The 487587-nt window shown below is 40.9% G+C and overlaps 2 protein-coding genes across 5 annotated transcripts; one reads left to right on the top strand and one right to left on the bottom strand.

Moving 5' to 3' along the window:
• Positions 1-714: 714 nt before the first annotated feature.
• On the top strand, positions 715-104358 carry LOC140737279 (olfactomedin-like protein 2B). Of its 2 annotated transcripts, none has more exons than XM_073063647.1 (8): positions 715-1188; positions 1718-1981; positions 16195-16302; positions 29653-29835; positions 40997-41222; positions 47002-48606; positions 54006-54182; positions 72135-73519. In XM_073063647.1, the coding sequence occupies exons 1-8, from the start codon at positions 1018-1020 to the stop codon at positions 72734-72736; spliced, it is 3336 nt and encodes a 1111-aa protein (XP_072919748.1). In that variant the 5' UTR covers positions 715-1017; the 3' UTR covers positions 72737-73519. The 2 variants fall into 2 exon arrangements, with proteins under 2 accessions (XP_072919748.1, XP_072919749.1); XM_073063648.1 differs by lacking the exon at positions 72135-73519 and adding an exon at positions 104294-104358 and having other exon boundaries at positions 719-1188.
• Positions 85318-462414, bottom strand: atf6 (activating transcription factor 6). Of its 3 annotated transcripts, none has more exons than XM_073063649.1 (16): positions 462079-462402; positions 432423-432490; positions 415224-415335; positions 409594-409673; positions 407165-407285; positions 396067-396249; positions 362494-362711; positions 345263-345448; positions 342881-342972; positions 333443-333577; positions 326025-326135; positions 321913-322012; positions 284020-284087; positions 269870-269981; positions 175633-175717; positions 85318-87269 (listed from the first exon to the last, which is right to left on the bottom strand). In XM_073063649.1, the coding sequence occupies exons 1-16, from the start codon at positions 462152-462154 to the stop codon at positions 87034-87036; spliced, it is 1983 nt and encodes a 660-aa protein (XP_072919750.1). In that variant the 5' UTR covers positions 462155-462402; the 3' UTR covers positions 85318-87033. The 3 variants fall into 3 exon arrangements, with proteins under 3 accessions (XP_072919750.1, XP_072919751.1, XP_072919752.1); XM_073063650.1 differs by having other exon boundaries at positions 415251-415335; positions 462079-462401; XM_073063651.1 differs by lacking the exon at positions 269870-269981 and having other exon boundaries at positions 87134-87269; positions 462079-462414.
• Between the last annotated feature and the right edge of the window lie 25173 nt (positions 462415-487587).

Genomic DNA, 487587 nt, shown 5'->3' with positions numbered 1-487587 from the left:
GCCTCTGTTCTAAAAGGTCACCCCTCAATTTGGAGTAAATGCCCTTTAGTTCTGGATGTCCCCACCATTGGAAACATCCCCTCCACATCCACTCTATCTAGTCCTTTCAACATTCGGTAGGTTTCAATGAGATCCCCACGCATTCTTCTAAATTCTAGTGAGTACGGGCCCAAAGCTGCCAAACAGTTCCCATGCGTTAACCTCTTCATTCCCAGAATCATCCTTGTGAACCTTTCTCCACTTTATGGGCCAAATGGCTTAATTCTGCTCCTATATCTTGTGGTCTTCCTTTGCGCTAAAACCTAAGATATTCTCATCGCTTCTGGGAGAAAATGTCAAGTCTGCTTTCAGACTTGAGCCCACCTATCTTGTCTGGGTACTGAAACTACCCTCTTGAAACCTTTTTAACACTTCAGCCACACATTGAGCAAGATAATTAAAAGCCACGGCACGATGTTGCACAGTATGCCCTTCCATCTAAGGAAAAGCTAAAATACAGTACAGCAGAGGTGGAGTTCCTGCCGGTGCGAGAGTTCTGAATGTTGCCAAATAGTAAGTGAGGTAATATCATTGGTTTTTTGAACCCCTCTTCGCTGCTTCTATGTTTTATTCAGAAAGACGTAAAATCTAGCCGATCCCGCCTTCCCCATCCCACGCACCCTCCTTCCAGCAGAATGCTGACTCCACCTAGATTCTCTCGCTCCATTCAGCCACTTGGCTGCAAACAACGAGATACCCAAATCAGTCGCAAACGAAAAGTGAGCGCTCCCTCTCTCTTACTGTGAGGGGCAGCCCAATATTATACACAACTAGCTTCCCGCCCCCATTAGCTCATTGAAAAAACAGACAAGCCTCTCAGTTTTGCGCGATAGCCTTGATCTTGCCGGTTTGGGGGGAAAATCCGCACCCGTTTCCTGCAATTGCTGGCAACTGACAGCTGGATCTGACAAATCCTGCCAACGCCTCGAGCAGGCGGATATCTCTTCGGCGAGGGCGAGGTGCAAGGAGCCGGCGAAGATGCTGTTGGGAGCAATCTTCGCCTTGGGCTTCGTTCTGTGCAGCGGACTCAGCAACCCCACCAGGAAATCTCCCAAACCGACACCAGATGTTTGGGATGAATCGAAGGATGAGACTCAAACTAGGACAACAGCTACTCAACCTGAGAAGCAGGACAACACCCTGTCGGAGGTAAGATCAAAACTCTATTAATAAATTAGCTGAAGGTAAAGGTGGGGGGGGGGGGAACGACTTCAGTTTTGGTTTGTTGCAAGGAGATAATGATGTATGCGGGTCAGATATTTGTAAGCAAACCTGCTATGTTGGAGGGTTGCAACGCTGAGTTTTCATGCAGCACTACTATGCCGTTTGCATTTTAAGTATAAAGCCATTCAGTATATTTATTACCGAGTTCGTATTGTCGAGAGAGGGAGAGTTGGGTACCTCTCGTCTCTGAGAGCCCTGACACTGTTCTCCTGGGTTGCATCTTTATTCAAAGAGACCGATCCACGTTATTCAATCGTTTAACCAAGTACGCTGAGGAAAGCTGCTAATAAACTTCCATCCAAAAGCAAACAAAAAAAACCACTTATTGCGTCAATTAACTGCGTAGAGCTGACTATATGGCTATTTATTACAGCCAATCATTAGTGCGGCGTTTTACTGTATAATATTTCTACGTGTCCCTTAACTCACGAACTTGCTGTTCGCTTGCCTCTAGTTGCTATGGGACTATGACAAACTGAAAGCCGTGTCTGAGGGTTCGAGTTGCCGCTGCCAGTGTGTGTTTAGACCCCTGGGCCGGGACGCCTGCCGCCGGATCGAGGAAGGAAATGCCAGCCCGGAGGACTCGTACACGATAGAAACCATCAGTTCGGGGCCGCACTGTAAATGTACCTGCCTCGCCCCGCCCTCGGCGCTCGGCCCCTGCCACCAGCCAATCAGGTTGCAGAAGCCCCGGGAGGCGGAAGGCGGCGGATTCAAGGTTGGTTGTGAGGTTGGCTGTGTTGGCAAGCAAGTGTCAGGGTCGTGAGGAGAGGGCGTCTGCTTGGGACGGTATTTGGGCAAAGTGGGTACTGGAAGGCAGGGAGAAAGGGACACACATTCATCACGGAGGCACCAGTCTTTGGAAGTGATCCACGACATCGATTGAACACATCTCTCACCAGCTCACTGTAAACAGGATTGGCGTGGCATCACCTAAGAAATCCCCCCCCCCCCCCTTCCAGCTGTTAGCCGGGTGCAACACCATTCATGGTCGCCACCTCACATCATATGAAAAGTAAGTCGATTTCCTTTGGCTCATGGTCCTCTCCCCACAGCGTGCATTTGTTTAGATAGATAGATAGATACTTTATTCATCCCCATGGGGAAATTCAACTTTTTTTCCAATGTCCCATACACTTGTTGTAGCAAAACTAATTACATACAATACTTAACTCAGTAAAAAATATGATATGCATCTAAATCACTATCTCAAAAAGCATTAATAATAGCTTTTAAAGAGTTCTTAAGTCCTGGCGGTAGAATTGTAAAGCCTAATGGCATTGGGGAGTATTGACCTCTTCATCCTGTCTGAGGAGCATTGCATCGATAGTAACCTGTCGCTGAAACTGCTTCTCTGTCTCTGGATGGTTCTATGTAGAGGATGTTCAGATTTATCCATAATTGACCGTAGCCTACTCAGCGCCCTTCGCTCAGCTACCGATGTTAAACTCTCCAGTACTTTGCCCACGACAGAGCCCGCCTTCCTTACCAGCTTATTAAGACGTGAGGCGTCCCTCTTCTTAATGCTTCCTCCCCAACACGCCACCACAAAGAAGAGGGCGCTCTCCACAACTGACCTATAGAACATCTTCAGCATCTCACTACAGACATTGAATGACGCCAACCTTCTAAGGAAGTACAGTCGACTCTGTGCCTTCCTGCACAAGGCATCTGTGTTGGCAGTCCAGTCTAGCTTCTCGTCTAACTGTACTCCCAGATACTTGTAGGTCTTAACCTGCTCCACACATTCTCCATTAATGATCACTGGCTCCATATGAGGCCTAGATCTCCTAAAGTCCACCACCATCTCCTTGGTCTTTAACTGGGCAGATTAATAGTTTGGTACAGACTAGATGGGCCAAAGGGCTTGTTTCTATGCTGTAGTGTTCTACTAGCTGAACTAAAGTGTTTGGATATGAGGAACCTACAGCTTACAACCACTTCCACATCTCTTCTTCTCCCCAGTTATTAATTTCTGCTCTTTGAGAACAAACTTTGGAGGCTAGACTTGTAAGTTTGCAATCTAATTCCACAAACATGTTTTTAAAGGCTCCAGCAGGTTACATAAAATGGTTACCAGTGCAATGGGGCTCAGTGCTAAGGATTAGAAAGTTACAAACAGGTAGGGCAAGGTTCCATTCCTGAGAACTGTCTGTAACTAGGAGTTAAATTGGAAATGAATAATAAGTGTGTGGGGGATGATCACAGAAACAACTGTGATAGGAGAGCAAACAGGTGCAGGAAGAACAGCCACCATCTGGCCTTACTGACTCAGTGAGTGGGTCTGTGTCACAAAGGGAAGGAGGAGTACAGAGGCTTGCATGCTTTCAAGTGGAAGGCGAGATGAAGGGATAATTCATAGAGAGATAAACCCAACAACAGTTATATAGATGGGAAGTTATGCATAATGAAAAATTTTTAGTGTGAGAGTAAACATTATTTCATACAAAAACAAACTCATCTGTCAACATTGAGCTCCATTTCAGTCTAATGGGTAAGTGTTCTAAATCACAGAAAATTATGGAAATATACTTTATGTTATAAATTTAACCTCAATTAGAGTTTTGCTACAATTGAAGAATGAGTTTACTTTTCTCTCATTTCCCTTCGGGAATGTGGCCAGACAGGAAGTAGTATCCAGTAGAACTGTTTGAACGGAAATCCTTTGTACCTTCTAAAGAATCTTTCCAAAGCTCCCTTGAATACCGGTATGTCCTTTTCACATTGGGAAGTTACACCTCAGCTGATGGTTAAGGATAAGCTGTAGAGAACATTCAGGAATTCTTGGAATAATCAACTTGATGCATTCCAATGATGCTAAAACTGACTGAGGAATTGATCAGGATGGATAACCTTGTTTCTGACCTATTTTGCAAAAGATTATTGAGTATCTCTTAAGGTGGGAATGGGAACAATAGAAGCAATTGTTTCTTTTTAGGTTCAAGACCCAATGCAGGTTCAACAATTTCTAATTCTCAGCAGTTACTGCTCAACCCAGTGAATTACTCCAGCAGTTTGTTTTTTTTCATGCACATTTCTGTTTATAGATGGTACAGGTTCAACATGTCTGTTCTGGGTCTATTGCCTTTGGTGTAAAAGGTCGTCTTTGAAAACTTGATCTTAATAAACCATAACAAAGACCTAACTTGATAGTACCACAACAGGCAAAGCACTAACCAAAACTTAAAATTGTCTTTAAGCTCTTAATGTCTAAGTTTGCAAGTTGAGCATTCCAGAAACGAAAGTCTGCGCGGACATGTGAAACAAAAATAGCTCTGCAGACATTTTATGAAAAGATTTCTAGTCAATCTCTCAGCAGAAGAAAAAATCAGGTGAATAAACAAAATCCATTTATTCCTGGTGTTTGTATATTGTATGTGAGATGCATTTCCACAACCGGTAGCTTGGACTGATCTGACTGCCAATTATTTTTGATAAGTATTCACTGTAACACTTTGCCTGTAAATCAAATCAGTGGCTTCAGTTTGTCACTGTGTTGTTCAGGGTTAAACTGAATTGGAATGTCCTAGACTAAGTGTAGGGATTGTCACTATAATGACCACAGTTGACAAAGCACCCCTGAAATGGGATAGAAAACAAACACAGCTGGAACACCTACTCAGACAGACTGCTTTGGAAGTATAGTATGATGCTCCAGTAGTCAAGAAGTGCAACATACACAATCATTTAACAAACCAGGGCAATGTTGTGTTGGGTTGCTTGCGGGCATTAACTCAATGGTTATTTCTTCAGAAGAGAGAAACACAGAAAGGAAAGGCATAGTAAATGCAGTACACTAAAGGAACCCAGGAGCAGCTAGCTAGTTTAGCTGGCATAGCCGCAAGGTATACTTATTACTCAGGAATCACTGAGAAAGGCCTCCATAAATCCAACCACAATCCTTTTGTCAGTTCCAATTATGTACTTGGAGTCTGGAAACATGAACGAAGTCCAACTAGACACACTCTGGAACTATGCATAAGGGTGTTTCATTCTCTGGCATCCTCGTGTTCCACTTTCACTCTGACAGCTGCGAAAGCCTTTTGTTGTTGGAAGCCATTCAACTGGAGTTCTTTTTCTTCCTTTATTGATTTGTCTTTGTGTTTTGTGTTACCAATTGAAGGATGCTCAACATACCTTCTTTTTGTAAGATGTGCCTCGGGAAGGCTACGGATTGTTCCAAGAATATGGGGTATCATCAGGCTCGAAACCAATCCCCCCCACCCACTGCCACCGGCTTTCAGCCAAGTTATCTGAAACAAGGCCAGATAGTGCACTGCAATCAAGATGATATCCTGACTCCAAGATAGTTGAGAGGTTCACAGAAAGCAACTCACAAGAGAGAAGCTATTGAATCTGAAAGATCAGTTGCTGTTTAGTCAGTATATAATTGCACAATATTAATGTTTTGGCCAGGGCTGGACTTTGAAACTGGATGATGGAGTGGTGTAGTCCAATACTCTTTCACTTCTGACCTAACCTTGGGGAAGATCAACCAAACACCATACTCATACTCATAAATAGTGCTTATTTAGGCATCTGTTAGGAAACCACAGACATGGTGAATGCAATAAGATGATGATCTTCAAAAATTAGGGCCAGAGCATTTGTTGTGTTTGATAAACTCTGCACCAACATATTACCAAATCCACAGGTGGATGTTAATTTACTAATTCAAAATGTGAAACAATTCATTGAATAAGTTATTGATATATAGCTCCAAATTTTTCTCCAGACTCCCTGTTCCTGACTACCACATGGGAAAAGCTTGTGTCATTGAGACTAGATATATATACAGATTAAGAGCAGGATTATGCATTCGGGGTTGTATGGTGATTATTCCTCACAGTTCCAATTACCCCGAGTCTGATGCTGTCCTGGTGGTGTTGGCAGTGTGGAACTTTTGTGTTCTCCCTATGACTGTGTGGGTTTCCCTGATACTCTAGTTTCTTCACAAACTGGTCGCTATAAATTTTCCCCAATATTTCAGTGGGTGGTAGGAAATTCAAGGTGGCGATGATGGACATTTAGGTGAAAATAAGCTACTGGGAAATAAGAGGATGAATTGGATTGAAGGAGTTGTTCTGAGAGTTGGCATAGAGAGACCACTGAGCCCCTTTGTAAGTCATGAGACACGTGGCCTATTATAGACAACTCTGGCATTTAAAGTAAGATGACAGGTGATCAGATTGTAATCACATTCCTTTCTACTTGTGATAACCTTTCACCACCTTGGTGATCATTTGTCTATCCATCTCTTCCTTAAAATATTCAGTCAATGGGTGTCAGTAAGTCACTTAAGAACCTTATGGACACGTATTAAGATGCCTGTAAGGAGTCCTTATTTTTAAAGTCACCTATCAATATTCATTTCCCCATGAGAACAAACATCCCCTCTATATCCATTTTGACAAAACCCCTCAGGATTTTGTACATCTTAATTAAGTTGCTTCTAAACTCCAACAAATGCAAACTGAGTCCATCCATCTTCTCTGAACTGCATACAATGCACTAATGTCCTTCCTTAAAAAAAGGGACCAATATTGTACATTGTATTTCAATGTCCTATAACATCAAGATGGCGGTGAGTTGCCGTCTCTGTTGGGATCATGTCTCAGACTTAGCTGCTTTTTAATTTCATGACGAATGTTCTGGTGACAGAGAGGGGATTTGGGGATCAGGATAGGGTTTAGGGACAATGATGTAGGGAGTTAATGGTCATATGAGGGTTTAGGGACAGGGATGTGGAGGAGTTAGAGTTCAGGCCTCCATTCTGCTCTCTGCGTTTGTAGGCCAGTAATGTGGATGGGTGACAAAGGACACCTGGAATCCAGGCCTGTGCTTGAAAGATCAGCAATGTGAATATGGGACAAAACATATTCAGAGTTCAGACCTCTGCTCTGCACTAAAAAGGTCATCAATGTGGGTGTAGGATGAAGGACATCCATGGTATTTGGGATGTCCCACGCTGGCGCATTTCCATGTGAGCAGGAGCATCAGGGCCGGTCAGTTGACGCGCTTAGAATTTGAGCCCCATGGTTTGAGTCCAGGGATTGATACTGAAGATTGAAGTCCAAAGATCGATCAGAAGCTTGAAAGTCGTAAACCAATGGTTGAAGCCTGGAGTCTTGCAGGCTTGTCCTGGAGTTTCAGGGCTGTCTGTGTGTGGGTGTGAGGGAGGTTGGGAGAGCGGAAAGGGGCCTTTTTGTTGTTATTGTTTTGTTGCCTGTTCCGTTCTGTGTTGTTTGACCAGCATTGTGGGCCCGCTATATTGGCGACACTTGTGAGCTGCCCCAGCACATCCTGAGTTATGTTGGTGGTTAATTCAGATGACACATTTCACTGTATGTTTTCATGTACATGTGATAAAATAGGTCCGAATCTGAACAAAAGTATAACTTTCCTACATTTGAATTCAGTTTCCCTTTGCAATAAACAATTATGCTGTTAGCTAATTACTTGCCTTTGGCAAATCATGCACGAGAACGCCCTAGCCCCTTGCATCTCAGAGTCTGGCAATTTTTCATCATTTTGACAATATGCTGTTTAATTCTTCCTTACAAAATGTTTAATTTCACATTTTTCCATATTGCACCAATGTCCCATGACTTTGCCTACTCACTTAGCCTGTTGACATCTCTTTGTAGTCTCTTTCATGTCCACTTTGCAATTCACTTTCCTGTCTATCATCCCACCAGCTTGTGCAAGGTATGTCTGTTCTTCAGAGATAATGAAGTCTGCCTATGTTCTGAGAGTGTGCTTTTGTTTCATAATGAAGAAATTAATTTTTCTGAATTCAAGAACAGATAGACTGAACAGGTTTGAATGAACAGGTCTTGGGTTAGTATTGTTTCGGCAACCACAAATGAGATGGTCATTAACACCAATAAAAACCAATAACATTTTTAATGTCATTTAAAAGGAGAACAAAACGAAGGAATTGTTGCTATCATTTACTCACTCTCAAGACCTGGGAACACAGAAAAGAGAAAAGAAAGATGCTGAATTAATGAAACACTATTTCAGAAGTATCCCACTGCTTTTCTTGTGCAGTAAATTACATTGGACATTTATTGTTACTTTGGGGAAGTTGGTTGCCATTTAATGCACAGCAAGTCACAGAAAGTGACAGGATTAATGATCAATAGTTATCCTCAGTAGGTAACTGGTTTGTTGACACTGGCTATTGTGAAGGCAATCAATGCTGCCAGAGTATCATTCCCATGAAAAAGGTACTGGGGAATTACTGTTTTCGAGGCAGATTGAATATGATACCAACAATAAAAATATCAGTAAGAAATAATACAGCATGTTGGTGTGTTGATTACTTTTGATGTCAGGAGGAGGTGAATTAGCTGAAACTGAAATTCTGTAATGAAGATAGTGGGGATAATTCAAGTCAAGTCAAGTCAAGTCACTTTTATTGTCATTTCGACCATAACTGCTGGTACAGTACATAGTAAAAATGAGACAACGTTTTTCAGGACCATGGTGTTACATGACACCGTACAAAAACTAGACTGAACTACGTAAAAAAACAACACAGAGAAAGCTACACTAGACTACAGACCTACACAGGACTACATAAAGTGCACAAAAACAGTGCAGGCATTACAATAAATAATAAACAGGACAATAGGGCAAGGTGTCAGTCCAGGCTTCAGGTATTGAGGAGTCTGATAGCTTGGGGGAAGAAGCTGTTACATAGTCTGGTCGTGAGAGCCCGAATGCTTCGGAGCCTTTTCCCAGACGGCAGGAGGGAGAAGAGATTGTATGAGGGGTGCATGGGGTCCTTCATAATGCTGTTTCACAATTCTTGTAATTCTTTTTGACAATGGAAATACAGTTTAAAGAAAACATTTGCATTGGTGAAATTTAATTCCTAATTCATTCTGAAGCATTATATATTAGGTCTAAAGTAACATCTTGCTTGCTACTTGATGACTAGAACTGTCAACACAGGGAACTGTGACCTCTCACTTTTCTTCTGCATAGCAAAAGTTTATTGGCAATTGGCGATTCCAGCCTTTGAATCATTTGTTATTTTCTAACATTTGTTCCATTTTAATTACATCTGTCAAATTAAGCCAAATCTCATGTGCTTCCTTGGCTGTTAGTGAAGATTTCAGTTCACTTTTTGATGAAGAGCAAGTCAGTTCTTCAGCTTCTATCCCACTTCAATATCACCAAACGTTTAATGGTCATTCATCTTGTAGGCACCCCTTAATTATAAATTAATTGATCTCCAATATTCCATGCCCACTTTGCAAGAGAGTAATTCCTTCATGGGTTTTACAAGATTCCACCAAACACAAAAGATGCTGTAATTTGGAGCAAGAAAAAACAGACCCCTGGAGCAAGTGTTTGTTTTTATGCTCCAGATTAATTGACTTCACTTAAAGCAAACATTAAATATGGGACATTAAGCAAATATTGCTAGTAATATTCAGTAGGTCGGGCAGCATCTGTGTTAATGTTTCAGGATGATGACCTTTCATCAAACTGCAGTTGTGCCATCCTTCACTGTCAGTGAATCATAATCCTGGAAACTTCCTAAATGACAGCATTGTTGAAGTACTTTCACCATAAGAGTTCATTCAGCAGGTAGCAGTAATTCACCATGATCTCTGAGTGAAAGTAAGGACTGGCCTTGCTAAAAACACCATAATCTTAAGTACAACAAACGTGCCACCAGACTAGGGGCAACCGCCAGATGGAGCCCAAATCCATCCATTGCCAATAGAGGTCAGCAATTAATCACTTCATTTACTGACTTGTGTGGACCTCTCAAATCATCAGGAATGTTTAGCAACCAGAAAATAATGTTCTAATTCACAACTGTATGTGAGCAAAACTGAGCTGAGCTCACACAGATAATTTGCTGATGATGTGAAATTTAGTTCACATTATAAACTGGGGTTGGGGTGTCTATAATGTCGATGCCAAAGAAAATAAACAAAGGAAAAGGGAAAAAAGGGCCAAGAACAGGAACAAAACAAGGAGAAATAAAGAAGGAAAAAGATACACAGTAAGAAGGCCATTTGGCCCATTGTGTCTGTGTTGACTGAAGAAGCCATCCAGTTTGATCCCACTTCCAGGACTAATTCTGTGTCTCTTTAGTTTACATTTCTTTGATTATACATCCAACTACTTTTTAATGAGATGATGGTTGTTGCCTCTGTCACCCTATTGGATAGTCAGTTCCAGATCCCTTCTAGCTTCCAGATGAAAAACATTCCTTCACCTTCCTTCTAACATTTATGGTTTTTTTTTTTACAATTTTGCTAAAGCAAATAGATCCTTCTCATTTAACTAGTCTTGGGCCTTCATTATTTTATTCACTTTAATTATGGTGCCAATAAAAAGTATTCACTCCCTTGGAAGTTCTGATGTTTTATTGTTTTACAATATTGAATCACAGTGGATTTAATTTGGCCTTTTTCACACTGATCTAAATTAATTACGAATCTCAAGCACAAAATAATTAATTGCATAAGTATTCACCCCCTTCAAGTCAGTATTTAGTTTATGCACCTTTGGCAGCAATTAACAGTCTTGAGTCTGTGTGGATAGGTCTCTAACAGCTTTGCAAATCTGGACACTGCAATTTTTCCCCATTCTTCTTTACAAAGCTGCTCAAGCTCTGTCAGATTGCATGGGGATTGTGAGTGAACAACCCTTTTCAAGTCCAGCCACAGATTCTCAATTGGATTGAGGTCTGGACTCTGACTTGGCCACTCCAGGACATTAACTTTGTTCTGAGTTGGTGAGGAAGGAGAGGCAGGGGACAAAACATAAATGTAGCCAGTTAGAGGGGTTCAAATATGTCTATTTCAATGCTAGGAGTATTAGGAATAAAGGGGATGAACTTAGATCAATACATAGAACTATGATGTTGTGGCCGTTACTGAAACTTGGCTGGAGGAAGGGCAGGGTTGGCTGATGCAGGTACCAGGGTTTAGGTGTTTTAAAAGGAATAGGATGGGAGGTAGAAAAGGTGGGGAAGTAGCATTACTGGTCAGGGATAGTATCACGGCTATAGAAAGGGAGGACGCTGCAGAGGGAGTGTCCACTGAGTCGGTGTGGGTGTAAGTCAGAAATAGGAAGGGGATCAATCACTGTGCTGGGAGTAGTCTATAGGCCTCCAAATAGCCCTCGAGATACCAAAGAGCAGATAAGCAGGCAGATTTTAGAATGGTGCAGGAAATACAGGGTTGTAGTTATGGGTGATTTCAACTTCCCTCATATTGACTGGCACCTCCTGACTGCAAGGGGGATAGAGTGAATTTGTCAGGTGTGTCACCTTTCTAGCTCTTAGCTTCATCCCACCCCTCCGGTCTTCTACTATCATTTCTCATTTCCCCCTTACCCCCACTACTTTCAAATCTCTTAGTATCTTTCCCTTCAGTTAGTCCTGACGAAGGGTCTCAGCCCGAAACGTCAACAGTGCTTCTCCTTATAGATGCTGCCTGGCCTGCTGTGTTCCACCAGCATTTTGTGTGTGTTGTTTGAAGTAATGTGGAGGAAGTTTAGGGACCACTTGAGCTGGGTTTAGGATAGGTTTGTCCCACTGAGACAAGGCAAAAATGATAGGAAAAGGGAACCGTGGCTGACGAAACACGTGAGGCAAGTCATCAAGAGGAAGAAGGAAGCATATGTTAGATATAAGAAGCAGGAAGCAGGAGGGGCTCATGAGAAATATAAGGTAGCCAGGAAGGAGCTTAAGAAAGGATTTAGGAGAGCTCAAAGGGGGCATGAGAAGGCCTTGGCAAGTAGGATTAAGAAGAACCCCGGGGCGTTCTGTGCGTATGTGAAGAACAAGAATGAAGGTGGGGTTGCTAAAGGATAAAGAAGGCAACATGTGCCTGGAGGCAGAGGAGGTTGGGGAGGTCCTAAATGAATACCATAGAACCATAGAACACTACAGCACAGTATAGACCCTTCAGCGCTCCATGTTGTGCTGAGCCATATATTCCTTAAAAAAAAGTACTAAACCCACACTACCCCATAACCCTCCATTTTTCTTTCATCCATGTGCCTGTCCAAGAGGTTCTTAAATACCCCTAATATTTTAGCCTCCACCACCATCCCTGGCAAGTCATTCCAGGCACTCACAACTCTTTGTGTAAAAAAACTTACCCCTGATGTCTCCCCTAAACTTCCCTCCCTTAATTTTATACATATGCCCTCTTGTGTTTGCTATTGGTGCCCTGGGAAACAGGTACTGACTATCCACCCTATCTATGCCTCTTATAATCTTGTAGACCTCTATCAAGTCCCCTCTCATTCTTCTACGCTCCAAAGAGAAAAGTCCCAGCTCTGCTAACCTTGCTTCATATGACTTGTTCTCCAAACCAGGCAACATCCTGGTAAATCTCCTCTGCACCCTCTCCATAGCTTCCACATCCTTCCTATAATGAGGTGACCAGAATTGAACACAATAACACTTTGTATTCACAAGTGAAATGGACCTTGATCGGGGTGAGGTTGAAATAGAACAGGACTATGTGCTGGACAATGTGGAGATTAAGGAAGAAGTAGTGTTGGTTCTTCTTAAAAACATCAAGATTGATAAGTCCCCAGGGCTGGATGTGATATACCCCAGGTTGCTGTGGGAAGTGAGAGAAGAGATCACTGGAGCAGTAGCTATGATCTTTGAATCCTCTTTGGCTGCAGTGGAGGTGCCGGAGGATTGAAGAATGGCAAATGTAGTTCCCTTGTTTAAGAAAGGTAATAGGGAGATCCTGAGAACTATAGACCGGTGAGTCTTACGTCAGTGGTCTGCAAACTATTGGAAAGGATTCTTAAGGATAAGGTCTATGAGCATTTGGAGAAGTACAGTCTACTCAAGGATAGTCAACATGGCTTTGTGAAGGGAGGGTCATGCCTCACAAGCCTAATTGAGATTTTTAAAGAGGTAACAAAAGAAATTGATGAGGGTAGGGCGGTAGATGTGGTCTACATGGATTTTAGCAAGGCATTTGACAAGGTCCCCCATGAAAGACTGATCCAGAAAATCATGAGGCATGGGATCAGTGGAACCTTGGCTGTTTGGATAAAAAAAATTGGCTTACAGGAAGAAAGCAGGGGGTAGTAGTGGAAGGAAAGTATTCTGCTTGGAGGTCGGCAACTAGTGGAGTGCCGCAAGGATATGTCCTGGGACACCTACTCTTTATGATTTTTGTAAATGACCTGGATGAAAAGGTGGAAGGATGGGTGAATAAGTTTGCGGATGACATGAAGATTGAAGGAGTTATGGATGGAGCTGTAGGTTGTTGAAGGTTACAAGAGAATATAGACAGGATGCAGAGTTGGGCAGAAAAGTGGCAGATGGAGTTCAACCTGGATAAGTGTGAGGTGATGCATTTTGGAAAGACAAACCAGAAGGCTGAGTACAGGGTTAATGGTTACTTAAAAGTGTGGATGAACAGTGGCACCTTGGGTTTCAAATCCATACATCCCTCAAGGTCGCTGCACAGGCTGATAGGATAGTTAAGAAGGCCTATGGGGTGCTAGGCTTCATTAATAGGGGGATTGAGTTCAAGAGTAGAGAGGTCATATTGCAACTCTACAAATCTCTGGTGAGACCACACTTAGAGTATTGTGTTCAGTTCTGCTCACCTCATTATAGGAAGGATATGGAAGCTACGGAGAGCGTGCAGAGGTGATTTACCAGGATGTTGCCTAAATTGGCAAACAAGTCTTATGAGGCAAGGTTAGTAGAGCTGGAACTTTCCGCTTTAGAGCATAGAAGGATGAGAGGGGACTTGATAGAGGTCTACAAGATTATGAGAGGCATAGATAGGGTGGATAATCAGTACCTGTTTCCCAGGGCACCAGTAGCAAACACAAGAGGGCATATGTACAAAATTAAGGGAGGGAAGTTTAGGGGAGACATCGGGGTAAGTTTTTTACACAAAGAGTTGTGAGTGCCTGGAATGACTTGCCAGGGATGGTGATGGAGGCTAAAATATTAGGGATATTTAAGAACCTCTTGGACAGACACATGGATAAAAGAAAAATGGAGGGTTATGGGGTAGTGTGGGTTTAGTACTTTTTTAAAAAGAATATATGGGTCGGCACAACATTGAGGGCTAAAGGGCCTGTACTGTGCTGTAGTATTCTAGTGTCTAGTTTTTTTAAGCCACTCCTGTGTAGCTTTGGCTTTATGCTTGGGGTCATTGTTTTGCTGGAAAACAAATCTTCTCCCAAGTTGTAGTTCTCTTGCAGACTGCATCAGGTTTTCCTCCAGGATTTCCCTGTATTTTGCTGTATTTATTTTACCCTCTACCTTCACAAGCCTTCCAGGGCCTGCTGCAGTGAAGCATCCCCACAGCATGATGCAGCCACCACCATGCTTCATGGTAGGGATGGTGTGTTTTTGATGATGTATGGTGTTCGGTTTACAACAAACATAGCGTTTAATCTGATGGCCAAAAAGCTCAATTGTGGTTTCATCAGACCATATCACTTTCTGCCAGCTGACTTCAGAGTCTCCCACATGCCTTCTGGCAAACTCTAGCCAAAATTTAATGTGAGCTTTTTTCAACAGTGGCTTTCCACTCTTTGCCCCTTTTCCATAAAGTTCCAACAGGTGAAGCACCTGGACAACAGTTGTTGTATGTGCAGTCTCTCTCATCTCAGCCACTGAAGCTTGTAACTCCTCCAAAGTTGTCATAGCTCTCTCACTAGTCCTCTTCTTGTACAGTCACTCAGTTTTTGTGGACGGCCTGTTCTAGGCAGATTTACAGCTATGCCATATTCTTTCGATGAATGACTTAACTGTACTCCAAGGGATATTCAGTGACTTGGAAATTTTCTTGTATCCACCTCCTACTTGTGCTTTTTGATAACCTTTTCTCAGAGTTGTTTCAAATATTCTTTTTTCTTCATGGTGTATTTTTGTAGTTCAGGATACTGACTCACCAGCAGTTGGACCTTCCAGATGCAGATATATTTTTACTACAATCAATTGAAACACCTTGATTGCAAACAGGTCTCCAAAAACAGATTTCCAAAATCAGATTTCCATTTAACTAATTATGTGACTTTTAAAACCAATTGGCTGCACCAGTGATGATTTGGTGTGTCATATTAAAGAGGGTGAATAGTTATGCAATCAATTATTTTGTGTTTTATATTTGCAATTAATTTAGGTCACTTTGTAGAGATTTGTTTTAACTTTGACACAAAACAGATTTGCTGTCAAAAAAATCCAAATTAAATCCACTGTGATTCAATGTTGTAAAACAATGAAACATGAAAACTTTCCAAGGGCTGAATACCTCTTATAAGTACTGTAAATCTTCCATTAGCTTCTTCTGGTCCATTGAAATCAATATAAACCTTTCCAAACTTCATTTATTGCTAATTTTTTTCAATCCTGGCAACATTCTTGTAAATCAGAAAGGGCTCAAATCTCTAACAAAGTCACTTGGCAGGGAAGAAATAAAGTAAGTTAATACCAATGTGAGTCTTCTTGATGCAATGTTTGGAACATGGTCTAGCCATGACCAACATGCTATTTTGTAGAAGAACGTGACAAGGCAACAGTTTTAATTTGGGTATTAGCATGGAGTACATCTTCCATGCAGCTACATGAGGGTCAAACATTACTCCCTTCAACACAGCCATTAAATCTGACTGCCACCCTGATTTTAACTATTTCAGTATCCACAAAACTCTTACAACCACTTTATAATGATTATTGAAGGAGGTCAGTATTAATATTTCTTAATCTTTACCATTAGATAAATACTATTACCTTATTGTCTTTTAATACATGTTAGCAATACCAAAGAAGAATGGCCATTTTCACTTTAGTCTTGTTTGTCTCCAGGCTAGTGTTTGATTGTGTAACTTTGTGATGGTGACCTGTGATTTATATTTTCAATTAAGTATAGATTCAACATGTTTCCATTTTGTCTGCAGCTCTCCTTGATGATGCAACTTTTAGAAAGCACTGTCTTTGGATTGGATCTCTTAAAGTTGCACTCTGTAACAATGAAACTCGTGAAACATATTGAAAAACTGGAAGAGGTAAGACACTTGTTTATTTCTCAACTCAAATATTTTCCAACCCTCCCTCTTAAAGGGTCAAGATTTAAAAACTTTAAACAGGACTTTGAGCAGGTCCATAGTTCCATGGGACCTGGCCTATTCTCTTGCAACTTGTTTTCGTAAGTGCAGTGCATACAGGAGCATAACAGCTGGCCCACACTAAGCCATAAAAGTCAGTGCAGGTATGTTTTCCACAACGGAGGGAAATCAGAGTGAGAGTCACTGAGTCTCAACTTTCAGCCTTTGTCGTGGTTTGATTTAGAACTACATAGAAAGACCAAATCTAAATATGTTCTGCTGCTCTCAATGCTCCAAATGAACCCCCTCCAACCTAAATTCATTTTACCCAACTACATTGTCTTCCTATACTTTTGTTTCTATGCCTGCCACACCCGCAACCCTCCCCCCCCTCCAGTTACCTGTAACCCTGCTTCCAATTTTAATTCTCTGACTTTCCCTAATGCATCTCTACTAGTCCACTGACCCTTTCCATGTGGTAGGAGGAGCAACAATCTCACTCCATTGGAGAGTGATATGGAGATAACCTGAAGAAGGGCATTTGGCTGAACAGGAAGAAATTTTAAGATCCCAGTGACCAAAGAAGGCTGAAAGAACTGCTGAGAAAGTTGTGCTGTCCTTTTATTGGATTCAAGGAAGATCAATCATCTGAACCTTCAACCCATCAAATACGCGCCATTTCACTAGCAGAATAGAATTGTCCAATTGTCACCCATTACTTCATCTTTACAAAAAAAATGTTTTTTCTGTTGATGGATACACAGGTGTCGAAAGACTGCTTGATATTTTGTCAGGTAATGTCATGCCTTGTCATTTCCTGCCTTGTGTTAAGTGACTGTAGTTTGGTAGGACATAATTACTGTAAAAACATCAGCAACTCCCTCATCCCATTCGGGATGAGAAAGTTGCTGATGTTTGGTATTGAGTGACTTATGAATCGATTCAGAAACAGCCTGGAAGAAGTAATTTGCAGTTAAGACTGCAATTGCAGGTTTCCGGTGATGTCATCATCGAGAATGGCAGCTTAAGTCACTGGCTCCTCCTGAAAAACGCGTATTAAGCCCCATTAACCCGTCAAATATAATATTTTTCGAAAAATATTTGAACTGAAAAGAGGGGCGAGAATGGGGAGAAGAAATGGAAATAAAAAAAGCAACACTGCGGAGCCTGCGTCCGAGAGGAGTGCAGTGAGCGGCTCTCCGACCCGACCGCGTGCTAGCGAGGTGGCTGCTGGGCCTCGTTCAGTCAAAGCGGCGAATGTCTTTGAAATCCTGAAAGAAATAATGGAGGTCCAGAAAGATATAAAGCAGCAGCTCCGTGATATTAAGGCAGAGCTCACCAGCGTTAATCAAAAAATAGTGGTGGCAGAGACTCGCATTGAGAAGGTGGAAGATCGCATTCAAAACGTGGAACGGATACTGAGCAAGACAATAAAAATAATACATCACCAAGAAGGTAAACTGCTTGACCTGGAGGGAAGATCATGGCGGAAAAATATCAGAACCTACAACGTTCCCGAAGGAGCGGAGGGCCTGTCTATGACGGAGTTTGTCGGAAAGTTACTGTGGGACGCGCTGGATCTTCCCCCCGGCTATGGAGCTGGAAGTTGAAAGAGCACTCCACGCGTTAGTCCCAAAACCTACCCAGGATAGAAAGCCACGCTCTATTATAATTAAATTCCTTCGGTACAGCACCAAGGCGGAGATTCTACGAAGGGCCTGGGGTAAGAAGAGAGTGTTTTTAGAGGATAAATTAATATATTTCGACCAAGATTACCCCCCCGCGGTCCTCCAGAAACGCAAAGAATACTCCGAAGTAAAGCGAGTATTAAAGCAAAATAAGAGTAGATTTCAAACTCCGTACCCTGCTAAACTTCGAGTGTTTTATGACAAAAGGACGCAGTTGTACCAGACAGTGGAAGAGGCAACTACAGACATGAAGGCCAGAGGGTTGCCCGTTAGCGTGACCAAAACGAAAGAAAGCCTGGCTGAGGAATTGTCCCGCTCGGCTTGAGAAATAGTGTGAGAAACGAGAAGGCAGGAGACGGGAGGAGGCCGAGAGAAACATATCAGGAAGAGACCGGGAGTTCCCAAAGACAGTCCTCACCCCCTTCAGAAGAGCCATAAGGTTTGGCTAACTTTAAAAATGTTGAGAAGCTAAACAGAAGCAAAAGTACACGGTGATATACCTATCTCGAGAAATACTTATTATAATGTGGATTTTATATTACTTAGTTGTTATTCTTTATTCGCTCACTTACTCCTTTTTCCCTGTGTACTCCTATATATGCATGTGTATATGTGTATATATATATATATATATATATATATATATATGTATATATAGGAGGAGTACACAGGGAAATCTTTTCTGTGTAATGGATTTGTTCACTGACTTTTATGAATACTGCAATGGGGGCCCTCAACTCACAAATAGGAGGGGTTATCCCCCACAGCTAGACATTTCCTCTAGCTCAACGCAGGGTCATTTACTAGAGACTTCAGCCTTGGAATCACACATTCGTTGCCATTTTTGTTATTATTTGTGTTTCTTGGTTCTTGTTTGTTCAGGGAGTAGATCGATTAAGTTTTATTCTAATTTCAATGATACATTGACAGATAAATACAGATGGCTAAGGATAAGGTAAAATTCATTTCTTTTAATGTCAATGGGCTATTAAATCCAACCAAGCGTAAGAGAATTTTATCCAAAATGAAAAAAGAACAAGCCCATGTAGTATATTTACAGGAAACTCATTTAAGTGATAATGAGCATAAAAAACTGAAGAAAATGGGCTTCACTAATCTGTTTTTCTCCTCATATAAATCAGGACATAGGAGAGGAGTTGCTATTCTTATCTCAAGTAAGCTAAATTTTGAAAAAATATTCAAAATGGGAGATAAAGAAGGCAGATATATTCTGGTAAGGGGGAATATAGACGGCAATTCAGTTACCCTGAATTGAGTTCCTCTGGGAAGTGATACTGGTTTCTTTCAGAAAATTACTGATATTATGGTAACAGAAACAGAAGGTCTCCTGATATGTGGGGGAGACTTAAAATTACAATTACAACCAAACTTAGACTCTTCCAATAGAAAAACCTATGAAACAAAATCCTTACATAAGAAAGTTAATACACTGTTTGAGGGTGTTGGTTTAATAGATATATGGAGGGACCTTTTCCCTGACAGAAGGGATTACACTCATTATTCTGCTCCACATTCTGTATATACAAGAATAGACTATTTCATAACATTTGGAAAAGACAAAGACAAAATAAACACCTGTGGAATTGGGACAATAGATGTAAGTGACCATGCACCTATATATTTATCTGTTGATTTTGACCTACAACCAAAGAATACTACTTGGAAACTAAATTCAAATCTACTCAATGATCCGTACTTTAAGGAACAAATTAAAAAATAAATTGGTCTCTACTTAGAGTTTAATGATAATGGAGGGGTTTCACCTCCCATTTTATGGGATACTCTGAAGGCGGTCTTAAGAGGGAAAATTATAGCGATATCTTCATATAAGAAAAAAATAAGGAATAAAACATTAGAGGAATTACAAAATAGGCTAAAGGAACTAGAGAAAAAACACAAATTGAATTTGACACAGGATACATTAGGGGAAATTAAAAGAATTAGGAATGAAATAAATAATTTGGCTACGCAAGAAATCAGGAAAAACTTAATGTTTCTGAAACAGAGAAATTATGAAAGTGGATCGAAATCTATGAAAATACTGGCGTGGAAACTGAAAAAAAAGATAGCAGAAAATACAATTCATAGAATTAGGGACCCAAGAATGAAAATGATAAAAAATAAGCTAAGTGAAATTCAAGAAGCTTTTGAAGTGTTTTACAAAACACTATATTCCAAAGTTCCAGGGGGAAGCATAACCAAAATCGACACCTTCTTGAATTCTCTAGAGTTACTCACTTTAAGCGAAGAACAAAATAGAAGGATGACTGCTGACATAACTGAAGTTGAATAAAAAGCTGCAATTAGTAGGCTTAAATTAAGCAAGTTGCCAGGATCAGATGGGTATATGGCAGAGTGGTACAAATAATTTAAAAATGAGTTAATTCCTGTTTTACTCCCCACACTGACCTGGGCTGTAAAAATGGCACAAATGCCACCCAGTTGGAAGGAAGCGATAATCTCAGCTATACCGAAAGAAGGCAAGGATAAAATGGAATGCGGGTCATTTAGACCAATATCCATTCTTAATGTAGATTATAGGTTATTTACCTCCATCGTGGCCAAACGATTAGAGGAGTTTCTACCCATACTGATATGTAATGATCAGACAGGTTTTATACGACAACGCCAGACTCAAGACAATATATGAAGGACACTTCACATTATGGATCATATACAAAAAATAAAATCAAAGCATTAGTGATAAGCGTGGATGTTGAAAAAGCATTTGATTCGGTTAATTGGAATTTTCTTTACAGAGTTTTACATAGATTTGGTTTCCAAGACACAATTATTAAAACTATACAGACACTATATGACAATCCTACTGCTAGGATTAAAATCAATGGATATTTATCAAATAGTCTTACCCTAGAAAGGGGCACAAGGCAGGGTTGTGCATGGTCACCGCTACTCTTCACATTATATCAGGAACCATTAGCTCAATACATCAGACAAAATGAAGATATCAGGGGAATTACTATTAAAGGGACAGAGCATAAATTGGCCTGTTATGTGGATGACATTTTGATCTATCTAGGGCAACCAACATACTCTTTACCTAAATTGATGCAATCCTTTGAACAATATGGTCAATTATCAAGATACAAGATCAACATAGATAAAACCCAATTACTTTCATATAGCCCACCAAGAGAAATTGAAAGTCGATACCCCTGGGCATGGCACACAGAGTCTTTCAAGTATTTGGGCATCATTATGCCAAAAGATTTGGCAAAATTATCAGAATGTAATTATCAGCCTTTTATATAAAAAAATTAAGGAAGATGTGGCAAGATGGAGCCTGATTCCTTTTTTCAGTCTCAGTTCAAGGATTGAGTCTATTAAAATGAATATACTGCCCAGACTGTTATATCTCTTTCAGACCCTACCAATAGAAATTAATCAAAATCAATTCAATGAATGGAACAAGGTGCTATCAAGGTGTATTTGGCAGGGTAAAAGGCCTAGAGTTCATCTCAAAACTTTGCAATTAGCAAAGGAAAAGGGGGGATAGGGCTTGCCTTCTCTTAGAGATTATTATTTTGCAGCAGTTGAGAGCTGTGCAACCCATCATATGGCACTCAATGGAAAAACATTGAGGAGTGGGTACTTCCCATCCCCATACAAGCAATTTTGTCTGATAACAACCTGCAAAGGTACATAAATACTATTGATAACCCATGGGTGAAATTGACTCTTAAAATATGGAAAACTACTATAAAAGAATATAATCTAGATAAAAGAATATAATCTAGAGGGAGTTATTGCAATTCTTAAATGGTGTGCTCTGATTTTACACCAAATAAATTAGATGCTAGATTTAAGGACTGGACAGCTAAAGGAATAACAGTTCTTTGCAACATAATGAAAGAAGGAACACTGTTCAGTTTTGAAATGCTTAAAGAGAAACACTTATTAGAAAAACAAGATTTTTATCGGTATTTACAGATGTGACAATATGTTAATAAGATGCTTTAAAAGGTAATCAAGGCAAATACATGCTTGATAGAGCTCTTTAGAAAAGCATATAATTCAGATAATGGTAGTAGAATAATTTCAAGCATATATAAGGGGTTGTCAAATCTTAAAACACATTCGACTTCATACATTAAAACAAAATGGGAGAAGGAAGGAGGGATAATTGTATCTGAGGAAGAATGGACAACAATATGGAGATATCAATGGAAGTTTACCAATTCACAGAAATGGAGGGAGTTTGGATGGAAAAACTTGATAAGATATTTTATTACACCCTCTCAGAAATCCCATTATGATGGTAACCTCCCTGTTTGTTGGAGGAATTGTGGAAATCAAAATGCAAATCATTATCATATTTTTTGGGACTGCCCTGTTATCAAAGACTATTGGAGGGGGATACACAATGCCCTACAAGACATCTTTAAATGTGAAATACCCTTGGAGAGTAAGACCATATATTTTGGATATATACCTCAAGAATGGTTGAAAAGAGATAAACATTTAATGAATATACTGTTGGTGGCTGGTAAAAAGACTCTTACTAGGAAATGGTTATCACAGGAGAGCCCAACTTTAAATACATGGATGGAAATTACAATGGACATTTACAAAATGGAGAAGATAACAGCAGCTGTTAATCATAAGCTGGAACAATTTGATTCATACTGGGAAAAATGGTTTAACTACATAATACCTCATAGGCCTGATTTTATTCTCACAAATCAATGAATCTGTTGTAAAAAAAAATCACTCCCTACTTGTACATAGTTCTTTTCTTTTGCTTGATTTTTCTTTCCACTCTTTTCTATAAGTGTATACCCCAGATAAATACTTTGTGGAGATTTTGTGATATATATGATTATATGATATATATGTACAATGTCTGAAATACATCTTATGGAAATGTTTGTTTGATAAACTTCAATAAAAAAATAAATTACAAAAAAAAGACTGCAATTGCAAATTACATTCCAGAATGACAATTTGAATCACTACAGCACATTTACCCTGCTTTTTTGTACAAAACTTTTGCAGAGGGATATTTCAGATTGTAGTTAATAATTGTACTTGACAGTGCTGGAAACATTAATTGTTCTAAGCTGAAATAAACAGAATAATTTTTTTCGTGAAATATTTGCATGCTTCAGAGTTCTACCTGTATTATGATCTCATTATACCCAATTTCACATATTGATAGGATTGTATGATTGTTATTTATAGGCAAATCTGTTAATTAGGAAGCCATTCTTTGGATTGAACACAGCAAGTTTTTGTACTATTTTGTGTTGTTTGTCCAGGGAAGGTATATTACTCATTTTCAACAGTAGGGGCATATCAGATTCCTAACTATCTTCCTGAACCACTAGAACAGGTCATCTGGTTCCAAAATTCTCAGAAATGTTATTGTTTAATTGCAATGAAAATTAATGTAAATTGCAATATAATTCTTCATAATTTCCATTTTGGCTATACACCTTGAATTCCCAAGGTGAACTACCATAAAGGTCTGACTCATTTCAGCATATATATCTTAAACATTATAAATGGCAACATAGTAGAATCTTTATTAAAATTCCCATAAATCAAAACCTGACCATGGGAGGTAGTATGCAGGGTGTACAATAAATCTGTAATAGCAACTTCACACCTCCCCGACTGTGATTGACCATCTGTCTTAGGCTAAAACTTTCCAATTGTAGTTATAAAAAAATGTGAAAATAGACAACACATTTATTGACTCACTGTAAAAAGGGCAAGCAATAATGGTTAGTGAGTGGACAGTAAAATCTGTTTTAGATTAAATGAGTCTATATTTCTCCTGGCTGGGAATACAGTATAAGTTTAAAAAAAAGCTTATCTGTGAACTTGTTTATTCTCGGTGTCCATCACCTGCATCACTGCAACAACTGAATCAAGTCAGTCAACAAGGGGAAATCTTGAATCTTTCAGTCTTTGTCAGAGTCTGTGAATGGAATTATCAATCTACACTTTCCTGTTAAGTTCTAACTGAGCCACTGGATGCATTAGGCTTGTTGCACACAGATCCTAAAGGAAGACAGGATGAACAGAGAGGAATGGTAGCTTAGTTCAAAGCAAAATAGAGGAACTGACCATATGGGAGAACAGGTGCTATATCCATGTCCAGGTTTTAAGTTAGGTGGGAATATTAAAACCATTTCCCTTGATAGAAAGAAGAGGTAGGTTTAGGTAGGCTTTTCTGAACATATTTCTTATTCTAACACCACCTGCATCTGCAAGAGAGGGCTCAGAATGATGGATGATATCACAAGTAGTTCCTCGCATGCCGACTTTACTTTTGGCTGGTAACATCCTTGCTTTTAAATTAAAAGGTTGTGAGTTTAAACCCCACTGCAGAGAACTGTAGGCAAAAAAGTTAACATATTCGAGTACAGCACTAGGGTGTAATGTGCTGTCAGAGGTACTGATTAAATGAGATCCCAAAGCAAGGTACTGGCTGCTTCAAAAACGGATTCTGAAGATCTCATGACACTACTCTGAAGGATAGCAGGGGAGTATCACACAAAAAAAAAGTGTTTTAATCACCAGCCGGTCTGTTTAAGGCAGCATTAGGCAGGATGTTGGGATTGTAACATTCAAATTACATGCATATGATCAAACTCAGTTATTCACTTCAATGCACTTCTGGGCTTGGTTGATGGTAGAGTTATCCAATCAGTTCTACTCTCTATAAAAATAGTATCATCACTTAATATGGATAAACAGACTATCTAATCCTTATCACGTTGCTGTTTAGCAAGCATGGTGAGTGTATGATTATCTGTTCTGTTATATCCCATTGTTCAGAAAATGCTAATATGGCCATAAAACACTTTGAAATATCCAAGCGGTTAGACAAAAGGCTTTTTTTTAAACAGTGGGACAATAAATAGCTTCTTTGTATCAGACAAAGGAAATCATGAACAGTAATGGGTAGCAGGCAGCAGAGTAAAGCTAAGAGCAATGCTAAGTCATTTGAAAGGTTAAAGTATTTTCAGTGATGATCACATGCAATATGAGAATCAGAAGCATCACTGTAAAATCTGATTAAGTGTTTTCTCAGAACAACAACTTCAATTTGTATTGCAGCTGTAACAAGGCAAAAATGTCCCAGGGCACTTCAAATGTATGTTTTCAAACAAACATTAATGCCAAGCCATATAAAGTCATAGCCAAATCAAAAAGAGAGCTTATAAGGATGATAGAGTGATAAGAGAGTTCAGGGTGGAGAGGATTGGGGACTTTCTGAGCTTAGCACTTCAGCAGTGTATGGCATAGCCATTAACAATGGAGCAATTATATCTGATGATGCTCAGGTGACCCGAGGAGGAGGGCATCAAGATACCATGGAAAGTTAGATGGTTGGAGGAGAATATAGAAATAAGGATTAATGGGCCTGTGTAAGGAGCTTAAAACAAGGATTTTTTAAAAAGTTATAATCAGGTATAATGGGTGAAGAGGGCCTGGAAGAAATAAGGGCACTTGATGTCCTCGAATTCATGGGCAACAGAATAAGGAGGTCAGCCTTGTGTGTTGAAAGGTCAAGTCTTGAGGCAACAAAGGTTGAGAAAAGAATTTCAGCAGCTGATGTTAAGGTAGTAGCAGAGTTAAATAATTTATAGAGGTCCAAATAGATATTCTCAAAGATGCCCTGAACACAACATCCAAAATTCAACACTATGGCCAGTTGGAACACCAAGGTTGTGAACAGTCGAATGGTGTTACCAGTAAGATTGGTGGAGTAGGTAGCAATGGACAGAGTTAGTAATGGACTCAAATGTTTGCTTTGGTCATCCCAATATTGTATTGATACGGTTGTATTGGGTTAGCGACAGTAGAGGAGTCAACAGTGATGATAAAGCTGAGGTGAAGCTAGGTAATATCATCACGTGTAGGAAATACAATGTGTGTGGTAGATTTTGGTGAAGGGTAGGATGAAAGGGGTCTGGGATAAATTGCTAGGGGTCACCAAAATGACAGTGTGTGGATTAGACTGGAGCTTGCCAGGAGTGACTTGGTCACCTCGATTGTGAAGAGGCAATGGAAGAGGATGATGTGATCAAATTATCAAATTTTTGCGGTATATCATAAAATCTGAATGACAACCTTTGGTTTTGTAGCCTTTATGATACTCTGAGGTCATTATAGTTGAAGACCTCCAGTCACACGACCTTGAGCGTTGATCACCTGGGCTTTTAGGTGAGCAGGGTGCAGAGAAGCCACCTTGAGCATCGTCTCTGTGGCTTAAAATGAAACCAAATAAAACTCAAATTAACCTATTTGGTCTCACCTTATCCAAAATACTCTCTTCGTTTCATCTGTCCTTCCTGCGCTTTATCTGCAACTTAAAACTCCTTTTCTAGTTCTGGATATAAAACATTAACTCTGTTTCTCCTTCCCACAGACACTGCTTATAGTATTTCTCTGTTCTTATTTCAGATTTCCCAGCATCTATAGTTTTTTATATTTTCAAAACTCTCCCTTCCTCATGTCCATTTCCCACAATAGGTCATCTATTTTTCTCATTCAAATGCGATAGGCAATTTGAAGTGAAATAGTGCCTGTTATCAGTCTCTTACCCTTTTTGTTCTCTGCATCTATGCTTCCAGGAATCTGACCATCCTTACTAGTAAGAACCTTTCAGTGAGCGTAGTGTTCATCAGCCTTGAATATTCAGTCTGTCATTTTATCCATTTATAATAATCCAGCAAACAGACCCTCACTCCTTATTTTCACTCCTTCCTTTAAAGACAAGCCCCTTTAGACATAAGCAACCATATGATCTGTTACAAATCAAATTAAATCAAGTTTAATTATCATTCAAACCATACATAGATACAGCCGAACAAGACAGTGTTCCTCTGGGGCCAAGGAGTGAAACATTCAAAATAGCAAGTGGCATAATTCAAAAGAGCGAGCAAAGAAGCGTATTCACTTGAAATAAAACATATAATGTCTGGCAATCAATGGTACAGTCTCCCAGCAGTGTATGAATGCACACAATCCATCCAAGCACCAACCGAGATCAGACGCCATGCTGTAAATGCTTCAGTGTCTCTCACCTGGTCTGCAGGAGCAAATAAGCCTGTTCGAGGCCTAGTTCTCACAACAACCAAGGCTACACAGCTCCCATTTTGCCAGACAAGGGTAACAAGCCTGCAGCAGTTCACATTATCACTGTCCAACAGAGTCTTGCGATCACAAGAGAAATGTATGAGACAAACTCCCACAGTTATATGGCACCAATTTTGATCCCTCCAAGTAGCAGCAGCAAAACAGTCTGCAGCCAGGTCAGCTCCTCTGTACCCAGACCAGTTCCTCTGACACACGGCAGGCTCCACTGATATCCTGACTGGCTCCTTCTCCACCATCTTGATCCCTTCAACAGCTCAGCCGACTTTCTCTCCAAAATCATGGCTGGCTCCTTCGGCACCTCGGCTGGCTCTACCGCTGACACCAGTCCAGCTACTCCAATCAACAAGCAGCTCATTGATGGAGTAACCCTGCAGTACCCAATGTTCTTAGAGTAGAATTCCCTGCTGCTGTTTGAGATAATATAGTTAAGAATATTGAGAAAACTTTCCTTCTTGTTAAATATTACCTGGAAATTAAATACCACATTTGAACCAAAGGGGATAACTTCACTCAACTTGCCCAGTCACTGTTCCCACAACCTATGGACTCACTTTCAAGGACTCTTCATCTCATTTTCTTGATATTTATTGCTTATTTATTTATTTATTATTTATTCTTTCTTTGTGTTTGCACAGTTTGTTGTCCTTTGAACACTGGTTGAACACCCAGTTGGTGTGGTCTTTTATTGATTCTATTATAGATTTATTGTGTATTCCCACAAGAAAATGAATCTGGATTGTATATGGTGACATATATGTACTTTGATAATAAACTTACTGTGAATTTTGAAGTTTGTTAATCTATAATTTACTTCTCTACCCTCAGATGTATATTGGTTCCAAAAAAGCAGACAGAATTATTAGGCCATATCTGAAAATGTCGACTATAAATGGAGAAATGAACAGATGTAGAATAGAGGGGGTGAAGAGGTAATGCTGGTTGTGTATAGGTGTTGACATAGATTGAATGTTAATCTATTCAGCAGGATCCAGTGATCAGACCTCCTGATAATTTATTGACCCTGTTACACTGCAAAAAGCAGTGCATTTTGTGGACATCCCTGGCATTGAAAAAGTGGCCAAGTTCAGAGCACTGTTTGTACCCAAACAGGGAAAAATTCTATGCTTGCTTATGCTCTGGGGCAAGTTCCATGCACTAGATTTCAATCATTTATAGTGTTACAATCCAGCAACAATGAAAATAGAATTGAGACAGGTTTTTATAAACAAATAAAACATTTATTAAACACTGCTCAAAAAAAACCCAAAAGTAAACAAACGACTAACTTAACCGGAAGTCGGCTGCTATATGGCAGCTCGAACAGTTCCTAAAACGAGAAATGCAAGAACAGTTCATAAAAGTAGTAAATGCAAAAGTCCAAATGATTTACACAGTCACTTAGGAGAGATTTTCCTAGAAATAGCAAATTCCTCATCGTCATGACGTTACTGCTGATCCCAGCTGAAATATGCCTTGCCCAAAGGATTTAAGATGAAGGAAATAAAACGGCTTAAAGGCACTGACCTTTCCTTGGCGAAACCCTGCTCCAGTCCTTTCTGCTCTTTAGCAGGGACTATCTCGGATTGCAGGTTACTAATTCCTTCCGAATGAGGATCAAATAAGGTCGAACCTGTTTCACCGCTGACAACACCAACTTTTCTCGATTCTTTGGGTTTTCTGTACTTCAATAAATTCTTCACTCTCTGACTGGACTTTAACTGGCAGTGATTTTCAGAACTGCCGGCACAACGATTTTTACAGTAGAAATTAAAACTCCACTTTTAAAACGAAACTGCGTCATAAAATCAAATACGCAGCAAAACGGAGTCACTGATGACTTAAGCCATGAACTGACCTACGTCACAGCGATGCGTTCTCCTTTTATACCCTGTTGAAAGAGGCTATCACATGACCTCTCACTGGTGGGAAAATTACATCACTCCACCATCGCAAGACCATTACATCATGCCCAGCAGAGACTCAATTACATCGTGGTCATGTGACAGTCACAAGATACCCACGGGTATGTAACGGTAGTCAATTGTAAATAAGGAGATATGCTGAATTTATGATTTAGATTTAGCAGCTCATCTTTCTTGTACAACAGCTGACAATAGTATATGTGAAGGAGCCAACAGGCAGTGTTTAGGGTTGTTGATTAAATATGAAGACTGCATTACATAATGGAGTTGTAAGATAAAAACCCAGGGATTAAGAGTTCAAATACCAACCTGGCTGGTGATCTCCATTAAGTAATATCTACTCAGTGCTTAGGTAAGGAGTAATATAGGAAATGATCAAAGCTGCTTGAAGAATTTGTGTAATATCAGAGGACTAATGTGATTTTGAAATTCCAGAAATAATCTCAGTGAAAGCTAACAAAGGACCAATCAAAGGACAGCATGGGGAAATAAGAGGAGGCAGAGTGTGTTTGTATACTGGATTACCGATCTCCCTTTCTCTCCAGAAGCTGACTGCAGACACTTTGGGAGGAGACAGGCCCAGTACAGACAGTGTCAACAAGGTTCAGAGTAAGATGGAGAAGAAGGAAAACCACACAACCACTTACAGCAGCCTGAAGAAAGAGATGACCAACATTGGCACAAACCTACTGCAGAGAGATGCGGCTAACACCTACACCCAACCAGAGGTAAGCAGGCAAATAACTGCATCCAAACATCTGACTCCCATTTTGATCAGTAAAGGTTCTGAGACAATTAAGCAGAAAAGTAGCTATGACTAAATTGAACTTCTTCAATGTTTGAAATAGACTTTGTCTACTAATGTTCCCTCTCCCTGGCCATCAAGATACAAATGTGTGGATGGAAGTCTGAAGCATTTTACTAGAAGTGTCAGTTGTTACTGCCAGGTTTTGTGTTCCTCGGGATGAGGGTTGGTTAATATTGGGGAATGTATCCAGTGCCGTCATCAAACATTTCCAACATGCTGGTTACTGAGCTTAAATGGTGGTGCTGCTTTTCTATGTAATTGCAGCTTAATCTAGTTTGCCAATCCCAGCCGAAGAATTTCTCTGTTTGTGATTCCTCTGCCAGGACAGAAGAGCTGGGTTCAGTTGTCCAATACACAAAGTTGATGAAAATGCAACCAAGCGCTTTCAGTGACTTTTAGCCCACAAAAGATTAAGTTTTGTCAACACTGCTCCAACAATGAGCCAGACACTCTGGGGAAAAAAACCCAAATCCCACTATTTCAGCAAGTGCCAGTTTTCCATTTCCTAATTTACCCTGAGCATATTCACTCAACTAGTGCCAAGTTAAGCACTTTGTGTTGCATGCTCAATGCCCAATCCAAACAAAGCTGAAACTGCCCAAGTTCATTTCGGCTTAGGATTCTGAAGAATAGGCCAACAGATCTAATCAGCCCAAGCTGTTTTCAGCCTGATCCTTGAAGACAAAGTGTCAAGGCTATGCTTCTTAATGTGACAGGACAAATAATCAACCACTGTTTTAGAACATAGAACAGTATAGAGCAGTGCAGGCCCTTTGGCCCACAATGTTGTGTCAACCCTTTAACCTATACCAAGATCAATCTAACCCTTCCCTCCTACATAGCTCTTCACTTTTCTGTCATCCATATGCCTACCTAAGAATATCTTAAACATCCTTAATGAATCTTGCACTGACACCACTCCTGGCAGTGCATTCTACATACATACCACTCTCTGTGTAAAACACCTACCTCTGAAATCCCCCCATACTTTCTTCCAAACACCATAAAGTTATGCCTCCTTGTATTATCCATTTCCATCTGGGAAAAGGCCTCTGGATGTCCACTCTATCTATGCCGCCTCTTATCATCTTATCATCTAGTCACCTCTCATCCTCCTTTGGTGAAAAAGAAAAGCTCTAGCTTACTCAATCTATCCTCTTAAGATATCCTCTCTAATCCAGGTAGCATCCTGGTAAGTCTCCTCTACACCCTCTCTAAAGTTTCCACATCTTTTCTATAATGAGGTGACCAGAAATGATCACAGTACTCCAAGTATAGTTTAACCAGAGGTTAACAGAGCCTCAACATGACCTTGAGGCTCTGGAACTCAATCCCTTGATTAATGAAGCCCAACATACCATACACCTTCTTAACCATCCTATCAATATGCATAGCAATATTGAGGGATATATGGATGTGAACCCCAAAGTCCCTCCATTCCTCCACAATGTTAATCCTGCCATTAACCTTGCATTTTGCCTTCATGTTTGACCTAGCAAAGTGAATCACTTCACACTTTAATGGATTGAAACTCCATCTGCAACTTCTCAGCCCATCTTTGGATCCTATCAATGTCTCTTTGTCGCCTACAACAATCTTCTATCCTATCCACATTACCACCAACCTTAGTTTCATCTACAAATTTACTAACACATTCCACTTCCACATTCAAGACACTTATAAAAATCATTAAGAGGAGGAGTCCTAGAACAGAACCTTGCGGAATATCACTGGTCACTGACCTCCCGGGAGAATGCATTCCATCTACTAACACCCTCTGCCTTCTTTGGGTAAGCCAATTCTCAATCCATGCAGCTGAGTTTCCTTGGATCATATGCCTCATAACTTTCTGAATGAGCCTACCACGGGGAACCTTGTCAAGTGCCTTCTTAAAGTCCATGTACACTGCATCCACTGCTCTCCCTTCATTATTTGATTCATCACTTCCTCAAATAATTAAATTGGGCTTGTGAGGCATGACCTGCCACTCATAAAGCCAAGTTGATTATCCTTAATCTGACTTTGCTTCTCCATATGTTCATAAATCTTGTCTCTAAGAATCCGCTCTAATAGTTTGCCCACCACTGATATATTCTAATTCCCAGGGTTATCGTTATTACCTTTCTTGAACAAAGGAATAATATTTGCCACCCTCCAATCTTCTGGCAGTACTCCTGTGGTGAGTGAGGACACAAAGAACATTGCCAAAGGTGCTGCTCTTCCCCCACATCCTGTAGTAACCTGGGGAATATCTCATCTAGGCTGGGAGACTTATCTATTCTCAGTTTTTTCAAAAGTTCCAGCACACCTTTATCTTAACATCGACATGTTCCAGCATATCAGTCTGTTATAGGAATTATAGGAAGGATGTCAACAAAATAGAGAGTACAGAGAAGATTTACTAGAATGTTACCTGGGTTTCAGCACTTAAGTTACAGAGAAAGGTTGTACAAGTTAGGTCTTTATTTTTTGGAGCATAGGAGGTTGAGGGGGGACTTGATAGAGGTATTTAAAATTATGAGGGGGATAGATAGAGTTGACGTTGATAGGCTTTTTCCATTGAGAGTAGGGGAAATTCAAACAAGAGGACATGAGTTGAGAGTTAGGGGGCAAAAGTTCAGGGGTAACACGAGGGGGAATTTCTTTACTTAGAGAGTGGTAGCTGTGTGGGACCAGCTTCCAGTAGAAGTGGTAGAGGCAGGTTCGTATTGTCATTTAAAGTAAAATTGGATAGGTATGTGGACAGGAAAGGAATGGAGGGTTATGGGTTGAGTGCAAGTCAGTGGGACTAGGAGAGAGTAAGCGTTTGGCACGGACTAGAAGGGCCGAGATAGCCTGTTTCTGTGCTGTAATTGTTATATGGTTATATTCTATGCTGACCCTACATTTGTCAAGGTTCCTTTCACTGGTGAATACTGAAGGAAAATAGTCATTAAGGACCTCCCTTACGTCCTCAGACTCCAGGCTCGTTTCTTCTTTTGTTCCTGATCAGTCCGACCCTCACTATAATCATCATCTTGTTCTTCACATACACGTAGAATGCCTTGGGGTTTTCCTTAATCCTGCTTACTAAGACCCTTTTTACATCTTGTAATGGTTGGCCTGGAGATTTTTTTTCCGTGGGAGGGTGGGGAGCTTACTAACTTTATATGATTTTATTCTAGGTGCTTTTTCCTTACTGTTTTGAACTATATAATTGATATGTTTATTTTGCACTGTATTAATCTTCATTTTGCTGTTGGGTTTTTGCTTGTAGTGGTTGTAGAAATGCATAAAAAATCAATTAAAAAAAGACCTTCTCATGTCCCCTTCTAGCTCTTCTAGCTCTGTTAAGTTCCTTCCTAGCTACCTTATATCCAGAGCCCTGTCTAATCCTTTCTACCTAACCCTTAAGGTATGCTTCTTTCTCACTCCTGACTAGATGTCTTGACTTCTCTTGTCAAATCATGGTTCCTTCATCCTACCATCCTTTCCCTGCCTAAATAGGACAAACCTATCCAGAGCCATATCCAAGTTCTCTCTAAGCATCCTCCACATTTTGGAAACAAGAGAAAATCTGCAAATGCTGGATATCCGAACAACACACACAAAATATCTTGCTGAAGGGTTCTGGTCTGAAAGGTCGACTGTACTCTTTTCCTAGATGCTGCCTGGCTTGCTGAGTTCCTCCAGCATTTTGTGTGTGTTGCTCCACATTTTGGAAGTGCATTTCCCCGAGTACATCCATTCCCAATTTACACTCCCAAGTTCTTTGCCTAATAGCATCAGAGTTCGTACTCCCTGATGCACCATCAATAACTCTCGGAGACGTGAGGCGAGATAGGCTTTTATTAGCTGGAAGAAAGCACTGTCAGCAGCAAGAGACCATCACACAACATCCTGGAGACTGAGGGAGGAGCAGTGCCTCCAATCGCCTTTATACAGGGGTCTGTGGGAGGAGCCACAGGAGCAGTCAGCGGGGGGGGGGGGGGGGGTGTCCAGACAGGTATATGTAGTTCACCACACTCCCCCAACTAAATACTTTCCCAGACCATCTGCTCCTGTCCAAGGGTATGGTAAAGGTCAGGTTGTGGTGGTCACTGACTCCAAAATGCTCACCCACCAAGATATTTGTCACCTGACCAGGATCATTGCCTAGTATCATATCCAGTATGATCTATCTACATACTGTGTCAGGAATACTTCCTGGGCACAACTAACAAATTCTAGCCCACCTAAACCTTTTGCACTGAAGAGGGGCAAATCAATATTAGTGAAGTTGAAGTCCTCCATGACAACAACCCTTTATTGAAGTATCAATGGTTGTAAGAATTTGGAGGTACATGGGATAAGAAAGGATCATTTGAAAATTTCAAGGGCTATCAATAGGAATGGTTGGAGATTGCTGTGAGATTTTGAAAGGGCGAAGGAATGTTACAGTTTGAAACTCACTAATGAAATTCTGAAACACTCCCTGGCATTTTCCCAACTACTAGCCTTTTATAAGTGTGAACAGGGCTGTGTGGAGCATGCACAGAATGCCTTTCTTAACTTCAGACCATTCTAAAACATCTTACAGCTTTGAAAGTACTCTTGAAGTATATTCAGTATTACAAGAAATAATACACAGTATCAAAACTAGGCACAAGCTCCCATAAGCAGCAGGCAGTGTTGGCTTAATCTGTTTGAGAGAAGTCAATGAAGGGATAAATATTGGTCAGGGTATGAATATTCTTTTTTGAAAAAAAATGCCATTGTTGAGAGTTGAGAGGTCTCAGTGAGGTTTTGGTGTCTGCACTGTGTCAGGGACATATTCCATAGAAGGCCAGACATTTTATTGTAGCACTGAACAATGATGCTGGGTTTCAACTCAAAACATTGACAAATCCTTTCCTCACACGCATGCTGCTCAACTCGCTAAGTTCCTCCAATAGATTTTTTATTGCTCTTGATTCCAACATCTGCAGTCTCTTGTGTCTCCAGACACTCTGATAGAAGGTCCACAACCTCAGCACAAAAGAGAGAGGTTAGCCTTTGTCTGATATTCAGGATGAGAAAGAGGTGGTTGAGGAGGTAGAGGTAGAAGAGATTGGTGAGGAAGAGCAGAATGTCAGACAGAGTCTTCAGGTACTATTCTATATCCTCCACAGGATATAGAACCAGCTTGCACCAGGCTGGTCAACATAGATATTCATGCCCCATTAAAGCCCTAACCATTTCTCAGGTGAATATTCTGGCCTTGAGAAAAGGCAGACCCCTTCTGATGATTAAAAGAAAATTCAAAGTATCCTTCCTTTACTTAATTCTCTGACTTAATCAACTAAATAATACCAAAGGTTCCAACTTTATGAAAGGCAAAAATCAGCTAGCTTTATCATCAGCAGCCGCATTCATGAAGATTACTCAGCTCGTCATAGGAATAGTTTCAGTAGGAAAGCTTAAAGAGGCATGATTAAAGTTTCTACACTTGTGATTGGAATATCATTGACATAGTTGGCTTGCTTAGCATTAGCCAGAACAGAAAGACTTTTAAAATCTCTAACTCCTTCAGCTCAACTTGGAGATTCAGCAACAATATTGTGATGTTAGGCACCAAGTTATGAGAGTGCAGCTTTGAGTCCTGAGGAGATTCTTGGCAGATGGGTCTGTAAACTATGGATTGTGCCAATTTTGAACTTGTGCTTTAACACCACCATCTCAGTCAAACACCAAAGAAGACAGCACAAATCATGTCAGATATGCGATACATTAACCGTCACCAGTGCAAGGGATGGGAATCTGTAAGATGAAGTTCACTGGACTCCCTCGGGAATTTTTGCTATCAAGAAGGCTACTCATTTGAATTAAATCACTACATTGTCAGTACAATATTCTTTACACTCATCACACATACCTGAAATAATGTAGAATTTAAGTTTTATGTTTAATCCCTGATAGATTACTCACTATGGTGTAGGTTCTAGGAAGGCTTTGCAACATAAAGCTTCCCCGGAAGGGAACTGAAGTGTCCAGGATAATAAAACACTGGAAAGAATGTCCATTTACCCTACCAGTGGTAAATGCGGATTGCAGCCATTAAAATCTTTGTCCCTGACTACTTTAAACATAATTGCAAACTAGCTTTCTTTCTCTTGTACCAGTTCCATCTGGTATTGCAGATATTAAACAGAACAGTCACCTCTTCGAAGTACATGTAAAGATTTCGTACAGAAAGTGCATTGCAATATGCAGTGTTCTTAGTTTCTAAAGCCTCCCTTGTCATCCCAACTGTACATTTCATTCAAGCTATTGTACTGGATGAATTTTTGAGAAATTTTCAATTGATAAATCTTTGAAAGAAAAGTCAAATGGAATTTACCAGATGGATAATAATGATGGCAATTCACCCATGTGCTGCTCCTTAGTGGTAATCTGACAATGGACTCACAAGTATTTTAGTTGCTGCCAGTGGTGGAAAGCTGCTACCTTTCAGTGTGTTGCCAACTAACTTAGGTTAGGTAAATGCCCATGTAAATCATTATTAATTCAGAACTCATACTTTATTGTATCAACCTAAGTATCCACATTATGTTGACCTCAGGCCAATGATTCCTAAATGCTGTTTTTCCATCTATACCAGTGCTTACCTAGACTATCACTCTGGCATGTAACATGGAAACAGGGGATTTCCTGTTAGCCAAATAATTGATCCTTCTTCACCTTGCCCCTGGTGTGAGTGTCTTCCCTTGCAATAGTCAGTCTCCAGAGTTCCATTGCTCTGCATCTGAAATCCTTCATTATTATTCTCTTTTAAGTTCTGTACCATAATGCTTTGTTTCTATTGGTTCTGATGAGCCTATGTCCACTCCTGATTGGCTCTTCTCCCAAGTAAGAATTTGCCTCTGATGCCATTCCCTTGTTTTTCCCTAAGTCAGGATATTTGAGACCAGTTCCAGCCAATTGAAGTCACACACTTCTGTTCACAGATACAGATAACTCTTCCATAAGTCTGCAGCAGTCAGTAGGGGCTTCTTTAAGCCCACTTTCCATTGCTTCAATCATCCATCTCTGAGCAAGAACCAGTTCAGATAACAGTTCACAGAATGCTAGTTGCTAGAACAGTTTCACAAAATAGTGGCTGTTACGTTCCCCAGTAACCGGGTGACTGACCAGCAAAGATAGAGAGGTCCGCCAAAGCTTGGTGCTACTATTTTCAAACGTTTTATTTATAAAGGGGCACAAACGTATGGTTAATACAAAACATTCAGATCATATACATCGTCAAAACTCAATCTAAAGCACAGGTGTAGTAATAATCAATCAAAAATGAGCTCTATCGTTGTCTAGGGGATACTGAGTCCAATGGAATATGAGTCACTCAAAGTCTGCAGGCTTCCCCGTTTCGGGAACCGCTGGCATTTCACGTGTTGGAGAGAGAGAAAAGGAACACTTGCCCGTCGTCCTTGCGAAGCAAATCCCTGCTGTTAGTTAAAGCGGTTTTTCCTTTTGGGTCCAGCCACAGACTCCCGGTCCGGAATCTAACTCACGTGGCTTCCTTCAGAATGGCTTCCCACTCCGACGGGAAGCACTATCGTGTCTTCTTTGTGTGTCTCCTTGGTGCGTCTGGCGCCCCACCTCGGCAGCCCACCTTTTATCTGGACTGGCAGGGTTGTAGATGTCAATCAGGGTGGGGGCGAGGCAATCTTTCCCCCATCACCCATCTCACATTGCCCTGAGGGTTTGCACGTAGGCCAGTCCCTTATTCCACAAAGGTGTCTCCCAAGACAATGGCTATGTCCAAGGCTTTTGTCTGGCTGAGCGGCCAGCCCACATTCCAAACCGTAAGGCTCTCTCTCTCTTGCGATTCTCACAAAGGAGGGGGCTGAGGTCATGACAGTGGCCTTCATTCCTTCCATCATAATGCAACAACAAAGATATGTTTTTTTAACTTACAATGCCCCTGACTCACTCCACTTAGTTGTTTTGTAGAGTTTTAATTCCTTTATAGCCAATAATTACCTGTAGTAGCAATGCAGCTAAATGACTATAGCCAGCGCTAAATATCAGAGTCATTTTGAGATTAAGTTGCCTTGATCTCAGTGACTGCAGTGTTGGTTTAGCGAGCTGTGTTGGCATTGTATGAAGGGATGATGCTCCCTAGCTCCACAATGCCAGTGACACACCTCAGAGATCAGGTGTCCAATAGATTATCTGTAGTTTGGCCACGAACGCACCACTGTAATCGTAGTTGTCTGCACCAAAGCATACATTCATCTTCCCGAAGGTGCTGCTAAGAACAACTTGGTGGTAGCTAGCATCTCACTGCTTCTGAAGAACAGCAGTTTACTATAGCTTTGCAGTGAGTAGATCTGTGGTAGGAATTGCCACGAGAGTTGATTGAGGCACAAAGACTTGATGACTGTTGACAGACAACTTGGTAGCTGAAAGTTGCTTCATTGAATTGAATTGAATTGAAATGACTTTATTACTTACATCCTTCATATAGATGAGTAAAAATCTTTATGTTACGTCTCTGTCTAAATGTGCAATGTGCAATTTATAATAAATAGTATATACAACAGGACAGTCAATATAACACAGAACTACAATTGTATCAGCATGAATTAAGCAAGCTGAAGGCCTGGTGGAAGAAGCTGTCCTGGAGCCTGTTGGTCCTGGTTTTTATGTTGCGGTACTGCTTCCCGGATGGTAGCAGCTGGAACAGTTTGTGGTTGAGGTGACTCGGGTCCCCAGTGATCCTTCGGGCCTTTTATATACACCTGTCTTTGTAGTGGGAAGTTCACATCTACAGATGTGTTGGGTTGTCCACACCACTCACTACAGAGTCCTACAATTGAAGCAATTACATTTCCCATATCAGGCAGTGATGCAACCAGTCAGGATGCTCTCAATTGTGCCTACGTAGAAAGTTCTTAGGATTTGGAGGCCCATACCAAACTTATTCGACCGTCTGAGGTGTAAGCGGCACTGTTGTGCCTTTTATACCGCACAGCCGATACTTACAGACTACGTGAGATCCTCAGTGATGTGTATGCCGAAGAAATTAAAGCTGTTCACCCTTTCAACCCCAGATCCATTGATGTCAATAGGGGTGAGCCTGTCTCCATTTCTCCTGTAGTCCAAAACCAGCTCCTTTGTTTTTGCGACATTGGCTGCTGTGTCAGGGAACTGTCAATGTTGGCTGGCTGACTGACACTGGCTCTGCTGAAATCTTGTGAATGGCTATAAATGAACTTCTCCATGCTCCTTGGCATCTCTCACTTGATGGCAGGCAGGCTGGACAAGCACCATGTATTTCCAGATGGATCTGCAACAGCCTTCTGTATATGTTTCCTTGCAAAGTCCCTATCCAAGTCTTCCAGGATAGAAAGGATATGTAACTTCTTTCTCCAAGGAACTAAAACTAGTGATTAACTGTAGCCTGGTGCCTCTCCATAAGAAATTATGAAAAAAGTTCAAAGTAAACTTTATTATCAAAATGCATGTATGTCACCATATACAATCCTGAGATTCATTTTCTTGTGGGCCTACTCAACAAATCTATAAAATAGTAACTATAACTGGATCAGTGAAAGATCAACCAGAGTGAAGAAGACAACAAACTGTGCAAATACAAATATAAATAAATAGCAATAAATAATGAGAGCATGAGATGAGATAACGAGTCCTTAAAAGTGAGATTGTTGGTTGTAGGAGTATTTCAATGATGGGGTAATTGAATGTAATTATCCCCTTTTATTCAAGAGCCTGATGGTTGAGAGGTAGTAACTGATGGTGCAAGTCCTGAGGCTCTTGTATCTTCTACCTGATGGGTAGAATGTGTGTCTGTAATGCAGTCTGCTTAACCCTTGTGGTGTAAATATCTGAGCAGGTCTTGCTGGTGCCAGAAGTGATATGTTGTCCTCTTTCTCATCGTCTGCACTGTGCTCAGAATGTGTAAATAGGTGCTGGGTATTTGGTGTCATCTGCATCTCTATAGTGATAGAAATAAAAACCTAGACAAGTTTGGATAAGAGTTTTGTAGATATCAAATATACATAGTCATCTCACTCATTATTAAGAGCGGTAAAGGTACCTGAAAGAGATGTTTAGAAATGGGCGTAACTGCCTCAGCTCCAGTTGGGTGCCAGTTGGGAAACACAAACTTACGTTACCTCCAGGTCAGCTTTGGAACTGGAAAGTCCTAGTGTGTTTTGACAGGACCTGTTCAAATGGCTTGATTCTGCAAGGCTCAGGAAATTCTCCTGAAATTACTTGATTGTGTGTAATATTTGTTGTGAGCTCTGTTTGAGTTAAGAACTGTTGAGTCAGTGAGAAGCAAGTGTGTGTTTGAGAGAAAGAGAGATGGAGAAGAACGTGACACCAAGTCTTACAGCATGAATTAATTTATGGAATTTTTAAAATATGCTTCTCCTTGCTGAAGGGAGACTCACTTCTAGATTTTCAATCCCTTTCCCTTTTCATGATATATACACAGCACAAATCCTCCGCAACCTTATGCATAAAATATGATGATCTGTGGCAATGACGCAGGGGTACATTCCCTCTCTGCATTATGTCTATTGTAGCTACTCGAGCTGTTTGTCCCACAGACATTTCTATCAATGGACAGAAGCTCTCCAAGAGCCTGAAATCTGACACCAATTAACTCATGAATGGGTCTACATGTAGCACAAGACTTGAGTACTAATGATCACTAACCTGGGAGTTAGCAAGGAAGCAAAGTGCTGTGAGTTCAATACATGCAAAGGTACTACATAAACATGAGAAAGTCTGCAAATGCTGGAAATCCAAAGTATCACAAAATCCCAGAGGAACTCAGCAGGTTAGGCAGCATCTATGAAAATAGATAGCTGACATTTTGGGCTGATACCCTTCTTCAAGATTGAGAAGGAAGAGGGAATATGCTGATTAAAAAGGTGGGAAGAGGGGGTAAGGGGACTAGCTGGAAGGTCCATATCCCAGCATCTCAGTGTTACCACATTCCAGCATTATTGATTTCTGTAAGGTGAGATAGAATTTCTAGGCACCAGTATTTTACTTGGCAAAGCTGCAATGTGATTTACTAACCTGGGAGTTGTCTGATTCTGATTTCTTTGAAGGAAAGGCATATCCACATAGCTGAAAAGTTTGACAAAGAGCTCCTTTGGAAGAGGGGTGAAAACGAAGACACCAAACCACTCACTGTGTTGCACACAGAGCAGAAGCAGTTTGAGAGACATCACAAACATAGGCATTCCCAAAGACCAACCATTATACGAGCCACGTACTACAAGGCCAAAGCTTCAGAAGCAGTGGGAGATGAAGAAGCAGTGGCAGAGGATGAGCGTAAGTGCACCAAAATATTTTCTGTCATTGTGTAGATATATTTTAAAGAAGAACAACAGGTTATGAGTGAATTCAGATGTCCTGGTACTGTTAAGGTGTGAAAAATGAATCCAAGGTTTGTTCTTTCTTGCTTGATAGAGATGGGGTAAAATTTTGTAAGTTCTTTCCCCTTCATCATGGACATTTTCTGCATTACTGATTCCTTTCACACATCCTCCTTACAATGCAACCAGTTACACATCTGGCTTTCATTAGTACATTCTCGCCTCCATCTTCCTTCTTTCAATGTATTTAGTCCGTTCTCACAAACTTTCTGGATTTTTTGTCATAGCATGGAGTGATTTATCTTGGCACAACGAGATCTTTGGTGATCCAGCAGTCTGAAAACAGCATTCGGGTTTGTCAAGGAAAATATTTGTCTGGGACCCTCTGAAGATGATGGCATCTGCAGAATCACATGTTTGGCTTCAGACCAGCACTTTACAAAACAGCCACTATTACCCTTGGTTAAGGAAAATCTCAAGCAACACACACAAAATGCTGGTGGATCACAGCAGGTCAGGCAGCATCTATAGGGAGAAGCACTGTCGACGTTTCGGGCCGAGACCCTTCGTCAGGACTAACTGAAAGGAAAGATAGTAAGAGATTTGAAAGTAGGAGGGGGAGGGGAAAATGCGAAATGATAGGAGAAGACAGGAGGGGGCGGGGTGAAACTAGAGCTGGAAAGGTGATTGGCAAAAGGGGTACTGAGCTAGAGAAGGGGAAAAATCATGGGAGGCCTAGGGAGAAAGCAAAGGGGAGGGGAGCACCAGAGGGAGATGGAAAACAGGCAGAGTGATGGACAGAGAAGAGAGAGAGAAAAAGGGGGGGAAAAACTAAATATGTCAGGGATTGGGTAAGAAGGGTAAGGAATACCCGATCCACAAACCTGCCTGTCCAGGTAGACCCATTGTCTCAGCTTGCTCCTGCCCAACGAACTCATTTCTGCATATCTTGACACTGTTTTACCCCCTTGTTCAATCCCTTCCCACCTATGTTCATGTCATTTCTCATGCTTTGAATTTTTTCAATGATTTTAAGTTCCCTGGCCCCCACCGCCTTATTTTCACCATGGACGTCCAGTTCCTATATACCTCCATCCCCCACCAGGAAGGTCTCAAAGCTCTTCACTTCTTTTTGGATTCCAGACCTAACCAATTCCCCTCTACCACCACTCTCCTCCGTCTAGCCGAATTAGTTCTTACTCTCAATAATTTCTCCTTTGGCTCCTCCCACTTCCTCCAAACCAAAGGTGTAGCCATGGGCACCCGTATGGGTCCCAGCTATGCCTGCCTTTTTGTTGACTTTGTGGAACAGTCCATGTTCCAAGCCTATACGGGTATCTGTCCCCCTCTTTTCCTTTGCTACATCGATAACTGCATTGGCGCTGCCTCCTGCACGCATGCTGAGCTCATTGACTTCATTAACTTTGCCTCCAACTTTCACCCTGCCCTCAAATTTACCTCGTCCATTTCCGACACCTCCCTCCCCTTTCTTGATCTTTCTGTCTCCATCTCTGGAGACGGCTTATCTACTGATATCTACTATAAGCCCACTGACTCTCACAGCTACCTGGACTATTCCTCTTCCCACCCTGTCTCTTGCAAAAATACTATCCCCTTCTTGCAATTCCTCCGTCTCCGCCGCATCTGCTCTCAGGATGAGGCTTTTCATTCCAGGACGAAAGAGATGTCTTCCTTTTTTAAACAAAGCGGCTTCCCTTCTTCCACCATCAACTCTGTTCTCAAACGCATCTTTCCCATTTCCCGCACATCTGCCCTCACCCCATCCGCCTGCCACCCCACTCGGGATAGGGTTTTCCTTGTCCTCACCTACCACTCCACCAGCCTCCGGGTCCAATGTATAATTCTCTATCACTTCCGTCACTTCCAAGGAGATCCCACTACCAACTACCCACTACCAAGCACATCTTTCCCTCCCCCCCTTCTGCTTTCTACGCGACTCCCTTGTCCATTCGTACCCCCCCATCCCTTCCCCCCCACCGATCTCCCTCCTGGCACTTATCCTTGGAAGCGGAACAAGTGCTACACCTGCCCTTACACTTCCTCGCTCACCACCATTCAGTGCCCCAGACAGTTCTTCCAGGTGAGGCGACACTTTACCTGTGAGTCGGCTGTTGTGGTATACTGCTCCCGGTGCTCCCGGTGTGGCCTTTTATATATTGGTGAGGCCCGACGCAGACTGGGAGACTGTTTCGCTGAACACCTACACTCTGTCCACCAGAGAAAGCAGGATCTCCCAGTGGCCGCCCATTTTAATTCCACGTCCCATTCCCATTCTGATATGTCTATCCATGGCCTCCTCTACTGTCAAGATGAAGCCACACTCAGGTTGAAGGAACAACACCTTATATACCGGCTGAGTAGCCTCCAACCTGATGGCATGAACATTGACTTCTTTAACTTACGTTAATGCCCCTCCTCCCCTTCTTACCCCATCCCTGACATATTTAGTTTTTTCCCCCCACCCCCTTTTTTTTCTTTCTCTGCCCATCACTGTGTCTGTTCTCCATCTCCCTCTGGTGCTCCCCTCCCCCTTTCTTTCTCCCTAGGCCTCCTGTCCCATGATCCTTTCCCTTCTCCAGCTCTGTATCCCTTTTCCCAATCACCTTTCCAGCTCTTAGCTTCATCCCACCCCCTCCAGTCTTCTCCTATCATTTTTCATTTCCCCCCCCCCCTCGAAGGGTCTCGGCCCAAAGCGTTGACAGCGCTTCTCCCTGTCGATGCTGCCTGGCCTTCTGTGTTCCACCAGCATTTTGTGTTTGTTGCTTGAATTTCCAGCATCTGCAGATTTCCTTGTGTTTGCTTAAGGAAAATCTAATCAGTTTCAATTTCTGTGCTGATCAAAATGCTGAACATACAGTTTCTTTCATGCTTTATCCAGCTGCAGATAACAATTAAGGCAATGCAGAGCTTCTTGTACTTTGCTGCTATGCACAAGCCTTAACAGCAAGCTTAGAATACCACTCCCAGTAGAGTGTAACACTATCTCTTCCAGTTCCAGTCACATTGCCAGATGTGGCCAGACCTATCCTTGGAGGAGGTCATAATTTTCAACCTCCAACCATCCCATTGCTTCACTGCTTTATCCACACTGCTTCTTGCCATTAGTTGAGATACATTCATTCCCGAAGCAGACTGCCTTCTCCAGGCTGCCAATCAGAATGCAGACAAATTGTTACCAGATTGGATGATTTCAGTCTGTCAGTTAACCAGCTCTTTCTCCATTGCAATTATTTTTATTAGCAACAACCAAAATGCTCAAAGGACTTTTTCTGCCTCTCACAGTTGTCTAATGCCTCTACTGTATTATTGCCATATTGCTATAGGAAACATGATTTAAGATCCTGGGAATTCTGGAAGGCAAGCCATCATAAACTGCATAATTCTTTTAACAAGGATGATCCAATATTACATATGGGAAAACGATGAGTTTTATAAGCTTTCTAATCAAATACCTTTGATATTGGCCCCCCTTTACAGACCCATCAATTTGATTACAAGAAGTGCCATGCTGAAACGCCTTTCACTTTGTGTTGACTGGGAGAAAAGAGCAAGTGACTCCACGTTGTGAATGGATAGGCTCCCAGTTGGTCATTAATTGGATGGGTGGTCATTGACATATAAAAGAGGATCAATTATTTATTCTTAAACAACAGGATTTATGTAAAAAGTGTCACCTGCAGCATTTTCTTAACTTGCAAGCTTTAGGGTAATTACAGATCTCATTAGCAGTGGCTAGCTTAAATCAAAAGGGCTGTAGGTCACATAAACTCAATTGGTATTCATTGCCTCAAGGGATCATATGATGACATTTCTAAAGTTGCCTCCCAACTTGTTCTTTGGAGTAGCTGTATATCTCAATAACCATCCAGCAGGGCAGAAAGTGACTAGCAATTCTGTAAATATGGATGTTCTTCAATTGGGCTGTACCCCTCTGCCCTGAGTGACTCCTGTGATGACCTAGGGCAATGAATTCTGAGCTGAAGTGAACCCTGGCTGTTAGCAATCTCACTGGTCAAGGATATTTGCTTTACAGTGGTTAGGTGTTTTACATGTAATTGCTGACACAAAAGTATAAAGCAACATACACAAAATGCTGGAGGAACTTAGCAGGTCAGGTAGCACCTATGGAAAAGATAAACAGTTGACGTTTTGGGCCGAGTATTTTTCAAGATTGAGAAGGAAGGGGAAAGAAGCCAGAGTAATAAGATTGGGGAAAGGGGGTTGTAGGAGGATAACTGAAAGACAATAAGTGAAGCCAGGTGGGTGGGAAAGGTCAAGGGTTGGAGAAGAAGGAATCTGATAGGAGACGAGAATGGACCATAGGAGAAAGGAAAGGAGACCCAGAGGGAAATGATAGAGAGTTGAGAAGAGGTAAAAGGTCAGAGTAGGAATAGAGGCAGAAGGGAGGGGAGGGGAGGGGAGGGGAGGGAAATTTAATGCTGGTTCCCATTCCCATTCCCATTCAGGGTGGAGGAACACCACTTCTATTCCACCTGGGTAGCCTCTAACCTGATGGCATGAACATCGACTTCTCTGTCCATTAAAAAAACCCTCCCCTTCCTCTCTTCCTCGATTTCCCATTCTGGCCTCTCACCTCTTCTCACATGCCTATCACCTCCCACTGGTGCTTCTCCTCCTTCCTTTTCTTCTACGGTCCACTCTCCTCTCTTATCCGCTATGGCAAAGCAGTCCATCATCATATCTGAAGGCATTTTTAGATGGAACATCCGTGAGGATAGAGTGTGCAATTTCAGACTTGACCCTATAAGTATCATGGTTTCAGAGGAAACATGATTAGTAAAACCTGGGTAAATAAGAACTATTACTTTTCAGACCAGTACAGTTGAATATGAGTGTGGCACTATTGCTAGCATGTTGAGTGAGTTTTACGCTGAAATGAAAGCAGTGCTAGGTAAAATGAAGTCCTGCTGGGAAGTCAGCAGTTTAATCATTTGCCAGATGGAAAGACACCCAAAATTATGTATAAAATTGCTATTGTCCAGTCTTCCATTGAACAGTGTATTGCTGGAGACGTGAGAAGGAATTCTTGGACTGATCTATAAAATCAAGCTGCGTAACTGGAGACATCTGTGGCTTTCCATACTTGTTGCCCAAGTTAACAATTACTCCAGTAGAAAGGATGGGCATTTTTCTGTCTAATAGGTGATTAATCACAAATAGGCATTTTGACTTAAGAGATAGTTTTCGAGCAGGATTTACACTGCTGATGTGTTTAGAAATGCACAATGTGACTTACTTATAATGAAGAGCATTGCAAACTTTTGGATGTAGACCTGCACCAAGATTTAGTTTGTGCTAATTCATGTTTCCAGAAAGTAACACTGGAGAATCTTATAAGGACTCAGGCTCTGAGAATTCTTACTAGAGATCTATTTTTCACCCTTACTGACTCAAGCGTTAAGAACAGCCTGGTGGGAAATGTCGATAACTGGAACAAGTTTCATTTCCAATAGTGATGTTACCACTTAAATACCTTTGAACTGAAGCCAGCTAAAGCCAATAAAATATCCACTGCTACAATCATCTTTATTCTGGAAATAATGTAAAAATAAACAAAGTTTTATTGGATACTGAGTTTCATTTAAAAACAGGAAGTATACAGCAAGAGGTTAACATAAGTAAGGTATTAAAGACTTAGGTTACAGATGGGGCCTTTCAGCAGAATTTAACTCACTGTTTCTTACTCTGAACAGAAGCCAGCTCTGCCAGTGGCGAGGATGGAACTCTCCTCTTTTTGGATGATCAGCTTATTAAACAGATGGATCCTGTAGTTAATACTTCTCAGGCACCAATTCCTGCCCTCACAACCATCACTTCAGAGACAGCAACAAAATCCACTGGTCAGCTGAATATCACAGATGAGACAAAGGCTTTGACTGGTGTTAGTCCAGTACTTGTCATAGGTTCAACAATTCCCAATATGAATGTCACCTCCAGTGGTACCAATATAACTAACTTTACTATGACCACTCCAGAACAGCATCTTGCTCAGGCCAGCCAAACCAATGCCTCAGAGTCTGCCACAGCTATCAACACCACTGCTTCCGTCCCACCTCCTACCCACACTCTCTCCACAGCAAACACAACTTTCACCACAGTCCCAATTCCCATCCCTGCAATGACTCATGCAACTGACATCACATCCTCACCAATTTCTGCTTCCCTTCCACCATCCAAAGTTTCTCTCACATCCCCTGCAGTCACCACCACAGCAATTCCCACCAGTGAAGTTCCCATCATCATCCCCAATGACAATGCAGCAACTGTTTCAAATGTCCCACCTCACTTGGACACAACTGCTGTCCCTTCCACCACAGCCCACACAACTAATACCAAACACCTGACCACAACTAGGCTGAGCACTGCGGTCCCCACAACCACTAGAACAGCAGCAACCACTGAGCTTCCCACCACTGTCCCTGTGGAGACCACAACAAGCACCGCAGCCACCACCACGACCACTGTAACCATTACCTCACCCACCACCATGACCACTGTAACCACCGCCTCACCCACAACTGTAACCACCGCCGCACCCACCACTGTAACCACTGCCTCACCCACAACTGTAACCACCGCCTCACCCACAACTGTAACCACCGCCGCACCCACCACTGTAACCACCGCCGCACCCACCACTGTAACCACTGCCTCACCCACAACTGTAACCACCGCCGCACCCACCACTGTAACCACTGCCTCACCCACAACTGTAACCACCGCCGCACCCACAACTGTAACCACCGCCTCACCCACAACTGTAACCACCGCCGCACCCACCACTGTAACCACCGCCGCACCCACAACTGTAACTACTGCCTCACCCACCACCATGACAAGTGTACCCATCACAACACAGAATACAACCACAATGCCAACCATCAGGAGGATGACACCTACCACAGCCGCCACTTCTGCAACCACCAAACCCAGCACAACACTCACCACAATGACTATCATACCTACCACCACCACAACAGCTGCCTCCACCACAACTATACCAACCACAGCACCCACCACCACATTTGCTATAACCACAGCACCTACTGTCACCAACATCACCACAGTGCCCACAACACCCACCACTATAACCACTACAACCACACCAACCACCACCACACCCACCATCACCTCAACTATCGCAGGCACCGTCACCACCCCCAAGCAAAGAACTAAAACCCGTTCTCCAAATGCCAGGACAACCTTACTTCCTCCTGCTGCCAGACGGAAACACCACATGGAGGGCATACGGAGACAACGTGTAAACTACAATTCGTATGATGGTTACCGAAGTTTTGGTACGTGAGATTCCATCAAAACAAACTTGCTTTTTATAATTGCAGAATACATTGATAAATTGTGCTGAATTTATTCATTTATTGGGAAAGGTTATAATTTGATAACTGCATGCTTTGAATTCGCTAGTGGTCTATAATCACACTTTGATAAGCTTCCACACAAACAGGTGGCAAACAGGTAGGTTGGAGCACCTGAAATGCTAGAAGCACCTGTGGAAAGAGAAACGGCCAACATCTTTCAAGTCAACGATCCCTCATTAGAAACAGAAAAGTAAGAAAACAAGTTTGTTATCCCATTGTTTTCTCATTTTCCAGTGTTGTACAGGGATCTTCAGTTTGAAATGTTGAAACTGTTTCACCTTCCACTGATATTGCCTGACCTGCCTTGTGTTTCTCGCATTTTCTGGTTTTATTTCTGATTTCCTTTTGCGGTTTAAAACATTTTCAGATGTTGGACCTTTGGATACGGAGTCAAATGCTGGTAAATACCAATGGGCCAAGGGAAACATCTCCTCCACCATCTCCATCAGCACAGATGCACCACAAGGCTGTGTAATTAGCTATACTTGCTGTACACTTATGATTGTGTGGCTAAGCACGGATTCTATGCCATATTCAAGTTTACTGATGACACCACTGTTGGCTGAATCAAAGGTGATGATGAATCAGTATATAGGAAGGAGACTGAAAATCTAACTGAGAGGTGCCATAACAATAATCTCTTACTCAATGTCAGCAAGATCAAGGAGCTGACTATTGAGTTGAGGTGAAGGAAACCACAGGTCCACGAGCCAGTCCTTATCGAAGGATCAGAGATGCAGAGGGTCAGCAACTTGAAATTCCTCGGTGTGATTATTTCAGAGGACCTTTCCTGGACCCAGCACTTAAGTGGAATTTTGAAGAAAGCACGGCAGCGCCTCTACTTCCTTAGGAGTTTACAAAGATTCAGCATGACATCTAAAACTTTGACAAACTTTTAAAGATGCGTAGAGGAGAGTATATTGACTGGCTGCATCACAGCCTGGTATGGAAACACCGAAGTCCTTGAACAGAAAATTGTACAAAAAGTGGTGGATACAGCCCAGTCCATCTCAGGTAAAGCCCTCCCCACCATTAAGCATATTTGCATAAAATGCTGTCACAGGAAAGCAGCATCCATCGTAAGGGATCCCCACACCCCCACCTCCGATCCAGTTCATGCTCTCTTCTTGCAGCTGCTATGAGGAAGAATGTACAGGAGCCTCAGGTCTCACACCACCAGGTTCAGGAAGAGTTATTACTGTTATTAATCATCAGGCTCTTGAACCCAAGGGGATAACTTCACTCAACTTCAGTTGCCTCATCATTGAAATATACCCACAACCTATGGGCTCACTTTCAAGGACATGTCATCTCATGTTTTCAACATTTATTGCTTATGTATTTGCACAGTTTGTTGACTTTTACAGACTGGTTGAATACCCAAGTTGATGTGTTCTTTCATTGATTCTGTTATGGTTATTCTATTATGGATTTATTGAGTATGCCCACAAGAAAATGAATCTTAGAGTTGTATATGGTAACATACATATATTTTGATAATAAATTTACTTTGAACTTCTGGAAATCTTTAGCCTCTAACCACTAAAAGTGGTGAAGAAGCATTTGGGGTTGGTACAGAGAACACTGGATCCATGCATCAGGAGCACCATCAGACCCTTTCTGTAGAAGAGTCTGGGTTCCCACATTGTCCACTGTGGCATTTCAGGACTCACAAAACTGGAATGCAAGCATCATCCTTGATCCAAGGGGTCTATTTAAGAAGAAGATATCATAAAACATAAAAAGATATCATAAAACATAAAAAGTGATGTTTTCTTTGTGCTTTGGTACAGTTAGTACTAGATGTTATTCCAGCCTTGATCCAAATGGACAAAGAGGTCAAGCCCACAATAAGGGTGAGAAAGACTGCTTTCAAATTGCAACTTTCTAAAAATAGTTCATTCTCTTTATTTGGAGGCTAGGACTTAGCGTTAGGTTCTACTGTATCAAGATGGTTCCCTTTTTTTTCCCCTTAAGCGGTTCCCAGGGATAATGATGGATCAATCAGAAATATTACCAAGTAGCTCAATGTGATGAAGTATGCTGTTAGGACCTTTACAATGCAATGAGGAATGTTTTACTGTATGACTAAAGTAGGTGTGTGATTTTAGTAACCCTGTGCTGATTATTGTTACCCTAGATTTCTATTTTCTGGTCATTCCATCTCCCAAATATTTCAGGGTCTCCTCCTTCCTCATTTTATGAAACACCTTGGATTAAAGGTGACATTAAAGGTCCTGAGAGTGAGTTGCTCAGTCATCATTTAAGAAACAACAGACAGCCATGGTACCTTGAGGTATTGATGGGATTGTGAAACAGGAGTGATACTGTCTGACTAACTTGTACATGCACTAATATACTGTACACACATTCCAATAAAGAATAACAGTTAAACATGAAACCCTGACTAGAAAGAGAATAACCTAGAAACTGAACCTAGCTTGTAATGCATGGTAAACCAAGCTGGATCAATTTTTGGCCCCTATTGGCATGCCAATCTCAGCATCATACATGTATCCTGTAACAATTTAACCGATCTTTGATAATCTATATTTAGCATTGAAGCTTGCTAATTACAGAGCTGCTCAATGCTCCATTTATTCCATCAGCATCAGCATCTGCAATTCCAGCTGTTCCAGGATCATACAAGATTCTGAAGCAAAATACAGTCTGAATGCCAGTTTCTGTTTTGTCCTTGGGTCAGACGAAAATCCTTGCTACCATTATAGTACTTAATGTCAAACCTTTCCATTGTCAACGCCCAATCAAAACTCACAAGGCTCTGTCATTTATCTTAAGTACAAGCCCACTAATGCTTTAAATCACTTATTTTTGCATCAAACTTTCTTATGTACAGGCAATTTCCAAAACAACATTTGTACTGTAGCACAAAGTGTCTGACCAGCTGGGAATGGTTGCCAAAAATACCGGCCGAAGTGTCTGTCATCAGAATGTCCTAAATTATAAATTGCATTTTATTTAATCTGACTCATCCACTGGGAAGCCATTCTAATTCTAGATTAAGCATTATAATTGAGGACCCACTTTTTTTCTCACAAGTGCTTTTTTAAAAACATGGTTCTATTTTGAAAAATAAGAATTTTCCAAGGTGTACTAGCCACTTCTATTCCTGAAAAAGCATACGAAGATCTGGTCATTGTCATATCACACTTGCTGTGTAGAAATAGGCTGTTAAGTTTACAAAGATGACTAAAATAGTTAATTGGCAGTGAAACACTTGAGGATACTCCAGTGATGTGAAAGGTTCTATATAAATGCTAATACCTCTGTTACGGTACATATTTGGAATTGTTTCTTAGCTGGAATGGTAGAGTTATCTTCCAATCACAAACAAGAAAAAATCTGCAGATGCTGGAAATCCAAGCAACACATACAAAATGCTGGAGGAACTTAGCAGGTCAAGCAGCATCCAGAAAAAGAGAACAGCCAATGTTTCAGGCCAGAACCACCTTTTAGCAGGACTGAGAAAAAAGCTGAGGAATAGATTTAAAAGGTGGGGGAGGGAGAGAGAAACACAAGTTGATAAGTGAAATCTGGAGGGGAAAGGATGAAGTAAAGAGCTGGGAAGTTGATTGGTTAAAGAGATACAGGGCCAGAGAAGGGGGGAGTCTGATAGCAGAGGACTGAAGGCCATGGAAGAAAGAAAAGGAGGTAGGAGCATCAGAGGGAGGTAATGGGCAGGCAAGGAGATAAGTTGAGAAAGGGAAAAGGGGGTGGGAAATGGTGAAGGAGGGGAGATGGGGGGGGGGGGTGTGACATATCCATTCCGATATATCCATCTTTGGCCTCCTCCATTATTGTGATGAGGCCACACTTAGGTTGGAGGAACAACACCTTATATTCCATTTGCAAACATGGGGAAATCTGCAGATGTTGGAAATTCAAACAACACACACAAAGTGCTGGTGGAACACAGCAGGCCAGGCAGCATCTATAGGGAGAAGCGCTGTCAACATTTCGGACCGAGACCCTTCGTTAGTCCTGATGAAGGGTCTCGGCCCGAAACGTCGACAGCGCTTCTCCCTATAGATGCTGCCTGGCCTGCTGTGTTCCACCAGCATTTTGTGTGTGTTGTTATATTCCGTTTGGGGAGCCTCCAACCAGATGGCATAAACATCAATTTCTCAAACTTTCAGTAATGCCATCCGCCCCCCCTTCACCATTTCCCATCCCCTTTTCCCTCTCTTACCATATCTTCTTGCCCACCCATCAACTCCCTCTGGTGCTCCTCCCCCCTTTTTCTTTCTTCCATGGCCTTCTGTCTCTTTCACCAATCATCGGCCCAGCTCTTTACTTCATCCTTCCCTCTCCAGGTTTCACCTATCACCTTGTGTTTCCCTCTCCCCTCCCCCCACATTTTAAATCTACTCCTCAAATTTTTTTCTCCAGTCCTGCCAAAGGGTTTCGGTCCAAAACATGGACTGTACTCTTTTCCTAGATACTGCCTGGCCTGCTGAGTTCCTCCAGCATTTTGTGTGTGTTGGTAGATTTATCTTACTGCTTTCAGAGGTGAGGATTTTCTGCAGCTATAGAGTCATAGAGCACAGAAACAGACCCTTCAGCCCATCATAGGCATGCCCACCTTTTTGCCCATCTACACGAATCCTCCCCTTCTCTCTATTGTTTCTCTTAGTTACCACCTCAAAAAATTTGTAAGACAGGAGTTTCCCCCTCATAAAGCCTTGGTGGTTATCCTGATGAGTCCCCATCTTTTCAAATATACATAAATCCTACCCCTTGGATATTTCTCCAGGAAACTCCCTACCACTTTTGCAAGGCTCAGCTGCCTGCCATTAACTGGCTTGATTCTATTCACTTACTGCACATTTGTTTTCTTAAATAAAAGTGAACAGCAGTGATAGTTTTGATTTAAACTATATTCATGTTTCATGCAGAGAAGCCAACAGATTATAAACGGTGAGTATTTATTAATGTACTATGGCATAACATTAGATTGTTTTAACCATTTTCAGTTCAAGGAGGTAGGTTGTGAGCTTGATGGTTGGCAGTTTCACCACACTTGTAGCTGGCTTTCTGTACCAAAGGTAGTGAGAGTTCTCATCTTGACAAGAACAGACTGCTTCTCTTCTGTGTTCTTGTCTTGTTGAAGTTCTCAACTTAGCAGGGCAGTATGAGCATTGGTTCTTTGAATGATCTGCAATACCTACATGATAATTGAGTGTCTGACTGTGGGCTTTTTGATCATTGTGCCTGCAAGGATATTTGATATTATTGTGCAGAGGGTTATTATTGTGTGACATACAGTAAAGCTAACATGCCAATATTCTTATTTGCAGGTGAATGCAAAGAGACTTTGTCTACCATCTCTAAACCCAAGACCAAACACAGTTATGGGAGAAATGAAGGGGCCTGGATGAAGGATCCATTAGCACGAAGTGATAAAATTTACGTCACCAATTACTATTATGGTAACACATTGGTAGAGTTTCGCAACTTGGAAAACTTCAAGCAAGGTGAGAGTGATCTATCTAAAATAACAAGCAAGTTTCATGTTGTTCCACAGAATACACACCTATACCTTTCTCACTTCTGAAAGGCTATTAAGCTGAACCAGTAACACTGAAATATTTTGCTTCACAGATGCTGCCTGACCTTCTGAGTATTTCCAACATTTTCTGTTTATATTCCTTCCTTTTCTTGTGAACAATTTTAAGGACAAGTTGTGCTGCACTCCTTCCTCACTTAGCAAGCAAACCTAGAGAACATTTTCTTATTTTTACATCCTACATTCCACAAAGGAATGGTTCAAAGATGGAAATTGGTCTTTGTTGCATTGATAGACTCTTATTAATGAGATACCAGAGTGATTATCCTGGGACTTGAGGTTTTATAATTTACATCAGTGACTTAGTTGAAAAGGCAGTATAACATGTTCATATTTGTGTTGATCGTAGAAAGGTTGGTGGTGAGTGAGTTTGAGATGATGCATGAGCCAATATGAGTCCATGGCATGACCAGTTGAGGCATACCAAATTGTGGAGGGCACAGTCAGGGCAGATAGTAAGAAACATTTTTCTTTTGCAGAGTCGTCTAAAACCAGAGGGCCAAGGTCTATGTTAAGATACAGTACTGTGCAAAAATCATAGACTAATATATATAGCTAAGGTGCTTAAGACTTTTGCACTATACTGTATTTGTTAACATGGAGCGGAGAGCGAATTTGTAAATCTGGCAGGAGCAAAGGATATTGCGAATGGCAAGGGTGGAGCGCCGCGCGAGTGGTATGGGACAGGTGGCAGAGAAGGAGTGCCAGGGCGATGCCCAGCCCTGAGACAGCAGGCAAGGTGATTTGATTCCAAACAATTAGTTTATTGATCATTACAGAATGTCTCTCTAGTTCTTCCTCCTCCCTCTCCCCTCCCTGCCTCCTTCCTACTCTCAGTCCACAATAAAGACCCATATCAGAATCAGGTTTATCATCACTCACATATATTATGAAATTTTTTTTTCAGCAGTGCAGTGCAATACATAAAATTACTACAGTGCTGTGCAAAGGTTTTTGGCACCCTAACTACATATATGTGCATAAGACTTTTGCACAGTACCGTACAGGTGGTTTAGATGGGATCTTAGGAAGAATGTTTCCACCTAGGATTGGAATCTGGAATATAATACCCCTGGGGGTAGTGGATACAAAAATTCTCACAACATTTAAGAAGTATCTAGATGCATTCAACTAGATGAAGGATATAAAAATCAGGGACAAAGTCTTACGACATGGTTGTTTTTTTGGAACACAGCTCAGCATTCAATACTATTGCCCCTTCAAAACTAAGCAATAAGCTTTAAGACCTTGGCCTCAATACCTCCTTGTACAACTAGATCCTTGACTTCTTGACTTGCAGACCCCAGTCAGGCCAGATTGGCATCAACATCAGCATTGGTGCACTGCAAAGGTGTGTACTTAGACCCTGCTCTACTCACTGTTGTGTGAATGAAGTCACCAGAGAAAAGACTGGTAGTTATGAAGCAGCCTCTTTATTCGACAAAACAAGATACAGTAGGCATCATATTGAGGTCCTTTTGGTGGAAAGGTCTGCCTGCCCAGCTCTACACACATTTTATATGCTAAAGATGAAAGAAAATGCAGGACAATTCAAACAAATCCATATTTACAATGCCTTCGTTGAGCTATACATGTGACATTTTCAAATGCCTGGGTCTTCCCGCCATCACACCATTCAGGGTGGGGGTGACTGCCTTCAGATGCCATGTGCAATCTTTCTCAGACTGCTATGCCGTCAAAGTTGTAGAACCTGCTATTTCTGTCTCTGTTTTAACTTAAATCCCCCTCCATCTATTTTCCCCAATATCTTTTCTGTTCTCTGCTATTCAACTAATAATCTACTTTCAGCAACCAGCCTTCATTACAGAGTACTGTTACCATTACAGAGTACACTTTTGACTTCTGTCACTTCTTCTACTCACAGACTTCTGTCACGCTCTTGCTGTCTTCTGCCTTCGCTGTGACTTTCACCTGTTTTTCTTTCCTTTTTTTGGTCACTGCTTCCAACCATGCTCTGATAGGCCACAGCTGTATAATATCAACTCCTTTACTGTTTTATGCTTGGTCTGCCAGTCCTTTGCTAGGTGCCTACGTTGCTAGCACATAAGCAAACCCTCTATGACATCACAGCAGCTACATCCACTATAGACACTTCACAATTTTTCTTGCATTTTCTTTGGTCTATCTCATTGGCCTATGAAACTAGGTCAATCCCACTGCTATCTCTAAATCTAATACTTGCTGGTGGCCTGAGTTCAGCCTTCCTTCATCATTTTCAGGACTGGGTCATCCCTCCCCGGATCATCCAACCCAGAATACTCCTCATACGCTCAGTAATTACGTTCTGTCTAGTTAGCTGTTTGAATCACTGCCATTATTGTTTACCAGTTACTCTCATCTCCCGCTAGTCGCTGCCTCACTTCCCTTTTAAAAGAGCGGTATCTTTCTTCACTGCTGGTGTTCCTGGAAGTTGACCATGTACCATCTCACACCCCCTGGGCCATACTGTCCCATATAGTCCTCAGGCACTTTGCTTTTACCAACATGTATATCTTTAGGATGCATCTGATGAAATTTAACCACTTCCTCAAGCTTGCACCAGAATTCCAAATTCCCACATGCAACTTTAAGTGAGGACAACTCTGACAAAATGCACTGTTTCTCCCCTGGGGGTGAAGGGCTTATGAATAGTCATAATCAGAGTCAAGGGCTGGCTCAGATCATCAGGGTTCTCGACCTGACTTTGCCTGACCTCATTAGGTGCTATCCTGACAGATACATCGGGATACATTGGGGTGAAATATCTCCACAACAATTCCCACGCAATGCAAAACATAAATGACGGATACAAATTAAACAGTACACACTTAAACCACAGCAAACTCAGCAATCTGCCACGTATGTGCGTCTAAGCTCGGATGATCCCCGCTGTATTCCTTTGCATTAAACTTACAAAATGTGTATACTAAAATGCAGCTCCTGGAATGAGTATATATATGCCCCCACTGGCCTTCAATAACCTCCCTTCGCAGCTGGTGGCCCCATCTCCCCAAATTAACACACAAAGTTTTGCTCTTACATAAGCGCTCATGCAGAATGCACACACCACTTTTATATCTACTGGTTCAGCTCTCTGTGTTCATGATACCTCACATTACCATGTACCACTGACCTGAGCAGATTGAACTATGAGTGCTAATTTTAAAAATCCTCGTCTACTTAGACTGCTAAGATCACTAGCCACATGATGGGTTGCAGAAGGTATCCCACATCTGACACCAAATGTTGTGTGAATGAAGTACTGATAGTTATTAACAGCCTGTTTATTTGTCAAATCAAGATTCATTAGGCATCATACTGAGGCTACGTCCACACTAGACCGGATAATTTTGAAAATGCCGGTTTCATGTAAAAACAATAGATGTTCACACTAAGCGTTTTTGAAAATACTTCAGTCCACATTAAAATGGATATTTCGGCGAATCTCCTCCTACTGCGCATGCACAGGACACATCTACCGAAAACAAGCGACATGTTTGGTGTCGAATCTCGCCGTGAAAGACTTGGTGTGCATTTGTTCAGTTACAGACTAGAAAAACTTAAATGACGGATAGCTGTTGGCTCTCACGCAGGAGGACTTAAACTAAAAAAAACAAATACTGGAGCATATGGAGGCAACCAACAGGGAGTTCATGGACAGTATGACCTGGCTGTCAACGAATATTGAAAAACTGACTAACTCTGTTGCATTAATAAAGCCCCTTGTTAAATGTATAAAACATGTCTGCATCAGTATTATCTTGTATTTTCATACAATGTTACATTAGGCTGTTACACATCTATTGTCAGAAAAGTACTTGCATAAATAGGTAAACCACCTTCATACAAGCAAGGACAGAAAACAGGGCAAAGTGAATATACTTATTTATTCAGTAAGTTATGGATCAAAGTATTTGGTGAGTGCATTTCTAACTTCTGGCTTCAGTCTCATTGCCGTCTGTTCTGAAATTGTTAGATTGCATTCAAGAAAACAATGAAATGGTGCACTGCAGTCACCATTTGTTCCGGCACGTCATGACAGTATTTTTAGATTTCTCCGGTAACCCCATCCGCACTGCTCTGGCCAATCTGGCGTTTTCAAAATTACACACTCTGGAGGGCGTTTTAGAAAAGCTCCGTTTTCAGGGGAGGAAAACGTCGTTTTATTGTGGACAGAGGGTCAGAACAAAGAGAAAAAGCTTTGGTTATGGATTTATCTGGTCTAGTGTGGATGTAGCCTAAGGCCCTTTCAATCGAAATATCTACACTCATTTTATATGCTAAAGATCAAAGAAAATGCAGGACAATTCAAACAAATCCATACTTACAATGCTGTTTTTGAGCTTCATATGTGACAATTTCAAATGCTTGGATCTTTCCAATATCACACCCACAATGTGTTAATTACTATCGTATCCATGCAATGGGATGTTGATTGGATTCTGCATATGCAGACAATCTGTTAAATGCTTGTTTCCTGATCTGTCTGGCCTACATTTTAAATTTACTCTTAAATTCATATTTGAATCTGAAGGCTAGTGGCTGAAGTTGGTTAAATTAAATGCTACCTGTGCTAACCCCAAAAATTGCTATGACACTCACTTTATGCTTATGGTTGTGAGGCTATGCACAGCTCCAGTGCCATAGTTAAGATTGCTGATAACACCACTGTTGGCCAAATCAAAGGTGCTGACAAATCAGTATGTAGGAGGGAAATTGGAAATCTGACTGAGTGGTGCCACAACAAATGTATGGCATCCATTAGTCTCGCGAGACCATGCATCTGTGCCTGGAAAGTCTTCTGCAGGGTGCAGGCCTGGGCAAGGTTGTATGGAAGACCGGCTGCTGCCCCTGCAGCAAGTCTTCCCTCTCCACACCACCGATGTTGTCCAAGGGCTGATACAGCTTGGCACCAGTGTCGTTGCAGGAGTTGCTAGAACGAGGTTGAAGACAACTTCGGACTGCCTTAGGGACTCCAGCTCCGGATTTGTCCTCAGGGTTCACTCCCAAAGCCTTTCCCATGAGTGGGTATGGCCACAAGACAGATTTTTCCCTCCCTTAGATGGACTGCCTTCCCAGGCTGACAAGTTCCATTACCCGAAACAAATACCCACAACAAATACCTCTCACTTAATGTCAGCAAGACTGAGAAGCTGATTATTGACTTCAGGATTAGGACACTGGAGGTCCACAAGCCAGTCAGGGGATCAGAGTTGAAGAGGGTTAGCAACTTTAAATTCCTCGGTGTTATCATTTTGGAGTATCTGTCCTGAGTCCAGAATGTAAGTGCCATTACAAAGAAAGAATGGCAATGCCTCTATTTTTATTAGAAGTTTGTAAAGATTTGGCACATCATCTCAAACTTCAAAGATGATTACTGTAGTCACCTTTTGCTGCTTAAAAGCAACGGCGAGGAATGGCAACACAGATTCTGTCCTAGGCAGTAACTTCAAACAATCATGATGTATTCCCTTCAGGAGAAGAAACTGCAGTCTAAGAAAATACTGATACACTCAAAATGTTGGAGGAACTCAGCATCTACGGAAAAAAAGTACAGTTGATGTTTTGGGCTGAGTCCTTTAGCAGGTCTGGAGATAAACATATGGGGCATTTTGTGTGTGTTGCTTGGATTTCCTGCATTTCCTGGATTTTCTCTTTTTTCTTCAAAGAAAGGGGCTTCCCTTCCTCCACCGTTAACGCTACCCTCAACCACATCTCTTCCATTTCACGCAAGTCTCCTATTACCCCATCCTCCACCATCCCACCAGCCTCTACGTCCAGTACATGATTCTTTGGAACGTCCGCTATCTCCTATGGGACACCACCACCAAGCACATTTTTCATCCTCCCCTCACTTCCTGCTTTCTGCAAGGATCGCTCCCTACACAACTCCCTTGTCCATTCGTCCCTCCCCACTGATCTCCCTCCTGGCGCTTGCAAGTAGAACAAGTGCTACACCTGCCCTTACACCTCCTCCCTCTCTACCATTCAGGGCCCTAAACAGTCCTTCCAGGTGAGGTGACACTTCACCTGAGAGTCTGTTGGGGTCATTTACTGTGTCTGGTGCTCCCGGTGTGGCCTCCTGTACATCGGTGAGACCTAACATAGATTGGGAGACTGGTTCACCGAGTACCTATGCTTCGTCCACCAGAAGAAGCTGGATCTCCCAGTGGCTGCCCATTTTAATTCCACTTCCCATTCTGATATGTCAATCCATGACCTTCTCTACTGTTGCAATGAGGCCACACTCAGGTTGGAGGATCAACACTTCACATTCTATCTGGTAGCCTCCAACCTGATGGCATGAACATCGATTTCTCAAATTTCTGGTAATGCTACTCCCCACCTTCAACATTCCCCATCCCCTTTTCCTTCTCTCACTGTATCTCCTTGCCTGCCCATCTCCTCCTTCTGGTGCTCCTCCCTGTTTTTCTTTCTTCCATGGCTTTCTATCCTCTCCTAACAGACTCTCCCTTTTCCAGCCCTGTATCTTCCAACCAAACAACTATCCAGCTCTTTACTTCAACCACCCCTCTCCGGTTTGCACTCATCACCTCGTGTTTCTCTCTTCCCTCCCCTACCTTTTAAATCTACTCCTCAGCTTTTTTTTTCCATTCCTTCAAAGTCCAGCCTGAAACGTCAGCTGTACTCTTCTATAGATGCTGTCTGTCCTGCTGAGTTCCTCCAGCATTTTGTGTGTGTTGATCTGGATTTCCAGCATCTGCAGATTTTCTCTTGTTTGAAAAATACTGATACATCTGTTTTCGATGGATTTCTAAAGTGTGCCTGCACTAAATCTTCTGTAATGTATAATCCAAACCTACAGTAATTTTCCACAACCTCAAAAACGTAATCCACTAAAGAGGTCTAGGAGCATAGTGTGCCATTTCCTGAATTTTATGCCCACAATTGCTTTCTTGGAAATGGTGAGCAGGAAGGAAGAGGATCAAGTATGCAGAAAGTGAACTACTTCCTGGAGATTGCTTTCATTTCTTATGAGCATGTTTTGAAGAGAGTCACTGGGAGTGGATGGCAACCTGTGAGTTGGTGGGAATTCAGTGAAGAAGGTTAAAAAGAGTTTCAAAGAAAAACTAAACACCCCGAGAAACTAGTCGTCATTTTATCCATTTCTGTTTTACTCATGTTAAAACAGTGGTCCCCAACCACTGGGGCATGGATCGGTACCGAGCCACAAAGCATGTGCTACCGGGCCACGAGGAAACAATATGATTTGGTGATATGAAATGAGTCAGCTGCACCTTTCCTCAGTCCCTGTCACACCCACTGTTGAACTTGAACGCACACGAGGTCATTACCCACGCGAGGTCATCAGTCGCCTAAACGCAGTGATACCCTCGCGCCAGGGATCACTGGTTGGCCTCAGGTAACCAGCCACCTCGTGCGGCCAGTGAGAAGTGCCGTTGCTACTGGCCTGGAGTGTGGAGAGATGGGCGCCACATCTAAACCTGTTTAGCACACTGAATGTTCGTGGGGAACCCGGTGCTAAAATATTCACAGACAACCTAATTTGGGCTCAGGGTTTCATAAGTAGCAGAGCAGCTACCTCGCTGTGATCTACTGAAAGTCATCCCTCGAGCCAAACTTTTGTCGGCCGATAGATCCTACCTACCTACAAGGGGGGAGGGGGCAGGCGCACTCCTCCTCCTCGCTCTCTGGACTGCGACCACTGCAGCCCTGGCACGGGGACCTCCGGCCCTGACCTTGTCCTCTCACTCCACCCACGACCACCCGCACCTGGCCAAGGCATCTGGCGGTGGGTGGGCAGGAGGCTGGAGTTCGGGCCTGGAGGCTGTCTAATGAGGCAATGAAGCCCTCAAAACTGCTTCGGTACCCTGAGTCCAAGCACCCTGCACTCAAAGACAAACCCACTGAGTTTTTTGAGCAGAAAAATCGTGAGCAAGCGGGACAGAAGCAAGTGCTGAGAGCCACGAAAACTAAATTGCGGAATAGACTGGACATAAGGAACCCCCTTTGAGTATCGCTGTCTCCCATCACCCCTCGATGGGACCGTCTTGTTGCAGGGAAACAAGCCCAGGGCTCCCACTGATTCAGTGATATTGGTGTGTTGCAATGATTTTATATGTTCATACAAGGAAAATATATGCTGTGTGTTTAATATCCAAACGTTACTTAAAATGTTATGATGCTATTGACTTAAAAGTGACTTATAATTGACTTATCACTATATTCATGCGAGGTAAATATGCGCTGTGTGTTCAATATTAAATTTGTTAGATAAACCCTTTTAGAAACTAAATTGAGCGTATTAGCCACTTATAAGTGACTTATAGTTGACTTATCACCTATATTCCAGTCGTGATTAACACACCCCACCCCCCGTCAGCCGATCTGCAAGAATATTGTCAATATTAAACCGGTCCGCAGTGCAAAAGAGGTTGGTGACCCCTGTGTTAAAAGTTGTTTATTGATTACAGCTCTGCCTTCTATATTATAATTCCAAGCAAGATCATTATCAGACTCTTGAGACCTCACTCTGTAACTGCACCCTCGATTTCCTGACCAACAGAACACAATCAGTGATAGGCAGCAACACCTCCACCATGATTATTCTCAACACTGGTGCTTCACAGGACTGCATCCTCAGTCCCCTGCTCTACCCACTGTATACTCATGAATGCATGGCCAAATTTTGCTCTATATTAAGTTTACTGTAACTCAAATAATTATGAGCCTGAAAACAGGGAGATTGAGAGCTTAATAACATGATGTCAAGACAATAACCTTTCCCTCAATGTCAACAAAACAAAAGAGCTAGTCATTGACCTCAGGAAGAGGGTGGTGTACATGTTGCATCAAAGGTGCTGAGGTTCAGAAGGTAAACACGAGGAAATCTGCAGATGCTAGAAGTTCAAGCAACACACACAAAATGCTGGTGGAACGCAACAGGCCAAGCAGCATCTATAGGAAGAAGCAATGCCGATGTTTCGGGCCGTGACCCTTTGTCAGGACCCATGACCACCCACACCCTTCGTCCTGACGAAGGGTCTCAGCCCAAAACGTCAACATTGCTTCTTCCTATAGATGCTGCCTGGCCTGCTGCGTTCCACCAGCATTTTGTGTGTGTTGCTTGAGGTTCAGAAGGTTAAGAGCTGCAAATTCCTGGGAGTGAACATCACCAGTAGCTTGTCCTTGTCCAAGAAAACTTACCAACACCTTTACTTCCTCAGGAAGCTAAAGGCATTTGACATGTCCCTGTCGACACTTAGCAAGTTGTATTAATGTACCACAGAAAGCATCCTATCTGCATGCATCATGGCTTGGTATGATAGCTATTCTGCCTGCGAGAGTTGTGGACACAGCTCATCATGGAAACCAGCTTCCCTTCTATGGAAGAAGAAGAAGAAGAAATTGCCTTTCAACTCACGAGAGAGCATAGCAATTTTTTTGCTGTTGATATTTCCGTAGCAAGGAATTTCTTTTTTACAAGGTCGAGTTGCTAGCTCGACACTCAATCCAGCACGGATAGAAAGTGTTCACAGGAGCCGGCTGGATTTGAACTTGGAACCTTCCGCCCCAAAGTCCAGCGCTGATGCCACTACAGCACCAGCCAGCTCCCTTCTATGGACTCTGTCTATATTTCTTGCTGCCTCAGTTAAGCAGCCAGAATAATCAAATACCTCATCCACTCCGAACATTTTTAATTCTCCCCTCTCCCACTGGGCAGAAAATACAAAAGCAAATACCACCAGGCTCGAGGACAGCTTCTACACTGCTTCTATAAGACTATTGAATGGACCCCTAGCACAATTAGATGGATTGTTGACCTCACAATCTACCTTGTTATGATCTTGTCGACCTGAACTGCTCTTTCTCTGTAGGTTACTCTTTATTTCTGTTGTTATTTTACCTTGTACTACTCCTGTGCCCTGTACAATGAATAGATCTGTATGCACAGTATGCAAGACAGGCTTTTCATTCTACCTTGGTACATGTGACAATAATACACCAATTCCAATTAAAATTTATAGATTGAAATTTTCCAAAGATGACTTATATGAGGTAAAGAGTAATTCAACTTCAGTCACCTCTTTGTAAAGAAAGCAGTGACAATTTGACTTATTTGGTTTGATGACCATGAATAATGGCTTAATCAAATGCTATATAAATTGCTGGCCAGGTAAAAAGGGCCATGGTGGGCTAAAGAATGACATTTTAGCAGTTAGCCATCAATACCAGCATCAGCATGTTACAGTAGTTGCTAACTCAAGAGTATCAGAACAACCTTCAAGATGTTTGCCCTGACCCAACAGCCTCATTTTGGATTATGCATCTGAAAACTGACATATCTGGAACAAACACACCATTGAAGACTGCAGTGTGATTTAAGAACCCTTACTTGATGAGTATTTCAGGCTGCCTCCGGAGTTCAAGATTGCTATTTAACCTTGAAATGATAGCCACCTATCATTGTGCAAGGTTGTTCTTAGGATCCTTTGTCTCTGTAACTCTGAAACAATGGAAATGATTGTTTGTTAAACTCAATGTTATGAGTTCTCTTCCTTTCAAAGTGTTCATGGAACCATCTGAAGGCCCATTAGCCTATGCATTTGGGTGGATATCAGGATAATTCACTTTAGTTCAGAGATCCTTTCAGTAGAAAATGTACACATTAAAAAGGTGACACTCTCCCAGCTTCTGTAGTGTAAATGAAAATTAATCGATTAGAAATAAGTATCGACCACTTTATGGACCAAAACTGATAAAGGTGATATAAGTGCTATTTTCTGATCATAGAAATGACAATTATCTTTGTGCAAGGTTTTAAATGATTAAGGATTGTGTAAACTTGCATTAGTTAATGTATGTCCCAATAAGAAATAGTACTATCTCAGGGATAATCACTTTTGAACAAGCATTTTTTTCCAACCAGAAAAAGGTGGTAACTCATTAAGATGGCTATCAATCTTAAAACCTTTATCCTTAATGTCATTAGTCCAATGAAAAATCTTTTTTTTTGCTATTTGTTAATTTTTTAGCATCTGGATTTTGCCCACATCCCTGATTGTCCTGGAATTTGCAAGACCATTTCAAAGGAGACCAGAGTGAGATATACCCTGGTGCTAGGAAGTTTCTATTTCTGCATAAATATGACATAAAATGTGATCAGATGTTCATGCAAAGATAAACAGCATCCAATTAAATACAGTGCCTATAAAAAGTACTTGTAGAAACATAGAAGACCGACAGCACAATACAGGCCATTTGGCCCACAAAGTTGTGCCGAACATGTAGGCTTACCCATAGCCCTCTATTTTTCCATGTACCTATCCAAAAGTCTCTTAAAAGACCCTGTTATATCTGCCTCCACCACCGTTGCCAGCAGCCCATTTCATGCACTCACCACTCTCTGAGTAAAAAACTTATCCCTGACATCTCCTCTGTACCTACTCCCCAGCACCTTAAACCTGTGTCCTCTTGTGGCAACCATTTCAGCCCTGGGAAAAAGCTTCTGATTATCCACATGATCAGTGCCTCTCATCATCTTATACACCTCTATCAGGTCACCCCTCATCCTCCGTCACTCCAAGGAGAAAAGGCTGAGTTCACTCAACCTATTCTCATAAGGCATGTTCCCCAATTCACGCAACATCCTTGTAAATCTCCTCTGCCCCCTTTCTATGGCTTCCACATCCTTCCTGTAGTGAGGTGACCAGAACTGAGCACAGTACTCTAAGTGGGATCTGACCAGGGTCCTATGTAGCTGCAACATTACCTCTCGGCTCCTAAATTCAATTCCACGATTGATGAAGGCCAATACACCATACGCCTTCTTAAACACAGAGTCAACCTGCACAGCTGCTTTGACAATAGACAATAGGTGCAGAAGTAGAACATTCGGCCCTTCGAGCCTGCACTGCCATTCTGAGATCATGGCTGATCATCTACTATCAATACCCGGTTCCTGCCTTGTCCCCATATCCCTTGATTCCCTTATCCATAAGATACCTATCTAGCTCCTTCTTGAAAGCATCCAGAGAATTGGCCTCCACTGCCTTCCGAGGCAGTGCATTCCAGACCCCCACAACTCTCTGGGAGAAGAAGTTTTTCCTTAACTCTGTCCTAAATGACCTACCCCTTATTCTCAAACCATGCCCTCTGGTACTGGACTCTCCCAGCATCTGGAACATATTTCCTGCCTCTATCTTGTCCAATCCCTTAATAATCTTGTATGTTGCAAGCAGACCCCCTCTCAATCTCCTTAATTCCAGCATGTACAAGCCCAGTCTCTCTAACCTCTCTGCGTAAAACAGTCCGGACATCCCAGGAATTAACCTCGTGAATCTACGCTGCACTTCCTCTATAGCCAGGATGTCCTTCCTTAACCCTGGAGACCAAAACTGTACACAATACTCCAGGTTTGGTCTCACCAGGGCCCTGTACAAATGCAAGAGGATTTCCTTGCTCTTGTACTCAATTCCCTTTGTAATAAAGGCCAACATTCCATTAGCCTTCTTCACTGCCTGCTGCACTTGATCATTCACCTTCAGTGACTGATGAACAAGTACTCCTAGATCTCTTTGTATTTCTCCCTTACCTAACTCTACACCGCTCAGATAATAATCTGCCTTCCTGTTCTTACTCCCAAAGTGGATAACCTCACACTTATTCACATTAAAAGTCATCTGCCAAGTATCTGCCCACTCACTCAGCCTATCCAAGTCACCCTGAATTCTTCTAACATCCTCATCACATGTCACACTGCCACCTAGCTTAGTATCATCAGCAAACTTGCTGATGTTATTCTCAATGCCTTCATCTAAATCGTTGACGTAAATAGTATACAGCTGTGGTCCTAATACCGAGCCCTGTGGCACCCCACTAGTCACCACCTGCCATGCCGAGAAACACCCATTCACCATTACCCTTTGCTTTCTATCTGCCAACCAGTTTTCTATCCATGTCAATATCTTCCCCCCAATGCCATGAGCTCTGATTTTACTCACCAATCTCCTATGTGGGACCTTATCAAATGCCTTCTGAAAATTGAGGTACACTACATCCACTGGATCTCCCTTGTCTAACTTCCTGGTTACATCCTTGAAAAACTCCAATAGATTAGTCAAGCATGATTTGCCCTTGGTAAATCCATGCTGGCTCGGCCCAATCCTATCACTGCTATCTAGATATGCCACTATTTCATCTTTAATAATGGACTCTAGCATCTTCCCCACTACTAATGTTAGGCTGACAGGACAATAGTTCTCTGTTTTCTCCCTCCCTCCTTTCTTAAAAAGTGGGATAACATTAGCCATTCTCCAATCCTCAGGAACTGATCCTGAATCTAAGGAACATTGGAAAATGATTACCAATGCATCCGCAATTTCCGGGGCCACCTCCTCTAGTACCCTAGGATGCAGACCATCTGGACCTGGGGATTTGTCAGCCTTCAGTCCCATCAGTCTACTCATCACCGTTTCCTTCCTAATGTCAATCTGTTTCATTTCCTCTGTTACCCTATGTCCTTGGCCCATCCATACATCTGGGAGATTGCTTGTGTCTTCCCTAGTGAAGACAGATCTAAAGTACTTATTAAATTCTTCTGCCATTTCTGTTTCCCATAACAATTTCACCCAATTCATTCTTCAAGGACCCAACAGTGTTCTTAACTATCTTCTTTCTCTTCACATACCTAAAAAAGCTTTTGCTATCCTCCTTTATATTCCTGGCTAGCTTGCGTTCGTACCTCATCTTTTCTCCCCGTATTGCCTTTTTAGTTAAGTTCTGTTGTTCCTTAAAAATTTCCCAATCATCTGTCCTCCCACTCACCTTAGCTCTGTCATATTTCCTTTTTTTTAATGCTATGCCATCTCTGACTTCCTTTGTCAACCACTGTGGCCCCTTTCCCCCCTTTGAATCCTTCCTTCTCCGGGGGATGAACTGATTTTGCACCTTGTGCATTATTCCCAAGAATACCTGCCATTGCTGTTCCACTGTCTTTTCTGCTAGGATATCCGTCCAGTCAACTTTGGCCAGCTCCTCCCTCATGGCTCCATAGTTTCCCCTATTCAACTGCAACACTGACACCTCCGATTTGCCCTTATCCTTCTCAAATTGCAGATAAAAACTTATTATGGTCACTACCTCCTAATGGCTCCTTTACTTCAAGATCGCTTATCAAATCCTGTTCATTACACAAGACTAAATCCAGAATAGCCTTGTCCCTGGTCGGCTCTCGTACAAGCTGTTCCAAGAATGCATCCCGTAGGCACTCTACAAACTCCCTATCCTGGGATCCAGCACCAACCTGATTCTCCCAGTTCACCTACATGTTGAAATCCCCCATAACTACTGCAACATTACCTTTGCCACATGCCAATGTTAACTCCCTGTTCAACTTGCACCCAATATCCATGCTACTGTTTGGTGGCCTGTAGACAACACCCATTAGGGTCTTTTTGCCCTTACTGTTCCTCAGTTCTATCCACACAGACTCTACTTCTCCTGATCCTATGTCCCCCCTTGCAAAGGACTGAATCTCATTCCTCACCAACAGGGCCACCCCACCCCCTCTGCCCACATTTCTGTCCCTACGATAGCAGGTATATCCTTGTACATTCATTTCCCAGGTCTGATCTCCCTGCAGCCATGTCTCCGTTATCCCAACAACATCATAGTTACCCATTCGCACCTGAGCTTCAAGCTCATCCGCCTTATTTCTGACACTTCGTGCATTCAGATATAGAATTTTTAGCCCATTTCTCCTCTCTCTGTTTAAATCGCTGCCTATCGTGCTTAACCCAGCTCCCCGAACTCCCTTTGGGCTATACGCCCCTTGAATTTTGTTGTCCTTTCTAAATTTACTTATTCTTTCAGCTCATTTAACTCCCTGTTCCGTCAGACCATCCCTCTGTACATGTGTCCTCCTTATCACTTGTTCCGCCTCACCTTTCTCTACTACACACTTAATATTCCGGAACCGTGTAGTCCCCACCTGTCATTTATTCTTCATCTCGCTATCCTCTCTCGCATTCTGGATCCCTGCCCCCTGCAAATTTAGTTTAATCCCCCCTGAGAAGCACTAGCAAACTTTCCTGCAAGAATGTTAGTACCGCTCCAGTTCAGGTGTAAACCGTCCCGTCAGAACAGATCCCACCTTCCCTGGAACAAAGCCCAATTATCTAAAAACCTGAAGCCCTCCCTCCTGCACCATCCTCACCATCCTTGAGCGTCCTATGGACTCAGACCCCAAGATCCCTCTGATCCTCTACACTGCCAAGAGTCTTACCATTAATACTATATTCTGCCATCATATTTGACCTACCAAAATGAACAACCTCACACTTATCTGTGTTGAACTCCATCTGCCACTTCTCAGCCCAGTTTTGTCCCACTGTAACCTCTGACAGCCCTCCACACTATCCACAACACCTCCAAACTTTGTGTCATCAGAAAACTTGCTAACCCATCCCTCCACTTCCTCATCCAGGTCATTTATAAAAGTCACAAAGAGTAAGGATCCCAAAACAGATTCCTGAGGCACACCACTGGTCACTGACCTCCATGCAGAATATGACCCATCTACAACCACTCTTTGCCTTTTGTGGGCAAGCCAGTTCTGGATCCACAAAGCAATGTCCCCTTGGATCCCATGCCTCCTTACTTTCTCAATAAGCCTTGTATGGGGTACCTTATCAAATGGCTTGCTGAAATCCATATACACTACATTTACTGCTCTTCCCCCTTGGAAGTTTTCATGTTTTATTGGCTTACAACAATGAATCACAGTGGATTTAATTTGGCTTTTTTGACACTGATAAACAGAAAAATAGCTGTTGTGTCAAAATGAAAACAAATCTCTATAAAGTGATCTAAATTAATTACAAATATACAATGCAAAATAATTGATTACGTAAGTATTTACCCCCTTCAAGTTAGTATTTAGTAGATGCACCTTTGGCAGCAAATATAGTCTTTAGTCTGTGTGGATTGATCTCTATCAACTTTGCACATCTGAACACTACAGATTGCATATGAATCATGAGTCCAGTCACAAATTCTCAATTGGATTGAGGTCTGGACTCTGACTTGGCCATTCCTGGACATTAACTTTGTAGTTTTTAAACTACAGTATTCCTGTATAGTTTTGGCTTTATGCTTGGGGTCATTAACTTGCTTGAAAACATCTTCTCCCAAATTTCAGTTCTCTTGCAGACTGCATCAGGTTTTCCTCCAGGATTTCCCTATATTTTGCTGCATTCATTTTATCCTCTACCTTCACAAGCCTTCCTGGGCCTACTGCAGTGAAGCATCCCCACAGCATGATGCAGCTACCACCATGCTTCACGGTAGGGATGGTGTGTTTTTGACGATGTGCGATCTTTGATTTACGCCAAACATAGCGTTTAGTCTGATGGCCAAAAAACTCAATTTTTGTTTAATCAGATCATAGAATCTTCCAGCTGACTTCAGAGTCTCCCACATGTCATCTGGCAAACTCTAGCTGAGATTTCATGTGAGTTTTTTTCAACAGTGGCTTTCTCTTTGCCACTCTCCCATAAAGTTGTGACTGGTGAGGCACCCGGGCAACAGCTGTCTGCATAGTTTCTCCTATCTCAGTCAGTGAAGCTTTCAACTCCTCCAGAGTTGTCATAAGTCTCTTGATGGCCTTCCTCACTAGTCCCCTTCTTACACGGTCACTCAGTTTTTGAGGACGGCCTGCTCTAGGCAGATTTACAGCTGTACCATATTCTTCTCATTTCTTGATGATTGACTTAACTGTACATAAAGGGATATTCAGTGAGTTGGAAATTTTCATGTATCCATCTCCTGAGTTGTGCTTTTCAATAACCTTATCACAGCGTTGTTTTGAGTGTTCTTTTGTCTTCATGGTGTAGTTTTTGCCAGGATACTGACTCACCAGCAGTTGGACCTTCCAGATACAGGTGTATTTTTACTACAATCAATTGAAACACCTTGACTACACACAAGTCTCCAAAAACAGATATTCATTTAACTAATTATGTGACTTCTAAAAGCAACTGGCTGCAGCGATGATGATCTGGTGTGTCATATTAAAGGTGGGCGGGGGGGGGGGAATACTCATACAATCAACTATTTTGTGTTTTATATTTGTAGTTAATTTAGATCACTCTGTAGAGACCTGCTTCTGCTTTGACACAAAAGAGTCTTTTTCTGTTGATAAGTATCAAGAAAGCCAAATTAAATTCACTGTGATTCAATGTTGTAAAACAATAAAACATGAAAACTTCTGGGGGGTGGGGAGGTGAATACTTTTTATAGGCATTATAAATAACCAAAAAAATGATACTTGTTCATTTATTTTTTGAGTAAAATGATAAAAGATAGTGCAAATTTTAGACCTTCCAAAATCAGATTAGAATAAACTATTATTTGTTGTGATAAGTTTTCTTTTGCCAGATACATTGCTCGGTGTAGAATTCATCTGTCCAAGTGGGCCTAATAGATGTAAGATGGGAGTGCTATGATTAATTTCAAAATTGGGAGGTGGTATTTCCATTATTCTGTGGTTTCCACTGCTCTCACATCAGACAAAGGAACCAGGCTCTGTTGCTGCAGAACCAAGGTGGGAAGATGGAGCTAAACTTCAAATCAGCCATGTTAAGTTTGAAAGGCTGAATAAAAGACTTACCATCCTTCCAATTCAGCTCCCACCCCATCTTCTGACAGCCACCACTATCTTCCGCTAACCAACCATATGGAAGTGCTAACTGTTGCCTGGATTAAGCTAGTTGGACAGGTGCCGGTTAACAGGTGGTGCTGATGGAAGCTGAATAGGAATCAAGAGGCCAGGAAGTAGATGAAAAACTTACTTTAGTTCTCCTGTATTTCTTTCTAGGTCGCTGGAGTAACTCCTACAAACTACCTTACAACTGGATTGGGACGGGCCATGTGGTGTATCATGGGGCTTTCTACTATAACAGAGCCTTCACACGTAACATCATCAAATATGACCTGAGGCAAAGGTACGTGGCAGCTTGGAGCCTGGTGCATGACGTGGTGTATGACGAGGCCACTCCCTGGAGGTGGAAGGGCCACTCTAATATAGACTTTGCCATTGATGAAAATGGTCTTTGGATTATCTACCCAGCCATCGATGATGTGGGCTCCTTGCAAGAAGTCATCATCATCAGCAGGCTCAACACTGTTGACTTGTCCATCCAGAAGGAGACCACCTGGAGGACTGGCCTGAGGAAGAACTTTTATGGAAACTGCTTTATAGTTTGCGGGGTGCTGTATGCAGTGGACAGCTACAACAAGAAGCATGCTAACATTTCATATGCCTTTGACACTCACACAAACACCCAGATCAATCCAAGGCTGCCATTTATCAACGAGTATTCATACACCACTCAAATTGACTATAACCCCAAAGAGCGCATCCTGTATGCATGGGACAAAGGCCATCAGGTCACGTATGGTATCACATTCGCTTATTAGAATGAAAAACCCATAGACACTTGATGAGCTTCCAGCACTTGGCTTTATAAAAGAAATATAAGGGGATTGATGTTCTTATATTAATTAACAGGTTGTAGATCAATCTGTTTTGTGATAATGTAATCAAAGTAACCTGCTTTAAGAGAGACAGAAATACAGACACACAAATGGCCTTCCTTTATCCTGTGCTTTATACAATAATTGCACACCTTGCATGTCATGACTGAGAGAACCAAGATGCCTACCAGTCTTTCTTGCTGAGTTTCAAATGGATCATTCCTCCTGCTCAAATTTGCCATACATCTGACTGACAAACTTGCATGTTCCTCTGGCACCGGTAACTTTGCCGTGAAGAAACCAGCCTCTCTGCCCATATCTCTGCACTTTGAACAGATCTTCATGCTACCTTTGGGAATAATCACAGGGATGATTCAGTTCCACAGGTCCAATTATGTTTTATAATTTCTAAATTGTGAAACAGCTGCTTTAAGCATCTTAATCTCATGCCTTGATAGATGGCATAACAACAAATAGTATAATGTTTCACTATCTTCTCAAGGACAAATAGCTGATCTCTATATCCAAGCATTCTGTATTGTAGATTATCTCCTCCATGACTGAAAGGTATGAATTATTGAAATATGTGTTGCACCTTACATTCACCAATTAGAAATGACTGCTTCCTGTGGTGTTTAATATTAGTGATCATGTGTTTTATAATTCACAAGTAATTTTCCATCATTTAGGTTTTGCAAATAAATTGGATAACAAGCTTATCTTACACTTTCTCGGTGGGAATATTTAGTTATTTAGTGTAGACCAGTAAAAATAAAAACTGTAGATCGCTAGTGTCTGAAACTGTCAGCAATACAATGTAATACGTGCAGTTAATGATTCTGATATTAATCATCTTGGAGATATGGAATCTTAAACCACTTTGGAAAGAAAATAATGACATGTTGTGCAGGTGCTTCTTTACAAAATGCCCTGCAGGTTATGACATGAATGACTGATTCAGAGCAGACTGTTTGGTTTGCTGGGACCATCAGCAACCTGGAGCAATTAGAATATGATATAATTAATGCTGCTGACATCCATTAGACTTCCCATTTATGGCTAAATTTCCGTGTTCGCCAAGGTGATGGACCACAGCGTCTTTCTACTTTATATCCTGAGGGTGAGGACAGGACTTTCCAAAGCCAAACATAAAATAAATACAGTAGAAATTTGCACTCTAATTCCCTCTTGGTTATCAATCATAAAAGGAAAAAAAATCCCTTGAGGCATTCTTACTGAGTTTCAAAATGTTTATTCCTTCTTAAAGTTGGTGTGTCTTTGCCAACAAAACCCACATGCTTCTTTTACATCAGTTGCCTTGCAGAGATGAATCCAACCTCAGTAAAAGACCTCCCCTTGTCACAGTGCCATAACGGTAAACTTGTGGGCTCCCACAGTAAAAATCCAATTCAGGATTAAATTAAATTAATAATTAAAACTTGTTCTGTGGTTCTACTCGGAAATTGGTTGACATTTTCCTGAAATTATGTAGGAAACTTAGTCACAGCAGAAGTTCCCAAGCCTTTTACTGAAGACTTCGTGGGGGTGGAGAGGCAGGAACTGGACTGAACTCAGGTCCTGGAACCATGAGAACAAGCCAGCAGCCAATTTCCCACCCCTGCCTCCATTCTGCACTGGTGGCACATTTCTCAGCAACACACAGACACAGGCAAGGCACATCATAGCTTCCTGTAAATATTGGTTATTCTATTTGCTTTTGGAAAGAGGTTATTGTCAATATAACCACTAAATACCTCTAAAAGGGACTGCACTGGCACGTGGAACTTGTGGCACTGTTAAACTCCAAAATCTTCAACAACCGATAAGACCTATCTTGCTCTATAAGATCAGGATGAATTGGACATACAGACTTATGAAGAGATTTTGTGGGAGAAGTGGGGAAGGGGTGTAGTAACTTTTTACTCTTCTCACCTTTTTACAGAGGTACATAATGTCATAAGGAACATATTTTTGGGAGTATATAATATCTTGGTAAAAATAAACGAATACTGTCTTTGTTAGCAGTATGCATCACGATGTAACTACAGATAAATAGAAGTGTTTTATTGGTTATTGAGTATTGAAATTCTATGACTCTTTAACGTAATAGTTGTGAGCTAATTAGAATGTTCTATGGGAATAAAATAAATTGACAAAATGTTAATGAAATTTTAAATAATCTTATCCATTATGATTAAATCAGGTTTCTGCTTGATACATGAAATGAATCAGTGATTGCTTTAAGATATAAATTGAACAAAATATTTCACTCAGATAAAATGAACTCATCATAACAATAGATTGTTAAATCATTATTAGTGACAGGTCAGGTACCACAGGATTGGAGATTGCTTATGTTTTGCTGTTTAAGAAAGGCTCTAAAAATAAACCAGGAAATTATAGGCCGGTGAGCCTGACATCAGTAGTAGGAAAGTCATTGGAAGGTATTCTAAGGGACAGGATGTATGAGTATTTGGATAGACGTGGACTGGTTAAGGATAGTCAGCGTGGTATTATGCATGGTAGGTCATGATGGGTAGGTCATATGGTGGGTAAATTAATGGAAAGTATTCTTAGAGATAGTATTTATAATTATCTGGATAGACAGGATCTGATTAGGAGTAGCCAGCATGGATTTATGCGTGGAAGGTCATGTTTGACAAACCTTATTGAATTTTTTGAAGTAGTTACGAGGAATGTTGATGAGGGTAAGGCAGTGGATGTAGTCTATATGGACTTCAGCAAGGCCTTTGACAAAGTTCCACATGGAAGGTTAGTTAAGAAGGTTCAGTCGTTAGGTATTAATGCTGGAGTAATAAAATGGATTCAACAGTGGCTAGATGGGAGATGCCAGAGAGTAGTGGTGGATAATTGTTTATCGGGATGGAGGCCGGTGACTAGCGGGGTGCCTCAGGGATCTGTTTTGAGCCCAATGTTGTTTGTAATATACATAAATGATCTGGATGATGGGGTGGTAAATTGGATTAGTAAGTATGCTGATGATATTAAGGTAGGAGGTATTGTGGATAATGAGGTGGGTTTTCAAAGCTTGCAGGGAGATTTATGCCAGTTAGAAGAATGGGCTGAATGCTGGCAGATGGAGTTTAATGCTGAGAAGTGTGAGGTTCTACATTTTGGCAGGAATAATCCAAATAGAACATACAGGGTAAATGGTAGGGCATTGAGGAATGCAGTGGAACAGAGAGATCTAGGAATAACAGTGCATAGTTCCCTGAAGGTGGAGTCTCATGTAGATAGGGTGGTGAAGAAGGCTTTTGGAACGCTGGCCTTTATAAATCAGAGCATTGAGTACAGAAGTTGGGATGTAATGTTAAAATTGTACAAGGCATTGGTAAGGCCAAATTTGGAATATTGTGTACAGTTCTGGTCACCGAATTATAGGAAAGATATCAATAAATTAGAGAGAGTGCAGAGATGATTTACTAGGATGTTACCTGGGTTTCAGCACTTAAGTTACAGAGAAAGGTTGAACAAGTTAGGTCTCTATTCATTGGAGCGTAGAAGGTTGAGGGGGGATTTGATCGAGGTATTTAAAATGTTGAGAGGGATAGATAGAGTTGACGTGAATAGGCTGTTTCCATTGAGAGTAGGGGAGATTCAAACGAGAGGACATGATTTGAGAGTTAGGGGGCAAAAGTTTAAGGGAAACACGAGGGGGTATTTCTTTACTCAGAGAGTGATAGCTGTGTGGAATGAGCTTCCTGTAGAAGTAGTAGAGGCCAGTTCAGTTGTGTCATTTAAGGTAAAATTGGATAGGTATATGGACAGGAAAGGAGTGGAGGGTTATGGGCTGAGTGCGGGTAGGTGGGACTAGGTGAGATTAAGAGTTCGGCATGGACTAGGAGGGCCGGAATGGCCTATTTCCGAGCTGTGATTGTTACATGGTTATATGTCTAACCAATCTTATAGAGTATTTTGAGGAAGTTACCAGGAAATTTGTTGATGGCAAGGCAAGTGGATGTTGTCTGCATGGACTTCAGCAAGACATTTGACAAGGTCCCATATAGGGGGTTGGTCAAAAAGGTTCAGTTGCTCGGCATTCAAGATGAGGTAGTACATTGGATTAGACATTGGCTTTATGGGAGAAGCAAGAGAGTGGTAGTAGATGGTTGGCTGTCTGACTGGAAGCCTGCAACTAATGGAGTGTTGCAGGGATCGGTACTGGGCCCATTGTTGTTTGTCGTCTACATGTGGTCAACTGGGTTAGCAAATTTGCAAATGACACCAAAATTGGGGGTGTAGTGGACAGCAAGGGAGACTATCAGGGCTTGCAGCAGAATCTGGACCAGCTGGACAAATGGGCTAAAAAATAGCAGATGCAAGTTATGACATAGTGAAAGGTAGGACAAAGGGATCTGAGAATACAGGTCCATAATTCATTGAAAGTGGCAGCACAGGTAGATAGGATTGCAAAGAAAGCTTTTGGCACATTGGCCTTCCTAAATCAAAGTATTGAGTACAGGAGATGGGGTGTTACATTGAAGTTGTATAAGACATCGGTGAGACCTAATGTAGAGTATTGTAAACACGAGGAAATCTGCAGATGCTGGAAATTCAAACAACACACACAAAATGCTGGTGGAACACAGCAGGCCAGGCAGCATCTATAGGAAGAAGAACTGTCGACACTTCGGGCCGGGTCCTGACGAAGGGTCTCGGCCCGAAATGTCGACAGTGCTTCTTCCTATAAATGCTGCCTGGCCTGCTGTGTTCCACCAGCATTTTGTGTGTGTGGAGTATTGTATGCAGTTTTGGTCTTCTACCTATAGGAAAGATGTAAATAAGGTTGAAAGAGTACAGAGAAAATTTGTAAGGATGTTGCTGGGACTGGAGGATCTGAGTGAAGGATAGACTGAATAGGACTATATTCCTTGGAACATAGAAGATTGAGGGGAGATTTGATAGAGGTGTTCAAAATCGTGAGGGGTATAGATAGGGTAGATGCAAACAGGCTTTTTCCACTGAGGTTGGGTGGGAATATAACCAGAGGTCATTGGTTAAGGGCGAAAGGAGAAAAGTTTAAGGAGAACATGAGGGGAAACTTCTTCACTCAGAGGGTTGTGTGAGTGTAGAATGAGCTGCCAGTGCAAGTGGTGCATGCTAGCTCCATTTCAACATTTATGAGGTTTGGATAGGTATATGGATGGTAGGGGTATGGAGGGCTCTGGTCCTGGTGCATGGGAGTAGGCAGTTTAAATGGTTCAGCATGGACTAGCCCTGTATCTGTGCTGTACATCTCTATGATGCTAAGGGTTCAGCTTACCATCACCTTCTCAAGAGCAAGGGTTAGGTACTGAACACTAGAAATGACAATTTTGTCCACATTCTGTAAACAAATAAAACAGGAAAACAGGAAAAGATGAATGTAAATATTTGTTCATGAAATTCCAAAGAGAGTGGTATAGGGAACATTAATTTTCTTTTCAGAATCCAGACCTCATCATTGTTTCATAGTCAGTAGAATTTTGCTGCTGACTTTGTTAAAAGTGTGGCCAACGTAGTGGTTGTCAGCAGGTAGGTGTGAGAAGAAGGAGCTAATCCACTCAATTCAAATAAAAAAATATAACTTTTTATCAGTATTTTCTTGATCAAGAGCTCCTTTTAATTTTGTTAGTTACCTGAATTATCTGGGTTCCAATCACCTTGATATTTGTCAGTGCTGCAGTTTCAGCTCATTGGTCATCTACTTCCTTCAAAGAGATGGTCAATCAAATTGCCCCTGCATGCAATGAGGAGAGGACATGAACTATTTGGAAGAATATTACCGATACCATAGTTAGCAATAGCAGTTGCAAATGTCTTACTGCATTCTATCCCTTAAGGATCTTATTAAGTGTGATAAAAATTATGAACACATATGATGTTGGGCCTATTAGCCTTTTCTATTACTGTATAATAAATCTGACAATTGAAATGTGAGTCTAATTCTAGTGTAGTATTATTCTCCAGACATTTGTAAGAAGTACAGTGCTGTGCAAAAGTCTTAGGCGGATATATATAGTTAGGGTATCTGAGACTTTTGCATAGTTCTGTAGTAATTTTATGTATTGCACTAAACTGCTGCTGCAAAAGAAAAGCAAATTTCATGACATATGAATGATGATAAACATGATTCTGATATGGGTCTCTATTGTGGACTGAGAGTGGGAAGGAGGCAGGGAGAGGAGAATCATGGTTGCAAAAAGGGGATGGGAAAGGGAAGCATCAGAAAGGCATTCTGTAATGATCAATAAATGAATTGCTTGGAATCAAATGACCTTGCCTAGTGTCTCAGGGCTGGGTGTGTCTGCATTCGCACCATCCCCCACCCCAGCAATTCTTCTCTGCCATCTGTCCCACACCCCTCCATGGCACTCTGGCCATTCCCAACATCTTTCACTCTCACCTGATTTACAAACTTGCTCCCCACTCCATGTTGACAGGTACTGTACTGTGCAAAAGTCTTAGGCACCCTAGGTATATAAATGTGCTTCGCACTTTTGCACACTGTACTTGTAATTATTTAATGTTTTTAATGCCCTGAAAAAAAAGTTTTATTGCCTGTTCCAAGAAATGAGAACCGAAATCTCTGTTATGTTCCTGCATGATGACTGCATCCAATTAATTCTTCCTTCAGCTCTAGCCTTTTACCCACCTGCTATTTTTGCCTTTAAAGTAGGTTAACAATCCTACCGTGTTAAAATTTTTAAGTCCTTTTATTAAAAGTAGGCTATTAAACTTGAAGGTAGGGCTATTGTCTCTTCAAATTTAGCCAGGATGATACAGCTATATTTATATTGATGTAAACAACAATATTGAAGACAATGAAGATGAGGCAGGATACTACAATGCAGAAGCTGAGATAACAGATAAATATAATTTTGATATTTTTTAAACTGTTACACTTTATCTGAGCAGTTTACTGTTGTAATCACCATTTGAAGGCATCAAATTACTGGGACAAAATTCCTGGTACAATAACTAAAATCACAATCACAAGAAAATCTGCAGATGCCAGAAATCCCAAGCAACACACACAAAATATTGGAAGTCAATATTTTGTGCAAGTTGCAATAAATGATATGCTTTCTTACCTAGGTCACTAGTTATACTGAATTTTCATAAGCTGGGAATAAGTTAAAATAGTTTAGTTAAGAGGCAAGCTCTAATCTTAAGAAACACCAGCTGAATCCCAATAACTGAATACAGCGGGCAAAATTCCTTCTTAAAATTCAGTACCGGTAATAATTAAGAGAAAGGGTGGTGGGAATCATTTAAAAAATGTATTGTTTGTTTTTATAGAAATTTAAAATACATACTATTTTTCTAAATTTTGTTGTTTACATTTCTGGTAAATTTCAATTAGTTTGGATGACAATTTTAATGATATCCTCAATGCAATTTCAAAGTCAAAGTAAATTTATGATCGAAATATCTATGTCACCGTAGACTACCTTGAGATTTATTTTCTTGCAAGCATTTATATGAAAATAAAGAAATACAATCTAGTTTATGAAAAACTATACATAAGCAAAGACTAACAAACAATGTGAAGAAAACAAGTAATTTTGAGAACATATATTGCAGAGTCCTTGAAATGAGTCCATTGGTGGTGGAATCAGTTCAGTATTGGGGTGAGTGAAGTTATCCACTCAGGTTCAGGTGCCTGATGGTTGAAGGGTAACAACTGTTCCTGAATCTGGTACTGTGGGACCTAAGGCTGCTGTAGCTTCTTCCTGATGGCAGCAGTGAGAAGAGAGCATTGCCCGGATGGGTGGGGGTTATTGATGATAGATGCCACTTCCTTGTGGCAGCACTCTTTGTAAATGCGCTCATTAGTAGAGAGGACTCTATGGGGCTGTATCAACCATTTTCTGTAGACATTTCTGTTCCGGGGCACTAGTGTTTCCATACCAGGCTGTGATACAACTGGTTAAGATGCTCTTCACTGTCCATCCACAGAAGTTTGTCGAAGTTTTAGAGGACATGCTGAAATTCACAGAAATATAATCTGTAATTGATTCTCTCAGCACAAAGTGAATAAGCTGTACTTCTGAACAAAGTATAAAATTATAAACATACTTTAGTCACAGCTGAAACCATTTAATGGAAGTTGTACGTTTAGAAAGTTTCATATAAAATATCCTGCAGCAATACATTACACTAACTGCACAAACATCTTTCTTTGAAATGTAAAAAATATCAACCTATTTTGATCTTAATAATTGGGCTTTCTAATTAAAAGTCACATATTGAGTTGTAGTAATGGGTAACTGGGTTCATTACCTATTTTGTATCATTGTTTCATAATATGTTTCACTGTGATACAACACATGTATTTTTGAGAGATTGCTAGAGGCACTTCATTGCAAATAAGTTCATATGTAGACTGAGTTGGACAGAATCTAATGTTAGTCTATTTATAAATTTGTGAAGTGTCAAGGAACAGGTCCTTCAGCCCATGGAATCCATACCAACTTTCAACCAACAATTTACTCTAATCCCACACAAATCTCATGTTTTTCTCTCCACATCTGTGATATACAGAGGCAAGTATATGAGTAACTGGGGATCCCCTTGCACACCAACCATTCCAGTAATTTTGTGGCATGCTGCTCTTTTGCACCAAATACTTGTCATGTTTGGTTGAATGAAAATCTTATACATCTTGATGTTGCAAGGCCAAACGTATAGGATCACATTGGGCCTGGCAGCTGTCTTTGGCATTGGTGGCAGCCAAAAGGCAGAGTGACAGGCAAGTTGATCTCCCACACCCTAAAAGTGGAGTGGGTCACAACTGGTGAGTCGGCCTGGTGCATTATCCACAAGCTTCTGTTGAACCATTCATGTCTCCAACAGAGACATAAAAACAATTCACATAGTATAACTACTTTTAAACATTAAATTAAAAATAATGAACTATTAATTACCAGACATAAACTAAAATTAAGTGAAATAATTCTAAATTTGCCTGTTTCTATAGTGGCAACATTTCCCATGAAATGAATGTGGTTGTTCGGTCCATAAGCAAGTACTACCTGATGTAAACCCAGGGGCCAGATGTGAAGTGATCATTTCATCAGTGCATTAGTGCTCTTTTGTTGGGATGAACAGCAGTCCAACAGCAATGTAGAAATTTCAGTGTCCCCACACCTGATTTCCAGCACAGTGTGTACTTGTGTGTTAGACCAAGCATGCTGGCAAGTCCAAGACACCCTGAGCAGTAACTGGTTGTTAGACTGTGGCTTTGCAGTGAACTAGTGTTTAATATTCAACTCAATTCCACTGCTCTTTTGTGTAATATAATTATACAGATCAGTGTTGGGCCCCCAGCTATAATGACTGAGATAATGAGACAAGCTTGCTGAGAATTTAAAGGTAGGAGGATGATAAGCAATGGATAAAAATGTGCCTGATAATATGAGAATGTGAGGCTGTGCACCTTGGCAAGACAACTAGATATACAATGCTGCTTTTTAAAAAAAAAAACAGGTAATTTTGTACCACACGAACAAGATGCTAGAGAATTCAGGTCTGGCAGCATGGATGAAGGGAAATAATCAGTCAATATTTTGGGCTGAGACCCTTCATCAGGACTGGGGTGGGGGTGGGGAGGAAACCAAAATAAGAACAGGGAAGGAGATGGAGTACAAGCTTGAAGGTGATAGGTGATGGGGTTGAAGTGAGAAGCTGGACGATGATAGGTAGAACATGTAAAGGACTGAAGGAGGAGGGATCTGAAAGGAGAGGACAGTGAACCATGGGAGAAAGGAGAGGAGAGATACCAGAGGGAGGTGATGGGTGGGTAAGAAGAGAAGTGCTAAGAGGGGAGCCAAAATTAGGAATGGAAAAAGAGAAGGGAAGGGGGAGAAATTAGTCGAAGTTAGAGAAATACTCATGCCATCAGATTGGAGGCTACCTAGACAGAATATGAGGCATTACTCCTCCAATCTGAGAGTGCCCAAGGTATTAGGAAAGCAAGGGGAGGCTGGGGTAGAAAGGGAAGGAAGAAACTCCTAACTTCATGCATGGTTTTGATGAGACCTCAATCGCAGTAGTGTGTGCAGTTTGGTTCTCCAGTACAAATGAACTACTTGCTAGAAGTTTGCACATTAAAACTTCACCAAAATGATTTCAAGATGAGGGAGTTGTCCAATGAGATATTTGATCTTCATCCACTGGAGTTTTGAAAATGAGAGGTGACACTTTATGGGACTATTTAGATACCAAGAATTGTTTCATCCAACCAGATGATCCAGCACTTTTGTGGTTAGGGTAAGGTTTCAGGAAAAGTCAATAGACATTTAGGACTGAGATAAGGAGAAATATCCCTGTGCAGAGGGTATTATGTATATTGTAAATGGAGATTTACAGAATTTGGTTCCCCTGAGTCCACTCTGGGCTCAATAATCTAATCAGGGCCAATAATTACCCAACATATTTACAGTCCTTCATTTATGGAGTCTTGGCCATCCCATATTTTAATTATTGCATTGCTGGTTCCAGGCTCAGGGGTTAAATCTTTCTTCCATAATTGCTTTGAGAGGTTGGTTATGACTAGACTGAACTCCTGCCTCAGCAAGGACCTGGACCCATTGCAATTTGCCTATCGTCACAATAGGTCAATGGCAGACTCAATCTCCATGGCTCTTCACACGGCTTTAGACCAGCTCGGCAACACAAACACCTACGTCAGGATTCTGTTCATCGACTATAGCTCAGCATTTAATACCATCATTCCCACAATACTGATTGAAAAGTTGCAAAACCTGGGCCTCTGTATCTCCCTCTGCAATTGGATCCTCGACTTCCTAACCAGAAGACCACAGTCTGTATGGATTGGTGATAATATCTTCTCCTTGCTGATCATCAACACTCGTGCACCTTGGGTGTGTGCTTAGCCAACTGCTCTACTCTCTGTATACACATGACTGTGTGGCTAGGCATAGCTCAAATACCATCTATAAATTTGCTGACAATACAACCAATGCTGGTAGAATCTCAGGTGGTGACGAGAGGGCGTACAGGAATGAGATATGCCAACTAATGGAATGGTGCCGCAGCAACAACCTGGCACTCAACGTCTGTAAGATGAAAGAGCTGATTGTGGACTTCAGGAAGGGTAAGACGAAGGAACACATACCAATCCTCATAGAGGGATCAGAAATGGAAAGAGTGAGCAGCTTCAAATTCCTGGGTGTCAAGATCTCTGAGGACCTAACCTTGGTTCCAACATATTGATGTAGTCATAATGAAGGCAAGACAGCAGTAACCTTATTAGGAGTTTGAAATGATTTGGCATGTCAACAAATACACTCAAAAACTTTTATAGTTGTATCGTGGAGAACATACACTGTTCTGCAACACTGTCTGGTATGGCTGCAACACTGTCTGGTATGGAGGGGCTACTGCACAGGACCGAAAGCAGCTGCAGAAGGTCGTAAATCTAGTCAGCTCCATCTTGGGCACTAGCCTACAAAGTACACAGGATATCTTTAGGAAGTGGTGTCTCAGAAAGGCAGCGTCCATTATTAAAGACCTCCAGCACCCAGGGCATGCCTTTTTCTCACTGATACCATCATTACATTTTTTTAAATATATAGTATTTCTTTTTTTTGCACAGTTTTTAATAATCTATTCAATATACATTGATTTAGTTGTTTATTATGTTTTATTTTATTATATTTATTATTATTATTATTTTTCTCTCGCTGCCTGATTATGTATTGCATTGAACTGCTGCTGCTAAATTAACAAATTTCACGTGACATGCTGGTGATAATAAACCTGATTCTAATTCTTGGCACCTGAAGAAACTTCACCCGAACCCAAGTTTTTGACGAAGCTTTGATCAATTGCAGCACGCCTGTGTCAAATTTTGTTTGAAAGTACTGTGAAATATTCCAAAGCCTATGTTAAAGTTTATTTTAGAATGTGGGCATCGCTGGCAATTTTGTCCATTCCAAGTTACTTCTGAAGGCTGTTAGTAAGGTATTACAGCAATGCTGCTGGGGAGGGAATTGAAGAGTTTACATCTAATGACATTGAAGGAGTGAGGATATATTCCTAAGGTACCATAGTGGATGACTGGAAGGAACCCTGCTGGCCATAGTATTCCCATGAACCTGTGGTGCTAGTGCCTCTTGATAGCCATGGAACATTTTTTCTTTGAGTGTGAAAGGGGTATTAGTGGCTCAGATTAGAAAGTATATGGAATATTCATAACTAACTTCTTAAATCATATAATTATTCATTGTTTAAAATCATTTACTCAAAGCTGAAGCTATGATCAGTAAAATCAGGAGAAATTCACTTCTTTCCCCCACTCTAGTACAACTGAGTTTGTTCTATGGACTACATACAATTAATCAGAGTGGGAAACTGCAATACACTGAGTGAGAGTCTACTCATATTACATCTGCCAAAACTAAAAGAGATCCTGAAAGAGTCATAAACAGGGTTATAACAGATGCATTATTTTGTACGTGTCCAAAGAATTACCATAGAACTGCAAGGCAGATAAATATTGAGAAGATAAATAACAAATTTATTGGCGTACAGAAATGTTTGCAATTTCACAATTCTCCAGAAGTAACAAAAAATAACTAATATCACAAAATAAATTATATAAATGATGAGAGTAGGAACATTGAAAACAGAAGTGCATTCTTTAAAATGACTTACAGTCACGAACTGTAAGGAACAAAGAACAAATCCTTAATGTAGGACAGGCTACTATTTTAACAAGCCTGGAGACATTTGCAAATTATGTGGCCTTCACCTCTAAAATAAACTGAGAGTTCCTATGGCTTCAGTAGTAGCACGTTATCCTTACTGGTGTTCCCTCACACCGAAATGAGACCAGTCGAATTTGATTACTGGAGGTTTTGGCCACTGTTCAGGCCATGGTCATTTTCAACTACTCACAAACAGTGATTCTCTTTCAAACATCCCTGGTGCCTGATCACTATGTGGCTGAATTCCAGTGAACTGGAATAATTCACAAATAATTGCAGTCTCAGTTATTGATTGCAGAAGGAACACTGAAGTGAAACGGCATGTAAATGGTTGATCTGGATCCACAATGCAATGACCAAGAATGCACTAAAATATTCACTGTGCAGAGCCATAAAGGCCTAGATTTGATTTCTGGTCAGTGATGAGCCAAATAGAGATGAATAGTGACTACATTGTTTCATAACTGCCAGGATCCAGAGGTCAGAAATTAGCTAGTATGATCTATGCCCACGATCACAAATTCAATAAAATATCTGGTAATGAAACGTTACATTATGCAGAAAGGAGCTTGTCTATGATAGACGACAACTGCCAAACAGCTTGTACTTTGTGTACAGACTTGAGCGTGAACAACAAGCTCAAGTACATCAGACAAGGTAACAAGGCCTGCAGAGACTAAGCTCATGGTAATGGTCATTGATGAGATTAAGGAGAAGTAATATATTTATATATGAATACATTTTCCAGAAGTTTGTTTCACCCTCACAGCTGTGAAGTGAGTTGTTATTTAATCAATGAGTTTATGCAGATTATTAAGCAAAATTCTTGAATGATCCACAGTTCTGGTATGCAGAAAAAAATGTCAGCCCAAGAGTGTCAGTGAGTAACATCTTCAGGAGAACACTCACCCAGCAAAAATTAACGAGACACCTGCAACAAATCGAAACTGTACAACCACCAAGTTTCCCATCAGTAAAAGCAATAGGTTTTATAGCTCAAAGAGAAAAAGGCTCTTGTGACTTGAATTTTTGGCTCAGTGAGAGGTAGGTCTACCCAAAAATAATTATAAGTTTATTTCAATTGAATTATTTTTGAGCACTTATATGAACATCCATTTTAAGGAAGTTTTGATTATAAAGCACATTTCAAAACCAAAATTTCAATGAACATGTGCTTACTGTGGTAACGTTATTTTGTAAAGATTGAGGATGCTACAGCCTATTGCTTTTACCTTTTTTGATTCCCTCACAGCATTTCACCTTTCAAAGCCCATGGCTGCAACAATTCACAAGTAAAATCTATTCTAAACAAGGTTTTAAACAGGCCAGAATCACGCAGTTAGTTTCAAATTAGCTTGATCTGAATTTACATTAAATTAAGTTGAAAAAATTCTATCCAATCATATTATTTTCAAGTGCATTGAACGAGTCCTTGGAAACAGTGACCTGCAGTGGTTTACAGTGCAGTAGTTTACAGTACAATGTTCTCAGGTGAATACCACACTATTGGTAAATTTTAAACTCAGTCCCTTGGGCAGACTCTGTGATGATAGGTGGTGCAGTGTGAGGTGGTGCTGGTGCTGGTGCTGGCTGTTGGTATGCTGCTGTGCGGTTTTCCTGGTGTTCTCGTAGAAAGGCAGGTATCAATGATGTCTTGATGTGAATGATTCTGGTGGCCATTACTTCACAATCAATCTGCATCATTACCTCATGATCCTTGGGTTCGTTGATAAACTGATCTGAAACACATAAAACCAGTGGCAAAAATTAGCAAATTTAGAAAGCGGAATATGCTGCACACTTACAAATGAAAGTATTTATGTTGCCAATGTGAGTTCAATCACTGCTAAGTAACTTCAATTTTCATACTGAACACATGGAACATCCTTTCATGTACCAACCAGTAGAGCTAGTTTAAACAAATGCTGCCAAATTCCAGATGATTTTCTAAAGTCCTTTTCAATCTCACTTAGCTGCTTGCTGAAATGATTGCCAGATCTAATATTGAGCAAACCACCTGATAACAAGAAAGATGAGTGGTACAAATAAAAAGGAAACCTAATCCAAAAAATGGAAAAATGAAAATTATAATAGAATCAGAAGTCATTTATATTGAGAAAAGGTCATGACTAGTTAACCACACGATAACCTTGTGGTTAGCACAACGCTTTACAGCATAGATGATCTGGACTCAATTTCCGTTGCTGCTTGTAAGGAGTTTGTACGTTCTCCCTGTGACCATGTTGGTTTCCTCCAGATGCTCTGGTTTTCTCCCATAGTCTAAAGGTGAATTGGTCATTATAAATTGTCCCTAGAATTAAATTAGGGGATTGCTGGGCGGCCTGGCTTGAAGGGTCAGAAGGGCCTATTCTGCACTGTATGTTAATAAATAAATAAATGATTAAATTCTTGTTTTTCTTACTTTTCCACAGTATTATTAAGAAGCTCTCTTATATTCTAGTTTATAGCTCTAATGAAGGGCTCTCACCTGAAACATAAACATCTTAAACCTTGACAAGGCTTGATGTGTATTTACAGAATATTCTGTGTTTGTTCAGGCATCTAAATTTAATGTCAAAGCAATCACGGAAAAAATAATCGATATATAATTTTGATGCAAGCTGTTGCTGTGACTTGGTCCACTTTAAAATGTGTTCTTGGGATACAGGGGACATTTTTAATCACCATTCTTACCTTCCATAGTAAAGTGTTCTGAACTCTCTCCCTTTGTGGGGATTGATTTTACAGCTGAGCAGCTTGTGAGGCCGTTCCGATTCAAACATTTATTTGGGATTTGCTTTATACCCACCAGATGATTAGAAAGGCAGGTTCTCTTCCTTAAAGTGTGTGAGTGAATCAGTTGAATTATTTGGCAAATGAGTCATCTGTCATTCTTGAATGACAGCCCATTAATTATGAAGTGTTGTAAGGCATTAAAATGTGCCAGAAGGGCCGACAAATAACTCACTCCTAGAGCTAAATGACTTGTTTCAGTGATGTTGGTTGACCATTGCACACAGTTCATTGCTCTTACATTGTGAGTGACTAACTTCATCTCAGATTTCTTCAGTTATTTGGTTTGGCTACCGATGAAAAGGATAATCTATTACCCAGACACGTCATGTTCATTTTATTTTGCCTCCCACTGAAGGGAAATAAAATACCCTCTGCTTAGCACAGAGAACAAAAAAGGAGTGAAGGGACTAATGGTATCACCTTACAGCACAGAAACACTCTCTCCTGCCCTCCATCTCCATGCTAACCTTTCTGCCCATCGACACTATTACCATTTACCTGCATCATGCCTGCATCCTTTAATGCCTTGATTATTTAAGTGTTTATCTAAATGACTTAAACACAGAAATTATTTCTGATTCCAGCATTTACTCTGGCAGTACATCACATCAATGCGTGGCACTGATTCAGTACCAGCACTGACACCCATCTGTTCATTCTGATGCACTTCCTGCTTTGTGGATGATTTAATTTGCAGCTCACGATAAACTGAGAAGTTAAATCTCAGAATTGTGCACCAACTGGACCTGTATGAGATCATCAAATTTTGCAGCTGAAAAAAACTATGATTTTTATTTAAAAAAACATCTTTTCTGCCAAAGTGAGTAATTAATTTGGACTATACGCTCCAATGACAGAAGTTGAAACCAATGAACATATGAAGGCAGTGAATAAACAACAAATTTCAACTTATATTCTTCCCCTCTGCCATTCGATTTCTACCAGGGTGATTGATAAGTTCATGGCCTAAAGTAGAAGCAGTTAATTTTAGAAAACCTAGCACTTTTATTTTTCAACATACTCCCCTCCTACATGTACACACTTAATCCAGCGGTTGTGGAGCATACGGATTCCTTCTTTGTAGAAGTGGTCCACAGCAGGGGTGATTGATAAGTTCGTGGTCTAAGGTAGAAGGAGATGAGTTATTAACTTCAAACTTTCTGCATTATCACTCAAAGAGTTGAACTGCATGTGCATGTAACGAGAGCGTCTTGGACGTCCAGGTGGTCCACAGCAAGGGTGACTGATAAGTTCGTGGCCTAAGGTAGAAGGAGATGAGTTATACAGCTCTCATTACATGCACGTGCAGTTCAACTCTTTGAGTGAAAATGCAGAAAGTTTGACGTTTCTCCTCATCTCCTTCTACCCTAGGCCACGAACTTGTCAATTACCCCTGCTGTAGACCACCTCTGGAGGTCCAAGACGCTGACTTCTACAAGAAGGGATCTGTATACTCCACGACTGCTGGACTAAGTGTGTTAATGTAAGAAAAATAAATGTGCCAGGTTTTCTAAAATGGACTCCTTCTACCTTAGGCCATGAACTTATCAATCACCTCTCGTAAATGGACATTGAACCCATGAACACTATTTCATTACTTTTTAAAATTTGTTTTTGCACTACTTATTTTAACTTAACTATTTAATATAAATATATATAAAATTACTGTATTTCAAGTTTGTTTCTACAGTATATTTATCATGTACTGCATTGTACTGCTGCTGCGAAGTAACAAGTTTCATGACATATGTTGGCGATATTAAACTTGATTCTGATTCTGATTAAGGAAACCACATTTGATATTTTCACTGTTTTCAGATTTAAGCCACAAAATGCCTAATCTTCCAAAATAAATATATGACACAATCTAGCCACTTATCCTTGTCAGTAAGCAGTGTGATCTTCTCAACTATCAACATCCTAGTCATTGACGGAAATTCAGTTGGACCTACTGTATACATGCTGTGGCTGTTCAGAGTCTTGGTACACTGTAGGGGGATACTCACCTCCTGTCACCATGAAGTCTTTCCACCGATTACTAGCAGAATTAAACACTCCTTTCTTGCCTAGATGGGGTTGCAACTCCATCCAAGAATCTCAAACTAGTTCAATTGATTGGTCTCTATAGCACACAGTGACTTGACCAGACAATGTCTGTGGTCTCAGACATATATCTTTTACCACCAAAAAGGCATAGAGAAGCACCATTACCTGAAAGTTTCACATGAAATTAAACATCACCTGAATTGAAATACATTGCTATTCTTTCACCATCACTGTCTAAATCCTGGAGCTCCCAGCTCAACAGCATCATGGGGGCTCCTTAGCCACAGTAGCCCCAGAGGGTGTCTCACTATAGCCTTGGCAAAGACAATAAATGAAGCAATAAATGCAATCTGAAAAATGAATAAATAAAAATAAACAATGCCTCAATAACCACTGAGATCAGATGGTGTTAATGTGGTACTCAGGAGAAGGTAGCAGATAAAGGACAGATTGAGAGGAAACTGAAAGGTGGTTGGAAAAGAAGAGAGCAAAAATATTAGTATAAAACACAGAACAGTTTAGCAGAGGAAAAGGCCCTTTGATCCACAATGTTATACCAAACTAATTAAATCAGTAAACATTCTGAAATAATCTCTGCTGCCTACACAATGTCTATGTTTTCTATTTCCTGTGCATTCTTGTTCAGTGCCTTGAAAAGGGTATTTGGCTTCAACAACTATTTTCACATTTTACTGCCTCATTTTCTAAATTTAAAATATATTGAAGTAGGACTTTTTTGAGCTAATCTATAAAACATTGTGAATCATATCAAATCAAAAAAAATCCAAAAGCTTTCAACAATTTACAAAAAATTAAAAACCAAAATTGTGAAGTGATTGTGAGCACCAGAGACGAATGGCGCTTGTAAGAGAGACTACTGTGACACTAACAGTCACTCAGAGTGAACTGCAGAAGTCAGTGGCTGCAACTGGAGATGAAGTTCATGACTCCACAATCTCTAAGGCCTTGCACAAAAAGGGTAATTCTGGAAGAGTGGCAATGTTTCTATCCCCCAATGTCAGCAAAATGAAAGAGCTGGTCATTGACTTCAGGGAGGAATGTGTTGCACATGGTCCTATATACATGAATGGTGCTGAGCTCGAGAGAGGGGATTGAGAGCTTCAAGTTTCTTGGAGTGAACATAACCAATAGTCTGCCCTGGTCCAACTACACAGAAAGCACAGCCAAGAAAGCTCACCAGCACCTCTACTTCCTCAGGAGGCTAAAGAAATTTGGCTTGAACCTGTTGAGCCTTACTAATTTTTATCAATGCATAACAGAAAACATCCTATCTCATAAATCACAGCTTGGTATAACACCTGCTCAACCATGACACAAGGAATTGTAGAGAGTTGTGGACACAGCTCAGCACATCACAAGAACCATGGATCATGTCTCTACTTCTTGCTGCCTCAGTAAAGCAGCCAGCATAATCAAAAACCCACCCACCCTAGACATTCTTTCTCCTTTTGTCACCCAATGGGCAGAAGATACAAAAGCCTAACAGCACGTACTGCCAGGCTCAAGGACAGCTTCTACCCTGATGCTATAAGACTACTGAATGTTTCTCTAGTATGATAATAGCACATGCACTCGAATCCAGGCAGCATCCTGGAAAACCTCTTCTGCCCCCTCTCCAAAGCCTCAACATCCTTCTACAGTGGGGTGACAGAATTGAATGCAATAGTCCAGATGCCGTCTAACTAAAGTTTTATAAAGCTGCAACATAACTGCAGACTAGTAAAGGCAAGCGTGCCATATGCATTTACCATGTGATCAACCTGTGCAGCCACTTTCACAAGGTTTTGAACTTGCACCCCAAGATTCAAAGTTCAAAGTAAATTTGTCATCAAAGCACATATATCACTGGTTCTATCACATCTGAAATCCTGTCTGCCCCACTACCCTGGACCCCCATCAATTTGCCTATTGCACCAACAAGTCAACAGAGGATGCCATCTCCACTGCACTTCACTCTGCCCTGACCCACCTGGACAGCCCCAACTCTTACATCAGAGTGCTGTTCATTGACTTTAGTTCGGCATTCAATACTGTGATCCCCTCCAAGCTGATCGCCAAACTTCGCTACCTTCCGGTTGGTATGAACATCGAATTTTCCAACTTCCAGTAATTCCCTCCCTCTCCCTTCCCCCATCCCACTTTCACTCTGCCTCCTCTTCCAGCTGCCTATCACCTCTCTCATGATTCTGCCTTCTTCGACTACACAGTGCTTTCCCTTTATATTCCTTCTTCACCTTTCCTGCCTATCCCCTCCCTGCTTCCCCTCCCCCACCCCTTGATCTTTCCTCTGATTGGTTTTTCACCTGGCACCTTCCACTCTCCCCCCACCTTCTTTATAGGGTCCCTGCCCCCTCCTTCTTCAGTCCTGATGAAGGGTCTAGGCCCGAAATGTTGACTGCTCGTTTCAACGGATGCTGCTTGACCTGCTGAGTTCCTCCAGCTTGTTTGTACATGTTGATTCGCCAGCCTGGTATCAGCTCATCCCTCTACGATTGGACCTTGGACTTTCTGACTAACAGACCCCAATCTATTAAGCTAGACAACCTCTCCTCCTCCACTCTCACCCTGAACACCGGCGTGCCTCAAGGCTGTGTGCTAAGCCCTCTTCTGTACTCCCTTTTCACTTATGACTGCGTTCCTGAACATGCTTCTAACTCCATAAACAAGTTCACAGACAACACCACGGTGGTTAGCCTGATGAGAGGGGATGACGAGATAGCATACAGGGACGAGGTCCAGTACCTGGCTGTGTGGTGTGCTGACAACAACCTGGCCCTTAACACCCAGAAGACCAAGGAGATCATTATAGACTTCAGGCATGCTAGGAGCCACACTCACGTCCCATCTACATCAATGGAGCTACAGTGGAGCGTGTATCAAGCTTCAAATTCCTTGGTGTCCACATTTCCGAGGATCTCACCTGGTCCCTGAACTCCTCCATCCTGATCAAAAAGGTGCAACAGCACCTTTATTTCCTGCAGAGCATCAAGGAAGCTCACCTCTGTCCCAGGATACTGACGGACTTTTACCGTTGTACCATTGAGAGCATACTCACCAACTGCATCTCAGTGTAGTATGGCAATTGTCCCGTATCAGACCGCAAAGCACTCCAGTGTGTGGTGAAAACTGCCCAGCGGGTTATTGCTACCCAATTGCCCACCATTGAGAACATCTACCATAAACGCTGCCTGGGCAGGGCGAAAAACATTATCAAGGATGCATCTCACCCTAACCATGGACTTTTTACTCTCCTCCCATCCGGTACATGCTACAGGAGCCTCCACTCCTGCACCAGCAGGCACAGGAAGAGCTTCTTCCTTGAGGCTGTGACCCTGCTGAACCTCACATCACAGCGCTAAACAGTATTGCACCCATATTGTACAGTCTCAGTACTTTTATATTTGTGTGCTGTAGCACTTACTTTTTATTCACAGTTATTTTGTAAATAACACTATTTTTTGCATTTCTGGTTAGATGCTAATTGCATTTCATTTGGCTTTGTATCTGTACTAGGCACAATGACAATAAAGTTGAAACTAATCTAATCTATGTTACCATTTAGATTACCATAAGATACATTTTCTTGCAGACATTTACAGGGAACAGTTGAAATACAGTACAACAGAATTTTAAGGAAAACTATAGATAAACAGACTGACAAACATCCAATGTGCAAAAAAAGGCAAACTGTGCAAATAAGAAAAAATAATACCAAGAATACAAGTTGTAGAATCCTTGCAATCAGCTTAGAGTGGTGATCATTGAAATTACCCATGCTGGTTCAGGAGCCTGATGGTTGAGGGGAATTAACTGCTCCTGAACCTGGTGGTGTGGGACCTAGGGATTCTGTACTTCCTGCCCAATGCTTCTGCCTGCACTCCTCTGTAAAGTGTGTGGCAGAACTTTAAGCTCACTGAAACTCTTGGTATCGGCTCCTCCTCTATACAGAGGGATGTTGTGAAGATTAAAAATCCAGCTGTGTCTATATAGGATTTTCTTCTAGCATATCAACAAAATAAAAGGCAATTGAACAGAATCAAATTCCTTCCCAAGTATAGAAACAAAAGGTCTGCATTATTTCAACTAATAAATTTTTTTATTGCCTGGAATTGGCAAGGGTTGTCATGTAATAACAAGGTTGAAAACTAGCATGGAATAACTTCTCTGTGTGACCAGTGCCAAGTGTAAATATTAACAACTGAGGGATAGAATAAGTAGAGCCAAAGTGAATCAGTGCCCACCCTGCAACCTAGCAGTTACAAAAATCCTTGACTCTTCTCCACAACTTTTTTAATGTGGCTGAACCAGTTCCTGAGTCAAAAGCTGCTGATGAACATTTCATGTGATTCAATTTAAGGCATTCCTGACACTGAAGATGATTCAACTTTTAGTACCAGTACACTCTATAATTCGCAGCAAGTGGGCTACCTTCCAGATCAATTCCTAGTGGACTGGCTAGAAGAGATGGCTGATATTATGTGGCAGTCCACATCTGCAAGTAAGCAAATGCCAAATATGAATGCAAAATGCAATAATGTGGACTGAGTTGCTTAATTACAATGATCAGAAACATTACCTCTTAATAACACACCTGAGATCAATACAAATTGAAAGAGGCAGCAGTATTAGAACAGACTACAATGACAGATGTCTACGAATTTAACATTAACTGGTACATATTTTAAGTTGGAAGCCAATGTTTCCTAACATTTTGTGCACATGAAATGAATTAGCATGAGATATGTGGCAATGAATTTTACACGTCCCTCACAGCCTGCCAACAGACAAGAGGCAGTTGAGGCAATGATCAAAACTTGTTTGTCATTCTTTTTCTATATACAAATGATCTTCAGAAAATATTTTAAAGTGATGCATTATTTGTCTGGTGGATCACTGGTTTATGAAAAGTAAAGTTGAAAGAAATTATATCAACCAATTCTCCTGGATAAAAAGGGTTATTAAAAATTGATATCAGAAGACAGAGACAGAGCAATGGTCTCTTTGTGCATAAATGTGCATGATACTGAGTCTTGGAGCTTGCATAAAATTAAATACTGTCAGGAGGGGTGATGGTGGTTGAAGTGGTTGGCCTCACGTTCAAAGAACAGACATTGCACAACAGCAGTTTAGGAAGAGGAAAAATGCTCAAACCACATGCTTGACCAGCCACAATGTGTTATTCTAAGCCAATGAAAATACATCTCATCTGAGAGCAATCCATTATCTCTCAATCACATTTTCAATCATCTCTTCTGCTTCGTATCTATTGCCAAAATATCCTACCTGTACTGCACTGAGTAGAACCACACCAGTACTGATTTATAAAGTGACAGGATTTCACTGTTACATCAACACCATGTAGACATTTTACAACATCCTGTCCTCTAATTTTCCTTATCACACACTGTTACAACAGCTTCCACTTATTATTGTTTGATTTCATTTTACACTTACTTCATAACTGCCTTCAAATGCTTTGCATCAAATGGAAATTTAGCCACTAAATAGTTGGTATTCTAGTTTACTTCCAGATAAAATAATTAATTCTGTCCTTCTCTTGGTCAAAACTTAATTAACATTTATTTCTGAGTCAGTCAACTAGCTTGGTGACACAATGTTTGAGCTGGGTCTATATCCTAACAGGTGCAGGGTAAACGTGATATTAACTGAGAGGCAGAAGTTCCAACAAGTCACTTCCTTTTCCACATTACAGAACTGATTCAAGTGTAATGAAATCAGATCAATAGAATTTGATGTACCATCTGCATCTCCATCTGGTGGATTCACTTCCTACAATATTGCAAATAACACTTTCTGTACAGTATTTAGAATATTACATTGTAACAGGAGGATCATGTCATGGTGATTCACAGGAAGACCTGTTTGATCAGCTCCATGACATAGCTCTTGCTCCACATGCCTGCAATTCTTCCCACCCCCCAGTGTACAACTACTTATCTAAGTATCTTTGTAAAGATTTTTTTTGAGTCTGCATGCTCAACTTTTGCAGGAAATGCATTCCACTATGTCTCCCAAACACATCACTTCGACTATCTAGGACAGCTGGCACACGGGCATCACCACATACAAGTGTCCATCCAAATCAAATACCTATTCCAGTTTGGAAATATGACCGTGTCTTTTATGCTACTGGATTCAGTTTTATCAAGCAACCCTTTGGGGATTTTTCAACCAGAATGATTGTGGTGATTGAAGAAGGTGCCTCATAACAGCCGTGAAAGATGAGCAATAAATGTTGGCATGGCAACACAAATTTTATTAATGAATAAAAAGGCTAATAATTTTGAGAAATTTGGTATCAGATTTATAATCACTGTCCTATATGATATGAAATTTTATGTGTTGTGGCAGCAGTGCAGGGCAAAGATGTAAAATTACTGTAAGTTCCGAAATAAACAAATAGTGCAGAAAGTGAAATAATGAAGTAGAGGTCACGGTCCATTCAGAAACCCGATGGCAGAGGAAAAAAACTGTTCCTGAATCATTGAATGTGGATCTTCAGCCTCCTGTCCCATCCTCCCTGATGGTAGTAAGGAGAGTGCATGACCTCAGTGGTGAAGGATGCATATTTCCTCGAACTTTTCTGCAAATTATTTTAGCTGTTTCTTCTAGTTACTGATCTTTTATCAAAATCCAAAACAATTTTGAACACCTCTCTTAAATACCCTCATACTTAAGTCACTAAGGAGACAACCCCAACTTTTCAAGTTTCTGCAATACTTACTGAAAAACTGTATCCCCACAGTTCCCATGATGCAATTTACATTGCAAACCCTCACTGAAAATCCATGTGTGACAGAGAGCATTTGGTAAACACACTCCTTACACATGTGCATGTACACACACATGTGTGTGCCTTCTCAGCCTAATTTTGTTGCGCTGTGTATGCTCTTCAATGTCTTCCTTGGTATATTCTCATATTGGGTCCTAAGTCAAAATGATGCACTTGGCTCTATGGTGCCTTTCCTGCTATACACAGCAGAATATTCTATTTCTTTATTAATGGGGATGTTTATATGCTGCTTATATACTGTATTTAAGGTAGATCAGAACTAGAATCTGAATCAGGTTTAATATCACTGGCATATGTCATGAAATTCGTTAGCTTTGCAGCAACAGCACAGTGCAATGCATGATAAATATAGGAAAAAACTGAATTATTACATAAGGTCTAACATGGGTAAAATTATCCTTAAATTGTTGCAGGTAAATTATTAAATGGAGGAGGTGGAATATGAAAGACTGACATCCTTTTGAGATCTGGATGACTACATAATTAATTGAAATACATGTGGTTAATTTTCAATCAATGCCCGAGTGTTTGGGAAATATTAACTATCAGGATTATTTTCTGACTTGATTGCAAAATGAGAATAATAATAGATAACTTCCAATGAATAAGGTGTCTGAATATAAACTGAGTTGTTAATTGTGAAGGTTAACTGTTAAATCTGAGACCAGCTACAAGGAACAAAGGCAACTCCAACTGAAGCTAGAGGCACAATAAGATGCATGCCAGCTGTCCTGGCATTATTTCATACAAGGCAAAACCTAACAGTATAAATGGTTGTAATGCTTCTCTCCCCAATAAGCTCAGCGCCTTTTATGCACACTTTGAAAGGGAGAAGAACACTACACCTGTGCAAATCCCTACAGCACATGGCTATCCTGTGATCTCTGTCTCAGACGCCAATGTCTGGATATCTTTCAAATTACAGCAGGAGCTAGAAAAGACATGTAAAAAGGGGAGTAGTCATAGGGGATTTCAATATGCAGGTATACTGAGAAAATCAGGTTGGTGCTGGATCCCAAAAGAGGGAATTTGTGGAATGCTTTTTAGAGCAGCTTGAGGTTCAGCCCACTAAGGGAAAGGCAATTCTGAATTTGACATTGTGTAAATTGATCAAATTTGATTAGGTAACTTAAGGTAAAGGAACCTTTAGGAGATTATAATATGATAGAATTCACCCCGGAGTTTGAAAGGAGAAGATAAAGTCAGATGTAACAGTATTACAGTGGAGTAAAGGGAATTACAGGGGCATGACAGAGGAACTGGCCAAAGTTGATTGGAAGGGGGCACTAGCAGGAATGATGGTAGAACAGCAATGGCTAAGGTGCAGGATAGATTCACCCCAGAGATGAAGAAATATTATAAAGGGGGAATGAGACAACTGTGGCTGACAAGTAAAGTCAAAGGCAGCATAAAAGAAAAAGAGAGGGCATATAATATAGTAAAATTAGTGGGCACTTAGAGGATTGGGAAGCTTTTAAAAACCAACAGAAGACAATTAAAAAGCCATATGGAATGAAAACATGAAATGTGAAGGAAAGCTAGCCAATAAAATAATACCAAAAGATTTTTCAGATATATAAAGTGCAAAAAAGAGAAGTGAGAGTAAATTTTGGACTACTGGAAAATGATGCTGGTGAGGTAGTAATAAGAGAGAAAGAAAATAGTGGACGAGTGTAGTAAGTATTTTGCATCAGTATTCACAAACAGCAAGCCAGAAATTCAAGAGTGACAGGGCGCAAAATTGAGTGTAGTTGCTATTATCAAGGAGAAAGTGCTTGGAAAGCTGAAAGGATAAAGGTAGATAAATCAGGGTTCTGAAGGAGGTAGATGAAGAGAATGCAGAAGCATTAGTAGTGATCTTTCAAGAATTACTAGATTCTGGAAAGATTCAGAAGGACAGGAAAATTGCAAATGTCACTCCAATCTTTAAACAGGGAAGGTGCAGAAGAAAGGAAATTCACTTGGGAGTTTTTGAAGTCTTTTTCCACACATAGGCTGCTTATCAAGATGAGAGCCCACAATAGTACAGAAAAGTTACTTGCATAGATAGAAGGCTGGCTGACTGGTAGAAGGAATAAGGGCATAGACTACTTTCTAAATGGGGAGAAAATTCAAAATTCTCTGGTGCAAAGGGACTTGGGAGTCCTTGTGCAGAATTCCCTAAAGGTTAGCTTGTAAGCTGAGTCAATGGTAAGGAAGGTAAATGCAATGTTAGCATTCATTTCAAGAGGACTAGAATAAGAGCAAGAATGTAATCAAATCAAATAACATCAAGTTTAATTGTCATTCAAACCATACATGAATACAGCCAAATGAGACAGCGTTCCTCAGGGACCAAGTTGCAAAAACGTACTCACGCATTCAAAATAATGAGAAAGGAAAAAAGAAACATAGTTACTTAGAACAACAAATTTTAGACCAAGATCCTGAGTTCCAAGTTCCAAGTCCTGCTAATTAATGGTTCCCGGCAGTCCAACTTATAATTCCACTGATCTGCCACTGGGGGTCAGTATCAACAGGAGTGGCCAACCTCCTGCCCCCTCCCAAACCGAGCCCAGATGCCACTCTGCAATGCAAGCCCGAAAACTGAGGCCTCATTCTAGTACAACTGCAGTGGCACTGCCTCCACACCACATGCCACATGACCCCCACCAAACAAGGGTAGTAGGCTTGCAGCAATCAAAGTCTAACAGGTTTCTGTGATCGCAAAACAAACATCCAAGACAGTCACTTATGATTTTACTGTACTCCACCTTCATGACAACTCGAAGGCACCAACTCCAGTGCCTCCAAGTAGCATGCAGCAGCATGGTCTCCATGCTGAGGCTTTATAAGCTTTGGTCAGACATCACTTGGAGTATTGTGAGCAGCTTTGGGCCCCGTATCTAAGAAAAGATGTGCAGACATTGGAGAGGGTCCAGAAGAGGTTTATGACAATGATCCTGAGAACAAATGAGTTAACATATGAGGAGCATCTGAAGGCTTTGGAGTTTAGAAGAATAAGAGAGGATTTCATTGAAACCTATTAAATATTGAAAGGCCTAGTTAGAGTGTCTTACTCCATTGATGGGACTCATAACTGAGCCGGGGGCTGGTTCCAGATTGGCCTAAGTTGAAGAGCCAGACACACTCCAAATGTGGTTTTCAGTTCAACGCCAACTACTTGCACTACCGCAGAATATTTATATACAACAGTAAGTACGGTCATGACTTGCACAGCAAAGTGAACTAAAGCTGTATTGTCATATTGGTATACTTTATTTTACTTATTTCTATTTTTAATACTGTGTGGAATAGGTCCTTCCAGTCCTTTGATTCATGCTGCCCAACAATCCCCGGCAACGTTAATTTAACCCTAACCTAAACACAGGACAATTTACAATGCTTAATTCACCTACCCGGAGCATCTTTGGAATGCAGTAAGAAACTAGATCCTCAGAGAAAACCCATGCATTCCACAGGGAGGACACACAGAGACTCTTTACAGAGAACACCGGTTTGACCTCCGACATCTTCTCAAAAATGTTGCTGTGGATTCAGACTTGGGGCTTCTCAGCCAAACAAAAAGGAACATCAAGATCAGACATGAGTCACAGGTTCTAAAGTTGACAAGACCCTGTTGGACATTGGTAATGTAAAATACTGCAAGCTCGTTTTCTTTTTACTGGGGAGACAGATGGCAGGCAACTGCGCATAACTGACAGTCCTGAGAAATTACCTCATATAGGCAATGAACAAAAGTTAATAAAAAATAGGAAAAAAGCATAAGAACAAAATTAAAGATTTTGATTGTGTATTGAAAGAATGTATTCATCAGCATCTGAGTGGACATATGCCACCTAACAGTATGCTGATCATGAAACAAAGAAAGATCTATCACAAAGAACTGAAAATTGAAGGTAATTGTGGATATTCAGCAGACTGGCTGCAGAAATTTAAGAAAAGGCATGACATTAAATTTTTAAAGATTTAAAGAAAGTTAGAGATAATGCGCCTGCTGATCAAGAAGCAGCAGAGAAATTCATTGATGGGTTTGCGAGGATTGTTGCTGATGAAAATCTAACAGCAGAACAAATCTGCAATGCTGATTGTTTTTATACCTTCCATAAAACCTAGAAAAACAGTAAAATACAAATACAGTACACTGTAACCTTTCAATCAAAACACAGCATCGTAGTTGGAGACTGAAAGCCTGCTGTTGTTATTGTTCAACAGCTGATTCAGGTACTCTCCTGATGCTGCTGAACTGCTTTTGTTACACATTATATTTTCATTATATTAATGGGAACATTAAATTTACGTACATACAGTATGAACAAGTGTAAGGCCTTAGGGTTTTGATAAAACCACTTCCAAAAAAAATGAGGGCTTAGGTATCTATTGAAGGTCATTACCATCATGTGTACTAGTGAACTGGAACACCAGCACAGGAAAGCAAAGATCAGCATAAAAGGAGTCTTTTTTTTTAAAATTTTCATTAAGTTTCACAAAGAAATGACTCTATGCTTAACTTAATTAGTATTTATCATAAATTAATGACAGATTTGGTAAACAAAACTAAGAAATAGTGTCAGTGTTTATGTTTTCCATAATTTCATTTTGAAATGTGTTCAAACCATTAGTGAATAACAGAACATAGGCAAAATCCTGCATACATCTGAAAGCATTAACTGTAAAAACAACAAAAACAATTTGTTTGTATTATTATGACACATATAGATCTAACTGGACTCTGGCGTGATGTGGGAAATTGAGCAGATTAGATAGTTTAAATTTCCAACATCATATATATATATATGTTTAGCCAAAAGGATCAGTGTGCCAAGAAAAGCAAGGGTAGTGTTTTTCTTTGGTCTTACATCTCTTTTGATGTGCCTTCTTTGGTGAGTGTATGGGAAAAGCATCTGGTAAATCCAGCATTACATCTGGAAAAATAGAGGGAAAACATGGATCTATCTGATAACATCTACCTGTTAGATGGCGCTGGAAAGTGATGAATCTTTGTGTTATTTGACCCACAATAAGGGAATCATCAAATACAGTGGATTCCAGATAAATGGCACACATTGGGACCAGTATATTTTGGATCGATTAAGTGGCTGTCCCAATTACCCAAAATTTCATGGAAATAGTTAAAAGGCATAATAAAGACAAACTACCATTCAATACAGTAACAAATTATGCATTTAAATGAAATACAGAATAAATTAGAACACTACCACAATATTATAAAACTATGTATTAGTTCCTAATGGTTATTGACAGGGGAATTCATTGCTATTTCTTTTCGATTGATTATAAATGAACAAATTCTATGCAGACACCTTATGCAGATAATGGATTAACTTCCTGCATAAAGTTAAAATAAACAAAATTATCAAAAAGTTACTGCTTTTTGAATCAGCGTCCTTTGGCCCAATGGATAACATAACTGATGCTTTTTCAAAATGGTTTGCTCTGTAATGTCTAACAACCATTTCTGGCATCTCCAAGCTTGAATGCTTGAAACCACAGTAACAGTCCTGAATTTATGCACACTTTGAAAGGGAGAATAAACCTACATCTATGTGAACCCCTGCAGCATCCAGTGACCCTGTGATCTTTGTCTCAGAGTCTGATGCCAGAACATCTTTTAAGAAGGTGAATTCTCGCAAGGCATCAGGCCCTGAAGACGTACCTGGTGGGGCTCTGAAAACTTGTGCCAATCAACTGGCGGCAGTGCAAGGGCAACTTCAATCTCTCACTGCTGCAGTAGGTGGTTCCCACCTGCTTTAAAAGGGCGAAAATCATTCAGTGCTCCAGTCATTCCATGGTGAGCTGCCTCAACAATGATTGCCCAGTATCAATCACGGCTATTGTGATGAAGTACTTTGAGAGGTTGATCACAGCCAGAATTAACTCCTGTCTAAGCAAGGACCTGGACCTGCTACAATACCACCACAATAGTTCCACATTAGATAAAACCTCAATCACTCTTCACTCAGCCTTAGACCACCTGGAGAACAGCAATGCTACATCAGGCTGTTCAACACCATCAATCCCTCAGAACTAATCAACAAACTTCTCCTTCTCACTGAAAATCAAAACATGCACACATCATGGATCCGTGCTTAGCCTGCTTCTCTATTCTCTCTACACTCATGACTGCGGGGCTAGGCACAGCTCAAACGCCTCCTATAAATTTGCTGATGACATAACTGTGGTTGGCAGAATCTCTAACAACATACAGGAGTGAAATAGAATGGCTGGTTGAGTAGTGTCACAACAATCTTGTCCTCAACATCACTTAAATCAAAGAACTGATTGTGGACTTCAGGAAGGGGAAGTTGGGAATGCACACAATGGTCCTCATTGAGGGGTCAGTAGTGGAAGCAACATGTTCCTGAGTGTCAGGATCTCTGAAGATCTATCCTGGGCTCAATGCATTGATGCAATAATGAAGAAAGCACACCAACAATAATATTTCATTAGGAGTTTGAGATCTGAATGTTGCAGATTGGCACCTCCCAAGGTATAAGGAGTACATGCTGAAAGACTTGCTGAAGCTTCATAGTAAATGCTGTGTGAGTAAAGGGTTCATATGTAGGGACTCCTATCACTAGACAGTGAAGAGCTAGGCTCTGTGTAATTAAAAAAAACCTTCCAACTTTATGACTGATGAAAAAATGTCATAATGTAAATACTGTGAACATCCGTAGCTAGATGCTAGGGGGAGCGAATATCATGTATTGTGAAACTAAATTTTATGAATGAATTGAATTTTTGGAAATAACGCAGAATAGAAAGTAATTTACACAAGATGCTCAAGGGCAAAGAGCATTCTATTTATTTAAAAAGTGAAATAGCACTGTAAAACAACTTTTTATAATGTTGTTTACATTGTTAATACATACTGGTATTTATGCACATTTATTCCAAATCTGTACTTTAAACTCTAACTTTATTTTTTAAATCTTTATTCTTTAGAATTGTTGAATGTTGTTTTTGTTGAACGTTGTACCATCACACTACAGTAAATTTCTAATACATGTTAATGTATGTACAGTATATAAAATTGATCCTTTTGTTTCTTGTTCCTTCTGGTAGAGATTGCTTCATGCTGCAGTGAGCAAACCATATCAACAGAGGATCCATAATCTCACCCATCTACCTCTACCTTGAGTACACAGAGGGAGTCAAAATGCAAGAGGATGGGATAAGCATTGATCCTCTTAGTAAAAAGGGTCATTGGAAAAACTCTTTTGAGTTATAGGAAAGGGTCTCTAACCCCATCTGACTTTCGTAGATGCCGAAAATCTTAAGACCAGGGATCAGATTGACACTAGAGAATATATCAACATACTTGCTCTTAAATTTCCAGCAGTTACTGGTACTGTAACTATTTATTAGAATATTCATTGATTTCATTTCCACATCCTTGGATTAATTACAACACCTTTATCACTGGAATTTTATCATTATATGGAATTGTTGTCATTATATTCAAGGAAATATCAGCCCAAATTATAGTTTCCAATTGGGTAACAATTGTGAAACAAAGTTAATTTTTTCCAGAAATATTGTTTTGTAATTGAAATACATTAACAAAAATTAAATTCAGCAATTACTATTAAAAATGAAAGTCAATCAATCTTGCTATAAGTTTTCTAAGGGATGGAATAACTTAGTTGCCATCTTGGAAAACAAAACTACATCAGTATAAGTTGGAGTTGATTGATCAGAGTTAACAGTGATAAATGAATACATACGGAACAATTTTTAAAGCTACAAAATCATTGGCATGTACAGTATGATACACAAACAGCTGTCGTTCAATCTGGATAAAAGAATGAAATTTGAAAAGTTCAGCAATCTCACAAATGTATTTTTGAACTCCAAGTATTTTTCTCATATTCATGGCCACAAGCTTAACAGGATCCATATGAGGTTGCCTTTGATGACAAATATAACACAGCCTCCAAGAGTTGTACTGTTAACATTAATAAAGTGTGTTATGAGTACCCTTTTACCATAAGAAGTGGTTAACTGCTTCGAGAAGGAAGCTTGAAAACTGCCATGCAGTATTTTGCAGAAATAATAAAGATTTAAAAAAAACCTTTTCTAATATTTGTTGAATTAATCACACTTCAACCACTTTCAGTATGCTAAGGTAACAATGGAAAAAGACTCACTCAAAGTGAAGAGAAAAACAGGCAAGGAAATGGAGATGAATTTAGACACAGGATGGGAAAGGGAGATTCCAGGGGCAGCAAGAAAGAGAAATTATCGGGAAGCATCTTGGAAGGGAAAAAGTGGGAGGACAAAGAGAAAATGAAGCAGAAGAAGAACTGAAAGTAAAAAGCAATGAAGAGAGAAGAATCGACGGTAAAAGGAGAAGGACAGAGGCAAAATAAGCATTACGATTAAAATTTTGCAACAGAATTTACCAAGAAGCAGAATGTGAAAGGAAATAAATAAAGAGACAAAAATGAAGACAAGAGCAGAGCTCTCAGCTGCTCCTCTTCTATTCTGGCTTCTTATCCCTATCTTTAAGGTCCTGTTGAATGATCTCAGCATGAAACATCGACTGTTTATTCCTCTCCATGGATGCTGCCTAACCTGCTGAGTTCTTACATCATTCTGTATGCAGCTACACCTTTCTGTTCCAAAGTATTTTTTTTTTCTTTTCTGCTTCTAACTGCTGGTTTTTAAAGCAATTGTTTTCATTTCAACTTTGGTCCACACCCTACTGCAGATATTCCTTCTGGTCACTCTATTCCCTGCCATTTTTGGAACTTAAAACTGAAATTTTTTCTTACTTTTCCAGTTTCGATGAAGGGTCTTTGACTGTAACTTTGGCTTTTACTTTCCTCACTGATGCTGGCCGACCCACTGAATGCTTCTGCCATTTTTTGTTTTGTTTCAGATCTCCATAATTTGCAATTTTTTGCTCCATGTTAAACTGTACCTTTTGATGTTCAAACAGAGCGACCAATTTGGAATCAAAGAAAAGCTATTCAACTGAACTCCAGCTTATTTGCTCAAATACATTCTTAGCCATGACTTATTCATATGCAGACAGTTCAGTTTGGCATGCCGATACACATACACTAATCTTATTGCTTTACTGAGATAAAGTATCTTGGGAGATTTTGGGCATCTTGTCAATCAACAGCATGGCCAAAAGCAAATTACAACAATATGACTTATTTTTCCAATACACAACCTTTGCACTCTTCCATCAAGTTCTGAATTGTATTTTTAGGGTTACCAGTCAGAATCTTCTGACAGTAAACTCAACTTTGACTTTGAATTTATTTTTAAAATGAGGAAGCAAAGTGCTGTGATTTACTTTTCAATCCAATCTATTAAAATATGGCCAAAGATAGACTGAAGCTTCATCATTACAATATCACATTCAATAGTATTACCTCAATAGAGATCCTAACTTTATACTGGGAGCTTCCCAGATTCTCGAGCCACATGCTATTACAGTTGTACTGTGAAAACAATTTGTATCCACTAGCCTCTGGGCATAAATTAACCTAAAATTCTTCCTTACAGGCACAATGAAATCAAACCCAAAATGCAATCCAATGCTCTGAAGATAAAGAGGACAAGCATCTCTCTAAAGAATACTGAAGGTACTTTTCAAATGCAAGTTGTTTTATCTCAAACATATCTCCTTCTCATGTACACAACTATGGTAAAGCCAGCAACGTTTATAAAGTCAAACATTTCCAAGATCTTGATTCTTGTTGAGTAAACTGAATCCAGTCTCAACATTATATAACTAAAAGACAATCTATGTTTTAATCACAGAAAATCTAACCTAATTCAAATCTAGTACTGATTTGTTGTAAGTGTGCTGACAATCCACCTACATTGGATGTGTATAGTATTTAATTACGTTTTGTGAATAAACTCATTTACAATAGGGAAATTCTATACCGATAGCCTGGCATGCATGCACATCTACAGATGCAAATAAATAGCTTCTCCCTAATAAGGGCAGAGATGATATATCGATTGGTTAATCCATACAACCATGGAACATTACAGCACAGAAACAGGCCTTTGGGCCCTTCTTGGCTGTGCCAAACCATTTTCTGCCTAGTCCCAATGACCTGCACCCGGGCCATATCCCTCCAAACCCCTCTCATCCATATACCTGTCCAAGTTTTTCTTAAATGTCAAAAGTGAGCCCGCATTCGCCACTTCATCTGGCAGCTCATTCCACATTCCTACCACTCTCTGCATGAAGAAGCCCCCCAATGTTCCCTTTAAACTTTTCCCCCTTCACCTATGACCTCTGGTTTTTTTCTCCCCTAGCCTCAGTGGAAAAAGCCTGCTTGCATTCACTCTTATACCCATCATAATTTTATACACCTCTGTCAAATCACCCCTCATTCTCCTACGCTCCAGGGAATAAAGTCCTAACCTATTCAACCTTTCTCTGTAACCCAGTTTCTCAAGTCCCGGTAACATCCTTGTAAACCTTCTCTGTACTCTTTCAACCTTATTAATATCCTTCCTGTAATTAGGTGACCAAAACTGCACACAATACTCCAAATTCGGTCTCACCAATGTCTTATACAACCTCACCATAACATTCTAACTCTTATACTCAATACTTTGATTTATAAAGGCCAATGTACCAAAAGCTCTCTTTAGACCCTATCCTCCTGTGACGCCACTTTCAGGGAATTATGTATCTGTACTCCCAGATCCTTCTGTTCTACCGCACTCCTCAGTGCCCCACTATTTACCTTGTAGGTTCTACCTTGGTTTGACCTTCCGAAGTGCAATACCTCACACTTGTCTGCATTAAACTCCATCTGCCATTTTTCAGCCCATTCCTCCAACTGGTCCAAATCCCTCTGCAAGCTTTGAAAACCTTCCTCACTGTCCACTACACCTCCAATCTTTGCATCATCAGCAAATTTGCTGATCCAATTTGCCACATTATCATCCAGATCATTGATATAGATGACAAATAACAATGGACCCAGCACTGATCCCTGTAGCACACCACTAGTCACAGGCCTCCACTCAGAGTAGCAATCCTCCACTACCACTCTCTGACTTCTCCCATTGAGCCAATGTCTTATCCAATTTACTACCTCTCCATGTATACCTAGCGACTGAATCTTCCTAACAAACCTCCCATGCGGGACCTTGTCAAAGGCCTTACTAAAGTCCATGTATACAACATCCACTGCCTTCCCTTCATCCACTTTCCTGGTAACTTCCTCAAAAAACTCTAATAGATTGGTTAAACATGACCTACCACGCACAAACCATGCTGACTTTTTTTAATAAGTCCCTGTCTATCCAAATACTTGTAGATCCTATCTCTTAGTATCCCTTCCAATAATTTACCTGCTACCAATGTCAAACTTACCAGCCTATAATTTCCCGGCTTACTTTTTGAGCCTTTTTTAAACAACAGAACTACATGAGCTATCCTCCAATCCTCTGGCACCTGACCCGTGGATATCAACATTTTAAATATTTCTGCCAGGGCCCCTGCAATTTCAACACTAATCTCCTTCACGGTCCAAGGGAATACCCTGTCTGGTCCTGGGAATTTATCTACTCTGATTTGCCTCAAGACAGCAAGCACCTCCTCCTCTTTAATTTGTATAAGTTCCATGACCTCCCTACTTGTTTGCCTTGTTTCCACAGACTCCATTCCAGTTTCCTTAGTAAATACAGATGCAAAAAACCCATTTAATATCTCTCCCATTTCTTTTGGTTCTATACATAGCCGACCACTCTGATCTTCAAGAGGACCAATTTTATCCCTTACTATCCTTTTGCTCTTAACATACCTGTAGAAGCTCTTAGGATTATGCTTCACCCTGACTGCCAAAGCAACCTCATGTTTTCTTTTAGCTTTCCTGATTTCTTTCTTAAGTATTTTCTTACTCTTTTTATACTCCTCAAGCATCTTATTTCCTCCCTGTTCCCTATACATGTTATACATCTCTCTCTTCTTCTTTATCAGAGTTCCAATATCCCTCGAGAACCAAGGTTCCTTATTCTTATTCATTTTGCCTTTAACCCTGACAGGAACATACAAACTCTGCACTCTCAAAATTTCTCCTTTGAAGGCCTCCTACTTACCAATCACATCCTTGCCAGAGAACAACCTGTCCCAATCTACATTTTTTAGATCCTTTCTCATTTCTTCAAATTTGGCCTTTTTCCAGTTTAGTACTTCAACCCGAAGACCAGATCTATCTTTATCCATGATCAAGTTGAAACTAATGACATTATGATCACTGGAACCAAAGTGTTCCCCTACACACACTTCCGTTACCTGCCCTAACTCAATTCCTAATAGGAGATCTAATATTGCATCCTCCCTAGTTGGTACATCTATATATTGATTTAGAAAACTTTCCTGAACACATTTTACAAACTCTAACCCATCTAGACCTTTAACAGTATGGAAGTCCCAATCAATGTGTGGAAAATTAAAATCCCCTACAATCACAACTTTCTGTCTCCAGCAGTTGTCTGTTAGCTCTCTGCAGATTTGCTCCTCCAATTCTTGCTGACTATTGGGTGGTCTATAATACAACCCTATTAATGTGGTCATACCTTTCCTGTTTCTTAGCTCCACCCATATGGCCTCAGTAGACAAGTCCTCTAATCTGTCCTGCTGAAGCACTGCTGTAATATTTTCCCTGACTAGCAAAGCCACCCCCTACCCTTCATCCCTCTGCCTCTATCACGTCTGAAACATCGGAACCCTGGAACACTGAGCTGCCAGTCCTGCCCCTCCTGTAGCCAAGTTTCAGTAATGGCTATGATGTCATAATTCCATGTGTCAATCCAGACCCTCAGCTCGTCTGCCTTTCCCACAATGCTCTTCGCATTGAAATATACACACCTCCGAAGATTATTACCACCACACACAACCTTACTATTTGAGACTTAGCATGAACTACTAACATCATTTATTTTTATCCCTGTTCCACTATCTATTCTGGCACTCTGGTTCCCCTCCCCCTGCATATCTAGTTTAAACCCTCCCCAATAACACTAGCAAACCTCCCTGCAAGTATATTGGTTCCCCTGTAGTTCAGGTGCAACCCATCTCTCTTGTACAGGTCCCACCTGCCCCAGAAGAGGTCCCAATGATCTAGAAATCTGAAATCCTGCCCCCTACACCAGTTTCTCAGCCATGTGTTCATCTGCCAGAGCATCCTACTCTTACCCTCACTGGCACTTGGCACAGGCAGCAATCCATAGATTACTACCCTCGAGGTCCTGTTTTTCAACTTCCTACCAAGTTCTCTGTACTCACTCTTCAGGACCTCCTGACTCTTTCTACCTATGTCATTGGTACCGATGTGTACCACGACATCCGGCTGATCTCCCTCCCACTTCAGAATGCTGTGCATGTGATCAGAAACATCCCTGACCCTATAGTAATAATATAATAATCACATCATTCAAGAGAGTTTAGTCTGGTTCAGCTGGCAGGTGTAAGCTGGCAAAGATAAAATCACCCAAAATTTCATGTCCTGGTTGGAACTGTGTGATAGGTTTTGCCTTCCGTCACATCACCTCCAATAAATTAACTCCTCTACTCATGACCACACTATTAACACTTAGCCACTCTGCTTTTCAGTATTGTACTTTCAACATCCAATAATCCTGTTCAAAGTTCAAAGTAAATTTATTATCAAGGTACCATATATAACCCTGAGATGCAGTTTCTTATGGGCATACTCAATAAATCCAAAATAGAATAATAATAATAGAATCAATTAAAGACTGCACCAAATAGGCTTTCAACCAGTATGCAAAAGATAACAAACTGTACAAATACAACACCCTCTCACTTTTGCTATCTAAAACAAGGACCTGTTAATTCCAAGAATTGTTGCATATTTACAGAACCTTCACCTGCATGGCCAACCAGTGTGCTACTACTGAGAACACTTGTTAATAAATGTCAACTTTTCAATCAGGCCATGTCGCTTCCTAATATCTGCAGATTTTATGTCATCAGGAGAATTAATCCTCTGGAAATGACCAGGCATGATTTGATGACTCTTTCTGGTAAACAATGGGAAGCAAAGATGTCCAACACAGTTTCCATTGCCAGTCTATTTTAATATTTCTCATTTCTTCCCCCTCTGCGAAGCCTCTTGCTGCTGTTCCCCCAGTTGGCAGATAAGAGAAACAATTCTTGGCCTCACTGCAGGTGGTGTTTGCCCAGAAGATATCCCTTTCAAAGATTTAGTTTGGGACACCTGCAATAGATATTGATGCTAACTGACCTAAATATTCTCATTCAAATCCACAATGGGCCATGTTACACTGATTCTTACCCACAACTCATCTCCTGGATGAGTTCCAACCAGTACTGCTACCTTGCTCATTCCATGGGGCGCAACAACCCAAAAGCAGCCAAAGGCCAAAGCTGGAAGAAACAATGGCCTCTTCCCTGGAGCCACGATGCTCTTCTGACAGAGATATTTGCAAACTGTTTAAATATAAACACCTAGAAGCAATCGATTTATTTATAATCTGCTGTTTATAAATATAAATATACAATGAAATGAAAATGAATTAAGAAAATTGCTAAACCTAGTATTTAAGTAAAAGTCAAGCACCTCTTTCATATGCTGGCTAATAAGAAGTCAGTGCAAGTGTTTACAATCCCTCATCTTAGCAACTGATGGAACACCCACGCACAGAGTGAGAAATCTGATGCACAAGCAACTAACCTTCAGCACATTTGTAAATCCTGCACTTTAGTGCACAGGTGTAAAGTCAGCAACATTTAGCTACCCACTTTGCAGCTAGCTACTGATTCCCTGTAGATCTGCTGGCTAGCCAAAAGTGTGTACTGTCTCCTCAACGTGGAAATGCATGCCTGCAATAGGAATTAACAAAATAACTGACATGTATATCAAGGTTAGCCATTACGCTCAGACAGTGTTCTTCAACAGATGTGTTTGGAGTTCATACTTGCTATACAATTGCAAGTTTAAAGAAAGACCTAGTACATCAAGTACATCTCAAATCTGCTGTGAATTATGAGGTGTGATGACATTGTGGGAGCACTGGGAATCATGGACGCTGATTATCAAATGACAAGCACACAATAAGTGACCAGATAATCTGTAGGGCACCTGGGAGAAAGGGAGCGTCATTTGGGAAAGCTAATACATTGATAGGGCATCACTTCCTTGTTATATTGAATATAATAGATATCTCTGTTTAGATTATGTTCTCAGGTCTCTGGTGTGGAGTTTGAAGCATGTAACACAGAACTACAATTGACATCAATTTTACATGGTGTTGAAACCCACAGATTAATTACATTAATTTACATTTATTTTGTGCAAGTCACAAAACTGTGTGTGAAAACTGCCGATGTAAATAATTCATCAGTTTCTCCATCTTTCCCATAATCTTAACCCTTCACAGTGTTTTACTTCAAACCCTATAGAACATGAGGGGCATCACTGTATGCGACAGCATTCAAATCACAAGTAGTCCTCTCTCAGTGTGGGGGAGGTTGGGTAACTTCAGATCTACAACTGTAGCCTTCAATCTTTGCAATTTGCTCTGCTTTATTCTTTATAACATTCTATAGCTAACTGCTTTGGATTTAGAATTGCTAGCTGAGGTGAAAAACTAGGACATTTTCCCCCTTGGCCTTCAGTTGGGCAGCCCACTACTTGTCAAAGATCACAGAGTCACGCAGCACGTAGTCACGTAGCTTGGGCTCACCAAGTCCATACCAACCATCAGGCACCCACTCCATTAGGCTTACACTAATAACAATTTTTAACGTTCTTTCCACAAGCCCCTCAAATATCTTCATATTCTACCACTCACTGATACACCTGAAGCAATTTACAGTTTAAAATCTACCATTTTTGGGTTGCAGCAAAGGGGAAATTTTTTGTGGTCACAGGGAGTACATGCAAATTTCACATAGATAGCACTCAAGGTCAGGTTTGAACCCAGGTTATTGGAGCCCTGAGGCAGTAGTCGTGCTCACTGTGCCATGCCAATGTATCATACAATGATACAACTGAAATTTAAAAAAAACATTCATCGCTGCTTATATAAGTAACTGCAATTTCTAAATTTTCAACAACTTTTCCATTCCATTTTTACACATGCTGGTTTTGTATTGCAAAAAAAAATTGAAGCAATCTCTTGGGATGAAATGGGGAAAAATTTGAGATCTCTTCCCACAACTGCAGGCTTAAGTGAATGACTACACAACAAGTAATGGAGCAAAATAAAAATGAATTAAGACAACAGATGCACTCAGCATGTCAGGAAGCATTTGTAGAAAGAGAAATAAGAGTTTAATTTCAGATCCAAGATCTTTCAACAGCCTCTCATTTGAAATACTGATGAAGTGTTTCTCCCTCCACAAATGCTGTCTGACATGCTGAGTGTTTCTAGAATTCTAATTATTAAATAGTACAGCTTTAATCCTGCTTTGGTACCTCAGGGATGGAACCTTTATTTACTATGAAAACCTTTATGGAGTTGATATCAGCCAAATCTGCTCAGTGCAACCTATGCTACAAATATTTTGGTGCTGCAAAGATATGCTTTTCAGTGAATAATTTTCATAAATGTACCATTGCTATACTCTACACTCTGACTGTGAGCTAGGTAAAGCTCAAATGCCATCGACAGATTTGCTGATGACACCATCATTGTTGGCATGACATCTGATAGCGAAAAGGAGAAGTACAGGAGTGAGATAGGTTGGCTGGTTCAGTGGTGTTACAACAGCAAGGTTGCATTCAAAATCAACAAGACCATGGAACTGATTGTGGACTTCAGGAAGAGGAAGTTGAGAGAATACACACCAGTCCTCATTGAGGGGGTCAGTAGTGGAAAGCAGTTTCAAGTTCCTGGAGATCAACATCTCAGAGGATCTCTCCTGGGCCTAACACATTGATGGAATCACAAAGCTTGCACACCAGTGACTTTATTTCATTAGGAGTTTGAGGAGATTTGGTAAGTTACCAATGACTCTTGCAAGTTTCTATAGATGTACTGGAGAGAGCATTCTGACTGGTTGCATCCAACCAATATGAAGCCTCCAATGTACAGGAATGCCAGAGGCTGCAGAGAGTTGTAGACTCAGCCAGTTCCATTACAAGCACAACACTCCTCACCATCAAGGACATTTTCCAGAGGTGTTGCCTCAAGAAGGCATCATCCATCATTAAAGATCTTCACTACCCAGGATATGCCCTCATGACATTACTACCATTAGAGAAAAACAAGAGCTTGAAGACCACACTCAGTTTTAGTAACAGCTTCATGCCCTCTGCCATCAGATTTCTGAATAATCTATGAACCCATAAACACTACTTCATAATTAGTCTTTAGCTTTTATTTATTTTTGTAACTTAAATTCTTTTTATGTCTTGTAATGTTGTTGCAAATCACACATTTCATGACGTAGGTGATATTAAACCAGATTCTGGGTCTGTTTTCACTGAACTTCAAAGGTTTTGGGTATTAGTACTCATTAGTATCTTCGCAGTACTATTGGGGTTTACTCAATATCCTTGCAGAAATCCCAGATGAGACTAGAAACTCACTGGGTGGGGAATGTCACGAACTGGACTAATGGACTTGACTAGGCTTCTCTGTAGTGCATCAATATTCTGCTCCAAAAGCATGTGTACAACTGTTCACATTTCATCAGACTGGCCAGTTTTGATGCAATCCAGAAAAGTTGCTGATCTGAAATAGGTGAAATCAATAATAAATCATGAGGATTGTAAGTACTATGTCAGAAGATCAAGTACTGCTCCTTGACCTTAACATGGGCTATAATAATACAAGTGCACAGAGGAGTTGGAGTGGAGAGAAATGAGAAATTAAACTGACAGTCAACTGGAAATTCCAACATACTGGTGCCATATATTGCATCCGGTGCTCCTGGTGTGGCCTCCGCTATGTTGGTGAGATTCAATGAAGATTAGGGGAATCACCTCCTTCATTATGTCCACCTTAACAACCAGGATCTTCAGTGGTCACCTATTCTAAGTCCACTTCCCATTCCCATACTGACATGTCTGTCCATTGCCTTCTCTACTGCTAAATTGAAGCTAGACATAGATTTGAGGGATAACACCTCAAATTCTCTCACAGTAGTCTCCAACCTGACTACACCAACATTGATTTCTCAAAATGCTAGTAAGTGATTTCCCCTGTTCCACCCCCACCCCCACATCCATGTCTCTTTCCCTTATCCTTTTGGCCTTGTTTCCCTCCCCCACCCTCATGACCTGCCATCACTTTTACCTTTCTTCCTCTGGTTCCTAACCTCCTCTTTTCATGGCTTTCTGTCCTCTCCTGTCAGATTCCTTCTTCTTCTTCTTCTTCTTCTTCTTCTTCAGGTCTTTGCCTTCCCTACCTAACACCTCTCAGCTTCTCACATAATTCCCCTTTTTTATTCCCCCTCCCAATTTATTATCTGCTTGCTCCTGCTCCTCCCCCTACTCTTTTATTCTGGATTCTGCCCCTGCCTTTTCAATCCTGAAGGGTTTCAGCCTAAAACACTGATTGTTCATTTCCCTCCTGACATGCTGACTTACCTCAGATTTTGCGTGTGTTGATCCAGATTTCCTGCATCTGCAGTCTCTTGTGTCTAAATATATTTTTAAGATATCTTTCAATGGCACAGAATGCAACATATCACTGGAGTTGTGTACCAAGCAGATAAGGCAAGAAATTGTGGTTAATGATACCAAAATGCTTGATAAATTAGCACATTGTTTCCATGGTTATTATTTCAAAAGAGGCACTAGATCTAGAAAACCGTGTAAGCTACAGGATCATAATGGACAGAGTAATCTCACATCAACCTGGATAAGGATACCATTGAATGAAATTTCTAGCCCCAATTATTAAACAGTGTATTTCAACCAAGCTAAGTCCTCTTAAATTAACAACAGAAAAGCAAGCACATATATTAGGTTAAAGTATGACTGATGAAAATCACCAAATATTTGAGATGTCTAGCAGATATGGGGAAATATGTTAAAAAAAATCAGTTTATCAATTCTGAGTTCTGTACTATGACAATTGCAAAACAGCCAGGATGGAATAGTTTTAAAAGAACCAACATCAGTAATAAATAAAGCCAAATTTCCCAACTTGACATGGGATTAACAACTGCACAGAGCTTTCCTCCAAATTTTGAAGGCCACAGAGTCTCTGAAATCATCTCTAAACTAAACTGCTCCACCTAAAGAGCATTTGTTACTCCAGGTCCATTGCTAAGTGGGTGTTCATGCATTCAAATATTTTCTCAAACTTCATAATTCATATAATCAAAGGAATATCCCAAGAAATCTGAACATTCAGCCATATTCATTATGAACCAGGTGCAGCAATTAAAAAGTAAAAAAGACAGTCATTAGAAGCAAAGGCAAAGCCAATTAAATGAAAATCTTAATGCAAAAGTTTAAAATTCATCCACCAGTCATCCAGATGACAATTACAATGCTGATGTCTTTATAACAGGGGAGTACCTTAGATTATCCATTTAAAAAGTGGATTGTAACAATAGCATTGCTTATGTATTCTTCAACACAAGTACAACAGTTGATGTCGAACCAGACAAACCCTCATGTTTTCAATAAATGTGTTTTTGTTTTCTACTTTACACTCAAAGTTGAAAATGTCATAACATTTCTCTTAAGAGATGTTGATTTCCTCTTCCAGAAATATTTTATACAGCCGTGACTGCAGCTTTTTAAATAGATAATTAATTCATCAGTTTCACAAGAATAATATTAGCGGTCTTTGGGAGCGAGTAACACTGTGCAACGCACCGTGGTTCATAGAAAAATGCACAAAAAATTGATGACTGAATCTGGAATGATTATCTGTTAACAGCTATAGGCAATGAATTAAATGCAGTAGGGTTAAAGAGCTTTGCCACTTGCAACAGATGTAACTATACTTTAATCCAGCTGTAGGGTTCATAAAAAGTACATCATCATCTTGGTGGTCTGTAGAACGAAATGGTTGAAATTGGTCATTCAATAATGTAAAGACCATATAAATGATAAGGTAGTAGTTATACCACAAAATGCAGTTCCAAGACACCAAATAGACATATTTTGCAGTCACATAGTTTGGCAAACAGAAATGTTTTGCAAAACAGGACCATTGCATGCCCTGAATACATTATTGGTGTGCTTCTGCTTTTACAATATTTTCCAAATAGTTTTTCAGTAATGTGTGGATTTGTCTGCACTCCCTTCAATTAGTATAAGAGAAAACTTGATGATAATGTATATCTGGACATCTACTTCCAAACAAATGATATCTGTAAGAAAAGGGAGCTTGAGACTAATAAGACTGAAAAAAAAAGTTTGAAGTGGAAAGAAAACATGTATCCGAAGAGGAATGATGCTTATCTGATCCTTATGAAGCCCAGTGACACAAACCATTTGCTGACAAACTTTGTTACATGGATAACTATTAGTTATGCTCAATTCTATGGAGAAAATTGTTACTATATGGGTACAATATTGCTGTACATTATGACCTGATTTTTAATTGAAATGAAAATTATAAAATTGAATCATAGCTTGACCAACAATTTTAGTTTAAGATACACAAAGTAATCAAATGAAAGATAATCAGGAAGATTTAAACCATGTTCTTGGGAACAGCGTATACTAGTAAATATTCTTATCTGATTTGTCTTTTCATTGTAATTACATTACTTCTTTTTTACTCTGTTCAGACAACACTAAAAGTTTCAAGTCCTTGGTATGACCTATACCAATGGAATTCCTTGGAGAGAGTCAGATGTTTTAACAAAGTTACAGTTTCTCCTTGTGGAGAGACATAAAATTATTTGTCCATGTAACAGTCAAAATTGAAAGGCAGTTTCATGTGCAAACTACTTTGAATTGCTATAGGATACCGCATAAATCCAAATAGTACTACTTCAGCTTCACTTCACAATTTTACCTCAAATGGGTAAGTTAGTCTAATCAGTAACTCTTGTAATTCACTAACTCCTGAATTGTATTTACATTTACAGGTCTATTTTGCATAAAATCACATTAGATGCATATTTTTTTTAAGACATGAAACATCTCCACTTGATTTTCCAAAAAAGTGAAGGATTTTGATTCAATATATTTGTTCCTTCTGTATTCAGTCTTTTAATTTCAGTTCAATGGGATCTGTAAAGATGTATTGTCAGTAGGTTATCTTCTTTGATACTGAGTGTGGTCTTCAAGCTCTTGTTTTTCTCTGATGGTAGTAATGTCATGAGGGCATATCCTGGGTAGTGCCTAAAGAACTAACCTACAAACTACAGCGAACAAAGATCTAGATTTTTGTCATTAGAAAGTAATTTCCCAATTTCCTCAAGTACAATCATCACAACATTATGATAAATGCTCTAAGAAGTTGTTTTATTTACTCAGAAGAATGGTTTGAACACTTGTAGACTTTAGATTATCTATTCCTTCCTTATGTTTGTTACCAAGATGCTGAGATACATCCTAGGATGCACTGGGACACGTCATCAGTGATATAACCTGCGGTCATTGGGTGTTTCGAGTCTTTCAACACCAGACACTCTCCCCCATGTGACCCATTTAGACTTTGCAACAATTCAAAAAGAATGTAATTTACATTTTGAAACATGGAGTATCATCCACTTCAACTTCCACAGTAAAGGATGCGAACTTTAGAAAATACTATTGATACAGGTCTCTGCAACTGACAACATTCCATCATAACTTGCTGCACCCTCAGCCAAGCTGTTCCAGGACAGCTACAACAATGGCATCTACACAGCAGTGTGGAAAATTGTCCATATACAGTACTACGCAAAAGCCAGAGGGCAACTACGGTGGCAAAAGTGTTATGGGAGAAGTATTTTGCTTAATATGGCCTTCCCAGGCAGATACATAGTGACCAGGGACGGGACTTTGAGAGCAGACTCATCTATGAGTTAATGGGCATGCATGGAGTTGAGAAGTCGAGGACCATGCCCTACCACCCACAGGGTGATCCCCAGCCTGAAAAGTTTAATCGGACCTTGCTAGACATGCTCGGGACCCTGGAGATTAGCAAGAAGAGCAGGTGGAGTTACAACTGAAGAGCAAGAAGAGCAGGTGTTACAACTGTACATGAAATGAAGCTACTGGATACTCACCATATTATCTGATGTTTGGGCACAAGACGAGGTTGCCCATTGACCTTTGTTTTGGTACTGATGAGGGTGACTTACCACCAAAGCTTTATCAGAAGTATGTGTCTGATATGAGGAGAGAGCTGAAAAGGGCTTATGAATTGGCTGGGGTCGCTGCTGCCAAGCAGAATCGAGGAAATAAGAGGAGGTATGATCAAAAATTGAGGTTCTCCCAACTCCTGCTGGGAGTCCGAGTCCTCGTAAGGAATTTGGGGCTACTACCTGGAAAGCACAAGTTGGCTGACTGCTGGGTGGCCACACCCTATGTGGTGGAGAGTCAGGTGCCAAACCTACCAGTTTTCTGGGTGAAACCAGAGGAGGGGAATGTAGACCCAGAGCCTGACTTGGAGCCTACACCTAGTAAGAGGGCTCGGCGAAAACGCGGGGCGACTGCAGGGCCCACAGCAGGAGAGGCTGGGCTGGGCCTCGCCCATGAGAGGGATACTGATTCGGAGGATGACGATCTGGATGTGTGGAACATGAGCTATCTGTGGGCAGCTTGGGTTATAGTAGGACCCTGAAGGAGAGGAAGCAGAGCCTGGATACGGGACAGAGGGCTCCGAGTTGCAGAGCAGCATTAGTGATAGATCGAGGGAGGATTCGCCAAGTAGGCCCGAAGTATCCCCAGTAGCATCTGAGCCTGAAGAGTTAGGTGAGGAGGTACAGAAGTCTCAGAGAATTAGGCTGGAGTATGAACATTGAATTCTCCAATTTCCGGTAATTCCCTCCCCTCCCCCTTCCCCTATCCCAGGTCCCTCTCTGCCTCGCTCCCCTTTCAACTTTCTGCTTCTTTATCTCTACAGTTCTTTCATGCTTATCCCCTCCCCTCCCCCCTTTATCTTTTCTCTGATTGGTTTTCCACCTGGCGCCTCTAGGCCCTACCCCCTCCCCTATCCCTATTACTGGGCTTCGGCCCTCTCTTCCCCCCCCCCCCCCCCCCCATTCCTGATAAAGGGTCTCGGCCCGAAACGTTGGCTACTCTTTGACCACAGACACAGCCTGATTATTAATTTCCAAGGCAGGTTGTGGTGGCAGGTAGGGGGGCTGTCGACAGAAGTTAATCCTCATTTCCACTGTCTGGATAGCACTTAGCTCCAAGCTGTTACAAGTGCACCATGCTGCAAGACCGTCTACTTCTCTTTGATAGCTTGTCATATTAGAGACGAGACCAACTACTATTGTGTCATCTGCGAACTTTAGGATTTTAATTTACTTGTCTGTGGAGGTAGTCAAGAAAGAACAGGAGGGGTGAAAGAACATAGACCTGGGGACAGCTTATGCTTATAGCTGTTGGATCAGACAAGCAGGAACCCAGCCTTACATGCTACTTCCTTCCTGTCAGGAAATTCATAATCCACTGGCAGATACTGTAGGCTACAGCTAACTGGGTTAAATTTGCTGTGGAGCAACTCCTCCATAACAATAGTATTGAAGGCGGAGCTAAAATCCATAGGTGCTGGGGGGGGGGGGGGGGGGGGGGTGGAGTCCAAATGTTGAAGAATGTGATGAAGGCACATTTTAACTGCATTCTTAACTGAGCAACTTGCTCTATAAGCAAACTGTAGCAGGTCAAGAAGAGATCGGTAATGGACTTAAGATAGGCTAACATCAGACATTCAAAGGTTTTCATAACTACTGAAGTCAGAACGACTGGCCCCTAGCCCTACCTTCTACCCCCTTCCCCGAAATTAATAATCAGCCTGTGTCTGTGGTCGAGTCATTCAGTTTCTTGGGGACTACAATTACTAGTACATTGAAGTGGGACAATCACATTACGCTCATCACCGGAAAGCCCAGCAGAGATTGTTTTACCTATGCCAGCTCAGGAAACTTAACATCTTGGGTCGTAACCTGATAAATTTTTACTCAGCAATCATTGAGAGTGTTGTGTCCACCTCTATCACTATAATCCAGTAATTTTTTTCCTTCTTGGGAACTTGTAAAGCAGTCTGGAACCCTACATAATTGCAGGGAGGTGTTAAACAGTTCAGTGGCAATAAAACTAATTGAACTAATTAGCCTAGGTAAGGGAGGGGAAGACTTGGGAGCACTTCTGTTTGAAATTGGTGAGACTTTGCAAGGAACTCTAGACTCCCCAGCTGTTGTTGTTGAAGTCTCTCTCTAGTCGATCCTTGTAAGTGGCTTTTGGCATTTTCAGAGCTTTATTAAACTGCTATTTTACAGAATTATATTCCTCGCTGTTTTCACATCTGTAGGCATGATCCTTTGCAAATCCTAGAGTCCTCAACTCATTGATGAACCACAACTTGTCACTGTTAAACCTCACAATGATCTTTTTAGGAAGACACACATCTTCACAGAAGGACATTTCAGTGTCAGTATATTCATCTATACTGTGACATCAGCCTTCCATGGTCTTCCAATTCGTAGGGCCTAAGCTGTCTCTTAGCCTTCCAAAAGCCTCAGGATCCATCATCCTCTGACAGTCCCAGTTAGTTTAGACTGTTCTAGTTTTTGTTTACAGATGGGAACAAGCATGATCATGTTACAGTCAGAGTTGCCAAGGGGTGCCCGGGGAAAAAAGCAGAATGCCCCTTTAATGTTGGTAGAGAAGTGGTCTAAAGTTTTGTATTCACATATGGGGCAGCTAATCATCTGGTGGTATTTGGCCAGATCATATTTCACTTACAATGGTTAAAATGTGTAGTAGGCTTCCATTAGTCTTGATAAACCATGGATTTGTGCCTCGTAAAGTTTCCAGGGCGCAAGCCTGGGCAAGGTTGTATGGAAGACCGCCAGTTGCCCAAGCTGCAAGTCTCCCCTCTCCACGCTACTGATGTTGTCCAAGGGAAGGGCATTAGGACCCATACAGTTTGGCACCGGTGTCGTCGCAGAGCAATGTGTGGTTAAGTGCCTTGCTCAAGGACAAACACGCAGCCTCAGCCAAGGCTCGAACTAGCGACCTTCAGATCACTAAACGAATGCCTTAGCCTCTTGGCCACGCACCAACACAATAGTTAAAATAATAAAAATGACAGTAACAAATTTTCTAAATCATCGATGTTATCAGCCAACAGCTATTTGGTAGACTGAGTGTTCACGTGAGAGAGGGATATAAATTGGATCCAGTCAGGATAACAGAGTGAAAATCTCTGGGTAGGTAGAACAGTTTACAATGAATGAAAAGAGCTTCTAAGACAGCAGAGGAAAAAAGAATGGCGGACACGTCCCTGCACCATCTGTTATTTATAATCATGCACAAGCCACCACCACATGACTTGCCGTGTAATGCGCTATTACGATTTGCTCAAATTAGTTGATATCCTGGCATCTGAACAAATCTGTCTGTTTTGTCCGAGTTAACCATGCTTTAACAAAAGGCAGAAATACAGGCATAAAGTAGAAAGCTCTTTAAAATCTCCCGCATGTCTGTCTGAAATGTTGTTCAAATAACATCTATGTGTGAGTGGCCATCATCCTACTGTACTTGCTGAGGCCTTCTGCTGTTTACGCAACATTTTACAATGGAAAGTCTAAGGGCGGACTGGAGCCATGCTGTGGAGCCAAAGCAGCTGCTTCCTTCAAAACTGGGTATTTGGCATCAGTCTCACTACCTACCATTAAGACATTTAATAGACACTTTTGCAATACATAATCAAATATAATAGCAAAATGAAAGAGTAAGCCTCTCATAGCAGGCCTTTCAACATCCCTCCACTGGCCACAAATTTCCGTTACCTCTATTTCAATTGAAGCACTTTGGCTTTCAAGTAGTTTGAGTTGCAATTCAATCCAACTGTTAATCACTGACCTGAGACCAGCTGGCCTCAGTGAGTACAATGATGGAATGTTACAAGATTCCCTCCCCAACACCAGATGTAATTCCAGCAAGCCAACAACAGAGTTGACTAACGAGAGAAACCCACTAAAGTGAAAGAAATTCAATTTGTTCTCCTGGGTAAAGCAATATTTGAAACTGCCAAATAAGAAACAACACAAAATATTATCACTGGATATTAAAATTGGGATTCACAAGGTATCTTTTAAAAAAGAGGGCAGCATATCAGAGTAACTTAAGTAAGTGCCATCCCATTATTGGCATGTTACCTCACTGGCAAGTTTCTGGAAAATTTGTGACCAAAGGGACCATTAACATTTTAATTTTCAGAATGAGCAATTGTAATAATTTAACTAAGAAAAATAAAAACATTTTTTTAAAAATCCAGTGTTACATCATCATGATTTGCACCCCTCCACTGGAAGTTTTATAAGCAAACAAACATTGGTAGTTTGACTGCACTTTGAATCCGAAAATTAACACAACTTGGAATTTCGGTTTAGAGGAGATTTGGATGATATCAACTTTTTTTAGATTACTTTTGAGGATCAAAATTTTTGGAATAACAAAGGCAATTTTAAAGAAGGTAAAGAAATTGCATTTATACTTTCACAACCTCAAGATGCCCCAATTATGTTTCCTAATATATATGGTTTTGCTTTATGCCAAAGAGACTGTGAGAATGTCAGAGGTCTTCGTGGTGGTCATGCCGTCAATTAGACCTTTCTGCACAGCAGCAATTAAACAGTATACATCTCTCCCCATACTCCATGTTTATCTTCATTTTCCATTTGCCCATATCCGTTGAACTACTTTGTTTCAGTTCTTGCAGGAATTGCAGTTTGCTTACTTTGGCTTACCAAATGATGAACTATCGTTGTGAAAACATTGCTGTAGTTCATTGTTCAAAGTAGTCTGTTATATATTGAAGACACATGAGAGGCTGCAGACGTTGGAAGTCAGGATCAACACACACAAGATGCTGGAAGAACTCAGCAGGTCAGATGGCATCAATGGAGGAAAATGAATAGTTGGCATTTCAGGAACCTTCATCAGGAGACCTCCTGTTCTTTTTGTGCATTGGTCTTACATATTCAAAGTTAATTCTTGACTACACAGAATAACAATGACATAGTTCTAGATTCCCTGAGGTGTTAGAAAGAAAGACTTGTGCTTATCACTGCTTTGGGACTCTGCAGAACTACTTTAGAGTCAATGTGTAACTTTTGAAGTTGTTGCTTTCTTTCTTTCTTTTTTTCTTTATCAATCTTTTTATTAATTAAAAATACATATACATATATATAAACAAGAGGAGAATTATCTCAAATATTCTATATTGATGACAATTCATATAAAAGGTAAAATAAACATTATCAAGATCATACATAGTATTAATCTAATAGTATATAATAAAAAATAAGATACCTTTTTTATGCCATGGACCCCTACCATTAATTGTTGGGAACCCCTGACTAACAGAAAGTTCTTCTGAGCAATACTTGATACTGCATAGAAGTGCCATCCCTGATAATGCGTAAAAGATTGAAAGAACAAAATATTGATAAATTGAGAGTAACTTTTAGAACCAAACACTAAACTCACTCTATAATCAGGTAATTCTGAGCTAAACTGTAGCCTCAAGCCATCCTGTAAAAGTCAATTTCTGGTTATTTTCTTTCCTGATTCATGTTCCTTATAATTAAGTCTGTAAGTACATCACGTTTCCTCTCACAGTCCAAAGAAGTACTGGTTGGTAGGTTAATTGGTCATTGTAAATTGTCTTTCCAATATTTTTATTAGTTTCTACATAGAGGAATACAGAGTACAAGAAAGTGTACATAAGAGGTCAGAAAAGATTAAAACAAACCACCAGTTACAGTATATCTGTTCATAACAACAATTACCGTAGATTTCGCACTACAGAGTGCACCTGATTAAAAGCCGCTGGCTCTAATTTTAGAAAGAAAATCAATTTTGTACTTGTACAGGCCGCACCGGATTTTAGGCCGCAGGTGTCCCACGTTGTAATATGAGATATTTACACAGAAAGATATTACACGTGAGGATTTTTTAACTTTTAATTAAATCCATATGGTAACAAACAAATACATATTGCAAATGCTTTTTTTCGAACCGTGCCTGTAATACGGCTACTTTTAAATATACATACGTATCGGTAACACACAAATTACGTTGCATATACATTCCAATATCTCCTAGCGACTGGTAAAAATATATATACTGCAGCCTACCAGGAAAAGTTATTGATCGCCTTTAACTTAAAAGCAGCGTTTTGGCTCCGCCGCTCCCCCCCACCTTCCCGTTTATCGCAAACCGGTATTTCCCACAAGACGCGGCGAAACCGGATGTGACGTCTAGCATTCCGGGCTGTAGTACAGAAAACATACTAACAAATGAATTACTAAGCGAAAATATTATAAACTAAGTAACTGCCATAAAGGCAGCACAATGCTTTTCTTCGAGTGTTTTCCATGTTGATGAGGGTGAGTACAAATGACTGATTTACAATAATTTAATTGTGAAAGTGCGCTTGATTTATCGTACAATTTCATTGGACCTCTGTGAACTACTCATCAATTTTATTGGTCTACTGTTACGAGGCAAAATGTTTTTGGCGGCATGAAAAAAAATCATGCATTAGCCGCACCGTAGTAAAGGCCGCAGTGTTCAAAGCTGATCAAAATGTGGGAAAAAAGTAGCTGCTTAAAATCCGGAATCTACGGTACATTACCCCGTATTCATATATGTTAATCAATAGTAATATTAACTATACTAATTACAAAAGAAAAAAAAATCTAACCCCCTACCAAGACCGAAGCTGCTCATTAAGGAGCAAAAAAGGTAAATACCTTCTTATATAATAAAAATTAATAATTGCCAACATCTGAGTTTAAATAACAAATTGAAAGTTTTGAAAATAATTCAGAAAAGGTCCCCACAATGTTTGAAAGTCTTGATTAGATTCAGAAATTGAGCAACAAATTTTCTCTAAATCTAAACATGACATAACGTCACATAACCATTGAGCATGAGAAGGAGGAAGAACATCTCTCCATTTAAACAAAAGCATCTTCCTAGCTGTAAGAGAGCTAAAGGTCAAAATATGTAGATCAGATGCCTTCAACTTAACATCTTGTCCTGCAACAATATCAAAAAGGGCCGTCAGAGGGTTAGGCTTAAATTTGACTTTAAAAAGTAAGGAAAAAGTTTGCAGATTCGGGCAGGACCAAAACATATGAATTAATGGCGTTTCTCCATTATTACTTCTGTCACAGTAGGGAGATATATCTGAGTAAAAACGTGATTATCCTTAGTTATATGAGCTCTATGTACCACCTTAAATAGTATGAAGGAACGACGAGCACATAGCGATGAATTATTAACCAGTTTAAAAAGTTCATTCCAAGTTTCCTCAGATATCGATGTCTGTAAATTGTGTTCCCAAAGATTCTTAATTTTGTCTAAAGGAACATTCCTCGTCTCCAGTAACATACCATAAATCTTAGATACTCAACCATTATGAAAAGGTGTCAGACTAAAAATTACATCTAGTAAGTTCTTATCTGAGCTTAAGGGGAATGTACATAATTGAGATCTTAAAAAGTCTCTAATTTGTAAATATCTAAAAAACTGTGTTTTGGGTAAACTGTATTTAGCCGACAATTGGTCAAATGAACAAAGGTTTCCTCCAACAAACAGATCCCAAAAACATTTAATACCCTATCAGTCCCATTCCTTAAAAACTAAATCAATCACAGTGGATTTAAAAAAATTAGAATAAATGGGGCTTGAAAGGAAGAACCACAATAAACCAAAGTGTTAACTACCGTAGATTCCGGATTTTAAGCCGCTACTTTTTTCCCACATTTTGAACAGCTTTGAACTTTGCGGCCTTTAAAACGGAGCGGCTAATACATGATTTTTTTTCATGCCGCCTCGTAAACATTTTGCCTTGTAACAGTAGACCAATAAAATTGATGAGTAGTTCACAGAGGTCCAATGAAATTGTACGATAAATCAAGCGCACTTTCACAATTAAATTATTGTAAATCAGTCATTTGTACTCACCCTCATCAACATGGAAAACACTCGAAGAAAAGCATTGTGCTGCCTTTATGGCAGTTATTTAGTTTATAATATTTTCGCTTAGTAATTCATTTTCTAGTTAAAGTTAGAAGAGTTTTAACTATATTTGTTTTCTGTACTACATCGCGGGATGCTATGACGTCACACCCGGTTTCGCCACGTCTTGTGGGAAATATACCAGTTTGCGATAAACGGAAAGGAGGGGGTCGAGCGGCGGAGCGGCTTTGGATCTGAGCGAACGCTGCTTTTAAATGCCGTTTGCGATAAAACGGGACGGTGGGGGCGAGCGGCGTTAGATCTGAGCGAAACGCTGCTTTTAAGTTAAAGGCGATCAATAACTTTTCCTGGTAGGCTGCAGTATATATATTTTTTACCAGTCGTTAGGAGATATTGGAATGTTGTTCAGTAAAGAAGTATACGCAACGTATATTTAAAAGTAGCCGCGTTACGGGCACGGTTCGAAAAAAAGCATTTGCAATATGTATTTGTTTTTGTTACCATATGGATTTAATTAAAAGTTTAAAAATCCTCACGTGTAATATCTTTCTGTGTAAATATCTCATATTACAACGTGGGACACCTGCGGCCGAAAATCCGGTGCGGCCTTTACAAGTAAAAAATTGATTTTATTTCTAAAATTAGAGCCAGCGGCTTTTAATCAGGTGCGCTCTGTAGTCCGGAATCTATGGTAAATTGCATTCAGATCCTCAGAGTATGTTTAACTATTAAAATATCAGTTAGTTTACTTACAGATAAGGTAAGTGAGGATCCAAGAAGAGAAATAATAGAAAATTTATTAACAGAGTTAACTTCTAAAGAAACCCATACTGGACAATCTACATGATTAATATAGTATAGTCAAAACGTAAGGTATATCTTTGAAAATTGTCCCCTAATTAGGCTAGGGTTAAATCAGGGGGTTGCTGGGCGGCATGGCTTGAAGGGCCAGGCGGGCCTATTCTCCACTGTATCGCAATAAAAAATAAATAAATACTTGAAATCATTTCAATCGTTTCAGGGCTCTCAAACATTACTGGTTTAAATGTAACGTTTTATCACTGCTTCATTACAGATGAGTCTTATGTTGCCAACTCAAATCATGACAAATAATCCTAACGTTAATGAAAATGTTTGCCAACTCAATCAAATCAGCAGGTAGCTTTTTACTCCCTCTTCTCAAGTACATTTCAACCCAACATTTGGACTGCCTGATATAATTTGATTTTTTTTCAATGGTACTCAATAATAGAAGCCAACTGGCTGAGATAATAACACTGAAGAATCCTGTTGGCTTTAACAAGTACAACTAATCAGAGCCATCAAAAAAACAGGCAAGTGCATATGCATGTGTCAAGAGACAAGAGGATGAAACTTCCTAGCAGTGTCTAGCCATGCCAAGGGAAGTGACTGAGTAACAGATGGTACATTATTTATCATTCGCTTTACGCTTACGACTGTGTGACTAAGCTCAAATCCAATTCCACATCTAAGTTTGCTGATGACACCACTATTGTTGGCTGAATCAAAGGTGGTGATGAATCAACAGATAGGAGGGAGACTGAATATCTGGCTGGGTGATGCCATGGCAACAACCTTTCACCTCAGTGTGAGCAAGACCAAGGAGATGATTATTGACTTCAGGAGTAGGAAACCAGAGGTCAATTAGCCAGTCCTCACTGGGGGATCAGAAAAGGTGGAGAAGGTCAGCAACTTTAAATTCCTCAGTGTTTTTATTTCAGAGTATCTGGACCTAGCACACAAGTGCAATTATGAAGAAAGCATTATACACCAATACCCTTGCACAGAAAATCCTCCAAAATGTAGTGGAAAGGGCTCAGTCCATCACAGCTAAAGCCTTCCCAACCATCGAGCACATCTACATAGAACATTGCCGCAAGAAAGCAGCATCCATAGTCAGGGACCCCCACCATCCAGTCAAGATTCCTTCTCGCTGCTGCAATCAGAAAGAAGGTACAGGAGCCTCAGAACTCAGACTACCAAGTTCAGGCAGTTACTACCCCTCATCCATCAGGCTCTTGAACCAAAGGGGATAACTTCACCCAGCTTCACTTGCCCTATCATTGAAATATTCCCACAACCTACAGACTCACTTTCAAGGACTCTTCATCTCATGTTCTTTATATTTATTCCTTATTCAATATTGTTTCTTTCTTTTTTGTATTTGCAGTTTATTGTCTTTTGCACACTTCTTGAACGCCCAAGTTGGTGAGGTCTTTCAATGATTCTATTACACATTTATTGAGTATGCCTGCAAGAAAACAAATCTCAGGATTGTATATGGTGATATATATGTAATTTGATAATAAATTTACTTTGAGTCTTTGAACCACTGCTCCTTATTGTCAGATTTCACATGGAAATTCAAACCCTCAAACTCAATTCAGAGTGCCTTTCGGGGCAATTTGAAAGAAAGGAAACAGCATGCTGTCACTGAGTTGTCACCAAGAATGCAGACAACCAACAAGGTGGTGTCAGCATCAGGCCCAGATGAATGCAGGTTGTAAGCTTGGTTCAGGATGTATGCTGTGATTGAAAAAGTTAAAAACTATAACACCATTGAAGGTGAATTCATCCTAAATCTATTTTTTTAAACTTGTGCTTAATTTCATTTGTGCAGAATGGCTTAATTCAGTCAGTATTGCAAAATTTCTAAATGGATTTGAAAATTTATCCTGGCTTCTACAGGTATCAACAGATTTATAATCAGGTGATTCTGAGCCAACCTGATCATATGTAATCACACGCATCCTGATATCATCACTGCAGCACAGTGGCAATCCAAATACAAACCCCATTCCCAGAAAAGTTGGGATATTTTCCAAAATACAATAAAAGCAAAAATCTGTGATATGTTAATTCACGCGAACCTTTATTTAACTGACAAAAGTACAAAGAAAAGATTTTCAATAGTTTTACTTACCAACTTAATTGTATTTTGTAAATATACACAAATTTAGAATTTGATGGCTACAACACACTCAACAAAAGTTGGGACAGAGGCATGTTTACCATTGTGTTACATCACCTTTCCTTTTAATAACACTTTTTAATTGTTTTGGAACTGAGGATACTAATTGTAGATTTGCAATTGGTAGTTTTGTCCATTCTTGCTTGATATAAGACTTCAGCTGCTCAACAGTCTGTGGTCTCCGTTGTAGATCTGGACTGGCAGCAGGCCAGTCAAACACACGCACTCTGTGTCTACAAAGCCATGCTGTTGTAGCCCGTGCAGAATGTGGTCTGGCATTGTCCTGCTGAAATAAGCATGGACGTCCCAGGAAGAGACGTTGCCTTGATGGCAACATATGTCTCTCTAAAATCCTAATATACGCCTCAGAGTCAATGGTACCTTCACATACATGCAACTCACCCATGCCGTGGGCACTGATGCACCCCCATACCGTCACAGATGCTGCCTTTTGCACCTTTCGCTGATAACAATCAGGATGGTCGTTTTCATCTTTGGCACGGAGAACTTGACGCCCGTTTTTTCCGAAAACTAGCTGAAATGTGGACTCATCTGCCCACAGCACACGGTTCCACAGTCTTTCGGTCCATCTGAGATGAGCTCGGGCCCAGAGAACTCGCCGGCGTTTCTGCATAGAGTTGATATATGGCTTTCTCCTTGCGTAATACAGTTTCAAGTTGCATTTCTGGATGCAGCGATGGACTGTGTTAAGTGACAATGGTTTTCCGAAGTACTCCCGAGCCCAAGTGGCTATAATTGTCATAGTAGCATGACGGTTTCTCAGGCAGTGCCGCCTGAGGGCTCGAAGATCACGCGCATTCAACAGTGGTTTCCGACCTTGCCCTTTACGCACTGAGATGTCTCTAAATTCTCTGAATCTTTTCACAATATTATGTACTGTAGATGTTGAAAGACCTCTGCAATCTTGCGTTGGGAAATGTTCCTTTTGAACTGACTAACAATTCTCTCACAAATTTTGGCACAAAGGGGTGAGCCACGACCCAGTCTTGCTTGCAAAGACTGAGCCTTTGATGGACGCTACTTTTATACCCAGTCATGATACCTCACCTGCTACCAATTAGCCTGCTTAATGTGGAGTCTTCCAAACCGGTGTTACTTGAATATTCTGTGCACTTTTCAATCTTATTTTAACTCGGTCCCAACTTTTGTTGAGTGTGTTGCAGCCATTAAATTCTAAATTTGTGTATATTTACAAAATACAATTAAGTTGGTCAGTAAAACTATTGAAAATCTTTTCTTTGTACTTTTGTCAGTTAAATAAGGGCTCATGTGAATTAACATATCACAGATTTTTGTTTTTATTGCATTTTGGAAAATATCCCAACTTTTCTGGAAATGGGGTTTGTATTTCAGGAGCTCCATTCCTGAACAATATTTAACATCCCGAATGTTTTGTCCTTTATTTTGGCTTTCCCTCTAACATAGTATCTTTCCTCATTTCCAATCTGTCTGGTTTTAAGATCAGGTTTGAAGATGACTGAAGATCAGGGCGAGGATGGTGATTTGGACGGCAGGTATATATTAATGACCTCTCATCATTCCTGACAGAATGCAAGCCAGACCAATAGAACTTTACAAGAAAACATCAATGATTAATTTCTTAGAAAACACTTAAAGAATGCAATTACATTCACCCTTTTCTTTAAAATAGAGGGTGACCAGACCAAAAAATTCTTAAAATTCAATTTTTAAAAACATGACTGGAGCACTCAGTTACACAGGCTTCCTGACTGGCTGCTCTGCTGACGTCAGTTATTAGACAGACACATGTTGGAGTAGGTCCACTCCAGGCAGAACCCTGTGCAGATTTAAATTGGCCACAACCATCTGAGTCAGGAAATGCTATGATTGGCTGAAGAGTATTCTTTCTTAGATTGCATTTTGTGGCAGTCCAGAATTGCTGATGCCCCACCAGGCTCCAAAGGAGCTGCTTTGGAACTTTCCCTGTAAACAATGCCATGGCAGTGACTCAACACTTGAGTGAGTTTCAGAAAACATAAAAGGCTCTTCTTTAGTGATAAAGCTTGGGTATTTTAAAAGTATAGACTACTCAGGCTTTAAAGGGACTACGGTAAATTAAATAATACTCATTGATAGACCAGGAAGCTTGCTAGTTTCTTGTGTTACGTACCCCGTAACTGGGTCACTTACCAGCAAAGATAGAGAGGTCCGTTGAAGTCTGATAGTACTATTTTTAACAGTATTTATTGATAAAAATACACAAAATAATATCAAGGCAAACTTACAGATAATATACGTCGTCAATACTAAATCTAAAAATGCGGGTCTAATAGTAATCAATAAGAAATAGTTCTATCATTGTCTAGGGGATAATGTATTGTCCGATGGAAATATAAAAGTCACTCAGTTCATTCAAGCTGCAGCTTTTGGGTTGGAGAGAAAGACGGGTTAAAACTTGCCCATTCCTTTTATGATGTCAATCCTTCGAGAGTCGTTGGGAGTTGATTTCCCCGTTGTTAGCTAAAAACCGTTCTGCCGTGGTACAGGGCCCCCCGATTCCGGGGCAAATGGAAAAGGACGCACGTGGCCTTCCACTGGTTTTTGCTATTACGGGATCGTTAGCGTTTCTTCTGGTGCGTCTGAGGGGCTGTTCCCACAGACCCTCTTTTTATCCTGACTACCAGGGCCTCAGGTGTCAATCAGGTTGGGATGATGCAATCCCTCCACCAACCTCCCCCTCGGTTCATTGCCTGGGGCTTCGATGCATAGTACAGGATGCAATACACAAGTCCGTCTCCAAGAGACAATAGCCGGTATCAATGGGTCCGCCTTTCGGAGGCCAGGACATATTCCAACTCCTTGTGGATTCTGCATGTCTTTCTCTCATTTCCTGGGTCTCCTGAATGGACTCAATAGTGATCTTGCGATTCTCACAAAGGAGGGGGCTACCCCGCACCCTTCGGCCCCTCAGAGCTGTGGCACATTCGTAACACCCCCTTTCTTCAAAGCGTTTTCACCAGCGGTGAAAACGAAGTAGTACAGAGTCTTACAGGATTTTAGAATCTAACACAATATAAAAGCTTTTCCTTTTCACTACAGAGTAATACAGTTATACATTCAACTCAGCATCTAGATGGTTACTGATTACAATTGTCACTTCCTTTAATATCTTAACATCTTGTACCCTACTAAAGTCTTGTAGCATCAGACTCCAATTTAGTAACCACCTATTTTTTTTCTTCAGCAAACAAAACTAAAGAGTTGTGATCTTAAGCTTACGTGTATACTACAAAAGTTCATGCAAATACTAATTGTTACGTTGCTTTCAAACTTAACAGGCAGGCTTCCATGGGGGTTGTCTTTTATTATTCACAGACTTTGTCGAAATCCCTTAAAACCGGTTTCTGCTATTTAAAAATGGCATCCCCATTAACCCTCGTCTCTTTTCCGGTTAGTTCCCACGTGGGGAACTTGGGTACCCTGGCGAAATAGGCTTTTGCCCGCTTCTTTCATAGGAGTTATTTTATCAACACTGTGTCCCAAACTTAGACCATCTTCTGAATTTCCACCCAATTCTTTAATTTTACGCAAGTTGCTAGCTTTCTCTTCAGGACCCTTCAGGCTATTAGTTTTCAATTCGAACTCTTTGTTCAAGCAGCATTTCAAATTCTGCCTTTTCACACCACACTCTGGAATAACAATAGCACGGGGGGCCCCGTCATCTTCCAACTCAACCTGTAAGTGATCCGCAGGTTTTTAATTTTCTTCATTCGATTTGGGAACTACATATTTCCCGTTTCCTTCAATGATAATACTCATCTCCCCACTTTTGATCTCCGCATTAACTTTTAACACACCTTCGAGCACAAACACCTGGGAACTCTCACTTCCGACTAGTACCAAGGTTAACCCTTTCTTCGCTGAACCAAGTCTATCTGACCCACAAGGACTGCCTTCCTTGTCAACTGAATCAAATACCTCAGACTTTTTCTGAGCTTCATTACTAGGTTCAGTACCACGTGCATCCACATCTTGGACACATTCCAACGGGACATTTGCCTCTTCCAAGTTTTCAATACCCGTACCCGGTCCAAACTCTAAATTCCCGATTTTCCCAGCTACTCTCTGGGCAACTCCCTTCCGGAGTAAACTCAATCCCGCGGGCTGAAACAACCTCATCTGCCAACCCAGCAGACTTCTTCAATGTAAGGGCACCCTTTTCATCTAGGACTGCCCTCAGTTCATTATCGGGAACACCTTTAGAATTTTCAACTTCTTCAAACAGTTCTGCCAAACCAGACAGATCATCCATGTCCAACTCTGGACCTTTTAACAGTTCTACCTGTTTCTCATCTTTATCTCCTGCCTCTATAACTTTTCTCCTCGCTAAGAAAAGGTCTACCTCCTCTCCCTTACTCTCTTTCACTTTACTACTCTTCGTTTTACCACCCTCTAAACCCTCGTGGTACAGGGTTGGTAAAAACGTCTCGGCCAAATCGATACTGGCCAGATTTAAACTGCTCTCGTTCTCAGCTGCCTTTCTCGACATGCTGCGAGTAACCGCGCATGCGGGATAGATCTTGGACGCTAGGGGCAGGGCTGCAACGCTCACCGGCCGGCTCGTCAGCGTCATTGCTGACCAAACCTTACCACCGGCTAAATCGTTACCCAGAAGGACGTCCGCGTCAGTTCTCGGGAATTCTGATCGCACCCCCATTTCAACTGGTCCAGAGACTAGCTCACAATTCATAATGACCCTATGCAAGGGCACCATTTCCGTCCCTTGGCCTATTCCTTTCACCGCTACCATTCCCGTCTTGCGACCAAAATCTAGTACCTTACTGCTGATCAATGATAGTTCAGCCACGGTGTCTCTCCAGATCCGTACTGGAACTGGGGTGCCTCCCTCCCTCACAGACACGGTTCCGTTTGACATACAAGTCTCAGACCCTTCTCGTACTCTGTCTACCCGGGGCTCTCTTGTCGATTTACTGATTACCACGGCACATCCGATAGGGACTGCTGCTTTCCCTTTTCCTGTCTCTTTCTTCGGAGCAAAGCACCTAGATGCAATATGCCCCCCCCCCCCCCTTCCACAATTAAAACAGGTCAAGCCCGGAAATCTCTGGCCGTCTTGCCTTTCCCCCTCAATCTTACCCTGGCGGGACCTCTGCCTCAGCCGGCGGGCTTTCTCAATCGTTCCCACGGTCTCTCTGGGAACTTTTATTCGAGGAAAACTTTGTCTTGTGGGTTAGGGCATATTCATCTGCGAACCTAGCAAATTCTGAGATGGACTTATTCGGCTTCTCATTCAAATACATCCGGATGTCCTCCGAAACACAACCTTTAAATTCCTCAATCAGAATTAACTCCCTGAGATGCCAATAATCCTCTTCCACTATCTCTGCTGTGCACCAACGGTCCAAGAGCACACCCTTCTCATAGGCAAACTCGGTATACGTCTGATTCCACCCTTTCTTTAGATTTCTGAACTTTTGTCTATACGCTTCAGGTACTAACTCATAACTCCAGAGAATGGCCGCCTTTACTTTGTCATAACTCTCCTCCTCTTCCTCCTCCATGGACAACGCCGTATATGCCCGCTGTGCCTTCCCTTTTATCACACTTTGTAACAACGCCACCCACTGATCTCTGGGCCACTTCTGATTCACTGCCACCTTTTCAAAAAGCATGAAATAACTATCAACATCCATCTCCTCGAACGGAGGTACTAACCTCAACTCCCGACTAACATTAAACTGCTCCTCTCGGTCTGACCCCTGAACTCATTGCTCTTGCCTTAACTTCTCCATCTCCAAGTCATGTTTCCTCTGTTTCTCTGCCTCCCTCTCCTTCTCGGCCCTTTCCTTCTCTTTCTTAGCTGCTTCCAGCTGTTTCAACTGAATTTCGTGCTCTCTTTGTTTCTCAGCTCTTTCCTGCTCCCGGTTCACCTCTAACTCCTTTAGCTGGAGCACATGCTCCCTTTCTCTCTCGGCCCTTTCATTCTCCCGTTTCACCTCTAACTCCTTTAGCTGGAGCGCATGCTCCCTTTCTCTCTCGGCCCTTTCATTCTCCCGTTTCACCTCTAACTCCTTTAGCTGGAGCGCATGCTCCCTTTCTCTCTCGGCCCTTTCTTTCTCCATCTCAGCTCTTTCCCTCTCTTTCTCTCTCTCTCTCTCTCTCTCTCTCTCTCGGCTCTTTCATTCTCCTTCTCAGCTGCTTCCAGCTGCTTTAACTTAATTGCATGTTCCAACCTTAATTTCTCCAACTCTAACTGAGCCGTCCCACTAGCTGGTACCTTTTCAGGGATATTTTCCAATACCTCAATTGCAAACACATTCTTCCCAATATAATACTGAGTTATTGCCCTTCGCACCTCCCGCTTTTTCATTGACAACCTCACCTCTGCGAGGTTTAACCCCTTCGCCAAATTTATCAAGTCTGATTTGGTGGCCGCCTCTAGTGCCTCCAGAGTCGGTTTTCTATAAATTCACCCACGTCCATCTTTGCTGGTTTCCCGTCTGGCACCCGCGTAACCAGATCCAAGTTTGGACTTACAAGCCCGATTCACTGGCCTCCCAATTTGGTGTCAAATCCTGAGACGAGAACCCCAATTATTACGTACCCCGTAACTGGGTCACTTACCAGCAAAGATAGAGAGGTCCGTTGAAGTCTGATGGTACTATTTTTAACAGTATTTATTGATAAAAATACACAAAATAATATCAAGGCAAACTTACAGATAATATACGTCGTCAATACTAAATCTAAAAGCGCGGGTCTAATAGTAATCAATAAGAAATAGCTCTATCATTGTCTAGGGGATAATGTATTGTCCGATGGAAATATAAAAGTCACTCTGTTCATTCAAGCTGCAGCTTTTGGGTTGGAGAGAAAGACGGGTTAAAACTTGCCCATTCCTTTTATGATGTCAATCCTTCGAGAGTCGTTGGGAGTTGATTTCCCCGTTGTTAGCTAAAAACCGTTCTGCCGTGGTACAGGGCCCACCGATTCCGGGGCAAACGGAAAAGGACGCACGTGGCCTTCCACTGGTTTTTGCTATTACGGGATCGTTAGCGTTTCTTCTGGTGCATCTGAGGGGCTGTTCCCACAGACCCTCTTTTTATCCTGACTCACAGGGCCTCAGGTGTCAATCAGGTTGGGATGACGCAATCCTTCCACCAACCTCCCCCTCGGTTCATTGCCTGGGGCTTCGATGCATAGTACAGGATGCAATACACAAGTCCGTCTCCAAGAGACAATAGCCGGTATCAATGGGTCTGCCTTTCGGAGGCCAGGACATATTCCAACTCTTTGTGGATTCTGCATGTCTTTCTCTCATTTCCTGGGTCTTCTGAACTGACTTAATAGTGATCTTGCGATTCTCACAAAGGAGGGGGCTACCCCGCTCAGAGCTGTGGCACATTCGTAACACTTGAAGCACGTTAAACAGAGACCTTGTCTCCATAGATCCATTTTTGGAGAAATGGGTAGGAGAAAATAGTAGAGAGATATATCTAAGAAATAAACTAAAAATTAGGGAAAAGAAATTGTAGTGTTCCTTGTAAGGACTATAATTTATTGGTACAAACTTCTGAAAAGCATTTTCTCATTAAGTGATATCACCCAGAACATATTGTGCAAATCAGAGATAGTAGTTAGCAAGTAGGTAAACTTAACTGATGATCAGAAAATTCCATTATACTAACAATCTGAAAATAAATTCTTAGCCAGGGCAATGCAAGCAACTTACTCTTTGAAAAAACAAGGAATTCGATAAGTTTAAAGCTCAAGAACCAACATCCACAGTTACTCAAGGTCAAAGACCATGGGTTTTTCAGATTCCATCCTGACTCCATGAATACCATGACTCCTGCCACTGGTTCAGTGACTGGAATTTAGAGAGACCTATTTGACAACATATCAACTATCAATGCCATCAAGTCTCTTTTATGTCCCAGTAAAGGAAGATGTAGGGACTCTAAAATGGATTTGTTATCTTAAATCCCATTGAGAACTAAGTGCAATTACTTAAGCAGCATGCTCACAGATAATATCACAGATGGCCTCTTGTTGGAAGGTGACGATCAAGCTCACTGATACAAGGTCAATGAATATACAAGCCTCCACCCACACGGACTACCATTGGGGAATTTTAAATTAATCTTTTTATCCCCCTTGTGATCTGCAATTAATCCAGGATTTCCAGAGATAAGTGGACTGAAGGTGGTTAGCAAACAGCAATGGCATCACGGCAGTTATGCTAATGGTCAAATAATCTTGGAGTTTAGATCTGGAGATGCAGTTTCTTAAACACACCCTGTGGTAACAGCCTCTGCAAAGTACTCAACCAATAATTACTGTATTCTTACACAGCAATCTAATAATTTTCCAAAACTGATCAAACAAAACTGATTATGTGGGCCTACTAATTATTTTTATTTTATTTAAAATCAGGTTAAATCATAAAAGATTCACAGCAATAAATGGAAAGCAGGCTATAAACCAAACTTTCAGCATGGATTGAAATCATACAATAAAAATATTGTGAAACATAATAATAATATTAGGCTTCCCAGCTGTTCTCAAGTGACTCATGCCACCTGCAACTAAGAGATTGGCTTTTAGGTTATTCAGATTTGTTTTCCTTGGCAAACAAGCTCTTATACACAGAAAGCAACTCCATCATGTCCAAGTGTGACAATTCTCTGAAATGCCACTTCAGCCTTGCATCTCACATTTTCAACAAGCAGTTTTATTGCTAATTCCAGATCTCTTTCATCTTCTTCTACATAGTCTTCCTTTTAGTTGGTCACCAGTCTTTACCACCCACTTTTTGGAGGCTCGACACTGTTTGGATCATTTGGTTTCCACTAGTTTTCACTCTGTCCCTGACCTTCCTTTTGTTCTTCCTGATACTTCCTCTTCCTCTGTAAGTTAAGACTTTGCTATCTCAAACTTTACCCTGTTCTAATGAAAGGTTAGCAACCTAAAATAAGAACTTGGGTTCATTCTCTCCTCCGATGCTGGTTAACCTGTTGAATATTTCAAGCAGTCATTATTTCTAAACTTTTGAATAATAAGCAACACACACAAAACGCTGGAGGAACTCAGCAAGTCAGGCAACATCTATGGAGATGAGTAAACAGTCTATGTTTTTGGCCAAGATATTTCTTCAAAAATAATAATTTTTGATGAAAGATAAATAAGTGTGTTCACTTAACATTTGTGTTCTTCTGGATGGATAAGTTGAATTATTCTGCAACTATGTTTAGATTTTGATAGTGCGATTCTCCTTTCACTTGTTCATAAAAGCACACAGTAAGCTTCTATCTGATGGACAATTCCCTCAGCTCCGACAATCACATCACCCACTTCTGAAGTCTACCACTCTCTTCTATACATTGGCTTCCCAGTTCTCTGTTCCTTTGAAACTACCCTTTGAATGCCCTCTTGCTCCAAATATATCATCTTGCATATTTTTCCTTCTTTCTACAAAAGTTGAGAAGCTCCAGAATGGGAATTAAATTCCAAAAATTGTTGAGAAGTATTGCATGTAAATATGACACTGGTTAAGTGGGCACAAAAGGTCCCATTCCACGAACCTGAGGAGCAGCTGATATCCTTCCTTTATTAGCCAATATTCACCCCCTCCCATTTCTCACTCCCCACTCTACCAATGGCACACAGTCTTTGCTGATTTCTGATTTTGCTGTGCACAAACTGGGTATTATTTTGACCTGTCATACTGTACTTCACTGCCTGCAAAATGCTCTTTGACAACCAGAGATGGTAAAAGGAATTGGGTAAATGCAAACCCATACTTGGCATTATGTAATCATTGTTCTTGTTATGTTTTTCATTCTTTCTAATCTTGGTGGTGTTCAATATGAGGGACCAAAGCCATTGACCTAGGCTTTACATGCTCAAAAGAAAGATGTTACTTTGGGGAAGGAAAATGGGGAGCAAGAAAATTGTGTTGCAGTACTTTTATATGGAATCAGCCACATGCTTCAGGAACTCGCACACAATTTACTCTAGGTTGACACAAAATTTAATATTGTCAACTTACTGTGTTAAGAGTTAAAAGGAGTATGCGTGTAATGCCCCACAGATTTGGGAAAAAAAAGGAAATGATAAATAGCTTGACTCAACATTCTTTGAGAAAGCAGCTGCCCAAATCCAACCAGAGGGAATATTTGCCACAGTGTATAGCTTAGAATCAGATTATCATGGATCACCTCAAATAGCCAAAGGAGGTTTCTATCCCAGAGCTTTTCAATGTGACAGGAAAAGAAACTGTTGAATTAACCATCTCTCCCACATCTTTTCAATGGTACATGAGAAATGTCACTGTGTAAACATGGGTAAATGTCAGTATTTTCCTTGCACAAAGCTGGATTCCGGAATTACTTTATTATCGTCAATATGCAGCATGCAGTCAGTAACAATCTTAAAACTCTCTGCTTTCCTTCCCACCATTCCTTTGACTTGCTGGGATATTTTGTGTTTTTCATCAGCCCCGAACTTACATTGTGGCATAGCTTCCATCTAAAATTAATAAATATTTCTAACTCAAGCAAGTATCTGTGAAATAAATGTGTAATTAGACATCTAACAAATCCATAAACCATTATTTAAGAGGCATTTTAGATGGTTTAATTCAGTATTTTTCTTTCAACATAATTGCAATTTATTTTAAAAGATATGAACACTAACATGCCCATGTGCATTAGCACGTTGTTGGCAGATGTTGTTGCAAAACTTTCACTAAGTACTAATTAAAAGAGAAAATAAAAGTGCTAATTGCTTCATATACTGATTTAAGAATTTGAAGTCCATCTATTTATAATTCTATTGCTCCCACTTGGTTCCTGCACTTACAGAAACACGGAAAATGAATGTTGATTCATGATTTCTCCCAAATGCAATCTCAGATTCTCAAAATTCGACATTGTTTCAATCTTAGCTTCTTTGTAAATATTTGCAGGCAACTGGATAACACTTGCTTAAATTGTGGTTATTGCAATGAGTGAGTTGTAATAGCAAAATCAACACAATGAAACCGCCCACTTTCACTGGGAGAGGTTAGCATGGCATCATGTGAAAGGTTGAGAGAGGGATAGGGCAGTGAAATAAATGCTTTCTGGGAGTTAGTGCTACAGTAGTGAGATGCACACTTGCCTGGAATTTACTATGGTAAATGGAATGAAGAACTTGTGTGTGCCTCTGTGCATCTGCGGTGATTGGAAGGTGTCAGAATAGCAGTTCCTGCCAAAGGAAGCATAGCAGTTGCTCGAATTTTAAATTATCTGAATCTTAATTTACTTTTACTTTGTTAATTTAGCAGGATAAAGTAGTCAAATGTTAACTTGCACCATATTCACTTGAGTTCTCCATTAAAGGAAGACAGGAAGCTATTAAAATCCATTTGAGTGATCACTTTGAAATCATTTTCTTCAAAAATTTCCACCAATCTGATTCCCAATTTGTCACTAGTCTGAAGCAAATTGTAATCCCAATCATTCCAGTTCACAAGACCTGGGAAAATGAAGAGCTAACTGCAGGATTTTCAAACTTTTTATCCGGTAGATCATAGCATTCAGACACTTGATCCAAAAATCACATATTTACAGAAGAACTGTATTTCCTGTGCTAACTCCACCTGCAAGTTTGCAGATATACCACTGTTGGGCACTACAGCTCAAATAATGAGTCAGACTATAGGAAGGAGATAACAGAGTTTAGCAACCTGGCATCATGACAACAACTATTCCCTCAATGACAACAAAACAAAGGGGCTGATCAGTGACATTAGAAAGGAGGGTGGTAAACATGCTCCTATCTACATTAATGGCTTTGAGGTTGAAAGGGTTGAGAGCTTCAAGCCCTATATGTGAACATGATCAATAGTCTGTATGGTCCAAATAACTGGACACCATGGCGAAGAAAGCTCACCAACACCTCTACTTCATCAGGAGCCATTCCTCATTGACCCTTAACAATTTTTATCACCCTTAACAAGTATCACAGGCACATTCTGTCTGGATGTATAATGACTTAGTAACTGTTCTACATGCCGCACAGCAAGAAACTGTAGAGTTGTGGACACAACTCAGCACATCACTGATATCAGCCTCCCCTCTATGAATTCTGTCTACTCTTCTCGCACCCTCAGTAAAGAAGCCAGCATAATCAAAGATCTCACCTTCTCTATTCTCCCCTTTCCCATCGGGCAGAAGATACAAAAGCCTGAAAAGCCTATACCACCAGGCTCAAGGACAGCTTCTATCCCACTGAGCTCAGTTTTATTGCTTAGATGTAGTGTACATTTTTGGTAGCTTATATACTTCATTCTGCACTGCTACTTTCTTTACATTGTACTACCTCAAAGCACGGTGTAATGATTTGATTTGGATGAACTGTATGCAAGACAAGCTTTTTCACTGTAGTCTTGGTACATGTGACAATAAACCAAAACCAACACTAAAGCAAATTGAAGTTTGCTGATGACACCACTATTGTAGGCCAAATCAAATGTATTGATGAATGAGAATCTAGGAGGAAGACTGAAAACCTGGCTGACTGGTGCCATAGCAATAACCTCTTTCTCAATATCAGCAAGATCAAGGAGCTGATTATTGACTTCAGAAGGAGGAAACCGGAGGTCCATGAGCCAGTCCTCATCGGGGGATCAGACGTGGAGAGGTTTAGCAACTTCAAATTCCTCTGTGTTATCATTTCGGAGGATCTGTCCTGGGCCCAGTATCTAAGTGCAATTATGAAAACAGCACAGCAGTGCCTCTACTTCCTTAGGTGTTTGCGAATATTTGGCATGACATCTAAAACTTTGTCAAATTTCTATAGGTGTGTAGTGGAGAGTATATTAACTGGTTGCATCACAGCCTGGTATGGAAACACGAATGCCCTCAAATAGAAAATCCTACAAAAAGTAGTGGATATGGCCTAGTTCATCACGGGTAAAGCTCCCCTCACCATTGAGCACATGTACATGAAGGGTCGTCGCAGGAAAGCAGCATCTATCATCAGGGACCACATCACCAAGGATGTGCTATCAGGAAGAAGGTACAGGAACTACAGGAACTTCAAGACAACACCAGGTTCAGGAACAGTTACTACCCCTCAATCACCAGGTTCTTAAGGAGGTAACTTCACTCAACTTCTTGGCCCCTCATTGAAATGTTCCCACACCTTCAAGAACTCTTCATCTTAAGTTTTTGATATTCATTGCTGATTTAGTTATGATTATTATTTATTTTTTCTTTTGTATTTGCACAGTCTGTTGTTTTTTGCACTTTGGTCGTCTGTCTGCCCTATTTGGTGTGGTCTTTCATTGCTTCTAGTATGGTCCTTAGATTTACTGAGTATGCCCGCAAGAAAACAAATCTCAGGGTTGTATATCATGACACATCTGTACTTTGACAATTAATTTACTTGAATTTTGTTTGAGAGTATTTGAAATTGAAGCAGAGCAGAGCTACTTGGAATATGAAAGACAAATATATAAAAGCTTTGAATTGTAAACATATTTCTTTATTCCTTTTCTTTTTTTTGGTGCAATAAAAATACGGTAAGTAACAAGATCAGTGAATTTTCAAAGACATCATTAGTGAATACAATAGATGACCTCTCAATAAGAATTGGAGAATCATTTTGGCTCAGTAACTACAGATTTATCTGTAAGTTAAATTTCACAGCTCTAGTCTCATCCAGGACTGCCTACAAATTTGCCTGGCACTTCAAAGCAGCTCTGCACCATCAGAGATGGTAATATTCAGCATACCCATTGAAAAAGATTTTTAAAAATACTCTTATACCATCTGAGAGAAAAAAAATTCTCACTGTATCCTGCTTGTTAATTATTTTTGCATTGATGCCAGTCAAACTAACTAGGAGGACATTCAATGTTCTTGGTCGTTGCAAGGTCTTCCTGTCCACTATTAGTCTTGTGTTCATCTAACAGTAGGACCGCTAATTAGCTTAAGAAAGAATGGCAGGCTAAAAGTGCAGCCAAATTATTTATGAAGCTAAAAATAAAATTCAACAGAAGTTAGATTTTGCAAAAGACAAGTGTTTTGGGTGGATTTCCTTCATTAGGCATGAATAAGTTTCTTAGGAAAAGGGGAGGTATGGGATAGATTGAGAAACAAAATATGCCATCACAGAGTTGACCAATTTAAATTTGCAAACCCATTCAAGACCTCCCAACATTTTCTTTTCAAGTACAAGGCAACAGAAGGGATGAACACAAACTGTGAGAGAGGTCCTTGGAGATAAACAAAGTAAATCCTCAGATGGGAAGTAAAATAACTTGCCTAATAGGAGAGCAATATTGTCAAATTTTATGCTCCTTTTATTAGAGAAGGATGGTATGTCTGTTTGATTTAATGCACCATTCTGGTTATAGATAAATACTATACTTCACAAACAGGTTCACTGCTTCAAGCTAATTTATTCTTTGACACATAATCATAACCACAAAAAATCTTGAAACCAGATGTAAAACCTTCAGATTTCACTTTCCCCTTCCTCAATAGCAGCAACCCGCATCACCATCAAGCAAGTTACTTCATTTCATCCAAAAACATAGTAAGTCCTACTTCTTATAGCCCATCTTGATGAATTCATATCACCAATAATCGTAACACTTGGCCATTTCAGGCACCAACATACAGTTTAACTTTATAAACTTCCACTTCAGATTCTTTCTTTAGATCCTAAGCCACTTCTCATGTCCAAATCACTCTGATTTGATCTCACTGAGGCTTGAATCTGTCAGCTGATTTCGTCTGACTGAGGTTTGAATCTGGCCTGTAACAACAGCAGTAATAGCAATAGCAGTTCCTGGAGATCTGCATTCAGTGTCTTCTTCTTCTCACTGTCAAAGCACTCCAACAAAACCTAATTTTTAGGCAATATTAAAGCCTTAACTGGAACACTTGCAAAGAGATGCTCTACGCAGAGCCCTCTAAACATAATTTTGTCAATTATTTTTCATACATCCAGATATAATCACTGTTGAGTTTCCCATGTCCACTTTTGATATCATTTCTTGAAAAGCAAAATAAAGCAGATTTCTTTTCCGACAGTATAGATTCTTGTTATCCCTTTTGTTGAAAGCTGTCATTCACCTGCAACTAAGCCATCTTTCAATGACTCCATCCTGTTATTAATTTCATCATACAAGTATTCTGAATCAATATTCCTTGCTACAGATATTTTGCAATATTTTTGCTTGCAAGTAGTTCATACACCTGGAATTACCACTGTTCAGGTAACAAATAATACTTGTCTTAAGCAAATGGAAACTAATACCCCAAAGCATTGTTGTAGATAGGGTGAGTTTCTCTGCCAATCCACTCTCATTTGAAACTGTTAGCTGCTTATGCTGTTCCTGCAGCTGAAGGACACTATCCCTCAGCACAATTTAATCAGAATAGTCACCAGACAGCCTACAATGCTAAATATAAATTGCATAAAGGTACTGACTTGATGCAGTAAAGAACAGGGCACACAGCAAAACAGTTGGTACATCGCAGAGGGAAAGAGAATAAACCTTGCAGATTAATAATCATCCATCAAAATGAAAGTTATTAATCTGTAACATTAAAATTCTCTCTCTCTTCCCATCTGCTCAGTGTTTAAGTTTTTTGTTTTCATTTTATATTTATAGTCTCCACAGCATTGTTTATCAATCAGAATGGTTAATCCTTCAAATATAGTTACATCTGGCCACTGTATGGCACAAGAAAATAGGAGCAGAAATAGACTACCTTGGCACCTCAAGACTGTCCTGCCATTCAATATGATCATGGGTGATCTGCCCCAGGCAACAACTACTCTTCTATGACAGATCCCCATATTCCATAATGCCTAGTCTTTCAAACATTCATCTACTTTCACTTTAAATGAACAAGCCTTGACAAGTGTCTCGGGTAGAGATTCATCACCCACTGTCAGAAGAAATTTCTACATGCCTCAGTTTTAAATGATTGGCCACTTATCTTGAAACTATGACTCTTTGTTTTAGAAACTCCCACAAGTACCAATATTTCAACATTCACCCTGTCACAGTTCCTTACGATTTTATAGTTTAGTATGATTATCATCATTTGCCTCCAATAAACATTGACCAAAGCTGTTTAGCCTCTCTTGATAGTACAATCCTTTTATCCCAGGAATTAACCTGCTGAATTTCCTTTGGACTGCCTCCGATTCTACTATATTGTTTCTGAGGCGGGACTGAGACAAGTTACCAAACAGAGCAGAGCACATACTCCACATTTAATAGCACAGAAGGAATGCATTACCAGCATACTAAACTGCTTCACACGCACTTCCCCCAATAGCTTATTAATGAGAAAGTTTCAGAATTCAAAGCAGAAGCAACGCATTTATAAGGAAACAGAAAGTAGAATATAAATTTGGGCTAGTGATAAACACAAAAACAGATACATGCAGGTTCCTTATAGGTCAGGGGTTCCAAACCTGGGGTCCACAGACCCTTTGCTTAAAGCCATTGGTCCATGGTGTAAAAACACAAAATGCTGGCAGAACTCAGCAGGCCAGACAGCATCTATGGGAGGAGGTAGTGACGATGTTTCGGGCCGAAACCCTTCATCAGGAGTGAAGTAACATGGGATGGTCGAGGGGGGACAAGAAATGGGGGGGGGGGGATGAAGTAGAGAGCTGGGAAGTGATAGGCTGAAGGGAAATGGGCTGGGGGAAGGTGGAGAATTATGGGAAATAAAAGAGAAAGAAAGGTAGGGCTGGGGGGAGATTATAGTGAGGGGGGAAAAGAGAGAGAAAGAGAACCAGACTAAAATAATAGATAGGGATGGGGTAAGGGGGGGGGGGGGGCAGGGGTATCAACGGAGGTCTGTGAGTTGAATGTTCATGCCGGCAGGTAGGAGGCTACCTAGGCGGGAGATAAGGTATTGCTCCATCAACCTGCGTGTGGCCTCATCTTGATGGTAGAGGAGGCCATGGACAGACATATTGGAGTGAGAGTGGTCTGTGGAACTGAAGTGTGTGGCCACAGGGAGACACCTCCCTCCCCTTTCTAGATCTTTCTGTTTCTATCTCTGGAGACAGCTTATCCACCGATGTCTACTACAAACCTACAGACTCCCACAGCTACCTAGACTATTCCTCCTCCCACCCTGTCTCCTGCAAAAATGCTATCCCTTTCTCTCAATTCCTCTGCCTCCACCGCATCTGCTCTCAGGATGAGGCCTTTCATTCTAGGACAAAGGAGATATCTTCCTTTTTTAAAGAAAGGGGTTTCCCTTCGTCCACTATCAACTCTGACCTCCATCGCGTCTCCTGTATTTCATGCACCTCTGCCCTCACCCCATCCCCCCGCCAGCCCACCAGGGATAGAGTCCCCCTGGTCCCCACCTATCACCCTACCAGCCTACAGATCCAATGTATAATCCTCCGTAACTTCCGCCACCTCCTACGGGATCCCACCACCAGATACATCTTCCCCTCCCCCCCACCACTCTCGGCTTTCCGCAGGGATCGCTCCCTATGCGACTCCCTTGTCCATTCATCCCCCCCCCCCCCATCCCTTCCCACCGACCTCCCTCCAGGCACATCCCTGCAAACGGAAGAAGTGCTACACCTGCCCCCACACCTCTTACCTCACCACCATCCTAGACCCCAGACAGTCCTTTCAGGTGAGGCACCACTTCACCTGAGAGTCAACTGGGGTGATATACTGTATCCGGTGCTCCCGATGTGGCCATTTATACATTGGGGAGACCCGTCGCAGACTAGGAGACCGTTTCGCCGAACACCGGCGCTCAGTCCTCCAGCAGTGGTGGGATCTCCCTCTCCCTGCCACACACTTCAATTCCACAGACCACTCCCACTCCGATATGTCTGTCCATGGCCTCCTCTACTGTCAAGATGAGGCCACACGCAGGTCGATGGAGCAATACCTTATCTCCCGCCTAGGTAGCCTCCTACCTGCCGGCATGAACATTCAACTCACAGACCTCCGTTGATACCCCTGCACCTGCCCTTACCCCATCCCTATCTATAATTTTATCTTTTTCTCTCTCTTTCCCCCCCTCACTATAATCTCCCCCAAGCCCTAGCTTTCTTTCTCTTTTATTTCCCATAATTCTCCACCTTCCCCTAGCCCATTTCCCTTCAGCCTTTCACTTCCCAGCTCTCTACTTCATCCCTCCCCCCATTTCTTATCCCTCCTCGACCATTCCATGTTACTTCACTCCTGATGAAGGGTTTCGGCCCAAAACGTCGTCACTACCTCCTCCCATAGATGCTGTCTGGCCTGCTGAGTTCTGCCAGTATTTTGTGTTTTTATTTATTTTCAGCATCTGCAGATTCACTCGTGGTCCATGCTATAAAAAAAGGTTGGGAACCCCTGATATAGGCCGACAGAGAAGAAATTATATTGATGTGTAACTCTCAGTTCGGCTAGCGGCTTAATTTAGGGGATGATAGCCCCCTGCCCAATGTGTCCCTTGTTACAAATCAGTACCATGAAATAACGAACAGTACATAATATGCGATTAAACGATTGAGCTTTATAATTCTCAATTTGACTATATGGTTAGTAAAGAAACAAAAAAATGCCCATTCTTATGAAACAGTCTAATGTGCAACGTTGAAGCTCACTGATAAGCCAATCGTCCATCATTGACCTGCTCCGATCGTCGCTGACTTTTGTTCCGTCCACTCCATCCGGCGATCTACCAACTCTCTCCATTTGCCTCATCTCTCCCCGGCAAAAGACCGCAAAATCCCTGCTCCCAGACCCACAAGAACAACATCCCTCTCATTGGATAAACCCAAATTCCAAAGCCCCGTCATCTCTAGTCATAACCTAAACATTGCTGCTACAGAGAAACCATTACATTAGCAGTGAAACCTTACAGCACGTTACCGATGCAAAAAGGAATGGCAGAGAAAATAAATATTTTGTATCTGCATTAATGGAAAACATGGAACCCTTCCAGATATAGTGGAGAACAAAATGTCAATAGGCCATTAATGAAAAATGTATTCTGAAGATTGCAATGATTCTGAAAAGCAATAGATCTTTTGATGACCTGCATCCTGGAGTTTTAAAGGAGATATTTATGGAGGTGGTAGATTCATTGGGTGCTTCATGAAGATGGCAAGTGTCACCCTGCATTATATGTAGGGAAGTAATAGAATTAATTATGAAGGGGTAATCAGATTGGTGAGAACCAATATGGATTGATAGAAGGAAAATGATGTATCACAAGACTTCTGGATTTTTTTTTGAGGTTGTATTCGGCAGAACAGATACACCACCACCCTCATTTATTTTAAACTTACCTAGGACCCTATTCTTTCTTCTTCCAAATTCACGGGGCACATTCACATGCTTTTTACCCCCAAATCCTTCAAGTGCCCCATTTTCACGTTCCTTTTTAAAGTTTACAGAGTCTGCATTTCCCAGGCTCCTTTTCATTCTGTTCCCTGGGCTCTCTATGAAACTCACCTAGTTCACCGAAACATTCATTACACCACTGTGTAAAATCTCAACAAAATCAGCTGGATTGGGAGATACATAGGTTATCATCCAGTAGCCCAGAAAATCTAACAGCTTGGTACCATCGTCCTAAGAGTATCAAAATACTGCAGCGTGTTGAATCATTGCTTCTGTTCTTTATGTTTCAATATAAATATCATCATTATTTAACAAGCTCTGAATATAAAACTGCTTTAAAAAAACTCTGGTCTGATGAGTCAAGTCCCCTGAGATTGAAGCCTTCAAAACATTCAATAACATAGCAAAACAATTAAAATAATTAAAACTATTAAATTAAAAGTAAAACCAAAAATTTAAATATACTAAAAAGAATTATAACATTAAAATAAACTAAAACAGTTGGAAAACAAAATTACAACTTGATCCCTTGCAATCACATATCTCCATTCAAATAAATGGCCATGTTAGACCTGGTAGAGGTTTTAAAAGCAGAATTTCCACCATAAATACAAGGAAAAAACTGCAACTGTACCCTCTACTGCTGCAGTCCACTTGGAGCCCAGTTTTCTGGCAAACAGTTGCAGCAAGTTTGAACTAATGTATTCAAGTGCCTACACACGAATCCAGAACATGTGGTACTTACATAGGGAAATATTTGCAGGGGTGAAAAAGCCATATAGTTCAATAAGATTTAGCTCTTTTTACAAACTCCTATCAGACAGGAATTTAACACCAATAATCCAAAGCAGGTGGCATTTGAGAAACATTTCACTTCAGTTCAAAGATCACAGAAGTTATAGAAGCTAAATTTCACTGTCAACCTATCTTCCTGCAACAGGAACAGCAGGTTTACTGTACCTTGACCAAAAAAAGGATGTTTTCACACGTCTACTTTAAAAAAAATTTATTATTATAACTGAACCTATTAATTTAACTACTGAAAAGGATGCAGCAGTTTAAATAAAATGTACCTGAATTTTCAAGTTGAGCGTTTTCTGGATATTATGACAATGCTGTAAATAAGAACTCGGTGACTAAAATATATTCAGTTGACTTGTGCTTTATTTGCTTTAATATTTTGATTCAGAACTATCAGTGCATTACTCTGAGGGTTGTGAGAACATAGAGGAGAGAAAAAATGAGGTCAGACTGCATATTTGATGGGGTAGGAAAGGTAACCAAGAGTACCCATGACTGAAACTTCTAACTCATTGTATTTACAAAATCAAAATGAAAATGGAATAGATGAATAACATAACTTTTCTGACACATTGCTTGCTTATGTGCAGCATAGGAAATTATTGTAATCTAACACCATGAGCTATACAGAAGGAATTGTCCACCACAAAATTCAAAACTGTCCGCTACAAGTTCAAAAGTTAAAGGGATTTGCTACCAATTCTTGGTCACAAAAGAAAGAAAGGCTTAAAGGTAAAGAAAAAGTGGAAAGAAGCTTGCCTTGGCATTGAAAGTTGGATATGGGTATTCCAGCATGAAATCACTAAGAAATTAACCTAGAAAACAACTTGGATGTATAATACAGGCAGCCCACGAGTTACAAACATCTGACGTACAAACAAGGCGTACTTACGAACGGCCTGCCATAAAGCCTATTATATTGAAAATTCGAGTTAAATACAATTGTTCATAATAACGAATGCACGCACTACGTTGTGATGTATCTGTTCCGACGTACGTACAAATCGGACTTAAAGACGGACTTAGGAATGGAACTCGTTCGTAACCCAGGGACTGCCTGTAGTTATAATTAATGAAGTGCAACCAATTTGTATTAAAGGGTTCTATAACTTACTGTTGTGGTGACTGATGTTCAGTTTGCAGTTTATTGTGCTAACCGAAGTATCTGTAACCAAAGTACAGCTGAAACACACTCACATATTATCAGCAATACATTAATGCTGAATTAAATTTCCTTCATGGGATCTGATATTCTTCTGCAATTAAACCCAAAGGTGTTACACAATTGACGCATCACTGATTGTATGTTGAGTTAGTACTTTAACAAGATTGCACCTTAAAACAAACAGGTTAGATGCAAAATATTAGTTGATATATTTCTTGCAGGAGAAGTGCAAGGTTCAGGCTGAAATTTTGAATAGTCACATCTATTGGAAAAATCAATAGCTTAAACTACACTGGTCATTCAACATGACACCATTTAACAAGCATTTCAAACCTGCATGGGAGTTGAAATTTTAAAATAGATAAATACTATTTAAATATTATTAGCAGTTGTATTACAATTAACATTAGCTTTTTAATTGTCACATTAATTGATGTTTTTTTATAGACCTTAAGCTGATTAGTGAAGGGGAAAAAGTTATGACTTAATTTCTTTAAATGAGAACTGAGATTCAATTTTAAACACTTGCTATACTCACTATCCTCTTCCTATTGCTGCTATCAGTTGGGAGAGCTTCTTTCCTCCATCAGATTTCTGAATGGTCTATCAACACTACCTATTTTGCTCTCCTTTCATATGTTTTATTGTAACCTATAGTAAATGTGATGTATTGGAATGTACTGCTGCTGAATAACATTTTCATGACATATGTCAGTGACAATAAACCTGGTGCTATATTCATTTGAGAGTTCACTTCCCAGAATCACTGACATCAATAAATGTTAGGTAATAGAACTGCTCTGGATTACATAAATAATTTAGAGACATAATTTGTTATATCTCCTCACAGTTCATGAGTGACGTGGGGTTGTTGAAGTGAAAGATCAAACCTGCACATTTAGTTGACCTAACCAATGTAGGAATGGCCAAGACAATGAGCATTGGCAGCAATTTAATTATTCACATACCATTTTATTCATTTCACTTTTCTGTCAGAGTTGTAAACTGATGATCTAAGTCCAATTCTACATGCATTATTATAATCTTCGGATCACAATTTCCTGGAACAATACTTTTTTTTCTTTTATCAGCACACAAGCCAGAGTTCAGGACTGTGGACTAATGCATATTCGTGAGAAAGTTGTTTACAACTACAATTTCATGACATATGCCAGTGATTAAAGCTGAGCCTTAAGAATCAAATAATTATCATTATTTCTTAATTTAAAAAAAATCAAAAAGTATTCTACAATTTATAAACAATATTTTAAACCTTCAATTAGAATTACTTGGATTGCACGACCTGTATGTATAATCTATATTTTCATTTATATTTATCTTTATTATTGTTATGAGCAGAGAGACAACATCTGCCGGAAGTAAATTCCTTGTATGTGCATAGGTACTTGGCGATTAAAGTCTGATTCTGATTCTGATTACACAATGTTTTTCAAGCTAGTTGGTGTAAGCAAGTCAGGATGAAGAAAATACTTCTTCCTCACTGTTTTTGTTACTTGCCATTTACAATTACAAGAAAAAGTTTGTGAACCCTTTGCACTTAACTGGTTTTCTGCATCAATAGCTCATAAAATGTGGTCTGAACATCATCTAAGTCATAATAATAGACAAGCACAATCTGTCTAAACTAATAACATGTGAACAATTGTACTTCTTGTCATTACTGAGTACACTACTTAAACTATCACAGTCTAGGTTCAGAAAAGTATGTGAACCTCTGGGATAGTGCCTTTTACTAAAGCTGTTTAGAGGCAGATGTTTCAGTCAATCAGATGAGACTGGAAGTGTGGGTTGTAGAGGTACCCTGCCCTATATAAAAAAAGACACACAAAGGCAGAACCTGCTCGTCTCAAGAAAAATCTATTTATGTGCACCATGCCTCAATCAAAACAACTTTCAGAGGACCTAAGAATTGCAGAGATGCATAAACCTGGAAAAGGCTACAAAAGCATTTCTAAAGACCTGAGTGTTCATCAGTCCAAGGTAAGTGAAATTGTCTACAAGGAAGGAATTCTGCACTGTTGCTATTCTCCCTAGGAGTGGGTGTCCTACAAAGATTACACCACAAGCACAACGTGTAATGCTGAAGGAGGTGAAAAAGAACCCAAGGGTAACAACAACAGAAATCTCTAGAACTTGCTAAGAAAAACACTGAACAAGAATGGTGTTTATGTAAGGACACCAGGGACATTGCTCTCCAGAAAAAAAAAACATTGCTGCACATCTCAAGTTTGCAAAATACCACCTGGATATTCTGCAACATTTCCTACGGACAGATAAGATAAAGGTTGAAAGTGTTGGCAGAAGTGCACACCACTATGTTTGGAGGAAAAAGGACACTGCATGCCAACACCGAAACCTCATCCTAACTATGAAGCATGGTGGAACGAGCATCATGGTTTGGGGCTGCTTTGCTGCTCAGGGCCTGGACAGCTTGCAATTGTTGAGTGAACAATGAATTCAAAATCGTACCAAAACATTTTACAGAAGAATGTCAGGGTAGCGATCTGTAACCTGAAGCTTAATAGGAGTTGGATGATGCAACAAGACAACATCCCAAACCACAAGAGTAAATCAACAACAGAGTGGTCTAAAAAGAAGAATATTTGTGTTTTGGATGGCCAAGTCCTTAATTGATGAACTGAAACAGTTTTGTATGGAGTTTTCCTCCTCATCGATGTGCATGTCTGATCAGCAGCTACAGGAGATATTTGGTGGAGGTTATTGATGCAAAAGAAGGTTTTACCAGTTGTTAAATACAAGGGTTCACATACTTTCTCCAGCTTGTGAATGATTAAATAATGTGTTCAACATGAAAAGTACAATTGTTTTGTGTTATTAGCTTAGGCAGGCTGTGTTTGCCTAATATTGTGATTTAGATTAGTGGTCACCAACCTTTTTAAGCCCAAGATCCCCTACCTCGGCCTTAGTGAAAGGGAAGATCAACCTACCAAATCGTTTAGAGAAAAAAACAGCTCAGATTGTACTTCCAACTTGAGGCCCTTTATTTGGGCTAATTGTTTTTTAATTACATAAAATGCTTTTGTCAAACTTTCAAATTAATTCAACCAAGAAAGCACTGTAACTAGCATATCAAACAGGCCATAGTGGCATCCAGCTCATCCAGTAATGCCTTGAATAAGTGGTGCTGAAGCACTTTTGCTTGAATCAAGTTTATCAGTTTTACCAACAGTGTCATTACATGAGAAAAGTCCATGAACTTCCAAGCCAAGGCCTGCTGATGAATCACACAGTGATAATCCAGAAAGTCGGGAAAATCAGGGTCATTATGGCACAGTGCTTTAAAAACCAACGCACACACCGCGCGTTGCTGGGGCCCCATCAGTAGTAATTGCCACCAGTTTAGGAATGGGGATGTCATTTTCACGGACATTTTTTTAAAACTCATTGTAAATATCCTCACCTCTCATTCTCTCCTTTAAGTGCAAAAGAGTGAGGAAGTCCTCCTTTGTTGTAAAATCCTGGAAAGCCATTCTGACAAATACAACAAACTGAGCTGTTTGCATTACATCCAGGGATTCATTAAACTGTCGTGAAAAATATTCACAGAGTGAAAAGTCCTTTACCACTTGTCTACCCACGTCCTCTGAGCAGCATGTTTGCTGGGCCTTCAATCCTGATTTCAGCTCCTCAACTTTCCTGGTATTGTAAAATTTATTGAGACACTAGTATAAGTTTCAGGGGTACGCAAGCTAATGACACCATTGTTTTTGTTTCCCATTTCTTGTACCTTTGGGGAATGTTGGAATTTAAAGGGGGAGAAGGGTTGTAATGTGAGCATTATAAAGATAATACCAATTAGGATCATGGTAATATAGCAATACACCCTGTTACAAATGTGCCACAGCTCTGAGGGGCCGAAGGGTGCGGGGTAGCCCCCTCCTTTGTGAGAATCGCAAGATCACTATTAAGTCAGTTCAGGAGACCCAGGAAATGAGAGAAAGACATGCAGAATCCACAAAGAGTTGGAATGTGTCATGGCCTCCGAAAGGCAGACCCATTGATAGCGGCTATTGTCTCTTGGAGACGGACTTGTGTATTGCATCCTGTACGATGCATCGAAGCCCCAGGCAATGAACTGAGGAGGAGGTTGGTGGAGGGATTGCATCATCCCAACCTGATTGACACCTGAGACCCTGTGAGTCAGGATAAAAAGAGGGTCTGTGGGTACAGCCCCTCAGATGCACCAGAAGAAACGCTAACGATCCCGTAAAAGCAAAAACCACTGGAAGGCCACGTGCGTCCTTTTCCGTTTGCCCCGGAATCGGTGGGCCCTGTACCACGGCAGAACGGTTTTTAGCTAACAACGGGGAAATCAACTCCCAACGACTCTCGAAGGATTGACATCATAAAAGGAATGGGCAAGTTTTAACCCGTCTTTCTCTCCAACCCAAAAGCTGCAGCTTGAATGAACTGAGTGACTTTTATATTTCCATCGGACAATACATTATCCCCAGACAATGATAGAGCTATTTCTTATTGATTACTATTAGACCCGCATTTTTAGATTTAGTATTGACGACGTATATTATCTGTAAGTTTGCCTTGATATTATTTTGTGTATTTTTATCAATAAATACTGTTAAAAATAGTACCATCAGACTTCAACGGACCTCTCTATCTTTGCTGGTAAGTGACCCAGTTACGGGGTACGTAACATCCCACTATGGAAACTGTTTGTAAAGAGAGATTGTTTCCGGGGTTGCAGGGTTTTCCTTCTGGTCTTTTCTGCCCAGTGCGCATTGGTGAAAACTTCTGTATGCGAATATCGTTTTACCATCCTAGATAAAGTTGTTCCTTTCAGGCATGAAGTTGCCAAGTGGTTCTTTTTCAAAGTAGAAGTTACTACATATTTGCATCAAAAGGTTTATCAGGCATAATGTATTTGTGTATTTATTTTTCGTTTCTTTTTGGGATCTACTGGGAAAGTCTCAAAGTTCGACCGGTCGATCGCGATCGACTGGTTGGCAACCACTAATTTAGATGAAGATCAGACCACAATTTATGAGTATTTAATGCAGAAAAACAGGTTATTGCAAAGGGTTCACAAACTTTTTTCTTGCAACTGTAGGTCCTTGACTGTTACTGTGCCACTTCATCAGACTCAACTGCATTTTTAAAAGCCTTACTAGGTTTATGCTACACTTTGCATGTTGGATAAAGATTCCACATTGATAAGCATCTATGCGACCAACAGCAAAACATGAGAAAGAATCTATCCATGATTAATCTCCAAAATTCTTTGCCCCACAAATCTTCTACATTAACATTATATGCTTTATATGACATAAATAATTGTTATAATTATGTGTATATTATCTCCAGCTATTTCACTATTTTAAGTAATTCTTTGTTATCCAATTTAAATAGATCTTCAGTGGTATACCACTTGAACCATATGTTAATCACTATTTTCCTATTATTGAAAATCTCACATTCCTCACAGAATGATAGAAATTAAACTAATCAAAAATTATTATCAATATATATAGCATTAGTTCTACATCTCAGCCAAACTTAATGTGTAACTGGAAGACAAATGTAGTAACCGCAAGAACATTTGCCCAAAGGTTTGAGGCTCTTGTTAATTACTTCTTATCTTGGAGTCAACGTCATTTGAATTGGAGAAGACCAACTAAATGCCATTAGAAATCAACATTTGGAATAATCATTTGCATCAGTTCAGCTGGCTATAAAAAATGAGTCCTACGTTATGTTGCTTTTGGCAGTTAGCCCCTCATCATTTATACACAGACATGAGAGATCCTGGAGATGCTAGAAGTCTACACACACAAAATGCTTGAAAAAACCAGCAAGCATCAGTAAAGGGAAATGAATAGTTGATGTTTCAGGCCAAGACCCTTCAGCAGGACTGGAAAGGAAAGGGGGAAAAAAGTCAGAATAGGATGTCGGATACCAGCTGGCAGGTGATAGGCAAGACCAGGTGAAGGGTAAGGTGGGTGGGTGGGTGAGGGGTATGAAGTAAGAAGCTGGGAAGAGATAGGTGGAGAAGGTAAACAGCTGAAGGAGGAGGAATCTGATACGAGAGGACAGTGGACTATGGGAGAAAGGGAAGAAGGTTCAGAACAAGAGGCAGGTGGTGGGTAGATAATGAGGCTGGGGGAGGAGAACAGAAAAGGTGAGAAGGCTACCAGAATTGGAAAAACAGGGTGCAGTGGTTTCTGCAAGTTAGAGAAATCTATGTTTGTGTCATCAACCATCATCAATGAGACATCTACCATTGCAACTTTAACAATTCTTTCTCTAATCCCAAGCTCACCATCGAACACGCAGATAAAGGGGAGGGGGTGCAGTAGTAGTCTGGCAGACTGGCCTCTACCTTGTTAACTCTCAGACACCTCCTTTTACTTACCCCTTGAATAAGACCCCACTAAGGAGCTTCAGGCCATCGTCTCCTGCACCATCACTGACCCTATCAACCCTGGGGATCTCACATCTACTGCTACCAACCTCTTAGTTCCTTTACCATTTTTATCTCCTATCCAAGATACACAAACCTGACTACCCAGGCAGACCCACTGTTTCTGCCTGCTCCTGCTCCACTAAACTCATGTCTGCGTACCTCAACTCTATTTTATCCCCCTTGGTTCAGTCCCTTCCTACCTACATCTGTGACACTTCACACATCTCTGCAATGACTAAGTTCCATGGCCTCGATTGTCTCATTTTCATTATGGATGTCCAGTCCCTATACACTTCTATCCCCCATCAGGAGGGCCTTAAAGCTCTCCACTGCTTTCTGGACAACCGACCCAACCAGTTCCCCTCCACCACTCCTCTCCTCTCTATGATGGAATTGGTCCTCATCCTCAACAATTTTTCCTTGGCTCCTCACACTTCCTTCAAACAATAGAGAAAAATGCCATCCCCTTCTCTCAGTTCCTCTATCTCTGCTGCATCTGTTCTCAGGATGAGGCTTCTCATTCAAGATCCAACTGAGATGTTCACATCTCTTCCATTTTGTGCATATCTGCCCTTACCCCAGTCTCCCTCACTATCACTCCTCCCAGCTATACCTTATAAGACCATAAGAACTAGGAGCAGAATTAGACCATTCAGCCAAATGAGTCTGCTCTGCAGTTCCATCATGGCTGATCCTGGATCCCACTCAACCCCACACACCTGCCTTATAAGACCATAAGATATGGGAGCACCCTTTTAGTTGGCTACGTGGAACAGACCATGTTCCAAGCCTACACTGGTATCACTCCCCAACTTTTTCTATGCTACATTGATGAATGCATTGGTGTTACTTCCTGCACCCATGCTGACCTTGTCAATTTCATCAACTTTGTCTCCAACTTCATCCTTGTCATCAAATTTACTGGGTCCATTTCTGACACCTCTCTCCCCTTCTCGATCTGTCTCTATCTACTGATATCTTTTATAAACCCATTGACTCTCACAACTAAATGGACTATACTTCTTCCCACCCAGTTGCTTGTAAAAATGTCATCCCCTTCTCTCAGTTCCTCTATCTCTGCTGCATCTGTTCTCAGGATGAGGCTTCTCATTCAAGATCAACTGAGATGTTTGCATCTCTTCCATTTTGTGCATATCTGCCCTTACCCCATTCTCCCTCACTATCACTCCCAAACAGTCCTTTTAGGTGAGGTGACATGTCATTTGCAAGTCTGTTGGAGTCATCTACTACATCTGGTGCGGCCTGTTGTATATCGGTGAGACTCAAAGATGGGAGACCACTTTGCAGAGCACCTTTGCTCCGTCCACCCTCAAAAATAGGACCTCCCAGTGGCCAAGCATTTCAATTCTATTTCCCATTCCCATTCCGACATGTCAGTCTATGCCCTCCCTTCATCATTCCCCATTCTTGTTTCTCTCTCACACCTCTTCTTTCATGCCCATCACTTCCTTCTGGCACTCCTCCCCCTTCCCTTTCTTCCATGGTCTTCTGTCAGATTCCCCTTCTCCAGCCCTTTATCTCTTTCACAAACCGAATTCCCAGCTCCTTACTTCACCCCTCTCCCGGTTTCACCTATCACCCACCACCTTGCAATTCTTCCACCCTCCTCCCACCCCCCAGCTTCTTACTCTGACTTCTTCCCTCTTGTTTTCCAGTCCTGACGAAGGGTCTCGGCCTGGAATGTCGACTTGTTTATTCCCATCTTTAGTCACTACCTGACCAGCTGAGCTCTTTCTGCACATGTGTGTAATGGTCCAGATTTCAAGCAACTGCAGTACCTTGTGTCTACAAAAATCATTTATGTTCTCATTTACTTCAGCCTCTTCTGTTGAAATTGATGGTAAAGAAATAATGGAATGAGAGCCAGAACTTCCACAGCTTGTCAGTCCTGCCACTACCACTTTTATGCCCCAGAGTTTGATGCCTATGATATCTGCCAGTTGGTTACTCTTCATTAGAGATCCAAGTCATTTTTTAAATACAAAACTTTGTAAAAACCCTGAAAGATTGGTTGAAAGTCAGTCAAGTTTCTTCAAAGTTCGAAGTAAATATTATTATCAAAGTACATGTCACCATGTAAAACCCTGAAATTTATTTTCAATAGTGCTGTGATTATTATTTGTTCATTTTGCCCATTCACCATGTCAGATAGTAGAAGAAAAAGAATGCTGAGTGAAATTCCTCTGCTAGTCTCTTTTGCCAGGATCATTATTCAATTGACTTTACCAAACCTAAGCTTCAGTGGTCATGAACCCGAAAGAAATGGCAATTTTTATGTACTCAGCTAGCATAAAGAAGCAGCTGTAGTGGTCATGCATCATCTAAAGTGGGAAATGGTCATTTGGAGTTTCAGATCAAGACAGATTCACATGAAAGGGCTCAAATCAAGGTCACAGTTTAGAAACAATTCCATTTCCTTTGGCTTTAAGTCTATTACTAGCTCAAGTTACATTGGGATAATTGAACCTCCCTGCTGTTTTGTGTTCCCTGCTATCCCCTGAATATACAGTATATTCATGATGGAGATACAATGAAAAATGCTAGCACGTAATTAACCATTTCAAAGTTTAAGCAATATTAAATGTGGTTGATATTCTCAAAGTAACTGAACCCCAAACCGAGGCACAAAATAAACAAATAGCATTCATTGTTAACAATCTGAACCCAAGCTATGATTTCAAGAATTTTGTAAAGAAAAAATATATAATTAAAAATCAACTTTTAAAGTTGTACATAAATTAGTTGTGATATCTGGCTTAATGAGGTCACTTAACTCAACAGGGCAGAAAAGGCCACTGGCACAATTGCTCTATGCTAGTGTTTACATTCCATGTGTTCACTCCAATCTTGCTGCATCACATTTTATCAACTTATCCTGCCATTTCCTTTTCCTTACAATTTCCCTTGGTTAGACTAAAATTAATGTGCTGTTTACCTAAATATCTTCACATTATTTTTTGAGTAAGAGGCTATTTGAGATGCACACCAATGGGAGGATTTAATAGGTGGCGGGAGCTCATCGCCACTGCCCCCAGGCTATGACAACCTTAACGAACCAACTATAACAAACTTAAGGTCTCAAATAACCTCTGACAACCATGTCCAGCACCTGGCATTCACACATGGCTAAGCTACTAAGCCCGGCGGAACCATTTCTACTGATGTAAGAAGGGATAAAGGTGGGTTACTAGCACCTTAAAACCAGTCTCTTTGGGCATATGAAGTTCATCAGTCGCGGTTGGCAGCTCATCTCAGAGAAGGAAAACTCTGATCTTAAACCTCTGCTGCCTTGCAGCTATACCCGCTCGTGGGAAAAGCTTCAAGAGTAAACCCTGAGGAAAAATCCAGAGTTGGAGTCCCTAAAGCAGTCCTATGTTGAGTTCAATGCTGACTGGCAACTCATGCGACGCTGCTCGTGCCAAACTGTATCGGTCTCTCACGTTCCTTTGGATTTATCAGCTGCATGGAGGGTGGAGCCTGCTACATGGGCATCACTTGCTTTGCACATTGAATTGACCTCACTTACATATCATGTAGACAGCCGAGTTGCAACATCCATGGTCAACCCTGACCAACGGAGTTCAGCTTTCTCACTGCTTTCGAAATAATGAAATTTCACTTGAATACTTTTATATGTTGATTAGTGAGCACCTTGTATTTATGAACTGAGAGGTGACCTGATAGAGGTGTATAAGATGATGAGAGGCATTGATCAAGTGGATAGTCAGAGGCTTTTTCCCAGGGCTGAAATGGCTAACACGAGTGGGCACAGTTTTACGGTCCTTGGAAGTAGGTACAGAGGAGATGTCAGGGGTAACTTTTTTATGCAGAGATTGGTGAGTGTGTGGAATGGGCTGCCGGCGACGGTGGTGGAGGTGGATACAATAGGGCCTTTTAAGAGACTCCCGTATAGGTACATGGAGCTTAAAAAAATAGAGGGCTATGGGTAACCCAAGGTAATTTCTAAAGTAAGTACATGTTCGGCGCAGCATTATGGGCCAAAGGGCCTGTATTGTTCTGCAGGTATTCTATGTTTCTAACTCTAACTGTGGAATCTCAGAAGTATCTTCTCTGCACTTCTCCAATCAGAAAAATTCAAAAAATGTTAAGGCTTCAGCTGGCTCTGCTTTTGCAGTGAAAAGAACCCTGTTTATTCAGACTTTCCAGATAGGTGCAAATGCATCCCGAATCCCAGTGTATCCTGTATTATTAATTGTAGGTAAAACAACCGCTAGCTTCTGGATTTTTATTCACGATGGCAAGCTATAGCTTCCTGGAAATAGGGCAGCCTCACTGTTGAAAGCCAGCTTACCTAAAAGCACTCTGATCACTGGAACTGCTATAAAGGTGAGATAAATCCCTGTATGGATTACACTTAAGTCACAACTTTGGACCAGAAAGCTAGGTTCCTCCGCATCTGCACGAGTTGCGTAATTCCAGTGGTGAGAGTTGTGGAGCATCTGGTTACACCACCCGTCTCTTAATATATTCATAGAGAATTACAGCAACTACTTTTTAAAATCAGATGATGTTTAATTTTGTAAAATAATTTGGACATTGGTTTGAATTCAGTCATTTATCTTCAACCATTTCATTGTGGATTAATTAAGAAAATATGGGAGGTCAACAATGATAAAAGACTACTAGTGCACTGAAACTTGTACCTTGCACACTAACTCTACCATGATTATATCCAGCTGTATATCCAACGTGCCAACTGGTTTAGGAGAGTACAACATTTATTGTTCATTCTTGTAATTTTCTCAACTTATATTAGTTTTGAGTATTTTTTACATTAATTTAACTCCAAGTCTTGGCTGAATCTGAAGGAACATTTTACGGTCTGACATTACAACTTACAATTCCATTTGTTTAAAAAATAATTTCTAATGTCTAGACATTGTAAGTTAATACCTCTAAAAACCCCATGAAGTATCATTTTGCCAATTCATGTTATAGTCATTGGACACCCGGGAAGTACATCTTCATTAAAAAATATGGAATATATATTAAATATGTTGTTGTATTTGCTGATTATTTTTACAACCGATAACCTCTAAACCTATCTTGTAAATATTGTGTTGTATAGTCCTTCTGTAATCTTTCTCTATATTAGCAATTTTGTTAAAGTCTGCATTTGAAATTAAAATCTTGGTCACTTGTATGGAATGGAAACAATTCATTTCCAAACATCTGATCTGTACAGGTCTTCAGTTCAAACATGGCCTTGTCTTATATTGCATGACTTTGCTTCCTCGACCAGTTATTTCTCTTGAAGATTATCCCCTTTAAGTATTCTGTGGGCGTCCTGTTTCCAAAACCTAATGCAAGCAAATGTTATTCTCAGGATATTGGACTATGCACGTCAGTACCTCAACATTTGCCTTCAGGAATATGATCAGGCAGCATTTTCATTCCTAAATCGATACATAATACCCCTTATTAAAAGCATGTATCTGACCAGCAGTATCGATTTTGGCACTGCGAGTGTCAGAACCAAATTCATTGCTGTTCTAAAACATTGACTTCTTTACAGGCAGTCCCCGGGTTTCGAAAGAGTTCCGTTCCTGAGTCAGTCTTTAAGTCAGATTCGTACGTAAGTTGGAACAAGTACATCCAGTACTATTTAGCGTCAGTTATTCAAACATTTATCTTAGTATATAGTATATATTTTACCTTTCTACACATATAAAACACTTAAAGAAATGTATGTATTCCAATAATTAAACCACTGCGTTCCACCAGTGTGTCTGGGGGGGGGGGGGGGCGTCAGGGTGAATTTTGCTAAGAAAAAGTTAAGCCAAATAGAAAGTTACACACTCAGCACAATGTTAACAGCAATGATTTAAAATGGTGGGTGGCGTCGCGATCCGATTTAAAATGGTGGACAGCGTCACGATCTGACTTAAAATGGCAGACAGCATTCTCCTTCCTCGGTTTGTAAGTACGAGTTGTCTGTAAGTCGGACGTTTGTAACGCGGGGACTACCTGTATTACAAACTGTCGGAACATATCAAGTAACCCTTGTCCTACCAATGTAACAATACATCAAGAAAATACAGAAAACAGAATTGTCAGTTATGACTTTGGCTCAGATCTTGTATTACTGTGTAATGAAGAAATCACCATTGCTTCTGATAATGAAAAAGTCCCCCCACTTCATTGCACAGAACCTTTCAAACACCTGTAATCCCTGGAATGGCTTTGAGTAAACTTTGGCAGTTCTTCCAACATCGCTCATCCTCCTTCCCACCATTCTCCCCTCCATCAAAGATTTACCAAATCTGTATCTGTCATTTTAATTGCCCATAAACTTGGCTTGCAAGTTCTTTTCTCCAGGTATAAACCTATTCAAAAATCAATTTAAAAACCATTAGTTTAATAGCAAAACCTTACAGAAAACTGCATCCACTATCAGGGACCCTGCCCCCACCCCCAATATCCAGGACATTCTCTCTTCACGCTGCTGCTCTCAGGAATGTGGTACAGGAGCCTCAGGACCCACACCACCAGATTTAGGAACAGTTTTTACCCCACAACCATCTGGCTCTTGAACCAAAGGGAATAACTTCACTCACTCCACCATTTAAATGTTCCCACAATCGATGGACTCACTTTCAAGGACTCTTCATCTCACATTCTCAATATTTTTTGCTGATTTAACCTCTAACCTCCAATCTCCATTCTTCACCCTCTAAGCTTTGATTTCCAGATTTCCAATCAACCTTTGGGCTCCGATCTTCAGTTCTGCTTGTAGACAATTTCTCTTACTGTGCACTGATGGACACTCAGGTCTTTAGAATGTTTTCGCAGAAGGTCGTGAGTATTGATGTGCATAGTCCAGCTTTCTTCAGCCTCCCTAGAAAGTCAAGGCGTTGTGCTTTCTTGATCATATAGGATGTGTTCTGGGTTCCATGAGAGGTTGTGTGACATGTGCATTCCCAGGAGTTTGAAACCGCTCGCAGTTTCAAGTGACTGTCCCTCATGGGCAAATTAGAGAATGCTATTCAGTATTAAGGAGCATCTTTATTATTTGTTAAAAAAGCTTCCCAGTTACTCAAAAATAATCAACCCTGCCTCTGACACTAGCAGTTAAAGAGCTTTGTCATCATATCTTGCAATGTTCAAATGTACTTTTAAATCACTCAAGTAGCAAGAATCTTGCAAAACACACATTCAAAATCAAACACAGAAAAGCCCCATTGGAGCTGCTTTTTTATCAATTTCAAAATAATTCCATTAACTTGCTGCCTTATAGTATAGTCTAAATATTATTTGAAAGAGTGCATTTGGGCATCAGCTTAGTACATTGAACAGATACAACTAAACACAATCAATTTGAATTTAAATCTTTTCCCTGGACACCCACAATTCCAATAGCCTTGAGGTTCTTTCTGTGAAACCCATCTTGTTGAACTGAATAACAAAATTAAATGTTTGGCAAGATTTCTGCCAATGTTTTTACTACAGGGACACTTATGGTGAAATATTACACTCCTCAGTCCCAGGTTTAAGCTTTAATTATCCGTCTCATAATTAAGTTAAGTTGCTCACTGTATTCTACCTTCATCACGACGTGAACACGTCTATATAGTCTGTTGTAAAACGGAGCTTCCACACTGAGTTCAATATCAGGTTTTTAACAAAATACAGATGTAAAAGCCATATTTGCATCATTCACGAAACAGTGAGGTCAGCACTATTAAGATAAATCAATCCACATTATTGGCACTTCAGCCGCCATCCTAAGGATTCAGATAATGGAACACACTGCACTGTCTATAAAGTGGGCAGTATATAGCCACCTCCGCTATGACAAAGGCATTTCCTAAACAGGCACTGCTCCAGAGAAAGGTAGCAGCGACTGCAAGAGAAAATCATTGCCGACTAATTTTCTCTAAACCACAGACATTCGGATTTTAAATATATTTTCTTTTCTCATACCTAGGTTGAAATCTTGGAACACCCTACTCAACAAAACACAAAAAGAATCTTCCAATAAGATCATAGCAATTTGATCCACATCTGTCTAAAAGCTTTCATCCTATTAAACAAACATAATGCACACAAAATGCTGGAGGAACTCAGTAGGTCAGACAGCATCGATGAACAGTCATTGTTTCAGGTGAGACCATTCATCAGGACTGAGAAGGAAGGAGGAAAACACCAGAATAAAAAAAGCTGAGGGAGGTCAAGGAGGACAAGCTAGAAGATGATCAGCGAAGCCAGGTGGGTGGAAAAGGTAAAGGGCTGGAGGAAAAGGAATCTGATAGGAGAGGAGAGTGGACCGTGACAGAAAGGGGGAAATGATAGGCAAGTAAGAGATGAGTAAGAGGCCAGAGTGGGTATCAGAAGAAGAGTGACGGGGGAGGGGGAAAAAAGAGAAATTTTTTTTTTACTAACGCTCGTGCCATCAGGTTGGAGGCTACCCAGACAGAATATGAGGTTTTGCTTCTCCACCATGAGAGAATGACTTCATTGTGGCGGTGAGGAGGCCATGGACTGACTTGTTGTAATGGGAATAAGGATAGGAATTAAAATGGTGGACCCCTGATCTAGGTCAGGTCTCAGAGGAGGATGCATTGGGATCACAGGATACAACTGATGACCCCAACAGATTTGCAAGTAAAGTGTTGACTAAACTGGAAGGACTGTTTGAGGCCTTGAATGGAGGTGAGGGAGGAGGTGATGGGCAGGTGTAGAATTTCTCCTGCTAGCAGGGTTAAGTGCCAGGAAAGAGATTAGTGGGGAGGGACAAATGGACAAGATAATTACAGAGGGAGCAATCCCTGTGGAAAGTGGAGAGTGAGGAGGGGGTGGAGAGTAAAGATGTGCCTGGTGATAGGATCCCGTTGAAAACGGCAGACATTGCGGTCAATGATGTGTTGGACGCAGAGTCTGATTGCGTAGTAGGTTAGGACAAGAGGAACTCTATCCCTGTTAAGACAGCAGGAAGAAGAGGTGAGCGTGGATGTCCAGGAAATGGACGTGATGTAGGTGAGGGCAGTATCAACGGTGCAGGAAGGGAAACTCATTCTTTGAAGGAGGAGGACATCTCTGATGTCCTGGAAAGGAAAGCCTCATCCTGGGAACAGATGTATTGGAGACAAAAGAACAGAGAAAAAGGAACTGCATTTTTACAGGAGACATGGTGGGAAGAAGTATAGTCAAGATATTGATCAACAATTTGTCTCCAGAGATGGAGACACAGAGATCGAGAAAAGGGAGAGAGAATTTAAAGGCAGGGTGGAAACTGGAGGCAAAGTTGAAATTGATTAGCTCATTCTGAGTGCATGAAGCAGCATGAATGCAATTATCAATGTAGTGCAGAAAGAGTTGGGGATCATTACCAGGGAACATTTGGAAATTAGACTAGTCCATGTAGCCAACGAAAAGGCCAGCATAAGTGGGGCCCATGGCTACAGAATAACCACAGAAACAAATAATACATTGCTTCAATTCTTCTCTACCAGATTCTGACTGTATCAGAATAAATAAAAAGTAAAATACACTAAAACAAAAAAGAAACATACTTCAGCAGGCCAGACAAATATGGGAAAGAGAAAAAAAAAACTTTTGGAACTGACCTAATATTGAATTCACCTAATATTAAATTGAATTTTAAAATTCAAAGACAAACGAAAACTTTTTCCTGCCATTTATCCATGTCCTGTACCCTATAGCAACCAGCACAAGCAACAAATAATGAAAAGTAAAATAAAGTTCTTGGCTCACATATAGAGGGAGTACAAAAAGTAGAAGGCAAAATTGTCTGCAGGCTAGGATTGAATTTACAGGGAAAGTTAATTCAAAACCAACATGGAGCATTGAATGATTCCATTAATCAGATACCATCACTGCAGGCAATGAAGCACTTTTGAATATGATAAAACATGAGGTGAAACAGGCAGAGAACAACCAAGGAACATCTACTATCTACATCTACAATTAGCCAGTGTAATGAAGGGAGAGTGTTCAAATGCAATTTCCTCCAACTCATTCTTTCGTGAAAAATGAAAGCTTGAATTCTTCACTGTACTGTTGTGCCCTATTCCCATTATCAACACAAGCAAAAAATTATCACTACTAGTTCATTTCATCTCTTCTGATTTTGCTCTTTGTATTCTTCAGCTGGGACACATCCCTCAGCATGGCTTAAGAAAAATAAGTCATACTACAAAATTTTCTAACTTTCACAGAGTGGGAGAAAAAACTGTAGACAGATAGCACCACCTGAAGAAAATAGAGCATTAGGTCTTGAACAGACTAAACCGACAATCAGGGGTTGACATTTTCAACTACTAATTTCTTCACTATTTACCTAAGATATGGCACAAATACAGCAATTTTCATTTTTTAGATAGGCTATAATTCATCAAATGTTATGGTTTAACAATAAAAGGGCTACAGTTCTAACCTGATGCTCCCCCACAGCACATAAAAATTAGGACCAGAGGGTCAAAAGAGCTTTAATTAGAGATGAGAACAGCAGTAACTATTTTGCCAGCACGCTTACTGGAATAAATAGTCCTCTATGGTGATAAACATGAGCTGATTCAACAGACAGTAAGAAGTGATTTTCAAACAAAATTACACAATAAAAACAAGTGACTCCACTATGTAAAAAACAAGAATGGATACAGCCCTTGCAGAAAAATCAATCTTCTCCAGTTTTTAAAAATTTAATTTTATGTAGTGAACATTTGATTTATTTTCTGTGAACAGCACTTTGTCTACTGCCAGTAGAAACATCACAGGTTAGAAAACCGGATCCCACCATTATTCTGGGGAACTAGTAAACTACAAAAATTCAGGAAACAACATCGCTTACAAGCAGCAAATGAAGGAGACAGTGACAGGTATAGAACACTACAGAAACAGGCCCATTGAGTCCACTGAATTATGAATCCACCTAGTCCCATCAGCCTGCACCCAGACCATAGCCCTCTGCACCCTCCCATCCATCTACCTATCCAAGTTTCTCTTAAATCAAACCTGTACCTACCACTTCTGCTGGCAGCTCATTTCACACTCTCACCATCCTCTGAATGAAGCAGTTCCCCCTCATATTCTCCTTAAACTTTTCACTTTTCACCCTTAATTCAAGATCACTAGTTCTAGTCTCAACCACCCTCAGTGGAAAAAAGCCTGCTTACATTTACTCTAAATATAAATGTAAGCATCCGTCATCATTTAATATACCTCTATCAAATCTTCCATCATTCTCCTATGCTCTTGGGAGTGAAGTCCTAACCTACTCAACCTTTCTCTATAACTAAGGTCCTCGGGTCCTGGCAACATTCTCTACAATTGTTCTCTACAAATTTTCTCTACCATCGTTCAATTTTATTGATACCTTTCCTGTAGGTAGGTGACCGCAACTGCACACAATACTTCAAATTTAGCCTCACTAATGCCGTATACAACTTCAACATAACATCCCAACTCCTGTACTCAATACTACAATTTATGAAGTTCAATGCACCAAAAGCCCTTTTTACCCATGACACCACTTTCAAGGAATTATGGATCTGTATTCTCAGATCCCTTTATTCTATCCAATGCTCAGTGCTGTACTACTCACTGTGTAAGTCCTACCCTGGTTTGTCCTTTCAAAGTGCAACGCATCATACTTATCTACATTAAATTCCATCTGCCATTTTCAGCCCATTTTTCCAGCTGGTCCAGATCACTCTGCAAGTTTTAATAGGCTTTCTTGCTGTCCACAACTCCTCCAATCTTGTTGTTATCTGAAAATCTGATGATCCGGTTTGCTATATTATCATCCAGATCATTGATATAGATGCCAAACAACAACGGACCCAGCAGTGATTCCTGCGGCACATCAATAGTCACAGATCTCCAGTCAGAGAAACAACCATCTACTACCACACTCTGGCTTCTCTTGTGAAGCCAATGTCCAATTCAATTTACTATCTCATCTCAAGAAGGCAACTAAACCTTCTTGACCAATCTCCCATGTGGGAACAATCAAGAGAAAATCTACAGATGCTGGAAATCTAAGTAACACACAATGCTGGACGAACTCAGCAGGCAATAGACAATAGACAATAGGTGCAGGAATAGGCCATTTGGCCCTTTGAGCCAGCACCGCCATTCAATGTGATCATGGCTGATCATCCACAATCAGTACCCCGTTCCTGCCTTCTCCCCATAACCCATGACTCCACTATCTTTAAGAGCTCTATCTAACTCTTTCTTGAAAGCATCCAGAGAACTGGCCTCCACTGCCTTCTGAGGCAGAGCATTCCATAGATCCACAACTCTCTGGGTGAAAAAGTTTTTCCTGAACTCTGTTCTAAGTGGCCTACCCCTTATTCTTAAACTGTGGTTCTTGACTCCCCCAACATTGGGAACATGTTTCCTGCCTCTAGCATGTCCAATCCCTTAATAATCTTATATGTTTCAATCAGGTCCCCTCTCATCCTTCTACATTCCAGTGTATACAAGCCCAGTTGCTCTAATCTTTCAACATATGACAGTCCTGCCATCCCGGGAATTAACCTTGTGAACCTATGCTGCACTCCCTCAGTAGCAAGAATGTCCTTCCTCAAATTTGGAGACCAAAACTGAACACAATACTCCAGGTGTGGTCCCACCAGGGCCCTGTACAGCTGCAGAAGGACCTCTTTGCTCCTATACTCAACTTCCCTTGTTATGAAGGCCAACATGCCATTAGCTTTCTTCACTGCCTGCTGTACCTGCATGCTTACTTTCAGTGACTGATGTACAAGAACACCAAGATCTCGTTGTACTTCCCCTTTTCCTAACTTGACACCATTCAGATAGTAATCTGCCTTCCTGTTCTTGCCACCAAAGTGGATAACCTCACATTTATCCACATTAAACTGCATCTGCCATGCATTTGCTCACTCATCCAACCTGTCCAAGTCACCCTGCATTCTCCTAACATCCTCCTCATATTTCACACTGCCACCCAGCTTTGTGTCATCTGCAAATTTGCTAATGTTACTTTTAATCCCTTCATCTAAATCATTAATGTATATTGTAATTAGCTGTGGTCCCAGCACTGAGCCTTGCGGTACCCCACTAGTCACTGCCTGCCATTCTGAAAAGGACCCGTTAATCCCTACTCTTTGTTTCCTGACTGCCAACCAATTTTCTATCCATGTTAGTACCCTACCCCGAATACCATGTGCTCTAATTTTGCCCACTAACCTCCTATTTGGGACCTTATCAAAGGCTTTCTGAAAGTCCAGGTACACTACATCCACTGGCTCTCCCTTGTTCATTTTTATAGCTACATCTTCAAAAAATTCCAGAAGATTAGTCAAGCATGATTTCCCCTTCGTAAATCCATGCTGACTTGGACTGATCCTGTTACTGCTATCCAAATGTGCCGTTATTTCATCTTTTATAATTGACTCCAGCATCTTCCCCACCACTGATGTCAGGGTAACTGGTCTATAATTCCCTGCTTTCTCTCTCCCTCCTTTCTTAAAAAGTGGGATAACATTAGCTACCCTCCAATCCTTAGGAACTGATCCTGAATCTATAGAACATTGGAAAATGATTACCAATGCTTCCACAAATTCTAGAGCCACCTGCTTAAGTACCCTGGGATGCAGACCATCAGGCCCTGGGGATTTATCAGCCTTCAGTCCCATCAGTCTACCCAACACCATTTTCTGCCTAATGTGAACTTCCTTTAGTTCCTCTGTTACCCTAGGTCCTCTGGTCACTATTACATCTGGGAGATTGTCTGTGTCTTCCCTAGTGAAGACAGATCCAAAGTACCTGTTCAACTCGTCTGCCATTTCCTTGTTCCCCATAATAAATTCACCCATTTCTGCCTTCAAGGGCCGAACTTTGGTCTTAACTAATTTTTTCCTCTTTACATACCTAAAGAAGTTTTTACTATCCTCCTTTATATTTTTGGCTAGCTTACCTTCGTACCTCATCTTTTCTCCCTGTATCTATGGAAAAGAGTACAGTTGATGCTTCGGGCTGAGACCCTTCCTCAGGGCCTGTCTTCTCTGTAATCTACAGACAGTCCATGACCTCAGCCCTGTTTTGTCTCACCTCAATACACTCTGTGTCTGTCTCCCAAGTAAATACAGATGGGAAAAATCTATTTAAGATCTCCCCCCTATTTCTTTTGGCTCTATGTATCGATGACCACTCTGGTCATCAAGTGGATCAATTTTGTCCCTTACTAACCTTTTGTTCTTAATATCTGACGATACCTTTTGGATTCTCCATCGGATTCTCCATCACTTTGTTTGCTAAAGCAAACTCATACCTTTTTTTTAAACCTTCCTTCTTATGTGTTCTCTTACACTCAAGTACCGCATTTGTTCCTTCCTGCCTATACCTGCTATACACCTCCTTCTTCTTTTTAACCAGGGTCTCAATATCTCTCGAATACTAAGGTTCTGTAAATCTGTTATTCTTGCCTTTTATTCTGACAGGAACATACAAACCATACTCTCAAAACTTCACCTTTGAAAGCTTCACATTTACTAGGCACAACTTTGCCAGTAAACAACCTGTCCCAATCCACACAAATCCTTTCTGATACCATTAAAATTGGCCTTTCTTCAATTTAGAATCTCAACCTAAGGACCAGTCCTATCCTTCTCCATAATTATCTTGAAAGTAATGGCATTATGATCACGAGATCCAAACTGTTCCCCTAAACTAGTGGTCACCAACCTTTTTAAGCCCAAGATCCCCTACCTCGGCCCCAATGAAAGGCGAGATCGACCCCAGATTGATTAGCTACACGCATGCGCACTGGGGCAGAAAAGACCAGAAGTAAAATCCCGCAACCCGGAAGTATGTTTGTAGAAATAATACATAAACATTAGCGGTACCCACCCTTTTATGCACCGCGGATTGGTTTAATATTGACAATATTCTTGTGAACTGGCCGACGGGGGTGGGGGGGGGGGTGTTAAACACAATGGGAATACAGCGATACTCGAAGTAAGTTCCTTATGTCCAGTCTATTCCGCAATTTCGTTTTCGTGGCTCCCGGTAGTTAGCTGCTGTCCCGTGCTGCTCACGCTTTTTCCGCTGAGAAAACTCAGCGGGTTCATCTTTAAGTGCAGGGTGCTTGGACTCAGGGTACCGAAGCAGTTTTGAGGGCTTCATTGCCTCATTAGACATCCTCTCGGCCCTGAACTCCAGCCTCTGCCCACCCACCGCCAGATGCCCTGGCCAGGTGCGGCTGGTTGTGGGTGGGGTGAGAGGACAAGGTCAGGGCCAGAGGTCCCCGTACCTGCCCGCGCCCGCCCCCCTTGTAGGATCTATCGGCCGACAAAAGTTTTTTTCAGCAGATCGCAGTGAGGTAGCTGCTCTGATACTTACGAAACCTTGAGCCCGAATAAGGTTGTCTGCGAATATTTTAGCACCAGGTTCCCCACGAACATTCGGTGTACTAAACAGGTTTAGAGGCGGCACCCATCTGTCCGTGCTCCAGGCCAGTAGCATCGGCACTTCCCGCCGGCCGCGCTCCAGGCCAGTAGCATCGACGGTTCCTGCTGGTCGCGTTCCGGACCAGTAGCATCGGCGGTTCTCGCCGGCCGTGAGAGGGTGTCTCTGCGTTTAGGCGACTTATGTCCTTGTGCGGGTTCAAGTTCAACAGTGAGTGTGACAGGGAATGAAGAAAGGTGCAGCTGACTCATATTGTTTCCTTGCGGTGGTTGGGGACCACTGAATTACACTGTGTAGTGCGGGGGAGCTACATGCATGCGCACTGGGCAGAAAGAACGGAACTAAAACCCCGCAATCTGGAAACAATCTCTCAACAGTATTTGTGTATTTTTTTTTCTTTTTTTCTTCGGGATCTACTGGGAAAGTCTCAAAGATCAACCAGTCGATCGCGATTGACGGGTTGGCGACCACTACCCTAAACAAACTTCTGTTAATTGCCCTGTCTCATTCCCTTATAGGAAATATGATATTGGACTCTCTAGTTGGAACCTCAATGGATTGATTAAGGAAACTTTCCTGAACACAGCTGACAAACTCTATGCCATCCACCCCTTTTAAAGTATGGGTGTCCCCCAGTCAATATGTGGAAAGTTAAAATCATCAATTATCACAACCTTATGTTTCTTGCAACAGTCTGTAATCTCTCTACAAGCATATTCCTCTAAATCCTGCTGATTATTGGATAGTCAATAATATAATGTGGTCATCCCTATCTTATTCCTCAGTTCTACACATACACTCTCAGCAGACAGGCTCTCCAGCTTGTCCTGTTTGAGCTCTGCTGTGACAATTTCTTTAACTAGTAATGCTACCTCTCCCCTGTTAATCCCCCCCATTCTATCATGCCTAAAACAAGGAACCCTGGAACACTGAGTAGCTAGCCCTCCCCCTCCTGCAACCAAGTCTCACTAATAGCTATAATATCATAATTTCACACACTGATCCATGCCCTAAGTTTATCTACATTTCCTATGACTCTCCTGGCATCAAAATATAGACAATTCAGAACATTAATCCCACCAAGCTCAACCTTTCTATTCATGACTTTGTCTGTAGGCTTAACAACATCTTGCCCCATTTACTATCTGCTCTGGCACTCTGGTTCCCATCCCACCACAACTAAAGTTTAAACTCCACCCCTTCCCTCCCCCACTGTGAAGCACTATCTGTGAGGATATCAGGCCCTCTCCAGCCCAGGTACAAACCACCTCACCTGTACAGGTCCTGTTTCTCTGGAAGAGAGCCTAATGGTCCAAAAATCTGATACTCTCCCTCCTGCACCATCTCCTTAGCCGCATGTTAAACTGTATTATTTTCCTATTTCTGGCCTCACTATCACATGGCATGGGTAGCAATCCTGAGATCACAACCCTGGTGGTCCTGTCTTTTAACTTAGCACTAAACTCCTGAACTCACTTTGCAGGACTTTGTCACCATGTCATTGGTACCAACGTGAACCACGACCTCTGGCTGCTCACCCTCCCAAAGGAACAAAAGGCCTGAATTTTTTGTGACTATGGTTGTAGGACTTCTCAGATCTAAGGAAGTACTTTTGAAATGTAGCCACTATTCTTCAGACCATTCTTTATTTCTCAATCAAAAGTAGTTAAAAAAATTCTGTCAGAATGTTGTTTGTGGGAGCAGGTGTCCACACTTTAAGCTGCAATGCTCCACTCCACATGGTTCCAACACCATGCACTTGTCATTATTGAATTCCAATTACCTGTTTTTTTTTAAATTAAGAACAAATATCCTAACTCATATAAAGCATAGGAAATTAACAGTAATTAATAATCTTCCTCTCTCATTCCTTTGATTTTTTTTCTCTGTCTTGTTTATCAAATCTCCAGGTTCCCTGCATGTGTTTACACAATTTCTTGTTTTTCCTAAAGGTCTAAATGTACATTATATATACACATAAAAATGAAAACCTGGATAGCCATTAACCTTATTAATCCTTCATTCAAATGTGCATCACTTACCATCAATGTTCATTGCTGGTAAAACAAGAGACATTTTTGGTCTGGTCGTCTTGTTATGGCTGATAGCTGGTAGCAAAAAATGATCCTGAAAAACAAGCAGATAAAATTGTTTCACTATGTATTCTACCAATATCAAAAGGTAAGATGCAAGTCATATTTTGGGACATAAATTCAGCCTTCAGTTTATTTAATGATCATAAATCAATCTTTAGTGCATTAAATAAATTAGATTCTAACATTTTCAAATTCATATAATTGAAAATGGGTGATCCTTCCATTCACCCATTTAATCCTATCTGCAAACTTGAAGTCCAGCTGAATAAAGCTGTTTCCAAACTTCGCTCCAGTGTTCTCAGCCTCTCAGCTGAAAACTTATACTCTTGTTGGATTCCCAGTTTATTGGATACAACAGTAATCCTCCAACATAAGGACATCAATTAGAATTGATGATTTGCTGAATGAGCACTGAAATGCTGCTTGACTGTGCTGACCTGAAAGCCTCACATCTGCATGTACATTTGGTGACAATGCAAATCATGACAGATTCCACCCCCTCAATGCCTTGAAGCCTCAATTCATAGTGCTGCTCTAGCTGAGTTCAGTGAAGTAATTTCCGTTATGTATATCATTTCTACCGTTAGCTGGAGAATAACCAATCGATCCAGTGTTTGTAACCACAAGGAATGGCTTGTGAACATATTTCATTCTGCTTCTTAACATCCTTTAAGGATGAAGGAATAAGAAAAGTTATTTTCAAATATAAAGACAGTACCCAGAGCAGCTTCTTTTGAACAAAGTCAATTTTACATTGAGCTTAGATACACTCAATTGAGCTTAATTTTTGAGTCATTGTTTTGATAAATGGAAGAAAAACTGGTTTTAAAACATGGAAGTCCTTTCAAGTAAACACAATCTTTATCCCATTAGGATAACTTATATTGTTGACTTCCCCATTACAACATGGCACAGGAATTGAGAATGTGTTCCAATTGTCAATCACGCTCATTTTCTATTTCCAACTAGAATGAAAAATATTAATTGTTACTAAGCAACAAAATATTAGTGCGCTACATAACACAATTTTTTTTTCATTTTTAACAATCTTTTATCCCAGGCTGTTGAATTCTTACAATGCCCCTTGGAGTTATTTAACAAAGGTTGACATCATTCAATGTTAGTTAGGTGGCTGAACAGTTTGGAACAAGACAAAAATAAAGTTCAAGTCGGAGGGCATCACTAAATCACAACTATAGTGTTTGACCACCATCAGCAGAATCCTAGATTGCAGATGCACTGTTTTCAAATTACTACTATTCAGAAAGGTTATCACGACTGGTGCTTGAAGACTTTTATATATTTTTTAACTTGATGATTGAATCTTTAACTGTGTTTTGTGTGTAGATTGCAGGCAATGAGTGGAGTTGCGTCATTCTGTTTTCTAGTGCAAAATCAATTTAACATTTGAAATTCTCCCACAGAACATTGACTTTGTTGGATTTGGTGCAGCTATGAACCATGCTTATGCCAACAAACCTCTCATGGCTCTGATCCACATACAGGCAAAGAATGACTCAAGCCCTATCACCTTTATTTAATGAAAGGCACCCAGGGTACAATCTATCACTAAATATATCAATGCACATGTGGAAGTTGCACTAAGGCAAGGGTTACCATAATGTCCAAGACTGCAAATAAAGTGCAGACAGCCCAGTCAAGAAATATCCTTGAAGAGCATAGCTTCCCTTTGCAAAACAGATTGCTGGAGCCATTTTCACCTACTGGACACAAGATAAGAATATAGTGTAAGGATGCCAAACACCCACATCAACTAAGGGACAATTAATTGCTCTACTAGCTTCAACACATCATCAAATGTAAGCTTGTAGTTTCTATCAATTTTTAATACATCTATTAGTCAATTTTGTATGAAAACAACATTTTTCTGTCTGACTTTAGAACAATGTGGTGACAGGAGTCATGCTGTTCTACAGTGGACAAATAAAGTAACGTGTAATTGAGGAATGAGTGTGAGTTTTCAGCATCCAGTTAATCAATGATGACAGATACTTAGAAGTTCCACCAAGATGGCGAACACTTGTCTTTGTTATACAGCAGAAAAGAATTCAGCCCCGGTAGCCGATCAGTCCTGAATCCTACCGCACATTTGAGTCGGTTGCTGAAATACAAATTTTATCTTGTGTGGAGTGGTCAAGGGACACCAACAGCTTACTTGCTGACAGAGGAAAGCTGCGGTGTAAATACAAAGAGAGTGCTCCAGTCCAGGTTGGATCCCACAGGAGGATGTTAAAATAGGATGTTCTCGGCCAGGTCAGATCCCACAGGACCACAGGAAGGAATTGCCCTGGTGCAGGACCAGATCTTGCAGGGACATGTTAAACAGAAGAAAATAAGTTGCCTTGGCCCAGGTCAGATCCTACAGCAACAGAGAAAAAGAGGTTTCCCCAGTTGGGTCCGATCCCATGGAAGCACAGTAAGTGTGTGGTTAAAAAAAAGAATTCTGAAATGTGTGTGACTGTGTGTGCAATTGGACCCTGTGTGTGTGTGTATGGGTGAGAATGGCAGTATAAAAGATCCCTGACCCAGTCTCTAAAAGGACTTCAGTAGTGTGCAAGTCTGCAAATTATGGACCAGAAAGCATTAAGATTGTTTTAAGTATATTACTGGGAGGAATAGACTGTGAGTGTCTGCAAACGTGCTGTTAGAGAAAGGAAAATAAGAGAAGACTGCAGGGTGGCCTATATTTTTGTTCAATGTAGATGTGAAATGTAAAACAGTTGATTGAGTCCTATAAAAACAAAACAGAGAATGTGAATAAGAGATACAAAAAGAACAGGCAAAGCAAAACAGAGACTATCTCAAGATTTAAAAAGAAACAATTGGCACCAGAGTCTTAGGATAAACTCAATGATTATAACCTGCTGTCCCCCTACCTCCTCCAGGCATGGTTTTAACAAAGCCCACTCTATGTAGCCCCTTTCAAGTACTCAGTGAGGCTGGTGTCAGCTGGTGCCCTGCCACTGGCGGAGGCTCCCAAAGGCACAATGGGAGATGAGAGGCAGAGGGGTGCAGAGGGATTAAGCGATATGTTGATTTAAATGTACCTTGAACTGATTTAGTTGGAGCTCTAAGAAAATGTCTCCCACATACTGTAGAATGGCATAAGCTACACAGTGTTGTATAATAGTCAACAATGTTAATGCGGGTCTTAAAAACAGTAGCCAGTGCGCAGGAAGTGTCGGAGACATCGGCAGCAGTAGAGGGCAGGCAGAGCACCACCAAACGGTGAGTTCTTCCTCCTTGCGTGGGGGGTTTTCTTAAAAACAGTAGCCAGTGCGCAGGAAGTGTCGGAGACATCGGCAGCAGTAGAGGGCAGGCAGAGCACCACCAAACGGTGAGTTCTTCCTCCTTGCGTGGGGGTTTTTCTTAAAAACAGTAGCTGGTGTGCACGAAGCATCAGAGGCATTGGCTGCAGTGGAAGGCAGGCGGAGCACCACAAATGTGGTGAGTTCTTTCTCCTTGCATGGGAGTTTATCATTTTTTTTAAACCATAAAAAAGTGAGAGGGTCTAGTGGAGCGGCCATCATCAGAGTGGGGGCTAGAGTCAGATTGGGAACTTAGAGGCTTTGATGAGAAGAGGCTAAGGCCAAAGAAACAGAGAAGAGGATAGGTTTTTCCTTTCATTATTGCTGATTTGGTCTTGGTCATAGCACAGTGCAGGCTGGATGGCAGATATGGCAGTAGAATGCTCCTCCTGTAGGATGTGGGAATTCATGGAACCTGATGGTCTACCTGATGACTACACCTGGGGGATATGCAGCCAACTCTGGTTCCTTAAAGTCCACTCTAAGGAGCTGGAGCTGGATGAACTAAGGATCATCTGGGAGGCAGCGCAATTGATAGATAAGACTTTTAAGAAGGTGGTTACACCCAGAGTGCAGAATTCAGGGAGTAGGTGGGTGAACACCAAGAGAGGTAAAGGGGGGAAAGTCAGTGCAGGGTCTCCCTATGGTCATTCCCGTCAGCTACAGGTAGAACCTTTCGATACTGATGAGGGGTTGAACTATCTGGACAAGGCAGCAGCAGCCAGACCAATAATTATTGGGGACTCGATAGTTAGGGGACAGATAGAAGATTCTGTGGCAGCAAAACAGATGCCAGGATAGTGTGTTGCCTCCCGGATGTTAGGGTCCAGGATGTCTCTGAGCGATTACAAAATATCCTTGAAGGAGGGTGAGCAGCCAGAGGTTGTGGTACATATTGGTACCAATGATATGGGCAGGAGAAGGTCCTGCGCAACAAGTTTAGGGAGTTAAGAAGGAGACTGAAGAGCAGGACCTCCAAGGTGATATTCTCCAGATTACTCCCAGTGCCACGAGCTGGGGAAGGTCAGAACAGGAAGACAGTGCAGACAAATGAGTGGCTGAGGAGATGGTGCAGGGAGCAGGGTTTCAAGTTCTTGGATAATTGGAACCTTTTCTGGGAAAGGGGTGACCTGTACAAATGGGACAGGTTGCACCTGAACTGGAGGGGAACCAATATGCTGGGAGAGAGGTTTGCTAATGCTACTGGGGAGGGTTTAAACTAGATTTGCAGTGGGGTGGGAACTGGTGAAGAGGCAGAGGATGCAGTGGTTACTTACTTAATTTACTTACTTACTTTATTGTCACCAAACAATTGATACTAGAGCGTACAATCATCACAGTGATATTTGTTTCTGCGCTTCGCAGAAGGGAGCCTGAGTACAAATCGAAGTAAATATAATAAAAATTTAAATTATAAAATTTTAAAAAACATAAAAATTTAAATTTAAATTATAAATCATAATTAGAAAATAGAAAAGGGAAAGTACAGTAGTGCAAGTCAGGTCCAGATATTTGGAAGGTACGGCCCAGATCCGGGTCAGGATCCGTTCAGCGGTCTTATCACAGTTGGAAAGAAGCTGTTCCCAAATCTGGCCATACGAATCTTCATGCTCCTGAACCTTCTCCCAGAGGGAAGTGGGACAAAAAGTGTGTTGGCTGGGTTGGTCGTGTCCTTGATTATCCTGGCAGCACTGCTCTGACAGCGTATGGGGTAAAGTGATCCAAGGATGGAAGGTTGGTTTGTGTGATGTGCTGGGCTATATTCACGATCTTCTGCAGCTTCTTCCAGTCTTGGACAGGACAACTTCCATACCAGGTTGTGATGCACCCTAGAAGAATGCTTTCTACGGTGTACCTATAAAAATTAGTGAGGGTTTTAGGGGACAGGCCAAATTTCTTCAGCTTTCTCAGGAAGTAAAGGCGCTGGTGGGCCTTCTTGGTAGTGGACTCTGCTTGGTTAGACCAAGTCAGGTCATTTGTGATATTCACCCCGAGAAACTTAAAGCTTTTGACCTGTTCCACCTGCGCACCACCGATGTAGATGGGGTTGTGAAGTCAACAACCAACTCCTTTGTCTTGCTGATGTTGAGGGATAGGTTATTGTCTTCGCACCATGCCACCAGGTTCTTAATTTCCTCTCTGTACTCAGACTCATCATTACCCAAGATACGGCCTACAATTGTGGTGTCATCAGCAAACTTGTATATAGAGTTCGATGGTAACTTGGCTACACAATCATGGCACACAAGTTGAGACAGCTTGTAGGGACTTTATGAGAAAGGATAGGTAGATGATAGAACAAAGATGTACTCAGCCAGATGGTTTGAGAAGTATCTATTTTAATGCAAGGAGTATCATAAACAAGGCAAATTAACTTAAGAGTGTGGGTCAATATGTGGAACTATGACGATGTGGCCATCGCAGAGACTTGGATGTTTCATGGGCAAGAATGGCTGCTGAGTGTGCCGGGCTTTAGATGTTTCAAAAAGGACAGGGAGGGAGCCAAAAGAAGTGGGGAGCGTGGCATTGCTAATCAAGGATAGTATCACGGCTGCAGAGAAAGAGGAAGTCATGGAGAAATTGTCTACTAAGTCAGTGTGGGTGGAAATCAGAAACAGGAAGGGGTCAATAACTCTACTGGGTGTTTTTTATAGACCCCCAGTAATAACAGGGACATTGAGGTGCAGATACAGTGATATGCAAAAGTTTGGGCACCCCTGGTTAACATTTCTGTTACTGTGAATAGCTAAGCGAATAAAAGATGACCTGATTTCCAAAAGGCATAAAGTTAAAGTTGACACATTTCTTTAATATTTTAAACAAGATTACTTTTTTAATTTCCATCTTTTACTGTTTCAAAATAACAAAAAAGGAAAAGGGCCTGAAGCAAAAGTTTGGGCACCCTGCATGGTCAGTACTTAGTAACACCCCCTTTGGCAAGTATCACAGCTTGTAAACACTTTCTGTAGCCAGCTAAGAGTCTTTCAATTCTTGTTTGGGGGATTTTCGTCCATTCTTCCTTGCAAAAGGCTTCTAGTTCTGTGAGATTCTTGAGCCGTCTTGCATGCACTGCTCTTTTGAGGTCTATCCACAGATTTTTGAAGATGTCTATGTCGGGGGACTGTGAGGGCCATGGAAAAACCTACAGCTTGCGCTTCTCGAGGAAGTCCATTGTGGGTTTTGAGGTGTGTTTAGGATCATTATCCTGTTGTAGAAGCCATCCTCTTTTCATCCTCAGCTTTTTTACAGACGGTCTGATATTTGCTTCCAGAATTTGCTGGTATTTAATTGAATTCATTCTTCCCTCTACCAGTGAAATGTTCCCCGTGCCACTGGCTGCAACATAAGCCCAAAGCATGATCGATCCAACCCCATGCTTAACAGTTGGAGAGGTGTTCTTTTCATGAAATTCTGAACCCTTTTATCTCCAAACATACCTTTGCTCCTAGCAGCCAAAAAGTTCTAGTTTAAATTCATCAGTCCACAGGACTTGTTTCCAAAATGCATCAGGCTTGTTTAGATGTTCCTTTGCAAACTTCTGACGCTGAATTTTGTGGTGAGGATGCAGGAGAGGTTTTCTTCTGATGACTCTTCCATGAAGGTCATATTTGTGCAGGTGTTGCTGCACAGTAGAACAGTGCACCTCCACTCCAGAGTCTGCTTAATCTTCCTGAAGATCTTGTGCAGTCAAATGGGGTTTTGATTTGCCTTTCTGGCAATCCTACGAGCAGTTCTCTTGGAAAGGTTTCTTAGTCTTCCAGACCTCAACTTGACCTCCACCGTTCCTGTTAAATGTCATTTCTTAATTACATTACGAAGTGAGGAAACAGCTATCTGAAAATGCTTTACTATCTTCTTATAGCCTTCTCCTGCTTTGTGGGCATCATTTATTTTAATTTTCAGAGTGCTAGGTAGCTGCTTAGAGGAGCTCATGGCTGCTGATTGTTGGGACAAGGTTTGAGGAGTCAGGGTATTTATAAAGCTTTGAAATTTGCATCACCTGGCCTTTCCTAATGATGACTGTGAACAAGCCATAGCCCTAACAAGCTAATTAAGGTCTGAGACCTTGGTAAAAGTTATCTGAGCGCTCAAATCTCTTGGGGTGCCCAAACTTTTGCATGGTGCTTCTTTCCTTTTTATCACTCTAAAATTGTACAAAACAAAAATAATACACTGATCTTGCTTAAAATGTTGAAAAGACTGTTTCATCTTTAACTTTATGACTTTTGGAGATCAGTTCATCTTCTACTCACTTGACTATTCACAGTAACAGAAATTTTGACCAGGGGCGCCCAAACTTTTGCATGCCACTGTAGGGATGCAGATTCTGGAGTGGTGCAATAATAATAGGATTGTTGTGATGGGTGATTTTAACTTTCCTATTAATGATTGGCATCTTCTTAGAACAAGGGGTTTGGATGAGGTGGAGTTTGTTACCTGTGTTGAGGAAGGTTTCCTGATGCAATATGTAGATAAGCCAACTAGAGGCAAGGCTGTACTTGATCTGGTATTGGGAAATGGACCTGGTCAGGTGTCAGATCTCTCAGTGGGAGAGCATTCTGGAGATAGTTATCACAACTCTATCTCCTTCACCATAGCACTGGAGAGAGATAGGAGCAGACAATTTGGGAAAACATTTAATTGGGGTAGGGGAAAATATGATGCTATTAAGCAGACACTTGGGAGTATAAATTGGGAACAGATTTCTCAGGGAACTGCATGGCAAATGTTCAGGGAATATTTGCATGGTGTTCTGTGTAGGTCTGTTCCATTGAGACAGGGAAAGGATGGCAGGGTAAAAGAACCATGGTGTACAAAGGATTTAGAAAATCCAGATAAGAAGAAAAGCTTACAAAAGGCTCAAGAAACTAAGTGCTGTTTGAGCTCCAGTAAATTACAAGGTTGCCATGAAGGAGTTTATAAGTGAAATTAGGAGAGTTAGAAGGGACATAAGAAGGCCTTGGCAAGCAGGATTAAGGAAAACCCCAAGGCATTCAACAAGTACGTGAAGAGGAAGAGGATGAACCGTGTGAGAATAGGACCAATCAAGTGCAATAGTGGAAACGTGTGCATGGAGGTACAGGAGGTAGCAGAGGCACTTAATGAATACTTTGCTTCAGTAATCACCAGGGTAATGGACCTCGGCAATTGTGGGGATGACTTACAGTGGACTGAAACATTTGAGCAAATAGACATTAAGAAAGAGAATGTGCTGGAGGTTTGGGAAAGCATTAAGTTAGATAAGTTGCTGTGTCCGGATGAGATATACCTCAGGCTACTGTGGGAAGTGAGAGAGGAAATTGCTGAGCCTCTGGTGATGATATTTGCATCATCAATAGGGATGGGAGACGTACCAGAGGGTTGGAGAACTGCAAATGTTGTTCCCTTGTTCAAGAAAAGGAGTAGAGACATTCCCAGGGTTCAAAACCACTTTTATAAACCCATTGTGGCATCAGCTGATGGTACTCATACAAAAGGAGTTATGATATTAATGAGACGCAGTTTTAATGATCAATTGAAAGAACTGGCTCTGACAATGAAGGGCGTCTAGCTTTTTGCTGTACATCCATTCAAGGTAAAAAAGTTGCATTCATTAGCCTATATGTCCCAACTATATTCAAGGCTGAGTTTTTTTCCCTCAATTACCTCATAATTACTGAAGTTAAGTGACTACCAACTATATGTTGGTTCGGACATGAATGCTTTGGCAAACAATAACCTCAATAAATCTTCCTCAACTATATCAAGCTCTCAAGAATCTGCTTCCAAAGCACTTAACCTCTTTCTAACGGATTTAAATTTAACTGATGTGTAGAGGGTGCATAATCCATCTGCTAAAGACTATACCTTCTTCTCCACAAGACATAAAACTTTCTCTCGGACAGATTACATTCTTATATTCTCCGGTTTGCTGCCTTTGGTGAACTCAATAGAATTTTTGCCCAGACATCTATCTGATCACAACCCAGTTATATCTAATTTTAATTATGGCAAAATCAAAAATAAGGCTACTAGGTGGAGGTTTAACTCCACCTTTCTAAAAAAACGTTGAATTTCTAACACAACTGAGGACAAAACTGACAGAATTTATATATTTAAATAAAAAGTGTCTTGGATGTGACAGTGGTTTGGGCCTCCATCAAGGGTTTCTTACGAATTAATGCCATATGGCTCAGTTCCCATCTACATAAAAGCCGGCTTCAAAAGATCTCCACCCTAGTAAGGTTTTGGAGAATGATCCAAAAGGAGATACACCATAACAAAAGAAAATGAGATCAAAACAAAACAAGCAGAATTAAATGATTTATTAAGAAGCAGAGCAGAATATATGATCTATATAACCAAACATAAGTATTATGCAGAAGGCAGCAGAGCAAGCCATCCTTTGGCTCTAACGCTCAAACAACAGGAAGCTGAAAGGTCTATACCAGTGATTAGATGTGCTAAACGTGGAGTAGTATCTTCAACAGAGGAAATAAATGAGACATTCAGGAGTTACTTTAAAGAACTGTGTACAAGTGGCTCAGTTCCTTCTGAGAATGACTTCAGCGATTTTTTTAGTGGATTAGACTTCCCTGCGTTGTCATTAGAGGACACCACTACTCTAGACTCTCCTATTACACTGGATGAGCTACTCAAAGCAGTCAAAGCTACAAATAAGGGCCGTATGCCAGGTATAGATGGCAGACCTGTGGAACTTTACCTAGCACTTTGGGATATTCTTGGACCAGTATGGCTAGAAACATTAAATTATGCTATTGGAAATGGCGCTTTCCATAGAGATCTAAACATTGCCCTGATCACAGTTATACCTAAGCCCGGTAAGGATCCCTTGCAGTGTGCCGATCACTGTCCAATCTCCTTGATAAATGCTGACCTCAAGATATTTTCCAAAGTCTTAGCCAGTAGACTCGAGACAGAAGTTGGGAAAATAATTAGCCCAGATCAAACGGGCTTTATCAGGGAATGTCTCGCATCTGATAATATTCGCCGGCTCTTACACATACTGAGTGCAACACATAAAATCCCACCTGTCTGTGGCCTGCTATTTCTAGATGCTGAAAAACCGTTCGATCGCCTTGAATGGTTATACCTCTGGAGAGTTCTAAAAGAATTTAAATTCGGCGATATATTTATCAATATGATTCAAACACTGTATGCTAATCCCTCAGCCCAGGTATGTGTGAGAGGAGGTTTCTCACAGTTATTTGACAGAGGATGGGGCACGGGACAAGGGGACTCTCTGTCACCTTTAATTTTTACTATATCTATTGCACCGCTTGCACATTTAATTAGAAACTCTCCTCAGATCTCCCATATTACAATAGGTACAACATCACATTCGATATCACTTTACATGGACAACACATTAGTTTATATGGCAAATGTTCAACAAACTCTCCCCTATGTTTTAAAAACACTGAAGAAATTTGGATTTCTTTCAGGATACAAAGTTCATCTGTCAAAATCAGTACTGATGCTGATTAGTACAGATAAAAGTAAGGTGTCTCTCCCTCCCCAGATTAGAGTTACAAATGAGGTCCTCTACTTGGGTATTAAAATTAATACTTCCCTATTGTCTGCGGCTAAAATAAATTACTCATTAATTTTGAAAAAAATAGAAGATATTAATAGATGGAGACACCTGCCAGCATCAGTAGCAGCCCGTATATCGGTCATTAAAATGAACATCTTACCCCACATTATATCTCAATATAATATTGATAAACACTCTCTTTTCTTCTACTTTAGAGTAAGATCAGCTTGTAAAGCTTGTAAAGCCTACGGGGTTCCGTGGGGGTCAGATTTAAAGGACCATCCCATTTTAAGTTGGATACAGAGTGCTCCAAGACAGATAGTGTCATATATCTATGATAAATTAAAATCTCGGAAATATACGCCCACATCAGGAATGAAAGCCTGGGATAGGGTCATATCTAAAAAAAAAAGCTGGATGAACTCAGCAGGTCAGGCAGCATCCATTGAAAGAAGCAGTCAACGTTTCGGGTCGAGACCCTTTGTCAGGACTAAAGAAGGAGGGGGCGGGGCCCTATAAAGAAGGTGGGGGGAGGGTAGAAAACCAATCAGAGGAAAGATCAAGGGGTGGGGGAGGGGAAGCAGGGAGGGGATAGGCAGGAGAGGTGAAGAAGGAATCCAAGGGGAAAGCACTATGGGTAGTAGAAGTAGGCAGTCATGAGAGGTGATAGGCAGCTAGAAGAGGAGACAGAGTGAGATGGTGAGATGGGGAAGGGAGAGGGAGGTAATTACTGGAAGTTGGAGAATTCAATGTTCATACCAAGGGGCTGGAGACTACCCAGACGGTATATGAGATGTTGTTCCTCCAACTGAAGTTTGGCCTCATCATGGCATAAAGAGGAGGCCATGTATGGACATATCTGAATGGGAACGTGAAGGAGAGTTGAAGTGAGTGGCAACCGGGAGATCCTGTCTGTTGTGGCGGATGGAGCGTAGGTGCTCGACGAAGCAGTCCCCCAATCTGCATCGGGTCTCGCCGATGTAGAGGAGGCCGCACTGGGAGCACCAGATGCAATAGATTACCCCAACAGACTCACAAGTGAAGTGTTGTCTCACCTGGAAGGGCTGTTTCGGGCCCTGAATGGTGGTAAGTGAGGAGGTGTAGGGACAGGTGTAGCACTTACGCTTGCAGGGATAAGTCCCAGGTGGGAGATCTGTGGGGAGGGACGTGTGGACCAGGCAGTCGCAGAGGGAATGATCCCTGCGAAAAGCAGAGAGGGGTAGAGAGGGAAAGATGTCCTTAGTGGTGGGGTCCTGTTGAAGGTGGCGGAAGTTGCAGAGGATAATATGCTGGATCCGGAGTCTGGTGGGGTGATAGGTGAGGACAAGGGGGACACGGTCCCTGTTGTGGTGACAGGAGGATGGGGTGAGGGCTGAAGTGCCGGAAATGGAGGAGATGCAGGTGAGGGCATCATTGATGACGGCAGAAGGGAAACCACGATTCTTAAAGAAAGAGGACATTTGAGATGTCCTGGAACGGAAAGCCTCATCCTTGGAGCAGATGCAGCGGAGACGGAGGAACTGGGAATAGGGAATAGAATTTTTGCATTTGGCAGGGTGGGAAGAGGTATAATCAAGGTAGTTATGGGAGTCAGTGGGTTTATAGAAGATGTCAGTGGACAGTCTATCTCCAGAGATGGAGACCGAGAGACCGAGAAAGGGGAGAGAAGTGTCCAAGATGGACCAAGTGAATTTGAGGGCTGGGTGAAAGTTAGAGACAAAGTCAATAAAATTGACGAGCTCAGCATGGGTGCAGGAAGCAGCACCAATGTAGTCGTCAATGTATCGAAGGAAAAGTTGGGGAGCAGTACCAGTATAGATTTGGCGCATAGACTGTTCCACATAACCCACGAAGAGGCAGGCATAGCTAGGGCCCATGCGAGTGCCCATATCTACACCCTTGGTCTAGAGAAAGTGGGAAGAGCCGAAAGAGAAGTTATTAAGTGTGAGTACCAGTTCCGCCAACCTGAGGAGTGTGGTGGTGCTGGGGACAACAAACAGGATCTCCCGGTTGCCACTCACTTCAACTCTCCTTCACATTCCCATTCGGATATGTCCATACATGGCCTCATCTACTGCCATGATGAGACCAAACTTCGGTTGGAGGAACAACATCTCATATACCGTCTGGGTAGTCTCCAGCCCCTTGGTATGAACATCGAATTCTCCAACTTCCCGTAATTCCCTCCCTCTCCCTTCCCCCAGCCCACCTTCACTCTGTCTCCTCTTCTAGCTGCCTATCACCTCTCATGACTGCCTTCTTCTACTACCCATAGTGCTTTCCCCTTTGATTCCTTCTTCACCTCTCCTGCCTATCCCCTCCCTGCTTCCCCTCCCCCACCCCTTGATCTTTCCTCTGATTGGTTTTCCACCCACCCCCCACCTTCTTTATAGGGCCCCTGCCCCCTCCTTCTTTAGTCCTGACGAAGGGTCTCGACCCGAAACATTGACTGCTTCTTTCAACGGATGCTACTCGACCTGCTGAGTTCATCCAGCTTTTTTGTACGTCTTGATTTGACCACAGCATCTGCAGTGTACTTTGTGTTAGGGACATAGTTGAATTAGGACAAGACTTAGACTGAGGTGCGATTTGGGATAATGCTGCCGGTGCTTCGAAAAACCCAATTCATCGGTACATACACTTGAAATTTTGTCATAGAGCATATCTAACACCGAGAATTAGACATCAAATGGGACTGGTTCCTGACTCATATTGCTCATTTTGCCCCCACAGAACCATTGGCTCTTTTATACATGTTGTATGAGAATGTCCAGGGGTTTTTGATTTTGTGGGGGAAGGTTATCAGTACTCTTACAGAACTAACGGGGGTACAATTACCAATGGACCCGCTGTATATCCTCTAAATGATGACTCCCACCTTTCCCTTACGGAAAAAACACGCAAAATCTGGCTGGCAGGTCTGACTGCAGCGAAGAAGATTGTAGTCCAGCGTCGGAAACCTCCTCATGATATTTCAAGTACTCACTGGCTTTGGAGCTTTTTGGACATTTCTTACCCGGAATTATCATCAGCAAGAGTAAATGATGCACGACCAAACACAATCTTAATGTAGACAAATTTGATATCTAACTTCAATATCTTCTGTTAAAATGGGAATGTTCTGGCTGTGTATGCACTACTATTCAGTTGGTTAGTGGAGGGGAGAGGGGTGGGGAGTAGAGAGAGGGGTGGCGAGGGGGGTGGGGACGAGGGTTGGGGGTGGCTGGGTTAAACAGTCAAAATGTAATCGGCAACTGGTTGTATTGAATGTAATTTGTTGGTGTTGCAATAAAAATTAGTGATAAAAAAAAGTAGACATAACTCAGGAAGTTATAGACCAGTGAGTCTTATTTCAGTAGTGGGCAAGTTGTTGGAAAAGATCCTGCGAGGCAGAATTTATTAGCATTTGGAGAGACATAATCTGATTAGGGATAGTCAGAATGGCTTTGTCAAGGACAGAATGTGCCTTATGAATCAGAATGAATTCTTTGAAATGTAACAAAACACATTGTTGAAGGTTGAGCAGTGGATGTAGTGTTTGCGGATTTCAGTAAGGCATTTGATCCAAAGACACCTTGCTTTCTGGGATCCAAATTGGCTTGCCCACAGAAGGCAAAGGGTGGTTGTAGATCAATGGAGGTCAGTGACCAGTGGTGTTCTGCAGGGATGTTTTCTGGGACCCCTCCTCTTTCTGATTTTTATAAATGACCTGGATAACAAAGTAGAAGGGTTCTACTTTGCTGATGATACAAAAGTTGGGGGTGTTGTGGATAGTCTGGAGGGTTGTCCGAGGTAAAAATATGACATCGATAGGCTGCAGAACTGGGCTGAGAAGTGGCAGATTGAGTTCAACCCAGATAAGTGTGAAATGGTTAACTTTGGTAGGTCAAATTTGAAGACAGAATATAATATTAATGGTAAGACTCTTGGCAGAGTGAAGGATCAGAGAACATAGAACATAGAATAGTACAGCACATTACAGGCCCTTCAGATAACTTGGGGTCCATGTCCATAAGACACTCAAAGCTGCTGCGCAGTTTGACAGTGTTGTTAAGAAGGCATATGGTGTGTTGTCCTTCATCAACTGTGGGTTAGAGTTCAAGAGCCGTGAGGTAATGTTACAACTATATAAGACCTTAGTTAGACCCCACTTGGAGTACTGTGTTCATTTCTGGTCACCTTCCTACAGGAAGGATGTGGATACTATAGAGAGAGTGCAGAGGAGATTTACAAGGATGCTGCCTGGATTGGAGAGGGTGGCTTATGAGAATAGATTGAGTGAACTTGGCCATTTCTCCTTGGAGTGACAGAGGATGAGGGTGACCTGATAGAGATGTATAAGATGATGAGAGGCATTGATCATGTGGATAGCCAAAGACTTTTTCTCAGGGCTGAAACAGCTAGCACAAGAGGGCATAGTTTTAAGGTGCTTGGAAGTAGGTAAAAGGGGATGTCAGAGGTAAGTTTTTCATACAGACAGTGGTGGGTGCATGAAATGCACTGCCAGCGACAACAGGGTCTTTTAAGTAGATGGAGTACATGGAGCTTAGAAAAATAAAGGGCTATGCGGTAGGGAAATACTAGCAGTTTCTAGAGTAGGTTACATGGTTGGCAAAACGTTATGCTCCAAAGGGCCTGTAACGTGCTGTCGATTCTATGTTCTACGAATATGTAGAGCATGTTCATAAATGTTTTCAGAAGTATTTCATATCGTCTTGAAGTGGAGACACCCATCTTAAATGTTATTAATGAGTTGCAATCTAGGTTAAAAAATTACATAAAATTGCCAAAAGTAAGTAGAACATCAAAGGATTAAAGCTGTTCAGAGCAATGGGGGCAAAACTTGTGTGAGATTTCCCGTGCTGTTTCATTATAGCCTCTGGGCAATATTGTACATTGTTTCAAAAGTATTGGGATAGCTGAGTGTTATTTTAACTTGTAGTTTTGTTTTCCATTTAACTAAAATGACAGTGACCAATTCTGGCTAAACATTATCAGATTAACTTCTGCTTAAAATTTCACTGCAAACTTAAGTTCTAGTCTTACTTTTTTATACACATTTAGCTTAAGTGATCCACTTATGATTGATATTATTTTTGTTAAATAACAAACAGCATAGTTATTTAAATTATGCTATTCTAAATATATGGTTTTATAGTTCTTTGATTTACATCAACAAATGTGGAAATGGGACTGTGGACATGGTAGGGGTAAAAGATGGGGATGTCCACAAGGGGTATGTTTTTGTTTGTGGACAGCCTGGCCACTGGACTCGAAGATGCCAAAGCAACTTTGGTAACAGTTTCAGCCTCCACTGCCACCAGCACCATAGACTATGTAGTTTATTTTAAATTATCTTTACTGAACTGTACTAAAGAAATTGTACAATTTTAATTTTGCCCATTGCAAATAGCCACCTGATGCAAGCCCATGTGTCATTTTTCTTTGGCTGTTCCTCCTGATCTAACACTGGGAAAAGTTTTAATGGATGTGTGGTGTGTGCACTTCATACAGCAGCTAAGGCAACACAGCTACCTTTCCTCCTGTTCTGCTCAAATATTTGAGGTTTTTGCATTCTTGCAGCCAGTACTACAGTGAATACTTACGCAAACTCTTGTTATGCCTTAGGAGTAGCACATGACAATAGATAAATATGAAAATTCTACAGGTTTCTCACTCTTTGGGAATATTGATAAAACATAGCAAAATGACAATGAACCTCTTCCTGCATTTCAATTACCTACGGTACTGCAATTGTTGTTACAACCTGCGTGGCTCAAAACGTCAATGATGAAGTAACTCGAGGGAACAAATGAGCTGTCTCCTTTACAAAGGCAACAACAGCAGATCTTTATGGTTAAGCAACATTCTAGTGTGATCACACTATCTATACTTTACAAATTCTTTTGATGAAATACTACAATTACAGCTACAATCCTTTTTTGTATGTTTATTATCTACTGCAAAGTACTGCTGACACAAAGTCAACTAATTGCATGGCATATGCTGGTGATATTAAACCTGATTCTGATGCATCAGTGGCTGAAAAGATTTTATGGACTAAAGTACACTATGCGCAAGACTATATAGTTGAAAATGAGAGATTCTCGAAAATAGCAAGAAAAATAGCAGCTACTATACGATTTGCCAGAGCCATAAACTAGAAAAACACCACTGGTATCTGCTGCTACTGGGCCCTTACCCTAGAGGACATTTTGTGCATCTCCAAATGGACTTTATGCTGTTACCTAAATGTACAGGTTATAATTATGTACTCGTTATTATTTGTTATTGACATGGGTAGAAGTTTATCAAACTCAGAAATGATGCTGTAACTGTTAGTGACTCTTTGATTATGAGAATTTATTCCTAGGTTTGGGTTAATAGTATAAGACACAGGAGCAGAATTACGACATTCGGCCCATCAAGTCTGCTCCGCCATTCCATCATGGCTGATTTATTATCCCTCCAAACCCCATTCTCCTGCCTCCTTTCCATAACCTTTGACAATCCAATTAAACAAGAACCCATCAACCTCTGCCTCAAATATACCCAATGACTTGGCCTACACAGTCATCTTGGGCAATGAATTCCACATATTCACCACTTTCAGACTAAAGAAAATTTTCCTCATCTCTGTTTGAATTTAACATCCCTTAATTCTGAAGCTGTGCCCTCTGGTCGTCAATGTAGGAAACATCCTCTCCACATCCACTTTATCCAGACCTTTCAATATTTGATAGATTGCAATTAGATCCCCCCCTCGTTCTTCTAAACTCCACTGAGTACAGGCCCAGAGCCATCAAGAGCTCATTTGTTAACCCTTTCTTCCAAGGATCATTCTCATGTACCTTTTCAGGACCCCCTCCAATGCCAACACATCTTTTCTTAGACAAGGGGCCTAAAACTGCTCATAATACTCCAAGTGCAGTCTGAAAAACACTTTACGGAGTCTCTGCATTACATACTTGCTTTTAATATTCCAGTTCTCATGAAATGAATGCTAGCATTGCATTTATATTCAATATCCTCAACTCAACCTGCAAGTTAACCTTTAGCGAATTCTGCATGAGGACTAAGACCCTTTGCACTTCTGATTTTTGGATTTTTTCCCCATTTAGAAAATAGGTCACACCTTTATTCCTTCTGCCAAGTGCATGCCCATACATTTCATACACAATATTTCATCTGCCACTTTTTTGCCCATTCCCCAAAGCTGTCTTAAGTCCTTCTGCAGACCACTCTGCTTCCTCAACACTACCTGCCCCTCCACCTATGTTCCTACCATCTGCAAACTTGGCCACAAAGCCATCAATTTCTTCATCCAAGTCACTGACATTCAATGTGAAAAGAAGCAATCCCTACACCGACCCTGATAAATCCCAAAGAAAATCACAAATTATAATGGTCCTTATTTTACAGGTAAAGCTATATGAGTTCACAAAAGCTTATGTAAGCATCATTTCACCTGCCCTTACCACCCACAATCTAACGGGACAGCTGAAAGACAGAATGGGACCATGAAAAGCAGGTTAGCTAAATTACGTGATGGCCAAAGGCACTTCCACTGGCTCTTGTGACAAGGTGCTGCGCTCCAGTCTACATAAGAGGCTTATCTCTGCATGAAGTAGCATTGGGACCTCTCCTGCACTTCCAGTTGCCCCTCCCTTTTGGTCAAACAGAAACTATGAGTGAAAGCATGTTGCAGTATTGTATAGTAACACAAGCTCTTAAATTTTTCCATTAATGGGTACTTGAAATCCAGAAGATTGTGCTAGCTGCAGAATGTCAGATCTACCAGTTGGAAGATAAGATACTGGTGAGATCCTACTGACAAAAGAACTGCCTTGAGTCCTGGTGGAAAGGCCCATTTCAAGTATCACTAACTTCATACACTGCTTTGAAGGACCAAGGAAAGCTGGTATGGATGCAGACACCAGCGTCACCAGACCAGGGAATCGGTAGCCAGGCAAACATTGATGATAAGGACTAATTAGCTGAATTTGATCATCATTACCTGTGACTGTAAGGTATCACTGTGCATTATGTTTTGGGCAATCTGAGTGTCTATTTCCTGTTTAAGTACAGAACTACCTCATTAAACTAACACTCTTAACTCTTTACCCTAGTAACTAATATGTGTTGTGTACTAATGGGTCAGGTTGTTACGTTTGCTCTAGAGGATCCATACATTTGATAGGTGGCTTACCAAAGTGGCCTATACCCATGAATTGTCATAAGATGGATTCTATATTTTACTTTGATAATGAGACAAGAGCTGTGAAGGAAGCATTTGACCGTACTGTCCATAGAAATGATTCTTGCCAAGGCAAGTGTTTTTAAGGACAGTATCAACCTTTCTTTAAAGGACTGCATAAGCCAACCCCCCACCACCTGCTCTGAAGCTGCTTCATGAGGATAAGATTAAGTTGTTATTGTAACCACCATGTGATAGGACTAGACTATGGCAAAAGTACGAGCAATGCCTATACTACTAGCGATCTTCCAAATCCTATTAATGGTACTACTGTGTATGTGGCCATCAGATCTATCTCTGTCTGCTTTCTGAAATGACATCTTTGGCCTGAACCAAATCCATGTAGGGGTTATTGTTAGCCGGCCTCTGTAATACCATATATGTACAACCGGACTATGCTCTCTCTACTCACAACGTGTCGGCTTACAATCAAAGGACTACGGAGACTGAGTGTTCCTGCTCTGGGGACCTGCCAAAATGACTTGTGAAAGCATTAATATGGCTTGAGCACTGGAGAAGTTGACTAATGACATGACCTTAGTACTATATGATACGAGCCAGGCAATCTATGACATTACTGTCAAAATGGTGGCAATCCGCAATATGGTCTTTCAAAGTCAACTAACACTTGACTTCTTGTTGGTCACAAAAGGTGATACTTGTGCCATTAGTGGTCAGGAAGGTTGCATGAACATCCCTGAAACACCTGAGAACACCACCAATTTAGCTGTGCATGCCCAGCTAGCTGAAGGTTAGGAAGACTGGGCAGGAGTTAAATAAGACTCCATCTTCACCACAGGGACCCTTTACCTAGTTTCACTCTTTACTAGTAGTTGTAATATTCCCCGCTATTTGCAATATTCATTTTAATCTCTTGCCTGAGATCACTTTGTTGGATGATAGCTCACACAGCAGCTGCCCCCATCTTAATATAACAGGCAAATGTCCCTGATGGAACTATCAAGTTTCAGAGAATCTGCGCTATTGAAATTCAGGAAGATTTATGTTCTCCTTTCCAGAATTAAAAGGAGGGAGTGTGGAAGTTGCGATAAGGCAAGGGTAGACTGAATTAGAGTGCAGACAGCCCAGGCAAGAAATGCCTGCAAAGAGCATAGCTTCTCTTTACGACGCAGAGTGGTGGAACCATTTTCACTTACTGGACACAAGAATATAACAAAAGGATTTGAAACACACACACCAACTCAGATTTCAAAGTATCATTGATCGGTAGCTTGTAGGTTCTATTGACTCTTAACACCTCTATTGTGAATGGCGATTTATGTTGCAAGCAAGGAATTCAAACATACATAGATTATTAAATGGCTAGTATCTATAACGGCTAGTCAATTTTGTAAAAAGTAGTCTTTTTGTCTTTTTTCATTGCTGACATCAGAACAGTGTGGTCACAGGGGCTATGCTGTTCTCCTTGTGCACAAGTACAATGAAGTACGATTGAGGAATGAGTGCAGGTTGTCAGAGTCCAGTTAATCAGCTATGACATGTGCCACTGTGAGCTTGTGGGGATTAAAATGGATTTCCCTCTGTTTTAAAACATGCGATTCATGAGAAGTGGTAAATTATTTTGTAAGCCTGCTTAAGATATGAGAGAAAAAGTCATAGAGCTATAAAGTACAGAGACAGGCCCTTTGGTCCAACTAGTCCATGCCAACAAAGATGCTCATCTAAGCTGGGCCCATTTGTCCACATTTGACCCACCTCTCTAAACATTCCCTATCCATGCACCTGTACAGCATCTTTTAAATATTGTTAATGAGCCTACCTCAACCACTTCTTCCAATAGCTTACTCCATATATGGACCACCCCCTGTGTCAAAAGGTCAGCCCTAAAGTTCCTATTAAATCTTCCCCTTCTCATCTTAACCCTATGCCCTCTAGTTCTTTATTCCAGCCTTCTCATGATTTTATACACTTCTAATGAGATCACGCTTCAATCTCCAACACTGCAATGGATTAAGTCCTAGCCTATCCAATCTCTCTCCATAATCCAGACAACATCTTCATAAATCTTTTGTTCACTTTTTCTAGCATAACGGCACATTTCTAATAGCAGGGTGACCAAAATTGAGCGCTATTTTACAAATGTGGCCTCACATCTTATACAACTGCAAAAAAACTTCCCAATTTCTAATCAATGTCCTGACCAATGAAGTCCCGTATTAAAAGCCTCCTCCACCTGCGTTGCACTTTCAGAAAACTAGGTATTCCTACATCCCTCTTTTTGACAATGCTTCCCAGGGCTCTATCATTCACTGTGAACATGTTACCCTTTTCTTCCCAAAATGCAACATCTTACACTTACACGAATTCAACTCCATTTGCCATTCCTTAGCCTCTTACCCATCTAAACACGATTTCACTGTAATTCTTGATCACTTCTCTCTCTCTCTCCCCCAAGAGCACCACCTCTTTTAAGGTTGTCTACAAACTTAACTTAGTAAACATGCGTTATGTATTCTCATCCAGATCACTGATACGGATAACAAATAACCATCACATAGCACCGACTCAGAGCACACTTCTCATGGCCTCCTGTCCTAAAAACTACTTTATCCCATCACACCCATGTTTCCTACTATTAAACCATTGCATATCCGACTAGCTAGCTCTCCCTGGAACCCATGTGATCGACAGTATTGTGTAAAATACCTAGGTACATTTATATAGTGAGGGTGCCTAAGACTTTTGCAAAATACTGTAGTAATTTTATGTATTGCACTGTACGGCTGCCACAATAAAAATACAAATTTCATGACACAAGTGATGATAAACCTGATTAGGATATGGGTCTCTATTGTGGACTGAGAGTGGGAAGTGGACAGAGGGAGGTGAATCATGGTTGAGAAAAGGGGAAGGGAGAGATGGAGGGAGCAGGAAGAACCAGAGAAACATTCAGTAATGATCAATAAACCAATTGTTTGGAATCAAATGACTTACCTGGTGTCTCAGCGGGGGTACCTGCACCTGCACCATCCCCTCTCACCACCACCCCATCCGGCACTCCTTCTCTACCACTTGTCCCATGGCACTTCACCCTTGCTACACCCAACATCCTTTGCTCCTGCCAGATTTACAAGCACACTCTCCACTTCACGTTGACAAGTACAGTACTATCCAAAAGTCTTAGGTGTATATATGCCTCAGACTTTTGAACAGCACTGCATATTTCCACAGCAGTCTATCTTGCAGAACCTTATCAAAGACCTTACTGAGGTCTATATAGCCTATGTCTACTACTCTGCCATTACCAGCCTTTTTGGTTACTTCTTTAAAAAATTCAGAAGCTATATTCACAAATTTGTGCTGATTAACCATAATCAACTCATCTTTCCAAGTACATGTACACCTTAGCTTCCAGAGATGTTGGGCTCAATGGTCTACAGTTCTCAGGTTTTTCTTTGCTGCCCTTCTTAAATAAAGTTTTCTGGGAAATAACCATATATATATCTCAGCAAGGACTCCCACAATTCCAATTTTCCACACTGCTCCTGTATTTTTCAGATCAGATCCTAGAAATTTAATTCCACCATAAGTTTTAAGAAACTTGCACCCTCTGCTGTAACATAGGAGTGTATCTACAGAAAATAGCGCTTACGGCAAGCACTGAAATTGCGCCCCTGTCCAAACATCTGACACCCATCTTTTAGATAACTTTACCATAACATCAGCTCAAAAATACAAGTCAAGCTCATTAATCTTTTAATTAACATATTATGGCACTACATGAAAATTATAATTGCACCTTCCTTGCTTTTACTGATGCAAATTGGTCTATGATGTGATCAAAGTCAGTTTTTTCAGTTTCTTCTCTTTCTACACTCAGCACAGCAAGATAACAGAGTCTGCCTTGACCCATGGAGGCTCGCAAATACGGAAGTGCAGTCGGCCCTCCTTATTCGCAAATTCCGCATGCGCAAATTCAACCAACCGCAAAATCACGAAAACCCGGAAGTGCTCTTCCAGCACTTGTTGTTCGAGCATGTACAGACTTTTCTTTTTGTCATTATTCCCTAAACAATGCAGTATAACAACTATTTTACATAGCATTTACATTCTATTAGGTATTATAAGTAATCTAGAGATGATTTAAAGTATATGGGAGGATGTGCGTGGGTTATTGTGAATTGGGATTGGGATCGAAAAAAATCAGAAGTTCTCTTACTAAATAAGTCAGAATAGGTACATTAGGTTTTATTTAGCGTCAGTTAGTCAAACGTTTGTCTCAGTATATAGTATATATTTTACCTTTCTATGCATACAAAACACTTAAAAACGTATGTTTCGGTGCCGGGCTTGGGAACGGAAGTTCCCAAGTTCGATCCAGTGACAGGCTGCTGCCGAGTGCGTTCTCCACCCTGCCGGGTTGATGTGGAGGATCAAAAACCCAAAACCCAATAATTAAAGCACTGCGTTGCTTAGTAATAATTGTAGCTTCCATTGGGGCAGAGCCTTTCTCACTTTATCCTTTAAAATTGTTCTGATCGTTGACCGACGTAGCCTAATGCTTTTCCAATGACCGATGGCATTTCACCTCTTTCCGATCGCTTTATTATTTCCACTTTATTTTCAATCATGATCTTGACTATTTTCGTGAACAGAAACACTGCAGATTCAGAGCTCTGCCACCAGGTCCTAACGTCCACCACACTGAGACAGGTTAAATAAGGTCTGGAGTTCCGCTGGGTCCTAAGGTCCACCGTAACCAGACAGGTTGAATAAGGGACTTGAGCATCTGCAAATTTTGGTATCTGCGAGGGGTCCCGGAACCAATCCCTTGCAGATAAGGAGGGCCGACTGTGTTTGTTTTAACTTGCTGAATGATCTTTCACAGCTGGCGATGGAAACTGTGATGGTTAGCATTATCTGAATAGCAATGCGAAGATTGGGAAAGATGCTCTCATCTCCATACTGAACAATAAGTTCAAGAAGCTCTTCAGGTCTTGATATTTTCATGTTGACCCGCCTTGATAGCAACATTCTGAAATCCAAAATTTCTTCATATAGTTGCTGTCCATCAACATCAGAGCTGTACAATTCACCCAAATTTTTGCACTTCTTTTTTAGGTCATTACTGTCGACGCTGTAACACAGTCCCTCAACATTGAGAAGGAACCCAAACTTGGCATCAGTGTCGTGCAAACGAGCAAACCTTTAGTCCATTTCTCTGTGAAGGTCGTCAAGTGTTCCCTTCATGATTCTTTCCATTTCCTCCTTAGCCGTTAACCTAGCGTCTCTCGAGTTCTCATCAGCCATTCATTTCTTTTGTCTCTGATGTCTTTCAACTTCAATATTCCATTCTTGACAGAGACCGACTCCTTCTTCGAGAGACACACTGACCAACATTTCTCTTTCATCATAAAAATGATCTCGGAGGCCTTTCAAATCCAGGGCAGCATCGTAGAAGTTCAAGCTAGGATCCTGCAGCCTCTTTTGAATACAGTCAATGCGAATGAGTACTTTGTTCCAAAATCCTAGCAATATCAGAAAATCATAACTCAACATGCAGTTATACAGCTGTCTTGCGTCACTTCTTGTTTCACTGGTCTCGTTTTCATTGTCTATCATGTCCTGAAGAACTTGAAGTATCTCCTCACGGTACTTGTTGACAGGCTTCACTGCTTCTGTCCTTGCTGTGCTGAATGAGAGAAAAACACATAGAGAGCTGCAATGGTTCCAAAAAACGTGACCATCATTGTATTCTGCTTGGCTGCATGTACACCCACCAAGTTGAGTGAGTAATTGTCGCGATTCACAAACACTGCCAGGTTGTTTATCTCACTTATTCTTTCATGAACACCACTTCTGTGTTCAGCCATTACAGCAGCATTGTCATAACACTGTGACCGACAATCTTGTGGCTCCATTTCATCCTTCAAGATGTTTTCAAACAAGATGTTTCAAGATGTCTTCAACCAAGCTCTCAGCATCCTTCTGGCTTATCTGGATAAAACCAAGGAAGGACTCTCTAACACGGACTGTTTTCCTCTCAAAATAAACTTCCACATACCTAACTACTTCTGACATCTGCTCACAGTGTGCCTGATCAGGCGTCGAGTGGAACATGAGACCATAGTACTTGGCTTTACAAATGCTTCTCAGTAAACTCTGGCGAACAGTAGATGCCACCATGTGGATGAATTCGTTCTGGACACCCAGTGAAAGATAAGACGTGGATCCAGTATGACTTTCCAAATGAGTGAGGTGCTCTTTTATGACAGGGTCAAAGATGGCCAGTAGTTTCAGTAAGCCAAGGAAATTTTTCACATTGGAGTCATCGGCTAGCTGAAGTGACTCTGTGTCCTTGCAAAACCAGGTTCTGAGTCACAAGGAATTTTATGCAGTGAAGGATTCTCGTCAAGATATCATGCCACTTCCGCTTTTCCTTCTCAATCTGTGACTGAAACACCGCGTCAATAACTCCTCTGTTTCCAGCTAAATTTCTTTCCACTGTGTGAAGCATTCTCGATGATTCTTGGCATTTTCATAAACACTAATCCTTTCAGGTGCTTTCCAATGGTTGAATCCACTTTCCTGCTCCAATGAGCATTGATGGTCTGACCGGGAATAGAGAAGACAACAGATACAAAATGCAAACTTTTTAGAAGGGAAATGGATCAGCCATAAGTGTCACTTTCTCACCAGGACTATTTCCCAATTTCCTCTTGAACCAAGTTTTGTTCATTGAGCAGTTATTTGTTGGTAAGAAAGGCCCCTCACTGTTCTGGAAGTACTTCAAACCCTGCTTTATTATTTCTGTTCTCAACACATCAGGCAGAATTGCTTTTCCAGTATCCTTGTCGAACTTCAGAAGTCCAATGTCATGCTGTTCAATCGCTTCTGGTATGACAGCTCGAGGCTCTTTGACACCATCTAGTCACTAGGTTCAGTGTCGTTAGGTAAAATCTCGTCAATAAACTCAACATCACCACCACTACCATCATCTTCCCCTCCTGTCACGTCCACGTTCTCTGTGGCACTCTTAATCTCGTCATACTCGGATTTAGCTGACTTGACTTCCTCCTCGGCTTGTGATGCATTTGTACTTGATCCATCTTCGGATTCTAACAAATTTGTAGTAGGTGCAGGTGACTCCATGGAATGTGTCGAACTACTTGTCAAAGGCTTTTCAAAGAAGGGCATGAAGAACTTGCTTGACTTCTTGGCTTCCTCCGCCTCCAACTTTCGTCTCTTCCGTCCCTCAGCTCCACTTTCCTTCTTCTTCATGAAGAAACGTTTCATGGTCTTCTTACACAATGCTCTGAAATAAGGCCATCCTGAGCTTCCCACCCATAATAATCAAAGACGGATCATACATCTGAAGAAAATTCTTTTTTCACTATCCAAGGATGGCTTGTCTGACTTTAATAGAAACAGCTCAGTGGCACCCCCCTTCAAGTGGCACCCAGGGTACGTGCCATACCTGCCATACCTTAGATATGCCACTGCTTTAACAGAGACTATCCTCTGACATCCCCATCAATTATTTTGCTTTTTAAGTCTTCAAGTCTTTAAGTCTTTCCACACAGTAAAAACCGAGCAGAAATATTCATTGAAGACTTCTCCCTTCTCCAGATAATGTACTGAATAGAGTTGAAATTTTCACGTACCATTGCAAAGATGAGTAATACAACTCACAATAAGATTTTAAAGGGAAAGTGAAAAAAAGCAAATAATTCTCAGAATGTACATTGGCTTGCTATGCCACAAGCTAATTTTAGCCAGTTGATTACTATCTGACAATACAGTATATTCAGCAATGAAAACCCAAAGGACCACAGAAATTATCTCCTTCCCAGTCTGTCATAAAATCAGATTTCTGTTTTATTCCAAATCTGCTTCTTTACCTATGATATCAGTTGCATCATCTTCAATGCCTTTCAAAACAACCTACTTGAAGATATGGGCAACAACTTTGTCCTTTTTAAGCTAATAAACTGACTTCAGTTTTTTATTGCATTAGGTCTTCTCACCTTATTTTATTACAACATGAGACCATTCTGCCCAGTGAATCTATTTAAAGTCTGAAAGCATCCGTATCAGGCCTATTCATCCACTTATTTCCCTCTAATTTCTATTTTAAAAACGAGTCAGGATCACGTCTAGACTTCCTCAGCTTCAGAGCTAACTTCTGTGCCACTGCGTATTTTGAATTCCTGCTTCCTTTCCATCCAAAATACCTTGATAAAGATATTTTGGATTGAAAGTGTTACGTACACCGTAACTGGGTCACTTACCAGCAAAGATAGAGAGGTCCGTTGAAGTCTGATGGTACTATTTTTAACAGTATTTATTGATAGAAATACACAAAAATAATATCAATGCAAACACACAGATAATATACGTCGTCAATACTAAATCTAAAAGCGCGGGTATAATAATAATCAATAAGAAATAAGTTGTATCGTTGTCTAGGGGATAATGAATTGTCCGATGGAAAGCCGTTGGGGACCCTGTGTGGCAATTGTTGGAGAGAGAGAGAGATGGGTTAAAACTTGCCCATTCTGTTTATGATGTTAATCCTTCGAGAGTCGTTGAAAGTTGAGTTCCCCGTTGTTAGCTAAAAACCGTTTTTCCGTGGCAAAGGTCACCGATTCCGGGCAAATGGAAGCGGATGCACGTGGCCTTCCACCGGCTTTCGCTATTACGGGATCGCTAGCGTTTCTTCTGGTGCGTCTGAGGGGCTGTTCCCACAGACCCTCTTTTTATCCTGACTCACAGGGTCTCAGGTGTCAATCAGGTTGGGGATGATGCAATGCCTCCACCAACCTCCTCCTTGGTTCATTGCCTGGGGCTTTGATTGCATCGTCCAGGATGCAATACACAAGTCCGTATCCAAGAGACAATAGCCGGTATCAATGGGTCCGCCTTTCGGAGGCCAGGACACATTCTAACCCTTTTGTGGATTCTGCATGTCTTTCTCTCATTTCCTGTGTCTCCTGAATTGACTCAATAGTGATCTTGCGATTCTCACAAAGGAGGGGTCTACCCCCGCATCCTTCGGCCCCTCAGAGCTGTGGTACATTCATAACAAAAGTAAATTAAAAAGAAAATAGAAATCCACTTAATGTAATCCATCCATGTGAACTTCTTGTTGATCTATTAAAGGAAATTGGCAAAAGTAAAGCAAACGGGGCATTGAACGGGGCAGGAAGATGCATGTAATTGTGGGGGGGGGGGTCCATTTTTGCAGTGAGGCAAAAGGTGCCATGTGACTTAGAATGGTGTAAGCCAACTAGATGTTTCTGTTTGCAAGTAAATAGTATGAACTTGCTCTTAAACAAAGTCCTGGCACACTCTCCAGATACCTGGAACAGCTCCTGTCCAAGAGGAAACAACTAATAAAAGTGTTTGAAAACCCACAGATTATCAAGCCTTTTCTTAAAATAATGTATCAAAAAGATCATCAATCATGCTTCATGGTAACATAACCATTTAGCCACCTATTAATGATGATCTGGAACCTAACCCACATCCCAAGAAATGGATGGTTAAAAATATTGCTTATAGAAATATGTAATAATCTACAATTATCACAGTTAGTTCGTGGCCCTGCCAGACTTTGTATAATACAAAGCATTTTTTCAATTTAGCACAAGGGACTTTCACAGTTTTAATCAGTAACACATTGAATAATATCCAACATATTCACTTTATGAAAAACATACATACACATGTAGAAATACATGGCCCATAATTAAAAGCTTATTAAAATAGAAAGCTATAAAGAAGAATGACACTTATTCTAGTAACTTTCCCTCTCTGAAATAGGTTGATATAAAAAGTTAACCTTTGTGATTGATGACGCTGCTCATTCAAAATAAGTGGAATAGCTACATTCTTTTAATACTCCAACTGTTATGTTAGGTCTGGTTAAAATGGCACTATCTCACTGTAATATGTGGCATGGAAAGCACTTTCTCACTTCAATGATCATTCTGGACAATTGCCCAAGATGTAATTTAAAAAATATTGTAAGGAAAGGAACGGCTCTATCTGCCTGAAGGCAATGAATTCTGGTCACTGGTAATCTGCACATATTAAGAGCGCGATGTCGTTATTCTCTGAAAGGAAAAAAAGGTCTAGCTTTGGCACAACATTAAACACCAGAAAAGTGTATTCAAGAATGAAGCATATTAAGTGTGAATAATGTAACATTTTCTTCATCTCTATTCTTACCCGAAAGAACTGTGTGAGTGAGGAGCTTCACCGGAAGGGTACAGTAACACAAGGTGACTTACCAGCACCTTCCACAGGCCTTTTGGGCATAGAGAATAAATGCTGGTCTTGAGAGAAATGTCTACATCATGAAAATAAAACTAAATATTGTAATATGTTTGTGTGCACATTCAAAAGAATTTTTTTTTTTTGTGTTTGGTGTATTTTTGCACAAGTGGTTCCATACACTTGGAGCAGAAACTCACAGAGCAGACAGCTGCCCAAATTCTATTCTCATCAATTTAGCCACGTCAGCAGAGATGTTACTGTGCCACAGCTGTTTCACATCAGCACTGCCAAGCTGCTTCCGTTCAACTACATATTGCAAGCATTCTGAAGCTTATGTTATTGCCGTGCAAAGCTGCCTGTCATTAAGGTTGTGGTAGCAATTGGTTCATTATAGGTGAATCCACCACATGAAGGGTCAGTTTAACAAATGCTCCTTGTACAGTCATGAAAAGAAACCTTGCTGAGTTCCTTTGCAACTTTTGCCAGGAGGTTAATATGTCATTGGAAATGCACTTTAATAACATGATGATAACTTCTGCAGAAACATCCTATTAATTTTTCTGCTGTGTGAAGATGTACGTATAACAGATAACAACCTTTTAAAACAATAATCTAAATGAAATTATCCTTACGTCTTCTGGGTGAAACATCTAATTGAGGTAACATATGCTCTGCCAATCGGTATATAGGAATTTACAGGACATTTTGATGACAGGCAAATTCTCCCATTGTCAGCCCCACTACTTACCATTCAATTGAGATTTGTTGCTAGAGTCATAGAGTTATAGCTATAGGCACAGAAAGAGGCTCTTCAACCCAACTATTCCGATCAAGGTGTCCATCCAAGCTTGTCACATTTGCCCAGGTTTGGCTGAAAACCCTCTAAACCTGTATGCCCCAAGCCTTATTCCAGACAGATTCAAGAAAACCTTTTGCAATTACCTAGTTTTCTGCATTAATTACTTATAAAATGCAGTCTGATCCTCATCTAGTTCACAACAATAGACAAGCACACTCTGCCTAAACTAATAAGACACAAACAATTGTACTTTTCATGTCTTTATTGAACACTTCATTTCATCATTCACAGTCCAGGCTAGAAGAAGTATGTGAACCTCTCTATTTCACTGGTAAAACTTTTTACAGCTGCTGATCAGACTTGCACAACAGCAAGGAGGAATTTTAGACCATTCCTTCATTAAAAAAAACTGTTTGAGTTCAGTATTTCTGGCATATCTTGCATGAACAGTCCTCTTCAGGTCATGCCATAGCATCTCAATTGGGTTAAGGTCTAGACTGACTTGATCATTCCAAAATACTAATTTTCTTCTTTTGAAACCATTCTGTTGTTGATTCACTCTTGTGTTTCGAATCACTGTCTTGTAGCATCATCCAACTTTGATTAAGCTTCAGGTGACGGACCGCGATCCTGACATTCTCCTGTCCCTCAACGACTGCAAGCTCTCCAAGCCCTGAGGCAGCAAAGCAGTCCCAAACCATGATGCTCCTTCCACCATGCTTCACAGCTGGAATGAGGTTTTGGTGTTGGTGTACAGTGCCCTTTTTCCTTTTATGCATTTCTGTCCAAAAGTTTAATCTTTGTCTCATCTGTCCACAGAATATTGTCCCAGAAGCATTGTGGACCAAGTGGTCTGTTGCAAACTTGAGACGCGCAGCCTTTTTTTGGAGAGCAGTGGTTTCCTCCATGGTATCCTTTCGTGAATGCAATTCTTGTTCAGTGTTTTTCTTATAGTGGACACATGAACAGTGACTTTAGCAAGTTCAAGAGATTTCTCAGGTCTTTTGTTGTTACCCTTGGGTTCTTGCTCTTGGTATGTTCTTTGCAGGACACCCACTCCTAGGGAGAGTAACAACAGTACTGAAATTTCTCCATTTGTAGACAATTTCTCTTACTGTAGACCGATCAACATTCAGATCTTTAGAAATGCTTCTGTAGCCTTTTCCGGCTTCATGTATCTCTTCAATTCTTCTAAGGTCCTTTGAAAGTAGTTTTGATTGAGGCATGATGCACATAAACAGATCTTTCTTGAAAAGAGCAGCCCTGTCAGTAACCTAACTTTGTGTGTCATTTTTATAGGCCAGAACACCTCTGCAACCCACATCTCCAATCTTGTCTCATTGATTGGATCACCTGACTCCAAATAGCTTTTGTAGGAGGCATTACTCCAGGGTTTCACATACTTCTTTGAACCTAGTCTGTGATTGTTTAAATGACATACTCAGTATTGATGAGAAGAAGTACAATTGTTTGTGTTTTATTAGTTTAGACAGATTGTGTTTGTCTATTATTGTGATTTGGATGAAAATAGCACCATATTTTATGAGTAATTAATGTGGAAAAACAGGTAATTGCAAAGGGTTCACAAATCTGTTCTTGCAACTGTTCATGTCACCTTTGTGTGAATAAGTTGCCCCCTAGTTCCTATAAATCTTATCTCTAACCTTAACTCAAAGTTGTTGTTGTTCAACACTGGTTACATGTCTAGTATTTCAATGGGGGCCAGGGATTTCAGGTATTTTTAAACAACACTGCTGAAAAATTATGGTGTTTTTATTCACAAGAGTTGTTTGAGGTAGTGTGTGGTGATGATTTCAAAGGAAAAATTCCAAAGATCAAGTTCTTGCCAAATGGAAGCTATCAAAATTGTTGCATCTAGAGATACCAATTTCCAGTTTACAAATGTGGGCATCTGTGCTTGTCAGCTTTATGGCCTTTCTGAAGGTTTTTCTGTTAAAGGACCAAGCAAGCTAAGGAGCTACATCCATCCTTAATCAGTTAAAGCAAAACCAGTCTTTAACTTGAAACATCAATTTGGCTTTCTCTCCACAGATTCTGCCACACTTGCTGAATGCCTCCAGCATTTTCTGATTTTAATTCAGATTTACAACACCTACAGTTCTCGTGATTTTTCAAAATGAATGTTTAATGGGCCAAAGCTGGATGATTGTATCTGGCAGTTCTGACTCAGAAACTCATAACAACATTCTTTAATTTTTCACTCTTCAAAAAATACTTTTTAAAATTCTTTTCAAAAATGGACCTCACATTTTTCCACTTTAAATTTCATCTTCCATTGCCTCATTCATTTAACAAGTTTCTGCTCCCCTGAAATGTCTCTGTGTCCCTACAACTCACATCATCTATCTTTCTATCATCAGCAAACTTGGGATATTTTACACTTGGTTCCTTATTGATATCGTTAACATAAATTGCAAACAGTCAGGTACAATACTGACCTCTAATGCTGCCCATTTGGACCTTGCACATTCTCTCTGTGACTGTGTGGCCTTCTCCACTCTAGCTTACTGTTCTTTTGATAATATAGTGTGCTTTTAACTTTGACATTATTTTGAAATTTGGCTTTTTTGCCTTAAAATTACAAGTATTTTTATAAGAAAAATCTCTGCTTTCAGGAAGCAAATAAATCACTTTAAATGTAATTTGCCAATTTAGTATATTCAACTTCATACTTGTCTTCTTTGTTGAGACTTAGACCTTGATTTCAAGTTAAACGTCATCACTTTCAATGTTGACAGTTTCCTTAGAAAACTATCAATTCTCTTTACACGGTACCCCACCTAAAGTAATTCCTTTGATAGCTCCTCAGTATATTGATCTGGAAAAACACTTCTTAAAAACTTAGTGAATTCAATCTGTCCTGGAGTGTGCAAATGGGATATCCTGGAATCCCAAGCTGATCATAAGACCATAAGATACAGGAGCAGAACTAGTCTATTTGGCTCATTGAGCCAGCTCCACCATTTCCTCATGGCTGATCCACTTCCCTCTCAGCCCCAATCTCTTGTCTTCTCCCTGTAACCCTTCATGCCCTGACCAATAAAGAATCTATCAATCTCTGCCTTAAATATATATAAAGACTTGGCCTCCACAGTCACCTGTGGCAATACATTACACAGATTCACCACTCTCTGGCTAAAGAATTTCATCTTCATCTCCATTCTAAAAGGACGCCCCTCTATTCTGACATTGTGTCCTCTGGTCTTAGACTCCCCCACCATAGGAAACATCCTCTCCACATCCACTCTATCAAGGCCTTTCACTATTCCATAAGTTTCAATGAGGTCACTCCTCTTCTTCTGAATTCTGGTGAATACAGGCACAGAGCCAACAAAAATACTAAATATTCATAGAATTATAAAGCATGGAAACAGATCCTTTGGCCCAACTTGCCCTTGATGATCAAGATGTCCATCTAATCGTATCCTAGTTGTCTGTATTAGGCCTATATACTGCTCAACCTTTCCCATCCATGTACCTGTCTACATGTATTTTAAATGATGCTTTTTCATACCTGTCTCAAATTTTGCCTCTGGCAGCTCATTTCACATACATACAGTATCACCTTCTGCAAGAAGTTCCTTCACCATTGCCTCAATGACCACCTACTTTTTGTATCATCTGCAAGCATATTAAACATGCCTTAAACATTGCAATACAGAGACATCAGTTTGCAGCCATGTCTCTACAATGGGGTTGTACTTACTTATATTTATACCATTAATGCTGGAGCCATTCAAATAAAGAATATTCAATTATGTCTTTTTAACATTTTTAATCTTCTGGTAAGGTGGCAGTGTGTGGTAGACAAAACAGCCTCTCTGGGGCCAACCAAAGGCGTTTTTGAATCACAGATGAGAAAATCTGCAGATGCTGGAAATCTGAGCAACACACGTAAAATGCTGGAGGAACTCAGAAGGCCAGGCAGCATCTATGGATAAGAGTACAGTCGACGTTTCAGGCTGAAACCCTTTGGCAGGACTGAAAGGTGTTTGTGCCTTTTTTAAACATTCTTTCTTTACAATTACAGGGCAATGCTGATCATTAAGAGCTTCAGTTGCTGCAAGTCTACTCCATTAGCAAGCTGCTTGTTGGGAAGGAGCTGGATGGTGTTACTGCTTGCTGCAAGAAGGCAATGCAGCCAGTGTGCAAAGGCATTGGGCAGTCTAACAGCCAGTAATTGCCTTGGACATTTCTCTTGCGAATGCAAGACCCTGTTGGACATTGATAATGTAAAATACTGCAAGTCTATTTCCCTTGATTATTGGAGAGAGAGATAGCAAGGGAACTGTGAGGACTCGGTCGTAACAAGGAATAAGCCTGAAGCCACAGACTTGCAGTCCAGGAACGCAGATGCCAGAGGCAGTGTAGCATGGCGCCCATGCTCGGCTGGCAGCTGCCCTCCAGTGTTTGATCAGTGGGATGACAAGTTGGACTGTGTGCGTGTGTATGCAAGTTTGCCTGCAGACTGCTGACAACTTCTTGCTCCTGCTGATAACACCCATGAACCATCAAATTACAGGACATGACACTCATGGACATTTGGCTATAATGTTTTTTTTAGCGTGGCTGTATATCTTATATGTGTCTTGTGCTGTGTGGCTGTTGGTACTGCGTTTTGCACCTTGGCCCCAGAGAAACACTGTTTCATTTAGCTGCATTAGTTCAATGGTAAGTAAACTTGAACTTGAACTTTATGTCCCCAGGTATGAGATTGGCCTGTTTTAGAACATAGAACATAGAATAGTACAGCACATTATAGGCCCTTTGGCCCACAATGTTGTGCCGACCCTCAAACCCTGCCTCCTATATAACCCCCCACCCTAAATTCCTCCATATACCTGTCTAGTAGTCTCTTAAACTTCACTAGTGTATCTGCCTCCACCACTGACTCAGGCAGTGCATTCCACGCACCAACCACTCTCTGAGTGAAAAACCTTCCTCTAATATCCCCCTTGAACTTCCCTCCCCTTACCTTAAAGCCATGTCCTCTTGTATTGAGCAGTGGTGCCCTGGGGAAGAGGCGTTGGCTGTCCACTCTGTCTATTCCTCTTAATATATTGTACACCTCTACCATGTCTCCTCTCATCCTCCTTCTCTCCAAGAGTCTGCCACTTCTCAACCCACTTCTGCATTCTAACAATGTCTCTCTGCAATCTTCAACAATCCTCTACACCATCTACAACACCACCACCTTTGTGTCGTCCGCAAACTTGCCAACCCACCCTTCTACCCCCACATCCAGGTCATTAATAAAAATCACGAAAAGTAGAGGTCCCAGAACAGATGCTTGTGGGACACCACTAGCCACAACCCTCCAATCTGAATGTACTCACTCCACCACGACCCTCTGCCTTCTGCAGGCAAGCCAATTCTGAATCCACCTGGCCAAACTTCCCTGGATCCCATGCCTTCTGACTTTCTGAATAAGCCTACTGTGTGGAACCTTGTCAAATGCCTTACTAAAATCCATGTAGATCACATCCACTGCACTACCCTCATCTATATGCCTGGTCACCTCCTTGAAGAACTCTATCAGGCTTGTTAGACACAATCTGCCCTTCACAAAGCCATGCTGACCGTCCCTGATCAGACATGATTCTCTAAATGCCCACGGATCCTATCTCTAAGAATCTTTTCCAACAGCTTTCCCACTGCAGACATAAGGCTCAGTGGTCTATAATTACCCGGACTATCCCTAGTACCTTTTTTGAACAAGGGGACAACATTCGCCTCCTTCCAATCCTCCGGTACCATTCCCGTGGACAACGAGGACATAAAGATCCTAGCCAGAGGCTCAGCAATCTCTTCCCTTGCCTCATGGAGCAGCCTAGGGAATATTCCGTCAGGCCCCGGGGACTTATCCATCCTAATGTATTTTAACAACTCCAACACCTCCTCTCCCTTAATATCAACATGCTCCAGAACATCAACCTCACTCATATTGTCCTCACCGACATCAAGTTCCCTCTCATTGGTGAATTTCGAAGAGAAGTATTCATTGAGGACCTCGCTCACTTCCACAGCCTCCAGGCACATCTTCCCACTTTTATCTCTAATCGGTCCTACCTTCACTCCTGTTATCCTTTTGTTCTTCACATAATTGAAGAATGCCTTGGGGTTTTCCTTTACCTTACTCACCAAGGCCTTCTCATGCCTCCTTCTTACTCTTCTCAGCCCCTTCTTAAGCTCCTTTCTTGCTACCCTATATTCCTCAATAGACCCATCTGATCCTTGCTTCCTAAATCTCATGTATGCTGCCTTCTTCCACCTGACTAGATTCTCCACCTCGCTTGTCACCCATGGTTCCTTCACCCTACCATTCTTTATCTTCCTCACCGGGACAAATTTATCCCTAACATCCTGCAAGAGATCCTTAAACATCGACCACATGTCCATAGTACATTTCCCTGCAAAAACATCATCCCAATTTACACCCGCAAGTTCTAGCCTTGTAGCCTCATAATTAAAAATTAAACATTTTTCTGTCCTCTCTGATTCTATCCTTTTCCATAATAATGCTAAAGGCCAGGGAGCGGTGATCACTGTCCCCCAGATGCACACCCACTGAGAGATCTGTGACCTGACCTGGTTCATTACCTAATACTAGATCTAGTATGGCATTCCCCCTAGTGGGCCTGTCAACATACTGTGACAGAAATCCATCCTGGACCCACTTACAAATTCTGCCCCATCTAAACCCTTGGAACTAATCAAGTGCCAATCAATATTAGGGAAGTTAAAGTCACCCATGATAACAACCCTGTTATTTTTGCACCTTTCCAAAATCTGCAACCCAATCTGCTCCTCGGTATCTCTGCTGCTACCAGGGGGCCTACAGAATACCCCCAGTAGAGTAACTGCTCCCTTCCTGTTTCCACCCCTCCTCCCCTTTTTCCCCCTTCTCTATCCCTTTGAAAGCACTGAAATCCAGGAATATTGAGAATCAATTCCTGCCCTGGTGCCAGCCAAGTCTCTGTAATGGCCACTACATCATAATTCCATGTATGTATCCAAGCTCTCAGTTCATCACCTTTGTAACTGATGCTTCTTGCATTGAAGTACACACACTTTAGAACCTTCTACCTTACTACCTACATTTTTTACCTCACTTACATGATTTCTAGCACTGACCAATTATGTGGATTAATCTGACTATAACTGGGGTGTGTTCTTACAAAATCAAGCTCTGTCTCTTCTATGACACAGGGTGGATTCAATACTGATTTTTTTTAACCATGTTCTTTCCAAACTTCCTCTCACCATAATCTCCTCTCAATCTCAATATTCCTATATGTCTTATCTGTAGGTCCAGGTAATTTGATACTTGTGAGGAATTAAAATCAAAACATAAGTTTTAATTTTGTGTTGAATAAAATGGAGAAGAAACTTGATGATTATTTCAGTTGCCATGCAGTAATGAAGTGCAGAACTGTAGCATAATAGACAGTGTTTCCTTTCTTTGTAAAATGCAATAATTAAAAGCAGAGGTTCAACTGCACACATTCTGTAAAAATTTATAGATGTCTTTGGTGAGATGTCAAGTGAGGAATGGATTTGTTTCTGTTTTGGAATCAATGCCAGTATTCTTTGCCTGGAAGGCAAACAGGAATGGGTAAAAATGGATTTATTCTTGGTCAATCCAAAACACAAATGGATATCGGTGGTCTGGCTTAGATTGGAGCAAGGAGTTCAGGAATTTAAATTTAAATGAGTTAAGTTCATACTTACCTCTTTTTTGAAGCCATATAGATGCAACACAACAAATTGTTAGTAATTCCATGGCAATTCTAAAATTCCATTTAATTAATCCTTACCAGCTTATAAATGTAAGATTATATTAAACTGATGCTTCACCAATTTGCAATTAAACCAAGATGTTTTCCAAATATCTATGATGCTATAATTACAATCCACCTCTCAAGTATAACTAAAGCTTTCTGAAAATTTATGAAATTGCAAAGTATTTTCAACAAATCAAGAGAATAATGATCCAGAACCAATAGAGAAAGTCATTCAGTCCTTTTACTGTCCTTCGACTTATTTAGTTCATGTCCAATCTGCACTTCAGTTTCACTTACCAGAAGAATTTTGATACCCATATCAAATAAAAAATGTCAATATAATTCTCAAGCTTTAAAACCAATGAAAACCCCAACCTCTCTCAATCTTGTCTAAATTGGGTAAATGTCCCACTGGAAAAGTCATCTTCACTGAATCATACCTTACAGACAAGATGCCAGACACCTCTATCTCTGGCTACATAGATTCCAACTCCTGACAGACCTCATTATTAACTCCAACTCTCATGAAGTCTAGTAGGCAAAAAAAGAATCGTCAGATTACCACCCACCCTCCTCTTTCAGTACTCCTCATTTGAAAGAAGCACTGAGAGAGCCAGCTAAGTCTGTAATTGGAAATAAGTGAAACAATATGAGGCATATATCTATTTGACCCTCATCCTCATCAACCCACAGCAGCATGTATCTATGTCTCCCATATCAGTAGACACTGTACAATCCTTTTCGGCACAAAGCCCCATCTTCACATTGAGGATACTCCTAATCATAGTGTGTGGGATTAAAAAATGTGCTGAATGTCAGAACAGATCTGGCAGCTCAAAACTGGACAACCAAGAGGACCATGAATCATTAGAAGCAGCAGAATGTACAAGACAGCCAGTTACTGGTAAATTATAACATTTATTCTACCGTTACCTTCTTACTTCATTTGTCTTGTTGAATGGCATTCCAGTAGCAATAGCGTAGAAGTGTCCTTGATGGTCAGCACAGATTTTATTGTCCAATATACCCCATTATTGGTTGTACAACTCTATCACTCCAAATGTTAATAGTGCAGATGTAATTTCACAAATATATAACTGAAGTATAACCTTCATAACTGAGCATTCAATTGTGTTTGCAATACACAGTCCCCGAGTTACGAACATCTGACTTACGAACAATTCGTACTTACGAACCTAGGAAGGAGAACGCCATCCGCCATTTTAAGTCAGATCACGACCCTGTCTGCCATTTTAAGTCATTGCCGTTGATACTGTGTTGAGTGTGTAACTTTGTATCTGGCTTAAATTTTTCTCAGTAAGATTCCCCCTGACCACTCCCCCCCCACCTTTTCCAGTCAGCATCACCCCCACTTGTCCCATTTAACCTGTCTCAGTGCGATGGACTTTAGGATCCAGGGCAGCTCACTGCTACTGAATCCAGTGTTTCTGTTCCACTTACAGAAAATGATCATGATTGAAAATAAAGTGGAAATAATAAAGCAATCGGAAAGGGGTGAAACACCATTGGTCACTGGAAAAGTGTTAGGCTACAGTCAGTCAACGATTGGAACAATTTTAAAGGATAAAGTGAGAATAATGGAGCATGTGAAAGGCCCTGCCCCGATGAAAGCTACAATTATTACTAAGCAACACAGTGGTTTAATTATTGAAATACATATGTTTCTTAAGTGTTTTATATGCATAAAAAGGTAAAATATATAACTATACAAAAATTTGACTAACTGACGCTAAATAATATTGGATGTACCTGTTCCGATTTATGTACAAATCCAACTTAAAGACGGACTCAGGAACGGAACTCGTTCGTAACCCGGGGACTGCCTGTATATCAGAACACTGGTTAGCTTTCCTTGCCTAATCTACACAATAACCATTTGTGAATCATGAACTGTATCACCATTTAGATCAGGGTTTCCTAACTTGGGGTCTATGGACCCCTCAGATAATGGTAAGGGTCCATGGCATAAAGGTTGGGATCTCCTGATTTAGCTAATATGCTTTGTTGCGAGCAGCAGTTCCCAAAGTGGGCAATATCGTCCCTTGGGGGCAGTGGGACTTCCTAAGGACCGCTCAGTAGCAATGCTCCCTCTAATTTGTAATTTCCAACGTGTGTTATTTTGTGCTATGCAATTTTTTTGCCCAGTGACAACATGTCCACACTGAATTTTATATATAGAGGTATTCATTTCAACAGCTAGCAAAACACTGTCAATAAGAACTTTGATCTCCTTTAGGCTTCATCATTTTCACTCTTGTTTATCTGCACTCTCACAAAACAGAAGTAGCAGGCCTGTAGTGGGTAATGAAGGATTTTCTCTCCGGAGCTTTTGCACACTGTATGTATGTGATTTACTTGCTAAATGACACTTTAAAAGCCAAGTTTCTAAATATTACTCCACTTCTTCCCACTTGTAAATTCTCTAGCAACTTTGGCATCACAATAATACATGCAGATAACATCAGTTTCTGTATTGTACATAAATATTGCTCATTGCTGCACGTTCCAGATCTCATGAGCTTTCAGTGTAGCAGTTTCTACTGTTTCATTAAGCCACTCTGTTTTAAATGAACTAGCAGTTCTTCTGCACTTCACACCCTTTGCTTCTTTAGAATTCAACATAGTGAATCAATAATTTCTTCAGTAAAAACTGTATAAATAAGCCAGTTCTAAAATCTGTAGACAAATCATCACAAACTCCATGTTGTCAATGCTGCCCACATCAGAAATGGGAAAAGGAAATGTGATTGTGTATAATCATGTAATATACTTAACATGCCAATGAGGTAGAAGGTGAGTGACAACCTTTTGTGCAGTTTAAATTCTTTTATGCACCAGTAGCAAAAGACGTGTGTGCACACACACGCACACCTTAGAGGGAACATTGCTCAGTAGCAAGGTGGTGGGAGCTGAGGGATTAGATAGATAGATAGATAGATAGATAGATACTTTATTCATCCCCATGGGGAAATTCAGCATTTTTTTCCAATGTCCCGTACACTTGTTGTAGCAAAAACTCATTACATACAATACAATACTTAACTCAGTAATAATATGATATGCAACTAAATCACTAGCTCAAAAAGCATTAATAATAGCTTTAAAAAGTTCTTAAGTCCTGGCAGTTGAATTGTAAAGCCTAATGGCATTGGGGAGTATTGACCTCTTCATCCTGTCTGAGGAGCATTGCATCGACAGTAACCTGTCGCTGAAACTGCTTCTCTGTCTCTGGATGGTGCTATGTAGAGGATGTTCAGGGTTTTCCATAATTGACCGTAGCCTACTCAGCGCCCTTCGCTCAGCTACCGATGTTAAACTCTCCAGTACTTTGCCCACGACAGAGCCCGCCTTCCTTATCATCTTATTAAGACGTGAGGCGTCCTTCTTCTTAATGCTTCCTCCCCAACACGCCACCACAAAGAAGAGGGCGCTCTCAACAACTGACCTATAGAACATCTTCAGCATCTCACTGCAGACATTGAATGACGCCAACCTTCTAAGGAAGTACAGTCGACTCTGTGCCTTCCTGCACAAGGCATCTGTGTTGGCAGTCCAGTCTAGCTTCTCGTCCAACTGTACTCCCAGATACTTGTAGGTCTTAACCTGCTCCACACACTCTCCATTAATGATCACTGGCTCCATGTGAGTCCTAGGTCTCCTAAAGTCCACCACCATCTCCTTGGTCTTGGTGACATTGAGACGCAGGTAGTTTACAAGCTTAATTTAAGAAATTAATTAATTATTATAAGCATTTGATCCTCAGTGCCTCATAATTGATTACAATGATCATATAATCACCTCATCTCTTGCTAACCTGCTGTTCTCTCACATTTTATAATTGTTAAACAGCAAAGCAATGCTTTGTATTTGGCATATCCTGAGAAAGTTGGACAAAAGAAATTGTGTTATTTCTGGAGCTGACCTGTGCATCATTACTGTTCAGTACTACAGTTAGTGTTAGCTAGTATGATTACCATACTCTAATCATGCACTTACTCAGTTCCTGCGAAATAGGGTATGGCACTCAATGGGGTAAAGTTCAAAATCTGCCCTTTTGAATGGTCTTAACTGCATTCCTCATGGCCCAACTGAGATACTGCTACCCAACTTTTCCAGGCAGTGAGACAGGTTGTGCCTGAGCTATTATGATATCATTACTTCCCCTTTATGATGCAGCACCTGATGTTGGACTTCAATAACAGGCAATTGACCATGGTCATTAATCCATCAGAAATATGGCAGAAGCAGATAAAGTTTTCACCTTGTGACAACTTCCAGAAACGGAAGAACTTCAAAACACATTTGCTTGCACTTCACAACAAAACAGCACTGATTTACATGGTTCACACAACATTTCACTGCATGGCTCACTGTTAAATCTGGAAAGCCCCACACAACTGGAGAAGAGCTAATTCTGCCTGTAGTAAGAGAGGTTCTGAGTACGGTTTTGCATTAGCCACCTAGCTAAATTGTTAAAGCGATTCCACTCGGCGGCAACTCCGTTCAAAGGTGAATCGATGAAATGTCTCAGCATGCAGAAGGTACTATGGACAAGAGAATTTGCTAGGCAGTTGGATGAGTCAACTTTGCCAGGCAACAAATCTTTCTTCTTGGTTGTGTTCTCTTCATAAAGGATAAAAGCATGGTCCATGAGTAGTTATTTACAAGGAGACAAGACACAAATATGAAGGAGGTGTCAATATTTCGGCATGTTGAAAATTTTTCAAAGAATACATTTCACTTACCAACGTTCTTGCTTGTGCAATAGATGGGGCATCATCAATAACAGGAGGCAACCACAGGATCATTACTTTATTGAAAAAAGATGAGCCTGACATATTTACCATTCATTGTGTAATTCATAGGCAACATCTTGTCGCAAAACACCCAAGTGATCACAAGCAGCAAATAAAATCAAGTTCCACGCTTTCAATTCTTGATTGGTTCAAAAGCTTTGTATTATGAATAATAAACAGCTGAAATGCTTGCTGTTGCACACAGAAGTCAGATGGCTCTCAAAAGGAAACTGCTTGAGACACTTCAATGCACTCTTTGAAACTGATAAAATTCTTTGAAGATTCGAATGCTTCATTCAGTAATCATCTCAAGAATATTAGACATGGCATTGCTTATTTGCCAGAATTATTTTCAAGGTTTAATGAAATCAGTTGAATTGCAAGGAAAGAATGTGAATCTGATCAAAGTCAAAACAGTTGTCTCCATATTTCTGTCCAAGTTAACCCTATTTAAGTGCAACAGTGGCTACCACAACCTTTTCCGATTTCTGAGCCTCTTTGTCAAAAGGGAAAGAAAAATAGCAATGATAGTCTTCAAGTATACTGTGACAACTTGGGTGAGCTGCTTAAAAAATTGTCAGAGAAATTTCAGGATCTTCTCTTGATCCAAATTCCAGATTGGCCAATAAATCCATTCCATTCCTGAACACTGTAATGAGAAATTAACAGGAAGAATGGAGAAGAAAAAAACATATTTCACTACAAAATGACTTTGAGCTAGAGGTTCAAAACATCATATTAAGACTTTTGATTGTAGAAAGAAAGCTCTGCATGCTATACTGGAACGTGGAAAAAGGTCAAGATATTCTTTATTACCTTTCCAACATCACATTTAGTGGAGCGCGGTTTTAGTGCAGTCACCCAACATTTTTCAAAGCAAAGAAGCCAGACTACAAATTCCTAATGTGGGAATCTGAGACTCCTGTGTAACAGTCAGCCTGTTTTTGAGAAGCTGCACCAAGCCCATCCACCTCATTGAAAGGTGAAAAAGCAGTCAAGTAGTAAATAGTTGGACTATGAATGTGTACTCTAAAATTGTTGATGAAAATTGCTTTTACCATAATTAAATAACAAAATATTTTTTGTAACTTTAAAAAGATTTGAAATCATTTTGCAATTATTTGTCACTGCTTTGAATTTGCAGTTCCTATTTTCTTTCACTTTGCATTGCAAATCAAAATTCTCTCTAGCTTTTATGTAATGGATGGAAAGGAGAGAGGGACGCTGAGGATGTGGTCTGGGAACCAAGCATGCAGTAACCCAAAAAAGGTTTGGGAACCACTGATTTAGAAATTTCCTGCCTAAATGAGCAATTACCCAATTTCCCTTATTATTCTCCATTTTCCAGATATTTACCTATTCGCCTATCAATTTCCCTTTGTAGCCTTATGTCATCTTCACAAATTAAATTCCAGTCTGTCTTTAAATTATTAGCAAGTTTAGCAATTATTTACATAAATTTACATAAATTATCCAAATTATTTACATAACTCATACAAAGCTGTAACCCCAACAAAAGAATGCAATTCTGATTCCCATTATTGTCCTTGCCAATGCATTACCTCTTACACCATGACTTTTATTTTCCACAATAATTTGTTGCAGCATCTGATCAAATGCCTTCTGGAAATCTAAATACAACACATCCACTGGCTTTCCTTTACCCACAGCATGCATTATTACTTCAAATTATTCCAATAAATTCATCAAACCTGATTTCCCTGTCACAAAACCCAACTTGGCTCTTTCTGATCATTTTGTATTTGTCTAAATTGCAATATCTTCTCTGCTCTGACATTCTTCCTGTGACAGATATTCAACTAACTGGACTGCCATTTCCTCCCTTTTTGAATAAAGGAGCTGCATTCACTATATTCCAGTGGAATGAAACCTCCCTTGAATTTAGAGAATTTTAGAAAATTGAGGCCAACACATTAACTACCGCACTTATCACTTTTAAGACCCTTGGATGAAATCCAACTCTGAAGAAACCCTTATTATCCATGTTCCCATTTCCAGCTACCTTTGCCTTGTTCTCTTATTTTTCCTTACTTATCAATTGTTTTGTATATTCTTCGACTTGCCCCAGCAATTGGTTCTGGTTTACAATTTCATGAATGGAGTTATGACATACTATTAGCGACATCTTCCTATTCTGTTTTCATTCAGTTTGAAAATCATACCATAAGATATAGGAGCAGAATTAGGCCATTTGACCCATCAAGTCTGCTTCATCATTTCATCATGGCTAATCCAATTTCCCTCTCAGCCCCAGTCTTCTGTCTTCTCCCCATATCTCTTCATGCCCTGACCAATCAAGAATCTATCAAACTCTGCCTTAAATGTACGTAAACACTTAGCCTCTACAATTGCCTGTGGCAAAGAATTCTACAGATTCATCACTCTCTGGCCAATGAAATACCTCCTCATCTCCTTTCTAAAAGGACGTCCCTCTATTCTGAGGCTGTGTCCTTTGGTCTTAGACACCCCACCACAGGAAACATCCTCCTTACATTCCACTCTATCAAGGCCTTTCAACATTCAATAGGTTTCAATGAGGTCACCCTTCATTCTTCTGGCTTCTGAAATAATGCATTTATTTGGACTTAGACATGTACCAACACAACTGGTGGTCCTAAATACTTCAACCAATTTCCTATGGGGAATATTTGAATAGTCTTGAAGTCACCTCTCCAATGCAGAACTTGCTCACTTTTCTTTATCATGTTGTGAATGAAAATTAAATATCTTGAGAAGTTCAAGACAATACATGGTTGAACAAGAAGAACCTCTGTATGTATACTTTAATCAAAAAAACTTCAGATGCTGGAAATCTGAAATAAAAGACAGAAAATGTGCAAAGCTTTCAGCCAGTCAAGCATCACCTATGGAAAGAGAATGAGATTTTGGGAGGGAATTCCAGAGCATAAGGCATGGCCAGCCATTAATCTCAAACTATTACATTTTAGGAATGATGCAGTGGCAGAATTTGAGGGGAACAGGTTTGAATTCTTGGAGGATATTACAGAGAGAGTGAAAAGGACATGTAGATGGTTTCAAAAACAAGGATGAGAATTTAAAAATCTACATACTATCAAAACAGGAACTCGTGTAGTTCAGAAGCACAGCGGCAGTGAGTAAATGTTGCAAGATGGGATCAGAATACCATTATTTTGGATGACCTTAAGGTTACAGACAGTAAAAAAAATGTGAAGTCAGCAAGGAGTCTGTGGGAAAACAGAAGAATCGATGAAATCCTCAGCAGCAGATAAGCTGAGCATGGTCAAAGTCTGGTGACATAATGGAAGCACAAATAATGGTGGTGGTAATATATAGCCCTGGGCACACCTTGGTACAAATACAGACCACGACTCTGAAAAGATTTCTTCCATTCCAGTGAAAATAATCTATGAACAGTTCCAGCATTGACCACCTAGCCCTTCATCATTAAGATCTTGGCCAATCTTCTACCTCAACTGCAGTTTCTTGTAATGTCTACTATTCAATTACCATCGAGAAATCCACAGATCTTTGAAAGAAATTAATAACTGAAACTCAAGCAACCAGCCTGTTGAGACCTATAAAATATAAAGGATATCACTGGAAGCTCCTCCTATTTTTCTCAACAAAAGAGGATACAGATTCTACTCAATTTCTACTTCATACAACAAACTTATGTCTGAGGAGATTATTCAAAACTAGTCCTGTCATTGGCTCTTCAATATATAAAAAAATAATAGGCTTTGTGTCATAGCATCTTGTCACAGAACTTCACATGAAACCATTTAATCCTTCATATCTATACTACTGCTGTGAGAGGTGGTTCATATTTAAATTTGGTAACATGTTTTAAAAGGTCAAAAAATCTCAGTACCACAGAGAGTTTGCACATTTCAGTTGCTGACTGTATACACGTTCAGATGAACTTTGTTGTTTTGTACTGTAAAACAGAACACCACCAATCAGTACTTCCAAGGACTATGAATAACTATAGTAAGTACTGCTTTTATATGTTTTTGAGCAGGGAAAAATTAGCCTTTAATTTTTGGAACCAGCTTTATTCCTTTGGAACCATGTTTACTCTTTGTGGAAGTTTGTCATAAAGTTGAGTGAAAGATGTAATGGTGACATGTGAAACTAATTACTTCAGCTGATTGATCACAAAAGACTTGACCTGTGTGTGGTAATTCTGTGTTCTTGTACAATTTATTAATTATGCCTTGGCTCAGATGCTCTTCCACTCTTCTACATAACTGCATTTTGTCTGAAATCATTCCCTTTTCCAAAATCTTTGTTGGTAGAGTAAAGCTTTGTTCCAGACACCAAAAATAAAAGACTCTTAAGAGAAAAGAAAAGTAGGTCAGTGTTCATTTGCCAAACATTTTCATCCCTTTTTCCTCAGGGTCCTTTTAGAAACTGATTTTTCTCCCCTTTTAAATCCTTTTTCATGCCTTAGCAGAACCCTAGATAAAGATTTAAAAAATGTATTTTCATAACCAGAGAAGTGACCAGGTTTTGGGAAACCTCAGCCCTGTGGGGTCAGTACTTATCACAATGATGCATTAGGATTGGAGGTGTCAAAACCAACCAAGAGCTAGGAACTAGAAATCATTTCCACAGTTCTTTTTTGTAGGCCAGCATGAATTCCTTTCTGTACCATAGTTCTCTGATTCTCAGAAGCTATTCAGCAGGTTGCAAGTTCATCAGGAAAATACTCAGGTGTAATTGGCAACTAAAAGGATCCTTTTGCTGAGTAACTTCAGACTATTTCTACAATGTAATTGCAAAACCTAAAATATGCTCATAACTCAATCTCATGGATCTTGAACAACAATTTCAAATCATCGAGGCAAAGTCAATCATAATTTCAGCTGAATTCATGCTTTCCAATAACAGCACATCACTGACTTGTCAGAAACTGGATTTGAAAATGCTGATTTAATTGAGTTATCCCTTAATGGAGCCTTATGTTAAAATGGGTTCTGTACAGTTGAAGTCAGAAGTTTACATACACCTTAGCCAAATACATTTAAACTCAGTTTTTCACAATTCCTGACATTTAATCCTAGAAAACATTCCCCGTCTTAGGTCAGTTAGGACCATTATTTTGAGAATGTGAAATGTCAGAATAATAGTAGAGAGAATAATTTATTTCAGCTTTTATTTCTTTCATCACTTTCTTGGTGGGTCAGAAGTTTATATACACTTTGTTAGTATTTGGTAGCATTGTCTTTAAATTGTTTAACTTGGGTCAAACGTTTTGGGTAGCCTTCCACAAGCTTCTCACAGTAAGTTGCTGGAATTTTGTTCCATTCCTCCAGACAGAACAGGTGTAACTGAGTCAGGTTTGTAGGCCTCCTTGCTCGTACACGCTTTTTCAGTTCTGCCCACAAATTTTCTATCGGATTGAGGTCAGGGCTTTGTGATGGCCACTCTAATACCTTGACTTTGTTGTCCTTAAGCAATTTTGCCACAATTTTGGAGGTATGCTTGGGGTCATTGTCCATTTGGAAGACCCACTTGCGACCGAGCTTTAACTTCCTGGCTTGAGATATTGTTTCAATATATCCACATAATTTTCCTTCCTCATGATGCCATCTATTTTGTGAAGTGCACCAGTCCCTCCTGCAGCAAAGCACCCCCCACAACATGATGCTGCCACCCCCCTGCTTCACGGTTAGGATGGTGTTCTTCGGCTTGCAAGCCTCACCTTTTTCCTCCAAACGTAATGATGGCCATTATGGCCAAACAGTTCAATATTTGTTTCATCAGACCAGAGGACATTTCTCCAAAAAGGAAGATCTTTGTCCCCATGTGCACTTGCAAACTGTAGTCTGGCTTTTTTATGGTGGTTTTGGAGCAGTGGCTTCTTCCTTGCTGAGCAGCCTTTCAGGTTATGTCGATATAGGACTCATACCTGTTTCCTTCAGCATCTCCATAAGGTCCTTTGCTGTTGTTCTGGGATTGATTTGCACTTTTTGCACCAAAGTATGTTCATCTCTAGGAGACAGAATGCGTCTCCTTCCTGAGTGGTATGATGGCCGCGTGGTCCCATGGTGTTTACACTTGCATACAGAAGAACATGGTACCTTCAGGCATTTGGAAATTGCTCCCAAGACTTGACATCATTTTCTGACCACATTCCAATAGAAAATTGGTGGGCAGAACTGAAAAAGTGTGTGCGAGCAAGGAGGCCTACAAACCTGATACAGTTATACCAGTTCTGTCGGGAGGAATGAAACAAAATTCCAGCAACTTACTATGAGAAGCTTGTGGAAGGCTACCCAAAACATTTGACCCAAGTTAAACAATTTAAGGGCAATGCTACCAAATACTAACACAGTGTATGTAAACTTCTGACCCACTGGGAAAGCGATGAAAGAAATAAAAGCTGAAATAAATATTTTTCTCTATACTATTATTCTGACATTTCACATTCTTAAAATAAAGTAGTGATCCTAACTGACCTAAGACAGGGAATGTTTTCTAGGATTAAATGTCAGGAATTGTGAAAAACTGAGTTTAAATGTAGTTGGCTAAGGGGTATGTAAACTTCTGACTTCAATTGTATGTATAAGTCAACAAGTGATTCTTGCATCTAGTGTGACTTGGAATGTTGGCCACATAATTGCCTAAGTTCCAGTTGACTGGATGCAGATTTCATTTGCTGGTTGCTGACGTGCAAATGTTCTCCAAGCTGCTCAAGTTCGTATCAAATCTCATTCAAAAATGGACTTACTGCTAACCAGCTTTCCTGATAATGACTTTCAACCGCAGATACAGTGTCTGGATTTAATTGAAACAATCTGTCAGCAATACTGTTCAAAGACTTAAACAATTTTATTTATAGCTATTCCTCAACAAGGAGCAAGTATAGTAGATTGAATATGAGTGTTGAACCTCTCATTTAATGTGACAAACCAAGCATAGCAGAAAGCTATCACATTGTTAAAGAATTAGGCCATAGGATACTGCAAATGGAATATACTTGCATGAATAGATAAAAGAATTGATGGCTTGAGCTTATGTAACCATGAGAAATTTCAGAACTCCAGTGTAATGACCACAAATACAGTAAATATGAAAGTTATGATAAAGCAAGATGACACCAGTAATCACTGGAAACATTCTGTGGACTGCAGACAATAGTTCCAAATATTCTTTTAAATATACTTCTTTTGAATTACTCTCATTGCAATCTCACAAACATCTGAAGGACTCAGCGGACAAATATGTTATGGAACCCTTAAGAGGATGAAAACTCATCGCCATGCAATGCAGGATGGGAATCTATAAGCCAGGCTGAGATGCAGCCTCCCCTATGCAGGATCTTGTTGGCAAACATGCACTCACTGGACAACAAAATTGAGGATGTGAGGGCAAGATTGCTGTATCGGAGAGAAATGGAAGCTTGTTCTACTCTATGCTTGACTGAAACATTGCTTTCTCCTAGCATGCCAAATACAGCAATTGGATCTGAAGAATAGACCAAACTGATTCGGAAAAGGCAAAAAGAGGTGGTATGCGTTTCATGATAAACTCTCAGTGGTGTTCCGATGTGGCAGTTTTCTTTGACTTGTGTTCCCCTGACTCGGAACACCTAATGGTCAAATGCCGTCAGTTCTGTCTACCCAGGGAGTTCTCATCCATGATTCTGACCACAGCTTACATACCACCAGTGGACGCCAATAATCAAGTGCTCAAGATACTGCATGATACCGTTTCCAGACAAGAATCAGTCCATTCTGATGCATTTCAAATCATAGTGGGAAACTTCAACTATGTTTGTCTGAAGAAAACCCTGCTCAATTACCATGTATCATCAGAGGTCCTACGTACCAGACCACTGTCATACTAAGATAAGGTACGCCTACCATTCCAGGCCCAGACCACATTTCGGGAAATTTGATCACTTGGTTGTCCTTCTCCTACCTGCATACAGGCAGAGGACAAAGAGTAAAGTTTAAAAGATTAAGACAACGAAGAGGTGGGCGCAGAAGTTAGAGGAGCGGCTACGGGACTGCTTCAAGTCAGTGGACTGGGCCGCGTTCAAGGATTCATCTAGTGATATGAGTAAATAAACTATGGTTGTAATGGACTATTAAAACAGCTGTAGATGAGTGTGTACCAACAAAATCATCCCGAGTCTTCCCCAATCAGAAGCCCTGGATGAATCATGAGATGTGAAATCTGTGGAGAGCTAGATCAGAGGCATTCAAGCCTGGTGACCTGGAAAGATTCAAGAAGCTCAGAAAGCCATCTCATGGGAAAAGGAGCAATTCTGCATCAAACTTGAATCAACGAAGGATGCCCAACTGTTTTGGCAGGGCATGGATGCTATCACTTCTTATAAAGTTAAATCAAATGGCATAGGAGACAGCAGGGTTTCACTTCCAGATGAGCTCAATGCCTTTTATGCTCGTATTGACTGTCAAAACATAGAGGAACCATCATAAACTCCCACATCCCCCGATAAGCCTATGATTTCAGTCCCTGAAGCCGATGTGAGAGCAGCCTTCAGGAGGGTGAACCCAAAAAAGCATCCACCCCAGATGGGGACGTGGCCAACTAATAAAGACCTGTGCTGATCAACTGGCTAGTGTGTTCACTGAGATCTTTACCTCTCGCAGTATGTGATACACAGCTGCTTCAAGCAGGCTTCAATTATACTAGTGCCCAAGAAGAGTGCAGTGACCTGCCTTAAAGACTACTGCCCAGTGATCACAGTGATGAAGTGTCTTGAGACGCTGGTGATGAAATATAACTCCTGCTTGACAAGCAACTTAGATCTACTCCCATTTGCCTGCCACAGCAAGAGGTCCACATCAGATGCTATTCAACAGCTCTTCATCCAACCCTGGAACATATTGACTACCGCTCAGCATTCAATACCATCATCCCCTCAAATCTAATCATTATGCTCCAAGACCTTGGCTTCAACAACTCACTGTGTAATTGGATCCTGGATTTCCTTACTTGCAGACACCAGTCAGTTCAGATTGGCAACAACATCTTCTCCACGGTCTCCATCAACACAGATGCACAAGGCTGTGCACTTACTCACCTGCTCTACACACTTTACACTTATGACTGTGTGGCTAAGCACAGCTCCATATTCAAGTTTACAGATGGACAACTGTCATGAGCTGATTCAAAGGAGGTGATGAATCAGCGTATAGGAGGGAAATTGAAAATCTGGCTGAGTGGTGCCATAACAACTTCTTGCTCAATGTCACCAAGTCCAAGGAGCAGTTATTGACGTCAGGAGAAGGAAACCAGAAGTCTATGAGCCAGTTCTCATTGTAGAATCAGAGGCGGAAAGAGGGTCAGCAACTTTAAATTCCTCTGTTATTATTTTGGAGAACCTGTCCCACTGTCTTTGGCCCAGCATGTAAATGCAATTATGAAGAAAGCATAGCAGGAGTTTGCAGACATCTAAAACTTTGTTAAATTTCTAAAAGTGTGTAGTGGAGCAAGTACTGACTGGTTGCATCACAGCCTGGTATAAAAACACCAATGCCCTTGAAAGGAAAATCCTACAAAAAGTAGTGGATACAGCCCAGTCCATCATGTGTAAAGCCTTCCCAACCTCTGAGCACATCTACATGAAATGCTGTTCCAGGAAAACAATCCAACATTAGGGACTCATAATACCCAGGACATACTCTCTTTTCACCACTGCCATCAGGAAGAAGGTAAAAGAGCCTCAGAACTAACACCACCAAGTTCAGGATCAGTTACTACTCTTCAACCATAAGGCTCTTGAACCAAAGGGGACTCAACTTCACCTGTCCCACTACTGAAATGTTCCTACAACCAGCAGACTTATTTTCAAGGTCTCTTCATCTCACGTTCTCGCTATCTATCGAGTACTTATTATTATTATTATTTCCTTTTAATGTATTTGCACAGATCTGCACACATCTGCAGTCAGGCTGAACACCCTGGTTGATTCTGGTATTTCTATTATTCTACAGATTTATTGAGTATGCCCACAAGAAAATGACTCAGAGTTGCAACTAAGGACATTCTGAGGAAATATTAACTGGGTTCTCTTTCCATGTAAAATAAAATTTACTTGGAACTCTTCACTTCATTTTGAATTACTTGATTCAGTTCAATAGAAAAGAATGGTTGAACTGAAATGCAAGTTTAAATTTATAAATTATAAATTTAAATTACTTATGTATTTTATTGACTCTTTATGTTTCTTTTCATTTTCTTTCTATTTTAAAAAGTACGCTCAATCTTAAATTGCTGTGTATGACTGTGGATGCCAAACCTTCAAACTCTTTGACACAGTTTAGATTGGTGACATCATTCAATAATGTGCCAAGAATTTCTTATGATTAATGATCTAGGACTCCGACAGATCAGATTTGAACTGCCTTTGGACGCCAAGCTGCAACTTGAAGGTGAGATCAAGGGAAGTGTGGGTTAAGTAGATGAGCAAACAGCAAAGGTAGGCAGCACACCAGCCTGAGTAAACTCTGGTCCATTATCCATTACAATGGAAGATGCATGCAACAAAGTTCTAATTGGATGATTAATTACTATTCTGCAATAAAACCATAAAGCATAAAGAAAGCACTGGATTCACAAGCAAATTCTCAGGAAATTAGATTCAAAGGATCCAAGATTTATAAATTTCTTTTTATTCTTGAGACCTACTCTCCAGTCAAAAGAGCAGCTTTCCTTCTATGGGCCTCTGGCAGCTTAACATGGAAAATTTCAGTATAGCTTTAAATACCTCAACACTGCAGGATTATCTTCGCTACAAGGAATGCAATGGTTCAAGAAGTATGTTCACCATTGCTTCAACAGCAATTAAGGGCATTCTGACAAAATATTAACTGGGTTCTCTTTCCACATATCCTGCTTGATGGACTGAAGTCTTTCAGTATTTTCTGATTTTGTTTTAAATGAACAATAAATATTGTGCTCACTAAGATTCCATTGTTAAAGACTTGGTCAATTAGGTTCATAAAACAAGAAGCTTCTTACACAAAATATATAACCAATATGAAACAATGGAAAGATACCTGCATATCCCTTCTATCCACTTGAATATTTTAAACATCGAAAGGCGGAGTAAAAGTAATGGAGTTGCACAAACCCTCAGAATTACAGCATTAAACATCAAACTTATATCTCCATCAACCTACACACACAAAATGCTGGTGGAACACAGCAGGCCAGGCAGCATCTATAGGAGAAGCACTGTCGACGTTTCGGGCCGAGACCCTTCTTCAGAGGTTCATCTCCATCAACCTCGTGCTGATCTGCTCTGTAAATTTATACCATTTCATCAGAAAGAACACAATGCTCCATAGAGTTGACCATATTCAAGGAAACTCCAGACTGAAAGCTAAGAATCAATCCTCTGCTGGATTCACAATTATTTTGGAAAATAAGAAATACATAATCTTTAGAAAAGGCCGAGTGTGCTCAAACAAGTATGCACTGATTCCTTATCTTTCATTTATTTGTTTTGCTATTCCATGAATTCTAGTCATCTTTTTCTTAAATAACTGACTTCACAAGGCAAACACACATATACTTCATCAGTAGACCCACTTCTGTATACCCACTCCCTCAAATTACCAGTTTCTTTACAGCACTTTCACTTATATTAAAATTATAGCATCAAATGATGTCACTAAGACCAACAGACTACAACATTAACATTTCAAAAATCCCAGTGCATCTGAGTTTTATATGAGAAGTGCTCATTAACAACAAATGGCTTAATATTTTGATTGTATCATGCTCCTCAGTTCAAGTATAGCAGCTAAATAAGTTTCTGCAAAGTCTTGAGTGAAGTGCACAATGCTTTGCTTAACATACTGGCTTGCCTTTTTTGTCAACAGGCATAATAACATAGCATGGCATTCACAGCAACAATTTGCTTTTTGACAATCAGATCCAGGATGTCCTGGGTCTAGTCTTGAATGTGCTGTACTCGTAACCTGTAGTGTAGTTAATTTCAGTATCAGGAAACAAGTACAGTCATGAAGAATTATGATTTAATTTGGAAATGCAGAGAATATTCAAATAATCTATGGTGTAATTAGTTTTTAGAAACAGTTTAAGATAAATTACCAACTCTTCTTCCAGTTTCTCTGTTTGTGTTTCCAATATTATAAAACTCCCACTGTGCTCAGTGCTTCACTGGAGGACAGCTGGCAGTGGAAAAGCAGTGATATAGTGCTGATGGTAGATCATAAACCTGTATGTGCTGGTTTGTGCACCAGCCTGACGAAGTTGAGGCCAAATTTCATAATCCCAAATCTTTCAATTCCTCATTGTGCTCAGTTATGTTTGTTCTCATCAAAATTCCTTTATTTTAAACACGAGGAAGTCTGCAGATGCTGGAAATCCAAAGCAACACACACAAAATACTGAAAGAACTCAGCAAGTCAGGAAGCACATATGGAACAGCTGACATTTTGGGCTGAGACTCTTCTTCAGGATTCGAAAGGAAGTGGAAAAGCACCAGAATAATAAGATGGGGGTTCTATATATATAGATAGAGTTCATAGAGTACAAGGTATTGTGTTCAATGCCATACAATTAACTGAGAATAAAATATCTTTATTCTTATGAAGAACACACATGATTCATGCAAAATAAAAGCTCAGCATGAAGTACTGATGCAAAATCAAAAATACATCAATAAATGGACATATAAATTGAAAAATGAAAGTTGGACTTCCATTAGTCCACGTGTAGGGTGATTTCAATCTTAGGACAAGTGGATGATAGTACAAAATCTTCAGTACAAAGCACTGAAATAAAATAGTTATTTAAATAGTTTATTTTAGGATGAGGCACCCTTAAGGCCGGCATCATCAGCATTGCGCCAAACTAGTCATCACTCAGCCTTGAACAACACACTCAAAATGTTGGACAAACTCAGCAGATCAGGAGACATCTATGGAAATGAATAAATAGTTAACGTTTTGAGCTGAGACCCTGCTTCAGGACTGGAAAGGAAGGGGAAAGGCATTAGATAAAAAGTTTGAAGGAAGGGAAGAGAATCAGGCTAGAAGGTGATAGGTGAAACCAGGTCTGTGGGAAAGGTAAAGGGCTGGAGAGGAAGAATGGACCACAGGAGTAAGGGAAGGAGGAGGGTACCCAGGGGTAGGTGATAGGCGGATGAGGAGAAAAGTTAAGAGGCCAGAGTGGGGAATGGAACAAAAGAGAAGAGGGAGGGGGTAATTTTTATAAATAAAAAATAAAAGTATTAAAAATTACCAGAAGGAGATATCAATACTTGGAGAGATTCAGGACACTCGGAATGGCTTTGAGCATAGAAATCATGTCTAACAAATCTCTTGGAGTTCTTTGAGGAGGTAACGAAGAGGGTAAATGAACACCATGAGAGTAGGGAAGTGAATGTTGCTTGTATGGACTTCAGCAAGGCCTTTGACAGGGTCCTTCATGGCAAGTTAGTCTGGATGCTTAGACCATGCGATGCAGGGAGCAATAGCAGATTGGATTCATAACTGGCTGAATTGGCTTAGTGGTAGGATGCAGATGGTGTAGAAGGTGCTTGGCACACTGCCCCAGAGTGCACTGACTGTAGGATGCTATGTTAAAGTTATTTAAGACATCGGTGAGGCTGCACTTGGATTAGCTTTTACAATTTTTGTAATGTTCTTGTAGGAAAGATATTTGAAAAATAGAAAAAGTACGAAAAAGACTTACCATGATGTTGCCTGGACTTAGGGGCATGAGATATCAGAAGAAGTTGCATAAAGTAGGACTTTATTCCTTGGAACATATTAGATTCAGGGACGACATGATCGAGCTATTTCAGATCATGAGGGGAACAGACAGGGTGAAAGCACGTAGTCTTTTCCCCAGTGAGGGGATGCTAAAAACAGGAGCACATAGGTTTAAAACCTGACGTGAGAGATTTATAGTAGATTCTCACTTAAAGGGCGGTGCGTATTCAGAACAAGTAGCCAGAAGTAGTGGTTAAGGCAGCAACGTTTAAGAGATATCCAGATAAGCACATAAGTTTTGAGGGCTATGAGCCAAAAGCAGGTAGATGGGACTCATTAGACAACACAGTTGGCATGGACAAGTTGGGTCAAAGATTCTGTTTTCATGTTGAAGATGTACTTCAGAGTGTTCGGCGGCTGATGCAAAAAAAACCTAAGGAAGGTTTTCCATAATCTTAAACTAAGGCTGACACCTCACCATGAAGTGTAAGGTAATGATGCACAGGAATCTAACAACATTTAGCATACGTGAAATTAACTGACAATTAAGCAAAATTTGTTGATTGCTATATTTACAATCCTTTTGGTTAAAATTTTCTCGGATAGGAACAGCAGGCAGATGAATAAAATTATTCTCAATTCCCAAAATATTTTAAAAGGAACCAGAACCATTCACTGGATATCTTACAATCACTGCTTATAGGCCCAATGCAGGTTCTAAGCTGTTAAAGAGATAAGCTGCTCATTTGAGTAAGTGATAATTCATCAACTATTAGAAATTTTGGAAACAAAAGAGTTGAAAAGGAAATAAATTCAAAATACTTGATAAGTCACTATTCGCTATCCATCATCTGATTAATCCATCTGGTCTCTTACAACTATTCGAAGTCAATAATTATTGTTTCTCTAAGGCTGCCTTCGATTTGTCAGTATAACTTTCCACTCTAACCTTCTGAGCTTCCTTAAAAAAAATCCTGGCTATCAATAGCATTTCTTACTCTATTCCAATCTGTGTTCACATTCTTTAAGAAAGCTGCAAGCCTGACAGTGGGCATCAACTGTCTCGACTTCAACACTCCTCTCTCCTTCCGAACGCTCAGTTCTCCACTAATCCTAACATCACCATCAAACCCGCAGATGAGGAGGATGCTGTAGTAGTCTGCTGCACTGACCTTTATCTTGCTGAGGCCCAACAACTCTCAAACACCTCCTCTTACTTCCCACTCAAACAGGACCCCACTAAGGAGCACCAGGTCATTGTCTCCCACACCATCACTGACCTTATTAGCTCTGGGGATCTCCCATCTACTGCCACCAACCTCATAACTCCCTCACCCTGCACCTGCTATTTCTACCTCTTACCCAAGAACCCATGACCCAGAAACCCACTTGTCCAGGTAGACCCATTGTTTCAGCTTGCTCCTGCCCCACTGAACTTGTATCTGCATACTTCAACTCTGTTTTCCCCATTTGTTCAATCCCTTCCTACCTACAAGGAAAGTTAAGAACATTTGAATACAATAAGAACCCTTTTAAGCAAGAGATTAGTTAAAATGGATTAATTTATAAACTCATCAGTATCCGATATAATTATTTTATAAATTAGAAGAGTCAATTCACTCCCTAGGTAGAACAGATTTGGTGATATCTGGGATTTTTTTTTGGTCTTTTTTTTAAACTAAGAAAAATAATGCTTATCCCACCAAAGGCTAAAGGCTACTCTGTTTCTTTTAAGTCTCTACAAGGAAATCTGCAGATGCTGGAAATTGAAGCAACACACACAAAATGCTGGTGGAATGCAGCAGGCCAGGCAGCATCTATAGGGAGAAGCACTGTTGAGTTTTCGGGCCGAGACCCTTCGTCAGGACTAAATGAAAGGAAAAATACTAAGAGATTTGAAAGTAGGAGGGGGAGGGGAAAATGCCAAATGATAGGAGAAGACTGGAGGGGGTGGGGTGAAGTTGAGAGCCAGAAAGGTGATTGGCAAAAGGGATAAAGAGCTGGAGAAGGGAAAGGATCAGGTAACCCCATCCCTGATATATTTAGTTTTTTCCCCACTCCTTTTTTTTCTCTCTTTCTGCCCATCACTCTGCCTGTTCTCCATCTCCCTCTGGTGCTCCCCTCCCCCTTTCTTTTTCCCTAGTCCTCCCGTCCCATGATCCTTTCCCTTTCCCACCTCTGTATCCCTTTTGCCAATCACCTTTCCGGCTCTCAGCTTCACCCCACCCTCTCCAGTCTTCTCCTATCATTTCACATTTTCTCTTACTATCCTACTATCTTTCCTTTCAGTTAGTCCTGACGAAGGGTCTCGGCCCGAAACGTCAACAGTGCTTCTCCCTATAGATGCTGCCTGGCCTGATGCGTTCCACCAGCATTTTGTGTGTGTTTTTTTAAGTCTCAATTGTTGGAGATGACTTGTCTGATCAAGAGTTGATTTGTATTATCATCTGCAGACCTTGTGTGAAGGCAAAATTTTCAACAACATGTGCAGAGTGAAAATAATTAAACCATGGAGCGGTCTGTCCCACAATTCACTAAAGTTACAATCTGGATGCCAATGAAAGCTGAAGTGATTAAATTGCAGGATATGTGTTCCCCACTTTTTCTCTCTTTTCGAAGATCCCCCTCTCTCCTCTTGTTCATCAGAAACAAAATATAAATTTAAAACACATTTTATTGTTGGTAGAAAACAAACAACATCCAATGTGATCAGTTAAACTACTCTGCCTCTTGTATCAGAATTATATATTTCAGATGGTAGGGCATCAAAGATGTTTTTACAGATGCAGGAGGTCCACTAAAACAATAAAGCCACACTGTTTTGATTGCTGTTGTGCCACACAAGCTTTAATCAGCCTAACACAAACAATATCTACAGAATTTAGCAGGGAAAATTAACCTTAGAATGGCAAACTATTTCACAGGGCTCTCCCCACCCCCAAGAAACACAACTGTGAGGTCAGAATCAGAATCAGGTTTAATATCATTGGCATATACCACTCAAACAACTGATCTGCCTCACTCTGTATGCCTCCTCATCACTATCTGAAATTTATTATGAAAGTACATATGCATCACCATATACAACCCTGAGATTCATTTGATTACAGGCATACTCAGTAAATCCAAGAACCACAAAAGAATCCATGAAAGATACACCCAACATCATTGGCAAATTTATAGATGGTGTTTGAGCTGTGCCTAGCCACATGGAACACTCATATATGTGTAGACGTAGACAAGAGTATAGCAATGGGCTAAGCATGCATCCTTGTGCACCAGTGTCGATTATCCGCAAAGATGAGATGTTATTTCCAGTCTGCACTGACTATGGTCTCCTGAGGATGAAGTTAAAGGTCCAGTTGCAGAGAAAGGTATAGAGGTCCAGGTATTGGAATTGTTGATTAAAACTGAGGGTATGATTGTGTTGAATCTTGAGCTGTAATCCACAAACAGCAGTCTGACATAGGTATTGCTATTCTGAAACATGAGCAAAACTGCAGATGCTGGAGATCCAAAGCAATAACACAAAATGCTGGACGAACTCAGCAGGTCAGCCAGCATCTATGGAAAAGAGTAAGCAGTCGACATTTCGGGCCGAGACTCAACATTAGGACTGAAAAGGAGGAGGAAATTGTCAGAATAAAAAGATGGGGGACGGGAAGGAGGACAAGCTAGAAGGTGATCACTGAAGCCAGTTGTGTGGGTCCTGATGAAGGGTCGCAGCCCATAACGTTGAATGTTTACTCTTTTCCATACATGTTTCCTGGCCTGCTGAGACCCTCAAACATTCAGTGTATTGCTAGGTATTGCTATTGTCTAGGCAATTCAAGGCTGAGTGGAGAGCCATGGAGATTCCATTCACTGTAGACCTATTGTGGCAACAGGCAAATTGTAGTGGCTCCAGGTCATTGCTTAGGCAGGAGTTAATTCTGGCTGGCCATGACCAACCTCTCACACCCCTTTACTACAGTAGATCAGAGTGCATCTGGGTGATAGTCATTGAAGCAACTCACCCTGCTCCTCTTGGGCACTAGTATCCCATTTCTGGTCTAGTTCACTGCAAAGATGCATGTTCCCAACCACCGGATGTCTGTATTGAGTTTCAAATGTCATAAAGTCACATACAGAATGGAAATAGATCCTGCGACCCAAATGGTCCATGCTGATGAAGATTCCCATCTAAACCAGTCCTATTTGCTTGCATTTAGCCCATACCCCTCTACACCTTTTCTGTCAATGTACCTGTCCAAATGCCCTTTAAATGTTGTTAATATGCCTGCCTCAAACACTTCCTCTGGTTGCTCATTCCATATAATGTCCACTCTGGGTGAAAAGGTTCCTCCTCACGATCCTGTTAAACCTCTTCTTTCTTACCTTAATGCTATGATTCCTCAATGTTGAGAAGACTGAGTGCATTCACCCCATCTATGCCCCTCAGTTTTAGACACCTCCTTAAGATCATCCCTCTTTCTCATACACTCCAATGAAAAAAGTCCAACCTGCTCAACCTCTCTTGGAGAGGCTCTCCGAGCCTCTCTGAATAATTATATCACCATCACTGATTTATGTGAATGCCTGGCACTTCCATATTGGGTAACAAAGAGAATTTCTAGTAGTTTTGTCTGGATCTTAAGGGAGGCCTGCACTGTGTAGAATACATATGCATCTCCCAAACCACCTTCCCAACATGCCAATTACCTTTTGTCCCACCTTACAGAACCCATGGGTTCCATACAGCCACCTCAGAACCCGCAGAATCAGAACACCTAAGAAGAAACTAAAAGAAAGGAATAAAATAAAAAATTCAGAGGAACAAATCAAATTAAGGATTTGCAGATTTGAGAATTCAGGTAATATTCCAACAACTAATTATTGATAATATTGGTACATTCAGCATTAAACAATCTGTACAACATATAGTGAAGGAAAAGCTAACAATTACTTGGTACTCTTAATAAGAGCAATCTGCCCTCTATTCTGGTTAAGATAAATCTAAATGGCCACATCAGGCAATTGCTGTGGAAGAGGTATGCAAATAAATGTTGTCAAATGAATTTGATTTTGTATAACAATAAAGTAAAACAGAGCCTATCAGTCAAGACTACTATAGACCAGATGTTTGGCTGTGTCACAAGCCTTTATACATTGCATATAACAGTTCTCATTACGGAAGTTAAACCATCTATATCAATTGCTTGCCAATTCTATTTATCACAGCAAATCCTAATAAGAAGGCAACACATAGTCAGTCCATTAATGAAAAGTTATTTTTCTTTCCACTCCTTTTCCTCTTAAACACCCTATTCTAACCAAAACAAACTGCTCTCAAAAAATATCAATTTTTCTTGGTGTTGCCATGAGCAGTGTTGCATGCTGTTCTGACCACTTCTGTTTTCCACAAGAAGCAACTTCTCAGTTTGTTACTTGGGATGCAAAACCACTATAAGAAAATTAAGTATTTTTGACACAAATATGCTGTCACCATTGTGAAATTTGTTAACTTAGTAGCAGCAGTTCAATGCAATAGAAGATAATATAGAAAGAAAGAATACATAAATAAGTAAATCAATTACAGAAAGTATAAATATTAATTGAATAGCTTAAAAATGCAAAAACAGAAATATATATTAAAAAGTGAGGGTGTGTTCTTGGGTTAAATGTCAATTTAGGAATCGGATGGCAGAGGGCAAGAAACTGTTTCTGAATCGCTGAATGTGTGTCTTCAGGCTTCTGTACCTACCTTCCTGATGGTAACAATGAAAACAGCGCATGCCCTGGGTGATGAGGGTCCTTAATAATGGATGTCGCCATTCTGAGGCACCACTCCTTAAAGATGTTCTGCGTATTTTGTAGGCTAGTACCCAAGATGGAGCTGACTAAATTTACGACTCTCTGCAGCTTCTTTCGGTCCTGTGCAGTAGCCCCCCCCCCCCCACCCTTCCCCCATTCCAGACAGTGATGCAGCCTGTCAGAATGCTTTCCATGGTACATCTATAGATGTTTTTGAGTGTTTCAGGTGACAAACCAAATCTCTTCAAACTCCTAATGAAATATAGCCACTGTCATGCCTTCTTTATAGCTGCATTGATATGTTGGGAGCAAGTTAGATTGTCAGAGATCTTGACACCCAGGATTTTGAAATTGCTCGTTCTCTCAACTTCTGATCCCTCTATGAGGATTTGTTTGTGTTCCTTACTTTTAGCCTTCCTGAAGTCCTGGTTTATTTCCTCGTTTATTTAGGCTATAGTACTCATTATTCAGCCATTTGGTGGTGTAGTGGCATCCACACCGGACTTTGAGGCGAGTGATCCCAGGTACGAATCTGGCCGGTTCCTTGCACGCTTTCCATCTGTGCTGGGATAAGTATCGAGCTATCAACTCGACCTTGTAAAAAACATAGACAAGTGCTAAAGAAACAGCAACAAACAAAACTTATTACTTAAGGTTCCTTAAGGGTGTCGTAGCCAGGGGAGGTAGTGGGGATAAGCCCCCACCACATATTAAATGCTCCCCATCTCAAATAACCTCTGACAACCAAATCCAGCTCCTGACCTTCACCTGTGGCTTAGCTACTCAGCCCAAAGGAACTGCTTCTATTGACAGGAGAAGGGGCAAAGGTGGGATACTGATGCCTTAAAACCATTTGCTTTGGACTTACCAGCCGTGGTTAGCAGCTCATCTAGGCAAAGGAAAACTCTGATCTCAAACCTCTGCTACCTTGTGGTTATACCCAAACATGGTGAAGGCTTTGGGAATAAACTTCAAGGAAAAATCCAGAGCTGGAGTCCTTAAGGGAGTCCCGCGTTGAGTTCAATGCTGACAACGTTGATGCCAAACTGTATCAGTCTCTGCTGTTCCTCTGGATTCATTAGTTACATCGGGGGTGGGGGAATAGAGTCTGCTAGATGGGGAACATCTCTCTCTCTTCCTCTCTCCCCTTCCCCTCTCCCCGGTGATTAGTGGTGTTCCACAAGGGTTGGTGTTGGGACCGCTCCTTTTCACATTACATGCCAATGATTCACATGACAGAATTGATAGCTTTGTGACTAATTTTGCAGACAATACGAAGATGTGGAAGGACAGGTATGTTCAAAAAGCAGGGAATCTGCAGAAGGACTTAGACTGGGAGAATGGGCAAAGAAGTGGGAGATGGAATGTAGTGCCAGGAACTGTATGGTCATACACTTTGGTAGAAAAAATAAAAGTGTAGATAATTTTCTAAATGGGGAGACAATTCAAAAATCAGAGGTTCAAAGTGACTTGGGAATCCTCATACAGGATTCCCTAATGGTTAACTTGCAGGTTGAGATGGTGGTAAGGAAGGCAAATGCAATGTTAGCCTTCATTTCGAGACGACTAGAATATAAAAGCAAGATGTAATGCTGAGGTTTTATACGGAATTGATCAGACCACACTTACAAGCAGTTTTGGGCCCCTAATCTAAAAGAAGTGTTGGCATTGGAGAGGGTCCAGAGGAGGTTCATGAAAATGATCACAGGAACAGAAGTGTTAACATATGAGGTGAATAGTCAATGAACTTATGAACACTACCACGTTACTCATCTTTTGCACAATTTTTGTACTTTATTGTAATTTTTATATCATGCACTGTACTGTTGCCGGAAAACAATAAACTTCATGACATATGTCAATGATTATAAACCTGATTCTGCATGACACTGCAAAAACAGCAAAGTAATTCTGATGCTTTACAGCTCCCACAACCTAGCTTTAATCCTGACCTATTAACTTGTTTGTCAGGAGTTTACATATTCTCTCTGTAACCACAGAACCATAGAACATTACAGCACAGAAACAGGCCCTTTGGCCCTTCTTGGCTGTGCCGAACCATTTTTCTGCCTAGTCCCACTGACCTGAACCTGGACCATCCATACATCTCTTATCCATGTACCTGTCCCAAGTTTTTCTTAAATGTTAAAAGTGCATTTACCACTTCATCTGGCAGCTCATTCTACACTCCCACCACTCTCTGTGTGAAGAAGCCCCCCCCTTAATATTCCCTTTAAACTTTTCCCCCTTCACCCTTAACCCATGTCCTCTGTTTTTTTTTCTCCCCTGGCCTCAGTGGAAAAAGCCTGCTTGCATTCACTCTATCTATACCCATCATAATTTTATATACCTCTATCAAATCTCCCCTCATTCTTCTACGCTCCAGGGAATAAAGTCCTAACCTATTCAACCTTTCTCTGTAACTCAGTTTCTCAAGTCCCGGCAACATCCTTGTAAACCTTCTCTACAATCTTTCAACCTTATTAATATCCTTCCTGAAATTAGGTGACCAAAACTGCACACAACACTCCAAATTCAGCCTCACCAATGTCTTATACAACCTCACCATAACATTCCAACTCAATACTCAATACTTTGACTTATACAGGCCAATGTACCAAAAGCTCTCTTTACGACTCTATCTACCCGTGACACCACTTTTAGGGAATTTTGTATCTGTATTCCCAGATCCCTCTGTTCTACTGCACTCCTCAGTGTCCTACAATTTACCTTGTATGTTCTACCTTGGTTTGTCCTTCCAAAGTGCAATACCTCACCACTTGTATGTAGTAAACTCCATCTGCCACTTTTCAGCCCATTTTCCAGCTGGTCCAAATCCCTCTGCAAGCTTTGAAAACTTTCCTCAGTGTCCACTACACCTCCAATCTTTGTATCATCAGCAAATTTGCTGATCCAATTTACCACATTATCATCCAGATCATTGATATAGATGACAAATAACAATGGATCCAGCACTGAGCCCAGTGGCACACCACTAGTCACTAGCCACTAACCATGTGGGTATACAACATAGAACATAGAATAGTACAGCGCATTACAGGACCTTCAGCCCACAATGTTGTGCCAACCCTCAAACCCTGCCTCCCATATAACCCCCCACCTTAAATTCCTCCATATACCTGTCTAGTAGTCTCTTAAACTTCACTAGTGTATCTGCCTCCACCACTGACTCAGGCAGTGCATTCCACGCACCAACCACTCTCTGAGTGAAAAACCTTCCTCTAATATCCCCCTTGAACTTCCCTCCCCTTACCTTAAAGCTATGTCCTCTTGTACTGAGCAGTGGTGCCCTGGGGAAGAGGCGCTGGCTGTCCACTCTGTCTATTCCTCTTAATATCTTGTACACGTCTATCATGTCTCCTCTCATCCTCCTTCTCTCCAAAGAGTAAAGCCCTAGCTCCCTTAATCTCTGATCATAATCCATACTCTCTAAACCAGGCAGCAACCTGGTAAATCTCCTCTGTACCCTTTCCAATGCTTCCACATCCTTCCTATAGTGAGGCGACCAGAACTGGACACAGTACTCCAATTGTTGCCTAACTAGAGTTTTATAGAGCTGCATCATTACATCGTGTCTCTTAAACACTATCCCTCGATTTATGAAAGCTAACACCCCATAAGCTTTCTTAACTACCCTATCTACCTGTGAGGCAACTTTCAGGGATCTGTGGACATGTACCCCCAGGTCCCTCTGCTCCGCCACACTACCAAGTATTCTGCCATTTACTTTGTACTCTGCCTTCGAGTTTGTCCTTCCAAAGTGTACCATCTCACACTTCTCCGGATTGAACTCCATCTGCCACTTCTCAGCCCACTTTGAGGTGTATTTGATTACTCAAATATTGTATCTCCGAGGTGCTCCAGTTTCAGCCCACACCTCAAAGATGTGTGGACAGTTAGGTTATGGCTGAGGAGAACAGGCTTACAGGGAATATAAGTAGAAGAATGGGACTGCTCTCTGGGTTGACGCAGACTCAGTGGGCTGAATTGGCTTCATTTTATGCTGTAAAGAAATATGGAAGCTCCAAATGAAAATTAGAATCAGATTTATTACCATTTATTACGTCATGAAATTTGTTATTTTGCTGCAGCAGTACAGTGCAATAAAGTGAAAAATTATTTTCAATTACAATAATATACAAAAATAAATTCTTGCTAAAAGAGAACAAAAAGTGCAGTAGTGTTCATTCAGAAATCTAATGGTGGAGGGGAAGAAACTGTTCCTAAGATATTGTGCAAATTCAGGCTCCTGTACCCTTTCATTGATGGCAGTAATGACAGGAGGGCGTGTACTGGATGGTGAGGGCCCTTCCTGATGGATGCCGTCTTCTTTAGGCATTGCCTTTTAAAGATGTCATCAATGGTGGTGGGTGGATGGGAGGGCTAGTGCCCATGATGAAGCTGAGGTGGGAGATTGAATAGTTCCTTTAGAAAAATAGCAGAGCTATTAAAGGCCGAAGGACGTCCCTGCGTACTTTTAATTGATTCCATGATAAAACACTCCTCCATATAGAACAAACAAGAGAAAATTTGCAGATGCTGGAAATCCAAGCAACACACACAAAATGCTGGAAGAACTCAGCAGGCCAGGAAGCATCTATGGAAAAGAGTACAGTCGACATTTTGGGCTGTAACTCTTCAGCAGGACCCTCCATATGGAATGATAGATCAAGAAACCAGAAAGCTCATAGGCATACAGCAGGTCACTGATGATTGCCATTGAAAGTGCAGCAATCAGAATTCTTTTTCTCTCTTCATAAATGCTGCCTTACTTGCTGCGTATTGGTGTGATTTTTCTATGACAAAACCACATTTAAAACAGAACAATTTGTAAAGATATTTAACATAAAGATTCAAATTGATTCCTTTGGATAGACTAAATGGCAGGATCTGAATCAACTGGTGAGAGAATCAGGAATTAGCATATACAGGTGGCCCCCGCTTTTCGAATGTTCGCTTTACCACAACTCGCTGTTACAAAAGACTTACATTAGTACCTGTTTTTGCTAACCAAAGAGAATTTTCGCTTTTATGAAAAAAAGACGCCCGCTTTATACGTGTGTTTACCCTGAGAAAAACTACAATGACCGTGAAGCCTTCTGCGGGTAGTTGTTTGCGCATGCGTATACATGCCGATTTTTTTTCTCCAAATCGATTTTGGCTCACTGCCTTCCTGAGCTTGATAAGTGAAACTACACTGTACCTACAATATTTCTACTTTATATAGAGTGTAAATTTTTCATATCATTCCTGCTTTTACTATATGTTAGTGTTATTTTAGGTTTCACATACAAAATGCTGGTGGAACGCAGCAGGCCAGGCAGCATCCATAGGGAGAAGTACTGTTGACGTTTCGAGCTGAGACCCTTCGTCAGGAGGGTCTTAAATTTTGAAACATAAATGGAAAGACTTTGCAAGGTTATGGAAGGAGGGGAGATTGAATAGAAAAATAGCACAGGCATGAAAGGCTGACTGGCTTCCTTGTGTACTTTCCAAGATGCTACGATAACACTGTCCTCCATATACAACACTAGATAACGAAGCCAAAAAGCTCACAAGTTAATGCAATGCCTTTCTTCAAAAAATGGTAAGTAAAACTGCAACTTTATCCTCATCAATAAATTAACAATGCTCAAAATAAGAAGGGAATACAGCAAACATATTAAGGAAAAAGCCCATCAATCTAAACTCATCAATTGCCTTAATAACAAAAGCATGACCACCTAAGTACTACTGAGGAAAGTTATCAGGGTAATGACTTGAAAGTAATTTCTAATTGCCTGTGTGAAGAGACTGGGAGAAGAGATCACAATACAAAATAAAAACAAGGTTCTGCCTTATGTACAGTACTGGATTGGGAAATCACAATCTCTCAATCTCTCCAAAAGCAGTCCCTGAACAACAAAATCTGTTTGTTCAAAGTTATTTATCACTGTCATACAATGTTCAATTCAGAATGAGGAGCATTCAAAGTGAACCAGAGAATGCAAAAACAAGGTATAAACCCCATGGCACATTACAGTAATTCAATTTTTTATTTCCCAATTTGAGATTGTGCTGATGAAGTAAATTTCCTCCATCAGTACTTGATCTTCAATTCAAAAACAGCACTGGAAAAATTTATGCGATAGAGAGCTAATAAATCCCAGGACCTGATGATCTACTGGTCATTGTTTTGAAAGAGGCGGCTATGGAGACATCCAATACACTGGTTGTCATCTCCCAAACTCTGTTTTAGATTGTAGTCCTCACTATTTGGACACATGTTACGGTGGGAATCACTGTTAAATCATACAGCAATTTAGCCAAAAGGGCAGTGGAAAAAAGTCTAACCATTAAATCAATTATTTTAGAGTGCTAATGTTTAACTTCTTTTGTTACACTTAATCAATGTCATCAGCTAAGTTACTTTGTCTTTCCCAGCAAAACAAAGCTTATAACATTACGTTAAGTTGTAATTATCAGCTGCTGAAGAATCTTTCTGGCACTAAAAGTTAACTTCCAAAGACTTAGGGAATGCAAATTGTATTTCAGTTGTGTTTATAACAAATTTGAAGGTATCAAATGTGGTTGTGTTTGTTCAAATTCAGAATAGCTTATTGCAGACCAATTCTGCAGGGAAAGTACTACACCTTGCAGTGACTTCTTTCACAATTGCAACCTTTCTGTTGCTTGCAAATCTGTTCCAGTGCCTGTTAGTAGCAATTTACAATTCTAAGTTAATCAGTCTCCAGGAAGAAAGGAAGAGAGCAAACAGTGACAGGAAGACAGCTGTGTTTCTAAGGGAAATCATTTTCACTGGTAATTTCCTTTTCACATCTGTCTAAGAAATTACTAATGTAACGGATGACATTAGATCAACCCAATGCCTTGAAAACTGATTTGCTGACATTTATGGGAGTGCTAAAGTGTCTCATGAAGCATTTTAGATTTCCAGCTAAGCTATATAATAAAGTGGCTAGCAACATCACTAAATTAAGACAGCAAGACCCTCAAGCAAAGGAATAAAACATTTCCATAAAAAACAAGGAACTTAATGATCCTTAATTAAATTGCATTTGAATGTTAAGGAATCCAAGTCTACCCTCGGTTACTCAAATATTGTTTTGCTCTTAAAACAATGTTGACTGAAAGTTCAAGTGGGCAAAGAGTCTGAGAACAGGCAAAAATGCAAATGACAGATGAAAAATAGTTTGAAAACATTCTCAACAATAGTTTCTGCTCAGATCAAGAGTCCACAACACCAAGCCTTATTTTTCTTAAAGGAACCATCTTATCTGTAAGTGAGAAATTATTTTTAGATGTCTATCTTCTCTTTGTATTCATAATCACATTTAACATCCTTCAAGGCTCAAAGGGCTAATTCCATGCTGGATCTCAAAATAAAGTTCATCACAATTCCAATCCTTTGATGCTATCAATATCAAATACATCCAGTTTCATTGTTATGTTATCTGCTGTACTGTTGTCCTCCACTTGTGCACAATACCAGAAGAACATATGAGCAATGAAGCAGATGAATGGTGGAAGAATGAATTTTACGGAGTCAAAGTCATCAAGCAGGTGTATAATTAGTGTAAATCCAGTGCCTGCCAGTCCTCTCAGATACGAACATCTTGTGAATTATTTCAAAAAAGCTCTCCCTGATATCCTGGAAAGTACCTGGCCTATCATAATCAATTATTGATCACCCTGTAGTTTATTGTTCCAAGTTTCTTATATAATAGTGAATTGTCTCTGAAAGACTGTTGTAAGGCAGAATCAGAATTGTTCTCTTGTGAAATATGTTGTTCTGCAGCAGCAAAACAGTGCAATACATAAAAAATTACTGTAACTTACAATAAGAAATATACTTCAAAATGAATAAATAGTGCAAAAAGAGTAAGATAGTGAGGTGGTGTTTATGAGTTCATGGATTATCCAGAAATCTAATGGTAGAAGGGAAGAAGCTGTTCCAAAAACATTAAGTGTGGAGCTTCAGGCTCCTGTACCTCCTCCCTGATGGTAGTAATGAGAAGAGGGCATGCCCTGGATGGTGAGAGTCTTTATTGATGAATGCCGCCTTCTTGAGGCACCACCTATTGAAGATGTCCTTGATGGTTGTAAAGCTGTTAAGGTGTATTCTGGAGATAAGGCATATGGCAAATATTAATTTCAACAGCAAAAAAAATTAACAGCGGTGAAGATGGCACCAGCAAAAAACAATCCCTTGGTGACATCTTCCTGACCGTCAATCATTTCAGCTTTTCTACGTCTTCTACTTATTCTTTTTACCTTAATTCTGTTTTTGAAACTGTTAGAGCCTGTGACTTACAGTCTGCAGTATGAAGGAGTGAGCTAGCACCCTGCTGTCCACAAGAAAGGTCCAGGAGAGAAACGCGAGCACAAGCTATCATGAGGAGAAGCTCAGAGGCGAGATGACAGGCCATGATGGACTACATTTCTTGCCAAACAAAGTGGCGAGGAAGATTGAAACATTGAGGCAAATGTAGAGGACAGCAAGCAGCTCTCAGAGGACTGGTGTATTTTCTCCTGACTTCCATTTCCTGAAGTCCACAATTAATTCATTGGTCATACTGACATTGAGTGCAAGGTTGTTATTGTGACACCATTCAACCAGCTGATGAATGAGAAGTGCTTCATTCAAACTATGCTACTCACTCTTTAACTTAAATTAACCATGTATCTGATCTAATATTTCAGAGGTCCAATCAGATTTCTTGCAATGTTTCCATCCACAGAACATTGAGACTAAAACCTCAAGGAGAACCAACCTCACCCACTCCCCATGCTGCAGACAGACAGATATGATTATCTGTGTCATTTTAATCAGGAAATAGTACATCTTTAAACACAAGAGATTCTGCAGATGCTGGAAATCCAGGGCAAAACACAAAATGCTAGAGGAGCTCAGGTGAGACAGCATCCATAGAGAGGAATAAACAGTTAATGTTTCGGACCAAGAGCCTTCATCAGGACTGGAAAAAGGAAGAAGCTGCACACGCTGACAGGTGATGGGAAAGGTGGGTGGGTATTAAGTGAGAATTTGGGAGGTGACAGGTGGAAAGATGATCGGTGATAGGTGATAGGATTTGGAGCTCCTTTCCGGGGAACGCGCTAAGACGGTAGCGCGATATTAATACGCAGCAGCCTTTCCGGACTCTGGATTGAGAATTGCTAAAAGTTATGTGGATTTTCTGGTGTAGTCCGTTTTGTCATATGCTTTTGTGATGTCATTCTGGGGGAACGTTGTCTCATTTTTTAACTGCATTGCATTTGTGGTTTCTAAATGACAATAAACTGAATCTCAATCTGAAAAGATAAAGGGCTAAAGAAGGGGAAATCTGACAGGAGAGAAGAGTGACCCGTAAGACAAAGAAAAGGAGGAAGGGCACCAAAGGGAGAAGATGGGCTGGTGAGGAGAACAGAAGGGTTAAGAGGGGAGCCAGAATGGGGAATGGAAAACAAAAGAGAGAGAAGAGGATTACCAGAAGTTAGAGAAATCGATGCTCATGCTGTCAAGTTAGAAACAACCCAGAAGGAAAACCTCCATCAATTTACATACATCTTTGCACCTAGCAATTTGTATGCTGTTGCACAGTTATTGGAGAACAAGAGAAATAAATACACCGTTGTAAAAACATTGACTTGTGATTTGCTTCAGATCAGGATGTCAGCTTTTAAAGTACATTTCATTGTTGTAAGGCTCAAGTCATCTCCTCTGAAGGACACCCACATATTGTCCATACTCCTTTATAAATGTACTCACTCAGTTGTACTGTGCTGTTATTTGTTATGCTGAGTTGACCAGATTAACCAAGGAAGTGACATAACTCAATGATTTCTTTGGCAGTTTGCACTTAAGCAACTGCTCATATTAACAATCTGGAGTTTATCATCGGATGTGAGCATTACTTTCGGAGTAGATCGTGCTGCAAATACTTTTGACTTGATGTGAAATTGTTAACAAAATAAGCATCCTACTCATTACCTGCAGTTATATATTTCTTCACTGTTTAGTTTAGCTTTTGGGCAGGGTCATACTGGAGCTGGCCAGTAACTATTATATTACTTTAATCAGTTCTAATAAAACAGTCATTTAAAATACACAAAGCTTTGAATGGTGAAATTATCCTGCATAAATCTTCATTCTCTGTAATTTTGGTTAATTACAGTGAAATGCTATTCTACAATGTCAGGAATCAGGAAAGAATCAATTTTAACATGAAAACAAATTTCATTCATTTGTTTTATTCTGGTCTTTTAAAGATCTTCCAGAATCCAGATGACCAAGCATTTATTCTTCTCTTACCTTGACATGAAAGAGAGACCAATGCAACCCTATTCATCAATGCTATTTTGAAATGCTATAAAGCATTTGACAAAGCAGAAGCCCTCTCAATCTTAATAAGCAGAGTTTATGTAACAAGTAACATGAAGAAATCTCACTAGTCATCCAACTGTAACTTGGTTCCATTGAAAAGATGCCAAATTAGGACTGTAAAATTACAAGAGTCATGGCAAAATTTTATATATTTTTATTATGGCTTCAATACCCCAAGTTACCCTCATCCTCTGTCCTTTTCTCTCAGCACTTCTCTCTTTATTCCCTCATGTAGTTCTTTCACTCTCATCTTGTCCCTTGGATTCAGTTCTTCTTCACTTTTTTATCCTTTGTGTGTGTGTTATCTCTTTTTCCCACTCTCTGAGGACTGCCAAGATACATCAAGGCAGGAGATGGAGCTCTTACAGGACTGCTTTGAATCGGTGCACTAGACTATATTCCAGGATTCATCTTCAGATCTGAATGAATATGCCACAGTTGTCACTCACTTCATCAAGACCTGCGTGGGTAAGTGTGTGCCTTCGAGAACATACCCAGTTTTTCCAAACCAGAGGCTCTGGATAAACCAGGCGATTTAGTCTGATGAAGGCTAGATATTTGGCAATCAACAATTCAGAATCCTACATACAGTCTAGATATGACCTATGAGAGCAAAAAGACAATTCCATGTGAAGTTAGAGACACGGTCAGATCCATGACAGCTACACCATGGTTTGCATGACATTATTTTGTATAAGGCAAACCCTAACCACACAAATGGCAGCGAAGCTTTACTCCCTGATGATTTCAACATCTTTTATGCATACTTTGAAAGGGAGAATAATACTACTCCTGGTAACCCAGTGATCACTCTCTCATGATCAAAACATCCCTCAAGATAAACCTTCGCAGGACATCAGGCCCTGATACTGTGCCTGAGGCGGTACTGAAAACCTGTGCCAACTAGCTGAAGTGTTTAAGGTTCCTCTCACTGCTACTGCCTAAGGTTCCTACCTGCTTCAAAAGGACTGCAATCATACATTGCCCAAGAAAAGCTGTGTAAATGACTATTAATGACTATCAACTGGTAGTACTCATATCTACCACAATGAATTGCTTCAAGAGGCTGGTCGTGGCAAGAATGAACTCCTACCAGAACAAGAACCTAGGCCAGCTGCAATCATGCAACAAATTTATAGCGGACATAATCTCACCTGCTCTCCACACTGCCTTGGGCAACTAGACAATAGCAAAACATGTCAGTCTGCTCCTAATCGATTGCAGCTTGGTGTTCAACACCATCATCTCCTCAGCTTCAAAACTTGGGCCTCTGAACCTTCCTCTGCAGCTGGATCCTCATCTTCCTTGTCAGGAAACCACAGTCAGTGTGACCCAGTGATAACAACTCCTGAGGGGTAAGTGGTGGAAAGGGTGAGCAACTTCAAGTTCCTGTGTGTCGACATCTCAGAAGATCTATCCTGGGCACAGCATACTGATGTAATCACAATGAAGGCATATCGGTGGCTGTACTTCATTAAGGAATTTTACGAGATTTGATATGCAACCAAAACACTCTTGCAAATTTCTCCACTTGTATAGTGGAGAGCTTTCTGGCTGGATAAGTCAAAACTTGGTATGGAAACTCCAATACACAGGATCTCAAGAAGCTACAGAGGGTTGTAGGTTCAGCCAGCTCCACCACAGGGGTAGAAACTTCCTTACCATTTTCAAGAAGCAGTGTTTCAAGAAGGTGGCACCATCACTAAGGACACTCATCATATGGAGTATGGCCTCTTCTCATTAGTTCCATCAAGGAGGGGATAAAGGAGTCTAAAGACCTGCACTCACAATTGAGATACAGCTACTTCCCCTCTGGCATCCAATTTCTGAAACATCCATGAACACTACATTGTTATTCCATTTTTGCACTAAGCATTTTGCATTACTTTGCAATTGATAGTATTTTGCTGTTTCGTTATGCTCTAAAGCATCCCAATCAGGTCATAAAGAATAGTGATAATTAACTGAATTTGATTCTTTTTGTTCCCTCAACTGATCAGCTCAGTATTGGATCTGGTTTTCTAAATCTCTCTTTTTTGTTTGCTTTATTCATAGTGGGTAGACAGGGAGAGACAGCATCCAGACTCTGCTCTTTGCCCATGAAGGTTATCAGTTGAACAAATGATAACAGCGTCAAAACTTCAGTAAAACAAGCACCATTGACTACAACCTTGCTGTTTCTAGTGTTCTCAATAAATTGGTGACTACTCAAACCATGGACAGATAAGGCAAGACGTTGGGACACACAGGCAGTGGGAAGTAGTGTGAATTATGCTGTTGTGGGAGCAAGACTGGACAATGTCAGTTCATTAGTTAGTCTTAAGAAGTAGGATATTTGGATTCTCATTCCTGCTCCACCATTCAATAAGATCTTGGCTCATCATACAACTCAACCCCACTTTACTGCTCCATTCCCATATACTTTGATTCCCTTAAACATCTGTCAATCATCATCTGGAACATACTTAGTGACAGAGCTTGCACATCCTTCTGGGTTTGAGAATTCCAAAGATTCACAATACTCTGAGTTAAGATTTTTTTTCTCCATTCTGTCTTGAATAGCTGGTGATTAATTCAGAAATTGGTGTTTACAATGAAATAAATTATCATCTTTTTCTTCTACCTTATCAAACTTTGTCATAGCAAAGAAAGCCCAGCAGTGTCGCTACTTTCTGCGAAAGCTGAGGAAAGTCCATCTCCCACCCCCCATCCTCATCACATTCTACAGGGGTTGTATTGACAGTATCCTGAGCAGCTGCATCACTGCCTGGTTTGGAAATTGCAAGACCCTGCAGTGGATAGTGAGGTCAACTGAGAAGATCATTGGGGTCTCTCTTCCTGCTATCACGGACATTTACACTACACACTGCATCCGCAAAGCAAACAGCATTATGAAGGACCTCACGCAGCCCTCATACAAACTCTTCTCCCTCCTGCTATCTGGGAAAAGGTACCAAAGCATTCAGACTCTCACGACCAGACTATGTAACAGTTTCTTCCCCCAAGCTATCAGACTCCTCAATACCCAGAGCCTGGACTGACACCTTACTGCCCTATTGTCTTGTTTATTATTTATTGTAATGCCTGCACTGTTTTGTGCACTTTATGCAATGCTAGGTAGGTCTGTAGTCTAGTGTAGTTTTTTTTCAGTATTTTTTTTATGTAGTTCAGTCTAGTTTTTGTACTGTGTCATGTAACATCATGGTCCTGAAAAAAGTTGTCTCATTTTTACAATGTACTGTACCAACAGTTATGGTCGAAATGACAATAAAAGTGATTTGACTTGACTTGACTTGAAACCCAGAAAGAATTTTGTACTCTTCTAGGCAATTGGCTCCAATTCTTATGAACTCTAGACAGTACAGGTCTACTTCACATAACCCTTCCTCAATGAATCTCCTCTATGCTCCTGCTATAAAAATACTATTCTTTGGATAGGTGAGACCAGATCTTTAGAAAATATTTCACAAGTGATTTCACCAGGTCTCCATACTGGAGCATATCCACTCTACTACTCAATCCTCTTTCCGTAAAGGGTATCATTGGGTTACTTTACACTTTGCCCATTCATTGACTGGCCCCATCTAGTTTCCAACTCTAATCATAAAAAATTAATTTATAACCAAACACAAAAAGATATGAAATTCTCCACTCCTCCATTTGCACCACTGACAAATGGTAGAGATTCCACATATCACATCCTGTTAATCAGAGAGTATTGCCTTCATCCCTTTTGTCTCCTTCCTCATAGCTGAATAACATGACAAAAATCTATTTTACTACTGAATGTATTATATGATGTCAAGGTCTGGAGGGAAAAAAGTGAAGAATTGCATTAATTCAGTTGGAAATATTAGTAAATCTCTATTGAAAGCTGAAGCATTTATAGGGAACTGGTCAGGAATACAGTTCCTGGTGAGGGGAAGTGCTTACTTTTTCCTCACATGAAATGTAATAAGTTAATTATCCACTAAGTTGACAAGTGGACATATCCCCATTCTCTTGAATCATTGTTAATGAATAAAAAATGTTGGGGAGAATACAGCAAAAATAAAATTACAGTTTCATATCGTATTTTCTTAAAATCATCGGACATTAGCAAACTTCTCCTAGTTTACAATTCTACAGCCTACCGCCCTAACTTTAGCAGCTCTGCAAGTGATGAGTACTACAATAAATCAACAATGTAGTCACTTTTAACTGCTCTCTGGGACACCAACAAGCCACTCAGTTCTGCCAAAGCTCCAAACAAAAATGGCTCACATGTTTCAAAAACAGGCAAAACCAAGCAAAGGCCATACTCTCAGAAGAATACCGGTACTTAGGTAAACGTCCACTCTCATTCATCAGTGTCACTAAGGCAGATTCAGTAGTGCTAGCACAACTCAGTCCACAGACAACTTTAATTCTGCACCCTGCTCACACTCTGATCCTGAATAGTTCCACAGAAGCTTACCAGAAACTTATCTCACTTGGCAACATTAAGCCCCTTCTCATCTTAAGAAGTATGTTCAACAGCAGATTGCAATGTGACTTTTTAAAATCCAGACAATGAACCTGACAACTGCAAAATGCAACTCCCATCTTATATTTTTATTTTTTCTTACTAATATAGTTCCACAATGTAATGTTGCCGCCTTGAGCAATGACAATAAAGTTCTATTCTATTCTTAACAAGGTAACAGATTTTGTTTCAATATTCTGCAATAAATCAGCTGCCAAAACTGTATATGTGGACAGAACAATAACGAATAGGTGGTTCTGCTTATTTTTTTTATTTCTGCTTAAGTCAATGGCATTCTCAACATTCTGAAAACATAAAGGAGAAAATCTACAATTAACTGATCCTGATAATTATATGCATAACAATGCTTTCCTGTAATAAAGATTTTAACAAATTAAGAATTTGGATTCATACCAAATCCCAGTTAAATATAAATGTCTGATTCCATGGTGCCACGGCAACCAAATGAAATTCACTCTCATACTAAATCTACTAAAGCACCAACAAGACATCACAAAATGTACATTTTTCTTAATTGCTTTAAAAATGCTCAGCAAGTTTAAATCACCCCAGTTAGTATGATCTGCAGTGCTTATTATGAATTTTATTTGTTAATCTCTTTAAATATGGTTCTGCAGGCTTGAGAAAGAGGCCAACAACTCCAGACAGTACCTTTTGAAGAACTTATTTGGTTAGGTTCTAGGGCTTTTGAAGAGTCACATATTTGGAATGTAGATCTATCAGTGACATTACTTGTGAGAAGAGTTTGTGGACCTGACCAGACAGTGCTTGATGGTATGTAAACATACCACCTGAAGACAATTAATTTTACATTGGTCTGACATAATTTACAATCTCTGGAGGATCCAAGAATGAAGCCCAGCAGATTATACACATGCAATCATTCAAATACTACGTTATTCAAGTAACGTTTTTTCCACATCTCTACTTGCTTTAGAGAAAAATATTATTTTTGCAGGCATGAATTTAAAGTTATAGAATCATAGAAGCACAAAAACAGGCCCTTTAGCTGACCAAGTCTGTATGGACCACCCAGCACCTATCTATGGTAAATAATTCTACACATATCACATTTTATTCATTCTATATTCCAAATAACTCCCTCCCCCCCCCCAATTCTACTACTCACCTATATACTCAGTTGTTTATAATGCCAAAATAACGCATAAACCTCACTTTTAGGATGCATGACAAAAGTGGAGCATTGTAGAGTAAACATATGTGATCATAGCAAACTCCACACACACAGCACTAGAATCTGGTTTAACATCACCGGTGTATGTCATGAAATTTGTTGACTTTGCAGTAGCAGTACAATGTAATACTGTGAATTACAGTTAATATATATATGTGCCTTTATGCTTCTGTTCCTCCTTCCTGATGGTAACAACCAGGCAAGACCTGGGTGATGGGGGTCCTTAATGATGGACACTGCCTTTTTGAGGCATTGTACCTTGAAACTGCCCTGGATACTATGGAGGCCAGTGTTCATGATGGAGCTAAGTTTACAACTCTCTGCAAGCTCTCTTCGATCTTGTGCAGTGGCATCCCCACCCCATGATGCAGACAGTTGGAATGACCAGAGGTCTGAATTAAAACTGGATTGCTAGAGATTTGAGGCAGAATTTAACAATCCTTCAAGATATTTGATCCCAATCAATCAGATCCTGTTCCAAGGATAATTTGCATTTACAAAGTACTATAATATTGAAAAAATCCTCAATATCTCTTGAAGTCTGAATAATCAAAAAAAAACACTCCAAGTCAAGATTAGGATGGCTGATAAAATCCTTGGTCAATGAAGTAAGTTTTAACAGAGGTCCATTATAAACAGAACAAGAGGTGAGGAAACAAGATGTAAATATAGAAAGAATTTCAGAATCTGTAAGCCAAACAAATCAGAATCACAATCAGATTTATAATCATTATCATGAAATTTGTTGTTTTGTGGCAGCAGTACAGTGCAAGACATTAAAAAATAACTGTAAGTTACAAAAATAAATAGATAATAGAACAATACAGCACAGGAACAGGTCATTTGGCCTACAATATTGTGCTGAACCAGCTAAAAAGCAAATCAAAAACACCCTCCTACCTACCTACACCATGTCCATATCCTTCCATCTTCCTTACATCCATGTATTTATCTAAACGTCTCTTAAGGCAGCAGATTCCAGGCATCCACGACTCTCTGAGTAAAAAACCTACCCCTCACATCCCCCTTAAACCTATCCCCTTTCACCTTCAATGCAAGCCCTTTTTGCAACACCTCACATTTATCTGGGTCAACCCTGGGAAACAGATATTCTCTGTTCACTCTATCTACACCTCTCAGTCATACAAACCTCTATCAGATTTCCCTTCAGCCTCTGGTGCTCCAGAGAAAACAACCCAAGTTTATCCAGCCTCTCATGATAGCACATGCCCTCAAAAGCAGACAGCATTTTGGTTAAACTCCTCTGCACCCTCTCCAAAGCCTCAACATCCTTCCTATAGTGGGGCGACCAGAATGGTAGGCGATACTCCAGATGTGACCTAACCAGAGTTTTATGAGGTTGCAACATAACCTTGACTTTTCAACTCAATGCCTCGACTAATAAAAGCAAGCATTCCATAAGCATTGTATAGCCACCTTCAAGGAGCTATGAACTTCAATTCCAAGATCTCTCTCAACAGCAACACTGTTAAGGATCTTGCCCTTAAGACTGTACTGTCTCCCTGCATTTTCCCTATCAAGGTGCAACACCTCACATTTATCTGGGTTAAACTCCATCTGCCATTTCTCTGCCCATATCTGTAACTGATCTATATTGTGCTGTATTCTCTGCCAGTTTACACTATCCACAACTCCACCAATCTTGGAATCATCTACAAACTTACTAACCCACCCATCTATATTTTCATCCAGGTCATTTATATACTTTATCAACTGCAGAGGTCCCAGCACAGATTCCTTGGAAACACCACTAATTACAGACCTCTAGCTCGAATAAGTCCCTTCAACTACTACCCTCTGTCTTCTATGTGCAAGCCAGTTCTGAATCCAAAACAACCAATTTGCTGTGGATTTGCATCTTAATCTTCTGGATTAGCCTCCAATGAGGGACTTTGTAAATGCCTTACTAAAATACATGTAGACAACATCCACTGCCGTAGCCTCATCAATCTCTCTTATCAAAAAACTCAATCAAGTTGTAAGGCAAGACATGCCACGCAAAATGCCATGCTGGCTTTCCCTAATTAAGCCTTGGGTTTCTAAATGTTCATATATCCTATCTCTAAGAATTTTCTCCAGCAGTTTCCTTACAACTGCCATGAGACTCATTGGTCTATAGTTTCAGGATTTTCCGTTTTTCCCTTCTTAAATAGAGGTGCAACATATAGCCACTTGCCAGTCCTGTGAGATCTTGCCTGCAGTTAGAGAGGACATGAAGATACTGGCCAAGAGCCCAGTAATCTTGTCTCTTGCCTCCTTCAATAAGCTGTGGTAAATCCCATCAAGCCCTGAGGACTTATCCACCTTAATCTAATGCTTCCAACACTTCCTCCTCCTTGCCCTCTAAATACCTCCAAGTACATATTGATATACTCAGCACTGATCTCCTGGTCCTCCATATCCTTTTCCTTGGTAAACACTGAAGCAAAATACTCATTAAGTACCTCACTCATATTCTCTGCATCCAAGCAAATGTTCCCCTCCCCCTTATCCACCCTCTACCTAATTATTCTCTTGCTCTTGATGTATGTTTAGAATATGTTGGCTTTCAACCTAATTCTTCTTGCAAGGTCTTTTCATGGCCCCTCTTGGCCTTCCTATTTCTTTTCTTTAGGTCTTTTCTGGCTTCTTCATACTCATGTGCTTCGTTTGATCCTAACTGCCGAAGCTTTACATATTTTTTTCTTCTTGACTAAATTCATCACCTCTCTGGACATCCAAGGTTCACCTACCTTTCTAGCCCCATCTTCCCTTTTAACAGGAACATAACTTTCATGTACTATGCAATTAATCTTTAAACACCCTCCAAATGTCTGATGTGGACTTGCCAGAGAAAAGGGGCTCCCAATTAGTTCCTGCCTAATTCCCCTCTTAATTACCCTACTTCAATATAAGACTCGCCCACAAGAGCCATATCTATCCTTATCTATAGTTATCCTGAAAGTTAAGGAGTTGTATTCACTGTTTCTTAACTGTTCACCCACTGAAAGGTTAATCACCTGGCCAGGCTCATTACCCAACACCAAATCCAGTACAGTCCCTCGCCTTGTTGGACCATTCACATATTGATTTAACAAATCTTCCTGGATACACCTAACAAATTCTGCCCCATCTAAACCCCTTGCTTTAAGGAGGACCCAGCTTTTTATTAGGAAAGTTGAAATCCCCCATGACAACTACTAACTTACTTACTTCCACACGTTTCCTTAATCTGATGACATATCTGTCCCTCAATGACCCGGTGGCTATTGGGAGATCTGTAGTACAATCCTGGCAGTGTGACTGAACTCTTCCTATTTCTGTGCTCTCCATTATGACTCCCCTGAGTGCAGCTGTGATATTGTCCCTGATTAGAAGTGCAACTCCACCCCCCACCCCCCCCCCCTTTTACCTCCTCCTCTATATTTTCTAAATCTTCAAAAATCCGGTACATTAATCAACTATCCTGCCCCTCTCTCAACCCAAGTTTCAGTAATGGCTACAACGTTATAGTTCCATGTACTGATCCATGCTCCAAGTTCATCACTCTTACCCATAATACTCCTAGCATTAAAATATACAAAGTTTAAACTATCCAACCCATCATACTTGTTATTTTGATTTTGCCTTTTAATACTTTCCCTGACTTCTACATTCTGGTCCGATCCTACCCTTACTGACCTGGGGCTCCTGTTCCCAGCCAATGGCAAAACCAGTTTAAACTCCCAAGTAGCATCAGCAAACATCCTGGACAAGATATTAGTTATCCTCCAATTCAGGTTCCATCCATCCCTCTTGTACAGGTCACCTCTTCCCCAGAAAAGGTTCCAATGATCCAAGAACTTGAAATCCTGCTCCCTGCACCATCTCCTCAGCCACACATTCATCCATGCTGTCACCCCACTCCTAGCTGCACTAGCCCAAAAGAGAAATAGCAAGATAGTATTATTAGTTCATTTACTATTTAAAAATATGATCGTAGAGGGGAGAGGTTGTTCATAAAACATTGTGTGTGGGTTTTCAGGCTCCTGTACCGGATGGTGAGGAACCTTAATGATTGATGCTGCCTCTTGAAAATGACCTCAATGGTGGGCAGTAAGCTGGTTGAGTCTACAATGCTCGGCAGCCTTTTTCAATTCTGCACATTGGAGGCTCCATACCAGGTTGTGATGTAACCAATCAGAATGTTCTGCACCATGCACCTATAGAAATCTACTAGAGTACAACTGGAAAGGTTCCCCTCCCCTGCCCAGGTGGACAACATCTCCATGGAGTAGGATTGGCATCAAGAATCTTTCTACCAAGTCTCACAGAAACACCTGTTGGCATTAGTAAAAGACTAACAACCCTCCGTATCTCCCTGGCAAAGAAACGTTATGCCACGCTTCTCAGTGCCTATGCGCCAACTTTGCCATCTGAGAATGAGGCCAAGGATTGCTTTTATCAGACATTGGATGAAGCTCTTTGTTGGATCCCTAAGAATGATAAGATCCTTTTGCTTGGGGACTTCAACGCTAGGGTGGGACAGACCAACAGGATATGAAGTGAAGTGCTAGGTAGGCATGGTATTGGCAAGGTCAATGCAAATGTCATGAGGCTACTAACTCTTTGCTCTGAGCATAACCTTACCATAACCAACACCATCTTCCAGCAGAAGGCAAAATATAAGACCTCGTGGATGCACCCTCACTCTAAACATTGGCACATGATCAACTTCATCATTGTGAGATGTAGTGACATCAAGGATGTTCTCATCACCCGTGCTATGAGAGATGCAGAGTGCTGGACTGACCACCGTATGATTGTGGCCAAGCTCCATACGAAAGTGCATCACCCTTTGCGGCTGCAAAAACCCAATAAAAAGTGGCTAAATTGCAACCGCCTGAGAAGAAGCAAGAAGTGAGTTTCAATGCATCCTAGCTGAGAAAACAAGGGAGCTGGAACCTTGTCTGAGTTCAGAAAATACCATGGAACAACAGTGGACTTATATCAGCTCTGCGCTCTATGAGGAAGCAGCCCAATCCATCAGCCATAAGAGCAGATAACTCAGATACCATCCACAACTTGCTTAAGGACATGCACGAAGCACACCGGGCAGCATTAGATAACCCTTCATCCACCAGCATCAGGCAGCATTGGCAGACAGCTCGGAGGAAAGTGCAAAAGGCAACACGGGCTATACAAAATGAGTGGTGGACTGAAAAGGCACATGAAATCCAGTCCTTTGCCAATAATAGTAACATGCATAATTTTCACAATGCCGTCAAAACCACCTACAGCCCAATAAATTGATGCGTTTCTCCCCTGAAAACAGCAGATGGTCTAACACTTCTGAAGAATGAGAATACCATTCTGCTGAGGTGGGCTGAGCATTTTAACGCCCTGCTTAATCAGGATTCTGACGCAGACCCCACTGTCCTGGACGAAATGCCTGAACTTCCTCCTATCCACGACCTCAGTCTACCAACAACCTTCCAGGAGGTTCTATCAGCTGTCCATTCCCTTAAGAACAAGAAGTCCACTGGCACTGACAATATCCCTGCCGAGTTACTGAAGAACGGAGGGTACATGTGTATGTGCACCCTCTACCAGTACATCACCAAGGCCTGGACTGATGAGAACATCCCACAGCAATAGAGAAATGCAAACATTGTTGTCATTCATAAGAACAAGGGTGACAAGGCCATCTGCGGCAATAGTAGGGGCACGTCACTCCTTTCTGTTGCTGGATAGTTCTTGGCTATGGTGACGCTTCAGAGGCTCATCAGCAACATCACCGAGTCAATGCTGCCTGAATCGCAGTGTGGATTTAGGAAGAACAGGAACACGATTGACATGATCTTCACAGCCCAGCAGCTTTAGGAAAAGTGCCAGGAGCAACATCAGGACCTGTTTATGTCGACCTCTCCAAAGCATTCGACACTGAGCAAAGAGACCTTTGATGGGATGTCCTCCTCAGATTTGGCTGTCCCAATAAATTTGTTAACTTCCTCTGCCAGTTCCACAATGGGATGACTGCTTAATTGACCATCGGAGGACAAGAGTCCACACAGGGTTAAGGAAGGGGTGTGTGCTAGCGCCAGTGCTCTTTAACATCTTCCTCTTCTGTGTTACCGAGCTTCTCCACAACGTGATCGAAGACAGCAGCAGTGTGACAGTGGACATCAGATTAGATGGCAACCTCTTTGACATCAGGAGGCTCCATGCAACCACCAAACTCCGTAGAGAGTGAGTCCTGGAGCTGCAGTATGCAGTCGACTGTGCTCTTTTGGCCCATACTCTGCAGGATCTTCAGACTGTCCTTGTTGTGGCGGTGAGAGCGTACACAGGATGGGGCTGACTGTCAATACCACCAAAACAGAAGTGGTTTGCCAACGGAGTACCAGTGTCCCACCCACTCTACCTGCCTTCACTGTTGGTGATGAAAAGCTGTCAATAATGCCATCTTTCAAATATCTGGGGAGCATTCTCTCTGAGGATAGTGGCATTGACATCGACATCGAGAGCAGCATTAAACAGGCATCAGCTGCCTTTGGGAGACTCTGGCGTACAGTCTTTCAGAAAAGGAGCCTTCATCCCTCCACAAAGGTCGCCGTATACCAAGTGATCTATGTCACCACCCTCCTTTATGGCTGTGAAGCTTGGGTAACCTACAGCCGTCACATCAAGTCTTTGGAGTGCTTCCACATAAGCTGCCTTCAACAAATCCTTGGGAATTACCTGGCATGAGTAGGTCCCTCATACTGAAATACATGTAAAGACCAACTGCAGAAGTATTGAGGCCATGATCACCCAGAATCAGCTGCAGTGGCTGGGGCACGTGATAAAGATGCATGACACTCAGCTGGAGAACCGAAGAAGCACTATAAGGATCAGATGAAGAATGCTTTAAGGAAGTGTAAGATCAGACCTGAAGGCCTGGAGGATGTTGCTGCTGACCGTATCACTTGGAGACAGCTGTGTAGGGATGGGGTTCGTATTCTAGAGATGGAAAGAACAACCAGAAGACAGCAGAAGAGAACCAGGAGAAATGCAGCCATGGTTGCCATCACTACCACCACTACCACATATACATGTCCCACCTGCAATAGAGCTTGTGGGTCCAGGATAGGACGGTACAGTCATCAAAGATCTCAGTGCTAAAGGAGTGGATGTCGTCATCAGATTTCGATGGACAACCGAAGAAGATGACTAGAGTCTTTATTGACAATACCATATCGCCCCAAACTCCAAATGAAGAACAGCTGCTGGCATGCCTTCTTCATGAAGGCATCAATGTGTTGAGTCCAGGAGCGATTTTCTGAGAAATTGGTACCCAGGAACTTTGCTAATGGTGCAGAATAGAGACCAGCAGAGCAGTCGTTACTCTTACATTTCAGACCTATACAGAAACAGTGTCTTTTTTAAATAGCTACATGAAATTCAATGGAAATTTACACAAAATGTAAGCAGAATGCTTCAGTCAGTACTTGAACACAAAGACAAACAGAATGGGTAATCCATTAAACCTGAAGAACCTTGCATTCATTGAATCATTATTGACAGTGTGCCACAAATCCTGAATAGTACTGCTGCTTATTGCAGTAGAAAAGTGTCAGATACAGAGATGATGTACCTTCTTCCCAACAAATGTTCTATTAATGGTGTTGCAAATCTCCATACACATTGACTCAAATTAAAGATACATGTATCTACTTTTATTTTCAGCAACCTAAGGAATACTAGACCATCTATAATGTGATTTGTCAATGTCTTGGATCTCAGACTTACCCAATCATTTTATGCATGATATGCCCTCCCACAATTCCACCCCTCTGACTCTCAACACAGCAGCCCCTCAGGGCTATATAACTAAGTCCCCTCCTTTACTCCTTGTCTACCCATGACTGAGTCACCACCCACAGCTCCAATTACTAATTAAATTTGCTAATGACACTACACTGATTGACCTAATCCCAAACAATAACAAGGTGGCCTACAGGGAAGAAGTCATCTCTTTGACACAGTGGCGTCAAGAAAACAACCTTTCCCTCAATATCGCAAAAACAAAGGAGCTGGTTGTGGATTACAGGAGGAACGGAGACAAGCTAACAGCAATAGATCTGCGATTGAGAGGGAAGGTCCTCAGCATCCACATCACCGAGGACCTCACGTGGTCTGTACACACCAGCTGTGTGGTGTAAAAGGCACAACAGCACCTCTTCCACCTCAGATGGTTGAGGAAGTTTGGTATAGGCCCCCAAATCCTAAGAACTTTTTACGGGGCACAAATGAGAGCAATCTGACTGGTTGCATCACTGCCTGGTATGGGAATTGTACCTCCCTTAATCACAGGATTCTGCACTGTGGTGTGGATAGCCCAGTGCATCTGTAGTTGTGAACTTCCCATGATACAAGACATTTACAAAGACAGGTGTGAGAAAAGGGCCCGAAGGATCATTGGGGACCCAAATCACCCCAGCCACAATTTATTCCAGCTTCCACCATCAGGGAAACAGTACTGCAACATAAAAGCCAGGACCAACAGGCCATCAGACTGATTAACTCACGCTGATTTGAGTGTATTTATATGTTACATTGACTGTTCTATTTATTATAAGTTATAATAAAATACTATGATTGTACGTAAAGATTTTTACTCATTTATGTGAAGGATATAAGAAATAAAGTCAATTCAATTAAATGCAATGTGATTAAAAAAAAACAGGGAGTATAAGAGTTATTCTATGTTGATGAACATGATCAGGAGTTGATTTACTGATGATTTCAGAATTTTTCTTCCAATGAGATATTCACATCATACACTGTTATAAAAATTGCATGCAATCTACTCAATGATGTATAAATGCAGATCTTCAAGGAACAAAGAAAGAACACAGAGATTCTGTAGATGCTGGAAATACAGAGAAAATGCTAGAGAAACTCAGTAGGTCAGCTTGATCTGCCAACTGACAGTAGTCTTATCATCAAGCACAAGAGGCCATGGACCAACATGTTCAAATGGGAATCAGAAGTGGAATTAAAACAGTTAGCCACCAGGAACTCCTGCCTGTTGCAGATGGAGTGAAGGTACTCAACAAAGCAGTCAGTCCCTAATCTATGTCAGATGTCACCAATGCAGCTTAAGTGTTGTCTGGCCTGGAAGGACTGGTTATTGGCCCCGAACGGTGTTGAGGGAGGTGCTTGGGTAGGTGTTACACTTGTGCTGCTTGCAGGGATAATTGCGAGATAAATGCAGAGGGCTGAAAGGACAAGGGCTTCAAGGAGAGAGCAATCCCTGCAGAAATCGGAGAGTGGTGAGGGCGAGGAGGTAAAGATGTGTTTAGCAGTTGGTTCCCATTGAAGACTGGAGAGAATAATGTGCTGAATGCCGAGGCTCATGGGATGGTAGGTAAGGACAAGAGAAACTCTATCTCTGTTATGACAGTGGGAAGATGGAGAGAAGGAAGATGTTCAGAGTAGAACAGAGTGATCTAGGAATAATGGTGCATATTAATCTCATGTGGATAGGGTGGTGAAGAAAGCTTTTGGTATGCTGGCCTTTATAAATCAGAGCATTGAGTATAGGAAACACAAGGAAATCTGCAGATGCTGGAAATTCAAGCAACACACACAAAATGCTGGTGGAACGCAGCAGACCAGGCAGCATCTACAGGGAGAAGCACTGACGAAGGGTCTCGGCCCGAAATGTCGACAGTGCTTCTCCCGATAGATGCTGCCTGGCCCATTGAGTATAGGAGTTGGGATGTAATGTTAAAATTGTACAAGGCATTGGTGAGGCCAAATTTGGAGTACTGTGTACAGTTCCAGTCACCGAATTATAGGAAAGATGTCAACAAAATAGAGAGAGTACTGAGGAGATTTACTAGAATGTTACCTGGGTTTTCAGCACCTAAGTTACAGAGAAAGGTTGAACAAGTTAGGTCTTTATTCTTTGGAGCGTAGAAGGTTGAGGGGGGACTTGATAGAGGTATTTAAAATTATGAGGGGGATAGATAGATAGAGTTGACATGGATAGGCTTTTTTCATTGAGAGTAGGGGAGATTCAAACAAGAGGACATGAGTTGAGACTTAAGGGGCAAAAGTTTAGGGGTAACACAAGGGGGAACTTCTTTACTCAGAGAGTGGTAGCTGTGTGGAGCGAGCTTCCAGCAGAAGTGGTAGAGGCAGGTTCGATTTTGTCATTTTTAAAAAAATTGGATAGGTATATGGACTGGAAAGGAATGGAGGGTTATGGGCTGAGTGTAGGTAGGTGGGACTAGGTGAGAGTAAACATTCGGCACGGACTAGAAGGGCCGAGATGGCCTGTTTCCATGCTGTAATTGTTATATAGTTCAGGAAATATACGAGATGTGGGTCAAGGCAGAGTAAGACGAATTCTATTTTTTGATCTCAGATGTTCTGGAATGGAAAGAGTGAATACTGAAGACAGTACCCCTTGCAGAATTAGACTATGCAATGGTGAACCTGCAACATTCGCAGAGGTCAGGTTACTTTAAAAATATTCTCAGAAACATTAGCAATAAGGAGCATTGTTTCTGAATCATGTACGTCAAATCTCCTGATCAAATCTGTGCTCATCTTTTCAGCAGTTAAGAGTAGAATGCAGCATCTCTTACATGCCATTATGTGCATTCACACCGCATGCCCATGTGTGCCTCTGTTTTTGTTTTCTGTTTTCTCTTTCTCTCTCTATCCAGCTGAGCTGCTGTCAATCTCCATTTAGAGCACTGCTGGATCTGTCTTGTCTGGACTGCTCCAATCGAGATTTGGTGAGCCCAATTTATAGAATTTGGCATCTGGGAAACAGGGGGATAAAAAAAGAGAGAGCAGCTGGGGAGAGAGAATTGATAGTAAAAGAATCACGCTAGTTTCCACATTAACGAATTTGTAATCTTCATGCTCTGACCTGTGTTTTCATATTGTGGATTTTGGTTTTTGAATTACTCTCTTAGATTTGGTTGCCCTGAATCACTTCTGTAAATATTGTGAATATACTGCAAATAGGACCACCTATGACTGTCCCTTTTCCTGTCACAAACAACACACAACACTGAGGGAGAACTTGTTGTTACCGTAGATTCCGGACTACAGAGCGCACCTGATTAAAAGCCGCTGGCTCTAATTTTAGAAATAAAATCAATTTTTTAATTGTAAAGGCCGCATCGGATTTTAGGCCGCACCGGATTTTCGGCCGCAGGTGTCCCACGTTGTAATATGAGATATTTACACAGAAAGATATTACACGTGAGGATTTTTTTAACTTTTAATTAAATCCATATGGTAACAAAAACAAATACATATTGCAAATGCTTTTTTTCGAACCGTGCCCGTACGCGGCTACTTTTAAATATACATTGCGTATACTTCTTTACTGAACAACATTCCAATATCTCCTAACGACTGGTAAAAAAATATATATATTGCAGCCTACCAGGAAAAGTTTTTGATCACCTTTAACTTAAAAGCAGAGTTCGCTCAGATCCAAAGCCGCTCGCGTAATGCGCTCCCCCCCTCCTTTCCGTTTATCGCAAACCGGCATTTTCCCACAAGACACCGCGAAACCGGGTGTGACGTCATAGCATCCCGCGATGTAGTACAGAAAACAAATATAGTTTAAACTAAGTAGGCAGCACAATGCTTCGAGTGTTTTCCATGTTGATGAGGGTGAGTACAAATGACTGATTTACAATAATTTAATTGTGAAAGTGCGCTTGATTTATCGTACAATTTCGTTGGACCTCTGTGAACTACTCATCAATTTTATTGGTCTACTGTTATGAGGCAAAATGTTTACGAGGCGGCATGAAAAAAATCATGCATTAGCCGCTTCGGATTATTGGCCGCAAAGTTCAAAGCTGTTCAAAATGTGGGAAAAAAGTAGCGGCTTAAAATCCGGAATCTACGGTAAGTTGCTTCCCCGACACCCATTGACTAGAGCCAATAGGGGTACGTAACACATGCAAACTGCAAAACTGCAAGCAAATGCTAAAGCCAGTTCAGATAAAAAAACAATTGGAACCTCTGAAGTAATTGATCATATACAGACTTTTTAGCCCAGCTGGTAGCCACCTTGAATTTCACAGGACACCAGCTGGCTTCAGAGATGCGATTTACATTTTGGCTTTACATTTTGCTGATATTAAATGGTTACCTGATGTTTGAAACAAGCTACTGAATGAAGCAAGACAATGGAAGTTTGTTCTAGCAAATTGAAGCTCTATTTTGGTACGAGCAAAGGAGGTTTAACAAAACAACACCACGTCATTTTAATTACACAATACACCTGACTATAGAGGAAATCATTCCAAAATTTTGGGTTACAGTGAATTTTTTAGCATATTTTTCTTAAACTAATTTCAAATTGACAAGGCCCTCCTCATGAAGGGCAGCATGCAACAATTCCAATTCTCCTTAAAAAATTATAAGAAATAACACTGGACAGAATGAAATGCCAAAGATACACAGAAAATTATCTTCAGAAGATTTAACATTCTGAAGATCAGGGAGCATCTGTGGAAAGTGTCTCAACTCAAAGACCATTCATCTGGTGAAGGGACCTTGATCAGTTTCGCTTACCACAGATGCGGAGAGTTTACAGCATTTTTCATTTTTATTTCAGATTTTCAGCATCAACATTTTTTTTTTAAAGTATTTTCAAAAGTACAGTTTCACAGAATGCCAAAATCACTATCTGAGTTGAGGGGTTCCGACCACAACCTGCTCTGTTATGACCAGAATTATTATCTCCATGTAGATGCTCGACAGAATCTGTACCATATTGCCAAGGAGAATGGCGAAATAAAGAGGAATTTGCCTGCCTTTTGGGAGCTGGCTGATGGCATTGCCACAAGTATGTCACAGATGTATGCTGGTGTTCCCATCCCCTCACCATGCAAAAAAATGAGACTTCTGCAGGTGAATTCTGCATTGTGCTTGTGCATAGATGCATATGATGGTAAAATTGACTTGGGCCTTGATTTTGACATGCAAACAATTTGAAAGATGCCCATGTTTACAAAACTTACTCAAATAATTTACTGCACTGATGTACAATAGAGCCAACCATTTAGTTTTCACCACATACCAAATGTGTCATCTCCAAAGATGAAGTCCCAATCAGATGTAGGTCTTGGAGAGCTGGTCCTTGTATTTGAATAATGGACAGAACTCTCTAATCCACATCCCTTTCTTGAGTACATTTCTTTTAAAACCTTTTAACACACCCATATCTATTTATGTCAAAAAGATAAACTTCAGGTCACCAAATACAAATTCTCAACATAGAAGCTTGCAGGACAAATATCTAAATAAATTCGCCCAGATGATCTGGAATCAGGAATTAATGACAAATTCCAACATCGAGCTGTTCCTCATTACCAAATGCCTGAAAATCAATTTCAAACAATGAAGCTATTTCAGGGAGGAATTCAGTGTGCACAAAGAAGCACTGTGTTGCCAAAACCACTTAGCCAGGTTTTAGTATTGCTGCATAAATAGTATGAAATACACAGTGGTTCACCAGTTTCTTCAGGCTATTTATTCCACAAAAATAAAAAATGATGTCTGTTCACCATTACAATTGTTAACAACATGCTGCCCAATGTTCCTGTCTAGTTTGAAGTCCTTCATTCTCACAGACAGAAGTTGTCATGCTGTACAATGTGATCACAAATGCTTGCCATATGCACCATCATAAATTTGAGGCTTAATTTAAGCCTTGCCTTTCACCTTATCTTAGCGACCATAGCCCAGGTGCTGATATTTTCAGGCAATAGCAAACAATGTTCTTTTTGACCCTATTAATACGATCCAATAATCTGAAATAAAACACATCACGTTCAAGGAGGAAAGAGTAAAAAGGAAATGCTTCTATTAATTTTGCACATTTAATGACTTCAGGAAAATATTTTACAGTCAACTAAATACTTTCCAATCAGAAAATTTCTGTTAAAAAACAGCTAATGTCCATACAGGAGTCTGACCACATTTTTGCAATGTTTTGGGGGCTAAACATTGCACAGAATAACAATTAAGCTCCTTGTTTTCTTTAAATAATGCATAGTATTTTGTTGTAACACTGAGGATTCATGGATTACATCACAAACCTAAACAGATCACCATCTACTTTTCTAATACTGCATTGTTTAAATTTCAACTACATAATCAAGTTTCTGGAGACTGATAAAAATCAATTTTAATTTTCATATTCCCTCACTACTTTACATGGATTTATGGCAAACTCCCGCACAATGGCTTAACTAATTATCCATCTATCAATGAAACATACAACTGGAGAAAATGGAGGTCTTTCAGCTGACAGAAAACTGAAAGATCACTTCCTCACCGTTACTTATCTTTGTCACATATATTCCAGTGAAGCACAAGTCTTTAATGCTAATGAATTGAATAATCTTAATTCAAAAATATGAATGTGTCTAAAGGAATATATAAACCAGTGAATTATGCATCAAATAAAAATGTTATTGCTTTTTAAAGTTCACATCCCTGAATACAGAGGTAGAGAAAACAGTTCTTACAGACTAAACAGGAGACAACCAAAAGGTGGGCTTCTGGACTTCTGTGATCCAAGTCAAATATTAAAAGGCACATACACAAGACAGCAAGGACACCATTTTGTGCAAACCAAAACATTAGTACAAAAGGGTATTAGCTAAAATTGGAGAATGTTTCAAACTACTAAATAAACAATATACAAAATGATAGACAAAATAAGCATTTAGAATGATTTGAATGACAGGGATGACACCAAAAAAAATTATTTTCATGACCTGAAAGACACTGAGTGATGAAAATTATTTCTCAGTCTCAAATAGATGAACAGGATTGGACAAGTTTACTCTCTCATCTGTATTGAGAATATTCAATCGAAAACTAGACCCAAGTGATGACTCAACTGTACAATTTCCAGGGCTGTAACATGATCTGAAACCATTCTAATGCAACATATTTGCAACATGAACACTCAAGCTTAGTTATCAGCTAGCATTGCCAATTTACATTACAGTATTTGAAAACTAGCAACAGCACTGATTTAGGAGATGTCTCTGTTCATCAACAGTTTTTACCCTTATTGCCTATTCACCACACTGTGAAGCATTAATTTTCCAGATCCTTGCTCAAACTCAAAATCCATCACTTCATACTTAGGAAATAATCAATCTGAATTTATCAAACTCATTGACACAGATGTTAATACCTTGAACCAACATATCTACTTGTCTTAACTGAGCCGACACGTTCAAATAACATAAAGTAAAAATAATAGGAATTTTATTTACTGAGTTTTGTGTTGCTTAAGTTAATGTAATTGTATTTATCATGACTCCAATTATACAAAATCTGAGGCGACTGAATCTCCACTTCTCTTCAAAAGTCCAATTTTCCACTCCTGACATCAAATCTGTGGGAGTCCTTGAAGCTTTCAGTACTGCATCAAGTTGAAATGCTCAACAGAACGTTTTAAATACTAACAATTGATTCTTTCAATGTTCTAATAGTCTAATTTTAGTATCTCCATTGAGTTACCCATCTTTGGCTAATCGAATATCATCAACTAAATTCCACGAATGGCTTTTTTTTCTGCTATTGCCCATAGGACCAATTCATTCAGAAACAACAAATAATATGGAAAAGATAAATATTATCACGGTTTGGTTTTGCTATGGTTGTCAGAGCAACAAAGAGAAAGCATGTACTTATCCTCACAACAAAAACATAAGACTTACCCTCCGAAATGATATCAGATAAAATGTATCCCCTCTTCTACGGATGGCTTCAAAGAAGCTTGGATAATGTCTGTCTGGCACATAATAAACTTGCAATTCATTCCCTGAGTTTCTGTCAAGGTGAGAAGTATGGGTTAAAACATGAGAAACATGAGGCAATACTGCTGAAAGTATTATCTAAAAGGAAAAAAATATATAAGACCATAAGACACAGGAGAATTAGGCCATTCAGCACATCAAGTCTGCTCCACCATTCCATCATGGCTGATTTATTATCCCTCTCAATTCTATTCTCCTACCTTTGCCCCGTAACCCCCAACACCCTGACTAATCAAAAACCTATCAACTTCCACGTTAAATATACTCAATGACTTGGCCTTCGCAGAATTTATTGTGGCAATAAATCCTATAAATCTGTCCAGGTCCCTCTGCAGTCTCCCTGCCTATTCAGCTATTTTCGTATCTTCTGCAAATTTGGCCACAAAGCCATCAGTTCAGACATCTAAATCTTTGATACATAACATGAAAAGAAGCAGTCCCAACCTCGAACCTTGCACAACACCACTAGTCACTGGCAGCCAACCAGGAAGTCCCCCTTTGGTCCCAGTACTTGCCTCCTGCTAGTCAGCCAATCTTCTATTTGTGCTAGTATCTTTCCTATAATATCAAGGGTCTTATCTTGTTAAGCAGCCTCATGTGCAGCATTTTGTCAAAGCCCTTCTGAAATCCAAATAAACAACATCCACTAACTGTCCTGTGTCTGCCCTGCCTATTATTTCCTCAAAGAATTCTAACAGATTTGTCAGGCAAGATTTCCCCTTAAAGAAACCATGTTGATTTCGGCCTACTTTATCTTGTACTTCCAAGTACCTGAACCCTCTTCCTTCATAATCAATTCCAATATCTTTCCCAACCACTGAACTCAGGCTAATTGGCCTATAACTTACTTTCTTATGTCTCCATCCCTTCTTAAAGAATGGATTGACATTTGCAATTTTCTAGTTCTCTGGAACTATTTAAGAGTCTACTGATTCTTGAAAGATCACTGCTAATGCCTCCACAATCTCTTAGGCTACCTCTTTTAGAACCCTAAAGTGTAATACATCTGGTCCAGATAACTTATTTACCCTTCAGACCTTTCAGGTTCCCAAGCATCTTCCCCTTAGTAATAGCAAATACACACATTTCTGCCCCAACACTCAAATTTCTGGCATACTGTCAGTACCTTCCATAGTGATGACAGATGAAAAATACTTATTAAGTTTGTCCACCATTTTTTGGCCCCCATTACTACCTCTCTAGCAGTCAAATACCCACTCTCACCTGTCCTTTACTCTTTACACGTTGAAAACATTCTTTTGATATCCTCTTTTATATTATTAGCTTGTTTATCTTCATATTTCATCACCTCTTTCATGGTTTTTTCAGTTGCCTTCTGCTGGTTTTCAAACGCTTCCTAATCTAACTTCACACTAATTTTTGCGATATTATATGCCCCGTCTTTAGCTTTTATGCTATCTTTGATTTTCTTCGTCAGCCACGATTGCCTCATCCGCCCTTTAGAACACTCATTTTGTTTTTGGGATATATCTTTCCTGCGTCTGTCGTTATCCCTGCTAGTGTCCCTTTCCAATCAACTTTGGCCAGCCCTTCCCTCATGCTTCTGTAATTCCCTTGACTCCACTGTAATAGTGATACACCTGACCTATCTTCACCCTCTCAAATAGCATTGTGAATTCTTTCATATTACGATCACTGCTTCCTAAGGGTTCCTTTACCTTAAGCTCTGTAATCAAAACTAGTCATAAAGAAGAAAATCAATTAATCAATCTCTGAACGTTCGCAAAGAAATGCTAACTTGGAAATGAAAATATTGGTTTAAGAAGGAAGATGATTGATGATTGAGTGCTTTAACAAAATTTGTTCCAATTAAATTGCTTCAACACATTTTAGATTTCTGAATGGCTCATTGGCCATTGAAATCAGAGAGTGGTAGTGGAGGATTACTTCTCTGAGTGGAGGACTGTGACTAGTGGTGTGCCACAGGGATCAGTGCTGGGTCCACTGTTATTTATCATCTATATCAATGATCTGGATGATAATGTGGTAAATTGGATGAGCAAATTTGCTGATGATACAAAGATTGGAGGTGTAGTGGACACTGAGGAAGGTTTTCAAAGCTTTCAGAGGAATCTGGACCAGCTGGAAAAATGGGCTGAAAAATGGCAGATGGAGTTTAATACAGACAAGTGTGAGGTATTGCACTTTGGAAGGACAAACCAAGGTAGAACATACAAGGTTAATGGTAGGACACTGAAGAGTGCAGTAGAACAAAGGGATCTGTGAATACAGATACAAAATTCCCTAAAAGTGGCGTCACAGGTAGATAGGGTCGTAAAGATAGCTTTTGGTACATTGGCCTTTATAAATCAAAGTATTGAGTATAAGAGTTGGAATGTTATGGTGAGGTTATCGGTGTTATGTTATGTTATGTTAAGGCATCGGTGAGGCCAAATTTGGAGTATCATGTACAGCTTCGGTCACCGAATTACAGGAAGGATATTAATAAGGTTGAAAGAATGCAGAGAAGGTTTACAAGGATGTTACCGGGACTTGAGAAACTGAGTTACAGAGAAAGGTTGAATAGGTTAGGACTTTATTCCCTGGAGCGTAGAAGAATGAGGGGAGACTTGATAGAGGTACATAAAATTATGATGGATATAGATAGAGTGAATGCAAGCAGGCTTTTTCCACTGAGGCTAGGGGAGAAAAAAACCAGAGGACATACATTAAGGGTGAAGGGGGAAAAGTTTAAAGGGAACATTGGGGGGGGCTTCTTCACACAGAGTGGTGGGAGTGTGGAATGAGCTGCCAGATGAAGTGGTAAATGCGGGCTCACTTTTAACATTTAAGAAAAACTTGGACAGGTACATGGATGAGAGGTGTATGGAGGGATATGGGCCAGGTGCAGGTCAGTGGTACTCAGCAGAAAAATGGTTTGGCACAGCCAAGGGCCAAAAGGCCTGTTTCGGTGCAGTAATGTTCTATGGTTCTATGAAGCATGATTTGTTCTGCCTGAACTACTGTTTTTGCATTGACTAACTTATGTCTATGTAGAGAAGTGACATATGGGTATGATCATCCAGATATGGATGTCAGTCAAGATTTTTCCCTCATTTCCAACTGATGCCAACTATTGGTCAATATTTCCGTACGCAAGCTATATCATTGACACAATTAGCTGATGTCTTTCACTCAACACAAATATTAGAAGATGTGTAAAATTTTCTGCGATCAGTTGATTTTCCAAACAGCAACATTGAATCGCAGTCAGTTCCAAGAGACACTTCCTTCTATAACCAGCATCTAGTTTACTCTTCTAGAGAACCAGATGCTAGTTCTGGATGAAGTATCTGAAACTTTTATCATTACTCCTGCCTTTGATGGCTTTAAGGTATTAATCACTGCACAGTGAAATGTTTTGGGATTCCAGACTTAAACTAGCTGTATATTCTGCAAACCTGGTCTGACACGACAGCTTCACTCAGGAATGCAGCAGTTCAGGAAAGAAGCAACAGCTTATTGTGATTAGCTACTCACTAGGGGAGTTATGCTTGGGTACAGCAGGCTTGTGAAGATAAATAATAGTTACCACTCATCATACACAGAATGGTAAACATGGACAACAAATGGGCTGCACCAATTAAAGATTATAAAAAGCTCAATTACACAGTCTGAACATCAAAATACATGGCAAAGGACCCACAATAAATCTGTGCATATTCTGGTCAGTCTATAGCAGTGGCTCCCAACATGGGGTCCACGGACCCCACTGTTAATGGTAAGGGTCCATTGCATAAAAAAGACTGGGAACCCCTGGATTGCAGCACTCAAGCCTCTGAGACATTCAACAGAGAGAGTCAACTACTGAACACAATGCTGAGGAAAACCTCCTTCATCATGTTAGTACATCATACCAAATGTTTGGATTTCTGAGGAAACTTTGGCTTTTCCGTTTCTAAGTTAGGAGATGCTGCAGCACTGAACTTGCATCAATATTAAAGGATATAGTAAAGTTAACTGGAAAATCCCTTTTTTGTAAATTGTTGGTATGGTACAGGGTGAACGAACCTTATCCAAAATATTTGGGACTGGTAGTGTTTCAGATTTTAGAATACTTGCATCTATAAAATGAAATACCTTGGGGATTAGACCCAAGTCTAAACACGGAATCCAGTTACATTACATATACAGCTTATGTACAGCTGGCTGGTACAAAGCCCACAGTGAACAGTCCACAATTTGAGCAGTCTGACGTCCTCCACAAACAGTCAGAGTTAAATGACTACCTCCAATCATATCTATTACCACGTTTCAGCATTGTGATTGGCTTCATATCTGTCATTGATTTCAAACCAATGCCGTTCCACCGCAACTATGATGGGGGAGGGTTAGTTTTATATGGTACTTTTATTAATTTTGAGCACAAAACAATAATGTGTACATCAGAACCATCAGAAAGATAAACTATCACTACCTCGGCCGCCCAGCTGGACAATCAATGGCTGTTTGGCATCCCATCATTCCCGACTCTGAATTTACATGTTACCAATAAGCAGCCTTTGTTTTGAACTTGTTCATCACACAGATGTATTGATGCAGCAATCTTGGCAAACACAATGAATTTCTCTGCTGATTTGTGATCAGCAGACGCTTTATCATCACAAATCTTTTAAAAATTAATGCCATGATTTTTCTTATATTTCTGCAACCAGTGTGCTGAATATTCACAATTACCTTCAATTCTCAGTTCATCACAATAGCTGCATTTGTTTGTTTCATACCAACAATACCATTAAGCAGCATATGCTCACTCCAACGCTGACGATACATGATCAAGACTGCCACTTTTTACTTTATGCAGTGTTTTTCTATTTTTCATTAACATGTGGGAAGTCACTTCTCAGAATTGTCTGTGGTGCACACAGACTTCCCTACGCCTTGCAGAATTTTCAAATTGTGACATCATGAGAGGGTTCAATAATTTTGAATTCCAGATTTTTTCAGTTTTTGGACTTTCAGATAAGAGGGGCTCAACCTGTCAAGGTAATAAAGACTCAAAGCAGGAAACTGTACAATGTTTCATTATAGTCATGGATTTTCTGATTACACAGAGAAATTGAAATCCTTAGCAAAGAAAAATGGTTCACTTACGATCCTGACAATAAGAAACTTGACATGAGGAAATCTACAGATGCTGGAAATTCAAACAACACACACAAAATGCTGGTGGAATGCAGCAGGCCAGGCAGCATCTATAGGAAGAAATACAGTCGACGTTTCGGGCCAAGACCCTTCATCAGGACTAACCGAAAGAAGAGATAGTAAGAAATTTGAAAGTGGGAGGGAGAGTGGGAGATCTGAAATGATAGGAGAAGACAGGAGGAGGAGGGATGAAGCTAAGAGATGGAAAGTTGTTTGGCAAAAGGGATACAGAGCTGGAGAAGGGAGAGGATCATGGGATGGGAGGCCTGGGGAGAAAGAAAGCTGGAGGGGAGCACCAGAGGAAGATGGAGAACAGGCAAGGAGTTATTGTGAGAGGGACAAAGAGAGAGAGATAGCTAGATAGATAGATTGCTATGAACCCCAGTTTCAAAACCTGGGACGGTACATAATGTACTGGGAATCTGTGTGTTATGTATCCCAGTATCAATTCTTGGGACGGTACGTGATGTACTGGAAATCTGTGACTTTGTTTCTGTGGGTGTCATGCGATGAACTACCCCAACAGTATAAAAGGAGCAGTGCCGATTGTCAAGTATGGTTTCGATCATGGAAAGACACCAGTGAGTGGGGTCACTGGTTTAAACTCTCCAAGTAGCCCAAAGGGGTGAGTTAAGATCAATACAGAGTATTGATAAATGACTCTCACAGTTGCTGCAGCTGGAGGCAGTGGCAGAGAAGAGGGGAGAGAAAAGTTTTGAAACAGAAGAAACCTAGAACAAAGAGATCACTATTTGGACTCTCTCCAAGTAGCCCATAAGGGTGAGTTTGATTCCATTCGAATACGAAAGTGTGGTTGTCACATACTTAATCCACAGGGGTGGGTTCTCTGGTGAGGGAAAACCTTTGTGAATACCACGTGTGTGTTAACCCTTGTCTGGGTGTGGTAGTTCAGTGAAGAAGGCATTCCTGTGGCAAATCACTGTTGGAGTTACTTAGTGTAAGGGGTTTCTTCTTTACGTTACTGCGTATGTTAATCAAATGCCTTCTTTGTTATGTTAATCTTTTATGTTACTGCATATGTTAATTAAAATGGCTTCATGGTTATGTTAAATGCTGAGAAGGCTCTCTCGCTGCCGTTTGTTTGGGTTATCCTATTGATAAGAGAACAAATGAACCAAAGAGTATCTATGTTATTCATCTTTTGGGATGATATGCTGTCTCCTATGGCTGGGAAACGGGTTTTGGTGGGGAGTCGGAGGGGAGATTGAGAGGAAGACAGATGTGCTGGGAGTGCTCTGGTCGATCACTTTGGGTGGTCCCGAGCTACGAGTCATGAGGTCGGAGCGGATCGCAGGAGAAAAAGGAAGGTCCCGAGTTCCAACTGTGTGTGCACGAAGAAAATGAACTTAGAATAAGTCTGGCGTCTTTTTTTTGTTTCCATTCATTCCATTTTGTATTGTATCTTTATTAATCTCATAGTCCAAGTAAGATTTATAAAGTAATTTGTAAAATGTACATTGTGTGCTGGCTGATGATTGATGTTTGAGGCCGTATCAGGTGGCATTGCACAGCAACCGACGCAACCGTGAGACAAGGTTGGGCGGGAGCGGGGTCTCCCCTAGATGCGTATGAGCCGATATAGCTGAGCATTACATTTGTATGTCGTGGAACTGGATAATCCAAACATGGATTTTTGGCACCTATTTTGGTGACTCCTGGAAAGTCCGGTGTGTGGTGACTAGTCCTGGAAAAGGGATGTCTCCTGTCAGTTACGTGATGAAATTCTCACTTTTTGGGTACTGTGTGTCTGCTGAATTGCCTTCGGAAAGGTACGGTGGCCGTTTCTGGCGTATGTCTGCGAGACTCGCTTCTTCTCTGTATTTGGAATTTTCATCTTCAAGATTCTCTTTGCTACACTTCAAATCTAAAAGTCTCTCCTCTCAATTCCCCTGTGAATTCCTGAAACTTTCTGAAATGACATTCTGAGACTGTGCTCCAGTAAGAATTGTTTCTGAGTTTAACCGTTTGGGAGTTATAGATGCATAGCGCTATTAACTTCATTTTAAGTTAGTCGCTTGTTTAATTTTCTATGTTTCTGCTTGAATGTTAATGAACTTTGTTGTTTTCCGATAATGTCCTGACTCCATTCCACATCTATTATTGCTGGTTCCACGTAACAAAATAAATAAATAAGGGATGGGTTAAGAAGGGGAGGAGGGGCATTAATGGAAGTTAGAGAAATCAATATTCATGCCATCAGGTTGGAGGCTACCCAGATGGAATATAAGGTGTTGTTCCTCCAATCTGAGTGTGGCTTCACCTTCAGTAAGTTTTTTGTTATGCTTCTGGCTGTATTTCTTATTCTTCTATTTGGCTTCAGTTTTCTTTTGACCCACATGATTGCATATGGCAATTTTTGCAATGTCCTTTATTATTCTGACTAATTTCTCTCACCTTTCCCCCCAACAGACTTAGTAACCCATCAGTGTTCACATCTGCACATCTAACTGTTCAATGTGGAACTTGCAGTATTAACTCCCACAAGAAAGACTCCTGCAATTATACTGGGATTTCCCAACTTTAATCAAATATTCCCCTTATCCAGTCTTAAGAATGGAAACAAGTTACTTAAAAATACAGAAATAAGACAAGTTTCCCTTTTTGTTTTAAATTGATTGTGTTTGCTTAAATGATTTTAAGTTAGTCATTTTAAGCAATTTGTTTTGTCTTAATTTTTAGAAACTAAAATATGCATTTTAATTGTTTTCCTAACAAAATGATTCTGAACTCCCTCGACATTCTGAAGGATTCTGTACACTAACAGCTATTAAGGCTGGAACGAGCTTTGTCAACTTCTTTCTTCCATTTCATAAAGCTTATTCTAGCTGACTACAGACAGCAGTTACAAAGCAAGGCTCTGCCATCAGACAGACCAAGCCACTTGGGATACAGCTAGTTCAATTTCTGGATACTGATCAGGTAATTACACAAGCAACAAATGAGGCTGGCAAGCCACATTCAACTTGCTCAAGACCAATATCTTTAAACATGGGTTCATCGCTTCCATGGAGACCATTACTTTCAAACCTTGCACAGACAAATTCCTCCAAGCCTTTCTACCTCAGTGGAAATTTCTGGACATTTTCCCTCCTTTTCTGAAGATTTTTCCACAGACATTATGCTTCCTATTTGTCTGGATCAGTTAAGCACTTCCCTTCATAATCTTGAAAAAACTGAATTACATCACTTCAGAGTCTCGTTTTTCTTCCAAGAATATAAATTGTGTTCCTTGCTTCTGCATTCTGTTAAGTTGAAAAGCTGACAAAGCTCTCATTTTTAAATGGTGCTTTGAGAAGCTCGGGCTCTACAGTGACTTTGTTATTTTGTGCTACCAATTTGACAGAGTTTATTCAGATTCCACCCTATCAAAAAAAAGTCTCATTGTAAGCAGTAAAATTAAGTAAATTTGCATATACACAATTGAGCTGGAGATCTAAATTAAAACATGATGGGTCGAATACAGGTTGAAGTTGGGAATACAGGTTCAGAACCCTTTAATCTGAAATTCCAAAAATCAGAAAACCTCTGAAATCCTTTTTTTTTGTAGCAATAACAACAACACAAATGAAAAATTCCACAAGGCGCTAGGAAGGATCTGACGTGATCTACAGGTCTCTGCACACCACAGACAGTTCTGAGAAGTGGCCTCACATATATAATGACCAGAAGTGAATGAAAAATAGAAAACACTGCATAAAGTGCTAAATGAAGATCTTAATCGTGTATTGTCAGTTTTGGAGTAAACATATGCCACTTAACGGTACACTGACCATGAAATAAACAAAGATCTATCACAATGAACTGAAAATTGAAGGTAATTGTGAATATTCAGTAGGCTAGTTGCAGCAATTTAAGAAAAGGAACAGCATTAAAATTTTAAAGCATCTGCTGATCATGAAAATCTAACACTAGAACAAGTATACGATGCTGATTGCTTTTATATCCTACATAAAACTTTTTAAAAAGTAAAATACAAATAGAGTAGTGTAACCTTTTAATCAAAACACGGCATCGTAGGTGGAGACTGAAAGCCTGCCTTTATTTGTTGTTGTTCAACAAATGATTCAGGTATTCTCCTTATACTGCAGTCATTATATTTTCATTACAGGTAGTCCCCAAGTTACGAACGTCCAACTTACGAACAACTTGTACTCACGAACCAAGGAAGGAAAACACCGTTTGCCATTTTAAGTCGGATCGCGACACCGTCCGCCATTTTAAGTCGTCGTTGTTGACACTGTGTTGAGTGTTTAACTTTATATTTGGCTTAAATTTTTCTTAGCAAGATACACCCTGACCCCGCCCCCCTCCGTTCCGGTCAGCTGGTGGCGCAGTAAGATCAGCGCCGGGCTTGAGAACAGAGTTTCCCGAGTTCAATCCAGTGACAGACTGCTCCTGTTCCAGGTTGATGTCAATCTAGTGACTCCCGTCCCATCCGTGCCGGGTTGATGTTCAGCTCGCAACTCAACCTCGTAAAAAAAACACGGCCACCTCCAGTTTAAATTCCCACGCAGAATATTGTGGAGAATCAAATACCCAAACCCAGCACAGCCCCTACTTGTCCCATTTAACCTGTCTCAGTGTGGTGGACTTTAGGAGCCGGGGAATTCAGTATGGTGGTCCTTAGGACCCAGCAGACCTCGGAAGCTGCGCAGGTCGGGACCCGCCGCCTGAGGTGTTTCTGTTCCATTGACGGGAAACGATCACGATTGAAAATAAAGTGGAAATAATAAAGCATTTGGAAAGAGGTGAAATGCCATCGGTCATTGGAAAAGCGTTAGGCTACAGTCGGTCAACAATCGGAACAATTTTAAAGGATAAGGGATAAAGTGAGAATAATGGAGCATGTGAAAGGCCCTGCCCCGATGAAAGCTACAATTATTACTAAGCAACGCAGTAGTTTAATTATTGGAATACATACATTTCTTAAGTGTTTTATATGCATAGAAAGGTAAAATATATACTATATACTAAGACAAACGTTTGACTAACTGACGCTAAATAATACCAGATGTACTTGTTCCAATTTGCGTACAAATTCGACTTAAAGACGGACTCAGGAACGGAACTCGTACATAACCCGGGGACTGCCTGTATACTAATGGTATGTAATAATTTTTATTGTTAAATACATATGTGTGATGAACAATTATAAGACAAAAACTGCTTACCATAGCACATAAATTCTGAGTTGGAAATAATGGCAATCTCAGCTATCTTATTATATATTCTGAAATCTGAAAAATATCCAAAACCCAAAACACTTCTGACCCTAAGCATTTCAGGTAACTTAAAAGTTAAATTTCTTCAACATCTTAAAAAAATTTTGAACAATGCATCAACAACCAATTACAAAATTAAAACTTGCTGAATGTAATCTCTCCCATAATTTCAAATTTCTTTTACGGACAAACGAAAAGCTTATAATGATCAAAACTAGCTCTTTATATCGCTTGCAGTATAGTGTCAAAATGGTTCCTGTGATGCATCTATTGTGGTAGTATTGTGGGTAGTCCTGGTTACTCTCACTTGAACCCTGTGCAGGGTCAACCCACGGAAGGCTGCTGGACCAGACAACATCCCTGGTAGAGTGCTCAGAGGATGTGCAGACCAGCTAGCAGATGTTCTCACTGACATCTTCAACATCTCCCTGAGCAGCGCCACTGTTTCAACGTCCTTCAAGGCCACCACCATTGAACCCGTGCCTAAGAAGTCTTCAGTGTCCTGCCTAAATGACTACCATCCCGTTGCACTTACATCCATCATCATGAAGTGTTTCGAGAGGCTCATCATGAGGCATATCAAGACCCTGCTGCCCCCCTCACTGGACCCCCTGCAGTTTGCATACCGTCCCAACCGCTCAACAGATGACGCCATTGCCACCACCCTCCACCTGGCCCTAACCCACCTGGACAAAAAAGATACATATGTTCAGATGCTGTTCATAGACTTCAGTTCAGCATTCAACACAATCATCCCTCAGAAACTTATTGGAAAACTGAGCCTATTTGGGCCTGAATACCTCCCTCTGCAACTGGATCAAGACTTCCTGACTAGGAGACCTCAGTCAGTCCGGATCAGGAGCAGCATCTCCAACACCATCACACTGAGCACGGGCTCCCCAGGACTGCCTGCTCAGTCCACTGCTGTTCATTCTGCTGACCCACGACTGTGCTGCAACACACAGCTTGAACCACTTCATCAAGTTCGCCGATGACACGACCGTGGTGGGTCTCATCAGCAAGAACAATGAGTCAGCTTACAGAGAGGAGGTGCAGCAGCTAACGGACTGGTGCAGAGCCAACAACCTGTCTCTTAATGTGAACAAAACAAAAGAGATGGTTGTTGACTTCAGGAAGGCACAGAGTGACCACTCCCCGCTGAACATCGACAGCTCCTCAGTAGAGATCGTAAAGAGCACCAAATTTCTTGGTGTTCACCTGACGGAGAATCTCACCTGGTCCCTCAACACCATCTCCATAGCAAAGAAAGCCCAGCAGCGTCTCTACTTTCTGTGAAGGCTGAGGAAAGTCCATCTCCCAACCCCCATCCTCATCACATTCTACAGGGGTTGTACTGAGAGCATCCTGAGCAACTGCATCACTGCTTGGTTTGGAAATTGCACTATCTCGGATTGCAAGACTCTGCAGCGGATAGTGAGGTCAGCTGAGAAGATCATCAGGGTCTCTCTTCCCACCATCACGGACATTTACACTACACGCTGCATCCGCAAAGGAAACAGCATTATGAAGGACCCCATGCACCCCTCATACAAACTCTTCTCCCTCCTGTTGTCTGGGAAAAGGCTCCAAAGCATTCAGGCTCTCATGGCCAGACTATGTAACAGTTTCTTCCCCCAAGCTATCAGACTCCTCAATACCCAGAGCCTGGACTGACACCTTGCCCTATTGTCCTGTTTATTATTTATTGTAATGCCTGCACTGTTTTTGTGCACTTTATGTAGTCCTGTGTAGGTCTGTAATCTAGTGTAGCTCTCTCTGTGTTGTTTTTTTTTTTACGTAGTTCAGTCTAGTTTTTATACTGTGTCATGTAACACCATGGTCCTGAAAAACGTTGTCTCATTTTTACTATGTACTGTACCAGCAGTTATGGTCGAAATGACAATAAAAGTGACTTGACTTGACTTTCAGTTTCCACTGGTGGCTAGCAGTCTTGCCAAAAGGAGAGTTGAAAGTGCAAGTCTCTCCTTGCCAGTACATGGCCTCTCCAACAGTAAGCCTCATGTAGTGTCTCCACACTAGCAACACGTGGAAAATGAACTCCTTTCGGACTCAGGCTGAACTACAGAGGATGGGTCTGGCCCTGCACACGTAGCACGCAGGCCCACCAATGTGTGTACACACCCTGGTGCTTGTGAACCAGATCCACAGCTGTGAGTACATAGCCCCACTGCCTTGTCAGCAGCCTTAGGAGAGACGGAGGCTATGGGAGTAAACCCAGACAGCAAAACTGGAGTGGAGCCCCTAAGGCGGCTGGATGTCATTGAACATCCTTCCAGCAGCTCCTGCAGCCAACCTGGTGCTGAATGTACTGCTTCATAGGCCTTTCTTTGGACCACATTGATGAGGCCGAGAAGGGGATCTTGATGACTGGACATCTCAGGATCTCCATATTTTCACCTAGGTTTGTGATGATCATCATCACCCATTGGCCTTCAAGACAGACAGATGCCATCCATATCGCTTGCAGGAAGCAAGTGTGTCTGTCTTGAACAGAACAGGTGATGAAGCAGTCTTTGCTGCAGTAACACATAGTCTCATCAACCCTTTGACATCAAACCTTCTCTACTGGGATAATAGGAATAAGAATAAAAATAAGAGCAACATCAATTATCTTCTCTAATACCATCTGATTTGAAAGAATAATAAGTCTGCTTTCTGTACAAATACAAGGTTGAATTTGCACAATCTCTTTGTGAACAGACAGCAATGGTGGTTTCCTTGACCGTACCCAAGTTGTGCTGACCAAGAAATTGGGATTCTCTCTTACTCGATGCACCAAGTATACTTTTTTTGCATAGCACTTAAGCCAAATTGGAGAGATCACTAGTTTTAAAAAATGCAATACTGAAGTCTTTGTTTTAGTAAACTCTTACACTGAACTGATTTCATAACCTGTGAACTCTACAACTCATGTTCTCAGTACTATCGATCTATCTATTTACTGTATTCACACAGCTTGTCTTCTTTTGAATATTTTTTTGTCAGAGTATGTCTGTAAATTTTAATCGATTCTATGATATTTCTTTGTTCTATTGTGAATACCTGCAAGAAAATGAATCTCAGAATAGTATATGGTGATGTACTTGGATAATAAATTTATTTTTAACTTTTCCTCCCTCCTAGCACAGATAACACCTAAGTAGGCAGCTGCTTACTCATTCATGTTTTGCCTCCCAAGAAACAGGTTAGCACTCTGAAAGAGATCCATCTATGGCAAAATATAAAAATATTAAGCTGGGCTAATAAACCTACTTACATCAATGACAATAAAAGTTCAAAACTGATCTTTATATAACACTCATTTGAAGTGTCAGGTCAAGTTTGGACCACAGTATGTGCAGACTGACTTATCACTCTTTGGCACAAAAATGAGGAATTATAAAGGTCCCACAACAAGTCATCCCAAGCCATCCAACTACGGCATAATTTTGAGAGAAACCTCAGAATCATAGAACATCAGACCATTCGATGTCTTTACAAGAAGAATCCCACAAAACAGTTTTCTTCCAGGGCATCTTAAATATTCAGACATTTTTTTTTGAGATGTGTGATTCCTAAAATATTTTGTATTGAATTGCACCATAAAAAACGGAACATTTTATCAGGATGCCATTGACTTACTTCTCATCGACGTCTATGTACTTCCTTGTAACATAATGGGCTACATCAGTCTTCTTCTCCACATGTTTCTATAAGGAAATTGAATAAGCCACATTACCAACTATTTCCAATACAGAAATAATATTGTGAAAAGAGTGGATCAACTGATTCTGGAACTTCTTCAAACCAGAGTTCAAATCTGAAATACAAACAGAAAATGGCATAAGTACTCAGCAAATCAAGGAACATATTGGAGAGAGGAATAAAGTTGATGTTTAAGGTTGATGATCTTTCAGAATCATTCTTAAATAGCAAAAACGTGGGGATGAGCAAAAGGGACTACAAGAATGTCTGTGAAAGGGTGGTGACCAGGAAAGATGACATACCTGTATATGCATACAAATTAGTTACATACATACAATAACTTAAACATATAAATTGTTGAAAGGGTTTTAACTGATTGCATCATGGTGTCATATGGCAATTAAAATGAGCGGGAACCTAAGAAACTGCAAGACTCTGCCCAATACATTGCAGGCACATCCCTCCCCTAACTTTGGCAGCATCTACAAGAGGTACTGCCTCAAGGAGACAACTTCTATCACCAAACATCCCCACCAGCTAGGCCATGCCATCTTCTTTCAAGTACAGAAGCCTGAAGTCCCACACCAGAAGCTTCAAGAACAGGTACTTCCCTTCAACCATTCCATTCTTGAACTAACTGGCACAACCCTAAGCACTAGAGTTTAATGACAATTTGCTCACTTTGCACTACAAAGGACTTTGTTTTATTTTGTTCTGATTGCATTCTTTCTTGGAAAAAACATACTTATGGTTCATTTATGTATTTTGTGAATGCTACTTATGTGTTACTTTACACCTCTGATGCTGCTATGAGCAAGCTTTTCATTACATCTCTACATACATGCACTTGAGCATCTCACAATAAACTTAGCTTTGACTTAGACTTTAAAATTAAGAACTGCAATGGGCATCCAACTTCTCAGATCTGCTCTGCCATTTAAAAAGGTCTAATTGTGACCTCAATGAATCACAAAAATGGCAGGGGTACCAGCTGAAAAAGGGTGATTAACAGAGAGGGTAAATTAAATTTGGAAAATTAGAAGAGGAAAAAAAACAAGAGGAACTGAATGGTGGAGATGTGAGGAACACAACTGGATTGGAGATTGTGAATGGATGCACAGTGGAGTGTATCCTGATTTGTTGCACCCCAGTGTAGTATGGAAACGCTAATGTTCAAGAACAGAAAAGTCTACAAAAAGTAATGGGTATTTCCCAGTCCATTACAGGAAAAACCCGCCCCACCACTAAGCCATTTACAAGAAGCGCTGCCAGAAGAAAGCAGCATCCAGCATGAAGGACCCCGCCACACAGGCCATGCTGACATCGGGAAGGAGGTGCAGAAGCCTCAGGTCCCACATCATTAGATTCAGGAACAGTTATTACTCAACCATCAGGCTTCTGAAACAGTGTGGATCACTTCTCTCACCTCAACACTAAACTAACGCCACAACCTTGCAACTCACTTTCAAGGACTCTGCAGCTCAAGTTCTCAGCATTCAATTACTTATTAATTCTTAATATTGTTTGAGTTGTTTTGTATTTATACAGCACATTATTATTGCACATTGGTAGTTTGTCAGTACAGTTTGTCAGTTTGTGTACTTTTTCCATTGATTCTATTGTACTTCTTTGTTCTATTTCTTTCCCTGCAAGAAAATTCATCTTTGGGTAGCAAATGGTGGCATATACGTACTTGGATACTAAATTTACTTTAAACTTTGATATCCACTCATGTGCATGAGCATCAAATTTCATACTGTAACAGCCCTACAGACTTTTCATATGCTTTGCTCCAATAACAACACTTTCTCATCAGCCAAATCTGGTAATCAGAGGTATAAATGGTTTCATTAGGACTGTTGACTTCCCCTTGGTGCACTAAATTATTGACCGCTATGCACTTGTTGGCATTTCACATCCACTGTCCTGCATTAGAATCAAAAGGAATTTCAGTCCCTCAAATGGCCAATATATGTTATGAGCTTAAGCAGTGCATCATGCAATTCAGAATTCTGGGCAGAGACATGATGGCTATACTCGTTGGCAATCTGCTACCAGCTGCCTTTTAGCTTCTGAAAGTGACTGTACAACAAATCAATTTCACAGTAAACTCCTTAAATAATGAAGTAGCCCATGCTTGAAGAGAGTAAGATCTGCACAGTGTTCAGGTAAAGGTTTTGAAAGGTGTAAGTAACATTTATATTAGAAGTAAAAGGTGACCATTATCCTTATTGTTTCAGGTGTGATAGAATTGGAGGGGCAAGAGGGGGAGGTGATGCATTGCTTGTCAGAGAAAATATTACAGCGGTGCTTTGGCAGGATAGATTAGAGGGCTCATCTAGGAAGACTATTTGGGTGGAATTGTGGAATGGGAAAGGTGTAGTAACACTTATAGGGGTGTATTATAGACCACCTAATGGGGAGTGAGAATTGGAGGAGCAAATTTGTAAGGAGACAGCAGATATTTGTAGTAAGCACAGGGTTGTGATTGTGGGAGATTTTAATTTTCCACACATAGACTGGGAAGCCTCTTCTGGAAAAGGGCTGGATGGTTTGGAGTTTGTAAAATGTGTGCAGGATAGTTTTATGCAGCAATACATAGAAGTACCAACTAGAGAAGGGGCAGTATTGGATCTCCTGTTAGGGAATGAGATAGGTCAGGTGACAAAGGTATGTGTTGGGGAGCACTTCTGGTCCAGTGATCACAATGCCATTAGTTTCAATATAATTATGGAGAAGGATAGGACTGGACCCAGGGTTGAGATTTTTGATTGGAGAAAGGCTAACTTTGAGGAGATGCGAAAGGATTTAGAAGGAGTGGATTGGGACAATTTCTTTTATGGGAGGGATGTAATAGAGAAATGGAGGTCACTTAAAGGTGAAATTTTGAGGGTACAAAATCTCTATGTTCCTGTTAGGTTGAAAGGGAAGGTTAAAGTTTGAAAGAGCCATGGTTTTCAAGGAATATTGGAAACTTGGTTAGGAAAAAGAGAGATATCTACAATATATATAGGCAACATGGAGTAAATGAGGTGCTCTAGGAATATAAAGAATGTAAAAAGAATCTTGAGAAAGAAATTAGAAAAGCTAAAAGAATATATGAGGTTGCTTTGGCAAGTAAGGTGAAAATAAATCCAAAGAGGTTCTACAGTTATATTAATAGCAAAAGGATAGTGAGGGATATTAGAGAATCAGAGTGGACTCATGTGGCTCATGTGCAGAGCCAAAAGAGATGGGGGAGATTTTGAACAACTTTTTTTCTTCGGAATTCACTAAGGAGAAGGATATTGAATTGTGTAAGGTAAGGGAAACAAGTAGGGTAGTATGGAAACTATGATGATTAAAGAAGAAGTAGTACTGGAGCTTTTAAAGAATATAAAAGTGGATAAGTCAATAGACAATAGGTGCAGGAGTAGGCCATTCGGCCCTTCGAGCCAAGACCACCATTCAATGTGATCATGGCTGATCATCCACAATCAGTATCCCGTTCCTGCCTTCTCCCCATATCCCTTGACTCTGCTATCTGTAAGAGCTCTATCTAACTCTTTCTTGAAAGCATCCAGAGAAATGGCCTCCACTGCCTTCTGAGGCAGAGCATTCCATAGATCCACAACTCTCTGGGTGAAAAAGTTTTTCCTCAACTCTGTTCTAAATGACCTACCCCTTATTCTTAAACTGTGGCCTCTGGTTCTGGACTCCCCCAACATTGGGAACATTTTTCCTGCCTCTAGCATGTCCAACCCCTTAATAATTTTATATGTTTCAATCAGATCCCCACTCATCCTTTTAAATTCCAGTGTATAAAAGTCCAGTCACTCCAATCTTTCAACATATGACAGTCCCGCCATCCTGGGAATTAACCTTGTGAACTGCACTCCCTCAATAGCAAGAACGTCCTTCCTCAAATTTGGAGACCAAAACTGAACACAATATTCCAGGTGTGGTCCCACCAGGGCCCTGTACAACTGCAGAAGGACCTCTTTGCTCCTATACTCAACTCCCCTTGTTATGAAAGCCAACATGCCATTAGCTTTCTTCACTGCCTGCTGTACCTGCATGCTTACTTTCAGTGACTGATGAACAAGGACACCTAGATCTCGTTGTACTTCCCCTTTTCCTAACTTGACACCATTCAGATAGTAATCTGCCTTCCTGTTCTTGCCACCAAAGTGGATAACCTCACATTTATCCACATTAAACTGCATCTGCTATGCATCTGCGCACTCACCCAACCTGTCCAAGTCACCCTGCATTCTCCTAACATCCTCCTCATATTTCACACTACTACCCAGCTTTGTGCCATCTGCAAATTTGCTAATGTTAATTTTAATCCCTTCATCTAAATCATTAATGTATATTGTAAATAGCTGCGGTCCCAGCACCGAGCCTTGCGGTACCCCACTAGTCACTGCCTGCCATTCTGAAAAGGACCCGTTAATCCCTACTCTTTGTTTCCTGTCAGCCAACCAATTTTCTATCCATGTTAGTACCCTACCCCCAATACCATGTGCCCTAATTTTGCCCACTCATCTTCTATGTGGGACCTTATCAAAAGCTTTCTGAAAGTCCAGGAACAGTACATCCACTGGCTCTCCCTTGTCCATTTTCATAGTTACATCTTCAAAAAATTCCAGATTAGTCAAGCATAATTTCCCCTTCGTAAATCCATGCTGACTCAGACCCATCCTGTTACTGCTATCCAAATGTGCCGCTATTTCATCTTTTATAATTGACTCCAGCATCTTCCCCACCACTGGTGTCAGGATAACTGGTCTATAATTCCCTGTTTTCTCTCTCCCTCCTTTCTTAAAAAGTGGAATAACATTAGCTATCCTCCAATCCTCAGGAACTAATCCTGAATCTATAGAACATTGGAAAATGATTACCAATGCTTCCACGAATTCTAGAGGCACCTGCTTAAGTACCCTGGGATGCAGACCATCAGGCCCTGGGGATTTATCAGCCTTCAGTCCTATCAGTCTACCCAACACCATTTTCTGCCTAATGTGAATTTCCTTCAGTTCCTCCGTTACCCTAGGTCCTCTGGCCACTATTACATCTGGGAGATTGTCTGTGTCCTCCCTAGTGAAGACAGATCCAAAGTACCTGTTCAACTCATCTGCCATTTCTTTGTTCCCCATAATAAATTCATTCGTTTCTGCCTTCAAGGGCCCAACTTTGGTCTAAACTAATTTTTTCCTCTTCACATACCTAAAGAAGCTTTTTACAATCCTCCTTTATATTCTTGGCTAGCTTACCTTCGTACCTCATCTTTTCTCCCCGTATTGCCTTTTTAGTACTGTTCGGTTGCTCTTTAAAAGTTTCCCAATCCTCTAGCTTCCTGCTCATCTTTGCTTTGTTATACTTCTTCTCTTTTATTTTTATACCGTCCTTGACTTCCCTTGTCAGCCACAGTCGCCCCTACTCCCCTTAGAATCTTTCTTCCTCTTTGGAATGAACTGATCCTGCACATTCTGAATTATTCCCAGAAATACCTGCCATTGTTGTTCCACTGTCATTCCTGCGAGGGTATCCTTCCAGTCAACTTTGGCTAGCTCCTCCCTCATGGCTCCATAGTCCCCTTTGTTCAACTGTAATACTGACACTTCCGATTTTCCCTTCTCCCTCTCAAATTGTAGATTAAAACTTATCATATTATGGTCACTACCTCCTAATGGCTCCTTTACCTTGAGTTCACTTATCAAATCCAGTTCATTACACAATACTAGATCCAGAATTGCCTTCTCCCTGGCAGGCTCCAGTACAAGCTGCTCTAAGAATCCATCTCGGAGGCACTCCACAAACTCCCTTTCTTGGGGTCCAGTACCAACCTGATTTTCCCAGTCTACCTGCATGTTGAAATCCCCCATTACAACCGCAGTATTACCTTTGCGACATGCTAATTTTAGCTCGATTCAACTTGCACCCTATATCCAGGCTACTATTTGGGGGCCTGCAGATAATTCCCATTAGGGTCTTTTTGCCCTTACAATTCTCAGTTCTATCCATACTGACTCTACATCTCCTGATTCTATGTCACCCCTCGCAAGGGACTGAATTTCATTCCTCACCCAGCAGAGCCACCCCACCCCCTCTGCCCATCTGTCTGTCCTTTCGATAGGATATTTCCTTGAATATTCATTTCTCAGCCCTGGTCCTCTTGCAGCCATGTCTCTGTTATTCCTACAATATCATACTTACCAACTTCCAACTGAGCCTCAAGCTCATCCACTTTATTTCTTATACTTCATGCATTCATATATAATACTTTTAATCCATTACTCCTCTCGCTTCTCACATCGGTCCCTATTGCACTTGGCCATACTCCCCGATCCCTTCTTGAGCTTTCTGCCCCATCAATTCTGTTGTCTTTCTTAACTTTTCTTATTCTCTCTCTCCCTTTAACTCCATCCTTATATTTCCAGTTCGTCTCCTCCCCCCTCCCCCACTTATTAAACACACCTGTGTAGCAGTGGCAAACCTGCCTGCCAGAATGCTGGTACCCCACCTGTTAAGGTGCAACCCGTCCCTTTTGTACAATTCATCCTTACCCCCAAAACAGATCCCAGTGGTCTAAGAATCTAAAACCCTGCTTGCCGCACCAGCTCCTCAGCCACACATTGAGATCCCATATCTCCCTGTTCCTGCCCTCAACAGCATGAGGAACTGGAAGTAAACCGGAGATAACCACCCTGGAGGTCCTGCTTTTCAGCCTTCTTCCAAGTTCTCTGAAGTCACGCTACAAAATGTCTTTCCTCTTCTTCCCGATGTCATTTGTGCCGACATGCACTACCACTTCCGGCTGTTCACCTTCACCCTTGAGGATGCCCTGCAATCGGTCCGTGACGTCCTGGATCCTGGCTCCAAGGAGGCAACACACCATCCTTAAATCCCGCCTGTTGCCGCAGAAACCCCTTTCTGTACCTCTCACTATGAAGTCCCCTACTACCACGGCTCTGCCTGTCGTCTGTCTCTTCGGCTTTGCTTCAGTGCCAATTTTTGACTTGCAGACCTGTCCGCCTCTAAGACTGGCAGTGACTTCTGTCCCAACAGCCTCCAAGAGGGTGAACCTGTTTTCAAGTGGCACATCCCCCGGGGTCTCCTGTACTTCAAGCATCCATCCCTTCCTCATCGTTGCCCCCGTACTCTCCTCCGGTATCTTCGGTGTAACAATCTCACTGTAGGTCCTGTCCAGAAAACTCTCGTTTTCCCAGATGAACCTGAGGTCATCCAGTTGCCTCTCCAGTGCCCCAACACGGTCCTTCAGGAGCTGAACCTGGACGCACTTATCACAGTTGTAGCAGCCAGAGGCACCATCAGTGTCCCTGACCTCCCACATCAGGCAAGCATCACATTGAATCAGATTACTTGTCATCTCTTCACCACCTCTCACCCTCTCCAACTGTGGCGTAGTCTCCTCGCCAAAGGCTCTTGTGCCAAAGACTCGCACTTTCCTGACAAGGCACTTCCCTCGAAAAGGCCGCTCCCCGAGTCAAAGCCGCAAAGCTCCACTCCTTTACTGGCCCCTCCACTTGAGCTACTCCTCTACTTATTTGTCTGAGTTTTTCAAACTCAGATAAATTCAGTCTCCAGGTCCTGGCAGGATATTCCCTTGGACCTTGAGGGAAGTTAGTGTAGAAATAGCAGGGACTCTGACAGAAATATTTCAAATGTCATTAGAAACAGGGATGATGCCGGAAGATTGCTCATGTGGTTCCATTGTTTAAAAAGGGTTCTAAGAGTAAACCTAGCAATTATTGGCCTGTAAGTTTGACGTCAGTGTTGGGTAAATTAATGGAAAGTATTCTTAGAGATGATATATATAATTATCTGGATAGACAGGGTCTGATTAGGAACAGTCAACATGGATTTGTGCGTGGAAGGTCATGTTTGACAAATCTTATTGAATTTTTTGAAGAGGTTACTAGGAAAATTGACAAGGGTAAAGCAGTGGATCTTGTCTATATGGACTTCAGTAAAGCCTCTGACAAGGTTCCACACGGAAGGTTAGTTAGGAAGGTTCAATCATTAGGTATTAATATTGAGTAGTAAAATAGATTCAACAGTGATTGGATGGGAGATGCTAGAGAGTAGCGGTGGATAACTGTTTGTCAGATTGGAGGCCGGTGACTAGTGGTGTGCCTCAGGGATCTGTACTGGGTCCAATGTTGTTTGTCATATACATTAATGATCTGGATGATGGGGTGGTAAATTGGATTAGTAAGTATGCAGATGATACTAAGATAGGTGGCGTTGTGGATAATGAAGTAGGTTTTCAAAGCTTACAGAGATTTAGGCCAGTTAGAAGAGTGGGCTGAAAGATGGCAGATGGAGTTTAATGCTGATAAGTGTGAGGTGCTACATTTTGATAGGACTAATCAAAATAGGACATACATGGTAAACGGTAGGGCATTGAGGAATGCAGTAGAACAGAGTGATCTAGGAATAATGGTGCATAGTTCCCTGAAGGTGGAATCTCATGTGGATAGGGTAGTGAAGAAAACTTTTGGTATGCTGGCCTTTATAAATCAGAGCATTGAGTATAGGAGTTGGGATGCAATATTAAAATTGTACAAGGCATTGGTGAGGCCAAATTTGGAGTACTGTGTACAGTTCTGGTCTCCGAATTATAGGGAAGATGCCAACAAAATAGAGAGAGTACAGAGGAAATTTACTAGAATGTTACCTGGATTTCAGCACCTAAGTTACAGAGAAAGGTTGAACAAGTTAGGTCTTTATTCTTTGGAGCATAAAAGGTTGAGGAGGGACTTGATAGAGGTATTTAAAATTATGAGGGGGTAGATAGATTTGACGTGGATAGGCTTTTTCCATTGAGAGTAGAGGAGATTCAAACAAGAAGATACTAGTTGAGAGTTAAGGGGCAAAAATTTAGGGTTAACGAGGGGGAACTTCTTTACTCAGAGAGTGGTAGCTATGTGGAACGAGTTTCCAGTAGAAGTGATAGAGGCAGGTTCGATTTTGTCATTTTAAAAAAATTGAGTAGGTATATGGACAGGAAACATATGGAGGGTTATGGGTTGAGTGTAGGTAGGTGGGACTAGGTGAGAGTAAGCGTTCGGCACGGACTAGAAGGGCCAAGATAGCCTGTTTCCGTGCTGTAATTGTTATATGGTTTAATGGCAGTGAGTCCACTCATGCCTTTCAATTGTGTTACCACTGCCAAGTGTCTATCATCAAACTGCTGGTGGTGGGCTGGAGGTTTTCTTTTTTTTTTGTAAATTTTTTTATTGAAGTTCATCATCAAATAAACATTTCCATAAGATGTATTTCAGATATTGTACATATATATCATACAGTCATATTTGCCACAAATCTCCACAAACTATTATAGAAAAGAGAGGAAAGAAAGAATAAGCAAAAGGAGAAAACTATGTACAAGTAGGGAGAGATCCTTTTTTTTTTACAACATATTCATTGATTTGTGAGAATAAAATCAGGCCTATGAGGTGTTATGTAGTTAAACCATTTTTCCCAGTATGAATCAAATTGTTCCAACTCATGATTAACAGATGCTGTTATCTTCTCCATTTTATAAATGTCCATTGTAATTTCCATCCATGCATTTAAAGTTGGGTTTTCCTGTGATAACCATCTCCTGGTAAGAGTCTTTTTACCAACCACCAGCAGTATATTCATTAAATATTTATCTCTTTTCAACCATTCTTGAGGTATATACCCAAAATATATGGTCTTACTTTCCAAGGGGATTTCACATTTAAAGTTCTCTTGTAGGGCATTGTGTATCCCACTCCAGTAGTCTTTGATAACAGGGAATTACCAGAAAATATGGTAATAGTTTGCATTTTGATTTCCACAATTTCTCCAGCAAACAGGGAGGTTACTATCATAAGGGGATTTCTGAGAAGGTGTAGTAAAATATCTTATCAAGTTTTTCCATCTGAACACCTGGGCTGGAGGTTTTCAACAACCACAGCAGAAACTTAACTGTTCAAGTACAGGTGTCCCCCACTTTACAAATGTTTGCTTTACGCCACATTGCTTTTGCAAAAGACCTACATTAGTAACCTGTTTTCACATTACAAAGAGGATTTTCACTTTTACGAAAATTTTTCCCATATAAATTAATGGTTCTTCGCTTTACGCCATTTCAGCTTAGGAAAGGTTTCATAGGAAGGCTCTACCTTTGTAAAGGGGGCAACACCTGTTTCGTGTGAGTTTTTGTGATGAGAATGGGCCAGAGTCTGAGCACCTGCAGTGGGTAGTTCATCTTGTGATATCCCAATATATTTCCACTCCCTCAACAAGATGCAAGCCTGGAGAGTAACAGTAAATTTATCACCTGGAGGATGAATGTAACTGGAACTTTCTAGAAGGTTAATGACGCAATCTACCTGACTTGTACCCAAATCATCTTTCTAAACATTCATGCATGTTGGTGCAGCAGAACTGCTCAAATTTCTGTTGTGCTGGAGGTTCAAATTCTAAATTTACAGTTAAGAAATTTTTTTAGCCGTTGATAAAGGCAAAATTAACAAGATGATACTGGATTAGTTCTAGTGTGTTCAGTGAGGGACTGCCTAAATAGAGGCGGTGAAAAGAGGAGGAAAAGTACTTTGCCATAAATCAAAGCTAACTTTTGATCCAAAATGCCATCAAGAAAATCCAATGAAGCAGCTCATCTAAGTTGTATCTATCTTGGTTTTATGCTTGAAATCCAACAAATTCCAGTGACTGAAAGTGACTTTAATATCCTTCGTCATTGGATACAAAATTGTTGACGAAAAACAACATACTTTTCATACCTTGCAGTGGGAAATGTTAAAACAAAACAGAGTGCCAAAGAACTGAATAATGATTACTTAATGTGTAAAAATCTTGCGCTTCAACAGAAAAACAAATTAATGATTCAGTATTGAAGAGATTCAGCTGCACTCTTATGTTGAAATTAATTGGTATTCATATTATATAAATGTTCCATTTAACAAACACGAGGCTCTTAAGCCAGTGGGATAACTTCACTAACCCCATAACTGAATTGTTTCCTCAACATATGGACTCACTTTCACGGACTCTTCATCTCATGTTCGCGACATTTATTGCTTATTTATTCATTATTTTCTTTTGTATTTGCTCAGTTTTGCTGTCTTTTGCACATTGGTTGTTTGTCTGTCCTGTTGGGTGTGATCTTTCATTGATTCTATCATTGTTCTTACATTTACAAAGTATGCCCGTAAGAAAATGAATTTCAGGGTTGTATATGGGGACATACATGTTGTTTGATAATAAATTTACTTCGCACTTTTATCAACTTGGTACACTTTAATGCTTGAACTTAGCTTTTCAATTTGGTAATCTTTTGATATTAATAAAAAAATCTTTCGATTAAGTGTGAATCACAGTTAAATCTTTGGACCAATTATTTTAAAACTACCAAATATAGAAAGCAAAAAGGACATGCATTTATAAAGCACCTAAGCAACATATTTTAGTAGCTAAAAGCAAACACAGAGGTTACATCTGTGTGGCTAAATACAGCTGCAGTGAAGATGGTAACAACACTGCTGTTGTTTGAATCAAAGATGTTGACAAATCGGTATATAGGAGGGAGATTAGACTGGTTAAGTGGTGCCAACCTCTCGCCTAATGTCAACAAAATTAAAGAGCTAATTATCGATTATACTAAGAAGCCAGAGGTCAATAAGCCAGTCATCATTAGGGGATCGGAGATGGAGAAGGTCTGTAGCTTTAAGTTCCTTGGTACTAACGTATCAGAGAATCTGTCCTGGGACCAACATATTACATGTCATCGCAAAGAAGGCACGACAGTGCTTCTACTTGCTTAGAAATATGCATATTCTGCATGTCACAGACTCCTATAGATATACAGTAAAAAGTATCCTAACATTGGCCTGGCTCGGAAACACCAATGTCTGGGAATAGAAAAGGCTGCAGAAAGTGGTGCATACAGCCCAGCCCATCACAGGCAAACCCTCCCAACAACTGAGGAGATTTACAGAGAACCTGCCACAAGAATGCAGCATCCATCAGCAATGACGCCCACCATCCAGGCCAGGCTGTCTTATTGGTACTGCCATCAAACAGGAGCCTTTAAGCCCACGCCACCACAGGGGGGCAAACTACGGCCCGGGGGCCATATGCGGCCCGTTAAGCTTTTTAATCCGGCCCGCAGAACTTGATGAAATTATATTAATAAACCTTGTTAACGTTTTTTCCCCGCAATTCTGGCATTTTCCCAATAGATGACGCACTCTATATACATTGACCTTTGTTGAGGTACAGCGTATTATTCCACATTTGCGCTTTACTCTTTGACCTCTCACCCCTTCTGTAAAGATGAGTGGAGCTAAGAAAAGAAAAGTGGATAGAGAATGTCGGGTGTTTAATAAGGAGTGGACAACTAAATATCTTTTTACCGAACACCGATCAACTGCTGTATGCCTGATATGCCAAGAGACTGTGGCGGTTTTTAAAGAATATAATATCAGCCGTCACTTTGCCACAAAACAGGCCAACTATGCTAGCAACCAGTCAACGAAAGAACGGGAAGCTAATGCTCAGAGGTTGGCAGCTAATTTACAGGCTCAACAAAAATTTTTTCACCGTCAAACAGCCATTCATGAGTCAAATACCAAGGCGAGTTTTATGCTGTCATTCAAATTAGCAAAGGCCAGCAAGCCTCTGTCTGAAGGCGAGTTTTTAAAAGAATGTATGGTGGAGACAGCAGGTGTATTGTGTCCGGAGAGCAAAGACAAATTTGAAAAAATCAGTTTATCACGCAGGACAGTGACTCGCTGTGTGGAACTGATAGATGAAGATATAACCAGCGACTTAAATAAAAAGGCAGAGTCGTTCACGTTATATTCATTAGCACTGGATGAAAGCAACGATGTAAAAGACACTGCTCAGCTCCTCATTTTTATCCGAGGAATTAACAATACTTTTGAAATAACGGAGGAGTTTTTGACAATGGAGTCTCTGAAAGGAAAAACACGGGGAGAGGACTTGTATGACCGGGTGTCTGCTGTCATCGAAAATATGAAGCTCCCTTGGAGTAAACTTATCAACGTCACCACAGATGGATCTCCTAATTTGACAGGGAAAAATGTCGGCCTGCTGAGGAGAATACAGAATAAAGTGAAAGATGAAAATCCTGACCAGGTTGTTATTTTCCTTCACTGCATCATCCACCAGGAATCTCTATGTAAATCGGTATTACAGCTGAATCATGTTGTGAATCCTGTCGTAAAACTTGTCAACTTTATACGTGCAAGGGGACTTCAGCACCGTCAGTTCATCACGTTCCTGGAGGAAACTGATACGGATCACCAGGACCTACTTTATCACTCCCGTGTCCGCTGGTTAAGTTTGGGCAAAGTGTTTCAACGAGTATGGGAGCTCAAAGAGGAGATCGGTGCATTTTTGGAGTTACTGAGGAAGGCCGGTGAATTTCCTGAGCTGAGCAACAAGAGCTGGCTTTGTGACTTAGCGTTTGCTGTGGATATATTTTCACACATGAATGAACTGAACGTGAAGCTACAGGGGAAGGATCAGTTTGTGCATGACATGTACACAAACGTGAAAGCCTTTAAATCCAAGCTGGCTTTTTTCTCCAGGCAAATTTTGAATAAGTTATTCACTCATTTTCCCACACTAGCCACGCTGGAAGAGGCCGGCGCAAATGTGAAAAAATACAGCGAGTCACTGGATGCACTGCACAGAGAATTCTGCCATCGCTTTTCTGATTTTGAAAAAATTGACAAGTCACTTCAGTTGGTGGCCTGTCCCCTGTCACAAGATCCTGAAACAGCACCAGAGGAGCTACAGCTGGAACTGATCGACCTTCAGTCTGACCCCATCTTAAAAGTGAAGTTCAACTCTCTTAAACTGAATGACTTTTATGCTTCACTTGGTAAAGAGGTGTTTCCAAACCTCCGGAGGACGGCACAGAAGATGCTGGCGTTGCTCGGCTCGACCTATTTGTGTGAACAGGCGTTCAGTGTCATGAACATCAACAAAGCCAGCCACAGATCTAAGTTAACTGACCAACACCTCAGATCCATCCTGAGAATCGCCACAACAAAACTAAATCCAGACTTTGATGCGCTGGCTAAAAAGGGAGACCAACAACACTGTTCCCACTGAAATTAAAAATAAGTTTCTTCGTTGTGTTATGTAAAAAATGCATTTGAAAATATTTTTTTCAATAAGCCTTACATGTTTCATGTCATTTCTGTTAAGTGATGGACATGAGTAGTGCGCAGGTGCACGTACGTTCTCAAAATAAAAAATGCGCTCCAGATCAAATAACGCGCTCTGCATACTGGCACGCTGTCACTGTTCTGTCCTTGTGCTGGTCGTTGTTGAGTTTTGGCACAGGAGACAATTGAATAAGAAGGAGCAGGACAAGTAGACCTGCATCTCCTACTGTTTTTGAAATAAAGACAGTCAGGAGCAGAGTGATGATGATAATATCTTGAAGGATAACAGAATTTTCAGTGCTTTAAAATAATAACTGTTACTATTAAAAAAAGCTGTATTTTATTCATTTAATTTTCAGTGTTTTAAAAGTCATTTCAATAAATAGCTAAATACCATGGGACTTCAAAGACAGATATTTTGTTGTAATGCATTTGTTCATTTTCAATTGAAATTAAAGCACATGTTTTCTACATATCCCATGATATTTTATTTTCTCTTATGAGGTGTATTACCAAAACACTCCGTCCATCTGCTCCTGGTCTGGCCCCCCTGTCAAATTTTAGAACCCTTTGTGGCCCACAAGTCAAAAAGTTTGCCCACCCCTGATCTAGCTCCTGTACCAATGTGGCTTTTGTATATCGATTGTTTGTCAGTCTGTGTCTGTGCATGTATGGTTTTTCATATATTCTATTGCACTTTAAGTTAGTATTGTTATGACCCCAGCCCCCTCCTTTGTGAGAATCGCAAGAGCCCTAGTCAAGGGGGGGGGGGTCAAATGACCCAACAGGGAGAGAGACGTGCTGAAGACCACGTTCCCCCGGGAAGCAGAATAAAGCGACTCTGACTATTGTCTCATGAAGACCACGTGTAAAGCCCTCGGGCAAAGTGGGCTGGTTGAGAGAGAGATTGACACCGGCGATCCCGTGAGGAAGTATAAAGGAGGGTCTGTGGGGGACGACCCCTTAAGACGCACCAGAAGACACGCTAGAAATCCTGCGACAGCGTTTTGATAGCGACAGCCGGTGGTGGGGTTCGTGTGCGTCTTTTCCTTGCCTGGGATTGGCGACCTCACCACGGAAGAACGGCTTAGCTACAGGGGAGGCCACAGATGAGAGTCCATTCCCCAACGAGACTTCGACGAACCGAACTCCTACAGGTTGGAAAACCTGTCGGGTAACTGTTTCATTCAATCTCTCTCTCTCTCTCTCTCTCTCTCTTTCTAACAAAAGTGCACCAACGCGACACCACAACAGACGGCAGCTGGTGGAACTGCAGTGGCCGCAAGCGACTTTCAGATATACAGCGAACAATATATACATTACCCCTAGACAACGATAGAGCTCATTTCTGATTGATTAGATAGATAGATACTTTATTCATCCCCATGGGGAAATTCAACTTTTTTTCCAATGTCCCATACACTTGTTGTAGCAAAACTAATTACATACAATACTTAACTCAGTAAAAAATATGATATGCATCTAAATCACCATCTCAAAAAGCATTAATAATAGCTTTTAAAAAGTTCTTAAGTCCTGGCGGTAGAATTGTAAAGCCTAATGGCATTGGGGAGTATTGACCTCTTCATCCTGTCTGAGGAGCATTGCATCGATAGTAACCTGTCACTGAAACTGCTTCTCTGTCTCTGGATGGTGCTATGTAGAGGATGTTCAGAGTTATCCATAATTGACCGTAGCCTACTCAGCGCCCTTCGCTCAGCTACCGATGTTAAACTCTCCAGTACTTTGCCCACGACAGAGCCCGCCTTCCTTACCAGCTTATTAAGACGTGAGGCGTCCCTCTTCTTAATGCTTCCTCCCCAACACGCCACCACAAAGAAGAGGGCGCTCTCCACAACTGACCTATAGAACATCTTCAGCATCTCACTACAGACATTGAATGACGCCAAACTTCTTAGGAAGTACATTTGACTCTGTGCCTTCCTGCACAAGGCATCTGTGTTGGCAGTCCAGTCAAGCTTCTCGTCTAACTGTACTCCCAGATACTTGTAGGTCTTAACCTGCTCCACACATTCTCCATTAATGATCACTGGCTCCATATGAGGCCTAGATCTCCTAAAGTCCACCACCATCTCCTTGGTCTTGGTGATATTGAGACGCAGGTAGTTTGAGTTGCACCATATCACAAAGTCCTGTATCAGTTTCCTATACTCCTCCTCCTGTCCATTCCTGACACACCCCACTATTATTACTATACCTGTGCTTTAGATTGAGTTGTGATGACGTATATGATCTGAATGTTTTGTATTAACCATACGTTTGTGCCCCTTTAAAAATAAAAAACGTTTGAAAATAGTACCATCAGACTTCAGTGGACCTTTCTATCTTTGCTGGTAAGCCACCCCGTTACGGGGAACATAACAGTATATGGTGACATATATGTACTTTGATAATAAATTTACTTTGAACTCCATACCTCATCTGGTGATAAATCATAAAAAGAAATAATTGCATTTATGCTGCAACCATCAAGTCACAAGAACAACTCCAAGCACCTGACACTGTACAGTATATATCAAGTTAGGGAACTATCCTGCTAAATTGAGCTAATACCTTACTTTTTAAATATTTGGGACACGAGGATGCAGATGCTGGAATCTGGAACAACAAACAAGGAGAAATAGGAACAGCAGAATAGGCAACATCAATGGAGGGAAATGGACAATGGACATTTCAGTTCAACACCCTCAGGATGAAGATAGCAATGGCACAACCTCTTGTTTGTTGTTCCAAATGTTTAATGTTCTGGTTTTACAGATATTATATGCAAAATAGAATTCTCTACATCCATCTCATATCATAATTCAGGAATTTCAGATACAGTAGGCCCTCCTTATCCGCGAGGGATTGGTTCCGGGACCCCTCGCGGATACCAAAAAATGCGGATGCTCAAGTCCCTTATTCAACCTGTCTCAATCCAGTGGACCTTAGGACCCAGCGGAACCCCAGACCTTATTTAACCTTGTCTCAGTGTGGTGGACATTAGGACCCGACGGTCAAGCTCTGAATCCGCAGTGTTTCCGTTCACAAAAATAATCACGATCGTGATTGAAAATAAAGTGGAAATAATAAAGCGATCAGAAAGAGGTGAAACGCCATCAGTCATTGGAAAAGCATTAGGCTGCAGTCAGTCAACGATCGGAACAATTTTAAAGGATAAAGTGAGAAAGACCCTGCCCCGATGAAAGCTACAATTATTACTAAGCAACGCAGTGGTTTAATTATGGGGTTTTGGGTATTTGATCCTCCACATCAACCAGGCACAGATGGAGAGCGCGCTCGGAAGTTGCCTGTCACTGAATCAAACTCAGGAACTTCCCAAGCCCGGCGCTGAAACATACGTTCATTGCGTGTTTTATATCCATAGAAAAGTAAAATATATACTATATACTAAGACAAACTTTTGACTAACTGACGCTAAATAATACCGGATGTACCTGTTCCCACTTACGTAGTAAGAGAACTTCCAATTTTTTTTAATCCCGATCCACGGTAACCTACGCACATCCTCCTGTATACTTTAAATCATCTCTAGATTACTTATAATACCTAATACAATGTAAATTCTATGTAAATTAGTTGTTATACTGCATTGTTTAGGGAATAATGACAAGAAAAAAAGTCTGTACTTGCTCAAACAACAAGTGCTGGAAGAGCACTTCCGGGTTTTCTCGATTTGCGGTTGGTTGAATTCACGCATGCGGAACTTGCGGATAAGGAGGGCCGATTGTACAAGATAATCATAAATGCATTATCTGAAAAACAGCACCTCCGATAGAAAGCCTACAGCACAATACAGGCACTTCAGCCCACAAAGCTGTGCCAAACATGAACTTACAGAAATTACCTCGGGTTATCCATAGCCATCTATTTTTCTAGGCTCCATGTACCTACCCAGATATTAAAAAACCTTATCGTATCTGCCTCCACCACCACTGCCAGCAGCCCATTCCACGCACTCACCATTCTCTGTGTAGAAAAACTTACCCTTAACATCTCCTCTGTACCTACTTCCAAGCACCTTAAAAAGGTGCCCTCTCATGTTAGTCACTTCAGCCCTGGGAAAAAGCCTCTGACTATCCACACAATCAATGCCTCTCATTATCTTATACACCTCTATCAGATCACCTCTCATCCTCCATTGTTCACTCCCTCATTTGTGAGATCAATTTTCTGGTGAAGTACTTGAAATTTGGGGCATCACTGTAGTGTATAGGTTAGTGCAATCCTATTACTGCTCGGGGCATTGGAATTCTGACGCTGTCTCTAAGATGTTTATAATTCCTTCCTGCAAGCTCATGGGTTTCCTCTGGGTGCTCCAGTTTCCTCCCACATTCCAGAGACAAGTTAGTAGGTTAACTGGTCATTGTAAACTGTCCTGTGATAGGGCTAGGGCTAAATAAGTAGGCTGCTGGGCAATGCAGCTCATTGGGCAAGAAGGGCCTGTTCCATCTTGGATGGATGATGGACAGATTGATGGAAGAACGGATGGATGGATAGAACCCACAAGCTAACTCAGAAGTGTCAGCTCAAACAGCCATGCTACAAATGACAACATGGGAGGGACCTACACAGACTAATGTGAAGTTTTGGTTTCATACATAATATATTTTCTAGGTGTGTCATTCCCTTAACTACCCAACTGAAGCAGCTCAATACCAACATATAACAAAATCCATAACCTGTTCCATCATACGGAAGTTATTTTAATATTGCTCTAAACTGTGGCTGTTACAAGAACACAAGAAAACAACAGGATTAAGTCACTCATTCCTTCAAATCTGCTCCATCATTCAATATGACCACAGTTCATCTCAATGCTGGCCTCAACTCCTCACGGTACTAGCGACCCGAGTTAGATTCCAAACTCCAGTGATCTCTTTTAGGAGCTACGTTTTCCCTGTGACCACATGGATTTTCCCTGGGTGTGTCACTTATCACCCAAAGACTTCATTCATATAAACAGTTAAAGAGTGATGAAGGAGAGCCTAGGTCCTCTTAAAGACATTCAGGGTCACCTCTGTGCGGAGTCTAGGAGATTGCTAGGACTCTAGTTTACCTAGATATTTACTACATTGCCCTTGAAAATATTGAGCACTTTCTCTAACTTAGTAGCATCCTCTCCTCAAAACTAGACATCAACTCAGAGATTAACCACTATCTGAGTAGGGCTAGTCGAGCCTATGCAAGATTAAGAAAAAGAGTCTTTGAAAACCATGACCTACAGAACCAAACAAAATTTTTGGTCTACCAAGCAAGCATTCTTCCTACATTTCTGTATAGTGCTGAATCATGGAGCACCTACAGCAGGCACCTTAAAGCCCTGGACCAATATCACCAAAGAGCCTAACGGAAGATTTTGAGGATCAGCTGGAAGGACAGTTGCACAAACACCAGCATACTGGAGGAGGCCAACATGAACAGCATCTACACCTCAATAAAGCAATATCAACTCCAAGGAATAGGTCATATCATCCAAATGCCAAACTTGAATCTCTCCAAACAGATCCTTTACTCCCAACTGAAAGGTGGTCAGCAAGCCCCAGGTAGGCAAAGGAAACACTTCAAAGATAACATCAAAATCAGCCTGATGAAATTCAACATTACATCTAAAAACCGGGAAGACATGAGCACTTACAGTAAAAGATAAACCTGGGGGAGATCTGTTCAATAGGGAGCTGTGCTACATGAGAGCGATCTTTGATGTGCCACAGAGAACAAGCGACAACTGCGAAAGGACAGACTGAATAAGCGAAAAACAGAACTACTAACCACAGCCACCACTTATTCTTGTCCACACTGCACCAGAGTATGTGGATCCTGGATCAGCCTCTACAGCCACCTGAGGACCCACCAATTGGCAACTCCTTAGAAGAACATCACATGTGTATCGAGGGATTGCACTACTACTACCACCCCCCCCCCCCACTGGAAAACATTATGCATACCGAAGAAATGAGGGGAATAAATAGTGAGATCTTATATCAGATGCTTATTATGAAGGAGGTATTTGCAGCCTTGAAGTACAGTAAAGGTGAATCAATCCACAGGTTGACCAAGTACACTCCCAAACATTATGGGAGGCCAGGGAAGAAATTAAGGAAATCCTTCCAGAGATATTTGCATCATTTTTAGCCACTGGTGAAGTTCCAGAAGACAGGAGGGTGGCTAATGCTGTTCCATTGTTCAAGAAGGGTAGCAAGGACATACCAGAGAACACAGCAAGTGAGCCTGTCTTCAGTTGTAGGGTAGTTACTGGAGGGAATTCTGAAAGACAAGATTTACTATTACTTGGGTCGTCAAGGCCTGATCAGGAATATTAAGCAAGTTAAGTGTGTGAGAGGTCATGACTGTTAAATCTTTTGGTGTTTTTCAAAGATAGATGAAGATAGAACTGTGGATGTTGTCTATGTGAACCTTTAACAACGTCCTGCTTGGTAGGCTAACCTGGAAGGTTAGGTCACATGGGATTCAAGGGGAGCAAGCAAGGTGGATTTGTAATTGGCTCAACGATAAGAAGAAGAGGATGAAGGATGAAGGTCTATTCTCTGACTGGGTGTCAGTGACTAGTGGGGTGTTGCAGGGGTCAGTGTTGGGAATCCTGTTATTCATTTTGCATGTAAATGATTTGGATATTAAAGTATCTCGCATGATTAGCAAGTTTGCTGATGTTACAAAAAAATAGGAGTTCTTTTTGATAGTGAAACAATGATTTGCAAGGAGATGCTGATCTGTGAGGGAGATGGACTCAGGAACGGCAAATGGATTTGAACTTCACTTGTTCTAGCAGTCTGTTGTCGCCAGTAAAATCTTCTATGCGGTGGTGTGCTGGAGCAATGGAATCAATAGGAGCAATGCCAACAGGCTTATTAAACTAATGAGAGGCTGGCTCTATTACAGGAGTCAAAATGGCCACACTGGAGGCTGTGGTAGAACAAAGGACCCTATGAAAAATGCTGACAATTCTGGTCAATGTTTCTCTCCCTCTGCATGCCACCTTGGTTGAACAGAGGAGCAATTTTAGTAATAGACTAAGACAACTGCACAGCTCCAAAGAGTGCTATATGAGGTCATTCTTGCCCTCGGCCATTAGGCTCTATAATGAGTAAAGCTATAGCTGGGGAAGTGATAACACCCTCCTGTTAAGACTGTTCGAGGTAATTTTTTTTTATTCTTTCTTACTTTTCCTATAATATTGTATATCTGTGCATTTGTAATGCGACTGTGACACTGTCATTTCCTTTGGGATCAAAGTTATCTAACTATCTAATGAAGTGTGATGTGATGCATTTCGGACAGTCATACTAGGGCAGGACTTATCAGTAAATGCCAGGGCACTAATGAGTGTTGTGGAACAGTGGGACCCAGGAGCACATGTGTACAGTTCATTAAAAGTGGCTGCATAAGTACACAGGGTGGTGAAGAAGGCATTTAGCATTCCTGCCTTCATCAGTCAATAGGATCAAGATTAAGAGCAGGAACATTATGTTGCAGTGTATAAGTTGATGATAAGGCTGCACTTGGAGTATTTCATACAGTTTTGTTGCATAGCTTTAGTTAACTTGTTATAGTAAAGACATTGTCAAGCTGGACAGGGTGCAGAAGAAATTTGAGGATGTTATCTGGACTAAAGTGTTTGAGTCAAAGGAAAAGATAGATCATGTTGGACCTCTGTACCTTGGAGCATAGGAGAACGAGAGATAACTTCATGGATGTTTATAAAATCATGTGGAGCAAGGATAAGGTGGACAGTCATAATCTTTTCCCAGTTGAGGAATCCAAAACTAGAAGGCACAGATACAAGAGAAGGGAGAAATTTAAGAACCTTGAAATCAGCTTCTTTAAATGGATGGTTATTAGTACCTGGAATGAGCTGCCAGATGAATTGATCAAGGATGATATAACTGTAACATTTAAGAGGCATTTGGATAGATACAGGAATGTGGCTTTCAAAATACCAAATGAGTGCAAGTAAGACTACAGGGAGGTTGCTGTGGTTAACAGGGACCAGTTGGGCCCATGGGCCTGTTCCCATGCTTTAGCTCCAAGACATGCAGGTTAACTATCAACTGGAAGTTGCTCCTAGTGTAGATGGGTGGTAATTGAACCAGAGGGTGAGAAAAGTTTTTCAGGAAATAAGTGGAAGCATGGCACTGATAGAATTGCTTTGAGAGCTAGCATAGGCTGAATGGGCCCAATGGGTTCCTTTTCTGTTGCAGGAGAATAAGAAGGAAAATGAAAGCCAATTCTATGCAGAATATAAATAAACAAACAACTTATTTCCTAGATTTATTAGAAATTGTTGACCAGGTTAGATGAACATTGAAATGATGTACCTGTAAGGTAAATTATTTATTAAATTCCTTGATTATCTGTTATTTAATCTTAACCATGAAGTCAAGAATCTAAGCGAATAGCCAGCAAACCTGGAGCAAGTGGAAGGAAACCTTCAAATGAGTGGGTTGTTTCACTTCATCAGAAACACTGTTACATCTCTCAGCAAGATGCTTCTTCCAATCCAATGTACAAAACAACATTATAACATGTAGTCTGTGAAGTTAGTGAGGTAACCTGATACACTATTATAATACTTTAATCATAGCAACAGGTGTTCTTAATGTTTGCTAGATTAAAACTTTGCTTTTTTGTGCACACAAACCACTATCCTTTAAACGTATGCCAACTTCAGCAATGTACCTGAAAAAGAAACACAACTATGGAAAAAAAGTAGAAATAAACTGCCAGCTTTAAAGATCATGTTTTGCTTGGAGCCAAAGTTAAACAGCAGTTTAAAAAAAAACAAGATTAAACTTACACATGTTTTTTTTAAAAAACAGTACCTCATTCCTACCTATCATTTACTTCTGGGTTTACTGGAGTCCACTGATCTGAATCCCCCTCAAACTACATTAAACTACCATTAAAGGAAATGAAAACAGTGTTGTAGTGGTTCATGTTGTTAATAAGAGAGTTTATGGAAAATACAGGTCGCTTAAGAGTCTGGTTCCATGAACTTGACATATTTCAGACAGTTTAAAATAGTTCATCTGTTGAATGCCACTTAGAAACTAGAAAGGAATTATTTAAGGCAAAGGAGCTAATTGTCTAGAGAAATGACCTGGCAAAGAAACAGTGGATAACAATAACTGGAGAAAATACTCGGAACCATGCTGAATGAAGTTTAAAGTTGTGATCTAGAGCTTATTTTAAAAAAACGCTTGGAGCTAATTGTCTAGAGAAATGACCTGGCAACGAAACAGTGGATAACAATAACTGGAGAAAATACTCGGAACCATGCTGAATGAAGTTTAAAGTTGTGATCTAGAGCTTATTTAAAAAAAACGCTTCTTAACAAAAATGTGAAAACAAGCATTTCTGGTAGGCTGTAAAATTTGCTGAGGACACCTAAATGGATGTTGAATTAAAAGGAAAACAGATCAAAGGAATGAATGGTGAAAGATAGGGGAGTCCTTTTTGTAAAGGATCAAAGGTAACACATTCAAAGGAAAACCTCTGCCATAGTTAACTACCGTAGATTCCGTACTACAGAGCGCACCTGATTAAAAGCCGCAGGCTCTAATTTTAGAAAGAAAATCAATTTTGTACTTGTACAAGCCGCACCGGATTTTAAGCCGCAGATGTCCCACGTTGTAATATGAGATATTTACACAGAAAGATATTACACGTGAGGATTTTTTAACTTTTAATTAAATCCGTATGGTAACATAAACAAATACATATTGCAAATGCTTTTTTTCGAACTGTGCCTGTAACACGGCTACTTTTAAATATACATATGTATCGGTAACACACAAATTACGTTGCGTATACTTTTTTACTGAACAGTGCACGAACAGCATTCCAATATCTCCTAACGACTGGTAAAAAAATATATACTGCAGCCTACCAGGAAAAGTTATTGATCGCCTTTAACTTAAAAGCTGCATCATCGCGCGGGTCTAATGCGCTTGCCCCCTCCTTTCCGTTTATCGCAAACCGGTATTTTCCCCACAAGACGCGGCGAAACCGGATGTGACGTCATAGCATCCCGGGATGTAGTACAGAAAACAAATATACTTAAAACACTTCTAACTTTAACTAGAAAATACTAACAAATGAATTACTAAGCGAAAATATTATAAACTAAATAACTGCCATAAAGGCAGCACAATGCTTTTCTTCAAGTGTTTTCCATGTTGATGAGGGTGAGTACAAATGACTGATTTACAATAATTTAATTGTGAAAGTGCACTTGATTTATCGTACAATTTCATTGGACCTCTGTGAACTACTCATCAATTTTATTGGTCTACTGTTACGAGGCAAAATGTTTTTGGCGGCATGAAAAAAAAACATGCATTAGCCACACCGTAGTAAAGGCCGCAGTGTTCAAAGCTGTTCAAAGCGTGGGAAAAAAGTAGCGGCTTATAATCCGGAATCTACGGTAATGATCAGTTTATTGCAACAGAGCTTGTCTTACTGGGAGATTACTACATTACCATTGTGATCTTGACAGAAAAACTGGAAAATACCTAAACAATGTCACCCCATCAGCCATGCCATCTATTATTGCCTACATTCGAGTCCATTTTGTGGAACTTACCATCAACTAAGACCTGGTTTTGTTCTACCTCATCATTTCACACTTTGCTGATGCTGACTCAACCAGCTGAAAAATCCTCAATTTAAACAAAGGTAGCATAAAAATTCACCAAAATCTTCTTCACAATGTTCAACTCTCAGACCTCATGTCAAATGACTTCTATCCTTGGTGGTTTCTGTGGCAAAGTAGCTGCTCAGCTGGAATCATGGGAAGGCTGGACAAGCTGACCTTAACGTTATGCAAGATCTGAATCCACGAAACTTCCTGGGTCATACAATTCACTGAGCTAAGAACAAACTGCTAAAACAACTTAGCAGGTCAAGCAGTATCAATGTGGGTGGGGGGGGGGGGGAAGAAAATGTCAACATTTTGCATTGAGAGACCCTGCATCAGGACACACAGGTGCTGCCTGACCAACTGAGTTCCTCGAGCTGTTTATTTTTGCACTAGATTGCAACTAATGCAGACTCCCTTCAGTCCTGACCTGATGAGTCGTGATACTATGGTTAGAAGAGTTGTTAATAACCACAACATAGATCCATCAATAAATGGTTAACTACTTAACTTAAGTATCAATCCAGACACAAAGAATTAATAAGGATGCAGACTCAATGGAGCCCAGGCTTCCCGGCTGCAACTCATTTTCAGGGTTGCATTCAAAGCATGTTCAACTAAAGTGACTTTAGGTACATTAAGAGTAAAAGGTTGTTGAGAGAGTGCATGGATCATCTTAAGATCAGCATGGCAGTCTGTCTGCAGAGCCAAATGAAATTGGTGAGATTTTTAATGGAGTACTGGCTCAGTTCTGGTCACCTCACTACAGGAAGGATGTGGAAACCATAGAAAGGGTGCAGAGGAGATTTACAAGGATGTTGCCTGGATTGGGGAGCATGCCTTATGAGAATAGGCTGAGTGAATTCAGCTTTTTTCCTTGGAACAACGGAGGATGAGAGGTGACCTGATTGAGGTGTATAAGATGATGAGAGGCATTGATCATGTGGATAGTCAGAGACTTTTCCCCAGGGCTGGAATGGCGAGCATGAGAGGGCACAGTTTTAAAGTGCTTGGAAGTAGGTACAGAGGAGATGTCAGGGGTAAGTGTTTTTTTTACACAGAGAGTGCACGGAATGGGTTGCCGGCGACAGTAGTGGAGGCGGATACAACAGGGTCTTTTAAGAGAGTTCTGGGCAGGTACATGGAGCTCAGAAGAATAGAGGGCTATGGGTAACCTTACGTAATTTCTAAGGTAAGGACATATTCGGCATGTATTGTTTTTGTAGGTTTTCTATATTTCTATTTCATTTCAGTTTGTATTTGGGAGAAAATAATGGAATTTGGGGAAATACGTGGTGTTATGTTAGACCACAAATTAATAGGGAGCAGTGCTGGTGACCCTAAAGTGCATTAAGGTGGATAAATTACCAGATTCTAACCTAGTGCATTCCTAGACCTTGGAGAAAGCCAGAAAAGAAATTCTTGAGGCCCTTGCAGAGTTTTTATTTCACTTCCAGCCACAGGTGAGGGCTCACAGGACTGGAGAATGGCTAATTTGGTACCACTGCTTAACAAGGGTACAAAAACAAGCCAGGGAACTACCAACCAATTAGTCTGACATCAACAAGTGCTGGAAGGAATTCTGAAGTATAAGATCTACCAAATTTGGAGAGACAGGGTCAAATTTGAGACTCTCAACACAGCTTAGTGTGTGGGAAGTTATGTCTGACTAATCTCTTGGAGGTAACCAAGAAGGTAAATGAGGGTAGGGCAGTGACTGTTGGCTGTATGAGCTTTAGCAAGAATTTTCACAAGTGCAGGCTAGTCTGTAAAGTTAGATTACCAAGGATCCAGGGAGAGGATGCAGATTAGAGTCATAATGGAGCCCCATCAGCGAGTCACTTGTTGGTGGGGAGACTGAAGGAGCTGGACTTGGTGCGGATCGTGTTGCTGCCTGTGCCAGAAAGGAATCAGAGGAGCTGTGCACTGTCTAAAAGCAAGTGACTGCCTTAGTTGTTTTTCTTTTGATTGCAAGACCCTACTGGACATTGTTAATGTGGAATGCTGCAAATCTAATTCAGTGCTTTATTGGTGTGCAGCAGGGGCAGACAGGAGCTACATGGCTTCAGGCACAGTGAGGGCCAAGCCTGGAGCCACCACGTTGCCTGTTTACAGCCGGCCAGAGAGAGGCATTAGAGTCAGTGTGTTTCACTGCCCCCACCTTCCCCTCCTCACCCCCCACATTCGCTCAGAGGAAGACAAGCAGTATTGTGTTTGACTACAGACTGCTGCACCATTCACAGATTCAGGGTCTTGGACTATAATTCGTGCAACTGTATTTTACTGAGATCTCATATGTGTCTACTATCTCATATGTGCTATATGTACGTTATGCTGTGTGTGACTGTCGGTACTGTATTTTGCACCTTGGCCCTGGAGTAACACTTTCATTTGGCTGTATTCATGTATGCTTGAATAACATTAAACTTGAACTAATTGGTTCAGTGGAGGATGCAGAGAGCAACTGTTGAGGGTCATTTCTCGGACTGGAGGCCTGTGTCAAGTGACGTTCATGCTGGGACCAATGTTGCTTGGAATTTATGTAAACAATTTGGATGCAATTGCACAAAGTGTTGCTAGTAAGTTGTGCATATAGCAAAATAGTAATGCCCTGGTTAAGATTTTTACTGCTATGCTATAGGTATTTCATTTTATCAGTTCTGTGTGACCAGCCTGGTCTGTTTTCAGCATGTTTGAGTTTGAGCTAAATATAAAAGGTTGTGACATTCATGCTTAGGAATATAGTGTCATTGAATCAGGATGGTGGAATTGGGAGAAGGTTCTATAGAACGCTGAGTGGAGAGCATTTTGTGACAGACACTGGTGTGGGTGAAGGTCTTTTTGGTGGGAACTGGGAGAAAACAGGAGGGAAGATGGCTGAGGATGCATTCCCTGATGCACAAGACGCTTGATGCAAATGAATGGCTTCAAGAAGGAAGGACCAATATTCCCGTAGGGGAGACCATTTGTTGGAGATGGATTTTGAGCAACATTCGGAAGGTGGCGTGTGCTTTCATGCAGACTGTGGGTCCAGTGCATGAGTTAAAGGCAATTTCAAGATGAGCTCTAACTTACGCGTACATTTGGACTGGGTTAACCATAATAGGCCCTTTTTTATTTTTTTCCATTTTCTTACTGTTCGATAAAGCTGACTTTTGTAAATATACTACCTTTACAATTGTATGCAGTGTACAATCTGTTATTTCTTGCCAACGGGCAATTGCTTAGGGGCAGTAGTTGCATAATATTCACACAGATCGGGATTCAGGTAGGCGAGACATCCCAACCTCACAGGTTTGGTGGACCCAAGTTATATCGACCCTAGATGTATGGAGTCTGAGAAAGGTGGTTTTCTCACCACTGAGTCTAGTGGCTGTAAGCGAGGGCCTAATGATTCGCATCTCTAGAGACACCCAGTAAAAAAAGGGGTTTCACATAGATAGCGTGGAAGGTTATGAAACCGTACAGGGCTATCTTGGTCAACTAGGTATGTGAGCTGAGGATCAGCAAATTGTTTTCAATCCAAATAAACACGCAGTATTATAAAAATCAAACCAGGGAATAGTAGGGGACTGGGGAGAAATGTGGAAAAGAGGGACCTAGGAAAGTACAAAGACAAGGTTCACTGGAAACAGCATTACAGGTAAATAGCTTGGTGGAGAAGGGATTTGGCATGCTGGCCTTCATCGGTCAGGCCATTGAGTATGTGAGGTTGAATGTTACGTTGTAGTTATACAAGATGTTGGTGAGGCTGCAGTTTTGGTCATCCATTACAGGAGAGATGCCATTAAAGGAGAAAGAATGTAAAAAAATATTTACCAGGATGTTGCTGAACTAGGATACCAAAGATGCTCAGAGTTGTTACATAGATCAGGGCTTTATTTCGTGAAATGTAGGGGATTGAGGGGGTGGCCTGCTGGAGGCATACAAGACCATAAGACATAGGAGTAGAATTATGCCATTCATCCAGAGACAGGCTGAAAGCACAGTCTATTTCCCATGGAAGGAGTGCTAAAACAAAGACAGCATAACTTTAAGATCAAAGAGAGAGATTTAAAAGTGACATGAAGGGCAGCTTCATCAAGCAAAGGGTTAGTGTGTATCTGGACTGAGCAGCCAGAAATAGTGGTTGAAGCACTCATATTCATATGCCTCAACCAATGGACAAGAACATGGATTGGGGGGGTTTACGAGGGTATGGGGTATGGGCCAAATGTGGACTGAAAAGCTTATTTAGCTGAGCAACGTGGATGAGTTGGGCAGAAAGGCTTGTTTCCATGTTATATGACTCTAGGACTAACAGTAGTCATCCCACCATGCTATCCCACCGTGGTTAAACTATGGGAAGTTTCCAGAATGTCACAACAGGTTCATAACTAAACCCCATAAGCAAGCCAGAAAAGCAGTAACTTGGTTCTAAAGCTCAGCAGCAGATACTGAAGCCAGCATGCTCCAATACTTTGAACGTTCCAACTAAGTGAGCGAAAATAGCACCAGCACCACCTGGCAGGACATGTCTGTGAGAACCTCTGTTTGCACTGGGATCTAACTTGTGTCTTTTTATTTGCTTCAAAACTATAAAGCACCTAAGGGGATGTTGCTCAAAGTGCTTGGAGCAGCCTTTCAAATTCCATTTAATTCATGATCCACTCTGCCCTGAAGTCACTCACTGTCCTAATTTGGTAAGTTTGTTGACTGTTATCATATGTAGTCAGGTACAGTAAAAAACTTGTCTAACAGACAGTTCATACAGCTCAATTCATTACAACATCATATTGAGGTTGTATAAGGTAAAGTAATACACAGAATGCAAAATAAACTAACATCCACAGAGAAAGTGCAGAGCAGGTAGACAATGATGTACAAGGTCATAATGAGATAGATTGTGAGGTCAAGAGCCCATTTTGTTGTACTAGAGAACTGTTCTCTAGGGGATGTTGGCTTCTGTGATGTGCTGAGCTGTGTCCACAACTCTCTTGCAGTCACGAGCAGAGCAGCTGGCATACCAAGCTGTGATACATCAGGATAAGATGCTTTCTGTGGTGCCACAATAAAAGTTGGTGAGGATCATGCCAAATTTCTTTAGCCTCCTGAGTTGGTAAACTTTCTTGGCCATGCATTCGACATGGTTGGACCAGGTCACCAGGACAGATTTTTGGTGATGTTCACTCCTAGATACTTGAAACTCTCACCCCTCTCAACCTCAGCACCATTGATGCAAACACGATTATGTGCACTGCCCCTCTTCCTGAAGCCAATAACCAGCTCTTTTGTTTTGCTTACATTGAGAGAAACTTTGTTGTCATGGAACCATGTCACTTGGCTCTCTATCCCCTTTCTGTATATTGACTTATTGCTATTTGAGATATAGCTCACCGCAGTGGTATTATCTGTAAACTTATAGATGAAGTTAGATCAGAGTCTGGCCACATATGAGGGGTGATTGATAAGTTCATGCCCTAAGATAGAAAGAATCAATTTTAGAAAACCTAGCACATTTATTTTTCAACATCGTCCCCTCCTACATTTACACACTTAGTCCAGCGGTCATAGAGCATACAGATCTTGGACCTCCAGAAAGTGTCCACAGCATGGGTGATGGATAAATTCGTGGCCTACACTAGAAGGAGATGAGTTATACAGCTCTCGTTACATGCACATGCAGGTCAACTCTTTTGAGTGATTATGCAGAAAGTTTGAAGTTAGTAACTCATCTCCTTCTACCTCAGGCCACGAACATATCAATCACCCCTCATATTTGTCAGTGTATACAGAGTAGAGGGCTAAGGGCACAACCTGGCAGGGCATCAGTGTTGAGGATAATCATGTAGAGGTGTTACTGCCAATCCTTACTGGTCAGAGCGTTTAAGATCCAAATGCAAAGGAAGGTGTTAAGCCCCAGATCTAGGAACCTGAAGCTGAATTTGTTTAGAATTATAGTATTGAAGGATGAGCTTCAGTCAATAAGCAATACTCTAACCAGGTGGCTTAATTGTCCCAATGCCCCAGTGATGAGGGAGATGATGTCTGCCATAGACCCGTTTTTGGTGGTAGGTGAATTGCTGTGGATTGAAGTTGTGTGGAAAGGTGAAATTAAGTGCATGCTAATGACCAGTACTTCATGATGGTGTTTGTCAGAGCCACTGGGTTACCTTGTTTTCCTTTGCTACCGAGACGATTGTGGTTTCTTCAAGCTAATGGAAACCTCAGAATGAAGCAGGGAGAAGTTAAAAATGTCTGCAAATACCCCCCCCCCCCCCAAATTGATTAGTGAGGATTTAAGGACACAGCCAGGGACACCCTTCTGTGAGTTCACTCTCTGGAAGACGGATCTTACATCCACAATGGTAACTGAGATCCGGTTTTGTCCACAATGGTCAACTGTTAATCTTGTTATCTCCATTGTCCTAACCATTAAGATGGCCATCCCTATCCTCATTTTGTTTTCATGCATGTTCACAACTTCAGTTCTTCTTATGTTTGGATCCAACAATGGTCTCTCCCAAGTCAATGAAGTGCTCTGAGATCATCTACTTAGTCCATGAAATTCACCTTCTGCTCCCTCAATATTACTGAATTGCTGATTACTAAACATCTGTTCCAAGCCCCCATTAAACAATTTCAACCCTATCTTCAAACTAGTTGTCACCACCATTTTTTTTGGAAAAAAGATCACCCAGCTATTTCTACGTATCAAGACCTGGCCAAAGAATCATTTGCACTGTGTCCTCTTCCCATTCCTTCATGGTATTCTCAATGAATTTATGCTTGGCCCTCACCACTATGTCATCAATGGTTTGTGTCACAAAACATGTTCAACTATTGTCCCTTGTTGTGCATTGATGTATTTCAATGCCTCATCCTTGTCAACATGACCTTAAGTTCCTGCACTCTCCCTGAACACCTCTAATTTCTCTTTCTATGTCAAGACTTACTTTAAAATTTACATTTTTATCCAAGTTTCTGGTCAACTTTCCAAATATTTCTTCATATGGAATAGCTCATTTGAAGCATTGCCTACTTTAAAAGCACACATGAAAGCTGTGTTGCTGTTGATGAATTTATTCAGCAGCCTGTGTGATGATCAAAACTGATTGATCAGTAGTATCCATCGGAATGTATCACATACTGCTTAACACCCCTGCTCAACACCCTGTCAACTTAAGCTGACTAATCAGCTGCTCTGTATAGACGAGAATTTGGCTATAAATTTTGGTCCTAAAATTAGGCTTATACAAAAGGGTGCCAACTTTGGAAAAACAAATACACATTAGACAGGTCGTATTTACTGGCTGTTTTTGAGTCAAATACAAAAGAAAATACAAACACTTATGAAATCTACACAAAAGAAAAGATCTACAAAACACATTCTGGTTTTCTAGTGGCAGGAGCATAAACGTCAATCCACTCAGGATGACTGCAATGTCCGTATTTTCAGCTTTCAATGCTGCTTTGTCTCACTGCCTGTTTCGGAAATTGCATCATCTCGGATTGCAAGACCCTGCAGTGGATAGTGAAGTCAGCTGAGAAGATCATCGGGGTCTCTCTTCCCGTCATTACAGACATTTACGCTACACGCTGCATCCGCAAAGCCAACAGCATTATAAAGGACCCCATGCACCCCTCATACAAACTCTTCTCCCTCCTGCCATCTGGGAAGAAGGACCGAAGCATTCAGGCTCTCACGACCAGACTATGTAATAGTTTCTTCCCCCAAACCATCAGACTCCTCCTCAATACCCAGAGCCTGGACTGACACCAACTTATTGCCCTCTACTGTGCCTGTTGTTTTGTTTATTATTTATTGTAACGCCTGCACTATTTTTGTGCACTTTATGCAGTCCTGGGTAGGTCTGTAGTCGAGTGTAGTTTTTTTCTGTTGTTTTTACGTAGTTCAGTGTAGTTTTTGTACTGTTTCATGTAGCACCATGGTCCTGAAAAACATTGTCTTGTTTTTACTGTGTACTGTACCAGCAGTTATGGTTGAAGTGACAATAAAAAGTGACTTGACCTGTCAAGCACGCTTTGAACATGTTGAAATGTTGCTTCTTCTGTCCAGTTGCTTTGACAAGGACTGATTTCTCCCCCTTGTGATTGACAGTGCAGTTGTCGGCAAAATCAAAGAACATTGATGTCTCGTCCATGTTACCAATCAGTGAGAGTGGGTAAGAATGTGCCTTTCAATGCTTGATTACAAGTGATTGGAAGGCCGTAATCTTATTCTCAAGGTTGCTCGGCAACTTCTGAGCAATATTTGTTTTTTGTCCCAACACAAGATCACATCTATTCATAAATCGGGTGCACCAACTTTGTGTCGCTTTGAAATTTTCGCTGACCTCATGGTATTTTTTGGCCCATTTCAGCACTTGAACTCAAATCATTTCTCTGGTAACAATGTATCCAGACGATCGCTGGTGATTCACCCACTCTAAAACTTTTTCTTCCAGTTCTGGCCACTGGCATGTTTTCCCACGGTTTGCACATTTCATCTTTGGCAATTCAGCACTCACAGTAGCAGCATATGTAATCATTTAATTTAAAGCAATCAGTGATCAATCATACATCAATCATCAAACCTTTTGTGCCCACTTTCTGCCCACCACAATCATCAAAGCTTTCTGAACAATCTTGAATTCAATGCAAGCACATCCACTCTTATGTACTCAAGCATTACAATCCACCTTCGATATTCAACGTTCTTTCAAGTGACATAAATATGATAAAATAATGCACACCAAGGCTAATATAAAAGTCGTTCATGATCAGTCAGAAGCCATAATTTATAGAAAGGGAAAGAATTGATAATAACTTGTATTTTTCTTTGAAAAGGTTGCTCAGATATGCACTCTATAAGAATGTTGTCCATTTCACATTTATTAAAATATTTTCTTGGATAATAAAGCCATTCAAGTTGAAAGTTATCATGTTCCAAAATGGGGAAAAGGAATCCTGCTGAGAGGCAAGATCAGAGTACATAATACATAGACCAGTCCAGCATGGGAACAGGCCCTTTGGCCCACAATATTGTGCTAAAAAGTAAATCAAAAACCCTCAAAAACTAGTCCCTCCAACTGCACTATGTCCGTATCCCTCCATCTTCCCTACATTCACGTGCCTATCTAAATACCTCTCAAAAGCCTCTAATGCATTTGCCTGTACCACCATACCAGGCATTCACCACTCTCAGAGTAAAAAAACTTATCCATCACAAACCCTTTGAACCCAACACTCTCACCTTCAATGCAAGCCCTCTAGTATTGGATACTACTGTCCTGGGAAACAGATACTCTATCTAGGTCTCTCATAATCTTATAAAGCTCTATCAGATCTCCCCTCAGCCTCTGCCGCTTGAAAGAAAACAACTCAAGTTTGTCCAGCCTCTCATGATAGCACCCCATCAACCTGTGTAGCCACTTTCATGAAGCTTATGATCTTGCCCGTAACAGTGTACTGTCTCCTTGCATTTGCCCTACCGAGGTGTAACCCTACATTTATCTGGGTTAAACTCCATCTGCCATTTCTCTGCCCATATCTGCAACTGATCTATATTGTGCTGTTTTCCTTGCCAAGCTTTGACACTGTGCACAACTCCACCAATCTTGGTGGGATCCACAAACCTACAAGCCTACCAATCCATATGAAACACTTCGGCATAAGTAGCCTATATATACCTTCAATTGTGCTCTGCTATCCAATGAAATCAGGGCTGGTTTTTGTACAGAATTCACCTGCTACTGATTCCAACATTCAACTTTTCAGGCATTTAGAAATCCATTGGCATCAGTCTTCTGAACACCTGATGGCTGAGACTCACTAATTTCTATGGGTAAGAAGTCCAAAAATTTACAGCCAGGAGCAAATTTCTTCCCAGTTCCACATGACATAGTTGCCCTCGCATCCCGAGAATCTAGCAGTTAAGAAAATTTACTCAAAGATTTTCTGATCATTTATCTGAAACTGATCTATGCATCAGGATCAGTGAACACGCACAATAGAATGGAATGGACAGAGACTCCTAAGACCATAAGAGTCCGCTCTAACATTCAATCATAGCTGATTTATTACCCCTCTCAACTCCATTCTCCTGCCTTCTCCCCATTACCTGCAACGGCCTTACGAATCAAGAACCTATCTAGCCGACTGTGGCAACGAGTTCCACATATTCACTACTCTTGAGCTAAAGATATTCTTCCTCATGTCTGTTTTAAAGGGACATTCTTGGATTCTGAGACTATGCCCCCTGACAACTTCAGCAGAAATAATGATACTTTGAGCAAAAGGCCTAGAAAAGAAACAAAAATGTATCAGAAGTTTTAATTTTTTTATGCCAACTGGAGTCATAATTTGATCCTTTTGTAACAACCTAGAAACAGTTCTTTTTTGGCTCCCTTGTATCATACAGTTTACTGAACTCCTGAAGTTCTCACTCAAAGCCTACTGCACTTATCTTCTTTTCCAATCTTTTTATTAACATCAAGATAGTAGATATAACATAATATTGCTACACAATTATTGGGATTACATTGTTAGTGGTTAACATATATAATTATATATTCAGTTAATACAAAGGTAATAAACCTCCCAAAAATGTTCAAGTACAAAAGTGGAATACAAAAAAAGGATTAACATATCCAAAAAGAAAAAAAAGAAAATATACGCCCCAAAAAAACTAATCTAAACAATACTAACCAAAAACTAAGAAAAGAAAAGAACATGGGTTGCTTGTAATATCAAAAAAAAAAGGACCATTAGTGTCATCAACTCCGAACCTCCCTGCATACAGGTAGTCCCCAAGTTACGAACGTTCGACTTACAGACAACTCGTACTTACGATCCGAGGAAGGAGAATGCCGTCTGCCATTTTAAGTCAGATCGCAACGCCATCTGCCATTTTGTCTTTGCCACTGACACTGTTTTGAGTGTTTCACTTTGAATTTGGCTTAAATTTTTCTTAGTAAGATTCACCCTGACACCGCCCACACACCCCCCCCCCCCCACCACCCCGTTCTGGTTGGCTGGTGGCACAGTGAGATCAGCGCCAGGCTGGAGAACAGTGTTTCCCGAGTTCGATCCAGTGATAGACCATTCCCGTGCCGGGTTGATGCCGATCCAGTGACTCCCGTACCATCCGTGCTGGGTTGACATCGAGCTCGCAACTCAACCTCGTAAAAAAAAACACTGCCGCCTCCAGTTTAAATTCCCACACTGAATATTGTGGATGATCAAATACCCAAACCCAGCACAGCCCCCACTTGTCCCAATTAACCTGTCTCAATGCGGTGGGTGGTCCTTAGGACCCAGCGGACCTTGGGAGCCGGCAAAGCTCAGGAGCTGCCACCCGCAATGTTTCTGTTCCATTGACAGGAAGCAAAAATAAAGTGGAAATAATAAAGCGTTTGGAAAGAGGTGAAACGCCATCGGTCATTGGAAAAGCGTTAGGCTACAGTTGGTCAACGATCAGAACAATTTTAAAGGATAACGGATAAAGTGAGAATAATAGAGCATGTGAAAGGGGCTGCCTCGATGAAAGTTACAATTATTACTAAGCAACCCAGTGGTTTAATTATTGGAATACATCCGTTTCTTAAGTGTTTTATGTGCATAGAAAGGTAAAACATATACGATATACTAAGACAAACGTTTGACTAACTGACGCTAAATAATACCGAATGTACTTGTTCCGACTTCCATACAAATCCGACTTAAAGACGGACTCAAGAACGGAACTCGTACGTAACCCGAGGACTGCCTGTATATTAAGACAAGAGAATAGGTTCGGAAGGAGATCAAATCACATCATATGAAAGTGTTGAATAAAAGGCCTCCAAGTCTTTTCAAATTTATTGGAGGGATCATATATAACACATGATTTTTTCCAAGTTTAAACATTACATAGTTTGAGAGAACCAATGAAATGTGGTGGGAGGATTAATCTCTTTCCAATTCAGCAAAATAGATCTTTTAGCCATTAATGTAAGAAATGCAATCATCTGACGCACTGAAGAGGTTAAGTGGTGTGGTTCTATCACTGGTAAACCAAAAACTGCAGTAATAGGATGAGGTTGTAAATCAATATTCAAAACAGTTGAAATAATGTCAAAGATATCTTCCCAATATTTTTTCAAAGAGGAACATGACCAAAACATATGGGTTAAAGAGGCTGTCTCAGAGTGACATCCATCACACACTGGACTTATATGAGAATAATAACGAGCTAATTTATCCTTAGACATATGGGTTCTGTGCAATACTTTGAACTGTATCAACGAATGTTTAGCACATATAGAGGATCAGTTAACTAACTGAAGAATTTTTTCCCATTTTTCGATAGGTAAAGTAAGCTTAAGTTCCCTTTCCCAATCATTTTTAATTTTATTAGATGCATCTAAATTAATTTTCATAATTATATTGTAGATCCTTGCTATTGCACCTTTCTGAAAAGGACTTAAATCTAAAATTCTTTCCAAACTATCCACAGAGTATAGATTTGGGAAAGTAGGAAGGACAGTATTTAAAAAGTTTCTAACCTGTAAATATCTAAAGAAATGGGATCTAGGTAAATTATATTTGTTAGATAATTGTTCAAATGACATGAAACAATTATCCAAAAATAAATCACAAAATCGTAATATACCTTTAGTTTTCCAATTCAAATAAGCTTGGTCCATAATAGAGGGATAGAAAAAAAAGTTAGATATAATAGGACTTGCTAAAATAAATTGATTCAACCCAAAAAATTTCTGAAATTGAAACCATATTTGTAAAGTGTATTTAACTATTGGATTATCTAATTGTTTATACAATTTAGAAAGAGTAAAGGGAAGCTTCCCTTTACTGCATTTACCTTCTCCAAATATTCCAGCATACTTAAGACTTAGTTTATTATTGGACTTCTTACTTGTTTTTCACTGACATGATATAAAGCATTTTTTCCTCTTAAAAAGTACATACCGGTACAGTCTTCAACTTATGAAGCATCTTGTATCCTTTCCTCAACTTGTCTCTGACTACTTCATGTCGATGGACCCACCCACGAAGTTCATCAGCAAGCCTGCAGCAGCAAAATGGGGAAAAGTGTTTAATCAAGAACAGTTTCACTGTCACTGCAGCACTGATTTGGATATTCCTCACTTTATGTCTGGACAATCAATGTGCTTGTGGGAATATTATTAAATGATGATGAACGCAATACAAATGTAAATTTACTTGACAATATGTAATCGGTTGGAGAGATTGTGACTGGTGATTTTATTGCACAAATCTTCAGTTCTCTGTGCCAAGATACATATTGCTTATGATAATAAATCACTTTTAATACATCAACAGCATTCTTGGAGATTTATAGTTGAGTTGTGTTGACATATTCCTAGGCAGAAAAATATGCTACAGCCGAATTAATGGTCTGTGTCACCCTGCCTGTGCCTAGTGTTTGCCTCTTGTGGAAACACTTGAACTTACATTTTGATTTTCTGCTGGCCACATTGATATGTGCTATTACAATCTCCATGTGCAGTAACTAGTCCACAGGCTGCAGAAAGTAAGGGCCTGCCCACTGTTGCCCTACAACAACTCGCAGTGTCAGAAGCTCTTTGCCACTGCTTTTATTGTTCAGAGACATTTAGAAACAGTTGCAAAATCAAAATAAAAAAACAAAATAAAATTCATTTAAAACCACATTAAACTTATGTAATTTTTTAAAAACATTCCTGGGAACTAAATATAAAATACCAACAGTTTCATTTGACTTTTTAAAATGAACGCACTGTGCTACTTTTTTCTTTGATCTAATCGTGTTCTTTCTTGCATAATCAATGCCTCGTTCGTGCTTGTCTTGTAAATGTTGTATCTCTAATGCTATATGCCTATGATGCTGCTACCAGTAACTTTTTCACTGCAACTGGAATACATGTACATTTGATAATAAAGTCCACTTGACTTAATGAAGATTACTGAATGCATTGAAATGAATGGAGTACAGTAGGCAGAAGAGTATTAGGCTGTAGAGCCCAGTATACTCCTGAGTAACCACAAGACATCATGGTGAGTTCAGTGACGGAGAGGTCATCGAACTCATTTCTCATCCAATCTCCAATACATACTTCAATGTTGCAGTGTGCAGGTGCTGAAGGAACTGACTGGACGGTAATCCATGGTTGCTAAAATCTACATTCAATGTGAATTTATATTAACTCCAATGGTCAAAACTTGATCATGATTAGTGGGTCAACACAGACCTCATTTGTTTTGTTTTCCCCAAAATGTTTTCATTTCAAAAACATGAAGTGACAGAGCAGGCACCAAAAGAGTGGACTAACTATGCAAAGGAAATACTTCCTGTTGGCAAATTAGAATAAATTCCTGTTAAACTTCATTAAAAAATGTTAATTTGTATTAAGTGTTAGTGCACAATGCAGCCAATTATATAGAGCTCAAACCTCCTAAGCAATATGAGTGTTTCTCAATTATATAAACTCCTCTTATGTTCTCAAATAATAAGCATTTTACTATGAGCTGCAAGCCATCACCTTTATCAGTTCAGTTTTGTTCACCTGAGAGCCACAATGACTCAAAATAACGTGAGCCAAGTTCCTTCTTTCTACTATTCTCAAAATTGACATCAGCTAAAAATCCACTAGCCCTATCCAAACTCTCGAAGTCACTAATAATGCTGAATGAGCTATGTTGGTTCTCAGTTAAACAAAGCCCCCACACAAAAATCCTCTTTTTTTGTTTTCAATTTCTCCATGGCCATGTATCTACATCTCCATTCCACTAAACACAAAGATATATGAGAAATAGTAGCCTCCTGATCTTTCCTGAATTCAATTTCTCCATCTTCTGTGGAGTTGCCATCAGCTACCACAAAAGCTCTGGAATTCTCTCTTTAAGCTGCTCTGGCTCACTGCCACTTTCCTTTTTGCTCTGTAAAACACACCCATTTGATCCAACTTTGTCATCTGCCCTAAAATCTTTTAATGTGACTTGACAACAGATTCTGTTTCATAACTGAGGAATAGAAAATAATGATCTGCTGCATGGAGGGGATGAAAAGTTATTTTGTTAAGTAACAAAATAAAATTCCCATCAGAAAAAGTGGGATCTCCCAGTGGCCACCCATTTTAATTCCACTTCCCATTCCCATATGTCATCCGTGGCCTCTTCTACTATTGTGATAAGGCTGCACTTAAGTTGGACAACACCTTATATTCTGTTTGGGTAGCCTCCAACCTGATACCATGAACATTGATTTCTCAAACTTCTGATAATGCCCCCCACCTCCTCCCCCTCACCATTTCCCATCCCCTTTTCCCTCTTTTACCTTATCTCCTTGCCCGCCTATTGCCTCCATCTGGTGCTCCTCCCCACTTTTCTTTCTTCCTTGGCCTTCTGTCTCTTTCACCAATCAACTTCCCAACTCTTTAGCAACACACACAAAATGCTGTAGAGTCCAAAGGGTTTCGGCCCGAAACGCTGACTGTATTTTTTTCCATAGATGCTGCCTTCCTGCTGAGTTCCTCCATCATTTTGTGTGTGTTGCTTGGATTTCCAGCATCTGCAGATTTTGTCTTGTTTGTTCCCAGCTCTTTACATCATTCTTCCCCCTTCAAGTTTCACCTATCATCTCATGTTTCTCTCTCCCCTCCCCTCAGCTTTTAAATCTACTCCTCAACTTCTTTCTCCAATCCTGCCAAAGGGTTTCAGCTCAAAACATTGATTGTACTCTTTTCCTTGATGCTGCCTGGCCTGCTGAGCTCCTCCAGCATTTTATATGCGTTGCTCAGATTTTGAGCATCTACATTTTTTCTCTTATTTTGTTAATTTGGAGCCTGCGAGGCTATGTTACAAAACAACTACATTGTCCATTCTTTTTTATAAATAAACAGAAGTAATTACCATTTTTATTTCCTTTTCTTGTCCATGTAACTGCTGATTGTTGTAATTAAAGACAAACCACCTACCACATTATAAGTTGTCTGTGAGTGTTTGACTTCAAATAACTTAATATGTTGAAGTCGTTATATAAATACAAGTTTGGTTTGTTGTCATGCAAAAGGAGGAAGGAAAATAAAAAATACATAAGTCAAATATGCTAACTGTTCCAGTATTTCAGCATCTGCAAAAGCACAATGAGTCAAGTGCTTTAATGTTTAAAGTGCCATCATTCCGTGAGTTGGAGACTCAATATGTTAAGCTCCCAATTTAAATGCGTTTTTATTCAGACAACACTTGGCAACAGTATACATTCTAATGTCCTGCGAAAGCCATTTACAAACTGGGTGGGCTAAACTGACTTCAGCTTGCATTCCTGTCCGGAGAGAACACAGTTATCCAGAGTCAGACACAGTAAGCAGGCCTTAAATTTTTCAATCAGTTTTCTCAGATACATAGCACAGGGAGTAACTTTTTTCATTTGTCCATTTGTACAAAGGAATGGACCACTTTACGAATGGAATGCACTGCTAAGGCAGGTACAAAAGCAAACTCAGTCAGCAAACCTCCACCTTGCTCCAGGCAACTGTAAAATTTTCACTGCTTTACTGGTCTGAAATTGGATACAATATCTACCTGTCCTTAAGCAACACTGCTGTTTTTTTCTCAAAATCTATTCCATCAGGCTCTTAAAGATTTGAAAAGAATTACTCCCAACCAAATCTGGATTCAAAATGTGAACGCAAACTTATTTTGTCTTTCAAAATTTCAGCTTTCACCATTAATAGCATTGTCAACAATCACCTCTCCTCACCACAGGCTCATTCCACCACAAAAGGAAAACATTGACACTAACCATTCTACTCAGTCTGTAAAGGGACAATTTAAAACCACACCCAGAATAACTTTTTTAAACTTCTTTGGAAGAACACTATTTTCAAAGCTTTCACTCAAAGGAAGTTCTTTGAAATGTTTAGTATGTAGAACTACTGATTTAATTGATGAGTATGATTAACATTTACAGAAACATTCAATTCATATTCTTAAGCCAGAAAGCTGTCTCCTCAAATAAAGAATCAATTAGTATTTAGAGAACTTAAATGGTAAGAACTGTTGATGGTTTCCAGACTCACCGAAGTGATTCAGTCTTATTGACTTGAGGTTGACATGCTCGTTGGACAAAGAGAAGAGGCTCCTTCTTTACCACCATTAGATCTTTCTTCTCCGAAAATGAAATCCCATTTCTGAAAGAAACATGGTTTGATTTTGTAGCTTTGCTTTCCAGAAAAAAACTACTAATATCTACAGAACAGATCCTATTACCCTCAATGAATGTAAATAAAAATAATCAGAGGATACAACTGAAAGCTTGGATCATTACTGTGATATTTTGGTTGCAAAAGCAAATACATATACCTTCAGTGTATATTTTCTCTTTCCATTAAAACAAAATTCTACTTGGTTCAGAAACAATGCCATTTTACAATTGCTAGCATGTTCTATGACATATTGCACCTCTTCTCATAACAGACTACATCCCTAGCATGCTTTGTGCTCCTCCTTCTGATGAACAAAATTTGGCATTCTATTGTGGCAATCTTCAGATTTCAGAAGGAGACCAGAAGCAACCAATTCTTATCACTGTCAGACAAATCAACTTAAGTATAAAACCTCTTTTTAATGCAAGGATCAATATAGTAAAATGTTTGCTTTAAACAAAGCCGTCAATGTTGTACCAACTAAATAAATCATAATTACCTATCTTATCAAGTCAAAGGTGGCCTCATACTTGCAATGTCATTTTCTCCCCTGACATTAGGAAGCAAGATTGCAAGTTCTGGCCAATAGATATAATCCCTGATAACACAATATTCAAATACCAAGGAGCTGAAATGTTTACCAAGAAGAAATCTATTGAAGTTGAACGAACAAACAGAACAGTGAGTCAAATGGTACCCAATGTTCAGCAAATGAGCTACAGCAGAATTGACCGTGGAAAAATAAGAAATGAAATAGAGAACGCAGTCCAATTTAAAATAACTGGCATGTACAAATTTTCAGTGAAAAAAACACCTCTTTTAATTGGGATAAGAGAAGGTTGCTGGCCAATCTTGGGAACTGTGGTGCAGTTAATTGTCCTTAAAGCGTAAGGCTGTCAGCTTCTTGTTATTTTCCCAAATCATCATGCAATAAGAACAAACATCTGCAAGCCATTATTCTACTTGTAGTTATGCTCGATGGGTAGGGACAATAAGCCAAAACTGCATCCAAAAGGATAAATGTACTGAAATACAAAGTAAATGCAATATTTTCTCACATCCTCAACATTTTTATCACAAAATCTCTTAAAACAATTCAACAAATAACTTATTCTAAGTAACAATCAGTTGACAAAGCTAAGCAAATGCTAACTGTGCCCACAAAAACGTTCATGCTTGCAATTCTGTCACTGGTTAAACAATGTTACACCAACTTCACTTTAGTCAGTGGATTTTCTAACTTTTTTTTCAATGATTTAAAGCTGAGAAAACAAATGCTAAGTTCAATTGACTGAGATGTGGCCAGAGGTTGGGATGGGCCATTTGATAATGATCACTTCCCAAGGGCGAGCCAGCTTAATTACAATCAAAAATAGTGCTGTACATATAAACTAACATGTTTTATTTGTTGAATTAAATCCTCCAATGTTATTTACCACATTTTCAACAAAATTGCAATGCCTTCAAAGCTCCATGTTGGACTAGGGATGGCTGGAACAATACTTTAAAAAATAACAAATGACAAAAAATTGTTGTGGTAATAAATAATGTACTGACACCAATGAAGAGATATGGAATGTAGCAAAAGATAAACGATTGCAATGGATTTCAGCATACTAAAACCTAAGAGTTGGTTATTGTGTTGACTGCATTGATTCACAAGAGTTCCTCAGAAATTACCATCTTGTTGTACCACTGAAGTGTTGGCTAAAATTAACTGACCAACTTGCTCAAGGACACTTTAGAGTAGTGTCAAAAGTCAAACATTTCAAATAGGTCATATATAGACCCAATTATAGAAGTACTTGCAAACATGCTTTTCACAACCCCAAACTTCTGGTCCTCATCGTGATACCAATTTTTTTCTTCCAATCACAAACAAGGGAAAATGCTGGAGGTGAAAACACAAAATGCTGGAGGTACAACACATTGTATTCTATCTGGGTAGCCTCCAACCTGATGGCACGAACATCCAATTCTTGAATCTCCAGTAATGGACCCCTCCCTTCACCATTCCCTTTTCCCTCTCGCACCTTATATCTCTGCCTGCCCATCGCCTCACTCTGGTGCTCTTCTGCCTTTTCTTTCTCCCATGGCCTTCTGTCCTCTCCTACTACATTCCCCCTTCTCCAGCCCTACCTTTTTCACCAATCAACTTCCCAGCTCTTTACTTCACCCCCTCTCCCCCTCCTGGTTTCACCTATTACCTTGTATTTCTTCCTACCTTCTAACTCTGACTCCTCATCTTTTTTACTCCAGTCCTGATAAAGGGTCTCAACCCAAAACGTCGACTATACTCTTTTCCATAGATGCTGCCTGGCCTGCTGAGTTCCTCCAGCATTTTGTGTGTGTGTGTGTTGCCTTTTTTTTCCCCCTTCCAGATCATTTTAAACTGTTTATAATCTCCCCTCAAAGTCTAATCCTTTCATCTCTGGAATTCACCTGGTGAACCTCCTCTACACCACCTCCAAAGCCAGTATATCCTTCCTCAAGTAAGGAGACCAGAACTGCACATAGTACTCCAGGTGTGGCCTCACCAGTACCCTGTACAGTTGCAGCATAACGTCCCTGCTCTTAAATTCAATCCCTCTAGCAATGAAAGCCAACATTCCATTTGCTTTCTTGATAACCTGCTGCACCTGCAAGCCAACTTTTTATGATTCATGATAAGTCCCTCTGCACAGCAGCATGCTGCAAATTTTTTACTATTTAAATAATCAACTCTTTCATTTTCCCTTCCGAAGTGGATGAGCTTGTACTTAGCAACATTGGACTCCATCTACCAGATCCTTGCCCACTTACTTAACCTATCTATATCTTTATGCAGATCTCCATAGCTTCTGCACAATTTGTTTTTCCACTCAATTTAGTATCATCAGCAAACTTCGATACACTACACTCAGTCCCCTCTTCCAGGCTGTTAAAGTATATTGCGAACATTTGCTGGTCCAACACGACCCCTGCAGCACACTGCTTACCACTGATTGCCAACCAGAGTAACACCCATGTATCCCAACTCTCTGCTTTCTGTTGGTTAATCAATCCTCTAGCCATGCTAATACATCACCCCCAACTCTATGAATCCTTACCTCATGGATGTCTTTTATATGGCACCTTATTGAACATCTTCTGGAGGTCCATGTAAATAACGTCCATCCGTTCCCCTCTATCCACTGCACTTGTTAAATCCTCAAAGAGCTCCAGTAAACTTGTCAAACACGACCTGCCTTTGCTGAATCCATGCTGCATCCGTCTGATGGATCCATTTCCTTCCAGGTGGCTTGCTACTTCTTCTTTAATGACAGCTTCAATCATTTTCCCTACTACAGATGTTAAACTAACTGGCCTATAGTTACCTGCCTTTTGCCTACATCCTTTTTTGAACAGTGGCATGACATTCACCGTCTTCCAATCCGCTTGGACTGCTCAGAGTCCAGAGAATTTTGGTAAATCATCACCAAAGCCTCTACTATAACTTCTGCCATTTCTTTCAGTACCCTGGGATGTATTCCATCAGGAGCAGGGGCCTGGTCTATCTTTAATCCCGCAAGTTTGCTCAGCACTAACCCTTTAGTGATAATGTTCTTTCTTGAAATTAATCTTTCTTTCCATTTCATAAATTTTAATAACACATAAGGCAAACATAATAAATTTCTGTTAAATAACTGGCTGATGCCAAAATGTGATTTATTTTTTATAAAGGTAGGTTCAGTAGATTTAATTTAAATAAAGGTTGCAAGTTAATTTTAATTAATGCTATTCACAACATGAAAATTTATTGACAATGTTGAATAGCAAAGTTACTAAAAACCTTAAGCCAAAGCAATACGAATAAAATATAGGTTCAGACAATTTTATACAAGATTTTTTAAAAACATTTTCTTTTTCAGTGACATGATCAGGCTCAAATATAGGCCTAGCATGTGAAACCTGTGCTTGTTGTAAGCACACACAGATTTCACCTTCAACTGAAATGAGATGATCCTTGCTCTTGATGCTTCGAAGCATCAAGAGCAAGAAAAAGCTTGTTCACACATGTACTATATTGAAAACTGCAGCAAAATATCCATTGCCTTTCTAAGAATGGCAGGATACTCTTCTTTCACAAAAATCCAAAACTTGCCCAGAGGCAGGTCAGTAAATCTCATGTCAAGTCCACAATCAGACTGCACCTCAAAGTTCTTCCTCTTCTCTCAAACAGAAGTTCTCAGGCTGAGTAGAAGACTCAGAGAAAGGATCCCTCACCCAGTCATACACTTGTGTTGAAAGGGAGAAAAAATATTGTTCAATTGTTTTCTGCAGTTCTTCCAGGTGGTTTTCAATAAGACTTGAGACCTTCTAATATCCTTACTCACTCTCAAGCCCAAGCAACAGTGCAAACATTTCAAGATTTCCTTTTGCAACATGATTCTTCTAAAGATTCAGCTTCCTTTTAAATCCAAGAATCTTGTCACTAGAAATCAACAGATTTTCTCCAGGGCCTTGCAGAGATGGTTCAACAGGATCATATGATGAAAAATGTCTGCTAAGTAGGCTAGTTTCTGCATCCATTCTTGGACTTCAAAGCACTCAGCAAAATCTGGCCTACTATTTTCTTGAAAGTACTCCTGCAATTCATCTTTCAACTCAAAGACTCTGCCCATTCAATGCTCAGAAAACGCACTTCACACTCCTCATCAGCCTAACGTCCTCCCCTCCATGCAATACAGTGTTCACTAATTATCAAAGGCATCAAAAGCTGAGAATGGATCAAACACACTCTCACTGCACACTGCCAGACTGGGTTGAGAGACCTCTAATAAAATTACCAATGGGGCTGTTTGCTCACTGCCCACCACTGCAAGCTCTAGCATTGCACATCTCATGAAGTTTAAAAGTTTTTTTAAAAATCATGATCTCTCGTAGAACCCCGGTTGAGAAACCCTGATTTGGAGCGTTTTGCAAAGGTTGTATTGGTGACAGCTCTCCAGAGGTTTGAGCTGTCTGCTGTAATTTGTCTACGTTTCTGAGCATAAAGTAAACAACAACCTTGATGTGGTTAAAGGTTTTGATCTTCAAAAACACTCTGTTCTGCTGACGTTGGAGATTGCTGACTTATTCTCAACAAGCAAACATTAACTGCACAAAGGAATTACTGCCAGATTCGCTGTGCTTGAAGTTATGCAAGGCATTCTAATTCAGAATTGGGAAGAATGGCAGCATGTAAATTATAAAAAGATTCATTCTTGATGCATCTTATTAATAATGCTTCATTATGTACAAGAAGGTTTTAACAGACTCTTAAAACTCAGACCATTCTTTCTCTGTCTGCATCTGTTACTACCTCATCTGGCACTTCGTTCCACACACAGAGCTGTCACATCCTTTACTTCTATATCACCGATTTCTGAAAGAATGGTGAATTTATTTAAAGAGGCACATTGAAAATCTACCATTACCACAGTTACACAAAATACACAGAGGAAATCCAAGCCAATACTTGCTATAAAAGTAGAGTAGATGCAGAACTAAACATGCACACAAGGGAAGCTTCAAAGAAGACATTTTTCTTTTTAAATAATAAAAGCTCTCATGAAATGGATGCAACCATAAAGGCAGAGCAAGATCAGATACGGATTTTATGTTGATAACAATCAGTCAAGAGCCTGATAAATAAACTTGCCAAGATCATATAATGATTAACCTGACTATCCTCTGCATTATTCATTACAGATTTCTACACTGTGGAACTCACAGTCCCGTGAGAGGACTGAGTGGCTGAAGCAAATGAGCACAAGAGGCTACGCAATGCAGATCTAGGAGCTGAAGCTCAACGAAGGGGCTGGAAAACCGAAGTGTGTCCTGAGAAAGTGGGTTGTATGGGATGTATAGCCACACCCACCATCAAATTGCTGAAGGAGCTAGGGATCTACGGTTAGACTCTAATGCGGGAGCGGAAAGAAGCAGTCACTGACTTTGGATCAAGTGAAAATACATCTCCTGGGCTCCCAGATAACATCAAGAGAATGGGAAGACACAGTGGGAGGGGGAGTGACTCTGGGACACCAGAAGTCATTGTCCGGAGATGTAGTGGGCTAATTGCTGAAACATCGAGGAGGGAGGATGCCCATTTGAAAATCCCTGCATGTCAACCCTGTGCTACTCCCAACATCAAGACAGTCTTGAGCAAGTACTCACAACCCAATGGCACGAGGGATATTAAAATCTTATCCTGTGTTTTTTGAGTTTTTTTTAAATCATACAGTCCGATTGTTCAGTTGCCACCATATGAACATAGAACAAGCATTTAAAATGAATATTTTGATGTTTGCAATCATATAATATACTAAACACAAAGCACACTGCAGATGCTGTGGTCAAATCAACACGTACAAACAAGCTGGATGAACTCAGCAGGTTGGCCCGAAACATTGACTGCTCATTTCAACAGATGCTGCCCGACCTGCTGAGTTCATCCAGCTTGTTTGTATGTGTTGACATAATATACTATGTTTCAATTAATCTCATTCCTGTATCAGTTTCACTGTCGACATTAATTAGTTTTTGCTCTTTAAGAGCTGCCCCAATTAACCAAAGGCCCCAATAACTGAAATCCACTGTATGTTGAAGAGGGGAGTGGTGAATATGAGGCTGCAATGGCAGAACCAGTCTGGGGATGGGGTGGGGGGGGCGGGGGGGAGAAGAGGGAAAAGAGTGGGATGATAGGCAGATAAAAGCGAGTGGAGAGAGAGAGAGGGAGTGTTGAGACACAGAATGGCAGATCATAGATGGAAAACTGAGAGGAAAAGAGAATGGCAGGTGGGCCAGTGGAGGAGAGCATGGGAAAAGTGAACCAAGGAAGAAGAAACTAAGGTAGATCTGTAGATGGACAATGGAAACATGTGAAGAATCCCCAGCTGTGCACAGATGGATTTAAAAGCCCTCCACTGTTTCTATCCTGGATAAAATATAGCTGCCTTCTTCTTATCCGATCTAGATAACATTCCTTCACTTCCTGTCATGTTTCCATTTGTCCTTCCTCTCCATTTTATTCACCTCTCTTCAAAACACTTTGAGGTGTTTAAATGTGAAAAAACATACACAATTGAAATTCTTTACAGTATAAGACTTTACTGAGAGCAAAAATATATTATTACTTTAAATATGTAAGTTTAAGGAAAGCCTTTTGTTGGTAATATAATAAAGATAATTTTAGTAATGGGTCATTGGAAATGAATGGGAAGTAAAATATTTGATAACTTCATCTGCTCAAGCTAAAATACCATCAGGTCAGTGGGATATGAGCAAATTACCTGTAACTGCTGCCTTCAGTAAGTGTTTCCTGATCAACTTCAGCTTCACTTTCATCAGAAAATCCCAATAGATGCCTGTTGTGGATGGCAGATCTGACGGTAGTCTGCAGAGCACTGGAGTCTCTTTCCCATATGCTGAGTAAAAACATAGAAATTATTACTTCTGCATCAAATTGATAAATATTATATTTTAATATCACTGTTCTGCAAATTGTTTTCAATTAATTTGGACTGAAAAATATGAGATGATTAAATCACTTTCCAATTTTTTTATTATTCAAAACCAAACATTCCTTGGGTACAGCTGATGTCTTAATACTCACAAAATGTCTAAAGTGGATGTCGAATCTTCAATGTCAGACCTCCATGACAAACTGTACAAACTCACAGTTGTCATTTTGCAGACTTGCCTGGTTGTAATTGTCCAATACTAATTTACTGTTTGGTCTAAATCGGGGGTGATGAACTGTGCAATTCGTGCGCAAGATGGCACATTGCATGCAGAGCCACCCCTATATTCCTGACCAATCACCCATAATAAAAGATACACAATTATTTTCTTTACTGCTAAATAAAGTAGAAAATTATATTTTATAAATCCAAGAGCAGAGTAATGTTTTAACAGGAAATGTCTCACACCAGCTTGGCACCAGCTGGATGATTGCAAGTACACATGCCACTGGATTATATATTTTGAAATCCTTGCAGGTGCCTGGTGTACACAGCAGCATTTGGATAGTAGATGGTTGCAAGAAGAACACTATTTAGAAATGATATTTGATAGTCTTTTTTTAAAGATTATTAATAATTTTTGAACAGATTTTCTAAAACGCTATATTCATTTTATCTGTCTTTACTTATATTAATATTAATTTTATATAATGTATAATAATATTATTTATTATATTAATATTAATTTACTTGTATTAATAGTAAAACAATGAACACATCTAAATAAGCAACAGGGCTAATTCTTTTTCCTTAACAAAGTCCATAATTATTGTTAATAATTAATAAATAATAATCTATGCTCAAAATTAACACAGCACACAAGAGAATTTTTTTTAGACTATCCATTTTTGGTCAATGCTCTTAAAAATGTTTGCCACTACACTGTTGTCGACATGGAACTCTTCAGATTGGTGGAGAACATTTCACTTTTAAGGCATCTTTAGTCACAGTCTGCAGGCTAATTCCTTTTAATACTAATTTAATCTAAATTAAAGTCCCAATTTTAGAAAGTCCATTATGTTCTTCTTCAGCAGGACTGCAAAAAGAATTAACACATCAGTTCCAAACTGCCTGATTTTCTATAAACACACACTTACAGTGAAGGAACAAAATAGGACTTTTTGTATGTACCAAAAAAGAACACAATAGCACATTTATGGCCAGTAGCAATTGTCAGTAAAATGTCAAAAAGAAAAACAGATGACATGTTAAGCTAGATATTCAAAAAACTGAATGAGAATGTAAGAAAATGGATGTATTTTAACAATTTAAACTAATTAATTCAAAGGTCTTGCATCAGACAGTGTAAAATGATTTAACGTAAACCAGACACGTGTCTAGTGGTCAGCACTGTTATTTTTGCTGTTTGTAATTTATAGATAAACAATTTGGACATAAATGTAAAAGGTATGATTAGTAAGTTTGTTGTTGATATTAAAATACATGATAATGTCTACTGTGTATATGGTTATGAACAATTGCAGAGAGTTCTTAATCATCTAGGTATGTGGATTGGAAATGGCTCTCAATAGATTTCAGTACGTAGCTCACATCAGATGGCATTCTGGGAGATCAGCCGGGATAGAACCAGTGAATGGTAAGAGCCATGGGAAGTGTTATGGAACAGAGACCTCAATGTTGCAGGTAGATGGGCTGGTGAAAAGGCATTTGGCATGCTTCAGTCAGTGCATTTAAGTATAGAGTTGGAAAGTTACATTGTCATTATTTTAGACATTGGTGAGGCCACATCTGTAGCACTGAGCAGAGTTCAGTCATTCTGTTATTAATCCAAAAAGAATACAGAAAAGAATTACTGGGATTTACCTGGACTTGGGGACCTGAGTTACAAGGAGAGGTTGCATATACTAAGAAGTTATTGCCCGGAATGCAAAGAATTGAGGGGTGACCCAAGAGAGGTATTTAAGATCATGAGAGGCACAGACAGGGTGAAAGCACGTAGTCTATTTCCCAGGAAGGAAGTGCTAAAAACAAGAAGGCATTGGTTTATGATCAGAGCTGAGAAAAAGGGCATGGAGGCAGCTTCTTCACACAAAGGATGGTGCACATTTGGAATAAGCTAAGAGAAATTATGTTTGAGGCTAGTACATTAACAGCATTTAAAAGCAATCTAGATAAGTACATGAACAGCAAAACAAAATCTGCAGATGCTGGGAATCCAAGCAACACACACAAAATGCTGAAGGAGCTCAGCAGACCAGGCAGCATCCATGGAAAAAAGTACAGTCGGCATTTCGGGTTAAAACCCTTCATCAAGCCTGGAGAAAAAAAAATCTGGAGTCAGAGTAAGAAGGTGGGGGAGGGGAGGAAGAGGGGTGAAGTAAAGAGCTGGGAAGTTGTTTGGTGGAAGGGATAAAGGGCAGGAGAAGGGTTAATCTGATAGAGGACAGAAGGCCATGGAAGAAAGAAAAGGGGGAGGAGCACCACAGGGAGGTGATAGGCAGGAAAGAAGATAGGGTGAGAGAATAAAAGGGAAGGCTGAGTACAGGGTTAATGGTCAGTTACTTAAGAGTGTGGATGAACAGAGGGACCTTGAAATTCAAATCCATACATCCCTCAAGGTCGCTGCACAGGTTGATAGGCTAGTTAAGAAGGCCTATGGGATGTTAGGCGTCATTAATGGGGGATTAAATTCAAGAGTAGAGAGGCCATGTTGCAACTCTACAAATCTCTGGTGAGAACACACTTACACAGTATTGTGTTCAGTTCTGGTCACTTCATTATAGGAATGATGTGGAAGCTATGGAGAGGGTGCAGAGGAGATTAGAATAGCAAACACCAGAGGGCATATGTACAAAGTTAAGGGAGGGAAGTTTAGGGGAGACATCAGGGGTAAGTTTTTTTACACAGAGGGTTGTGGGTGCCTGGAATGACTTGCCAGGGATGGTGGTGGAGGCTAAAACATTAGGGGTATTTAAGAGCCTCTTAGACAGGAAAATGGATGATAGAAAAATTGAGGGTTACAGGGCAGTGTGGGTTTAGTACTTTTTTTTTAGGAATATATGGGTCCGCACAACATCAAGGGCTGAAGGGCCTGTACTGTGCTGTAGTATTCTAGTGTCTAGTGTCTAGGAATAGGGAATGGTGAAGGAGGATGCAGGGCAATATCAGAAGTTGGAGAAGTTAATGTTCATGCCATCAGTAATATGAAAATAGGAAGTGGAATTAAAATGGATGGCCTTTGGGAGATCCTGCTTTTACGGGCAGGTGGAAGCACAGGTACTTGGTGAAGCAGTCTCCCAATCTTTGTCAGGTCTCCGCTGGGTTAGAAGTATGTGGATGTTCAAGAAAGCCTCATGCTCAACGCAAAATCTGAAACTAGAGCTGCAAGGTCACATATTTTTATTATTACTGATCTTGGCACATGTGGAAGGGGAAAACAAGTACCAAAATGCATTTCCAAATGGTTAACAAATGAAAAACAGATGCATGATCCAAGTTAGTTGGTAAGGTTCTCAGACAGCAGGGACCAGTATTCCTCTGGGATCATTGTTGAGGGTATTTGCATGTACTTGTTGGATTCTGGAATCTTAATTATATTATTGAAATTCGCTAACTAAACCAACCTGGGGACTTCATTAATACTAAAAGAAAAGATCAAGATGTAAATATTGGAATTGGGTTATTATTGTCATGTGCATTGAGACAGAGCTAAAAGCTTCTCTTGCACACTGAACAGATTGAGATTAATACAATTACAGTGTATTGAGATAGTACAACATATAGCAATAAAAGAATACATAATAAAGTGTAACAGCTACAGAGAAAGAGCAGTGCAGGTACACAGTTAAGTACATGTACATGATGAGACAAGGGAACCATTCCATAGCCTTTTAACAGTGGGGGAATAAGCTATCCTTGAGCCTGGTGTGGTACTTGCTTTTTGGCTTATGTATTTGATTATGCTGGATGCTTTACTTGGGCAGGGTGGTTTCTGTGATGTACTGACCTATAACCACAACTTTCTGCAGTTTACTGCAGTCATGGGGAAAGTAGATCCATCCCAATACGCTGCCTTCTGTGATGTATTAACAAAAATTGATAAGGGTCAAACTACTGCCCTTGTAGTGCACATATATAAAAAGCTATGTGAGTTAAGCACCTTCTCAAAAATCGCCAGGGTCAGAAGCTTCCTTCAGGGCTTTTAATGAGATCTTACTTGTGAAACTGCAGAAAGCTAAGTGAAATACATATTAAAGTCAATACAGAATTGATGCGCAGCTGAATGACTGTGCTGCAATACACAGCTCGAACCACATCATCAAGTTCGCCGATAACATGACCGTGGTGGGTCTCATCAGCAAGAACAACGAGTCAGCTTACAGAGAGGAGGTGCAGCAGCTAACAGACTGATGCAGAGCCAACAACCTGTCTCTGAATGTGAACAAAACAAAAGAGATGGTTGTTGACTTCAGGAGGGCATGGAGCGACCACTCCCCGCTGAACATCGACGGCTCCTTGGTAGAGATCTTTAAGAGCACCAAATTTCTTGGTGTTCACCTGACGGAGAATCTCACCTGGTCCCTCAACACCAGCTCCATAGCAAAAAAGAAAGCCCAGCAGCGTCTCTACTTTCTGCGAAGGTTGAGGAAGGTCCATCTCCCACCCCCCCATCCTCATCACATTCTGCAGGGGTTATATTGAGAGTATCCTGAGCAGCTGCATCACTGCATGGTTCTGAAATTGCACCACCTCGGATCGCAAGACCTTGCAGTGGATAGTGAGGTCAGCTGAAAAGATCATTGGGGTCTCTCTTCCCGCTATTATAGACATTTACACTACACGCTGCATCCGCAAAGCAAACAGCATTATGAAGGACCCCACGCACCCCTCATACAAACTCTTCTCCCTCCTGCCGTCTGGGAAAAGGCACCGAAGCATTCAGGCTCTCACGACCAGACTATGTAACAGTTTCTTCCCCCAAGCTATCAGACTCCTCAATACCCAGAGCCTAGACTGACACCTTACTGCCCCATTGTCTTGTTTATTATTTATTGTAATGCCTGCACTGTTTTGTGCACTTTATGCAGTCCTGGGTAGGTCTGTAGTCTAGTGTAGTTTTTTTTCTGTGTTGTTTTTTACGTAGTTCAGTCTAGTTTTTGCACTGTGTCATGTCAAGTCAAGTCACTTTTATTGTCATTTCGACCATAACTGCTGGTACTGTACATAGTAAAAATGAGACTTTTTTCAGGACCATAGTGTTACATGACACAGTACAAAAACTAGACTGAACTACGTAAAAAACACAGAAAAAAAACTACACTAGACTACAGACCTACCCAGGACAGCATAAAGTGCACAAAACAGTGCAGGCATTACAATAAATAATAAACAAGACAATAGGGCAGTAAGGTGTCAGTCCAGGCTCTGGGTATTGAGGTGTCTGATAGCTTGGAGGAAGAAACACCATGGTCCTGAAAAAACATTGTCTCATTTTTACTATGTACTGTACCAGCAGTTACGGTCGAAATGACAATAAAAGTGATTTGATTTGACTTGAAAATACTAATACTCAATTATTCTCACAACCAGTGTTAACCAAGGAAATATATACACACACAACACTCCATAACTATGACGTGTAACCAAGAGAAAACTCATGAAACAACAATATCTTAATGACCTCCTTCAAAATATCTAGTCAATGTTTACCAATATTAACTGCATATACAACTCACAGATATTGCTGTTTCAAGGGCAAATAAAGAGTGGACGGAGATAGATATTGGTCCACCATGTGCTTCAAAACGAAATCCAAATTTACCCGCGCAAGAAATGATATAAAAAACAGATTACATACAGGAAATGATGTTCATACAAAAAAAGTGCATCTCTAGAGCACAGAATAATCCTCGACTGCCATCCTTAAGGTGTCAAACTTAACCAGTGAAACTAACAGTCAAGTGATCATTTCTCTAAATCTTTGGTAAAAGAAAGATAGTCTCAGAGATTTGTCTTGAAAACAGGCTTACTGCATAGGCTTCAAACCATTTAATTTCAAAAATACCAGCCTTGATGATGATCCTGGTGGGGATCAGCAAGATATGCCAGGCCGGTTAACCATGAGGACAGGGTGAGCTGATTAGCTTGGAGCCCTCTTGTGGTATGGTTAGCCAGAAGAGATCAATAGGAACACAGTTCCATTGGCTCTTCTGGGTTGATTGCCTGATGCCTTGGATCCTATTATGTACATAAACATGAAACCTCCTTGTTTCATTAAATATATAAGCAGACATAACATTGTTGTCAATTAAAGATCTTGATATCATCTAGTTCTGTGACCACCCTTTTGTTATCATTTTTGCTATCTCAATTCTCTCTCTATGTGAGTCTGCGAGACACGAGTTGACTAAGGGCCTACTCTCTGTTGTTTGGTAGCAGTAGTCACGGAGAGCTACCCAACTGTTTGACTTCTCTTTGCTAAACTCCTTGTTCATGATTAAAAGGAAGACCTCGCCTTTGATGAAAAGTGCTAATTTATAAGACCAGCTTGGCTAAATCTGGTTGAGCAGAGGTAAATACATCAATGTGCTTGGCTTGTTCATCTACAATCTTCCCTTTTGCACAGATTCTACTGTCATAGGGTCTGAAATGAATTGAGCATCTGTTCTTCAAGGCATTTGTCTTCAATGTGCTGACAGTGGGCTGATGAGCACCATGGAGGCAGACTTCACCCACTATGACCCACCCCAGGTCTAGTCATTGGCCATGAGGTGCATTGCGCTGACCATTATATTCTTCACGTACCCTATATGCATGGACGGTGTCTCTGCCAAACAACAGGCGAATTTCAGCAGAAGAGTCAAGTGGGGTAGCTTCAGGAGTTGCAAATTCATCCGTGTTGTTGGGAATATGGTTGTACTCAATGAGAGTTGGCAAGGCTAACAGAGTCCCCTCCTATTCACTCTATAATAAGTCTACCCGCCCTTCTTCAGGCAACTTCTAATCTTCCAGAACATGTGTTAGAATATATGGGGAAACAGCTTTGAAAACTGAAATGTGCCAAAGAATGTTGATTTTGCAATTGACACATTGCTTTGATCATCTAATATTACATTTGCTTTCATTTTTTGCTCAGGCTGTCCTGTCAGATAGATGTTGATAAGACAAATTTTGGAGTAGGATTTGCTATGGAACCCTTTCCTGCACACCTCTCTGCATGAGGGAGCAGCTATAACAGGTGAATGCTCAGCTGGCTCCCACCACGGTCTGCTGTGGTTGTGCTGGAATCAGTAGTAGCACAAGGCACTAGCCCTGAATGAAGTTCTGATACCGTATGTGCTGGTCACAGTTGCATTCAGTGCAGTGTGTGGCAGCTTCACAGTCGTTTGCTTGGTATGCTGTTGAAGCACAACATTTGAAACATACTGAGTACTCCTTCAGAAAGCATCTCCAAACTACAAACGGCTTTTCTCAAAGTTCTCTAACTCCAATTCTTATGGACCAGACATTGTCTATCGGGGTTCATGGCAGAGTTTTCTAATTTAGTTTTCTTGACTGTAATAGGGATTCTGATTTCCAATCCTTTTGCTGAAGACCCCTCTTTGAATGATGTGCTATCAGAAACTGAGATTCTGCCAACCACAGTAGTGTCATCAGCAAATTTATAGATAGCCTTTGAGCTGTGCCTAGCCACAGTCACGAGTGTAGAGAGAGTAGATCAGTAGGCTAAGAATGCATCCTTGAAGTGCGTCTGTGTTAATTGTAGCAAGAATATGTTATCACCAATTGTACGGGTGGTGATCTCCTGATGAGGAAGTCAAGAATCCAGTTGCAGAAAGAGGTAGACGTTTCTTTACCAGTTAATATTAGAATCAGAATCAGAAAATTCAGACAAGTCCCTTTAAAGATTATGAACAGATGGGCAAGGGTTTTGATTGAAGGGGGGTGAAAAGCTGATAAAGACATAAAAGACAACAGAATTAAACTACAAAACTAACCAGCTGTATGGAATTCCTCTGTGTGTGCAATTTCAAAACAACTGCCCATCAGCAACTGATTGTTGTAAAGTGTCATGTTATGCCCAGGCATGACTTCATCAATCAAATCGCTTTTCTCAACTCTTAAATTTATTTAATTTTTGTTGTTGTTTTCTTATTCATGAAAATAAGAACAGAATTTAAGCTATTCATATCAAAATAAATCTTAGGAAGAATATTAATAAATTTATAGTAAAGCAGTCAGCATAATTTAAAAACCCCATCCACTCCAAACATTCGCTCTTCTCACCTCTCCCCTTGGAAAGCACATACCACCAGGCACAAGGACAGCTTCCTGTTGGGAGATCACCACCAGTACATATATGATAAGATGGACTCCTGACCTCAGAATCTACCTTATTATGATCTTGCACCTTATGTCGACCTGAACTGCACTTTCTCTGTAGTTGTTGCATTTTATTCTGCATTCTGTTATTGTTTTATATTGCACTACCTCAAAGCACTATGAATGATTTGATTTGCTTGTATGGTAATGCAAGAAGATTTTGATCGTACATCAGTACATATGATAATAATAACTAATTCCAATTCCACTTTTATCACTGAAAATTTATGGGAGAGTGGCAAAGAGAAAGCCACTGTGAAAAAAACCTCAAATGAAATCTCAGCTAGAGTTTGCCAGAAGGCATGTGGGAGACTCTGAAGTCAGCTGGAAGAAGGTTCTATGGTTTGATGAAACCAAAATTGAGCTGTTCAGCCATCAGACTAAACACTGTTTAGTGTAAGCCAAACACCGCACATCATCAAAACACACTGTCCCTACCGTGAAGCATAGTGGTGGCTGTGTGGATGCTTCACTGCAGCAGGCCCTAGAAGGCTTGTGAAGGTAAAGGGTAAAATCAATGCAGCCTAAACAGGGAAATCCTGGAGGAAAACCTGATGCAGTGTGCAAGAGAACTGCGACTTGGGAGAAGATCTGTTTCTCAGCAAACCAATGACCTGAAGCATAAAGTCAAAGCTACTCAAGAATAGCTTAAAAACAACAAAGTTAACATCCTGGAGTGGACGTTATGAAACTAAAATGCTGGATATTAATCACTTTTAGGTACTTAGGTGCAAGAGCTATTGGTGACTGATCTGTCAATGTAGTTTTACACACCAGAACATAGTTAATAAAAGAGACTGGCATGTTTCTCATTTAGATACTGAATCGGGATATGGAAATGAATACTCAAATATTTAAATTTACCTTGCAGGACCATAACTGAATGCTATGAACACCAACAATGCCATGACACATGCAGCTCTTCTTCTTGGAGCAGAAACTTTTAATTGCTGATTCTGAAAGATGAAAAATTATTATATTTCCAAATATACAGCAGAGTCCTGAAGTACTAAATTAACACAAAATTTACAAGATTGTGAGATCCTCTTCTTTTACTCTATTCTTCTTTTCATGCATAAACTTGTGAACCCCTTTGATCTCAACATACTATCTTCAAAAGGGCAAACTAATTCATTCACATCATAAGACCATAAGATATAGGAGTAGAATTAGGACATTTGGCCCATCGAGTTTGATCTGCCATTTCATCATGCCTAATCCATTTCCTTCTCAGCTGTAATCTCCTGCCTTCTCTTCATATCCCTTCATGCCCTGACTAATCAAGAATCTATCAACCTCTACCTTATATATACCCAATGACACAGCCTCCACAGCCGCCTGTGGCAACAAATTCCACAGATACATCACTCTCTGGCTAAAGAAATTCCTCCTTACCTCTGCTCTAAATGGACATCCCTCTGTTCTGTGGCTGTGTCCTCTGGTCTTCGATTCCCCCAACACAGGAAACATCCTCTCCACATCTAATCTATCAAGGCCTTTCAAGATTTGATAAGTTTCGATGAGATCCCCCTTCAATTCTTCTGAATTCCAGTGAGTATAAGCCCAAAGCCATTAAACGCTCCTCATATGATTCGCCTTTCAATCCCAGAATCACTTTTGTGAACGTCCTTTGAACCCTCTCCAATACCAGTACATCCTTTCTTAGATAAGTGGCCCAAACTTGCTCACAATACTCCAAGTGAGGCCTCACCCAGAGCCTTATAAAACATCCTCATTACATCATAAACACAGACAGCACAGAAATCAGCCCATGGGATTGTTAATGCTGACAATCTAATATTATCCCTGATATGAGCACTTGATCCTTGATCTTCCAGGTTTTGGTAATTTCAATGCACCCCTAAATGCTTTGAGAGTACCCACTTCCAATACTGAGCCAGCCAATGTATTTCAGATTCCAACCATGCCTTAGGTAAAGAAGTTCTTTCTCTGACACCCACTAAAAGGATTAGATAAATCAAGTTTGGGCTATAACATCAACAAGATGCAGCTGCTGGGAAATGACCAAACAAACCACACCATTGCAGAAAGCAATCATCACCTTCTAAGAGCAAATTTGAGACTAGCAGTCTTATCAGCAATATTCTTAATTGCTATCCCTGAATACTTATGGACCAGCAGCACATCCTTTCCTTCTTCCCTGCTTGTGGAAATACAAAATCTGCATTAATACAACAGAAGCAAAGTAGCATGCAGCTACAGGAGGACAATCCACTGACTTAAAAATCAAATGACAGGACTTTAAGGATTTCCTTTTTCTCAAACAAAACACTAAAATCTTCATGTTACGTCACTCCAGAAATTCCACTCAAGGTTCTGGATGTGAGTTACATTTGATTCCCACAACAGATTTGCATCAAATGAAGTAATTCTGCATGCATTGCAGCTTTCAGAGCATTGCATTGCCAAAAACTTTAAATAATATTCTTCTGAAAGGCAGCTATCGTTGAACACTTTGGAACAGTCATGCTTTCACTGTACAAACCTTTCTTTGTTTTCAATACTTTGCGGCTGGTTCCGACTATCCCCTCCTAGCAACCACACAGAACCAACTACATCCACTCTCCCAACCAACCTAGGTCTCAAAAAGTTCTATCTACCAACTTCGGCATTCACACTTCCCCAAGTCAACACTGATTCTCTAATCTCTCAGCTTCCAACTACATCAGGCATCAATTCCCTTTTTGCCCCTAACCAACTCTCAGCAAATTCCACCAACCACTGAGTCTCCAACTCTCCCAAATTATACCTGACATAATAGGGACACTTAAAAGACTCCTAGATAGGCACATAGATGTAACAAAAATAGAGAGTTACGGGCTGTGTAGGAGAGAAGGGTTAGACTGAAAGCCACAACATCATGGGCCAAAGGGCCAATACCGTTCTATACTTTCTCTGTTCTATGTTCTACACCAGGTTACTTCCTGGTAATCTGGCAATGATTATTCTCTGTTCAAAAATAGCTCAAGTTCCACTTACGCCAGATGTTTAGAACAATTGCCACATATGTGCATGTAAATGGGACCATTTTCCAAAGAACTAAAAGCATGCCTATTTTTCCCAGCAAACTAAATTAAAACTGCTTCTGAGAAATGCTCATCTTTTCTAATAAAATATTGCACTGCATCTTTTAAGATTATTAAATTATCACCTGTATGATCTACAGGCAGTGAACTTTTTCTTCCTCAACATCCAGATTCAAGCCTATTCTGGAAACTTACTGACCTCGGACATCAACTCCTGGAGCTGTTTTTGAAGAGAACCATTTTCATTCTTAAGCTTGGCATTTTCAACAAGTGCAGACCTCAGCCTGTGCTCCAGATTCAGTAAATATTCCTTCTTCTTTCTTCGGGAAAGACATGCTGATTCACGATTCTTAATCATTCTTTCTTGTCGTCTTAGTGCACTTACCTATTTGATAGCAACATAAGAAAGTATGATTGAAAAACAATTTTAAATGAATTGTCTGCAATTATTTAATATAAATTTGAATTTTATTATTAACCATCAACAAGGACAAGAGAAGAAGATACAAAGGAACACTACCACTATGCTTTGTTCCTCAAGCCACACACCATCCTGACTTGAAAACATATCCTCAGTGGGTCTATATCCTGAAACTTTCTACCCAACAGCACTTCTTACTCATTCACTGCAGTATTTCAAACAGGTGGTTCACCATCACTTTCTGAATGAAAGCTAGCTTTGTCAACAATGCCTTAGTGTTGAAAAGGTTAAAAAAATTCCAGCATTTTACAAACTTGTCCTGTGAGGGGCGTGTCCTATTTGTTGGTCAAAAGCCCTTCCGTCGAGATTGGTCAGTTTAAAAAGAATGCATTACTGATGAAGCTAAGTCACATCTCCATTAAAAAGGAGGAAAATGGTGCTGTTGATCACAACCAAAATATTCCAACACTTGGTGCTTCAGCCTCACCCATAATAATTTTGAATAAGGAAATATTCTGCCATTGATACATAAAATACCTGCCTTCAATTGCAGCTACCTGCAGAGACAGTGTCGCTCCATACAAAAGGTCATCTATTAAAAGCATAGCTTTTTAAAATGATTATTTGAAAGCCCAGAGAAACATTAAAATGTCATATCTGGTGCAGTAGAACTTGCCATGGGTTTCAGCCTGGGAATGATTACACAGAACAAATCCTTGAAATAACTCACTGCACACTCAATGGGGATAACATAACTCCATGCAGCATTTGTAATCGCTGAATCTATTGGTCTAACCAGCGTTTTGAAAATGTATTTCTGAATGCATAAGTGAAATAGATTCACTCAAAATTTCAAATTTGTTATGCTATTATCATTTTTGGGACACAAAGGAATGCATTCAAAGATTTAATTTGAATGAAAGACAGTACAGTTTGATTTGCAAATCAAACAGTTCTTGTAAGCAAATTATGCCCGCTTACCTAAAGAATGCACAATGTATCAGATGAGGCCTTACCAGTTGAGTAGATCTACATTTACATAACACCAGCAGACTTGGAGATCAGCTGCAGATAGCTCACATGATGTAACATGCCTATAAACCTCAGGACTTACACATTTTTGACTCAGTGTAGAATTATATATGGTCGCCCTCCTTATCCGCGGGTTCCGCATGTGCGGATTCAACCAACCACGGATCGGGAAAACCCGGAAGTTCTCTCTCCAGCACCTGTTGTTTGAGCATGTACAGACTTTTTTTTCTAGTCATTATTCCCTAAACAATTTAGTATAACAACTATTTACATTGTATTGGGTATTACAAGTAATCTAGAGATGATTTAAAGTGTACGGGAGGATGTGCATAGGTTACCGTGGATTGGGAATCGAAAAAAAAACAGGTACATCCAGTATTATTTAGCGTCAGTTAGTCAAACGTTTGTCTTTGTATATACTATATATTTTACCTTTCTATGCATATAAAACACTTAAGAAACATAAGTATTTCAATAATTAAACCACTGCGTTGCTTAGTACTAATTGTAGCTTTCATCGAGGCAGGACCTCCATTATTCTCACTTTAGCCTTTAAAATTGTTCCGATCGTTGACTGACTGTAACCTAACGCTTTTCCAATGACCGATGGCATTTCACCTCTTTCCAATTGCTTTATTATTTCCACTTTATTTTCAACCGTGATCGTTTTCCGGAACAGAAACACTGCGGGCAGCAGGTCCCAAGCTCCTCTGGGTCCTAAAGTCCACCGCACTGATACAAGTTAAATAAGGTCCGGAGCTCCGCCAGATCCTAAAGTCCACTGACTTGAGCATCTGCGTTTTTTGGTAATCGCGGAGGGTCCTGGAACCAATCCCCTGTGGATAAGGAGGGCCAACTGTATGCTTTTTCTTTTTCAGAAGTTTATCTATGTTCTCAACTCACTGGCTGGCACTGATTGGCAGTGCTTGCATTTCATTTGCAGAGAGTAAATGCCCATAAGGCAGCTGGGCTGACAACATCAATGTCAACAAGATCAAGGACATGGTTATCAAGTTCAGGAGAGTTCACACCACTCACACCCCTCTTTACATCAACGGCACAGCAGTGGATACTGTGTGCAGTTTCAAACTCCTAACTGCACATCTTGCACAATTTCTCATGGTCCCAAAACATATCCTACACAATCAAGAAAGCTCACCAATGCCTCTACTTTCTGAGGAGCTGAAGGGAGCTGGACTATGTACATCTATACTCACGTCATTCTACAGATGTGCAGTAGAGAGCATCCAAACATGCTGCATTACAGTATGGTACAGAAACTGCACTACTGTGGACAGGAGGGCTCTATAATGGGCAGGATCACCATACTGCCATCAAGGACATTATAGTGCTGGAAAAAGACCAGCAATATCAGGAAGGACCCCACCCAACCTACTCATGAGACTGTTTGTCCCACTCCTATCAGGAAAGAGGCTATGTAGCATCTTTTCCAGGACCACCAGATTTTTAAAAAACTTATGTTTCTTTATTCTGTACCTTATTGCTTTTTTGTGCTGCATTGCATCTGAAGTACCAATTATTTCATTTTCCTTAACACTTGTGTACCGGAAAGGACATTAAATAATCTTGAATAACAAGTTTATAATGACACAAGAGGCTTCACTTCAAAGAAATTTTAAAGGTACGGCTTGATGTTATTTTTATACCATTCAATATTGGTGATCACCACATGAACTGATAATTTTGATGGTATTGTCATGGTAAATGGGTGAATGGAAATTGTAATTCTGGATGTTAATATAATGGTACGTACACAGTTTAAGAACACAGGAGCAAGGAGGTGCCAAAAGCTAGCTCTGATAACCCAATTGATTTCCAAAGCTTACTTTTTATCTTCAGCCTTCAGAAAAATCAGTTAATTGAACACAGAAATTTTCCGATGGAACATGCAAAAATAAACAAAGAAATTAAATTACCAGAGCAAAAATCCTGTTTAAGACTAACACCTGCACATGTAAATCTTTCAACCACATCTGTTCAGTTAGTAGTTCAAAGAAACACAGGTCTGCGTTTTGTCAAGAGGAGCCCACCACCCACACTCAGCAGTAAGCTGCACGATTTTCTCCAAAACATCCCATGCAGCTATTAAACCCTCATTCCCAACAAAACTTTTGAGAACATTTACTGGATGCCAAACACACCAAAGCCAACAGAGTTCTATTTAATATTTTCAACTCAGTAGTGACAGTAACATACAAAAACAAAGAAATTATTAAATCACAGTTTGTTAAATCATCTGACAGCATTTAAGTATTTGACTAATACAAATTATTATGAATGTGTTAATTGCCTTTCTTTGTGTTTCTTGCTCACAGCTGTAAGATATCTTATCAAATGAATTGTATAGTGAATCCAGCTGCTGGTTTCTCTGTGATTCTAGGAAAGCCCTTTTCCCCACTGTTGAATACAAAAAAGTGCTTGAACTGGGTCAGCAAATCCATGACCCATGCATTCAAAAATGCCACAAATTTATTAGTATGAATCAAGTTAAATACTAGCAGTTCTTCACAGAACTGACAGCAAATCTCCACAGAACTGACAGCAAATCTCAACAAAATCAAACCCATAGAATAAATTGAGACTCACAAAACAAAAAGCAGCAATAGAGACAAACTCTATTCCAAGAAACTTCCTCACTCAAAATATAGCTCGGTTATGATCAATCTTTACCACCTCACATTGGCTCACAATTCATTAAAGCACTCTGTTCAAAATCTTCATCTTCACTCCTAACCTAACCACTCCTATCTACCCATCTCTGCAATCACAACCAACCTCACATTTTCATTCTTCATGCAGTGACATAAAATTTGTTACACTTCCCCTCTCCCCATCTCTCTTTTTTACATTCCCCATTCTGACTCCCCTCCTACCCCTTCCCTTCTCCTCAGCTGCTCATCATGTCCCTCTGTTGTCTCTCCTCCCCGTTCCCCCATTGTCTACTCACCTCTCCTATCAGATTCCTTTTGTTCTTCAGCCCTTTACTTTTTCCATCTATCATCTCCCAGCTTCTCACTTCATGCCACTCCTACATCTCTCCCCCCCCCCCCCCCCCAACCTTCCCCATCACCTAGCTCCCTACCACCTGCCAATGTACTTCATTCCCCACCTTCATATTCTGGCTTCTTCTCGCCTTACTATGCAGTCCCAATGAAGTGCCTCAGTCCGAAACAAACTGGTTATTCACTCCTCCACAGATGCTACCTAATCTGTTGAGATCCCCCAGCATTTTGTGTGTTGCTCATCTCCATTTATAGCTGGACTTAAAAATATTTCAGACGTCTTCAGAAATTCCCTTCCGAAAACGGACTTCTTGGTCACCTTGCTCTCTAGGTTACCTTAAAGTCTATTTGATGGACTGCTTTCATATAGCTCCCACTCTTTCTATGTGCCCAACATTCTCTTCTCTGACACAAACCACTTTGGTTACAGTTAAATGAGTTACTGTCACATTGCAAGCTTCATTACCAAACAGTAGCATGGAACTAGAGAAATCTTAAAAGTTCATGATGACACTGCACTACAGAACAAGCCCAGCAACACCAAAAGAATTGAGGTGATTACACTTGGGAAATTTCCTCTTCCCAAATCACTGAGATTCTGAAAACTATGATTATGGAAGAGTAGTGTTACAACAAAACCGTTAATAGTGAGGGCAGAAAACTTGGCAGAAATTAAAGATATGCACCAATTACTTCATAACGTTTGAACTCCCAAATATACTGTATAACGTTCAATCCCATTGAACCCATAAAGTTAAAGGCCATCCCAGAAACACCAACACAAAAAATATCTAGCTGACACACTCCAGAGCAGTGTTAAGCATGCTATGCTTCAGAATTTTACATCTAGGCCTGTCTGCTCTTTCAGATACATGTTTTAAAAAAAGGCTCATTTCAAAGAAGGACAGGGGAGTTATTTTAATAGTTCTAGTCAACATTCATCCTTCAAGGGACAAGCAAGCAATTACCAAGTCCTTATCACAATACAAGGAAATCTGCAGATGCTGGAAATTCAAACAACACCACACACAAAATGTTGGTGGAACACAGCAGGCCAGGCAGCATCTATAGGGAGAAGCGCTGTCGACGTTTCAGGCCAAGACCCTTCATCAGGACTAACCGAAAGGAAAGATAGTAAGAGGATCACAATGCTGTTTGTGGCCTCTGAATATGTGCAAATTAAATAAAGTAATGGAGACTGAAGCAGCAAAAATTGATCCAAAATCATAACAAAACTACTGCCACCAGCCTGCAACCCCAGACGGAATTGTTACACTTGCATGATACAACCATTGCTCCAACGATTAAGCCAAAGACTCAAATTCCTAATTCTGATCCTTTATTAGCAATTAGCAAACATTACTGAGTATTATCTTAGCAGTCAAAGATATGACCTCTGTTAGAAAAGTGCCACAAAATAAGCATGAATATGTACCTTATTCCCTTCGCTTCTACCACACCCCCACTAGTGTGACTAGTTACCGTACTAATAAACACGCCACACAGAACACATGGCTCCTACATTGACATTATAACACTGACCACTACTCAGCTGCAGACGTTAGACACATCAACACCGTGTTAGAAGTTTGGTTCTGGAGTAGCTACAAGAAATTTTGTTAAAAAGGTTGCGATATTTGTTGCATAAAAATATTGCCTATATTTTGTAATAGTGACAATCAACACAAGGTATTGAGACAGATTCTAAAACAAAATCTTTTTGAAGATTCCTTTACAACCCTCTTAAGCTGGCTAGGGGTAGAGTACCTTTCCTCTGAGAAAGTGAAATTGACACGCATGGGGAACGGATAACCCGAAGTTAATAATTGTAAATTAATTAAGCATGTGCCACCAGAATGGGGCTAGCAGAAATAATAACCTAAACAGATATATCAAGAGAACTTGAGTAAAGCCAGAGATGATATTAACCTAATAAAGATGTTGGTCAAATTAGCTGTTTACCTGATCAGCTAAAGTAACAAGGATACTAACAGACAGAGAGCAGTTGTCAAACTCTTGACATGGATATACAGTGGCACGCAAAAGTTTGAGCACCCCTGGTCAAAATTTCTGTTACTGTGAATAGCTAAGTGAGTAAAAGATGACCTGATTTCCAAAAGGCATAAAGTTAAAGATAACACATTTCTTTAATATTTTAAGCAAGAATGCTTTTTTTATTTCCATCTTTTACAGTTTCAAAATAACAAAAAAGAAAAAGGGCCCGAAGCAAAAGTTTGGGCACCCTGCATGGTCAGTACTTAGTAACACCCCCTTGGCAAGTATCACAGCTTGTAAATGCTTTCTGTAGCCAGCTAAGAGTCTTTCAGTTCTTCTTTGTGGGATTTTCACCCATTCTTCCTTCCAAAAGGCTTCTAGTTCTGTGAGATTCTTGGGCTGTCTTGCATGCAGATGCAGACCTTTTGAGGTGTATCCATAGATTTTCGATGACGGTTAGGTCAGGGGACTATGAGGGCCATCACAAAACCTTCAGTTTGCGCCTCGAGGAAGTCCATTGCAAGGTGTGATTCTGAGGTGTGGTTAGGATCATTATCCTGTTGTAAAAGCTATCCTCTTTTCATCTTCAGCTTTTTTACAGATGATCTGATGTTTACTTCCAAAATTTGCTGGTATTTAATTGAATTCATTCTTCCCTCTCCCAGTGAAATGTTCCCCGTGCCACTGGCTGCAACACATGATCGATCCACCCCCGTGTCTAATAGGTGGTGAGGTGTTCTTGTCATGAAATTCTGCACCCTTTTTTCTCCAAACATACCTTTGCTCATTACAGCCAAAAAGTTCTATTTTAACTTCATCAGTCCACAGGACTTGTTCCCAAAATGCATCAGGCTTGTTTAGACGTTCCTTTGCAAACTTCTGACACGGAATTTTGACGCGTGAGGTCGCAGGAAAGGTTTTCTTCTGATGACTCTTCCATGAAGGTCATAGTTGTGCAGGTGTTGCTGCACAGTAGAACAGTGCACCACCACTCCAGAGTCTGCTAAACCTTCCTGAAGGTCTTTTGCAGTCAAACGGGGGTTTTGATTTGCCTTTCTAGCAATCCTACGAGCAGTTCTCTCAGAAAGTTTTCTTGGTCTTCCAGACCTCAACTTGACCTCCACCGTTCCTGTTAACTGCCATTTCTTAATTACATTACAAACTAAGGAAACGGCTACCTGAGAACGTGTTGCTATCATCTTATAGCCTTCTCCTGTTTTGTGGGCATCATTTATTTTAATTTTCAGAGTGCTAGGCAACTGCTTAGAGGAGCCCATGGCTGCTGATTGTTGGGACAAGGTTTGAGGAGTCAGGGTATTTATAAAGCTTTGAAATTTGCATCACCTAGCCTTTCCTAACGATGACTGTGAACAAGCCATAGCTCTAACAAGCCAATTAAAGTCTGAGACCTAGGTAAAAGTTATCTGAGAGCTCAAATCTCTTGGGGTGCCCAAACTTTTGCATGGTGCTCCTTTCCTTTTTTTCACTCTAAAATTGTACAAAACAATAATAACACACTAATCTTGCTTAAAATGTTGAAAAGAATGTTTCATCTTTAACTTTATGACTTCTGGAGATCAGTTCATCTTCCACTCACTTAACTATTCACAGTAACAGAAATTTTGACCATGGGTACCCAAACTTTTGCATGCCACTGTAGATTTGCACAAGAAGGCTAAAATACTGGGAGCTAACTATAAGTTCTTTGAAGCAGATCCTTAATGATAGATGTTAAATAGAAAACCAAAAGGGGAGAAAAGCTATTTGCTGCTGACAACTCAAGCTGAAATATTCGGCCACAGCTGTTTGTCTGATTGATACCTTCCATCTACTGTGAGTCATGCAAACTTTCTACACTGTCATTCTATGACATTTACAACAAACATTTCTCTATGAATACATCTTTTCCTTGAACCTTGAGAAATCCTGTAGATCTTGGGAAAAGTTGAGCTTCATGTGGTTCAAGACCCACTGTTAAAAAAAATTGGGATACTGAATTACATAAACAGAGTCTTCACCAGAAGTGTTTTGCAAAGGCTTATTATTCTATTCTCCTCTCATGCGATCAGCAGAACTCCCTTTTAACACTGCAACAATTTTTAAATAAGGCCTACAATTCTGAGCATTATGTGGTTGACAATCATTGTTCTAAATCACTGTTGGATTCATTGCTGATCATTTTCTATCTGTCATCATCATTTTGAATTCTGATATAAACAGAAAAAACTGTCTATCCTCACAAAACTTTACATGGTTATTTACAGACTTCACTACTTTTTAGAGAAAAAGGCTAGTACTCTGTGCTTCTTATAAAGTGTTGTCTTAATTCTGATGTTATCCTTGTAAATCTGATTCTCTGTATCTTTAATATGCAATAGTTCACTTATTTAGAGAAAATGCACAAAAACAAGTCCACATCGCCCAATTACACTCCTGGGACCGATTAGCCTACTAACCCAGACATCTTGGAAATGTGTGAGGAAATCAGAGCACCCGTAGAAAACCCACACAGTCACAGGGAAAGCTCTGAAGAGACAGGAATTGAACCCAGGTCGCTGGGGCAGTAATAACATTTCACTAACCACTATGCTACCATAGTACCCAAAAATCTCATAGAGGTGAAAATTGTGATCAGTTTTCCATGTGTGGACTAACAAAGTTCATCATAATTCTTTTTGTTTGTTTCTTCTCAAAATGTGTTCTTGCCCTAAATTGACATTTTTAATTGTCCCAATTAAAATTTAAATCCACACACCAATATCTTTTCTTCCAATTTGTTATCTTATTATATGACTGCATGGCTTCACCACTCTCCTATTCAAGTGCTCTACCAACTGATGAGTAGTGTTTAAGAGCCACTACTTTGCCGAGGAATTTTATCCAACTATTGCAATTGAATAGATTCAGAAATAACTTTTATCTCTCTCTTTTCCAATTCTGATACCAACATTGACTGCTTCCACAAATTATATGTGGCCTGCTGACTGTTTCATCATTTTCTGTGTTTTTGTCTAGATTTCCACTATCCACATTTTCCCCCCATAAAATGACTCAGAAACTGCTTCACGATATTTACGAGTGTGAGATCAAAAGGTTCATCTATCTTCTTCCACATCAACACAGGACACGCATCATTCAGTGTTGAAAGACTGGAAAGTTTTATTATTTGAAAATTTGCTAATTTTTACTTAAACCACAAAAAGAATGTCTACGCATCAAAATTCAACATTTTATAACTGGATCTCAGATTTTTTAAAATGTTATAATCTTGTTATGATGTCATCAGGGGAATAAACATTTTAAGGGAATGCTGAAATGCCATGACTTAACCCACTAATTACTGACAGAATATGGACATGAATGTAATGAATTTGAATCCATTTTCTAATTGATGCACCATTATGCTGACTTTTTAAATGAAATAATAGATTACATGAAACATCAGGGCGAGTATATTCTACTAATATATATTACAGATATTTTAAGACAACAATAATCCTGCAGCAGATACAATCTTTATTTGTGTGCGCATCCAAAACATCCAATACTCCATTTCCTTGATAAAGCTGCCGGCTCTTCCAAGCTTTCCTGAAAACCTTGTAAACACATTTTTGTTGAAGGGTGAGGTTTACAAAAACTCTCAGTTGCTGGTACACTTTATGGTTTTAGTGTCAGCAGTACATTAGTTTAATTAGTGGTGACTTTGAAAATTTGTGATTTGAGCCCAGTGGTGGGCAGCTTTTCCTTACTTTTATATCAGTGGTGGCTGGCTGAAAATTACTTGTGACAACCTGTGTGCTCCCAGTTCATAGTCTGATGCTTGGTGTGTTGTGATCATATATAGAAAACATAGAAAACCTACAGCACAATACAGGCCCTTCGGCCCACAAAGTTGTGCTGAACATGTCCCTACCTTAGAAATTACTAGACTTACCTATAGCCCTCTATTTTTCTAAGCTCCATGTACCTATCCAAAAGTCTCTTAAAAGACCCTATCGTTTCCACCTCCACCACCGTTGCCAGCAGCTCATTCCACGCACTCACCACTCTCTGAGTAAAAAATTTACCCCTAACATCTCTTCTGTACCTATTTACAAGCATCTTAAAACTATGCCCTCTTGTGCTAGCCATTTCAGCCCTGGTAAAATGCCTCTGACTATCCACACGATCAATGCCTCTCATCATCTTATACACCTCTATAAGGTCACCTCTCATCCGCCGTCGCTCCAAGGAGAAAAGGCCAAGTTCACTCAACCTATTCTCAAAAGACATGCTCCCCAATCCAGGCAACATCCTTGTAAATCTCTTCTGCACCCTTTCTATGGCTTCCACATCCTTCCTGTAGTGAGGCGACCAGAACTGAGCACAGTACTCCAAGTGGGGTCTGACCAGGATCCTATATAGCTGCAACATTACCTCTCGGCTCCTAAGTTCAATTCACAATCGATGAAGGCCAATACACCGTACGCCTTCTTAACCACACAGTCAACCTGCACAGCTGCTTTGAGCGTCCTGTGGGCTCGAACACCAAGATCCCTCTAATCGTCCACACTGCCAGGAGTATTACCATTGATACTATATTCTGCCATCATATTTGATCTACCAAAATGAACCACTTCACTCTTATCTGGGTTGAACTCCATCTGCCACTTCTCAACACAGTTTTGCATCCTATCAATGTCCCTCTGTAACCTCTGACAGCCCTCCACACTATCCACAATACCTCCAACCTTTGTGTCAAGAGCAAACTTACTAACCCATCCCTCCACTTCCTCATCCAGGTCATTTATAAAAATCACGAAGAGTAAGGGTCCCAGAACAGATCCCTGAGGCACTCCACTGGTGAGTGACCTCCATGCAGAATATGACTCGTCTACAACCACTCTTTGCCTTCTGTGGGCAAGCCAGTACTGGATCCACAAAGCAAAGTCCCCTTGGATCCCATGCCTCCTTACTTTAGCTGGTAAACAGTAGATGACCGAATATTAAAGCTTAGACACAAATTTCCAGTCCTTATTTTATGTTGCAAACTTGCAATAAAAAAGCACAGTTGTGCTTTTTCCATTATTATGCACTTGCCCTCTGGTGATTCTCCGTCAGGAATTACCATGTGATCTCTGGTCAACATAGCCTGAAAATACTAAACGTCCAAATGTCAGAAGCAAATTAGCCCTACAGCAGCAGACATTCATGTTCATGATTACCAGTAAACTCTTCCAGTTGCTGTGCACTGAATTGATGTACACTTGATAAACCACTTCTGCAGACCAATCCAGTTAAGGAAAACATGCTCACACACATACCTCTCCAATTATTTTTAAATACAACCTGAGGCTCAGTAAAATAGAAGGTGCAGGTGGAGTGAATGACAGTACTATGGAAAGAAACATTTCCACTGCAGGGTAAATAGTTCAGTAAGCTATTACGCTATCTTTAGTGTTCAGTTCACATTGGTCTCATATTCCAAATTATTGAGGCAGAACTATTACACATACATGATAACTGTCTGTTCTTGCATTCACACCATGTGCTCTCCTCTACACCTGACTACTGTCCAATGTTATGGTGCCCCACCCACGTGTTCCAAGCCTATTTATCAATTAGAGCAATTTTAAGAAATAACTTAAGAGTTTAAACTAATTTTGTCCAGGAAAATAATGACAAAATGGCAAGGCGATCTTAGTTAATAATTTGTAGTTACATGTCTGACTTATATCAAAATAGACAAGAGGCAGTCTGAGCAGGAAACAAACACCAGCAAAGAAAGGTGGAGTTAAACGGCCCAGTTCCTAGCCATGTGTCCAATGCAATCTGATTGCTGCCCCTTCTTGTTTATAAAGTTTGTGCAAAGTCAGATTCAACAGCCTTGCCTTTTGCCAGTAATAACTTCCCAGTGATGAACTTCATCAGTTATACAATTGTCAAATACAACTGGCAATAAAAAATATTCAAGAAGTTAAGTTTTTTGTACCAATTCTGTTCCAACCTTCTTTCATGATTCTTATTCTTCTTTAGTGGCTCAGGGAAAGAAACTAACCCTGGTTGCGCCCATCTCAAAAATGATTAAGTGATGTTTATTGGAGCATTACACCAGACAGCAATTTTTTTCAAAAGTGTTGCTTCTTCAGAATTTCTTTGTGGTTATGACAGACCACCAGATGCTGAAAACAAACATAATTTCAGACTACTTGTATTACACAGGAATTTGAAGAAACAGGAAATTAAATTTTGTTGAATATCATGTTGTTACGTACCCGTGACACGTGACAGTGGTACCCTTGTCACGTGACTGGGGTTGAAGCTATACTGGACTTGAGGTAATGGTCTTGTGATGGTGGAGTGACGTCATTTTCCCACCAGTAGAGGTCATGTGACAGTTTTTTTTTACAGGTTATAAAAGGAAGGCCCACCCTGTGGGGTGGGGCAGTTCGTGGATGGGTTTGCCAAGCTGACTTCATGTCACTGCGTGATTTAATGTGATGACACAGTTTAGTTGAAAAATGAAGTTTTATATAATGCCTAAAGTTTAAAAGGTCGTTGCCAGCGGTTTCTTTGCTGGTGGAGAGTGAAGATAAGAATCTGGAAGATAAAGATCGAGGAGAATCGATTTTCGACGGTGGATTGGTTTCGACCTTATTTGATCCTCATTCGGAAGGATTTCGTTGACTGTTCTCGTGTTAATCTCCGCTGGGATAGCGGGAGATTGAGGACAGGGTGTGGAAGAAGAGGTTAGTGCCATTAAACCATTACGTTTCATAAAAATTCGACGTGGGAAGAGTTCGACGCCGGGGATAGAAGGACAACGACGTGGAAGAGAATTTGAATCGCCTTAAAAAAGTCTCTCCTTTTAAATGGACTGTGAGCTTTTGAACTTTCGGCATACCGCTTTAAAGAACTGTTTTTTTTCAATACCGCTTTAAGAACTGTTTGAACTGCAACGCTATTAAGAACTGTGAATCTGCCGCACAGCAGCTGATTTCCGGTTACGCTAGTGTTTGTTTACTTTTGGGGGGTTTGTTTTCAGTGTTTAATAAACGTGTTATTTGTTATAAAAACCCTTGCCTAACTCATATATATTTATTGTTGCCTGAATACGTAACAATGTGCTTAATTGCATAACGGTGTTGATGCTTTAAAATAGTTTGACTAAGCTGAAACTGTTTTGTTAATGATTTTCATTTCTACTCAGTGTCTGAGACTTCTCATTTAAGAGTGCAATAATAATCAGCCAGCATTGATGGATTGCAGTTGCCCTGATATCGTTCCTCCATGACCGCAATGTCCTGGTGAAATCTTTCACCATGCTCGACACTGACAGCTCCAAGATTGGCAGGTAAGAAATCTAAATGGGAATGCAGAAAGTGAATCTTTAGTGACAAGCTGCACTTCATGGTTTTGTATGCTTGAAGTATGTTGTCAACCAGCTGCACGAATCTGGGTGCTGCTAGTTGCCAAGAAAAATTTCAACAACTTCCTTGAATGCCCATCATGTGATTTCCTCTGGTCCCACGAGAAGTTCTTCAAATTGCCTGTCATTGATGACTTGTTTGACTTCCAGACCAAGAAAAAGGTCTTCCTTAATCTCGGCATCAGTTATTCTGGGAAACATGTCTCAAATATCAAATTCTTCACGGAATTTTTTGTGCCTGGTGACAGCAGTTTTTGAACTGAATAATTCTGCTTTTGTCTTAGACAAACCTAAGTCTCTGACCAGGCCGCAACTCAAATTGAGTTATCAGATGAGGCCTATGCGACATAAAGAGTTCAAAATCAGTATCTGTATCAGAGTCGGTTTCCAGTCCTGGCTCATGCATCATGGCATCTTCGTCTGCCTTCTCTGGATTCCATGTCTCTGGTGGCTTTGATACTGGAATACTATCTTCATGCAGCACAGATCTCATGGCTGAAGGGAGATTGGGGTATTCAATGGAATTCCTGTTTTTAGCAGAGAAACCAGATCCACTGGTCAGACAGAAGTTGCAGTCTGTCACATGATCCTACTGCTCTCATCATATAATCAAGACAGCAAACAGCATTGACTTCTGAGTACTTCTGAGCCAAGCTCTAAGATCGACAGCACATTGTGCAACAAATGCGGGGCCTAGGCTTTGCTTTGTTAATTTTGCGCACAAATTACAGCTCATATACTTTCTTAATAAAAAGATTCATGCTCCATCTTTGAGATTTAAGCGTATATTCACCACAAATATAATATATTGTGGCTGTTGCAACATTGGCGCTACATTTTGCTATCAAAAATGCTCCTGAAAATGCAATTAGAAACATAGAAAACCTACAGCATAATACAGGCCTTTCTGCCCACAATGCTGTGTTGAACATGTACTTACTTTAGAAATTACCAAGGGTTACCCTAGCCCTCTATTTTACTAAGCTCCATGTACCTATCCAAGAGTCTCTTAAAAGACCCAATTGTATCCGCCTCCACCACCATCACTGGCAGCCTATTCCACACACTCACCACTCTTTGCATAAAAAAAACTTAACCTGACATCTCTTCTGTATCTACTTCCAAGCACCTTAAACCTGTGCCCTCTCATGTTAGCTATTTCAGCCCTGGGAAAAAGCCTCTGACTATCCACACGATCAATGCCTCTCATCATCTTATTCCCTTCTATCAAGTCACCTCTCATCCTCCGTCACTCCAACGAGAAAAGGCCAAGTTCATTCAACCTGTAATAGGCAGCAGGCACACAAATTACACTCCCGACTCGAGGAGGTAGTGATGAAAAATAACAACAGAGGACTTTTTCAAGGCCCTGTAATTGGAATGAGTTCACTTTAAATCCTTTAACGAGGATCAACTGGAGCAAGTCTGGTGCCAGCAGCCGTGGTAATTCCAGCTCCAATTACTTACAGGCTAGATAACAAGAGAGGTGTAAACTCCTCCCTCCACTTTAAAAGGACTTTTGCCTGCTTTCTTGATGCTTGTGCATCCTCTAACCTTGCTCTATAATCAAGATTTTGGTGTTGAAATAACTTAAAGACGTGAGAACTCATAAACAACATAATGAAAATATATCTACATACTTAAATTTAGAACATGCACCCTCTTCTTGATGTTTGTAACTGCAAGCTTTTCCAACAGTGATAAGTATTTGAGAAAAGAGTTCTATCTGCATAATCACTTTTTCTAAATGTTACCCTATTAAACATAACCATTAAAGACCCTCACCATTCAGGACATACCTGCAACATGATACTACAACTGGAGGAGCTACAGGAGCCTGAGGACCCATGATCAATGTTCCAAGAACATCTTCTGCCCTTCTACCATTCGAATTTCCGAACAGTCCATAAACCATGACCTCAACTTTGTCTTTTGCACCATTTATTTGTGGAGCCAGGTAATTTTTATGTCTTGCACTCACTACTGCTGCAAAACACCACATTTCATGTTTTATGTTTAATGGGGTATCATTTATATTAGTGATAATAATTCTTGTTAACATCTATCCCTATTTCTTGTGTGACATTTGTCTCCATCACCTATCATTGCTTCTGTGACCTTGGAAGTAGCTTTACTTGATCCCTCCTCAAGGGCAACACAGTTGAAAAATATTATATGAGGCCAATAACATTCTAGTGGAGAGTTGAAATAATCACGTCAATGCTTTACAAATAGATTTTTGAACTCAATGCCACTTTTATATAATGATCAGTCACTGCATTTCAAAATACTACATGATACTGAAAAAGTGAGAAATTAGAAAGGAAACTGACATTATGTTCCATTGTTTTTCATTAGAGATCAAATGATAATATGTCACATTCTTAGAGGTTTCAATACAGAATTGCAAGGATGGTACCTTTGGATTATTAAGGGTTAGAATTAAGCTTAGAAGATACAGTTTAGAAATGGTCTTAAAATGTTCTGACAAAAGGCAAGTCATTCACATGAGAAGCACCGCCTAGTAGCAATTACATCACAACTAGATCAGAGAATCTACACAACCAACTGAAACAACTTGATCCACTCCATCTGCCTCAAAATTCAAAATCAGAATATAGTTATAACATCTATCCGTCATCTGGTTTGTCTCATTTAATGCTTACCCTAACACTACCTAATGTTCATAGCTTTCAAATATTTAATTGTTTCCTGATCAGTAATTAATCACGTCCAATAGAGAAAAAAAATGTTTCCACCTCTCCTGGATAATCAACCCACACTTTTGGACAAGTCCCCTTCCAAGAACACTTATGCAAAGAACGTTTCAAGACACATACTGGCTTCCAGTTGTTTAGCGTCTCGCCTTTGGTGTCGGAAGCATGACATCAAAGAACTAGAGAAATATGGCACCCAAATGTGTAACTGAACATTTACTCAAACCTTTAAATTCTCTGCTAGGTGGAAAGATGGAAATGATTGGAATAAACATTAACTCTAACTTTTCACATCTGAACTGGCCACTCGTGCATAAAGTAGCGCAATAATTTCACAATCCAAGATCCCCTCCCTGCATTTATAATGGCAGGGTTAGCAGGACAACCAACAGTCTGGACTGAATTTGAATCTAAAACTGATGTCACACAAATGAGCCCTTAAACATCAGGCTTTTCCAGAATATAAACTGTTTAGTTGGCTTGCAAACACAAATTCAAGTTGGAATTTAAGTTTAAAAGGTTCAAAAGGAAAAAGTTCACATCACTGTCACTAATGAAACATAAAATTGTATATTGACTTTTTTTTCTTGATTCCATGACCAATTTCCCTACTTCCATGAGATTATTTTTAAATGTTTTATGATATATTTCCAAATTAAAGGACACATTAACAGAAATACTGACATTTTCAGAACAAAGATACAAAATAAAATATAAAATACAGTGGATTCTGGTTAATTGGGCCATCAGTTAATCAGGGCAGTCACTTACTCAGAAAACAGCCCGCTTGGGACATCATGAAGCAAAAAAAAAAGACAAGAAAGTGAAACTTACATCTTGCTTCTTATCACTATGTGTGGATGCTGAAATAACTGTTTTTGTCAATGGAGATTTTTCATTCATAATGCAGCTGTTGTTATTTGTCAGTATTCTCACTGGTACTGTACCCATGGTACTGGTTCCTCCATCCACATTTATAATGGGGTGAGAATTAAGAACACTTTGTGGCTGAAGCTGCACGACTGGAGGCTGAGAAACCACTACAGAGTGACCTAGAGAAAACATAGCAAAGAATGTCATCAGATCAGTGCAATTATATGACGTACCAATTTCATCCTTAAGTTCATTTTGATGGATTCAGGAATGAGATCTCAATCATAAAATATTTAAACTGAACAGAATCAAGGCTAGTACAAAATTAAGATTTAAAAAAATCTTCCAAATTAAATAATCCAAAAAAAATTAAAAACACAGCATTTTTGCAAATGATTTTTTGAACAGTAGCTGACAATTTTTTTTATCCAAGGCATGAAGCTGTACTCACAATCCAAAACAATAAATACCAGTTGCACTGCAAGGCACCTAAGATTAACTACATATCTGATACATACTTAAGCATGATGAGGTAGGGCTCAAACATACTGTATTATTTTGATAGACATGGCTGCATTAACTACAAAAACTGCTCAGAGTGTACATTTCCAGAAAGAATCCAAAAAGTGCAAAATTACTGCTAATAAATCCTCTCAAATATTTCCAAGTAAATCATTACAAAAGGCCCTCTGCCTGATACTAGACAGCACAAAACTTTCAACAGGGCGTACATTTTAAGTGAAAATCTATGTTTATTCCACATCAAAATGTTTTTATTTAAAAATAAGGACATCTTCAGGGAGCGGTGTCTTAGAAAGGCAGCATCCATTATTGAGGACCTCCAGCACCCAGGGCATGCCCTTTTCTCACTCTTACTATCAGATAGGGGGTACAGAAGCCTGAAGGCACACACTCAGTGATTCAGGAACAGATTCTTCCCCTCTGCCATCCGATTCCTAAATGGACATTGAACCCTTGGACGCGACCTCACTTCTTTTTAATATACAGTATTTCTGTTTTTGCATGTTTTTTAATCTATTCAATACAGGTAATTGATTTACTTGTTTATTTATTATTAATTTTTTCCCTTTGGTAGATTATGTATTGCATTGAACTGCTGCTGCTAAATTAACAAATGTCACGTCATGTGCCGGTGATGATAAAGCTGATTCTGATAGTTACCTACTATCCATTACATCACAGGCATTTAGGGCAGCAATGAAGGTCCATCTCTGAAAATTAAGGTACCGGTACTTAAGCTGTATAAACATTTAAGAGGCTCTTAGACAGGCACATGGTTATGCAAAGAATACAAGGATATGGACCATGTCCAAGCAGAAAGAAATTGCGTAATCAGTCATCATTAGCTTAATTAATTCAGCACAACATCCTGTGGTGTACTGTTCTATGTTCTATCACTTCAATAGCGCATTAGCTCAAAAAATAAGACTTAATGAGTTTAAAGGGCAAACACGAGGAAATCTGCAGATGCTGGAAATTCAAACAACACACACAAAATGCTGGTGGAACGCAGCAGGCCAGGCAGCATCTATAAGGAGAAGCATTGTCGATGTTTTGGGCCAAGACCCTTCATCAGGGCTAACTGAAAGGAAAGATAGTAAGAGATTTGAAAGTAGAGGGGGGAGGAGGAAATGTGAAATGATAGGAGAGACCAGAGGGGGTGGGATGAAGCTAAGAGCTGGAAAGATGATTGGCGAAAGTGATACAGAGCTGGAGAAGGGAAAGGATCATGGGACAGGAGGCCTCGGGAGAAAGAAAGGGGGAAGGCGGGGGAAGCACCAGAGGGAGATGGAGAATAGGCAGAGTGATGGGCAGAGAGAGAGAAAAAAAACAAAACAACTAAATATGTCAGGGATGGGGTAAGAAGTGGAGGAGGGGCATTAATGGAAGTTAGAGAAGTCAATGTTCATGCCATCAGGTTGGAGGCTACCCAGCCGGTATATAAGGTGTTGTTCCTCCAACCTGAGTTTGGATTCATTTTGACAGTAGAGACGGCCATGGATAGACATATCAGAATAGGAATGGGACGTGGAATTAAAATGTGTGGCCACTGGGAGATCCTGCTTTCTCTGATGGACCGAGCGTAGGTGTTCAGCGAAACAATCTCCCAGTCTGCGTCGGGTCTCACCAATATATAAAAGGCCACACCGGGATCACCGGACGCAGTATACCACACCAGCCAACTCACAGGTGAAGTGTTGCCTCATCTGGAAGGACTGTCTGTGGCCCTGAATGGTGATGAGGGAGGAAGTGTATGGGCAGGTGTTGCACTTGTTCCACTTACAAGGATAAGTGCCAGGAGGGAGATCGGTGGGAAGGGATGGGGGGGACGAGTGGACAAGGGAGTCGCGTAGGGAGCGATCTCTGCAGAAAGCAGAAGGGGGGAACAAACTTAATGAGTTTGTTATGGAACTATTAGGAACAAAATATACTTTAGTTTCATAATCTTTTATCAGCTAAATTATTTAATTGTACATTGCATTCCAATTCGCCCCCTATATCTCAGATGAGGGCACACTCTTTAACAAGGCTGCAGTATTAATTTCCACATGAGATTAAAAGGTGTTGGACAGCCAGACAGGTAGCTGACCTGTACCACCAATGAACAATTTATTCAAGAAATAGTCTTTTCTGAGATGCAACAGTCAGTCGCCAAGTTAAAAGCAACTTTATGATGCCGGGGTTGTAACCTGATATAATTTCCTCCTACCTGTTCAAATCCATAGGGTCACCTTTGACAAGTTTGTCCTGTTGGAGGGGCAAGGCAAACCTGACAGGTTCTCTGTCACATACAATTCTGCTAGTTCGAATATGTCAGGCTGTTGCACAATTTCTTGTGGAATAGTTCTCCCAATTTATATTTGAAATATTCACAAGGAGTATTCTGCAAGGCTAACTGGCTGGGAGTGACTTTGGTACAGTAATGTCTGGTAATCTCTTTGGTTTTATTCTCATTCAATTTGAACAAAGTTTCTTTGCTATAATTCAATAGTTTATGAAGAATTAATGGCAGTAAAGAGTCAACATTTTACATTGGGTCTGGAGTCACATATATCTTTTCCCAGTAAGGGATGTGAAATAGATAGCTTTTAACCACAAACTTCACAGTATAAGCACGTGAATAAAATGGCATTTCCCTCATTTATCTGTCAATTATTTAACTCACACTTAAATCAGCAGAAAAAAATATTGATCATCACATCACCAGTTGATATTCTTTAACACAACACAAATTGAAGATTCAACCTCAGAGCTTGAAAATCTAACTGAGTGCTCCGAATCAGATGAGATTTTGTTTTAAATATCTGGATGAAGATCATACTTGCCTGCATGACATAGTTTTATTGAATTCTGATCCAATCTCAAATCATAAGCCTACAATAAAGGATGGAATGTTGATGACAAATAAAACACTTTTACAAATTTGCCAATATATCATTCCTGTAAACAGGAAGACATTTATTTTAAAATAAGGCCCTTTGAGCTGCACTGCCAGCAACCCCCAATTTAACCCTAGCTTCATCAAAGGACAATTTACAATTACCAATTAACCTTCTAACCGGTATGTCTTTGGACCATGGAAGGAAACCAGAGCACCCGGAGGAAAACCCTGCATTTCAAGGGAAGGACATACAAACTCCTTAGAGTATGCTGAGATTGTACTCCGAACTCTGAATTCTGACACCCTGAGCTTCATAGTGCCGTGCTGACGCTTCTGAAGCACTCCATTTTTGGTGCAGGCTAAAACAAAAAAAAATCTGTAGATATTTCCAAGATACTCATAATAGTTGAATTGTAAGAACAGTTACTTGGTCAGTTTTAAATGACAATGCTCCAGTAAAAATCCATTCCAGGGACTCATTCTTTAACTACCGTACTCAAGACATACAGCTCCTTGGAACATAAATTTAACCTTCCCACTATTATCAACATTTATTATTTAAAAATAATGAAAGTTTATCTCTGCAGAGAAGCTGCTTGGGCAACAGTATTTCCTGTTTTTATCTTTTTCTTGTTTCCATTATTACATATGTATTTCAACATCATTACTAATTGAGATCCAATGACAACAACCAAAGCACTAGTTCAAGTACCTTAGCATCTTTGCTACAATTAATTTATTCATTTTTCTGGTATTATTTATTTTCATTAATAATGTTACTTGTCTCTCAATTTTAACTCTATTTCTTAATATGTAGTAGTTGTGCCTGTATTCATACTCTTCAGAATGAATCCATACTTCCATTTCCTCTGGTTTTTATTTTCTTGAGCTACAGGTCTTGGTGCAAATTTGGACTTGAATGTCTGCTCCCTTTCCCATGGTTACCTCCTACAATGATCTCACATTACAGTTTCCCATATACTAAAGGATAAGAGAAGTGAAACATTTTGTGATATGGTGTTATACCATTCTTATAATCCCATCTAATTTGACCAATGTTTGCAAATGCATTCCAGATTAAGCCCAGTCTCAGTTCTTTAAAAATTTGGACCCAAGTATTCTTTGTCAATGGGTGGATCTTCAGCAGTTAAGAACAAACTTGAAAGACAATGATGCATCTACCAAAATTTTAAAGTCTCTGGAGAGCCATTGTCTTCAGATTTTCTGTATGCAATATTTCATAACTTGAAATTACCTCTAACATACAGAGGTTGTTCAAATCAATTTCCTATAGGAAGCTAGGGGAACCCCATGAGACGTGCATTCATTCCCAATTCTCAACCTTTGGATATTACTGATATACTCAACGTAAAATGTAAATTTTTGTCAGCTGAAAATTGATTAATTTATACTCCAACACCAAGGGGCTTTTAGGCTACATCCATACTAGACTGAATAATTTTGAAAACACCGGTTTTGCGTAAAAACGATAGGTGTCCACACTATGCGTTTTTAAAAATATCTCTATCCACATTGAAACGGACATTTCGGCGAATCTCCTTCTCCTGCACATGCGCAGGACACATCTACCGAAAACAAGCGACATGTTTGGTGTCGAATCTCGCTGTAGAAGTGCACGTTTGTGTAGTTAGACTAGAAAAACTTAAAACGACGGACAGCTGTTGGCTTTCGCGCAGGAGAACTTAAAAGTAAAAAAAAAACAAATACTGGAGCGTAGAGGTAACTGACAGGGAGTTCACGGACAGGTTGACCCGGCTGACAACAAACACTGAAAAACTGACTAACTCTGTTGCATTAATAAAGCACCTTGTTAAATGTATAAAACATGTCTGCATCAGTATTATCTTGTATTTCCATACAATGTTACATTAGGCTGTTACATTGTCAGAGAAGTACTTGCATAAATAGGTAAATCACCTTCATACGAGCAAGAACAGAAAACAGGGCAAAGTGAGTATACTTATTTATTCAGTAAGTTATGGGTCAAAGTATTTGGTGAGTACATTTCTAACTCTTCTGGCATCAGTTTCGTTGCCGTCTGTTCTGAAATTGTTAGGTTGCGTTCAAGAAAATAATGAAATAGCGCGCTACCGTCGGACAGCATTTTCAGATTTCTCCGGTTACCCCGTCCACACTGATCCGGTTAATCCAGCATAAAACTACACACTTTGGAGAGCGTTTCTGAAAAGCTCTGGTTTCGGGGGGCGAAAACGCTGTTTTAGTGTGGACGAAGGGTAAAAACGAAGAGAAAAAGCTTTGGTTACTGATTTATCCAGCATAGTGTGGCCATAGCCTCAGAAACAATAGCTATTTATACTGCTGGTTCTGCAAGCTATAGGACATAAATTCCAAGTCAGCACGCTGCTTGATCATTTGAATTCTGTTCGTATGCAAATACTTGGATTAGCAAATGAAAACAGGCTTTAATTTCCAAACTGTTAACAATTGAATGGGCAGTAATTTTCTCCTGTGCTAAATTAAGTTTGGAGAGGAAAATAGGTATTCTAATCAGCAAGGAGAGCGACAAATTTTCAGATCAATAAAGCTGCCAAAATACCCTTACACCAAAAAAATTGCAAAAAAATGTTTTGTGGTCATTACTTTCAGACATACTAAACAACATATCAAAAGTTGACATGTACAAACAAGCTGGAGAAACTCAGCAGGTCATGCAGCATCTGTGGAAACGAACAGTCAACGTTTCCGGCCGAGACCCTTCATCAGAACCCTTCATCGAGTCCTGACGAAGGGTCTCGGCCTGAAATGTTGACTGCTCGTTTCTATGGATGCTGCCCGACCTGCTGAGTTCCTCCAGCTTGTTTGTACGTGTTGATTTGACCACAGCATCTGCAGTGTACTTTGTATTTATATCAAAAGTTGGACAGAAATGGAGCACGGGAAAGTAAAAAAATCTGATGTTAAAAAAATTGGCTGTCAATGAAAAGAATCGGACCCATGTCTGTCTTATTTTGCAATATTTCACTGTTTCTAACAATGGTAGTGCCATAATTGTGGTATAAAATGTGAATGGGAATAGCCGCAGGGTGTCTTTTATCGCCAGAACTATGAACTATTATTTCATGACATCATATGACACAACATGCTGGCTATCATTACCTTCAATCAACCACTGTTTTGGAAGGCTTCTGAGATAGCGAATGCTGTTCCAGATGATAGCCTGATCAGGAACGTGGTGTTGTTGCTTGGGAGCTTCCATATCTTCATGAATTTGTTGGGTGCCATCGGAACTTTGATGGATGGCAGTGGACTTAAGGAGATCCTGGAAATGGTGTATGGTGAAAATGCCGTTGTACATATGATGAACGGAAAGGCGATGCAACGAGCACTTTGTGGGCAACTGCTGGTGGATCAGTGTCTTACACATCAGATTGTTGCTAAAATCATGGAGGATGACCCTGGTTTTTAAGACCAAGTGGAGGAACTTGAGAGACTGTACACGCTGATGGAGACTGGTGCAAGTGACTTAAAATCATTGTTGAAATCAGATTGCATTCACAGGATTGACAAAACTGTAACTCTCATAAAGGATAAACTGGCAGGGACCTCCAAAACCAGCACACTGTGGGTCAACTACCAGCACATGGTAGGGATTGCTAGGGCACTTGTTGCAGCCGATCGAATGGGATCATGGGAGATGCATCTCAGTGCCATCTCAGCTTGCTTGCTGATATTCGCAGCCACTGGCCATCCGAATTATCTGAAGTCGGCTCGTCTCTGTCTCCAGAAGATGGAGCATTGGAAGATGACAACCCTGCGGTTTATCAGAAGTTCCAGTCTGGTTTCCATGTAATCAGACGCAGCAGCTAGTACTGGGCTGGCCTTAGCTTTGATCTTGTGATAGAACAGACACTAATGCGCTCACTGAAAAGCCAAGGGGGCCTAACGCGACTAAGTGGAATGTCAGCACCAGAGAGCAGTTTGGAATATGTCTTCCACTGTGTCATCCTCTTACAGCCTTGCCATGCAAGAACTGACCGCGAATAGCTACACAACAGGTGAACAACATAAGGAGTTGTCCACCTCCAGCGTGAGTAGAGATGAGGCTGACCTTGAAAAAAATTGCAGCAAAACTGGACTGTTTCATGCCATTTTTGGATGATAAATCATTGCGCAACATCATCACAGGGGTTTATGCAAATGAGGATGTCAATGTACATGACCTGTACGCAATAGGAAATGACATAGTTAGGAAGATGTTTTCTCGTATTTGCACAAAAGGAGTTCGAAGGTCAAGACACTAGCATCCAGCAGGGCAGTCAAAGTTACTGAAGATCGTACCATAGATCCAGCGTTGTATTCCAGAGGTCCCTAGTTGTGTCACAGACAGGTGACCTCCAGCTAGACAAAGTGATGAACTATGAACTCTGTCCATATCCGATGTCTTTGTTTGAAGCAAAGAACATCTTGTGCCAGCCGGATAAGCCACAACTGGCAGAAGCGATAAAGAACTATGTCACCTCCAAATCAGACAATGCTGTCACACACAGTCCCAGTGACAGATCACTATGTTCTAGATGGGGGATCACTTCTGCACCGCTTAAAATGGACCCGGGGTGCACCTACAGTTCAACTGCAGATGACTACGCCTCATTCACTGTCAAACACTATGCCAGAGCCACTGTAGTGTTTGATGGTTATGGGGTTGGGTCAAGCATAAAGGACTGTACTCATCAGCGAAGTAGAAACTTGAATGCAAACAAGGTGAACATTACAGGGGAGACAAAGTTTGTTGGAAAAAAGGACTTCTTGTCGAATGAGGCAAGCAAGCAGGAAATTATCCAGCTCATCATGGAACATTTGCGACAGAGAGGCTGCGAAGTGATTCAAGCTGAAGGAGATGCCGACATTGAGATCGCAAAAGCAGCCGTCACAATGTCTGCTTTCAAATCTACCACCCTCATTGGAGAAGACACAAATCTCCTTGTACTCTTGCTCTACCATGTAGTGGTAACAAACGGCACTGAACTCTATCTCCGCTTGGACAAGGCAAAATCAAATGCCTACAATATCAAGGTCCTTAAGCAGATACTCAGAGAAGCAGCTTGTAATGATCTATTGTTTCTCCATGCCTTTACTGATGCAACTCAATGTCCAGAGTATTTGGGATTGGAAAGATGTCGGGGTTTCAAAAGGTCATCAAAAAAGAAAAGGGAATCAGAGACTGTTCGGAAGTGTTCTGCTCATCAAAGCAAATTCAGGATGTTTTGGAAACCAATGGCTGTAGGGCAATGGTGGCGTTGTTCAATGGAAATCAGAATGACTCCAGGGCATCTATCAGATATAATATGCTCTGCAACAAAGTTGCCAGCGCTAAAACTTTCATCACACCTGAAAGACTGCCACCAACAACCTCAGCCTGTAAATTTCACTCCCTGCAGACTTACTACCAGGTTATGGAGTGGATGGGCTGGAGTGATGTAATGCAGCCATCTGAGTGGGGATGGAGGGTGGAAGGGGAAAACTCGTACAAGTGATGACAGACAAAAGACCTGCTCCAGAGGCATTTATTCAGATGATTCACTGCAACTGTTCGGGAGGGTACAATACGCTAAAATGTACCTGCAGAAAGCATGGGCTGGAATGCACCAGCGCATGTGGGCATTGCCAAGATAGCAACTGTGACAATATGACAAATGAGCCAGTGACAGAAGAGGATGATGAACAAGACTGCATCTGAGAAGCCATAAGGTAGCATATTATGTGCCATGACATCAGTACTTAATACCAGAGTTACCCCTTGATTACGTCATTGATGACGTCGGTACAAATGCAACTTTAATTCCAGGAACTACTGTTATTTGAAAAACATTGGTGAAAAGAGCATTCATTAAAACATCAGGTTTAAAAAACTTGCAGTTTGATGGTTATCAGTCAGTGTGTTGCCCTTAAGGCATTTATTTAATTTTATTACATTTCCGCTTTAAATAATTCGTTTGTAACTATTTTCTAGTTAAAGTTAAAGGTTGATAACTACGTTGCAGTTGTTGAAGGTAAATTCATTATCTGTGATGTATCGCAGCATGTGATGATGTCACACCCGGTTTCACCGCGTCTTGTGCGTAAGTTCTGGTTTGGAGCAACAGGAAGGTAGGGGCCTGCAAGAGCAGGATCAACGCGATAAAAGGTCCTTTCCTACCCACTAAGAAACATCACAGAAGCAACGCTGTAAGTTCATATGACAGTCGATATGTTGAAGTAAAAATGTTAACGCTGATTCTGTTAAAACAAATGACAGTTGATGAGGTTTATTTTCTTGTGCTATTGAAAGCATTGCTGTAAAGTTTGTGTTGGAGTCTATCTAAAACTATTGATGGCATAAGCAGATTCTGCCTGTATGTTGTACTTTAATGAGACTTTAATGTAATATAGTTCATTGTAGTTTTACTTTTACAAGTATTTATGATGTAAATGTGATGCCAAGAAGGAAAAAGATACTGTGTATATTTTGTATTATTTTATCAACAGTCTTCACCATACGTTAATGTGGAAGAGTGAATAGTAAACGGTTAATCTTACTGCGACTCTGGCTTCATTGGCTTCAGTTTAACTTGGTGTTTAGTCAGAGTTTCAACACACTGCACAAGAACACTATAGTCAGATTTTTGACATTTTTCTGCTGGCGGCCATCTTGATTTTTGATGTCATTTCTGGTGTCAAAATTGTCCAACTTTTGATATGTTGTTCTCCATGTCGAATAATACAATGAACGATCATAAAACAATTTTTTGCCATTTTTGGGCGTTAGGTGGGATATTGACCCGCCTACAAAGGGGATTTTTAGTTTGGTCTACCCTGGAAAAAGTAGATCCATTATTTTAAAGAAAACGCAGTGTAGTAAGCATTTGTTGATTTGTTCAGATTCTGTTCTGCTGCTTCTCTGCATTCCCTCAATTGCCACAGTATCAATTTTACTATCTTGCAGATCTGCAATACAAATTTTCTGTATTTCTTTTGTCTTTCCAAGGACATAATTTTTTAAAGATAATGTTCTGCTTAATGTACTTGCTTTGGAAAGAAAAGCAAGAATAAAAATCCCTTGCTTCATCTAAATTGACAACAAAATATATTTGATTGGTACTAGAACAATAATCATATACAATATTGAGATCTCATGTTTGATTGGATCATGTTTGTGACAATTGCATAATATTAGTGGCTCTTTTGTTCATTTTGTCACTGTACAAATTAATTTTGATAAATATTTTACTAGTTCAAATAACCATCATATTCTTGATTCCATTATCACATGGTTGATAACATTTTCAGACATTTTAAATATTTTTTCCAATTAAAACTTTTCCAAGACTGTCCACAATAGTAGCATGGATTATAATATCTGCATATACTCAAACTATCTGCTATTTCTAAGTCAAAGTCAAAGCCAAAGCCAGTAGCATGAATCAATCTTATCTGAATGAATTCTCAGTTCTGTTTTCTTTCGCACATCAATAATTTTTCATCCCCAGGTACAATCTCAAATGGCCATCCTGTACAAAGGAACTTGACTGTGTTCCAAAATTATTTAGTGACTTGTGAAGTTGAATTACACATTAAGTTTTCTCATCTCAGCAACTTCAGCTGGATCCTTCAGACACCAACAAATTCTCAAGATGGCTTCTCAAATTGAAATCTCAGTACATCACACACTTAGAGCAAGAGTCCTCTCAGTAAAGGGCAGCTATGCTACCCAGGGGGTCAGTAATGGGCCAGCTGCCCACTTACACTTGATGTAGTGCATTCTCCAAACAGCAAGCAGTAGAGTTGAGGTTTGTGAGAACTTCAGCGTATTGCTCAAAGATTGCAGAACCTCTGAAGTAGATTGGGAGTGTTTCTGGAAGGCTTTTACATCTCAATGCCAGGGCAGTATTTAGTTTGTAAATTCTGATGCCAGAAAACAAATATCAGTTATTTTTTAAAATAATTTTGTGTTTAACTCTTCCAGTCATTCACTCCTTTTTTTAATCTGTTGCTCACCGTCTTCCTCCTCCTCAAGAACTTTTTCCCCCTTAATGTGAAGGCAGAGTACACTGTACCAGGTGCTACTCACATCCCAGGGATACAGTAGTATTGTGGTTGTCAATGGATGAGCAACCAGAGAGGTAGTAATCAGCTATTGGCATTTTGCTCCTGTTAGTGGCTTCACTTTGACCAGAGAACATCAGAGCAGTTTCAGTCGCATTGGGAATATTCCTTCCTGAATGTGTGCACATGATGTGCTACTTCCTCTCAGAGAATTAATATAACATCACAACTACAGTATCTCAGAGACATCTTGAAAGGCTCCACCCAGCCCATTCCAATGAATGCTTTAACTAGAATTTTGTAAGTGAACACACAAATCCTGTATCCTACAGTGCTTGAAGTTGCAGTTTCTTTTACAACAATATGAACTTGCCTGGAATTGTTTATTCAACTCTCTTGGCCAAAATTGTTTAAAACGGCAGTACACATTAACACCTCATATTAGTGCCTCTTTCAACTATGAGAAATGTGCATCCCTTTAAATCAGGGCACACCGACCACAAGTCAAGTCATCTATACAACGAATCCTACAATTTGGAATTCAGCATTCAGGTTTCTGGCATTTCTCTTACTCCAGACTTCGTTGGCCCTCCCTCCCAGGGCCGTCAGCATAATTCAGCTCCTGCTGAGGGTGCTCCTGGCATCTCTTGCCTCCCTTACTTTTGCAAATTACCATTATTCCACCATAAAGTAAACATTTTCACACAATCATGTTAAAACTCAATTTACGTGTTTATGAAATTCATCCTACAATTTCGGAGCCTAACTTGGCATATTTTTACCAGCCATTTCACCTTTCATTGTTTAATCCTTCTGTTTCAAAGTACATTTATTATCAAAGAATGCATAAAATATACAACCTTGAGATTTGTTTGCCTATAGGCAGCCACAAAGCAAGAAACTTGAAAGTATCCAATTTTAAAAAATAAACCTGATACACAGAGAAAGGGGGGGAAATAAAGCATGCAAACAATAGAAGAAAGCAACAACATTTCAAACCAAATTGAGTCCTTAAATCTGAACCCCTGAGCAATCCAGAGTAGGCCCAAGTCCATCGTACTAGCAGGCACAGCTGGGGCAGTCTTCATAGCATCAGCACCACGGAGAGAGAAGTGAATATCACGGCAGAGCAAACCAATTCAGCTCTCACCTCCGATCCCAACACCCATTCTTTTCATTTTATCTGGGCTGGCGTTTGAGGTGTCCAAACAGCATATCGTACTTTGAACTAGGACCTGGGCACCACTGCAGCAAAAGGCTCTAGGCCTAGAACATGCCACCTACGACTTGCTCTAGGCACAGATTTCACCGCCCAGCCTGAGTCACTTTCAATTTTTCCAAATCGGCTCAGCACCCAAAGTGATCGCACCCGGGCCAGTTGGACAGGCATCAGAACTCTTTTGCCTCATCTTTTCCCGTTTAAATGGCCCACTCTCCATTTGCATTGATTCTGCAACTTATCAGCAAGGTTCATCCCTCGAATTTGCTTCGCCTTCACTTGCTTTCATTATTTGCAGTGATAATTTACCAGAATGTACTTCAGAAAATGTGTTATTATTAATGTTTTTAGTCAAATTTCTCACCTTTAGAACTATCAATTAGTTGTTTCACGTTTGGTAGCATCATCCTGTTTTTATGCAGGTTTGAGAAACCTTAACTTCATTTCTGTTCTCCAAACACTAAACCCAAAAGAGAAGAACACCTTTGCAATATCTACCAAGGTCAGAACCTAATAAATGCAAGAGCTCTTTTTGCTAACATTGATACAAGTGCGTCTCAATCCAAATATTGTCTCAAACATTTCCAAAGATTGGGTTTACCATAATAGAGATTTGAAGAAAATAATGAAGCATTTGCATTAGCATAATACATCAGAAGAACACTTTTCATTTGCCAGTTTATTACATCACTTTACAAACCACTACAGCTGAGTGGAAGGATCAACATTTCACTGGAAAAGACAAGAAGACTACAACACAGAATTATTAGTATTATTATCCCAAGCTCCTTTCCACTGGCTTTTTCCAGGTAAAGCCCTTCCCACCAAACAGCACATCTACAATGAGAGCTGCCGCAGCAAAATAGCATCCATTATCAAGGACCCCCACCATCCAGGCCAAGCTCTCTTCTCATTGGTGCAACAGGAAGGAGGTACAGGAGCCTAAGGTCCTACAATAGACAATAGACAATAGGTGCAGAAGTAGACCATTCGGCCCTTCGAGCCTGCACCGCCATTTTGAGATCATGGCTGATCAATTCCTATCAATACCCGGTTCCTGCCTTGTCCCCATATCCCTTGATTCCACTATCCATAAGATACCTATCTAGCTCCTTCTTGAAAGCATCCAGAGAATTGGCCTCCACTACCTTCCGAGGCAGTGCATTCCAGACCCCCACAACTCTCTGGGAGAAGAAGTTTTTCCTTAACTCTGTCCTAAATGACCTACCCCTTATTCTCAAACCATGCCCTCTGGTACTGGACTCTCCCAGCATCTGGAACATATTTCCTGCCTCTATCTTGTCCAATCCCTTAATAATCTTATATGTTTCAATCAGATCCCCTCTCAATCTCCTTAATTCCAGCGTGTACAAGCCCAGTCTCTCTAAACTCTCTGCGTAAGACAGTCCAGACATCCCAGGAATTAACCTCGTGAATCTACGCTGCACTTCCTCTACAGCCAGGATGTCCTTCCTTAACCCTGGAGACCAAAACTGTACACAATACTCCAGGTGTGGTCTCACCAGGGCTCTGTACAAATACAAGAGGATTTCCTTGCTCTTCTACTCAATTCCCTTTGTAATAAAGGCCAACATTCCATTAGCCTTCTTCACTGCCTGCTGCACTTGCTCATTCACCTTCAGTGACTGATGAACAAGGACTCCGAGATCTCTTTGTATTACTCCCTTACCCAACTCTATACCATTCAGATAATAATCTGCCTTCCTGTTCTTACTCCCAAAGTGGATAAACTCACACTTATTCACATTAAGCGCCATCTGCCAAGTATCTGCCCACTCACCCAGCCTATCCAAGTCACCCTGAATTCTCCTAACATCCTCATCACATGTCACACTGCCACCCAGCTTAGTATCATCAGCAAATTTGCTGATGTTATTTTCTATGCCTTCATCCAAATCATTAACATAAATGGTAAACAGCTGTGGTCCCAATACCGAGCCCTGTGGCACCCCACTAGTCACCACCTGCCATTCCGAGAAACACCCATTCACCGCTACCCTTTGCTTTCTATCTGCCAACCAGTTTTCTATCCATGTCAATGCCTTCCCCCTGATGCCCTGAGCTTTGATTTTACCCACCAGTCTTCTATGTGGGACCTTATCAAATGCCTTCTGAAAATCGAGGTACACTACATCCACTGGATCTCCCCCGTCTAACTTCCTGGTTACATCCTCGAAAAACTCCAATAGATTAGTCAAGCATGATTTACCCTTGGTAAATCCATGCTGGCTTGGCCCAATCCTATCACTGCTATCTAGAGATGCCACTATTTCATCCTTAATAATGGACTCTAGCATCTTTCCCACCACCGATGTCAGGCTGACAGGTCAATAGTTCTGTTTTCTCCCTCCCTCCTTTCTTAAAAAGTGGGATAACATTAGCCATTCTCCAATCCTCAGGAACTGATCCTGAATCTAAGGAACATTGGAAAATGATTACCAATGCATCCGCAATTTCCAGGGCCACCTCCTTTAGTACCCTAGGGTGCAGACCATCTGGACCTGGGGATTTGTCAGCCTTCAGTCCCATCAGTCTTCTCATCACCGTTTCCTTCTGAATGTCAATCTGTTTCATTTCCTCTGTTACCCTATGTCCTTGGCCCATCCATACATCTGGGAGATTGCTTGTGTCTTCCTTAGTGAAAACAGATCTAAAGTACTCATTAAATTCTTCTGCCATTTCTCTGTTTCCCATAACAATTTCACCCAATTCATTCTTCAAGGGCCCAACATTGTTCTTAACTATCTTCTTTCTCTTCACATACCTAAAAAAGCTTTTGCTATCCTCCTTTATATTCCTGGCTAGCTTGCGTTCATACCTCATTTCTCCTCCCTGTATTGTCTTTTTAGTTAAGTTCTGTTGTTCCTTAAAAACTTCCCAATCATCTGTCCTCCCACTCACCTTAGCTCTATCATATTTCCTTTTTTTTAATGCTATGCAATCTCTGACTTTCTTTGTCAACCACTGAGGCCCCTTTCCCCCCTTTGAATCCTTCCTTCTCTGGGGGATGAACTGATTTTGCACCTTGTGCATTATTCCCAAGAATACCTGCCATTGCTGTTCCACTGTCTTTTCTGCTAGGATATCCGTCCAGTCAACTTTGGCCAGCTCCTCCCTCATGGCTCCATTGTTTCCCCTGTTCATCTGCAACACTGACACCTCCGAGCTGCCCTTCAACTTCCTCAACAGGTTCGACAGCTCAATCTCATCCTCACCGCAGAAATCCACACCAGGCTTACTTCCCTCACAGGAAAATAGCCACTCACAGGAGACCTTGCCCACGCCCAGGATTACGGCTGCACAGGTGGAAGGTCAACTGAGGAAGATCTGTACCAGCAAGGCGGCTGGACCGGATGGAGTTTCCCCACGATTATTGAGGGCCTGTGCGACTGAGCTGGGAGAACCACTACAGCGCATCTTCAACATGAGCCTGGAGCAGAGAAGAGTACCCAGACAGTGGAAAACATCCTGTATTGTCCCGGTACCGAAGAAACCACAACCAAAGGAGTTGAATGACTTCAGACCTGTTGCCTTGACGTCACACGTGATGAAGACCATGGAGCGGCTGATAATACAGAATCTGAGGCCACAAACCAAGCACGCCCAGGATCCTCTTCAGTTTGCGTATAAGGAGAAGGTGGGAGTGGAGGATGCTATCACGTATTTGCTGCACAAATCACTCTCTCACCTAGATGGGGTCAGTTGTGCTGTGAGGATTACATTCCTTGACTTCTCTAGTGCCTTTAACACCATCCAGCCCAAGATCTTAAGGCACAAACTAACGGAGATGGGAGTAGACTCTCACATGGTGGATTGGATAGTGGACTACTTGACAGATAGACCTCAGTATGTGCGGTTGGGAGACTGTAGGTCTGACACGGTGGTAAGCAGCACAGGGGCGCCACAGGGAACCGTACTCTCTCCGGTCCTGTTCACCCTGTACACATCAGACTTCCAATATAACTCGGAGTCCTGCCATGTGCAGAAGTTCGCTGATGACACGGCCATAGTGGGGTGTGTCAGGAATGGACAGGAGGAGGAGTATAGGAAACTGATACAGGACTTTGTGATATGGTGCAACTCAAACTACCTGCGTCTCAATATCACCAAGACCAAGGAGATGGTGGTGGACTTTAGGAGATCTAGGCCTCATATGGAGCCAGTGATCATTAATGGAGAATGTGTGGAGCAGGTTAAGACCTACAAGTATCTGGGAGTACAGTTAGACGAGAAGCTAGACTGGACTGCCAACACAGATGCCTTGTGCAGGAAGGCACAGAGTCCACTGTACTTCCTAAGAAGGTTGGCGTCATTCAATGTCTGTAGTGAGATGCTGAAGATGTTCTATAGGTCAGTTGTGGAGAGCGCCCTCTTCTTTGTGGTGGCGTGTTGGGGAGGAAGCATTAAGAAGAGGGACGCCTCACGTCTTAATAAGCTGGTAAGGAAGGCGGGCTCTGTCGTGGGCAAAGTACTGGAGAGTTTAACATCGGTAGCTGAGCGAAGGGCGCTGAGTAGGCTACGGTCAATTATGGATAACTCTGAACATCCTCTACATAGCACCATCCAGAGACAGAGAAGCAGTTTCAGCGACAGGTTACTATCGATGCAATGCTCCTCAGACAGGATGAAGAGGTCAATACTCCCCAATGCCATTAGGCTTTACAATTCTACCGCCAGGACTTAAGAACTTTTTAAAAGCTATTATTAATGCTTTTTGAGATAGTGATTTAGTGATTTAGATGCATATCATATTTTTTACTGAGTTAAGTATTGTATGTAATTAGTTTTGCTACAACAAGTGTATGGGACATTGGAAAAAAGTTGAATTTCCCCATGGGGATGAATAAAGTATCTATCTATCTATCTATCTTATCCTTCTCAAATTGCAGATAAAAGCTTATCATATTGTGATCACTACCTCCTAATGGCTCCTTTACTGCGAGATCGCTTATCAAATCCTGTTCATTACATAACACTAAATCCAGAATAGTCTTGTCCCTGGTCGGCTCTCGTACAAGTTGTTCCAAGAATGCATCCCGTAGGCACTCTACAAACTCCCTATCCTGTGGTCCAGCACCAACCTGATTCTCCCAGTTCACCTGCATGTTGAAATCCCCCATAACTACTGCGACATTACCTTTGCCACATGCCAATGTTAACTCCCTATTCAACTTGTACCCAATATCCATGCTACTGTTTGGTGGCCTGTAGACAACACCCATTTGGGTCCTTTTGCCCTTACTGTTCCTCAGTTCTATCCACACAGATTCTACTTCTCCTGATCCTATGTCCCCCCTTGCAAAGGACTGAATCTCATTCCTCACCAACAGGGCCACCCCACCCCCTCTGCCCACATTTCTGTCCCTACGATAGCACGTATACCCTTGTACATTCATTTCCCAGGTCTGATCTCCCTGCAGCCACGTCTCTGTTATCCCAACAACATCATAGTTACCCATTCGCACCTGGGCTTCAAGCTCATCCGCCTTATTCCTGACACTTCGTGCATTCAGATATAGAATTTTTACCCATTTCGCCTCTCTCTGTTTGAATCGCTGCCTATTGTGCTTAACCCAGCTCCCCGAACTCCCATCGGGCTATACGCCCCTAGAATTTTGTTGTCCTTCCTACATTTACTTATTCTTTCAACATATTTAACTCCATGTTCCGTCAGACCATCCCTCTGTACACGAGTCCTCCTTATCACTTGTTCCGCCCCACCTTCCTCTACTTCACACTTAATATTCCGGAACCGTGTAGTCCCCACCTGTCCTTTATTCTTCCTCTCGCTATCCTCTCTCACATTCTGGATCCCCGCCCCCTGCAAATTTAGTTTAAACCCCCCCCCCCCCCCCACCAAGAAGCTCTAGCAAACTTCCCTGCAAGAATGTTAGTACCGCTCCAGTTCAGGTGTAAACCGTCCCTTCGGAACAGATTCCACCTTCCCTGGAACAAGGCCCAATTATCTACAAACCTGAAGCCTTCCCTCCTGCACCATCCTCTCAGCCACGTATTAATCTTTATAATCCTCCTGTTCCTTGCCTCACTCGCACGTGGCACAGGTAGCAATCCTGAGATTGTTACCCTGGAGGTCCTGCTCTTCAGCTTCGCACCTAACTCCCTGAACTCCCTACGCAGGACCCCCTCACTCATCCTACCCACGTCATTGGTCCCTACATGGACCACAACATCTGGATTCTTGCCCTCCCTCTCAAGAATAACCTGCACCCGATCTGAGATGTCTCGGACCCCGGCACCAGGGAAGCAACATACCGTCCGAGACTCCTGATCTTCCCCACAAAATCTCCTATCCGCCCCCCTGACTATAGAATCCCCTATCACTACCGCTCTCTTCTCTTCCCTCCTCCCCTTCCTAGTCGCGGGTCCAACCTCAGTGCCAGAGACAGGACCACTGCAGCTTGTTCCTGGTAGGTCATCCCCACCAACAGTATCCAAAACGGTATACTTATTGCACATACTGCATATGGAGCACACCACCAGGTTCAGGAACATTTATTACCCCTGAACTATTAGGCTCCTGAACCAAAGTGGATAACTTCAACCATCCCAAAACTGAACTGAGGCCACAACCAATGGACTCACTTTGAACAACTCTACAACTCATGTTATCAATAGAACCATAGAACATTTCAGCACAGAAATAGGCCTTTGGGCCCTTCTTGGCTGTGCTGAACCATTTTTCTGCCTAGTCCCACTGACCTGCACCTGGACCATATCCCTCCATACACCTCTCATCCATGTACCTGTCCAAGTTTTTCTCAAATGTTAAAAGTGAGCCCGCACTTACCACTTCATCTGGCAGCTCATTCCACACTCCCACCACTCTCTGTGTGAAGAAGCCCCCCCTATGTTCCCTTTAAACTTTTCCTCCTTCACCCATGTCCTCTGTTTTTTTTCCTCCCCTAACCTCAGTGGAAAAAGCTTGCTTGCATTCACTCTATCTGTACCCATTATAATTTTATATACCTCTATCAACAGGGAATAAAGTTCTAACCTATTCAACCTTTCTCTGTAACTCAGTTTCTCAAGTCCCGGCAACATCCTTGTAAACCTTCTCTGCACTCTTTCAACCTTATTAATATCCTTCCTGTAATTCGGTGACCAAAACTACTATTTATTATTATTAAATATATATTTATAATTATTATTAACAAATAATGTTTATTATTTTTTTTTATTATTATGTTTTTTACCTCCTCTGTTTTCGTGGATGGTTGTGAAGAAAAAGCATTTCAGGATGTATATTGTATGCATTTCTCTGACATTAAATTGTACCCTAGAAACCTTTTGTATTTGTGCAATCTGTTCTTTTGCATAATGGTTAGAAATATAAAAACACAGAAAACCTACAGCACAATACAGGCCCTTCGGCCCACAAAGCTATGCCGAACATGTCCTCACTTTAAAAATTACCTAAGGTTACCCATAGCCCTCTATCTTTCTAAGCTCCATGTACCTAACCAGGCATCTCTCAAAAGACCCTATTGTATCCGCCTCCACCACCGTCGCTGGCAGCCCATTCCATGCACTCAACACTCTGCATAAAAACACCCCTTACGTCTTATGTACCTACTTTAAAGCATCTTAAGACTGTGCCCTCTCGTGCTAGCCATTTTGTTTGTCTTAATTAGTGTTCAGTTTTCCATTGATTCTATTGTTTCTTTGTATTTACTGTGAATGCCCGCAAGAAGATGAATCTCAAACTTTAGTATTACTTGTGTCCATTCACATGCATGTCTTGGATGCTGGTCAAGATGTAAGCAGACAACATTTGCTTCAGAACCTTATTCACTTGGCTGGCATGCATTCTGATGTCATGTCCTCTTTATAATCCTCTCCTTCTTCTTGGATCTGATGACTTAACAAGTCTTTACAAAACCTTCTGAGCAAACTTTGCCATTCTTCTGCTGCTGTTTTAGAAGTCTAAACTTCTAACTTTCCACTGACTTTCTCTGCTTTATCTATTTATTTATTAATGCGGAGCAGAATAGGCCCTTCTAGCCGCACGGACCAGCAACCCCAATTTAACCCTAACCTAAACCTAATCACAAGACAATTTCCAATGACCAATTAACCTACCCACTATGTCTTTAGACTGTGGGAGGAAACCAGGGAACTTGGAGAAAACCCACACATTCCAGGGAGAGGATGTACAGAGACTCCTGACAGAGGATGCTGGAACTGAACTCTGAACTCCAACATCCCGAGCTATAATAGTGTCCCGCTAACCACTACACTGCTGTGGCAATCATTCTTCTAAGTGTTTCCTAATCAAATAGCTCTGTTATTCCAACGTCCTTCCCACGTACCCTAAAGTGATAGTCTGAATTCTGCTGTATTCACATATTTTAATCCAAGGTTCTTCCACAAGTCAGGAAAGAGCCAGAAAACATCTTGTTTACAATTATTTGATTAAGTGTTGACAGAACAAAGAAAAATTGAAACAGACAGTGACAGAGGTCTGCCAAGCAAAGAGAGAGACAGAAGAACTAAGATGCTATGCCGCCTTGCTGCGCAGCTATTTTATACACAAAGATAAGAAAAATTCCATTCAAATTTGCAGTTCAGTGTTAACCAATGAGATAGTTCTTATTCAAATAATGTAGTACCGAGAGAAGCTTCCAGAATCAGACTTTGTATAGCTACTAGAGGCATATTAAGCTGTTATATGCATACAAGAAACACTTAAAATTCAAGCAGATAATTAATTGTTAAACTAAATAGAAAATAACAATTAAAAAGTCTAATGTAAGAATTAAACAGTCATATCTAACACTTCCTTGTGTTAAATCACAGAACAGTCATCCCTACTAATAATACTCTCTTCCAGACTCTCATCTTTGGACTCAACAGATTGACTAGATCCTGCCTTAAGCCACGCATTCATCACGACATCTCTACAGCTACCATTTGCTTCTTAACCCCACTAAGCTCATATTAGCAAACATCTACTCTCTCCTCTTCAAATCCATCACTATTCTAATTCTCCTCAAAAAACTGCACTATTACAAACTATGTGTCTATATCCAAGATCATAATCCTTGTCTCCCAAATTGATTCTCGTTTACCTCAAAGCACGATTCTACCAATAGTAGCTCTTAAAATAAAAACTTCATTCCAGTCATGTCCATACAATGGTTCTCTACAATGATTTATTTCTTGCTCACAAATCTTTACCTTTTGAAATCCCCAAGGATCTCTCCTTCATCCCAAATCACATTGTATTTCTTAGCACAAGGGGAAGGTCACAGACAAGTGGAGGTGTGCACAGGGAGTCTGGATCCCCAAAGAGGAGAACTCCAAGCACTTTGAGCAGTTTAGATCCACCTCACTGCTCAGTATAGAGGGAAAGTATCTTTCAGTATCATTTCCCATCATGATTCTAACATGGATAAAGCACTGGCTGATTGGCAGGAGGCAAAGAGCGGGAATAAAGGGAGCCCTTTTCTGGTCGGCTGCCGATGACTGGTGGTGTTCCACAGGAGTCTGTGTTGGGATGACTTTTTAATGTTACATGTCAATGATTTGGATGACAGAATTGATAGCTTTGTGGCAAAGTTTGCAGATGAAGATAGGTGGAGGGTAAGGTACTTCGAGGCTACAGAAGGACTTAGAAAGATTAGGAGAATAGGCAAAGAAGTGGTAGATGAATACAGTGTCAGGAAGAGTGTGGTAATGGACTTTGGCAGAGAAAAATAAAAGGGTAGTCTATTTTCTAAACAAAGAGGCAATTCAAAACTCTTGAGGTACAAAAGGACTTAGGAGTTGATGTGCAGGATTCCCTGCGGGTTAACTTGCAGGCTGAATCGGAGGTGAGGAAGACAAATGTAATGTTAGCATTCGTTTCAAGAGGGCCAGAATACAAAAGTCAGTTGAGTCTTTAGAAAGCACTCTTGAGGCCTCACAGAGTATTGTAGCAGTTTTGAGCTCCTTATCTTAGAAAAGATGTGTTGACATTGAATAGTATTCAAAGGAGGTTCATGAAAATGATTCCAGGATTGAACGGCTTGTCATATATTAGAACATGAGGAAGTTTTTGACAAGAATAGGCTATTCGGCCCAACATAGCTTGCCAAATTCTGATTCACATAGTGTGTTGAAATAACAAAGAGCATTTGATGGAATTCAGAAGAATGAGGGGTGACCTCATTGAAACTTACTGAATATCAACAGAGTGGATGTGGAGAGGATGCTTGCTATGGTAGGCAGTCTAATATGAGGACACAGCCTCAGAATAGAGGGGTGTCCTTTTAGAATGGAGATGATGATGAATTTCTTTAGCCAGAGAGTGGTGACTGTGGAATTCATTGCCACAGGCGGCTGTGGGGGCTAAGCCATTGAGTATACTTAAAGCAGAGGATGATAAGGTTCTTAACCAGTCCGGGCATGAAGGGAAATGGGAAGAGAGCAGGAGACTGGGTTTGTGAGGAAGAATGGATCAGCCACGGTGGAGTGATGGAGCAGACAATATGGGCCAAATGGCCTAATTCTTCTCCTATATTTTATGATCTTATTGGTCTGACTGAGTTACTTCTTAAAAATAATTACCGGTACATTGATACATCTGTACAGCAAGGAGGCATTCCCAGAGTGCCAGGATGCCTGGGACCCACAGGTATGGTTTTCCAGCTGATCGGTGAAGTACAGAAAGAAAGGGCGACCTAGTTGTGCTATGGCTACACCTTGACAACGTATATGGGTTATTACCACACAAGCTGGTGGAGATCACACTGAACCAACATCATGTTCCAAGGAACATAAAAGGACCTCATCCTAGTCTACTACTTCAGATTGAGAGTGTCCTCAGGAATGACCACATCAGGCTCGAGAATAGAATTATAACCTAATGTACAATCTCAGTGCTCCTCTTCTCCCTGATCTCCATGGTTAGGTCAGCCAAAGTAAAGTGTAGAAGCCCTCTGACTAAAGCAGGTATGTGGCAGTCCCTAAGCAGAGCCTTCATGGATGACCTCACGGTGACAATTATATCAGTTCCAGGCAGTAGATCGATCCTCCAGGAATCAGAATCAGGTTTACTATCACTGGCATGTGCCATGAACTATAGAGGATCATCCAAAGGCAAGAATGAGCTTTAGGTCAGAGAAATCTCTGGTGTCAAAGAAAGGCAGACAAGTTCCATTTCTCCTTGGATGGTATTGCTATCCCATCCATCTCTGAGAAACCAGTCAAGAGCCCAGTGAACATCTTTGACTGTAGACTGAGAGATGCAGCTGCTATCCAGAAGACCACCAAGGAGTTAGAAGTCTAGCTCAACAGTGTGGACAAGGCAGGCCTACCTAGCAAGTTCAAGTAGTCTAGTATAGTTTTTGTGTTGTTTTATGTACGTAGTCTAATGTAGCCTTGAGTTGTCTCACATAGTCTAGTGTAGTTTTGTGTTGTTTCATATCGCACCATGGTCCTGGAGGAACATTGTTTTGTTTTTACTGTGTACTGTACCAGCAGTTCAAGGTTGAAATGACAACAAAAAGCGACTTGACTTGATGTGGATCTACCAACACGGCATCCTCCCTCGAATCCTCTGGTCAATGCTGGTACGCGAGGCACCCTTGTCAACAGCTGAGGCTTTTGAAAGAAAGATCAACACTACCTTTGAAGATGGCTGGGCCTCCCATGTAGCCTGAGCTCTGTACAGGAAGATGAATAAACTGCAGCTTCCCTTCAGTAGCCTGAACAAAGAGTTTATGGTTTCCTACACAAGGGAATTGCTGTTGTGCAGAGATTCCAATGGCTCCAAAGTCTTGAGAACAGGCACAGAGGTCCAGACAGACAGTCTAGTGTAGTTTTGTGCAGAAGGCCCGATATGCAGTGGAGATTGCTGAATCATTACTGAGCCACAGGGATCCAGTAGGGACAGTGGCATCTGGTCATGCGAGGCTGATAGGTCTCAGGGCAGGGACAGAGACAGGAAGAGGTGTGGGCAGCAGTTGAGGAAGTGCATACCATCAGGATGGTAGGAATGGGACAGCAAAGAGCTTGGACAAGGTAGGAAGGTGCACTGAAATAGAAGACCACCTAGTTTAACTTCTGGCAGTTGGAACCCCAGCTCATCAAGTTCATGATCAGGCTGTGTATGACATCCTGCCTAGTCCAGAGAACATTTTTGCTTGGGGCAAAAGCAAAGCATTATCATGTCCTCTCTGCTCTGGAAGAGGGAACCTGGAATGCATCCTCAGCAGCTGCCCAAAGGCCTAATGAGAAAGCCACTACCACTGGTGCCATAACCAGATGGTGATGGCAGTAGCAGAAAATATCTCCACGACTATTAACAACAGTAGGCACTTCCGCCAACCCAAAAATCCCATCGCCTTTGTCAAAGCTGGAAATTCAGCACAGATCACCAGCAGATCACAGTGTCGGACTGGCAACTGAAAGTTGATTGTAGGTAGCAAATAAAGTTCCCTGACTTCATCGCATCATCATCACTGAAGCCTGACATGGTTACTGTGTCAAAAACCTCAAAGCAAGTGGTCATGGTAGAACTGACAGTTCTTTGGAAAGACTGGATTGAGGAGGCATTTGAGCATCAAGCTAAATACCAGAAGCTGGTAGAGCAGTGCCAGAGACAGTGGTGGAGGGCACAATGTGAGCCTGTAGAGGTGCGTTGTACAGGTTTTGCTGGCTGCTCTCTCTGCAGAACCTACTTTCTCCTTTGCATTACTGGAGCTGTGAAGACAAGAGCTATGAGGACTCTACTGGGCAAGTCTTCAGTTGGCTATGGATCAAGAGGTGTGACAAAATGGCCAATGGTGCTGGGACACAAGCCAGGGTCTGATCATTCCTGACTGGGTCACCTGGGTAAGGGTGTCTGATGTTAAAAGACCTGAAAACATCTGATGACCCCAGGTTACATCACTAATCATGAGTTCCAGCACAACCTAGGATGTATCTCAAGATCAAACAACATTTCAGTTCGCAAATAAATACTGACAACACCAGCTTTACCATTAACATTTCCTTTCTGAAATTGTCAATTATATCTATCATCAGCAGATTTTTTCCCCTAGAAGACTAAACACCAAAGCCAACACCTTCACTCTCCTGCAAAGGAAAATCCATCACCATTGACACCTTTCACAACTCTCCAAGGCTGAACTAGACTATTTATAACTGCATGCTATATTTGGCATCAAGATGAGTCTCCATTACTGATCTCTCTGGTCACTAAAACCACCTATTTGCAGACTGGTCCCTGACTGGTTTCATCTGATGAAGCTTTTTTTCCCCATGCCTTTGTTATGATCAGACTGAACTATGTCATAATTACTAATCCAGACTTTGATGCGCTGGCTAAAAAGGGAGACCAACAACACTGTTCCCACTGAAATTAAAAATAAGTTTCTTTGTTGTGTTATGTAAAAAATGCATTTGAAAATTTTTTTTCAATAAGCCTTACATGTTACATGTCATTTCTGTTAAGTGATGGACATGAGTAGTGCGCAGGTGCACGTACGTTCTCAAAATAAAAAATGCGCTCCAGATCAAATAACGCGCTCCGCATACTGGCGCGCTGTCACTGTTCTGTCCTTGTGCTGGTCGTTGTTGAGTTTTGGCACAGGGGACAATTGAATAAGAAGGAGCAGGACAAGTAGACCTGCATCTCCTATCGTTTTTGAAATAAAGACAGTCAGGAGCAGAGTAATGATGATAATATCTTGAAGGATAACAGAATTTTCAGTGCTTTAAAATAATAACTGTTATTATTTAAAAAAAGCTGTATTTTATTCATTTAATTTTCAGTGTTTTAAAAGTCATTTCAATAAATAGCTAAATACCATGGGACTTCAAAGACAGATATTTTGTTGTAATGCATTTGTTCATTTTCAATTGAAATTAAAGCACATGTTTTCTACATATCCCACGATATTTTATTTTCTCTTATGAGGTGTATTACCAAAACACTCCGTCCATCTGCTCCTGGTCCAGCCCCCCCTGTCAAATTTTAGAACCCTTTGTGGCCCACAAGTCAAAAAGTTTGCCCACCCCTGCCGTATACCATAAATAGTAACATACACACTATGTTGGAAGAACTCAGCAGGCCAGACAGCATCTACAGAAAAGATTACAGTTGACATTTCAGGCCTTCTGAGTTCCTCCAGCATTGTGTGTCTGGGTTGCTCGGGTTTCTGGCATCTGCAGATTTTCTCATTTGTGTTCACCATAGATGGTGTTGAGATCTATATGTTGTTAGCTCTGCAGCATCCATTACATTCCTGATCTGTGTCTTTTTGACAGCAGAAAAATTTTAGTGAATCATGAAGTGGTTTCTTGTCATCTGATGTCGTCACTTACTTGAATAGCCCTGTTACATTTCCCAACAGTGACTTCCAGGATATTGATGACAGGGAGGGTGACAATGACCAATGCTATTTAACATTAATGTAAGTGGTTTATCTTGCTTGTGCTAAAGATGAACATATCCTGACATGGATATTATGAGATTCTTACCTGTCCAAATCCTACATGCACAAACTGCTTTCTTATCTGAGAGGTTTTGTATGGAACTAAAAACTGCAATTTCACTATATGAATAGCAATCAATAAAATTACTTTTTTTCCTATCCTTCCCCAGATTTGAGCTTCTCAATTATCATGTCCCTGGCTTCATTTTTGATTGACCAGTTGAAAATCTACCATACTATTGGACCTTACAGACAGCACAATAATTAATACTTATGAATTCATTGAAAACAGGTGCTCCTCCAATTTTCTACATCAACAAATTGGGTGAGTTGGCAAGGTAATACGTATATTGTTCAAGAGGAAAGTTAGTGTCGTAATTACAAAGGGGATGAATACTTTTTCAGTCTCACAATTTTAGTTTTTAATATTTATTAAATAGCTGACAGGCATGTTAAATAAATTTTAAATAAAAGAAAATAGTTTGGAATTTTTCATTTGATTTGAAATGATGCACAATGTTCTGTAGATTAGCTCAAAAAATTCTTCTTCAATATCTTTTAAATTTAGAAAATGAGCTAGAAAAATGTGAAAATATTTGTGCAGGCTGAATACTTTTTCTAGGCACACTAGTAGTTGTTGATTTAAAGATACACTGACATCAATTTTGGAAATGTACATTATTTACAAGAATATAATCAAAACAGACAAGCTCCCCTCTATACTGAACAACAATGCAATCATTGTATCATGAACAAATTTCAAGTCTGGCAGTATACTAATTTACTATATCAAATTACAAAGCATATAAAAGCTGCATTATTCTGAGTATCTGTTTTCAGAAGTGAAAACATATCCAAGCTGCACTACAGTTAAATAACAAATAAATCTGGTTTCCATTCCCAAGAGAATATGTACATATATTTAAAATGATGACTGAATTAAACACCAAAGATGTTCACTGGTTCATTTTCATATAATTAGCACTTAATGCAATGCTTTAAACTGCATCTTCCTTCTAGGTTATTCACTTCATCGAGATTTTTAAGATAATATGGAATTTTCTGCTGTAAGTTTGGATTCATTTTCAAGTGGTCACCCATATTGCACTTGAGTATCAATACCATTGGCCTCAACCACATAGTATCATGTTCTTTATTCTGACGACGCCCTAGTAAAGAAGTTGCCTAAGATTCAATACTGATTATCATCCACTTATCCAATCAAAATAAGACTTGGTTCACAACATCTTAAATCACTATTCAATCTTTCCCTTCAAAAGGCAAATGACTTCATCTGTTCATTTTATTTCTGATATTTGCAGCCTTTGAATTCTAGTACAGAGAGAATAGTTAACAGGGTAACAACTGTTGGAATGGATTGATAGACTGCTCCACGAGGGACCAGGTTCAGTTCACCAGATAGGCTTCTACATCATAACCTTCTGGGATGTTTGGAAGTACTTCTCTTTTGCAAATAAATGTTGATCAGGGATGTCAAAGATCTATACTACAATTACTCAACTGCCTCTGACAAGGAGCTGTCTTGCTTGAAGGATTGGTTTGCTTATATTTTTGCCAAGTCAAGAATAAGGACAATTACAGTAAATACACATATAAATTATTCCAAATAATTTATCTTGTCAACCACTTAACTAAAATATCAACCCCTTCAAAATGAGAGCATTCATTTTGCTTCTGGGTGTTAGCCTGGACTTGTGCCAGCATCAATCCTTGCACTAGAAAGGTTAAAATGTCAAATATTCAATCAACTGTACCATTATACTGTACATCATTGTTCTCCAAAGAATATGGCTCTTTATAACTATCAGTCCCTAATTATAAACATACAGCCAAAGGGAAGTACAGCACAGAAACCGGTCCTACGGCCCACCCAGTCCATGCCAAAGCCATTTTAACTGCCTACTCCCAATGACCTGCACCAGGACCGTAGCTTTCCATATCCCTACAATCCATTTACCTATCCAAAAGTTGAAATCAAGCTCACATGCACCACATGCTGGCAGCTCATTCCATGCTCTCACAACCCTCTGAGTGAAACAGTTTCCTGTCATGTTTCCCTTAAACTTCTCACTTTTCACCCTTAACCCATGACCTCTGATTGTAGTCTAACCAATCGCAGTGGAAAAAGCCAGTTTGCATTTACCCGATCTATACTCCTCAAAATTTATATACCTCTTATCAAATCTTCTCTCAATCTTCTATGTTCAAAGGAATACATTCCTAACCTATTTCATCTTTCTTCATATCCCTTGTAAATATTCTCTGTACTCTCTCAACCTTGTTTACATCTTTTCTGCAGGTAGGTGACCAAAACCACACACAATACTCCAAATTAAGCCTCATCAAAGTCTTATACAACTTCAATATAACATCCCATCTCCTGTACTCAACATATTGATTTATGAAGGCCAATGTGCCAAAAGTTCTCTTTACGAACTTATCTACCTATGACACCACTTTCAATGAAATATGGACTATATTCCCAGATCTCTTTATTCTACTACAGTTCTAAATGCCCTACCATTCACTGTGCGAGAGCTACCCTGGTTTGTCCTACTGAAATGCAACACCTCGCAATTGTCTGTATTAAATTCCATCTGCCATTTATCAGCCCATTTTTCCAGCTGATACAGATCCCTCTGCAAGCCATGATAGCCTTCCTCACTGTCCACTGCACCACCAATCTTGGTGTCATCTGCACATTTGCTAATCATCACATGATCACCTAGATCATTGATATAAATGACAAAGGACCCAGCACCAATCCCTGCAGCACACCAATCAGACAGAGGTCACCAGTCAGAGAGGAAACCCTCTACCACCACCCTCTGGCTTCTCCCACAAAGCCAAAGTCTAATCCAATTTACTACCTCATCCTGAATGCCAAGCGACTGAACCTTCTTGACCAGTCTTTCATACAGGCCTTCTCAAATGCCTTACTAAAGTCCATGTAGACAACATCCACTGCCTTGTCTTAATTTACTTTCCTGATAACTTCCTCGGAAAACTCTATGTGATTGGCTAAACATGAGCTGCCATGCACAAAGCCATGTTGAATATCCTTAATCAGTCCATGTCTATCCAAATACTTATATATATGGTCTCTTAGAATACCTTCCAATAACTTTCCCATAACTGATGTCAGACTCACCGGAGTGTATTTTCTTGGTGTATATTTGGAACCTTTCTAGAACAGCACAGCAACATTGGCAATCCTCCAATGCTCTGGTACATCCCTTATTGCTAAAGATGTTTAAAAATATCTCTGTGAGGGCCCCAGCAGTAGGGTCCAAGGAAACACCTAGCCAGTCAGGCCCTAGGGATTTATCCACCCTGATTTGCCTCGAGGTAACAAACACCCCGCCTCTGTAATCTGTATTGGCTCCATAAAGTTGATGTGGCTTTGCCTCATTTGTATAGACTCTGTATCCATCTCCCAAAGGGAATGGCAATGGATGGAATGTACTTAAAATCTCCCTATCTGTTTTGGCTCCACATAGATTACCATTCTGGTCTACCAGAGGACCAATTTTATCCCTTGCAATCCTTTTGCTCTTAACATACAGTACCTATAAAAAGTAGTCATCCCCTTTGCAAGTTTTGTTTTACAACATTGAATCACAGTGGATTTAATTTGGCTTTTTGTTGACACCAATCAATAAAAACTCTTCTGTGTCAAACTGAAAACAGATCTGTACAAAGTGATCAAAATTTATTACAATTATTAAACACAAAATAATTGATTGCATAATTACTCACTCCCTTCAAGTCAGTATTTAGTAGATGCACCTTTGGCAGCAATTACAGCCTTGAGTATGTGTGGATAGGTCTCTGTCAACTTTGCACAACTAGACACTGAATTTTTTTCCCATTTTTCTTTACAAAACTGCTCAAGCTCTGTTAGATTGCACGAGGATCATGAGTGAACAGCCCTTTTCAAATCCAGCCACAAATTCTCAATTGGAATGAGATCTGGACTCTGACTTGGTCACTCCATAACATTAACTTTGTTGTTTTTAAGCCGCTCCTGTGTAGCTTTGGCTTTATGCTTGGGGTCATTGTCTTGCTAGAAAACAAATCTTCTCCCAAGTCGCAGTTCTCTTACAGACTGCATTAAGTTTTCCTCCAGGATTTCTCTGTATTTTGCTCACTACCTTCACAAGGCTTCCGGGGCCTGCTGCAGTGAAGCATCCCCACCACCATGCTTCACAGTAGTGATGACTCTTTTTTGATGATGTGCAGTGTTACATCAAACATAGTGTTTAGTCTGATGGCCAAAAAAGCTCAATTTTGGTTTCTTCAGACCATAGAATCTTCTTCCAGCTAACTCCATTATCTCCCACATGCCTTCTGGTAAACTCTAGCCGAGAATTCAAGTGAGTTTTTTTTCCAGAAGTGGCTTTCTCTTCGCCACTCTCCCTTAAAGCTGGGACCGGTGAAGCACTCAGGCAACAGTTGTACACACAGTCTCTCCCATCTCAGCCACTGAAGCTTGTAACTCCTCCAGAGTTGTCATAGGTCTCTTGGTGGCCTCCCTCACTAGTCCCTTTCTTGCACGGTCACTCAGTTTTTGAGTATGGTCTGCTCTAGCTAGATTGAGAGCTATGCAATATTCTTTTCATTTCTTAATGAGTGACTTAATTGTACTCCAAGGGATATTCAGTGACTTGGAAATTTTCTTGTATCCACCCTGACCCATGCTTTACAAAAACCTTTTCACAAAGTTGCTTGGAGTTCTTTTGGCTTCATGGTGTAGTTTTTGCCAGGATACTGACTTACCAGCATTTGGACCTTCCAGGTACAGGTACATTTTTACTACAATCAAATGAAATACCTTACACACAGGTGAGCTCTATTTAACTAATTCCATGACTTCTACAACCAACTGGCTGCACCAGTGATGATTTGGTGTGCCCTATTAAAAGGGATGAATACTTATGCAGCAATCAATTATTTTCTGTTTAATATGTATTATTAATTTAGATCACTTTGTAGAGATTTGTAGAGTTGATCAGAGTAAAAAAACAAATTAAATCAACTGCGATTCAATGTTGTAAAACAATAAAGCATGAAAGCTTCTGGGGGGAGGGGAGTGAATACATTTTATAGGCATTGTATCTACAGAATCACTTCGGAATCTCCTTAACCTTATCTGCTAAGGCAACTTCATGCCTTCTTTTAGCCTTCCTGCTTTCTTTAAGTGTTCTCTTGCATTTTTTGTACTCCATAAGCACCTCATTTGTTCCTACTTTCCTATACTTTCTTCCTTTTTTCTCTTAACCAGGGCCTGAATATCTCTTGAAAACCAAGGTTCCCCACACTTATTATCTTTACTTTTTATTCTGACAAGCACATACAAAGCTTTGTACTCTCAAAATTTCATTTTTGAAAGCCTCCCACTTTTACATCTTTGCCAGAAAACAGTCTGTCCCAAAACACACTTGCCAGATCATTTCTGATTCCATCAAAATTGGCCTTTCTCTGATTTAGAATCTCAACCCATGGACCTATCTTTTTGCATGTTTACTTTGAACCAATGGCATTGTGGTCACTAGATGCAAAATGTTCCCCTACACAAACTTCTGTCACCTGCCCTGTCTCATTCCCTAATACCAGATCCAGTATCGCACGCCCTCTCATTGGGACAACTCCACCACCTGAACTTCTTGCAGAATGTATACAGGACTCATCACAGTCCTCTTCTTCTTAAAATCAATCACCATCTCCCTGGTTTTGGCCACACTCAGGAGCAGGTGATTCCTCCCGCACCACTCCACAAACTTGTCCACCAGTCCTCTGTACTCTGAGTCCTGCCCATCTCTGTTACATCCAACCACCGCAGAGTCATCAGAGAACTTCTGCAAGTGACAAGGCTCAGATTTGTACTGAAAGTCTGGGGTGTACAGTGTGAACAGAAACAGAAACAGGACAGTCCCGTGTGGTGCTCCAGTGCCACTCACCACCATCTCAGACAGAAAACTGCCCAGCTGTACAAACTGGGGTCTATCTGTCAGGTCATCAGTAATCCAGATGGTGGATTCGTCTACATCCATTCTTTGTAGCTTCTCGCTCAGAAGAAGAAGCTGTATTGTATTATATTCTTATATCATATTCAAACTGTCTGTGGATTTCAATATCCTTGGTATTAGGCTCAATATGCTTACACTCAGCCTTTATATTATGATGACTTGAGGCTTCCCGAATAGATTGGTGCCATTGATTTGGCAATAGCGGCACCAGGAGCTCGACAGCTTTAATGTGGCCACTCTCCAGAGAAGTTCGTATTTCCATAAGTCATACTTTTGTTCTAAATAATTAACACAAAAAGTAATCTTCAGGAAAAATAAAAATCAGAATATACTCACCAGCAGGAGCAGGACAGATTCTAATTGGCTTCTGTTTTTGAATGGACATGACTGTTTGAATTGGTTTAATTATAATGGTTTTCCCAGTTAGCCCTGGGCTCGGCTGTGAAACTGGCAATGCTGGGATGAAGATGGGCTTTGGTTGAATCGGCTTCTGCTTTGATACATTTGAAGAAACATTTACTGAAACAAAGAAAATATTGTGCTTTTAATTATTTTGTGCAAAAATGAGTTATTAAAATATAAGGTTTTACAAATTTGGTATCAAAGCAGAATTTTGAGAAGTTAAATCATTTCATTTCATGATCAAATGCAAGTAAACAACTTATCCCTGTTCATTATTCTTAACACTTTCAACTTTAAATCATCTATATCAAGCTCTTGGTAAAACACATAACGTAGGTTTAATGTTTTTTTATTATTTTAAATACACACATAGAAATAAAAAGAAATTTAAATCAAATTGCCTTTTAAGAACTGCAATTAAATTCAGACTTGCAGACACGAGGAAATCTGCAGATGCTGGAAATTCAAGCAACACACACAAAATGCTGGTGGAACGCAGCAGGCCAGGCAGCGTCTATAGGGAGAAGCAATATCAACGTTTCAGGCCGAGACCATTCGTCAGGATTAACTGAAAGGAAAGATAGTAAGGGATTTGAATGTGGGGGGGGGGGGGGGGGGAATGCAAAATGATAGAAGACCAGAGGGGGTAGGGTGAAGCTGAGAGCCAGAAAGGTGATTGGCAAAAGAGATACAGAGCTGGAGAAGGGAAAGGATCATGGGACAGGAGGCCAGAAGGAGATGGAGAACAGGCAGAGTGATGGGCTGAAAGAGAGAAAAAAGCCCTTACCCTTCCTTCCTCCTTCCCACCTATCTCCCTCCTGGCACTTATCCTTGTAAGCAGAACAAGTGCTACATCTGCCCTTACACTTCCTCCCTCACCACCATTCAGGGCCCCGGACAGTCCTTACAGGTGAGGGTACACTTCACCTGTGAGTTGGCTGGTGTGGTATACTGCGTCCGGTGCTCCTGGTGTGGCCTTTTATATATTGGTGAGACCCAACGCAGACTGGAAGACCGTTTCGCTGAACACCTACGCTCTGTCTGCCAGAGAAAACAGGATCTCCCAGTGGCCACACATTTTAATTCCACATCCCATTCCCATTCTGGTATGTCTATCCATGACCTCCTCTACTGTCAAGATGAAGCCACACTCAGGTTGGAGGAACAACACCTTATATACTAGCTGGGTAGCCTCCAACCTGATGGCATGAACATTGACTTCTCTAACTTCCATTAATGCCCCTCCTCCCCTTCTTACCCCATCCCTGATATATTTAGTTTTCTCCCCCTCCTTTTTTTTTCTCTCTTTCTGCCCACCACTCTGCCTGTTCTCCATCTCCCTCTGGTGCTCCCCTCCCTCTTTCTTTCTCCCTAGGGCTCCCGTCCCATGATCCTTTCCCTTCTCCAGCTCTACATCCCTTTTGACAATCACCTTTCCAGCTCTCAGCTTCACCCCACCCACTCCAGTCTTCTCCTATCATTTTGCACTCCCCCCCCCCCCACTTACAAATCTCTTACTATCTTTCCTGTCAGTTAGTCCTGACGAAAGGTCTCGGCCCGAAATGTCGACAGTGCTTCTCCCTATAGTTGCTGCCTGGCCTGCTGCGTTCCACCAGCATTTTGTGTGTGTTGCTCAGACTTGCAGAGGCAGTTTTGAAAAATCCTGCCTATATTTTGGAAATGGACAACACATGTTGGACACTTTGGTGTCTAGTGGTGACAAATGCTTAACACATTCCTGTGCTTACAGTTACTTTGCCCTACATATGGCCAGTTTCTTCACTTCAAACCACAAGATATGTTTTTCTAACACTTTAGAAATCACTAAAGTCATTACCATCTTATGGATTCGCATAGGAAGAGAGAAACATGCAAGAAAATATTAGTTTCTCTTGGCAATTCATACTGTACAAGACTAGCCAAATTAGTCAACAGAAAAATAATGATCAGCATTTTTCAAAGAGACCAATCTAAACTGCTCAAACACTTGGCATACCATCAACAGGTGGATCAAATTGCTCCTGACATCACTTCAAGTAAAAACAGTCACTACATTAAAATGTGTAACAAAAATAGAACAGAAGGCAATAAACTTCTTTAACACAAAGCTGGCTCCAGAGGTATGGTCTTAACACAGACTGTATTTTCTTCCACTTACATAACTTCAGTAACTTTCCTAATCAGTTACAGAGCCCAAGTTTAATCCTAACACCTCAACATCAATAATCTCACAGTCTAGTTTTCAAGACTGTATATGCCAACTTTCAGATCCATTCCCCTTCTTGCTGAAACCGACCATCACAACTTGAACAAAACTCCACATCTTCTCCTCTCTGATCTCTCAAGTTCTACTCAAACACATCACTTATTCAAATGTTTAATAATCCTGTACACTTTCATATCAAGGCTTCAACATAAATATCTTTAATCTGCATCAATTGACCCAAGAACTCAAAACACCCACCTGTGAAAGAAATAATTGCCCATCAATTTTCATAATCTTGCTGTTTCAACTCCCACCTGCTCTCCCTTAACTGCAACACTGATAGTAAAATAATCTACACTTAAAATCCTGAAATTCACTTCCAAATCATTTGGATTTGCATCAACACTTCTCCCAGTTCTCCATTAGCCTCTTACACTGTCAATTTACTTCTTCACAAGCTACATGTCAGTACTGACATTTTTTCCTTTATTTACCCATTCTTCATTGGCTTGCCAGACTATTTCACCTCAAGGTGCAAGTCTAATTTTAATAAAAACATTGCACAACCTTCCTTTCTGCTGGATGGGCCCAGGTATACAAAATCCTAATCTCATTCTCACATCAACCACAATGGTGATAGGTTGGGAGTTTCAAGAATTGGACCTAGTAAAAATAAAGGAACCATAACTTCGGGCCCAATCAGAATGGCAAGTGAATGAATGAATGACACTAATTTTGTCCTCTTAACAATGAAGAATGGTATAGCAATAATGTCTCATGAGACAGATACATACCCCCATCCTTGGTGATAGAAAGAATGTGGTTTGCAGAAGCTGCATGAAGCATTGCTCAAGTTTCAAATTCACTGAGTGCACAAAAAGTGCCCCATGTCAATAGAGAGGGTTCTAATTGGTTTTTACCCAATTCTCGGCTAATGAGAAGCTTTGAATTTGAGTTGCAGATCATCGAATCTGGACATCTCTGGAAAAACAGCAAGGTTGCTTCAACTTCTGATGAAAAGATGTGGGGGTTATACAAACTGGCAACAGAAGCATTGCTTCATGCACAAGGCAAAACAGGGGGGCTAGCTGACTACAACTGAGCTGCTTTAGCCTATTCTGTTGGCAATCATAATGTTTGCATTTATATTCACGCACTTGCATTTTAATATCAGAAATAAAATCTAAGTTCAATATTTCATTATTCCATGAGTAATAATAATTAGGATGGAAAATTATGTGGCTTAGCTAAAGGTAACAATAAAAAGACACTAAAAATAAATAAACATTCAATAAAACTATTTAATATAGTTCTCTGCAAATAGGTAGGTATACCTTGACATACATAATATGTAAATTTAATTTCAACATTTATGTGCTTCACAGGGCACTATATGTTTTGTTCTTTTGAATCAGGTATAAAAACGTAGAGGTCATTTTTACCTCCAACTCTGGGATAATCAGCATGTGACCAACCATAGGAAAAACAATTAATTTTGAGATTATATAGCGAATAACTTGAAGTATTCAAAACCTGGGCTTGAACAATTCTTTATGCAACAGTTTCCACAATTTTCTGGATGTCAGACCCCCAGTTAGTATAGATTGGCAAATTTCAAGTATGGAGATTTCAAAATCATTATGGAGAAGAATAGTCTGGTCTTCGGGTTGAGAATGCATATTGGATGAAAGCCAATTTTGATTGTATCAGAATGGCTCTGGCAAGTGTGGAGGTGTTTTCTGGCAAAGACAAGCTTGGTAAGTGGGAGTCCTTCAAAAACAAACTTATAAGTGTACAGAGCTTGTATTTTCTTGTCAGAATAAAGGGCAAGGCTAACAGGCTATGGGGCCTTTGTTTTGAGAGATATTGAGTCCCTGGTTAAGCAACAAAGGTGCATAGTAGGTATAGGCAGCACGGAACAAATGGAGATGCAAGGGTAGAAGAAATGCATGAGAACATTTAAGAAGGAGGACTAAAAGTAGGCATGATGTTGCTTTAGCAGACAAGGTGAAGTAGAATCCTGAGAGCTTCTACAGACATGTTAAGAGTAAAAGAATGACAAGGATTGTCATCCTTGTCATTGTCAGAATGAAAAGAATGACTGGTCCCTTTGAAGATCAGCATGGTAATCTGCCTGGAGCCAAAAGTGATGAGAAAGATCTTAAATGGATTTTTTGCATCTGTATTTACTTGGGAGTCAGATACATAGTCTATAAAAATGGAACAAAACAGCAATGAGGTCATGGACCGTATACAAATTACAGAGGAGGAGGCACTTCTTGTCTTGAGGCAAATTTGGGTGGATAAATCCCCAGGGCCTAACAAGAAGTCCCTTCGGACCACATGGGAAGCTAACACAGAAAATACAGAGGCCCTTGCAGAGGCATTTAAAACATCCTTAGACACAGGTGAGGTGCCGAAGCATTGGAGGGTATTTAAATGTTGTTCCGTTGTTTAAGAAAGGCTCAAAGAATAAACTGGGAAATTATGGAGCAGTGAGCCTAATGTCAGTAAGTTATTGGGAGGTCTTTTAAGGACTGGATAAATAACTATTTAGATAGACAGGGACTGATTAGGCCCAGTCAAAATGGGTTTGTGCATGGTAGGTCATGTCGAGCCAATCTTTAGAGATTTTCCAAGTTACCAAGAAAGTTGATGAAGGAAAGGCAGTAAATATTGTCTACATGGACTTTAGCAAGACCTTTGACAAATGGGAGGTTGATCAAAAAGGTTCAGTCCCTTGGCATTCAAGATGAGGGAGCAAACTGGATTCTACATTGGCTTTGCAGGAGGAGCCAGAAAATGATAGCAGATAGCTACCTCTCTGCCAGGAGGCCTGTAATTCATGATGTGTTGCAGGAATCTGTACTGGGTCCATTGTTTGTCATCTATTTCAATAATCTGGATGATAATATGATAAACTAGTTCAGTAAATTTGCAAATTACACCAAGATTAGGTTGTAATGGACAGTAAAGGCCAGTTGGAAAAATAGGCTGAAAAATGGCATATGGGATTTAGTGCAAATAAGTGTGAAGTGTTGCACTTTTGGGAGGACAACCAGGATTGGACTTACACAATGAATGATAGGGCACCAAGCAGGGTGATAGAACAGAGAGATCTGGGAATACAGATTCATAATTCCTTGAAAGGGGCATCACACTTAGATAGGATTGTAAAGAGAACTTTTGGCACATTGGCCTTCATAAATCAAGACTACCGAGTACAGGAGTTGGGATGTACTGTTGAAGATGTATGTTGGGATGTTATGGTGTCCAGTCTTGAGGGAAAGGGTGAATAGGTTAGAACTTTATTACCTGGAACATAGGAGAATGAAACGAGATTTAATAGAGGTATACAAAATTATGATGGGTATAAATTGGGTTATTCAAAGCAGGTTTTTTCCACTGTAGTTGGGTGAGATTAGAACTTGAGTTCATGAGATAAAGGTGAAATATTTACGAGTAACATGAGGGGAAAGCTCTTCACTCAGAGGGTGCTAAGAGTATAGAATGAGCTGCCAGTGGAAGTGGTGAATGTGGGTTCAATTTCAACATTTAAGAGAAGTTTGGATAAATACAAGAATGGGAGGGGTATCAAGGTGCAAGACAATGAGACTAGGCAGCATAACAGTTTGGCACAGACTAGATGGGCCAAAGGGTCGATTTCTGTGCTGTAGCTCTCTATGACTCTAACATCATCTCTTTCAGACTCATCACAAGGTTGTGTGCTTAGCCCCTGCCTTACTCACTTTATAAATATGATTATGTGGTTAAGCACAGCTCCAAAGCAGTATTTAAGTATGCTGATAACACCACTGGTTGTTAGCCGATTCAATGGTGGTTGCTGAATCGGCGTATAGGAGGGAGGCTGAAAATCCGGTTGAATGGTGCAACAACAACAACCCTCTCATTCAACGTCAGCAAAACTGAAGAGATGATTACAGACTGCAGGCGGAAGAAGCTGGAGGTCCATCAGCCAGTCCTCATTAGGGGACTGGAGGCACTGAGTATCAGAAACTTTAAATTCTTTGGTGTTAACACAACACAGGATCTCTCCTGGGGCCGGCACTTAAGTGTCATCACAAATAGCACCTCTACTTTCTTAGAAGTTTGAGCAGATTTAGCACATTGCCAAAAAAGTTGACAAATCGATGCACAGTGCAAAGTATCCTGACAGGTTTCATCATGACCAGGTATGGAAACACCAGTTTTCAGAAAAAGAAAAGGCTTCAGAAAAGGTGGAGGCAGCCCATTACATCACAAGTAAAGCCCTCCCCACCACTGAATAGATTTACATGAAGTGCTGCCACAAGAAAGCATCATTCAAAAGATCAACTTTATTCATCATATACGTTTATATAGATTAGGAATTTGCTATGGTGTGTTGACCCCCACCATCCAGGCCATGCCACTGGGTAAGAGATACAGAATGCTTAGGTTCCACCCCACCAGATTCAGGAACTGTTTTTACCCTACAACCATCAGGCTCCAGAACCAGCATGGACAACTTCACTCTGACCTGATTCTATGACCTAAAGACTCACTTTCAAGGACTCTTTACAAATCATGTCCTCAGTATTTTTATTTGTATAGTATGCCTTCTTTTGCAAATTGGTTATTTGTCACTCTTTATGTATTTTTGTACTTTCTATTGTATTTCTCAATGCCTGCAAGGAAATGAATCTCAGGGCAGTTTATGGTAGCATATGCATACTTGGACAATAAATTTAGTTTGACCTTTGATTGTCCTTGCACCTTGTGAATTGAACCAGATACCAAACTTACCTGAATTTAAAAGCTAGGTCAGATGAGACAATTGATATTTTCCCATATTCTTCCAATCTAGAAGATAATTTACGCAACGAATACAATGGGTTTCTTAGATAAATCAGAACATCATCAGCAAATAGGTTAATCTTATATTCCTCCTGACTAACTCTGAAACCCATAATATCTGTGTCAGTTCTAATTAATTCAGCTAATGGTTCTATCGCCAATACAAATAAAGCAGGTGAACCTTGTCAACCTTGTCTAATTGACCTTGTTAACTGAAATGATGTTGAAATTTGGCTGTTTGTCACTACTTTAGCTTTGGGATTAGTATTTAAGGTTTTAATCCAGTTTATAAAAGATATTCCTAATCCATATTTTTCCAATAGCTTAAATAAAAAATCCCATTCCAATCTATCAAATGCTTTTTCTGCATCCAAAGCAACTGTCACGCTCATTTCCTCCCTCTTTTGTGCCAGATGAATTATGCTAAGTAACTGAGTTACATTATCTGCCGATTGTCTGTTTTTAATAAATCCTGTTTGATCCATATGTATTAATTTTGGTAAGTATTTAGATAACCTATTAGATTAGGGTATCAGGGTATCAGGATATCAGGGTATAAAATAAATTGGGATAAAAGTGAAATTTTACCCCTTACTAAAGGAGATTATAGTCAATGTCGATTAGTAACTCAATTTAGATGGCCAATAAATGGTATAAAGTATTTAGGTATAAGAGTTGATAACAATATAAAGAATTTATACAAATTAAATTATTTGCCATTATTGAAAAAAATTAAAGGAGATCTTGATAAATGGATGATGTTACCAATAACATTAGTAGGTAGAGTCAATGCTGTAAAAATGAATATATTCCCTAGATTACAGTATTTATTCCAAACACTATCAATACAACTACCGCAGAAATTTTTTCAAGAGTTAAATAAATGTGTGAGGAAGTTCCTTTGGAAAGGTAAGATGTCAAGAATATCGTTGGAAAAATTGACATGGAAATTTGACCTAGGAGGGTTGCAATTACCAAACTTTAAGAATTATTATAAAGCAAATCAACCTAGATTTATTGCATCTTTTTTTGATGAAGATAAACCAGCATGGATTAGAATAGAATTAGATAAAATAGGAGAAAATATACCAGGAGATTTTATATATAAATGGGAATCTAAATGGATACAGGAAAAGAAAGAATCCCTTATATTAAAACATTTGATTGATCTATGGAATAAGATAAATATCGATGATGAGATAAAGAAATCTTTATTAGCAAAGAGACCTCTAATTCAGAATAGACATTCCTTTTACAATGGATAACCAACTCTTATATAACTGGTTTCAAAAAGGGATTAGATATATAGGAGACTGCTTTGAAGGAGGTATATTAACGTCATTTGATCAATTAAAGAATAAATATAAAATATCAAATAACACTCTTTTCTGTTATTTCCAATTAAGGTCTTATTTAAGAGATAAACTAGGTCAAACAATGTTAATGCCGAAACCTAATGAAATAGAAACTTTAATTCAAAAAGGAAAAATTTAAAAATTTACTTCTTGCATGTATAATTTGATTCAAAAACAGACAATTAAACAAGGAATTCATAAGTCAAGACAAAAATGGGAAACTGATTTGAATATTAAAATTGATTAAACAAGTTGGTCAAGATTATGCCCTGACAGTATGACAAATACAATAAATGTCCAACTTAGATTAGTACAATACAAATTTTTACATCAATTATATATTACACCACAAAAAATAAATAGATTAAACCCAAATTTATCTGATCAATGTTTTCGATGCAATCAAAAAATTGGTACTTTTTTACACTCTACTTGGTCTTGTTTTAAAATTCAACCTTTTTTGGATAAATTTAAGAGTTTTATTGGAACACAACTTCCACATAACCCAATATTATTTTTACCAGGTGATATTGAAGGGATAAAACCGAAACCTAAATTGAACAAATATCAGAAAGAATTCATAAAAATTGCATTGGCAGTAGCCAAAAAGGCTATTGCAGTTACTTGGAAATTGGATTCATACTTAAGTATGGATCGTTGGAAGAATGAAATTTTTAGCTGCATTCCACTTGAAAAAATTACTTATAATTTAAGAAATAAATATGACATATTTCTGAAAATTTGGCGCCCTTACTTACAAAAGATAGGATTAAATATATAGGTGCTCCAAAGATAAAGTTATTGGTCATCTGGGGAAAGAAAGAAATATATATATTAAAGCTATTTTGAATTCCATGGAGCATGTGGGGATCTTCCGATATCCAGGAAGTCTTTTTTCTTTCTTTTTTTTCTTTTTTTCTTTTTTTTCTCTTTTTTTTAGATAGGGATATATTGGGGGGGAGGGCTGATATTATTCTATTCTACTCTATGTAACCTATTTGAAAATTCAATTAAAAAAATCTTTAAAAAAAGATGAGTCAATTGGATAAGCATTTTCCTGCAATAACATTACCAGTTATCATTGCAGCCTTTGGTAGTAATTTTTGAACAGATCATCTCATGCCACTGCATATTATTGGCAGAATCAAATTTCTGAGTAGCATGTCCTATTATTGATAAAGTGATACACATTTTTCTGCTAAAATTACTGTCTCACACACAATCACTGGAACCAAACTAGCCAGTGCTTAGTACAATTGTCATTTTTCTTTATAATAGATATTCCTATATCCACTGTGGAACATTTTTATTTTCCCCAAGCAAATGACTTCTATTTTGTAAAAGCACAACTTGTCCCATGGTAAATGGATCACAGGACACTTGAATACTAATTCCAGCACAATTAAATAAACATAATTTTATCAACTTGGCACAAACATGGTAGTACTTTTGCAACATTGATGCACTTTAAGGTCAACTTTCAGAGGGAAGTCAGAGTTTATTTGCTTAAAAATATTTACCAACTAGGACAGTTGAATCAAAATGTACAAAATGTGCAATATAACGTTACCCTTAAATTTTACCCATCCACATCAGGCAGCTTTCACACAGAGATTGAATTAAAAATATGTTGAAGTATCCCTCTTGGCTTTTTATGCCTTCCCTGTTACTCAAAAGTGTAGATGATGTCACTTTAAGTTCATATTCAAATTTCAAAGTAAATTTATTATCAAAGTACATATGTCACCATAAACAACCTTGAGATTCATTTTCTTGCAAGCATCTCCATAATAATATAATAACCATAATAGAATCAATGAAAGACGGCACCAACTTGGGCATCAAGCAAGAATGGACAAAATTTCCAATTGCAAATCTACTACAATTAGTATCCTCAGTTCCAAAACGATTAAAAAGTGTTATTAAAAGGAAAGGTGATGTAACACAATGGTAAACATGCCTCTGTCCCAACTTTTGTTGAGTGTGTTGCAGCCATCAAATTCTAAATGTGTGTATATTTACAAAATACAATTAAGTTGGTCAGTAAAACTATTGAAAATCTTTTCTTTGTACTTTTGTCAGTTAAATAAAGGTTCACGTGAATTAACATATCACAGATTTTTGTTTTTATTGCAGTTTGGAAAATATCCCAACTTTTCTGGAAATGGGGTTTGTAAAATGATACTTGGACTGGTACATGGATAGGAAAAGTTTAGAGAGGGATACGTACCAAAGGCAGGAAAATGGACTTAGCTTAGATAGGCATCTTGGTTGTCATGGATGAGTTGAGCCAGAGTGTCGGTGTCAATGCTGTATGAACCTGTGACTAACTGACATGTAAGAGATGGAAAACCAGGAGTTTGAACATTATTTTAAGACAACCTTTTGAGGAACAGCATAAGAATAGTCACAACTCTCAGGGAGAAAAAACATTTAGCCTCTTTTCTGCCTGAAAAAAACACCTTATTCTAATATATTAACCCTAGTTCTGTATTCTCCCCACAAGAGGAAATATCCTCTCCAAATTCCACTCACGACTCCTCAGGATCTCATAATTCCAATTCATGACCCTCCTTCTCTTTTAAACTCAAGTAGAATGCGGCCCAGCCCACTCAACCTTTCCAGGTAGCCATACCTTGAGGTTTTGCTTCAGGCAAATGCTTCAATTTTAACTCTTCTGTTGTGGAAGAATATTCACTGCTTGTGCTAGATGCTGAGACTGGAGAGGATTGTGGTGAAAAGCAGAGAAGATCTTCCTGTTTAAAAGATGGCAATCACAGTAATTATATTAACAAAAGACAAATTCTCTCATACACTTCCAAAATACATCTCCTCTGATATTATTTTTCAGAACACCACATAACTGACTGTTTCAAATGCTTTACTGTGTATCCAAGATGTTGTTGGTCCATATTTGCCATAAAACACCAAACGTATTGCATACTTCAAAAGACTGATTACAAGTGCTTTCAATTCTGACAAAAAGTTCAACTGTGGACCAGATTTTGTGGGGGAATACTGGCATTATCGCAAGGAAAGCCAAGTAATTTTGGCATCCCAGTGAAGGAGCACAATGTTCCAACAACTCTTCACCAGTTACTCTGGAACGTTTGCCCGTGATAGGAACAGCATCTCATTTTTGTTCAAAACAGTTGAATTCAGTGATGTATGCAGTGAGAAAAAAGATCGAGGAGAAAGGCCAAGAAATTAAATACACCAATTAGAAACAATAGAAAAAAGATGAAGAGGATACTCATTATGTGAAAATGAAATGAAATGGAATAAAATTGGGAATCAATGGGTTAGATGGAATCAAGATAATTCAGAAAATGTTACAAAGTCTAGTTAGTCTCAACATAAGAACATGAAAAGCAAGAAAGAAACAATCATTACTTGAGGCAAATTAACTTAAACACAAACACTTCCTACAACTATACAAAACTACAACTATAGTTCAGCAAGCCCATAAAATGCTCTGTTTTGAAGATTTAAGATTGAAACATTCAGGGATAGAAAAAATCTATGTTATGAGAAGGAGCATTTGCAAGCCATCTGTTGCAATTTTGATGAACTTTCCCCATGAAAAATGTCAAGCAGAAAAGTACATGTGTTATATAAAGAATGCAGCTACTCTTCAGGGTTACAGGATAAAATATTGGAAATATAACAAATAATGAAACCAAATCAAAGGCAGGAAATGAGTAAATTTAAACTTCAAAGGAATGAAAAATATAATGAGATTAAAAGGTAAATAACTTCCAAGCATTTAATCATTTCCATTTGGTACAAAAATTATGCTGCTGAAGATGCAAATACTCAATCATCGAAAACTTTAATTCTGGAAATGAAAATTGCTGATTGTCACTCCATTATTTACCAAAGGCAAGAGAAACAAGGGACAGAAAACTATTACCATATTCCTATTGTAGAGCTATTATTAGAATTCACTTTCTTGGAGCAGAGACACAAAGAATTGACATGTAAACATGGCCAATTACAAGTGACTGAATGTCAATTTGTAAGTGCAAGTTATGCATAAATATTTTTATTTAAGTTCCAGTTAAGAAGGTGCAAGATGCTACTGGTGAGGAAATTACATTTTAAAAGGTAACTAAGAAAGTTCTTCTGTCGGAGGGTTGTTACTCATAGAAACATAGAAAACTTACAGCACAATACAGGCCCTTTGGCCCACAAGGTTGTGCCGAACATGTCCCTACCCTAGAAATTACTAGGCTTACCTATAGCCCTCTATTTTTCAAAGCTCCATGTACCTATCCAAAAGTCTCTTAAAAGACTCTATCGTATCTTTGGAATTCTCTGTCACGAGCTTTGGTGACTAAATCACTGAATATGTTCAAGGCAATGCCTGACACATATTTAAAGGAAACGAAGATTATGGAGAGAGATGAGGAGAACAGCACTGAGTCCAAGGTTGGAGCAGACATAATCTTATTGGATCATAATCCTACTGATTCAAGGAACCAACTGGCAGCTCTCTGGTGTTTTATATTCTTATACTCAAAACAATAAAAGTAACAAATTTGGTGAAAAGAGACTGAATGTTGGGATTCTGGTTACATATCAAAACTGGCAGGATGTGACAGAACTGTGTAGAAGGGTCTAAGGATGCAATGTTTTATAACGCATCAGGCATCAAATTCCAAATGCACAAGCCATTTTCTAATGTCAACATGAACATTTAATCTCCTCTATCTGACCACCTACAGAGCCCAGTTGTCAAATAAATGCTACAATGCTTTGGTGAACACTAAATTCATATGGACTCACTTCCTATCCTCTCGTAGTTTGCCCAATTAATTATAAAATTTAATTTCTGACACCTGCCATTCACTTTCTTCCTAATATCATTCAATGAAAGCTGTTTATGAACACAAGTTGCAATACATATTGTTTGAGAGTACAGTGGTGTTAAAAAGTAAACAAAAGCACTCCAGAACAAAACAATAAAATCAAAAAGAGCTTTAAAAATGCAAAGTAGTTTTGTGAATGCCACTGTTAGAAAATATTCATAAAACTTTTAGGCAAATAGGAAAAACTGCTTACATGTTGTAATAATGAATCTGCAGGAGAATGTACTGAAGAGTTTGAAGCTGGAGACAGAGGCTCAGATGTTGTTTGTCCATCTACAGGAGAAAGACATACAAAGAAACTTTTTAAAAATAAACTTAACTAATCCAGTAAAAAGATTTGTATATCAATAGGCAATTATTCTGTTTTTGCCTGAATTGTTAAAATTCAATTGACAGAGAGCAAGTTTTATTGTCCACTCTCAAATTAATCTCCCTTTGCTGATGGAGAGACGAGAGACTGTAGACACTGGAATCTAAAGTATCAAATAATCTTCTAAAGCATTTCAGCAGCTTGTGCAACATCTCTGAGGGGTGGGGGGCAGGAATGAATTGCTGGTATTTCATGTAGAAACCCTGCATCAGGACTGTGAATGCAGAAGGGAAACGGCTAGAAGAGAGGGAGTAGTGAGATTGGAATCCAAGGTGATTGGTGAACTAAGAAAGGGTAAAAGATGTCAGCCAGGTTGCAACAGGCAGGGAAGGGAGGTGTGGAGTTGGAAGATCGATGGTGGCAAGCAAAGACACAGAAAAAAAGAGTAGTAAGTGAGGTGAGGTGAGAGGAAAAGTGAGTGAAGGTTGCAGACAGCAACTTGAGTGGCTAAGCAAGAACACGAGGGGCTACCAGTTCAGGGTGGGGCCCATTACAAACTGGAAGAACAACACCTCATATTCTGCACAAGTACAGTCAGCCCTCCTTATCCATGAGGGATTGGTTCCAGAACCCCTTGCAGATACCAAAAAAACGGATGCTCAAGTCCCTTATTCAACCTGTCTCAATAGGGTGGACCTTAGGACCCAGCGGAACCCCAGAGCTTATTTAATCTGTCGCAGTGCAGTGGACATTAGGACCCGGCGGTACAGCTCTGAATCCACAGTGTTTCTGTTCACAAAAATAATCACGATCACGATTGAAAGTAAAGTGGAAATAATAAAGCGATCGGAGGGAGGTGAAATGCTATCGGTCACTGGAAAAGCATTAGGCTACAGTCGGTCAACAATCGGAACAATTTTAGATGATGAAGTGAGAAAGGCCCTGCCCCGATGAAAGCTACAGTTATTACTAAGTAACACAGTGGTTTAATTAATGGGTTTTGGGGTTTGGGGTTTTTGATCCTCCAAATCAACCAGGCACAAACAGAGAGCGCGCTCAGAAGTGGTCTCTCACTGGATCGAACTCGGGAACTTCACGAGCCCGGCGCTGAAACATACAATCTTAAGTGTTTTATATGCATAGAAAGGTAAAATATATACTCTATACTAAGACAAACATTTGACTAACTGACGCTAAATAATACTGGATGTACCTGTTCCCACTTACATAGTAAGAGAACTTCCAATTTTTTTTTCGATCCCGATCCACGGTAACCTACGTACATCCTCCCATATACTTTAAATCATCTCTAGATTACTTATAATACCTAATACAATGTAAATTCTATGTAAATTAGTTGTTATACTGCATTGTTTAGGGAATAATGACAAGAAAAAAAGTCTGCACATGTTCGAACAACAAGTGCTGGAAGAGCACTTCCAGGTCTTCTCGATTCACGGTTGGTTGAATTTGCGCATGCGGAACTCGCGGATAAGAAGACTGTAGTCTACAACCCTTTGGCATGTATATTGAATTTTCTAATTTTAGATAACCCTTGTTTCTGGTAGGTTCCCCCATTCCAATCACCACAAATTTGTCCCCTTTTTCCCCTCCCCGCCACCCAGTTTTGTTATCCACCTACCAGACTCATAGTTCACTCACAAACTCTATCCCCACCCAATAAATCTGGTTCTAGTTTCATTTGCCATTCACTTCTCCCCTACGTCCCCAATATTACCTCATGTACTTAACAGATTCCACCACTTTGTGTTCCTGCTTCTCAACCTCCAGCATCTGTCTACTACCTTCAACTACCTCTCCACACACGCCAGTCCATCTGCATCTCATTCATTTTCTCTTTGCTTCCATCCATTATTTTCCTCCCACTGTCACCCAAATTTAAAGCCCCTCCCTGGCTCAACTTGCCTGCCACCTTTCACTCCTCCTCAGTCCACATTGGGCTCCTGTCTCACCATTCCCCCTCTACATTTGATACTGGTCACCTCCCTTCTCCATTTACAACCCTGATGCAGGGTTCTGACCTAAATACTTCCCTCCCCCATCACTACCAACAGACTCTGCTCAAACCAGAGTATTAGAGCAGATAGTGAAGTGGAGGAGGATAAAGGTCATGCGAGAGCTGCAAGTATAGTGCATGGAGTAAAGTCAGATCTAACATATAAAGAGGCTTTGAGGAAAGAGAAACAGAATAAAAGATGTAAATGTAGTAAGGTAGAGGGGCTAAAGTGCGGCTACTTCAATGCAAGAAGCATCAGGAACAAAGGTGATGAACTGAGAGCTTAGATACATACATGGAATTATGATGTAGTAGCCATTACAGAGACTTGGCTGGCATCAGGGCTGGAATGAATTCTCAATTTTCCTGGATTTCAGTGCTTTAAAAGGGATAGAGAGGGGGAAAAAGTGGAGAAGAGGTGGCATTACTGGTCAGGGATATACAGCCACAGAAAGGTAGCGTAATGTACAGGATCCTCTTTTGAGTCAGTATGGGTAGAAGTCAGGAACAGGAAGGAAGCAGTTACTCTACTGGGGGTATTCTATAGGCCCCCTGGTAGCAGCAGAAATACCGAGGAGCAGATTGGGAGGCTGATTTTGGAAAGGTGCAAAAATAACAGGGTTGTTAGCATGGGTGACTTTAACTTCCCTAATATTAATTGGCACCTGATTAGTTCCAATGGTTTTGACAGGGCAGAGTTTTTAAGTGTGTCCAGGATGGATTTCTGTCACAGTATGTTGACAGGCCGACTGGGGGAATGCCATACTAGATCTAGTATTAGGTAATGAACCGGGTCAGCTCACAGATCTCTCAGTGGGTGAGCATCTGGGGGACAGTGACCACCGCTCCCTGGCCTTTAACATCATCAGGGAAAAGGACAGAATCAGCGAGAACAGGAAAATTTTCAATTGGGGAAGGGGAAATTCTGAGGCTATAAGGCTAGAACTTGCGAGTGAGAATTGGGATGATGTTTTTGCAAGGAAATGTACAATAGGCATGTGGTCAATGTTTATGGATCTCTTGCAGGATGTTAGAGATACATTTTTCCTGGTGAGAAAGATAAAGAACGGTCGGGTGAAGGAACACCCTGTGGGTGCAAGTGAGGTGGAGAATCTAGTCAGATGGAAGAAGGCAGCATACATGAGGTTTCGGAAGCAAGGATCAGATGAGTCTATTGAGGTAGAGTCTATATAGGGTAGCAAGAAAGGAGTTTAAGAAGGGGCTGAGGAGAGCAAGAAGGGGGCATGAGAAAGCCTCGGCGAGTAGGGTAAAGGAAAACCCCAAGGCATTCTTCAATTATGTGAAGAACAAAAGGATGACAGGAGTGAAGGTAGGCCCAATTAGAGATAAAGGTGGGAAGATGTGCCTGGAGGCTGTGGAAGTGAGCAAGATCCTCAATGAATACTTCTCTTTGGTGTTCACCAGTGAGAGGGAACTTGATGACGGTGAGGACAATATGAATGAGGTTGATGTTCTGGAGCATGTTGATATTAAGGCAGAAGAGGTGTTGGAGTTGTTAAAATACATTAGGACAGATAAGTCCCCAGGGCCTGAAGGAATATTCGCCAGGCTTCTCCACAAGGCGAGGGAAGAGATTGCTGAGTCTCTGGCTAGGATCTTTATGTCCTCATTGTCCACGGGAATGGTACCGGAGGATTGGAGGGAGGCAAATGTTCTCCCCTTGTTCAAAAAAGGTAGCAGGGATAGTCCGGGTAATTATAGACCAGTGAGTCTTGCATCTGTGGTGGGAAAGTTGTTGGAAAACATTCTTAGAGATAGGATCTATGGGCATTTAGAGAATCATGGTCTGATCAGGGACAGTCAGCATGGCTTTGTGAAGGGCCGATCGTGTCCAACAAGCCTGATAGAGTTCCTTGAGGAAGTGACCAGGCATATAGATGAGGGTAGTGCAGTGGACGTGATCGACATGGATATTAATAAAGCACTTGATAAGGTACGACACGGTAGGCTTATACAGAAAGTCAGAAGGCAAGGGATACAGGGACGTTTGGCCAGGTAGATTCAGAATTGGCTTGCCTGCAAAAATCAGAGGGTTGTGGTGGAGGGAGTACATTCGGACTGGAGGGTTGTGACTAGCGGTGTCCCACTAGGTTTGGTTCTGGGACCTCTACTTTTCGTTATTTTTATTAACGACCTGGATGTGGGGGTAGAAGGGTGAGTTGGCAAGTTTGCAGACGACACAAAGGTTGGTGGTGTTGTGGATAGTGTTGAGGATTGTTGAAGATTGCAGAGAGACATTGATAAGATGCAGAAGTGGGCTGAGAAGTGGCAGATGGAGTTCAATCCGGAGAAGTGTGAGGTGGTACACTTTGGAAGGACAAACTCCAAGGCAGAGTACAAAGTAAATGACAGGATACTTGGGAGTGTGGAAGAGCAGAGGGATCTGGGGGTACATGTCCACAGTTCCCTGAAAGTTGCCTCACAGGTAGATAGGGTAGTTAAGAAAGCTTACGTCGAGGAATAGAGTTTAAGAGTCGCAGGGTAATGATGCAGCTCTATAAAACTGATGAAGGGTTTCGGCCCGAAACGTCGTCACTACCTCCTCCCATAGATGCTGTCTGGCCTGCTGAGTTCTGCCAGCATTTTGTGTTTTTATTTATTTCCAGCATCTGCAGATTCACTTGTGTTGCCTTGGAGTATTGTGTCCAGTTCTGGTCGCCTCACTATAGGAAGGATGTGGAAGCAATGGAAAGGGTACAGAGGAGATTTACCAGGATGCTGCCTGGTATAGAGAGTATGCATTATGATCAGAGATTAAGGGAGCTAGGGCTTTACTCTTTGGAGAGAAGGAGGATGAGAGGAAACATGATAGAGGTATACCAGATATTAAGAGAACAGATAGAGTGGACAGCCAGCGCCTCTTCCCCAGGGCACCACTGCTCAATACAAGAGGACATGGCTTTAAGGTAAGGGGTGGAAAGTTCAAGGGGGATATTAGAGGAAGGTTTTTTCTCAGAGAGTGGTTGGTGCGTGGAATGCACTGCCTGAGTCAGTGGTGGAGGCAGATACACTAGTGAAGTTTAAGAGACTACTAGACAGGTATATGGAGGAATTTAAGGTGGGGGGGTTATATGGGAAGCAGGGTTTAAGGGTTGGCACAACATTGTGGGCCGAAGGGCCTGTACTGTGCTGTATTGTTCAATGTTCTATGTTCTAAACCTCAGTTTCTCATGCAAGTTGTTGTTGTCTCTGATATCAGCCTTTTCCTTTTCTTTTTAAACTCAAGCTTCTAAAAGCAAGGAAAATACAGCTGGTCAAAAATCAGAAAGTTCGGGGAACATTTTGCAGATCAGGCAGAGAGAGGAGTTCACATCTCAGATTAATGACCATTCATCAACCTAACACATCAACTCTGATTTCTCACTGATGCAACATGACATGCTGATAATTCACAATTTTTTCTGTTTTGTTTTTCTGTTGGCTAGTATACTTGAAAGTGGATAGCCTATCACTCAAATTTTACAGATATACTTACAACTTGAATCATTGGAAGAGGGAATACCTGGAGATGAGCTGCATGTTGGTCCCCAAGGATCATAATCCCAGGGTGTGAATTCCAAACTAAAATCAACCTCCATGTCACTATCCTAATGAAAGACAAAAACACAAATATTACTATTTGTCAGTGTGAACACATCGTTCAATTAACTTAGTCTTCACTATTTCCAAATACGATACAATGCACAGTGTTATATCCATATCGGTATTACAACCCTAAAAACATTCATTTAGCTCAAAAGGTGTGAAAACTTATTGCTCTTGAAATAAACAACTTCATGATGAAAATTAAAATGACAAAAACTGAAGCAATTTGTTAAATTGTACAATGAGAAATACTATATTTCCAAACAAATTATTAAATATCACAATATATTAGCAATTTGGATTTCTTTCAAGATACGAAGTTAAACTGTCAAAATCAGCACTGATGCTGATTAATACAGATAAAAGTAAGTTATCTCTCCCTCCCCAGATTAATGTTACAAATGAGGTCCTCTACTTGGGTATTAAAGTTAATACTTCCTTATCGTCTGTGGCTAAAACAAATTTCAGTCGGCCCTTCTTATCCGCGGGGGATTGGTTCTGGGACACCCCGCGGATACCAAAAATCGCAGATGCTCAAGTCCCTTATTTAACCTGTCTCAGTGCGGAGACACTTTAGGACCCAGCGGAACCCCGGACTTTATTTAACATGTCTCAGTGCAGTGGACATTAGGACCCAGCGGCGCAGCTCTGAACCGGCAATGTTTCTGTTCACGAAAATAATCACAATCACTATTGAAAATAAGGTGGAAGTAATAAAGCGATCAGAAAGAGGTGAAACACCATCGGTCATTGGAAAAGCATTAGACTACAGTTGGTCAACGATCTGAACAATTTTAATGGAGCATGTGAAAGGCCCTGCCCCGATGAAAGCTACAATTATTACTAAGCAACGCAGTGGTTTAATTATTGAAATACGTATGTTTCTTAAGTTTTATATGCAGAGAAAGGTAAAATATATACTATAAACTAAGAAAAACTTTTGACTAATTAACGCTAAATAATACCAGATGTACCTGTTCTGACTTCAAATCCGACTTAAAAACGGACTCAGGAACGGAACTGCTTCATAACCCAGGGACTGTCTGTACTTTTAAATCATCTCTAGATTACTTATAGTACCTAATACAATGTAAATTCTATGTAAATAATTGTTATACTGTATTGTTTGGGGAATAATGACAAGAAAAAATAGTCTGCACATGCTCAAACGACAAGTGCTGGAGAGAGAACTTCTGGGTTTTCCCGAGCCGCAGTCTGAATGTGGAATGCATGCGCAGTCTGAATCCGCGCATGTGGAATCTACGGATAAGGAGGGCCGACTGTACTCTTTAATTTTGAAAAAAATATAAGAAGATATTAATCGATGGAGACACCTGCCAGCATCAGTCCCAGCCCGTATATCGGTCATTAAAATGAACATCTTAACCCACATTTATTTTATCAGCTCAATGATCCCACTTGCGCCTCAAGCAGGATATTGGCAAAAACTGGACTCCCTACTGCGATGAAAAACACAAAATGCTAGCAGAACTCAGCAGGCCAGACAGCATCTATGGGAGGAGGTAGTGACGACGTTTCGGGCCAAAACCCTTCATCAGGAGTGAAGTAACATGAGATGGTCGAGGGGGGATAAGAAGTGAGGGGGAGGGATGAAGTAGAGAGCTGGGAAGTGATAGGCTGGAGGGAAATGGGCTAGGGGGAAGGTGGAGAATTAAGAGAAATAAAAGAGAAAGAAAGGTAGGGCTGGGGGGGAGATTGTAGTGGGGGGGGGGGGAAAGAGAAAGAGAACCAGACTAAAATTATAGATAGGGATGGGGTAAGGGGGGGCAGGGGTATCAACGGAGGTCAGTGAGTTGGATGTTCATGCCGGCAGGTAGGAGGCTACCTAGGCGGGAGATAAGGTATTGCTCCATCGACCTGCGTGTGGCCTCATCTTGACAGTAGAGGAGGCCATGGACAGACATATCGGAGTGGAAGTGGTCTGTGGAATTGAAGTGTGTGGCCACAGGGAGATCCTGCCACTGCTGAAGGACTGAGCGCCGGTGTTCGGCGAAACGATCTCCCAGTCTGCGGCAGGTCTCCCCAATGTATAAATGGCCACATCGGGAGCACCGGATACAGTATATCACCCCAGTTGACTCGCAGGTGAAGTGGTGCCTCACCTGAAAGGACTGTCTGGGGCCTAGGATGGTGGTGAGGGAAGAAGTGTGGGGGCAGGTGTAGCACTTCTTCCGTTTGCAGGGATAAGTGCCTGGAGGGAGGTCGGTGGGGAGGGATGGGGGGGATGAATGGACAAGGGAGTCGCGTAGGGAGCGATCCCTGCGGAAAGCCGAGAGTGGGGGGGAGGGGAAGATGTGGCTGGTGGTGGGATCCCGTAGGAGGTGGCGGAAGTTGCAGAGGATTATACGTTGGATCTGTAGGCTGACAGGGTGATAGGTGAGGACCAGGGGGACTCTATCCCTGGTGGGCTGGCGGGGGGGGGGGGTAAGGGCAGAGGTACGTGAAATACGGGAGACACGATGGACGGCAGAGTTGATAGTGGACGAAGGGAAGCCCCTTTCTTTAAAAAAGGAAGACATCTCCTTTGTCCTAGAATGAAAGGCCTCATCCTGAGAGCAGATGCAGTGGAGGCGGAGGAATTGAGAGAAAGGGATAGCATTTTTGCAGGAGACAGGGTGGGAGGAGGAATAATCTAGGTAACTGTGGGAGTGTGTAGGTTTGTAGTAGACATCGGTGGATAGGCTGTCTCCAGAGATAGAAACAGAAAGATCTAGAAAGGGGAGGGAGGTGTCGGAAATAGACCAAGTGAATTTGAGGGCGGGGTGAAAGTTGGAGGCGAAGTTAATGAAGTCGACGAGCTCAGCATGTGTGCAGGAAGCAGCGCTGATGCAGTCGTCGATATAATGTAAGAAGAGAGGAGGACAGATACCGGTGTAGGCTTGGAACATAGATTGCTCCACATGGCCGACAAAAAGGCAGGCACAGCTAGGACCCATGCGGGTGCCCATGGCTACACCTTTAGTTTGCAGGAAGTGGGAGGAGCCAAAGGAGAAATTGTTAAGGGTGAGGACTAATTCCGCAAGGCGGAGAAGAGTGGTGGTAGAAGGTGACTGGCTGGGTCTGGAATCCAGGAAGAAACGGAGAGCTTGGAGACCTTCCTGGTGGGGGATAGAGGTATATAGGGAATGGATTTCCATGGTGAAAATGAGGCAGTGGGGGCCAGGGAACTTGAAATCTTTGAAGAGATGTAAAGCATGGGAAGTATCACGGACATAGGTAGGAAGGGATTGAACAAGGGGAGATAAAACAGAGTCGAGATAGGCAGAAATGAGTTCAGTGGGGCAGGAGCAAGCAGAGACAATGGGTCTGCCTGGACAGGCAGGTTTGTGAATCTTAGGTAGGAGGTAGAAACGGGAAGTGTGGGGTGTGGGAACTATAAGTTTGGTGGCCGTGGATGGGAGATCTCCTGAGCTGATGAGATCGGAAATAGTTTGGGAGACAATGGACTGGTGCTCCCTAGTGGGGTCATGGTCCAGGGGTAGATAAGAGGAGGTGTCAGCGAGTTGTCGTCGTGCCTCCGATATGTACAAGTCGATGCACCAGACGACAACAGCACCCCCCTTATCAGCGGGTTTGATGGTAGGGTTGGGATTGTTGCAGAGGGAATGGAGAGCAGAGCGTTCAGAGGGGGTAAGGTTGGAATTGGAGCAAGGGGTGGTGAAGTCGAGATGGTTAATGTCCCGACGGCAATTAGAGATAAACAGATCCAGGGTGGGTAGAAGTCCTGGGTGGGGAGTCCATGAGGAGGAGGAGGGTTGGAGACGGGAGAACGGGTCATCGGTGGGGGTGGGAGAGCCCCTACCGAAGAAGTGGGCTCAAAGACGGAGCCGGCGGAAGAAGAGCTCCAGGTCCTGGTGCACCCAGAACTCACTGAGGTGAGGCCTTACTAAGGACAGAGCGCTCAGCCTCAGAGAGAGGATGATCGGAGGGGATGGTGAAGACCTGGCAGGGTTGAAAGCTCTGGTCCGAGGGTGGTGGGAGGCTGGTGGAGTCAGTGGGGAAGGGGTGGGGGTGAGAGGAAGCTGAAGCCCCCGAGGGCCCGGGAACCGGTGATTGAACCTCAGGCTCAGAAAGATCAGATGGCAGCGTGGTGGTGGGGGAAGGGGAGATAGCAGCGCATGGAGGTCCAGCTCGGAGGTTACCATGATGCTATGTTTGGAACAGTAAACAACCCAACATAAAGTGGTCAGCTCTACAATTCAAAAAGTCAGATGGGGGATTGGCATGTCCAAATTTTAAACCTTATCTCTGGGCATTTGTATTAAAAAGACTTAGCTACTGGATGGAGGAGGATAAAGTTTTGCCATGGAAAAATATAGAACAAGAGCTAATAGCACCAATAAGGTTGAAGGACTTCCTCCTTATAGATATATCTACCAAAAAATGTGATTTGTATTACGGTCCAATTTTAACCCATACTGGACAATGGGGTGACCCGCTGGGGCACCCTTTGAGAAAAAGGCAGTGCAGTCTGATGTGACCAGAATGAACATTACATTTTCAAGAATTCTATTGGTATTGCTTTGGTTTGGAAATTGAAGATGAAAAACGCAGTTTATTTAAGAAGAAAAACACGTATAAAGGGAAATGTAGCTCCTCCTGGTTTAACGACAGATACTTCTGATGGCAACATTTCTAGTTTTCTTCTGTAGGATCGGAGACTCGGCTGACAGTTCATCCCAACTCCCCTTCCCTCTGTAGAACCACTCTCAGCTGTCCCTACTTATCGTCTAATCCAGGCTTCAACTCAACCATATGAACAACAGTTCCCACAATGAACGTTGGGAGCGACAGATCATACACAGACTCAGTCTCTTTCTGCTGGTGGGAGTGGCTGGTGTTGACGGGTTATCACATGATATATTTGGAGAGGCTGAGCATTTCCCAGTTTAAACTTTTGGAAAAATTGTTCAGTTTTTCCATGTTTCGTCCCTAGCTCCGACTGCAATCTGCTTTTCAATCATGGACCCATTTCTATCCTGCAGCTCCAACATTAATTTTTTTTAAAAGTGGCGCCCCCTCAGATTTTTTCCATTTATGATAGTTGGCTTGAAGCTGAACACAAATATAATTTTAGACTATTTGCATCACATAGGAATTAAGAGAAACAAGAAATTAACTTTCATTGAATATAATGTGTTTAATTGCACAACGGTGCTGACGCTTTGTAATAGTTCAACTAAGCTAAAAATGTTTTGTTGATTACTTTCGTTTGTACTCAGTGTGCAAGTCTTTGAGCTTACATATCTAACAATAATCAGCCAGCATCGATGGATTCCAGCTGCCCTGCATATAGATGCTATAAGTGTTTAGAGCAGCAGAAAAATTCCTAAAATTTAAAAGCGTATGGTGCAAATCATCTCCATTCAGGAATATGGAACAATAATCACTTTCTATCTGGAGGGGGGAACCATTCACTAACATAACTTGAGAGGATAAAGATATTAGTGGGGCAAGTACTATCCTTAGCTTTCAAGAACTGGTATCTTGATATAATATTGATAAACACTCCCTTTTCTTCTACTTTAGAGTAAGATCAGCTTGTAAAGCCTATGAGGTTCCCTTGGATACAGAGTGCTCCAAGACAGATACTGTCATATGTCGATGATAAATTAAACTCCCAGAAATATATGCCCACATCAGGAATGAAAGCCTGGGATATGTCCTTATCCCAGGACTGGGATGCGATTTGTATTAATGCTGCCAGTGCTTCAAAAAACCCAAATCTTCGGTATATACACTTGAAATTCTATCATACAGCATATCTAACACTGAGAATTAGACATCAAATGGGACTGGTTCCTGACTCATATTGCTCATTTTGCCCCCACGGAACTGTTGGCTCTTTTATACATGTTGTATGAGAATGTCCAGGGGTTTTTGGTTTGTGGGGGAAGGTTATCAGTACTCTTACAGAACTAACGGGGATACAATTACCAATGGACCCGCTGTACATCTTCTAAATGATGATTCTCACCTTTCCCTTATGGAAAAAACACACAAAATCTAGCTGGCAGGGATAACTGCAGTGAAGAAGATTGTAGTCCAGCGTTGGAAACCTCCTCGTGATATTTCAAGTACTCACTGGCTTCGGAGCTTTTTGGACATTTCTTACCCGGAATTATCATCAGCAAGAGTAAATGATGCACAACTAAACACAATCTTAATGTGGACAAAGCTGATATCTAACTTCAATATCTTCTGTTAAAATAGGAATGCTCTGTCTGTGTATGCACTACTATTCAGTTGGTTGGTGGAGGGGGGAGGGGGGAGGGGTGGCGAGGGGGATGGGGATGAGTGTTGGGGGTGGCTGGGTTAAACAGTCAAAATGTAATCAGCAACTGGGTGTTTTGAATGTAATTTGTTGGTGTTGCAATAAAAATTAGTGATTAAAAAATCACAATATTTTAAAGGAAAACGGCAAAATACAAAGATAAAACTTTGACAATTAAGGATCAAATTTATTGAAATCACAAGAGAATATCAGTCAGTGGGGTGTTATTTAGGCTTAGTCAAATTTCTTAGGCTTTGGTAAGCAGCACGATGTACAAATACAAGTATGGAGCATTAATAAGGTTTTCATGATATTTCCATGAAAGTCAAACGTAAAAGGGTAATGAAAGGTGCTAAATTTCTGGAGGATAATTTACCGCAATACCATGTCCCTGATACAAATGTGCCATACATATTCAGCTTAATGGTTAATAATCCAGAGGCATGCAAATTAAATAAAGTCATAATTATCTTAATTAATTTAGCATTCATAAGGGAAAAGGACAAAGTTACTTAGGTATATTTTAGATTTTATCATTATTACCCCCATGCCACAAATCAAATAAACATAACTGTGGAAAGGCAAATTTAATAACTATACAAAGTCAGTCTGGGATACTTAATGTGATACAGAAACAATTAGCACAGCTAAGGGCAAGAGCATTATTTACCAAGAAATTGTGTGAACAATTTTTTTGTAAAGGAGCTATCGCTGACAGAACACGGAGGCACCTTCACGAACCCACACAGCCCCCGATGAGCCTGTGACTTCAGTCTCTTGAGACCTACATTAGAGCATCTTTCTTAGTCAATAGTATTGTCTTGTAGTTCTTACTTTCTGTTTTGGCTGCCCTGCTCATTTCTACTTTTGAGAATCAGCTTTGGTATTTGCATTATGGACTTGATAGTTGATTTACTTCAAAGTTCAAAGTAAATTTATGATCAAAGTATATATATGTCATCATATACTAACTTGAGATTGGGATTCTTGTAGGCATATTCAGGAATAGAAATACAACAGAATTTATGAAAACCTTTAAATATCAAAGACTAACAAACAGTAATGTACAAAAGACAACAAACAATAAATCACACAAATAATAAACAGTAAATATATAACACTGAGTTGTAGAGTCCTTGAAAGGTGAGTTGACAAGTTATGGAGTCAGCTCAGCATTGAGAAGACAGAAGTTAGCCACGCCATTGAGCATTCAGGAGCTTCATGGTTGAAGGGTAATAACTGTTCCTGAACCTGGTGGTGCAGTGTCAAAGGCTCCTGTATCTCCCTTCCAACTGCAGCAGCGAGAAGAGAACATGGCCTGGATGATGGATGCTACATTCTTGTGACAGTGCTTTTTGAAGATGAGTTCAGTGGCAGGCAGGGCTTTGCCTGTCGTGGTGTAGCCACCACTGTTTGCAGGCTTTTCTATCCTCGGGCATCGGTAATTCCATAATACCATAAGACACACAATATAGAGGAGAAGCTTTGGAGACAATGGTGCCTAATGGCAACTCCTTTGCTTGCATCTTTGGAAACAGCTCTATTTCTATCTTTTATATCTCTATTTTTCCCTTTCAGGGTTCTTTTGAAGACTGACTTGGCGTTACACTCAGACTTTGGTTCTTTGCGGGAATGGGACCCGCTTTCGGGGTCTCACCACTGGCTGTTATCCGTTACACCAACAACTCGGCCTAGAAGATTAGCTCACCTTCAGAGTTTCGGGCTTTCATGGCTCTGGAGGCAGGTGGGCTCGTGGTCGGTGCCTCTTCAGAAATCGGTGTGTCGTGAGAAGCGGAAGTTTGAAAGCAAAAAGCTGGCTGCTGGCTGTGTGCCCAGAGACCTGAGTTCTTTGGGCACAGAGCTCAGAAAAAGCAACGCAATGGACTTTTAACATCGTAAACCAGCGAGTAGTTTCCCCTCTCGCTGTGAAAAAGAGACACCTCTTTTTCCCTTTATTAGGGAGAGAGCCTGTGGTATGTCAAATACTAAGTGAACGAGTAGTGTTTGGAGCACTTCAAGTCTGTGTCTTTGCTGTTGCTTTGCTGCACACTTGAGTGCTCCGTGAGGGGTGTCGATGCTTTTTTTTGCTGGTGGGGGAGAGAGGATCATTGCTTTGCTGCTGCTTATGCGTGCAAGGGGTGTATTTGGGGTTCTAACATATAACTATCATTCACTGTTTGGGGCACTCCTCTGTTTTCTTGGATGGTTGCTAAGAAAAAGAATTTCAGGATGTATATTGTATACATTTCTCTGACATTAAATGTACTTTTTGACAGTCAATGGCCACTTTATTAGGTACACCTGCTTGTTAATGCAAATATCTAATCAGTCAATCATGTAGCATCAACAGTGCATAAAAGAATGCTGACAGGCTCAAGAAGTTCAGTTAATCTAACCAGGTATCAGAATGAGGAAGAAATGTGATCCAAGTGACTTTGACTGTGGAACAATTGGAGTGGTTTGAGTATCTCAGAAACCAATGATCTCCTAAGATTTTCATGCACAACCAGTTTCTAGAGTTTACGGACAATGGTGCAAAAAACAAAAAAACATCCAGTTCTGTGGGCAAAAGCATCTTGTTAATGAGAGAGGTCAGAGGTGAATGGGCAGATTGGTTCAAGCTGACAGGAAGGCGACATTAACTCAAATAGTAGTGTGCAAAAGTGCATCCCTGAATGCACAGTTTATCAAACCTCGAAGAGGATGGGCTAAACAGGTACAGAATAAGGTGGCCAGAGTATAAAAGCAAAATTGGGCTATTCGGCCCATCGGGCCTGTCGGCTATTCAATCATGGCTGATTTATTATACCTCTCAATCCTATTCTCATTCCTCCTCTACATAATGTTTGACAACCCTTATTAATCAAGGGCTCATCAACCTCCAGTTGAAATATACTCAATGACTTGACCTCCTCAGCCATCTGTGGCAATGAGTTCCACAGATTCTCCATCCTCTGACTAAAAAAAATTCATCCTCATTTCTGTTCTAAAGGGGCATTCTTGTATGCTAAGGCTCTGCCGCATGGCCCAGGACACACCCCACTATCGGAAACATCCTGTCCATGTCCACTCTATCAAGCCTTTCAATATTCGATTGATTTCAATAAGACCCCCTCCTATTCTTCTAAACTCCAGCGAGTACAAGCCCAGAGCCAACAAGAACTCCTCGTATGTTAACCCTTTCCTTCCCAGGAGCTTTCTCATGAAACTCCTCTGAACTCTCTTCAATGTCAGCACATTCTTTCTTAGATAAGAGACCCAAACTTCCACACCAAATTACAAATGTGGTGTGATCAATGCCTAAAAAGCATCAGAATTACAACTTTGCTTTTGTATTCTGGTCCTAATGCTAACATTGCATTTGCCTTCATTACTACAGACTTAACCTGCAAGTTAAGCTTTAGGGAATCCTGCAGTAGGATATCCAAGACCTTTTGCACTACAGATTTCTGAATATGTTCCCCATTTAGTATACCATCTACGCCTTTATCCCTTCTACCAAAATGCATGACCATATACTTCTCTTCACTGTATTTCATCTGCCATTTCTTTTCCCATTCTCTTAATCTATCAAAATCCTTCTGCAGACCCCGTTTCCTCAACACTACCTGTCCCTCCACCTATTTTTATATTGTCCGCAAACTTAGCAACAAAGCCATCAATTCTGTCATCCAAATCATTGACGTATAACGTGAAAAGAAGTGGTCCCAACACAGAGGCCCGCAGCACACCACTAGTCACCAGAAGTCAATCAGAAAAGGCCCCCTTTATTCCCCACTCTATGCCTCCTAACAGTCAGCCAATCTTCTATCCATGCTAGAATATTTCCTGTAATACCATGGACTCATTTCTTGTTAAGCAGCCTGATGTGCAGCACTTTGTCAAAGTCTTCTGAAAATACAGGTAAATAACATCTGAATCTCTCTTGAGAAAATAACAGCAAATAGACAAAGAATTCCAACAGATTTTTATAAATGAATTGGATGAAGAAGCAGAAGCGCAAACACGAGGAAATCTACAGATTCTGGAAACTCAAGCAACACACACAAAATGCTGGTGGAACGCAGCAGGCCAGGCAGCATCTGTAGGAAAAAGTACAGTCAACGTTTCGGGCCAAGACCCTTCGTCAGGACTAACTGAAAGAAGAGATAGTAGGAAATTTGAAAGTGGGAGAGGCAAGGGGAGATCCGAAATGATAGAAGAAGACAGGAGGGGGAGCGATAAAGCCAAGAGCTGGAAAGTTGATTGGCAAAAGGGATACAAAGCTGGAGAAGGGAGAGGATCAGGGGATAGAAGACTTAGGCAGAAAGAAAGGGGGAGAGGAGCACCAGAGGGAGATGGAGAGCAGTCAAGGAGTGATTATGGGAGGGACAGAGAGAGAAAAAAACAGGAAATAAAAGGGGGGAAAAAAAATAATAAATAAACAAATAAATAAATAGATAAGGGATGGGGTAAGGGGGGGGCATTAATGGAAGTTAGAGAAATCAATGTTCATGCCATCGTGTTGGAGGCTACCCAGACAGAATATAAGTTGGTGTTCATCCAACCTGAGTGTGGCTTCATCTTGACAGTAGAGGAGGCCATGGATAGACATACCAGAATGGGAATGGGACGTGGAATTAAAATGTGTGGCCACTGGGAGATTTCCAGCATATTGCCAGCTTTTTCTGGCAGACAAAGTGTAGGTGTTCAGCGAGTCTGCGTCAGGTCTCACCAATATATAAAAGGCCACACCAGGAGCATCGGACGCAGTATACCACACCAGCCGACTCAAAGGCGAAGTGCCGCCTCACCTGGAAGGACTGTCTGGGGCCCTGAATGGTGCTGAGGGAGGAAGTATAAGGACAGATGTAGCACTTGTTCCGCTTACAAGGATAAGTGCTGGGAGGGAGATCGGTGGGAAGGGATGGAGGGGCCGAATGGACAAGGGAGTCGCACAGGGAGCAATCCCTGCGGAAAGCAGAAAGGGGGGGAGGGAAAGATGTGCTTGGTGGTGGGATCCCGTTGGAGGTGGCGGAAGTTATGGAGAATTATATGTTGGACCCAGGGGCTGGTGGGGTGGTAGGTGAGGACATGGGGAACCCTATCCCTAGTGGGGTGGCAGGAGGATGGGGTGAGAGCAGATGTGCGTGAAATGGGAGAGAAGTAGAAGGGTTAGTAAGTTTGCTGATGACACAAAGGTTGGGGGTGTTGTGGATTGTCAGAAGTTACAGCAGGACGTTAATAGGATGCAGAACTGGGCTGAGAAGTGCCAGATGGAGTTTAATCCAGGTAAGTGTGAAGTGGTTCATTTTGGTAGGTGAAGTTTGAAGACAGAACCTAATATTAATGGTAAGACTCTTGGCAGTGTGGTCCATGACCACAGGACATTCAAAGCTACTGCATAGGCTGACAATGTTGTTAAGAAGGCATAATGATGTGTTGGCTTTTATCAACTGTGGATTCAATTCAAGAGCCGTGAGGTAATGTTACAGCTAATCAAGACCTTAGTTAGACCCCACTTGGAGTACTGTATTCAGTTTTGGTGATCTCATTACAGTAAGGACGTGGATGCTATGGAGAGAGTGCTGAGGAGATTTATAAGGATGTTGCCTGGATTGGAGAGCATGCCTTATGAGAATAGGCTGCGTGAACTTGGCCTTTTCTCCTTGGCGTGACGAAGGATGAGAGGTGACTTGATAGAGATGTATAAGATAATGAGAGGCATTGATCGTGTGGATAGCCAGAAGCTTTTCCCAGGGCTGAAATGGCTAACACAAGAGGCTAAGAGACTCAGATAGGTATATAGAGCTTAGACAAACATATGCAGTAGGGAAATTATAGGCAGCTTCTAGAGTAGGTTTCATGGTCAGACCAACATTGTGGGCTGAAGGGCCTGCAACTTGCTGTAGATGTTCTATGTTCTATATTTCAGGCAAGATTCACCCTTCAGGAAACCATGGCAATTTTGACCTGTTTTATAATGCGTTTCCAAGCACCCCAGAACCTCATCCTTAATAACTGACTCCAACAATTTTCTAACTACTGAAGTCAGAAAATTATAGGCCAGTTAGCCTTTCTTCTGCTTCCCTCCCTTCCGAGAGAGTGGGGTGACACTTGCAATTTTCCAGTCCTCCAGAACCATTCCAGAATCCAGTGATCATTACTAATTACTCCACAGTCCCTTCAGTTGCCTCTTTCAGAACACTAGGGTAAAGTCCATCTGGTTCAGGTGAGTTATCTAGCTTTACTTTTCAGCTTCGCAAGCACCTTCTCCTGAGTAACGGCAACAACACTCACCTCTGCCCTCTGGCACTCTCGCATTTCTGGCATTCTGCTGGTGTCTTCCACAGTGAAGATTGAACCAAAATACTAAGTTTATCCACTCTTTCTTTGTTCCCTATTACTATCTCTCCAGAATCATTTTCTAATGATTCAATATCCAGTCTCCTCTCCTTCACTCTTTCTATAACTGAAAAAAAATTATATCCTTTTTTACATTATTGGCCAACTTAGCTTCATATTTCATCTTTTCTTTCTTGATAGCTTCTTTGTTGCCACCTGTTAGTTTTCCCAATTCTCTAATTTCCCACTAATGTTTGCTATTTTATATGCCCTCTCTTTTGCTTTTATGCTGCCTTTGACTTCCTTTGTCAGCCAAGGTTGCCTCATGCTCCCTTTAGAATACTTCTTCATCTTTGGGATGTAAATTTCCCATGCCTTCTGAATTGCTCACACAAAACTCCAGACATTGCTGTTCTGCCTTCATCCCTGCTAGTGTCCCCTTCCAATCAACTTTGGCCAGTTCCTCTCTCAGCCTTTACAATTCCCTTTAATCTACTGCAATACATACATCTAACTTGAGCTTCTCCCTGTAAAACTGCAGGGGAATTCTATCATATTATGGTCACTGCCTCCTAAGGATTCCTTTACCTTAAGCTCCCTAATCCAATCTAGGTCATTGCATAACATCCAGTCCAGAATTGCCATTCCCATAATGGGCTCAAAAAGCCATCTCATAGGCATTCTATAAATTCTCTCTCTTGGGATTCTGCACCAACTTGATTTTTTTCCCCATCTACCTGCATATTGAAATCCCCCTTGATTATTGCAACCATTTTTCAGCAGTCTAATATCCACTCTTGTATTTCCAAACTGTGATGAAACCAATCAGGATACTTTCCACTGTACATTGCTACAAGTTTGTCAAAGTTTTACATGACATGCCATATCTGCACAGACTTCTATGATAGTAGAGGCACTGCTGGGCCTTCTTTGTGATGACACTTATGTCATCATCCCTTAACAGATCCTTTGATATGATAACGCAAAAGAATTTCAAGTTACTGACCCTGTCCACCTCCAACCCCCTAACAGCTTGTGGACCTCTGGTTCCTTCCTCCTGTTTTCAATAATCAGCTGATATTGCTGATGTTGATAAGGAGGTTGTTGTGGCACCATTCAGCCAGATTTTCAATCTGTGCCAATTTGAAACCACCTTTGATTAGGCCAACTTAAAACTTAAACCATGGTATTGGAACTGTACTTTGCCACAAAGTCATAGGTATAAAGCAAGTAGAGCAGGGGGCTAAGCATACAACCTTGTGGTGCACCTGCACCAATAGGAGATTGTGGAGATGATGTGGTTGCCAACCTGACTGACTGGGGTCTGCAAATGAGGAAATTGAGGATCCAGTTGCACAAGGTGATGTTGATGCCTAGGTCTTGGAGCTTTGTGATCAGGTTTGAGGGAATGATCATGTTAAAATGCAGAGCTGTTGTCAATGAAGAGCATCCCGACATATGGCATCTTCACACAAGGAAATCTACAGATGCTGGAAATTCAAGCCACACACACAAAATGCTGGTGGAACGCAACAGGCCAGGCAGCATCTATAGGAAGAAGTACAGTCGACGTTTTCGGGTCTTAGCCTGAAACGTTGACTGTACTTCTTCCTATAGATGTTGCCTGGCCTGCTGCGTTCCACCAGCATTTTATATGGCATCTTCATTGTCCGGATGTTCTAGAGCTGAGTGAAGAGCCAGTGAAATGGCATCTGCTGTTAACCTGTTGTGCTAGTAGGCAAATTGGAGTGGATTGAAGTCACTCCTCAGACAGCAGCTGATATGCTATGACAAACCTCTCTGAGAACTTCATCACAGTGGAATTAAGTGCTACTGGATGTTAGTTATTGAGGCAGGTTACAGTTTTCTTCCTGGGCACCAGGATGATGAGGCCTGCTTAAAGCAGGTGAGTAACTCAGACTGCTGAAGCTAGAGGTTGAAGAGGTCAGTAAACACTTCAGCAGGTTGATTAGCACAGGTCTCCAATACTTAGCCAGATACGTCTGGGCCAAATGCTTTCTGTGGATTCACCCACCTGAAGGATGCTCTCACATTCTCCTCTAAGATCACAGGGTCATCAAGGGCAACGGGAATTCATGAACGTGCCTCCATAATGTGTCAGTCAATGCCAGCATAAAAAGGTACTGAGCTCATCTGGGAGTGAAACCTTTTTCCAGGAAAACTTTGTTGTCATTTATGTTGCTTAGTTTTGCTTTCACAGAGGTGATGACATTAAATCCCTGCCACAGCTATCAAGGTTCAAGTTCGTGATTCAAGTTTAGTCTGAAAATGCCACTTGGAACATGAGATGTTTTCCGGAGGTCATACCTGGACCTCTTGTACTTTCCCTGGTCACCAGTCCTAAACATCACCAATCTAGCCCTCAGCAGATTACACATCTCTTAGTTCATCCAGGGCTTCTGGTTCAGGAAGACTCTGAATGATCTGAATGTCCATGACAACAATAGTGCATTCATTCAGGTCTTCTGATGAGTCTTTAAACCTGGCCCAGTCCATCAACTTGAACCAATCCCACAGTCACTCCTCTCCCACCCGTGACACCTCTTTGTTGTGCTTACCACTGATGCTTTGCTCCTTAGCCTCTCTGTATGCAGGGAGGAGGACAGCCAGATGATCAGATTTCCCTGAATGAGGTTTAGGGATGGAATGGTGGGCATTCTTAATGATAGTGCAGCAGTGATCGAGTGTGTCGGGTCCTCTGGTGCTGCAGGCGATGCGCTGATGGTAATTGAGCAGAGATTTCTTCCCCGGCAAGGATGTGAAAGGCATCAGGGTAGGCTGTTTCTTGTTTGTTAATCATGGCACTCAGTACTGAATGGCCCATGAACATGAACGTTATTCTTTTTGCACAATTTACTTTTTGTGATTTATATATTTTTAAGTCTTTGTACTGTACTGCTACCATAAGTCAACATTTTCATGTGATGTGTCATTGATACAAATGCGACTCTAATTCTGAAAATCATGTCCCAGCTCCTATATTCAATGCCTGACTGATGAAGGTCAGCGTGCTAAATAAATGTGTAACCAACCTGTCTACCGTGACACTATGTTCAATGAGGTACGGACATGTACTCCCAGAACAATCTGGGAGAGTTTTATTTCATGCTGTCAAAAATGTTTAGGAGAATCAATGGGACTTAATGGTGACTCCTTTGCTTGCATCTTCGGAAACAGCTCTTTTATAATTTTTCCCTTTCAGGGATCTTTTGAAGACCCTGGCCTGAAGTTCCATGCTGACTACAGTTCTTTGCAGGAATGGGACCCGCTCTCTGGGTTTCACGAATGGCCATTATTCGGCACACTAAGGGCGCAGCCTAAGAGCTTCGCTCACCTTCGGAGGTCTGAGATTTCGTGGTTCTGGAGACGGGGTCATTGGAGATCGGTGTCCGGGCAGGAGATCGGTGTGTCATGGGAATCGGAAGGTCTAAGGCTGTGTGCCCAGATCTTTTGGCTCAGAGCGCCGAAAAAGCAACACAACATAGTTTTAACATCGTAAACCAGTGAGTTATTTGTTATGTCTCCCCTCTTGCTGTGAAACGGAGACATCTCTTTCTCCCTTATTAGGGAGAGAGAGAGCCTGTGGTACATCAAATGCCGGGTGAACAATTTAGTCTTTGGGGTAACTGCAAGTCTGTGTCTTTGCTGTTGCTTTGCTCATGCTTGATGCTTTTTTTTTGCCAGTGGGGGAAGGGTGGAATCATTGCTTGCTGCCGCTTACGTGCAGGAGGGTGGACTTTGGGGTTCTAACATTTAACTGTCATTCATTCTTTGGGGGCACTCCTCTGTTTTTCGTGGATGGTTGCAAAGAAAAAGCATTTCAGGATATACATTGTATACATTTCTCTGACGTTAAATGTACCTTTGAATTCTTTGAAATATAGCAGAGAGAATGGACCACACCTGGCATTTGACAACTGTTAACCATTTCTGATTGAAGAACATAATTTTGAGGCTATATGAGATTGACATAATTTTCAGTCACATTCAAATGTCAGCATATTTCAATCATATCACATCTGGAAGAAGATGGCAGCAGTGAACATCACTAACACAAGTGACTGTTTCTTGCACGTCTTCTTTTTCCTTTAATTATGTTTCTAGTACTGTTGGAGCCTGTGATCTACAGTTTGGGGGGGGGTTGATGTTTTTCTTTGAACACGTTCCATGGTTTTGTTTCGTGACTGTCTGTGGAGAAGATAAATCTCAGGGTTGTACATTGTACAATAATAATAAATGTACTTTAAAGTTGTGCTTCTAATTATTCAGGAAGTGGAATTTCATTTGTTTACCAATTATCACAAATGCATGTCCTCTGGTTAACAAAGATCCAAGTAATGTGTTTCTGTTTAAACTAACTAGATAAGAGGAAAGTTTTCACCACAGCGTGAACAACCAAACAGCTCAACTCATCTGTGGCTTAAGACAGGATGAATTATTAGTACTTACAAATGGATTGTTCTTCAAAGCTTCAAACATGTTGCTGGAATCATTCAGCTCTTCAAACAGCAATGAGTCTATAATTAACAAAAAATGAAATCATAAACCTGCACAGAGGTGGATTTTTGGCATAAAATGCAAAATTCATTTTTATATTGCTTTCAATAGTAAAATAGAGAATGGTTTGAATAATTAAAGACTACTACCTCTGAAGCTGTAATAGTCTTAAATTCACTAAGACATATATGTCAAACTCAAGGCCCGCGGGCCAAATCCGGCCCGCTGTGGAATTATCTTTGGCCCACGAGATAATATCTAATTACTATTAAAGCTGGCCCCAGTAATCGAAGCGCCTATGGCGTATGATATGGCTAATGCTGAGTTTATTCAGGTACCAGGTTTTCAGGGTTTTGAGTGTTTATTCGGCAGTCTTGCTCGGCAGTCTTCTTCATAAGAAACGGAATTTGTAAAGTGAAACACTTTGTAGTTATAGCAGAGACTGAGACACATGAGAGCAGGCTGAAAAAACGGAGGCAACGAAAGCTGCGTTTGCACGCGTCCGACTGATCCGGCCCGCATGAAGCTGCATTTTGCTCAATCCGGCCCGTGACCTAAAATGAGTTTGACACCCCTGCACTAAGATATCTCCAGTTTGTATTTTTGTATTCCATTTATTCTATCAGTTCCCCCAGCTACCAATTTGAGAGTTCTAACAGCTGAAACCAATATTTTTCTCCTCTGGCCAATATCATAGTTGACTGAGGGGGCCTCATGATGGGCAAATTGGCTGCATTCCCCACATCACAGTAGAGATCACACATCAAAAGCTCTTTATTGGCTGTGAAGTGTATCAGTTCATCAAACAGTTGTAAAAGAGGAATGATAAATGAAAAGTCTAAGTGAAAATAGCAGTTGCTTGACTATGAGATTTGGCTACACACACAAAATACTGCGGAACTCCAGGGTCTTGGCCCAAAACGTCAACTATTTACACTTTTCCATAGATGCTGCCTGGCCTGCACCAGCATTTTGTGTGTGTTGCTTGAATTTCAAGCATCTGCAGATTTTCTTATGTTTGCTGCTTTTTTTTAAATTCGTAATTTACTTGAAGCTCATAATTCTTTGGTGTTAACAATCAGCTCTCTCAGTAATGCAGGGTATTGATGGTTGGGGATGAAAAGCCTGTTGACAGAAATTGTTACACTGGAACTACTACTACTTGGCAAAGAGACCTTTTTCCGATCATACATCAGCTCAGCATTCAATACCATCATCCCTTCAAAACTCGTGAATAAATTCCTAACCCTTAGCTACAATACCTCCTGTGCAATTGGATCTTTGATTTCCTCACTTGAAGACCCCAGTCAGTTCAGATTGGTAACGTTGTCTCCTCGATCACCAACAGCACAGATGCACCACACAGCTGTGTGCTTAGCTCCCTGCTCAACTGGCTTTACACTTATGACTATGTGGCTAAGCACAACTCCAATGCCAAATTCATGTTTGCTGAAAACACTGCTGCCGTAAACTGAATCAGCATATAGGAGGAAGAATGAAAATCTGGCTAAGTGGTGCCATAAGAACAACCTCTTACTCAATGTCAGCAAGGCTAAAGAGCTGGTTATTGACTTCAGGAGAAGGAAACCAAAGGTCCATGAGCCAGTCCTCATTGGAAGATCAGAGGTGGAGAGGATCAGCAACTTTAAATTCCTCAGTGTTATCATTTTGGTGGTCCTGTCCTAGGCCCAGCACATAGTGCAATTATGAAGAAAGCACAGCAGCATCTCTCCTTCCTCAGGAGTTTGCAAAGATTTGGCATGACATCTAAACTTTTGACAAACTACTATAGATGTATAGAAGAGAGTATACTGACTGGCTGCATCACATCCTAGTGTGGAAACACCAATTCCTTTGAATGGAAAATTTTACAAAAAGTAGTGGATACACCCAGTCCAGCATGTGTGAAGCCCTCCCCACCTCTGAACACATCTACATGAAACACTACCTCAGGAAAGCAGCTTCCATCATCAGGGACCTCCACCAGCCAGGTCATGCTCTCTTCTCGCTGCTGCCATCAGGACAAAGGTACAGGACTCATACCACAAGGTTCAGAAACAGCTAGTACCCTTCAACCATCAGGCTCTTGAACTAAAGGGGACAACTCCACTCCATGAGACTACAAGACATAGGAGCTGAATTAGTCCATTCAGCCCATCAAGTCTGCTCTGCTATTCCATCATGGCAGATCCCAGATCCCACTCAACCCCATACACCTGCTTCTCACCATACCCTTTGATGGCCTGACCGATCAGGAAACTATCAACTTCCACCATAAATATATCCACAGACTTGGCCTCCACTGCAGTCTGTGGCACAGCATTCCACAGATTCACAACTCTCTGGCAAAAAAAAATTCCTCCTTACCTCTGTTCTAAAAGGTCACCCTTCATTTCTGAGGCTGTGCCCTCTCATTCTGGATACCCCCACCAGAGGAAACAGCCTCTCCAAAGCCACCCTATCTAGTCTTTTCAATATTCAGTAGGTTTCAATGAGATTCTCCCTGCATTCTACTTAATTCCAGTGAGTACAGGCCCAAAGCTCCTCATATGTTAACCCCTTCATTCAAAGTTTCCCCTTCAAAGTTTCCTTTCAGTTAGTCCTGATGAAGGGTCTCAGCCCGAAATGTCAACAGTGCTTCTCCCTATAGATGCTGCCTGGCCTGCTGCGTTCCACCAGCACTTTGTGTGAAGTGGTTCATTTTGGTAGGTCAAATTTTAAGACAGAATATAATATTAGTGGTAAGACTTGTCAGTGCGGAGGATCAGAGAAAACTATCTTGGGGTTTATGTCCATAGGACACTCAAAGCTGCTGTGGAGGTTGACAGTGTTGTTAAGAAAGAGTATGGTGTGTTGGCCTTCATCAACCCGTGGGACGGAGTTCAAGAGCTATAAGGTAATGTTACAACTGTATAGGACGTTAGTTAGACCCCACTTGGAATACTGTGTTCAGGTCTGGTCACCTCCCTACAGGAAGGATGTGGATATTATAGAAAGGGTGCAGAGGAGATTTACAAGGATGTTGCCTGGATTGGAGGGCAAGCCTTATGAGAATAGGCTGAGTGAACTTGGCCTTTTTTCCTTGAAGCGACGAAGGATGAGAGGTGACTTGATAGAGGTGTATAACATGATGAGAAGCATTGATCGTGTGGATAGCCAGAGGCTTTTTCCCAGGGCTGAAGTGGCTAACATGAGGGGGCATAGTTTTAAGGTGCTTAGAAGTAGGTACACAGGGCAGGTCAAGGGTAAGTTTTTCCACACACAGAGTGGATAGTGCATGGAATGCATTGCCATCTATCCTGTGTCCTGTGAACTATTCAGAAACTTCAGCCATATCTGCTCTGCCATTGTCCCTGCCAGTATCCTTCTCCTATCCACCTGGGCAAGCTCCTTTCTCATGCCTCTGTAATTCACTTTATTCCACTGTGGTACTGATACATGTGAGTTGTGCTTCTCTCTCTCAAATTGCAATATGAATTCAATCATATTATGATCACTGCTTCCTAAGGTTCCTTTACATTAAGTTCAATAATAAGATCTGGGTTATTACACAACACCCAGTCTAAGATGGCCTTTTCCCATGTAGGCTCATGCACAAGCTGCTTTAACAAGCCATCTCAATTCCCTCTCTTGCGATCCAATACCAACCTGATTTTCCCAGTCCCTTTGCATATTGAAGTCCCCCATTACAATTGTGTCATTACCCTTATTACATGTCTTTTCCAGCACCCTTTGCAATCTTAACTCCACATCTTGGCTACTATTTGGAGATCTATATATGATGCCCATGATGGGTTTTTTTATGCTTGCAGTTTAACTCCACTCACAAAGAGTCAACATTCTCTGACCTCATGACACCTCTTTCTGCAGATGTAATTCCATCTCTTACAAACAGAGCCACACCACCACCTATGCCTTCCTGTCTGTCCTTTCGATACAAAGCATATCCTTTGATGTTAAGCTCCCAACTATGGCCTTCTATCAGCCACGACTCAGTGATGCCCACAACATCATAGCGACCAACCTCTAAATATGCCACATGTTTGTGCACCTTATTGCGAATGCTACGTGCATTTAAATAGAGCACTTTCAGTCCTGCATTCTTCACCCTTTTGAATTTCAGCTCTGTGGTACAACATAAGTCTTCACTCCGTCTGCATTTGTATCCAATCATTGGTTTATCCTTCCTTACATTATGTTACTTCCATCATCTACTTGAAAATCTGCTGGCTCATCCTCAGCTCTATCATACTGGTTCCCATCCAACTGCCATATTAGTTTAAACCACTCAACTTCCCTTGCCCCCTCATTGATTATTTTCCACAACCAATGGACTCAATTTGAAGGATTCTTCATCTCATGTTCTTGATATTTATTATTTATTTGTTATTATTTCTTTCTTTTTGTAATTGCACAGTTTGTTGTCTTTTGCACACTGGCTGAATTCCCAAGTTGGCGTAGTCTTTCATTAATTCTGTTATGGTTAATAATCTGTGGATCTATTGAGCATTCCCTCAAGAAAATTAACCTCACGGTTGTATATGGTGACATAGGTGTACTTTGATAGCAAGTTTACTTTGAACTGCTGTTCACTATCTATCCAATACCTCACCATTTCCAATTCCAACCAATGAAAACATCAGCTTAAAATTACCTGGGATGTTCAATTTATTTGGAATATACTTACAAAGTACTACATCCAAAAATACTACTTTCCTTTGGATTAGCAAGACATTATGAAGGACAGACGTCATGAATTCTGCACTTGGGTTCAAAGAATCGCAAATGTTTTGACAATACAATGACAGGAAAGAGTTAAAAATTGAAGTATTTCCAAAAAACAGCTAATACCCTGTGCTAAGCTACAGCATTTGTAAATAAATATCTGAAGAATAGCTTTCCTGATACACTACCAATGTTTTGTGTGAAAAATCCTACCTGCATTGCTTACATATGTCAGTACTACAGACTGCATAGTGTAGGGAGACAATAAAAAATCATTATCTTTCAGTTAGCATAATTTTCTCACTCACTGCTCAAAATCATTGCTCAGTTTGGGCAGTAACCAAATGCTTATTGTTTCAGCTCATTTGGTGCTGGTGTGGTTGAACATGCTGAAAATGATGAGACATGAGCACCCACTGCTGGAATAGGAGGGAAGAAACTGCAGCAACTGAAATGGTGAGAAAGAGAGAGGTGATGTGTTGGAGAAAGGGGGGGTGAAAGAGAGGAGGGGTGTGTGGGAAAGGGGGGTGAAGGAGGGGTGTGTGGGAAAAAGGAGAATGTGTGTGGGAGAGCGGGGGTTGTAGGAGCGAGGGGGGCTTGTGGGGGAGGAAGAGGGGGTTTGTGGCAGAGAGAGGGGTTTGTGGGAGACAGACGGGGTTGTGGGAGAGAGAGGGAGGGTTGTGGGAGAGAAGAGGGAGGGTTGTGGGAGAGAAGAGGGAGGGTTGTGTGAGAGAAGAGGGGGGCTGTGGGAGAGAGTTGGGGGTTGTGGGAGAGAGTGGAGGGTTGTGGGAGAGAGAGAGGGGGTTGTGGGAGACAGATGGGGTTGTGGGAGAGAGAGGGAGGGTTGTGGGAGAGAAGAGGGGGGCTGTGGAACAGAGTTGGGGGTTGTGGGAGAGAGTGGAGGGTTGTGGGAGAGAGAGGGGGTTGTGGGAGAGAGAGGGAGTTGTGGGAGAGAGAGGGAGTTGTGGGAGAGAGAGAGGGGGTTGTGGGAGAGAGAGAGAGGGTTGTGGGAGAGAGAGGGGTTGTGGGAGGAGGGGGTTTTGTGGGTTGGAGGGGTTGTGTGGGTGGGAGAGGGAGGGAGTGTGTGTGGGGATGGTCGGGTGTGTGTGTGGGGATGGTGGATGGGGTCAGAGAGGGAGGGGTCCAAAGGGGAGTGGTCAGAGGGGGGGAGAAGGGTCAGAGAGGGGAGGGTGGGGGGGTTGTGTGTGGTAGAGAGGGTGGGTGTGAGTGGGAGGGAGGGCAGGTGTGTGTGGCGATGGGAGAGTGAGGGTGTGGGAGTGGAGGGGAGGTAAGAGGGGAGAGGGGTATCCATAAATACAAATACCTTAGATCCTTCCTAGTATAAAACTGGGAGGCCCAGAAATGGGCATGTGGTGCAGGATAGCAATGGAGATATGTACCCTGGGACTAGGTGAGCATGGGATTGATAAACAGAAGAGATGCAGAGATCACAGAAGGGGAACAGTAAAGTTCAAAATTAAGTAAATTTATTATCAAAGCACATATTTGTCACTGTATACTACCCTGAGATTCATTTTCTTGCGGGCATTCACAGTAAACACAAAGAAACGCAATAGAATCAATGAAAACGGCATATAAAGACGGACAAATAACTAATGTGCAAAAGAAGACAAACTATGCAAATTTAATAAAAACAAATTAATAATAATAAGTAAGTAATACATGTTGAGAGCATGAGATGTAGATTATTTGAAAGTGAGACACAGATGGTGGAATCAGTTCAGTGTTGGAGTGAGTAAAGTTATCCACTCTGGTTCCTAAGCCTGATGGTTGAGTGGTAATAACTGTTCCTGAAAGTGGTGGTGTAGGACCCAAGGCTTTTGTACCTCCTTCCTGATGCAGCAGCGAGAAGAGAGTTTGGCCTGGATGGTGAGGGTCCTCCATGACGGATGCCACTTTCCTGCGACAGTTCTCCTTGAGATGCTCAATGGTGGGGAGAGCTTTAGCTGTGACGAACTGGGTTGAATGCACTACTTTTTGTAGACTGTTCCATTCAAAGATTAGTTTCCATACCAGACCATGGTGCAGCCACTCAAGATACTTCCCATTATGTACCTATCTAAGTTTGTCAAAGTTCTAGACGATGTGCCAAATCTTCGCAAACTTTTAAGAAAGTAAAGACGTTTCCATGCCTTCTTTATAATGGCACTTCTCTGCTGGATTCTGGGCAGATCTTCTGAAATAATAACATAGAGCAATTTTAAGCTACTGACCATCTCCACGCCTCTGATCCCTTGATGAGGACTGGTGCTTCGACTCCCAGTTTCCTTTACCTGTAGTCAATATCCAACTCTTTGGTTTTGCTAACGCTGAGTGAGAGGTTGTTGTTGTGGCACCATTCAACCAGATTTTCAATCTCCCTGCTGTATGCTTATTCATCACCATTGTTGATTCAGCCAACGACAGTGGTCTCGTTGCAGTCAACTTCAATATCGCACTGGAGCTGTACTAGCCGCACAATCACAGGTATAAAGCAAGTAGTACAGTAAGACACGTGCACAGCCATGCATTGCACCTGTGCTGGCGGCATCTGTGAAGGACATGACAAGTGAGGAAATCGAGGATCCAGTTGTACAAGGAGGTGTGGTGGCCAAGATCATGCAGCTTATTGATTAGTTTTGAGGGGATGATGGTCTTGAATGCAGAGCTATAGTCAATCAAGAACATCCTGATATCCAGATGTTGATGTTGAAGAGGCTTTGCAGTGGGGCAGCAAAATGGAGACACAAGAAATATTGAGTGCAGCTGCTATTTCCTAATAATTTTTATTTTTGCCAGAACTTCAACACAGTAAAACATCTTTAAGTCCCTATTAAACTATATTATTATATTATTAAACTATAGCTGGCCCAAAACAGACTGTTGGTTAAATTCCATGGGTGCTGGGCTCCTCCAGCATGTTGTGTGTGTAACTTTGGATTTTCATCAGAATTTCCTGTGTTTATAACATGGGGGTGGGGTTGGTGAGCACGAAGGCAGAAATAAATGAAAAGTTAAGACCAGCGTCGATCTGGTTTACAGCAAAGTGAAACGCAGCAGAAATCAAAATCACCTGAGGGATAATGATGGAATTTAAAATCAAAAGTTTTAGACCATAAAATCGGAAAACATAGAAGCAGAATTAGACCATCTGGCCCATTGAGTCTACTCCACCATACAATCACAGCTGATCCTTTTTTTTCCTCCTCATCAACCCCAGTTCCCAGCCTTCTGTCCCCAACATTCCCAACATCTGCCAGACGATGCTGAGGATGTTCTACGAGGCTGTGGTGGCCATGTTTGCTGTTGTGTGCTGGGGCAGTAGGCTGAGGGTAGCAGACACCAACAGAATCAACAAACTCATTCGTAAGGCCAGTGATGTTGTTGGGGTGAAACTGGACTCTCTGACGGTGGTGTCTGAAAAGAGGATGCTGTCCAAGTTGCATGCCATCTTGGACAATGACTCCCATCCACTCCATAATGTACTGGTTAGGCACAGGAGAACATTCAGCCAGAGACTCATTCCACCGAGATGTAACACTGAGCGTCATAGGAAGTCATTCCTACCTGTGGCCATCAAACTTTACAACCCCTCCCTCGGAGTGTCAGACACCCTGAGCCAATAGGCTGGTCCTGGACTTATTTCCACTTGGCATGATTAACTTATTATTATTTAATTATTTGTGGGTTTTATATTGCTATATTTCTTCACAATTCTTGGTTGGTGCGGCTGTAACGAAACCCAATTTCTCTCGGGATCAATAAAGTATGTCTGTCTGTCTGTCTTCTCCCTGTAACCTTTGATGCCATGTCCAATCAAAAACCTATCAATCTCTGCCTTAAATACACCCAACGACCTGGCCTCCACAGCTGCACAAATTCCACAAGTTCACCACCCTTTGGCTAAAAAAATTTCTCCGCATCTCAGTTGTGAAAGGGTGCCCCTCTATCCTGAGGCTATGCCATCTTGTCCTAGACTCTCCCTCCATGGGAAACATCCTTTCCACATCTACTCTGTCTAGGCCTTCCAATTTTCAAAAGGTTCCAATGAGATCCCCCTCATCCTTCTGAATTCCAGCGAGTACAGACCCAGAGCCATCAAATGTTCCTCCTATGATAACCCTTCCATTCCTGGAATCACCCTTGTTAATGTCCTCTGGACCCTCTCCAATCTCACATCTTTTCTAAGATGAGGAGCCCAAAACTGTTCATAATAAACAAGGTGAGGCCTCACCAGTGCCTTATAAAGCCTCAGCATCACATCCTTGCTCTTGTATTCTAGACCACTTGAAATGAATGCTAACATGGTATTTGCCTTCCTTACCACCGACTCAACCTGCAAGTTAACCTTCAAGGTGTTCTGCACAAGGATTCCCAAGTCTCTCTGCATCTCAGATTCCTGGATTTCCTCCCCATTTAGAAAATAGTCCACACATTTATTTCTACTACCAAAGTGCATGACCATGCAAATTCCAACATTGTATTTCATTTGCCACGTCCTTGCCCATTCTCCTAATGTCTGTCCTTCTGTATCCTACCTGTTTCCTTAACACTACCTGCCCCTCCACCAATCTTTGTATCATCTGCAAACTTGGCAACAAAGCCATTTATTCCATCATCTAAATCATTTATATACAGAATAAAAAGAAGTGGTCCCAACATTGACCCCTGCGGAACACCACTAGTCACTAACAGCCTTAAATAAAAGTAAGTAAAAGTAATAAAAGTATCCTTTTATTCCCACTTGCTGCCTCCTACCAATCAGCCAATGCTCTAACCATGTTAGTAACTTTCCTGTAATACCATGGGCTCTTAACTTGGTAAGCAGCCTCGTGTGTGGCACCTTGTCAAAGGCCTTCTGAAAGTCCAAATATGCAACATCCACTGCATCCCCTTTATCTATCCTACTTGTAATCTCCCCAAAGAATTCCAACAGGTTCATCAGGCAGGATTTTCCCTTAAGGAAACCATACTGACTTTGTACTACCTTGTCCTATGTCACCAAGTACTCTATCACCTCATCCTTAACAATTGACTCTAACATCTTCCCAACTTCTGAGGTCAGGCTAACTGGTCTATAATTGCCTTCTTGCTGCCTTCCTCCTTTCTTGGAGTGGAGTGACACTGCAATTTTCCACTCCTCTGGCACTAAGCCAGAGTCCAATATTTTCTGAAAGATCATTCCTAATGCCGCCACAATCTCTAATGTTACCTCTTTCAGAACCCTAGGATGCAGTTCATTTGGCCCAGGTGACTTATGTACCTTTAGGTCTTTCAGCTTTTTGAGCACTTTCTCTCTTATAATAGTAACTGCACTCACTTCTCTTCCTTCACACACTACAACATTAGGCATATTGCTAGTGTCGTCCACAGTGAAGACTAATGCAAAACACTCATTTAGTTCATCAGCCATCTCCTTGTCCCCCGTTATTATTTCTCCTGCCTCATTTTCTAGCGTCCTATATCCACTCTCATTTCTCTTTTATTTTTAACATACTTGAAAAAACTTTTATTGTCCACTTTGATATTATTTGTTAGCTTGCTTTCATATTTCATCTTTTCCCTTCTAATGATTTTTTTAGTTACTCCATTAGGTTTTTAAAAACTTCCTAATCCTCTATCTTCTCACTAATTTTTGTTTTGTTGTTTTAGACAAAGAACACAGGGTATTAGCAAAAACACTGATACTGTTTGATGAGAAAATGGGAGCACTGGTTACGATGTAAAATTGCTGAACTGAATGTCACAACAAGAATGCTGCCACACAGTGTTGAATTAATGGGAAGTGTTTTGTGGAGGTGGAGAAAAATGTATACGAGATCAAAATGAGATGGGGTCAGGGAGTTGAAATGACAAGCAACTGGAAGTTCAAGGTCACATTGCAGACTAAAAGAAGCATTGGGAAAGGCATCCCATTCACATCATTCAAAAGTGACAGCTTTACAATCACGAAATAAGAATAACAACTGAAATAAAGGGCTTTTTCTTGGAAAGGAATGTTTGGGGCCCTGGATTGCAGGATGGGACGTGCAGAGACAATGGTGTTCATTTCCTGTGTTTATTTGAGAAGGAGAGAACTTTATACAATAACAGTGGACTACAGAGGAAACTGTCTAATTAAAATGTTGAAACCATCTGGGGAGAGAAGGGTTGTGTTGGTGGTTGCAGTATTTTGGAGATGAGGGAAGATAAACCATTGAATTTGGAGGCTCACAGATGGATAGCAACACAGAGTATAGCGAGTAGCATAACATTATTACAGCGCCAACAACCAAGTTCAATTCTACCACTATCTGAAAGAAATTTGTACATTCTCCTCGTGACCGCATCGATTTCCTCCGGGTACTCTGGTTTCCTCCCATATTTGCACCGGTTAGTAGGTGAATTAGTCACATGGGTGTAATTGGGTGCCATGTGCCAAGGGCCTGATACCATGCTGTATGTCTAAATAAAATAAATAAACAAGTGGAAGTTCAGGACAATGGGAGAGAACAAGGGATGACAGAGTAAGTGGAAGAAAAGCAAGAACACCAAATGGAGTTCTCAGTTAAAAAATTGAAAACAGATTGAAAATTCAGGTACGTAAGGTGACATTGGCAACATAGATACAACAAAGGTCATAAGATTATGAGAAGACAATTAGCAGGATAAAGAGAAGAGGAAATATAGTCCAGGATGCCAGAACAGTCAGTTTGATTTAGGAAAATAACGGAAAGCCTTTAGTAACTGAAAATAGGAATGGGCGGCAGAATGGGGAGACAAAGACTGTAACTATAATCTTCCCAAAGTTTAACTTTCCTGTTCTATCATATGTTTCTTAACTTTGACTTTCTGAGGATCTGTCAGGTACCACTACTCTGCCAACATGAAGCAGATCTGTGGAGAATTGTGACACTATTATTGGTATGTTACAAATTGTTGCTGAACTACATTTGGGTGATCGAACATTACGCTTTCCAGACAAAGTTGATGCTTCTCATGAGTACTGGGTCAAATATATTACAGAATATTCAGCTCTGTTATGTTTCCAAAAGCTATCTATATTATAAGCTATATATAGATTTCTATATTAAACACAAGAGATTCTGCATATGCTGGAAATCCAAAGCAACACAGACAAAATGCTTAAGGAACTCAGCGGGTCAGGCAGCATCTGTAGAAAGGAATAAAGAGTCAACTCTGCAAAATATCAAAGAGAAACATAAATCACCCAATATCCTGGATCAAATATTATGCTCTGTAAATTGCAACAAAGCTGTTATTTTTTGAAACTATTAAATGTGGGCACCTTCAAGGAGTGATACTTCAAAAAGGCAGCCTCCACTATTAAGGACCCCATTAGCCAGGTCATGCCTTGTTCTCATTGCTACCGTCAAGGAGGTACAGAAGGCACACACTCAGTTTCTTCCCCTCTGCAATATATATAGTAATTCACATCTTTTTCTATTATTATGTATTGTATTGTGCTGCTGCCGCAAAGACAAATTCATGACGTATGCTGGTGATATTAAATCAAATCTGATTCTGATGTGTAACTGCCTTCTGTTCCTGCCTACAATAAAAAGGAAAAATCCTATGACCAATTATTGCTCAAAGAGACTAGTCTCAACCAAATAATTGGTTTATTGCAGCTGCATTTAGGCACTGCAAAGACATGGACCTAACATAGGCAAAAAAATTCCAGGAGCAAGTTGAGTGTGACTGTTTTAACATTAAAACAGCATTTGATCAAGACATGATCAAGGACCTACGGCAAAATTGAAGGAAATAGCAAATTAGAATTGCTGAAGTTGCAGGAAGCAGAATGAAAGATGCCGGTTTTTTTCTTCTCCACAAAATAAGTTAACAATCTCAACCAAAGCATCTTCTCTAGGGTCCTGCATCAAATCAACTACTTCAAAACTCTTCCCTCCTGTATAAGATCAGAAATGAATATTTGCAATGATAAATGTGTTTAAAACAGCAAGGTCCAGACAGCATTCATCTTGACCATTCTCTCTTCTCACTGCTGCCATCGCGTAGGAGGAACAGCATCCTGAGGTCCCACACCATCAAGTTCAGGAACAATAATTATCCTTCAATCATGGTAAATAAATTACCACTTAACAGTACAAAACATTCCCAACATTTTCAAGGCATACTGAGAGTGATGAAGCAGCTCGGCTGCCTGGATGAATGCAATTCCAACAATGCTCAAAAAAAGTTTACATGATTCAAAACAAAACAACTCATTTGAATCCATTATCCTAAACTTTCAGTCCCTCTATCATCATGCTCTTTGCACGATGAACTTCAGCCACGTTCCAAGACTTTTCTCACAACATCTCTTAAATGTACAACCTCTACTTTGTTGAGGGACAAGGGCAGCAAGCATACAGGAATACACTACCTACATAAAGCTTTCAAATTGTCTCACTACATTTTATCTTGATATTACACAACTTGAATATGAAAAACTTGCACTGTAACAGTAAAGGATATGGCTCACTATCAACCACTCAAAAGCCAAATTAGTCATGGGTAACTTAAGCTATCCTTTTTTATCCCCATATTACATAAACAGAAAAAACAGAAACAATGATACTTCATAGATAGTACACTTACTTAGTAAACATGCAGATATAGCTACTCCAAACAGCCGAAACATTAATTAACTGATCTCAGTTGAAAAAAGGATGCCAAAGATTGTAATGAACCTTACACTGATTCTAAACCCAGTATTTGGCACAAGTATTCAATCCACATCAGAAGCTTACATCACCAGATGTTAAAGACTCGCATTTGGCTGAATGAAACAGTGTTAATGGCAGATGGTGCAGCCCTCTCCTTGATTTCAAGACTTCATTATATAACAGCTCCATTGATAATGGATTACAAGCATTTCCAAGGCTGCCACAGAAATAGCAGCAAATTATATCAATGTCCTCGGTGCACCATGAGCAATCTACTGAACAAAAAGAAATATATCATTTTACAGACACTGGCTTCCTTAGACATAACATGAAATGCAGGTCTGTTAACATATTTTCATTTATTTATACTTATAATTTCACTGGCTTTGAGAAAGTTATCAACTTCTTTCACAACATTATCATTGCTTATTCCACAACATGAATGAGCAAATTAAAAATGAAGCTAGGAAACTGGAAATTAATCACCAGTCAGTTTGGGCTGGGCTTTGCTGAGCTGAGCTGACAAATAGCTGGTGGTTCCTCAGAACTTCTCTGTATATTCAATCACGCAAGTGCGAGGTGAGCTAGACATGTCGCTTACCTGACTTCCCACTTGCATACTGCAGGATGGCACCAGCATACAATGCTCCCTCAGTCAACATCTTCCAGACAGCAAATGAAAATAATTTATTTTACTTCTTTAATATCTGCTTTTCACCTTAAATGTGTTTCTGGAACTGACAGAGCCTGCAATTTACAGCTTGGAGATAGTTTGAATGATCCAGTGCTTTGCTGACTCTGAGAAGATACTAGGAAGCGAGTGCTTATTCAGGTGGCCTTGATGTGAAGAAAATTCGAGACGTGAAGATGTGGCTTGAGCCGATATTCGACTCCGTTTTGCCTTTTAAAGCATCCATTAATCACTGATCAAAGCATTGAGGAAGACTGAGACATTGAGGTGAATGCAGAAGGCAAGTGAGAGTTCACCGCCAACTGCCTGCCTTTTGACCACTGCCGGAGGAGTCTGTGAGTGGCATTTTGCTATGTGGTTTGCAGTGGCAGGTAGGTAGGCCTCTCTGCCTCATATGGTGTCCTTCTCTTTTAATAAATATCGGTGATACCATAGGATGGTATTGTAGTTCTGCGTTTATGGACTAAGGACTTTTTCAGATTTATGGGTTTTATATTGTGTTTTTTTTAATTGCCCGTTCCTTTTCCGTTTTGTTGTGCAATGGGAGGGTGTTTGGGGTTGATGTTCTGTTAGAAATTTTTGTGTGGGGAGGAGTTGTTTTTGAGGGTCAGTGTTCATGTACCATTTTGTGTGGTGCTTTGGTGGGGGGAAGGTTTGATGATCGGAATGCTGTTCATTTTTTGTGTGGGGGTGGGTTTGATGTTACTCTGAATGATTTTCATGTTCTTTCTTTGTTTCGTGGCTATCTGGAGAAGGCAAATCTAAAAGTTGTTTATAGATGCATGATTTGATAATAAATGAACCTTTGAGAAACTATCAAATCACCACCTCAACTTGTGATGGACATTCAATTATTGTCTCAGGTTTTGCAAAGCTTGCTTTGTAGAAAGCAGCTGCCACTTGAAAGATTACAAACAAATGTAAGTACATTTCCAACTAACAGATTGTTTAGTTTCTGGTCATAACATGGAAGTCAGTCTTCAGTTCTGAAAATGTCATGTAATCAATTTGAAGTTAAAAACACAGCTTTTCAAACAAAGTCTTTATGGCGCCTCAGACTTGCTGACTCATACCTCAAGGGTAACTGTTTGAGTGATGCAATACAAGACAATGGGTTGTTTAATTTGGCTTGTTACAAACTGACTACATTGCTTAGTTCAAGGAAGCTTGCAGAACAGATGGACAATAACACTTAGCATATTAAATAACTTTTCTATTACTATTGGGAGTTTTATATACGCAAGCAAGTTAGCTTTACAGCATTAATTGAGAACTATGTCGCCAAGATACTTTTACTCTGCTTGTGTACGTGAATAGCTCAGGAAATGTCATATGCATGTGAAGTTACCCAAGTAGCAGAAAAAGGGTATAAATGTAGAGAGCAGTTTAGTCTTATTAGAAATAAGGTAAGGAACATCATGCATCATGGAAAAAACATGGGGTGAACAACAAACCCCATTTCCAGAAAAGTTGGGATATTTTCCAAAATGCAATAAAAACAAAAATCTGTGATATGTTAATTCACGTGAACCTTTATTTAACTGACAAAAGTACAAAGAAAAGATTTTCTATAGTTTTACTGACCAACTTAATTGTATTTTGTAAATACCCACAAATTTAGAATTTGATGGCTGCAACACACTCAACAAAAGTTGGGACAGAGTTAAAATAAAATGGAAAAGTGCACAGAATATTCAAGTGTTACGAATGTGCCACAGCTCTGAGGGGCCAAAGGGTGCGGGGTAGCCCCCTCCTTTGTGAGAATCACAAGATCACTATTAAGTCAGTTCAGGAGACCCAGGAAATGAGAGAAAGACATGCAGAATCCACAAAGAGTTGGAATGTGTCCTGGCCTCCGAAAGGCGGACCCATTGCGGACTTGTGTATTGCATCCTGTACGATGCATCGAAGCCCCAGGCAATGAACCGAGGAGGAGGTTGGTGGAGGGATTGCATCATCCCAACCTGATTGACATCTGAGACCCTGTGAGTCAGGATAAAAAGAGGGTCTGTGGGAACAGCCCCTCAGACGCACCAGAAGAAACGCTAACGATCCCGTTATAGCAAAAACCAGTGGAAGGCCACGTGCGTCCTTTTCCGTTTGCCCCGGAATCGGTGGGCCCTGTACCACGGCAGAACGGTTTTTAGCTAACAACGGGGAAATCAACTCCCAACGACTCTCGAAGGATTGACATCATAAAAGGAATGGGCAAGTTTTAACCCGTCTTTCTCTCCAACCCAAAAGCTGCAGCTTGAATGAACTGAGTGACTTTTATATTTCCATCGGACAATACATTATCCCCTAGACAACGATAGAGCTATTTCTTATTGATTACTATTAGACCCGCACTTTTAGATTTAGTATTGACGACGTATATTATCTGTATGTTTGCCTTGATATTATTTTGTGTATTTTTATCAATAAATACTGTTAAAAATAGTACCATCAGACTTCAACGGACCTCTCTATCTTTGCTGGTAAGTGACCCAGTTACGGGGTATGTAACACAAGTAACACCGGTTTGGAAGACTCCACATTAAGCAGGCTAATTGGTAGCAGGTGAGGTATCATGACTGGGTATAAAAGTAGCATCCATCAAAGGCTCAGTCTTTGCAAGCAAGGATGGGTCGTGGCTCACCCCTTTGTGCCAAAATTCATGAGAGAATTGTTAGTCAGTTCAAAAGGAACATTTCCCAACGCAAGATTGCAGAGGTCTTTCAACATCTACAGTACATAATATTGTGAAAAGATTCAGAGAATTCAGAGACATCTCAGTGCGTAAAGGGCAAGGTCGGAAACCACTGTTGAATGCGTGTGATCTTCGAGCCCTCAGGCGGCACTGCCTAAGAAACCATCACGCTACTGTGACAATTATAGCCACCTGGGCTCTGGAGTACTTCGGAAAACCATTGTCACTTAACACAGTCCGTTGCTGCATCCAGAAATGCAACTTGAAACTGTATCACACAAGGAGGAAGTCATACATCAACTCTATGCAGAAACGCCAGCGAGTTCTCTTGGCCCGAGCTCATCTCAGATGGACCGAAAGACTGTGGAACCGTTTGCTGTGGTCAGATGAGTCCACATTTCAGATAGAATTCGGAAAAAACGGGCGTTGAGTTTTCCATGCCAAAGATGAAAATGACCATCCTTATTGTTATCAGCGAAAGGTGCAAAAGCCAGCATCTGTGATGGTATGGGGGTACATCAGTGCCCACGGCATGGGTGAGTTGCATGTATGTGAAGGTACCATTGACTCTGAGGCGTATATTAGGATTTTAGAAAGACATATGTTGCCATCAAGGCGAATTCTCTTCCCGGGACGTCCATGCTTATTTCAACAGGACAATGCCAGACCACATTCTGCACGGGCTACAACAGCATGGCTTTGTAGACACAGAGTGCATGTGCTTGACTGGCCTGCTGCCAGTCCAGATCTATCTCCTATTGAAAATGTATGGCACATCATGAAGAGGAGAATCAGACAACAGAGACCACGGACTGCTGAGCAGCTGAAGTCTTATATCAAGCAAGAATGGACAAAATTTCCAATTGCAAATCTACTACAATTAGTATCCTCAGTTCCAAAACGATTAAAAAGTGTTATTAAAAGGAAAGGTGATGTAACACAATGGTAAACATGCCTCTGTCCCAACTTTTGTTGAGTGTGTTGCAGCCATCAAATTCTAAATTTGTGTATATTTACAAAATACAATTAAGTTGGTCAGTAAAACTATTGAAAATCTTTTCTTTGTACTTTTGTCAGTTAAATAAAGGTTCACGTGAATTAACATATCACAGATTTTTGTTTTTATTGCATTTTGGAAAATATCCCAACTTTTCTGGAAATGGGGTTTGTAGAATCTATTCCTCTAGCTTTATTTTCTGTGACAGACAACTCGTTCATCTGCAACTCATTGGCATGTCTTTTTAGCTTACAGGATTATACCTATGTTTTGGAAATCTTTTGTACTTTGTGTTTTAGAAATGGCTTGTAATTTGGAAACATTTAATATAGAAATCCTCGATGTTTTAAATGTGTTTTAAGAATGTTGTCTAAAGTTATACAGATATCACTGAAAATAAATGAACTGTGTTTTAAACTACTTTGTTAGCTATTGGAATCTTTTTCTTGGTAGGGAGAGGGGACCCACCGCTCAAATAGTGGGTATTGGCAGCTAAACTCATTAAATTCACCGTGGAGAATAAACAGGGAAGTAAGCTAGTCTTTGAAGATTGTGTAGTTACAGTTTAATCTCCCTTTAGTGAGAGTCCTCACGGCTATTTATATCAGATAGGGCTGATGGTCTAGTTCAAGTCAGCAAACCCAATACCATCGCAGTCTAAGCATAAAGGTATTGTTACGAACCCCGTAACTGGGTCACTTACCAGCAAAGATAGAGAGGTCCGTTGAAGTCTGATGGTACTACTTTAACAGTATTTATTGGTAAAAATACACAAAAATAATATCAATGCAAACATACAGATACTATACGTCGTCAATACTAGATCTAAAAGTGCGGGTATAATAATAATCAATAAGAAATAGCTCTATCGTTGTCTAAGGGATAATGTATTGTCCGATGGAAATATAAAAGTCACTCAAGTTCATTCAGGCTGCAGCCTTTGGTTGGAGTCAAGAGAGAGTTTTTAGAAACTTGCCAGCTTTTCCTTTTTATGATGTCGATCCTTCCAGAGTTCTGTTGGTGTTGATTTCTCCTTTAGCTAAAGCCGTTCTTCCGTGGTAAGGCCCCAATCCCGGCAAAGGGAAAGGACGCACGCGGGCCCCCACCGGCTATCGCTATTAAACGCTGTCACGGGATTTCTAGCGTTTCTCCTGGTGTGTCTGAAGGGGTTGTTCCCCAGACCCTCTTTTATCCTTACTCACGGGGTCTCAGATGTCAATCAGGTTGGGATGATGCAATCCCTCAATCAGCCCACTCTGGTCATTCCCTGAGGGCTTCAATGAATAGTACAGTACTCAATACACAATTCTGTCCCAAAAGACAATGGCCGGTATCCGTGGCTTTGTCTTGCTGAGGGCAGGACACACATTCCAAACCTTTGAGGATTCTCTCTCTCATTTCCTGGGTCCCCAGACCTGAATTAATAGCGATCTTGCAATTCTCAAAAAGGAGGGGGCTACTTTGTACCCTTCGGTCCCTCAGAGTTGTGGCACATTCGTAACAGTATGAAGATGTAACCACCACAAAAGTCACACACCATCCATGGCTAGCCTTTAATTGTTACTTCATTGTCACTGACAATTGAATTGAATTGACTTTATTAACTACATCCTTCATATACATAAGGAGTAAAAATCTAATCGGGTTCAAACTTATACAATCTTCTTCCAAACCGTAATGTGTACTTTAATCAAACAATGGCAGGATATGAACCTTGTGCTGGCAAAAGGGTTTCTGTGGTGGACTATTTTTTCCTTTTATGTTCATATTAACTTTGTTCAGTCCTTAATATAAAATGGGCCATTTTCATTTAAGTTCAAAAAGCATAAGGGGAAGAATATTATTTTGCCTAATCATATTTATAAGTGTGTTGGCGCGTGCCCTAGTGGGCAAGGCATCAGACTAGTAACCTGAAGGTTCGAGCCTCAGCTGAGGCAGCGTGTTTGTGTCCTTGAGCAAGGCACTTAACAGCACATTGCTCTGCGACGTCACCGGTGCCAAGCTGCATGGGTCCTAGTGCCCTTTCCTTGGACAACATCGGTGGCATGGAGAGGGGAAGGCCTGCAGCTTCGGCAACTGCCGGTCTCCCATACAAACCTGCCCAGGCCTGCGCCCTGGAAACTCCAGGAGCAGATCCATGGTCTCTCGAGACTGACGGATGCCACCACCATTTATAAGTAGCTAAACTAAATTGTTAAACAGATGTAACGCCCCAGGAAAGGTTTCACTGCTAATGTAATGGTTTCTCTGTAGCTGCAGTGTTTGAGTTATGACTAGAAATAATGGGGGCTATGGTATGTGTGCTGTCCAATGACGAGAGTGTTTTTCTTTCTTGTGTTTCTGAGAGTGAGGGATTCATGGGCTTTTGTTCGGCAGAAGATGCCAGAATGGAGAGGTCGTAGACTGCAGGATGGAGTGGATGTGGAATGGGGCCAGGAGTTTAATTGCATATAGTGTACTGTTCGTTATTTTGTGGTACTGATTTGTAACAGGGAAAAACATCACACAGCATCCACATAAACAAGATTTCACAAGTTTGGTGGGGCTAGAGACTGTCTTTCCCTAGATTAACGCCGCCAGTCGACCCTGAGGGTTGAAATTGTGGAGGCTCATCCAGGATTGACTTTGTTGGACGCTGTGAGCATTGAACCAGTGGGTTGTGTGTTTTCAGTCTGTGCTAGTATGGATGCTGCCGGGGTGGAGCGGTGCTGTTCATCCACGGGGTTACCGGTAACTAATCCGTGCGTGTGAGTGGGGTAGATATTCGTACTCTGGATGAATTGTTAATTCGCCTGTTAAGTACTGTTAAAGTTGTCGGCAAAGTTACGATAGCAGGGCGGAGATTTGATAAAATGGCAGGCACAGACCTCGTTTTACTAGTGCTGACGTACTATCGGTGCCCCAGGTGAGGTGGGGCCATGGATTGTCCGTACTTTCAGGGAGGAGGACAGTGTAGCAGTGAGGGTCCAATCATAAGTCGAGTTTCCCGTAGCTGGAGAAAGAGAGCTCAAAGTCAGGGTTCTGTTTTTACTGAGGAGTGAGGGGAAGGAGTGGTCAGATTTGGAATGTCTAATTAGTCCCCCCTCCCCCAGGGAAGAGAGAGAATTCTGAGTTAGTACCTGCCCTTACCTCTCTGGCGAATAAATGGAAAAATGCCCAGGTCCAAAGTCCTGCCTATTCTCTGGAATAACACCCACCTCTAAAGGGGAACTTTAAAGGGGAAAGTATGAGACTTGGGTGGAGCAGACCTCTCAGTTGTTAGATGAGTGGCAGTGCTCTGATGACGTAAAACGACAGAGATTGGTTGGAGGTTTGAGTGGGCCAGCTGTTGCCATGGTGAGATGGAGTAGCTATGGTTCCATCTAAGATAGAGGCGGTGATCACCTGGCCAAGGCCCCAGACTGTGAGTGCTCTGCACTCGTTCCTCGGGTTCTGTGGTTACTATCAGAGGTTCATGAAGGGCTACGTGAAAGTGAGTCACCCGTTGAATCAGTTTCTGTGTGGTTACCTTCCCTTGGAGTAAAAAGGGAAGAGGACAAAAGGAGAAGAGGGTAATGAGTACCTTAGCCCTTCGGAGCCTTTTGGACCGAAGTGGGATAAGAGATGTGAAGAGGCCTTTCAGTCGCTGAAGGAGCTGCTGACCCAGGTGCCTGCGCTGACTTTTACAGACCGCACCCACCCCCCCCCCCCCCCCCGATTACCATATGTACTGCACACGGATGCCAGCCCCGAGGGTTTAGAGGATGTCCTGTATCAGGATCAGGGCACCAGGTTGAGACCTGTTGCGTTTGTCAGCCGGCGTCTGTCGCCCTCTGAGAAAAACTATCCAACGTACGTTACGAGTTTCTGGCATTGAAAAGGGCAGCAGTGGATAGGCTGAGTGACTACCTCTATGGCGCCAAGTTTGAGGAGAGGATGGACGCGAAATCGGATGCCACGGGTCATCAATGGTTGGCGGTATTGTCTGCCTATGATTTCAGCCTTAAAGCAGGAACACTGACGCTGATGCTTTGTCCCGATGTGCACGAGGGGCTGGACAGGGACAAGGAGTGGGAGAGCGTTCCTGCCCTGGGGGTGAAGGCCCTGTGTCAGTTTGCTATCACAGTGAAGGCAGACAGAAAACAAGGGCAGGATTGAGCAGTAGATCAATTGGGAGTTTCTGATGACGCCATTCCACAAGTTAACTGTAACCTGACTATTCTGAAGACAAACCAGTTGCAGGAATTGAGTTCTAGGGAAGTAACAGCTGCTCAACGAGATGACCCGGGCATCGGTACCATTTGGTCAGCAGTCGAAAAGAGGGACATGGCTCAAGCAGAGAGGACGAAACATGCTGCGGTGCCTCCATTACTAAGAGAATGGCCCAGGTTGCAGTTGAGGAACCAGATCCTATCACATCACCCCAGGATCAACCTTGCCATTCCCAGCTGGTTCTGCCTGAGAAGTATCAGAGGATTGTGTTGAAGTCACTTCATAATGATTCTAGACATTTGGGGGTTGAAAAGACCTATGGATTGCTCAGAGATCAGTTTTACTGGCCCCGAATGAAGTTGGAGGCTGAAGAATACTGCAAGTCGTGCATTCAGCAGAAGACGCTGCCTACAAGGGCCGCTCCGTTGTCCCATTTGCAGAGTGCAGGGCCCCTTGACCTGATGTGTATAGATTTCTTGTCATTAGAGCCAGATGCCGGCAACATGACGAATGTCTTGATCACTACACCAGATATGCACAGGTTTTCCCTACCAAGGACCAGAGGGTGTCCACGGTGGCCAAAGTGTTATGGGAGAAGTATTTCATTTATTATAGTTTCCCCAGGCGGATACATAGTGATCAGGGATGGGATTTCAAGAACAGATTCATATATGAGTTACTGACCATGTTTGGAGTCGAGAAGTCAGGGACAACTCCCTATCACCCGCAGGGTGATCCCCAGCCCGAGAGGTTTAATCAGACCTTGCTAGACATGCTTGGAGCCATGGAGATCAGCAAGAAGAGCAGGTGGAGTCAGCTTATTGGACACCTGGTCCACAGTTACAACTGTACCCCAAATAAAGCTAACGGATAGCTCACCATAATAGCTGATGTTTGGGCGCGAGGTGAGGTTGCCCAATGACCTTTGTTTTGGGACTTACGAGGGCGATTTACCACCAAAGCCTTACCTGAAGTATGTGTCTAATATGAGGAGAGAGCTGAAAAGGGCTTATGTTGGGGTCACGGCTGCCAAGCAGAATTGAGGAAATAAGAGGAGGTATGATCAAAAGGTGAGGTTCTCCCAACTCCTGCCAGGAGACCAAGCCCTCATAAGTAACTTGGGGCTACCTGGAAAGCATAAGTTGGATGACCGCTGGGTGGCTACGCTTTATGTAGTGGAGAGTCAGATGCCAAATGTACCAGTTTTCTGGGTGAAACCAGAGGATGGGAATAGGCCTGTCAAGATTCTCCATCAGAGCCACCTTCTGCCTGAGACAAGAGGTGCAGGTTGACCCAGAGCCTGACCTGGAGCCTACACCTAGTAAGAGGACTCTGCGGCGACACGGGGCAACTGCAAGGCCAACAGCAGGAGAGATTAGGCCAGCCCCTGCCCCAGAGTGGGATACTGATTCAGAGGATAAGGACATATATTGTGGTATTTGCTGCCTTTGGCTAACTCCCCACTGATTGAGGGTGAGACTCGCAACCCTTCTCATGCTGTAAGATGAAATCACGGGGGGGGGGAGGGTGCTATCTGTGGACAGCCCGGATTGCAGTGGGACCCTGCAATGAATGAAGCAGGGCTAAGGGACAGAGGGGTCTGATTTTCAGGTGGCCTGGGAGAGGACCAGAAGTATCCCCAGTAGTGTCCAAACATGAAGAGGTAGATGAGGGGGTATGGTGGTCTCACAGAATCAGGAGGCCACCGGATAGGCTGGCCTATGCAGCACCGGGGGAACAGAGTGTGGCCCCTGCCGCTTTGGGGAGCTATCTCACTGTCTTTTTCACCTGGGTTGGACTTTGTGCCTTGCAGGAAGAGTTGGCAAATTATCTCACAGTCATGAGGACATAACTAAATTTGGTGGGGGAGAAGTGTAACACCCTGGGAAAGGATTCACGGCTAATGTAATGGTTTCTCTGTAGCTGCAATGTTTGGATTATGACTAGAGATAACAGGGTCTTTGGAATGTGCGCTGTCCTAAGAGGGGAGTGTTTTTCTTTCCTGCGTGCCCGAGAGCGAGAGATTCAGCAGAAGATGGAGAGAGAAGATGCCAGAATGGAGAGATCGTAGACTGCAGGATGGAATGGATGTGAAATGGGGCCAGAAGTCGACGACGTCCGGGGGGAAATCGATGGAGAACTAACGGACAGGAAACTGTGAGCTCCAACATGCACATTAGACTGTTTCATTAAAATGGGCCCTTTTTCTTTTTGTTTTCTTTACTAACCCTATAATCAAATTAAGAATTATAAAGCTGAATTGTTTAACTGCATTTAGTGTATTGTTTGTTATTTCGTGGTACTGATTTGTAACAAGGGAACACATCACGCAGCATCCACACGAATGAGATTTCACAAGTTTGGCTGTCTTACCCTAGACTAACGCCGCCGGCCAGCCTCGAGGGTTACACAGACTAGACACTATGTTGATGAAAACAAACTGAGTATAGAAATTAACGTAAGTTCAAGGAACAACACTTCAACTGCTGTAGTCTGCAAAATTCAACATCAAACTCTCAAACTTTAGATAACTTGTTCCATCTTTATGGTTTGCATCAGGATTAGCTATCTTTGCCTGCTATCCCTTTTTTTCTTCCATTTGTATAGTCTGGTCTATTGGATATTCCCAACTGGCCACACAATTAATATCAGATTAGGGACCTTAAAAAATTAACATCTACCAGACGTAGAGAGCTGAAAAGCCAAACTCCTATATCTGAGAGACATATCACAGGTAAAGTAATCTTAAAAGCAAGCTCCAGATCAAACACCTTGTTTATGGAATTCCTGAGGGCACTGATGACTTCTAAATCATAAAGCAAGCCTTAAAATGTGAGCAAAATCAAATCAGTAAATTGGTTAACTTTCCTTATGCCAGTAACCCCTACATTTAACATCAACCTCATCTTGGACTTGTAATACCAACATAATTTTTCATTGCTCATATCTGAAACATCAGAAATATTGAGTGGATTGCAGTAGTTCCACAGTAAGCTGCCAGTTCAAAGTAAGATCAATTTAACCCATTATTCCATGTAGAGATTCACAGAGAGACTGCATCACTTTATTTTTCAACTTCACTCATGAAAAAACCAGATTCCTTTAAACACAATGTAAAGGTGTAATGAACATGCTAATTTTTCACATTATTAAAAGAGCTACAGATAAAAAAAATTCAATCTTGCAGTTCTCAATCTAATCTTAAGGAAAATAAATGAAAGCGACCTCAAACATCTGCATCAAATTCATGCAATAGTATCACCTACCATCACACCCAATCCACAATGAAATCTGACATAAACTTGTATCTGCATACTAGTTCAAATTTATGATGTACATGGTGAATACCAACAAGATGTCAACAACCCTCCTGTACATTCCTGAACAAAGAAAAAAGTTCTTTAACTGAGAAAATTTATAACTGTGGTGATGTGACCTTTCCCAAATGTAAAACATCATCATATTCCTGATTTGGTTACATAAACTATGACAACAAGGTGCATGCAAAGTTGACAAAAACAAAGCCTACTTACATCCACTGAGTATGCTTTTACCGTTGCAACATTAGGCAAGATGAACACTGCCTGCACATCAACACACACGAAAATAAAATGAGAACTCCTGCAGGTGCTGGAAGACCAAAGCAACACATACAAAATGCTGAGGAACACAGCAGGTCAGTCAGTATCTATGGGAATGAATAAAAAGTGGACATTTCAGGCTGAGACCCTTCTTCAGCACTGGAAAGGAAGAGGGAAGGCACCTGAATAAAACGGGGGGGGGGGGGCGGGGAGGGGAAAGAGGCTAGCTCGAAGGTGATAGGTGAAGCCAAGTGGATAGGAAAGGTGAAGGTTGGAGAGAAAGAAATCTGATAAGAGAGGGGAGTTCACCATAGGAGAAAAGGAAGGAGGAAAACCATGGGCTGGTGAGAAGAGGCAAGTGGCCAGAGTGAGGAACAGAAGAAGAGGAGAGGGTTAGGGATTTTTTTTTAACCGGAAGGAGAAATCAATATTCATGCCATCAGGTTGGAGGCTACCCAAACGGAATATAAGGTGTTGCTCCTCCACTCTGCAGGTGGCCTCATCGTGGCACAAGAGGAGGCCATGGACCAACACATTGAAACAGGAATGAGAATCAGAATTTAAATGTTTGGAGCAAAGGTGCTCGACAAAGCAGTCCCCAAACTTACAATGGGTCTCACAAATGTAGAGGAGGCTGCAGCGGGAGCAGCAGACACAACAGATCATCCCCAGCAGATACACAGGTGAAGCGCAGCCTCAGCAGGAAAGACTGTTTGGGACCCTGAATACAGGTGAGAGTGGAGGTGAATGGGCAGGTGTAGCACTTGGCTGTTTGCAGGGACAAGTGCCGGGGGGGAAATTAGAGGGGTAGGGATGAACAAGGGAATCATGGGGGGAGTGATCCGTGAAGAAAACAGATGGAGGGGGTGCTAATGTTTGGTGCTGTCTGCCTATATAGGGTATAAATGGGCTATTGATACACAAAGCTTGTTCCTGTTACAACGTCCTCAAGTGAAAACATTAATAAAGTTCAATCTCTTCTTTCTGCTGTCTAGTCAATGCAACTGGCTTCAGCTAGCCATTAGTAGTAAAACAGGGCAGCTAAAAGATCCTCCTTGGCTCTATATCCATTTTGTCCTCTGATAACTAATCATAACTCACTGAAAGATTGATATAGTTGCTAGAGGTCAATCACCTCAGCCCTATGACATTATTGTGTAATTCATTAAAGTTACAAAGCCCTTGGCGCAGTTTCATCAATGACCTTCCTTCCAATAAAACAGGGATTTCCAGCCTGGGGTTCACGGACCCCTTGCTTAATGGTATTGGCCCATGGCATATAAAAGGTTAGAAATGGGGAGGTGCAGTGTCCATTCCAATTGCAACACTCCAGCAAGTGAAGCTCGGTAATTGAAAGGTTACAAGGCTACAAAATAGAAGAATGGATAGTGTATATTGCCTCCCAGACATTTAGAAGCTGCCAAACATGACAATGGTTGAAGATCCAAGGGGTCTGATAGTGATTTAATTCAAAGAATAAAGTTCCAGCATTCATTGATCACAGGATTCTGACTCTGCAGCATTCCAAGAAACTGATAAGTTTCTACTTGAGGTTCAATGAAATGAAAATAACTACAAGTTATAACCAATGCAGCACAAAATAAGGGACATTATCCTGATGTAACACATTCTCAGCTTCATTTGCTGACAGGAATGAATGGTTGTAATAAAATAAGAAACAGTGAGTCAATGTCCAGATTACTCCAACTGAATCCAGGGCATCAATAGCAGCCAGAAGAGCTGCGTATTCAGAAATACTGAGAAGGCTACCTTCAGAAAGTAAAATAGCTAAGAAATGAAACTTTAATCAGACTCACATGCGGAACAAGATCCTAGCATGAACTGTCAGGAGAAATCAACTCAATGCTCCTTCCTCTATACTGAATTGGTTCAGTACCAATAACACCTGTGACAAGTTGATAATGGGGCCGATATTGTAGATGAACTACTGGCTGCTACAGTAACACAAAGATGACCAATTCAGTAAGAGAAGAACTGTGGTGATTCACTACTACATTCTAAAAAACATACAAGGATAGGCAATAAATGGTGGCCTTTTCCAGCAATGCACTGAGCCCCTAAGGAAGATTCCATATAACCATATAGCAATTACAGCACGGAAACAGGCCATCTCTGCCCTTGTAGTCCGTGCCGAACGCTTACTCTCAGCTGACATTACTTAGATTTCCATATATTAGAGCTGTTAAAGGAACATGCTGGATTGTACACATACAGAAGGTTTATTTCACTGACAATACGAGTGAATCTGCAGATGCTGGAAATAAATAAAAAACACAAAATGCTGGCAGAACTCAGCAGGCCAGACAGCATCTATGGGAGGAGGTAGTGACGACGTTTCGGGCCGAAACCCTTCATCAGGAGTGAAGTAACATGGGATGGTCGAGGGGGGGGATAAGAAGTGGGGGGAGGGATGAAATAGAGAACTGGGAAGTGATAGGCTGGAGGGAAATGGGCTAGGGGGAAGGTGGAGAATTATGTGAAACTCCAGGACTAAACTTAAATGTTTACATAAATGTTTACATGTGGTGACACAGCAAAAATCTTTCACTCAACATCAGTAAGACCAAAGAATTGATTATGGACCAGAAAGGGAACACACACCAAGTCCTCAGAGGGATCAGAAGTGGAAAGGATGAGCACGTTCAAGTTCCTGAGTGTCAACATCTCTGAGATCTAGTCTGGGCCCAACATATCAAAGCAGCTACAAAGAAGACATGACAGCAGATATATTTCATTAGGAGTTTGAGGAAATTTAGTGTGTCACCAAAGACACTTGAAAATTTCTATAGATGTACTGTGGAAAGCATTCTACAGCACCATCTGGTACGGGGGGGGGGGGGGGAATATACTACATCTCGCTGATGTCGAGGAGGCTGCACCGGGAGCACCGGATGCAATAGATGACCCCAACAGACTCACAAGTTAAGTGTTGCTTCACCTGGAAGGACTGTTTGAGTCTGTTGGGGTAATCTATTGCATCCGGTGCTCCCGGTGCAGCCTCCTCGACATCGGCAAGACCCCACGCAGATTGGAGGATCGCTTCGTCAAGTACCTCCGCTCCGTCCGCCACAACAGACAGGATCTCCCAATTGCCACCAACTTCAACTTTGCTTCACATTCCCATTCGGATATGTCCATACATGGCCTCCTCTTCTGCCATGATGAGTTGGAGGAGCAACATCTCATGTTCTGTCTGGGTAGTCTCCAGCCCCTTGGTATGAACATCGAATTCTCCAACATCTGGTAATTCCCTCCCTCTCCCTTCCCCCATCCCACTTTCACTCTGCCTCCTCTTCTAGCTGCCTATCACCTCTCTCATGATTTTGCCTTCTTCTGCTAATAGTGCTTTCCCCTTACATTCCTTCTTCACCTCTCCTGCCTATCCCCTCCCTGCATTCCCCCACCCCTTGATCTTTCCTCTGATTGGTTTTTCACCTGGCACCTTCCACCCTCCCCCCCCCCACCTTCTTTATAGGGCCCCTTCCCCCTCCTTCTTCAGTCCTGACGAAGGGTCTCGGCCCGAAATGTTGATTGCTCGTTTCAACGGATGCTGCCCGACCTGCTGAGTTCATCCAGCTTTTTTGTACGTCTTCATTTGACCACAGCATCTGCCGTGTACTTTGTGTTTACTCAACGTTTCCACAACCGTAACTTCTTCGCAAGGAGGAAGCTACATTCAACAACGTCAGGTCAAAATCTCAAAACTTAAACCACTGAGAAGCATGAAATTCGCGTGAAACAAATCAGAAGAAAATACTGTGGGGTCCTTGGATGATACAGATTAAATGACTACAGCCGCCAGTTTATAACATTACTAAAAGCTACATTTCATAAACTAATCTACTAATTGGATAAAATTACAACCCAATGTCATCCAAGGCATTGTTGCCGTTCACAGAAACCGATAGTCACTGTCACTGGCCTTTAAATGAAGTACGTCACTCAATTTGCAATTACACGATCAAGAGGAAGGCAGACACGTTATAGAGTCAGATCCCACCGGAACAGGAGCGGACCTACTGCGGGCCTCCCGACACTCACCCCAATCCCGGTCCCGGGACCCGCTGCCAATCTCGCAGCCCGCGAGGTTCATGAGCTCACTGAAGTCGGCCGCCATGCCCTGGCTTCCCGATCCGTGCTGGTGTCCCCTCCGGTTTATTTGCTCTCCTGGTTGAATCCCGGTCTGTTCCTATTCCTGGTTTAGTTCCTCGTCGCCCTCGGTCCGGATCTCAGGCTTTCCGTCACAAACAACACGTCTTGTTTCACTGCAACTCTTTGACGATTACGGCGAGTCCGGAGGGTCAAACAGCGGCGTTCAAAATCGTGCAATTTGACAAGCGAGAAGTTGGCGGGTGCGCATGTCGCCTGTCAGTCCGCTTCTCGGCAGGGTTATACCGGATCCTTAGTCAAACCTGCCCCACTGAGGTGAATAGATTCCCTGTTCTGGGGATAAACTAGGAAAATGGCATACTGTATCAACTTTGTACTCTGACTCCAGTCCTGACGAATGGTCCCGGCCCGAAGCATCGACTGTTTACACCTTTGCATTGATGCTGCCTGGCCTACTGAGTTCATCCAGAATTTTGGGTGTGTTGCTTAGATTTCCATTATCTGCAGATTTTCTCTTGGTTGTGACTGGTCAAGATTTGTTTTTCACGTTTTAATTCTTTTCAGAAAAAAAGTATTTTAAATACTAATTATTTTTATTCAAAATTATCACGAGAGTTTAAAAGCCTCTGAACATTTGTGTTACAAGGGGGCTTTGGGAGCGGACCCAAGTGCAGAATACAGACACAGAACATATATAAACAAAACAGTGTTTATTGATAGTTATTAGGAAGGCCAGGGAGCGAGGACAAAAATGTCAACATGGACGTAAACGTTGGATAACAAACCGGTAAAACTTGGACTTGGACTTGGACTTGAAACTTGACTCAGACTCAGAACTTGGACCTTGACTCGGAGTCAGAACTGGGACCTTGACTTGGACTCCGAAATTGGTTCTTGACTCGGACTCAGAACTTGAATCTTGACGTGGACTCGAAACTTAACTGGGACTCAGATTGGACTCAGAACTTGACTCGGAGCCTAGAATTGGAACATGAAGCATGGAACTGGAACTGAAACAGGAACAAAGCTTGGAACCTGGACTTGGACACGGACCACAAGCCTGGACTTGGACATGGACCAGGAGCCTGGACTTGAAGGATTTAGACAATGAGGAGACAGAATACCCAACTCAGAGTAGCGGCCAACGGCTGGACCTACTCAGCTGGAAGGTCTAGGACTGCAGGCTCTCAACTCAACCCAGGAACTGCAGACATCAGGCTCGAGAGTCGATCCAGGAACAACAAACAACAGGCTCTCGACTCGACCCAGGAACTGCGCACGGCAGACTCCCGACTCGACCCAGTCTCAGCCAGCCATGAAAATGACAGAATTCGTATCTTACTTGGAGTAGCAGCAAAACAGCCAGCAACTCAGCTGGACACAAAAACGACTGAATTCACTAAGTGGCCACGGCACTGAAGCAACTAGAGTCCACGGTTCTCGGCAGCCCCAAGACAAACATAGCCGCCTTGCTGAGATGACTGGCTTCCAGTGACGAACTTCTGATGACGGTCCAGCACTGAGTAGCTGTAACCCAGAGCCTTTTATGTTGCTGGTTCGAAATGAAGATCAGGTGCCTTAATCAAGGCGCCCAATGGAATTCAGGGAAAAGGAAATTACTGGAATAAGGCGTCCATGGACCAGACTGTGACAATTTGAGTTTGAAAAATTGTTGCAGAGCCCTGTCAAGTGGCAAGGAATACAGAGGGACCTCCAGATGCTGAGATGTCAACAGTACAGGACAACATGTGTTTTAAAAAAAAAGCAAAAGCAATGGGCAGGAGAATATAGAATAGTACAGGATCGAGATTCTATCATTATATCTGCCTCCATCACTTCCCCTGGCAGCCCAGTTTAAGCACCCACCACTCTCTCCAAAAACAGATCTTATCATGTGCATTTCCTTTCATCTTTTACCCTCTCACCTTAAATGTCTGTCCTCTAGTGTTGATATTTCTAACCTGGAAGAAACATTCTGACTGCCTGGCCTCTCTATTCCTCCCATAATTACACAGACGTCCATCAGGTCACCCCTCAGCCTCTCTCAATCCATAGAAAGCAACCCTAGTTTGGCCAACCTTTCTTTATGGCTCATACCCTGTAATCCAGGCATTATCCTCTTTGGCACTCTTCCCAAAGTCTCCACATTTCTGTAAATGAACAAACAGAATTGGACATAATATGCCAAGTGTAGTCTAGCCAAAGTTTTGTATTGCAGCAACTTCCTTAGTCCTCCACTCAATGCCCTGACCAATGAAGTTAATGTGTAGCCAGTTTCAGGGAGCTCAGGACTTAGACCCAGGATCTCAATGGACAGCTAAGTGATCTCATGACCAGTAAAACTGATCGTCTGCAGGGATGAGGTTTATAGAAATTCATAGGGTACTACAGCAGAGAAACAGGCCATTCTGCGCACTGTGTTGATGCCAACCATTGTACTTGTCAGTATACCTGCATTCAGACCAAAGCCTCATGTTCTAGAGATTCAGGTGATTTTGCCCAGATGTATCCAAAATGTAATGAGAGTACCTGGCTATGTCACCCTCTCTGGCAACACATTCCTGGTTCCATTCGCTTTCAGTGAAAAGTTTCTCTCCAGATTTCCTCTATACTTCCTATTTCTGACCTTACATCCACATATTCTCTTGTACCCACTGAGGGAAAAAGATTGTTACTGTCCACCCTCTGTATCTCCCTCATAATGTCTTGATCATGTCATCTTCCAGCCTCCGTTTCTTCAGAAAAAACAAACCCAGTCAATCCAATCTTTTCATATAATCAAAATGCTCCAGTCCTAGGAACATTCTGGTGAATCTCTTCTGCACTCCCTTCAGTACAATCACCGACAGTACGGCAACCAGAACTGCACACAAGTATTTATAAACACGATGCCTCCGTTCTTTTTTTTTGTAATTTATTTTTTTATTGAAGTTCATCATCAAACAAACATTTCCATAAGATGTATTTCAGACATTGTACATGTATATCATATAATCATATATGTCACAAATCTCCACATAGTATTTATCTGAGGTATACACTTATAGAAAAAAGTTGAAAGAAAAAACAAGCAAAAGGAAAAAACTATGTACAAGTAGGGAGTGATTTTTTTTTACAACGTACTCATTGATTTGTGAGAATAAAATCAGGCCTATGAGGCATTATGTAGTTAAACCATTTTTCCCAGTATGAATCAAATTGTTCCAGTTTATGATTAACAGATGCTGTTATCTTCTCTATTTTGAAAATGTCCATTGTAATTTCCATCCATGCATTTAAAGTTGGGCTCTCCTGTGATAACCATTTCCTAGTAAGAGTCTTTTTACCAGCCACCAACAGTATATTTATTAAATATTTATCTCTTTTCAACCATTCTTAAGGTATATATCCAAAATATATGGTCTTACTCTCTAAGGGTATTTCACATTTAAAGATGTCTTGTAGTGCATTGTGTATCCCCCTCCAATAGTTTTTGATAACATGGCAGTCCCAAAAAATATGATAATGATTTGCATTTTGATTTCCACAATTTTTCCAGCAAACAGGGAGGTTACTATCATCAAACACGAGGAAATCTGCAGATGCTGGAAATTCAAACAACAACACACACAAAATGCTGGTGGAACACAGCAGGCTAGGCAGCATCTATAGGGAGAAGCACTGTCGACATTTCGGGCCGAGACCCTTCGTCTCGCCCCGAAACGTCAACAGCACTTCTCCCTATAGTTGCTGCCTAGCCTGCTGTGTTCCACCAGCATTTTGTGTGTGAGGTTACTATCATAATGGGATTTCTGAGAGGGTGTAATAAAATATAAAGTTTTTCCATCCAAACTCCCTCCATTTCTGTGAACTGGTACACTTCCATTGATATCTCCATATTGTTGACCATTATTCCTCAGATATAATTATCCCTCCTTCCTTCTCCCATTTTGTTTTAATGTATGAAGTCGAATGTGTTTTGAGATTTGACAAACCCTTATACATGCTTGAAATGATTCTACTACCGTTATCTGAATTATATGCTTTTCTAAATAGCTCTATCAACTATGTACTTGCCTTGGTTACATTTTCAAGCGTCCTATTAACATATTGTCACATCTGTAAATACCAATAAAAATCTTGTTTTTCTAATAAGTGTTTCTCTTTAAGCATTTTAAAACTGAACAGTGTTCCTTCTTTCATTATGTTGCAAAGAACTGTTATTCCTTTTGCTGTCCAGTCCTTAAATCGAACATCTAGTTTGTTCGGTGTAAAATCCGAGTCATATGCACACCATTTAAGAATTGCAATATCTCCCTCTAGATTGTATTCTTTTATAGTAGTTTTCCATATTTTAAGAGTCAATTTCACCCATGGGTTATCAATAGTATTTATGTACCTTTGCAGGTTGTTATCAGCCAAAATTGCTTGTATGGGGATGGGAAGTACCCGCTCCTCAATGTTTTTCCATTGTGCGTCATATGATGGGTTGCACCAACATATCACAGCTCTCAACTGTGCTGCAAAATAATAATCTCTAAGAGAAGATCGGCCCCATCCCCCCCTTTTCCTTTGCTAATTGCAAAGTTTTGAGACGAACTCTAGGCCTTTTACCATGCCAAATATACTTTGATAGCACCGTGTTCCATTCATTGAATAGGTTTTGATTAATCTCTGTTGGTAGGTCTGAAAGAGATATAACAGTCTGGGCAGTATATTCATTTTAATAGACTCAATCCTTGAACTGAAACTAAAAAAAGGAATCAGGTTCCATCTTGCCATATCTTCCTTAATTTTTTTATATAAAGGCTGATAATTACATTCTGATAATTTTGCCAAATCTTTTGGCATAATGATGCTCAAATATTTGAAAGACTCTGTTTACCATGCCCAGGGATATCTACTTTCAATTTCTCTTGGTGGGCTGTAGTTGTATGAAAGTAATTGGGTTTTATCTATGTTGATCTTGTATCCTGATAATTGACCATATTTTTCAAAGGATTGCATCAATTTAGGTAAAGAGTATGTTGGTTGCCCTAGATAGATCAAAATGTCATCAGCGTAACAAGCCAATTTATGCTCTGTCCCTTTAATAGTAATTCCCCTGATATCTTCATTTTGTCTGATGTATTGAGCTAATGGTTCCAGATGTAATGCGAAGAGTAGCGGTGACCATGCACAACCCTGTCTTGTGCCCATTTCTAGGGTAAGACTATTTGATAAATATCCATTGATTTTAATCCTAGCAGTAGGGTTGTCATATAGTGTCTGTATAGTTTTAATAATTGTGACTTGGAAACTAACTCTAAGTAAAACTCTGTAAAGAAAATTCCAATTAACCTAATTAAATGCCTTTTCAGCATCCACGCTCATCACTATTGCTTCGATTTTATTTTTTTGTATATGATCGTAATGTGAAGTGTCTTTCGTATGTTGTCTTGTGTTTGGCGTTGTCGTATAAAACCTGTCTGATCGTTATGTATCAGTATGGGTAGAAACTCCTCGAATTGTTTGGCCATGATGGAGGTAAATAATCTATAATCTACATTAAGAATGGATATTGGTCTAACTGACCCACATCCTTGCCTTCTTTCAGTATAGCTGAGATTATCACTTCCTTCCAACTGGGTGGCATTTGTGCCTTTTTTAGAGCCCAGTTCAGTGTGGGGAGTAAAACAGGAATTAACTGATTTTTATATTCTTTGTACCACTCTGCCGTATACCCATCTGATCCTGGTGACTTGCTTAATTTAAGCCTACTAATTGAAGCTTTTAATTCAACTTCAGTTATGTCAGCAGTCATCGTTCTATTTTGTTCTTCGTGTAAAGTGGGTAACTCTAGAGAATTCATGAAGATGTCAATTTGGGTTATGCTTCCCCCTGGAATTTTGGAATATAGAGTTTTGTAAAACACTTCAAAAGCTTCTTGAATTTCACTTAGCTTATTTTTTTATCATTTTCGTTCTTGGGTCCCTAATTCTATGAATTGTAATTTCTGCTATCTTTTTTTTCAGTATCCACACCAGTATTTTCATAGACTTACATCCGCTTTCATAATGTCTCTGTTTCAGAAACATTACATTTTTCTTGATTTCTTGCATAGCCAGACTATTAATTTTATTCCTAATTTTTTAAATTTCCTCTAATGTATCCTGTGCCAAATTGAATTTGTGTTTTTCTCTAGTTCCTTCAGCCTATTTTGTAATTCCTCTAATGTTATATTTCTTACTTTTTTCTTGTATGAAGATATCACTATAATTTTCCCTCTTAAGACAGCCTTCAGAGTATCCCATAAAATAGGAGGTGAAACCTCTCCATTATCATTGAATTCTAGGTAGAGAACAATTTCTTTTTTAATTTGTTCCTTAAAGTACGGATCATTGAGTAGACTTGAATTTAGTTTCCAAATAGTATTCTTTGGTTCTAGGTCAAATTCAACAGATAAATATATAGGTGCATGGTCACTTACATCTATTGTTCCAATTCCACAGGTGTTTATTTTGTCTTTGTCTTTTTCAAATATTATGAAATAGTCTATTCTTGTGTATACAGAATGTGGAGCAGAATAATGAGTGTAATCCCTTCTGTCAGGGAAAAGGTCCCTCCATATATTAATTAAACCAACATCTTCAAAAAGTGTATTAACTTTCTTATGTGAGGATTTTGTTTCATAGGTTTTTCTATTGGAAGAGTCTAACTTTGGTTGTAATTGTAAATTTAAGTCTTCCCCACATGTCAGGAGACCTTCTTTTTCCACTACCATGATATCAGTAATTTTCTGAAAGAAACCAATATCACTTCCAAGGGGTGCGTACATATTCAATAGAGTAACTGAATTTCTGTCCATATTCCCCCTTACCAGAATATATCTGCCCTCCTTATCTCCCATTTCGAATACTTTTTCAAAATTTTGCTTACTTGAGATAAGAATAGCAACTCCTCTCCTCTGTCCTGATTTATATGAGGAGAAAAACAAATGAGTGAAGCCCATTCTCTATTGTTTTCTATGCTCATTATCACTTAAATGAGTTTCCTATAAATATACCGCATGGGCCTGTACTTTTTTCATTTTGGATAAAATTCTATTACGTTTGATTGGATTTAATAGCCCATTGACATTAAAAGAAATGAATTTTACTTTGTCCTTAGCCATCTGTATTTATCTGCCAATGTATCATTGAAATTAGCGGAATAAAACTTAATCAATCTACTCCCTGAACAAATAAGAACCAAGAAACACAAATAATAACAAAAAGGGCAACAAAGGTGTGATTCCAAGGCTGACGTCTCTAGTAAATGACCCTGAGTTGAGCTAGAGGAAATGTCTAGCTGTGAGGGATAACCCCTCCTACTTGTGAGTTGAGGGCCCCCATTGCAGTATTCGTAAAAGTCAGTGAACAAATCCATTACACAGAAAAGATTTCCCTGTGTACACCTATATATATATGTGCACGTGCGCGCACGCACACACACACACACACACACACACACACACACACACACACACACACACACACACACACACACACACATACATACATACACATACGCACACAGATATATATTCTCATTTTGGTGGGGAAAAAGGAGTAAGTGAGCAAATAAAGAAGAATAACTGAGTAATATAAAATCCACATTATAATAAGTATTTCTCGAGATAGGTATATCACCGTCTACTTTTGCTTCCGTTTAGCTTCTCAACAGTTTTAAAGTTAGCCAAACCTTATGGCTCTTCTGGAGGGGGTGAGGGCTGTCTTCAGAAAACCCCCAGTCTCTTCCTGATATACCTCTCTCACCCTCCTCCCGTCTCCTGCCTTCTCGATTCTCGCACTATTTCCCAAGCAGAGCAGGATAATTCCTCTGCCAGGCTTTCACTCGGTTTGATCACGCTGACAGGCAACCCTCTGGCCTTCATGTCTGTAGTCGCCTCTTCCACTGTCCACAGTTGGATCCCATCTTGATAAAACACTCGAAGTTTTGCAGGGTACGGAGTTTGAAATCTAATCCATTCTTGCTTTAGTATTCGCTTTACGTCAGAGTATTCTTTACGTTTCTGCAGGACCGCGGGGGGGGGGGGGTAATCTTGATCGAAATATATTAATTTATCATAGGAGATTGGTGGGTAAAATCAAAGCTCAAGGCATCGGGGGGAAGACATTGACATGGATAGAAAACTGGTTGGCAGATAGAAAGCAAAGGGTAGCGGTGAATGGGTGTTTCTCGGAATGGCAGGTGGTGACTAGTGGGGTGCCACAGGGCTCAGTATTGGGACCACAGCTGTTTACAATTTACGTCAACGATTTAGATGAAGGCATTGAGAATAACATCAGCAAATTTGCCGATGATACTAAGCTGGGTGGCAGTGTGACATGTGATGAGGATGTTAGGAGAATTCAGGGTGACTTGGATAGGCTGGGTGAGTGGGCAGATACTTGGCAGATGACGTTTAATGTGAATAAGTGTGAGGTTATCCACTTTGGGAGTAAGAACAGGAAGGCAGATTATTATCTGAGCGGTGTAGAGTTAGGTAAGGGAGAAATACAAAGAGATCTAGGAGTCCTTGTTCATCAGTCACTGAAGGTGAATGAGCAAGTGCAGCAGGCAGTGAAGAAGGCTAATGGAATGTTGGCCTTTATTACAAAGGGAATTGAGTACAAGAGCAAGGAAATCCTCTTGAATTTGTACAGAGCCCTGGTGAGACCACACCTGGAGTGTTGTGTACAGTTTTGGTCTCCAGGGTTCAGGAAGGACATCCTGGCTATAGAGCAGGGGTGTCAAACTCATTTTAGGTCACGGGCCGGATTGAGCAAAATGCAGCTTCATGCGGGCCGGATCAGTCAGACGCTTGCGAACGCAGCTTTCATTGCCTCCGTTTTTTCAGCCTGCTCTCATGTGTCTCAGTCTCTGCTATAACTACAAAGTGTTTCACTTTACAAATTCCGTTTCTTATGAAGAAGACTGCCGAGCAAGACTGCCGAATAAACACTAAAAACCCTGAAAACCTGGTACCTGAATAAACTCAGCATTAGCCATATCATACACCATAGGCACTTCGATTACTGGGGCCAGCTTTAATAGTAATTAAATATTATCTCGCAGGCCAAAGATAATTCCACTGCGGGCCGGATTTGGCCCGCGGGACTTGAGTTTGACATATATGCTATAGAGGAAGTGCAGCGTAGATTCACGAGGTTAATTCCTGGGATGTCTGGACTGTCTTACGCAGAGAGGTTAGAGAAACTGGGCTTGTACACGCTGGAATTAAGGAGATTGAGAGGGGATCTGATTGAAACATATAAGATTATTAAGGGATTGGACAAGATAGAGGCAGGAAATATGTTCCAGATGCCGGGAGAGTCCAGTACCAGAGGGCATGGTTTGAGAATAAGGGGTAGGTCATTTAGGACAGAGTTAAGGAAAAACTTCTTCTCCCAGAGAGTTGTGGGGGTCTGGAATGCACTGCCTCGGAAGGTAGTAGAGGCCAATTCTCTGGATGCTTTCAAGAAGGAGCTAGATAGGTATCTTATGGATAGGGGAATTAAGGGATATGGGGACAAGGCAGGAACCGGGTATTGATAGTAGATGATCAGCCATGATCTCAAAATGGCGGTGCAGGCTCGAAGGGCCGAATGGTCTACTTCTACACCTATTGTCTGTTGTCTAAAAACACCATCTTCTTACCCCAGGCCCTTCGTAGAATCTCCGCCTTGGTACTGTATCGAAGGAATTTAATTACTATTGAGCATGGCTGATCTTCTCTGCCTCGGGTTGGCCTCAGGATGATTGCGTAATGTGCCCTCTCAGTTTCCAGGTCCATAGTCGAGGGAAGCTCCAGCACGTCCCGCAGCAACTTTCTTACAAACTCCATCATAGAAAAACCCTCCGCTCCTTCAGGAACGTTGTATATCCTGATATTTTTCCGCGGAGATCTTCCCTCCAGGCAAGCAATTTACCTTCTTGTTGATTTAATATTTTTATCGTCTTACTTAGTATCCATCCCACGTTTTGCACGCGATCTTCCACCTTCTCAATTCGCGTCTCTGCCACTGCTATTTTTTGATAGATGTTGGTGAGCTCTGACTTAATATCATGTAGCTGCTGTTTTATATCTTTCTGGAACTCCCGTATCTCTTTCAAAATTTCGATCATACTCGCCACTTCGCCTGAATGAGGCCCATCGTCAGCCTCGCTAGCACGCGGTCGGGTAGGAGAACTGCTCGCTGTACTCCTCTCGTCCGCAGGCTCCACAGTGTCGCATTCTTATTTCCATTCTTTTTCCCCATTCTTGCCCCTCTTATCAGTTCAAATACTTTCGAAAAATCCTATATTTGATGGCTTAACGGGGCAAAATATATGTTTTTCCACAGGAGCTTTTGACTTAAGCTGCCATTCTCGACGATGACGTCACCAGAACCCTCAATGCCTCTGTTCTTAATTCAATGCAACAGCAACTGAGGACAAGCATTGTACATGCCTCCTTCACCGTATTTTGTGCTGCACTGCCAGGTCACAATGGAACTACATCCCAAGGTTTCTCCATTCACCAATACTCCTAAGGACCTGCCATTTACTGTTGTTGATGTTCCGTTTCATGCCTTGTGAGCCCATCATTTTTGCCATTTCCTTCGTATTTGTCTATTTTTTAGATGGAAAGCGTGCACAAATGGAAAGTGTGCATGGAGTCGACTCGACTTGAACCCAGGACCATTCACCTTGAAATCCAGTGCTGATGCTACTATACCACCGGCTGGCTACCATTTATTATAGATGACTTTTATCTTCCAAACTGCATTACTTCACAGTTGCCTGTATTGAATACCATCTTCTGTTGCTCCACCCAACCTTCTAACAGGTCAATACTCTGGAAAAGTCTAAGACAATCTTCCTTGCTATCTGCAATACCACAAATCCTCTTGTGATCTTAAAATCAATCTATCATTACTGGTAAATTCACATGTAAGTTGTTAATGTATATCATAAATGTTAAAGATCCTAGTACTGATCTTTGTGATATATTCCAGTCAGAAAAGGCATCCTTCACCACCACCCTCAGCCTCCTATTATTAGCAAGGCAATTTTTTTTGGATCATATTTGCCAATTAGCCTGGGCTATAACTTTTTGGACCAATCTATCATGAAGATTTACATTCAGTACAAACTGCGCCTCCACTCAAACTGTTCCAGTAGAGTTCCAACACCAGCATCTATGCAACAATGTGGAAAATTATCCAGGTATTTCTTCTGTACAAAATTGCAGCAGGTGGTGAGACTAATTCAAATATAAATGTCAAGCAAGTCTAGTCAGCAAAGTAGACTGTTCTATTTGTTATAAATTACTGTGATTGCACATTTAGATGGAGGCATAACATACAGATTTTTACTCCTCAAGTATGTGAAGGATGTAAGAAATAAAGCCAATTCAATTCAATAGATAGAGACAAACTAAGGAATGTGGATGGAGAATGGCTCCATAACTTTAAAAGTATAAGCCCTCAGATTAATAGATCTGAGGAAGGCTGATTTCATTAGAATAAGAGAGGAGATGTTTATTTAAAAAGGGAGCTTCGAGAGCGTTTGTCCATTGTACATGGCCTTTCAGCAGCTATAGCCAGAGCACCAATTGTGAGTTAGGTAACAGAGAAGGTTCAGGCATAAAAGGGAGACACTGCCTAGTGGAGCGGTCATCAAAGGAGTGGTCATTGATGGAGAGATCTGAGGCAGAGTGGTAGGGCTTTAGCTCATTCAGGCTTTGGTGGGGTAAGTGGGTGAGTGGGCTTCATTTTTTGTCCTTTCCATTTTTCTTTAGAAGAATAAAGAGCATGTCTGTAGTGTTAGTACTTTGCTCTGGGAGTCAGACGTGGGAATACTGTGAATCTTCCAGTTTCCCAGATGGCCACGTCTCTGCCAGGTGCAACGAGATGCAGCTCCTGAGAGACCATGTTAGGGATCTGGAGCTGTGGTTTGATGAATGAACAAGAGATAGATAGGAGCTACAAGGCGTTAGTCACCCCGAGGCTGCAGGAGTTAGATAAGTGGGTGACTGTCAGGGAAGGGAAGGGAAGAGCTCAGATAGTAGAGAGCACCCCACTGGCCATCCCCCTCAGCAATCATTATCTCGTTTTGGATGCTGTTGAGGGGGTGTGACCTGACAGAGGACGACCACAGCAATCGGGTTTCTGGCACTGAGCCTGGTTCCGTGGTGCAGAAGGGAAAGAGGAAGATGAGGAATGCGGTAGTCACAGGGGTCTCCTTAGTGAGGGGAACAGACAGGAGGTTCTGTCAGCCTGACAGAGATACACGCATGGTGTGTTGCCTCCCAGGTATCAGGGTACGGGCTGACTCGGGTCAGGTGCAGAGTATTCTGAAGGGAGAGGGTGAACAGCCAGAAGTCTTGGTACACGTTGGTATCAATGACATAGATAGAAAAAGTGAGGAGGTCCTGAAGAGAGAATTCAGGGAGTTGGATAGGAAGCTGAAAAGTTGGACCTCCAGGGTAGTAATCTCAGGATTGCTGCCTGTGCCACATGCTAACAAGCGTAAGAATAGCATGATCAGGTATATTAATGCGTGGCCGAGAGACTGGTGTAGGGGGCAGGGCTTTGGGTTCCCGGATTATTGGGGCATCCTCTGGTGGACGCACAACCTGTACAAAAAGGATGGGTTACACCTGAACCCAAAGGGGTGTAATATCCTAGCAGGCAGGTTTAATAGAGCTGTTAGGGAGGGTTTAAACTAATTTGGCAGGGGGATGGGAACCGGAGTGATAGGGCTGAGGAAGGGAAAACAGAAATAAATCAGAGATAGCGTGCAACAGAGATGATAGAAAAGACAGGCAGGAGATCAGGAGATGAGGCTTAGTCACAGCCGGTGGCATGAATTACAGGGCAATAAAGGCACGGTGCAGTTAAAACAGAAAGCAACAAATACACGCAGCATAAGAAATAAAATTGACGATCTTGAAATTCAGCTACAGATTTGCAAGTATGATGTTGTGGCCATCTGTGAAAGTTGGCTAAAGGATGGTTGCCAATGGGAGTTGAACATCCAAGGATGAATGGTGTATCAGAAAGATAGGTTAGATGGCAGAGGTGGTGATGTGGCTCTGTGTATAAGAAATAATATTAAATCATTAGAAAGGGATGACATAAGATCAGAAGGTGTAGAGTCCCTATGAGTTGAGTTAAGAAATGGCAATGGTTAAAAGAACCGTAATGACAGTTATATACAGGCCTCCAAACAGCAGCTGGGATGTGGATTACAAATTACAGCAGAAGGTTGAAAAGGTGTGTCAGAAGGGCAATGTCATGATAATCATTGGGGATTTTAACATCAAAGAGGATTGGGAAAACCAAGCTAGTACTGGACCTCGAGAGAGAGAATTTGTAGAATGTCTAAGGGATGGCTTTTTAGAACAGCTTGTTGGTGAGGGGATCAGCTGTGTTGGATTGGGTGTTGTGCAATGATCCGGAGGTGATAAGAGAGCTTAAGGTTAAGGGACCCTTAGGGAACAGTAATCACAATACGATCGAGTTCACTTTGAAACTTGGAAAGGAGAATCTAAATTCCAATGCGTCAGTATTTCAGTGGAATAAAATAAATTACAATGACATGAGAGGGGAACTGGCCAACGTAGACTGGAAAGGGACACTAGCAGGAAGGACAGCAGAGCAGCAATGGCTGGAGTTTCTGCAAAAAATGAGGAAAGTGCAAGACAGATATATTCCAAATAAGAAGAAATTTTTGAATGGAAGAAGGACACTATCATGGCTGACAAGTGAAGTCAGAGCCAAAGTAAAAGCAAAAGAGAGGGCATACAAGGAAGTCAAAGCTAGTGGGAAGATAGAGGATTGAGAAGCTTTTAAAAACTTGCAGAAGGAAACTAAGAAGGTCATTAGGAAGGAAAAGATGAATTATGAAAGGAAGCCGGTGACTAATATCAAAGAAGATACTAAAAGCATTTTTAAGTATATAAAGGGTAAAAGGATAGATATAGGACCAATAGAAAATGATGCTGGAGATACTGTAATGCAAGATGCAGAGATGGCAGAGGAACTGAATGTGTATTTTGCATCAGTCTTCACAATGGAAGACATCTGCAGTATACCAGACATTCAAGAGTGTCAGGGAAGTGAAGTATGTGCAGTGAAAATTATGACTGAGAAGGTGCTCAGGAAGCTTAATGATCTGAGGGTGGATAAATCTCCTGGACCTGATGGAATGCACCCTTGGGTTCTGAAGGAAGTAGCTGGAGAGATTGCAGAGGCATTAACAATGATCTTTCAAGAATCAATAGATTCTGGCATTGTACTGGATGACTGGATAATTGCAAATGTTACTTCACTATTTAAGAAGGGTGGGAGGCAGCAGAAAGGAAACTATAGACCTGTTAGCCTGACATCAGCAGTTGGGAAGTTGTTGGAATTGATTGTTAGGGATGAGAATACGGAGTACTTGGAGGCACATGACAAGATAGGCCAAAGCCAGCATGGTTTCCTGAAAGGAAAATCCTGCCTGACAAACCTACTGCAATTTTTTGAGGAAATTACAAGCTGGGTAGACAAAGGAGATGTAGTAGATGTGGTGTACTCGGATTTTCATAAGGCCTTTGACAAGGTGTCGCACATGAGGCTGCTTAGCAAGATAAGAGCCCATGGAATTACAGGGAAGTTACTAGCATGGGTGGAGCATTGGCTCAGCTGATCGGCAGAAAACAGAGAGTGGGAATAAATGGATCTTTTTCTGGCTGGCTGCCGGTTACCAGTGGAGTTTTACAGGGGTCAGTGTTGGGACCGCTGCTTTTGATGATTTATGTCAATGATTTGGACTATGGGATTAATGAATTTGTGGTTACATTTGATACAAGTTAGGTGGAGGAGCCGGTAATGTTGAGGAAACAGAGAGCCTGCAGAGAGACTTGGATAATTTAGGGGAATGGGCAAAGAAGTGGCAAATGAAATACAATGTTGGAAAGTGTATGGTCTTGTACTTTGGTGGAAGAAATAAATGGGCAGACTATTATTTAGATGGAGAGAAAATTCAAAATGCAGAGATGCAAAGGGACTTGGGAGTCCTTGTGCAGGATACCCTAAAGGTTAACCTCCAGGTTGAGTCAGTGGTGAAGAAGATGAATGCAATGTTGGCATTCATTTCTAGAGGTATAGAATATAAGAGTAGGGATGTGATGTTGAGGATCTATAAGGAACTCAGAAGACCACACTTGGAGTATTGTGTGCAGTTTTGGGCTACTTATTTTAGAAAAGGTATACTGACATTGGAGAGGGTTCAGAGAAGATTCACAAGAATGATTTCAGGAATGAAAAGGTTACTGTATGAGGAACGTTTGGCAGCTCTTTGGCTGTGTTCCCTGGAGTTCAGGAGAATGCAGGGGAATCTCATAGAAACATTCCGTATGTTAAAAGGCCTAAAGGGATTAGATATGGCAAAGTTATCTCCCATGGTAGGGGAGTCTAGGACAAGAGGGCATGACTTCAGGATTGAAGGACGTCCATTTAGAACAGAGATGCGGAGAAATTACTTTAGTCAGGGGGTGATAAATCTGTGGAATTTGTTGCCACATGCAGCTCTGGAGGTGAATTCATTCATTTAAGGCTGAGATAGATAGGTTCTTAATTAACCAGGTCATCAAAGGGTATGGGGAGAAGGCAGGGGAGTGGAGATGACTAGAAGAATTGGATCAGCCCATGATTGAATGGTGGAGCAGACTCAATGGGCCGAATGGCCTACTTCTGCTTCTATATCTTAAGGTCTTATGGAACCGATGTTGCAGGTAAAATTACATCAGACAAGTGAGAGTCTTTAAAAGGTAATCCATTAGAGTTCAGGGCTAGCATGATGGCAAGATTAGGGATCCATGTATGGTAAAGGATATTGAATGTTTGATCAAGTGTAAAAAGAGATCATATGGGACCCGAAACAGAGTGAGTCCCCTGAAAAAAAAATGGAGGCTGTAGAATAAAACTTAAGAAAGAAATTGGAAGGGCAAGAAGAAGACATGAACTATTCTTGGCAAGTAGGACCAAGGCGTTCTCTAAGTACATCAAAAGAGAAGCCACAGAAAGAGTGGGTTTCCTCAGAAATCAGAGGTGTGATGTATGTGTGGAGGCACGAGGGCCAGTCAGTCAGTGTACTCGGGAGTACCAGCCTCATGGTACTGTCATCAGCTATTCTAGGGACAGATACCAAAAATCAAAGCCCAAAAGTCATAGCTCAATGACCGAAGCTTAGAGGCCCAGAGGACTGTCTGTGAGGGTTGGAGGGAGAGAGGAAAGAGGCTTTTTGTTGCTTGTGTTCTGTGCTGCTCTATTGAGCATCATGGCCTTGTTACGTTAGTGCTGGTATGTCAGGTGACACTTGCAGACTTCTCCCAACACATCCTTAGGTGTGTTGGTTGCTAGCGCAAACAATGCATTTGATGTACATGCAATAAATGTATGTCAATCTGATTTGTTGTATGTGATATACTGTATGTTCATCACTTAGATGTGAATGCAGGAGGAATGATTAGCAAGCTTGTGAATGATATGAAAATCAGTGCTGAGTAGATGTCAAGGAAGGGTGTTTTAAACTGCAGGAAGATATAGATCAGATGGGAAGTTAGACTTAGCAGTGGCATATGGAATTCAATACTGATGAGTATAAAATAATGCATTTGAGAAGTCACACACAGTACAGTAAATGGTTTTAAGGTTAAGCAATAAGGAATATTAATGAAAAGAAGGGACTTTCGGGGGTTAAGTCCATAGTTTCCTGAAAATGGCAACAGAGCTAGATAGGAGGGTGACAATGGCGTGTGGTATGCTTACCTTCATAGGTTGTTGTCATTAGCCCTACAGCTTGCCATAGAGCATCGAGCTTCTGGGGTTTTTAAGCACCTGTATTTGCTGATCAATATGTTAACTAAAGTTGTTAAGCCCTCACATTTTCAGTTTAATCTTGTCAAGTTAATTGTAGCTGGCGCATGTTTCCCAGATTCTATGATTAAAGGGGTCTCCCATTCAGTTCTTGAGTGGGGCCATTGTGTTGGAGAGGATGAATTTTCATTGTGTTGCTCCTCTGAGGCTCTGGTTCTGACTTCTAACCTCTTGTTTCTGTCTCTGCCTGGGATCCTGCTGTTCCTCTGCACCTGGGTCCAGTTGTTCATGAGTGCATCATGACAGTTGGAACAAAGAAAATAAAAGTTAGGAAGTTATCTTGCAATTTTCCAAAATAGTGGTAGGTTTGCTGTTGGAGTAGTGTACACAGTTCTGATTACCACACTACAGGAGGTTGTGGTTGCACTGGAGAGCATGCAGCAAAGATTTGCCAAGATGTTGCCTTGATTGGAAGATATTAGTTATAAGAAGAGATTGCATAGGCAGACCTGCTTTCCTTCGAGTAAAGGGTGACCTGGCAGAGGTGTATTAAATTTAAGGACAGTGACAGGTAGATTGTCAAAATCTTTTTCCCACGGTACGGATATCAAACCTCAGCAGGCACAGGTTTAGGAGAAAGGAATTTTGAAGAGGATTTGAGGGGACAGGTCTTTACTAAGAGAATATCTTGAACTCACTGACAGAGGAGTTGGTAGAATCAGCTACAAGTGGCACACATTAACTCCAGCCTCTCAGACAATCTCAACTCACTGTAGTTTGCCTAGTGCTGAAACAAGTCTCTGCCAGATGCATTCAGACATCAAAAACACCTATGTTACACTACTGTTTGATTATAAATCTGCCTTCAATACTGTAACTCCAAGCAAACTCCAAACTCTTAGTCATAGAAAAGTACAGCACACAACAAGCCCTTTGGCCCATCTAGTGCTGAGCTTTTCAAACTGCCTAGTCCCATTGACCTGCACCAGGACATTGCTCTCTGTACTCTCATTCATGTACCTGTCCAGATTTCTCTTAAATGTTGAAATCAAGCTCACTTTGTTCTGGCACCTCATTGCACACTCTCCTGACCCTCTGAGTGAAGGCGTTTCCCCTCATGTTCCCCTTAAAATTTTCACCTTTCACCCTCAACTCATGACTTCTGGTTGTAGTCCTACCCAACCTTAGTGGAAAAAGCCTGCTTGTATTGGAGAATAAAGTTGCATTGTTCGCTGTGTAACCAAAACTAAGTAACCAGCCTTGTGTTTGTTATTTGCTATGTATCCAATTTATTAGCCAGAATGAAATCTCTGTATTGTCTCTATACTATTGAACACATCAATGCCTTGAGAATGTAGCTAACAGTGAAAATAAGCATGTAGAGATAACGGTGGTAGACGGGATTGTGGAGTGGTGTGATGGTATGGGAACCAGTCAAAGCCAGGAAGGGGCACACGTGTTCCAGGGAGTAGACTAGAGCAAGTATGGGCTATGGGGTGGTGTGATGGTATGGGGACCAGTCAAAGCACTAGAACAAGTATATGCTCATGCGACTAAGATAAGAAATTACTATAAAGAATACTGTGAACTGGGGCTCGGCGGACAACTAGTGACACGCTCATTAATTGTCTCAGCTTTTGTTTGCAAATAAAGGCTTAAACTTCTCGAAGAATCTTCTGCGTCTCCTGGTTATTTCAAGAAACCACGACACTTGCATTTACTCTATCTATACCCTCCAATCCCTCCAATATTAGCTATCCTCCAATCCTCTGGTACCTCACCTGTCACTAAGGATTATTTAAATATCTCTGCCAAATCCCCTAAGTTTCTGCATAGGGTCCAAAAAACATTTTGTCAGGCCCTGGGGATTTATCCACCCTAATTTGCCTCGATAGCAAACACCTTCTCCTCCATAGTCTGTATAGGGTCCATAAACTCGACACCTGCTTTATCTTACTTCCATAAACTTAATCAGGGCCTCAATATTTCTCAAAAACCAAGGTTCCCTAAACCTGTTGTCCTTATCTTTTATTCTGAGAGGCACATACAAGCTTTATACTCTCAAAATTTCACTCTTGAAGGCCTCCCACTTACTAAGTACACTTTTGCCAGAAAACAGTCTGTCCTAATCCACACTTGCCGGATACTTTCTGATAGCATCAAAATTGGCCTTTCTCTGATTTAGAACCTCAACCTACAGATCAGACCCATCGTATTGCATATTTACATAATGGCATTATGATCACTAGATGGAAAGTGTTCCCCTGCACAAACTCCTGTCACTGCCCTGTCTCATTCCCAAATAGCAGATCAAGTATCGCACACTCTCTTGTTGGGACTGATTAAGGAAACTTTCCTGAACACATTTGACAAACTCAATCCCATCCAGTCCTTTTATAGTATGGGAGTCCCAGTCAATATGTGGAGGTAAAATCACCTACTATAACAACATTGTGTTTCTTGCAACAGTCTGCAATCTCTCTCCAAATTTGTTTCTCAATCCTGCAGACTGATGGATGGTCTGTAATTTAGCCCCATTAATATGGTCAAATCTTTCTTATTCCTCAGTTCCACCCATATTGCCTCACCAGATGAGGTCTCCAGTCTGTCCTGACTGAATACTGCTGTGACATTTTTCCTGACTGGTAATACTACCCCTTCTCCTTTAATCCATCCTGCTGTCACATCTGAAACAACAGAACACTGGAATATTGAACTACCAGTCCTGCCTCTCCTGCAACCAAGTCTTACTAATGGCTGCAATATTATTATTCCTTGTGTTGATCCATGCCCTGAGCTCATCTACCTAACTAACAATACCTCTTGCACTGAAGTATATGCAGTTCAGGACATTAGTCACACCATGCTCAACCTTTTGATTTCTGACTTGGGGTCTGAGGTCTTAACAACGTCTGTCTCCACAACCTCTCCACTTGGTGTTCTGGCACTCTGATTCCCACTCCCCTGCAGCTCTAGTTTAACTGACCTCCTGCCCTCCCCCACTCAAGCAGCACTAGCAAATCTTCCCATTAGAATATATTTCTCCCCATCTAGTTCAGGTGCAATCCATTTCTTCTGTACAGGTCCCACCTTCCCTGGAAGAAACCCCAATGATCTAAAAATTTGACACCCTCCCTCCTACAACAACTCCTTAGCCATATGTTCCACTGGATAATTTTATTTCTGGCCTCACTAGCACGTGGCATGGATAGCAATCCAGAGATGACAACCCTGGAGTTCCTGCCCTTTAACTTAGCACCTAACTCCCTGAACTCACTTTGCAGGAACTGGACACTTTTCCTACCTATGTAATTAGTACCTACATGGACCACGACCTCCGGGAATCTTGTTCTCATCCGCAGAACTGCCTTTCTCTTCCCCTAACTAACGTCCCCTACCACCGCAGCTTGCCTCTTCTTCTCTTTCCCTTTTAACCATATAATAACCATATAATCAATTACAGCACAGAAACAGGCCATCTTGGCCCTTCTATTCCGTGCCGAACTCTTACTCTCACCTAGTCCCACTGACCCGCACTCAACCCATAACCCTCCATTCCTTTCCTGTCCATATACCTATCCAATTTTACTTTAAATGGCAATACCGAACCTGCCTCTACCACTTCTACTGGAAGCTCATTTCACACAGCTACCACTCTCTGAGTAAAGAAATTCCCCCTCATGTTACCCTTAAACTTTTGCCCCCAACTCTCAACTCATGTCCTCTTGTTTGAATCTCTCCTACTCTCAATGGAAAAAGCCTATCCATGTCAACTCTATCTATCCCCCTCATAATTTTAAATACCTCTATCAAGTTCCCCCTCAACCTTCTACGCTGCAAAGAATAAAGACCTAACTTGTTCAATCTTTCCCTGTAACTTAGATGCTGAAACCCAGGTAACATTCTAGTAAATCTTCTCTGTACTCTCTCTATTTTGTTGACATCTTTCCTATAACTCGGTGACCAGAACTGTACACAATACTCCAAATTTGGCCTTACCAATGCCTTGTACAATTTTACATTACATCCTAACTCCTATACTCAATGCTCTGGTTTATAAAGGCCAGCATACCAAAAGCTTTCTTCACCACCCTATCCACATGAGATTCCACCTTCAGGGAACTATGCACCATTATTCCTAGATCACTCTGTTCTACTGCATTCTTCAATGCCCTACCATTTACCATGTATGTCCTATTTGGATTATTCCTACCAAAATGTAGCACCTCACACTTATCAGCATTAAACTCCATCTGCCATTGCCCAGCCCACTCTACTAACTGGCCTAAATCTCTCTGCAAACTTTGAAAACCTACTTCATTATCCACAACGCCAACTACCTTAGTGTCATCTGCATACTTACTAATCCAATTTACCACCCCATCATCCAGATCATTAATGTATGACAAGCAACATTGGACCCAGTACAGATCCCTGAGGCACACCACTAGTCACCGACCTCCAACCTGACAAACAGTTATCCACCACTACTCTCTGGCATCTCCCATCCAGCCACTGTTGAATCCATTTTACTACTTCAATATTAATACCTAATGATTGAACCTTCCTAACTAATCTTCCATGCAGAACCTTGTCAAGGGCCTTACTAAAGTCCATATAGACAACATCCACTGCTTTACCCTCGTCAACTTTCCTCGTAACCTCTTCAAAAAATTCAATAAGATTTGTCAAACATGACCTTCCACACACAAATCCATGTTGACTGTTCCTAATCAGACCCTGTCTATTCAGATAATTATATATCATCTCTAAGAATACTTTCCATTAATTTACCCACCACTGGCGTCAAACTGACAGGCCTATAATTGCAAGGTTTACTCTTAGAACCCTTTTTAAACAATGGAACCACATGAGCAATATGCCAATCCTCCAGCACCATCCCCGTTTCTAATGACATTTGAAATATTTCTGTCAGAGCCCCTGCTATTTCTACACTAACCTCCCTCAAGGTCCTAGGGAATATCCTGTCAGGACTCGGAGATTTATCCACTTTTATATTCCTTAAAAGAGCCAGTACTTCCTCCGCTTTAATCGTCATAGTTTCCATAACTTCCCTACTTGTTTCCCTTACCTTACACAATTTAATATCCTTCTCCTTAGAGAATACTGAAGAAAAGAAATTGGTCAAAATCTCCCCCATCTCTTTCCCCTCCACACATAGCTGTCCACTCTGATTCTCTAAGGGACCACTTTTATCCCTCAATATTCTTTTGCTATTAATATAACTGTAGAAACCCTTTGGATTTATTTTCACCTTACTTACCAAAGCAACCTCGTATCTTTTAACTTTTCTAATTTCTTTCTTAAGATTCTTCTTACATTCTTTATATTGCTCGAGCACCTCATTTACTCCATACTGCCTATGTTTATTGTAGATCTCTCTCTTTTTCCTAACCAAGTTTCCAATATCCCTTGAAAACCATAGCTCTGTCAAACTTTTAACCTTTCCTTTCAACCTAACAGGAACATAAAGATTCTGTACCCTCAAAATTTCTCCTTTAAATGACCTCCATTTCTCTATTACATCCTTCCCATAAGATAAATTGTCCCAATCTACTCCTTCTAAATCCTTTTGCATCTCCTCAAAGTTCGCCATTCTCCAATCAAAAATCTCAACCCTCGGTTCAGTCCTATCCTTCTCCATAATTATATTGAAACTAATGGCATTGTAATCACTGGACCCGAAGTGCTCCCCAACACATACCTCCGTCACTTGACCTATCTCATTCCCTAACAGGTTTTCCAATACTGCCCCTTCTCTAGTTTGTACCTCTATGTATTGCTGCATAAAACTATCCTGCACACATTTTACAAACTCCAAACCATCCATCCCTTTTACAGAAGAGGCTTCCCAGTCTATGTGTGGAAAATTAAAATCTCCCACAATCACAACCCTGTGCTTACTACAAATATCTGCTATCTCCTTGCAAATTTGCTCCTCCAATTCTCGAACCCCATTAGGTGTTCTATAATACACCCCTATAAGTGTTACTACACCTTTCCCATTCCTCAATTCCATCCAAATAGTCTCCCTAGACGAGCCCTCTAATCTATCCTGCCAGAGCAGCACTGTAATATTTTCTCTGACAAGCAATGCAACACCTCCCCCTCTTGTCCCTCTGACTCTATCACACCTGAAGCAATGAAATCCAGGAATATTTAGTTGCCAATTACACCCCTCCTGCAACCATGTTTCACTAATAGCTACAACATCATATTTCCAGGTATCAATCCATGCTCTAAGCTCATCCACCTTTCTTACAATGCTCCTAGCATTAAAATAAATGCATTTAAGAATTTCTCCACCTCTTCCTCTCTGTTTATCTCTAACAGTACAAAGAACTTTACTGTCTTCTTTTTCTTCTTTCTCCCATACATCTGTTCCTACACTCTGGTTCCCCTCCCCCCTCATATCTAGTTTAAAACCACTGGAGCCTCTCTAGCAAACCTACCTGCAAGAATATTTGTCCCCCTCCAGTTGATGTAAACCATCCTGCCGGAACAGGTCCCACCTTCCCTGGAAAACTGCCCAATTATCTATAAATCTGAAGCCCTCCCTCCTGCACCATGTCTTCAGCCACGTGTTGACCTGCACTATCTTACTATTTCTAAACCCACCTGCACATGGCACTGGTAGCAATCCTGAGATTGCTATCCTGGAGGTCCTTTCCTTTAACTTGGCACCTAGCTTCCTAAACTCAACTTTCAGGACCTCCTCACTCTTCCTACCCACGTCATTGGACCCTACATGGACCATGACATCCGGCTGCTCACCCTCCCTCTTGAGAATACTGAGAACTCGATCCAAGATATCGCGGACCCTGGCACCAGAGAGGCAACAGACCATCCGGGATTTTCGATCTCTTCCACAGATCCTCCTATCTGTCCCCCTAACTATCAAATCCCCTATCACTACTGCTCTCCTCTTTTCCCTCCTTCCCTTCTGAGCTGAGGGTCCAGTCTCAGTGCCAGAGACGCAACCACTGTAACTTGTCCCTGGTAGGTCGTCCCCACCAACAGTATCCAAAACGGTATCCTTATTGTTGATGGGAACAGCCACAGGGGTGCTCTGCTCTTCCTGTCTATTCCCCTTCCCTCTCCTGACAGTCACCCAACTACCTGTCTCCTGACTCCTAGGGGTGACTATCTCCCTGAAACTCCTGTCTATTTTTGCCTCTGCCTCCCGAATGATCCGAAGTTCATCCAGCTCCAGATCCAGTTCCCTGACACGGTTTGTCAGGAGCTGCAGCTGGATGCACCTTTTGCAGGTGTAGCACAACAGTGCTCGCCCTGACTTCCCACATACAGCAAACTGAGCACTCAACTGCCCTAACTGCTGCCTCCATTACCTACTCTTAATCTAATTAGATTAATTAAAGGAGCTTACCCGGCCTTACCTCACCTGGAGTGAAGCTTGTACTCAGCCTCTGCTTGCTATTTAAATTCTCCCGCTGCCTCACGGGCCGACTTTCACGTGCTTGCACAGTTGTGCCCCGTTCAAACCTTGCCTCTGCCTGTTTTCGCCAAAGCCGTTCCACTCTGCCTCAGTCCACTCCAACGAATCACAGAGCCAGGTTCAGTTCCAGAGACTGACCGCAGTGACTTTCCTCTGCCAGGTCATCACACCCTCCCCCCCAACAGTATCCAAAGTGATAAACCTTTTGCTGTCGGGGATGGCCACAGTGGTACTCTGTACTGGCTGTTCAATCCCTTTCTCCTTCCTGACTGTCACCCAGTCTCCTGTGTTCTGCACCTTGGGTCCTATCAATATATGTCCTATCTATCATCTGCTCAAGTCTTCTGAATAATCTGGAATTCGTCCAGCTTCTGCTCCTTAATGTGATGTGTTAGAATCTGCAGCTAGATGCTCTTCTTGCAGGTTTAGTCGTCAGGGACACTGGAGGTATCCCTGCCTTCTCAGATCCCTCAAGACAAGTATTCAACTATCCTGCCTGGCATCCCTACTGTTCTATCTGAGCAAATATATAGAAGGAAAAACAATAAATAAACTGTGGGAAAAGAAACCTACCTACAGCTTTTTGCTTTCTCTCATTCAAGCCTCTCCTTGCAGAAGCCTCAGAGAGCTAAAGCCTCATAAAAACCCCACTCTAACACTGTTCACTCCAACAATGGCCACTCTGCTACCCCCCGCCTTAATTTAATTTGCTCTTGCCAATCAGTCCTGATCATTGATTGCCTGCTACATAAAACCCAAATTGCCGTGAGTCGATGCCTTATGTACTCAATCAGTGAACCTGAGTAAGCTCCATCTTCAGCTCTTCAGGAATGGAAATGGTGCACATATTCCAGGGCTGAAAACTTCGAGTTCTAGAAGTGAACATCACCAATAGTCTTTCCTTTTTCAATGATGCTGGCACTACGATCAAGGAAGCTCACCAGTGCCTCTATTTCCTCAGGAGGTTAAAGAAATTTGGCATGTCCCCAAAGACCCTTCTCAATTTTTATCAATGGAACATAGAAAGCATCCTAGCTAGACGCATCATAGTGTTGTATGACAACGGCAGAGAGCTGTGGATACAGCTCAGCACATCACAGGAACCAGCCACTT

Source organism: Hemitrygon akajei, chromosome 12 (assembly GCF_048418815.1).
Source record: "Hemitrygon akajei chromosome 12, sHemAka1.3, whole genome shotgun sequence".
NCBI lineage: Eukaryota > Metazoa > Chordata > Chondrichthyes > Myliobatiformes > Dasyatidae > Hemitrygon > Hemitrygon akajei.
The sequence above is the reverse complement of the archived record's forward strand: the minus strand, read 5'-3'. Positions and strand labels throughout refer to the sequence as shown.

Bases quoted from the DNA above. Each gene is read 5' to 3' on its own strand.
- LOC140737279 (XM_073063647.1), top strand. From the start codon at position 1,018: ATGCTGTTGGGAGCAATCTTCGCCTTGGGCTTCGTTCTGTGCAGCGGA. The intron at 1,189-1,717 runs GTAAGATCAAAA...GCTTGCCTCTAG, and splicing joins AGGACAACACCCTGTCGGAG to TTGCTATGGGACTATGACAA. The intron at 1,982-16,194 runs GTTGGTTGTGAG...TTTTGTCTGCAG, and splicing joins CGGAAGGCGGCGGATTCAAG to CTCTCCTTGATGATGCAACT.
- atf6 (XM_073063649.1), bottom strand. From the start codon at position 462,154: ATGGCGGCCGACTTCAGTGAGCTCATGAACCTCGCGGGCTGCGAGATT. The intron at 333,578-342,880 runs GTAAATTTAAAT...GTTTTTACTCAG, and splicing joins TTCAGTTATGGTCCTGCAAG to CATATGGGAAAGAGACTCCA. The intron at 322,013-326,024 runs GTGAGTCTGGAA...TTGCTGCTGCAG, and splicing joins AATAAGACTGAATCACTTCG to GCTTGCTGATGAACTTCGTG.